This window comes from Malaclemys terrapin, chromosome 5 (genome assembly GCF_027887155.1).
Source record: "Malaclemys terrapin pileata isolate rMalTer1 chromosome 5, rMalTer1.hap1, whole genome shotgun sequence".
In the NCBI taxonomy this organism is placed as follows: domain Eukaryota; kingdom Metazoa; phylum Chordata; order Testudines; family Emydidae; genus Malaclemys; species Malaclemys terrapin.
In genome coordinates, this window is record NC_071509.1 from 3,425,301 (window position 1) to 4,002,016 (window position 576,716).

The following is a 576,716-nucleotide window of genomic DNA, read 5'->3' on the forward strand; positions in this document are numbered from 1 at the left end:
CCGCCTCCTCCCTGGGCACACCGCCCCCGCTCTAATTCTCCTTCCCTCCCAGGCTTGCGGCGCCAAACAGCTGATTGGCGCCACAAGCCTGGGAGGTGGGAGAAGTGGAGCAGCGACCGTGTGCTTGGGGAGGGGGCGTAGCAGAGGTGAGCTGGGGTGGGGAGCCCTGCGGCAGCTCCCCCCCTCCCTGAGGCACCCTCCCCGGCAGCTCCCCACGCCCCCGGCCCGGGGAGCCGTGCGGCAGCTCCCCACCCCAGCTCACCTCTGCTCAGCCCCCTCCCCGAGCACACCGTCCCCGCTCTAATTCTCCTCCCCTCCCAGGCTTGCAGCGCCAAACAGCTGATTGGCGCTGCAAGCCTGGGAGGCGGGAGAAGTGGAGCAGCGACGGCACACTCGGGGACGGGGCGTAGGAACGCTGTAAAAAAAAAAATTGGCACCGCTTTTTGGCACCCCCAAATCTTGGTGCCCTAGGCAACCGCCTAGTTTGCCTTAATGGTAGCACCAGCCCTGTTCATAGGTCACAGAGCCAGGGGGCCACCAGGCCATGGTCCAACCACTTTTAATGGGGGCCACTCACTCAGATTTGGCCCAATTGCCCCTTCCCGTCATGATGGAACGGCGGTTGGGCCAAACCTGAGCGGCCGCATGTGTCAGACCTGGGAGCGCGCTGCAGACAGTGCCTGGGTCCTGCTCTGTGAGCCACCTGCCACTCCTCTCAGTGCCAAGGACCAGCCAGGAAGTGGGACAGACCTGTCACTGGAGGGTGAGGGGCTCCCCAGCAGGGAGGGTGAAGTAAGGAGCAGAGTGAGGGCTCCTGGGAGGGGATGTGGGGGGCTCCCTCAAGGCCTGAGGCTCCAGGGACGGGGGGGTGTAGGGGCTCATGGGCCGGGGTGGTCATTCTCCTGGTGCGGGGAGCACTTGAGAGGGGACAAGGAGGGTCAGATGGGGGGTGGCAGCACTATGCCCTGGTTACACTGCTTCCCCAGTCTTGTTCTAACCTCTCTCTTCCAGGGCTCCCGTAGAAAACCAACGCCACGCGGAGGAGTCTAGGAACAGAAACCTCCAACAGGGGTCAGGACGTCCCATCTCCCTGCAGCTGTTGTCCCCTGGGGGAGGAAAGCTGCAGTGGCGTGTTAAGCAAAACTGGCTCCGAGGCGGCAATGCAGTGGAGGGGCAGTAATTTATGGGCATTCCTGCACTTTGCGTGGGAGTCTTTCCAGCAACATGCAGCCAAGGGATCTTTGAGGAGTTTGTCGTTCACCCAGCACCCTAACCAGAGCCACGGGCTGCATTGTGGGATGGCAGGGTTGTCACTATGCTGCAAACAGATGCTGTGAATTGCACGGGGGATCCATCCAGTGTATCCGTCATCTCTGTAACTGTTCATATTGCACCCATTGGGCGCTGGAACAAAGACCAAGCGGCAAAAAGCTCTCTTGCTCTAAAGGAGACTCCCCGTTACCTGTTTGCAGTACAGTACGTGGGCTCTGACGCTGAAGAAGGTCATGGACCAAGCAGGATGTAAACAGGCTGCACTGAGAGATTAGCTAGGGACAAGTGCAGGGACACTGGGGGTAGCCAGTGGGGGTAGCCAACGAGGAGAGGATCAGCTCCCTTGCTTCTCTGGGGAGGCCAAGTTCTTGGCTCAAGGCAGCTTAAAAAAATAAAACCTTATCTGAGCATGATCACCTGTCACACCCTGAATCAGCCTTTCCCAGGGAGCCCAGAGCCCCTCTCTGGGCAGCCAGCCTGACCGGATTGACAGGCAGCTGCTCCTGGGCGGGTTAAGAGGACCCTGAAGCAAGACTCTCGGAGAACAGAGAGCCCCTTGTCCGGAGGAGCTGCAGGGAAGGGCTGCCGAGCTGAAACGTCCCTTGCCTGCCAAGGCGGGGGACGAAAGGAAGGGTGCTCTACTGGGGAAGCAGCCTCGTGTTTCCAGCTTGTGGGATCCAGAGATTGAGACTGGGCACTGCCAAGGGCAGCCGGGCTGCTTGGACTCCAGGTGCTACAGCCCAGAGAGGGAGAGGAGCCACGTCTGTAAAGTCTCCTGGCCGGTCAGGGCTACAGGGATCCCTCCAGAGTGCTTCCCTTCGCCCGAGGCAGAGGACATTTCCGGAGGGGGGTCCCCATTGGACACGTCCGTCTCCAATCCCCCGAGGGAGCGAGCCAGTGGTGGCTTTCAGATTCTTTGCTGTCACTGATGGATTGATGTTTGGGGGCTGCCGGAGGGCAAAGGGGAATTAACGGGGGGGCTGTCCCCTCAGCTGATCGCCAGGGAGCACCCTGGGGATGCGCCGGGCGACCCGCTAGAGCCACCTCTCGGCTGGGAAAATGCAGCCCGGGGACAGAGCGGTGGCCAGCCAGGGAGTCGTCAGCAAAGACAAGAGGGCAAAGGGCGTGGAGCTCCCCACCCAGCTGCCCTTGGACCCTCTCAGACGGTAAGTGCTGCTCCCTCCTGCCCGGGAGAGGAGCTGATCCCCCCCCCGCAGGGAAAAGGGGCCCACTGAGAGCCCCAAAACCAGTAACGGGCGGGGACCCTGTCTCTGCGGCTACTCCTCTATTTCCTATAGCACCCACTGCTGCAGTATCTACCCACCTGAATCTGTTCCTCCCCAGGGCACCTTCTTCTCTGTGTGCTGGGGCAAAGGGCTGGTTACCTCTGGACATCAGCCCTCAGCCCAGCCCCATGGCCCCAAGCTCAGAGACCATCCTGGGGGACCCATCTCTGTCCCCCAAGGGCTGGGGCGGGGGTTACAGACTTTGAGCCAAACCATCCGCACTGGGGTTTGGTCAGGAAGTGCCAGTGGGTGCCACTCACAGGAGACTCCTCCGGTCGTGAGGGGCAGGAGCTCGGCAGCCAAGGGGACAGGCAGTGGCTTTTCCCGCCGAAGCTGCGCACGCCCCGAGATCAGCCCCACAGAGGGCAAGGGTGTTATGTAGAGGAGTGGTGGCTCCGCGCTGTTCCCGGCTCCCTTCCCACTCAGCTGTGATGCACTCCTAGGAAATCCCTGCTGCCAGCCGCTCAGCGATGGAGGATCAGCTCCTTGGGCACTCCCAGGGGCTTGGAGGAGGAGGATGCTGTGAAGAGCAGCCCACTGCCCACAGCTATACAGCTCCAGACACCTGGAAGTGGCTGCCCTGCAGGGAGCCCAGGTTCAACTCACCCCCCACACACACACACACACCGTGGCCAATTTCTGCAGAATCACTCCCCTTCCCCACCCTGGGCCAGTTTCCCCAAGCCTCTGCGTCACCCCCACCCCAGCCATGGGGGGGCACCAGCTGGGCAGTGCCCGCAGCGCCAGAGGGTTAGCAGGGGACACAAGCAGCCACTTAGTGCTCTTGTTTCTGGGTAGGTCACAGTCCCCTGCAATGCTGTCATGGGGCCGAGGGTCTTGGAAGCTAACTAGCTGCCATTCATTCCTCCTCCCACACCCGGGCACTCAGAAACACGCCAGCCTACTCTGGGGACAGAACTGGGGACCTGCCGCACCCCACTGCTGAACTGTACCCCTGAGCTAAAGGAGCACCTCAATTGGCTTCTCTCGAGGGCTGCATGAGAGCCCATGGCCACGCACATCAATCAAGCTGGGGAACCCCTGGCTGTTTGAACAGCTGGGACTTCCCTCCTGAGCCGGCTAGTGCTAGGGGGACCCACAGCCTCAGCTGTGCCAGGGGGCCCCCTAGGGGAAGACTGAGGTACAGAGGAGATGTTATATGTGGGGTAAATCGAGCTCTTCCCCTTGGGGAGAGTCACATGAACCCTTCCACCTCTTTGTGGGGCTCGTGGGACAAGATGAACAGCAGTGGAACCTCTTTACCAAACCCCACTTACCTCTGGGAGGGGTTATACCAAGGAAAGTGCTTTTGTCCTGGGGTCCCCTTGTCTGCCCAGTGGACTCAGGCTGGCTGGCACCCTAATCAGGGATAGCCACAGGTATCCAGGCCCCCGGTTGTATAAAGATTGGGGTCTTCCCATAATCCTCAGTCACACTGTGCACCCGTCCTAGGGGAAGCTGAGCGAAGGATTTTGAGGAGATTTTTTATGATGATTTAAGATGGCCCTTTTTACCCAAACTGACTCTTTTAACTGTGATTTTTATTTTCAACCCCCCCCCCCCAATTTTCTGTTCTTTTTTGACAAAACCCCACATGAAAAACTTTCAGGTTTTGGTTTTTCTTTTCTGATATTTTTTCCCTCCTTCTCTCTCTCTCTCTTTTTCATTGGCAAAATGGGAAAAGGGGAAGGGGGGCCAGAGGAATGGAGGGAAAAGGCAGGGGAGGGGAGGGAGAAAAACTGAACATTTTCAAAACCAGACATTTTCTATGACCGGCTTTTGGGACCGGCTCTGTTCAATATCTTCATCAACGACTTAGATATTGGCATAGAAAGTACGCTGATTAAGTTTGCAGATGATACCAAACTGGGAGGGATTGCAACTGCTTTGGAGGATAGAGTCAGAATTCAAAATGATCTGTACAAATTGGAGAAATGGTCTGAGGTAAACAGGATAAAGTTTAATAAGGACAAATGCAAAGTGCTCCCTTTAGGAAGGAACAATCAGTTTCACACATACAGAATGGGAAGAGACTGTCTAGGAAGGAGTACGGCAGAAAGGGATCTAGGGGTTATAGTGGACCACAAGCTAAATATGAGTCAACAGTGTGATGCTGTTGCAAAAAAAGCAAACATGATTCTGGGATGCATTAACGGGTGTGTTGTGAGCAAGACACGAGAAGTCATTCTTCTGCTCTACTCTGCGCTGGTTAGGCCTCAACTGGAGTATTGTGTCCAGTTCTGGGTGCCACATTTCAAGAAAGATGTGGAGAAATTGGAGAGGGTCCAGAGAAGAGCAACAAGAATGATTAAAGGTCTTGAGAACATGACCTATGAAGGAAGGCTGAAAGAATTGGGTTTGTTTAGTTTGGAAAAGAGAAGACTGAGAGGGGACATGATAGCAGTTTTCAGGTATCTAAAAGGGTGTCATAAGGAGGAGGGAGAAAACTTGTTCATCTTAGCCTCTAAAGATAGAACAAGAAGCAATGGGCTTAAACTGCAGCAAGGGAGGTCTAGGTTGGACATTAAGAAAAAGTTCCTAACTGTCAGGGTGGTTAAACACTGGAATAAACTGCCTAGGGAGGTTGTGGAATCTCCATCTCTGGAGATATTTAAGAGTAGGTTAGATAAATGTCATCAGGGATGGTCTAGACAGTATTTGGTCCGGCCATGAGTGCGGGGGACTGGACTCGATGACCTCTTGAGGTCCCTTCCAGTCTTAGAATCTATGAATCTATGAAAAGTTTAGAAAAAATGTTTCATAAACAAAACCTGCGGAATGCAAATTATTTCAATGTTTACAAATAGTCTGAGAACAATCATTGCTCTTTTTTTTTACCCACTCTGGTGTTTGGTGTGTGAAAAACAGCTCTGTTCCTTAGATTGTAAGGTCTGTGGGGCAGGGACTGTCTTTTTGTTCTGTGTCTGTACAGCGCCTCGCACAGTAGGGTCTTGGCCCCTGACCAGGGCTCCTAGACACAATAGGAATGCAAATTAATAATAATAATGAACAGTGCTCAGAATTGTGGCTGGAGAGTGTTCTCAGGTGCACATGCCGATGAGATAGCTCACCGGCTTACAGGGCTCCAGACCCAAACTGCATCCAATTGCTAACCTCTGATTCGCCTGTGCAAGTTTATGCCCATGCAACCCCACTGAACACACAACACTGGAGTAATACAGCAGCGAGTCAGATTTAACGCCATCATCAACGTGTGTAGCAGAGGGAGGTCAGCTCCGCTTAAGTGCAAATTATGGAGCCATTCCCCCAAACCTCCTTTCTGCGGCACTCACAACCCTGCCCATGCTGCGGAGGGAGGGAGCATTCCCACAGAGCTGAAGGAATGTTTTATGCCCTTCAGTGCTGCTGGGTAGTTCAGGGTGTTCTGACCTCCAGTCTCCTGGAATCCTGGCCAGCTGTTTCAGGCTTAAAGAGCCTCTATTTATGACCCTTCTTCCCCTGGGTGTTTTCCTTCTAGAGGGGAGGGGCTGATCTTGAGAATTCCCTTCAGTGGGGGGAGAGGCTCTTGGGCTGAGATGGTTCCGGGGGACCAATCCTGAATGCTGCTGCTCCCCTCGGACCTGCCTCCATTGTCATTTACGCTGGTTTTACACCTGGGCATCTCCAGTGATCTCAGTGCAGTTACTCCTGGAATCACACAATCGTAAGATCAGATTCTGGCCCGTTGACTACAGAAGTCGAAACAGGGAAGCAATGTGGTGTAGGGATTAGATCAAGGAGCTGGGAGCCAGGACTCCTGGGTTCTATAGCCAGCCATGCTGCTGACGCAGGGCCCAGCTGCTCCCCCCGCCTCCCTGAATCTGTTTTAAAGCTGTTCAGGTGTTCAGGGTCACACCATCTAAATGATGTGGGAGCCTAAATCTCATTTGCAAAAGGCATTTAGAAGTCTAAATTCCTGGAGTCTGGGCCAAGGTCTGCACCTGTTTTGGTCGTTAGTGATCCCATGACACTGTTCACAAGAGCAGGCTTGCTAACCCCAGAATCTTGATCAGTTCACAGTTAGAGAAACCAGGGCTGGGCGAGCGGGGCAGACTCTGTTTTGCTTCCTTAAAACGCCTTTGAAGTTTCAACCAGAAAGTGTTCGTCACTGCCTTTGCTAACCCACTGTGCTCTGTTAACAGCTGCTACCTTTTAACCCAGAGGTGACTGCATTTCAGTGATTCCAGGTTGTAAAGTTCTTTCAGCTATTTTGGGGATGAACAGCAAAATAAAAAGATGAGATTTCCTGTGTCATTTTCTCTCTCTATCTCAAGTACCTCTCTGGCCCCCCATCAATAGCATCTGAGCACCTCACACTCTTTAATGTATTTCTCCTCCCAGCCCCCTGTGAGGCAGAGACGTGCTATTATCACCATTGTACAGATGAGGAACTGAGGAACAGAGAGGCTAAGTGACTTGCCCAGGGTCACACAGAGTGTGTTGCAGAGCAGGGATTTGAACCCAGGTTCCAGGCTAGCACCCTAATCACTGGACCATCTATCTTCCCACCAGCAAATTATCTGTGATAGTTAATTACCCTTTTGCCTCCTGGTGCAAGGCTCTGCAGAGACTCAGTGTGAGAAGCTGACGGTATAAATACTAGAGAATCCCAGCTCCCTTGGGACAGGAGATGCTCTCCATATGGAGCTTGGCCTCATCCCTCTGCTCTCTTTGGAACAGGGCAGTAGTTGGCCAGGGGGAGCGAGGTGGAATGAGGAAGTGGGGGGCAGGGCAGAGAGGGAAAAACATCACAACATGTCCAGTCTCCTAACTGTGAGTCATGTACGCTGGCAAGGAGAGGAGACAGCACATTAGGAAGCCCAGAGCTGCCCGTGCCTGGGTTTGGGGCTGGAGGACTCCGTTAGGAAGAATCTGTAATAGGAGTGTGCTGCTCTGGGCAGGTGACAATCCCCAGCCGTGCCTCTCCCCGAGCCGTCTCTAACTGTCTGAAACTCTGCACCGCAGGGACAAATTAACTCGGAACCTACGAGCTGCCTGACTGCTCCATTTATGGCTGAGAATACCGCCCTGCAATACGCCAGCTAAAAATAGCCTCTGGCAAGGGGAGAAGCATACAGACCAGTTACATAGCTTAACTAACACACCACTGCCTACCCTCAACTCAAGATGGAGCATCATAGCCAGGGCTGACATGCCTGGTCTTCGGCCCGGCCCCCTATCGAAAATGCATTGGGAACCGTACTCATAATTCTCTTGTTCCTGTTATAGACCATGGATCTCTGCTGCCTGTGTCTCCAAAGGGTTAAATTAGAAACAGGGCCAATGAATGGGTCAAATGTGTGGGCTGGGTGGGAGATTCTTTCGGGAACGTAAACGGGGGAGGGCGGCCCAGTGAGGTTGGTAAAAGCCAGAGTGCCCTGAATTAGTCCAGACAATCACAGCAATTTCCTCCCTGCCACAGAATCCGCCCAAGTGGTAGACGGATGGAATTTTAAATATGGACTAAGTGTTTTCCTTGTCCCAGCCCCAGCCTGGCCTCTGTTTCTGGCCTCAGGCCCTAACGCCGCCAGTGGCTCTCTTTGTGTCACCCGAGCCTGGAGGCATTTTGCTTGGCTCTAGTAGAAGGAATGAGATGGGACTATCGGGTTCCCCCTGCACACCATCAGAGCGGCTTCATTATTTATTAAAACTCAAGGAGTTTTAGCTAGGGGCTTGTTTCTGTTGGGGTGAGGGTGGTTAAATTCCTGCTCGGAGCAGGGTTATTCTGGGAAGGGGGTGTGGCCTAGTGGATTGTGCATTGGCCTAGCCCTCAGGAGACCTGGGGTCTAGTCCCCTCTGCTGTGTGACTTAGGCAGGTTACGGCCCCTCTCTGTGGCTCTGCTTCCCCTTCTAACCTGTGTCTGTCTTCTCGCCTTTCATACGGGCACAGGGACTTGACTTTCCTTTGTGTGTCTATAGTACCACAGGGCCCCGATCTCAGCTGGAGCGTCTAGTAGTTACTGAAATCGAACTCATCTCATTCCCCTGGACATGACCTACTGTCTAGACAATCAGGGGTCCCCAGTGCGGTGCCTGCGGGCGTCATGGCACCCGCTGGGGCATCAATGTGCGCCTGCCTACTGGCCGCCGGACAAGCAGCCGCCGAAATGCCCCCGGGAAGCGGCAACGTCAAGAAGCGCTACCGGCGGCATTTCGGCGGCATTCCGGCGGCCACGGTCCTTGGCGGCTAGTCATCCGGCGCCCTCCCCACAGGAAAGGTTGGGGACCACTGGTCTATACTCTCCAGCAATGGCCCCAGACACGGCCATCTTGCTGTTGGCACCTGCGGTGGCTTTTGACCAACGGCTTTTTCATGATCTACCTTCTATTTATGATCTAACCTCAACAGAAGCACGGAAGCAGCAGCCTGCTACCATTCTGCTCCCCAAATGAGCAGGTACTGACGTAGCACCGGCCTCCGAGGTGGGGCAGCAGCAGGAGGGCCCCACCTCTGGAACCCCTGGGCCTTAAAGCAGGAGACTAAGCAATGCCACTAGCCAAGCCCGGAGCAGGCCCCTCAGCGAATGGCCCAGCTGCCACTAGAGGGGGACAACGCACCACGCGGACCGGGTGGGTGAGATGGAGGCAGCAGCACCTCCAAGCCGCTGGTCAGTATGCAGCTAAACTAGCTGCCGTCTGCTTCTGCGTGTGACAAACCAACGAGTGCAACACGATCTCTCCAGCACGGTCTAGTGGTCACCTCTCCACCAGCCTGTGGGACACAGCAGGGCCTGCTTGCCTGCCCACTCCCCCGCCCAGACCATGCCCTGGCATAGGCCTCGTCTATGCTACAAAGTGAGGTCGACGCAAGGCAGCTTACCTCAACCTCGCTGTGCGTTGTGTCCTCACTTCCATTTGGCTCCCGCCGACATAAGTGCCCTCTTCTGCCAACTTACCACCACCACCACCGCTCTGAGCGGCCTAGAGCCAAGGTCGATGCAGTGCAAGGGCTGACGCGGCGTTACTCATGGCGACTGTTACTGTCCTCCAGCAGCTGGCCCACAATGCCCCACATGGACTGCTCCGGTCACCCTTGTGAACGCCACTGCCCAGGGGTCATGGAGACTGGAAGCCCCCCCCCCCCCACATTAAAGCCCTGCAACATTTTGAAATTCCCTTTCCTGGTTGCCGAGCGCACCTAGCAGCTCTCCATTGTTCAGTGCAGCTGCCCGGGCTGACTACCTGCTCCAGACACGCTCCTGTCTGGAGTAGACAGGAGATATCGGCTCTCCTGGGCCTCTGAGGAGAAGAGGCTGTGCAGGCCCAGCTACGGACCAGCCGTAGAAGCGAGGACATCTACGAGCAGATTGCACAGGGGACGCAGGAGAAGGGCTATGACAGGGACCAGCAGCAGTGCCACGTGAAAGCCGAGCTGCGGCAGGCAGACCAGAAGGCCACAAATTGATCCGGTGCCGAGCCACAGACCGGCTGGTTTTACAAAAAGCTACATGCCATGATCAGAGGAGACCCCGACCCCACCCCCACCAGCATCATGGATACCTCCGAGGAGCCCGACTCACAGGCCGCTACCATGAATAGCGAGGAGGAGCAGGTGGACCATGAGGAAGAGGAGGAGTATGGGGGACAGGAGACCAAGGGATTCCAGCTGCTCAGCATACCAGGACCTGTTTTTAACTTCACTGCGGTCCCACCAGTCGAGCAGGGAGGACCCAGATTCAGGGGAAGGAACCTCAGGTAAGTGTGTAGTTTAATTTTAAACAGGAATGCTCCCCCTCCCCCAAAGTAGCAGGACACATCTTTTGCCTCATGAATTTACTCATGCTAGGAGAGGGAGAGGTACGACTGAGCGAGGTAAAGTTGCTAATTGCTTTTCATTCCCCTCTAGAGCTAGGTAGGGAGAGGCCAGGCAGAGCAGTTTGTTTATGTGCACGGGGAAGTCCCGTGCATCCTCTGGCGAGATCTCGATGAAACTGTCCTGGAGGTCCTCTGCAATCCTCTGCCGAAGGTTTCTGGGGAGGGCTGCCTTAGTCCTTCTGCCGCAGGAGGACACTTTCCTATGCCGCTCAGGGATAACTTCAGCGGGCACCATTGCAGCACACAGGCTAGCAGCGTACAGACTCAGGGGGCTTCGGGATGCCCGCAGCAGCTGTGCTCTCTGTGCCTTTGTCACCCTCAGGAGTGAGACATCAGCTAAAATCACCACCGGCTGTGGAAAATGGTGCCAGTATTCAGTGCCATTGTCCCGTACTACTAGAATCATGGAACCAAGCAATTCCCTTCTCATTCCAACTCCCCAGCCCCCCCAAGGGCCACGCTCACCATGGCTGGTGCAGTGACTGGTGCCATGCACAAGCAATCCCAAGCAGAACTGAGAAGGTCGTGCTTACAAGTTTCGGGGAGCGAGGGGAGTGAGTTGAGGCTAAGTGTCACTTTCCAGCGTGAGAACACTGGCAGTGGTACCTGCGTGTGTTGTATCTGCAGCGGCTGTCGTTGCAGCCTTCAAGGGCTCCCCCTCCAAACCCACCAAACGCTTGAGCCAGGTAAGGAGCTGAAAGAAGAGGACTTGGGGTGACATGTTCCAGGAAATCCTGCAAGCCAGTGCCGCCTCAGATGGTGAGCACAGAGCCTGGAGGATGAACAGTGCAGACAGCCTGGAGAAGGAAAGTGGAGAGGAGAAAGGCCCAGGCGTCCCAGCAGGAAAAGGAGAGGGAGAGGCACCAGGGTGTAACAGAGCTTCTCAGGCAGCAGACAGATGCTGCAGACTCTGGTGGACCTGCAGGTTCAACAATCCCAGGCTCACCTCCCTCTGCAGCCCACTGAGAACTGTATCTCCCAACATTCCACAACATTCCCTGTATCTCCCAACATTCCACATCACATCAGGGATGGCTGTACTGCCCCTACAACTCCACCTCGGGGGTCATTAAAGGCAACCAGAGCTTCCCATTCACAGGTCAGCATAAGCCACCTTTGGTATATGTGAAGCTGAAATGGACAAGTGTTCTTTCCCCTTCATTAGTTCTGTTCTCTTAATATATTACATTTTAAATGTAGTTTTCGAATTGCCTGGAAGGGGGGTTGCACAGATTGTTACAGAATAAAATTCTATTATTTGGAATACAATTCATCTTTTTGATTCACAACATATGCTGGTTACTGCTTAGCAGTTCTGAAGGTGACCAGTTACCTGTTACTGCAGAGTATCACTCAAAACTCGTAAGACCACCACAAACAAAATGAATAGGTGCATTAACAATGATATATTCCTGCATATACAGCAGTCACCACACGAGTGGTGCAAGAGAGCATGGCCAGGTAGAGCACACTACTACAACACACACTACTCCGGCTCACTATCCAAATGGTCTTTCAAAGTCTCCCTCAGCCATACAGCTTTCTGTTGAGCCGTAATAGCCCTTGTATCTGGCTGTTCAAATTCAGCAGATAGCCACTCCACCTCCGCCATCCGCCGTGGTGGAAACGTTCCCTCCTTTGCATCACAGATATTATGCAGGACACAGCAGACAGCTATAACCATTGGGATATGTTTCTCACTGAGGTCCAATCATGTGAGTAAACAACGCCAGCTTCCCTTCGATCAACCAAAGGCACATTCACCTGTCATTTTGCACCTGCTAAGCTGGTAGTTGAAGTGTTCCTTGGTGTTGTTGAGGTGGCCGGTGTACGGCCTCATGAGCCAGAGGGATAGGGTCCCCCAGGATCACTGCTGGCATTTCAACATTGCCAATGGTAACCTGCCAGTCAGGAAAGAAAGCTTTCTGAACAGGTCTGTGTTCTTCAAGATGCGAGCGTTGTGCACCTTCCCTGATCAGTCCACATGGATGTCAGTGAAGCATCCCCAGTGATCCACCAGCATTTGCATGCCCTTGGACAAGTAGCCCTTTCTGTTGATGTGCTCAACGGCAAAGTGGTCTCATGCCAAAATAAGGATATGCCTACTGTATTGCTCCACTGAAGTTTGGGAGCCCCAGAGCAGCAAAGCTATCCACTATGTTCTGCACATTGCGGAGTCACAGTCCTGCATAGCAGGAGGCGATTAATGGCCCTGCACACTTGCATGACGACGGCCCCTGTGGTGGATTTCCTGGCTCCGTATTGATTCCCAGCTGACTGGTAGCAATCTGGTGTTGCAAGTTTCCATAGTGCTATCGCCACTTGCTTCTCCACTGTCAATGCAGCTCTCATTTTGGTGTCCCTGCACCAGAGGGCTCAGGCGAGCTCTGCATACGGATCCAGGAATGTGCCTTGCGCATCTGAAAATTCTGCACCCACTGCTCATCATCCCAAACCTGCATGATGATGCGATCCCACCAGTCAGTGCTTGTTTCTCAGACCCAGAACTGGCATGCCATCAGCTGCAGTTGCTCTATGAATGCCAACAACCACCTTAAACTGGTTCTTACTGTATCCCACAGCCATCTGGGGGGGAGGGATAGCTCAGTGGTTTGAGCATTGGCCTGCTAAACCCAGGGTTGTGAGTTCAATCCTTGAGGGGGCCACTTAGGGATCTGGGGCAAAATCAGTACTTGGTCCTGCTAGTGAGGGCAGGGGGCTGGACTCAATGACCTTTCAAGGTCCCTTCCAGTTCTAGGAGATAGGATATCTCCATTAATTTATATTTATTTATCTGTCCTGCAAGGAATCATCATGTTCCCCACTTCTCTTCTTACAACTCTGCAAATACTGCAGGACCATGTATCCTGTGCTGCAGCGTTCATGACAATAGTGTAGAGCTGTGCTGGACCCATGTGTGATATTCTATACCTTGGGGGCGCACCTTATAACCCCCATATTCCTCATTTATATATGATTGTGATCTTGCATATGAAGCAGGCCATGTGAGGTATCAGGGAAAGGTGATGATCTGCTGAAAGTCATTTTTCTATCTATCTATCTATCTATCTGTCTATCTATCTATCTATCTATCTCAATTATTAATGCATATGAAGTTATGAGAATTGTGTTCTATGGTTGTCACTAAAACATGCTGTAAGTTGGGGAATCAGCCAGATATTAGCCCCCAAGAGACAACAGCAAGGAAAGTAACCAACGCCCAGGCAGGGTGTCAAACAACCATCAACCGCCATTGTCCAGCAAGAGGGCTACAATTCAGTGACTCACCTGCATGAGGCCTCACCAGGGGAATTGCTCAGTCTTGCCTGGGGACTCAGCAAGGCCCACCAGACCCGCCTGGACTTGTGTTCTCCAAGCACATGGGACTGGGGGTATTAAACAGAACACAGGGGGCCCATGCTTGGCCTTTTTCCTGCCTCCACCTATGCTGCAAACAACAAGGACACTGAAGACTTGAGACTCCAGAGGAGACTGGCCCAGATTTCAAGGGTGAAATCTGTGTACAATGAACTGCAATATCCAGTGGGGTGAGAAAAACTGCTTAATCTAGATGTTGCCCAGTCTAATAGGGTTGAGAGTTTAGATTGCGAGCTTATATTTAATTTTATTTTGGTAACGAAGTCTGACTTTTTGCCTATCACTTAAAATCTACCTTTTATAGTCAATAAATTTAACTGTTTATCTTTACCAGTGAGTTTGCCCGAAGTGTGTGGCAAATCTGCTCAGGTTTGCAAATGCTGGTGTATCATAGAATCATAGAACTGGAAGGGACCTCAAGAGGTCATCTAGTCCAGTCCCCCGCACTCATGGCAGGACTAATTATCTAGATCATTCCTGACAGGTGTTTGTCTAGCCTGCTCTTAAAAATCTCCAGTGATGGAGATTCCACAACCTCCCTAGGCAATTTATTCCAGTGCTTAACCACGCTGAGAGTTAGGAAGTTTTTCCTAATGTCCAACCTAAACCTCCCTTGCTGCAATTTAAACCCATTGCTTCTTGTCCTATCCTCAGAGGTTAAGAAAAACAATTTTTCTTCCTTCTCCTTGTAACTTGAAAACTGTTATCATGTCCCCTCTCAGTCTTCTCATTTCCAGACTAAACAAACCCAATTTTTTTCAATCTTCCCTCATAGGTCATGTTTTCTAGACCTTTAATCATTTTTATTGCTCTACTCTGGACTCTCTCCAGTTTGTCCACATCCTTCCTGAAATGTGGTGCCCAGAACTGGATACAATACTCCAGTTGAGGGCTAATCAGCACGGAGTAGAGCGGAAGAATTACTTCTCGTGTCTTGCTTACAACACTCCTGCTAATACATCCCAGAATGTTTTCTTTTTTTGCAACAGCGTTACACCTGACTCATATTTAGCTTGTGGTCCACTATGACCCCCAGATCCCTTTCCGCAGTACTTCTTCCTAGGCAGTCATTTCCCATTTTGTATGTGTGCAATTGATTGTTCCTTCCTAAGTGGAGTACTGTGCATTTGTCCTTATTGAATTTCATCCTATTTACTTCAGACCATTTCTCCAGTTTGCCCAGATCATTTTGAATTTTAATCCTATCCTCCAAAGCACTTGAAACCCCTCCCAGCTTGGTATCGTCCACTAACTTTATAAGTGTACTCTCTGTGCCATTATCTAAATCATTGATGAAGCTATGGAATGGAACCAGACCCAGAACTGATCCCTGCAGCACCCCACTCATTGTGTCCTTCCAGCATGACTGTGAACCACTGATAACTACTCTCTGAGAATGGTTTTCCAACCAGTTTTGCACTTATAGTAGCTCCATCTAGGTTGCATTTCTGTAGGTTATTTATGAGAAGGTCATGCGGGACAGTATCAAAAGCTTTACTAAAATGAAGATTACCACGTCTACCACTTCTCCCCTATCCACAAGGCTTGTTACCCTGTCAAAGAAAGCTATCAGGTTGGTTTGACACGATTTGTTTTTGACAAATCAATGCTGACGGTTACTTATCACCTTATTATCTTCTAGATGTTTGCAAACTGATTGTTTAATTATTTGCTCCATTATCTTTCCAGGTACAGAAGTTAAGCTGACTGGTCTGTAATTCCCTGGGTTGTCCTTATTTCCCTTTTTATAGATGGGCACTATATTTGCCCCTTTCCAGTCTTCTGGAATCTCTCCCGTCTTCCATGACTTCTGAAAGATAATCGCTAATGGCTCAGATATCTCCTCAGTCAGCTCCTTGAGTATGTCCACTTTCCACTGAGGAAGTGGTGAACCAATTAATAAATTTGCACTACTTGTCTTAAGCAGTCCAAGGTACAGTGCTGGGAGCTGGGGGGATTTGGCTGGTGCCTTTCCCTGTGTGATTCATGAGTGGCTACAGGAGCATTCATGCAATCTAGTTGGGTGTGGGGCTCCATATGCGGTTATGCTGAGTGATAACAGGGCCTGGAGGTATTTGCTGCTGGTCACTAGCGAGGCATTGTGAGAGACGGCCTAGGCTGGAGAGAGTTCAGGGTGGCACAGCATCCCACAGTCCCAGGCTGAACCCCAGGGATCCCGTCACACCATGCTTCTGTCAGTGATGGTGGACATCAGTTGGAAGTAATAGAGGAGGAGAAGGACCTCGGAGTATTGGTTGATCACAGGATGACTATGAGCCGCCAATGTGATATGGCCGTGAAAAAAGCTAATGTGGTCTTGGGATGCATCAGGCGAGGTATTTCCAGTAGAGACGGGAGGTGTTAGTACCATTATACAAGGCACTGGTGAGACCTCATCTGGAATACTGTGTGCAGTTTTGGTCCCCCATGTCTAAGAAGGATGAATTCAAACTGGAACAGGTACAGAGAAGGGCTACTAGGATGATCTGAGGAATGGAAAACCTGTCTTATGAAAGGAGACTCAAAGAGCTTGGCTTGTTTAGCCTAACCAAAAGAAGGCTGAGGGGAGATATGATTGCTCTCTATAAATATATCAGAGGAATGAATACCAGGGAGGGAGAGGAATTATTTAAGCTCAGTACCAATGTGGACACAAGAACAAATGGATATAAACTGGCCATCAGAAAGTTTAGACTTGAAATTAGACGAAGGTTTCTAACCATCAGAGGAGTGAAGTTCTGGGAACAGCCTTCCAAGGGGAGTAGTGGGCAAAAGACATATCTGGCTTCAAGACTAAGCTTGATAAGCTTATGGAGGGGATGGTATAATGAGATTGGTCTTTGACTATTAATGGTAAATATGCCCAATGACTTGTGATGGGAGGTAGATGTAGTGGGATCTGAGTTACTACAGAGAATTCTTTCCTGGGTGTCTGGCTGGTGAATCTTGCCCACATGCTCAGGGTTTAGGTGATCGCCATATTTGGAGTCGGGAAGGAATTTTCCTTCAGGGCAGATTGGCAGAGGCCTGTTTTTTTTTTACCTCCTCTGCAGTGTGGGGCACGGGTCACTTGCTGGAAGATTTTCTGTACCTTGAAGTCTTTAAACCATGATTTGAGGACTTCAGTGGCTCAGACACAGGTTTGATACAGGAGTGAGTGGGTGAGATTCTGTGGCCTGCATTGTGCAGGAGGTCAGACTAGATGATCATAATGGTTCCTTCTGACCTTAAAGTCTATGATTCTATGACAGCGAGGAGGACCACATGGGTTTGTGGGATTTTGGAAAGAAAAGGCATTAAAATTATGGCACACAGCTGACATTATGGGATGGGAACAGTTGCAAACTGGGAAGTTGATCCCATGCTCCCAGTCACCCTGCGTGACACGTTTCAGTCCCATCATGCATTGCCTACACTTCCCAAAAGACCCTGTGCTGGACAGTGGCAAGTGGCATAGTTGAATACCTATCCATAGCGCACTGCGCTCCCCATCAGTACAAGCGCTCCTGGGGAGTGTCGGTGGTGCGCGTACAAGGAGCGTGGTGTGCACACCCTCAAGTGATGTGCTGACTATGGCGGCTGTATGCCAACGTATCTTGAGTCGACATAAGTTTGTAGCGTAGATGTGGCCATAGTTCCTACACCTTTTTCCGTCTGTGCACTCACTCATTTGCCTGTCTTTTCTCTCCCTCCCCCGCCATTCCTTCTTGTCTTGTGTATTGGGTCTGGTTTTGCCTTCCCATCCTAGTATTAGTAGTAAGAAGCATTTATATTAGGATGGTGCCTGAAGGGTACAAGCAGAGATCAGAAACCGTCACAAATCAGGTGAAGGGTAGGAGATGGGGATATAACATATAAGCTGCTGTTCTTGTTTTCCGTCCCCATTCACCTGCACTCTGCCTGCTCTTCCATCAGCCCAGGTCGTTTCAAAACCCTTCAGGGCTAGGAACGGGGCTGTTATCCCATTAGGAAGGGGGGATTGCCAGCTTCCTGATGGGATGAGTGATCATTCCTAGCTCTGGGAGGGCCTGAGATACTCAGCCTGACATTCATGTGAATTTGAGATCATTTGAGGAGATCTGTATGGCTCAGTCTGAACCTGGACCAGTCAGACTAATTGTAACTCACACCCCTAGCTCTAGGAGCACAGAGATACAGTCAAAAGTCCTCACTATTGTTTTAAACCCATTAAAACAATTGTAAGTGACAGGCAGATTTTGTGATGGTTTCCAGTGGCATCAACATTTTATTTACATTTATTTGGGATGGGCTGCATGACTCACTCATTTGGGTAATCACACACACACACACACACACACACACACACACACACACACACACGTTGATAAGCAAGAGTATAAAAAAAAAGAAAGAGAAAAAGGCCTCTCCTGTTCCTGTCCAGCTGTGCCATCTCTAATTAGTCCTTGCTCCCTGGCTCCTCCTCCATGTGGTTAATTGGCCCAGCTGGCCCCCTTAGCCCCTTCTGGCCTTGTGTGGGGTGGACACCCCATCACGCTGCCCTTGTGGTGTAAGCAGCGCTTCATTGCTCCTGTGCTACCTCTGGGGACTGCCGGTTTTCGAAGGGCCCATCTGCAGCCCACGGAGACTGTGCCGGGGGTTGGATTATAATGCGATAGTGCCCTGGCCAGTTGATAGCACAGTTTGGTGTTGCTTGCGTGGATGGGCCCCAGTGGTGATAAAGCCCTATAAAGACCAGTGCTTTGGGGAGTGAGGGAGAGGTCCACACAGGTCATTGACTCTGGAATGGAGGCGTGCCGTGCTTGTGTGCAGGTGGGAGAGAACTGCACCCGAAACAACGCAGCTTGTGTGGGCTCCCTGCGCCACTGCTGCTTGCATTGGTACAATGTGTTCGGTTCTCTAGTGCAGACCAGACCAGACCAGTCCATTAGATCAAGGCTTCCCAACTGGCCTCAGGACCTATGTTCCCTCTAAGCTGCATGGCCACACAGCTGCCTATTAAGTCCCACGCAGGGGCTCAGGGGTGGAGAGATGCCTCTCCCCAATATGGACCTGCCCTGGACTTGTCACAGCTGGGGGAGAGGTGCCTCTCCTCTGGCCCCAACCCAGCTCTGCTGTGGCCCGGAGAGAGGCACCTTTCCGCCCCCCACCTCCAGTCCAGGTGCTGCTGCGGGGAGAGAGAGCTGCGGGGAGTCCTCTCTCCCCGCTGTAGCCCCCAGGCAGCCTGCACCCCAAGCTCCTCATTCCCAGCCCCACCGCAGAGCCTGCACCCCCAGCCAGACCCCTCACCCCCTGCACCCCAACCCTCTGCCCCAGCCCTGAGCCCCTCATCCCCAGCTCCACCCCGGAGCCCTCCTCCCCCTCCGCACTCCAATCCTGGTGTTGCAGAGGAAGGCATCATCCACCACTCCCCCAAGGTCTCTGCCAATCTGACCTGGGAGAAAATTCCTTCGCGTCCCCAAATCTGGCCATCAGTCAGACCCTGAGCATGTGAATGTGCCTCACCAACCAGGCAGCTAGGAAGAGGATTTTAGGCTTGGGCAGCTATTTGTTCAAGCAGAGAGAACACTGGTGGAGATGTAACACTGCTAATCTAGGGAACTAATATCAAGTCCCCCTGTAATGTAGCAAGTTGTGCACATGCTGTTCACAATGCCCTCTAGGGGAAGCCCTTTCAGATAATACCGTCCTTCGCACAAGAAATGCCTGCTGGACTACAGTATCCAGAGCCCTTGGCCGGGCTTTGGGCAGGTTTGTGTTTGGAGAGTAAACATCTAAAGCGTGGTGATGGGCAGTGTGGTCTGCAAAGCTCAATGTTTCTCGAGCAGTTCTTTGCTGAGCCTTTGGCAGGACTCTCAAATCCCAGTCTTGAACACGTGCCCTGTGGGTTCTTAGGAAACAGCCTGGGTCATTGCACCTCACCAACCCACCCAGTTACCGGGGAATTCACAGACTGGGGCAAGCCAGCTTCCAGGGTTCTGCAACCTGTAGCCCAGATGGCCACATGACCTTGACCAGCTGGTGTCCATATATAAACATTCTGCTTCTGTTAGGGTCTTGGCTGAACAACAAAATTGCCTGCTAATTACTACTTGGATCTGGCCCCTACTGGCTATGTGGCTGTATGTTTCCTTGGGATTGGATCTCCTGGCTATTGGACCGCTTGTGTGAACTCTGACCACTGATCTGTACTGCCCTTGACCTACCTGAGTCCTGGGCATTGCAGCCTTGCAGGAAGTGCAGTCTGGGTGGGCTCAGGAGGCCAGGGGAGCAATGCTTTACATTACCTTTGTAGCTCCCAACTAATGGGCTGCTCTGGGGTGTAAGTTAGAGCTACCCCAGGGGTACTCTAATATATGCTGCCCACAATGGCTCCCTATGGAGCTGTCCGCCAGCCCAGAAGAGCAGAGAGCTCTGGCCACACTTCCTCCTGCCCTGGGGTCTAGCATGCCCCTATGGCTGCAGGGAGTCAGGAGAGGGACGAGGAGGAGCTGCATAGGGCTATCTGGATCCCCTCTGAGAGACAGAATGGAGACAAGAGGGGCCTACCCTGTCAGAGGGCAAGGTACATCTGCCCTGCTCTTATGTCACAGTAACCATGCCAGAAAGGCTTTGCGGGGCCAGACACGACCGTTCTCTTGCGTTTCAGTTCATGTTGTTCGTAGCCCTTTAGAAGAGAAGGGGGAGAAATCCCAGTATTGTCTCTATGCATATAAATCCCACACTGGCAGCTGCTGCCCATGCTCCACAGAGGGAGCCTTCGAGCAAGGGATTCCTGGATTCTCTGCAATCTTGAGTTTGTCACTTTAACCAGCTTGTGCCTCAGTTTACCCCATCTAAAATGGCGATTAAACTACACTTGCCACAGGGTGGTTTTGAAACTTAATATGATAAAAATGTATGTAAGGCTCTTGGGCAATAGGTACTTAACAGCAGTGCAATGCCACAGCCAGCACAAGTGGCAATGCCAGAGAGGGATGGTCTGGGAATGTGTACAATCCTCGTCCCATAGCGCATCACACTCCGGGACAGAAATCAGGAGAAACAAATGATCTGGGATTGCTCCTCATTTAGTCATTGCTTAGAGATGCAAAGGCGACGGTTGTTACCACACAATCCTGGTGCAGGGTTAAATACGCCTGTTGCTTGTCTCTGCTGAGCTTCTCCAAGCTCATAGGCACCATCTGCTGGGAGAAAGCTCTCAGGCCCTGCTTGCAGAAGAAGGTTCCTTGGCACAGAGGCCTTCTGTACAAGCCCCTAAGGATACTTCCACACAGCAATTAAACAGCTGACTTCAACTCACAGGGGAGGGGAGCCTGGGGCTGCTGGGCTGTAAACTTGCTGTGTAGACATACGGGCTGGGACTGAAGCCTGAGCTCTAGGACCCCAGGGTGGAATGTCTACACAGCAAGTTTTAGTCCTGCATGCCAGAGTCAGCTGACCTGGCCCAGCCATGGTGGTGATATGGGTTTTTTATTCCAGGGTAGCTGTACCCTAGGATTGCTGCATTGGCAGGAGGCTTTCCCCCTCATTACTAAGTAGGGCTGCCAACACTATATTTAAAAAATAAGGAACTGTTTTCTTAGCATCCCCGCCCCGCCCCACCCTTCCTTCTGATATTCTTCTCATCATCATCATCATCATTATTACTATATATTATACTTAATACTAAGCAGGACTAGGGTGACCAGACAGCAAGTGTGAAAAATTGGGACAGGGGGTGGGGGGTAATAGGAGCCTATATAAGTAAAAGACCCCAAAATCAGGACATCTGGTCACCCTAAGCAGTACTCACCTACAAAGGTATTTCTTGCTGCTTTTTGCAGTACTCAGCAACTCCCGAGCATGTTGTACAGAGATGAAGAAATGAGAGATGTTCCTTGTAATAAATGACTCTTGGCAGCCCTATTATTAAGGTTTCAGAGTAGCAGCCGTGTTAGTCTATTATTAAGGTGACTCGGCCATTCAGGTCCTGCTGCTGTTCCTGAAATATCTGGCAATAAGCTGAAATGGGCCATGTTTTCACAGCCAAATGGAAAATGCTCCAAACTGGGGGGGGTGGGGGGTGATTTTTCTGGGTGCAAAAATCTTGCTGTGTTGTGTAGCTGCAGGGGCCCAGTTTGGTTATGCTGCATGGAGGGGGGTGGTCTGGGGACACGAGGAACTTGCGCGGGGCATTCTGTCCGCTGTGGAGATCAGTTCTGCAGAGGCCCCATATATGCCACCAAGCAACAAGGCCTGGGGAAGCATATTCTTTTCACGTATATTGGTTTTGATGCAGTTTTTAAAATTTCAATCAAAAACAGCAGAAAAAGATGACATTTTTTCAGTATTTGAAATTTTGGGTTTATGAATTTTTGTTTCAAAACTGTGGGGAAATGCCTGCCTTCTCTCAGATTCGCCCCCTTTTTCCTCTACAAAACTTTTTTTTGGGGGGGGGGGGGGAGTGGAGAGAAAAAGACTTTTAAAAGTGAAAGAAAATAACTCACTTTTTAGAAAGTAAGGTTTTCACTTAAACTTTTGCAGTTTAAGTGCGTGACAGTAACCCACTTCAACATTGTTTTCCCTGGGGATGGGAAAATTAGAGAGCATTTCCCCCCATTTTGTCATATTTCCCCACACACACACATAGTCATCTCTTTTCTAAGATGAAAAGTCCCAGTCTTTTTAATCTCCTAATATGGAAGCTGTTCCATATTCCTAATCACTTTTGTTGCCTTTCTCAGACTTTTTCTAATTTTAATATAGCTTTTTGAGATGGGGTGACCAGAACCTCAATCCTTATTGAGGTTGCAGGAACAAACCATCCCGATGTGTAGAAAGAATAGTAAATATGGCAGGCGACCAGCTTGGCTAAACAGTGTAATCCTTGCTGATCTTAAACGCAAAAAAGAGGCTTATAAGGAGTGGAAGATTGGACAAATGACCAGGGAAGAGTATAAAAATATTGCTCAGGCGTGCAGGAGTGAAATCAGGAAGGCCAAATCACACTTGGAGTTGCAGTTAGCAAGAGATGTTAAGAGTAACAAGAAGGGTTTCTTCAGGTATGTTAGCAACAAGAAGAAAATCAAGGAAAGTGTGTGCCCCTTACTGAATGAGGGAGGCAACCTAGTGACCGAGGATGTGGAAAAAGCTAATGTACTCAATGATTTTTTTGCCTCTGTCTTCACGCACAAGGTCAGCTCCCAGATTGCTGCACTGGGCAGTACAGCATGGGGAGAAGGTGGCCAACCCTCTGTGGAGAAAGAAGTGGTTCGGGACTATTTAGAAAAACTGGACGTGCACAAGTCCATGGGGCCGGATGCGCTGCATCCGAGGGTGCTAAAGGAGTTGGCGGGTGAGATTGCAGAGCCATTAGCCATTATTTTTGAAAACTCATGGCGATCGGGGGAGGTCCCAGATGACTGGAAAAAGGCTAATGTAGTGCCCATCTTTAAAAAAGGGAAGAAGGAGGATCCGGGGAACTACAGGCCAGTCAGCCTCACCTCAGTCCCTGGAAAAATCATGGAGCAGGTCCTCAAGGAATCAATTATGAAACATTTAGAGGAGAGGAAAGTGATCAGGAACAGTCAGCATGGATTCACGAAGGGGAAGTCGTGCCTGACTAACCTAATTGCCTTCTATGATGAGATAACTGGCTCTGTGGATGAGGGGAAAGCAGTGGATGTGTTATTTCTTGACTTTAGCAAAGCTTTTGATACTGTCTCCCACAGTATTCTTGCCACCAAGTTAAAGAAGTATGGGCTGGATGAATGGACTGTAAGGTGGATAGAAAGCTGGCTAGATCGTCGGGCTCAACGGGTAGTGATCAATGGCTCCATGTCTAGTTGGCAGCCGGTTTCAAGTGGAGTGCCCCAAGGGTCGGTCCTGGGGCCGGTTTTGTTTAATATCTTTATTAATGATCTGGAGGATGGTGTGGACTGCACTCTCAGCAAGTTTGCAGATGACACTAAACTAGGAGGCGTGGTAGATACACTAGAGGGTAGGGATCGGATACAGAGGGACCTAGACAAATTAGAGGATTGGGCAGAAAAAAACCTGATGAGGTTCAACAAGGACAAGTGCAGAGTCCTGCACTTAGGACGGAAGAATCCCATGCACTGCTACAGACTAGGGACCGAATGGCTAGGTAGCAGTTCTGCTGAAAAGGACCTAGGGGTCACAGTGGACGAGAAGCTGGATATGAGTCAACAGTGTGCTCTTGTTGCCAAGAAGGCTAACGGCATTTTGGGCTGTATAAGTAGGGGCATTGCCAGCAGATCGAGGAACGTGATCGTTCCCCTTTATTCGACATTGGTGAGGCCTCATCTGGAATACTGTGTCCAGTTTTGGTCCCCACACTACAAGAAGGATGTGGAAAAATTGGAAAGAGTCCAGCGGAGGGCAACAAAAATGATTAGGGGTCTGGAGCACATGACTTATGAGGAGAGGCTGAGAGAACTGGGATTGTTTAGTCTCCAGAAGAGAAGAATGAGGGGGGATTTGATAGCAGCCTTCAACTACCTGAAGGGGGGTTCCAAAGAGAATGGAGCTCGGCTGTTCTCAGTGGTGGCAGATGACAGAACAAGGAGCAATGGTCTCAAGCTGCAGTGGGGGAGGTCCAGGTTGGATATCAGGAAAAACTATTTCACTAGGAGGGTGGTGAAACACTGGAATGCGTTACCTAGGGAGGTGGTGGAGTCTCCTTCCTTGGAGGTTTTTAAGGCCCGGCTTGACAAAGCCCTGGCTGGGATGATTTAGCTGGGAATTGGTCCTGCTTTGAGCAGGGGGTTGGACTAGATGACCTCTTGAGGTCCCTTCCAACTCTGATATTCTATGATTCTATGAACGGCACACAGTATTCAAGGTGCAGGCGTGCCATGGATTTATATAGTGGCATTATGATACTTTCTGTCTTAATTATCTATCCCTTTCCTAAAGAAAGAGACAGTAGAATTTTTTCCCCACAAAAATGAAACAAACTTTCAAACTGAAATTTTGTCAAGATTTTTTTATACATTTTTCAATTTACAACAAAACCTTGTTTTCAAAAATACTAATGGGGTTGGGGAAAGACCAACTTCAGCCATCTCTAAGGGAAAACACTGTGTTGATCCCGATCACTTAGATGGGGGGGGAGGGGGTTGTTGTGTGATGGTGGGCAGGGAGGTGAAGTTACCTACGAGAAATTGCAAAAGATGAACAAATGTTGCACTTGGAGTAGGAAGATCTGAGTTTTTATCCTGCTGCAGTCAGGAAGTTCAGAGTGGCAATCAGGAAAGCTGAAGTGGCTATGAATTTGTTAGAGTATTATATAGAACATAGATACAAATAATTATCATACAAATGATCCTTTATGGACCATAGCATCCTCTCATACAAAGTAGAATATAACCTACAGTGAACCTGAATTGCAATGGGAAACAAGTGACATTCTCCCAAGCTCTACCTCCTTGAGAAACCAAAACCAAGATGCCTGTGCAGATTTTCATAATATGATCATCCCTCTCCTTTTTTGCGTGTTCTTCAAAATGTAACCAGTAGGTCTCCAAATTAACATGCAACTGAGATGAGTGGGGTTCACACCTTTCAGGCTGTCTGCAGACTCAGGATGACAGTACTGCACCAGTGATACAGTGCTGTTCATGTACTAGTCAAGTACAAGACAGCACTGCATTGGTGAAAGCAGAGGGAACCAACAGCAGAAGGCCCAGAGATGGACAATCTAAACAGCACTTTATATAATACATTTCTACTCCATCTAGCTGAAAGTAATTACACTGTAGTAAGTTCTCAATATTGGGGGCTTGTGACAATTACAGTGTAAGGGCTGTAGAAATTTGAGAAGTTGCTAGCCAGGTGATCTTACTGAGGCCAGGTCTGCGCTACAGAGTTTTGTCAGCACAGCTAAATTGGCCAGGGCTGTGAAAAAAACCACATCGCTCTGCAGCAAAACCCCGAGTGTAGCTGCAGTTGTGCGGCCAGAAGAGTGCTTCTGTCAGCTTAGCTAATTAAAGGGACAAGCTGGGTGAGGTAATCTCTCTTAATATTGGACCAGCTTCTGTTGATGAGAGAGACACGCTTTCATAAGCTTGAAAGCTTGTCCCTCTCACCAACAAAAGTTATTACCTCACCCACTTTGTCTCTCTAATATGCTGGGACCAACATGGCTACAGCATTGCGTACAGCTTAGCTAATGTCATGTGGGTAGGTGGTGTGTCACTCCACTGGCAGAAACACTCCTTTTATTGGCATATACTGTGTCTACACTAGGGGGCCTCAGGTGCTATACTATAGCACTGTAGCAGCAAAGCCTGTGTAGTGTAAACTAGCCAGAAATGAAAGGGTAGCCAGTGGAAAAACATTCCCTGGCATAAGGAAAAGTACACTCAGCCCCAGACTGTATTTCTTAGTTTGATTATATGAAACATACACAGAGTTCTGCATCGCAAGGGCTCTCTACAGTGCACTGGTTGCATGTTAGCTCAAGTGTTGGTGACAATCCATAAGGCCTTCAGTGGTCTAGGACTGGGTGATCTGAACAGTTGCCTCCTTTTCATTGTTTGTTATATTGCTCCAACAATATCCTGATGTCCAATTTGATTTGTTGTATTAATCCCAGAGGCCAACTGCTCTAGGATCAGTGGTAGGACATCTTCAGCTGAAATCCCCTGCCCTTGGAAATCAGCTGCTTTCTATCAGGGCCTGAGTTTGAGCCTGTCCAGACTACCCGTCGAATTGGCGGGTAGTAATCGATCTATCGGGGATTGATAGATTGCGTCTCGTCTAGACGCGATATATCGATCCCCAAACGTGCTCATCGTCGATTCCGGAACTCCACCACGGCGAGCGGCGGTAGCGGAGTCGACGGGCGAGCCCCGGCCATCGATCCTGTGCTGTGAGGACGGGAGGTAAGTCGAAATAAAATACTCAACTTCAGCTACGCTATTCCCGTAGCTGAAGTTGCATATCTTACATCGACCCCCCCCCCCAGCGTAGACCAGCCCTGAGAGAGCAGTATAGTATTTACCTGTCTGGTTACTCTTATTAACCCTCTGAGCTATTTTTGTAGCAAGCTCTGTATACAGCATTTTATTTTAAGACCCAATTTGGTATTTGTTTTGAAACACTGTAGTATGTTCAGGCGCCAAGGTGATAGGAACAGTTTGGAAACCCCTAAAAAAAGTATTGCATTAAAAAAGGATTAAGACACTCCATTAGAAGCACACATAAGGGGCTGGGATTCAGTGTCAGTGATAGTCATTTACTATCTAAACATACACTGTTACCGTAATTGACATTGGTATTTATTAAACTCGATACTATGTGTAGGTTAGTCACCACTTATAAATGTACAATATAAAAAGCTTTTTTAAAGCAGCATCCTTTTGTGTTTTTAAAGTATGATGTTGAAACCCTCTGTCTGTGCCTCCTAGCTCTTCCAACACACACTCCCTATACCCAGATATTTTCCTTTATCGGTGCTATTTCTTAGGTATGTATCACTATGCTCGGCATAGAGACACAGCCTAATCAGAATGTCTTCTTACCCTATGTCCCAGTACAAATGGGGCCAATCCTCCTTGTGTCTGTGAATATTTCCACTGACTTCAGTGGAAGTATTCATATTAATAAATGAAGCAGGATTTGGCCTTGAGATTGTAATTTTTTTGACCTAACCCTGCTCTCCTCTGAACTCTGTCCACCCCTCCTTCTCACTAAGGTGTTTTTATAATAGCTATCATTACAATATCAAGAACAGGAGTACTTGTGGCACCTTAGAGACTAACAAATTTATTAGAGCATAAGCTTTCGTGGACTACAGCCCACTTCTTCGGATGCATATAGAATGGAACATATAATGAGGAGATATATATACACACATACAGAGAGCATAAACAGGTGGGAGTTGTCTTACTAACTCTGAGAGGCCAATTAAGTAAGAGAAAAAAAACTTTTGAAGTGATAATCGAGATAGCCCAGTACAGACAGTGTGATAAGAAGTGTGAGAGTACTTACAAGGGGAGATAGTCAACGTTTGTAATGGCTCAGCCATTCCCAGTCCTTATTCAAACCGGAGTTGATTGTGTCTAGTTTGCATATCAATTCTAGCTCTGCAGTCTCTCTTTGGAGTCTGTTTTTGAAGTTTTTCTGTTGTAATATAGCCACCCGCAGGTCTGTCACTGAATGACCAGACAGGTTAAAGTGTTCTCCCACTGGTTTTTGAGTATTTTGATTCCTGATGTCAGATTTGTGTCCATTAATTCTTTTGCGTAGAGACTGTCCGGTTTGGCCAATGTACATGGCAGAGGGGCATTGCTGGCACATGATGGCATAGATCACATTGGTAGATGTGCAGGTGAACGAGCCCCTGATGGTATGGCTGATGTGATTAGGTCCTATGATGATGTCACTTGAATAGATATGTGGACAGAGTTGGCATCGGGGTTTGTTACAAGGATAGGTTCCTGGGTTAGTGGTTTTGTTCAGTGATGTGTGGTTGCTGGTGAGTATTTGCTTTAGGTTGGGGGGTTGTCTGTAAGCGAGGACAGGTCTGTCTCCCAAGATCTGTGAGAGTAAAGGATCATCTTTCAGGATAGGTTGTAGATCTCTGATGATGCGCTGGAGAGGTTTTAGTTGGGGGCTGAAGGTGACAGCTAGTGGTGTTCTGTTATTTTCTTTGTTGGGCCTGTCTTGTAGGAGGTGACTTCTGGGTACTCGTCTGGCTCTGTCAATCTGTTTTTTCACTTCAGCAGGTGGGTATTGTAGTTTTAAGAATGCTTGATAGAGATCTTGTAGGTGCTTGTCTCTATCCGAGGGATTGGAGCAAATGCGGTTATATCTTAGAGCTTGGCTGTAGACAATGGATCGTGTGGTGTGTCCTGGATGGAAGCTGGAGGCATGTAGGTAAGTGTAGCGGTCAGTAGGTTTCCGGTATAGGGTGGTATTGATCAAGTATCAGGGGGTAGCCGTGTTAGTCTGTATCTACAAAAACAACAAAGAGTCTGGTGGCACCTTAAAGACTAACAGATTTATTTGGGCATAAGCTTTCGTGAGTAAAAACCTCATCAAGCATTCGTAAAACTACAATACCCACCTGGGGAAGTGAGGAAACAGATTGACAGAGCAAGACGGGTACCCAGAAATCACCTACTACAGGACAGGCCCAACAAGGACAATAACAGAACACCACTGGCCATCACATACAGCCCCCAGCTAAAACCTCTCCAGCGCATTATCCACGACCTACAACCTATCCTGGAAAATGATCCCTCACTCTCACAGACCTTGGGAGGCAGGCCAGTCCTTGCTTACAGACAACCCCCCAACCTGAAGCAAATACTCACCAGCAACTACACACCACACCACAGAAACACCAACCCAGGAACCTATCCCTGTAGCAAACCTCGTTGCCTACTCTGTCCCCATATCTACTCTGGCAACAGCATCAGAGGACCCAACCACATCAGCCACACCATCAGGGGCTCATTCACCTGCACATCCACTAATGTCATATATGCCATCATGTGCCAGCAATGCCCCTCTGCCATGTACATTGGCCAAACCGGACAGTCCCTCCGCAAAAGAATAAATGGACACAAATCGGACATCAGGAATGGTAACATACACAAGCCAGTAAGTGAACACTTCAATCTCCCTGGTCATTCTATCACAGATTTAAAAGTCACTGTCATTGAACAAAAAAACTTCAGAAACAGACTTCAAAGAGAAACAGCAGAACTAAAATTCATTTGCAAATTCAACACCATTAATCTGGGCTTGAATAGGGATTGGGAGTGGCTGGCTCACTACAGAAGCAGCTTTTCCTCTCCTGGAATTGACACCTCCTCATCTATTATTGGGAGTGGACTACATCCACCCTGATTGAATTGGCCTTGTCAACACTGGTTCGCCACTTGTGAAGTAACTCCCTGCTCTCCATGTGTCTGTATATAATGCCTGCATCTGTAGCTTTCACTCTATGCATCCGAAGAAGTGAGGTTTTTACTCACGAAAGCTTATGCCCAAATAAATCTGTTAGTCTTTAAGGTGCCACCAGACTCTTTGGTGGTATTGATGTGACCATCGCTTATTAGCACAGTAGTGTCCAGGAAATGGACCGCTTGTGTGGATTGATCTAGGCTGAGGTTGATGGTGGGATGGAAATTATTGAAATCATGGTGAAATTCCTCAAGGGCTTCTTTTCCATGGGTCCAGATGATGAAGATGTCATCAATGTAGCGCAAGTAGAGTAGGGGCGTTAGGGGACGAGAGCTAAGGAAGCGTTGTTCTAAGTCAGCCATAAAAATGTTGGCATATTGTGGGGCCATGCGGGTACCCATAGCAGTGCCGCTGACTTGAAGGTATATATTGTCCCCAAATGTGAAATAGTTGTGGGTGAGGACAAAATCACAAAGTTCAGCCACCAGGTTAGCTGTGACATTATCAGGGATACTGTTCCTGATAGCTTGTAGTCCATCTTTGTGTGGAATATTGGTGTAGAGGGCTTCTACGTCCATAGTGGCCAGGATGGTGTTTTCTGGAAGATCACCGATGGATTGTAGTTTCCTCAGGAAGTCAGTGGTGTCTCGAAGATAGCTGGGAGTGCTGGTAGCGTAGGGTCTTAGGACAGAGTCTACATAACCAGACAAGCCTGATGTTAGGGTGCCAATGCCTGAGATGATGGGGCGTCCAGGATATCCAGGTTTATGGATCTTGGGTAGCAAATAGAATACCCCTGGTCGGGGTTCTAGGCATGTGTCTGTACGGATTTGTTCCTGTGCTTTGTCAGGGAGTTTTTTTAGCAGATGGTGTAGTTTCTTTAGGTAATCCTCAGTGGGATCAGAGGATAATGGCCTGTAGAATGTGGTGTTAGAGAGCTGTCTAGCAGCCTCCTGGTCATATTCCAATTTATTCATGATGACGACAGCACCTCCTTTGTCAGCCTTTTTGATTATGATGTCAGGGTTGTTTCTGAGGCTGTAGATGGCGTTGTGTTCAGCATGGCTGAGGTTATGTGGCAAGTGATGTTGCTTTTCCACAATTTCAGCCTTTGCACGTCGACGGAAGCAATCTATGTAGAAATCCAGTCTGTTGTTTCGACCGTCCGGAGGAGTCCATGCAGAATCCTTTTTTTTGTAGTGCTGGTAGGGAGGATTCTGTGGGTTAGTATGCTGTTCAGAGGTATGTTGGAAATATTCTTTGAGTCGGAGCATTGTCAAGGGGAGCCGGAAAACATTCCTAGGTGCAAGCCCCATGCAGGCAGGGCCCTTGTCTCCTCTTCCTTCTCAAAAACATTGAGTCCAAACTATACTACATAACATAACTCTCTCCCAAGACGTGTTAAATTTAAGCATCGAAAACCAGGACAGTCCAGAGTTAAGGTTAAATTAGCTCAGCCTCTTTGGGTACATAGATTAGGATACGGGTTTATATTCGCCCTGGTGGGCGTACTGTTTCCCTTTGCCAGTCATGCCAGCTGCTGTCTGGGGTGATGGTCTGCTACCACAGACCCCTGGCCCTGGGAACAGTTACACAGGGAGGAGGACAGCTTTCACTTATGGTTGAAACGCCGTAAGAGTGTCTGGCCGAGGTTGCTTGTGAGAGGCACTGGTACCACCTCTCCTTGTGGCTCATTATGAGATGGCACCCTAGATGCACTCTCAATTAAGACTTGCAGCTTAGAGCCAATTTTTTAAGTGCTCTAAATCAACATGCAATGTCAGACTGGCCTAGGAGGAGGCCCATGGCTAGTTTGTGGTGCAGATTTGGGGTAATTCAATCCAGGATTTGAGAGAGACAGCTCCATATTTAGGATGTTAACATTTTTACTTTTTTTTTTTTTTTAAATGGACATAGGGAAAAAATAGCCATGATCTAGACAAAACATATTACAGCCCTTCCCCTGCTCTCAACTAGTATCTGACACCAAGAACTAGTTTAGGAACCCAAAATTTCAAGCTTTATTGATGTAAATCTCTGGGTAGTAATACTCTGGGCGCTCGTTAGCAAGAAGCTATATGGGAGGATTGTACTATTGCACATCTCCTACACAGGGACTGAAAGCGGGATCTCTGGCAGGCTAAAGGACAGCAAGTGACTTCTGTGCCGGTCTAACTTGCCAGACAGCACTGTCCCAGCTGTGAGGCGGTTGATGCCAGATTAAAAAGCCAAGAGAGGGTCCCATGCCCAAGTGCTTTTAACAGAACTATACCGGGGTAGGGTAGCTGGAGTCTCTGCAGGCAGTACTGTCCTTGACAAAGCTGTTCTGGAACCAGTTTGCCAGCACAATGCTGACTGCTCCCAATGGGAAGCCTAGACCAACACAAAAGAGGTTCACTGGGAACAGTACTGCATGCCACAATGCCAGCAAGCCATAGTACTGTGATAGCACTGGGATGTGCTCCAGAGGGTGCTCTGGTTTTAGGAAGTCCTATTCTCTGCTGTCTCATGTATATTGTGCATGATTTGGGTACCGTGTTTAGCATAATGAGGGCGTAGGGTTAATAGCCTGGTGTACGGTTGGATGGTGGCAGACATTATGGTCTTTTTAAGGAGACGATGACTGTTCTTAAAAGAGCTTTTGTTTATGTCTCCACTGTACACAAAGGGATTTTGTGAAGTCACATTGTTATTGGGAATCAAGGAGAGAGTCTGGAGCACATAGGCATGCTCCATGTCAGGAACTTCCTAGCACTACCAGTGGTGAGTCACAGCTTTCTAGATCACACCTATCATCATTTTTATGAGAAAGAGTCAAGGAACAGGCTTCCGAGTCACCACCGCTGCTGAATACTGAGATCCAAATTGCCTAGGGAGGTTGTGGAATCTCCGTCTCTGGAGATATTTAAGAGTAGGTTGGATAAATGTCTATCAAGGATGGTCTAGACAGTATTTGGTCCTGCCATGCGGGCAGGGGACTGGACTCGATGACCTCTCGAGGTCCCTTCCAGTCCTATAATCTATGAATCCTGCAGCAACAGCAGTTGCCCTCTACACATGGGGCATTGTCACCTATTAGCATCCTCCTCTTGCCCTTCACCAGCATTGCCATCCATGCCTGGGGGGGGAAAGAAGAGAACACAATCTCACCTCTTGGTGTAAGAAAGGGGCCTCTAAAATCATCTCTGGCAGATGGGCACAAAGCAGCAGCGGGGAGCAGCTCCGGAATTCCAGGCCAGGAGGATTGCTAGGCTCCAGCATGACAAGGGGGCGTGAGGAAGGCACAAAAGAGGTGTGTGTGTGTGTGTGTGACAGAGCTGGGTTTGTGAGTACAGGGCAAGGAGCAGGCAGCAAGAGGAAAGGAGGGCCAGGGGCAGAGAGAGAACTATTCCCGACCGAAGGGAGATAGAAAGTGGGCAGCAAAGGCACCCCTACAGGGGATACATAAGGGAGCCCCTGGTTGGGACTGGAGAGCTAAGGCACAGGCAAGACAGAGGACATGTATTAACGGACTCCCCACCCAGGAGCCAACTCGAGGCGACGCCACAAACGCCTCTGCAACCAGAGACGCCCCCTGCCGTCCCCTTATATAGTGGGGAACCAGCGTTCCATCATGCCCTGCGGTGAGATGGGGCACGCCTGCGCAGTGAGCGCCACGGTTGCACTCGCTCGGGCTCTGCTGATGGCGCGCACGCGCGGGAAGAGGGAGGCGAGGAGGGTCGAGCGGGCGCGAGCGACTGTTGTGTAACGGGGGGGCACCTAGGAAGCTAGTGCGCCTGCGCTGGCAACCGCCCCTTACGAGCGCGAGGTCAGTCCCGTGCATGCGTGCGCGCGCGCCCAGGACTCGCCGCTGGCGACGGGCGCACCTGTCCGTGCCACTCGACGCAAGCGCATTGGGCAGCCCATGGCGCAGACGCTCGGCGGGGTCCGCTCTGCGGCTGCGTCGCGATCACCCCCTCGCGGGCCGCAGGGCAGTTACTCCTAGAGGCACGCGCGCGTCCCTCCCGTCGTTCAGTTGGGCGCATGCGCAGCGGTGTCCCGCCAGCCATTGCCCGACGGAGGGGCGCCGGAGCTGGGCGGCGCTGATCGGACCCAGCGGCCGAGTGCTAGGCCGCGGCGGAGCAGGGAGCGACCCGCCTCCGCCACTCCCCGGAGAGGTATGGGGCCGGCACGATGCGGCCGGGGGCGGGGGGGGGGTTCCACCGAGCGCCTGTGTGACGCAGAAGGCGCCGCGGCCGCTGAGGAGACGCTCAAAATGGCGGCCCGGGGGCGATGGGGAAGGGGCGGAGCGAGGAGCCGGGGGGGGAGGGGCGGAGCGAGGAGCCGGGGGGGGAGGGGGGAGTCTCGCGCCCACAATGCTGTGCGGCCGGGGGCAGGCGGCGGAGATCGCGGCCCTGGGTAAGGGTTAATGGGCGAGTCGGGCCTGGTGCCGGGGACTGAACCGCCCCCCCCCGCACATTTCGGGGGCCGGTCAGGCTGGGTATGGTACAGCGCCGAGCGCCCCGGCCGGCCAGGCGGGGTAAATAATGGCGTGTGTTGGTGTAGCGCAGCCAGTGCAGGGCGGGGGCTCGTTCCTGGCCCAAAGGGGTTAGTAGCTGTGCGGCGAACAGACTTAGCTCGGGTTTCTTGCCACGGGTGCTTTCAGCCTGGGGGTGCGTTGCTTTTTTGGCACTTACGTTCTGACTAGAGCTTCCAAATCTTGGGTCGTAAATTCGCTATGGGCAGAGTGAGGGGAAAAAAAACAGCGATTAAAAATGGATTTTAAAAATTAAGTTAAATATAGTTTTTTTTTAAATAAACCTTTAAAACTAATTTTGAAATAGATAAGCTATGTTAAGTCCTAAATATATTCAAACTTATCCAAAAAATTAAAATACAAGAAAATCATATTAAGCAGTATGTGTGGTTTGTTGAAGACCTAAATCACTTTTAGCAGCACCAACCTTTTCTGTAGATGCAGAGAGAATATTTTCTTCTGGTTAATTCACTCAGTTCAGTTCAATGACTAGGTCAGTCAAAATTAAGAAGCCAGTTGGGAGTTGAAAAAGGAGAAAAGCTTATTTTCCTCTTCTAATCTAAGAACAAAAGTTGAGAGGCACTAGTTCTAAAAATCTTGAAAGACATGGTGACCATAAGCAATCAGTTCAATACACTAATAATACTTAGTTTGTGTAATGAATCTGTTTTAAATGCAAAAATGTTTTGGTCATTTTTTGTATGTATCCAGCACATTTAAAGTAGTTTAATAAAATTTAATTTGAATTTTCATCCAATTATAGCTTGACACAATTTGTGAGTAAAATATTAATCTAGTAAAGTTAATCTATATAATTGCTAAATAAATATGTGTGGATACAGTGTATCCTGGATAGCAAAAGGAAGCACCAAATTTAGTGTAAAGGCTCTTTTAGTTGTCAATCAACATATTATAATCGTTACTACCTAATGAGAATCAACCTTTCGTTAGGAAAATAACTAAAATGTACAAATGCAAAACATGATTAAAATTGATTATTCAAATCAACCTACCCTGGCTGTGGGGTCTTAAAGGGACATACTTGTTTGGATTAGATTGTTTTTTCCTCTTGAAGAAAGCATTCCCCAAAATGCCCAATCTGTTTGTTCATATTTTCAAAAATGTGTCAGAAAGAGCTAACTAGGAACAATCCTGAATTGTTGGGAGGGGGGGGGGGGCAGATTTGATCTTATTAGCATTGGTCCTCAAACGGTGGGGGGTGCAGAGCAACATTTCGGGCGGGCAAGACTGGGCCCAGTCCAGCCCCCACAGGGGGCAGGGAGGGAGCACCACCCAGTCCCTGCTCTCTGAGGGGGCGTGGAGAGATTCCATAACTGATGGGAGCGGGGTGACAGAAAAAGTTTGGGGACCACTGCATTAGGGGGTTAGTGGATGGATACAACACTACTGGCTTCCTCTTCCCCTGTTCTTCATTTCTGAAGTATCTTGATGGGAGCCTACAGTCTGCTTGACTTATGGTTGTGTCTTTTTCAAAGAACTGTCATCTCTTGAAAGATTTTGTCAAGTTCAGAGCTCTTCTGCAAGTCAAGATCTCGGAGGTTTTTGTGGCCATCTCAAGTCTAAGGGGAACTGAAGTTTGATTAATACTGAATCTTTATCACTCTGTGCCAGCAAATTAAAACCTTCCTCTGCCAAATGCTGGAGTCTTGTTTTTTAAAATAATTAAAAGCATGAGATTTAAGATGGGAAGCATTAGTGTTGCTATTGCTTTTTCTCCAGCTCACTTAGGCCCTGATCCTGCATGTTGTTCCATGTGGGTAGACCTTTGCATGTATGCAGTGACCCATGGAATTCAGTGGGGTGCTGCAAACGTACAGAAGTCTGCCCACATGGAACAATTAGCAGGGTTGGGGCCTTTCTTAACATTAGCAAAGGGGAAACAAAGGATTTGAAAAGCGAATAGGTCTATATACTAGTAGTAAAAGTTGTTTTAAGGATACACTAAAGCTTTTTTCCCACTTTCAGTACTGTTTGCTAATTGATTTATGTTGATGTGCAGCTCTGTAACAACTAGCTGTGTTGAACTCAAATAGCAGTTGGGGCACACTTTTTCAAAAGCTTTCAAATGAGTAGCCTATTACTAATTACATATCAAGTTCTAGTCATATTTCAGAAATTTTAGTTGTGCTTTCTTAAAATGCGTTCTCATCTGGGGATGGATACGTTTTGTTAAATGTCACTTTCAGCATCTCATGTCTCATAAGTATCTAATGTTAACTTCACATCTGCTGGCAGTTGGTAGTTTGGAGTGCTGAGTTTATATATTCAGTTTAATAATCAGATATATTGCTTATGTCAATATTTGACTAGATTTAACTTTGAGCAATGTATATGCTACTTGGGTGCAATCACTGAATTCAAGCTTTCTGAAATACATGTCTTGTCATTGTGTTTTGTTTCCTTTCAAACTGGGAATGAATTAGGTTAATTTTGTCACTATTCCTTCCCTGGAATACAGGAAAAATGAGGGCCTCCTGTGATGTAATCACTAATAATTAGCAGGGTGGATTTGATTTAAATCAAATTGATTTAAATCACTAGTCAAAGGCATACACTATATCTGTTAAGGAAGTATTTTGCAATTTCAACAACATTAGCCTTTATTTCTGGAACCCTAAAGTCTTTGGCTAGGAGGTGCATCAGATGAGCACTGCAACCCTATGTTATTAGCTTGGGACTCTTCTAAATTTCTTCTCATCTTGGATACATTTGCAGCATTGCCTGTGACCAAGCTGCCTACTAGACATTTGAATTTTTTTTCAGAGTTTGTTGTAGCTTTTACTGCTACTTATAAGTATTCTGTGTGCGCATTTCCTGATGTATCAATTGTTTCTGTAAGGAAGACAGTACCTTCTTCTGTTGTGACCCAGGCACATACAACAGGGTCATTGTGGACGCTGCTCCACCCATCAAGACTCAGGTTAACAATTTCACCCTCTAAACCTTTTGCACACTGCTCAGTTCTCTTTCATAGACTTTATCCAGCAATTTGCCTGCGACATCTGCTCTGTTGGGTGGACTGTATCCTGGTCTTAATGACTGAACCATGTTAATGAAGTGTGTGTTCTCAATCAGATGGAAAGGAGAATTTGTTGCATAAACAAACAGGGCAATTACCTCTTTTTGTAATCTGCTGGATCTTATCACAAATGTATCTATGGTTATTTCTGGATGATGGAGGTTTTTTTTCCTTTTTGCTACAGGTGATATACTGTAGCTATGTGACATACATGATGTGACTGAAACACTATCATTGGCAGATGACTCTGAAATTATAGAAAATGATGGTGATCTTGAAGGTGGATAGTCTTCAGAATCCTGTATGTTGAGGATGGATTCTCCTAAAAAAAAATAAGTCAATGCAGTTATTTAATTATTATTACCATATTGCTCATTTAGTATTACTCATTGCATTCACTGACACTCAGTACTACTTAAAAGGTGAAATTGTAAAAGGAAGATCTGCCTATTTCAGCTATTTATTTTTTATCACAACTGCATATAAAATGATAGTACCATAGAGTAACAACTATAATTTTTGCTCAAACATGAGAACTCAAGAATAGTCAAGAAGGAAGACAAGCAGTCCTTAAGAAAGAAGTATGAAATAAAAAAGTTTACCAACCTGAAGTTCCTGCATGTTCAGACATGTTCCTTTCATCATCGTCAATGCAGCTTCCTCCTGAGAAGGAACACTCCTCATGATGTTGTTTCATTGAAGCAACCTGGCCTGGCTTTTCTTTGTTGCACTGTTTGCATTTTGCATGCATGCCTGTCTTATACACAGGTAGAGGAACTTAATTAAAATATTCCCAAGCAGAGTCTCTTTTATGGCCTGCTGCCATTATAGGTTTTCCATTCTAGTGAGAGAATGGTATGGTAGATCTCAAATCAATGAAGGCTACACTCGGAAAGAGCTCAAGACTTCTGGAATATGTTGCTCAAACAGTTTCCCTTTTGTTTCTACTGCCTGTCCCTCCCTTCTCACATTTATCTCCAGACTTCTTCTCCTTGTCCAGATGTATTCCGCCCCCAACAATCTTCTATTCATTGAACTTCTTAAAACTGCACTTTTAGAGAGAGATAAGGGATTGACTCTGTGTACACAAATTTGCAGAGGGACAATAGAGTTGAGGTCTGTTATTTCTCACCTCTCTATATTTATTTATTTAAAATATTTTTGCTGTTAACAAGTATGTTATTTCTGGAGAAACAAATCCACAGTTTGAGAACTATCAGGGGGTAGCCGTGTTAGTCTGTATCTACAAAAACAACAAAGAGTCTGGTGGCACCTTAAAGACTAACAGATTTATTTGGGCATAAGCTTTCGTGAGTAAAAACCTCACTTCTTCGGATGCATCCGAAGAAGTGAGGTTTTTACTCACGAAAGCTTATGCCCAAATAAATCTGTTAGTCTTTAAGGTGCCACCAGACTCTTTGTTGAGTTTGAGAACTGCAAAACTAAGCATCTCTGATAGTATCTTCTAGACCAGAGTGGGGCAAACTACGGCCTGCAGGCCCCTTCCCTCTGGCCCCCGAGTTCCTGCCAGGGAGCGGGGTCAGGAGAGGCTTGCAGAAGAGCCAGCCCAGGCAGTGCGATGAGCGGGGCGGAGGCTAGCCCCTGGCCCCCTGATCCCCTTGCAGTCACAGTTCCCCCAGCACCTGGGCAGCGTGGTTGCAGCTCTGGCTGGGCAGCGTGGCTATAGCACTGCCAGACCTGCTGCTCCATGGTGGTGTGGGCAGGGAGCAGGGGGAGTTTGGGGGTGAGGAGCATTGGGAGTTGCAGGGGGGGCAGTCAAGGGGCCTGGGCCCTGCTGCCAGAGACAGGGGCAGAGCAAGCCAGGGGCCCCCTCTACCTCCAGCATGCTTGGCCCCTGTCCCCAGTAGCCAAGCCGAGACAGGGACTGAGCCCTGGTTGACTGCTAGGGAGAGCAGCCAAACGAGCAGGGGAAACATACAGGGAAAGGACTGAGCCCCCCTCTTCCCCAACCCCACAGGTGACGTGGGGCAGGGAGATTGGATAGGGGATGGGCATCCTGCGGGGGGCAGTCGGGTGGAGAGCAGGGAGGGTTGGGTGGGGGTGGGAGTTCCAGGGGGTTGGATGGGAGTGGGGCCCAGGCCATGCCTTGCTGTTTGGGGAGGCATGGCCTCCCCCAGCCTTCCCTACCTGGCCCTCCATGCAATTTCTGTACTCGATGTGGCCCTAGGGCCAAAAAGTTTGCCCACCCCTGTTCTAGACTGAGCACTGAGTCCCACTGGGTAGATAGAAAGATTAACCTAAATAATCTGTACAGAAGCCCCTGAAACCCCATAAAATTGGGTCCCTAATCCATGAACTACTGGAACTCGTTTACAAAACTTTACTTAAACATTACATGAATATATTGTCTCATACTATAGAATTAGAATTTATAATCCCTATTCCATGATGAGATATCTTTGAGCTATAATGTATCTTAATTAAAACTATCTTTAGATAGGTTTTTTCCTCAAAAAAGTATTTTATCAAAAAAATCTTTTTTTTTTTTTTTTTTTTTTAAATCATTGATTTTTATCCACCCTGGTATACATTTAAGTTGAGCCTCTATTATGGTGTCTTTAAGAAGTTTCCATTCAGCTTACAGGGATTTCACTTTTGGCACTGTACCTTTTTAATTTCTGTTTCACTAACTTCCTCTTTTTCATATAGTCCCCCTTTCTGAAATTAAATGCTACAGTGTTGGGCTGCTGTAGTGTTTTCCCCGCCACAGGGATGTTAAATTTAATTATGGTCACTATTACCAAGCGATCCAGCTGTAATCACTTAGGACTAAATCAAGAATTGCCTCTCCTTTTGTGGATTCCAAGACTAGCTGCTCCAAGAAGCAATCATTTAAGGTGTCAAGAAACTTTATTTCTGCATCCCGTCCTAAGGTGACATGTACCCAGTTAGTTGAAATCCCCCATTATTATTATTATTATTTTTTTTTATTTGTATGGCCTCTCTAATCTCCCTGAGCATTTCACAGTCACTATCACCATCCTGGTTAGATGGTAGGTAATTAGAGCATGGAATTACTATCCATAGAGATTCTATGGTACAGTTGGTTCATTTAAGATTTTTTCTTCATTTGATTCTATGCTTTCTTTCACGTAAAGCGCCACTCCCACACTAGCATGACCTGTTCTGTCTTTGCGATATATTTTGTATCCTGGTATTACTGTGTGTCACTGATTATCCTCAGTCCACCAAGTTTCTGTGATGCCTATTATATCAATATTCTCATTTAATACGAGGCACTCTATTTCACCCATCTTATTTAGACTTCTAGCATTTGTATATAAGCACTTTAAAAACTTGTCACTTTTTAGCTGTCTCCCATTACATGATGTAATTAAATGGGCCTCTTTTTCATTTGACTGTTTCTCCTCAGATCCTACCCTTATTTTATCATCTTCCACCCTCTCCTCCTTACTAGGACATAGGGGAGGATCTATTAATGGAGATTCTCTAAGGGATGTCTCTGTCCAAACCACATGCTCCTCTGCATCTGTCGGCTTTCCCCCACCCTTAGTTTAAAAACTGCTCTACAGCCTTTTTGATTTTAAGTGCCAGCAATCTGGTTCCATTTTGGTTTAGGTGGAGCCCATCCTTCCTGTATAGGCTCCCTCTTTCCCAAAAGTTGCCCCAGTTCCTAATAAATCTAAACCCCTCCTCCCTACACCATCGTCTCACCCATGCATGAGACCCTGCAGTTCTGCCGGTCTAACTGACCCTGCTCGTGGAACTGGAAGCATTTCAGAGAATGCTACCATGGAGGTCCTGGACTTCAGTCTCTTACCTATCAGCCTGCATTTGGCCTCCAGGAACTCTCACCTATCCTTCCTTTTGTCACTGGTACCTACGTGTACCACGACCACTAGCTCCTCCCCAGCACTACACATAAGTCTATCTAGATATCTCACGAGATCTGCAATCTTTGTACCAGGCAGGCAAGTAACCATATGGTTCTCCTGGTTATCGCAAACCCGACTATCTATGTTTCTAATGATCGAATCCCCCATAACTATTACCTGTCTCTTCCCAATAATTGGAGTTCCTTCCCCCGGAGAGGTATCCTCAGCAAGAGAAACTGGAGCAATGGTCTGAAGTAAATAGGATGAAATTCAATAAGGACAAATGCAAAGTACTCCACTTAAGAAGGAACAATCAGTTGCATACATACAAAATGGGCAATGACTGCCTAGGAAGGAGTACTGCGAAAAGGGATCTGGGGGGTCATAGTGGATCACAAGCTAAAGATGAGTCCGCGGTGTAACACTGTTGCAAAAAAAGCAAACATCATTCTGGGATATATTAGCAGGAGTGTTGTAAGCAAGACACAAGAAGTAATTCTTCTGCTCTACTCCGCGCTGATTAGGCCTCACCTGGAGTATTGTATCCCATTCTGGGTGCCACATTTCAGGAAATGTGGAGAAATTGGAGAAAATCCAGAGAAGAGCAACAAAAATGATGAAAGGTCTAGAAAACATGACCTCTGAGGGAAGATTGAAAAAATTGGGTTTAGTCTGGAAAAGAGAATACTGAGAGGGGACATAACAGTTTTCGAGTACATAAAAGGTTGTTGCAAGGAGGAGGGAGAAAAGTTCTTAATTTCTGAGGATAGGACAAGAAGCAATGGGCTTAAATTGCAGCAAGGGAGGTTTAGGTTGGATGTTAGGAAAAACTTCCTAACTGTCAGGGTGGTTAAGCACTGGAATAAATTGCCCAGAGAGGTTGTGGAATCTCTCTCATTGAAGATGTTTAAGAGCAGGTTGGACAAACACCTGTCAGGGATGGTCTAGATAATACTTAGTCCTGCCCTGAGTGCAGGGGACTGGAGAAGATGACCTCTCAAGGTCCCTTCCAGTTCTGATTCTATACCACGACAACATCTGGAAGGAGGGTCCTAACTATGGGATTATTTCCCTTTGCTCCAGTTCAATGTTCTCCTTCCCTGAGACTTTCATCCCCCTCAACAGCACAGAGGGGCTGTCAGACTGGGGGTGGGACCGTTCTTCTGTGTCCCAGAAAGTCTCATCTATGTACCTCTCTATCTTGCATAGCTCCTCCAGTTCAGCCACTCTGGTCTCCAAAGCCTGTACACGGTCTCTGAGGACCAGGAGCTCCTTGCATCAAATGCACACATACACCTAATCAGACATGCTGCATTGGGTGCAATAAACTGGATAGCCCCCACTCTGTTGCTTGACTTCTGCCTACATTCTCTTTTTACTCCTGAAGCTGGTTCCTTTGTTGTTCTTTTGTTTTAATCTGGGGGTGTTTTTGGCTTTAAGTTTAAAGTTTAAGGAATGTTAAGTGTATCTAGCCCCCCTCACACTCCTTCTGGAGAACTCCCTCGCAAAATTACCCTATTAGCCGCTCCTGTTCCCTAGCTCCTCTGGCCCCTTAGGAGGTGGCTTTTTAAAGCCCTGGTCTTCCTGAGTAGCCCCGCTCCCTGGTTAAGGGTTGATGGGTGCTAAAAGGCTTAGAGATCAAAGCCTAGCCAAGAAGTTCTCAGCCTTGCCTAGCAGGTTGCTAGGCTCAGCACAAACACGGTCCCCCAAACAGACCACAGGGTATATTTCAGGCAGCATGTACACGACAAACACAAACACTACAGACAACAAACTTACCCCAAGGGTAACCTAATCCCTCCTCCTTCACCTGGAGAACTCCCTCACAAAACTGTCTTGTTAGCTGCTCGTGTTCGCTAGTTCATTCTTTTATATCCTAAAGATGAGCTCTGCGTTTCCTTTGCCTGGCTGACATCAAAACTACTGAAAGCACTTGGAAAAAAACCTGGAAAGCACCACTCTATTCTTTACGTCTCTGATATTTCCATTCATAGCTTTGTCAAACATTTGCATTTTGAGCTGAAATTTCCCAGGGAAGTAAATCAGCAGAGCCATTTTTAAATTGCAAGCATGAAGGAGAGGCACTTCCCTTTTAGAGAAATGTTTTTGTTTTGCTCAACTCAAATAGGATGCTTTTAAACTTCAAAACAGCTATGGATTTAGCTGTGGTGAGACAAGTACTTCAACTCTGTTAAAGAAGTTCGGTTTGGAAAGTTGAGAATGACTGGAAAGGAAGTTACAGGCTGTGTTTTAGATTGTCAATGAGATTTCGTCTATAAAACCTCATGCTGAAGCCCAAACTATTGTAGAAAAAATGAAACTAACAGAAAAACTAGTTTCAGGAAGTTGTAGTCTGATCTAGCTTCTTTACAATATAGTAGTTGATGTACTTGTAAGTACAGACAGAACTGTGCAATTCAGGCTCCAAGCTTCAAAAGACCTCCCAAATTTTGTAACTCCTTAGTCCCAAGAATGTGAGCCAAGTTGCAGTTGTTCATTTTGTGGTTAGTTTGGGCAACTTTTGACTGTACTCTATCCTTATTCGTAGGTGCCTCTGTCATCTTGAAAGAGTCACTTGTCTGTGCCTTCATCTGGAATTGAAAAAGCTTACTGTTCAGAAAGAAGAGTTCATTGTCGTGCTAATTTTTTGCTCTTGCCTTAAGTAGCTTCACCTTTGAGATGAGTGAGATGGTCTTTATTTGTACAGGTACACAATCAGTACAGCTTCTTACTTGTAATATGTGAAAAATTGAAATTTTCTGAACACAGAATACAAATATTCACTTGTCACATCCCTTAAATGGGGTTTTGGTATAGTACTTTAATCATGGGAATAGTTACACTGGTATTCACATTGAAAACCTGTGAAACTAGTCCCAGATAAGAGCATTATAACTTCATGGGTGAATTGATCACATTGTTTTTAAAAAAAATGTACCCTACATAAATAAGGTTCTCATTTACAATTATGTTTCTTTCCAATAGTTTTGTAATTATTTTCTTAACAGAATATATTTGGATGTAACATACATTTTCCGGTGTTTTGTAAAGGATTTTAAAATTTGCTCATACTATTTTGTGAAGTAATTTACAGTGGCTTTGAAGAGGTTTCTTTGAAGATCTAAAACTCATTGTTCAGAAGATGCTGCTGAGGAGAAGACAACAGCTGGATGTCTTTCTGTCTCATCTAAAACATAATAATCGTGGGTGTTTGGCAAAATACACTTAACTACAAATTGCCTGATGGAATAGATGAGAATTCTTACATCAAGAGATTTGACTTTGTTGTTCAGAAAACTCTACCTTCTACTGTGTGTGTGTGTGTGTGTGTGTGTGTGTATATATATATATATATTTTTTTTTTTTAAACTATGACATTAAAATACTGCTTCATGACTTTTAAAAAATGTTTTGCTTGCATTGTGGAATCCACTGCACAAAGTAGTTGAAAAGAAAATAATACAATATTTGTGTTTTAACTTTCAGCTTTGTGTTGTTCTTGGAAAGTTTCGCACCATTTGTGAATTCCCTGAACCTTGGCATTGTAAGTCCACTTCTGTTGGGCCCTCCTCCTTTACAGCTTGCTCAAATTAAGACGCAGTTGGCTCTTCAGCAGTTGATATCAGCTGCTTCAAACAATTCTACACCACCTTATACTTTGTTAAATCAGGCATTCCTGAAAATCGCCATGTTTAATCCCAGAGGAAACTTGCATCAGAGGCCAAGAGCACCTAACCCATCTGGCTCAAAACCTCCAGGAGCTTTTAGGGGAGGTGGCATACCAGGTCTTCAAAGAAAGCCTGCACCTGGAACACCTCAAGGAATTTCACAAAGATTTGGAGGACATGAAAATTTACAGCGGACAGGATCACGAAGAACTAATGTTCAGGTAACTCAACACAGAACCGATCCAAGGCAAGCAAAGGAGATGGCAAACTTACAGGAAGAGCAAAAGGAAAAGGTTCGTACTTCACGTTGGGATAACAATCCATGTCCAACTGGAAACACAAGCCGAAAGCACCCCGTGTCAACCCGGATCACAGAGCAGAATACAAATGTCCAGAGCCGTTATACAACAGAGAGTGCATCAAGTATTTTAGCAAGTTTTGGATTATCTAATGAAGATCTGGAGGAACTCAGTCGCTACCCAGATGATCAGTTAACGCCTGAAAACATGCCGCTAATTTTGAGGGATATACGAATGCGCAAAATGGGTCATCAGTTACCCAATTTACATTCTCAGAGCAGAGAAAAAGAAACAGTTGGTGGAACGGGTGGTTCAACTGTTAAGAGCAAAGTGATTGATTATGGGCACACAAGCAGGTATGGATACACTGAAGATCCTCTTGAGGTGCGTGTATACAATCCTGAAGAACCAGCTGAAGAGAACAGGAAAGAATTTCAACCGCAGCAAACTATTTCAGTTCCACCATCCAATGTAACATGTAACCCGATGTTTCGAGTTGAGGAATTAATGAAACAGATGGGTTTCCATAGTGATTCATCCAATACTCAGTCATTTTTTCCAGTTGATGCTGCAGGCAAGGTGCCAGGGCTATGTATGACACCTACAGGACTCCCAATGGTGAAACCTATGAGCCAGCCTGGGATGCCGCCTATGATGCCACCTATGAGCCAGCCTGGGATGCCGCCTATGATGCCACCTATGAGCCAGCCTGGGATGCCGCCTATGATGCCACCTGTTATGCCGCCTATGCCCCAATCTGTGATGACGCCTATTGTCCAGCAGTCTTTGACCCAGCCACCTATGGCCCAACCTGTGATGCCACCTATCAGCCATCCACCCTTTTCAGCTGAACTTCTTGCAGCTGTAAGACATCATGAAAGGATTCAGCATGAATCTGGGACTAATCAATCTAATGCACAGATTGGCTCAGGTCAGAAGAACTTCCAGACACAAGTTGAAGCTCCTATTAAGTCTCCTTTTGGAATTGTGAAAGCCTCTTGGCTTCCAGTGTTTTCACAGGCTGCTGCCCAGAAGGTAAAGAGACTTCCTACTCCATCTATGATGAATGACTACTATGCTACATCTCCAAGGATATTTCCACATATGTGTTCTCTGTGTAACATGGAATGCACTCATATGAAGGTGAGTGTTTTTCAAAGATTACTGTATAAACTTGTTGTATCCAACATATGGTTACATGTTATCTTATTCATTAGTTTTTACTATGCATTAGATAACTTGTGGAAGCTTGTGCATATTGTGCTCCAGTATGATTCCTGATCTGTGGGTTTTAAAAGATTAGAAATATTAATACTGGCAGACACCTCTATAACTTCACTGGCTAGCCTGTTGCTCTTACGACTGTATAGGCACACAAATGTTCTTTACATCTATATTAAGGCTCTTAGGTCTTTTTGCACTGGCTTTTTAAATATTATATTTGGCAGAGAAATAACCATTCTCTTCATTAACACCTCATAACTAGGCCACTAGAAAAACACACAGCAATTTCCATACAATAGCACAGTTTTAGGATAGATTTCCATGTTGTCTCTCCCCCCGCCCCCCAATCATTTAAAAAAAAAAAAAAAAAAAAGGCAGTCTGAGTGGTCGCAGAGATATCACTCTGAATGTGAATTGGTGCAAGATGGTCTTACCAGAGACTGAAGAGTAGCTCTGAGAGGTGTTAACTGCTTTCATTTATCTAACTGGGGTCTCAGTTCTGAAACCGAAAGACCATTTCAGTGTTTAAAATAACCTTCAAAGAGTTTGGGAGTATGGGGAAAGGAGAAGATCATTCTAGGAGGAGAAGACCTTGGGGAGTAAATGAAAGGATGTTGGAAATAATTTTTTTTTTAAAGGGTAATTTTTTTTATTTAAAACTATTTGCAAAAGAATTCAGCGTGGTTTTCATATATTTAAATATGCCTAAACTGTGTTATCAAAAGTTTGCAAAACTTGGGAAAAGCTTCCACAGAATTTCCTGGTGCACTACTGCTGCCTTGTTTTAAAGAGGACTAAATGTGGTTGAGGACAATCAAGAGAAGCTTCTGTACTTGTAGGAGTACAACTGTATTTTAAATACCCTTTTTTTAATGGGCTTCAGTGCTTCTAGTTTTAGTATGTATAGATTTTTATTCTGTTAAATTGTTACAACTTAAAAAAAAGAAATTGGGGTTCTGATTAAAATAGAATGTTACTTAATGTTGAATGTAGTAACAAATTTGGGTTCGTAATTAGTGATTTTCTCTTCTAAAGTAACTTATGTAGCTGATTCTCTTGGATGTGAACTACTCAGTACCTAGCTCACTTGTCCCTTTTAAATTCAAGTAAATATTTATACTGCAAGTATTGACTGGAGATGCAGTTCTTTTAACCTGAATATTCTGCAACCTTATTTAATGTACGTGTGTTGCTGCTGTGTGGACAGTTGAGAATTTTTCACAAGAATTCATTAATGTGGCTTAGAAGAAAATGTTGCAAAACAACCAGGATATTCTTGAATAGCCTTTTTTGGAAAAACAAAGGTACAAAGGGTGGGAAGGAATCAGATTTTAAAAGCAAAGAACGAAGATCTTTCTTTCAACAAAAGTTCGTTAACACTCTGTACATATGTATTCCAAAAAGTTCATGAATCCAAACATTACTTTTGGTTTCAGCTTTCTAGTTGGTTTTTTCAAGTAAAACATCTGTTTTTTTGTATTTCAGTTACAATTGAAAGATTTCAAGGTAAAGATTTCTATGCATCCATCTTATTGTCCTCTTTGAACTCATGATAAATGTTATGCTGAAAAGACAAGTATATGATTGAAAGTTTTTTTTGTACCTGAAGGTAGAACTGGATCTTCAGATGTTTTGCTTTTAGGGTAAATTTTTTTAATCTTTTTGTTAGCTTGGGTATGCTACAACTTTGCAGAGCAATTGATTCAGACTCTCCAAGGTGCAAACTGTGACTTTATAAAATGGCAAATAGGAAAAGCTTGAGACAGTCTAAAAGAAGAAAGGCAAGCAAGCAGTGATAACAAATAAAGATGAACTATGAACAGGATGAGAGAAATGGCAAAGTGGGGAAAACCCCCATCACCTCAGCTTCTTCTGAAGTTGGGAAATATATGTCAAAGAGGATGCAGACTAGTTTCATTTTGCTAGGAAGACAGCTGACTCTCAAGTTCAAATTATTAGTGGTGATTGTTTGCAAAGGATGCTACGTAAAGCAGCTGCCAGTATTATACAGAATTATAAACTTAAACATACATAGGAGTCTGTTTTTTCTCCCCACTGAAACTTAGTTACCTTTTGGAGTTTGGTGCAGCAATCACTATATCACCAGCAGTAGTAACCTTACGCATGATCTTGGACAGGAACTGAAGAATAACTTATGTAGCTGAGGTAACAGATTATGTTGAGGAAGCACAATTTGGCCAGGATCTAAGAATGTAGGAACGGCCATACTGGGTTAGACCAAAGGTCCATCTAGCCCAGTATCCTGTCTTCCAACAGTGGCCAATGCCAGGTGCCCCAGAGGGAATGAACAGAACAGGGAATCATCAAGTGATCCATCCCCCGTTGCCCATTCCCAGCTTCTGGCAAACAGAGGTTAGGGACACCATCCCTGCCCATCCTAGCTAATAGCCATTGATGGCCCTGTCCTCCATGAATTTATCTAGTTTTTTTGAACCCTGTTATAGTCTTGGCCTTCACAACATCCTCTGGCAAAGAGTTCCACAGGTTGACTGTGCATTGTGTGAAAAAAATACTTCCTTTTGTTTGTTTTAAACCTGCTGCCTATTAATTTCACTTGGTGACCCCTAGTTCTTGTGTTACGAGGAGGAGTAAATAACACTTCCTTATTTACTTTCTCCACACCAGTCATGATTTTATAAACTTCAGTCATATTCCCCTCTCCCTCCCCCCCCAGTCCTCTCTTTTCCAAGCTGAAAAGTCAGTCTTATTAATCTCTCCGCATATGGCAGCTGTTCCATACCCCAGTCATTTTTGTTTCCTTTTCTGAACCTTTCCCAATTCCAATATATTTTTTTTGAGTTGGGGTAACCACATCTGCACACAGTATTCAAGATGTGGGCGTACCATGGATTTTTATAGAGACAGTATGATATTTTCTGACTTATCTAGGATCCCTTTCTTGATGATGCCCAACATTCTGTTTGCTTTTTTGACTGCTTGCTGCACATTGAGTGTATGTTTTCAGAGAGCGATCCACAATGACTCCAAGATCTCTTTCTTGAGGGATAACAGCTAATTTAGATCCCATCATTTTAGATGTAGAGTTGGGATTATGTTTTCCAGTGTGCATTACTTTGCATTGATCAACATTGAATTTCATCTACCATTTTGTTGCCCAGTCACCCAGTTTTGTGAGATCTTTTTGTAGCTCTTTGCAGTCTGCTTGGGACTTAACTATCTTGAGTTGGTTTGTATCATCTGCAAATTTTGCCACCTCACTGTTTACCGCTTTTTCCAGATCATTTATGAATATGTTGAATAGGACCTGTCCCAGGACAGACCCCTGGGGGACACCACAATTTACCTCTCTCCATTCTGAAAACTGACCATTTATTCCTACCCTTTGTTTCCTATCTTTTAACCAGTTACCAATCCATGAGAGGACCTTCCCTCTTTTCCCATGACAGCTTACTTTGCTTAAGAGCCTTTGGTGAGGGACCTTGTCAAAGGCTTTCTGAAAATCTAAGTACACGATATCTACTGGATCCCCCTTGTTCACGTGCTTGTTGACCCCCTCAAAGAATTCTAGTAGATTGGTGAGGCATGATTTCCCTTTACAAAAACAATGTTGACTCTTCCCCAACAAATTATGTTCATCTAGGTGTCTGACAATTTTGGTCTTTACTATAGTTTCAACCAGTTTGCCTGGTACTGAAGTCAGGCTTACCGGCCTGTAATTGCCGGTGTAGTAAGATGAGGCCCTGAAACATAAACTCTTGTGTCAGAGACCCAGTCTGAGGCCTGAAGCCTGAACCAAAGTACTTCCAGGCATTGCTAAGCAAAAGCTGGGATGTGAGCCAGAGGCAGGCCCCACTCACAGAAGTTGGCGAGAAGAGGGTTGCTAGAAGCAGGTGCATCCACACATAAGTGCTAATAAGAGGAACTTGTGCCAAGATGGCATCAAAACACTCTACAGAGATAACAAGGAACAGGCAGGTGCATCTTAAAGACGGTCAAAAGGACAACATGATGGATAGATCTGTTTGAAACAACATGATCAAAGGAGGAGCCAGCACCCTAATGAGCCAAGGGTCAGTAGGGATGAGTAATCTGTCCTGTAACTCTATAAAAGTAGGCTTCGGAGTGCGTATCTTTGTCTGGCCTAGGGGGCAGTGGAAAGTCCCGCCACTGACTGAACTGTGTCCATTGCCAGGGGGCACAAATTCGTAGTATGTCTTGTAGAGTCTGTGGGAAACTATTCCTGTGCTTCATTGGACAATAAACCTGGCCGGGTTCCTTCGTACTTACTAGAGTCTGTGGGCTTTGGGGGTTCTCTCAGGGTTTGCTGTGTCACCTATCTGCGCAGAGCTGGGGCAGCACACAGAGGGAACACGCACGCAGCCGACTGTTATCATCGAACAAGAGCAGAGCACCACACCGGTAGCGACTGACAACAGCCGGGATAACCTCTGGAGCCCTTTTTAAAAATTGGCATCACATGAGCTATCTTCCAGTCATTTGGTACAGAAGCTGATTTAAATGATAGGTTACAAGCTACATTTAGTAGTTCTGCAATTTCACATTTGAGTTCCTTCAGAACTGTTGGGTGAATATCACCTGGTTACTTATTACTGTTTATCAGTTTGTTCCCAAACCACCTCTAATAACACCTCAATCTGGGACAGTTCCTCAGATTTGTCACCTAAAAAGAATGGCTCAGGTTTGGGAATCTCCCTCACATCCTGAGCCATGAAGACAGATGCAAAAAATGTTTGTTTCTCTGCAATGGCTTTAGGGTTAACTACTGCTATTGGGGAAAGTGCCATTGGATTTCCAAAGACCAACACCTTCTGTTTGTCTCATCTGAAAGAAGCCATCTCTCAGCCTGGCTCTTCCACCACTATGTGGAGCACTGGTTCAATTATGGTTGAGGGGAAAAGTGCTAATGCTATTACCTGAACCATCCTAGGCTTTTCCCTGTGGGTGTCCCTGCAGTTACATACCCCTGCTTAACTTGTGAGGTCTGATCACAGCTGAAGGTGGTCCTGATGTTCACAGTATTCTGAAGTTTAGCATTCTGTCTCTTTGATACAATACAACATTTTAATCTGAAATTAGTTTTTTAATGCTTCTCTATTGCAATAGCTTTACAAAACTGAAAGATTATAGTATTTTGCATCTGTATGGCACAGTTATTTAAGACCTCATAGCGTTTACCAACATTAAACCTCACAACTTCCTTGTAAGGGATATGTATTATCATTCCTGCCACCATTGAAATGCAGCCATTTCTGGAGTGGAATGCAGCAGTTTAATAGTGCATAACAACCTTACCATAGTTTAGAACAGAAAGTGAAGAATAGCATAGCCATTTCAAATTGTAGAAGGAATTTGAGGAATAATGTAATTACACATAGTGGAGTTTGGCAAGGACCACTGGGGTTAAAATTACTGTTGCTACAGAAACTGGCCATCGGTTCTCTAATAATTACAAGTGATCAATGCCTTGGTTCTATGAAGATGGCACCAGCAGCATCACAAAGTTACCATGCTGGGGTATTGGTTGTTTTCTGACAACAGAGAAGAGTGCCACCAGCACAACTTGAGGTGGTATCTTTCTGTCCATGTGTGGTCTAAGTATTGACTCAACCAAACCCTGCTTTATCTTATGGGATTGGTAAGTTTCACAGCACATGATGAACCTGATAGGCTCCTTGAGGTTAGAGAAGCAATAAAGATTTGAACTTCTGAGTGGCCCAAATAAGTTGATTGCATGCATATTGTTTTTCACCTCCAAGCCTTGGTTCCTTTTTGTGGTTCTGACCGGGGTTGCTGCGCTGAATGCTGTTTGGTGTAAAAGTCTTGCAGTCAAGCTGGAGTTCTGAATTATTTTTTTGCCAGCCGAAAATTAAAGCCAGAAAATTTGAGTTTCATCATCGATGACTTGTTTTATTGTGAATCCTGTCTGTCCACTCAATACTTCCATTTTTTTTTTTTTTTGTTTTGTTTTACAGCCTTTTGTTTCAGGTGGAAACTATTTTTCTGTTAGAGAAAAAAATGGAATGGCAATTCTTCTGATTATCTGTCAGTGGTTTTTTTTTTTTTTTTTGGGAGGGGGGGTATTTTTTTCCTTCAAAATAAGCAAGCTTTTTTAAGAAAGGGAAAAGCCTCCTCTTGTGCAACAAATAAAATAACCAGGATTATTCTAACTCATTTAGTGAATATATCCAGGAAATGTAACTTCCTTCATGACTTAACATCACAGTTCTAGGTAAATTGTACAGTAGAAATACATTATAGCTTTAAAAGTGTCCGTATCCTCACTATTTTTAGAATGAGATTGGTTTGTAATTTCAGTGTTGAATGAATTTGTTACGTGTTCATTGGATATTATAATTGGGCAACAATGTTCTAGTTATTTTATTTTAGGTGTTTTAACCTTTGTTTTAAATCTATTTGGGTTGAAACTTTTTGGATTTTAAATTCAATCTGAAACGTGAAAATAGAGAACTATGTGTATGCTTCTGCATACATTACTTAGTTCACAGGACAAAATATGATTCTATTCATCTTTATTCCTAGCTCTTCTACATAACATTCTGCAGCAGAACTGGCATGCACAAGAGCACAGGTGTGATGCTAATGTAGATGAGGCTTGACTGACTGAAAGAGGAACACTTACCATGCTATAGAGGGATCTTGGGCCATACGTTTTTCAGAAAGAAAATCCTTGTATAGCAGGGTGGGAGAGGGATAGTCTTTGGGATTAGGCAATCAGATTGGAAATTGGAAGGAATACACTGGAAATGATGATGATATGAAATACAAGAGGGAATTGGGGAAATTAAGATTCAGAGCAAATGATTAGCATATTTGTAAGGGAGGAGAATGTCTGGAATCACTTTGTCTGCCATTCTGGTTAATGCTAGGTGGATTGCTAGCTAAAAAGAGACTTGGAAACAAAATGGCCTCTTTACACCCCTCCCTAAAAATGAGTGGTGATTTTTTCTAATTTGGGGCCAGAAAGAAGATGGGTGGGTTAATTGTTTTCCCCTTTCTTTCCACAGATTAATCAATTTAATCTCCAGTTTTTTTAGCTACAAGTGTTAAGCCTAGGTACAGTTTATTCTAAGAATAGGAAAAATGGATGCTGATATTTGGGAGAAATAGTTTTTCTGAAAATTGATTTGTATTTTATTGCAAGTTGCAATCTTTAAGTGTTCTTTGCTATGCATACAGCTCTGCAGTCAGCTATGGCAGTGGTAGAGTCTCAGAGTCTGCAATATTTTTGTTCCTGAAGCAAAACAATCTCAAGAGGAGTCCTCTTTTAAAAGAATAAAAATAAAAGTTCTTAATATATTTTGTCAAAACAAGTGTTAATATTAATTAAGGACATTTTAATAGTAAAGTATTAGTAATACTGTGCACTTTGAGTCTTCAGAATGTTTTACAAACACTAGTAATGAATCCTCACAACCCCTCTGAGACTGGTTTTAAAAAAACCTATAGGAAGTTTTATTTGGTTAACTTTGTTTTACAGACTTAAATAAAAATAAACTTTCAACACCTGAATTTTCTGTTTTTTTTTTTAGTTTGTAACTCATGCTTTTGTTTTGGTATGTGGGTAGTGCCGAGCAGTGAGGTGCTGTTTTGTACCGAACTTGCTGTGGTACTTAAATGGAGAGATCTAGTTGAGGACAGGGTTAGTTGAATTTCCCTTTTTTGTGGCTTTAAAAGAAAAAAGCCATTACAAATGTTTCTCTGCACTATCATGATAACTTCTGCTGGTATGTGGCAGGAGACAGCAGGACAGTATTCTAAAATTTCACACGTGATTTTTTTTTTTAAATATACTGTATAAACTCTGAAATGTGTTTGGAAAAATAATATACTTTTACCAGTAACTGTGTTCTTGCAACAAGGAACACTTGTGGCTTTGGTAGCATGGGACTTCAATTTAATTTATTTTAAAACTGGTTTTCATCCTGTTGCAAAACTGGTTTTACGTTAGAATTTTGCTATTTTATAAAAGTTTACATATTTAGTTGCAATATATAATATCTGTTTTTAAACCATTATTAAAATGGAATGGAAATTGGCTTTAGGGAAACTTTCATTGGGATTTGAGAACACTCAGTACTTTACAAGTTTGGGCCCGTCTGTACTGGCAAACTGACCATTGGTACCAATAATTTTCAGCAAAAGATAGGTCAGTTTGCTAGTGTAGATTAGGCAATAATGTCTTTTGCCCCAGTCTTGCACATCTTAATTAGTCTCATTTGGTCTACTCATGTATGGTCTGAACTTTAAGCACATGCAGGTGTGAGGCCTTACATTGGTCCTTTAGGCTATAGTGTCACAGCTATTAATTTCCAGCCAAATGTTCCCAAATATAAATAAAAAATATTTCAGTGTTTATACGTGGTAAAAAATGCTTCATCTCCACCTGAATTAACTGACATAAAATAAAAGTTTAAAATAAACTTTTTGTTTACCATATATTTTAATGCATAAGTAAGGATAAACATTTTAAAATTCTGTTCTTGAGTTTGAGGCATTTATAATGGCATAAGTCTTAATGACTTAGCTTTTGATATCTAACATCTTAAAATTGCACATCTGTGTTTGCTGAAATTATACAGTTTCTTAGTTTGTCAGATTTTCTCAACGTAAGTAACACATTAAACTCTAAATTTTTTTAGATGATAGCTAATAGTCTTGTACATAAGTGGCCGTTAAAGGGTTTTTTGAGTTATCATAGAAGATTAGGGTTGGAAGAGACCTTAGGAGGTCATCTAGTCCAACCCCCTGCTCAAAGCAGGACCAACCCCAACTAAATCATCCCAGCCAGGGCTTTGTCAAGCTTGACCTTAAAAACCTCTAAGGATGGAGTTGAAGTAATGATGACTGAAACAACTCACTCTTTTGAAGCAAATAAATTGCTGATTCGTTTAATGTAATGAAGTCTTTAGCAGAAGTTACATAGAAACAATTCATTTGTACGTGTGTGCGTTAACAAATTTAATGTGATATTAGTGTTTTTTTATTTAGTATAAAATGTAGCCATTTTAAGATGAGAGAGTTGAACTAAACATCAGATTTTTTGATAACTAAAATTTTGCCAGTGATGGAAGACACAATAGAAAAATTTGCTTTATATTAATTTTGTACAAATTTTGGCATTTATACATTAATCAAACTTCTGTGAATATCTTTTTCTCCAACAGGATTGGATTCAGCATCAGAATAATCCTGCCCACATTGAGAGCTGCCGTCAGTTACGTCAACAGTAAGGGATTTCTGTTTGTGTGTACGTTTATACAGTAGTCAGATGTATCAGAGGGGTAGCCATGTTAGTCTGGATCTGTTGCTTTTTACAGTAGTCATATGGTATAGCATATCTGTCACATTTCTTTAACTAGCCTGGTATGTATCGCTCATCCTTATTTGTTTTGGGTAATTATGATAGAGTTTAAGTTAACAACTGTAAGTATATAATGTTGCTGCCCCAGGACTTGAGCTGCATAACCTATTGCAGTGTAAATAAGTTAGAAACGTAGTTGGAAATCTCATATTAGAGTAGCTCAGGTTGCAAGTTCAACTTGTTGCATTGACTGTTTTATTTTTAAAACAGGTACCCTGATTGGAATCCTGAGGTCCATTCTTCGAAGAGGTAACTGCCTTTGAGAAATAAGGCAATTTTCAATTACTCCAACAATAAGAAATTAATTCAATAATGATTTACTTTTCCTTTACCTAGTTTGCTGCTTGTAAGTAATAGCTATGGTGCCCTTATGTTTTTATTGTACAATTATATTAAATGAAGGTTTCCTATACTTGATCATAGGTTCTCTACAGAACAGCAGTACTAAACTGTTGGGGTTCCTCTTTCAGAGAAAAGTACAAGGCTGAGTGAACAGTCTCTGGAAAAGCATGGAGAGCAGTACTGTCTTGCTCAAGATTAGATGCCTTTCTGGCAGATATCCTTTAGTCAAGCACAAATTACTGGGCTCAGTAGATAGTATGTCACCATTACCTATGGCCTGTGTTATATGGAAAGTCAGACTAGATGATCTAATGGTCTCTTCTGACCTTTAAGATGTATGCATACGTGAATTTTGAAACAACTTTATTTGAAAACAGACTGCAGTCTCTACTTTTCTTGTTCGCTTAATTCTATTTATATTTCAGCACAATCAGAATATTCTGTTATTCAGAATTGTGTGTGTATTTTTAGCTTCTCTTGTGTATAAATCAGGAAAGAGATGGATAATTTTCTGTTTCCTGAAGTCAGCCTGATGCAATTTGCATGAAAGTGATCATGAAATCTTAGATATCTGTCTTTGACAGGGTTACTGGTCTAGGGGATAGGGAAGAAACAATAGATGTGATATGTTAATTTTAGTAAGGCTTTTGGCATAGTTCCACATGACATTCTTATAAGCAAATTAGGGAAATGTGGTCTAGATGAAATTACTATGTGACGGGTACCCATCTGGTTGGAAGACCATAATCAAAGAGTAATTATCAATAGTTCGCTGTCAAGCTAGGAGGATGTATCTAGTGGGGTACCACAGAGGTCAGTCCTGGGTCTGGTACTATTCAATATTTTCATTAATGACTTGGATAGTGGAATGGAGAGTATGCTTATAAAATTTGTGGATAACACCAAGCTGGAAAGGTTCCAAGCACTTTGGAGGACAGGATTAGAATTCAAAATGACTTTGACACTTGGGAGAATTTATCTGAATTCAGCAAGGTGAAACTCAAAGACAGGTGCAAAGTACTTGACTTAAGATGGAAAAATCAAATGCACAAATACAAAATAGAAATAAGGAGCTGGGGGTTATAGTTGATCACAAATTGAATATGAGGCAACAATGTGGTGCATTTGTGAAAAAGGTAAATATTGTTCTGGGATATATTAGCAGGAGTGTTTGTATGCAACACATGGGAGATAATTGTCCAGCTCTGCTTGGCACGGGTGAGGCCTCAGCTGGAGCACTGTATCCCGTTCTGGGGTAACACTTTAGGAAAGATGTGGATAAATTGCAGAGAGGTTAGAGGAGAGCAACAAATGATAAAAGGTCCTCACCTGTGAGGGAAGGTTAAAAAAATTGGGCATGTTTAGTCTTGAGAAAAGAAGGCTGAGGGGGAATCTGAAAACTGTCTTCAAATATGTTGAGCTGTTATAAAGAGGACTCTGATCATTTGCTCTCATGTCCACTGAAGGTAGGACAGTGGTAATAAGCTTAATCTGTGGCAAGTGAGATTTAGGTTAGATATTAGGAAAACCTTTCTAATGGTAAGAGTAGTTAAACTCTAGATTAGGCTTCCAAAGGAGGTTGTAGAATCCCTATGATTGGAGGTTTTTAAGAACAGATTGGATAAACCCCCTATCAGGGATGGTCTAGGTTTACTAGGTGCAGTATCAGCCCAGAGAGCTGGACTTGAGGACCTCTTGAAGTCCCTTCCAGCCCTATATTTCTATGATTCTATCTCTCTTGGGAAGCTCCTTGTTAAAAGGCTGAAAATATGAACACACACATTACTGGGAACAGATCTAGTGCACAGGCACCTTTTTAAATGTATTAATGATTTTGTCTGAGAATACATATGGCTGACTAAGTTTTGAAACATTGAATGAAGGGAGAATTTTATGTTAAAACTTCAAGTGCATGTTTTTGTTGTTGCTAATGATTGTTTTGGAGTGCTGACATGCTCAGTGCAGTACAGAACGAAGCGAAAGAAAACGTTCCTACCTCTAGGAACGTGTCAAACATTAGATAGCAATCTTTGGGGTGAGGGAGCTAATAGGCTTAAAAGTGTGCAAGGTTTTATTTTTGTTGAGAGGCGTCAGTCAGACCCAGAGCTGCTGGCTGTTTTCCAAGGGCCCTGATGTATTACTTGTGCATTGTTCCCAGTTCAGCAGTAGTTACTGGATCTTCCATCCACAGGGCGGTGTTATGATTCTACTTAACTACTGTGATTAGTCTATGTAATATAAAAACGTTTTTTAATGGAGATATGAGTAATAAGATTTTACAGGTTGCCTTTCTCTAATTTCAGATTCCACTAAGATGAAATTTAGTATACAGCCTCGTACTGCAGACAGCTCTTTTACCTTTCTCTCCCACTGCACTGTCTTCCAACTATTCCTGTCCTCACATTTTGCATTTGCTGCTTTCTCATCTGTTTCTGATAGGCTTGATATAGGAGTTACTGATAAAATTCTATTGCTTGTGTTATGCAGGAAGTCAGACTAGATTTTTATGGTCCCTTCTGGTCTTAGAACCTCTATGAATCTTCAGTCACCTTGCAGTTTTTAGTCACTCAGTCTCTCCTGGACATCCTGTTCTTCCTTGGCTTTTGTGGCCTGGCCTATCAAAGTTCTCCTACCTCTGACTGCTTTCATTGTCTCCTAAGGTGATCCCTCTTCTCCCCCTGGCCCTCAGGGCTCTGTTTTTCTGTAATGTCATCCCTATATACTTTGTACTTTGCCATCTGCATCAGTTCACCCAAATTTAGGTAACATCTATTTGCAGCTGTCTAATATTTACTTCAATCCTGGCATGTTGTCTTTGTTTATTCCCATGTATCTGACTGTTTTGCAGGGTTATTGTCCTATATTGCCCATCACGAAACTCAATTTCAACTTAGTCAAAACATAATTAATTCTTTTTTCTGATGAACCCTCTTCTCCTCCTATTTCTGTTGTTGACAGCACCACCATCCTCCCTGTCTCTTATGCTCAAAACCTTGGGGTTATCTTTTTAGTTTCCTCTCCTTCTCCCTTCAAATGTTGTCACCTCTATCCTAGTCACCTCTCTTCAACTCAATTCCCGGTACTTAAATTCCATTAAGGAACTTGTGTTACTGGAGTTTGAAGCACACTTACTTTTATCTCCAGTTTTAGTTTTATTTTCACAAGTTATTTCAACAGACTGTTTAAATTGAATTGATCCTTTTCAAATTAGATAAGGAACTACTTTGGGTAATCTGGTCATCTACCTTTGTTTCACAGAAATGAAGGCGAGAGAAAAGAAAATCAGACCCCAAAGAGACGTTCCAACTCTGCTAGTCCTGGTCCTAGGCATTCAAGAGGATCAGGCTCTGGCCACATTCTTCGCCGGTCCCGATCTCGATCCCGATCCAGGAGCCCTGGCCGTTTCAGGCTAGCAAGACCAAGAAGTCGAAGTCCACGGCAGATGCGTCGTCCTAGCCCTAGACACAGGTCTAGGTCACCACAACGATCTAGAAATCCTCTGAGGTGTAGTCCACGACCCCAAAGATCTGCTAGCAATGAATGGGCATCAAGGAGGACAACTAGATCTCCAGGTAAGGAGATGGATATTACAGAAATTAAAGGGCAAGCTATCAGACTGAAACTTTGGTAGTTTTCAGAAACTTTGGAGATAGGATAGGATATCTCCTAGAACTGGAAGGGACCTTGAAAGGTCATCGAGTCCAGCCCCCTGCCTTCACTAGCAGTACCAAGTACTGATTTTGCCCCAGATCCCTAAGTGGCCCCCTCAAGGATTGAGCTCACAACCCTGGATTTAGCAGGCCAATGCTCAAACCACTGAGCTATCCTCCCCACAACTTTACCTGTCCTCGAGCCCACCTGCCAATTTGATTATATAATGGAAATAGTGAAACTCACCATTCACTAACTGCTGTCAAGTGCCTGGAACAATGCTGGAGAAAGGTGTTTTTTTTCTTTCTTTCCCTTTTTCTTGATAGATGTTAATAATAGAAGTGGTAAATTTTCAGACAATTATGTTTTGTAAGCTGATGGTGTCTCCTGAGCCATGAGAACTGAACCATGTTTTAACAATTCCATACTTCAGCTTTCTTTTTCTCCTGCAAAAGTTTGTGGTGTGTGGGTTTTTTTTTTCCCCCCTCAAATCTCAGCAACACCTAAAACAGTGTGGAATGTCATCCCTGTATCATTGTAGCTTTTGATGACATTATCAACCATTGCAGATTCTATGAAGGGTATCAGGTTCCTCACTCCTCATTTCATCTGCAAGATCTGAGGCCTGCCTTCTAGCCGTGTCAGTAGTGGGGAGAAGGGATTACATTGCTTGCTGAGAGAATGTTAATTGTACCCCTGCTTAGCTCTTGGATCAATGAGGCGAGATTGGAGCAGAGAGCAGTTTAAGAACCCTCCCTCCCCCAGCGTAATAATTGCAAAGCTGCTCTGGCAACTGCAGTATAGAAGAGAGGAAAGAGGAACAGGAGGATGCATGGCAAGGGCAATAAATAGAGGAGAGGGCTGGAGGTAGTGTAGTGCAGGGGGAGGAGGAGCAGAGAAAGCTATATTAAAATCTCTACTAATTCTTTCACACTTGAAAGTGTCTCTTTAAAGGTGGCTTGAGGAATGATGAGCACGATGGGATTAAAAAAAAATTCTAGGATGCTAGCTGGGAAGATTTTAGAAATATAAAGTGGACACTTTTGATTCTCTTCCTCTTCTCTGCCCCTCACTCCGTTTCACCCAGTTTGAAAGTGTGTGCAGCTCTTAAAAGTTCATATTCTTTTGGGCAACTGTGCGTGTGACTTAGTTATGAAAATGGAGTTATGCTTGCCAAGGGGATATACTGTGTGGTTGGGGTGATTGAGGCCCAAAACTTCAGCCTTGTTTACACAAAAATGTTGTTGTTTTAATTTTTTTTAAGTTCCAATTAAAACAGTGTTTGGGTATTGAAAAATTCCTCTGCGGTGTTTGTAATCCAAACGTTGCAGCTTTGTACAACTGCACACATTTAGGAATGGAAACTGACTGTTCTGCTTCCTTTGTCCGGGCTATGAATGTATTGCTGAAAGAAAATAGGCAATGTTAATGGTAAAAAGTAAAGTTTTGTTTTTGCTACAGTTTTAATTATATACAATGATAAAAGGAAAACAAACTTGGTTAAAAATACTAGGTTCCTTTCTGTCTTTTCACCTTTTTTCATAATTTTCCTTTGCACTTTTGCAAATTATCAGATTTGTTTAGATAAATCTGCAGTTTCTTACAGCACCAATCCTGCTTGGGAAACTGATAAACAATGTATTATAGAAAAACTGTTTTTCTTTTCCTCAGACAAAAAGGCAGCCTTGGAGGCTGTAGTAAAAAGTTTGGGAGCCAGTTTCGTTGCAGAGTTCAATAAACAGAAATCACTTCAAGCAGCTGGACAAGGGTCCTCCGGGATAGGAAAAGCATCACCCGCACAAGGGATTTCAGGGGTAGGGAAGATGCATGGATCTATGAAAAAGCCACTAAGTGCTACAGGTCATCACAAGACTTTGAAGAAAGATTTATCATCTGTGCCTGGCTCGGCTGCTTCTAAAATGAAATCTGAAATTGCTGGTGTGCAAGAAAAGAAAGAGATGAATTTTGATGGGAAAGCTGCAAAGGAAACCAATGTTCCTCGGCCCGCTCCTTATAACAGAGTCAGTGTTTTTGTATTTTCCATTGTGGTTTTGAGAATTTGGTTAATACATCTCATCTTGAGGGAGATCATTTGGAAAAAGGTGTAACTATTCCCTTTAAACAGCTGGTTAGCTGGCTTTGTATAGTAGAAATTGTAGTCTGAATGTAGCAGTTTACTACTTGCTAGTAAGTCTGATAAGCAGTACTGCAACACGATATGTTCAAAGCTGAAAATTATTCAGGAGATGCGTATAGGTCATTCTGACCTCTGACTTTGACAGCATTCTAAGCATGAATTCACTTTTCTGGTCTTAGAAATAAGAGCAATGCAGTATTGACCAATTAATATGCATTTCTGTGGTACTTGTTTTAATATTGTCTATTCCGTAGTCCTTATTCATTTATGTATTTATTAACAATAATGTGTATTACATTAGTTTTTAGAGGCCCCAACTGAGGGACCCCATTGTGCTAAGCACTTGTATATACACATTCTAAGAGCGAGACCTTGTCCAGAGCAACTTACAACCTAAATAGACAAGACAGACAAAGTAGTACTATCTCAGTTTTACAGATAAGGAGCTGAGGCACTGAGAGATTAGTTTATTTGCCCTTACACATGGGAATCCTCTGGTAAAGTACTCCTGTTCTTCTTTTTGCGGATACAGACTAACACAGCTGCTACTCTGAAATCTGGTAAAGATAGGAATTGAGCCCAGATCTCCTGGGTCCCAGTTGAATAATTTAACGACGTGACCTCTGTTCTCGTAAATTTGTTGATAGGCACCTTAAACCATCCATAAACAAGTGGGTGGTGTCTGCAGAATATTTTTTTATTCTTCTTATTTACCACTGTTTAGTTTTGATGGATGCAACCAATCATGCTGCTAGAAGCAGGTAATTTTCCATCATCAAAGTGTACAGCAAAGAGAACATTATATCTTTCTAAATAGGATAAATGTAAATTAAATAGACGATATCCAAATGAAACTAAATGACATTGGTAATATTTGTGAACCTGTGAAGCACCTTATGCATCATAAGACTAAACAACTTAAAAGGATTTTAAAACTTTATAACACTTTTTAAAAACTAATAGCCCTAATATTCAAAGTAGATAATATTACAGTTACATTATACTGTGGTCCCACATCATGTTTTACAAATAAGTTAAAAACTTTTAGACATACTTATGAAATAAGGGAGGGCAGGTTTACAGTCTATCCTAGTATTAACTTTTGGCAGTTTTGTTTAACTTACCAGTCTGTTTTTAAACTTGCAATGATTTTCATTCAAAGCTTTTTTTCTTTTAATGTGTGTGGCTTAGAAAATTGTTGGTTGTTATTTACAGCTGTTGAGAGAGAAGCTTTTGAGTTGTGGCACAGTTCTCCATATATCGGATTTGCCGGATGATGGCTTTTCAGATCAAGATATTAAAAAAATTGTTCAGCCATTTGGTAAAGTTAGTGACCTCCTGGTGCTTCGCTCTAGAAATGAGGTAAGCTATATTCTAAGGTGCCCATTGATATGTGGCATCTATATGTCATACTTATAGTGTCTTAAATGCACATGGCTATGAACTTTGTGGGGAGGAAAGCCAAACAATTGAAACCTGTCAATTCTCAGTGCCAAAGTGCTTATAATCTAAGGCCACCTAGCTAGTTTCAGCCATTAAAGATGCCATAGGTCGTCTTGCAAGAACAGGCACCATTAGCTCTGTCAATTTCAAAATAAGCCTTAGTTGTTTTCTGAGCTGAGAATTGTTGAATCATCTAGATATTTGATATGTTTTAAAAGTTGCTTCCTGTAAAACTGTATTCCAGTTTTTTTTTTCAATAAATTTCCGACTTGTGTGTATATATTCCTTCACGGTCACATGGTGTGAACAGATCTCCTAAAACAAAATATAATTTGGTTTTAGTGTTCAACTGTATGGCATATAATTCAAAACAAACTTGCAATTTATTTTAGGCCTTCCTAGAAATGAACTACAAAGAGGCAGTGATAGCAGCTGTGAAGTATGGTGAGACAGTGCCAGTGCTGGTAAATGGGAAGCGTGTGAAAATAAGCGTAGCAGAAAAACCAAAAGCACCTCCTGGCCAGGTAAGCAGGATATTGGAGAATAGGGTAATGTTTTGTTGTTGGCTTCTTAAGTTAGCTTTAGAAAATGAATGATTAAAGCTACAGGTTTCTTTGGGGAATTAAGATTGGTATGGATCTCCACCTATGGAGGAACAGTAGTCTAAAACAAATATAAATGTATCTGATTCCAGCTCTTGCATTTCTTTGAATTTTTTTTTTTTTTTTTTTTTTTGCTTGCTTGCTTATGGACAGAAGATGGATATATTTGGATAAATCTAATAATTTTTTTGGGGAGCCATAGAAGATGTAGTCTATAGAAACAAGATGTAGAGAACACAGTAAAGTTTTACTTCATATTCTTTCTATAAATTACAGGTCAAAGTAAGTCTAAAGAAGGCTCCACCGAATGTAAAGAAAGCTGCATTGAGTACAAAGTAAGTGTTGACATGCATGCATGGTAAGTACCACCTTTGCTAGTAATTCTTGAAAATAGTAATGGGTGGAAATCCATTTTCTTTCTAATGTTTTCACATCTGTGAAATTGTTTTTTAAAAACTTATGAAATCCACCTGTCATCTCTGATCCTGTTTCTTTCGCATGTTAGAAAAGATGGAAACAGTACTACCACTAAGAAGACTAAATCTGTTACTACAGCAGCTTCTGCAGGTGAGTTCTAGTCACTCTTTCTCTGATAATATCTCCCTTTCCTCCTTGGCTAGTATGGGTTTACTTTTACTTACTCTGGTTGTGACTGAAAGCAGGCCCAGAAAGGGGGCTAGAAAACAATTGGTTTCTCCTTGAAATTTCCTCTCTTAATGCAACCAAACACTCCTTAAGAAAATAAATCCCTAACTCCTGTGCTCCAATAGGTTGATCACAAGTTGTATGCTTTTATCTGTAAAAGGTGAGTATGGTATTTATGGTCCTATAAAATCAATGGGTTTTTTTCTATTAACTTTAATAGGCTATGGATCAGCCCCATAAGCACAGCTGCCTCCAAGGTCCATACCAGTGCTGCTCAGTTATTCAGCTGTCAGGAGGCACTGCAGCAAGTGCCTTATGCTCCCTTCTAGATCCCAATGCAGGCTCCATTTGATCGATCAGTGGTCTAACACCCTACTGAAAGGTTGAAGACCATTGCTAAAATAGGGCTTTATAATTTTTTGCCACCAGGCTTTATGTTTTTAAAGCAAAACAGTCTTCTGATTTAGGATTTGTAATGACACATTTTTCTTGTTACTTCAGGAAAATTAACAAAAGCCGGACAAACCACAACAAAAGGAGTTAAACTTGCTGGTAGGTTTTAGATTTTTTTTTTTAATATACATTTGAAAGTAACTAAACAGCCATGCCGCCATGTACTGTTATTCCATTAGCTTTCACAAGCAACTGTAAACAGGATTAGGACAAGTCAGTATTTGGATGGGAAACCAGTCAGGTGTTTAAATATACATGTTGCTGTTGATTCAGGTGGTGGAACTCTCCTTGTGTCATTATTGAATCCAGTGCCTTAGTGGCTGTTTCTTCAGATAAGGTGTAAAATTGAGGTTCAGATTACTTGTGGTCATTAAAAAATACACTTTTTGTAAGAACAAAACCTCAATGTCCTAGCCTAATTTGTATTTTACTTGTCTAACTCCCTCTGTGGTTACTGTTGTTGTTCTTGCCCACTTCTTGTCTCTGTTGTTGTGCACTGTTAAATAGCTGCCTCTTTTTACTCCAGAGCTGGTTGCATTTCAGTCATGGATGAAGTGATTCCTATGAATTGTATACCATGTTGTAGTGTGTTTGGGATTCCTTTAGGATTGAAATTGCTGTAATAATATCCATTTATATTCCAGGGTGCTGGAACAGTTTTTATAGCGGTAGTGCTGAAAGCAGAAACTATGTATTTGGTGGTTGTTACTACTTCAAACCAGGCCCAGTTCCAGCACCCCTGCTTATATTGAGTTCTTAAGTTACAATTATTTTACTTAGGTAAACATGAAGTAACAAAGAAACCGGCGGTGCAAACAGATAGTAAAACGAAGAAAACTTCAGCCACTTCAGGTAAGGCAAATGAGAATTTTCACTCTTTCAGTGAAAACATGCAGAAATTGTTTTCCTTCTAAAACAGAAGTGCTGCAGGTTCGAAGGCAGAGTCCCAGCTTTTTTCGCCCTGGAGTCGCCATTGTAATAGATGTCAAGTATCAGGGGGGTAGCCGTGTTAGTCTGTATCCACAAAAACAAAGAGGAGTCGGGTGGCAACTTAAAGACGAACAGATTGATTTGGCCATAAGCTTTCGTGGTAAAAAAACACTTATTCAGCTGCAAGCTGAAACCACTTCAGATGCATCTGAAGAAGTGTTTTTTAACCCATGAAAGCTCATTGAGCGATTCCCAGAGCTCTTTTTGACCCTCATTTCCTCAGATTGGTCTAGGGCATTCTGCTGCCGCCCCGCCCCACCCCTCCCCCAGTTTGGGAAACACTGTTCTAAGGAGTCTCATCTTCTCATCACCAACTGTGCTTATTTGAGAAGAATAGACACCTAAAATTCTAGGTTCTGATACTGAACTGAGGCAAGAGTAGCATCCCTCACTGCCAGGAATTGGCATATTTCTGTATAAAGTGCCTATAATTAATGGAAGAGCATGCTTATCAAATTGCCTTTATAGAATCATAGAATATCAGGGTTGGAAGGGACCTCAAGAGGTCATCTAGTCCAACCCCCTGCTCAAAGCAGGACCAATTCCCAACTAAATCATCCCAGCCAGGGCTTTGTCAAGCCGGGCCTTAAAAACCTCCAAGGAAGGAGACTCCACCACCTCCCTAGGTAACGCATTCCAGTGCTTCACCACCCTCCTAGTGAAATAGTGTTTCCTAATATCCAACCTGGACCTCCCCCACTGCAACTTGAGACCATTGCTCCTTGTTCTGTCATCTGCCACCACTGAGAACAGCCGAGCTCCCTTCTCTTTGGAACCCCCCTTCAGGTAGTTGAAGGCTGCTATCAAATCCCCCCCCTCATTCTTCTCTTCTGGAGACTAAACAATCCCAGCTCCCTCAGCCTGTCCTCATAAGTCATGTGCTCCAGCCCCCTAATCATTTTTGTTGCCCTCCGCTGGACTCTTTCCAATTTTTCCACATCCTTCTTGTAGTGTGGGGCCCAAAACTGGACACAGTATTCCAGATGAGGCCTCACCAATGTCGAATAAAGGGGAACGATCACGTTCCTCGATCTGCTGGCAATGCCCCTACTTATACAGCCCAAAATGCAGTTAGCCTTCTTGGCAACAAGAGCACACGGTTGACTCATATCCAGCTTCTCGTCCACTGTGACCCCTAGGTCCTTTTCTGCAGAACTGCTACCTAGCCATTCGGTCTCTAGTCTGTAGCAGTGCATGGGATTCTTCCATCCTAAGTGCAGGACTCTGCACTTGTCCTTGTTGAACCTCATCAGGTTTTTTTTGGCCCAGTCCTCTAATTTGTGTAGGTCCCTCTGTATCCGATCCCTACCCTCTAGTGTATCTACCACGCCTCCTAGTTTAGTGTCATCTGCAAACTTGCTGAGAGTGCAGTCCACACCATCCTCCAGATCATTAATAAAGATATTAAACAAAACCGGCCCCAGGACCGACCCTTGGGGCACTCCGCTTGAAACCGGCTGCCAACTAGACATGGAGCCATTGATGACTACCTGTTGAGCCCGACGATATAGCCAGCTTTCTATCCACCTTACTGTCCATTCATCCAGCCCATACTTACTTAACTTGGCGGCAAGAATACTGTGGGAGACCATGTGAAAAGCTTTGCTAAAGTCAAGGAATAACACATCCACTGCTTTCCCCTCATCCACAGAGCCAGTTATCTCATCATAGAAGGCAATTAGGTTAGTCAGGCACGACTTCCCCTTGGTAAATCCATGCTGACTGTTCCTGATCACTTTCCTCTAAGTGTTTCATAATTGATTCCTTGAGGACCTGCTCCATGATTTTTCCAGGGACTGAGGTGAGGCTGACTGGCCTGTAGTTCCCCGGATCCTCCTCCTTCCCTTTTTTAAAGATGAGCACTACATTAGCCTTTTTCCAGTCATCTGGGACCTCCCCCGATCGCCATGAGTTTTCAAAAATAATGGCTAATAGCTCTGCAATCTCATCCGCCAACTCCTTTAGCACCCTCGGATGCAGCACATCCGGCCCCATGGACTTGTGCACGTCCAGTTTTTCTAAATAGTCCCGAAACATTTCTTTCTCCACAGAGGGCTGGTCACCTTCTCCCCATGCTGTACTGCCCAGTGCAGCAGTCTGGGAGCTGACTCTGTTCGTGAAGACAGAGGCAAAAAAATCATTGAGTACATTAGCTTTTTCCACATCCTCGGTCACTAGGTTGCCTCCCTTATTCAGTAAGGGGCCCACACTTTCCTTGACTTCCTTCTTGTTGCTAACATACCTGAAGAAACCCTTCTTGTTACTCTTAACATCTCTTGTTAGCTGCAACTCCAAGAGTGATTTGGCCTTCCTGATTTCACTCCTGCATGCCTGAGCAATATTTTTATACTCCTCCCTGGTCATTTGTCCAGTCTTCCACTTCTTGTAAGCTTCTTTTTTGCGTTTAAGATCAGCAAGGATTTCACTGTTTAGCCAAGCAGGTCGCCTGCCATATTTACTATTCTTTCTACACATTGGGATGGTTTGTTCCTGCAACCTCAATAAGGATTCTTTAAAATACAGCCAGCTCTCCTGGACCCCTTTGCCCTTCATGTTATTCTCCCAGGGGATTCTGCCCATCAGTTCCCTGAGAGAGTCAAAGTCTGCTTTTCTGAAGTCCAGGGTCCGTATTCTGCTGCTCTCCTTTCTTCCTTGTGTCAGGATCCTGAACTCGACCATCTCATGGTCACTGCCTCCCAGGTTCCCATCCACTTTTTCTTCCCCTACTAATTCTTCCCTGTTTGTGAGCAGCAGGTCAAGAAAAGCTCTGCCCCTAGTTGGTTCCTCCAGCACTTGCACCAGGAAATTGTCCCCTACACTTTCCAAAAACTTCCTGGATTGTCTGTGCACCGCTGTATTGCTCTACCAGCAGATATCAGGGTGATTAAAGTCTCCCATCATCAGAAAATAGTGGTTAGTAATTACTGAAAATCTTCTGTGTGCTTGGTATTGTAAAAACAGAGAGAGACCAATTCTTTGAGTGGTGTCCCTATGGCCATGCCAATTCAGGTATGCATACACTTCTCAAGACCTTGATCGGAGCTTTTTCCACTAGCAGAGCCTATCCGGCCCACACATGTGCCCTGTGCCTCCTCATGATGCACATCAAGGCTATATAGGGATGTGCAGATGAACTGCCCGCAGTTCCTTCCACATAGCCTTGGCCTGAGATCGAGTTCTAGTTTGTCCGCCTCGAGCATGCCTCGGCTATTTTGTATTCATTTATGGTTGCTGAAGATTAGTTATTGCAATTAGTTGTTAGTAGTGGTTCTAGTGAGCTAGTAAGAGGATAATTTTTTTTCCTCCTTGTGGAGCCTTGTCTTCCTGGTAGGGAATGCCTGGCTGTCCAGGCTTCAGATGCTGTCTCTCTTGCCCAGAGGCTATACCTGTGAGGGATGGCCACACTAAATGTGTCTGTTGCTTGGCGGAATCTCATGTCTCCCAGAAGTGCAATTTCTGCCTAGCTGCCAAGTCTAGGGCATGGAAGAACAGGGAAATTAAGCTCAGACTGTTAATGAAGGAGTGCTCACTTTGACCAGTGTCTGAGTCAGGTCAGGAGACCACCTCACCTCCCCACCCCCACCCCTCCCGGTACATCTGTGTTCTCTACATCTTACCTGTTACTTATAGACAACAGCTTTTAGGGATCAGAAAAAATCACCATATATACTCGATCATAAGCTGGTTCGTTTATAAGCCGACCCCCCCCAAGACGGATAAGTAAAAATGGAAATTTTTTATGACCCATTCATAAGCCGATCCTATAATTCAGGGGTTGGCGAACTTTGGCTCCCGGGCCATCAGGATAAGCCGCTGGTGGACCGAGACGGTTTGTTTACCTTAAGTGTCTGCAGGCATGGAGGTAAACCTAAGTAAACTAAGTGTCCCGCCCACCAGCAGCTTACCCTGACAGGACTGCAACTGGTGGGGAAATTTTTTTGAGGGGGAGGGGAAAGGGAAGCTAGGGGTTAGGGGATAACCCTGTGACCACCCCCCACATGACCCCACCCCTAGCATGGGACCCCCACATTCTCCCTATCCCATCCCTTCCTACCTTAGCTGGGGCAGGCCAGGAGAGGATGTCTCTGGCCTGGCCGCAGCCTGCTCCGGTGGGCTGGGCTGGCGGCGCGGCCGCAGCCTGCCAGCCCCAGAACTGCAGCTGCTTCGGAGGCTGGGGGGAGAGCAGTGTGGCCAGAAGCGGAGAGACTCTGGCCCCGCCTCTTCCCTTCTGGCTCTGCTTGCTGTGCTGCCTCTCCTTGCCCCCTCTGTTGGGGGGAGGGGCTGTGTCCCACCTCTTCCTCTCTATACCTGTTCATAAGCCAACCCCCTTCTCTGATGCTTCCCTTTTTTACTAAGAAAAATTCAGCTTATGAACGAGTATATACGGTACATCTGTCCTACAAATATCCATCTTGTGTCCATAAGTAAGCAAAAAGAAACCAACAAAAAAAGCAAGAGTTTAGTTAAATAGTTCTATGTCCTGTTCCAGAAACAATGAGAAAATAGTGTGGGTGGTTTTGTTTTGTTTTGTGGGAGGAGGGGTCAGATAATCACAAATACGTTTAAGTTGAGCTGGAGATGATCACTGAGGCCTAAGACATCCATTTAAGAGGAGTTGTATTATATATTTGTTTGCAAACTAGGTAATTTAAATATGCTGAAATAATGAATGCTTTGTTCTTCCTTTCCCATCACAGCAAAACCTAATGAAAAGAAGCGTATTGATCCTAAGAAGTCTGCAGAATCCAAAAAGAAGGATGCAAAACCTAAGAGAGTCACAGAACCGAAGCGGGCTGTAGAGACTAAGACGGCCACAGAATCTAAGAAGGCTGTAGAGGCTAGGAAGACCACAGAACCTAAGAAAGCTGGAGACGATGAGGCCAAAGAAATTAGTAAACCTGTAGCTGTGCAAGGTAAGTTTGTAATGATACACTATCTGAAACGTTGTATTAAGTTATGTGAAGCTACTATTGATCTGATGGCTCCTTTAAAATTGTTCTTGTAGAGAAAATTACACTGACTTCTGCTCTGGAGGTGGAATCAAATCAGTCTATGGAATCTATAGCCAACAAAGGTAAATTGCAGTCTAAACAGTTATTCACTTCTGTCATAAACCTGTCTGTATTTGCAAACTAAATGAGAATATTTTCGTATAGAAAATCTTGAGGCCAAGGACACTGTGGAAGTGAAGACAGCTGAAAGTACCAAGAAGGAAAATGCTTCAAGTAGGTTCATGGAGAAAAACATGCAAGCAAACTTATTTTGCAGCGGGGACTAAGGAAAGACTGTAATGAGAAAATATACATCTTCGGGGTGTATAATACTTACCTCTTGTATAGCACTTTTCATTTGTAGCATTCAATGGAGCATAAGTTATTTATTTACAAGTGGTTAGAGGAAAGGCATGAGCATTCCTATGTTTATTCCCAACTCTCCCACCAACTCATTTAATCTTGGTGCCTCAGTTTACCTATGTAAAATTAATTAAAATAGGCCCTGGTTACATTCTTATAACTGGGTTCTAACCAGTTACTGACGTTCTTGGTTCTAAATAGGGTTTATTCACACAAAACATGGTTAATACTCGGTTACTGTGTACCTCATAGTGTTCTGCCCTTGCCAGCTGCTGATGGTAGCTCATGGTTGCTGAAGTAGTTGCAGGGAGACAGGTATTTTTGCAATATAGATGAGCCCCTTTTTACTATGCCTGCATCGCAAATTTGGTTGGTCCCTCACAACTTTGTGGTCAGGGCCACTTCCCTGTATGTTAAGATACTGCTCTGTCTGCATTTTTTCTGGGCACTGTGTTGTCTTCTGAAACACCATGCGATAGCTGCACGTACTTTTCGCAGAATGCACGGATATAAACACAGTTAGGCAGCTTCGTAGGGGAGGATACAGAATCATGAGTGATTTCTTATGTGGGCACAACTCAGATGTGTTTGTAACCAGATCAGCTGATTGTCAACAACTTGGTTACAAAAATATGCTTGTTATATGGACAGGTCCATAGTGCCTACAACAGAGGTTCTCAAACTGGGGGTCACAACCCCTCAGGGGGTCATGAGGTTATTACTTGAGGGGTCGCGAGCTGTCAGCCTCCACCCCAAGCCCCGCTTTGCCTCCAGCATTTATAATGGTGTCAAGTATATTAAAAAGTGTTTTTAATTTATAAGGGGGGTTGCTGTCAGAGGCTTACTTTGTGAAAGGGGTCACCAGTACAAAAGTTTGAGAACCACTGGCCTACAACGTATTGTGAGCTCCTCAGATAATGGCATTTTTTCAAATGCAAATTCCTATTGCTATTAAAAACTATTTTCTGAATAAATTTGGCTTGTAATTCCAGTTGTTACATGTATGCACTACCAGTGTAATGTTCTCCATGTCCAGTAAATGAAGACATGTCCCAGTATTTTCTATCACTTTGAAAATTGCCTTCAGAAGGATTGAAACTATAAATCTTAAAATGGCACAGTTAAGCAAGTGATCATTTGCATGAGAATATTTTGACAGATTATATGGGCATTCCCTGAATATATAAATACTTGTATGATGTTTAAAGATATACTAACTTAAACATCCCTCCGCCTGCTCCCTTTTTCCCCCCAGAAGCTACTGCAGAGTCTACAAAGAGCGAAGAACCAAATGAGCCAGCTAGCAAGGTCAGGTTTCACATTCAAACCAAAATTATTTGAATCTTTAAATATTTTTCAAGTACTAATTCAATGTTGGTGAAAGATACCTGTGTAGACATTACCAGGATCTCAGGTCTTCCCGTTTATATTCATAATATATACAGGACAAGCAAAGAAACTTCTGCAGATTTCACATCTTCTTTTCCCGGAAGGGGATGGTCCCTGTGAGAGAGGCAGATGTGTAAATGAGAGTAATTTTTACAATCAGTGTTATGGTCTTGGTCCATCTCAATATGTATATAGGTTACAGAGCAATGAGTCTTCAACTCTTCATTCTGCAGTCCACTTTGAAAGAGAGAGACTTTCTTATGGGCCATTTTTCCTCCAACTCTTTCCCTGCTCCACCTTGGTTCTCAAAAGTTTAATTCTGTAGGCCAACAGGAAAGCTTCCATGTATCTGCTGGTGGTCTACAGACCAAAGCCTGCAAACTTTTATAGAGCATGTTCTCATTTTTGTGCCCTCTTTCATGCCCTTCTCCTTGCTAGGGACTCCCTCCCCACCCCCCATCCTTATTGCTCTAGGCAGCCACCCTCTTCAGTCCAATCCCCTCTCTAAAACTCACTGCTTACATGATGCCCACAAATGTTAACTCATGTCAGTAATATGATGCCGTCACCTCATTATAAAGACCCTCTGACTTACCATGTTCTTTGACTAAGGTTCATTGACCAGCCAGGCTAGAGCGTAAACTCCTTAGACTGGGTCAGTGCCCTTAGCATACACTGGCAGTCTTAACAAATGATGGCAGTGCCACTCACATATCCATAGTTAAGGCTGAGTTGAGTTTTACTCTTAAAGCAGGAATTTAACCACTTCGGTTTTTATGAAGAATAGAGTATATCCTCTTGAAAATTATAGTACTTGCTCTTTGAGTACAGAATGAATTTTCTGAGAAATTACAAGTAAATCAGTTAATTAGTTTCAGTTTAAATTCATTAAATGGGTCTTTTGAGAAATTCAGCATCCTGTGTCAGGCCATTTTTATGTAACAAATTATATTAATAGTGGAAGAATATAGAGCCTTCAAATTTCCCTATACTTAACCCCTCTCTTATAATCTTGTGCATTGGCTTATATCAAGATTTTGTTTTAGGATTAATGGTTCTTTTTTGCTCTTCATAATGGAGAGCCTCTCCTTCTGCAGGGGTTAAAGATGGTTTTATGCTACCCACCATCTTCCCTGAGGCAGCTTGGCTTCGGTCTCATTTGGAACTAGGAGGCAGTGGCCAATTTGAAGGTCATTCTGTTAATTATAATCCTGTAGCTCACATTAATTGAGAACTTTAGGAGTTGGCAGCCATTTTGAAAGAGGGTAGTTTGTGGAAATCTCTGTAGAAGAATATTATTCATTGACTCATTCTGAAGGAGAAGTTTTGTGAAGAATAATAGTAAAAAATGACTGACAATCCTAAATATTTTTTTTTTAAAAACTACCCATCTCTGCTCTATAAAAAAGAAAAGGAGAAAAAAAAAAGGAGGCTATTTGTGGATGGTGTGCAAGGACATTTATGGGAAGGGAGAGAAGAGAAAACTGGGATGTGTGTATGCATGTGTGGAGGTCAGGAGCTGGGGGGAACTGGCTAGTACACTGGCTGCTTTGTGCTCTTCCAGAGTGACATAAAGCAGCCAGTGTGTCCTTGTGCATCTGGCCCTAAAAGTTAAATAATAATAATAACAATAATAAAGGCTTGGGGTCAGTGCTACGTATCTTTTTAATAGTTAGAAGTATCATCTAGTAACATTAAGAAAAAACACAAAGATGAAGTTCATAAATCATTATGGGAATGCTGTAATGATTCCAGAAACAAGAATTACAAACCCAGGAAATTCAGGAAAAATCTAGTGTGTATTCAGAAATTGATTTAATCTAATCTGGGACTGCAGACTTTCCTATGCACTAATCATGGTTATTACATGGCATCAATACAGCGCAGAATAAAGGTGATTTGGGTGCTCTGTGTGTTTCCATACCCTAACATATTTGAAATTACTTAATCTTAATTCTGAATTTTCTGGGTTTGTAATGCTTGCTTTTGAGATAATTACAGCATCACCGTAATTTTATTCTTAAATATCTGCTATGTAGTCAGACTTAACTCCAGTTTAATGTTGTTTTTATCTGAGAATAATACATGCACTTTTAAGATAAACAATGAGAATTAAATTCAGAAAGGCTGACTGACAGTTGGTTTAGAGTAGAAGCAAGGATTAGTGAAAATTTGTACCTTCCTTTGTTTGCAGGAACTTGATGACATGTGTGTGGTTCTTATTTCAAACTTACCTGATAAAGGATATTCTGTTGAGGAAGTTTCCAACCTATCAAAGCCATTTGGAGGACTGAAAGATGTTTTAATTTTGTCTTCTCATAAAAAGGTATTGTAATTGGTAATTAGAAAAAAGTTATCTGGTATATTACCATCACCTAAAGAAGCTCTCAAAGAAATTTGTAACAAGTTCAGATGTTGAAATAACTTAAAGGGGACACAGTAGTTCTACCTTTTTATTGTGCTTTGTGAGGCCACTTAGACTTCTTTTTTGTTTAAAAGGCATATCTGGAAATAAATCAAAAATCTGCAGATTCCATGGTTAAATTTTATACCTGCTTCCCAATGTCAGTGGATGGAAATCAGCTTTGCATTAGTATGGCACCAGAATACAAGAACATAAAAGATGAGGTAAGCAAATGAAATATGAAGCAATTTTTTTTTCTATTTAGGATAACTGCAGTTACTCAACATTCATTTTTATAGTACCTCCCTGCCAGTCTAGACTATTTCTCTCTACTTAATATCCATTAGGTCCCTGCTGTTTGAAGTTATTGTTATGTTGATTGTATGCCCTGCCTCCTCTCTTTCCTGGGCACATAATATAGGTTCTCTATAACCCTTTGCGTATATCCTATTTTAAAACTCAACTGTACTACTTTCCTAGTGTTTCTATTTTCATTATGAAGTATTTTAGTGCATACGGTTGTAGACAGAATTTTTGTTTGGCAAAGAGAATGTGAAGATCATAATTAAAGTAATTTGAGAGAGAGGTTGGCAATACCAAACTCATGAATTTTGAATGGTTGCCCCAATCTTAACTTTTCAGGTTCTGTTTCGATATATTATTGGTAGGAATAGTGGGATGCTGTGCCTTCCAATTACATGCAGCCATATCAACCATCTTCTAAAGTTCAGAACCTACCTTAACGCACTGTCTCTTCTTTCTAGGAAGCTATATTTACTGCTATTATTAAAGATGCCAACTCGAAGGTAAGTTAGAGACTTTTTAAAAATTGGTCAGTAATTTAGCCATTTGCTAATTTTTACATTTTTATAATTTGGGAGTGTAGCTGCTACACTGAGTGATATCAAAATTAATAAAATGTTGTGTAAGTGTTGCATCCATTAAATAAAAATATTAAAAATTAACATTAGAAACAGAAGACACTTCTTTTTTTATTACTACACTTTTTATTGAATTAGAAGTCTGTAGTCAATAGGAGAGCTCATAGACCAGCAAGAAGTTAGCTGAGTAAGCATACACTTTATTTAGATACACACCTTGAATAAGTGCAGGTAATAAGCGTTTAGTAGGAGTCCTGGGAGAGCCTCCTATTCATTCTCTCTCTCTCTCCACACACTTGCCCTCCCTCAACTTTAATAAAACTATAACTGCCAGCCATTGTAGCTCAGTGAGTCCAACTGAGATGGACTCTTGATAGAGACTTGTACACTATTCAGGGATTAATGGACCTCACCAAGTATTTACAGTGACACTTGTACAGTGCTTTCAAAACAGTAGGGTTTATTAGTCAACTGAAAAGCAATATAGTATGTCCTTAGGTTAGCATAGAGAAATGAAGGTTAAAGCATAGTCCATTTTGGTCAGCCCAGAGCACCAGCCATTCTGTAGTGAACTCCATTTTCAGGCTCTGTCTCTCTGACTTCCTTCCTTAGTCAGTTCCTAGGTGAGAGAGAGCTCCAAGCTTCTTTCAGAAGCTGACTCTTAAGCCCCCACTTTGCAGCTTTCAGTCCTTGTTCTTGAATGATTCAAAGACAAAGAAATACCAGGAGACAAATAGGTTTATTTGCCCAAGAAATAAAATCCATTTCCAGCCAAGAGTTGAGGTGATAGGCTGTAAGTGGTTTTTTTTCTAAAGGAGTGAAAAGTTCTTACTGTTTTGGGATGTGGCCTTGTATACCAAAATTGAAATTCTGAAAATATGAGCAGTTAAAGGATGAAGGCAGAGTTCTTCTGGAGTACTCTTATAGAAGACATGTTGTGGTTCACTGAATATTCTAAATTGAAATTGAACTTTGAGTAAAAGGATATATATGAATATTTTTTCTCTTCAGATATGACAGGATTGTCACAGTAATTTTTCTGTATTTACCAGTTCAATACAATATTTCTGAAGTTCAGTCTTTGTGCTTTTCTTTTAGGTAAATACAGAAACTTTATATAATCAGTTTGTGCATCTTGGTAACTTACCAGATGATGGATACACAGAACTTGAAGTAGTTTGCGTGGGACTTCGATTTGGGAAAGTGGATCACTATGTTGTGTTGAAGAATAAAAAGAAGGTAAATATATATATATATATATATATATATATATTTTAATCTTGGTGTGTGAGGCCCTTCATTTTCTATTTTAAAAAAAGGTATATTAAGTGACCTGATAATCTCTCATTAGCAACATATGCTGCTATTCCAGAGATTGGAGATTAAAATTTGGGACCTTGATTTTGCCCATTGTTGTTATGAACCAGTGCTTTCTGCGTCATAGAGAAAAGGAGTGGTATATGTTATTACCTACTCTGGCTGGTTCAGGAATAGTTTCAGAAGGCTTGGAAGAAAAAGGTATTGAGTTATCAAGACAGACAGCCACCAAAATATGTGCCTTTGAAGATGGGAAATGAGAGGTAAAGCTGATAGAAACCCAAACTTCCCATTCCACAGGGAAATTCCAATATTTTGGAGAAACTTATCTTTTGTTCTGAAACAGAAGAAGGATTTTTTTAGAATTTCCCACAGAACTAAAATTTTGAGGAAATCATTTAGACAGCCAATCATTTTGGCTTTTTTAAACAAAATGTTTTGATTTTGACATTTTTAATTTTTTGTTTTACCTTTTTGTGTATTTTAAATTAAAATGTAAAATAATATATAAATATATTTTTTTAAATTACTAAAACAGCTGCTGCTCTAATCAGTAGCATGAAACATTTTATCTTGTTTTCTTAAGTCTCGTTTGATGTTTTAATTAGGGCTGTCAAGCGATTAATCGTGCAATTAAAAAAATTAACCACGATTAATTTCACGATTAATCGCACTGTTAAACAATAATAGAATACTAATTATTTAAATATTTGTGGATGTTTTCTGCATTTTCAAATATATTGATTTCAATTACAACACAGAATACAAAGTGTAGAGTGCTCACTTTATATTTATTTTTTATTACAAATATTTGCACTGGTAGAACTACGTCACTCAGGTGTGTGGATTTTTCACACCCTTGAGTGACGTAGTTATATCGAAGTAAGTGTGTAGCATAGACCTGGCCTGAGACCGTGATTTTTAATGTTTAGCAAAGTTATGAATTTAAGCTCCCAGGCTCATCTTTTGAAGGTGGTGTTCAGGTTTCCTTTTAGGACAAGGACTTAGAGGTCCAATATAGAGTTGATAATATGGTGAAAAGTGTTCACCCAAGGTTGATAGGGAGCTTTTGTCTTTATCATTTTTCTGTGCAAGTTCATTTGAAAGCATAGTAATTGTCTGGTTTCACCCACATAGTTGTTATTGGGGTACTTAGGGCACTGAATGAGATACGCCATATCTTGTGATAGGCAGTGCAGGAGACTGGACTAGATGACCTGTTGGTCCCTTCCAGTCCTACTTTTCTGTGATTCTATGTGTAGGACCCTGGATCTTGACAGTTGGTGGGGGAAGGGGGTTGATCATTGTAGAAGCGGAGATATGTCTGTAGGTTTTACATCGGTTGTTGCAGGGTCTGGTTTCGCTTTGATTTGGTGAGTCCTGGTCTATGGGAGCTTGTTTCTGATGATGAGCTTGGCAAGGTTGAGGGGTTGTTTCAAGTCCAAAAGAGGAAGTTTGGAAAAGATTTCTTTCAGGGTGTGGCTCTCCATCGAGTATGGGTTGTAATTGTTTAATGATGCCCTTTTTATGTTTCGGTGTGGGGTGGTAGGTAACAGCTAGGGATATGCTTACAGAGGGGTTTTTCCCCCATGTTGAAGCAGGTTCTCTGGGTATTTGAGTAGCCCATTCCATGATGTGACCTACTTCTCTGGTGCAGTGTCCTTAGGTGATTTTGAGTGTGTTAAGGTGTGTATTCTGGACTTTCTTCTTGGAACATATTCGGTGGTATCGGAGTACCTGGCTGTAGTTAACAGATTTCTCGGTGTGTTTGGAGTGGTTACTGAATCTGTGAAGGTAAGTGTGGTGATTCTTAGGTTTCTTGTATATAGTTGTCTGTAGGGTTCTGTTCTTGAAGCTGATTATGGTGTCTAGGAAGTTGATGCTAATTTGAGAGTGTTCTAGAGAGAGTTTGATGGATGAGTGGTGGTTGTTTAAGTTGTGGTTGAAATCTGTAGGGGAGTTTAGGTCGTTTATCCAGAGGATGAAACTATCGATGTTTCTGAGCTATATCTTTGGTGTTGTGGTTTGTTCAGAAATTCTTCCTCAAAGTGTCCTGTGGAGAGGGTAGAAAGACAAGGTGGGTGAAGTAATATCTTTTATTGAACCAACTTCCGCTGGTGAAAGAGACACGCTTTCAAGCTACACGGAGTTCTTCCTCCGGTCTGGGAAAGGTACTAAGTGTCATAGCTAAACACAGTTCTCTAAGTACCTTTCCCAGACCGGAGGAAGAACTCCGTGTAGCTTGAAAGCTTGTGTCTCTGATCAGCAGAAGTTGGTTCAATAAAAGGTATTACCTCAGCCACCATGTCTCTCTAATATCCTGGGCCTAACATGGCTACAATAACACTACATACATGAAGAGGTTGGTATGTTGGGGAGCCATCCTAGTACCTGTGGCTGTTCCCATGGTTTGGACAAAGCGTTTGTTGTTAAACGTAAAATAGTTACAGGTGAGAATTAAATGGATGAGTTTGGGGTGGCTATCTGAGGGGTGTCCATTGTCTTGTAAATATCTGAGGCAGGGAGCAATGCTGTCCTTTTACATAGAACATAAGAATGGCCATACTGGGTATCCTGTCTTCCGACAGTGGCCAACGCCAGGTGCCCCAGAGGGAATGAGATGGTATTAATCAAGGTCTTAATAAAAACACTGGATTCATGGCTTATTACAACAATCTGTAACCCACCAACCCCTCTTTTTTGTCTCATGATTGCAGAGGTGTTAATGGACCATTTCACCTTGAATGGTCTCTTAGAATATGTGGCGACTACTTGTTTTAAACAGTTTATTCCACCTTGTATTTAGTTGTGATATTCTGAGTAGCTTTCCCAGATCTAAAGAAGAGCTCTGTGCAGCTCAAAAGCTTCTCTTTCACTGACAGAAGTTGCTCCAGTGAATATTACCTCACCTACCTTGTCTTTTTTTTAAGGTAATTTAAAAAAAAAGTTGAAAAGGTCCTAGAAATATCAGTACAGCTGAGGAAATAAGCCAGATGCAATAGCAACGTCACTTTAGTAAACCTATGTTGGTGCGCTCAACTAAGGAAAGCAAACCTAACCAGTATTGTTACTTAGAAAAGTGTTGGCTTTATTTTTTAATTATGCGTTCAAAATAGAATAAATAAATACATGTGCTCATTTTTTACATTTTTTTTAAAGGCAATTCTTCAGCTAGATAGTCCTGACTCAGCTAAATCAATGTGCTGCTTCCTAAAACAGTACCCATATAACATGGGTGAAAATACACTGACTTGTATGCTATCACCAAGGATAGAACTTGCAGAGGTAAGACCATTGTCTTTTTGGTTAGCCCACAAAAGCAAAAAAAGTTGTCTATCTAGCCTTTTGCTAAACAAAAGTAAACACCAGTCTTGTTGGTGCACATTATCTTGGAGTCCTGAACCTCAGGTGCACTGAGAGTCAAAGCCAAAGTTTGAGTGCCTACGGCTACTAGAGAAATGTTCCAACAATCTACTAATGTGCACCCTAGACTAGCATATTGAGATTACAGTACTGCTGCTTAATTTGCTTTTATTTTCTTGGAATATCTTTTACAATCAACTTTGTGTTTTATGGAATCTCTTCCCCCTATTAAAAGTATCTTCTATCAAAGGGTTAAGAGGAAAATAATAGAAAAATGGTTAGAAGCACCTTTTCCCTATGGTTTTGAAAATACTTAGTTTTAAGGTTCGCTGATCTTTTTCAGCCTCCTCCTCCTCCCCTAAAAAATCCCCAACCAACTGTTGTTTGAGCATCAGTTTGTGGGCCAGCAGCCACTTAAGTTACTTTCTTTTATAAAAACTAACTTTGGAGCATTGAATAGCCCCCAAATTTATCTTTTACAAGAGAAATTACTGAATATGGCTGAAAGCACCGCAGATTACAGCTGATGTGAAAGCTTAGCAGTTTAGGAGAGAGAAGGATCAGTTTAGAAAACTTAATCTTCCCCCCACTCTCCTGCTGCACATTTCCCGCTGCCTCTGTCCACCGTGTCCCCATAAGATAATTTTATTTTGGTCTTCACATTAACCTCTCTCCATTTCTCCTACCCACCTGCATTTAACAGGGATGTAGGAATTTTTTGTTTAGTCATGCAGTCCCACTTGTTCACTGTTGGGAGTTCAGACACAACTGTGACATCATCATTGGCTAACTGGTCACTCAGAGTGAGGCTTTGAATAATCCATGTGAACAGCCAGATTCTAAGTATTTAAAAACAAAATTGAGCTTCTTGGTAGTCTTGGGGTAGATAAGGATTCTTTTTTGAGTTGTAATCTACTTGGATCCTACCGTTGGTGTGCATGCACCTCATGCACATACAATCCGATTCTTTTGGCTAGTAAGGTCTGTTGGGGCCATGCCTGTGCCCTAGATGTCCTTGCATCTCCTGCACCTGAGGGTATAAAAGGCAGAGCAGGCCCAGTTCCTCCTTGCTGCATCAGACAGCGAGACTGAACCTCTGCAGTGTCTGTCTGCTTCTCTGTGCACTGTGCTGCTATTAGTGTGTGTTACTTGTATTGCTAGTAAACTAATTAAATGGTAGTCGTCTTGCTTGTAGGCAAGAAACAAAACTTGTTCAATCAATTATTTAGTTCTTAGACTGGATCCTTCACCATTCCCTTATATGTGGGCTTGCACAATATGGCAGAAGCGAAATCCCTTGGATTCAAAACCTGCCCGTCGTGTGATGCTTGAGTGCTGCTTTGCGACAGACATTTCAATTGCCTCTTTTGTGTAGGAGAGGGATATATTCCTTAGCAATGTCCAATATGTCACTCCTCCTCTAATTGGACTCGGAAAGATAGAAAGGCATGCCTAAAATTGTTCCTCATGGAGCGCCCTATGCAAGCCTCTCGTACCCCAAAAGGAAGGACACGGCTAAACCTTGGTCCTCTGGTCAGTCCCTCCCAGTGAACAGCTTGGTGAGACAAGATTCCATCCAGAGCTCCTGTGCTACATCAACCAACAGGCCTTGGTCATCCACCTCCATTCTGGCATTGATGATCTTGAACCACAGGCAAGAGAGGTATCGGAAGTACTGACTCCATCTCCCTCTCAAGTAGAGTGGACATTAGAGCACGCTAGTATGCCTGAAAGAACAGCCCAACCTTTGGAGGAGGCCTACTCCTTTTCTTCCTCTCTTTTGGTGCACAGTAGGGACTGATCTCTCCCTCCCTTTCATGTAAATCACAAAACATGGTTCTTTCAAAAGTTTGCATCTGAACATTGACTTCAATACAGCTTTGAAACTTTACTATGCAGAAGAAAAATGCTGCTTTCCCTTTATTTTTTAGTACTTTACATTTAACACAGTACTGTACTGTATTTGCTTTTTTGGGGGGTCTCTGCTGCTGCCTGATTGCCTATTTCCAGTTCCAAAGGAGGTGTGCAGTTGACTGATCAGTACATAACTCTGGTGCTCATAACTCTGAGGTTCTACTTTCTAAAGAATGAGGGGCAGCAGCTAGCTGGTAGCCTGCACTTCCCTATAAGCAGCACTAGATGCATATGCAATGGCATGCTCCACGACTGTACCTGTGGTACAGAGACGATCACCTTGGCTCTAGGCATTGGGGATAACCAGGGAAGTTCAAATCCCAATCAAAGACCTTTCCTCAAAGGGCAGTGACCAATTCAGAGACCAGTGAGGCCCTCTGTTCATTGAAGGACTCCAGGCTGTCCTATTCCCTGGGTTCTGTATTTCCCAGCCCCAAGAATGAAGGAAGCAAGCAAGACCTAAGCTCCTTCAGTCAGTGTTCCTCTCCTTAGTACGACTACAACCTTGAGAGGACTTTAGAACCACCAAGGAAGGAGCAGAGGTTCCAGTGCAGACAATCCTTCACCCCTTCCATTGAGCATCTTCCTCCCAGCAGCAAATTTGATGCCACCACTGACCCTAGCAGAACCTTCTAGGATCTCTTTTTCTCCTCATTTTGACATCCAAGCCTATGGCCTTGTGCCTTTCAGGCATTAAGAACTCACTAATAGGTTACTTCAGCAGACAGCTCTCGAACAACTGAATGGTTGACCATGGATCCACTGTTTAGAGCATCTTTCGCAAATGAGGATACCCATCAATAGACCGGTTTGCCATAGACCTATACAAGGAAGGCCAAGTGTTCTGCTCCAGAAGGAGCTCTAGTCTGGGCTCCATGTCAGATGCCTTTCTTATCCCCTGGGCACTTGTGCCTGATCCCCATGATACCAAGGATGCTGAGGAAACTAAGATGACATGCTGGATTGATATGATGGTCCCAGCCATGGGTCGAGCAATTCAGATATTCAGGTCTGGTGAACCTCTCACTGCAGCCTCTGGTCACTTTGCCTGCTCTGCGTGACAGTCTTTCAGAACAATAGTCGGTTTCTACAACTGGATCCAGCATTGTTACATCAGACACCGGGGATGCTGGCTGGCTTGCATTCATTGAAAGAAGATTTTCAGCTGAAGTTCAGAAAAATCTGTCTAAAACTGGAAGTTTCAGCTAGACTGACATAAAACTAAGTGGAAGAAGTGATGGACTCAGGGAGAAGTCCATCTCCTTACCCCATCCTATATCTGTGGTTTCTCAACATTGGTACTGACAGCACTGCCAGTAGAACTGTACCCAACTTTCTCACCATTAGGTGAGTTAGATGTACCAGTGAAACAGTTGTCTTCACCACCAAGAGAGTTCAACCAGACAAAGAGGATCGAGAATCTCCTTGTACCAGTTTTGTCTGCCGAAGCGCACTCCTTGGAAATGATGGTACCCAGTGCCATCACAACCTACTTCCAACCTCTCATGATGATCTTACTGGGATGTGGGTGTATGGCTCCCAGAGTCTATGATATCAGTGATAGGGAATCTTACCACACTTCCTTTCAAGATGCTAATTGGAACCTCCTGAGCCTATGGAAGAAGAAGAGGAAAATGAGCCAAATCTGCTGGTGCCACCTGAACTGACAGGTGTATCATCTTGCCCAATGAGGCAGTTGCTCCAGCCTCTGTCTCCTCTGGACAACCACAAACAATTCAAAGAGCTGCTTCAGAGAGTGGGAGAACAGCTCCAGATTGCCTTATAGGAGGTCCAGGACCCACAACACTCGCTCTTGGTCGTCCTCTAGCCTATGGGATCCAGTCAAGTAGCAGTCCCATTGAATGAGGCCATACTGGAACCAGCAAGAACTGGTACAGCATACACCAGCTGCCCGTGTTCCTACCTCCAAGAGGGCAGATAAGCAGTGCTTTTTCATGGCTAAGGGAGCTAAGTTCTTATTTTCCCACCCTGTCCTGAACCCCCGCATCATCCAAGTAGCCACAGTAAAGTCCAGACAACAGCACCCAAGGGCCACTCCTTCAGATGCATTGTAAGATGCAAATGTGCTTTCTGTAACCATTGCCCATGTCTTGCTTAGCACCAGATAACGTGGCTTTGTTATAATACATGTTTAATGAAATTAGAGCTCAATGCAAACAAAGAGCAGCTTCCAGCACTCTGTGCTTTCAGAGCAGCATTTTTTTCCTCCTCTGTGCTTTGGAGGATACAAGGGAAAAACTAGTGTCCATGTAGCAGTCAGTCTCCAACAACATGGCAACATCTGCATACAAGCAGTAGGGGAGATAGGGCTCAGGCGTTTTTACCACTGTTATGAAAACCTGCAGGTGGTCTTGACACAGTGGTAAAAATGTCTTGAGCCTTGCCTATGTAAGAGGGTGATGCTGATGGTATTTCACCATTTGGTGGCTGTTGTGTGAATACTAACTTGTCTAATGTAAACACACCTATATGTGTACAGCCCATACATCTGAAGATGGCTTATAGGTGTGGACATAGAATAATACTGTTACTACACCTTCTAGCCTCATGAAAGCAGCGTATATCAACATTGTTACCAGCAACCATGCTTAAATGAACATTCATGTTAAAACCCATTTGATATAAAAAAAAATGTCCTTACCTATGATACTAGTAACACCTAAAGTTATTTTAAAACTGAAAGTCTTAACATTTTAACTTTTTACTCTTATTTACATCTTGTGTTTCATCTTAAAACTGAAAATCAGTTTACTTTCATGTTCTCGTGTACTAGCCCAATGCCACATTGCTTGCAATGCAGGGGAGCATCGTCTATTTCTATTACATTTCTATTGATATTTTTAAAACGTATGGAAATATTTCTATTAGGTGTTGTAAAAAAGATGCTTTTACAACACCTGCGTTGTTTGGTTCTAAATTAGAGCTGATATTGTCCTTTAAACATGCTTTTATCTAGCACTGTTCTAATCTATGTGAATAGGGCCTTACAATTTTCACACCACAATCCAAAATCTGTACTTTGTAGGTGTACTTTCCAGTGCTTCCGAGTTCGGTTATGCGTAGCTGGGTAGGAGAGGAAAGTGCCTGTAGTGGGTCACCTGAGTACGGAGAGGATGAGTCCTCCTTTGTTCCTTGCTGCTTCCAATCCCAGCAACCTCTCAGTGTGCATCACCCTTCTTTGAGTTTTACAGTGGTGAAACATCCTGTTATCCACATTCTGTAGAGCCCAAGAGTGCCAGCTCTATTTCCCCATATGCATTCTTTTCTCTAAAAAGCCTCCCATTACCTTTTAATTTATTCTGAAAAACCACCAAACAGTTAAGCTATATTTTTCTTATTTCCAAGCATGATCCAGTTACAAAGTGTACAAACTGACTTTCTTTACTCTATTACTAAAATCTGGTGTTGGATGGATGGGAGAGAAGTGATAGTACTGAAATCATATGATCTGAAAATGGGTTCCAGAACAGTTTTTGTCATTAGAGTATACCTGCAATTCTTTCTAAAGGTGATCTTCTTTAATTTAGTATGATATAGTTCTAAACACTATATTTCTACTTTGAACCAAAGCCTAGCACTGCCACTTTCAAAGTCCCTCTTATTGCTTAAAAGGTTGTTGGAACTTTACTCCCCATCATAGCAGCTGGAGAGCTTGGATTGTTAGTGGTTTGTTTTTCAGAGGACATAGTCCCTAAATTTTAAGAAGTGAGTTTAATTATTTTAAAAACAAAATGGATTGATTATCCTCTAAGAAACAGGTGTCACATCAGCACATTTTGGAGGGCGGAGTCAAACCTTTAGCTTAGTACAGCTGTGACATTTGCTGTATTTAGAACATACATTAGAATATCTTATTTATAGATAATTTATGTCCTCCTCATATCTGTTTGACAGACAAACCATGGTTGTATCAGAGCACTACATCTGTTACATTGGTGGGGATACTAAGGAGCAGAAAGAGGGTGCTGCTTAGAACAGGGGAAATATGTTTAACACGCTTTCTCCCCTCTTTTTCCCCCCCCGTCACGTAACAAAAACTAAATACTAAGTCATTTCAAAGTCATCACAGCTATAAAGAGCCACAAGACATCAGGCTAAAACACATCTTATGAAATGTGTTCTGAAATGAGAATACCTTTTAGAATGACTTGCATTATTCACTGTCATTTGATCTTTCAGGTGTAGTTATGAATGGGCTATGTGGTGCTTTTAATTGGATGTATTGGGCATATATACTTTTTTGTGCTGTTATTTCTGAATTGCATAGATGTTCAACACTCGGTGATTTTATGTTATAGGCTGAAGTTACAAAAAAAGAGCTGAAAAACCAAGAACCAAGTAAAGGAAGGTATGCTTTTCAAATATTTAAGTTAATTTCTGTATGCTCTGTTCAAAAAGTGGCCCTCCATGATTGATGAATTAAGTAGTCTACTACACATTTCTCTCAAAAGCAAGCTATGTATAAAGGGGAAAAAACTGCAATTGGATTGTTTAGAGATGTGCTAGCAGTTACCTACTGCCACTTCCTTTTTTTTAGTTCTCTCTCTGTCCTGTGTATCAAAGACAATTACTTTCTTAACTTGCATAGAGGTTTTTTTTTTAAATGTGTGTTTGCTTGAGAGTCTGGGGTCTGAATGAGCATGGAGAAATGGTGAAATCCTGGCCCTATTAAAGTCAATAGTTTTGTCATTAATTTCAACTGGTCCAGGATTTCACCCATGTGCTTAAGTTATGGTGGAAGACTCTATTGCTGAAAAAGTTCTCATTTTAGTTGGCCAGTAGATGATTTCTATATTTCATCTTTCAGTGCTGTCATTTATCAAGGCACAAGATCTATTGCTTCTGTTTCCAAATGCTAAAACAAATTAGAGGAGGTGGTTCCGTTTTCTAAATTTACTTAATACTTCTGTCTAATTGATATAGGCCACTAACTAGATAATGGAAAACTAGTTTAGATATTTAACTTTAACATCAGAATCCAGAAAAGGGAAATTATTATTTTGCAGTACCCCATGGAAATTTTTTTAAATGCACCTTGTATGCCTGAATGATTGTAAAATATCTAATTATGGAGTAACTATTCATTGGTTCTAGAATATAAAACATGTTTTGCAAATACTTTTTATCTCAAATGACAGTAGATCATACAAAGTACTTCCTGTAGGTGGGAAAAGGATAATTTTTGTCCTTAACAGGTTTTCTGTGACTCAAATCCACCTCTCTCTCTCTCTCTCTCTCTGTGTGTGTGTGTGTGTGTGTGTGTGTGTGTGTGTGTGTGTGTGTGTGTGAGAGAGATTTAATCTATAGTGCTCTTTAATAATAGTTGTAAACTTACCATTTAACGTAATGTTACTATAATGTTGTGCACTATTATTCTATAGTATAGTAACATTTTATAAGACTTTATATGTAATGTCACACAGCTGCTAATGGTGTAGTATTTTCAAAGCATGGTTTCTTCCTTCTCTGTGCTCCTGATGATTCTCTCATGGTCTACGTGCTGGTTTTGAAAATAATATCAAGCTGTGAATGTAAAACAAAAGTGTATTAAGACATTCCTAAACTTATGAGTGGTGTTCAGAGCACATTGGAAGTTGGAAGCATAGGGGAACTACTTTTGAACTAGTGGTTCTGAGTCACACCAATATACATGTTCAGGTAACCGTACTGATTCCAGATTGATGGATTCTAGGTAGCAGCTGACCTACCAATAAGGCACAATACAAATTAATCTTATCCTTATAAGTCCCAGATACTGCACAAAGTAGTACTGTGGCTGGTGAACAAATGGACAAAATAAAGTTTTTTTGCTTTCCAACTTCACCCTGTACAGCTTCCCTTTCAGCCTGTGAGGCAGTTGTCTCCATGTCGGAATGATCCTTACATTCAGCTTTGTAAGCTTCTCTCACCAGGCCTGTTATCCTTTTGAGAGATAATCACCATATAAGAAGCAAAAAAGTAAGTCCCATAATATGGGAAGAGTGCTATTTTATTGTCACGCTTCCCCTCCTCCCCCCTGGAATTTTTCTGAGGAGAGGAATGGGATAGGCTAACTTGGGGAGAGAAGGGGGATCAGTATTCCTGATTCCTATGGATGGTGGAGATAATCTTAAAGAAATCTTGGAATGTTTCTTGACCTTTGATCATTATCCAGCATGAAGAAATGGCCTAAAGCCATTCACCAGGCCTTCTGGCTTGGGTGGTAAACCACTGGCATGGATAGCCCGACTGTTTCTAATAATGAAGGTGGCGGTTTCTTTCAGCAAATGTAGTCAAGACTTTTCCTGTTCCAGATTAAGATTACAGAAGAATTGAAGACCAACCTGCAGTCTTTCTTAAGCTGAGTTTAAAATGGAGAATTAAGGATTTGCCTCTATTATCTTGCATCCTTTATGGCACATGCCTGCTCTCTTTTGGGTTGCTCTGGAGCTGACCCTTTATTTTACCTCCATTGTTAACTCTGATGGGTAGCTCTGAGTGAGGGTGGGTGTTTACACAAATGACTGAAGATGCAAGACTGGAGCATCAGATGTTTGTGGGTTTTACCCGTTTTATGCAAAGGGAAATATCCTTCTGGTAGTGCAATATGCCACTTCCTTCCCAAAGCGTAGCAGGGCTTTCAAGTCCTTGTACCCGTGATTTTCAAACATCTTGATATTTTTGCCTCACTCTCTCATCATTGAACTTGCATAGTTTTGCTTCCTTGCCCAGAATGTATCAGCCTGGACCGTGAAAGTCCAGTTTGAATCGATCAGATTAATGTTTTTTGGAGACCGCCAAGATACTTTTCTCTCCGAGAGAGACGTCACACAGTCCTGAAGATCCACAGACTGATCTCAGTTGATTTATGTAGGTGATGTGTGCGCGTGCACTCACAGCATTCGCTGTAAGCAGTTGAAGATGCAAGTAATGTATAGTTTTGCATTATTTGCTGGTATTTAATAAACTTGCTGTTTTTCCCATTCCTGGTAGAAGCTTATGGACAGATTCTCCCCCTTTGCAGATGCTGAGCTGTGTGCAGTTTGGCAGGGGAGATGGAGCTTATCTTTGATCAAAATCTCCATGTTTCTGAAATAGAGCTAGTCTTTCAGGAGTGTCTCTTTTGGCTATGCACTCCATCAAGTTCTCCAGATGAGTTTTTTACTACATACAAAACACTAGGCAAATGTCGCGGGGAGCTATTGTATGCCCAAATAGAAGGGAGATATATTTGAAATGGATCTCACTTTTGGAACATAAAGGAGTCTTTGGTATTCAGAGACCTGTCTTTCTAAGGTGGTTAAATACCAAAGTGTCTTTGTTGTCATGACTGATCAGTGTTTTAATATTTGTGCCACAAGAAACAGATTAGTTTTGTTTGGTCAAAAACTAATTGAAACACTTTCACCCCAACCACCAGTGTTTGGACATGACTGACTTGAAATGACTAAACTCCAAGCAAATTTTTGGAAGGAGAAAATTTTATTTGAGTGGGCAAGTGAGAAAATGTTTCTATCACTTTTATGAGATCTCCAATTACCATGAAGTAAACAATGAGGCACGGGAGGAAACTCCTAAAATTCCATGCAAGAGCTGATCAGAAACACACAGGATCCAGTACTCCAAGAGAGATTTTTTTTTTTTCTGCTGTACGTTGGAATGCTGTGAGCCTGCCACCTTTTAGGGGGAGGACTGCAGTAGATCCTCTGTCACAGATGGAAGCTGCTCGACTACATTTTCCTGCAAGTTTTCGTCTGATTCTCTGATGTATAATACAACTGTGTTTAATCTATAGTGATACTGGACCTTCTGAAATAGAACTAGCCCCACTCTTCCTATTTCTCTCCAATATATGTGGCAGACAAAGATGATGGTGTTAGGTGCGAAGTAAGCTTTCAAGGCACATTGAGGTGTGCATCTTGTTGTGCTTAGGTGATGGAGATTTATTCTTTATTGATTTTTGGCTGCTTTAATTGTTTTGACTTAATGTAGTCTTTTAACACATGTATATCTTACCACATCAAAGTTGGGCCTTCGGTGATTGATTCCGTTTGCGTCAGCTTTGAACTTTCTTGATGTCAGCATGCCAGAAGTATTAACAAAATGGCAGCCCTTCACGTACCCTTCATGAAGATTCATATAGTTGTGCATATATTTTTTTATATACTTTGGATCTGAGAGACCATAGTAAAGATCCACGTCTTGGTGCATATCCACTTATTAACCAGTTTTCTGTTTATCCCCTCTGGACTGATCATCTACATATGTTTTATCACCTAACTAGAACATCAGAACCGATTGATGTATTGGCATCTTTCTATCTAGTTTTATGTAATCTCAGGATGGCCACTTTCAGGAGTCACGAAGAAGGAGATTTAGACATCTCCAGCTTCAAAGTTTCCCAAGAATGTCTATAGGCAGTGCTTTCTTCAGAGAAAAATTAATGTACTTGCCTGTAACTGAAGTTCTCTGAAAAGTGCTATCCTGTACCTTTGTCATCCTGGGCTTTATTATCTTGGGAGCTGACAGTAAGCTTAAACAGCAAAGTATAGCATTGCAGAAAGGAGGCCCTGTCTGCGCGTGGCCTTTCCCACAATTATAATCGAGATCATTTCATTTGAAATGGAAACTGCTTATTAAACTCGTGACATTTATGAGGAGGTCAGTAGGGTAGTTACTGTAGAGGATATTATCTTCGAACATCGCTCTTGGAGAGCTGAGAAATTTACCATAGTTTTTAGACTATTTTTGTATAGAAAAACTGATAGTTACATTTTGTGTGTGTGTGTGTGTGTACACAGTCTGTCCCACATCAGGGAATCTAATTTTAAGCTTGCTTGTCAGCTCTGAGGTCACAGGACACATCTATAGTGTATAGTACCTTCAGAGAAATCTAACTACAAGTAAGTAATGTAATTTGAATTATAAGAGGTCTTCAGTACTGAAGTGGATTAGACAAAAATTGTAAACTAATCAGTTATTTGCCTCAATATTCTAACCATTTTAACGCTGATAGGCTAGATTTCCCAATGCTAAGCCACTAATGCATCAGGAAATCCCAACCATTGGCGTCAAGAGGTTACTGATAACTGTGGAATTCTCAACATAGTTTGATTTCTTTTGTTTTTTTTAAATACATTTAGCTCTGACTTGAAAAAAAAACCAGAGGGATCAGGAGTGGTGCAAACAGCAGCTGCTAATCCTCCAGTAGAGACTAGTGTGGCAAAGGAAGAAATCATTTCCAACTCTGTCAAAGCCAAGACTTCAACAGTGCAGATAGAAGCCTCTGAGTTGGAGCCTGAAAGAACGGTATGTGATTCTGCTACAAAATCATCGGAAGTTGAAATATCCAAGGGGGAATCTGAAGTTGCAGTTACTGGCTCAGAAACCAAACCAGCTGATGATGAATTATCCAAAGTTAAATCAGAAGAGATCCTGCTGCCTCCTTTCAACCTTCAGAAGGAAGAGGTAGTTAAAGATAACTCTGAAACAGAATTGTTGGAATCTGCTATCACAACTGTAACAGAAAAAGAAACTAAAGTGAAACCTGAAGAATTTCCTGTTCCTGCCAGTGGATCATCGGAAGAGTTATCCAGTGTGGTCAAGCTAGAAGATGTGCAGTCAGACTCTGCTGTGAAACCAGCAACAGTGGAAACAGCTGAGGCTGTTTCTGAAGCAGTGCCACCTGATTCTGCTGCAGTTTTGGTGGAAATGCTGTCAGCTGAAGACATACAACCAAGCAACAAATTGGATACTCCTGTAAAAAATGCTGTTACTGATACAGTGGAAACTAAACTTGAAATACCTGTGACCAGTGCTGTGGGGTCTATAGAGAAGAAACCAGAAAAGTCAGTGGCCAAAGTTGGAACAGCCTTGGAGAAGAAACTGGAAAAGTCAATGGCTAAGATTGGGACAGCCACGGAGAAGAAACTGGAAAAGCCTGTAGCCAGCATTGGAATGGGCATAGAGAAGAAACCCGAAAAGCCTGTGGACAACGTTGGGACAGATGTCGAGAAGAAACCTGAAAAGCCTGTGGACAACGTTGGGACAGATGTCGAGAAGAAACCCGAAAAGCCTGTGGACAGTGTTGGGACAGACATAGAGAACACTGAAAAAAATGTGCTGAATGAAAAGAATGAGCGAACTTTAATCAAGGCACATCAAAATAAAGGACCAGGACAAATTAAAATAGATGAAACCAGCAAAGCAAGTACGTCAGCTGCAGCATTTGTATCCATCAAGGAACCTACCTCTGTTGGTAAAACAATCTTAAAGGCTGTGGTGTCTATCCCTGATATATCAAAGTCAAGAGTTATGATGCGGAGAAATGAGACTTCTCTAACTAAAACAGAGGAGCAGAAAGCTTCCTCAAAACCTGAGACCAGAAGCAGATCTGCTACTGAGAAGAAACTTTCATCAAAAGAAGTGGGTCAACCAAGAGCTACTGGCAGCAGATCAAGTCTGCCAGATAGCATCACCAAATCTAAACTGGACATAAGTCCTGTTGTTGTAAAGGGAGGCAGTGGGAGGAGTTCATCTCAGCAAGACAAGGACTCAAGAGTGGAATCTAGGGGTAGTTCAAAGCAGTCTCAAGAGAGAGAGAGTAGATCATCCAGCATGAAGAAAGACGACAACAGCAATAAGGTGAGAAGGGCAGGAAGGCTGGTTCAATGTGACTGACCAGTAACTAACTCTGATGCTTCTCCCAGATGTTGAATATGAGACAGTAAGATTATGTTCCCCTTCCCCTTTCTATAAACTATTGAACTGATTTGGGCCAACAGACAAGTTGGAGTAGCAGGATGGCAAGCAACCAGTTGTGTACAACTCAAGTATGTAACTGGTTTGAAAATGTTACTTGGATAAAATTGCAGGAAGGTAACTTCTGTAAGCAGGTCTGTACTGAGTGTCATAACTTTATGTTCTTGGTATAGTTCTGAATGGGAAAGAAGTTTTCTCTCCTTTTGTGAGCTGATGCTTCCTTTGTCAAGTCCTAGATTATCCCGCACAGGCACTGGTTGCTGAAAGGTGAACAGATAACTAGACAAGACATTACCGGTGACTTGGTACTAGAGACTATAGGCCTGGACTTATAATTGGTGGTTGGCTTAGTTCTGTACATGCCAAGCATGCAATCAAATGCCTCTATCTGGACTATTTAAAAAGAACTTCATTAAGAGAAGAAGTTGTTTTTGACAAGATGGTTGATTGGCTAACTTGTTTCATTTTAATTTTTGTCTTAATTTTGCAGGTTCCTGCTGGTCGAATTAGTAAGAATTCTAAAACTGTCTCTAGTGGCAATGTAAAATCAAAAGAGGTAAGGAACCAAACATAGTTGAACTTACAGTAGCGATTTTCTTTAAGAGAACAAAATGAGTTTAGCGTTATCTCTTGAGAGCTCTTGCTTAGTGGATTTTTCAGAATACTGTTCGTTAGAACTTTTTATTAGTTGTCTGTAAAATATGTTCATTTTGGGGAAAAGAGAGCCTGAGTTTCCTGTTTCAGGAATATAAAAAGCTTAACTTTTTTTGAAGGGGTAATTTTTAGGTCCTAAATCTTGCCTGCTTCAAAAAGGAGCCTGTCTGACTATTAGATCTCAAATTTGCCTATCTTAGATCTCTTCCTTACAAGTGCAGTGATGAGGCATGGGATAAGAATGACAGAGACAATCTTCCCAGGTCCTCTCTCAAATAACTGGTGTAATGGAAGGGATTAAAACCAACCATAATAACAGTGCCTCTCCCATAAACAAATAATTTGTGTGCTTTATGCTAGAGAGAAACAATACTTACATTCCTGATATACTGTTGGTTGAAATAAGGGGTTGGTCGGGATTAGGTTTTTATAGTTTTTACATATAGCTGAGTTGAAGTCTAAATTTATGACTGTCCCTCTGTTTCATATTGTTTGGGCGGGTTTTGGCAGGAAGGGGGTAGGGGTGGGAGAGAAGTCAGTTTTTCAATATGTGCTTCCTTTGCTTACCGTAAAGCAGATGTTGACTGACACTATTTCCAGAGCGGTGCTAAAATCACTGAGATTGGTATAGATGCTGCAAATTGAAAAAGGCACAGTAAATATGGAAAGTCAGTTACTAATCAGGGATTGATGATGTGTAGCTTTATTTTTCACCATTCTGTAGCTACTTGGCACACAGTATTTCTCCACTAGCGGGGGAAAAAAAGAAGACAAAAACCTTGTTTTAGTTAGAGATGTGTAGCCAACCACTCTCTCCTTCCCCTCCAATCTTGGCTATATATTCCATCTGCCTTACATGATGATCTTCTTGTCCTCTTTTGCTTTCTGATCGGTAGAGAGACACTGTTTTTAGTGCTTATTGCCTGCAAAATTTGAGAAGATGACCTACAATAATTTCATTTTTGAGTTCCAAAGAAGTCATTTAAAAAAAACTTGACTGTATTCTCTTTCCTTTCTTAAAATGGCATGTGACATTGCAGGTCTATCGGTTCTTTGTACTGGCAATTTGATTTTTGCCAGGACTACCAAAAAATAAGGAATAAGGGTACAGTCACTTTTTATATAGCTATGATATTCGATAGGAAAGAGTCAAATTGCTTTGGGCCTAAACTGTTACAGGAACAAGTTTTTAACTCTCCATTACTTTTTTTCCCATGAGTTTCTTGTGCATATGTTCCTGTTGATATGTAGCCATTCACATAATTAATGTTTTGTGCTACATATACAAAATAAAATGTCTTCGATTTCAGTGGGATTTGTCCATTTTAGTGTATGATACATAGGTTAGCTATTGGACTTTAAAATTTCACTGTCAACTTCAAACTGCAGATACTTTCACAACCACTAAATTCACTTGAAACATTGCAGTTTCATGTTCTGTCTTAAAATGTGGATGGCAGACATTATAGTATTGGTGCACTTTGCCTACTAAATTTATAGTTTTACATTTCACAGGAAGAAGAGCTTTTCCCATTTAACTTGGATGAGTTTGTTACTGTGGATGAGGTTGTAGAAGAGACAGACTCTCCTCTTCAAACCAGACGAAATCCACCCCGGGGGAAAAGAAAAGACTCTGCTAAAAATAACGCTTCCTCTGAGCCTATTGCTAAGAGGAAGAAAGGTAAAAGCTCCATAGCACATGTTGCTGAGAGCGAATTATCCTTTGTCACTTTGGATGAGATTGGAGAAGAGGAGGAGATGACTGCACAACTGGTAGGAGACTCCAATTTAGAAGCAATAACAGACCCACAGGGTCTAGTTACAGTGGATGAAGTAAATGAAGAGGAGGAGCTGATTTCAGAAGCAGTAAAAGACCCACAATCACTTGTTACTTTAGATGAGATATCTGAACAGGAAGACTTTTCTTCACATGATGTACCTAAAGATGTCTCCAGTTCTGTTTATGAGGAGCAAGATCTTCTGAAAGCAGAACCCTTGGTAACTGTGGATGAAATAGGCGAAGTTGAAGAGCTCCCTCTAAATGAGCCTTCAGATTTGAATATTGAGGAGACCTTAAAACCTAAGGAAGAGGATGATAAAAGGGCTATTGAGGATCCTGGAGACTTTATCTCTTCTCAGCTGCCTGAAGATCCTAGTACTTTAGTGACAGTAGATGAAATACAGGAAGACAGTGATGATCAGCCTCTAGTAACTTTAGATGAAGTTACTGAAGATGACGAAGACTTTTTGGCAGATTTCAACCGTTTAAAAGAGGAACTAAACTTTGTTACTGTAGACGAAGTTGGGGAGGAGGATGAAGAGGAAGAAGAAAATACTTTTATAGGCACAAACCTGGAAGAGGAGGATATTGTTGCAATTGCAGGACCAGAGGAAATGGAAATTCTGGCAGATATAGGGCCAGAAGAGGAGGCTATTATTGCAAACTCAAAGTCAGAAGAAAAGGAGACTCTTGAAGCTGACACAAAGGAAATAGAAAAGGAGACCCTTGTAGCAGATACACAGGAGGCAGACAAGGAGACACTTTCAGCAAATACAGAGGAGACTGAAAAAGCTGAAATTCGGAACAAGACAAGTGAAAAAGAGATCAAAGGAGAAACTGAGAGTCAGCAGCAGTCTGCAGGTAGGAACTGATAGTTTTATAGATGCATTCTAAACGATAAGTTTAAACGATGTAATTAAACAATCAACATAAAGACATTTAAAACTACGCTAAGTAGCCAGTATCTGACAGGGCAGATAACTGGATATTGTATCAATGAAGAGAAGAAACAAACTACCTAAATAAAAGCGTAGACGTTAAATATTATCTTTAATTACAGAGCTAAGCCCGAGCAAAACGCATGAGTCAAATGAAATGGGGAGACAAACTAAGAACAAGCAGCAGCCTCCAGGTAGGAAGTAGAGCCAGAAATGGACAGAAGCATTTGTGATATACAGCTGCAGACAAATTAAGCTCAAATATCTTAGAATAAGTATAAAAGGGCGAGAGTTTAGCGGGAGAGCTTTATAACATTTGAATAAAGTTGCAAGGAAAATGAATGACTCTCTCCAATGCTAATGCCTAGTGTCGATCCGGTATTGCCGAGTTTTCCCTCACATCAGTGCTGATGCGTTTCAGTTCTGATATGCAGTATCTCCTGTTTTAGTTACTTTCCCCACTCCTGACCTGAAGTTAGGATATAAATATGGGTGTCCAGAAGTGAAGGATTTATGGATTAAACCGTTAACCTACTTAGTTCCTGTGCAATTGATTGTCCTCTGGACATATACGACTAATGGAGAAGAAGGAAAGATAAACAATGCAGATGGGGGGGGGGGGGGGGGAAATTGCAGAGGCCACAAATTTCATAATTACAACAGAGAACTTTTTAAACTTCAGCTTATTTTAATCAGTAGGCATCACTTTAGTGCCAGTTTGGTCAATCCAAAAGGAATAATTGTATTTTTTCACATTCTGTAGATAATTGTAATAGTCCCATAAGTCTGTACGTGTCACAGGTCTATTAGCATGTTTTCTAAACTGTTTTTTTAGACTCTGATTTCCATATGAATCTAAATTAAACTTATCTCAGACTTTCATTTGTATGAAAACATACTGTGTAATATCAGCAAAATGTGGTGAAAAATTATTTCCTTTCATCATTCTCTGGGAGAATCACATTTACAAAGTTACTTGCACATATAAAAGGCTTTTTTTAAAATTGCCAAATGCTTAAATTTTTCATTTGAAAGTTTAATGGTATTGATAAATCTGAAGAAATGCTTTTTGATACATGGTAAATAAGTTAATATAATTCTTTGTTCTGTATTTATGTAGTGAAAACCCCAGGCAAAAGAGGTAGACCTAGGAAAAGACCAGTTGTTCCACCACCTGAGACACCTGTTGAAACAGAGCAAGAAAAGTGTGACAAGAACACTGAGGAGGCAGCAGATAAAACAGAATTAGTGGAAGGCTCAACATCGGACTCCAAGAAGGAGAAAATAGGAAAGGGAAGCTTGACTACCCCAGAATCGCATGGTTTGAGTGAAGACAGTCAGACTGCAACTGTTAAAGCGCCAGATACAGAATCGGTATTACCTGATCTAAACGCAAGTCTGCTGCCTGATGCAGATATAAAGCAGGAAGGCTGCAGTGAGACACCTTCACAATCTTCTGAAAAAACTGTGAAAGGTAAGCGCTGATGTAGAGATTTGTCATCTTGTTTGTTCATAATTTTTCATTGGAGTCTCATCCATTTTCACCCTAAAGGGAAGTTGTAGCTGTTTTCGTAACAGAACATTTTGGAAACTGCCTTTTTAATTTTGCCCTTTCAGGTTTTTTGGCTTGGCTTAGGTGTAAACTACATTGCACAACATGCTAGAATTCCCATAGCTAGAATTCAGGAACACTGATGTGTACTGTTCTCAGCTTCTTCCCCTCTATAGGCCCCACACTCCCCCAGGATTCCAGGACAATTTGCCTCCTCCTAGTCTCTGGCCCAAAGGTCAAGTTGAACAGATTAACAGTAGAGACAGATTCTTAGGAGCACATGCTAGGACGGAAAGTTTCAAGCAATGAGGAGTTGGGGAAAGTCGGTACCTATTAGTGCTTCCTCTAGTCTACCCAGCCTTTAGAAAGTCCTTGATTCTGTTCTCATTCATGACGGTGCTTCTGCAGATTCACAGTATGAGAGAGTGTGCCATGCCACATTACCTATGGAACCCATTTTAAAATGGTTAACTGTTGGGGAAGTTTGAGTGGTAGCCGTGTTAGAAACAAGATTACAAAAGCCTCCAATTGTTACTCAAATTCAAGATGCAAAGTCCTGCAGCTTTATGTTGGGGTGCATTAATGTTTGGGGGCTCAGATACCCACAAATATTTTTTTCTGTTTTCTACACTAGTAAGCACAGTGATGCTTCAATTCTAACTGAGGCCTTTGGGCAAAATCATAATATAAATGTTTACTGCTAATAATGACAATGCAATCAACCATTTTCTAGGTCAGGGGAACCTATCAATCTGCATGTCTCCAGAAGCAAATGTTTTGGTATTACCTTAGACCAGTGGTTCCCAAACGGGTTCGTAAAATGTTACAGGGGGTTCTCAGAAAAAAATTCCCTAATGGCAGACAGAGCTGTCCCTAGGGACCCCGGGCAGCATGGGGCTGGCAGGCCGGAGCCCCTGGACTTCCAAGAGCTAAGCAGATCAAAGCAAGCCTATCTATCACACTGAGGAGATTTAAACTTCAAGACTCCTTATAAGAAATGGAAAGGGAGGTGGATATTTTTTGCTGTTTTTAAAATGAAATAGGCAGCTAGTCTTGTTTTTAAAATATTATGAAGAACAAGTTTAAGCTTTTGTTGTAACGTGTTGTTTGCTTGGACTGCTCAAGACCTGAATGCTTGTGTAGGAGGAACTCTTTGAATTGGCTTCTTAAGTACCTTCCTGCTGGTTCACAGTTGATACTCCTTGTTGAAACATAGGAGCCTTGTCTTCTAACAGGCTTATTCAAAGTGATACAAGCTACGAAAGTGAGATCTTGGAAGAGTGGTGCTGTTTTCATAATGTAATCAAAATACTGGAATGATAAATAATAAATAATAATAATTTGTTTTTATGACATGCTTATTACACACTATTTGTGTATTTCCAAGATGATTGCTTTTATAATTTATACCCAGGAAATATTCATTTTCAGGAGGGGGTTTGTGAGACTTGACATTTTAGTGAAAGGGATTCACAGGTTGTTAAAGTTTGGGAGCCACTGCCTTAGTCCAAGTTAACCAGGAAACTCTTTCCACAGACCCTTAATTTTTTTTAATGGAATCAGTGTTCTCCAGTCCAAACGAAACTAGTTGACATCTGTGCAGTATTTAAAATTCAGTATTGAGCAGCATATCAGTCAATTACACCTGTATAACGTAAGTTTGTGTTTCAGTAAACTGAAATGCACTGAGAATGTTACAACAATCTGCATGTCCTCCTAACATTTTAATTTCTATGTGGCTACAGAAGTCAGTCTTAAGTACCTACATCGGGAACTGAAATTTGGTAATAGAGTGCACTTCAGTCTAGCAGACAGAGGTATAATGGGATCCAGTGGCTGGAAATCAAGCTAGACAAATTCAGACTAGAAATAAAGTGCAAATTTTTAACAGAGTAATTAACCATTAGAGCAACTTATCCAGGTATCTCACTGGAGATTTTTAAATTGAGTCGTTTTTTCCCTAAATGATGCAATCTAGTTCAGTCACAGATAGATATTGGACTTAAAGCAGGAATTCATTCAGGGAAGTTCTATGGCATGTGTTATAAGGGAGGTCAGACTTGATCACAGTGGTCCCTTCTGGCCTTGGAATCTCTGAATTCTGAGCTGATGTCTCTACAAGGGAGAAACTGAGAGCAGTTGTAGTGCTTCTTTTGTCTGTAATGAGCTTCATGCTGGAAACAAGGCACTTGCAATGACATAGTAAATACAAATGTTGAATTTCAAGTTCATCTGGTGATACGATCCCTATGTCTGTTTTAAAAAAACCTCTAGCTTGGCAAGCCAAACCGTGTGAGAAGCAGTAACGGTCATAGACCTGGTGTTTGCTTCCCACACTAATGAAAAATAATTAAGCTATGTACCGAATACCTTTTAAATTAGTGTAAGTCCTTGCTACAAACTCTATTTTATGGCTTGAACAGATGAATTTGGATCAGGAGATACAGAACCAGAGTCTAAACGAAGAAAAGTGGATTCCTCAGCAGATAAATCCAAGACACCAAGCACTCCAAAAGGTAAAATCTAAAATCTTGGTTTAAAGTTCTAAATCCCAATTAAACTTGATTTTAGTAACTAATATCTTAATTATAGGAACTGTGAGCACTGTTTATGCATGTTTATAAATAAAATATATGCATACATACACTGAATAATCTGTATTTCTGATGGATGAAATACCTTTTTACACCTGTGAGAGAAAATTATTTCAGATTGTATAAGGTTTATTTCTAGTGCTGTGAATGATTTGCTAAGATGTTCTGTTCTGTAAGGGTATGTCTACACTGCAGTTAGACACCCATGGCTGACACGTGCCAGCTGACTTGGGCTAAGGGGCTGTTTAATTGTAGTGTAGACGTTTGGGCATGGGCCAGAGCCTGAGCTCGGGGACACTGGAGGGTTTACCCTGGAACTGAACAGCTGTGGGATTTTAATTGCAGTGTAGACATCTCCTAAGATTTAAGGCTTTTTGAGTGTTGGGAGTTGAGATGTCCATGTGAACTGATCTTTGTGGTGCCATCATTTTTAATTTTGTTTGCAGTGTTGTTGTAGCCATGTTGGATTACTGGATTTGGGAAGCATGTACATGCACAGGGCAAAGGAATTTATTAGGAAATTTGAATTCTGACATGATGCTTGTATAAAATTGTCCTTGATCTAGAGCATGCTTGCATAATTCACTTAATGAAATATATTATGTTTAGGGAGAACAGTACAAATAAAATGATGCAAAGACTAACAAGGCACTTAATAATTACAAATTATACCTTACATCTTATGTTCCTAAAGTTCATGCTTCAGGGGGTCAGGAAAGGTTATCCCCTCAAAACCACAATGTATTCTGGGTTTTCTTTGGTCTCTTTCCTCTGATTCATCAGACATGGGACACTGGATGGGTAGGACGGTGGTCTGAGGTGGCACCGAGCATTCTGTCTTCCACATGCTTAGCTGATTGAGTCATACTATATGTGCTCAAGGTCTACATATGTGGGGTCAGGAAGGAATTTTTCCCCTGGGTCAAGTTGGCAGTGACCATGCAGATTTTCACCTTCCTTTGCAGCATGGAGTGAAGGTCACTTGCTAGGACTATCTGGATATATCTCGCATAATGGCTCCCCATTTCAGGGGCCTTGGGAACTAGTGCACCTCGGTCCCTCCTATTCTGTTCCTGTGGCACATAATGGTTTAGTCTTCTGTGGGCTGTAATACCCAAATAACTAATTTTGGTTGTTGGGGTTAGTGTGCGGGTGAAGAGTTGGTGATCCCTTCTGGCCTTACCAAAAGACCACCCCACACACACACACGCGTGCGTATTTTGGCTACATTTACCTGGTAGATTTTAATTGAGAGTTGTAGATGAATTGTTAAACTTTTCTCTCTCTCTCCCCCCCCCCCCCCCTTTTTTTTTTTTTTTTTTAAGGTTTAGATTTTCTTGTTCCAAAGGCTGGCTACTTCTGTCAGATCTGCTCTCTCTTCTATGCAGGTGAAATGTCTATGAAAAATCATTGCAAGACACTGCGTCATCAGCAGAATATGGAGGTAACAATTTTTGCTTCTTTCCCTTTAAACCGAAGTAATAAAGTACCTGAGATTTTTTTTAAATCTATTTTGTTCTGTCGACAGCTAATTATCTCAGTAGTGGTTTTGCTGAACCGATAGGGTCTAGATGAAAAGAATGGTTTGTAAACCAATTGCAGATAGATGCAAATGATATTGTTTTTTCAATACCTCGTAGCTATGTTCTGTAGATCAAATAAAAATTATAACTTCAAGAGTGTACTACATTTTAAATTAAAGAAATGAAATTATTAACCCCTTAATGACCTTGATCATTGAGTTAAATGCTGGGTAATCCTATCTGTGATATCTTCCCTTTCCTAGCCTTGCCAAAAGTTAGTCATCAAGGCTCCAGACTGTGATTAAAATGGCTGCACATGTAACTTAAGATACTAATTTGACCATCAGAAAATTTAATTTAGGAGTCATTTACACCATCTCCCCAGTGATGCAGGTGTGTGCTTTGAGAGAGTAAGAGGAGCATTGATAAGTGCATTTGACCAGCAGACCTGAAGATAAGTCTCTCGGCAAAATTAACTGGCAAACTCTGGTGGAGATTGGGTCTAGTCAATATCAGGAGTTGGCCAGATTCTGGATGTTCAATACATGTAAATGTGCATTGTATTTAGAACATGATGCATATCCTGCCAGGGAGAATAAAGTGTTAACTGTGGTGTCTTGTCATTGGCTACAAAGTAAGACGTTTTAAAATCTTTTTCCCCACAGAAATTCATGGCCAAGCAAAAGGATGGGGAAGATGAGGAGGAAGATGAGGGGGAAGAACTTAGTTCCAGGTGATCTCAGGAGGAGAGAAGAATTCTTTAAAACAATTTAATTTAGGGTCCAGTAAATTTTGTGTCTTTTGTTATGATTTAATTTGTAATTTTGTTTCAGAAGCAAACTCTGATGTTGTATAAATTTGAGTTCAAGGTAGACAAAGACAGAGAAGAAAATGTATGGTGGTTTTGATTTCTATATCAAATCATCTGGCTTGGGAGAGAGCTCTTAAGTGTTGAAATAAATGTTCTTACTGTATAGTTAACACCATGTGATTGTGTTTGGTGTAATTTCATGTTTGGCAATTTTACTACATCACTGTAGAGGATTTATGGAACCTCTTCCAGAGATCCACATTTAGTGTTTCTTTGCAGATCTTAGCTATTGAAATTTCAATCTTCACATGTTTCATGTAGAGCTGGGTGAATTGTCTTCCGAGAACAGTAAATTGATTGAAAAATATATTATTCGAGGCATCAATTATTTACCAGTTCGGGTCAAACTTGAATAGTTTCAGTTGAAAAAACTGCAAACAGAAATTGTGGAAATGTCAAAATGGTTCATTTTGAGTTGACATTTCTGAAACAAAATGTCTGTTTCACCCAAACATTTTTTTCAGTGTTTTTGTTTAAGGAAGAAAAAACAGAGAAATTCAGTTTTGATTAGAAATTAACTGATTATTTTTTTCTTCAGATTTTTCAGTTTGGCCATGGAATGGAAAAATCTGTTTGCTAACTGTAGTTTCATGTGTTCTAAAGACCTGATCCCCCACCTTTTGAAATCAGTGCAGTTTTGTTCTTACGTCAGTGGGAGCAGGATCTGGGCCTAGATTTGCTCTGTATAATGTTTATCACTAAGCTTAATGCTGAGTTATTCTGAGCAAATAAGTGTTGCTGTCTTCTTCAGTGAGATAATGGAAGGCCTTTGGGTAAAGAAAGCAGAACGGTCAGCGATCTATCCGGAAGTGCTTGGCTTGGTTTTGGATGTCTTATACGTACCTCAGGCATTCTTGCTACCTTCCCCTCCTCCCCCTCCCATCCCTTTTCCACAACATATCTGAATCTAAGAGCAATCGACTCTGCTTTGAGTGTTTACCTTTCACCTAGACCGCTGTCTGAAATTTTCCTATCAGACCCACTTTAACAACCTTAAATGTTGGATGGATAGCGTTGTGCATAACCCTTGTCCTGCAGAGGTAATGAATGAGAGCTCCCACCAGTCAAAGCAAAGATTCGCCGGACGTTAAGTCGCATCATATCATCGGTACAGATATTTTTAGTGTAATTGAGTCTGCTCAAGAAAGATCCAAGGCTGGGTTGTTAACGTGATAGAACTCTCGTAGTAGCAAAGTCCAGTCCATCGGGCATTTGCAAGCGCATACTGCTTTGGGAAAGTGGGGGAGTAGTTCCATGCATTCCTGTGAAACTCAGGCCACATCTCCCTCAAAAGCATGGATCCAGGGAGACAACACATCTGATTTTTCACTCTGTAAATTACTGCATTCTACTGAAGGGTACGGGCTGTGTTAAAAGAGGGAGGGAGGGCCAAATTCTGTCCTAATTCTGTGTGATGAAATCAGTGGGTGGGGAGGGTCATGTGTGTAACAGAGGGCAGAATTTGGCCCAGGGTTTTAAAAAATGAAGAGCTTGTTTTCAAGAGTTCAGAAAAGTGATGTTAAAATGGATATGACAAATGGATTATTATAGAAGATTTGGGTGTTGGAAAACATTTATAAAACTTCTGAATGGCAAATGTTTTTCCAACAGAGTTAGATCCTGTTGTCAGTTACACAACATGCTCCAGGGTAAACCGTGACAAATTTTGAACCCAGTTTTCAAAAACTGTTTATTCCAGTTACAAGAATAAAGTATACCATACGGTTTTCAATTTAAAATTGTTCGTTATGCAGCTGTAACTTTTTAAGCAGGCGATTTAAAAAAAAAAAAAAAAAAAAAAAAAAAAGGTAGAGTCTTGTAGACTTCTGAAAAAGGACACACACTTCCGGCACCCATCACTCCTTAACTGCAGGAGCAGGGATCACTGTACAGGGAGCTGCTCCCCCATCCGCCCAGCCCCCGTGCATCCAGATCCCCTCGTACCCAGATTCTGCTGCCGTACCCATAACCCCCGCTGACGAGCCCCACTCCCCCAGCACTTGGACTACCCCAACGAGTCACCTGGATCCCGCCCTACCAAGCCCCAACCAACTGCACATGGATCCCCACGTCACTGAGCCCCCCACACCCAGATCTCCCTTCTGAGCCCTCCCCCCCCACACACACACATACTGACCTCCCCCCCTTCCCCCAGCCCCAGCCACCTTCACCTGGACCCCCCTGCAGAGTCCCATTACTATTGCACCCAGAACCCTCCAACAAGCCCCTGTGCATCCAGATCCTGCCACTGAGCTGCCCACTCCCAGATTGCCCCACCCAGAACCTCTCAACCCACACCTGGATCCCCCCACACTAAGCCCCTCCAAACTTGGATACTGCCTTGCTGAGCCTGCCTGCCCACACCTGGTGCACTGGCACAGAGGGGCAGGGCCCTGGGGTGTTTCTGGGACAGGCCCAGTCCTTGCACTGTGTTGGGGTTGGGTGCAGCTGAGTCCGTGCCCTGGCGGGGGAGCTGCACGGTGATTGCCCACATCTGTGCAGCCAGTGGTCTGTGCTCCCCAATGCCAGGCTGGAGCCTCACATTTATTTGACAAAATTTGCACAGTTTTAAATTGTGCGCAGGATTTTTAATTTTTTGGCGCAGAATGCCCTCAGGAGCAGTCCTGAGCAAGAGGAGGGTATTGGCTTATAAATTTGAGTGGAAAAGACATCCTGACACAATACACTAGATGCATCCAAAGGGATGATCCGCTTGTATAAATTCATCCATACCATTCAAGCCTCCAAGAGTTAAAAGATCTTTCATTTAAATCCTTCTGTATCGTCCCTATATGCAAGTGTAAAATAAAATACTCTTCTAAAATCACTTACTTACATGACCCCTTTACCAGAGTAGCCTGCACCTCACAATCTTTAACATATTCTCCTGCCACCACCTGAGGCAGTGGCATTACCCCCATATTTCAGAAGCTTAGAGAGACTGATTTGCCCAAGGTCACATGGGAAGGCTTTGGTGGATCAAGGAATTGAACCTGGATCTCCCAAGTTTTGAACCAGTGAGATATTCTTCCTCTCGTATATATGCTTAATCTCCATCACACTCATTGCTCAAACTGCATCACAACCTGGAATGAAATACAGTTCAGATGAGCTGATCGTTGATCGGTGTAATTTTAGAGCAAGATGACGGTAGGAGCTCTTTTTAAAAAAATAATCATTATAATTCTAGCCCTGAAATAGACTAGTAGTAGTAGTAGGCTGTTGGCTGGGCAGGGCATGCCGCTGGAGGGCATCAGCAGTTACCTCTTCCGCCACCGAACTCAGCCCCGGCTTTCTCTGCAGCCCTACTGGAGGTGGGGCATTGGCTGTCACCCACGTCTGTCACCTTTTTAGTCTGGGCTATTAGAGACCCTTGCGCCGTATAGTTACATGTCCCTTGTTTCCTAGGTTCATATGGGGCCTCTCATTGGACCCCTACACCAAATTCCTGTGAAGTTCCTCATCTTAATGTTGCTGTAATCTCAGCCCGGAGGATAAGAGAGCTAGTTTCTTAGGCTTGATGGACACTTAAATTTATGCCGGCATAATTATGTCAGTCGGGGTATGAAAAAACCACACACCCCTAGCAAAACAGCTGTGCCAACAAAACCACCAGCACCAATGTGGCTGTGCCAACAGGAGAGTGCTTCTATTGGCAGAGTTAATGTTATTCAGGGAGGTGGTGCTCCTGTACCAGCAGACAAACTTTATATTGGTGTACCCCATCTCTACACTAGTGGGCTGTGCCAACATCGGCTCTGTAGTGTAGACGTGGCCTTAGTGACTCCTCCTTACTTGCAGTTCTTCCCAGGCACGTTTGATTCGCATCTTCATTCTGAGTTTGTCCCTAAAATGAATGCTAAAATTAACGAGCCTGTTGTTTTTAGCAGAGTTTTCTTCTAATCCTGTCCCTCCTCAGGGCAAGATCTGAACTCCTCTCACATCGAAGGAATGCAAGAAACCTGTAGGAATCGTTAACACTTCTTCATTGTCCTGTTTGGAACATAACGGCACCATAAGCCGGGGTGGCCAACCTGAGCCTGAGAAGAAGCCAGAATTTACCAATGTACATTGCCAAAGAGCCACAGTAACACGTCAGCAACCCCTGTCAGCTCCCCACCTCCACTCCCAGCGCTTCCCACCCACCAGGAGCCCCACCGTCAGCACCTCCCCCTCCCTCCCTGCACCTCCCGATCAGCTGTTTTGTGGCATGCAGGAGGCTCTGGGGGGGAGGGGGAGGAGCAAGGGCATGGCGGCTCAGGGGAGGGGGCGGGAAGGGGTGGAGTGGGAGGCAGGGCCTGTGGCAGAGCCAGGGGTTGAGCAGTGAGCACCTCCCGGCACATTGGAAAGTTGGCGCCTGTAGCTCCAGTCCCGGAGTCGGTGCCTAGACAAGGAGCCGCATATTAATCTGTGAAGAGCTGCATGTGGCTCCGGAGCCACAGTTTGGGAGAGTGGAGTTGTGCCTTGGCTCACAGGGTTGCAGTGCCACTCACTCACTTTTGGCCTAGCTGGGCTTCCATTGTCATGACGGCTGGGCCAAACCTGAGTGGCGCAGGGACCCTAGAGGTTGCAGTGACCGGAGCAGGGGAGGCGAGCCCAGCCGTCCGAGCCCAGCCAGCCCTGTGGGACAGGAGCTGCCATGAGACCCTTTGAAACATTCTGGGGACCCAATTTATGGGTTGAGAAACCCTGATCTAAACCATCCTTGAGAAGTGTTTGTCTTACCTGTTCTTAAAAATCTCCAATGATGGAGATTCCACAACCTCCCTGGGCAATTTATTCCAGTGCTTAACTACCCTGGCAGTTAGGAAGTTTTTCCTAATGTCCAACCTAAACCTCCCTTGCTGCAATTTAAGCCCATTATTTCATGTCCTGTCCTCGGAGCTTACGGAGAACAATGTATCACCCTCCTCTTTATAACATCCTTTCATGTGCTTGAAGACTGTTGTCCTGATTAAACAAACCCAATTTTTTCGATCTTCCCTCATAGGTCATGTTTTCTAGACCTTTAATCATTTTTGTTGCTCTTCTCTGGACTTTCTCCAATTTGTCCACATCTTTCCCAAAGTGTGGTGCCCAGAATTGGACACAATACTTCAGTTGAGGCTGTATCAGTGCGGAGTAGAGCGGCAGAATTACTTCTCATGTCCTGCTTACAACATTCCTGCTAATACAGCCCAGAATTATATTTGCTTTTTATGCAACCATGTTAGCGTTGACTCATATTTAGTTTGTGAGCCACTCTGACCCCCAGATCCCTTTCCGCAGTACTCCTTCCTAGGCAGTCATTTCCCAGTTTGTATGTATGCAATTGATTCTTCCTTCCTAAGTGGAGTACTGTGCATTTGTCCTTATTGAATTTCATCCTATTTACTTCAGACCATTTCTCCACTTTGCTGAGATCATTTTGAATTATAATCCTGTTCTCCCAAGTGCTTGCAACCCTTCCTAGCTTCCACAGACTTCATAAGTGTACTTTCTGTGCCATTATCCAAATCGTTTGTGAAGATATTGAATAGAACCGGACCTAGAGGAGATCCCTGCAGGACAGCACTCGATATGCCCTGCCAGCTCAACTGGGAACCACTGATAACTACTCTGAGTACGGTTTTCCAGCCAATTGTGCTAGTTGTCACATGAGACAGTAAAAAGCCTTACTAAAGTCGAGCTATATGACATCATCATCTTCCCCTCTAACCGCAAGGCTTGTTACCCGGTCAAAGGGTTTGACATGCTTTGTTCCTGACAAATCCATGTTGATGGTTACTTATCACCTTATTTTTTTTTCTAGGCACTTGTTTATTTGCTCCACTATCTTTCCGGATACTGAAGTTAAGCTGGTTGGTCTATAATTCCCCGGTTGTCCTTATTCCCCTTTTTATAGACAGGTGCTATATTTGCCCTTTTCCAGTCCTTGGGCATCTCTCCTGTCCTCCAAGGTAATCGCTAATGGCTCAGAGATCTCTTCAGCCAGTTCCTTAAGTATTCTAGGATGTATTTCATCAGGCCCTGCCAACTTACTTATCTAAGTACACATCTACCCCAATATAACGCGGCCCGATATAACACGAATTCTGATATAACGCGGTAAAGCAGCACTCCGGGGGGGCTCCCAAGGACAGCGTTCTATCGAGGTAGAGGTGTATTTCTTAACTTGTTTTCGTATTTTAGCTTCAGTTTCTACCCCATTTATACTGATGTTCACTATGGGAGTCGTCCAATCACCGCAAACTTTTTTTCGTGAAAACAAATTTAAAAAGGCATGTAACGCTTTGGCTATTGCTGCATTTTCTGTTACTCCATGAGGAAGGAAAGACAGTAATAGGCTTACCCTGTTCTTGATCTTCCTGTTGTTTCTTGTGTGTTTGCAAAATGTTTTCTTGTTACCCTTTATGTCCCTAGCTAGTGTAATCTTGTTTTTTTGCCTTGGTCTTTTACCTGCTTGTGTGGTTTTTTTTAATATTCATCCTTCAGTAATTTGACCTAGTTTCCTCTTTTTTGAGTTTCAGGTCATTGAAGATCTCCTGGTTAGCCAGGGTGGTCTCTTGCCATACTCCTATCTTCCCTACACATAGGGATAGTTTGCCCTTGTGCCCTTAATGATTCTTTAAATAATTGCCCATTCTTCTGAACTCTTTTTTCCTTAAACTTGTTTCCCATGGGATCTTACCTACCAATTCTCTGAGTTTGCTGGTTTGCATTCTTGAAGGTCATTGTGTTTATTCTGCTCTCTTCCCTCCTACCATTCCGTAGAATCATGAACTCATATAATGTTATGATCACTTTCACCCAAGCTGCCTTCCACCTTCAAATTCTCAACAGTTCCTCCCTATTTGTCAGAATCAAATCTAGAATGCCTTTCCCCTAGTCACTTTCTCCATCGCCTGTAATAAACCATTGTCTCCAATTGATTCCCAGAACTTTCCCTGCTGTGTTGTTTTCCCAGCAGATGTCTGGGTAGTTGAAGTCCCCAATCACTACCCGTTCTCCCTTCAGCTCACACCCACCATGCCTCCATCCTCTCATCCAAACCTCCTTTAAAATATGTTTCTGACATGAGGTCTGTTCGTCAAAGAATGTCAAAACATCTCAACAACAACAAAAAGCATCCCTTTCCCCTCCCCCATCGGTGTTGTCAATTTAGATTGTAAACACTTCAGCACAAGGAGTGTTTGGACAGCCCCCAGCAGTCTTGATCCTCATTGGGCCCTATGGGTGGTATCATAATACAAATATTCAACAATAAGTGAGTTACGTGCTGGAGTGTGGTTCAGACCAGTGAGTCACCACGTGCCCTGCAACCCTGGGTGCCTTACAGTGGTTTTCTGCTGTAGCTCCCAGCCTGGGATGCTCCCCGCCAGCCTACAAAGCATGCAGGTCACACCCTGAAGTGTCTCTGTGCTAGCAGCTCTGAACTCAGCACTCCCCCACTGTCTACTGCCCCACTCTGGCTTTCACCAGCCTGGGTTACAACCAGCAAGGTGACGCCAACACACTCCCTGTCCCGATTTCCCCAGAACCATGTGCCCTACCATGTCCAACCCTCTCCTGGACAGGTCAGAGAACTACTAAGGTTCATTTGTTCCTCTAGAGCAGTGGTCCCCACGCTTTTTGTGGCCAGTAGCACATTCGTGTTTTCAGAAGAGTGTGGCGGGTGCCAACAATTTGTCAAGGCTTATTTTGTATTTGTACATTAAATTATATGAAAAACCTATTTAATATTACATAATATATGAATCCATAAGATGAAAAAGGTAATTTTACATGTAAAATGTATTAATTAAATTATTCGGCAATTACTCTTTCACCTTACCATGTGAATTTGCTCTTTTTTTTTATCGACCTGTAAGAAAAATTAAGGAGTTTTTACAAAATAAATATCAAACAGTTTTCATCTTATTTATTTAAAAAAAGTAAAAGATTGTTGAACTGCTGGTCCAAATATATTATTCTTACTTTAACATAGCCAGTTAGGGTTAATTAAAAATATTCTTTGTGTTGTTACTTGTATCTGTATTTCAATAAACAAACAAATATGAAAAAAAATTAAACACAAGTGCAGAGAGAGAAGCCGCGAGGACAGAGAACACCGGCACCTGCAGCCCCCGAGTACTCTGTCCCCAGCAGGCGCGGGGCCCTGGCTTCTCTCCCCTGCTGGGCACTAGACGGGCCCTGTGCCTGCTGGGGACAGAGTGCACCGGCGCCCGCAGCCCTGGAGTTCTCTGTTCCCGGCAGCCGCGGGGTCGTGGCTTTTCTCCCCTGCTGGGCACTAGACGGGCCCTGTTCCTGCTGGGGACAGAGTGCACCGGCGCCCGCAGCCCTGGAGTTCTCTGTTCCCGGCAGCCGCGGGGCCGTGGCTTTTCTCCCCTGCTGGGCACTAGGCGGGTGCACATAAATGCCCTGGCGGGCGCCATGGCACCCGCAGGCACCGCGTTGGGGGCCACTGCTCTAGAGACACAAAAGCACATCATAGTTTATTAACTGGGGTAAATACACCCTTCCATTTACACACAGCAGTGAGTTGGTTTATACAGGTAGGAAAAATAAAACAGTTATGAACAAAAGGACCGAGGTTAAGTGATGCCAAGTAAAAGGAGTAAAGATAGAAAGGGTTACAAGCAAATTAAAGTGAAAACATGCATCTACACGTCTAAAACAATCTATCAAGGTACAGGCTTTGGTTCAAGATGGTTTCTTTCACCAGTCATTCTTCCTAGCTCTCGCTGATTTTCTCTTAGGACCTTCCACAGAAGCACAAAGGTCTGGCTTCCCATGTCTTCCTCGATGAAGGATCTTTGTCTAAGCAGTTTTCTATATTCAATTCCCAGAGACTTCAAGCCCCTTGCTTGAAGAACCCGTCTTTCTCAGCTTGCAGGATCTCTGTTCCCTTGTGTCTGTCTGGTGCTGGAACAGTGGGGCCAAGGGGCCATGCCCCACCCTTTTAACTGACCATAAGGATGAACAGCGGGAAGAGGGGTCAGAGAGGAGTGAGCGGAGATTGGGATCTTGGGGGAATGGATGGTGCAGGGGTGTAGCCTCAGGAAGAAGGGTGTGTGTGTGAAGGTGGGGCCTCAGGGCAGTGTGGCATGTGTAGGGTGGGGCCATGGTTTGGGCACTTTTAGGGTGCTTCCACTGCTCCTGACCTCACAAGGATATTTTGTACCAAGATTATTACAAAAGTGTGTAGGGTGTGACCATGGGGATACTTAGGGTCACAGTTATCAGTATTGCCGACGATACAAAACCATTCAAGCTAGTTAAGTCCCAGGCAGACTGCGAAGAGCTACAAAAGGATCTCTGAAATCTGGGTGACTGGGCAACAAAATGTCAGATGAAATTCAATGTTGATAAATGCAAAGAAATGCACCTTGGAGAAAACAATCCTAGCTGTACCTATAAAATGATGGGGGTCTAAATTAGCGGTTACCACTCAAGAAAGATCTTGGAGTCGTGGATAGTTCTCTGAAAACATCAAGAGAGAGAGAGAGAATCTACCACTTCCCTGGGCAGTTTGTTCCAATGGTCACTCATTCGCAATGTTATAAACGAGTGCCTTATTTTTAATCTGAATAATAAAATGCAGTCTCTGCACCCAGCATCCTACCAATAGAGACAGAGGAGACTGGGAATCCCAGAGGTGGGGATAGCTGAGGACCTCACCCTGCAGTCTGATCTGAGTGGGCAAACCCCGTGCTGAGAGTCCCACTGCAGTCTGTGTGGACGTGCCTCCTCCAGGATCCATGCCTGAGGTATTACATTCTTTGCTGTGGGCCTCACAGAAGAAGAGGGCTCTTTAAAAGGGCTGGCGTCTTGGCTGTTCTCTCTTGCTCTTTATAGCAATACAAATTAAAGTAGCTTTACGGTGGCACTTACCAGCCACAATGTGCTAGGCGCTGTACAGACACCTAGAGACAGTCCCTTTCCCGGAGTCCCCAATCTAAACAGACAAAGGGTGGGAGGGGAAAGGATAGGGCCAGGGTCATATAGGTCAGTGGCAAAGCTGGGACTAGCTCCCGGGTGTCCGGGCTCACAGCCCAGTGCCCCAGCTCCAGCACAATGCTGCTTCCTGCAGAGCGGTGGTCTTAGTTCACTTGCACCTTAACGAAAGCTGCTGATCAGAGTGAGAACGTGGCTGGCTGGAGAGAAGTATTTCTTGTGCCGAAAAGGACTGCGGTGTGAAAACGTGGTTGCTAGGATGGTCCAACTTGGTTGGCTCAGCGAATGAATCTGGAGGTTGCGTGCCCAGACAGAAGCGAGCCGACTTTCCAAGGTGCTGCGCCGTCTGCAACGCCCGTGGATGTGAATACAAGCTGCGGAGCTCCGAGACTCAGGCCATTGTTCGTCAGGTGTCTAGCAGGGTTTGGTGCCTAATATCAGGCCACCAGATCTGGAAAGGTTGGCCTGTATTCCCAAGCTCTGGCCATCTGCTACCTTGACCGCTTAAACCTTCTGCCCCTTTCAACCTGTCCCGGTGCCTGTCTAGATAGGTAAATAGGGTGTGTTTGGAAGTGTGTTCTCTAGTGTAGACACAGTCTAACACAGCAGTCCCCAAACTTTTCATGGTCATGTCCATCCCTTTCCCCTGTCTGCTTCCCCCTCCCCACCAAGTAGTGGGACCACAACTTGGGGTTGGGGACACAGGGGGCTGAAGCTGGGGGGGGGGGGGGGCTGGGAATAGAGCTGTGGATGGGCCAAGGCTGGGGGCGGAACCAGGAACTGGGGTTAGGGGCGGGGTCGAAGTGGGGCTGGGTGGTGCTCCCTCCCCTCCCCACCCCACCCCAGCCCACCCCACATGGGGGCTGGCTGGCACCCCACTGCACCCCCCTCAATGTTCCTCTGTGCCCCCATAGGGAGGTGAGCCCCACAGTTTGGGGACCTCTGGCATGTTAGCTGCTTGTGCTTGACCCTAGCTTCCCACTTGGTGGGGACATTTTTAAGTGTGTGGTCTAGACATGCCCTTCCATTGCAAACTGGGGGGAGGGATGTGCCTCCTTTGATGTTTGGAAAGCACCTAGCGTATGGTGGGTTATGCTAGAAGCGGAGAGCTCAATAAACGTGCGCACAGATCTGCTTGGTGAGTTCCAGGGCCGCATGGTAAATGTCCAATGCTCTAAATTATTGCGAAAGTTCTGGAGCGGCCTGTTATCGTCTCAAGAGCGGAGGCTGTTTCTTTAATTCTGCCCTGGCTCGGAGACAGGTTGGACATTCGGGATCCCGTTTAAACACTAAAGAAGGGGCTCTCACTGCCAGCACTTGTGGAACATTATCTAAATCAGCCACTGGGTCGGCTGAAGTGTCAGCAAAGCCGGTGTCAGTGGTGTTGCACCCGGGAGCTGACTCTGGCCCTCGGCGCTTTACTGAATTCAGAAAGTGAAGAGAAGTTGATGGTTGACCCCAGATGAAATCTGCCCAGCAAGTAAAAATAATTCTCCCCTTAAATAGCACAAGAAACTCACCCACAGCACCACTTTGTGCCAGACGCTCCCACCTGCTGGGATTTTTCAGGGTGGATGTCCCCATGTGAAGGCAGGACTTGGGGAAGTTGATGCCCCTAAGGGGGCAGCCTGCCAGTTGTCACTAGGATGCTGGGGCAGCAGGCCGGGGGGAGAGAGAGAGGTGATCTGGGCACAGGAGCAGGAAACTCCTGGAAACTAATCCCGTTGCTTCAGCCGCTGCGGGGCAGGCAAATCACTTCTCATCTCTGTGCCTCGGTTTCCCTGTCTCTAGTGTGGCGGGGCTTGGGGGAGAGGGGAGGCGCAGGGGGCGGGACCTCGTGGCAAGGGGGTGCTAAGGCCAAATGCAGCCCCGCCCACCAGGAAGAGGCTGGCACCGCCCCTGAGCCTCAGGCAGTCCCAGAGCGGTGCCACAGGGAATCCAGGACCAATGGTGTCCTGGAGTCATTCAGCCCAGGACTGGGACTTGAAATGTGTATTTCAGGACAGGCGGTCACCCTAGACTGGCTGCCTTTCTGGAAGATCCCCGCTGACCAAACTCAAGTTACTGGGCTCAAGACAGGAGTACCAGGGGGAAATAAATTATAAATAAATTAATGGAGATATCCCATCTCCTAGAACTGGAAGGGACCTTGAAAGGTCATCGAGTCCAGCCCCCTGCCTTCACTAGCAGGACCAAGTACTGATTTTGCCCCAGATCCCCAAGTGGCCCCCTCAAGGATTGAACTCACAACCCTGGGTTTAGCGGGCCAATGCTCAAACCACTGAGCTATCCCTCCCCCCATGTAATGTCCTGGGCTATACCAGAGCTCAGTCTAGAAGATCTAATGGTCTTGGGCAACAAAAATGATCAGGGGTCTGGAGCACATGACTTACGAGGAGAGGCTGAGGGAACTGGGATTGTTTAGTCTGCAGAAGAGAAGAATGAGGGGGGATTTGATAGCTGCTTTCAACTACCTGAAGGGGGGTTCCAAAGAGGATGGATCTAGACTGTTCTCAGTGGTACCTGATGACAGAACAAGGAGTAATGGTCTCAAGTTGCAGTGGGGGAGGTTTAGGTTGGATATTAGGAAAAACTTTTTCACTAGGAGGATGGTGAAGCACTGGAATGAGTTACTTAGGGAGGTGGTGGAATCTCCTTCCTTAGAGGTTTTTTTAAGGCCCAGCTTGACAAAGCCCTGGCTGGGATGATTTAGTTGGGGATTGGTCCTGCTTTGAGCAGGGGGTTGGACTAGATGGTCTCCTGAGGTCCCTTCCAACCCTGATATTCTATGACTGCCTTTTGGCCTTAAAATCTATTCTCTCACTGACCCAGGAAGTGGAATGGAAAGGCAGAGAGAAGCCTTGCTTAGACTGACTGCTGGGTCGGGAACTGAGCGTCACTTTCCCCCCAGGCTGGGTGCTAGGGGACTGGTGCTGCCCTCAGGCTCCGGTTGTAGCTGTGTAGTTCAGGGCTTATGCATGTGCTGGGTATCAGGGGTATTTTGTTTTTATGCACCCATCACTCAGTGCCAAATGCTAAAGCACGTGCATGGGTGGTGGGTATCATAGGCCGGGGGAGGCTGTGCCTCCCCAAACAGCCTAGTGTGGCCTCACCCAGGCTCCGCCCCAGGCCCCCTCCTGCCCACTTCCAGTTCCCTTCCTGCTCTGCCGGGGCGGCGAGGCTGGGGCAGGCAAGCTGGAGCTGGGGGCGCTGGGGCTGAGGCATGTTGCACCACCCGCTCGGCACTGGGGGGCTGGAGTTGGGGGCACTGGGACCGTGCCGCCCAGGGCTGGGGTGAGGGACGCTCCGGCCACAACACCCACCTGGTGCACTGGGGTTGGGGCGCTGGGATCAAGCCCTTCGCCCGGCACTCCAGGGCAGGGGGTACGCGGCGGGGCTGGTGGCTGCGAGGGGATGTGTGCTGGGCTCTGTTTGGGGTGGATGGGGAGGGGCAAGGCCTCAGGCAGAAGGGGAGGGGCCAGGGGCTAGCCTCTCTCAATGGCTCATTCACCCGCTGCCCATGAGCAAGTGTCACATAGGGGTATGGTACCCAGGGGAGACAGTCCCAGGGAAGGGGAGGCAGGGCTAGCTAGCAGACAGAGCCCTGGCTTGGGACCCAGGGCTCTTGGGTTCAATCCTTGGCTTTGCCATTGAACTCCTGGACTAGTCATTTGGTCTCTCTGTGCCTCAGTTTCCCATCTGTACAGCGGCGATTATAGCCCAGCCCTACTGGCAGGAGTGTTGGGAGAATAAATCCATTCAAGACTGATGCAGTCAGATACTGTGGCATCAGAGGCCATACAGGTACCTAAGCTAGGGGAGAAACCTCTCCATCAGTAATGCATTGCCAAGGCTTGTCTAGAGGGGTCTGATCGGGATGGGCCCAGTCCTGCCAGGGACTGAGCATCCTCCGTTCTGAAGACAGGAGGGGGTGCAGGATCGGGCCCACTGGCAGAAAATTTGTGCTGTGGGGGAGCAGAGGAAAGAGTTTCCAGGCTAAGGAAGGTTTCTCCAAAAACACCCTGCTACTGTGCCGTTGAATGTGGAGACAGAGCCTCCCTGAACCAGCTGGGTGATCTTGTGGAGAAAGCAGACCGGTCGGAGGCAGGGGAGCTGGCTTCTGTTCCTGGCTCTGCTACCGTGGTCACCTTGGGCACATCCCTTCACTGCTCTGTGCCTCGGTTTCCCTAACTGCAAAGTGGAGTCCGTAGCAAGCACCTCGCTTGCCTCGTGTGCGGTGTCAGACTCTCCTGGACATTACAAAGCTTTGGGGGTCCTCATCCAGCCAGCGCCAGAGGAATTCAGAGGAATTCCTTAGGGAATTGCTGTGAGTCAGGGAGTGGGCTGGGACCGTGTGCCATCAGATCACCAGCAGATTGCACCGTTCAAAACACGTGTCCCCAAATGTCCGACAACGGGTTGTTGGGAATATTCCTATTAGTGATTAGCTGTATTGCAATAACTTCCAGAGGCCCCAGGCGCTAAATGCAGTATAAACACTAGGGCTGCAACCCTCCAGGATTGTCCTGAAGTCTCCAGGAATTAAAGATTAACCTTTAATTCAGTGGTTCTCAACCAGGGGTATCCGTACCCCTGGGGATATGCAGAGTTCTTTCAGGGGGCACATCAACTCATCTAGATAGTTGCCTAGTTTTACAACAGGCTACATGAAATGCACTAGCAAAGTCAGGACAAACTAAAATTTCATACAGACAAGGACTTGTTTATACAGCTCTATCTACGATACACTGACATGTGAGTACAAGATTTATATTCCAATTGGTTTATTTGATCATTTATGGTAAAAATGAGAAAGTCGGCAATTTTTCAGAACTCGTGTGGCTGGGACACTTGTATTTTGATGTCTGATTTTGTAAGCAAGTCGTTTTTAAATGAGGTGAAACTTGGGGGCACGCAAGACAAATCAGACTCCTGAAAGGGGTACAGTCGTCTGGAAAGGTTGAGACCCACTGCTTTAATTAAAGATTATACCATAGACTGAAACCTCCAGGAATGTGTCCAGCCAAAATTGGGAACCCCAATAAGCACCCCAAGGCAGACACAGTCCCTGCCCCAAAGAGTTTATTGAACTAACAACAGTTACTGATTAGCATCTCCTTTGTCCAAGAGGGTCCTTTTTTATACACTCTGAATTCAAATGGGTCTCTTCCCCTTTAAGAGCTGCTTCGCTGTCTGTCTGACAAGTATAACTGTGCCAGGCACTCAGATGGCTGAGGGAGCAGAAGGGAGACGGGGCTGGGCTGCAGGGACATAAAGCATCCCGGAGGGAAGCAGGCAAGCCCATCCCCGGCTGAAGGAATGCTCAGGGTTTTCATTCTCCATGCTGAAAATGTCCAGACGCCGGATACAGACATCAGCGACTCTTACTGCTCTGTGGTGTTTGAAGGTAAGAGCCCTGGGTTAGCAGGAGGGAGAAAGGCACCATGAAAGGGAGGAAGGGATTGAGTGGGCAAAGCAGGGGAGGACATTCTGCAGCTTGCAGCTGGCACTGCCAGTTGGGGAATAACACAGAACCTCTCCCCTCCCGCTTCCCTTGGGAGAAAAGCATTTCAAACCGAGGGGGAAAGTTTTATCGTTGGACAGAAGAATGTCGCCTCTTCTGTCTGGTCATTCTCTGTCCCTGCCCACCCATGGCTCCCCAGGCCCTCGGTAAGCACAGATGAATGAAGGCACCCGAACCCCTCTGGTGCCATTGTCCCCATTTTACAGACGGGGAAATCGAGGCACAGAAAAGCAGCCCGAATTGCCCCAGGAGGCTCATTCTGGGGCAGAGAGGGGAGCAGAACCGTGGGGCCAGGTCCTGCTGTTACACTGGAGTCAATCCATGGAGGTTAGCAGAGGCTTGGGTGTGTCTGAGAGCAGAGCCTGGAGGCAGGTTTCTGGACATGGAAGAATTAAGGTTGCATCCTGTGAAGGATACATATTGGAGTTGATTGACGGATGGAGGTTCTCCCCTGTGGCTTACATGGGGGTTCACGCTGTTCTCTAGCTGTAGAATATTGGGTCTCTAAGCTTCAAGGGCCCAATCCTGTGAGGTGCTGAGTGCTTCTGTTGGCTTCAGTGAGAACTGAGCACCTCTTGGGATCATGCCCTAACAGGGAGTGAAAATCCTGGGCTTTGAGCTAAGGGTCTATCCTGGGGATTTTTCCAGGCTGCAGAGACACACGCCTGTGGTTTCCAGATCAAGTTACTGCAGCTCTCTTTTTTTAACCCTTGAGTGCACTGAGGGGGCCTACATGTCTAAAATCATTCTGGGTCTTCCCACGGTGCGTTCAAACTGCCCTACGCCCCAGCCCACTTATGCCCCCTGTGTTTCTGATTCGTCTCGCCAGGCCTCTGAACCGAGGCTATGACGATGCAAGAAAACAGCGGCTGGTAAAGCCTCCAGATCATTTCACGCTATTTATAACCCCCTCTTTGCAGCTGCACTGCCCACCTCGGCCCAGTGAAAAGTCTCTGCTCTTGGGAATTGATCCACTTGATTCTGAGAGGGGGAAACTGACCTTGCACACCGATCCTGCAGCCAGATAGGGTCCACCAGGGTCTTAAGTGGGGTCAGGGCCCCAGCACGGGGGTGAATTTCACTCCTAGTGAGTTGGACGCACTACAGCAAAGCACACATGGGAGACTTCCTGGCAGGATTGCAGAGGGAGCGAGCAATTAGATAGAAGGCATAGCCGAGTGGTTAAAGCACGGGAGAGGGAGACCTGGGTTTTATCTTTCAGCTCTGCAAGTGACGCACTTTGTGACCACAGGCAGGTCATTCCACTGTCTCCGTGCCTTGGTTTCCCTTCTGTGACTTGGGAGAGATTCCCCCCACCCCACACGGGGTTGGGAGACCATGCTAACGTTTGCAAAGTGCATTGAGCCCCTTGGAGGGAGGGTGCTGTGGGTGTGGAGAGCTGGGCTCTGAAGGCAGCACCCCCAGAGTTTCTGACAGCTGCAGGAGGTTGCTGGAGGTGGCTATGGGTCTGATCTCCCCCACGCTGCTGGGGGGGGACAGGACTTGCTCTTCCCCTGCACTCGGGAAGCTCCGTCTGTTTTATTTGCCTGGCAGAGCCTGTGCCGGACTCCGTCTCGCTGAGCACTGAATGACACAGGCCTGTTGTGCAGCCCAGCCTTGAACCGCGGCCCAGCTGTGGCGTTTGGAGCGCTCTGCCTGCACAGAGAAATGTGCCTCGGTCAGGACATTTATTTCAGTTCTCCTGGGACAGGAGGGGCCCGGGTGGCTCACGGGTGTCGGGGACACACTTTCCCTGCTTTCCTGCTCGCCTCAGGACTCAGCAATGGTTAGTGGGGCTCCAGGGATGAGCTCCCAGCTTGCAAAACCCTCCAGAAGCCCTTTCTGTGTCCTGCAGCCACTCCAGCCTGGGAGGGGAGCCCCTGAGAGCCTACAGCTGAGCAGGGAAGGGACAGCCCAGGCCCGTGGTGGTTGGGAGCGCTTGAAGGTGCTGCAGGTGTCTCCGGCAGAGGCTGGTGTCCTGAACCGACGCCTGCTCCACCCTGCAGAGCTCTCTGGCTTTGCCAGAGGGGTGCAAAAGGGGCCTGGGTGTAGGATGTATGGCCGTGGAGAGCCCAGCGGGATTTGAGAGGCGGTGTCGTTCTACACTGGAGCAAACCCAAAAGCTTTTGAACGTTTTCGTGGCAACTGGACTGTGTCGAAACGGCCCCATTTCACAGAAAAGCGGGGGGGTTTGATTCAGGACGTGGTGGCTTAGTGGTTAGAGCACTGGTTGCACGTGGGGTGCACGTCTCTGCTTTGCGTGAGTCACGGCAGAGTTTTTCCTCGCCCATTCAGACACCCGCGCAATGTTCCGACCGGCTCTGTTTGCCTCCTGAACTCTGACATGAGAAACCGACTGCTGCAGGAAAATGGACTTTCATTCTTGTGATCTTGGTGGAAACCGCAGGGGATTTCCTGGCTATATGGCCCCCTGCACAGCTGACTTTTGGGTAGGGAATATCACTTGGCATTCAAGTACTACAAACGCTGATTTACCTTTTACCAAAGGATCTTGCAACACTAGTAATGAGGAGAATGAATAATTTTGCTTTTCTCGAGTATCTGATGCCTGGGGGGACCAAACCTGGGGCATTTAGGTGTAGATGTTACAAGCCGCTATAGTTTGAGCTGACGGACCAGATCTGTTAATTGCAGACACTGGAAACTCAGAACCGCTATATGTGGTGTATCCACTAGAGGGGGACAAGTATCAGAGGGGTAGCCGTGTTAGTCTGAATCGGTAAAAAGCAACAGAGGGTCCTGTGGCACCTTTAAGACTAACAGAAGTATTGGGAGCATAAGCTTTCGTGGGTCAGAACCGCATCTGAAGAAGTGAGGTTCTTACCCACGAAAGCTTATGCTCCCAATACTTCTGTTAGTCTTAAAGGTGCCACAGGACCCTCTGTTGCTTTTTTTAGAGGCGGACAGAGAACCACAATATGTTAGTGTGGGTTACATGGCTCTCGTGTAAATACTAATGATCAGGGCCCTACCAATTTCACTGCCCAGCCGTGAAAAACGTGTCATGGACCGTGAAATAAGCCCTTCCCCGGGAAATCTGATCTCCCGAGGCTGCTGGGAGCCAGTAGACAGCTGGCTGGGAGTCCCAGCTGGGCTGGCGAGGGACAGGACTTGTCCTCCCCCTACACAGCCGCTCTCGGAGGGGGGAGGAGCTGAGACCCACCTCTGGGTCCCTTTTGGATTGGGACCCCCACGGTTACAACGCTGTGAAATTTCAGATGTTTAAGCATTAATTGACCAATTAAAAAACCCTCCGGCTGTAAAATTAAACAAAATGGGCCGTGAATTTGGTAGGGCCCTACTAATGATTTAACCCTCACTAATAAAGCCTGTGGAGTGGATCGGTATGATCAGATGGGGAAACCGAGGCGCAGAGAGGGGAAACGATTTGCCCAACATCACACAGCCAGGGAATGGCAGTAGCCAAAATCCTGACTCCCATTCCCCTCCTGAGCCACTAGACAATGCTACCTGCCACACCCGGGGGTGTCCAGCCAGCCTGCAGCACATTCCGAATGGAAAATGTGCATGTCGTAGAAACAACGTTTCTCAGTTATCACCTGCTGGAAAATTACACAACACTGCAGTTCAAAGGGTTTCTCATCACCTTCCTCAGCTCTGGGTGACTAGAGGAGGATGAGCGGGGAAGGGAACTTGTGGGGGGAGGTGTAAGGAGCGGGGTCCACCAGGCTGGGTGAACTAGCTGCTGCTAGGAGGTAAAGAGGATCCGGTATCGCTAACAGCAGCTCTCTGAAAGCCGGGGCCTCCTTCGCCCAAGCGCCACAGGGAGATTTCAGCCCGGGCAAAAAACCAGCATGAGGTCCTGTGCCCTGCTTCAGTTCCGGGCTCATGTGGTAGACAGACATAGGCCGTTGATAAAAATATCCAATAGCATCGGACCAAGAACCAATTCCTGGGGACCAGGGCCGGCTCCAGGGTTTTGGCCGCTCCAAGCAGCCCAAAAAAAAAAAAAAAAAAAAGCCACGATCGCGATGGCGATGGCAATTCGGCGGGAGGGCCTTCGCTCCCAGCTGGAGTGAGGAACCGTCCGCCGAATTGCCGCCGAATAGCTGGACGTGCCGCCCCTCTCCGGAGTGGCCGCCCCAAGTACCTGCTTGACAAGCTGGTGCCTGGAGCCGGCCCTGCTGGGGCCCCGCTGGAAACAGCTGCCCTCTTTGATCTTTCCCCATTAACAGCTACAGTCTGCGATCCGTCAGCGAGCCGGTTGTTAATCCATCCAACGTGTTTCCTGTTAACTCCATATCATGCAAATATTTCAATCAGAGCGAGGGGGCTTGAAGTTGGAGCTAGACAAACCGAGACTGACAATAAGGGTGCACATCGTTAGCCATGCGGGTAATTAACCACTGGGACGACTTACCAAGAGCCACGGGGGATTCTCTGTCACGGGCCATATTTAAATCAAGACGGGATGTTTTGCTATAAGATCATCTCTAGCTCAAGCAGGAATTAATTCAGGGGAGTCCTGTGGCCTGTGCTGTGCAGGGGGGTCAGACTAGATGATCACAGTGTCCCCTTTTGGCCCTGGAATCAATGAATCTATGGTACTAAGTCAAATGTCTTGGAGAAACCCAAGTATACTTTATTGGCGCAGTTGCTATCATCCAGACCTGTAATGCTATAAAAAAACCTAACAGGTTTGTTCAGCAAGACCCACCTTCCTTGATACCGTACCATGCTGACTGGCATTAATTACATTTCTAGCCTCTAATTCTTTGTTGACAGAGTCCTGAATTAGCCATTCTATTATTTTACCTGGGATCAACGTCAGGCTAACCGGTCTATAGTTCCCTTTATTGGACCTACACTGACTGTCTTCCAATCCTTTGGAATTTCCCCAGTTTCCCAAGATTTGTTAAAAATGAACATTTGTGGCTCAGAGAGCTCCTTGCATGTAAATCATTGGGGCAGTATTAATAATCGCTCTTTCCAGAAAATCGTTGCTATTTCAGCACATGACAAAATGGATTTAAAAGGAGTTCGTTCCGGGCTCTGGGTGCCATTCTAAATCATGACAAAACTTCTGTCGTTCGTGTCCTGATCTGTTCAGCTTCACCCCTTTGCAAACAAGCAAAACCTAGAAAGAAAAAACTAACCCACAAACAGACTACGCAATCTTCAAATAATGGCCAGTGAATGAAGATTTCTGTACTACAGAAAAGCCAAAAAAAGTGTTGATGAGAAATCTACCCAGATCTACCCAGAAGATTATAAATAAATACCTTGCAATAGTTCAAACCCTCATGTTCCATGATAGCAAAAGCCTCGCAGGATCCCCTGAGGTATATAGCTTATTTGGAAAAATATTGCTCATTTTATGGTTATATTTAGTACTTACGTAGACTTCCTCTTGATCTAATTTGTCTGTGGTTAAGTGACAGGTGAGTAGATGGCATTCTCCAGGGCTGGGTTCAGTACCCCATTGTGTTCCATCAAAGCTGTGCTCTGTGTTGTGTGATAGAATTAAAAGGAAACCTTCAAGACACTTTTAATCAACTAAAGAATAATTTCATTACCTGCTGTTGTTTCCAATTTCTTTTGCTTTGCTTCTCTGTTTCTTTCCCTTATTAAAAGTGACTTGCAAAGAAAATGAAAATAGGTTTGTGCCTCCCAGCCCTTGTTCCTTTTCTCTCTGTTTTACTGATCTAGACGGAAGGAGATCTGGAAGGGTAGCGTTGCAGCTTGTTTTATTTTTTACCTTAGTAGTATTGGGAAACTCCCATCCGGTCTTCCTTGGTTTTGCTGGATGATCCTTGGGAGGTCTCGGCGATGTGAACTGTGAGCGCGCTCAGTGCGTGTGGGGAAAAGTGTTTGAATTTTAACAAAAACCTAATTTTTCACAAATGTTTACTGAGCATTTGAGTTTGTTAAATAAAAATCAAACAAACAAAACCCTAATTGTTTCCAACAGCTGAATTAAAAATCATTCCTTTTCTCAGGACTCTCTGGTCAAGAGAGGTAATGTGCTCCTGGGACATATAAACAGGGGAATCTTGAGTTGGAGCAGAGAGGTTATTTGACCTCTGTATTTGGCACTGGTGCAACCACTGCTGGAATCCTGTGTCCAGTTCTGGTTCCACAATTCAGGAAGGGTGTTGATGAATTGCAGAGGGTTCAGAGAAGAGCCACGAGAATGATTAAAGGATTAGAAAAGCTGCCTGATAGTGACAGACTCAAGGAGCTCCATCTATTTAGCTTAACAAAGAGAAGGTAAATGGGAGACTTGATCACAGGCTGTAAATATTAATATGGGGAACAAATATTTAATAATGGGCTTTCAATCTAGAAGACAAATGTATAACACAGTCCAATGGCTGGAAGTTTAAGGTAGACAAATTCCGGCTGGGGGGTGTACATTTTTAACAGTGACAGTAATTAATCATTGGAACTATTTCCCAAGGGTTGTGGTGGATTCTCCCTCACTAACAATTTTTAAACCAAGACGTGATGTTGTTCTAAAAACTCTGCTGTAGGAATGATTTGGGGGCAGGTCTCTGGCCTGGGCTATACAGGAGAGCAGTCTGGATGGTCACAGGGGTCCCTTCTGGCTTTGGAATCTATGAGGACTTGATCCAAGGGCCATTGAACTTAACATAGACTCCTACGGAGGGCGAACGGCTTCGGATGAGACCCTCATTGACCCCAGGGTGGAGAAACATCAAAACATTTTTAAAGTAAAAAAATCAGATTTTTTAAATTTAAATAGGATATTTTATTTAAATTAAATACAGGTTTCTTATTTTTTTTTAACTAAACCTATTTAAAATTAAATTCGAAACTGGCAACTTATGTTAAGCCTAAACTTATTGTATGCCATTAAAATCATGTAAATGAAATACAAAAATAATATTAAGTAGTACATATTTGCTGCCAAGTTCGAAAGAAAGTCATATTGCTGAACCGGGGGAATTCACTGGCTCAGGACCTGGAAGCAGAGGTGGTTGAAGGGGCTGTACTAGCTTTTGACAGCAGTAGCCTCTTCCGCAGGCAAAGAGAGACTCTTTTTTTTCATTTCAGTTTATTCACTCAGTTATGGCTCAGTTCAATGACTAGTTCGTTCACAGTTAAGAAACCAAGGGGGAGTTGAAAAAGCAGGAATCCACCCCCAATCCATGAATGCAAACTAGGTGTGAGAGGAGAGATCTACTAGTTCGAAAGCCTTGAAGGACATGTAGTGCTCAGCGTTGTGGTGCCTGAAAGAAAATCACTGCAACCCACAACGCCCGAGTTAGGAGCCCAGGCACCTTAGACAATCCACACAAGCCAGCCTGAGCTAGCCAATGGGAGAAGCAGACAGGAGGGGGGAGGGGTCTGTCCTAAGCCCCACCCTCTCTTGGAGCTAGGCACCTCCCGGTAGCCTGGACATAGATTCCCCACCTCTGCTTAGTGGGCTACCTGTGGCCTTTCTTGATGGGATGAGCTAGGCACCGGCCTCGCCCCACACAAAAGAGCCAGGGGAGGTGGTGCCCAGAGCCCTCCCCTGGGTTGGAGGAGACCTAGGTTTAATTGTCCCCTCAAGCAGGATTTGAACAGGGATCCCCCACCTCTTCGGAGCATGTTCTAACCACTGAGCTGTGGGATATTCTCACTTATGGGGCCCTGGTTTGTTCTACTGTGGAGAAATAGTCAGTGCCATGGGCGCCAACTCCGTGGGTGCTCCAAGCCTGGAGCACCAATGGGGAAAAATTGGTGGGTGCTTTGCACCCACTGGCAGCTCCCTGTCCCACCCCCCCGCCCCACCTCCCCCATCCCAGCTCGCCTCCGCCTCCTCCCCTAAGCGCGCTGTCGGAGAATAACAGAGTTCTCACTCTTTGTTTGGGTACAGCAAGTCAGATACTTTATTTTCTCTAACAATTGCGTAGAGGGAGAGAGCTAAACAGGTCTCTCCACAGGTAAACAATTACAGCAAACCTTTATACCTTTCATTACAGACAATAATAAGCAACAGCTGCATTTTGTTTATACATAGGCCATCTTGATATCTTATTTCTTTTACTTGTTTTGACTTTAGTTTACATACAATATTTTTTACACATTATTTACACAAGGTCGCAACAACTTCTCACACAGTTTTTTCCCACTTGCCTTACACAATCCTCGCTTCTACAAATCTCGCGTTATTAGGGTTACAGTTAGCCTGACTTTTGCTAACGAACTGTTAGGCATTGCATCCCCTTCCTGTTAGTTCTTTTTTTGCTTCCACAACCCCCCTTTTTGTATTACTAGTACAACAAACATTCTCAAATTTTTATTTGCATTAAGTTTTGGAATTTAGATTTTATATTAGATGCTTTAACCTTAGGGGTTTTGATTGGATGTAATGACAATGCATGATTAGCATGGACATGAAAGATATTACTATTATTACGTTTTTTACAACAACAATAACATACTTTTACACTAGCTAACAACAACACAAGCAATAACATTTTATAGCGATAATATGATGGGGTTGTTGTACAGTTTTAGTTATAAAATACAATACATTATACTTAGTACATAAGGTGGACACTTTATAAGCTGTATGAAAGGCATACTTTTTAACCTGATATATATTTTGAAGCATGTGAATTTGCCCTTATACTTTAGACATTTTTTTGAACCTCTGGTAACAGTGAAAGCAAATTTTGAAATTGATTTGGTACTAAACTAGTTTAATTAAAGAGTATTTGGAACCTAAGGGCTACTTGCAAAACTTTATTTGCAGGCCAGTAGATAATATGATTGCTGCAGTGGTAGTGAGATTAAAATGTATGTTGTGCAATGTGGTGACATTAATATACACACAGCTATTATTAGTTTGAAAAAGTAAGTGTTCTGTCAGGGTAGTTTTTTGTTTCCTACCCTTTCAGGAAACGTAGTTATGAACAGTGACAACTTTTTCTGGCTTCAGTTTACATCTACACTGAAGCTGTGGGGGTTTTAACGCCCAAAATGTTTATTGACTTTTTAACCCCATTTAAATGTCAGGTGTAATTTCAAGAGCACTGACTAAAAATTGATTGGGCATATTAGGTAGTTTAATTTTCCAGATGTTTTGGTGAATTACCCAATCCCACATGCATCCTCCCCATGGACCCGGCAGGATTCGGTATGTGGGAGCCCACACCCCCTAACCGGTCCATATGCTTGGAAGGAGCACTGAGAACGTTTGTACTTTCACCCAGAAAGTCTCCAACTATGTCTCCATGGCCACAGATCAGATGGTACTCCTGATGTGTCTGTAAGGGCAATGGGCCAAATCTGATGCTCTAGATCATTCCGAATGGCCATTAGCTGGTCATTCAGGAAATTCTGAATTTCTGAACACGCTAGATCCCACTGCAATGCCTTCCCAGCCTCAGTGATATTCAATACCATCTCTGTCAGCAACTTCTGGGTCATAGAACTAAGGGCGGAAATAACATGTAACTCACCAACTCCAGCCTGTACCTGGGTTAGTTGTGCCCCAGAAACAAGGCCAATGGCCTTCTCTAGTTGCCCCAATTTTGTATTATGTTTTTGGTTTTTAAAAAATATTTTAAACTGCTGCTGCACTACTGGTCCCATCCCACAGGGATCCGGTTAAGTTTTTCTTTTTTTTAGAAGAAATAACCCAAGCCCTTTGTTGTGCTAATTTAATGACAACCCCCCTTGAACAATTTGGGTATGGAGAGGTGATTTGGAAACTGGATAAGGGTAATGAAAATTTAACAGTTTCTAATGTAGTGTTAATTACAGTTTATTGATATTTTAATACATTTTTTTTGGTGTAGTACTATACCACGTTTGTTGGTTGAACATCTTCATGTACTTTCGGGAGGCATTGATATTAATGGTATAAGAGGGGATGTATTGCAATAAGGCACAAGTTACATTATTAGTCACTGGAATAATTTCTATGCAGGTAAAATTTCCAGTGGCAGAACGAACTCTTTGGGTATTTGTTTGATTATTTACTATTTGGGTGACCAAATAACAATCAGGGCCTTTTTAATTTAACACATTACAAATTTCAGGAACAGCCATTCTATTTACTTTACTATAGAACCCGTTAATTGCAATTATTAATTTTGGGGGTTTGCTGGTAGTGATATTATGTATTTTTATTTTTACTGATTTATTTGTTTTTTATTTAATTGTTTGCTTATATACATTATTCTGAACTTTAAAGAATAATTTTTCTGAACAAAATTTTAGTAAATTACTAAGATGTGAAGGCCTTGGCCAATGGGTTTCATTGGAATGTACAGTATTGTTTGTATCTGGGTAAGTTACAGTGGTGGTGGCAGGGGTTAAGGGACTAGAGGGTGTAGTTTTTGTGGTGGCAAGGCGTTTTTGATATTTATTATCTGAAAGCCAATTAGGGAGGGCAGTGCATCCTGAAGGTACCTGTTCATAAACACAAAGCCCTGCCCCTGGAAGAAATTTAAACCACCACTTGATCCCGCATTTTCAAGCACGATTTCCACAATTTCCTTTTTGCCAATTAACAATGCTTTGTCTTTTTTACCAGGGCCAGTTTTTAATGTTTTTTGTAGTTAGGAATTTTTGGACTTTGGTGGTTTTAGCAGAGCGAGTGGTTTTTTTTTTCTTTTTTCTAAAAGCAGTTGTGATTTAACATAGTACAGGGGAAAGGTTACTAGCACTTCACCCTGTACTTGTGTGATTTTTTTTTTAGAAAAATTCAAAGGCATTGTAGATGTCAGTGGACAAGGGAGAGGTTACTAGCACTTCACCTTGTCCTCCTTTCCTGCTGTCCAGAAGGCACAGTAGAGCTAGCAGGAGAAATAGGCTGATTATTAGCTGGAGAATTATCTCCAGGTGGAGGGTTTTTTTTGCAGTGAGAAGCATGGGTCCAGGAAGGTAGTTCTTGGCACTTTACCGCAGTGTTGGTGGTTAACAGGACTTGGAAAGAGCCCTTCCAGCGTGGAGCCAGGGCAGTTTTTTGCTGATGGACCTTTATGTAGACCCAGTGTTTTGGTTTCAGCGAGTGGCAGGGTTGCACAGGATTCTTGGGTAGTGCTTTTTTTACCTGTGTATAAACAGACTTAACACATTTTATTAGTGCCTGGCAATTCTTAAGCATTGTGTTATTTATGAAATGAATGTCCATCTGAGCTAGGGTCAGGGGGGGCGCAGATGGTAATTGCATCGGTTGGCGGCTATGGTCAGTGGGCTGGAGCACAAGAATGTCTCTAGCCCGGTGCTTAGGGCACCCACCTGATAGGTGGGCTGCTCCGGCACCAGTCCCTCTTTCACTATTTATCCCCACCGGAACAGCTTCAGCAGGAGAGACCGAAGGAGCCCACAGCAGAACAGCCCAGAGCTCAGAGAGAGGGAGTGGAACCCGGGGCTGAGTGCTGTAACCGCTGGCTAAAAGTGAGACAGTCGGGCTCTACCAACACCCCTTCCTCCTCCAGCAGCTGCAGCTTGGATGGGACCCAAGCTCGTAGCTGGCCTCTACCCTGCATGAGAGGCAGGCGTTCGCTTGCCCATCTCACCCCGGTTCATGAATCGCTCTGGGGCTTAGGCGAGAGATGGGAGTCCCGATGCCGAGAGGGAGCAGCAGTGCACGTGCCCAGAGGCAGAAACCTAGGTGCTGAGGGAAGTTTTATCTTGAAAACTTAGCTGCTGAGTGAGTTGAGGTGCCTACAGGGCTTGGCGGGAGCTTTGTGGATCACAGTGCAGCCTAAATCTGGGGGCTAGGTGCCTAAATCTGGGGGCTAGGTGCCTAAATACCCTAGTGAATCCCACCTGTAGTGATCAGAAATAATCAGTTCATTTTACTAACTACAGCTAATACGTCCTGGGTTTCATTAATCGGTTCGTTTTCCACAGGAGCAGCATTTTGACAAACCTTTTTGAAAACCAGCCTATTTAAGGTTATTTCATTTCATAAAACAAAATTCAAACGTTACTTTTGCGCATTTGGCTTTGACCTCGAGTTTTCAGCCCCAGAGAGACGGACGCGAATCACAAGTAAAATAATTCATCATCTAGTCAATAAGAAATGTATCAGTCTCCCTTTTCTAAAATAAAAAGCGCATGTAAAAATGAAGAATCTGAATCAATGTAAGTTAAGCTGTGTAACTGCTTAAATAAATGGGTATGGATGTAGCGTATCCTCCTGCTTAGCGAAAAGAAGCCGTGTATTTAGTATAAAGACTCTATTGAGTTGCCTTGTTTTAAGGGTTACTGTCACAGTTCAGGGCAACTGCACCTGTATTTCCCCTTCATGGTCCAGCCAGTACACCCACTCTAGGCTTCTGGTCTCCCAGCTGTTACCTCTCCTGGCCAGAGACCCACGTCTCTTTCCCTCCTGACTGGGGTTTTTCCAGGCTGCACAATTCCCTGCCTACGCTATGAATTCCCCAGCGACACAGACAGCCTCAGCAGGCCTGCTTTGCCTTGCTTCCTCCAAGGCTATAAACAGTGTAATTACCCACAGGTAAGTTACCACCCTGCTCTTCCTAAGCAAGCACATTGATTCTTAAGGGAAAAGCATTACAGACAAAACAATCAGAGAACCAACACTCATGCTAATAAGTGTGCCAGAGATCACCCCAAATCCCACAAGGCTTCTGGTAGGTGAACAAGCCTTCAGACCCCACACAGGGGTGTGTCTGTGGTCACAAGTTCATAACACAGCTGGGAGCTCAGAACAAACACACCCAGGAATAAGTCTGTCCTTCACTGGGACTTCGATCCTGGGAATAAGGAATTAGTGGACAGTGGGTTTCTCCTTAGGGTGCAGTTTCAAAAGTATGGGTCTGGAGGTGCGTATTTGCATTCCCCTTCTCCCAAGTGTTTCCTAGGAAACCCACTCGACTAAAAGTTCCTTCTTGTCTTGACTCTTGTTCAAAAGAGTCATTTCAGTCTCCCCACACTTCCCAGGGGTTACATGAGTCACGTCTTCCCCTCACAGATGTTACATACAATCCCCCAGTAATACGTAACCATTTGCATTTTTAATCCAATGAACTTCTAAGATACTTAAACTCAATTCAGTAGGGCTTTTCCAGGATATTGCAGGAAATTGCTGTATCTTGTCACTGTTATTAACCAATGAGAATCAACCTTTCTTGAGGAAAATAGCTAAAAAGTACAAATGCAAAACATAATTAAACCTGAAGATTTAAATGTAGCTTTCCTGCTTGGTTGAATCACAGAAGATTAGGGTTGGAAGAGACCTCAGGAGGCCATCTAGTCCAACCCCCTGCTCAAAGCAGGACCAATCTCCAACTAAATCATCCCAGCTGGGGCTTTGTCAAGCCTGACCTTACAAACCTCTAAGGAAGGAGATTTCACCACCGCCCTAGGGAACCCATTCCAGTGCTTCACCACCCTCCTAGTGAAATAAATCAAGGTTGAATCAAGTTTCACTTCTTTGCTATGTCCGACGACCGACACTGTTCATTCTCAAATTGTCCATGGCGTCTTCTGGGAAAAGCTGTGTAGATAAGTCCTGAATTTCTAATGTAAAAAGACAAAGAGAAATTGAAAAATTCAAAAGCCAATTTTAAAGCCTCCTTCATTCGTTATAAAGATGCCAAAAAATTCATAGATTCATAGATTCATAGATTATAGGACTGGAAGGGACTTCGAGAGGTCATCGAGTCCAGTCCCCTGCCCGCATGGCAGGACCAAATACTGCCTAGTATTGCTACAAAAATGCTACAAAACAGTCTATTTCCTTTTGCAGGTGGCTTTTGGGTTAGTCCAGGATCTTTCTATATAGTGTGCACTGCACTCCCAGTCCTAGCTAATATGATGTGACCAACAACTCTTAACATTTCTCCTCTGCACTTTTCCTTGCAAGGGCCTCCCAGACAGGGTCCTTTGCGGAGTGCCCCAAAAGCGTTGTTACTTTGGGCACAAACTACGCTAGGTCTTGTGCAGTCACGTATGGAGGGGCGGCCCCGCCCCCAGTTGGATCTGCAGGGTCAGACCTTTGCATTTGCCTCGATCTGACCATAGGATTCAGGCCAAGAGCTTTGCAGGGTTCAGTGATGCACAGAACTTATTACCAGGGAGTTACACATTGACCAGAGCTGCCGTTCCTGTCTAAGCAGTTCGTGGCTTCTAAGCAGGACATAGCCAGCTATACCATCCGCTCCCCAGGGGTCAGTGGCTCTGTGCAAAGCACCACCCACGGACGATTACTGGGAGTGCCCTAACTGGGACCCTGACAGCTACTTCCATTGGACTGATTGACTGTTCTGCTGCTGACTTCAGTGGGACCAAGATTTAGCCCTCTGGGCCAGGTTCTGCTTTCGTTTACACTGGCACACTGAAGTCAGTGGAGTGACTCCAGATTTACTGTGGTGTAAAGAGCAGAACTTCTCTCTCTGGCTGGTGCCGTACCATAGTTAGCTATAAAATGGGGCTGGCCACAGCTCTGGCTGCCAGCAGGTCACAGCCACGAGGCCGTGGTTCACAAGCCTGGCTGACGGCCCCTGGGTTACAGCTCTCGTTTGTGGCAAGTGACCCAGCCCCTGGTTTCTGGCTCTGCACAATGGCAGGGTCAGGCATCCATGAGCCTGACCTGGATTCTTGGTTACACCTGTCCCTGAAATGCTGTCCCGCATGAGGCGGCACCTGTGATGTCTCGCCCCCATGGTGCTCTAGAGTTAGCCAGGTGGGGTGCACGGAGCCAGTCCTGTTCCTGCTTCGTGCTGCCCAGCTGGGCCAAGGCTGGTCCAGGAAACAACAGCACAGTCTGTGCATTGGGCACAATGCCTGAAATTCACAGCAGTGCGGAGAGCACATCCGAGGCCCTGCACAGCCATGAGCCCCGGGCCGAGCCTGAGTCTGAGACTCTTACCCCCCTCGTACCGGGCTGAAACGCCGCTGACTTGGAGGGAGTGACCTGGTGCCGGTGAGATCACAATCAGGCCCTGGAGCCCAAACCCAGGACTGACGTGGGCCTTAAAGTCGGGTTCTCTCCTGAAACGTGACGATGTAAAATCGATCCCCTCCGCACGCAGGAAATAGCTCTGCTGTGCGTAGCAAAGTCACAGCGGCTGGTTTTAGCGGCTGCAGGAAATCACGGATGCTTTTGAGTCCTGTTTACCCTACACCGCCAGCACGAGGGAGGCTGTAGGGCTAACCCCAGGGATTGAAACAGGGACCTCCCCATGGAAAGCAGGAGTCTCTATACCAGTCGGAGCTAGGCAGCCGGGCTCTGCGGCAGGAACACATAACACGGGCGGGCAGCAAGCTCACACCAGCCAGCCCTGGGACAGAAAGCTGGGGCCAGCCCATCTCCAAGGGAGGGAGCCAGGGTCTGTCCCCATTAGCCTTGCCGGGCCAGCCCAGCTACTGGGGAAGGTCTAGTTCTTCTTGTGCACCAGCGACACAATTCTGTGCTACGTTCCAGTCAGTTCCAGCTGTGCCACCCCGCTGAAGGCAGGAGACACGGGCAAGTGTCACTGAGGACCTGCTTCACCTTTCATTCCTGGTGGGGGGGAACGGAAGGCTCCCCTCTTGGCTCTCAGATCCCCAGGGGACCTGGTGGGGCCGGCAGCCAGAAAAGCCTTCTTTTGACTTGTAAACTGAGCAAATTGGCTTGGCGTGTGCTGGAGAGGACAGTTGTGGCCCCAACCGGTGCCATTTTTAGAGAGTTAGAGCCATGTATTGTGGGCCCTTCCCTAGGCCCCTCTGCATTGGGGAGAATTTCACCCACCCCCTGTAAAATCCTCCCCTGATTGCTACATGCATCACTGGCCGGAGGGAGCCAGGCCTATTAGATTGTGATCTATGGGAGTTGAGCATTCAGAGTCGCACTACAGAGGAAGCATGGCCTTATGGCTAAGGCTTAGGACTCATGAGTTTAATTCCGAGTTTGTAGAGTCTCTGTAACATTGACCATGGTACGACATCGCTTCCTGCCTCAGTTTCCCCATATGCAAATGGAAGGTAATAATTATTTATTTGACCAGTGGTAGATCAGGGCTCCATTGCGCTAGGTGCTGTACAAACACAGAACAAAACGACCGCCCGTTTCCTGGAGGAGTTTACAATCCAAGTATTAATACATCCCTACCCCACAGGAGGGTAAAATAATTAACATTTGAGAGGTGTATCCAGGCAGCTTAGTCCATAGAGATCACTTGCACTGCATGACCTGAAGGGAATTTTGCTCCAGGTGTTTGGCTTATAAGAAGCACACGGGATCTTTTTTGGGGGAAAAGGCAATATGCCGCGTTTATTGACGATACAACAATTAGCATATGCATTCAATCACTCCACACACACACACACTGACCTGCCAGTCGATCTTATAATTACCAGTCCAGTGTCTGGATCAATCGAGTGGCCAGCTAGGTTGATCACGAGTAGGGAGGAGCTGGGTTCCGTTGGTCGCGACAAGATGCTCCGGGAAAGTCTTGGCAGGGCGAACCCAAAGTTTCATGGCAAGGCACCCTGTTTATATCGTGATTTTCCTTCGTTGGGACCAATGAATTTTGCACCGTGGTGCTGTAATCAATTGTTGTTTGACGAGTGCTTGTTTTCTTAAATTGTTCTTTGTATTCTTTACATTCCTTAGGGAGTTATTTCATGCTGGTTTTGATCACCGCTATTTTGTCCCCATCGATAGGTGCCTGTCTCATTTTTAGAGTCGTTAATCTGCCCTCCTCTGACATGTCAATAGGGGTGTGTTGCAGCCTCCTGGCACCCTTGCGTCTGTCTCCGGCTCCTCCCTAGACCATCTGGTTCAGCGATGGCCTCACCCTTCTCTTAACCCCCACATTCCTCATTCACACCAACACAGAATTGATTTACACCGAACATTTTAAACAGGCACATCACATTGCAATGCAGAAGCAAACAATCCTGGCATTCCTTTACTTCTTTTAAAATGCTAAACCTACAACAAATTGGTGACCCGTAGAGGATCTGTTCCTGCTTTGAAATGGGTCCAGGCACAGATTCCGGCGGACGGCCCATTAGGCCGTTCCTTTTTACTATTCAAAGAAAGCTGGCAGAATATAATCAAATCATACACCAATGCATTTAGTACGTACTATATTATTATTCTTTATTCTTCATTTTAAATGATATAAAATACAAACATAAAATCCAGCTACTCCACAGGAATAATTGTTTTATCCCGCCAGGAATACACACCCCTCGCTCGCCCAGCAGGGGGTGTCCTGGAGCTGTGTTTTAGCAGTTCAAGCCTGGCTCAGCCATAGGCTTTTCACTGTGCGCATGAATGTTCACCAGCCCTTGTTAGCAATAATGTAGGGAACTGTACGTCTGGCTAGTGCATTTCAACGTAGCTGCCTCCATGGCCGGCTTGGCAGCTGCTCCCAATTCCTCCCCCTTGCCCGCCTCTCTTCCAGGAGCTGAACACAACCCTTTAAAGAAGATCAAGAAACCAGTAGGTGGGAATGGGGGAGCCAGGTAGCCCTTAGAAACATTCTCCTCCCAAATACATGGCTAGTCGCTTAGCAGATTCTTCTGCGCTGCGTCCCATTAACTCCTCACGGCCACCCAGGGTGAGGCAAAGCACTCTACAGCCCTTGCTGGGTTAAGAGGCTCCCGTGGGAAATCAGGAGACATTTTATTTCCTAGCATCTCTCATTCATGTGCAAAGACTGCCTGGAGCCATGGAGCGAACCTCCGTGTGTATATGGAGGCTCTGGGGCCTGGTCTGTGTGACCTACATATCCCGCCTGACCCACCGCGGGGAGTATGGTACAGTCCCAGCAGCAGGTCTTCAGCACAGGCTGTAGCAGCCCGGGAGTTTAGCTCTGAAGATCTTCACTTCCATCCTTGACATTGGCACACCTGGCCCTGGCTACCTGAATGCTACGCTTCCTTCCTTCCATCAGATCAGTTCCACCAAGTGGCTGGCTCAGGGCCTGCCTCGCCTGGGGAAGACGGCCTGTGAGGTTTTATTGTTCGCAAAGGGCTCTTTGGTGCGGGGATGGAGGAGAGAAGGGCCGAGGATTATTACTTACTACTTACTGGGGCTTAGACATCAAAGTGATTGATGGGTGCCTTAAAAATACCGGCAGTAGACGACTTATATCAGCATTTGGCTTTCCACTGCCTCCTTAGACTCCACCTGCACCCCATTGTGCATCTTTTACTGTCCTTTAAAGCTCTGTGCTCTGTTGTCAAAAGGAAAATCAAACAAAGAGTAGTCTGGAGACCTGACCGGCTTGTCCACCTTGTTAGCTACAAAGCCTGAATCAGTGAGGCAATCTGCCTGTTGGATTGTGGCTAGCAAGGGGACAGATCCGGCAGGATTTCCATGCATAGAACCCCAGACTGGCTTCAGATGGAATAGCAGAATCAGGCTCACAGATTGCAATTATTGCTAGCCCCAGGCAGCTAAAGACCGTTGCACTGACTGAAGATAGTTGCTGGTTGGATGTAGCTAGACAGGGGTGCAATTAACTAGGCACTGGCCGGCTGGACCGGTCGCTAGCCAGGGTCACAGTTCAGTAGCTATGGGCCCTGGGAGCAGGGCTCAGCAACACCTGCTGCCCGCCACAGACCAGGCCGGAGGCTACTTCACCGTCACCCCGGCTAGCGACCGGTCTGGCCGGCCCGCGGCTACTTCACCACCACCCCAGCTAGCGACTGGTCCGGCCGGCCTGCGGCTACTTCACGGCCACCCTGGCTAGCGACCGGTCCGGCCACCCTGCGGCTACTTCACCACCACCCCGGCTAGCGACCGGTCCGGCCACCCTGCAGCTACTTCACGGCCACCCTGGCTAGCGACCGGTCCGGCCACCCTGCGGCTACATCACCGCCACCCCGGCTAGCGACTGGTCCGGCCACCCTGCGGCTACATCACCGCCACCCCGGCTAGCGACCGGTCCGGCCACCCTAAGGCTACATCACCGCCACTCCGGCTAGCGACCGGTCCGGCCACCCTGCAGCTACTTCACGGCCACCCTGGCTAGCGACCAGTCCGGCCACCCTGCGGCTACATCACCGCCACCCCGGCTAGCGACCGGTCCGGCCACCCTGCGGCTACTTCACGGCCACCCCGGCTAGCGACCGGTCCGGCCACCCTGCGGCTACATCACCGCCACCCTGGCTAGCGACCGGTCCGGCCACCCTACGGCTACTTCACCGCCACCCCGGCTAGCGACCGGTCCGGCCACCCTGCGGCTACATCACCGCCATCCCGGCTAGCGACCGGTCCGGCCACCCTGCGGCTACATCACCGCCACCCCGGCTAGCGACCGGTCCGGCCACCCTGCGGCTACATCACCGCCACCCTGGCTAGCGACCGGTCCGGCCACCCTGCGGCTACTTCACCGCCACCCCGGCTAGCGACCGGTCCGGCCACCCTGCGGCTACATCACCGCCACCCTGGCTAGCGACCGGTCCGGCCACCCTGCGGCTACATCACCGCCACCCCGGCTAGCGACCGGTCCGGCCACCCTGCGGCTACTTCACCGCCACCCCGGCTAGCGACCGGTCCGGTCACCCTGCGGCTACTTCACCGCCACCCCGGCTAGCGACCGGTCCGGCCACCCTGCGGCTACTTCACCGCCACCCCGGCTAGCGACCGGTCCGGCCACCCTGCGGCTACTTCACCGCCACCCCGGCTAGCGACCGGTCCGGCCACCCTGCGGCTACATCACCGCCACCCCGGCTAGCGACCGGTCCGGCCACCCTGCGGCTACATCACCGCCACCCCGGCTAGCGACCGGTCCGGCCACCCTGCGGCTACATCACCGCCACCCCGGCTAGCGACCGGTCCGGCCACCCTGCGGCTACATCACCGCCACCCCGGCTAGCGACCGGTCCGGCCACCCTGCGGCTACATCACCGCCACCCCGGCTAGCGACCGGTCCGGCCACCCTGCGGCTACATCACCGCCACCCCGGCTAGCGACCGGTCCGGCCACCCTGCGGCTACATCACCGCCACCCCGGCTAGCGACCGGTCCGGCCACCCTGCGGCTACATCACCGCCACCCCGGCTAGCGACCGGTCCGGCCACCCTGCGGTTACTTCACCGCCACCCCGGCTAGCGACCGGTCCGGCCACCCTGCGGCTACATCACCGCCACCCCGGCTAGCGACCGGTCCGGCCACCCTGCGGCTACATCACCGCCACTCCGGCTAGAGACCGGTCCGGCCACCCAGCGGCTACTTCACCGCCACCCCGGCTAGCGCCCGGTCCCCCGGCCCGGTCTGTGGCTACATCACCGCCACCCCGGCTAGCGACCGGTCCGGCCACCCTGCGGCTACATCACCGCCACCCTGGCTAGCGACCGGTCCGGCCACCCTGCGGCTACATCACCGCCACCCCGGCTAGCGACCGGTCCGGCCACCCTGCGGCTACTTCACCGCCACCCCGGCTAGCGACCGGTCCGGCCACCCTGCGGCTACTTCACCGCCACCCCGGCTAGCGACCGGTCCGGCCACCCTGCGGCTACTTCACCGCCACCCCGGCTAGCGACCGGTCCGGCCACCCTGCGGCTACTTCACCGCCACCCCGGCTAGCGACCGGTCCGGCCACCCTGCGGCTACATCACCGCCACCCCGGCTAGCGACCGGTCCGGCCACCCTGCGGCTACATCACCGCCACCCCGGCTAGCGACCGGTCCGGCCACCCTGCGGCTACATCACCGCCACCCCGGCTAGCGACCGGTCCGGCCACCCTGCGGCTACATCACCGCCACCCCGGCTAGCGACCGGTCCGGCCACCCTGCGGCTACATCACCGCCACCCCGGCTAGCGACCGGTCCGGCCACCCTGCGGCTACATCACCGCCACCCCGGCTAGCGACCGGTCCGGCCACCCTGCGGCTACATCACCGCCACCCCGGCTAGCGACCGGTCCGGCCACCCTGCGGCTACATCACCGCCACCCCGGCTAGCGACCGGTCCGGCCACCCTGCGGCTACATCACCGCCACTCCGGCTAGAGACCGGTCCGGCCACCCAGCGGCTACTTCACCGCCACCCCGGCTAGCGCCCGGTCCCCCGGCCCGGTCTGTGGCTACATCACCGCCACCCCGGCTAGCGACCGGTCCGGCCACCCTGCGGCTACATCACCGCCACCCCGGCTAGCGACCGGTCCCCCGGCCCGGTCTGTGGCGGGCAGCAGGTGTTGCCGAGCCCCGCTCCCAGGCCCGCTCACGGCTCTCAGCAGCGCCCCCTGCTGGCCCGAGCGGCCGTTGCGCGCCGCGGGGCTGGTGCGGACGGTGCCGGGACCGGCTGCCCGCAGCATCCCGGCCGGCCGCGCCGAGGCGCTCCAGGGGCCGGCGCCGCAGCTGCTGCTCCCGCCCCCACTCGCCGCCCGCCCGGCCGCGGCGCTCGGTCTCGCTGCCCTGCGCCCCCGGCCGGCCGGCGGAGCCATGCTGCGCTGCCTGCTGCTCGGAGCCTCCAGCCTCCCCAACCTGGAGAAGCGGGACAGGCAGAGCGACCCCGTGGCCAGCCTGACTTTCCGAGGTGAGGGGGCGCCGGGTCCCCCCGGCTACACGGGGCGCGGGGGGGGGCAGGAGGACCGGACCCCCATGGCCACTTACAGGGGAGAGGTTTTATTGGGGGGCAGCCAAGGAAAACTCTCCCCCCTCAGCGGTTGGTCTCCCTGGGTGCAGGTCCCATAACTTCCCAGCCGTGGGGTGGGTGCTGCTGCCCCTCTGTCTCTTGGGGGCAGAGATCCCCCCCGGGGCACTGGCAGGGAGACGGGGCTGGTCCCCGGGGACACTGGTGTGAATCCGGGGGCCCTGGCTGCAGATGACAGATGGTCTCTGGCTAGGGGATTGCTGGTCCCCCTCCCCGATGTAGATGCTCTGTCCCGGCATTGAATCCAGACGGAGAGATGCCGGATGGAGACACATGCCCTGGGGTTTCCTATCGTTCGTTGCCTTGGCACCTCGGCTCCCCTTTTTCTGTTTTGAAGTCGGTTTATCTTAAATTTGTCAGCCCGGCTGCTCCTGTCTTGTGTGTGTCTAGCCCCCGCTGTGCTCCAATACCAGGACAGTGAGCAGGGGACAAAACCCTGCATGATTAGTGGCCTGACCCCAGCCCCCGGGTGGGATCGGAGCGCCAGGGTGCAGGGCGCTGAATCAACAAGTAATAATAAGACCCAGCTCTTAGCATCAGGAGATCTCAATGTGCTTTACAAAGGAGGTCAGCATCCTGACCCCCATTTTACAGATGGGAAAACGGAGGCACAGGCAGGTAAAGTGACTTGCCCAAGGTCACCCAGCAGGCTGGTAGAAGAGCCAGGAATAGAACTCAGGTCTCCTCACCCCCTACATCTTCATCCACTTGGTCATGCTGCCAGAGTCTCATGGGGGACCCCTTGTGCCCACATGGAGCTCCATGGACTTCAGTTGTGGTCGGGCACAAGGGTTCATCTCCATGGATCTGGACCAAAGGGACAGAATCTGGAGGGCTTCCAGTCTAGGAGACACAATGGGCTGATGAACTAGCAGCATTTCACTAGTCGTGGGTTTCCTTGCATGCGAGCGGTGGCTTGTGGTTTTATTCTGGATGGGGGTTTACAATTCCTGAAGCCGATCTCCCCGAACTGTTGCTAGCAGGTGGGTGAGGGATGCTTTATAGAAAAGCCTTCTTCCTACATGAATCAAGGGTGTTACTAACTTGGGGCAGTTTTTGCTTGTCGGTGGGGTGTGGAGGGAAAGGTTTTCCCTGTATCGGTGGGGGAGGATGAACAGTTTCCCAGGTGACGTTGTTCAGTGGTCACGTTACTAAAAGCTCAGTGCACAGATTAGGTGATGCCATCTTCATCAACCCAGGTGAAGCGTTGCCACAAATACAGCCCCCCATAATAAACATCAAAGGGAAGGTAATGGGCCAGGGCCACAGGTGCTGTAGATCAGCCTAGATTCATTGAAATCAACAGAGCTCTGGTGACTTACACCAGTTGAGGATCTGGCCCAAGAACTTCCTAATTGGACACTTTCTAATTAGACACAGTGCGGCTGTGGCACTAATTGTGCTTGACAGGTTACTTTCTGTATTCTTGTACATGGTGCTCGGTACGACAGCTAAGGTCATGGTAGAAATGGAGAGACCGGGATAGGAACCCTGATTGGTAATAAAAAACACCAATGGATTTTTGCACGCCATCCAGTTAAATATTGCCTGGCTGCGTATATGTAGGTATGTCTTTGTTCCCATTGTTGTCCGTGGTCTCCAGTGCTCTAATATCTGAGTACCTCATTAAAGTGTAGATGCGTCTTATTTCTGAAATATATTTAAAGGGGCAACATTTAATTTTGTTTTCAAAGATCAAAAACCATTGGGTGTGGGGAGCTAACAAGTCCCCAGTGCTGTTACTGGATCCGCAGAGGCAGATCTCATTGCAGGATCGGGATTCAAATCTGGTTTAAAACAGGCAGAATTTTAGGAACCAACTTTCCATTATTTATCCTGTCTTACTTTTTCACCTGTCTCTGGACTTGGCAGTTGAAAGAATGTAGTCAGTTTCACATTTGTTTCTAGTCAGTTTCCCTTTGGGACTCTCATGCGCCTACCTCTAAAATATCTCTCCAATTAGTCCAAACTTACCTACCTTCTATGCAGATTTGGTGCCACTTTGCTTTTCATGGTGGCAATAACTTCCGTCAGCAATAAAGAAGCATGAAACTGAGACTCAGGCCGAGATTCTGATTCAGGAAAGCATGTAAGCAGTGAGCTTGAAGTCTATGAGGCTTAAGCACATGTATAAAGTTAAGCACCCGCTTAAATGCTCTGCTAAACAGGGAGGTTTTCCTGAATTGGGGCCAGTTATTTATGCTCAAGGAAAGATCCCACAACAATTTCGCTTTCCTGAATGAGTAACGTCTTTGTGTCTCTCCCTTTGGGGCTCAGGCAGGCCCTGGCAAGGCTGGGATGTCTGCTTGGGCATTGGCCCAAGGCGGCAATATGTTGGCCCCAATCCTGGGCTCACATATGCAGGCAGAGCAACTTCAGGTGTGAGGTCTTGGGCCCCGGGCTGGCAAGGGACTCACACATGTTGATCTTTATGCCTGGTGAGTAGTTCCACTGAAATCAGTGGGATGCCTTGAGGTGCATAAAAGTTAAGCATGTGGCTTGCAGGGCCAGGGTCTTGGTTTGTGCCCATATATAGTAATAGTGAACGCTGCGTGTGACGGCCAGAGGGGAAGAAAATCCATCAGGGAAACCTTTCGGGAGGCCTTTGGCGTTTGAGTCACTGCTATTGTTTTTGTGCCTCACGCTAACGGCTTTTCCTTTTCCTTTTCCCCTTTGCACAAACTGACTAGCACCCAGAAACGCCGTTACTAGGGCTAAAAGCTGCAGGCACCCGGGGGTTGATGGAGTCTCCGTGGTAATCATGCTTTTCAAATTCAAACTGGAAACAAGGCTGGGGGTAATCAACCACGGAACGTACCTAGCGCCGTGGTGGATTCTGCACGGGACTGGAAGGCCCTCCTGGGTCATAGCATCCAATCCCCTGCTCTCAGAGGCAGCCCCGTCATATCATCCCATTCATAAACTTCTCACGCCCCATTTCCAGACTAGTTCGGTGGTTTGCCCCCGTAGGAAGCTGTCCCGGAACCTGCCTCCTCTGAGGGTCAGAAACCTTCTAATTTCCAGCCGAAGTTTACTCCTGGCCACTTGTTCTTGTTCCCACATGGCCCTCTAGCTTCAGCAGCTCTTCTCCCTCCCTGAAGTATTTGCAGAGAGCAATCCGATTCCTTCTCAGCCTGCATTTTCAGGGGCGGCAGGCAGGGGCGGCTCTATGTTTTTTGCTGCCCCAAGCACGGCAGTCAGGCAGCCTTCGGTGGCATGCCTGCGGGCAGTCCACGGTCACGCGGATTTGGCGGCAGATCTGCGGGTGATCTGTCGGTCCCGTGGCTTCGCGTACCTACCCTGAATTGCCACCGAAGCCGCAGGACCGGCGACCTCCCGCAGGCATGCCGCCAAAGACCACCTGACTGCTGCCCTCACAGCGACCGGCAGGCCGCCCCCCACAGCTTGCCGCCCCAGGCACGCGCTTGCTGTGCTGGTGCCTGGAGCCGTCCCTTGGCGGCAGGTTTGTATAATTTTTGGTGGTGCCCAGAACAGGTCCAAATCCTGCCTCCCCCACCACACCTGCCTAAGGCTCTGCAGGAGGGGTGCGGGCTCTGGGCTGGGGCGGGGGATTGGGGTGAATGGGGTGAGGGGTTGGGCTCTAGGAGGGAGTTTGGGTGCAAGGTGCAGGCTCTGGGCTGGGGCAGGGGGTTGGGGTGCGGGAGGAGGTGCAGGGGTTGGGCTCTGGGAGGGAGTTTGGGTGCGGGCTCTGGGCTGGGGCAGGGGGTTGGGGTGCAGGAGGGGGTGAGGGGTCAGGCTCTGGGAGGCAGTTTGGGTCAGGGGCCGCAGGGACGTGCCAGCCGCTTCCGGGAGTGGTGCAGAGCGAGGCCGGGCAGGAAGCCTACCCCTGAATCTGTAGATCTCAAAGTACTTTACGAATGTGGGCAAACATTTTGCAGAAGGGGAAACGGAGGCACGGAGCAGTTAAATGACTTGCCCAAAGCAAAGCAGCACGTCAGTGGCAGGGGTAAGGATAGGACTCAGGAGTCCTGACTTACCAGCCCCAGGCTTGATCTGCTATGTCATAGCTGCCCCTTATGTCCTGCCCTGGGCTGAGTTATTCCTGATCCAGCAGTGTGGTGGGGGCTTGGCATTAACTAGCCACGTACCCCTCCAAGAAGATTGATTGGATGTTGGAGGTGTGAGTGAAGTAGCTGCATCTGCGCCGTCTCCGGGAAAGCAGCGTCTGTGCGGCAACCCAGTTGTTTTAAAGGAAAACGTGTTTGTGCTGCGGATTCAGGCTGAGGTCTCCCTGGGATCCTGACCGTCTGTGGTCATTGAAGAACCCTCATGGCAAGTTTTGCGAGTGTCCTGACCAGAAACGAACCGAAATTTGGTTTGTTCCATATTATTTTTACACACGTTCCTCCTCAGCAGAACAAAATACTCCTCTTCATTTCTTGTCCTAAACTGTTGCACAGTGTCCCTGTGTGCTGGTAAACAGCTGTGGTGTCCCACCCCAGAGGTGGCTGCATTTCAGTCCCTATGGCTGGGATCACTGAGCCTACTGTCAGCCTTTTACAAATAGTAAATAATACCGAAGAGCATGCTGTAATTGACAGTCACATTCAGATGTGCATGTGACGTCTGAATTGCTGCCTGGTTTGGTGTTGGGCATGATGACCCTCAACATCACTGATCTTCCGCAACCAGTTCCAGCTTCTTGTTCTTGTCAATAAAAGCCTGCGGAACTCCGCTGAGACCTATCCCTCTGCCTCCCCCGCGGTGTACAGAGCTTTTGGGCAGAGTGCTGGCCACAAGAGGTACGGACCTGTATCTTCAATCCCTAGGATGTTACTTTCAGATTAAATGAAACAACCATCGAGCCAATCTAAAAATCTCCAAGCCGGGGAGAGCACCTAGTGACTTGCTTTGGAATATGCTGAATCAGGAGAAAAGATGGTTCTGCAGATCACAGAAAAAGGCCTCTTCGTTCGGTTCTGTAGCTCCAGACCTCCCAGCTTGTCTCACTGAAATCAGGGGTGGGGGATACTGCAGACTTATGCCAGTGTGCTTGACATGAGACACTGGCTCAGTATAGAATCGTAGATTCTAGTATAGCTGCCTTTAGCAAGGTAATGCACCTTGGTGTGGAAGGATGGTGTTGAGGTTAAGGCATAGGACTGGGGGGCAGTGGGGATCTTTACTAGGTTCACCTATAGACTTACTCATTTTGGTTTGAGCAAGTCATGTCCTCTCACTGTGCCTCAGTTTCCCCATCTGTGAAATGGGGCAATAACTCTTCCTTTCCTCTCAGAGGTGCACTGAGGATAAACCAGTGAAGCGCTTTGAGATCCTCGAGTGATGGTGCCATTGGAGGAGGCAGGGCCGGTGCTACCATTAAGGCGAACTAGGCGGTTGCCTAGGGTGCCAAGATTTGGGGGCGCCAAAAAGCGGTGCCCCCAATTTCCCCCCCGCGGCAGCTCCCCACCCCCCCAGCCCGGGGAGCCGTGCAGCAGTTCCCCACCCCAGCTCACCTCTGCTACACCTGCTCCCCGAGCACGCCGCCCCCACTCTAATTCTCCTCCCCGCCCAAGCTTACGGCGCCAGGGCCAGCTCTAGGCACCAGCCCTCCAAGCATGTGCTTGGGGCAGCACTTTCCAAGGGGCGGCACTCTGCCCCCCCCGCCCTTTTTGTTTTGCTTGGAGCAAAAAGCCGGGATCCGGCCCTGAGTGGAGGTGAGCTGCGGCGGTGGGGGGCACGGGGAGAGCCGCAGGAAGTAATCTGGGGGCGGGGCAGAGGAACCGCTCCCCCCCCAGCTCACCTCTGCCTCCTCCCCCGAGTGCGCTGCCGCCACTCTGCTTCTCCCCCCTCCCTCCCAGGCTTGCCTGGGAGGGAGGGATAGGAGGGGAAATGCGGCGTGCCCAGGGGAGGAGGCAGGGCCAGGGATTTCATAGAATCATAGAATCATAGAATATCAGAGTTGGAAGGGACCTCAAGAGGTCATCTAGTCCAACCCCCTGCTCAAAGCAGGACCAATTCCCAGCTAAATCATCCCAGCCAGGGCTTTGTCAAGCCGGGCCTTAAAAACCTCCAAGGAAGGAGACTCCACCACCTCCCTAGGTAACGCATTCCAGTGTTTCACCACCCTCCTAGTGAAATAGTTTTTCCTGATATCCAACCTGGACCTCCCCCACTGCAGCTTGAGACCATTGCTCCTTGTTCTGTCATCTGCCACCACTGAGAACAGCCGAGCTCCATCCTCTTTGGAACCCCCCTTCAGGTAGTTGAAGGCTGCTATCAAATCCCCCCTCATTCTTCTCTTCTGGAGACTAAACAATCCCAGTTCTCTCAGCCTCTCCTCATAAGTCATGTGCTCCAGACCCCTAATCATTTTTGTTGCCCTCCGCTGGACTCTTTCCAATTTTTCCACATCCTTCTTGTAGTGTGGGGACCAAAACTGGACACAGTATTCCAGATGAGGCCTCACCAATGTCGAATAAAGGGGAACGATCACGTTCCTCGATCTGCTGGCAATGCCCCTACTTATACAGCCCAAAATGCCGTTAGCCTTCTTGGCAACAAGAGCACACTGTTGACTCATATCCAGCTTCTCGTCCACTGTGACCCCTAGGTCCTTTTCAGCAGAACTGCTACCTAGCCATTCGGTCCCTAGTCTGTAGCAGTGCATGGGATTCTTCCGTCCTAAGTGCAGGACTCTGCACTTGTCCTTGTTGAACCTCATCAGGTTTTTTTCTGCCCAATCCTCTTATTTGTCTAGGTCCCTCTGTATCCGATCCCTACCCTCTAGTGTATCTACCACGCCTCCTAGTTTAGTGTCATCTGCAAACTTGCTGAGAGTGCAGTCCACACCATCCTCCAGATCATTAATAAAGATATTAAACAAAACCGGCCCCAGGACCGACCCTTGGGGCACTCCACTTGAAACCGGCTGCCAACTAGACATGGAGCCATTGATCACTACCCGTTGAGCCCGACGATCTAGCCAGCTTTCTATCCACCTTACAGTCCATTCATCCAGCCCATACTTCTTTAACTTGGTGGCAAGAATACTGTGGGAGACAGTATCAAAAGCTTTGCTAAAGTCAAGAAATAACACATCCACTGCTTTCCCCTCATCCACAGAGCCAGTTATCTCATCATAGAAGGCAATTAGGTTAGTCAGGCACGACTTCCCCTTCGTGAATCCATGCTGACTGTTCCTGATCACTTTCCTCTCCTCTAAATGTTTCATAATTGATTCCTTGAGGACCTGCTCCATGATTTTTCCAGGGACTGAGGTGAGGCTGACTGGCCTGTAGTTCCCCGGATCCTCCTTCTTCCCTTTTTTAAAGATGGGCACTACATTAGCCTTTTTCCAGTCATCTGGGACCTCCCCCGATCGCCATGAGTTTTCAAAAATAATGGCTAATGGCTCTGCAATCTCACCCGCCAACTCCTTTAGCACCCTCGGATTTGGGGAAGGGGTTGGAATGGGGCGGGGAAGAGGCGGAGTTGGGGTGGGGCCAAGGGGGCGCAGGAACATTTTTTTGCTTGGGGCAGCAAAACACTTGGAGCCGGCCCTGTGCAGCGCCAAACAGCTAATTGGCGCTACAAGCCTGGGAGGCGGGAGAAGTGGAGCAGCGATGGCGCGCTCGGGGAGGGGTCGTAGCAGAGGTAAGCTGGGGTGGGGAGCTGCCGCATGGCTCCCCGGACGGGGCTGCAGGGGGAGGGGAGTTGCCGCGGTGGGGGGGGCTCAGGGCGAGGGGGGTGGGGAGCTGCCGCAGCGCTGGTGGGGGGGTGCAAGGTGGAAGTTTCACCTAGGGCGCGAAACTTCCTTGCACCGGCCCTGGGAGGAGGTGCAACACTGCTGATGACTTCGGGGCGTGTGTGGTTATGCTAGTGGGGAGAGGCTGGACAAAGCCGGAGTGAAGTTGGTGGGCCTTACTGCAACCCTTCATTCAGGATAAATGTAAGAACCAGTCAAGCTCCTTTAGGGAACCCCAGCTAGCTCAAACCATAGCAGCCTCCACCGCAAGTTTAGGCACATGGCAACGCTTGAGTAGAAGCAGAGACTGGAGACTGATTTAGCAAGTGCAGAGGCTGGGGCATTGACTGCTGGAGCTGTGTGTCTGTGTGTGAGAGAATCAGCAGAGAAACAGAAAGAAGGATGCGATAAACAACTCCCAGGGAAGCCATGGTAGCATGACAATGAGAAAAAAAGCTAAAAGAGAGAGCTTTTGGGCAAAGTGCTGGCTGGAAGAGGCGTGTAACTGTGAATCAAGAAACTGTCTCCACTTTTTAAGTTCCTTCTGTATTCAGAGAAACAGGGCTTTGTACATTCGTTTGCAAATAGACAGGATTGCACTAAAGAACAGACCTGATTCCATCATCAAACCTGATTCCATCATCAAATCTCCCAATGAAAGCCCCTAACACCCTGAAAATTGGATGGGCTCAGAAAGGGTTAACCGTAAATGCACTGCCTGTGGATTTGTAGCATGTGGGTGACTTCCGCGCGCCGTGTGCATGAGGGTGTGATGGGACACGCTCCCCCCACTGCCAGCCAGACTAACGAGCCTCCCTGCGCTCAGGCAGTGCCAATTCGGTGCTCCTGCAGCGTGTGCTGTGTCCGGGGAAGGGGAGCGTCGAAAGGTGAAGCTGGCCATGGAGCAGAGGGAAACGTGCCCAGGAGGAGAGGCCGACCAGCCTCAGGCAGTGACCACCCTTCCCTCCCAATTTAGGGCAGACAGACACTGCTCTGGGTGTCTGTTCCCCGTCAGAACCTTGCAGCTGGCTCTGGGCAGCAGCGCCAGGGACAGGAGGTAATTGGACCGAGAGAGGACCCAGGGAATAAGCCCAACTCCTGCGGGGAGCAGTGAACTTGCCCAGGTCTAGGGGTTCTGGTGGGACCCCAGAGGCAAGAGTGACGGCTGAGCCCAGCCGGAGAACCGGCTGGCTGCAGAGGGCAGAATCTGGCCCTCCGCTTTCCCTGGGAAGGTTGAAAAACCCAGGGCTTCTGAGCTGAGCCGTGGGTGGGCAAGAAGGGATTACTGAAGAAAATCTCCAGACTCTTAGGCACAAACCTATTTACCTTCCAAAGCTCTGGAGAGGGGAAGGGCTCACCGTCTTTCGACAGCGCCCTCCCCTGTCCGGACAGGGAGGCTCCAAAGGGCCCCCTTTTCTCCTCCCCCCACCCCGAGTCCTAAGGTGACAGGTGGGATGGTGAGTGCTGCTGGAGGGGGAATTGACGCAGAGAGGTAGCAGCTGGGTGTGCAAGGAGCGGGGCCTGATTGCGTAAATACCCCAGGGACTAGCTTTCCCCTGAACGTTCCTGGTCCAGTTACTTGATGCCAGGGATTGCTTAGCCATCAGTCTGCAGTCAGCACCCAGCCACATTACCCAGCGGCCCTTGTGTTTCTGTCCTGCCTGGCCGGGGAGGGTAACACATGTTTTTGAATGGAGCGTTGTTCAGTTGGCTTCCTGAGAGGAAGCCCTGGCCGTGGAGGTTGTGTGCCGGCGAGATGGAGGCTCTTGGCTTGGTGTTAGGGTGACCAGCTGTCCCGATTTTATAGGGACAGTCCCAATTTTTGGGTCTTTTTCTTATATAGACTCCTATTACCCCCCACCCCCGTCCCGATTTTTCACACTTGCTGTCTGGTCACCTTACTCGGTGTGTACGACGGCAGAAGCTCAGCGGCTGAGCTGGGTTCTCGGAAGAGGAGCGCGGTTTGCTCGGTAGCTGCAATGAACAGTTTTTTCCCGGGGGGGGGGGGGGGGGGCTGGATTCCCAGCTCTGCCGCGGACTCCTCGGGGGACCTTGGGCGGTCGCTCAAAGGGCAGCGCTTTGATTAGAAATCACGCTCCTGTTTCTAGGCTGCTCCTCTCCTGAGGCATGTCAGGACTGGAAAACAGCCAGCTCTTCCCCTGGGGGAAATCAAGTGATCCCTAACCTGCCCCCCCCCCCAGCCTTCCACATAGCAGTAACCCTAATCCTGCCCCTCGGCCTACCAAGAACCCTACCGCTGCCCCGGGGAAGGGGCTGTGTAGGGGTGTGCTCATCGCCTCTGCAGCAATCACAGGGTGTGCACGTAGCTTGAGCCAGTTGAAATTACTGTGATCGCAGTATAGATGGACCCTGAGTGGTGTAAGAGTATCTATGCTGCCTTAGGTGTGCAAGGGAGGGAAGAGCATGTCAGTACCTTAATTTCACTTTCTGGTTCTTATCCCAGGGCTTAGTGCTGCAATGTTTGTGTAACCTTTGGGTGGGCTAGAGTTCACTTCATTTCCTGTCTCCAGTGCCTTAAAGAAACCCCCAATTCCCTAGAAAGTAGCTGGAGACCCACAGTTCGGGCTGTTGGGGTTTTCAGCAAGGACTGCACAGGGTCAGGCTCCCCACATCCAAGTCCCCAAAGGAACGAAAGAAATGAATTTAATTTAATAACTTTATAAAATCTTATGATAAAGAAACAAATCATAATCTAATTTTTACAGCAGGACATGGCTATGTTATAATCCACAGACATTATCTCCACAGTTCTACAGAAACACAAATAAAGGGAACAAATGCAAATCTGAACAGTTCAGGCCCCACAGAAATACAGGGAGAAGAAACTGAAAGTTCCCAAAAGCTTCGGTTTCGTCTCAATTAGAGTCTCTGATCACCAAATCTGGACAATCCGCTGAGTCTAAAACGACCTCTTCCCTCCCCTGGCTTGTCGGGACCTTCAGCTGGATCCAGGCAGACTCTTCCGCTGCTGACATCCCTGCTAGCCAGCCAGCGAACTGATTAACCCACCACTCAGTTATGTGTCTAGAATTAAAGAAAACCCTGTGAGAAGAAAACACAAAACGGAGACTAGCAAAATAGAAATGACTCTTTCCCCATTACTGCATTTAAAGAAAACTGGTTTTATTGGGGTGACATTTTTCCAGGGGAGAAACGTCAATCTTGCTGAAATTTTTCAGTTTGCTGATCGGGAGAATTGAAACTACAATTTTTCATTTTGAGAGGTCAGTTGGAAATGACATCTTTTTGTTTTGAAATGGCGCATTGTTTGGGTTGGAAAACGTTGCCATTTTGGGGTTTGACGCTCTCAGTTTAACGCTTGTTGGGATTTTTGTGGGCCGCAAAAGGGTTATGTTTTGACTTTCTGTTCTAGCAGGCAACAGAACCGAATTTCCAACGGTCAAACGTGCTATTTCCCACCCATCTCTATACTAATTATTACTTACTCCAGTGACACTCTGACTGCAATTGGGTCTTTAATGTGTCACCTTCAGATCTTTGCAGCACGCGATATTAAAACATTGTGTGATTTAATTAGTAACCTATCAGGATGCTTTCATTGTGTTATTAACCAATGATAGTTGATAAATACTTGATTAGTGATTTCGCTGTGAAAATTATATATATAAAACACACACACACAAAATATTTCCTGGCACACTGTTTAAATATGAATCTATAGTACTATAGTAAATGAAACAGTGAATTCACGCTACTGTGGCTCGTTTGGGTAACGCTGATCGCTAATTTGGCTCCTGACCACTGAGGTCTGAATATCACTGATTTAATATAGTATTGATTACCGCTCATTATTTATTAATCATAATACTTGTATCTGCTGCTGTTCATCCATAGATCTCAAAGCACTTTACAAAGGAGGGCAGAATCATTATCCCCATTTTACAGCTGGGGAAACTGAGGCACTGAAAGGTGAAGTGACTTGCCTGAGGTCCCCAGCATAGCAGTGGCAGAGCCAGGAATTGAATCCAGGTCTCCTCAGTTCCAGTCCTTTGCCTGAATCACTAGGCCACACTGCCACTCCCTTGTAATTTTATACAGTGGATTCTGCTTATTGGCAACCTCTTGGTTCCCAGCAAGAAGTTTCCATGTTCCAGCAGTTGCTGTTATGCAGAAGGCAGGCTTGAGGGGCTGCAGTCAGGGCAGGAAGCACTGGGATGTGCCAAGCCTGGGCCCTGGTGCCAGGGCAGGATGCACCCTGGAGAGCTCAGGGAGAGGTGCCAGGCAGAACATGGGCTCCTAGTGTCTCTGTTCCTTGGGGAAAGCTCCAGCATCCGGAATGCAGCCCTCACCCTGCGTGCAGCCCCAGGGCTCTGGCAGGGGCTCCCTGGGAACCTTCAAGGGAGACAGCAGACTACCGCCTGCTTATAGTGCAAGGGACGCTTGTCTGTGCCCACTGGGGGAAACTCACAGCAAAGTACCAGCTGCTGGCAAGAAAAATGTCCTGGAGCTCTGCCAGCCCCGCTCTTCCCCGTACAGGCTGACGGTTTGCACCCCCTGTCTGTCGGCTCCTTAAGTGAGTACTTGGGCAGAGCAGAGATAGATAGCCCCCGGGTTCCTGTTTTAGCCCCAGGGCACAGATCCCACCAACCTGTCTGTACACCCCACTGCGTTACACTCGAGTGCCCAGTTCCTTGACCTCCGGACACCCGCAGCACGCCCAGATTTTCATCAGTTTCACCTAAGTTCAACACTCTTGAGCATGCGGGACTTAAACTTCCATTTGGTTTTACTATAGACACGACTGTTTGGCAGAGCGTAAGCTAAAGATTCAGACAGAAGCCGGTATAGGGACTGGAAGCAGGTGGTTACGGAGAAAAGAAAAACCTCCCCACGCAAGCTAGAGCCTCCGCGTACTAACTAGTTCCTTGCCTGTCTAATAAGGGATTTCTCACCCAACCATCATGCAGCGCTTGTCCAGTGGCGAGAGTGGGGCAGGCATGCTGGCCGAACGACTCCTCTGTAATGGAGGCCACCTCGAGCCCCCTTTTCTCCTTGTATGTAACGATGCTGCCTTTGGTAGGACACAACTGAGAGTATCAATTCAGGACGAATTGCTTAGAGCAGGGCAGTCACAGCCCAAGGCTGGGGGTCCTTTATTATCAAGGCACCAAACCAGCCAAACAGAGAGGACTTTGGTTTAGCCCACTGGCTAACCAGAAGTCACACAAGCAATTCCCTTAGACCAGAGGTGGGCAAACTATGGCCTGTGGGACCATCCTGCCTGGCCCTTGAGCTCCCGGCCGGGGAGGCTGGCCCCTGGACCCTCCCCTGCTGTCCCTCCTCCCCCAACTGCGCCGCCCGCGCTCTGGGCGCCACTCCTGCTGGGCAGCGCGGGGCTGCGAGCTCCTGCTGCTCTGAGCGGCATGTTAAAGGGGTGTGGAGCAGGGGGGTTGGATAGGTGTGGGAGTCCCAGGGGACTGGTCAGGGGGCTGGGGTGTAGATAGGGGTCAGAGCAGTCCAGGGACAGGGAGCAGGGAGAGTTGGATGGGAGTGGGGTCTCGGGGGGCAGTTAGGGGTGGAGGGTCCTGGGAGGGTGTGGTCAGGGGACAAGAAGCAGGGGGGGTTGGATGGGTCATGAGTTCTGGGAGGGGTGGTCAGGGGGCGGGGAGGAGGGGGGTTGGATAGGCGTGGGAGTCCCAGGGGGCCTGTCAGGGGGCTGGGGTGTGGATAGGGGTCGGGGCAGTCAGGGGGAGTTCGATAGGAAGTTGAGTCCCCGGGGGCAGTTAGGGGTGGGGGGTCCCAGGAGGGAGCAGTCAGGGGACAAGGAGCAGGGGGGGGTTGGATGGGTCAGGGGTTTTGAGGGGGGCAGTCAGGGGGAAGGAAGTGGGAGGGGAAGGATGGGGATGGGGGCCAGGCTGTTTGGGGAGGTACAGACTTCCCTACCTGGCCCTCCATACAGTTTCGCAACCCCGATGTAGTCCTCGGGCCAAAAAGTTTGCCCACCCCTGGCTTAGACATTCCAGTTTCCCAGTATCGCTGCCAGCACTGCTCCTTATGGGGATGAGTGGTTATGAAAACTGATACCCCAGTAAAAGAAAAAAAGTTCTTCTGATCCCAAAGGACCAAGTCCCTGGCCCAGGTCAAATGATAACTTAGATCTTACCCAAAATACTTGCTTATAGCCAATTCTTATCAACTAAACTAAAATTTATTAAAAAAGAAAAGAGAGAGAGAGAGTTGGTTGAAAGATCAATATACAGACAGACTTGAGTTCAATTTCTTGAGGTCAGATACATAGCAGAGATGGAGAGTTTGTAGTTGCCAAAAGTTTTTTTTAGAAATAGTCCATAGGTTATAGTCCAATGTCCGTATCCAGTCAGTGACTGGGGAGCTCAGTTCTTATGGCGTAGGGTTTCCCCTTCTTGAATCCCAAAGCAGATCTGAGATGAAGCAGGATCGTGTCCCAGGGTTTTTATACATTTCCAGCAGCTGTTTGGCCTGAGAAAACAATTGGCTTAACTCTCCTTCTCCCAAACATCCTGGCAATTAGCACAGGGTAATTTAGCCATTAAACAGTTCAGATACAGGTTACCATAACCTTCAAAGAGACAGTATCATAGCCAATGAGGTTAATCCGAGGCGTGATTATTGCTAATTGAAAACTTTTCCCTCAAGTATCTTCCTAATTGTTAATACACCGCTACCTTGATATAACGTGACCCGATATAACACGAATTCGGATATAACGCGGTAAAGCAGTGCTCGGGGGGGGGCGGGACTGTGCACTCCAGCAGATCAAAGCAAGTTAGATATAACGCGGTTTCACCTATAACGCAGTAAGATTTTTTGGCTCCCGAGGACAGCGTTATATCGAGGTAGAGGTGCACTCCTTTTTTGATCTTTGAATCAAAGCCATAGTCATAGACAAGACTTGTTTGCCTACATCACAAGACCTGAGCAAACAGTTCCCCTTTTATCTCTAACACTGCCGGCTGCATTTCAAAGCTCTGTTCATTTACTTAGCTTCCTAACCAGTCTTTAAAGTTCGGCCATGGGTCAGGTCAGTCTGTGAGATAATTGACTCTTTCTGGCCCTGTGTCACCTTTCAATGAAATATTATATTACACTGGAATAGGCAACCTATGGCACACGTGCCAAATGCGGCACGCGAGCGGATTTTCAGTGGCACTCACACTGCCCTGGTCCTGGCCACCGGTCCAGGGGGCTCTGCATTTTAATTTAATTTGAAATGAAGCTTCTTAAACATTTAAAAAACCTTGTTTACTTTACACACAACAATAGTTTAGTTCTATATTATAGACTTATAGAAAGAGCCCTTCTAAAAACATTAAAATGTATTACTGGCACGTGAAATTTTAAATTAGAGTGAATAAATGAAGACTCGGCACACCACTTCTGAAAGGTTGCCGACCTCTGTATTACACTCATAACGTCACACCCAGATCTTTTGTCTCTCTTCATCGCAAGGGTGTTTCGTTAACTTCAGATCACCCTGATGGTCCCCCTGGCTCAAGGTGTTTTTCTTTGGCTCTTTTATGCTTCGGAATGGCCCAAGCGCGCACCTTGTCTAGACGCTCTACTCTTGGCTGGGAGCTGGGAACCGTTCTCACATGTGATGGAGTTAGCGCTGAGAACCAGCCACTCCCTGGTGTCCTGTTTCATCTCCAGCAGCTTTGGTCACAATATTAGACATGTTATGTGACTTTTAAAATATTTCCCCACCAACGTCCTGCAACCAGTGAGTTTTTAGCTTTTGGCAGAGACCGCGCATGGCCCCTTCGGTGAAATAGGGTGAAGATGGTGATCACAAGAGAAACATGCCCACCAAGGGATGTCTAAGCAAGTCCCTGGGTGCAGACTGGTAATTGTCAACTCTCTGGGGCTGACAGCCAGAGGCCTTCCATGTGGGGCTGAAGCATGTGACATAGCTTCACGGGGCTCTCCTGATTATCCACATTTTTAATGATCCAATCTGGCCCCGGTCCCAATTAGATTGGATAAACGGGGTCCCAGTGTAGAAGTTTGACAAAGCATAAGATTCAAATACAAGGATTGGAAATGTATAGTTACAGATAAAAGAAAAACCCACAGTGCAATCTTCAGTTCACCCCAATGGTCCCCCTGTTCAGGGGCTTTTTCTTGAACTCTTTTATGCTTTGAAAAGGGTCAAGTGTGTAACCTTGTGTAGACTGTCAACCCTTGGCTGGGCTAGGTTGAAATTGTCAATTAGTCTCACTCTTGCTGGGGTTACCTCTGAGAACCAGCCACCCCTGGTGACCTGCTTCACTCCCAGCAGCTTTGGACACAATATTCGACATGTTACAGGGCTCTTACAAGATTCCGGTACATGCATCCTGCAATAACCATGACAACCAGCGAGTTCTTCGCTTTCGGCAGAGACCACGCAGGGCCCCTTTGGTGAAATATCATGCAGGTGGCCATCACGGGGGAAACATGCGTGCCTAGGGAAGTCCCTGGGTACAGACTCATAACTGTGCACCCCCCTTTGATATCAACGTGGTCCATTTGGGTCACACTCCGCCCAACTGTGTGAGCACGTGGGTGCTCCAGCCCATTATCTGTGTGGGGGCTGTGGCATTCCCCAGGGTACAATCTGGACTGCTGTGTTCCCTTAACTCTCCAACTTGGGGTGCTTTTGACACTGTTTTGCTGTGAGATCAACCACTCCTGGCCAGTTCACACACAGCCACGATCCTGCAAAATCACTCCCAGCTTGATTACATGAATACTCAGGCCAGATATTCATGAATTACACCCAGGGCGACACCAGCAAACTCCTAGTCCCGGGCTTGTCCTTGTCTTGTATTGCCCAGATCTCTTCTTCCGTGCAACTCCAAGCTCATAGAAAGTCTGTCATTTGTCAATGACACGCACAGACCTTGTTATGTCAAGTGGAGGTTCCCAAACACCCCAGTCCAAACACGCTGGTTTAGATAAAACAGTAGAACAAGTTTATTAACGACAGAAAAAAAGATTTTTAAGTGGCTACAAGTAATGAAGCATGAAAGTCAGAATTGGTTACCAAAAAATAAAATGTAACTAAATATCTAACTTTGCAATCTCAATGAATTCAAAGCAAAGGTTTGTCTCACCACCTGCTTTTCCAGTCTGACTGGCTGAAATCCTTTTCAATCAGGACCCTTCCCCCAGTCCAGGGTTCCTTCAGGCGTTGATGCTGCTGTGAACAGAGAGAAAGGGAAGAAGAGGCGATTTGGGGGCCATGGCTTCCTACCTTTATAGTCCACTCTCTTGCACAAGAGGCATCTCCTGCTATGGCCCACGTGCCATAAAGACTGTATCTCTTCTAAAATGTAAATTTTTGTTCACTCCCCTCTTCCTGCCAGTGAATAGCCACTCCACTATGTGATGGTCCTGATGATCTTGTTGATACCTGGCTGGGTCATTAATTGCTGAGAAACTGGTTTGTGCCTGCCTTCAACAATGTTATACAGTCGAATCTCATAACTTCACATTAGCAATGTTGCCATACATATTTTACTAGGATAATAATGATCAGCAAATTATGAGTTTTCAAATGATACTTCACAAGGGATATCTTGTACAAAACTTATCATAGTCTTGTAAAAAAGGTGAATGTAATAGTGCAGACCAGGGATCGGCAACCTTTCAGAAGCGGTGTGCCGAGTCTTCATTTATTTATTTATTCACTCTAATTTAAGGTTTTGCGTGCCAGTCATACATTTTAATGTTTTTAGAAGGTCTCTTTCTCTAAGTCTATAATATATAATATAATATATAACTAAACTATTGTATGTAAAGTAAATAAGGTTTTTAAAATGTTTAAGAAGCTTCATTTAAAATTAAATTAAAATGCAGAGCCCCCCGGACCGGTGGCCAGGACCTGGGCAGCGTGAGTGCCACTGAAAATCAGCTCGCTTGCCACCTTTGGCACATGTGCCGTAGGTTGCCTACCCCTGGTGCAGACTGTCAGAGTGGCTGGTCCCTGACCACATGCAAGTTTGCTGCAGCACTGGGACATACTGAGCCTGGGCCCCTGGTGCTAGGGCAGGACGCAGTCTGGAGAGCACAGGGAGAGGTATGGTGCAGCCCCAGCGTTTCCTTCCCCGGTTGCAGCCCTGCAAACCTGCCTGCAGCTGGGGTCTTTCTTCCCCAAAAGGTAGCTAGTAAGCAGCATGCCTGTTGCCAATATCCAAATCCCATGAACATTCACATCAGTGGGACGGGATCAGCTCCCGGCAAAATATCGTTATTCCGCCAAAGTTGTTAATCTCGGGATTGCTATTAAGTGGACTCTGCTGTACTCTGCTCTGTGGGACAGAGACTGTGTTCGTGACTGGAGCTCTAGCACTACTCACATACGAATCAGAACTAGTAATGGGCCCGATCTACCGTTTCCAATGCAGTTGGTGGGACAAAACCAGAGTGGGGTCGGTGCGGGGCCTGGGCTGATCACTCTGGCTCAGATACTCAGAAGTATTTACGCTCCTTAAATACCATTGAGGATCCGGGCCTTTCTGTCGCTGATCCTTTCTGTTCTGTGTTGCCATGTACTGTGCTAAACAGCTGCCATGTTCCTCCCCGGTCCCGGAGACGTCATCATTACATACTGGAGCCCTGGACTACCTCCCGGGGCTACGGTGTAGCTTTAGATCCCTTCTCCTCCCTGGGGTCACCTTCCTCCTCCCTCGGCTTCCCACCATCCTCCAGCTGAGCCCATTCTGGCCATCTCTCCAGGAATCCTCCTGGCTTTGCATTGCCCCCCTGCCCTGCGTCTTGCCTTAACCCAGGGCCCAACCCTGCAGCCCTCCTTGCGGGATCCGGGATGTTAGACGGGAAGCTCTCTGGGGCTGGGGATGCAGCTTCCTTTTCCTAAAGCTCTTCATGGGATAATCAAACTCGGAGCAATATGTTTTGTTGTTTTTTAAAGCAGCAGGAATTTTTGCTCAGGGGGAGATGGGGAGGGCGAGCGGCCGAGGACTTTTCTAACCCTCTTGCTTAACTCCCTTTTTAGGTGTGAAGAAGAGAACCAAAGTGATCAAGAACAACGTGAACCCTGTGTGGAATGAGGCAAGTGGCGCCCCCTTCTGGACCTGCTCCCCTTTCTTGCCAGGAGTACGGTGACCAGATGTTAAGGGGAAAATATTGGACCGCTGCAGGGGGGGCGTTTTTTTTTCTTTTACACTCACCCGTCTGGGAATTCGGCGGAGAGCCCTTCAGTCGCGGACAGTCTTCGGCGGTATTTCAGCGGCGGGTAATAAACCTTGCCGCCAAAGACAGAAGCACCCGCCGCCGAAATACCTCCGAAGAGCGTCCGCGACTGAAGGACTCTCCGCCGAATTGCCGCCGAAGACCAGGAAACAAAATATCGGGACAAATGGCGTCCCGACCATACTCTGGTCAGGACGCGGGACAAACTCCTCAAAATCGGGACGGTCCCGATTTTATCGGGGCGTCTGGTCACCCTAGCCAGGAGCCACGTTTGCGGGAACCAGAGTTCATTCCATTCCTTGAGTCACAGAGCTTGGTCCGAATTCTACCCCGTGAGAGCTCTGTATCTCTCTTTTCTAGCACCCAAGTTCATCCCTGGTGTAGCTACACTGCCGTGAGTGCAGTTACACTGGGGGCTAATTTAGCCCTTTGTTGTTCACTGCTGGGTCCAGCTCCCTGGGATCTTGGTGGGTGCAGGTTTCCCATCTTGATTCTGGCTTCACTAAAGCCCACTGGAAGCTTCATCTGCAGGCCCTCTGTGATCAGAGTCCTGGGGCGGAGACTGCAGGGGGTGAGGGTGGTCTAAACGCTGGTGCATGTATGTCCCTTGATCTGGTGTAATGCCTACACTGCATCAGCAGCGTCTGAACTCAGGGCCTCAAAGCACAGACCTCTACTACGAGAGCGAAAGGAGTAACTCTGTTAGCTGGCAGCAGTAGTAGTCTGTTCTCTAGTAACCAACCACCGCAAGGCAAGTGCACACCGGCTGTGCACAAATGATCCGTGCTCCTAGCAGGAATTGGCTTTAATTGAAAGCCGCGCTGCCGCAGGTCCTTTAAGGGCAATCTGGAGTGATCAAAGCGTGACGTATCAGCCACGTGTGGCCTTTGGAGACTTAAAGCACTGCCCTCCACCAACCTCTCCCTGTAGCTACCATTGTGAGGACAAAGCTGGTTGACCCTAGCACCTTTATTCCTGGTGGAACCAAGCAAATAGCCATTTCTGGTCATGCGCTGTATCGGGGAGATGTGTTGTATTCTGCGCATGGGCAGACATTATGGCTGGGCAGTTTTTCCCTAGATTAGTGACACGTACATGTAATAAAGGCACAATGCCAATGGCTATACATGGAGGGAGTGATGTCCAGGGGCTGGAGATCAGGACTCCTGGGTTTTGCCCTGCCTCTACGGCTAAGTAGCTGGGTACCCTTGGCCAAGTCCCCAGTCCTATGGGTCTCCCTCCCTTTTCAAAAACCCTGGTGCTGAAGGGGTTTGTGGGGCATGAGCTTTCCACCTGTGGGAATTGTATTTTGCCATGACCCTCAGCAGACAGCACACCAACCCATTGAGGTCAACAGGATGATACACAGCAAGGAGTCCGGTGGCATGAAGAAGTGAGTTTTTTTACCCACAAAAGCTTATGCCCAAATAAATCCGTTAGTTTTTAAGGTGCCACCGGACTCCTTGTTGTTTTTGTGGATACAGACTAACCCGGCTACCCCCGATAGGATGAGTCACGTGCTTCAAGTTAATCACGTGCATATGTGTTTACGGGCTCTGGAGAGAAGGGCAATGTTGGTACGTGTCTCTGAGAGATCATTACAAGCCATGGCAAAGTGGGTGTGCCTTGGGCCAGTGTGGTGCTGGAATGCATTCAGTGTTGCCCTGTTGAAAAATGAAACCCATCGGAATGCTACGCAGGATTTCATTTTATATGTCTCTAGATCTCTCTAGATATACATGTATGGCTGGAAAAGACCTTCAGGGTCAGCTAGTCCAGCCCCCTGTGCTGAGGCAGGACCATGTAAACCTAGATCAGGGTTTCTCAAACAGGGGTTGCCGCTTGTGTAGGGAAAGCCCCTGGCAGGCCGGGCCGGTTTGTTTACCTGCCCCGTCTGCAGGTCCGGCCGATCGCGGCTCCCACTGGCCATGGATCGCTGCTCCGAGCCAATGGGGGCTGCTGAAAGTGGCGGCCAGTAAGTCCCTCGGCCCATACCGCTTCCCCCAGCCCCCATTGGCTCGGAGCAGCGAACCGCGGCCAGTGGGAGCCATGATCGGCCGGACCTGCGGACGGGGCAGGTAAACAAACCGGCCCGGCCCTCCAGGGGCTTTCCCTACACAAGCAGTGGACCCTGTTTGAGAAACCCTGATCTAGGATTGTCCAACCTGTTCTTATAAACCTCCAATGCTGACGATTCCACAATCTGCCTAGGTATCTTAATTCCCCTTAGAGTTAGAAAGTTTTTTTTCTGAATATCTAACCTACATCTCCCTTTGCTGTAGATTAAGCCCACAACTTCTTGTCCTACCTTCAGTGGACATGGAGAACAATAGATCACTGTCATCTTGATAACAACCTTTGACATATTTGAAGACTGTTATCATGTCCCTCCTCATTCTTTTCTTGTTTAGACTAAACCTGAAATCCAGAACTCAGTTAACCAGGGGAATTTTCCCGAGATCTGCCGGGTCCAGACTTCCTGGCTTTTCCGTCAATTTCATGATGAACCAGCTATGAAGCTGTGACTTGCTGTGCGGAAGTGGTGGGCTCTCTTGGGATGTCCTGTGGAAATGAGTGCTTTTTAAAGTGCTATTTCATCACTGTATGTACTTTACCTGGTCCTCCTCACTGTAGTATCTGAGCACCTTCATTACATTCCCACACTCCTGCAAGATTTGCAGATGGGAAACTGAGGCACAGGGTAGCTCAAGTGACTTTCCCAAGGTCACATAGAAAGTCTGTGGCTGAGCCGAGAACTGAACCCAGGTGTCCTAAGTCACAATATAATGCCTCATCCACTGTCCTTCCTAACCAGTGCTTTTAAACAAATGTACCAGGACAGCATGAGCCCTGCCTAATCAGACTCCTGGGAGGGAAGGAAGAAATCTACAAAGCTTCTTTTAAAAAAAAAATTGGTTAGGATCTCATTAGTGTACATCTGAACTAAAAATTATGAAGAGGTCTTAGGCCATTCCAGTGATTTCCACCAGCCAAGATCAAGTCTGAATTCATGACTACCGTCAGTCAAAAGATTCTTGATAGAACCGTTTTCTATTGAAAAATGCATTTTTGTTGAAATTGAAACGTTTGATGGGAATGTGTTGATTCCTACACGATTTTTCAACAGGAAAAAGTCAAAATGTGATTTGACAATGTCGTTTTGATTTTGTTCAGACTTCTATATTATATGAAAATATTCATTTTAATATAATTCAGTATGTTATCTTTAAACTCATATATTAGATATAATATTTAATCTTTTAGTAGAATATAGAAGTCAAAATGAAATGGTTTGATACTATTGAAACGAAATGGTCCCAAATCAATTTTTTTATTAGATTTTTTCATTTTGTGGGAATTTTCAAAATTTCATCTTTTCTGGTTTGATTTTTGTTTTTAATTTATTTTGGAATTTCCCATGGAATGAAAATTTGGGTTCCTGACAAACTTTGTGTTGCAAGACTGATGATTAAAATCATGGCAAATGCGGTGATCTGAACACCCTTCATTTCTGCAGGAGGAATGTGGGAAGAATTGGCTGTGAATGTTTTTGAGGTAACAGTTTTCTGTGGAAATGCAGTCAAATCAAAATCAGCACATTTAGTGGGAATGTCTCAATTCTGATAAACTTTTTGACTGGAGACAGTGGAAGGTCAAAAAGTTTTGATACAGTAAAAACACTTCATTTTGACTTTCCCATTTTGTTTCACTTAGTTTAGTGTCTCTTATATTAAACTATTAATTTTAATAATAATTATATGGAGTGTGTTTAATATTACATTTTGTTTCAACATTATTGAAGCGAAACAATGTTTTTGAATAGAAACTTTTTAGAATTTTGATTTTTTTGTCCTGATTTGGAGTGAAAATAAATTTTGAAATGTCAGAATTTCCTGTGGGATGGAAATTCCATTTTTTGGCTGGCTCTAGCAGTGGGTCAGTAGCTGTCTCTGCTAATGCTATAACAAGGCAATGATCTTTTATTGTTTCTCTTCTCGCTCTAGGGGTTTGACTGGGATCTGAAAGGAATTCCCTTAGACCAGAATGCCGAGCTCACTGTTGTCGTCAAAGACCATGAGACTGTTGGAAGAAACAGGTAAGACGTGCTCCCAAATCTCCTCTGTTGTTTCTTGTCCATTTAAGCTACTGACTTGTTTATAAGGGAGGCTGTCAGGCAGCTCATAACCCAAAACACGGGGGTTTTATTTTGGGTGGAGGGTAAACCAAGTTTCCCAGTTCTCGTCTTCTGCCTCTGCCCTGCACCAGGAGTTGCTCTTTACTCCTGGGCTGCGGGTATAAAATCCCTGTCCCAGATCAGGAAGGCTGAGTTATACATCTCCATGGCGTAGCCATAAACGATGCGGGCAGGGGAGAATCACAACCATAGATTGACCTCCTGCTCCTCCAAGCCCCTGCTCTGTACTCAAAGCCCTTCTTAAGATTCTTCCATGAAGCCCATGGGTCGTGAGTGAATATTCACGAGGGTTCTTAGCCCAGTGGCTCTCAGCCAGGGGTACGTGTGTGCCCCTGGGGGCAGGCAGAGGTCTTCCAGGGGGTGCATCATCTCCTCTAGAGATTTGCCTAGTTTTACAACAGGCTACGTAAAAAGCACTAGCGAAGTCAGTACAAACGAAAATTTCAGACAGACACTGACTTGTTTATAGTGCTCTATGTACTACACATTGAAATGTAAGTGTAATATTGATATTCCAATTGATTTATTTTATAACTAGACGGTAACAATGAGAAAGTCAGCAATTGTTCAGTACTAGTGTGGCTGGGACACTGTGGTATTTTTAGGTCTGATTTGGTAAGCAACTAGTTTTTAAGTGAGCTGAAACTTGGGGTACGCACGACAAATCAGACTCCGGAAAGGGGTACAGTCATCTGGAAAGGTTGAGAGCCACAGTAGAGCCATTCTGGTTGTACAGTACTGCCAATTTCTTTCTCTCTGTAGTGGTCTGTACTTTTGCTGATGTAGCTAATAACTTTAGGTCAGCTTCTGCCTTCAGATGAATGTCTGTGTAATATGCTGCTTAAACATATGCTATGCCCCCCTCTGGTCGCTGGGCCATAGAGAAGATAACAGCCTACTACTGCTGCCAGCTAGTGAAGTCCCTCCTTTAGCTGAAACGGTAGAGGTCTGTGCTGCGGTGTTGAAGATCAGGGGTTTGACCCTGTGGTGGGGCAGTAGTGCATAGTGTGGCTAGTGGCTAGAGCACAAGACTGGAACTCAGGGGAGCAGAGTTCTGTTCTTGGCTCTACTCTCCTGGGACCTTGGGGAAGTCACTTCACCTCTCTGCTTCAGTTTCCTCATCTGTCAAATGGGAATAATGATAGTGATCTCTGCATAAAGTGTTTTGAGATCTGCTGATGAAAACGCTAGATAAGGTATGATTATTACAGACACACACGGAGCTCCTCTGACTTGAGTAGGGGCTGGGCACGTGTGACTAACTCCAAGGGCAAAATTTGGCTCTTTTGGTCATTTCTGCTTTAACTCCAAAAGCTGCGTTTGCTCCGGGAGCTGGGTGAGCAGTGCAGAGGGACCCTGGGGAAGGGGCGCTAGGGGAGCCGCATGCTGGGTTTTCTTCCTTTCCTGCTCTTAAAGCCAAGGACCTGGGAGGGGGTTGAGTTTCATCCTGTCTGTCTATAAGCAGGTAACAGGATTTCTAAGCAGAGGTCTCGCTGGAGCGACTGGGGGTTTGGTTTGCCTCCTAGTGCGAGCTGCTGGCCTGTCCTGGTTAATGTTAACAAATGGCGCGTGTGACTTATGCCACCTACACGCGGCGTGTGGGTGAACTTCAGCGGCGCTGCTGAGAGGAATGTGCTGCGTTTCTGATGCCATTGAGTCGAAAGCATGGGGGGAGATGGCGGGTTTTCTCGAGTACCGAGAATGTAAAGAACCCTTTGTGCCTCTACAGCACATTCCCTAGAAGTGCTGTGGGCTGGCTGGCTGTCAGTATGACTAATGCCTGGCCCAGGGAGAGGCTAAGGTATGTAATGCTCAGGTGCTCTCCTGTAGTTTAAGTGGCAGAGGATGAGGGTTCTAAGCCCACCTCCCTCTGTGGAACCTTTTATCCCCTGGGTGACCCTGTAAGTGTCGCGAGGTGTAAAGATTAAGTCCTCTTTAGTGACTTGGCTAGGCTGGGTTTGTTTCCCTTCCTGTGTCTGGCCAGGCTCACGCTGCGCTGGAGCTGGGAAGGGAGTTGGTTGTAATATAAACATTCCCGGAAGCTTCCTTCCCAAACAGCATTTGCACTGGGCGCCTGTGTGCGTCCGGGCTCTCGGGGGAACCTTTATTTATTTTTTAGTTTAATCACTTCTGAGACGGAACCGTCGCTCTCTCCCTCCTAGATCGGCGTGGGTGGAGGCTCCGCCTTGCGTTCGGCAAGCAGGGGGTTAACTCTACACCACTCCCCTGGCACAGATGGGGAAGCAGTGAGATGGGGCTAGAGGCTACAGGCTAATCAGCTTCCCAGCACGGCTTCACTGCTAGGGCCAGGGCCGGCTTGCCCTGGAGAGAATGCTCCATGGCCAGTCGTTACAGGACTGAAGCAGCAGCCCAGACTACAGTTTTCCTGTTGCTTGTAACGTCTGGCAATTAGGGTTATAGCACGCTTGCAGAGTGTGATGTGGCTTCCTCTGTTGGACTTATCCACATAGGCTGTTCTCTATGTGTTGCTAGAGGATGGCTTACACCGGAACAGCGATCGTCTGCGTCCGCACAGGCATAACCCCAGTAGAACTGTATGGGGAGAGGATGTATGTTGCTCAGGGAACTAGTAGAATTTTGAGGGTTTTGTCAGCAAGGCTCAAAACTGAGCATGGACGTACGTAAGGCTGTACCGCCCCACAGTGTAGATCAGCCCTGAGTCACTGATTCTAGCTTCGTGGCTGGGTGTGCACCTGTCTCTGAAAATACCATCCACTGTGCCCCGGAGATAAGAGCGGGCCCATCTGACTCACCTTCCCCCATCCATGCAATGATTTGAAAATATGCCCCTGAGTTTCTTTGGGGGTTTAAAAAAACCCCAGCCAGACACTGCTTCAGAATGCAGCCAGTGAGCAGATAGTCCTGCTTTCTCGGGGCTACGCTGTGCTCTGCACACATAATACACTGGCAAAGTAGGTTAATAACCTACTGCAGCTACCGGCTGATAATTACTTCATTAGCTCAAGTACTAAAGATCAGTGTGGTAGGGCTGCAGGGCCCGGTTCAAGCCCAGCAGATCATCCATGCAGAGATTGTTACCTGTGCCCTGGTCGAAGTTTTGCGGGCAGAGTGTAGCCATTCTCCAGGGTTGGTGAGCTTTAGGTTAACTCTTGTCTTATTTAGGACACAGCATCTAGCTGTCTGGAAAGCCCATTGTAATGGGATTAAGAGTAGTAGAGGGTTGTTTAAGAAAAAGCATGTCTACATTGCTCTCTTTATACTTACAGAGCTTGGAAGGGAGACGAAACCACCGATCTCTGACTATGAGAGGGCTAGGATGAGAACTAAAGGCAGATTGTTCAACGTCTGTCCTAGACAGCTGTCAGAGACAGGACGCTGGGCTAGTTGGACCTTGGGTCTGAGCCAGTCTGGCTGTTCTCATGTTCCTATAAATGGAATATCTAAGAATAGAAAAAATGATTAAACTAAAAAGAATCCCAAGCTCTTCAAACTGCTGGGCAAGCACAGAACAACGTCAAAGGAAAGAGTGGGCTTAAAATTCATACGCTGGGGTGAGTGGGGACACAGATTTCCTTGTTTGTGTTACAAGTAAACACCTTCTCTCCTAAAACCAAAGGTACCTTAACTGTCCTATTTTGTGTGTCATCATTTACGCTACACTGGCTTTTTGCGTTTTGCTCCGTTTGGAGACTAATAGACTGTTTCTCTACACTTCTGAATGTGTAAACAAAATAGAATCCATTCCAAACACTAGACGCCTCTGACAAACTGCTTATTTTATGGGATGTGTACTGGACAGACGCCAGCAATTTGCACGGTCCCCACAGCAATATCAACACAGAAACATTTAATAAACCACAGTAACAAAGACCTCGATTTAATAAAGCCACTTGAGCGTGTGTTTAAAGTTCAGCATATGAGAAGTCTCTGCAGGATTGTGGTCAAAATTTCCAGCAGAGTCCCCCTGCTCCCCAATCACTCGCTCTGCTCTCAACTTTGTAGGGGTCAAAGAGCAAAGAAGGGTCACACAATGTGATCTGAATGTTAGCAACTTCAGGATGGAATGGAGTGTGATCCAAGAGGCTGTAAAGGAAAACACCTTGCCAGAGCCCCCTCTCTCATACCAATACAGTTCAGGTGGGTTTACTGGCAGTATCTTATTGAGGCGAAAAGGCAGGTAGGTCCCTGATAATTTAAGGCTTTCTAGGTGAAAACTAACATCTATCTGGTCAATTTCACACTAGTGGGTATGTCAGTTTCACCTGGCGGTTCCCTCACTGTAGCAGGGATGCTGCAGTTTGGGTTGCAGAAGCTGCAGGGGAATGTTATTTTCTTTAGAAAAAATAAACTGTTTTCAGGAACACTTAGACGCGGGGGAGGGAGGAGAAATATTTCTGCTGAGGAGTGAAAGGCTGTTATTATAAAACTGACGCTGACCTGCCTCTGTGTTCCAGGTGGGAGAGGGCACAAATCTGGGGAAGGAAAGCAGGTCAGGCACACGACTCAGCTTTTCAGAGAAAACGTTGTCTACGATAGGCATTCAAACCTTTTGCTTTAAGAGTTTCTTGCAGACAGAGACCCCCCTCAGCACCCATCTATCAGCCAGCCCTCTCCTGAAACAGCAGCATACTCGCTGTAGGCTCCAGCCCCTGCAATAACTCTCTCACCCTGCCCGGACCTCTTCTTAAAGGGGCAGCTCCCACTTCTCTCATTATCTAGTTAGGCTTGGCAGAATTGCATTCTTATTTTTTTAAATAATTTGATGGATAATATCAATGTTTATTTTTAAGATTTTTTTTTCGTTTTTTATCTATTTAAATTTTCACAGGTGTGGGCATCGGACAATATTTAATGAGTGTAGATGCTGAGATTCAAAAAGTTGAAGCTTTGTCACTGTTAAAAACCAAATTGTCAACATCACATGTCAAAATATATAAAGTAAAGTTCCTTAAATCAAACTCTAAATTCTCAAGCAGCATTTTTCTTACTTCGCTGATCTGTGCACTTGGATTAGTATCGATGGGAATACTTTTTCATCCGTGTGTGTGTGTGTGTGTACGGTGAAATGGATGTTGACTGGCATTTACTGATATAGATTACATATAGCTTGAAAAGATTAATTTATCATTAAAAACATATATGCAATATGCATTCAAAATGATTAAATATAAATTATATGAATCAATTTCTAAAACATAGAATCATAGAATATCAGGGTTGGAAGGGACCTCAGGAGGTATCTAGTCCAACCCCCTGCTCAAAGCAGGACCAATCCCCCACTAAATCAACTTAAATCAAGCTATTCCAAGGACCTTGCAAATGCAAGAGGGTGTTGCGGGGTTTTTAGAGAGAGATGAGGGTATAATTGATTTCTGGTGATGATGTTCACATTATGAAGGACTCTGCTCCACTCACAGATCCCAGAGGATGCAGAGTTGATTGTAAACTCAGCCCCTTTGATCAGTGAATGACATAAACCTGCGTCCTGCAGGGCTCTCTTTGTTCCAACACCCCTGCTTGGCACCCCGGGGGGCAGAAGCTCTGAGCCCCCACCCAGAGCAGGAGACTGAGCAACTGAGCTGGGCCATGGAGTATTGGGGAGGGGGCTCAGAAAGACAGAGGTTGAGACCCCCTGGTCTAATGTACCTTCTGAAATCCTGGCGGGATACAACAAAGAGCATGTAGTGCCCGGAATAAAGGCAGCTTGGTTTAGCGGAGCGAGCACAGGACTGGGACCCAGGAATGCCTCGTTTCTACTCTCAGCTCTAACTCGACGATCTAGGCCAAGCCACTTAACTTAACCCATGCCTCAGCTTCCCCATCTGTTGTAACACTTGCCAACCTCAGGGTGGTTATTGTGAGGATTGCTGCATGCTTGTAAAGCTGCTAAATATTGTTAGCTTTAGGTTTTTCCAGAGACCCTTGGCCTGCAGGTCCGTGACTGAGATTGTCGGCTGCTTGGCAGGAGAACGATATAGCAAAGATCAGCAGACTGGGGGGGGAGTAAGACGAGGAAACATAGGACGGAGTTGCTGTGATATTCCGGGGCGGAATCCCGACCAGTGAGGGGCTGTATCAACCCGGGGTGCCTCACTAGGCTTTGCTGTTGTAGCTTTCAGTTTGGGTTGCTCAGAATCGGCCTGCCAGCATGCAGGTCACGCCACGGCCACCGTCCTGGTCCAGCAGCTTGTCAGCAGCACAGCAGGCACACTCACACTGCACAACCCCCGCCCGCTGCAGCGAGTCTCAGAGCCCCGGGCTACAGACTTGGGCTCGGGCTACGGCACTGAAAATAGCCCTGTAGACGTTCCCAGTTGGGCTGGAACTTCACCATCCTCGGCAGGTTTTAGAGCCCGAGCAGCGGCATGAGTGGGACCCGCTGGTGTTAGCCCCTTGCACAAGCCCCGTGAGCTCGGGTGCGTAGACCAGGGCTCTGAGACTTGTTGCTGTGGGTGGTTTTTTTTGCAGTGTAGACACACTCTCAGAGGTCCCAGTCAGGACAAAGGTCCTGTTGTATTGGGAGCTGGGCAGGTATCGCTGCCCCAAAGAGCTTGGGCCTAGATCCTCAAAGGTATTTGGGCTCCTAATTTCCATTGATTGAAAAACTACTTTTTGAGGATCTGGGCCTCACGTCCTCAATAGGGACAAGATGCAGCAGGAGGAGGAGGAGGTCATGTGACAGGGAGGGGATTGCAGTGGTGCGCACATAAATTCAGTGTATCCGATTCTCTCTTAAAGTGGCTGTTTCTCTGATGATTTGCCAAAAGCTGTGAGCGTGGACCTGGAAAACGCCAAGAAAACTCTCTGGCTTGGAGAGTACCATCTAAGCGATTTAGCTGGCCGCAGCAGAGAGATTTGATATTTTCAAAATGGGTCATTGGCCCTGGAACGTTTGCATTTGGAAAGCGAAATCTGCTCCATGCCCACTGTTAGGGATAAGTACTGTGTGCGTTAAGGGCAGCCTGGGCGCTCCTTTTTAATTTAATATTTGCCTGGGGTTGTGAAGGTGTAAAGTCCTGTGTGCGTGCTTCCTAGCAGGGTCTCCAGGGGGTTGGAACTGGTGCTCGCTGGGTGGTTTGTTTTCTTTTTACTTTGTCCTGCACCTAAAAATAAATGTTTATCTTTGTGGATTTTGTCCTCTGTTTGCCAAAGAAAGGGGGCCTGGGATCTGCTGCTTCTCATTCGCTTCTTACAACAGGAGCTGGATTCAGGGTAAATCTGAATTAACTCCATCCAGGGCGGTGGAGTTGCTCTGGATTTACAGTGCTGGAACCTCCATCAGAAGGTGACTGTGTCTTCTGTCCCTTAACGGTTGGTTTTATACATACCCCACTTTCCTTGTTTTCGACTGAACGGAGCCTGTGCTATTGCTTCAGCATGTTTACAGCTCAGGACGGCTGTTGGGAACTACCTGCTTCCGGGTCTGGAATGTGTATCTGTGAATCAGGTAGACAAAGCAGCTGGCTGTCTCAGAAGTGGGTAGGTCATGCAAATTCCTTCGCTGGGGTATTTGTTTTGACCAGACCCTCCTTTCCTCGGTGGACACACCACATGCTGAGACAAATATATTCCTGGCCATGAATGTAAGTGATCATTGGGAAAGTGAACAGTTCGAGCGTTCCAAGGTAATAAGGAATCCACGCATTCAGCTGCCTTTTACGATACCCTGAGAGTTGAATGACGACAGTGCCATAGATTGTCCTGTGAGATTGGGACGTAGGGTTGATTTTTGGCCTCTGGTTGATGGTGGGAGCATTGTGGTGGGGGCCTAGGACGGTGCACAAAGGCATGTTATTTACTGAAGTCTGACTTGGGCTGTCGCAGCCTGAATCTGCACTGCCCTGATGGCAGTATTTTAAATTCTCCCTGTTGCTGAGTAAATCCCTCCAAGAAACGTTTGAAATCAACTTCTCTTCGGAAAATAGCAGGGAGATAACACTGTCCAGGTCTACTAGCAGTTGTCCCGCCAAGAGTCTTATGGTGCTTTGCAAACATAATGAACAACCCTCCTGAATCATATTCCCCACTTCATCAATGGGGAAACTGAGGCCCAGAGAGACAGTGATTCCCCAGGTTGCCCAGGAAGTCAGAGCCAGGAATAGAACTTGGATTTCTTGATCTTCAGTATTGTACTTTAACTACTGCTCTGTTCTCCCTCCCTATTTTTACATATTCAAAGACTGACAGATTCCAAGCCCAGAAGGGACCATTGTGATCACCTAGTCTGACCTCCTGTGTAACACCGGCCAGAGACCTGCCCCACAATAATCCCTAGAGCCGAGCTTTTAGACAAACATCCCATCTTGATTTAAAAATGGTCATTGATGGAGAATCCACCACGCCCCTTGGTAAATTGTTCCAGTTGTCGATCACTTTCCTCGTTGAAAATGCACGCCTTATTTCCGGTCGGAATTTGTCTAGCTTCAACTTCCAGCCATTGGATCGTGTCAGACTTTTCTCTGCTAGACTGAAGAGCCCATTGTTAAATATCTGTTCCCCAGGGAGTTATTTATAGACCGTGATCAAATCACCCCTTCACCTTCTCTTTGTGAAGCTAAATAGATTGACTCAAGTAGTGCAGTCTCTATAAGGGATGTTTTCTAATCCTTTAATCATTCTCATGGCTCTTCTCTGAACCCTCTCCAATTTGTCAACATCCTTCTTGAATTGGGGGCACCAGAACTGGACCCCCAGTTGCAAACAGAAATTGTCAGCCTTGTGCTACATCTTGGGAAAAGGAGCGTACACAAACCAAACCAAAAGATGGCAAGAAACCCTCTCAGCTGACAGTAATTCAAGCTGATAATCAGACAGTGATGTCTGATGAGAGAATTGCATTTTGGGGTTGCCGTAGAAGCAACCCTCAAGTACTGCTCTTGTGGTTCATGAGGTCATCAGCAGAGCTAGGCAATTAGCTCATTTTTTTTGGGATCACTGGCAGTTCTGAAAAATTGAAAAAACATTTTGGTTCGACCTGAACTGAATCGGAAAAATTCCAGCAAATTGAAAAAGGCCGTGTTGGGTTGGTTAAAACACGTCATTCGACCCGTAACATTTTGTTTCCTGGCATTTTGAAGGGATTGAATTCACACAGCTGGAAGGGGAGAAGAAGCTATCCTCTTATAACTTCTAGCCCCGGGGTTCAGGTGCTCCCTCAAGATGTGGGAGATCTAAGTTTGAATCCCCCCCCGGAGGAGGGATTGAACCTACGTCTCCACACTTCTGGTGAGTGCCCAAACCACCAGGTGACGCAGGGGGGGCATTCTCAGTCTGTCCTATTGAAGCTGTTCTACTTTGTATAAATGAATATTCATTGGAACAGGGACTTGGACTTGGGGTTTCCTAGGCACCAGGCATCCTCTCACTCTCTGGCCCAATGACTATTCAAACATTTTATACAAAGTGGATTCGTTTTCTAAGGCAAATGAGCTAGACAGCTGCAGGGGGGCTTTCTTTCTGTCAGATCTAAGTGCTGTACCTGCAGGGGGTTCTGTTGAAGGCTCTCTGAGTGTCAAGGGAAAGCGTCACCACTAGTCTGTGACCATGAGAGGCAGGGGCTGAAATTTACCGAGAAGCATATATTAACAGCATATATTAGAGAAAAGCACAAATGACAGTGGACACATCATTACGCTAGTTTTTCCCCCAGTCGGTTCCTGTAGCCTGTCTGAGTCATCTTATAGCAGCAATGCAGGGAGCCGTGCTGGGGAAGAAAGTTGCTGGTGTTCGGAAATAGATCCCAGCTTGGAGCTTCCATCTGGCTGTTAAATGGCCAGGGGAAAATATTGCAAAGATTAATAAAAATAGATCTTGTTTAAGCTGAGAAGGCCATACCCAGTGAAAGGTGCGGGGGCAATGGAAGGAGGTTGAATGTAACTTACACACGTTGGAATTTGGCCATGATGCCAAGGTTAAAGTGCTATAGGATAGTTAGCAACTGCAAGGGGTCTGAATGTTTGTACACCTCTACCGATAGAACGCTGTCCTCGGGAGCCAAAAAATCTTACCACGTTATAGGTGAAACCGCGTTATATCGAACTTGTTTTGATCCGCCGGAGTGCGCAGCCCCGCCCCCCGAAGCGCTGCTTTACCGCGTTATATCCGAATTCGTGTTATATCGGGTCGCGTTATATAAGGGGTAAAGGTGTATTTACATCTTTTTGGAAAGACAGCACTCCCTGCAGCACAGCACCCCCTAGGGCCGACCTGACTCTCTGCAGTACAGCCACGGGGGTTGAGGTCAGTATTGATGCCCAGGGAAGAGCGCCCCCTGCTGAATCACTAACACCACTGCTTGCAGCCGCTGGGTTTTCCTTAGCAACATGCCATCTAGGTATCCGTGAAATGTTAGTTGCTTAGGCCTGGCATTTGTAACCAAGCAGCACCACCACGGTTGGTGCCAAGAGGAAGCTGCAGTCCCTGCTCCAGGGGCTTTCTGCCCTACGGTTCTTGTTTCCCTTAGTGGTGAGGAACCTGTGTCAAAGTGCAGAGTTTGTCATGTAACAGCGGGCGTATCGGGTGTGGGGGTCATCCCTTCCCACCCCTTAGAAATAAAGGGCCAGATCCCCAACGGGGGTGAATAAGCCATCGCTCCAGTGGAGTCAGTGGGCCAGATCTCCAGCTGGTGTGAAGAATTGTCATCCCTCTACTGCAGTCAATGGGACAGATTCCCAGTTGGTGTAAATCCACATTGCTCCATTGTGACCCAAGCCAAGGATCTGGCCCCAACTGTTTAAACACAGAGAGAGAAAACACGGTTCCCATCGTGTCCCTAGCGGCCGCCCTGCCTCCAGGGGGCAGCGGGATTTGTGCAGCAAATAGAGCTGTGGAAAAACAATGGCTCCGTGGTGGGATTTGGCAGGCTATTTGTGTTCAAGCAAACTTAAAAATAGGGGGAAATAATCAACTTCAGGCTGGCTGCTTGAGTGAGCTCCAGGCGCCTTCCCCCTCCCAGCCAGGATGCTAACCCCTTCGAAGAGCGGCTATGTTATAATTTATGTTACAGGCTTGTCTGGGCGCCTCCCTTCCCGGCTTCCCCTCATTGTCTCCCCACGGTGACTGATACCTTTTTTCCAGGAATTCTCATCTCGCTGCTTTAGTTTCGAGGGCAGCGTATTTCTTCCCACAGCACGAGTGTGAAGGGAAAGCGGAGAGCTCGGTTAGCCCATCTGGCAGGGCTTTGGGTCAGAGCAGCCGAAGGGGTTACCCAAAGAGAGAGGCGTAAGGGAGGATTTAAATCCAGGAGGGGAGCAAATTCAAGGGGATGCGGATAGATTAAAAACCGGGGGCCGGATTCCCAGCTGGTGTTGCAGGCTAGGTCCAGGTCTGGCTGTTTGTACCTACATAATATTTCTTAACTTCTCTCTGTCCACACTGCCTGGGCTCCAGTTTAGCCTTCATCATCTCCTGATCTTTGGCAACTGTAATCTGCTTCTCTCTGGCCTTGCCACCAGCCATGGTGCCCCCTCGAGCCCATTCAGAACCTTCCTGGCTCGTTCCTCCGACCCCATAAACCCTCGTCTTTGCGCCCCCGCCCCGGCTCCCTTGCCTCTGCCTCGAACCCAAGCCCCTTTCCTTTGCCTTCACTTAGCCCACCCTCTCTGTCTGCCCAATTAGCTTCTCGACCCATCGGCTCTGCCGTCTCGCCGCCAGCAATAGCGCCTCCATCGCTCCTTTGTCCACTTCTCCCTTGAGTACCCCTGGCTCTGTTACGCTGCCCCCCCGTGCATGGGGTAAACTCCCCCTTCAATATTCATGATGTCGCCACCTTGCCCTCGTCCAGATCTCTCCTGTGCTGTGATGCCCTCAGATCACTCACCCATCTGGCACAGGGTAGCCAGAGGGTGACCTGGGACTTCTGACCTTCTGCTCAATTCTGTTGCCTCATGTCCGCACTTCACCCCTGCTTTGGTCATCAGTCTGGTCCACTTGTTTCCTGCTGTCAGTTCTGTGGGTTGCTGCGGTCTGTCTGGGGGAGGGGCTATTGTTTTTGTGCCTGGTACGATATGGGACCCTGCTCCTTGACGGGGTTTCCGGACATAACCATGATATAAAGAAATACAGGTGTTAGCTTGCATGGCTCCATCAATAATGCCAATATACAAAAGTAAAAGTATTCCTAACCCCACGCCTTCAAAAAGCACAAATCAGACCCCAAAGAATCAAAAGCCTGAAAAATAAAAGTCAGGTTCTTTTTAGTTGCCTTTTCGTTTTTGAGCCGTTAGCAACCACCTGGGCTAGAAACTTGCATTTTTCCCTAATGGAAGCTGAGATCCTCGCATGATCCCATGACTCCAGGAGCTGGGATTTGAGAAAAACACCAATGACCGCGAGATTTGCAATCGGATCACAAGCAGCACCAGTCTAATACTAAGAATTAGTACAAGATTCACACACTCAATCATTTTCATGGAACTTAAGCCCCCAAGGAACCTGGAAGGGCTGAGTTCAGAGTGTCCAAGTGCAGTGAGGTGGATGTGCTATCAATACTTTGGGCCTGTCTCTATGGCGAGTTAGTACTGGGTGAATTGGGGTGGGAATCTACAGTGCACCAGCCCGCCGGGCTGTAATTTGCCGTACAGACCCGGTTACTGCATGTTAAAGCTCCACTGTGCTCTGTGACGAATTCCCGTTTGAAACAGACAGACCGATACCTGTGCTTTGACCCTAAGCACTAGGGAATCTAGATGTTTAAATCTAAAGCAGTGGTTCTCAACCTGTTTATCATTGCGGGCCACGTATGGGGCCCACAGTGTGTTACCTGGGCCGCAGGTTGAGAACCACAGCCTCCCCTCAAGCTCCCCCAGCGACCCCTATGCTCAGCGCCCCTAGGATTAGCGTCTCGGGTACAGAACAGACCCCACAGTGTTTTCTGTGGGCCGAGCAAACAGAAATGACGGTAGCACATCTTGTTCAACCTACCTGGTGTGTCAGCTAGGAGACGTCTTGGTGGGAGGCCCATCTCTGGTGTCCTCTTCGGCCCGCTGTGGTCTCTGAGGATGGCACCCACACCGTTCCTCTGGCGTATTCAGTGCAGCACCAAGACAGGAGCTCTGATAACTCTTTACGTTATTGAGGAAGCTGCTGGTCTTCCTCCACCCCCACTCTGGCAGCTCGGTCCATGCCGACTATCTAACCACAGGGATCCAACATCAGCCTGAGTCTAGCTCCCCTGAGCTGTTGAGGAAACAAGCCAAACCCTACAAGTCATGGTCTTTGCCTGTCCTCCCCCAGCGCATGTGGGTGAAATATACTGAGAGGGTTGTGTTGTTAGCATAGCGTTGAGAGACAGGTATCTAGTGGTCTGAATGCAGGGCTGGGAGCCTGGAGCAGGGAATAGCCATTCATGTTCCACATTCCCTCACTGTGCCTCAGTTTCCCCATCTATACAATGATCTATCTCACAGGGCTGTTGAGGGGATCTGTCTAGCTTAGGTGATGATACAGCCCCTATCACCAATGAACCTTGCAGTCATTAATGTATTTATCCTCACACACCCCTGTGAGGCAGAGCAGTGCTGTCATCCCTATTGACCAGATGGGGAAACTGAGGCACAGAGAGGCTAAATGAGTCCCCCAAGGTGACATAAGTCAGCTATAGGGGAGCAAGGAATTGAACCCAGGTTTTCTGAGCCCCAAACTAGCACCCTAACCATTGGGCCATCTGTCCAGGGGAGGGGAATGAGATAATGCCTCTGACTCTCTTTTGCCCAGAGGTGTTCTAGGCTTACACTGTACCGTACTTTGCACCTATAGACCGCTGCGCCTTTCTGCCCTGCAGAGCTCCTAGGCTTTGGAGGAGCAGCGGTGTTTAGGAGGACCACGAGGAGCTCAGCTTTCACCACGGAGAGCTCGTGGTTATCCGGAAGTTTGGGTGTCCCTGAGATCTCTGTATAATATAGATACTGGGCTCTGCTGTCTCAGGGGCCGGCCTCCCAGAAGCCGGTGAGAAAGAGGTGATCTTCAGGGCTGTGTCTACAAGGAGTTTCCAAACTGGTCAATCTGGGGTATTTCATGTGTATTTTATACCTAATCTTGTTGGCTTCCGTGGGGCGCTATCCAGTTCACTCCAAGCCTGGGACCCCCAGTCTTAACCCCATGCATTCAGTGTCTCTCTTCCTCACCCATTAACTTTTGTTCCTCTGATTCTTTCATAGGTTTTTGGGGGAAGCCCGAGTGCCCCTGCAGGACGTCCTGGGCTCTCCCACCCTGACTGCCAGCTTTAACGCCCCCCTGCTGGACACCAAGAGGCAGAGTACTGGGGTAAGTCCCTCTCCAAGTCTGGGGTCTTGGGGGCGGTGACATTTCCTTGTGGGAGCACAGTCGGGCGTGGCCGGAGGGAAGTGATACGATACACACGCTCTCCCCACCCATTGGCAGCTCCAGTGCCTTGGAAAGTCCGTGATGTTGTTGAGCAAGGGAGATCGTGGGGTCGGTCCCGGTGGGGATGGGAGTTCAGATCCCAATGAAGCGTGTGGGCAGCAGAACTGGTGGAGGAGGCAGCCCTTGGGACAAAATGCCTGTCTCAGTAAAACCGGACCAGAGGCTGGGACGGTTCCACCCGCTCCCCTGTTGCCCAGGCAGCCTGGAACGGAAGTCTGAACAGAATGAGGCTGCAAGCCTTGGGGTTATGTTAAAGTGGGGGGTTGGGACTCTGGGAGGTGCTGATGGGAGGCACAGGAGAAGCTGGAAAAAACCCTGGGCTAGATGAGGCCGCCTGGCTGTGCATGGACGCTCCCAGAACTCCACAGCCAAGGCAGAATTACGGGGCGCCTTCCCCTGACACTTTCAGTTCTTCTATGGGCAGAGCTATGGAGGGGGCATGCAAAACTCCCCCTGATTTCAGGCACTGGGCCCAAATGCCTAGCAGGACCCCATGGTCAGGATTCTGGGTTTCCTCCCTGACCTGTGATGTGATCCCTGAAGCCCCAGAGTGCAGGTGAACCGCAGACCCCGGATTAGCCAAACCTCCTTGTTCGCTGAACTCCAAAGGGGCGGCCTGGTAAATAGGAGGTTTGCAGAGGACTCTGGGGGACCTGGAACTGCAGAGAACCAGTCAAGCTGGCTTCAGTCCTGCCGGGTTTAGCAGCTGGGCAGGAATGGGAGGGTGGCTCTCCCAAGGTAAATCCAGAGGAGAGCCATTGGTGTCGGTGGATTGACACCGGTGTCGCTGAGATAACGATCTAGCTCCTGATTTACCAAACTCCTGACAAGCCAATCCCCTGCCACCTCGTGCCATCACTGATGCCCATGAGAAACGAATCATAGAAGATCAGGGTTGGAAGGGACCTCAGGTATCTAGTCCAACCCCCTGCTCATGAGTGTAAGACTCTTGTAACCCTTTTGCCAGGTGAACTCGGCAGCAACAAGAGCTGGGTTAGCTGTCCAGGCGTTCCTCTTGGCACAATAAAACAGGGCCAGCTCGAGCCCCCACCTGCTAATCTGGGAAAATGTAACATCACCCCCGGGCGCCTCTAAGAGGCAACACTTCCCCTCCTGCAAGCACCGAGTCTGTGTATAACAAAGGAAAACTTTTATTAAAAGGGAACCCAGCATTAGTCTGGGAAACACCATAACCACATTCAAAACCGTGCGATCGTAAGCAAAACACCCCTCCTGGAGCATGCTGGGCGGTGGCCTTCGCCTCAGTTCCTCACCTTACGGTGTGAAAGTCCCACAAAGAAATGTTCCTTTAACAAGCCACTCCCCTCCCTCCACTGCATCCTGCTCACAGTTGCAGCCGTTCACTCTGCATCGTTCATAAAATCATAGAATATCAGGGTTGGAAGGGACCTCAGGAGGTCATCTAGTCCGACCCCCTGCTCAAAGCAGGAACAATCCCAACTAAATCATCCCAGCCAGGGCTTTGCCAAGCCTGTCCTTCACTGTGCGGCTTGCCACTGCTTTCTTTGCTACCACTTGCCTCTCTACTGCAGCCTCTGCCACGTCACCTCTTGAGGTTTGCCACCGAACCCAGCTCTTAAAGCTTCCGCCATGGGGTTTAGGGCCGAAGAAGCGGGTTTTTTACCCATGAAAGCTTATGCCCAAATAAATTCGTTAGTCTTTAAGGTGCCACCGGAGTCCTCGTTGTTTTTGGAGTCTGATGTGTTCCTCTCCTTCTGCATGTCCCACGCATGTAATGAGAACACCTTGGATCTTTCGTAAAGTTTCTTCCTCAGGCGATCCTTCCACTCCTCGGACAATGGTGAATCTCCCAAGTCAAACGTTGCAGGGTCTATTGCTGGAACCTCAGCTTCACACTGGGGTCTCACGCTGGTGTCAGGTCTGCTATCTTCTGCCCTTGTTTCACAGCAACATCATGGCTTGTTTCATTAGCAATCACTATAACCACCTTTTCCTGGGTTTCAATGGGGAGGGTTATGACTCCACTGGGGACCTGCACTTCTTCAGCCGGCTGCTCTACCATGGCTAATGTCCTTTTTCTGCCTTTTAGGCAGGTACTCATAAGCACGTCTCTCTCCGGCCTGGTGTACACTACATTACGTCGACCTAACTCTGTAAGCGTCGACACTAAAATGTCGCTCCCACCGCTGCAACTCGCCCACTGCACCGAATGTATAACTCCACCTGCACGAGAGGCGTAGTGCTTAGGTTGATGGAGTTAGGCCGATGCGGTGTCTGTGTAGACACTGCGTTACTACCATCACCTGTTAGCTGTCAGCCCCACACGGGGCTCACCGCGGGACCCCCACTCCTAGGGGCTGACAGCTCCAGCTGAATACCTAGGCAGAGTTCATGAAAACGGGGTCTGGTCCTGAGAGTCTCTTCCGCACTAGATGTTAGGGGAGAGCTCATTCAGACCCCGCTTACGCACTGGTGTGAAACGACAAGGTGCAGGCTGGGACAAGCTGGGCTCAGGTCTGGCCCGAGCCAGTTCACTGGGACATTCCTGGGTCTGTTTTAAGCCTTTCCACGTGGTTCTGTTCCTGTTTAGATGAGCCCTTTTCTAAAAAAAGCGTTTCCGTTCCCCTCCCAGGGAAGCGTGTTCTGTACGTCGGGAAGGCTGGGCAGGACGAGACGGACTCTTTTTATAGACCTATCCCCAGTGCAGCTGCCAAGGGCTGTGACAGCGCTGGGACCCGGCCATGCAAGTGCCTTCCCATAAGCTAGACTCTCCCAGGAGGCCGTGCTGGCTCACCCACCCGACAACCGGCAAAGCTTCATCCTCTTTTGTCACGCCTTTCACCTCCTCTTCCTCACCTTTGGTCTAGCCACTGCCCAGCTAGTAAACCCTACTGCTGTTACCGACAGGGCTGGGAATGGAACTTGGATTCAGTTCCTGATGGGGTTGGGTCAGGTCGGACCCCACCATGTGGGTCGGATTCCAATCCCGTTTTCTGGTTTCAATACAGATTAGAACAGATGTCAGTGCAAGGCTGCGGGGTCCTTCCCTGGCGTGGGGGAACTCAGGACAATTTCTCTTAGGAGTCCCACATTGTTGATCCTGAGCCCTACCCCTGATCCAGCCAGGAACCCAAACTTGGGGGAGGGATAGCTCAGTGGTTTGAGCATTGGCCTGCTAAGCCCATGGTTGTGAGTTCACTCCTTAAGGGGGCCATTTGGGGATCTGGGGGGAAATTAATACTTGGTCCTGCTAGTGAAGGCAGGGGGCTGGACTCAATGACCTTTCAGGGTCCCCTCCTATGAGATTGGTATATTTCCATTTATTTAGGTCCAGTCCAGATCTGACCACCACCTCTACAGACTATTTTTACCAGGAACCTTGTAGCACAAGGCCAGAAGGTCACCTTGTTTTATTTCAGCTCTGTTAAGTGACAATCCCACTAGTTCTCCAGTCCTCCACTGAATCTCCAAGGGAAACAGGGACAGAGGAGGTGAATTTCAACCTAGGTTCCCTGGAAGCTGCGTGGCCGCGCAGCAGCCTATTTAGCGCCACGCAGGTGCTCTGGGAACCCACCCGGGGACCTGACACGGCCAGGGGAGGGGCGCCCCTCCCCTGGCCCGAACCTAGCCCAGCCCCCAACCTGCCACAGCCGAGGTGCCCCTCCCCCAGCCCCAACTCTGCTGCGGCTTAGACCTGCTGTGGCCGGGGCGCCCGGACCTGCTGTGGCGGCCTGTCCTGGATCCATGCATGGCCAGGGCGGCGTGGCCCAGCCTGGACCCAGGTACAGCCGAGGTGGCCCCACCCCAGCCCGGACCGAGCCCTGGACCGGACCTGCTGGGGCTGGGGGAGGGGTGCCTATCCTGCAGCCACGGAGCTGCTGCAAGGAGAGAGAGCTGGGGGGAGTCCTCTCTCCCCGCCGTAGCCCCGGAGCACCCTCCTGCACCCCAAACCCTTCATCCGCAGTCCCACCCCGTAGCCCGCACCCCCAGCCAGAGCCCTCACCCCCTGCACCCCAACCCTCGGCCCCAGCCCTGAGCCCCCCTCCCACACTCCGAACCCCTCATCCCCACCCCCACCACATGAATTTTGTTATATGCACCAATATGGAGGTGTTGTGCCACACACCACCTCCATGTTGTGCACATAACCAAATTCATTCCTCACATGGGTGGGAAAAATGCGAGGGAACACTGGTTTCAACCCTTCCTTAGCCATCGTAAGGAAGCCCATTTTCCTCCTCCCCTCCTAGTCATCCGTTCACACGGAAGCTATTGCATTAGCATCAAACAGAGAAGTACATCGTGCACCTCCCCCCCGGGATTTGTGAAAATCTCTCTCCTAGGGCACTTTGATGGCAAGAATTTAACTTCTTCTTACAGCAGTTCCCGCGCAGTCTGATTGTTCCTCTTTTGCTCGGCTACTGGCTTCCTTCCATTCCCAACCGGTGCTTGTCTCACCTCCTGTTTGGGGAACTCGGTTCACAGATGACCCGTAAATAGCGAAGTGTTCCTATAAACAGCAGTTCTCAGTCTAGAAGCGTTCGCCTCTCCCCTCTGGCAGCAGATACCCCAGGATGACAAATTGCACCTGGCCTCCCTAGTTTTGGAAGCATGTTGGTTTGGGTGCTCTAATTCTACCCCAGCTGGAGGAGAGTCCTGGCCGGGGGGACACTCGAGTCAGTCCATTTCTCTTCCTAAATGCATTGTGCATCGGCCAGACGATCAGCGAATGCTTTGAATGAGCTTGCTTCCTTCCTGCTAGCTGCTGCTCAGTTCTTCAGACATGGAGCCCAGCAGCACCGTTGCCTGTGGAGCTGCCAACGTGCCCAGTGGGAGACCTGCTAAAACAAGGCTGGCGAGTTCTGCAGTGCTTAGGCCACAATGGGAGTGGCCAGGGTAGAGGTAGAACAATAATGCCTATGTGTTCATCACTGGATCTCAAAGCGTTTCACAGTCTTTAACATATTGAGCCCCACAACATCCCTGCATTATTATCCCCATTTTACAGATGGAAAACTGAGGCTCAGGTCACACAGGAAGAGCAGGGGTCTTCCATGGGCTAAGCCCCACACTGCAAGAAGGATGTGGTCAAATTGGAGAGAGTCCAGCGGAGGGCAACAAAAATGATTGGGGGGCTGGAGCACATGACTTACGAGGAGAGGCTGAGGGAAATGGGATTGTTTAGTTTGCAGAAGAGAAGAGTGAGGGAGGATTTGATAGCTGCTTTCAACTACCTGAAGGGGGGTTCCAAAGAGGATGGAGCTCGGCTGTTCTCAGTGGTGGTGGATGACAGAACAAGGAGAAATGGTCTCAAGTTGCAGTGGGGGAGGTTTAGGTTGGATATTAGGAAAAACCTTTTCACAAGGAGGGTGGTGAAGCACTGGAATGGGTTACCTAGGGAGGTGGTGGAATCTCCTTCCTTAGAGGTTTTTAAGGCCTGGCTTGACAAAGCCCTGGCTGGGATGATTTAGTTGGGGTTTGTCCTGCTTTGAGCAGGGGGTTGGACTAGATGACCTCCTGAGGTCTCTTCCAACCCTGATCTTCTATGATTCTATGCCCTAATCACTGGACCATCCTTCCCCTGGACAGGGAGGTCTTTAATAAAAAGATCTGAGGGGAGAGAAGACAGGGCTCTTGCAGTGTGATTAGTTTTCGATTGTGTAGGGCTTTAAGTGGAGTCGGTGCCAATTAGCTAGCAGTCCTGTTTCCTGAAAGGCATGTCTTAGCCACAGTGCGTCATGGGCCCCGTGTCTTTAGGAAATGTAACATTTGCGGGCAAGGTTTGGAAGACCAGAAGGGGCCACTGTGACCATCTCATCTGACCTCCTGTGGGACACAGGTCAAAGAACCTCAGCCAGCCAATCCTGGATGAATTTGTGGTTGATCTAGAGCATGTGTTTGAGACAGAGACAGCGACAGCCAGTCTTGCTGTAAAGACCCCAGTGATGGAGAAGCTAGAGATACAGAAGCGCTAACAGGGCATTGAGAGGAAGGATGGTCTGGGGTTAAGCCATGGGTGGGGGACTCAGGAGATGTGGATTCAATGCCTGGCTCTGTCCCAAACTCCTTGTGACAGACAGTCACTTAATTTCTCTGTGGCTGAGTGTCCTATTTCCCACCCTCTGTCCGATCTATTCAGGTGGCAGGACTGTCACCCCTTCTGGCTTTGTGCAGTGGTCAGGCAGGAAGTATTCTGCTCTTTGTGGGATTGAGAGCAGGAAGCTGGATTGCAGTGGTGCTGGTTCTGTTTTCCTCTGTGGTAGTGTGTGACCTGAATGAGTCAGTGGGATGCTGAGCTGATGACGGTGGGCTGGGACTGAAGGAAGCCTTCATGGAAAGACACTGATGCTTAAAATAATTGTGGGGGGAGGGAGACTAGAAGCTAATGCTGGCTGCCTCTCTGATCCCGGTTTAGTTTTATGGCCGGTGGCATGAGCTTGCCAGCAGCAATACAATCACTCCCAATGTGGTGTATCTTTTCCAAATGGCTCCCAGGGCTCATTGCAACCAGCAACCCAGGTGACTCTTTTGTAGCACGTGGGTTATTGTGAATGTTTATGGGTTCCTCCTTACGGAATTTGTCTGTTAGTCTACTGGGGTCCATCTACACCTCTAACTTCTCAAAGGGGCAGCTGTGGGCTAGCAAGTTGAGGAGAGGAATTGTAGAAAATTGAAAAGGGAAGCCAAGGGACACAAGGAGACCTCCATGGGGCCAGCAGAGTTAAGGAGAATAAGAAGGTATTTAAAAAAATATTGGGAACAAAAAGAATCCTGACAATGGTATTGGTCCATTCCTGGTGGAAATGAGTTATCAATAATAATGCTGAGAAGGCAGAAGTATTCAATAAATATTTCTTTTCTGTGTTTGGGAAAAAAACAGATGATATAGTCTAATCCTGTGGGGATGATAACACTCCTTATATTCCACTGTATCTCTGGAGTATGTTAAATAGAAACTATTAAAGTTAGGCATCTTTAAATGAGCGGGTCCAGATAACTTGGATCCAAGAGTGTTAAAAGAGCTGGCTGAAGAGCTTGCTGGACCCAGGGCCGGCTCTAAATTTTTTGCTGCCCCAAGCAGCAAAAAAAAGCGCTGCCCCGCCAAGCCCCCCCCGCCGAGCGCCGCGCCGCCAGAACCCCCCCCGAGCGCCGCGCCCCCCGCCGCCCCCCTGCCGAGCGCCGCGCTGCTGGAGCCCCCCCCCCGCTGAGCGCCGTGCCGCCGGAACCCCCCCAAGCTCCGCCCCCCCTGCCGAGTGCTGCGCCGCTGGAACCCCCCCCCGAGCGCCGCGCCCCACGCCGCCCCCCCTCCGAGCGCTGCGCCCCGCGCTGCCCCCCTGCCACGCACTGCGCCGCCGGAGCGCCCCCTCACCCCCGCGGAATGCCGTGCCGCACTGCCCCCCGCCACCCCAAGATTGGCTGCCCCTTACCAGGTGCCGCCCCAAGCATGTGCTTGGTTGCCTGGTGCCCGGAGCCGGCCCTGGCTGGACTATTAATGTTGATTTTCAATAAATGTTGGAGCTCTGGTGAAATTCCAGTAGACTGGAGGAAAGCTAATTTTGTGCCAATTTTTTGAAAGGGTAAATGGGAGGACTGGGTAATTAGAGGCCTGTCAGCCTGACATCAATCCCGGACAAGATAATGGAGTGGCTGATGTTGGTCTCGATTAATAAAGAACTAAAGGAGGGTGATATAATTAATGCCAATCAACATGGGTTTATGGAAAATGGATCCTGTCAAACTCACTTGATACCCTTTTTGGATGAGATGACAAGTTTTGGTTGATAAAAGTAATAGTGTTAGACTTCGGTAAGGCATTTGACTTGGTACCACAGGATATTTCGATTAAAGTACTAGAATGAGATCAAATGAACATGGCACACATCAAATGGATTAAGAACTGGCTAATTGATAGGTCCAAAATGTAACGGCAAATGAGCGGGCGTGTTTCCAGTGAGGTCGTCATCGCGTGGTTCCGTTTCTACTGGGGGCGGTTGTTGGCCTTATGCTATAAGATGTTTACGTTAAATGGTTCTATGATTAAACGTTTATAATATTGTTATCAATGACCTGGAAGAAAACATAACGTCATCACTGATCAAGTATCAGAGGGGTAGCCGTGTTAGTCTGAATCTGTAAAAAGCAACAGAGGGTCCTGTGGCACCTTTAAGACTAACAGAAGTATTGGGAGCATAAGCTTTTGTGGGTAAGAACCTCACTTCTGCTCCCAATACTTCTGTTAGTCTTAAAGGTGCCACAGGACTCTCTGTTGCTTATCACTGATCAAGTTTGCAGATGACACAAAAAATGGGGGAGTGGTAAATAATGAAGAGGACCGGTCACTAGTTCATGGGATCTGGATCACTTGGTAAACTGGGCGCAAGCAAACAATATGGGTTTTAATGTAAATGTCTACATCTGGGAACAAAGGATGTAGGCCTCACTTATAGGATTGGGGGCTCTATCCTGGGAAGCAGGAACTCTGAAAAAGATTTGGGTTGTGGTGGATACTCAGCTGAACAAGAGTGCCCAGTGGGATGTCTTTTGTGCTTGTACAGCGCCTAGCACAAGGGGACAAATAATAAAAAATCATTAGAGCTGTGGCTGGACAACAGCCCTGAAAATCAGGCCTAAGTGTCTCAGGTTGGGCAACTAAAAACGAAGGCACCCAAAATGAGAGGCAACACTGCAAACCCAAGTAATCAAAAATCATGACATTATCTTAGATCTCATGAGATTTTTCAACACTGGGTTAGCTGCCGTTGTTCTCAAGCTATTCCACACCAGGGCCCCCTTTCACTTAGAAATTTTCCTCCCATCTAGCCTATACCCCCATCACTTACCCGGGGCAGAGGAGAGCGAGGAGAGCCAGCTGGTTAATGGATTTCCTGTCCCACGACATTTTTCGAGATACTGAAAACATTTCCCGCCTGAATTGGGATGAAAAGTTGAAATCCCGAAAACCTTGGCAAACTAAAAATAAAAAATGAAACGAGAATAACAATAATAAAAAAAATCAGTTTGAATCAATCAAAATGTTTTATTTCAATATTGGCCATTTACTTTTTTTTTTTTTTTTTGGCCATAACTAGCTTAAATTTCAAAGCAAAAAGACTTTTTAAACCAAAACCCGCCGTTTTTCATTTTCAAAATCTTGAAACATTTTGACACATTCCCAATATTTTCCACAATGTTTCTGAGTAGGAAGAAACTCATCGGAACGGCCCGTTCCCACAAGCCGTTTTGGATTTGCTGGAGCTGCGTCTTCTGCTGAAAAGAGCTTTTGTCACCGATTTCCTGAGCAGCTGTAGTTGTGAGTCCTGACAGCTCTTTGTGACCCCTAAGAGGGGCAAAGGTCCCGAATCCCAGCTTGAGAACCCTGGGGCTGCCACCCCTGGGGCTATAGAATAGGGTGTAGGAGACGCCCCAGCGGCTGACGCACAATCTGGCTCCAAGCGTTAGTTTTGGTGTCACTGGTTTTCAAGACTGGCAAAAGGGCACTGGTGGGGGGGCCCTCGGGAAGTTCTGCAATCAACCCGTCATTCACCTGAACTGATCTCAGTGGGAGATAAAATACTGCGCAGTGGGAGGAGGACAGCAGAAGCTGGATGGGCAGGGTTGGTGAACAATTCCAGGGCCGCCCAGAGGATTTAGGGGGCCTGGGGTCTTCAGCGGCGGGGGCCCCCCGCCGCTGAATTGCCGCCAAAGACCCAGCACTTCGGCAGCGGATCCCAGGATGGAAGGACCTCCCGCTGCGGGTCTTCAGGGCACTTCGGCGGCGGGTTCCGAAGCGGAAGGACCCCCCCGCTGCCGAATTGCCACCGAAGACCGGGAGCGGAAGAAGCTCCGGGGGCCCGGGCCCTGTGAGAGTTTTCTGGGATCCCCAGAGCCAGTGAAGGACCCCGCTCCACGGGCCCTGAAAAACTCTCATGGGGGCCCTTGCGGGGCCCAGGGCAAATTGCCCCACTTGTCCAGGGCCACCCAGAGGGGGGGATAATTCAGTAGACGGATTAAACATCCGGGCATGGAATGGGTGGGGTGTGCGTGCACCTGTTTGTGATTCCTGTCCCCTTTCCACATCGCCACTGTGTAATTGCTCTAGAAAAAATCATCACTGGATCTCTGATGTGGGCCCTTTTAGATGATGCCCTGAACCTGTTGACCTATGGCTAAGCCTTTGGGTGGGCAAGGTCAGCATTGCTTGGGCATGCAAAAGCGCTCACTCCTCCAATCTCTACCCACCTGCCAGGCAGGACCGGCTCCAGGCACCAGCGAAGGAAGCAGGTGCCTGTGGCAGCCAATAGAAAGGGGCGGCACTCGTCCAGTATCGGGGTGGCACGTCCGGGTCTCTGGCGGCGGGTCCTTCGCTCCCCTTCTGCCAGGCAATGCCTCTTTAACTGGAATTTCACTGAACCACGCTGCCTTGCGACGGGCCCCCTTGCACTTCATTCTTCTGTTAAACGAAAGCTTGGACTGCCAGGCTCTCAGCGGTAGAGACTCCATCTGTGTCTGAACTGCCCAGCGCCAGGCACATCTGTGGCACTGTCCCATTGATCAGTAACCGCTCATTTGAGCTTGTGCAAGCTTCCCCACAAGCGTGAGTTCACGTCATCCCTCGGTCCCTTTGGTTAGCCTGTTAGATCCTCTCCTCTGGAAGCAGCCTGCAATTAAAGTCGAAACAAACCGACATGGTCTTCGTGATTGAGGATCAAGTTCCAAACCGGGAGGTCAAATTCTGCAGTGGTGTGAAGTCGGTGTTGCCAACTCTCTGTGAATCTGTTGTGAGTCTCATGGTATCTGGTGCTTTCTTAGCGCTCCTGCTCCTAGGTCCTGTGATAAGGTGAAAATCTCCACTTTTATTCTTTTAAAAAGTAGTGAGTGGATACAGGGCCGGCTCCAGGCACCAGCTTCTCAAGCAGGTGCTTAGGGCGGCGGCTCCAGAGAGGGGCGGCATGTCCAGGTATTCGGCGGCAATTCAGCGGACGGTCCCTCACTCCGCCTGGGAGCGAAGGACCTCCCGCCGAATTGCCGCCGCAGATCGCGATCACGGCTTTTTTTTTTGTTTGTTTTGGCTGCTTGGGGCGGCCCAAACCCTGGAGCCGGCCCTGAGAGGATAGCTCTTGTGGTTGCAGAGAAAAGACTGAAAGCAGGCCCTGCTAAAGGTTCAAAGACCCACAGGCAAATACAAAGATGATTTTTTATGAAAATCTCATGGTTTTTAAACCAGTCTCATGCTTTTCGGGACCTGACCTGAACATTTCGGGTGGCACTTCTGAGTGGTGCTGTATAATAACTTTCACAGCCGGTGTAAGTGGGTGAAAAATGGGTAAAGGTGGTAAAGCAGGTCAGTTGTGCCAATTCGGCATGTTGTGGGTGGACAGAACAATTGTCACTTGCCTGCTGAGATGGCAGGAGGAGCAGCAGTGGGAAAACCAGCGTGGGGGAGAGAAGGTAGTTTGTAAATTCCTAGAGTTTAAGGCCAGAAGGGACCATTAGATCGTGTGCTTTGACGTCCTGTCTGGCACAGGCCAGAGAGTGTCACCCAGTGACCCCTGCATTGAGCCAAGTCACTTGTGTTGGGCTAAAGCATAAAATGAATCCCTTTCCTTACTTTGCACCATCCCGTTTTTCCGTCTACTCTTTCTCCCCAGCATGGCACTTCCAGCATCACTGCACTTTCCAGTCCTGGAGCTCGTTAAATGTTTTCAAATGTTAAAACTTCAACCACATTTCAAAAGTTGAAAACATTGAGGAAAAAACGGGTGGAATTTTTGGTGACATTTTCCCCCTATAGCCGGCCAACATTTTTCAAATTAAAATAAAAATCACATTTGTCTCTTCTTTTTGAGCAGCTCTGCCACGCTGGGCCATCGGCCCAGAATGAAGCAGAAAGACGAGTGCCATCTACTGAATGACGGATACCTTTGCCCTGGGGCTCCCTGTTCTTTTCCATGGAAGTCCCTAGCCTTGCTCACCTTGTTATATCTGATAAGATCCCAGTTGAAGAAAATGGGTCAACAGCTGAGGATTTACAGTAGAAAGTTCCGGTTTCCCAGGCGCAGTTTGTTAGTGCGTTTGCAGATGGACAGTAGAGAGGATGTGACTCTCTTTTTGGCTGTTAAGGTTTCATCTTGGGGACGAATTGTTACTGGCATAAAATCCTCCATCTAGCATACACCAGATTTTAGGGTGTTGCAATCTGCTGTTCGTACAGATGGGGCAACCACCTTCCCCCCTCCCCCCGATGGATTCCATTTCCAGGAGAAACAGGGATGCAGCTGTCTGGGTATCTATTTGATCTGCCTTGAAGGCACGGACAGTGCATTGCGATTTGCACGTAAAACAGGGATTCAGGCTTGTTTTAATTGTGAAAAACAGAACGACTCCTCCCCACACTTGCCCCACTGGCTCTGCAAGTACAGATTCAATGTTCTGTCAGGTTGCAAGTCAATCTGGGCATTGGTTTGAGTTGCTGAGGTATGTGCTTAGATTGTTAGCTCTTTGGGGCTTTTTGTTCTGTGTTTGTACAGCGCCTTGCATAGTGGGGTCCTGGGCCATGAATGGGGCTTCTAGGTGCTGTGGTAATAATACCTGTAGATTTCTGTAAAGGGATTCACTTGCTCCCGCATGACATTTTGATTAAAAAAAATAGAAGGATGTAAAGTTAAGTTGGCACACATTAAATGGATTAAAAGCTGGCCAGCTGTAAGCTGGGGATTTATGAGTTGGAAGCAACAGAGGAGAAGAAAGACATGGGTATACTGTCAAGTATCAGAGGGGGAGCCGTGTTAGTCTGGATCTGTAAAAAGCAACGGAGAGTCCTGTGGCACCTTTAAGACTAACAGATGTATTGGAACATAAGCTTTTGTGGGTGCGTCTGACGAAGTGGGTATTCACCCACGAAAGCTTATGCTCCAATACATCTGTTAGTCTTAAAGGTGCCAGAGGACTCTCTGTTGCTTTTTATGGGTATATTGGTTGACCACAGGATGACTATGAGCTGCCAATGTGATGCAGCTGTGAGAAAGACTAATGCCGTCCTAGGATGCATCAGGCGAGGTATTTCCAGTAGAGACAGGGAAGTGTTAGTACCATTATACACAGCACCGGTGAGACCTCATCTGGAATCCTATGTGCAGTTCTGGTCTCCCACATGTAAGAAAGATGAATTCAAACTAGAACAGGTGCAGAGAAGGGCTACTAGGATGATCTGAGGAATGAAAAACCTACCTTATAAGAGGAGACGCAGAGAGCTTGGCTTGTTTAGTCTAACCGAATGAAGGCTGAGGGGAGATATGATTTCTCTGTAGAAATACATCAGAGGGATAAATACCAGGGAGGGAGAGAGATTATTTAAGTTAAGGGCCAATGTGGACATAAGAACCAATGGCTATAAACTGGCCCTCAACAAGTGTAGGCTTGAAATTAGGTGAAAGTTTCCAACCATCGGAGGAGTGAAGTTCGGGAACAGCCTCCCAAGGGGAGCAGTGGGGGCAAAATACCTAACTGGCTTCAAGACCGAGCTAGATAAGCTGATGGAGGGGATGGTTGAGGAGTCTGACTACATGGGCATGAGGCTCATCTGTGACTGCAGATCTGCAAATATCCCCAGGGGCTGGTGATGGGACACTCGATGGGCAGGGCTCTGAGTTACTACAGAGGATTCTTTCCCAGGGGTCTGGCTGCTGGATCTCACCAAAATACTCAGGGTCCACCTGACTGCCATATTTCGGGTCGGGAAGGAATTTTCCCCCAGGTCAGATTGTCACAGACTTTTTGCCTCCCTCTGCAGCATGGGGCACGGGTCACTTGCAGGTTTAAACTTGTGTAAATGGTGGACTCTTAACCTGAAGTCTGTAAATCATGATCTGGGACTTCAGTAACTCAGCCCAGGGGCGGCGAGCTTTCCCAAAAGTGTGGGGGAGGGGGGCAGAGGCCCCACCCCTCCATGGCCCCGCCCCTCCATGGTCCCGCCCACCTCTCCTCATTCCCCTGGCCAGGCTGGCAGCTGGAGCCTGGCCGGGGAGCTGAGGCAGCTCTGGACAGCCACGGATCCTCTGCCTGCCTGGGGTGGGGGAGCCCGAGAGCAGCCCCCAGCCTGTGTCCCTGCCCCCCGGGGCCCCTGCCAAGGGCAGGTGAAGGATCCGTGGCTCCCCAGAGCTGCCGCCCCGGGCTCCAGCTGCCGGCCTGGCCAGGGGGTGGAGTCTTGGGGGAAAGAGGAGAGGCGGGGCCCGTGGCGAAAAGTGAGAGGGCCATGGCCCCCTGTTCCCCTCCCATTCCGGCGTCCCTGACTCAGCCGGAGGTCAGGGGCCTGTTACAGGAGTGGGTGGGTGAGGTTCTGTGGCCTGCCCTGTGCAGGAGGTCAGACTAGATGGTCATGATGGTCCCCTCTGGCCTTAAAGTCTGAGTCTAACTGATCGGTCTCAAAATGTAACTGTAAATGGGGAATACTCATGAAGCGGGTGCGTTTCCAGGGGGGTCCAGCAGGGATCAGTTCCTAGGCCTGTGTTATTTGACATTTTTACCAGTGACCTGGAAGAAAACATAGAATCATCCCGGGTAAGGTTTGCAGAGGACACAAAAATTGGGGGAGTGGGAAATAATGAAGAAGACAGGTCACCGATACAGCGTGATCTGGATTGCTTGATAAGCTGGGTACAAGCCAACAATACGTGTTTGAATATCGCGGAAGATAAATGTCTACATCTGGGAACAAAGGATGTAGGCCTCACTTAGAGGACGGGGGGACTCTATCCTGGGAAGCCATGACTCTGAAAAAGATTTGGGGTCCTGGTGGATAATCAGCTGAACGTGAGCTCCCAGTGTGACGCTGTGGCCAGAAGGGCGAATGAGATCTTTAGATGCATAAACAGGATTCTCCAGGAGGAGCAGAGAAGTTATTTTACCTCTGTATTTATCATTGGTGTGGCTGCTTCTGGAGCACCGTGTCCAGTTCTGGTGCCCACGGTTCAAGCAGGTTGTTGATAAATTGCAGAGGGTTCAGAGAAGAGCCACGAGAATGATTAAAGGATTAGAAAAGCTGCCTGATAGCGACAGACTCAAGGAGCTCCATCTATTTAGCTTAACAAAGAGAAGGTGAAGGGGTGACTTGATTACAGACTATAAGTATCTACCTGGGGAACAGATATTTAATCATGGGCTCTTCACTAAGGTATAAAATGATCCAACGGCTAGAAGTTGAAGCTAGACAAATTCAGACAGGAAACAAGGTGTAACTTTTTAACAGTGAGAGTAATTAACGAGTGGAACAGTTCCCCCAGGGTCATGGTGGGCTCTCCAGCGCAGACAATTTTGAACTCACGAGTGGGTGTGTTTCTGCGCGAGGAGTTATTTTGGGACAGTCATAGGGTCTATGTGATGCAGGAGGTCAGCCCAGATGATCACAGTGGTCCACTCTGGCCTTGGAATCTATGAAAAAAATCTGTGAATGAATAAATAACAGTGGCTCCTTTTTGACAGCTAACCTTGCCCATGACGTGTGTTCAGATCCAGGGATAGTGCCTTTGCCTTTCTCATCGAAGGAGGCCTGAGCACTTTAAGAAGCCTTCTCAAAAACTCTTGGAGGTTGGCAGCCGTATCCCCATTTTACAGATGAGGAGACTACAGTACAGAGACGCGGAGCTGCCCAATGTACCATAGCAGTCACTGGAAGCACTGGGAATAGAACCCATGTTTCTGGTCCCTCGACACTATGCACCACTGGCTCCCAGTCCTGCCCCTTGTCCACCTGTGTCCCTCCAGCCGTGCTTCCTTTTCCATTGTCGAGGAAGTTTCTCCAGTCTTTGGCTTTAGAGACACTAAACAGTCTAGAGCTGCCCTCTAGTGGCCGATTATTTAATCACAAGCCCATTTTCAAATTCTCTAAAAAGCAGCCGGCATTAGTGCTCTGTTATTGCTAGACGGGCTGGGGGAAGCGGGATGGGGTGGGGATGTACCATTTAGCGAGGACGGAACGGGGAATTTTCTGTGCAGTAAAAATGATCATTTTTCAGGAGAACAGAAGGCAGAAACCCTTTCAAGTACAGAGCTGTTGCTTTCACTCGCCGCACCATAATGAGTTCAGAAAAGAAGGCCAGTAGGAGCATTTTAAGCCTTTCACTTTTGAGTCCTCTCCTTGGCTAGTGTACTGGCTTGGGATGCCAGAGACGTGGCTTCGGTTCATGGCATAGTGGGTGAGGTTGAGCAAGTCACTTCCCCTCTTCAGCTTGGAAAAGAGGAGACTACGGGGGGATATGATAGAGGTCTATAAAATCATGAGTGGTGTGGAGAAAGTGAATAAGGAAAAGTATTTACTTGTTCCCATAATACAAGAACTAGGGGTCACCAAATGAAATTAATGGGCATCAGGTTTAAAACAAATAAAAGGAAGTTCTTCTTCACACAGCGCACAGTCAGCCTGTGGAACTCCTTGCCTGAGGAGGTTGTGAAGGCCAGGACTATAACAGGGTTTAAAAGAGAACTGGATAAATTCATGGTGGTTAAGTCCATTAATGGCTATTAGCCAGGATGGGTAAGGAATGGTGTCCCTAGCCTCTGTTTGTCAGAGGGTGGAGATGGATGGCAGGAGAGAGATCACTTGATCATTACCTGTTAGGTTCACTCCCTCTGGGGCACCTGGCATTGGCCACTGTCGGTAGACAGGACATTGGGCTCGATGGACCTTTGGTCTGACCCAGTACGGCCGTTCTTATGTTCTCTCTGTGCCTTGGTTTCCCCTCTGTGAAATGGGGATGATTAAACTGACCCCCTGTGTAACGTACTTCGAGAACGACTGATGACGAGTGCTAGATAAAGGTATTATTTGCAGGCTCAGCATCCTAGTACGTTAATTTGCACAGCAAGTGCATCCTATTGGGATGTACCTGGGCCACTGGACAGCCTAGCAGGTGTGCCCTTGAGATGATGGACAGCAGGGTAGGTGCGTTGCACGCGCAATACCTGGTAAGACAGTGATGTATTTAACTCTGCAATTTTTTTCAGGCTGGAATGATCCCTGGCGAACGTGAGGAGGGGACAATGCACTTCAGATCACTGACACTTGTTCTGTAATGACCTACTCAGTCCTGTTGGCATATGAGCCTTTTATAATGATCCTTCTCTGTTCTCCAGGCCTTCCTCAACCTGCAGGTTTCCTACATTCCTCCACCTGGGGCCGCTCCTCTGTTCCCGCCGCCTACCCCTCCGGAGCCAACACCGTCCACAGCTGAGCTCGACACCGTCACCGGTAAAGAGACACTGTTGCATGTGCATTTCTCGCATTTCTTGGCTGCATTCTGCTAAGTGTGTTGTTTGTGCTATGTGGCCTGCACAGTGAACCCATTATCCTGGACTTTAACGCTAGCATTACCCTGAGTTCTGCTGCAGGCATAAGAACGGCCAGACCAGGTCAGATCAAAGGTCCATCTAGCCCAGTATCCTGTCTTCTGACAGTGGCCAGTGCCAGGTGCCTCAAAGAGAATGAACAGAACAGGTAGTGATCCATCCCCTGTCACCCACTCCCAGCTTCTGGCAAACAGAGGGTAGGGACACCATCCCTGCCCATCCTAGCGAATAGTCAGTCATGGACCTATCCTCCATGAACTTATCTAGCTCTTTTTTGAACTCTGTTATAGTCTTGGCCTTCACAATATCCTCTGGCAAGAAGTTCCACAAGTTGACTGTGGTGTGTGAAAAAATACTTCCTTTTGTTTGCTTTAAACCTGCTGCCTATTAATTTCATTTGGTGGCCCCTCGTTCTTGTGTTATGACACTTCCTTATTTACTTTCTCCACACCAGTCATGATTTTATAGACCTCAGTCATATCCCCCCTTAGTTGTCTCTTTTCCAAGCTGAAAAGTCCCAGTCTTATTAATCTCTCCTCATACGGCAGCCGTTCCATACCCGTAATCATTTTTGTTGCCTTTTCCAATTCTAATATATCTTTTTTGATATGGGGCGACCACATCTGCACGCAGTATTCAAGAAGTGGGCGTACCAGGGATTTATATAGGGGCGATATGATATTTTCTGTCTTATCTATCCCTTGCCTAATGATTCCCAGCATTCTGTTCGCTTTTTTGACTGTCGCTGCACATTGAATGGATGTTTCCAGAGAACTCTCCACCATGACTCCAAGATCTCTCTCTTGAGTGGTAACAGCTAATTCAGACCCCATCATGTTATAGGTATAGTTGGGATGATGTTTCCCAATGCGCATTACTTTGCACAGTGCTAGGGAGCTGAGCCCCAGCGGTGAACACGATGTGATCAACCAACCTTTGAATTCCCAGAAGTTTTTAGTAGAGAGATGGGCCTGGATCTGAACCTCATTAGACTCTGCAAAAGTTGTATAGAATCATAGACAGGTTGGCCTAGAAGGGACCTGAAGAAGTCAGTAAACCCAGACTATCCCTGACAGGGGTTTGTCCAACCTGTTCTTCAAAACCTCCAGTGATGGGGATTCCACCGCCTTCCTTGGATGCCTGTTCCAGAGCTTTATCTACCCTTAGCGTTAGAAAGCTTTTCCTAATATCTAACCTAAATCCCGCTTGATGCAGATGAAGCCCATGACTTCTTGTCCTACCTTCAGTGCATGTGGAGAACAATTGATCACTGTCCTCTTTATACCAGCCTCTAACTAATATGAAAATGGTTTTCAGATCCTCCAGATCTTCTTTTCTCAAGACTGAGCATGGCCAGTTTTTTTTTTAACTTTTCATCGTCGGTCAGGTTTTTGAAACCTTTTCTCATTTTTGTTGCTCTCCTCTGGTCGCTCTCTAATTTATCCTCATCTTTCCTCAAGTGTGGCCCCCAGAACTGGACACAGGGCTCCAGCTGAGGCCTCACCAGTGTCAAGTAGAGCGGGACAGTGATCTCCTGTGTTTTACATAGGACACTCCTGTTAATACCCCCCTGGATATTAGCCCCAGGTGCACCAGCTGAAAGCGGCACCAGATCCTGCCAGAACAACCCTTGCGAAGCCTGCAGACATATCTCCACTGTTACACTGATCAACACCCCCCACAACACACCTTTCGAGATCCATGGGTCCTGCAGATGCCCATCACAACACGTGCTGTATGTCATCCAGTGCACTAAATGTCCAATAACCACTATGTGGCTGAAAGCAGACAATCACTGCGCTCTCGAATGAACTCACCCAGGGAAATGATCAAAGACAAAAACACCCCATCACCCGTGGGCAAACACTTTTCACCAAGCGATCACTCCGTATCTGACCTCTCAGTCCTCATCCGCAAAGGAAACCTGCCCGGAACTTTCCAAAGACGAGCCTGGGAGCTTAAATTCATTACTCTGTTAGACACTCAAAATCACGGCCTGACCAGAGACACTGGATTTATGGCTCATTACAACATCCTGTAACCCACTAACAACCCCTCCCGCCCCACTGCTGCCCCCCTCCTTTCCTCCCTATGACTGGAGGGGTGTTAAAAGGCCACTTCACCTCCAACGGTCCCTTGAAATGTGCTAACGACTTATGCCAAAGCGTCTGTTTCACCTTGCGTTTAGCTGTGACACTCTGAGGCTGGGCCTGCACTAGCCAGCTTCCAGCAGCACAAGTGTACCCATGCACCGATGCACTTCTGGGCCCCTGCGTTCTAAGGAATGACAACGAAGAGCCACATTGTACACTCACTGCAGCCGGGCTGGCCATGCTGGGACCAGCGTCTCATCCTGCAGCTCCTTGTGATGGAGAGGGGCCGGGCCAAACCTGAGTGGTGCTGTGACCCTGTGGGCCAGCGTGCAGCGCCACTCGCTGAAATGTGGGCCAGCTGCTTCTCCGTCAGGGCAGTGGGCTAGCTGGGCCGCCCCGAATGGGGCTACAACTCCATGCGCCAGGTCCCAACGCCACCAGCTCAAGCAAGCGAACTTCTTTCTGTTCGCATGCAAATCTGCATTGATCCGGCCCTGCCGGCACCCCCCTGGCCACTTCTTGTCGGTGTTTTCCCCAGGGCACTGGGTAATTGAGGGCCTTCTTGCCCCAGTCCTGCAAAATCAACAGAGAACATTCTCAGTCCAGGGACAGTGAGTTCCCCACCCTTCATCATGGTGGTGATGAACCGCCTATCCAGTATCATTCTCCCTCGCAGGCTGGCCGGGGAGTTGAATTTCGCATGGCAGCAGCTTCATCCAAAATGTGGCTTCTAGCCTCTGGGGCTTTGCCTGTTTCGTGTGTTTGTGCGTGTGTGTGTGTGGGGAGGTGACCCACAGCAGGGGTATGTGTGTTTCCGTCACTTTCAAGAGGTTGATGAGTGTGCCACTGCCCCCAGCTAATGGGACATAGCTGGTGCCACACAGGTGTGATGGAAGCGCCCTAAAAGTGCAGGGGGGCCACTGGCATCTCTTCTCCCCGAGGCCCCGCCCCTGCCCCACCTCTTCCCCTGAGGCCCCGCAACCCGCTTGCTCCTCTCTGCCCCCTCCCCCCGGTAAAAAGTGATGGGGCTCTAGCCCTCCCCGTTCCGGCACCCCTGCCGCCATGCTTACAACCAACCCTGCTTGTGCTGGGAGAGGGGGTTTGAACCTGGGACCGGCTGCGCTAAACGCGTCAGCCTCTAGCGTGGGACTTCCTCCATTAGCTTGAAGCAGCGGCCGACTAGAGCTGGGTGAATAAGAGATGTCTTAATTCGCTGGCCTTTAGGTTGGGACCAAAGCGGAAAACTGTTTACATTTTGAGCGAATCAAATGGTGGAAAAAATTTCATTTGGGGTCAAATGAACCATTTTGTGTTGACAAAATTGAACGGCTTTGTTTCGATTTTAACTATTTTAAAATGTTTTTGGGTTTGTTAAAAATCAAGGAAATGCTGACACCAAAAGTCGCTTCAAACCACCACCAAAAAAAAAATCAACTTTGTTTTTTTCCAGATTCCTCCCCATCCCCCACCCACACCGAACAATTCAGCAAAATTGGCGTGAATGGGCAAAATGTTTTGTCACCAAATCTGCATTTTTCCCCCCCAAAAAGCAGCTTTGGCTAAAAAGTTTCACCCATCTCTACAGCAGGTTGCCAAGCCCTTTAAGAAGGATGTGGAAAAATTGGAAAGAGTCCAGCGGAGGGCAACGAAAATCATTAGGGGGCTGGAGCACATGACTTATGAGGAGAGGCTGCGGGAACTGGGATTGTTTAGTCTCCAGAAGAGAAGAATGAGGGGGGATTTGATAGCTGCTTTCAACTACCTGAAGGGGGGTTCCAAAGAGGATGGAGCTCGGCTGTTCTCGGTGGCAGATGACAGAACAAGGAGCAATGGTCTCAAGTTGCAGTGGGGGAGGTCTAGGTTGGATATTAGGAAACACTATTTCACTAGGAGGGTGGTGAAGCACTGGAATGGGTTCCCTAGGGAGGTGGTGGAATCTCCATCCTTAGAGGTTTTTAAGGCCCGGCTTGACAAAGCCCTGGCTGGGATGATTTAGTTGGGGGTTGGTCCTGCTTTGAGCGGGGGGTTGGACTCGATGACCTCCTGAGGTCCCTTCCAACCCTGGTATTCTGTGATTCTACGATTCTAAGAGATTAGCCCCAAGTGGAGGACAGAAATCGGTGCACTTCTCTAGTGTGGGTCACGCGTATCATAACCAACAGATGATGCTGTGCTGGGTGTCAGCTCTTGCAGAGATCTGAGTGTGTGCTTTGTGCACCCTGAGCTTGGGAGCTAAAGCTGTAACTGCTCTGAGAAATTGGCTTTCCAGGCTCTCGTTTTAAGATGGATCCTAGGGAATGCTTCCCCCTCACCTCTCTCCCCCGGTCTAGTAAGTAAGAAAACATCCCTGCTAGCATAGGCGCCGACTCGGTGGGTGCTCCGGGACTGGAGAACCCACAGAAAAAAATAGTGGGTGCTCAGCACCCATCAGCCACTCACCGATCAGCTGTTCGGCAGCGGGTGGGAGGCGCTGGGGAAAGTGGGTGGAGTGGGGACAGGAAGAGGCGGAGCAAGAGCGGGACCTCGGGAGAGGGGGCAGGGGTGGGTGGGAAGAGGCGGAGCGAGGGTGAGGCCTTGGGGGAAGGGGTGAGTAGGGGCAGGACCTCAGGGCGGATGGGGGTGGAGCAAACACCCGGAAAAATGAAAGTCAGCGCCTGTGTCTGCTAGGGGTGCACGTGCTCCCAGATACCAGGCTTAGGGAAGAGTAGCAGAAGTTGTGGAGTATTTCCACCCTAGGCCCCTAGGACAGCATGCCTCGAATGGGGCTGCCAGCAGATGTTTTTGCGGCCCTGACATCCTCCAAAGCATGGGGGAAGCAGCAGCCCCTCCCTCCTGTTACTCCTGAATAGCTGTGCCCAAGGGCAGTGAGATGCGCACCACCTTGGTGTTTGCGCTGGTGTCGCCAGCAGGGGTCAGCACCCCGCACTGTGCAGCCTCCTTGGGGGCTCCGGGCAGCGCCTCTGGGGACATGTGGAGCCGGTGTGTGTGGTGCTGGAGGCGCTGAGGTGTTCGGTTCCCAAGGCGCTCCCCTGGGTAGCTCTACCGCCCGGCCAGGGGACGGGGAGCCTGGGACTCCACAGGCGGCCAGTGAATTCCCAGCCCACCTTTCCCGGGCCACGGGAGACAGGGACAGAGAGACGGGTTTGTCAGAGCGGCCACCAGCAAGAATTGGTGGCCACCAAAACGTGTTGTGACAACCCCTGCCGTAGGACGTGGTGATGGCTGCTTGGGGAGCTGTGTGCATCCTGTTGAGCTGGGACAGATTTCGGGGCCTAGCCCGGCACTGGGGGGTCATGTGGTGTGAACCCAACCTGAGGTCTGGATATTGGGGACAAATCTGGGCTGCTTGACCCTTGCTGCTTGGGCCCTTCTCCTGTGCAAAGCTAACGCTGACGAACTGCCCCGGCCTGTTTCTGTGGGTTCATCTCTGATCTCTTGGCTCAATTCCAATTCTCCATGTCCTCCCTGACCGAGCTGTACCCCCATGCCTTCCAGATACAGCCGGGGAGGAAGACACCGAAGACCAGATAGTGACAGGGGATGAGACGGAGCCTTCCACAGGGCCCTCTGGGTCGGAGCAGCCCACGCTCCCCCGGAAGCCTCCTTCACACCACGTCCATGGGATTAAGAGGAGGAAAAGCGCCCCGAAAAAGCTGCTGTCCAACAAACCGCAGGACTTCCAGGTGAGCAGCATCAATGGGTGTGTGACGTTCGCCTCTCCGAGCTGCTCCTCCTTTACCATCCCATTGACTGCAACATCTTAGGAGTGAAACCTCTGGTGCGGGACCAGACTGGGTTCTTCATTGCTCCGCAGTGCACCCGGGAATCCTGCGGGAGCTGGGAGCTGGAGCCAAGCACTGCAGCTCAGGGCCGCATCTTCTCCGTTAATGACTAGTTGTGACGGAGCGCTTGGAGATGTGTCCCAGGAGCTCCCGTCTGCCACTGTGGGTGCAACCCCAGTGCGCTGGGCTGGTGTAGCTGAAAGCTGAGCGTTCCCCAGCATCTGATGGGCCGTTGCCCTTTTCTCCTCCTCCACCTGCCTTTAGATCAGGGTGCGAGTCATAGAGGGCAGGCAGCTTCCCGGTGTCAACATCAAATCGGTGGTGAAAGTGACGGTTGCCGGACAGACGAAAAGAACTAGGATCCGCAAAGGGAATGGCCCGTTCTTCGACGAGGTGAGTCCGGCTGTTGTTCGGTCTAACCTCCTTCTAGGCTTCCTTGATCCTGTAGGGCCCCCGAAAGGGATCGTGTGATGGAGCAGCTGAGAACATTCTCCTAGCACGTTAGTCACTTGCCGTTTGCGTGGCAGACAGGGGCACAGAAACGCGCCCACACGCTCCTCCAGGGACGGCCAGTGCCCGGAGAGAGCCAGGAAATGATTCTCACCTTCTTATTACAGTAACATGTAGAGGCGCCAGCCGAGATCAGGGCCCCCCTGTGCTCGGCACTGGGCACCCACACAGTGTGATGGTCCCTGCCTGTGATCGCTCCGAGCTGAGCCTGGGTCAGCCTGAGGATCATCCCTGAGCCAGAGCGGGCTGAGTCATCAGAGGCCATTACCTGCAGGCCTTGGGCTTGGGCCCATGCCATTCAACCAGGGTTCAGCCAATCTACAGGCGAGAACCCACCCAGGGACGCAGTCTCTCACTATCTGGCCAGGGGGATTTTCATTGCCAGTAGTTTGAACAGACTGTCCCTGTCCCTGCTCCAGCCTGGGCCTGTTCCCACACTAGCCAGCCCCGGCTGCAGCTTGCATCGTCTCCTGCCTCAGCTGGCTGTGACCGCTGCTGCAAAGAGCTTAGGGTCTAAATATAAAAGAAAGACAAAGCCTAGGAGGGGAAAGAGGGGCTCGGAGAAGTGCACAGCAGGAGAATAGCAGAGCTGGGGGCAGCACCTAGGTCCCTCAGGTCCTGATCCAGTGCCCTACCCGCTAGGTCGCGCTGCCTCTCCCCCCCTGCCAAGAAGTCACGTTTAGGTCTGCACTTATGGCAGCCTGGAGAGTACAGGCAACGCCTGCCCGGCGAGCGCGGGTGTAAATAGCAGTGTGGGTGGTGAGGCACAGCTTAGACCAGTAGAGTACAGCGCCCTACACACCTGAGTGCCCGGGTATAGACACAGCTCACTACACCCCCAAGCGGTGCCGTTCTTGTTAGCAGTGCCACTGCCGGAGCCTTTCCCCGCTGCCTGTCTTACTGCCGGAGCTTTTCCCACTGCCTGTCTTACTGCCGGAGCCTTTCTCCGCTGCCTGTCCCACTGCCGGAGCCTTTCCCACTGACTGTCCCCCGCCAGAGCCTTTCCCCACTGCCTGTCCCACTGCCGGAGCCTTTTCCCACTGACTGTCCCCAGCCAGAGCCTTTTCCCCGCTGCCTGTCCCCTGCCTGAGCCTTTTCCCGCTGCCTGTCCCACTGCCGGAGCCTTTTCCCACTGACTGTCCCCAGCCAGAGCCTTTTCCCCGCTGCCTGTCCCCTGCCGGAGCCTTTCCCCGCTGCCTGTCCCCCACCCGAGCCTTTTCCCCGCTGCCTGTCCCCTGCCTGAGCCTTTTCCCGCTGCCTGTCTCCCGCCTGAGCCTTTTCCCGCTGCCTGTCTCCCACCCGAGCCTTTTCCCCGCTGCCTGTCCCCTGCCCGAGCCTTTCCCCGCTGCCTGTCCCCCGCCCGAGCCTTTTCCCGCTGCCTGTCCCCCGCCCGAGCCTTTTCCCGCTGCCTGTCTCCCGCCCGAGCCTTTCCCCGCTGCCTGTCCCATTGCCTGAGCCTTTCCCCGCTGCCTGTCTCCCGCCTGAGCCTTTTCCCGCTGCCTGTCCCATTGCCTGAGCCTTTCCCCGCTGCCTGTCTCCCGCCTGAGCCTTTCCCCGCTGCCTGTCTCCCGCCTGAGCCTTTTCCCGCTGCCTGTCCCACTGCCGGAGCCTTTCCCCGCTGCCTGTCCCACTGCCGGAGCCTTTCCCCGCTGCCTGTCCCACTGCCCGAGCCTTTCCCACTGACTGTCCCACTGCCGGAGCCTTCTCCCACTGCCTGTCCCCCGCCCGAGCCTTTCCCCGCTGCCTGTCTCCCGCCCGAGCCTTTCCCCGCTGTCTGTCTCCCGCCCGAGCCTTTCCCCGCTGTCTGTCCCCCGCCCGAGCCTTTCCCCGCTGCCTGTCCCCCGCCCGAGCCTTTCCCCGCTGCCTGTCTCCCGCCCGAGCCTTTCCCCGCTGCCTGTCCCACTGCCGGAGCCTTTCCCCGCTGCCTGTCCCCCGCCCGAGCCTTTTCCCGCTGCCTGTCTCCCGCCCGAGCCTTTTCCCGCTGCCTGTCTCCCGCCTGAGCCTTTTCCCGCTGCCTGTCTCCCGCCTGAGCCTTTTCCCGCTGCCTGTCCCCCGCCTGAGCCTTTCCCCGCTGCCTGTCTCCCGCCTGAGCCTTTTCCCGCTGCCTGTCCCATTGCCTGAGCCTTTTCCCGCTGCCTGTCCCCCGCCTGAGCCTTTCCCCGCTGCCTGTCTCCCGCCTGAGCCTTTCCCCGCTGCCTGTCTCCCGCCTGAGCCTTTCCCCGCTGCCTGTCTCCCGCCCGAGCCTTTCCCCGCTGTCTGTCCCCCGCCCGAGCCTTTCCCCGCTGCCTGTCTCCCGCCTGAGCCTTTTCCCCGCTGCCTGTCCCCGGCCCGAGCCTTTCCCGCTGCCTGTCTCCCGCCTGAGCCTTTTCCCCGCTGCCTGTCCCCGGCCCGAGCCTTTCCCGCTGCACGCGGTAGCGTGGACACAGCCTGCCTTTCACTGTGGTGTGTAGCTACAGGTACCCGCCGTAAGTGTGGACCTATCTTTAGTGCTCATCCCCATCTGCACGTGAGAACGCTGAGGCCCACTTTCACCCAGCTCCGCTGCCTCGTTTGCTTCATCGTTAGTTCTGTTAGTCTGAGTAACGGCAGCCTTTCCTGCTTGACGTGACAGCAGCATACATGGAAACCGGCTCAGCGGCCCGCTCTCGCTGCTGAGGGGGTGGGTCGAGAGGCTGGACCAAAGCCCTAAGAATCAGGCCGTCAGCATTTGCTTCCTGGCTCTGGAAGCTACAGACATCCTGGGGTGGATCCTCAGCCGGTGACAATGAGTCTAGACTCATTGACCTCTGCACTGCTGTGTGACCTTGGGCAAGTCATTGCCCCTCTTTGGGCCTCAGTTTACCTGCCTACACCAAAGATTGTTTACTGCTCTGCTTAATTAGTTGATGCTTGCAAAGTGCTCTGAGATCCTCGGATGAGAAGTGGAAAAATATTGAATTCCAGCAGCTAGTGTAAAGCATCTTTAAGGATTGCACTGCGATTGAATCAACTTACGTCAGGGCCAACCTTTGCCAGGCCACTGTTTTTTGCTGGCCCCTTGTGCGTATTTTGGACGCGTTTCAGATCTTTGTCTCATCTGTATTTTTTAACAGATCTTTTTCTTCAATGTCTTTGAATCTCCGGCTGAGCTGTTCGATGAGCCCATATTCATCACGGTAAGTTCTCGAGACAAAACTGCCAAACTCCTCTTCCATGCTCCATGGTAGCCCTATGGTTCCTTGGAATAATGCTGGGCTGGACCTCCAAACTTTGACCCAGGTAAGGACCATGTGCAGCCACTCGCTTGGGAGTCGTATCTAGCTGGTACAATGCTAAGCAATTTGCAGCCCCCCTTATCACTGGTATGATTGGAGAGGCTGCAGGGGCTGGCTGGCAGCTCTGATCTGAATGGAGCATTGCATGCTGGGATCTGTTGTCTTTCAGGGTGGCATCTCTGTACTGGAGATGAAGGCTCTGCTGGGATATGTTTAGCCTCACCCTGATGTGAGGGATGCAAAGCCACTAAAGCCAGAGTTGTCTCATAGGAAACAATCCACTCGTCCCAGCTCTGCACTCACTTGCTGGGGTGCCCATGTATATACAGACAGCACGGGCATGGGCAGGGATCAGACCTGGGGCCTTTGGCATCGAAAGTACCAGACCCTGCCATCAAGCTGCCTGGAGTTGCTCACGACTGTGAGTGCCAACCTCAGGGCGGACTGGCACAAACCAGGGCACGAATCCCGAACTGGATGTGTTTTCTGCAGTTAGATTTCACCAACCAAGTACCAAGCTCTCAAGCACCATAGCAGCCTAACCACGGAGTCACAGACAGTCCCTTTGGGCACCCCAGCCAGGCAAACCTGCTTTCATAGATTCATAGATTCATAGATTATAGGACTGGAAGGGACCTCGAGAGGTCATCGAGTCCAGTCCCCTGCCCGCATGGCAGGACCAAATACTGTCTAGACCATCCCTGATAGACATTTATCTAACCTACTCTTAAATATCTCCAGAGACGGAGATTCCACAACCTCCCTAGGCAATTTGTTCCAGTGTTTAACCACCCTGACAGTTAGGAATTTTTTCCTAATGTCCAACCTAGACCTCCCTTGCTGCAGTTTAAACCCATTGTTTCTGGTTCTATCCTTAGAGGCTAAGGTGAACAAGTTCTCTCCCTCCTCCTTATGACACCCTTTTAGATACCTGAAAACTGCTATCATGTCCCCTCTCAGTCTTCTCTTTTCCAAACTAAACAAACCCAATTCTTTCAGCCTTCCTTCATAGGTCATGTTCTCAAGACCTTTAATCATTCTTGTTGCTCTTCTTTGGACCCTTTCCAATTTCTCCACATCTTTTTTAAAATGCGGCGCCCAGAACTGGACACAATACTCCAGCTGAGGCCTAACCAGAGCAGAGTAGAGCGGAAGAATGACTTCTCGTGTCTTGCTCACAACACTCCTGTTAATGCATCCCAGAATCATGTTTGCTTTTTTTGCAACAGCATCACACTGTTGACTCATATTTAGCTTGTGGTCCACTATAACCCCTAGATCCCTTTCTGCCGTACTCCTTCCTAGACAGTCTTTTCCCATTCTGTATGTGTGAAATTGATTTTTCCTTCCTAAGTGGAGCACTTTGCATTTGTCTTTGTTAAACTTCATCCTGTTTAACACAGACCATTTCTCCAATTTGTCCAGATCATTTTGAATTATGACCCTGTCCTCCAAAGTAGTTGCAATCCCTCCCAGTTTGGTATCATCTGCAAACTTAATAAGCGTACTTTCTATGCCAATATCTAAGTCGTTGATGAAGATATTGAACAGAGCCGGTCCCAAAACAGACCCCTGCGGTACCCCACTTGTTATGCCTTTCCAGCAGGATTGGGAAGCATTAATAACAACTCTCTGAGTACGGTTATCCAGCCAGTTATGCACCCACCTTATAGTAGCCCCATCTAATTTGTATTTGCCTAGTTTATCGATAAGAATATCATGCGAGACCGTATCAAATGCCTTACTAAAGTCTAGGTATACCACATCCACCGCTTCACCCTTATCCACAAGGCTCGTTATCCTATCAAAGAAAGCTATCAGATTGGTTTGACATAATTTGTTCTTCACAAATCCATGCTGGCTGTTCCCTATCACCTTACCACCTTCCAAGTGTTTGCAGATGATTTCCTTAATTACTTGCTCCATTATCTTCCCTGGCACAGAAGTTAAACTAACTGGTCTGTAGTTACCTGGGTTGTTTTTATTTCCCTTTTTATAGATGGGCACTATATTTGCCCTTTTCCAGTCTTCTGGAATCTCTCCCGTCTCCCATGACTTTCCAAAGATAATAGCTAGAGGCTCAGATACCTCCTCTATTAGCTCCTTGAGTATTCTAGGAATACTTTTGTGGTCGATGGTTCCTTGCATCAAATACCCCAACACTATTCAGGTTACTCCCAGTCCCAAAGGGCCAGTTACTTACCTCAGGTCAATTGCACCTTCGAACCTACACCATAGACCAGGCTTGTAGCCAGTCCTATAATAAACTAACTAAAAGTTTTATTAACTAAGAAAAGAAATGAGAGTTATTTACAAGGTTAAAACAGGTGAACATACATACAAATGAGTTACAGTCTTAGCTTCTATTGCCTTTTAGAAGCTGTTATAATAAGCAAGTTCTGTATGTTCTTTAGGGCTAACCTGGGCTAACCAACTGGAGATCTCTTGCTTATGCTCAAAAGTCTTTTCCCCTCACAGGTCAGCAGCATAGTGATAAAGTTCCTTCTGGTCAGGTGTTTTTATTCCCTTCCCCCAGAGTTCAAACTGATGGGACGAGCATTTGTGCAGGTCTCCTCTTCATAGGTGTGTGGGGAGCAATCAGCAAAGTTGTTTGTCTCCTGATGTTCCACAATGGCTTGTCTGGTGTCCATGGGCCTTCTTTTGTTGGGCAGGAGATGACGCCTCTGGTGGTAAACCAGTATTTCACCCTTGGTAATGCCTCTCTACTGAGTAGGTTTTTCCCCAGTGTCATAACTAAGGCTATGATTCTGTGATGGAGGTCATGGATGACTTTCCAGGACCTTCGTGATTTCTTCTTGGCCAGGGCTGCCGGAAGCTCTGCGTGGCGGCCAGCCCTGGGGCCGCCCGAGCAGCAGTCCCTGGCCCACCGGAGCAGCAGCTGGGGTTGGGTCAGCCCCCCTGGGCTGGAGCAGCAGTAGTCAGCCCCTGCCGCAGAAGCAGCGGCAGGGCTGGAGCAGCTGCAAGCCCCGGCAGCGCTCTGTTTGTCCCCCCCTCCCTCCCCAGGGTATTTTTAGTAAAAGTCAGGGACAGGTCGCGGCTTCCGTGAATTTTTGTTTATTGCCCGCGACCTGTCCCTGCATTTTACTAAAAATAACCGTGACAAAATCTTAGCCTTAGTCATAGCAAATACTTTTATAGTTACAGAGCAAATACTTAAAAAGAAGAACAGGAGTACTTGTGGCACCTTAGAGACTAACAAATTTATTAGAGCATAAGCTTTCGTGGACTACAGCCCACTTCTTCGGATGCATAGAAGTGGGCTGTAGTCCACGAAAGCTTATGCTCTAATAAATTTGTTAGTCTCTAAGGTGCCACAAGTACTCCTGTTCTTCTTTTTGCGGATACAGACTAACACGGCTGCTACTCTGAAACAGAGCAAATACTTAAATATGACCTTATAAAACAGGATGCAGCTGTTAATAGGGAGATTAATGCAGGCAGCAATTTACAAGGCTTTCATAAAGTCCAAACACTAAACACATCTCTAGAAATCTAATACCTATTTAACAACCCTAACACACAGGTGAGTCAGACTGGTTCCCAGCCATGCACTGGTCAGTTTTCAGAGGCCTAGGGACCTTGGCATAAGCTGGTACTTGGCCTGCCAACATCACTCCTGACCCGAAACACACTGAACTCAATGGTACGCGCTCCTTCACTTCAAGGGGCTCCGTATCAGGCCCCGAGTGAGGTTAAACACAAACTGCTAGAGCGTGTCAAAGAAGGGGGTGGGAATGATCCTGATATTTTTGCAAAACGTATTTCCCTGATTTCTTGTTAAATTTGAAAGGAGAAAAGAATTGCGATGAAATGTGACAAGTTGTGGCCTGCTTTCCAAACCACTGAGCTGAGTGCGCTGAGAATGCTAATGATTTAGCATGGATGGTTGTGAGGTTTTTCTTAAATGCTGGATTTACATTTTCGCATCTTTCCTCTCCCCCCCCCCCCTCCTCCAGGTTGTTGATTCCCGGTCTCTCCGGACAGACTCTGTGATTGGGGAATTTCGGGTAACGATTTGTGATTTCATCTCTCTCTCTCTCTCTCTCTCTCTCTCTCTCTCTCGATATTTGTAATCATCGTGGCCTCTTCTCTGTGCAGCCTATGGCTAAGCATTTGATTTTGTTTTTCATTTTATTTTATAGCTGGATGTCGGGACAGTTTATGCAGAACCAAGTGAGTTAAACAGTTACGGGGATTTTTGGACCATTCGAGATTTGAAATTAAGAAATCAAATGTGGACAACATAGGGACATTTCTTTGCAACAACTTTCTATGGGCCAAATGCAGGGGTCTGCATGTGCGCACACATGTATATTTATATGTAAGCACACAAACACATACAGTTATATATACACGTCACAGGGTGACGCTGTCCCTTTAAGAGGGAAGAGACCCATGCACCTGTGACTTGTCCTCTGACCTCAGTTGGGTTTAAAAGAGGACACCTGGGCCCTAGATGTAGGAGACACTGTGAATCAGGGCTGCCTGACAGTCAGGAAAAGGGAGAGGTGAGAGATGCCAGAGACCAGGAGACTGTGGAAGGTCCCTGGAGGAAGTTGTAGGTGGTTCCTGGGGGAAGGCTGAAGGCAGGAGAGCAACAAGTCAAGTGGGGTTTGCTGGCTGACCTCCCTGAGCTGGAGAGGACAGAAGGCAGGAGGGTCAGCAGAGGGAGTTTCCTGCTGAAGCTGAGGGTCAGAGAGAGTCAGGGGAGCTGTGGGGTTTATCCCACTGATGTCTCCACACTGGAGAGCTGGACCCAGGGGAGCAGTGAGAGGGCCATGGAGAGTGAGGGATGCTCTGCTGGTGAGGATGGTCTAGCAGAGAGGCAGCGGCGGCGGGGGTTCCTGCTGGAAAGAGTGTGGCTGTATTACAGCTAGAAGGACTGGGGTGGCTGTCCCTGCAGAGAGAGAAAGAAGGACTGACAGAGTGCCTAGATATGGCGAAAGACATTAGAATGTCACATTGCAGCTTGCTTTATCTATGTAGCAAATGCAATGAGAAGCCAGCCTTTCTCACATCCATTTAATCCTTTCCATCCCTGTCCATTTGTAACCCGAAGGGGTGAGAAACAAACAAAACCTCCAACCCAACTTTTTCCAGATGCAAAAGTTCAGATGTGTTGGAGGAAGGTTCAAGTCTTGTTCTTAGTTTAGGTGAACTCAATGTCCTCAATTCCTGCAATTTTATCACATGTCTCATGCTGTTTGGTGGTTTTCTTAAGCTCCAGCTCCTGGAGTCATGTGATTACGTGAGCCTCTCAGCTTTCACTAGAAAAAGAAGTCAGTTTCTTGCCCTCACAGTTGCAAAGAAAAGCTTGATGACACACACCCTATGGGCTCAAAAACCAGCAGGCAAATAAAAAGAACTCAACATTTATTATTTTTAAAACTCTCATGACTTTAGAGCCAATTTCATGACATTTTTAGAACTGGCTTTTTAAACGCTTCAGGTTGACAATACCGTGAAATGCTTTCCCCCATCCCTTATTCTGATGCTACAAAATCTTTCCATCCTATGAGGCAGACAGGAATAAACCAGAAACCCGGTTTCTCTCTTTTAGAGCACGCCTTGTTCAGGAAGTGGCTGCTCCTTTCTGACTCCGAAGACTTTTCTGCTGGGGCCAAAGGTTACGTGAAAGTCAGCCTGTTTGTGCTGGGACCTGGCGACGAAGCTCCCGTAAGTACCATTTTGCTGCCACTGGAGGAGAGCTACTTGAGGGCCCCCTGTCTTGTCTTGCTGCCTGAAGAAGATATGAAGGGTTGGCTTGAATGAGATTGTGCTAGAATGATAACGGGAAGAAATCTGAGGAGATGTGTTGACAATGATTGTGTCATAAGAACTCCAACAGATCATTGGTCCATTTAAACCCATCACCTGCCTGTGGCAGTGACCTATACATGATGCTTCAGAGGAAGGAGAACCCTCTCCTGCATGGTGCCTATAAAGGAAAATGTTGGTTTGGGGCCTGTTCTTGCTTCTTTAGCATGTATAATACTCAAGGAGCTGACTGAGGACATATCTGAGCCATTAGCGACTATCTTTGAAAAGTCATGGAAGAGGGCAAGATGACTGGAAAAGGGCAAATATAGTGCCAGTCTATAAAAAAGGGAATAAGGACAACCTGGGGAATTATAGACCAGTCAGCTTAACTTCAGTACCCGGAAAGATAATGGAGCAAATAATGAAGCAATCAGTTTGCAAACCACTTAGAAGATAATAAGGTGATAAGTAACAGTCAGCATGGATTTGTCTAGAACAAATTGTGTCAGACCAAACTAAAAGCTTTCTTTGACAGGGTAACATTCCTTGTGGATGGGGGAAAGCGGTAGATGTGGTATATTTTGACTTTAGTACGACTTTTGATACTGTCCCACATGACCTTCTCATAAACAAACTAGGGAAATACAACCTAGATGGAGCTATTATAAGATGGGTGCATAACTGGTTGGAAAACAGTTCCCAGAGAGTAGTTATCAGTGGTTCACAATGAAGCTGGAAGGGCATATGGAGTGGGGTCCCGCAGGGATCAGTTCTGGGTCCAGTTCTGTTCAATATCTTCATCAATGATTTAGATAATGGCATAGAGAATACACTTACAAAGTTTGCAGACGATACCAAGGTGGGAAGGGTTACGAGTGCTTTGGAGGATAGGATTAAAATTCAAAATGATCTGGACAAACTGGAGAAATGGTCTGAAGTAAATAGGATGAAATTCAATAAGGACAATTGCAAAGTACTCCCCTTAGGAAGGAACAATCAGTTGTACACACACAAAATGAGAAATGACTGCCTAAGAAGGAAAGGAGTCTGGGGGATCACAAGCTAAATATGAGTCAACAGTGTAACACATCATTCTGGATGAAGGAATGTTGTAAGCAAGACATGAGAAGTAATTATTCCGCTTTACTCCACGCTGATTAGGTCTCAACTGGAGTATTGTGTCCAGTTCTGGGCGCCACACATCAGGGAAGATGTGGACAAATTGAAGAAAGTCCAGAGAAGAGCAACAAAAATGATTAAAGGTCTAGAAAACATGACCTATGAGGGAAGATTGAAAAAATTGGATTTGTTTAGTGTGGAGGAGAAGACTGAAGTAGGACATAATAGTTTTTAAGTACTTAAAAGGTTGTTACAAGGAGAAGGGAGAAAAATTGTTTTTTTTAACCTCTGAGGGTAGGACAAGAAGCAATGGGGTTAAATTGCAGCAAAGGTGGTTTAGGTTGGACATTAGGAAAAATTAGGAAAAACTTCCTAATGTCATGGTAGTTAAGCACTGGAATAAATTGCCTAGGGAGGTTGTGGAATCTTCATCATTGGAGATGTTTAAGAGCAGACAAACACCTGCCAGGGATGGTCTAGATAATACTCAGTCCTCCCTTGAGTGCAGAGGACTGGACTGGAAGACCTCTCGAGGTCCCTTCCAGTCCTACGATTTTATGATTCTATAAAGAGAGTCTGAAAATGTTTCTTTCTGCTTGTTTTGTACCTTAGATGTATTAGGAATTTCAAATTAAGACATTCCTGCTTTTTTGGGAAAACGTCTTGGCTGACTCAAATGTAGATTGGGAAATTTCTCAGTCCTTAATTGAAGATAGGGGCTGGGGTGGTGGTGGTGGTGGTAATACAGACAGAGAGCTTTTCTCCTTAGTGGCTGACCTAATAGGGGATTAACAAAGTGAACAATCAAAGCCCAAGAGTTATAAACAGTGTGAATGAAAATGCCACTCCCTCCCAATTAACAAAGATTCACTTCCTTGGCTTTTCTGATGCCATAAATTCATGAATTTAACAATGAGGGTAATGAACTATTGCAACAATTTACCAAGGGTCATGGTGGCTTTCCCATCACTTGCACTTTTTAAATCAAGATTGGATATTTCTCTGTAATTCAAGCAGAAATTATTTTGGGGGCAGTCCTATGGCTTATGTTGCACAGGATGTCAGACTAGATGATCACAGTGGTCCCTCCTGTCCTTGGAATCTACGTAGCTAGTTCTCCAGCTGTCCATAGAGTCTTCCAGGGTAGAGAGAACCTGAATCTCAAATCGGGGAAAAATATTCAGGTCACCTTTATATATTATGAAGGAACAAAATCCCATTTTACCCCTTGCAGGTCACCTATAATAGTCCTGTCCATTGCTGTTACATCTCGGCAAGGAAGAGTTCTCCTAAAACACTCAGAATTAGCCTGCTTCTACTTGTAGCAAATGGACCAAACTTCCCATTGTTCTTTGTATATACAACCCCATGATCCCTTGTGCATGAACCAAAGTGTTTTGTATCTACCATACTAATTTCTGTAGCTATGATTCTAGGGACTATATACTTCGGCTGAATTTAGTGTGTGACCAAATGGTGGAATGTGTGTAATATTTGTACCCGAAGCCTCTTGACCCACAGAGAATGTGTCCAGATGTCCAGGAAGGGACCATTTGTCATTGATGAGGGATATTTGTTATTGCAAATACCTTCGGTGATTGATGAGATAATTTGAGCCAGCGAGAGATGCTTTTAGCTTATTAGGAATTACTTATTGCTACAGGTGTTTTCTATAATAAGGACTTAATCACAGATTTCTCTGGCGTATTGATTAGATAAGCTGAGATACCATGAAAGGGATTCTACATGTAGATCAGTTAGGAATTGTCTTTGAGAAAGGAAGTGTCTTTGTCCCAAGCACAATATAAAAGGGGGACAGTTTCTGGGAGTGAATCAAGCTGCAGTCACTTTTCCATTCTTCAGATCGGTTTGGTCACATGACCTTCCTGTCTGTATTCCGTATTGCGCTGTATTAATCTTTGATTACAATCTATGATTAATAAGTACTGATTGAACCTGATTATTTGACCTCTCATTACCAGCAGAACCAAACTCAAAACCCAACACACGGAAGTCAGAGGTAAAACACTCAAGGACCTCATGAGAGTAGAGTTAGGCCAGTGCTGAACACTTTAAAGGTCCCACCCTCTAGGTCAGATCCTGCAGTCTCTGTGTGTCTGTGGCTTTACAGCAGAGATGGGCCTGATCCATGGAGTTTGGATCTGAATCCAAACTTTCAAGGCTGGTTTGGGTCTGAGGGTTCCAGGCGGGGCCCGTTGCTGGTTTATGGTAAAGGAGGTCTCACCTTGGGGGTAAGATGCATTAGTTTCTGCTTAGTGGACGCTGTTTCTCTGCTTTGCAGAAAGCTTCAGCCCCATTTCTCTCCTTTTGTAACAGTTTGTTTGTTTGTCTCACAGCTGGAGAAGAAAGAAGTGGCTGAAGAGAAGGAAGATATTGAGGGGAATCTTCTGCGCCCAACTGGGGTCACGCTGAGGGGGGCTCACTTCTGCCTGAAAATTTACAGAGCTGAAGACTTGCCCCAGAGTATGTATTTCTGCTGCGGCGTCTAATTGCAGCTGACCCATGCTTGTCGCCTTGGAAATGACCCAGCAGCAGTAACATGTTGCAGCCCAAGGGTGAAGGGATATAGTCCATCTGTGTTCTGGATTTCCGTTCCGTGCATCTCACTCTGACACTGGACTCTTTAACGCCTTAGACCAGCTCTCCCGTGCATGAGAATCAGCAGAGCGCCACGGGTAGACAACGGGCCAAACCCCCAGCTGGTGTAGATTGGTGCAGCACCACTAGAGTCAATGGAGTTATGCTGATTTACACCAGCTGAGGATCTGTCCTTTGACGTTCTACCCTGGTGTCACTCAGCGGTATTCGCCCTGCAGGGCAGATGGACTTTTACGGCTCCAGGGCTGTAAAAGTAATTAGTACAGGGACAGGATTGTTACTGGGACAAGGCTTGGGGGTTGGTTAAAGAGGCTGGTTAAAGAGGCTTCCACCTCTTGTTCCACCAGGGACTGGAACTCATTGCCTTTCAGTGGAAGTAAAATCCCATAGTGGTCTCAGCCCCACGGTGGTCACATCTGTCACTACCCCATAACTGGTACTCACTGGAGGGCTGATCAGTAAAGACTGGTCCACAGAGATGGAAAAGTTCAGACTCAGGTTCTAAGCAGAGAGTTCAGGCTCCTCCGTGTGCTCTGAAGCCGAGGGCCCGGCAGCCCGGGGCCATTCTGGGCTGGCCGCTTGCATCACAGTCAGCGGACTCCTTACGCGCTCCAGCCTCCCGAGCGCGGATTGTTGAGGGTTCTCTTCTGTTCCAGTGGACGATGCCATCATCGACAATGTCAAGCAGATCTTCGGCTTTGAGAGCAACAAGAAGAACCTGGTCGATCCATTTGTGGAAGTCAGCTTTGCCGGCAGGACGGTGAGGGGTGGAAACTGATGGGTCGTCCTCTGGCTGAGCAGGAAATCTGCCTCTGTCTCCTGGACTCCTGTTCCCTTAGCAACCCCCTCAATGGGCCGCCAGCCTCATTGCATGGGACAGTGTTTGGATGTGAGCCAGCTGTCACCGAGGGGTCAATTGGAGCATGGAAATGTGAGAGTCGGGTGGCCACGTTTGAAACAGGCGTTGTTTTCTCGAGGACGAAAGTGAAGGAGGTCAGGAGAGGGGGGATGGGTTGTCTAGGGCATCTCTGGTGCCTTTGTTTGTTGCTTGGGAGAAAAGCAAAGAGGAATGAGGCCTGGGCAGAGTTTAATTGCAGGGTGAGGCCTGCAGCAGTTTGACCTGTTGGACTGACACAGCCCTCCAGTGGGCATGCAGTGGCGTTGCTCACATCTGTATCTTACTCCCAAAAGCTAGAGATGGGGAAGATCTGTCGGTCTTACTCCCAAAAGCTAGAGATGGGGAAGATCTGTCGGTCTTACTCCCAAAAGCTAGAGATGGGGAAGATCTGTCGGTCTGATTGCTCGTACTCTGCTCATTTCCGTGGTGCCTGAACATCTACGGGGTTAGGTCAACTCCTCCATCCACCCTGCTGCCCTGACCCCTAGAACACCTTTCTCCAGTTGGGTTCCATGTTCTAACCATCCTCACTCTTAGAAAGTGGTTCCTGATGCCCAATCCAAGTTTCCCTTCTGGCAGTTTCATCTCATCAGCCCTAGTGATGCCCCCCTTTGATTGGTCTTTTCTGCCCTTGTGCTGAAATACCACGATGAAGGGTGCCCTAAGAATACCTAGAGAGATGGACAGATTTTCATACACATCTGTGCTTGGGCCTATGGCCACTACCCCTTTGTCAGTGTAACAAAATTACAATGGACATTTTTTTTTAATTAAAATCTCTGATCCCTCTCAATGCACAAATAAATAAAACCCCATAACTAAGGAGCCAATCCAGGCTGCCTTTGCTCACAGGACTATTTGCAGAGTAGGACACACACAGGATGGCAAAGCTAGGTTGTGAGTAGCAACAGATTAGCCATGGGACGCACCTCTCTGGAGAAAGCACAGATGGTGTCTTCTGTTCTTTGCTGCGTATGAGTAATTTCTGCTCTAGTCTCTTAGTGGTGCTGTTGTATTAAAAATGACAATGCAAGTATTTAGATCCTTGTGTGTTTGGGGGGAGGGGTGGGGAAATAACCGAGAAATAATTTCCTAGCTCAGGGCTTGGCTACAGTTTGGGAACCGGCTTAAATTGATGGATGATCATTATTTCTTAAATGTTCTCAGTTCCCAAGCTGTGATCCATGGACCATCGCTGGTTCACGAGGATCTCTCTGGTCCCATGGATCTGACACCTCCTCCCTTCATTTCCATCTGATAAATTTAGGGTGACCAGATGTCCCGATTTTATAGGGACAGTCCCGATTTTTGGGTCTTTTTCTTATATAGGCTCGTAGAGAAGGGTAAGCCAACCCTGCCCTGACGCTGCCTTTTATTGTTCCCTTCTCTCGCCAGATCAGCTCTAAGATCCTGGAGAAGAACGCCAACCCCCAGTGGAACCAGCGCATCACCTTGCCAGCCATGGTGAGCAACGGCAGGTCTCTGCCTTTTGGGTCGCTTTGCTCCGAGCATTGTCCTCTGAGCCGTTTGCACTGACCATTCCCCTTTTGTGCCTATTTCTCTAGTTTCCTTCCATGTGTGAGAAAATGAGGATCCGGGTCATGGATTGGTGAGTTTGAAGTTGGGATAGAAGGAGATGGGCTTATCTACCCAGTGGGGAACCTGTTCTAAGGACCGATTTAGGCAGCCCCGGTCTCAATTGTCCTGTGCTAGTGCAACCCAGATCCGAAATGCAGCGAGCATCCCAAGCCAGACGCATTCCCAGAAACAACGCGTCCATCATGCAAGGGCCAAGCCAGTTCTCCCAGGCCCGTGAAGGCTGGGGTGGGTCAGGTTATAACTGGCTGTAAGGAGCACTCCCCAGAGCTGTAACTTCCTTTACCTGCAACCAAATGGCTCTAAACATATAGGACATTATTTCTCACCTTACTCACCATCCAAGAAAATACGGTTTGGTAGTAGCAGACTAAGGGTATGTCTACACTGCAATTAAACACCCATAGCTGGCCCATGTCAGCTGATGTGGGCTTGTGAGGCCTGGGCTGCGGGACTACCAAATTGCACGGTGGATGTTCAGGCTCAGACCCTATGTGGCTAGAGCAGTGGACTGGGAGTCGGGATTTCTAGCTTCTATTATGCAGTCTGCCACTGTCTCCCTTTGTGATAGTGGGCAAGTCACTTCGCTTCGCTCCGTGCCTCAGTTTCCCATCTGTAACACCAAGTTAATGGGACAGATCTACAGCTGGTAAAAATCAGCACAGCTTCATTGACTTCTTCTGGCCAGCTGACTCCAATGGAGCAATGTGGATTCACACCAGATGGGGATCTGGGACTCCAATGGAGCACTGTGGATTTACACCAGAAGGGGATCTGGCCCTCTGACTCCAATGGAGCACTGTGGATTTACACCAGATGGGGATCTGGCCCTCTGACTCCAATGGAGCAATGTGGATTCACACCAGATGGGGATCTGGTCCAAGAATATTGACCTGTCTTAATAGGGGTGACTTGGAGAGTTAACGTTCGTAAAGAACGTGGCGCTCTCCCAAAGGAAAGCTCTTTATGGGCAAAGCATGATCAACCAAACACTTGCTAAAGTTAAACCAAACCCCTTATTTCAGGGACCGTGTCACTCACAACGATGTCATCGGCACAACTCACCTGCGCATGTCTCAAATCTCCGCCCCGGGAGGAGAGCTGGAAGGTAAGGAGAGGCCCGTGCCTGGAGTTTGCACTGGGCGCTATAGGGAATGCATGCTCGTGGCTCGGAGGCTGGTCTTGGCTTTGGTGAAGGAGAATTACTGGCCGGGATCCTCTCTATGAAACCCTGGGGACTGGTGGGGGCTGGTGCCTTCCCCTCCGACGGGCGAGCCTGGGGGAATCTCAAGTGATGCTGACTGAGGTTGGGTTGCGACAGAAGTGGGTGACTCTTTAAGGCATGTCGTGAATGTCGTCTGTGCTAAAGCTCTGGGTGGGTTTTGGCTGCAGCCCAGCTCCGCCCCAGCAAGGGCACTCGAAATCGGTGGGATGAGCGCCGGGCATGCAAGGGGACCCTGCCTGTGGACAGGAGGGGAGCGTATGCTCTCTTGTGCTGTCGGACGGCTCTGCCGGCTGCTGAAGAAACAGCCGGGGCTGAGGTGGGGCTGGCTCTTGCACAGTGTGGGGTACAAAAACAGGGAGGCATCTTGTGCCCTCCCTGTCCCATGGGCACCCATGGAAGGGGCAGTCATCACTTGGCACTAGGACATCCAGGGCTAAACCCTGCCTCTATTGATGCCAGTGGCAAAGCTCCGAATGGGGGGCACAATTTGACCCCAAATCCTCACTGCAGGCCCCCAGCATGTCTTCCAGTTATTGGCTATGGCCCGGTCCAGCAAAGCACTTAAACAGGCGTATAACTTGAAGAAGGTGGATTATCCCCCTGGCTTCACTGGGCCTGCTCCAGTCCAAGGGGTAAGCACTTGCTTACATGTTTTGCTGGATCGGGACCTATATCCACGGGGTATCTTTGGATTCACTTAGCCAAACTCTCCCCTTGCTTCTTCACTGGTGCAAGCCCCGCTAACCTCCCGCTGGGGCCTGGGTTGCTTGGGCATTGGGAATGTCCTTGTGAAGCGCCGGTGGTGGCCCGTTGGGCATTTGAACTTCTGCACGTGTGTCCCCTTTGAAGTACAAGCTCCGTGGGGCAGGGGTGCAGAATTGCTCTGTCTGCGCGTGCCCTGGCATCTCAGTAAAGAAGCATTAGGGAGGGTGGAGCTCATTTTGCCTTAGTTTGAACCCACCTTCACATTGTAATCTAGGAGCCGGGAAGATTCCCCCCCCTGCCTGTTCTCAGTGCACAGAGGGTGAGGAAAGACTGTGTGGTTTCAGGGATCTGGGACTCTGCTAAGTCCTGACTAAGTGTCTTCCCTCCAGGGTATGTCTACACTGCCCTGTAAACCCGGATCGGTTGGGCCCGGGCTTGTGGATTCTGTGTTTCCAGCCATGTGCTGGAGCATCCACACTGCATTGTAAACCGACATAAGAACATAAGAATGGCCACAGTGGGGTCCATCTAGCCCAGTATCCTGTCTTCCAACAGTGGCCAATGCCAGGTGCAAACCTGGGTTTACAGTTGCTGGTCCCAGGTCTCTCAGCCATGCTAAAGCATCCACACTGCACTACGCAGACCTTCTGACCCGGGTCTGTGGCTTGAGCAGTGTCCACACTGCAAAATGACAGGCTTAGATCCGAGTCGCAGTGGGATTTGGGTTCTGACACCCCCCGCCCCAGCAGAGTCCTAGGACCCAGGTCCAAAAGGGGGACTGGAGGTCAAACCGGAACCAGAGGCTGGACTTAGATGTACCCTCAGTGGCTGGCTCACATAAGAGGTTTATGAGCCTGTTATTTGCTGTAGCAGTGAGGCTTGGTCTTGCTAGCCCCAGTGGTAGCAGCTCGTGCTGAGGGTCTTGGGTTCAAGTCCTGAAGACCTCCCAAGTGGGGGCTGGGGGGGCGGGTCTAGCCATCAGCTATCAGCTGCCAGACCTCAATCACACCATCCGTGTCATGGTATTCGTGTCAGGCGGGAGGAAGTGCAGGGACTCACGGTTCACTTTGTCGTGTCGTGGTGGTTTCTGAATAACCCAGGTCTTTGCAACTGTGGTAGGGACTGTAGCCTGAACCTGCCCTAACCCCATCGGTTACTGAATGACTCCTGCTGCTAACTCCCTTTGCTGCTCTGTTCCGACTGTCCTCACCGCTATGCTCCAGTGGGTTTGTACCGGCTGCGCTCCAGACAGAACCCTTGTGAACGGGCGCCAGGTGCTGACACAATGCAGCTTGCATGGTTTGGCGTATCCACACTGTATCATTTCTCCTGGACCAATCACGTGTCAATGGTCTTGGCCTGCCCATACTTATTGCATAGCCCAGCCATGTTCCCACTGGTGCACTCTGGGAAATTTGGGGCAGCTGCACCCTCTTGTCTCCGCTGAGTGGCAGAGGATTGTGGGTATTTTCTCACATGGTGCAATGCATTTTGGGATCTTGCTCATAGACCAGGGAGATAGAGGCACCAGCTAACCATATTACTCGTGCACTGTTAAATGACCCCCCGCTCAAAAACATATACACAGCAGAACTTCCAGGTGAGATTCCAGCCGCAGCTCTGCTTACAAGCCGGGTTGAAACATGGTGCCCTCACCGTGCTTAGGAAAGGAATGCCTGGGCCTAAAACACATGGTGTCAACCTGGTGACAAACTCGGTCAAGGTCTGTAATGCAGTTGGGGCCTTAGGGCGCAGCTAACCTGTTCTTACAACACAAACTGCCCTGCCAACGCATGCAGAGTGTGGAGTTCAGACTGCAATGCCATGCGCCCACTGACACGGGCTTCGTCTATTCATCCTCCCTTTCCTGGGAGAGACCTAACGTATGGGCCAGCCTGGGCAGCTGCAGATCCCTAGAGGGAGAGCGAGGGAGCGGGCGACAGGGAAGAGGGGTCCGTTGGAGGTGTTTGGAAGCATTTCCCTTAGGCCAGACCCAGCCCTGTGCTCTTAGGGGCTGTTACACTGCAAAGCACATTGGGAGCCGAGACTGGCAGCCATGAAGGGTTTTAGTCCCAAGCAATGGCTCAGCGGGGCCATGTAGGTATGTGGATACAGAGGGACCCTCTTCCAGTTAACTTCTCTGCCGGCCACAGGAGCAGGTCACGTGGGTGTTGTGGGAGGCCACACAGGGACCTACACTCACACCTACCGGGTACCCAGGAGATCCCCACTCGACAGCCCATTGCAACCTCACTCTTCGAAGGACGAATCACTGGGATACACCCTTTCCTTCCCCTGCCCCATGCACCGACATGCCCCTTGTTCCCTATCTGTCCTGTCCCCCAGATACAAGATGTGCAGTGTCCATGTGGTAGAGAAATCCTGGGGCTTGGCTGTGATGCAATCAAAGGCGGCTGGACACAAACACACCTTGTGGGTCTCTCTGGCCTACAGACACCACACAGGGTCCCCTATGTCCTAGCCTGGATTCAGCAGCCATCAAGGGACTGATTCCCCTCTTCCACATGCCCCTAATGACCAACACTCCCAACCCAGCCAGTTTCCAAGCCCTCTGTCTGAGGCCCCATATGTCTCGCCTTGCGCAGGGCCCCACAGAACCAAAGGCCAGCTCTGGGGAGACAGTGTTTATAGAGGAGCAGAATGGAAGCCCCTAGTTGTTCCTTGGTGCTTTGGGATGCCCATTGCAGCCCCGGGGACCTTTGGGTGAAGGGGTTGGGTGTTGCCATTGTCAGAGACAGGCCTGAGCCACAGCTAGATTGGGTGCAATGCATTGTGGGACACAGAGCAGGGAGGTAGATTTGGACCTCCGCTGCGCTCCTGGGAGGCGGTTTGGCCGGCTGACTTGATTAAGGAGGCCAGGCCTGGGCTCTGTAGGAAAGGCTCCCAATCCACTCCCAGGGCCGCATGTGATATGGTGCAGCATGAGTAGCTTCCAGCCAGAGTGACCTCGGAGACTATAGCTGTTCAATTCCCCTCTTGGTCTCTCTCTAGAGTCTGGCACAAAAAGCCCCATTGCAGCAGCAGCTTGCATTTCCCATAATGCATTGGTCTCATGTCACGCTCCTTCCACCCCTTCTCTCTTGTTCCCACTCTAACCTTCTCTCCATTTCTTTGTGCCTCAGATGAGTTTCCTGTTCTCACGAAGCCCCTGAAAGCTACAGCCAGTACGTCCCTCTAGCCTGTTGGTTGCAATTATGGTTCGGTAATTTGGCCGTTTTAGCCGTGTTTAGACACACTGGGACCCTGGACAGAACCAGGATCAGCAAAAGCCTCCGTGTCTGAAACGTGGCTTGTCAAAGGGAGCGAGCCACCGAGATATGACCCCAGACCTCCTCCAGCCTCATATGTGCCCCCCTTGGATCATCTGTGGGGTGGGATGGGCCATGGTATGGAGTCTCCACTGTCCTTGAGCCTCTGGTGGGGTTGGTATGCCAAGCACGAGGCACTGCTCTCTGTTAGTGATGAGCTTTCTGTTGAACACCAACGGTATTTCGTGTGGTAAGCAGGACCGAGGATGTGTTGTGCTGCTCACTGGGCCAAGACCTGGTGCATTGGGCCTGTCTGGTTTCAAAGTACAAGATTTATTCCTGCTCTCCTCGTGCTGCTGATGCCACTCACTCAAGCAATGGACTGAGGGTCACCTGATGGATCATTAGGTGTCCGAAGGAAGAGGGCGCTGAACCAGATCCTCATCTGGTGTAAACCGGCACACGCTCCACGGCAGTGAGTGCGATAGATCCCCAGTTCACGGTGGGCAGTGGAGTGATGCTGATTGACACCTGCTGGGAATCCAGCCCACTCCTTTAGTACCCCAAATATGGGACTATAGGAAGAGGAGAGCCTTCCTCTTCCCAGGATAAATTCCCTTCTCTAAATTCCAAACACCCCGAAAGAGGGAATGGGGCTAAAATCTGGATCCTGATCTGAATTTTGTGGCTTGGGCCCCTCTCTGGTGTGGACATGGCCTAGCACGGCCATGGCTCCCCAGTGTATATCGGAAGTAGCTCCTGTGAATTCAGTGCGATTACTGCCGATTGGATGGACCGGAGTCCCTGAGATCAGGCTCTCACTGGCAGGGTCTCCCTCTGTTGAATTGTATAGTTGTGTCCACTGCTGTGTGTGGGATGGAGGAAGTGCTGGGTGGCCCATCCGCCGGCGCTTTGTGACTGGCTTTATTGGGAATGGGACTGGCCTTAGCGCCGCACGAAAAGGGCTCTCAGTTCTGCCAGTGTAACGCTGGAGTAGTTGTACAGAGTAAACAGATCTGTCATCTAACCAGGGCCTGATTCTGACCTCACTCATGCTGGTGTCACCCCATTGACGTCGATGGCCCCAATCCCAGACTATGTCTGTGCTTGGTGCAGCCAGGGAGGCTGGGGAATGCAAAGTTGGCTTTAAACCGCCAATCAGGAGCAATTAGATCCTTGGTGTAAGTTAGCCCCAGGGCTATCTTAAGGCCTGGCTGCCTCTGGCTGTGCTGTGACATTGACACCCCAGCCACGCCTCCTTTACCTCAGTGACAAGCCCTATAGTGGGTGGCAATGGAGAGGTTCTAGCCCCTCGCGGGATCCATGAGCCGGTTAAATTGCCAGTGTGTGTGTTGTGCGATGTGGGCGTGGCATAAAGCAGTCACATTTGGGGCGTGGCATGGTCTCATGGAGTTACCCTTGGGTGTGTGAGATTGGAACCAGACCTGCAGTGGGCCCATTTATAGAGCGTGCAGTGGAGGAGGGAACTGCTACCCAGCTGTTCCACTATAAGATAACACTGTTGTGAAAAAAGCAAACATCATTCTGGGATGTATTAGCAGGAGTGTTGTAAGCAAGACACGAGAATTAATTCTTTCGCTCTGCTCTGCTCTGATTAGGCCTCAACTGGAGTATTGTGTCCAGTTCTGGGCACCACATTTCAGGAAAGATGTGGAGAAAGTCTAGAGAAGAGCAATAAAAATGATTAGAGGTCTAGAAAACATGACCTATGAGGGAAGATTGAACAAATTGGGTTTGTTTAGTCCGGAGAAAAGAAGACTGAGAGGGGACATGATAATTTTCAAGTACATAAAAGGTTGTTAGGAGGAGGAGGGAGAAAAATTGTTCTTGTTAACCTCTGAGGATAGGACAAGAAGCAATGGGCTTAAATTGCAGCAAGGGAGGTTTAGGTTGGACATTAGGAAAAGCTTCCTAACTGTCAGAGTGGTTAAGCCCTGGAATAAATTGCCTAGGGAGGTTGTGGAATCTCCATCATTGGAGATGTTTAAGAGCAGGTTAGACAAACACCTGTCAGGGATGATCTAGATAATACTTAGCCCTGCTTTGAGGGCAGGAGACTGGACTAGATGACCTCTCGAGGTCCCTTCCAGTCCTATGATTCTATGATTCTAAGATAATAACAGAGTCTAGTCCAGAAGAGATCCGTGTTCCTGCCCTTAGCACCCATTGGACCCATAACCCTGTAGTTAGAGGGATATGCTATAGTTTGCTCAGTGCCCGTTCTCTTTTTATGCATTAATGAGAAGTGTTGTTGTAGTGGCTCAGTAACTGATTGCTCCCTGTGGTCTCCTAGTGGACGACGGGCTGGGATTCCTGCCAACGTTTGGGCCCTGTTATGTAAACCTTTACGGCAGCCCGAGGGAATTTACCGGGTTTCCAGATCCCTACGAGGAACTCAACATGGGAAAGGTGAAGTTGTGGTTGTTCAGTTTTCAAAAATTCTTCTTTGCAAAGTGAAACACTCTCATTATCCTGAACTTTCATTAATCGTTGTGACGGGTTGGATCAGAGAAACCCCCTTTGGGACTGCCTCCTGATGTGCCGAGACTACCTCTAAGCCTGTTTTCTCTGGCAGCTTGGGACTTCAGTGCCCTGCCTGGGTTTGAGCCAGACACGCTAGCCTGCTACAAACACAGACCCAGGTCTGAACGACGTCCCCCAAAAGCTGCAGGCTTAACTGAAAAGAGCTTAAGAAGTTCTCCGGTGTCCAGCATTCAGGCACCCAGCTCCCAATGGGGTCCAAACCCCAAATAATCCATTTTACCCCGTATAAGGATAAACTCATAAATTGTTCGCCACCTATAACGCTGATAGAGAGATATGCACAGCTATTTGCCCCCCTGCAGGTATTAAGACATACTCTGGGTTAATTAATAAGTAAAAAGTGATTTTATTAAATACAAAAAGTAGAATTTAAGTGGTTCCAAATAATAACAGACAGAACAAAGTGAATCACCAAGCAAAATAAAATAAAACACGCAAGTCTAAGCCTAGTACAGTAAGAAAACTGGATACAGATAAAATCTCGCCCTCAGACGTTTCAATAAGCTTCTATCACAGACTGGATGCCTTCCTACTCTGGGCCCAATCCTTTCCCCTGGTACAGTCCCTGTTCCAGCTCAGGTGGTAGCTAGGGGATTTCTCATGACAACAGCCCCTTTGTTCTGTTCCACCCACTTATATATCTTTGGCACAAGGCGGGAATCCTTTGTCCCTCTCTGGGTTCCCACCCCCTCCTTCTCAATGGAAAAGCACTAGCTTAAAGATGGATTCCAGTTCAGGTGACATGATTACATGGCACTGCAAGACTTCATTACGCACTTGCTAGCACACACGTATACAGGAAGACTCACAAGTAAACACAGCCATCTATAGTCAATTGTCCTGGTTGATGGGAGCCATCAAAATTCCAAACCACCATTAATGGCCCACACTTTGCATAATTACAATAGGGCCTCAGAGTTCTATTTCATATTTCTAGTTTCAGATACAAGAATGATACATTCATACAAATCGGATGATCACACTCAGTAGATTATAAGCTTTGTAATGATACAAGAGACCTTTCGCATGAAGCACATTCCAGTTACATTATAGTCACTCTCATTAGCATATTTTCATAACATCATATAGAGTGCAATGTCACAATCGGTACGAGGATTGGAGCCAGGTGCTATTTTTCAGAAGAATAGTTTGCCAAAAAACACAGCTTTGGTCGACATAAAACTATTCACAAACTGGATGCAAATTGGTTCAGCCAGTCACAAAGCAGGCGGCGGCAGCGGCGGAGGAGGTGGTGCTACCTCCTTGCCCTGTTTCCCCAAATAGCCTTTAACTGAGTGCTTAGGACACTTACCCCAGATGTGGGAAACCCACGTTCGATTCCCCACTCTAGAACAGACCCCCAGTGGATGTTTTTGTTTCACCAAAAATTCCCCAAATTTTCAGTCGGTTTGACCCAGGTGGAAACTCTCTTGATTTTTCACAACTGCCACTGAATCAAAAAAGCCGCTCTTCTCCCAGATCTCCCAGGATCCATTGCACCTACAGGAAATTATTACCCCTCTTGGCAAATACATCGTCAAAAAAATAACATCGTTTGCTTTACATCTATAAGGGGCTGCGTAAATACATTGCCCGACCTGCTCCTCTTGAACTGAACAAAATCAACGGCAGAGCTCCCATAGGACTGGTCTACACTGGGTGGGTGGGTGGGGGATCGATCTAAGATACGCAACTTCAGCTACAAGAATAACATAGCTCAAGTCGACGTATCTTAGATCGACTTAGAATCACTTACTTCGCGCCCTCGCGGCGCGGGATTGATGACCGTGGCTCCCCCGTCGACTCCACTTCTGCCTCTTGCTGTGGTGGAGTTCCGGAGTCGACGGGAGAGCGATCGGGGATCAATTTATCGCGTCTACACTAGACGCGATAAATCGATCCCTGATAGATCGATCACTACCCGCCAGATTGGCGGGTAGTGTAGACGTACCCATAGACTCCAGTGGGAGCATATCTGAGATGCAGCTGTCTTGGTAACAGCACTTTCTTCTTATCTAACTCTAAGGGAGAGGGAGTGGCCTTTCGGGGCAGGTTGCTGATGGAGCTGGAGACAAAACTGGTGGAACATATTGAGCAGAAGTTGGAGGACATCCCGCCTGACGATATTCTACGGCTAGAGGTATGTGGCATCCTTGCTGAATCACTACTGAGGACCCAGGCATCATGCTGGTAATAAATCACAGGGTTGGTAATTGGCGGAGCTGGGGACTGAATCTGCAACCTCCAGAACTAAAGCCCGTTGCTCCACAGTTGGAGCCAAAAGGCTCTCCCTATTAGCCAACGGCTGTCGCAGACTCATCTCCTCGCTGACTCGGGCGTTGAGGGTATACGGCGTGGTCGTCTACTGCCTCTGGACCATCCTTTCCTGGAGAGAGGTTGCCCTCTGGGGCCCTGTGCTGGGGCCGTCCAGTCTCTTCAGGGGCCCTTTGAGAACTCTCAGTTCAAACGGTCTCCAGAAGGGATCCCACTTAGTCCTCAGGTGCCTACCGGCTCTCTGGGCCCCAGCCCTAGGTCAGCGTCCCTCCCCTCAGTACAGCCACACCAGAGTGAAACGCAAACTGGTGCAGCTTGTAGCCTGGTCTCTGCCCAGCTCCTTGGGCAGGGTCTCTCCCAGGTCTCCCTGTCAGGAGAGCTTTCCACTGCTTGTGCTTTTCCCTTGCCAACTCAGCCCTGCAGAACCTTCTTGCTCCCTGCAATGTGTCTCTGGAGCTATCTGCCGCCTGTCTCCTCCTTCATGTGGGGAGAGAGGGGCAGCTCTCTTGCATGCTGGCCTTCAGCTGCTCCTCCCTGCCCCTTCCACGCCATCCTGGGAAGCGGCGCATGCGGGAGTGGGCGAGGGTTTGGCTGGGAGAGGCCCCAGGTCAGAAGCTGCGGCTCCTCCCACGGGGCCGGCTCTGTGTGTTGCAGAAGCACCTGCGGCGGCGCAAGTACTGCCTCTTCGCCGCCTTCTACTCGGCCAGCATGCTTCAGGACGTCGACGCCGCCATCCAGTTCGAAGTCAGCATCGGCAACTACGGCAACAAGTTTGATAACACGTGCCTGCCGCTGGCCTCCGCCACGCAGTACAGCGGGGCTGTGTTTGACGGTGAGGCGCGGGCGGGTGCGCGGGCACGGGGAAGGGGGTGCGGCGTGGCAAGGAGACCGCTCCTCAAACCAGGTCGAGCCCACGGGGCCCATATGACTACAGCCGCCCAGAGGCAATGCCCCTTGTACGATGGGCAGAGGAAACCACCTGCATCCTGGCAGGTTTCCTGGCCTTCCTGCTCCCTCAAGTCTCTGTCATTGCGCTGCTGTATCCTGGCAACCATGGTGCCCTGGCTCAGACGTAGGCCAGAGCCCTGACTCGTTACAGGCCCAGCTCACCCTCTGACACCCACCCACACACACACCCACACCCACACACACTCTCTCTCTCTCTCTCTTTGAGCCAGGATGCGAATGGAAGAGATAGAGTGTGTTCCACTATTTAGGGCTGTCAACTTTCTATTTGCACAAAACCTAACACCCTGACTACGCCCCCTGCCCCTCTCCAAGGCACCGCCCCTGCTCACTCCCGCACCCCCTTCCCCCCGTCGCTCGCTCGCCCCACTCTCACTCTCTCGCTCTTTTTGACCGGGTTGGCTCAGAGGGTTGGGGTGCAGGAGGGGGTGAGGGTTCCGGTTGCGGGTTCTGATGTGGGGCCAGGGATGAGGGATTTGGGGTGCAGGAGGGGGCTCCGGGCTGGGGCTGAGGAATTTGGAGTGTGGGAGGGGGCTTGGCTGGGGCAGGGGCTTGGGGTGGGGGTAGCGAGGGCTCTGGCTGGCGGTGCAGATTCTGGGGTGGGGCTGGGGATGAAGGGTTCGGAGTGCGGGAGGGGGCTCGGCTAGGGCAGGGGTGTGGGGGGTGAGGGCTGTGGCTGACAGTGCAGACTCTGGGATGGGGCTGGGGATGAGGGGTTCAGAGTCCAGGAGGTGGAGCAGGGCTGGGGCAGGGGGTTGGGGCACGGGGTGTGTGTGAGGGCGCCATCTGCGGATGCAGACTCTGGGGTGGGGCTGGGGATGAGGGTCTTGGGGTATAGGAGGGTGCTCCAGGCTGGGATCGAGGGGTTTGGAGGGTGGGAGGCAGATCAGGGCTGGGGCAGGGGGTTGGGGCACAGGAGGGGGTGCAGGCTCCAGGTGGCGCTTACCTCAAGCAGCTCCCAGAAGCAGCAACATGTCCCCTCTCTGGCTCCTACACGGAGGCATGGCCAGGTGGCTCTGCACGCTGCCCCGTCCGCAGGCGCCATCCCCGCAGCTCCTATTGGCCGAGGTTCCCGGTCAATGGCAGCTTCAGAGCTGGTGCTTGGGGTGGGCGCAGCGTGCGGAGCCTCCTGGTGCTTCTACGTATAGGAGCCAGAGAGAGGGGTGACATGCCGCTGTTTCCGGGAGCCTGCTTAGCTCCACTGTGGCAACCTTAGCTCCACTGTGCCACTGACCGGACTTTTAATGGTCCGATCTGCACCGCCGCCAGGGTCCCTTTTCGACTGGGATGAAAACCGGACATCTGGCCACCCTACCACTATTGGCTGTTCCTTTTTTGGTGGGATACCTTCAAGAGCCCGCACCCCTGAGTAAAATGTACCTCCCCCTTCCATCTCCTCGAGCGGAGCAGAACTCCTTGAGCGCTCAGGGCCATCCAAGATTCCATGGCCATTTTTGCAATGTTTAGGGTGGCTGGCCCGGCCACGTTCCATGTCGGGCAATTGCAATCTGCCTGCCTAAAATTTCCTCATGTTGTCGTTTTAGTTGGAGGTGGTATTCTTCTTCACTCCCCAGCTGAAACTGTTGAGTGGTGTTGCAGGGGACTCAGGGGCCCTCAGTTGCACCCCAGCAGTGGCTGCCCTGCTGTGGTGGGTGGAGTGATTTCAGTGCATGTAGGACAGGGGAAGGGTTCGGGTATCAATGGTGTGACAGATGTGGAAGCTAGTATTAAGATTGCAATGAACTGATAGTGTGTGTGTGTATTGCTGCCCTCCTCTGCAGGAAATCAGAACTGTTCAAGTATGAGTCATAGGCCCAATAACAACACATAACGGCGACTCCTCTTTAGCTCCAGGGGCCTGCGCTTTTGGAGCAGAACCTTTTTCTGTCCCCAGGCGGTCCCAGCTGGCCCCAGCATAGTGGCATCTACATAGCTGTGGGTTTGTTACAACAGTTTGAGTTGCACTAGACATCTCGTTTCATACCAAGGCTGACTGGATTATAATTAATCTCATTGCGTCACACACAGAGGGAACCAGGACTAAAACCTTTGCCCTTCGGGTCAAAGAGCACAATGCACCAGGCCCCTGCCCCTTTCTCGGTCTATGGGCCAGTCGGTCGCAGGTGACGTCCCCCACACAGAGCCAGATACGAGTGTGTTCTGTCCCATAGGTTGCCAGTATTACTACCTCCCCTGGGGCAATGTGAAGCCCGTGGTGGTGCTGTCGTCCTACTGGGAGGATATCAGCCACAGAACGGACATGCAGAACCTTCTCCAACGCACTGCAGACAGGCTGGTGAGTAAAGCGCTGCCTTTGCATCTCCATGGGAGAGCCCAGGGCTGTCCGGTCTGCTGGCGTTTGTGCTGAGCCTTATCAGTATGACCTCATGTACACCAAGGAGGAATCTGTATTGAGCTCATTAGTGACTCTGGGGGCATGATATTGCAAGGGGCGGCATCGTTCAGAGAGAGAAAACCAAACTCCTCAAGCTTGGGGTCACTAAAGCTGTTGGGAAATGAATAGGGGAGTTAATGCCAGTGTCTAGGAGGCCAAATAATTATCATCATTACATTCAGCCTCTCTATGTCCCCATTTAGACAATAGTATCCTTCACGTTCTGGCTTTAAACAGTTGTTAAAACAGCCTCAGTGTTCCTCCCCAGAGGAGGCTGCACTCAGACAGGTGGTAAGTGGTGATCTCCAGGAATACAGGGTGTGATGGTGGGTGTGGGGAACTAAGAATGGCAGAAGGCATAGGCGGATTGACATACCCAGAAAGTAGAAGAAAAGGCTTTTTTCTTTCCCCCTTAGTCCTGGGGACTCCTGATTTGCAATTTGAACCACACTGTTCTAGACAGACATTACTGTCCTCGTCACCTCGCTTAGTACAGGAGTGATAGTGCTTTCTGTGATTCATGGGGGGGAGTGGCTGCTATGGCCGGGGAGGCGTTGGGTGTCTCATGGGGAGGTCAGAGGTGCCTCAGAGGCAAAGATCTCGGATCTGGATTAGGTCCGGTTTGGGTTTGAGGCTTAGCTGCAGCTAGGTTTGGGATGGGACAGAAGGGAAACCGGCATGATTTTAGCCTTTGGGGGACATGTGAATCTATTCGGGGGAAAAGCCGTTCTGGTTCTGGATTCCTGACCAGAACCCAACTCTAGAGAATGGGGTTATGAATCCAAACCAGCTCCCTTCTCCTTCTGCTGTGGGAGAGACGTCTGAATCCAGCGCCATCGCTAGGAGGAACAGAGAGAAATGTGAACTCCTGATATTCGAATGCCCTCGCCCATAGGTGAGCATGTGAGCCATGTGCTAGCTGGAAAAACCCTTCAGTCTCCCCCACGCACTGCCTTTCACTTGCTGATCTCCACGTGCCTTCCCTGGACAGCCGTGGCTAAGTCTTATTCCCCTCACGGAGTCACTCCGAAGCTCAGGCTGGCATTGAATGCGTCCGGCCACTGATTGAGCAGTGGGTCACGCAGGCAGCAGATAACACTCCCCACCCCAGCCTCTGCAGTGGCTGTCCTTGGGCCAGACCACTGCTGCCGAGCTCAGTGCTGGCACCTGAGCAGGGAGACGAGACAGCTGCTGGCAGGATGTTCTCCCTGAGGCATCCTCCCTGGGGTCTGTGGAGGCTGGCGTGTTGCAAGGCCCACCTGTCCTGCTTGGTGTTTCGGGAGGTTGGGGGTTCTGAGGCCCAGGGGGTGGAAGCCTGAGTTACGTGAGCTGTCCTGAGGAGGTTAGGGAGGGCGGCTGCGGTTCTTATGGGAAAGTCTGCTAATTGGAATATTTGCCACTGGAAATAGAGCTGAACTAAAGCTGTAGCTTTCTCGTTCTGGGAGTGCCCTGAGCAGTGGAGAGGGGCCGGCGAAATTACAGCAGAGGAAACTGAGGCTCAGAGCAGGGAAGTGGTTTCCCCAAGGTCACAGAGTGAGCTGGTGACAGAGCTGGGCATAGAAGTCAAACCTCCTGACTCCAGTCCCCCCCCACCTTTAACCACTAGGCAATGCTCCGTCTTATTAACAAGTCCTTAGATTTTAACTATTTTAGAGCTTCCGACAGATGTAGATTTAATGTCACATCCAGGGGACTCTGCGCTGAGCAGGGAGAGAGTAACTCAGGGAGGGGCTCTCGCTTGCAAACATCTGGCTTCGATAAATGGCCACATACGATAGCAAACAGGAAAGACACACAGAGGAGACACAGGAGGGAACATGTCTAAAAATAAGTGAGGTGACTGTACATTCTGCAAAGGACTAAACGAAAAGGACTGTTTGGAACCACGGGAATCTGCTCGACTTGCTCCCAGGCTGGCGTGCTTCGCACTTCGTACTTTCCCGTAATTCGACCTCTCTTGGAAGGGAGCTGCGCTGCCAAAGCAGAAATGTTTGCGCTATTCAAAAATATGATGTTCCGTGCACCAGCTGCAGCCTGCGCACACGCTGCGCTCAGCAACCGCAAATACCGCACCGTAGCCACAGACTGCGCTCAGCAACTGCAAACATCACACCACACACACACGCTGCAACTCAGCACCTGCCGCACTGCACACGCTGCGCTCAGCAACTGCAAATACCACACCACACGCACACGCTGCAACTCAGCACCTGCTGCACTGCACGTGCACACGCTGTGCTCAGCAATTGCAAATATTGCACTGCACGTGCACACGCTGCGCTCAGCGACTGCAAATATTGCACTGCATGTGCACACGCTGCGCTCAGCGACTGCAAATATTGCACTGCACGTGCACACGCTGCGCTCAGCGACTGCAAATATTGCACTGCACGTGCACACGCTGCGCTCAGCAACTGCAAATATCACACGCACGCGCTGCAACTCAGCACCTGCCACACTGCACATGCTGCGCTCAGCAACTGCAAATACCGCACCATAGCCACAGACTGCGCTCAGCAACTGCAAACATCACACCACACGCACACGCTGCAACTCAGCACCTGCCACACTGCACACGCTGCGCTCAGCAACTGCAAATATCGCACCGCATCTGCTACTGCACTCAGCAACTGCAAACATCACATGCACGCGCTGCAACTCAGCACCTGCCGCACTGCACATGCACACGCTGCGCTCAGCGACTGCAAATACTGCACTGCACATGCACACGCTGCGCTCAGCAACTGCAAATATCACATGCACGCGCTGCAACTCAGCACCTGCCGCACTGCACATGCTGCGCTCAGCAACTGCAAATACCGCACCACATGCACATGCTGCAACTCAGCACCTGCTGCACTGCACGTGCACACGCTGCACTCAGCAACTGCAAATATTGCACTGCGTGTGCACACGCTGCGCTCAGCAACTGCAAATATCACACGCACGCGCTGCAACTCAGCACCTGCCACACTGCACATGCTGCGCTCAGCAATTGCAAATACCGCACCATAGCCACAGACTGCGCTCAGCAACTGCAAACATCACACCACACGCACACGCTGCAACTCAGCACCTGCCGCACTGCACACGCTGCGCTCAGCAACTGCAAATACCGCACCACACGCACACGCTGCAACTCGGCACCTGCCGCCCTGCACGCTTAGCAATAGCAACTGCTTCATCGCAGGCGCATATGCTGCGCTCAGCAGCTGCAAGTACTGCACCACACGCACATCCACTGCACTCAACAACTCACACTCAGTTGCACAAGCTACACACACACGTACACGCACACTGCACTCAGCAAGCTGTGCTGCTCTGGGCATACACAACACCCATGCACACGCTGTATCGCAGGGTCACAGCATGGTGCCCCGGTGCTCCACGAACTCGTTGCACAACCTGGGGCATGCAGCGCTATGTACAGGCTGCCCACGGGCTCCCGGTGTGACCTCGAGGAAGTCACATAGTCTCTCTGGGCCTGGGATCTCCCCCTCTGAAATGGCGCAATGAAACACTCAACTCTTTGGGATGGAGCCTCACTTTCAATATATACAGTGCTTAACACAACAGAGCCCTGATCTCAGTAGCGGCATCGAGGTGATCAATGGGCCAGCCCAATGGTCTCCTGTTTATCACATCCTGCCTATAACAACACGCTTTTACATAACATGTCCAACTGCTTCCTAGGTTGGCCACAACATGTAACATAGAGAGAGTGCTTTTACAGCATAGATTCCTATATTCGAAGGCCAGAAGGGACCATTGTGATCCTCTAGTCTGATCTCCTGCCTAGCCCATGCCAGAGAATGGCCCCGAAATAATTCCCAGGGCAGATCTTTTAGAACATCCAATCTTGATTTAAAAATTGTCAGTGATGGAGAATCCACCATAACCCCTGGTACATTGTTCCAATGGTTAATTACACTCCCCGTTAAAAACGGCAAAAAGTCCTGTGGCACCTTATAGACTAACAGACGTATTGGAGCATGAGCTTTCGTGGGTGAATACCCACTTCATCGGCTGCATGTAGTGGAAATTTCCAGAATAAATGGACACAAATCAGATATTAGGAATGGCAATATACAAAAACCTGTAGGAGAACACTTCAATCTCCCTGGCCACACAATAGCAGATTTAAAGGTAGCCATCTTACAGCAAAAAAACTTCAGGACCAAACTTCAAAGAGAAACTGTTGAGCTTCAGTTCATCTGCAAATTTGACACCATCAGCTCAGGATTAAACAAAGACTGTGAATGGCTAGCCAACTACAAAAGCAATTTCTCCTCCCTTGGTGTTCACACCTCAACTGCTAGAAGAGGGCCTCAGCCCCCCTGATTGAACTAACCTCGTTATATCTAGCCTGATTCTTGCTTGCATATTTATACCTGCCTCTGGAAATTTCCACTACATGCATCCGACGAAGTGGGTATTCACCCACGAAAGCTCATACTCCAATAAGTCTCTTAGTCTATAAGGTGTCACGTGACTCTTTGCCGCTTTTACAGACCCAGACTAACACGGGTGCACCTCTGATACTTGACCCATTAAACACGTATGCCTTATTTCCAGTCTGAAACCTTCCCTCCACCCCCATCTGGGTTGACAGCAGGGTTTGAACCCAGAACTTTCTTGTGCTAAAAGTTCTGTTTGTAGAGCATCCTTTCATGGTTGGAGTGGCATAATAAGAACCCTGTGTGTGTGAAATTTAAAATAACCAAGCCTGCCGCTCAGGAAATGCTCCATTAATGAAGTAGGATGAAAACTTGAGGGGCCTTCTTTAAAAATCTGTTTGTTTTTAGGGAGCCGTCCCCCAAATTGAAAAAAGACAAAGCCATTTGTAGGGCACCGATGTTTCTCTCTTGCTCTCTTCTCTCCCCCAGCTGGGGTCTCCAGCGGGAATGGAACCCTGGTGCTTCAACACTAAGAGCACAGGCTAAAAGAGTAGCTCCGTTAACTGGTAGTGGTAGTAGGCTCTAATCCTCTGTTTGGACCAGCAACTAGATGGGAAAGTGGCACACGGATTCACGAGCACATACAGGAGGCTGTGAAAATTGGGGCCTCCCATTGGCCGCAGGAGGGGAGGCCCTTGGGATATGTTGGGCCCTCAAATGCCATTGCACTTTTGCGCAGCGCTGGTCTGTAGGGTGCGGGTTAGGGGAAGGCTGGGAGGTACCATAATCAGTGCGTGAGTTCTCTGCTCTGTGTGTTGTGTAGGAAGCAGGCTTGGAGCTGGTCCACCTCGCGCTCAAGGCCAAGTGCTCATCAAATGACTTGGATTCATTGGTTTCCCAGTTGATTGATGACATCATCGCGGACTGCAGGTATTTCTGCCAAATTAAACTGTGAGCCTTTTCATGCGCTTATTACAAGAACATTTATTTATGTTGGAAGGGGCCTTGTGCTGAAAAATCCTGGTCATTTGCTAATGTTTACTTCAAAGGTTGTTGAGCCAAGGCACGGAGTTGAAAAGGTGACATTTAAAGCAGATCATAAATTTCCACTCTTTATGCAAGGGCTGCAGCCCGGCATACCTGAATAAGCCTCATTGTGTTGCAAATTGACCCATTGCAATAGATATGCTTCCAGCTGGAATCTAGGGCTAGAAAAGCGCCGCCTAGAATTTACATTCGCAGATACTGTTGTGGTAGGAATGAACTTTTATGAAGCAGTGACTTCTCCTCTGGACGTGTTGTGTATGTGAGAGAGATTCTTGACTCACAGGACCATGGGAATTGCCAGACTGCATCCGACAAGTGTCTCTCTAGCCCAGTATCCTTCCTTCGACAGGGGCCAACGCTAGGTGCTTCAGAGGAAGGTGTAAGGACCCTGTCACTAGGCAGATGTGGGAGAATCTGCCCCATGAAGGTCTTGTCTTGATCTCTAATAATAGGAGATGGGTTTAAGCCCTGAAAAAAGTTTATCTCCCTTTCAATACTCTTTTTTTTAAGCATTATGTATTATAATCTTGGATATTCTTATTATCCATATAAACATCCAATCCTTCTTTGACTCTTCCTAAATTCTCAAAAACATCCTGTAGCAAGGCGTTCCACAGGTTAATTTACAGCTGGAATGGAAAAATAATCTATATTTTCATAAAGTTCTGCCAGGGGAGGATACACTTGGTTTCCATCCCCTTAACTCTGCCCTGTTTCAGGTGACACCAAACCGAACACACTGCTATGCTATCAATACAGGTAGGGCAAGATTTTCACAACTAAGGGCCCAAAGTTTGGCTCCTTACTCTGTATTTAGGTGCCTAAATAAGTGCTAAGCACCCAACAGCCCCCATTGACTCTAGTGGGGGCTGCTGGTGCTTCATATATTTGAAAATGAGGCCACTTCATGTGGATTGAGGAGTCTCACTGTTGGTTCCTACTTTTGAAAATCTTGGTCTTTCTGTACTTTTTCAAGGACAAAGTCCAAATATTGCCAGAGGAAGTTCCGTTAATGGAATCACCTTGTCCCAGAGGTGCTGGCTCTTCCTTCACAAAAAAGAGGTTTTTGTTTGAGTAAAGGAAATGAATAGATTTCCCCAGTCTCTTGTTGCCCCTCTGCATAGCTCACACAGCCCGGGGAGAATATTAACAGCACATCACTGCTCGGTCAGTTTCTGGTTCTCTGGCACTTGCAGGCTGTTTCATTACTGACGTTCCAGCCAAGCAAAAAACTGGCGTTCTATCCCCAGATCTGCCACTGACTTGCTGTGGGACCTTGGGCAAGACACTCTGTGCATCTCTTTCACCCTTTCTCTGTCTTGTCTCTTCAGACCATAAGCTCTTCAGATCAGGAATTGTCTCTGTGTTTGTACAGCACCTAGCACAATGGGGCCGGGACCTCAGTCAGGCTTGGGGGTGCCACTGAAATACAAATAAGAATGGAAAGATCTCCATTCACATTCTGTTTTTAAAACAGAGCCTGAAACTGGGGCCTAACTGGCCCTTAATCTCCCCATCAAAGGGAGGGAATCCAACATTATGCGTGCATTTGAAAAACCCTAACCTTTCCCATTGAAGCATCTGATTAATATCATAATCAGGGAAGGCAAAGAGTCCATATGTTTTCCCCTAACAATGTGTCCTAGGTCCTGTGACCCGGACCTATTTTGCAGGTAGGCACCGGTAACAGAAAGGTCTGTTGGAAGAGCATTGTTGAAATATGAATGTCTGGCACAGACTTTTGTTGAATTTTATTTTCCAGTATGATTTGACTCTCTGTCTAAGTAGGTTTTTCCATGGCCCATGTCATCATGATATCTTGGGGCAGGGCTGCCCGGGGGGGGGGGGCAAATGGGGCAATTTGCCCCAGGCCCCACAAGGGCCCCCACGAGAATATAGTATTCTATAGTATTGCAACTTTTTTTTATGGAAGGGCCCCTGAAATTGCTTTGCCCCAGGCCCCCTGAATCCCCTGGGTGGCCCTGTCTTGGGGCTGTGGGGTCTGAAACTGGAGTTCCCAGGCTTTATCACCATATCTCAATTCCCCTCCCCTCCTGTCCCCAACTGCATATCGCCCCAACTCCAGCAATTGCTCACAGGGGGATCTCTAATATGTTTTTAGTTGTTGAGTAGGGTGCGATGATAAGCCTTTGCCAAAGGGAATTGTTAAAACCTTGTGGCCTTTTCTGAAGAAGGTGGCAGCTATTAGATAGCCATTGCTGCTTTTCATAAAGCTTTCCCGGTTCAAAATACCCAGGGGTACAGAAATAGTCAGGCTTCATCTTGAGAAGTGTTGGAGAAAGACGCCAATTGACAGCTCTGGAAAGTGATGCCTCCCAGTGACTGAACAGCTACAGCCCTGCCCCACTCACATATCTCAATCCTCAACTTGGAGGCACCATTTCTAGGGAGAAAAAGGGAGTTTGCCTCTGTGTGTATCCCCAGCCTTCGTTGAGACAAACGTGTTCAGTTGCAGATGCTGGTTCACTGGGAAATGGACCAAGACCCAGGAACTCATTCCACACAGGGCTCACCCTCATGATGATATTGACTCATTCTCCCAACCTATGTTGGATTTGAACCAGTAACCGAATGGCAAAAGACCCCATGGAGCCTATTGCCTGGCCTTTGAGCCACCTGGTCCTCGTTGCTGTTTGCTAAGACGCACGTAGGTCACTAGCAAAGGTGTTTGGAAGCCTACGGCGTTCACTCACATCCTGTGGGGTTTGTTTGAGGGCCAGTAGCTTGTTCTTTCAGGGGCAGGCGATGGAATGGAATAACACACCCCACGTGTGGCATGCAGATGAGCCAAGTCTACTGCTCGGGAAATGCTCCATAAACCAACGACGATGGCAGCCTTAAGGATGCTCTTTTAAAAACCTATTTATTTGATTTTAAGCCTCACCAGGGAGATGTTCACCCCTGCTCCCCCCCCAGCTCCTTGGAAAAGGTCAGAGCTATTGTAAGGGCTGTAAATATTCCATTGCTCCTGTGTGTGCCATACGTGACCTGAGGATAATCCCAGGATTTAGGTTTTCCAGAGATGCTGCTCCCTCCAAAACAAATTCAATTAAATGAGGAAAAAAATGTCACTGAGGGAGCCTGCCAAGCCAGTGGTTCGCTCTGGCTCTGTTTCCTCCTCTGGGCTAAGCTCCTGTGGTAAATTGCTTCTGCATAGCTGAGAGAAATTGGCCTAAAAAATCAGCAAGCAGCCCTAGCACATGTTCTGAAAAGAAAGCAGAATTTGCTAAACTAATTAGGATAATATCCAAACTGATGGGCTTGCCGATACCAACCACGTGTGCCTTCTGGGGAGTCTTGTGCATTGCAGCAGTGTCTGCCAGCAGGCCTAACCCAACAGGGACTGCTTGGGCTCTAAAATTGGACCACTGAAGTTGCTTGTTTCGTTAGAAATCTGACTGAGCCAGTCATTGGAGAGTGGAACACTCTTTGGGAGCCTTTTCAATGTAAGGCCAGAAAGACCCATTACGATCATCTAGTTTGACCTTCTGCGCAGCACAGGCTGGGGAATCTTGCCCAATAATTTTGGCTTCAAGCCCATAGCTTCTGTTTGAGCTAGAGCATATATTTTAAAGAGACATCTAGTTTTGACTTAAAGACTCCAAGCGGTAGAGAATCCATCACGTCCTGAGGTAAGTTGTGATGGTTAATTACCTTCACGGTTCACAATGAGCACCTTATTTCTAGTCCGAATGTGTCTAGCTTCACCTTCCAGCCATTGGATCTCGTTCTGCCTTTTGCAGCTAGACTATAGAGCCATCTGCTATCAGAAATCCTTCTACATGTAAGTACTTGGAGACTGTGATCAAGTCACCTGTTGACCTTCTCTGGGATAATAGTCTGTCACAGTGAGGCATGTTTTCAAGACTTCTGTAGCAGTGTTTTCCTTTCCCAGAGGGTTGGTATTGACTCCACCCATTCTTGGGGTAACAGGAAAGGTACCATTGTCTGGAATGGAGTGGTGTTCTTGCTACTTCATTTTAAACTCCTGGGGGTCCCTAAGTACACTGGAGGGAGACGCTTTAGACATGTAGATATTTATCCTTGTAAATACATGTTGTTATTTATATTGCGGTAGTGCCTACGAATCCCGATCATGGATCAGGCCCCTTGTTCTAGGTGCTGTACAAACACAGAACAAGAAGAGGTTTCTTGTCCCAAGAAACTTACAATCCCAGTATAAATACACTATAGATTCCAAGGCCAGAAGGAATTAATGTGATCATAGTGTCTGACATCCAGTAAAACAGAGTCTAGGACTTCCCTGAATTGGTAATAGAATCGCTGTATAATAAAAATTAAAGACCCGTATCTATGCCATGCTAAGAGACCTCGGCCATTCTGATAACAGAGGTATCTCAACCAACCACCACACGGACGTTACACCTAATCTGCATGCACCAGTTTCAGCGGTTGTAAGGAGTCAGTGCGAAGAAGGGGACTGCTCAGAGTGGGGATTACTTAGTCCAGCTGCCACAATTCTTCAAAGGTTGATTTGCCACCCATACAACCCAACACAAAGTTGCCAGCGCAACCCACCCATAACCCCCTATTCACAAATCAATACAACCAGCACACACAACAACAACACACACTCACGGCTCTTACTGCAATGCTCACGCCTCAATGGCTCTTCCAGAACCTTCCCCTGCCACCTCCCTAACTGCCAGCCTGTGCCCCCATACAGACAGTGCCCCGCTCCTCCAAAACCTTCCCCGGTACCGCCCTTACTGCCAGTCTGTGCCCCCATCCAGACAGTGCCCCGCTCCTCCAAAACCTTCCCTGGTACCCCCCTAACTGCCAGCCTGTGCCCCATCCAGACAGTGCCCCGCTCCTCCAAAACCTTCCCTGGTACCCCCCTAACTGCCAGCCTGTGCCCCCATACAGACAGTGCCCCGCTCCTCCAAAACCTTCCCTGGTACCCCCCTAACTGCCAGCCTCTGCCCCCATCCAGACAGTGCCCCGCTCCTCCAAAACCTTCCCCGGTACCCCCCTAACTGCCAGCCTGTGCCCCCATCCAGACAGTGCCCCGCTCCTCCAAAACCTTCCCCGGTACCCCCCTAACTGCCAGCCTGTGCCCCCATCCAGACAGTGCCCTGCTCCTCCAAAACCTTCCCCGGTACCCCCCTAACTGCCAGCCTGTGCCCCCCTACAGACAGTGCCCTGCTCCTCCAAAACCTTCCCCGGTACCCCCCTAACTGCCAGCCTGTGCCCCCCTACAGACAGTGCCCCGCTCCTCCAAAACCTTCCCTGGTACCCCCCTAACTGCCAGCCTGTGCCCCCATACAGACAGTGCCCCGCTCCTCCAAAACCTTCCCTGGTACCCCCCTAACTGCCAGCCTGTGCCCCCATCCAGACAGTGCCCCGCTCCTCCAAAACCTTCCCCGGTACCCCCTTAACTGCCAGTCTGTGCCCCCATCCAGACAGTGCCCTGCTCCTCCAAAACCTTCCCCGGTACCCCCCTAACTGCCAGCCTGTGCCCCCCTACAGACAGTGCCCCGCTCCTCCAAAACCTTCCCTGGTACCCCCCTAACTGCCAGCCTGTGCCCCCATCCAGACAGTGCCCCGCTCCTCCAAAACCTTCCCTGGTACCCCCCTAACTGCCAGCCTGTGCCCCCATCCAGACAGTGCCCCGCTCCTCCAAAACCTTCCCCGGTACCCCCTTAACTGCCAGTCTGTGCCCCCATCCAGACAGTGCCCTGCTCCTCCAAAACCTTCCCCGGTACCCCCCTAACTGCCAGCCTGTGCCCCCCTACAGACAGTGCCCTGTTCCTCCAAAACCTTCCCTGGTACCCCCTTAACTGCCAGCCTGTGCCCCCATCCAGACAGTGCCCCGCTCCTCCAAAACCTTCCCTGGTACCCCCCTAACTGCCAGCCTGTGCCCCCCTACAGACAGTGCCCTGCTCCTCCAAAACCTTCCCCGGTACCCCCCTAACTGCCAGCCTGTGCCCCCCTACAGACAGTGCCCTGCTCCTCCAAAACCTTCCCCGGTACCCCCCTAACTGCCAGCCTGTGCCCCCCTACAGACAGTGCCCCGCTCCTCCAAAACCTTCCCCGGTACCCCCCTAACTACCAGCCTGTGCCCCCCTACAGACAGTGCCCCGCTCCTCCAAAACCTTCCCTGATACCCCCCTAACTGCCAGCCTGTGCCCCCATACAGACAGTGCCCCGCTCCTCCAAACCTTCCCTCACAAACTTCTTGTCTCACTGCCACCCTGTGCCCCATACAGACAGCACGCCTGTCCTGAACCTTCCCCCTGTACCTCCCTCTCTAACTGCCTCCCTGTGCCCCATACAGACAGCACGCCTGTCCTGAACCTTCCCCCTGTACCTCCCTCTCTAACTGCCTCCCTGTGCCCCATACAGACAGCACGCCTGTCCTGAACCTTCCCCCTGTACCTCCCTCTCTAACTGCCTCCCTGTGCCCCATACAGACAGCACGCCTGTCCTGAACCTTCCCCCATACCTCCCTCTCTAACTGCCTCCCTGTGCCCCATACAGACAGCACGCCTGTCCTGAACCTTCCCCCTGTACCTTCCTCTCTAACTGCCTCCCTGTGCCCCATACAGACAGCACGCCTGTCCTGAACCTTCCCCCTGTACCTTCCTCTCTAACTGCCTCCCTGTGCCCCATACAGACAGCACGCCTGTCCTGAACCTTCCCCCGTACCTCCCTCTCTAACTGCCTCCCTGTGCCCCATACAGACAGCATGCCTGTCCTGAACTTTCCCCCTGTACCTTCCTCTCTAACTGCCTCCCTGTGCCCCATACAGACAGCACGCCTGTCCTGAACCTTCCCCCTGTACCTCCCTCTCTAACTGCCTCCCTGTGCCCCATACAGACAGCACGCCTGTCCTGAACCTTCCCCCGTACCTCCCTCTCTAACTGCCTCCCTGTGCCCCATACAGACAGCACGCCTGTCCTGAACCTTCCCCCTGTACCTTCCTCTCTAACTGCCTCCCTGTGCCCCATACAGACAGCACCCCACTGCTCCAGAATCTTCCCTCCTACTCCGTGGCTAACTGACAATTTGTGCCCCATTCGGACAGCACCCCACTCCTCCAGTACCTTCTCCCTCCTTCCTGACTGGTCGCCCCTTTGTTCCCCATACAGACAGCGTCCCACTGTTTCAGAAACTTCCCCAACCACCTCCCTGTCTAAATGCCAGCCTGTGCCCCATACAGACAGTGCCCCTCTCCTCCAAAACCTTCTCCCTTCCGCCCTGACTGACTGCCAGCCTGTGCCCATAAAGACAGTGCTCCGTTCCTCCGGTACCTTCCCCCACCAACTCCTTGTCTCGCTTCCTCCCTGCGCCCCATATAACCATCACCCCACTCGCTGCCCTCTCCCCCCACACATGTGTTTGAGTCAATTACTGTTACCAGCACTCCCAAATGTATTTAATAGGGTGTTTCTGGCCTCTGCTTGCAGGTGCTCTGTCCCCACACTGCCCATTCCCCTGCCCTCAATCTGCCCCCTGGCCTCCTGCAGCTCATAGTTCTTCATTGCCCTCTCCTAGATCTGGGGGGCTGCAGTGGGTCCCCTCCCTTTTCCAGGCCTGCAGGGGCAGGTCCCCTTCCCTCCCGCCCCCCAGGCCAGGTGCTGCAATGGGAGGAGGAGAAGCAAGGGGTATCCTATTGCTCACAGAGGGGAGGGGAAAGGAGGGTCTCTGAGCTGCTGGGGTCTCTGCTCCCCCCTCCTCTCCTGTGAGAGCAGTGTGGAGGATGGAGGGAGAGCTCTCCCCCCGAGAGGAGGGGGGAGAGCTCTGCCTACTTCCGCAGCAGTTCGGATTGGCTTCTCTTCCCTAGGAGGCAGGGCAATGGGAAAGGCAGCCAATCAGAGGGGGAGCTGGTGGGTAAGATTCCCTAATGAGTAGTAAGTCCAGGGGGAAAAAAAGTTCAGGCGTTTTGGTAGTTTTTTATAGAGACATTATTAAGGGCACAAGAGCAAACTATCCCATTGTGGTAGGGGAGATAGGAGTATGGTAAGAGACTACCCCGGTTAACCAGGAGATCTTCAATGACCTGAAACTCAAAAAAGAGTCCTGTGAAAATTGGAAACAAATAATGAAGGCTGAAGATATAAAAAACAGCAACAGAAGCATGTAGGGACAAAATTAGGAAGGCGAAAGCAAAACAAGTTTAAACTAGCTCGGGATATAAATGGTAAAAAGAAAACATTTTACAAATACATGAGAAGCAAGAGGAAGACTACGGACAGGGCAAGCCCATTATTCAATGAGGAGGGAAAGACAATGACAGAGAACACAGCCATGGCTGAAGAGTTAATGCCTTTTTTGCTTCAGGTTTCAGAGTGGTAGCCGTGTTAGTCTGTATCAGCAAAAACAACAAGGAGTCCCTGTGGCACCTTAGACTCTAACAGATTTATTTGGGCATAAGCTTTCTTGGGCTATAACCCACTTCATTAGATGCATGGAGTGGAAAATACAGTAGGCAGGTATAGATACACAGCACATAAAAAGATGGGCGTTGCCTTACCAAGTATGGGGGGTCAGTGCTAACCAGGCCAATTCAATTAGGGTGGATGTGGCCCATTCCCAACAGTTGAGAAGAAGGTGTGAGTATCAACAGAGGGAAAATTATTTTTTGTAGTGACCCAGCCACTCCCAGTCTTTTTCAGGCCTAATTTGATGGCGTCAAATGGGAGTGGCTGCACACTGTTACTGAAAAATTGGTGACTGTCTCAGTTTTACCATTTGATTATAAAATAAAATGATCGGAATATAAATCTTATACTTACATTTCAGCATATAGAGCAGTATAAAACAAGTCATTGTATGAAATTTTAGTGATTGCTAATGGTTCTACCATCAGCATCCACCATGGTTGGTAAGAGGTATGGAGCATTCCTGTGAGGAGCCCAGTGCCTCTGGATTAGCTGTATGTCTGTCCCTAGGGAGGTTACTTTACCTCTCTATTTGGCTCTACTGTGACCTCTGCTATTTTCCACAATTCGAGAAGGATGTTGATAAATTGGAGAGGGTTCAGAGAAGAGCCACGAAAATGATTAAAGGATTAGAAAACCTGCCTTCTAGCGACAGACGCAAGGAGTTATAGAGAAGTTTAAGGGGGGTGACTTGATCACAGCCTATAAGTATTTACATAGAGACCAGAAATTTGATAATAGGCTCTTCAGTTGGCAGAGAAAGGTGTAACATGATCCAATGGCTGGAAGTTGAAGGTAGACAAATTGAGATGGGAAAGAACATGTACATGTTTAACAGTGAGGGAAATTAGCCATTGGAACAATTTCTCAAGGGCAATTCATACAACGATCACTCAGGACTAGGTAGAGGGTGAAGGCTCTTAACAAAATATATGGCAGACTTCAACTGCTCACTCTCAAGTGGTTACTCCTGCCCCACTTGTTTATCTTGGGCAGATGATTGAATCCTATGCAGTTTGCGGTGCTGGAGTCTTTCAGATGAGATCTTAAACACCATGGCTGCAGAATCATGGAGTCCACACGGCCCCGGCTGAGATGACTGGGGCAGTTCACACCTCTTAGAGATTTTGTTTCAGACAGTGTGGACTCAGGCAGGAAGCCCTGCATTGTCTGACTCTTGGCTTACCTCTGTGAGGTTATCTCTGCAACCATCTGGGCAAGAACTGGAATTATATTTTACGATGAAAGCGGAAATTCTGGAGCAAGGGATGAATTCATTGGGGCCCAGACTTTAGATAGGGTTACAGTTCTGATGACCCTATTGTCACGGTTTCAGGCTTAACTATCCCTCTGCCATCTTTATGACCTCTTCCACGGCACACCCTTAGATTTCAAGCCTCGAGCTGTCATCTTTTTCGGGGTGGGAACTCGTTCCTTTCCCTCCAGACCAGGGATTTAGGCTCAATGTCTCCTTCCATTTGCTGTGATCACCTTAGTAAGTCTGAGCTTAGCTCAGCGATTGCCGTCCTGTGGTCTTCTAGCAGCGATGGCAGGATTGACCAGTGACCAGCCAGCCTTCATAAAGCAGAGTATTTATTCAGAACCAAAAGCATTACAGAGAAAGCAGATCTTGAAAACAGCAAACCGCTTATACGTATGCCTACCTCACCAGATGTCACCCATGGTGCACAAGGTGACCTGGTAGGTCTCAAAGCCCTTCAGACCCTTCTAGCAACTTTGTTACTGTTGGTTACCGTCTCGTGTAAGTTCTTAGACCCAGTGTGAGTGATACGTCCCCTATAGCTGTCTGCCCACTTTATGTATTTCTCTGTTCCTTGTCTGCTGGGCCTCTTGAATGTTGTCAAAACCAGTCTATGCCTTTCCGCCTCAGGGGGTGGTACTTCCACAAACCTGCTTATCTGTCTAGGGGGCAGTGATTTTCAATCTGTGGTCCGTGGACCCCTGAGTGTCTGCAGACTATGTCTAAAATTTCCAAAGAGGTCCACATCTCCATTCAAATTTTCTGGAAATTAAAAAATGTTGAAAACCACTGGACTAGGGATTTGCAGAAATTACCTTAGTGGTCCACATCTCCATTCAAATTACCAAAGAGGTCCACATCTCCATTCAAATTTTCTGGAAATTAAAAAATGTTGAAAACCACTGGACTAGGGATTTGCAGAAATTACCTTAGTGACAGTTAGTTTCTGATGGTTCATTCATGTTTAGTGACTTCCCCGCAGTCACTGCATTGCTTGTCATGTTTCAAGAAAGAAGGTAACCCCTTCACGCCCAGCAAGGTGAGAGGGGAAACTGAGTCACGCATAGCCTTCTGTAAAAATAAATCAGACATTTCCCCAGTCTTCATATCCAGCACAGTTTGTCCGTAGGAATAGAGCCCATGACTTTCAATGTCAGAATCATAGGCCTCTACCATTTGAGCTTGAAAAAACGAACTTGTAATTTGTACTGGTAGGAGGCATTTAGCCTATATGTGGCACAGCCACTAGAGGGAGACATTATCACCCCCTGCAAGTTGCACAAATTATTGGAATTATTTTAAACAACATTCTTGCTGCAAGATTTGCTAAACCTGAGAAGACTGTGAGAGAGGCAATAGACTATCAGTCAGTCTGTCTGTCTGCCTTCTCGTTTTATAGATGGGGAAGGAAAAGTACAGCGAGGTTCATAGAATCATACAATCATAGAATATCAGGGTTGGAAGGGACCTCAGGAGGTCATCTAGTCCAACCCCCTGCTCAAAGCAGGACCAATCCCCAACTAAATCATCCCAGCCCGGGCTTTGTCAAGCCTGACCTTAAAAACCTCTAAGGAAGGAGATTCCACCACCTCCCTAGATAACTCATTCCAGTGCTTCACCACCCTCCTAGTGGAAAAGTTTTTCCTAATATCCAACCTAAACCTCCCCAATTGCAACTTGAGACCATTACTCCTTGTTCTGCCATCTGGTACCACTGAGAACAGTCTAGATCCATCCTCTTTGGAACCCCCTTTCAGGTAGTTGAAAGCAGCTATCAAATCCCCCCTCATTCTTCTCTTCTGCAGACTAAACAATCCCAGTTCCCTCAGCCTCTCCTCCGAAGTCATGTGCTCCAGCCCCCTAATCATTTTTGTTGCTCTCCACTGGACTCTTTCCAATTTTTCCACATCCTTCTTGTAGCGTGGGGCCCAAAACTGGACACAGTACTCCAGATGAAGCCTCACCAATGTCGAATAGAGGGGAATGATCACGTCCCTCGATCTGCTGGCAATGCCCCTACTTATACAGCCCAAAATGCCGTTAGCCTTCTTGGCAACAAGGGCACACTGTCAACTCATATCCAGCTTGTTGTCCACTGTAACCCCTAGGTCCTTTTCTGCAGAACTGCTTACTAGCCATTCAGTCCCTAGTCTGTAGCAGTGCATGGGATTCTTCCGTCCTAAGTGCAGGACTCTGCACTTGTCCTTGTTGAACCTCATCAGATTTCTTTTGGCCCAATCCTCTAATTTGTCTAGGTCCCTCTGTATCCTATCCCTACCCTCCAGCGTATCTACCACTCCTCCCAGTTTAGTGTCATCTGCAAACTTGCTGAGAGTGCAGTCCACACCATCCTCCGGATCATTAATGAAGATATTGAACAAAACCGGCCCCAGAACCGACCCTTGGGGCACTCTGCTTGATACCGGCTGCCAACTAGACATGGAGCCATTGATCACTACCCGTTGAGCCTGACGATCTAGGCAGCTTTCTATCCACCGTACAGTCCATTCATCCAGCCCATACTTCTTTAACTTGCTGGCAAGAATACTATGGGAGACCGTATCAAAAGCTTTGCTAAAGTCAAGGAATAACACATCCACTGCTTTCCCCTCATCCACAGAGCCAGTTATCTCGTCATAGAAGGCAATTAGGTTAGTCAGGTTAAGAGACTTGCTCAGCGTCACTCTGGAAGGGCTGGGAATTGAACCTGGATCTCATTCTGTTTCAGTTGGACTTTTGTTTTTTATGTCTATAAGGGTAGTTCATAAATCATTGAATTTTAACATGAAAACTCTTAAACAACTCAGCACGATGAAGATGCTTTTGAGCTTCTGTAATATTTATCTTGCAGCTTGTGTGTGTGTTTGTGTGTAGTGATGCACAAAGCTCAGTTACAACACCTTTTTGGAACTCATTGCAATAGGGCCTCAGGGCTGTAAGTGTGGTTTGAACCTTCCTTGCTCCTGGCGCTTGTTCACTCACCAAATATCTCTTTGGTGGCTTGTTATTTTTGCATAAACTTGCTCGTAAAAAGAAAGTCCCCAGCAAAGCCATTGCTTCACAATGCACAGCTAACGTTGGCCTGTTTCTCTGTGCTCCTTTCTCCCACACCCCCATCTGCAGCCAGCCGCTAGTCGATGTCAGCGACAAGACAGCCAGCACCCATCTGGATCAGAACATGTACAAATTCCGCAGCACCAACCTGCACCAGATTGTCCAGGCAGCTCTGAACCTGAAGCACGAGGATTCTGACCTCCAGACAGTGCTGGACCAGGCTGAGGACTGGCTCTTGAGGCTAAAAGCCATGGCAGAGGAGGTAAAAGGGGGGGTGAATTGCTTTTGCCCTGATGGAGCTTTATCTTTCCCACCCAGCCCATCTTGGTGCTATTCCAGGCTCGTTTGAGGTAAGCCATCCTAGCTGGGAGCAACTCCTTAGGATTTGTCTACTTGGGAATGTTAGGGGGTGTCGACACTTAAAACACTCCACCCTTGCTGCTACACCAGGGCAGCGTTTCAGAATAGACACTGCCCACCTCCCCGAGAGACGGTAGCTAGGTTGATGGAAGAATTCTTCCATCCGCCTAGTGCCTACAAAGGGATTTAGGCAGCAATGAGCTGCCAAAATCTTAACAACCGGTTCCCTACCGGGTCTTTGGCGGCACTTTGGTGGCGGGTCCTTCAGTGCCGCCGAAGACCCGGAGCGAGTGAAGGACCCGCCGCCGAAGACTCGGAGTGCTGCCTGGTGAGTACAAGCCCCACGTGGTTTTTTACATGTTTTTTTTTCAGTCATCCCTGCCGGGACCCTGTCGAAACTGTTCGAATCGGGCCCCGCACTTCCTAAAGCTGGCACCGCACATCGGGGTTGCAAAATTGTATCGGGGGCCGGGTAGGGAAGGCTGTGCCTCCCAAAACAGCCTGTCCCTCCCCCCATCCGACCCCCACCCATGTCCTGCCCCTGACTGTCCCCCTCAGAACCCACAAGCAACCCATCAACCCCCCCCTGCTCCTTGTCCCCTGACCACCCCCTCCTGAGACCCCCCACCCTAACTGCCCCCAGGACCCCTCCCACCCCCTACCCAACTCACCCCGCTCCCTGTCCCTTGACTCCCCTGACCCCATCCACCACCACCCCAACAGACCCCTGGAACTCATGCCTACCCGAACCCCCCCATTCCCCATCCCCTGACCACCCCCCCAGAACCTCCGCCCCCTCCAACCACTCCCTGCCCAGCCCCTGCCTTATCCAACCCCTCCTCCCAGCCCTGGTCCAGCCCCTTACCATGCTGCTCAGGGCAGCGTGTAAGGATGCCGCGCAGCCCGCTGGAGCTCGCAGCCCCCCCCCCCTTACCTTGCCACTCAAAGCGGCAGGAGCTGCAGAGCTGGCCAGAGTGCTGGCCCTAGTGGCTCGGGCACGCTGCGGCTCTGCAAGGAGGGGGGGAAATGGGGGAGGGGCCGGGAGAGCCTCCCCAGCTGGGAGCTCAGGCGGGCCGGAGACAGGACGGCCCCATGGGCCGGATGTGGCCCACGGACCGGAGTTGTATGCCCACCCACCCGCCTAGGGTGACCAGACAGCAAGGGTGAAAAATCGGGACAGGGGTTGGGGGGTAATAGGCACCTATATAAGACAAAACACCAAATATCAGGACTGTCCCTATAAAATCGGGACATTTGGTCACCCTACACCCGCCCCTTTAACAGCCGGTTCTACACCGGCTTCTAAATTTAACAATCGGTTCTTGCGAACTGGTGGGAACCGGCTCCAGCTCACCACTGGACTTAGGTTTTTTTAACACCCCCGAGCAACTGTAGTTATGCCGACCTAATTTTCTAGCGTAGCTCAGGCCTTGATCTAAATGACCGGTTGAAGTGGATTAGTTAAAACCTTGTGTGGATGCTCTTGTTGAGAATTAACATGGCCTTAACTCGGTTTAGTTATATTCACTTTGGAAGCAAATTAAGTTAAATCGAATTAAGGTGAACAACCGCATAGGAGTTTAATGTGATTTAAGTAATCCACTTTACATTGACATCTTTAGTTAATTCGGATTAATTTTCCAGAGTGTCCCCATAGCAAATTTACCAGTAGAACTTTCCAAAACTGATGCATGCTAGGAATTGTGCTCTTTGAGACGCAGCCGATTACCGACCCACCAGGGGAACAGACGACAGTCTGGAAATTAATAATCCCCATCAAGCCTTCAGCTCTAGGCTGCCTGCTTCATTAGGAATGAGAAGGTTTAGGACTTCCTTGGGATCTGTGGCTACTCAACTCTTGCCAGGAGCTTCCAGGTACATTAAACTCTCCTCTAGTTGAAGCAAATGGTGATATTGGCACAGATTATCAAAGCCCGTTAGGTGCCTAGGGGAGTTAGGCACTTAAATTCCTTTGAGGATCTGGGCCAGTATTCTGTGCAGCAAAACCTGCCTAAGCGCTCATTCCGGACCAGTGAAAAGCAGTCACCTGTTAGCAGCTGGTCCTTAACTAAAAGCAGATCAAAACTGCATTGGGCACCTGTGCCCGTTCACGTGGTTGCTCCAGGACAGGGGTAACCCTTCACCCATCCATACAGACTCCCGCTAGGATCTGAGGGCCAAACCGGGTCCTTTCCATTCCACACCTCATCATCTCAAGTAGCAAGGGCGCTCCAGGTAACCCCTGTGCACTCCCACTTCCTTCAGAGGGTTTGCAGAGCTGTCACTACACTGTTTACCGGTATAACTGTGACAGTTAGGGGGGTGATTTTCACCTTGGTGGTTATGCCAGAAAAGCCTGCCTGGTGAGTAGATACAGTTATGCCAGTATGAGGTGCTTTAGGCCTGTATAACTTATTTCACTTCACTGAATTGGAATACGCTATACTGATGTAACTGCACGTCATGCTGGTATAACTGCATCCATGCTAGCCTTGCAGTTCTGCTTTAATCATGCCATTAAATAATTAAAGGGACAAACCTTTAAGTGCGGAGAAGGCCTGGGGGGAACCTAGTAAGTAATACTGTTGCTGATGCACAAGCCAGAGGAGATGTTTAGCGCACCCTCCCATAGCTGGGCTAGCTCTGGAGGGCTAAGGCCGTGTCTATACACGGAAGGTGTTCTGGAATAAGGTAGGGAGTGAATTTAAAGTGCGATAGCTATTCCAGAGTAAGGGCTGGTGTACACTGAAAACATACATCGGGAGAGCTATGCCGACCTCGCCCCTGACGTCAACAGCGCTAGGTTGATGGAAGATTTCCGCCTCTCAGGAATATAGTGCCCGGAGAACGCTGTAGTGCGCATCTACAGTGCAGCGCTACAGCAGCGCCGCTTAGCCTTCGAGTGTCCGCGTGGGGAGCTGTTCTGGTCAATTTCGCCATGTGGCTAAGCCCAAACACGAGTCAGAAGTGGTAAGAACTTGTCTGAGCCAGTCAAGTCAGCAGATCTGAGTCTGAGGCTCATGGCGGGGCAGGTCTGGTGAATAAGAAGATGCTAGTTGTACATGGGGCCTACACTTTACGCCACCACTCTCTGATCTCCAGAACAGTTTTGTTGGGAGTTTCATTAAAGGCAGTGGCTGGCTGGGCTTCTAACCTCAGAAGAAATACACAATACAGACAATGTCGCCCCGGTCAGGTTTGCTTTTAAGCCAGCTGGCTTTCCAGAGGGTGATGGTCCCCACTGTGCAGAACGCCAGTGCAAAGGCCTGTGCATCCCACCTAAGCTCTTGATATACGGAGTCCATAGACTGACCCTCTACACAGGGGTGAATTTTATCCATTAGCTTCGGTAGCAATCGGTTTGCCCCTCTTTGCCACACTCTGTTCTAGAGGGGGGTGCGGGTGAGTGAGGGGCATCCAGATCTTTATCCAAATGTCCCTAAAATTCAGGGGTGCTGGGGAATCTGGAGGTTCAGCCCATTATCCAAGGTAGGGCCCAGCCCCCCTGTTTGAATCCCGACTCCCTGAAATCTGGGCGGTGTTTGGATCTAGGCTGGTGATCGGTCTTAGCTTTATACCTTAAATGGCAGGATTGAGAACATCCAGAGTCTAGCCTGTTAATTTGGGGTGTAGCCTCTGGTTTCCAAGCCATCAAAGCTTTCTAAGGCCTGATTTTCAAACCCAGGGGAATTTGCCAGCCCAACTGCCAACTCTGACATCAAAGGCAGGAGTTTGGAAGCCTCCTTAAAACGCCCGTGTTTGAAAACTGGGCCTGGTGGTTCCTGCGGTGGTGTCCCGGGTTATGGGACGCCCCTTAAAACGAAGCCATGACATTTGGTAGCAAGGTGCCAGAGTTGGAGTTTTATTAATTCCCTCTACATTCAATCTATGCCGCACTTATCCCTATAGGGCGTGAGACCCCCCCACAGCCGTGGCCATGGCAGTTTTACCATTGATTTCAGTGGGAGAGTGATTTGGGTTTAAATGCCCCGGGCCAGAACCTCAGCTGCTGGAAATCGCCACTGACTTCAGCGGAGCTATGTTGATTTGTACCAGATGGGGTGCTGCTGGTCCCCAGAGTCCACACCTAGCCAGCAGCACGGTGTAAAACCTGGGCTGGATTCTCCGGAGGGGAGGGGGGGGATCCATCTCTTCTTTGGTTGTTCCAAGATCCTGGTCAGGCAGTTGTGTGTGTGGGGGGGTGATGTTGCAGCCCGGTGACTGTTTCTGTGATCCTTAAAGCCACCCGCAGCGAAAGCACAGCAGAGAAGGAGCTGGCCTCCCTGTCTGGGGATTGGAGCCACAGGAAGGGTTTTGTGGTGTTCCTCCTTTAATGGGGTCTAAAGTCCCTCGCTCCCCTTTGGGGACAGGCTATTTTCACCCCCCACCAGACCTTTAGCACTGGGGTCAGCGCAGGAGGTCCCGGGTGCCCTTGCCAGCCGCTGTGGTTGTGGAGAGAGAGACTCTCTCTCAGGGGAGAGGGAGGCACATTTCAGAGCGTGGGCCAGAGCCGCAGTGGTTTCTGGTTTGCGACTTTGCCAGCCCCAGCTTTGAAACAGAACATTTGGTCCTGAAGTCATAGGGCTGGCAGGGCAGGCCCAGTCTGCGTCCAGACTAGCGAAGGGAGTCGGCTGCCCTTGCTTGCCCGTCTCCGGCTGGGATGGGAGGGAGAAACAAGTCCTCACAGGTTTCCTTAGACATCAGTGGCCCGATCCTGTGCCCTGACACTGGGGGAGCGTTTGCTGAAGCAAATAGGACGCTCGGTGCTGAGGATAATAGTCTAGCCTGTTGTGCTGCTGTTTCCTTCACTGGATTTCTCTTTGCTTCCTGAGTCGCAGTCTCTGTCTCTCTGCATTCATCCTTCATCTCCACTCCATCCCCCCTCACGTCTCCTAAGGCGGAACCCGATAACTTCAGCGTCTGAGCTACAATTTCAAATGCACGGTGTTTGGGTGGGCTTGAAATTTCCCCCCCGAGCCTTGAGCTTTACCCTCTCTAGCATCGTCCTGCGGGCTGGGGCTCGCCGGGGAATGGGCAGGCAGCAGAAGGGGAATAGCGGGGTAACATGATTTCTGCGCTCCTGAGTTAGGACTGGCACGGGACAGGCGCTCTTTCTGTCTTGATTTGAATTGTCGAGCTGACGAAAGGTGCCAAAACGACAGCCCCGCGGCACGACCTCTAGTGATGCACAGAAACTACCCGGCTCTGACACCGTCGGTGCCAGTATAACTCCTCCCCCGTGGCATCAGCGGGGTTTGGGCCGGCAGCACCAAAGCACAGAGTGCTACCACCTGAGCTAAAGGAGTCAGTCCATTAGCGGGCGGCAGCAGTAGGCTCTTATCCTCTTTCTGGAGCAGCCACTAGAGAAGGATGTGACACACATCGCGCAGGCTTGCTACACAAACCCAGTTAGTGGGGGCGTTCAGTGATCATGTCCCAGTCAGTCCTTTCCTTCTCTGCTGTGTCTGACAGCAAGGGGGCCGGGCACAGTGGCGGTTCTTGGGAGAAGGCCACCAAATAATCACGAGAAACCAACAGCTTGTGATCAATTCTGATCTTGTGCTGGGCCCGCACCTTTGACTGACAGGCAGAAGGCTCCATAACTGAGATACCTAGTCCCTGCTTGGGAGCTACACTTAGCACACGTGCTGAATGTTTGCTGAGGCGCTGAATCCTAGTGTGATGACCCTTCCCACCATTTGTCTTCATCAGCGTGTGAATCCAGGACCTTCGCACTGAAAGCCCACAGCTCTCCCGCTTGAGCTGAAGGAGTGACACCCATAGATGCTGGGTTTTCATTTCCCCCAGGAGTGCTCCACCCCTGCTGTGCCCCCAAGCCCTTCCACTCTACCCCCCCTGGCCCCACCCACCTGCCGCTCCCTGCTCTCTGCCCTCCCCCAAGTGCCTCCCCCAGCTGCCAAACAGCTGATCGGTGGCAGCTACCCAAACAGCAGTGGGTATTTTTTTTTCTGTGGGTAGTGCGCAGGTGCCCACATCACTTGGCAGCAGACAGTGTCCTTGTTGGCGCCACCAGCAGAGACCAACTAAACCATGGAGACTAAACTGCTGAGATGAAGCCCACCACAGCATCCCCTTGCCTTGCCAGGCTGTCTTTGCTCTGTGCGCAGCCAGCGGCCTTCAGCCTCCAGGGATGTCCTCCTCGGCACTGGCCCCCAGGCCAGGAGGAGGAAGCTGCAAGGGGTATGGGTGGTGTCTCTGGGACTCTGGGGCAGAGTTTCTCTGGGTGGCATCCGCTGGCTCCTTGGACTCCTCCTCGGGGCAGTGGGCACTATCTGGGGTCCTCTGCTCGGTGTCCCCTTCTGGATCCCTTGTTTGGATCCTGGGACCTGCGCCCCCATCCCTGTGTTCAATTCTGGGGTCTGTGTCCTCCTTTTGTTGGTATTGTGAGCTCCACCTACTACCCCCACATTTAAACAGGCTGACACCACACCTGATGCTTTTGTGGGTGAGGGCTTTTGGAGACTAGGGGGCATCCTCCCTCCTTCCTGCTGAGGTCAAATAGCCTGACCCCTTTCATGGGCAGTGAAATTCACACACAGGAAAACACCCCCAAAAAACCAGCAGCTGATTCTGAGGATCTGCAACTACTGAAGGCAGGAGTGGGTCTAGCCGCCTAACAGTGGGGCAGGGTGGTCGAGTGGGTAGGGCCCTGGGTTCAGACTTGGGTTCGGTTCCTGACTCTGACCTGCTGTGTGATCTAGGACAAGTCCAATCCCTGTTTGGTGCCTCAGTTTCCCCTCCCACCCTTTTTCCATATGGTCTATTTTGACGGTAAGCTCTTTGGGGCAAGGATTGTCTTACTCTGTGTTTACGTAATGCCTAGCATAATGGGGCCCTGTTCTCCACTGGGGCACGTAAGCGTTACTGTAACCCATTAATAATGATGGGTCTTTCCCGTCTCTGCTTTCTGCGACCCTGCCAGCTGCCTGCTCTGTGGTGAGGCCTGCTGAGATTCCACCGCTCCCTCTCCGCGTCTCACTTTTCAGCCTGGATTTTTGTTGACTCATGGTATTGATTTGGGGAGGCTGGATAGATGCGATTTGTCTGCCACCGTGTTTTCCAGCCCCAGAACAGCCTGCCAGACATAGTGATCTGGATGCTTCGAGGAGACAAGCGTGTGGCTTACGCCCGGGTGCCAGCCCATGAAGTGCTTTTCTCCAGGACCGGCGCCAACTGCTGTGGCAAGAACTGTGGGAAACTTCAGACGATATTTTTGAAAGTAGGTTGGGTTCTTCTTTTTGAATGTATATTTGTTTTTCATAACATTTTTTCTCCTCTTAAAAAATAACCAACAAAACCCAGCAGGGAAATCTGTAAACAGGGAAAAAATAAACCCAGCAGTGCCTGTAAAAATAGCAGATGTTTAGGGTTTGGATTCCGCTTCTATTTGGGATTGCAAGGTGAGGGGGAGGGGAGAGTGCTCTGGTGTATGTCTTTGCTCCCCAACTGTGCAGAGGGAAGACTTTACCCACAGTGGGCGAAGTTTGCCACCCAGTAGTCACCTGGGAGTCAAGAGATCTGGGTCAAATCCTGGCTTGCTGGCTGTGCTTGGGTAAGTTGTGTCCCCACTCTGTGACTCAGTTTCCCCATCTGTAAACAGGGAGCATAGTACTTGGCCTCTGATGTCGGAACAAAATATACTAACAATTATTAGCTTTCTGGAGGAGGTGGATTCCACACCCCTCCCAAAGGCACCTAGAGGTGTTAGTGTCAACTGCAGCGCTACACCTGCTTCATGGGCATAAAATCATAGAATACCAGGGTTGGAAGGGACCTCAGGAGGTATCTAGTCCAACCCCCTGCTCAAAGCAGGACCAATCCCCAACTAAATCATCCCAGCCAGGGCTTTGTCAAGCCGGGCCTTAAAAACCTCTAAGGATGGAGATTCCACCACCTCCCTAGGGAACCCATTCCAGTGCTTCACCACCCTCCTAGTGAAATAGTGTTTCCTAATATCCAACCAAACCTCCCCCACTGCAACTTGAGACCATTGCTCCTTGTTCTGTCATCTGCCACCACTGAGAACAGTCTAGATCCATCCTCTTTGGAACCCCCCTTCAGGTAGTTGAAGGCTGCTATCAAACCCTCATTCTTCTCTTCTGCAGACTAAATAACCCCAGTTCCCCCAGTCTCTCCTCGTAAGTTATGTGCCCCAGCTCCCTAATAATTTTCGTTGCCCTCCGCTGGACTGTCTCCAATTTGTCCACACCCGTTCTGTAGTGGGGGCCCCCAAAACTGGATGCAATACTCCAGATGTGGCCTCACCAGTGCCAAATAGAGGGGAATAATCACTTCCCTCGAACCGCTGGCAATGCTCCTATTAATACAGCCCAATATGCCGTTAGCCTTCTTGGCAACAAGGGCACACTGCTGACTCGTATCCAGCTTCTCGTCCACTGTAATCCCCAGGTCCTTTTCTGCAGAGCTGCTGCTTAGCCAGTCGGTCCCTAGTCTGTAGCAGTGCCTGGGATTCTTCCGTCCTAAGTGCAGAACTCTGCACTTGTCCTTGTTGAACCTCATCAGATTTCTTTTGGCCCAATCCTCCAATTTGTCTAGATCCCTCTGTATCCGATCCCTACCCTCCAGCGTATCTACCGCTCCTCCCAGCTTAGTGTCATCTGCGAACTTGCTGAGGGTGCAATCCATCCCAGCATCCAGATCATTGATAAAGCTGTTGAACAAAACCGGCCCCATGACTGACTCCTGGGGCACTCTGCTTGATACCAGCTGCCAACTAGACATGGAGCCGTTGATCACCACCCGTTGAGCCCGACGATCTAGCCAGCTTTCTATCCACCTTCCAGTCCATTCATCCAGCCCATACTTCTCTAACTTGCTGGGAAGAATCCGCTGTTCACTGGGGAGCTCCTCCTGCTCACACTCGCAAGGGGAAAATGTCTCCTGGTGCAGTGCTCCTCCACCGCAGCCACAGGGCTAGCTGCCACAGCAACAGTGTAAGCATTCCCGGGCCTGGCCGTCCTTAGCAGCAGAACCTGCTTTCAACTCCCAGCAGGTACTGGGAGCTGTCGTGGAGAACCCACTCCAGAATGTCCGTTGGCACTAATCTGTGTGCCCAACAACAACGTTTTCACTGCCTCCCTCTTTCATAAGAACATAAGAACGGCCAGACTGGGTCAGACCAAAGGTCCATCGAGCCCAGTATCCACCGACAGTGGCCAATGCCAGGTGTCCCAGAGGGAGTGAACCTAACAGGCAATGATCAAGTGATCTCTCTCCTGCCATCCATCTCCATCCTCTGACAAACAGAGGCTAGGGACACCATTCCTTACCCATCCTGGCTAATAGCCATTAATGGACTTAACCTCCATGAATTTATCCCTTCAAAGGCTTTTCCCCGTGGGCAGAGTCAGCCATAGAACTTTGTGAGTGTGGTGTTACTTTGGGTGGGACTGCGACACGTACTGGACACGGTGAGCTGGAGCTGGTTTGATGTCACTCGCTGGTTTGAAGTAGAGTCAACAGTGGATTCTTTTAGATCCTGATTTGAGGATGTCAGTGACTCAGCCGAGAGGTTAGGGGTCTAGTACCGGAGTGGGCGGGCGGGATTTTGTGGCCTGTGACATGCAGGAGGTCAATCTAGATGATCCCCATGGTCCCTTCTGGCTTTGAAGTCTATGAGTAACACAGGAGGTGATCAAACAGCTAGTCCAAAGCATAGTCATTCTCCAGCTCGCCATCTGTCTTCCTCATCACCGTGGAGTCCCTCACTACTGCTGGGATACAGGGACATACAATTCTTCCCCTCTTACAGTCGAGCTGAGGCAGAGTGACATTAAGTAACTTTCCCTCGGCCTCAGCTAGTCTGTTTCCCGAGACTTGCAGCCACAGGTCTTTTATTGCAGTGTAGACGTACCCAGAGTCCCTTACTCACAATTTCTGTCCTCGATTACTTCTGTTCAAGGCTAACCCCCTCGTTCAGCATGGGTTAGGTTCCTCTGTAGCTGCTGGCTCACAAAGGGGATAAGAGCCTACTAGTGCTACCAGTTAGCCATTCTTGTAGCTCCCATGCTAGAAGCCTGTGCTTTTTAGCACAGAAGTGTCTGGGTCCGATCTCCACTAAGGGCCACCGTTTTGGGATTGTTTCACCACCCCCTTGCAGTCAGCGGGATTACCCAGCTGTAAACGAGGACAGAATTTGGCTGAGGGGGTTTCAAATTCCCAACCCGCAGCTACCCAAACGAACTGAAGTTATGATCCCCTTGCCAAAGAAAGCTTCTTGTGTCTCGAATGAAATGTCTTCTCTCCCGTCCTCCCCATTTGGGAGCTGCAGCTCTAAAAAACAGCTGGCAGGAAAGGAAGAAGCAAAATATTTTGTTTTTTTCTCAACTTCAGCTACGGATGGAAAACTAGCATCACTGAAAAAAAAAAAAAAAAGCAAGTGAGAGTGAAGAAACCAAACGAGACATTTCACTGTTTATTTTTTCTATTTTTGTTCCAATATGTTGGCCGCTTTCAGTGTCTTAGTCTTGAAGGTCGTCTCACCAGTAGATAAACAGCACCAACAGCTCTGCAGAGAGTCGTATCCTGTCCCCTGCTCTTTGCTGGGTGAAAATAGGTCAGCAGCCCACAAGACTGCTGTCTCATGGTTTAATTGCAAGCCAGGACACCTGGGTTCTATCCCTAGCTTGCTGCGGGACCTGGGGCAAGTCACTTAACTGTGCTCTGCCTCAGTTTCCCCTGCCTACCTCGCTCACAGGGGTGTTGTGAGGAATGGGATGGAACAGCTAGATCTGGTCTGGAGCTTTTCGGAATAGGTTTTTTGTTGGAAGTATCTCGATTCACCAAAACTTTTCACAGGAAAGGGTCAGTCAAAACGAGAAAGAGAGAAAGCTAGCAAGCCCTTTCCACTTCAGTGTAGCCAGTTGTCTAGTGGATAGGATGCTCACGTGGGAGACCCGGGTTCAAGTCCTTGCTTTGCCTGAGTCACAGTGGGGGCCTTACTATTGACTATTCTGTAGAGGGTTTGTCTCTCTGGCTTTTCACCAAATTATTCAAAAGCTCTTGGTTTCATCCCGATGCAAAACAGGCAAGATTTTGAAACCTTGACAATTTTCATGGGACAGGAAAACCCTTTCCCACCTGGCAATCGTAACAACTCCTCCCTCCCAAAGAACGAGTCTTCATCAGGGGTCGAGCCCTGGAGCACAGGTCTCCACCGCTTGTGCTGATGGAGTAACTCCACTACCTGGCTGCAGTAGTAGGCTGTTACCCTCTAGTGGCAGGGCACACACCATGGTTGGCAGTCGGGAAGCCGTTTGATGTTGTCAGATGCGATATAAGTGCTGAGCTTTATTGTACATCTCCCTGGCTACATAAAGAGCACCGAGCAGATCCATTTACCCCTGAGAGGTACCAGCCCATGCACTTAAGTACACAGTTTAGAAGCTTTTTAAAGAGAAGGGACCAGATTCTGCTCTCATTTACTCAGGGGTCACTCTGGAGGTGTCTGGCTCCCGTGGGGCCACTCTGGATTTACACCAGCATCACTGGACAGAATTTGGCCTCAGCACACGTCCACATGCTGTATCTTTAGCGAAGGCAGTGTTAGCTGATCCAGACTGCTGGGCACATGGCGGGAGCTTGCAATCTTTGATGCCAGCATCTGAGGCCTCCCAGCATGGCAATGTGCTTCTGGCCAACACCCCCTTGTGTCCGTCAGTCCGCTTTGCATGCTGGGGATGTGGCACAGGGGTTCCAGGCCCATGGGCAGTGGCTCAGGGCCTTCTCAGGCGGCTGTCCCCGTGTGTCAGACTCACGCTTTGGCTGTAGCAGCCTGTGTCTGCTGCTTCCCATTCCTGTGGGCTCGGAGCCGGTATGGAACCGGGGCTGCTCCACAGCCCTGTCTGCTGGTAGGCTGGCGTTTGGCACAGACCAGCTCCAGGGCACTGGTGGTGCTTTGGGACCCCTCACATGTGCTCACCATGGGACGGTGGGCACTGGTGGAAAATCATGGCCTTCCAGCTCACCTTACCCACCCCCCAATCCAACGTGACCCTCCACAGGGGAGCTGCAACCACAGAGAGTTCTTAGTGGGCAGACTCCCTAGACCCTCGGGGCTCCATCCCCAGAGCAACCAGCACTGGCTAGAGGGTGCAGCAGGAAAGTCAGGGCCTGCCAGAAAGGACTTCATGGCCTCTTGACATCATCCTGTCGCTCAGCATTTAGAATCATACAATCATAGAAGATCAGGGTTGGAAGGGTCCGCAGGAGGTCATCTAGTCCAACCCCCTGCTCAGAGCAGGACCAATCCCAACTAAATCATCCCAGCCAGGGCTTTGTCAAGGAAAACCTCTAAGGAAGGAGATTCCACCACCTCCCTAGATAACCCATTCCAGTGCTTCACCACCCTCCTAGTGAAAAAGCTTTTTCCTAATCTCCAACCTAAACCTCCCCCACTGCAACTTGAGACCTTTGCTCCTTATTCTGTCATCTGGTACCACTGAGAACAGTCTAGATCCATCCTCTTTGGAACCCCCTTTCAGGTAGTTGAAGGCTGCTATCAAATCCCCCCCTCATTCTTCTCTTCTGCAGACTAAACAATCCCAGTTCCCTCAGCCTCTCCTCTTAAGTCATATGCTCCAGACCTCTGATCATTTTTGCTGCATTGTCATTGGCTCTTGGACTCCCCCCTTCTTCCTGCCCCTTGCCTGCCGTGGTCACCCTTCAGCTGCCCAGCCTCACTTTCCCCCACCCTTTTCTCTGCCTCAGTTTCCCTTTACCTGCCCCCTTTACCTGTAGGCTGTAAGCTCTTTGGACCATGGGTAGGCAGTTCCCCTCCCCTCCGGGCATGCAGCCCCCTGCCCAGTGTGGGCACCACCCCAGCTAAAAGATGGAGGGAGCTAAGCATCCTAGGCACCAAAATCTGGAGCACCAGCACCAGCCTGTTTTTCAGTAGTAGGCTGCCACTGCTGTATGGAGAGTAGGGACCGGGCCTGGTAGAGACCGGGATGTGGGGCAGTCGTGCCCAATGGTTGGAGCAGGAGACAGGCCCAGTGGTAGGACCAGAAATAGGAGCCCAGGGTCAGAGCCGAAGTCAGGAATCAGAGCCAAAGGGCAGGACTGGGTTACCTGGAGTAACACAGGTGCAGCAGCGGGCAAGTACTTTGAGCACCCAGTGAACTGCTACTGGGCTTAAGACCTGGTCTGCTGACAGGTGGAGCCAATCAGGCAACTGACTATAAGCCAGCTGCTCTCATTAGGTTGCCCGGAGATTGGCTTTGCCACAAGCCCTGATCCCTAACAGGGCACAGCTGTCAGGGGCAGCGTGGGGTTCTGTTGTCCGAGAGCGGGTTCTAGGCAGTGCAGCCACTATAGATCACATCACACACTCCTTTCCATGCCTGCGTGGCCGTGTCATTGGCTGCCCAGGAGTGAGTAGGGCTCTGCTTCCACCTTCTCTCATCCTTACTGGACGGGCGTTAGCCCTTACCCTTAATGGGCAACCGCTGCCCTGCGGCTATTAATTGGGTTCCCTTTCTTTGGCAGTACCCACAGGAAGAGGCCATGGGCCCCAGGATCCCGGCCCAGGTGCGGGTTCAGCTCTGGTTTGGGCTGGCTGTAGACGAGAAGGAGTTTAACAAGTACGCGGAAGGGAAGCTCTCCGTCTTTGCAGAAACCGTGAGTGGACACCAGTGTTCATTTTCCCCACCCTGTGCGGAATGAATTTTGTCACGTGCACCAAGATGGAGGGGATGTGTCACACGTCCCCTCCATATTGGTGTACATAACAGAATTCATGTGGTGGGGTGGGGCTGAGGGGTTCGGCATGTGGGAGGGGGCAGAGGGTTGGGGTATGGGGGGATGTGGGCTCTGGGGTGGGGCTGGGGATGAGGGGTTTCGGGTACAGGCTGCCCCAGGGCTACAGCGGGGAGAGAGGACTCCATCTATCTCTCTCTCTCTGCAGCAGCACCTGGGCTGGGGGGTGGGGAGAGGCACCTCTCCCCGCTGTGGTGGGCCAGGGCACCTCTCCCCTGGCTAGGGCAGGTCCAGGCTGGGCCTGGTTTCAGGCTGGGGGAGGGGCGCCTGTCCACTGGCCACGGCAGGTCTGCCAGGGCTAGGTTCCCTGGGCGCCTGCCCGGCACTTAATAGGCTGCTGCGCTGTCGTGCGGCCGCGCAGTTTACAGGGAACTTAGGTTGACATGAGTTCTGGATCCTTGAGTCCTCCCCCTTCTTCCCTCTAGGGGCGCTAATGTGGCAGGTAAGCGTCCTGCCCCGGAAGGAAGTGACGTCAGGGCTCTGCGGCTAGTTGGTGCAGAGGAGGACAGCCACAGTTCAGCTGTAAACACAGTCATTCCAAGCAGACCCTGAGCCAGGGGACTGGAGAAGGGGGTTGGGTCCTTCACCTCTGGGTCACTCATTCAAATCTCGCTCATGCCAACAGCCACTGAAGATCATGGCCATGCTCTTTGGTGGCCTGCACGGAGTCGGCTTCTCAGGCCACTCCTTCGAGGATATCCCTCAAAGTGCCTGTGTGATGGAATGCTCTTCCCTGTGTAATGAATTTACTCCCAAGTAGCTGGTCTCTGGGGGTCTCTTTCCAACCAACCCAACTGTTATCCTGAAAGTCTCTCTCATTTTGATGTCTTAAGTATGAGAACCAGGTGAAGCTGGCGCTGGTTGGGAACTGGGGGACGACTGGCCTGACCTACCCCAAATACAGCGACGTGACCGGCAAAATCAAACTGCCTAAGGACAGTTTCCGTCCCTCCGTCGGCTGGACGTGGGCCGGGGACTGGTTCATCAGCCCGGAGAAGACGTGAGTAGATCGCTTGATGTTATCTTACTGTGTCCAGTTCTGGTGCCCACAACTCAAGAAGGATGTTGGTCAACTGATGAGGGTTCAGAGAAGAGGGTAATTAACCATTGGAACAGTTTCCCAATTTACCAGTTCTCCATCACTGACAATTTTTAAATCAAGATGGGATGTTTAGCTAAAAGCTGGACTCTGGGAATTATCATGGGGAAGTTCTCTGGCCTGTGATGCACAGAAGGTCAGACTAGACGATCACAGTGGACTCTTCTGGCCTTCGAATCTATGAATCTGTCCCTCAGCCAGGGGCACGGGAGCTCCCTGTTTAAATAGCATTTGTCAATTACAAGATATTTCATCCAACGGCCCATAAACACCTAAGGACATGTAGTGACCTGATAGCAAACCGTCCGGCAGCCTAGAGGGATGTGGGTCCGGGGCCCAGCTCTTCCCCTGACAGCTGTTAAGAATTCAGTGCACTTCCTAAAGTATTAAACTAAACTGATTTGTATTGCAGTAGCATCTATCAGCCCCCGGTGTGGACCAGGCCCCCTGTTGCGCTAGGTGCTGTACAAACACAGACAAAAAAGATGGTCCCTGCTGAAAAGACCTTCCAAGCTAACAAGCTGCTGGCCCCCAGTGCAGAGCCCAAGTAAAAGAACTTTGGGTGTGGGACCTACCTGGGGGATTGGAGGGGCTGGACCTGGAAGCAGGTTGCGGGGAATTTCTGCCGCCCAAGAGCGCAAGAGTGGCCCGTGCTGGCTTGGTGGCCAGTGGATCCACTCACTGCACGTACCCACAGGCCTGGGCCTGGTACCCACCGGTCTGTCCATTCCTCTGGTCTGCAGCTGGATAGGGCTCAAAGGGATAAGCCGTGGCCTTTGATCCTGACCTACCTCGCCCGTGTCTTGAGGTCAGACTGGATGATCACAGTGGTCCCTTCTGGCCTCGGAATCTGTGAATCTATGAACTCCACTTGTCCCACACTTCCATGGACAGCGGCATTAGAGAGCTCAGCTGTCTCCTGTACAGGGCTGGGAGATCCCTTTGCCCCACCTTCCCACTGCCTGGGGGCTCCAGGCAATGGGGCCACGATCCATGGTATTTCAGGCCTCCCATAGCTCTTGAACTGCCAGGAGACAGTGGCCCTGTATAAGCGGGTGTTACTTCACCCACCATGGAAATGCAGCCACCTCTGGGGTGGGACATGGCAGCTGTTGAATGGTGCACCGCAACACAGGTTCACCCAAGAAGCGAATCCAGCTGGAATAGTGTGTCCAGCTGAAACAGCAGTGGGGACCCTGCCGTTCAGGCTCATGTCTGCTTTGGAAGCACCTATAACTAGAGTAGTCAACAATCCAGCTGTATTTTCTAGGCATCTGCTCAGCGGCCTTGGTGAGCATTTTCCGTTCGGTGGGTAACGGGTTGGGATCTAGGAGGCAGCAGCTGGCTGAAAGGACGAGAGTTTGTGGCGGTGATGCGGGGGAGCTCTCAGTCACTTTTCTTTCCCTCTCATCCTCCCTGGATGCAGGTTACTTTACGACACGGACGCCGGTCACATGAGCTTTGTAGAGGAAGTGTTTGAGAATCAAGTCCGGCTTCCTGGAGGCCAGTGGATCCACATGGCTGACGCCTACACGGATGTGGTGAGAACTTCCCTCGCTGGAGACTGAGGGAACCCCCCTGATTGTCCTGGGATTCTGTTCCTGGCTCTGCCACTGGCCAGCTGGGTGACCTTGGGCAAGCCACTTCCCCCACTCTGTGCCTCAGTTTCCCCATCTGCCATATGGGGATAATGATACTGGCTTGCTTTGTAGAGTGTTTTGAGATCTATTGGTGAAAAGAGCTAGGTTATTTATTAATAGTGTCAGTCAAACCATGCCCACATTAACTGAGTGAAAATGTAGCCTCTGGCTTAGATTTTGGAATCACCTACAAATGAGTCAGTTTTCACATCTCAGGCTTCAGGAATGTATTTGCTCAGAGGGATCCGAAAAAAAAGTTGAGTCACTGAAACCATTTCACAGAGGGGTCGTCGGGAAATGACTGCAGCTCATCCACTGATCAGCAGATCCCCTTGTGCATTCTCAGGGAATCCATTCTGCACCGTCCAGCCAAGGGCTGTCCATTTGGGGAGGGCTCCCTGTCTCATTGGTCCATATCTAGCAGAGCAAGCGAGTCGCTGCTGGGAGTCTCCGCACAACCCAAACAATGGAGCTATTGCAGCATTTCCATGTATGGGTACTATTTACAAAGCATCAGGATGGAGCCTGGCGCTGGTGCTCTATGGTCCAGAGGGCTCACAGGCTAGAAGCAGAACTGATACGAGTCAGGCTTTGTCGCCAGCCATCTTGGAAGTCAGCGTGGGCTGTGGGCACGCTCATAGGCCGAGTATTGCTCAGTAAACGCTCCCCATGTCTTCCAGAATGGGGAGAAAGTGCTTCCTAAGGAGGAGATCGAGTGTCCCCCAGGATGGAAATGGGAAGATGTGGAATGGGACACGGATCTCAACCGAGCGGTTGATGAGAGAGGTATGCCAGAGCCTTATGTATATTTCAGCTTCCCCCCATCTCCCATCCCCCTTTACTCTGCCCACCGTGGCCACAGCCTCTCCAGGGAGGAGCCCTGCACCCAGCTTCCCCATCCCAGCCTACCTGTCCCCCTTTGTCCACGAGAGCGACAAAACCATTCTACGTGGGTCTAAAGACTTCCATTCACATCAGTGGGAGCTGATGGATCCCGGGATGCGTCTGCGCTGGGAGTTCTCTCCCCCATCAGTCTAGCACAAGGACTGTTCCGCTGATGGTAGCAGGGATGGAAGCGCTCGTGCCGGCAGGGCAAAGGCGTTTTTACCCCTCTGTTCGTGCTGGACCAGCGATGGGAAAGGGGCCAGCGTAGAAGAGGCCAGCAGATCCATGGCACAGCCATAGATGGGATTCCTCACCAGAAAGATACTGACAAGCGGGAGAGAGAGCAACAAAAGTCCCCTAAAGGGACTGCCACTGCTTTGACAGAGCCAAGCTAAAAGGGGACCTGCCCATGGCCGCTGAGTCTTGGAAGGGTGTGAATGCCAAGGAGGAAAGGAATGTGCAGGGACACAAGGGGTTACTAGGAGGAGGGTGAGATGCAACTGGCTGGATCTCCGCTTCCTGATAGTGCAAAGCAGTCAGCTGGGTAGTGTGCTCCCATCGGAAGGGGTAGGCACCCCATCACAGAATTACTGATTGAAGGGACCCTCAGATTGCTTAACCGGGCTGCTGTGAGTGGGTCTTGAGGCAGCACTGGGACACCCCACTGGAGTTCAAGGCCAGCACGTTAACCACTCAGCCCTCCCAGATGGACAAAGGGGGACTGCAAACCAGCCGGGACAAATGACTAGAAATGCTGGGAACCATCTGGACGCCCTAGAGGGATTTGTTCTAAGGTCACACCCTAGAGTTGAATGTCCTCAGAGCAGCCCCTGCATGCATCAGCAGTAGGCAGGGCCGCCGGGGGGGGGGGGGGGGGGGGGGAGTGTGGCAATTTGCCCTGGGCCCCACAGGGGCCCCGTGAGCCCTGGCCGAGAATCCCTTTCCTCACCCGGCGGCGGTCTGGGTCTTTGGCAGCTTTTCGGCAGTGGGGGGCCCTTCAGTCGCTCCGGGTCTTCGGCGGTATTTTGGCGGCGGGTCCTTCAGTGCTGCCGAAGACGCGGAGCGACTGAAGGGCCCCTCGCCACCGAAATGCCGCCGAAGACTTGGACCGCCGCCAGGTGAGTACAAGCGCCGCACCTCCCCCGCTTTGCTCCAGGCCTCCTGAATCCTCTGGGCGGCCTGGCAGTAGGGCATGCACAACCAGGGCCATCTGGTCCAAAGCACGGAGCCTCTAGCACTTGAGCTAAAGCAGGGCCGACTCCAGGCACCAGCTCGGCAAGCAGGTGCTTGGGGCGGCCAAGGGGAAGGGCGGCATGTCGGGCTCTTCGGTGGCAATTCGGCGGCGGGTCCCTCGGTCCCTCTCGGAGCGAAGGACCTGCCGCCGAAGAAGAAAGCAGCGCTGTGGAGCTGCCACCAATCGCGATCGCAGCTTTTTTTTTTTTTTTTCCCGCCGCCTGGGGCAGCAAAAGCCCTGGAGCCGGCCCTGAGCTAAAGGGGTAACTCTGGCATCCGGCAGCAGTAGTAGGCTGCTATTCTCTGTGTGGCCAGCCACTCGAGGGGGAAGCGACACACGCTTTAAAAGCATGTTGCAGGCAGGTTCTGGAAAGCGAGCTTTGTTATTTAGGAAAACCCCGCCTGAAATTGATTTTGAAAGTGTCTGAGATGACTTAGGGGTTAGATGCAAAGGCGTTCACCCGGGTATCTCCTTTACTCTGAGGCTGGGAGTACGGCATCGCTATCCCGCCAGACCGCAAGCCCAAGGCCTGGGTGCCGGCAGAGAAGATGTACCACACTAGCCGGCGCCGGCGGTGGGTGCGGCTCCGCAGGAGGGACCTTAAGCAGATGGAGGCTCTGAAAAAGGTATGGTGATCCCAGAGGAGAATAATACCTACGGCCAGATCCCCAAATGGGGTCCATTGGTGTTGCTCTGTTCCCAGCTCTGCCACTGGGTTGCTGGGTGACCCTGGTCAAGTCACTTTGCCTCCGGTTCACAGTCTGTAAAATGGGGGTGATGCTACTAACCTCCTTTCCAAAGCACTTTGAGATCTGATGGAAAGCCCTGTTTGAGAGCTACATAGTATGACTTCTGGGGTGGGGTATGACTCTACCTGTGTAGGGGGAGAGAATTTGGCCCTTGGATGGTATGCTTTTCTGGGCAGGGATCTTGGCTTTCCCCTCCGCCTCAGAAGCACCTGGGACACTGACACAACAGGAATAATTGTGAGGTTATTGCTGTTTTATTATTAAGTCAATGGGGCAGGTCCCCAGCTGGTGTCAGTCGGCCGTAGCTCCATTGGAGTCAATGGGGCAGGTCCCCAGCTGGTGTCAGTCGGCCGTAGCTCCATTGGAGTCAATGGGGCAGGTCCCCAGCTGGTGTCAGTCGGCCGTAGCTCCATTGGAGTCAATGGGGCAGGAACCCAGCTGGTGTCAGTCGGCCGTTGCTCCATTGGAGTCAATGGGGCAGGTCCCCAGCTGGTGTCAGTCGGCCGTAGCTCCATTGGAGTCAATGGAGCTCCTCCAATTCACTCCAGCTGAGGAGCCGGCCCATGTCTCCGAGCAGCTGACAAAGACCAGTTATTCCAGTCCCCGTTGAGGTGGGTCAGGGTCGTTGTCCCCCACTGCACAGATGGGGCAATTGCAGAAGAGAGGTCCAGTGTCAGATTTGCATGAATAGCTGCCATGTTGGCGTGCCTCTGTTTTCGGATGAGCAGCTTGAGACGCTCCGGCTGAGCGCCTGCTGCTCCCCGTGATGTCCGCTGGAATGGAATTGTGTTTTAAACAGAATTAAAAACCAGAACGCTCCTCAGCAAGGATTCCTGCAGGCGTTTCTGCTGCGAATGGCGCAGGGAGCCCGTAGCAGGCCAGGAGTGGCTGAGAGGCGTGGCTCAGGTCCCAGTGGGGAAGGGGAGAAGCCAAGGGTTGACTGGGGCATGGAAGGTGACCTTGTCTCTGACTCCCGAGCCCCATTGGGCGAGGGCGTGTCGGCAGGGCAGTGAGTGTAGTTGATGTGGAGAAGCAGAGGACCCTGTTTCCAGTGCTGGCTCTTTTCACCAGCACCCAATTCCTTCTCTCACCCAGTACCCCCACACCTCACATACATGCCCGCCCAAGCTTTCCTGGCTACGGTGAAATATGCGCAGCAGGCCGTTCGGCCAGGGTGAGATCCACCCCCGTGCAGAGAGGCTAGCACAAGGACTTAGATGCCACTGGAGCCCCGAGGGACGATAACCCATTTAGCCCGTACATTCACGGCTGGAGATCAGACCCTGTGGGCATGGGCGATCCAGGCTTTGTGCCGGCAGCTCTGTCCAGGGCTGGGTTTCCGCCTCCCTGCCTAATTTCTGAAATACTCCCGGCATCCCGCTGTCTCGCTGCTCCCCACTAGGTGTCGCCGTTGGCCCAGGAATGCAGTTGAAACGGCTGCAGCCTGGAGGCTTGTGACAGTCAAACTCCCCCAAGATTTTCTCTTTTCCTCTTTCACTAGAAAATGCAGGGAGACCTGACCGCCAAACCACTGCACAGCGGGTGATGGGGGCCCCCATGGCTTTCCAGAGGCTCCGATAGGATAGCGACATGGCACGGCAGCCTCTGAAATCATACCAGGGCACCTAAGCTCTGCCAGCCAGCCCCGCAGGGGAAGGGCCTGCCCCTTTAGTATTATTTGATGAAGAGAACTTGGTGCCGGTGAAAGGTCCCAGCTCTGTCACACGCCTCCTGGGGGACCTCGGGCAAGTCACTTAGGCTCTCTCCACCCCCCGTTCTCCCTCTAGCAGAGTGGGATAGGAATCCTGCCTTTGTCTGTTTAGATTGTAAACTCATTGGGGCAGGGACTGTCTATGACCATGTGTTTGTCCAGCTCCCAGCACAATGGGGCCTGATCTCAGCCGGCTCCTACCACCGTACAAATACATGAGTGATGATATTACAGCAGATGCTGATGTCTTCTCCTTATCCAGAGGACAGGCAGAAGCCAAGCAGAGCTTCCTTCCCCGTCCCAGGCCTTAGCTGTAATCCAAAGAGAAGGGGACTTGTCTCCAGGGTCCAGTCGATCCTCCAAGGATCTCAGATTCGCTGGGCAAGGGACTGAGTTGCCTGACTCATTTTACAGGCCTGTCACATGGGAAGGACTTTCTGATCCCCAGCCATATGTGAAACAGTGACCTAGAGCTGAGAACCTCCAGCTCCCATTACCAGTTCTGCCCCGCTTTCCATCTCAGTGTAAATCCAGTGCAGAGGGTCTAGGGAGAAAGTATCTCCCGTGTTTACCAGCGAGGAAACCCGTCAGGAGCCCCCTGCTCCCTGGTGAATAACCAAAGAGGGGCAGGGAAGGAAACATACTGTCAAGCTCTGAAGTATCACAGTCAGGCAGAGAAACATGGGGGATGCGGGCAGTGAGGAGAGAAACTGACCTGATGCTTTTTTCCTTCACAATGGGAAAGTCTGTAGACACAGTGCCTTGGCCTGCAGTTGCAGCAGCTCCCCCAGGCTCCCCAGCTTGGAGGGGAGACCCCCAAGGAAAACAGGGTGCTGCGGGGGACTCGGTAGGTGGTGCCCTTCCCCTCGAGTCGTAGCTGAGCTCGTGATCTGCGTCAGATGAGCTGTAAAGCGAAGCGCTTGGCCGGTCTGTGGTCAGAATCAGGGTGTTAGCTAACTTTGGCAGCCTGGCTACATTAGAATGGGGGTCAATTACTTTGTGCCCAGCTCAGTTCCCCTCAGTGTCAAGTGTAGATGATCTTCTTTATCTCTTCCCCACTGCTCCCAGGAGTGGTGTTAAACACTTACTGGTCATATTTATTATTTGTAGTGGGGCCAGGTCTAAAGACCCCAGTCCAGGGTCGAGGACCCATTGCGCTAGGCGCTGTACACACATACAATGAATAGATGGTCTTTGCCATCCAGAGCTTACAGGCTCAGACCCAGCTCCTCAGAGGTATTTAGGCACTTAATTGCCATTTAAATCAATGGGAGTTAGGCTCCTAAATACCTCTGAAGATCTGGGCCTAAGTAAACAGTGGCCTTGTTTCACCCCAGAGGTGGCTGCACATCAGTAGTGGGTAAATTATCCCTATTTGGGGTGCAAAGGAGATGGTTGTGAATGACAGGCTGTACTCTGGATGGCTCTGCAGTGCCGTCAGCTTAATTTGGGGGTCTCAGCACAGTCCCTGATCAATGCCAAAGAACCACCAGCAACTGGACCAAGGGGGCACCCGTTGGAACTACCAGTGATGAATGGGTCTGGGGGGATGGGGCAGCTCCGTGGCAGGATGGGGGAAGCTTGCCCTGTGGCTGCTTGCCCTGTGGCTGCTCTGTGGGTACTTGACACCACTCTCCAGAGGTCAGTCCAGCTCCTGGCATCAGCGTGAACCAGGAGGGGGCTGGGGAGCAGACCTGTCCCCCTGCAGGCAGCCCTTCCTTGCAGCGCCGTGATTCCCCTGCTCTCTGCCCCCACGCAGCACAAGCAGGAGGAGTTGGAAGGTGAGGGCTGGGAATATGCCTCTCTCTTTGGCTGGAAGTTCCACCTGAACTACCGCAAGACGGACACCTTCCGCCGCCGTCGCTGGAGGCGCCGCATGGAGCCGCTGGAGCGCACCGGAGCGGCCGCTGTCTTTGCCCTGGAGGGCGCTTTGGTAGGTACCCGGGCAGGCTTCATTGCCAAGTCCTGGGGTTTCGGAAGATTGTGGGTGGAAATGGGCTTGAGCCAGGAAATTCAGATCCAAATTATTTGATCGATTGTGAGGCCAGATAGGCCCGTTAGGGTCATCCAGTCTGACCTCCCGCAAACCACGGGCCAGAGAGTTTCACTCAGTGATTCCTACAGCAAGCCAACAACGCTTTCAGAAGAACATCCGCCTCCACGCGATGGAGAACCCTGGCCCTTGGCAGTGGTTCCAGTGGTTAATCACCTTTCCAGTAAGACTAGTTCCACTTCCCAGCCACTGGGTCTTGGTCTGCCTTTGGCTGCTCGATTAAAGGCAGCTGCAGGGTGTGGGGTTGGCTCTGTCTCTACCAACCCAACTCCAGTTGGCTCAACCAAGGTGCCACTCTCCTTTTGGTTCCTCGTAGTGTCGGGGGAACATGTGCTTCCCGGGTCAGGTCTGTGCTGCTGCAACATGCCCATTGAACACACAGGTGGGTCAGACTCACCCTTGTCTCTCCGTGGAGTTACACCAGGGCTGGGTTTAGCCCAGTGAGTCTGGCTTCCAGGCTCAGCAGACTAGCTCAGCACACCTGTACGGGATAGGGAGAAAGGGAGCGAACGGGGGCACTCCAGCTAGAACAAAGGCAGCACAGCGCTTATCACCATGGCTTGGGAGAGGCTGTCCCAGCAGAGCTGCTGCCTAAGGACTGTAAGGTCGCAGTTCAAGTCCCAGCTGCACGGGCAGTGAATCTGGCCAGCGGCCGGGGCACGGATCCCACTCAACTCGTTGTTGAATCTACAGTAGAATCTCGCCAGGGTCAACAAGGAAACCCAGACTCATAAACTGTGGCTCCAACCTGCCTTGGTACTTAGCTCTCAGGGTGCATCTCAGCCTTTTCTTATTGACACAGAGATCAGCCTGGATGCTTGGCTCCAAATCTGAACTTCCCCAGGGCTGGGCAGGGGTGGTGGTGTGGGCCCAGTCGCTAATGCAACACAGGCCCATACAGAAGGAGAAATTCAATAAACCGCTGAAATATTGGACCCCTCCCCCTAGACTCAGAGACACGTCCCCATCAAAGGAGCCGGCACAGTTTGCACAGTCCATTTCGAATGGCTGTGAGTCCCACCTCGGGGCTCAGGCTTGCAAACAGCCTTGTTATCTGCTCTCTGGGCCCTTCCATTGTTTGTTTAACTAATATGCTGGCTTGCTTCATACCTTGGATTTCATAATCGGTTGGCTTTTCCAATAGCTAAATGGGAAACAACCATTGCAGCACAAAGCCCCTATTATAGGGTTCCCCCCCCTCTTTGGATTTTTCTTCTTCATGCTACATTTTGTCCTTCCTTTTGTCTGATAGTTGAACTCGGTGGTAAGTTTTAAACAACTTACTACATGGAATTCAATCCTGTCAGGTTTTTTATATTCCCATCGACCCTGCGAGCTCTCGAGGTTTTCCAGAGAGTAATCTGAACTGTTGCATGCCCTGAAGAGCCGCACGCTCTGAACGCGGGCTCAGGGGCCAGGACTCCTGGGTTCTATTGCTAGTGTCGCTGCTCACTCTCTCTGACTTTGGGCCTCTCACTTAATTCCTCTGAGACTTGGTTTCTCCACTTATAGAATGGGATAATGATATTTCACCAGAGAGTTGGGAGGGTTAGTTAGTTATCGAATGTTGGAAAAGTGCTGTAAAGTGTTGCATTATTATTCCAGATGACAATAAAGGTGCAAAACATTCATGCTGGTGCACTAATTTCATGGCTTTTAGCCTGTAACTGACTGGGTCCACTAGGGGGCGCCATGATCGCTGGCACTTGAACAGGTCCAATTCCATCCCGTAGAGCAGTGGCTTTCAAACTTTTTACCTGGGGACCCAGTTGAAGAAAATTGTTGATGCCTGTGACCCAACGGAGCTGGGGCAGAGGGGTTTGGGGTCTGGGAGGGGCTCAGGGCTGGGGCAGAGGGTTGGGGTGCCGGGGTGAGGGGTTTGGGGTATGGGAGGGGCTCAGGGCTGGGGCAGAGGGTTGGGGTATGGGGGTGAGGGATTTGGGGTGTGGGAGGGGCTCAGGGCTGGGGCAGAGGGTTGGGGTGCGGGAGGGGGTCAGGGCTCTGGGCTGGGGGTGCAGGCTCTGGGGTGGGGCCAGGGATGAGGGGTTTGGGGTGGGCTCAGGGCTGGGTCAGGGGGTTGGGGTGTGGGAGGGGTCAGGGCTGGGGCTGGGGATGAGGGGTTTGGGGTGCAGGAAGGGGTTCCAAGTTTGGGGTGGCTCAGGGCTGGGGCAGGGGATTGGGGCGCGGACTTATCTCCACTGGCTACTGGTCAGCAGCACAGCCAGGGTGCACTGCGGACTGCGCTGTGCCCTGGAAGTGACCAGCAGCAGGTCTGGCTCCTAGGTGGAGGCGCACAAGCGGCTCCGCTCGACTCTTGCCTGCAGGCACCCCCCCCCAGTTCCCATTGGCCCAGTAGTGGGTCGTGACCCATGGTTTGAAAAACACTGCTGTAGAGGGCAGTTGTGTCACACAAGCACAGGGGCAGTAAAGCATGATGGTCTGCCATTAACTTGCTTTGTGACCTTGGCCAGGTCCTTTTCCCTCTCTGTGCCTCAGTGTCCCCTCCAGTGCAATGGGGATACCGATATGGACATTCCTTTGTTATTGTTTTCAGGAGGGTTTCCTTAGAGAATTGACCCAAGCTGCAGAATTTGGATCCAGTTTAAGTTTGGTGGGCAGCGGAAGAGTGCCACATTTTCGGGCTCACTTTGAAGACCGGAGTAGGGCTGGTTGGGAAACAGGTTCCCTGTCCGAGAGATTGTTTGTGATTTCCAAAGTTTTCCCATCCAGAACTGGGCGTCTAACATGGGGGGGGGAGGTTTGTCTCGATTTGTTAGCGCCCCCATGTGGCCTCACTAGTCTTGCTCTGTCCCCCACTATTCAGCCACACCCAACTCTGCATTTGTCAAGTCCTTGTCAAGAAGTGACCCCTCCTGGCCAGGTTCTTGGTAGTCTGTCCCCGTTAGGATAACAGGGAAGCCGTAGATCCGTGGTGTCAGGAGGGTATAGCCATTTTCCCTTTCTTGGTATTGACACCTCCTCATCAATTATTGGGAGTGGACTACATCCACCCTGACTGAATTGGCCCTGTCAACACTGGTTCTCCACTTGTGAGGTAACTCCCTTCTCTTCATGTGTTAGTATATTTATGCCTGCATCTGTTATTTTCACTCCATGCATCTGAAGAAGTGGGTTTTTTACCCACGAATGCTTTATGCCCAAATAAATCTGTTAGTCTTTAAGGTGCCAGCGAACTCCTCGTTGTTTTTGTGGATACAGAATAACATGGCTACCCCCTGATACTTTTCTCCTAAGTCACACACTGAGTTAATGGCAGATTGGGGGCTAGAATCCAGTTCTCCTGCCTCCCTAAGGGACCCTCCACATAGGGTCTACATGAGCTGGGAGCATCACCTTCTTGTAGACTGTACTCTCCGTGCCTTCACTATTGTGGATGTGTGCATCACAGCCCTTTTCTGGATAGAATCGGAGCTGCTCAACTTTGTGTCATAGGCTCTATACTGCTTGCAGTTTGATGGAGATTCTCCTTTAGCAGCATTGGCAGGATCCTGAACTTTTGAGGCAGGAGTTCTAGCCCCATTGTTGCAGTGAAAAATTTGGGGTACAACAAAGAGACAGCTATTTCCCTGGATAGCTGTGGATTAAAGTTAAAGCAAGAAAACAGAACAAGTTTCAGTGCATTTTATTATTGATGGATTTTACAGCCCAGTTTTTGATGTGCTGGGTGCTTGCTAAACATCTGGGCAGGGGCAGCCCTTGCCTTGTGTGTGTGTGTGTGTGTGCGCTCACTGCCATTGTAACTGTGCCTTGGAGTGTGTGTGTGTGTGTGTGTGTGTGTGTGTGCACTGCCATTGTAACAGTGAGTGAAGCCATTGTAATTGTGCGTTGGTGAGTGAGTGTGTATATGTGTGCACTGCCATTGTAACTGTGAGTGAAGCCATTGTAATTGTGCGTTGGGGGTGCATGCGGGTGCAGCTGTTGTAACTGCATTGGGGGGTGCGTGCCAATGTCAGTGTGCCGTTGGAGTGTGTGTATGCACACCATTGTAACTGAGTTTGGGGGCGGGGGGTTCACACGCCATTGTAACTACACCCTTCTGCTCCCCAATCAACCTTCTCCTGTTTCCCCTTTCCCCAGTGGGAGGCGGGGCTTAGACATCTAGCCCTGTTGCTTTCGGTCTCATTTGAACCCCCTGCAGTCCTCCCTGCCCGAGGTCTGAAGTTTTACAAGGGCTTTCCCAGCCACACTCAGATCCTGATTTCAGATCCATTAGCCAGTAAATAAAATGGGTTTGCCTAAATGCCGGCTACTGCGCTGTACTGTGTCGTAGACACAACCCCCATGCCACCGCTGCTCAGCTCGGGGCCAGCTGGAGGCATGTAAGGACTGAGTCTCAAAGCCGGTGAGCTCCCTCAGTTCCCCCTGACTGCAGCTGGAATGGTAGGTGATGGGAACATCTTCAAATCAGGCCTCAAAGTTGGGCTTCTGGAGACCAAGGCGCCCCAAGTTAGAACAGAGACCCACACCCCGTGATTCCTGCATCAAGCCCCTGCCTTCTGGCTGAGCGACAGCACATCTCTTAGAAAGACATCCAGTCTTGACTTGGACTCCAAGTGATGGACAACCATCACGTCTCTACGTAAGCCGTTCCAGGGTTGCCTCCTAGATTCCGTCATGATGTAGAGGCCACCCCATTCCTCCAGAGTTCCTGTTTGCAGTGAGGAAGACGACGCCTTCTCTTCGAGCACCAGCTCCTTGTGTGGCTGGGTTGTGTGTATTTGTGCTGGGACACCCCTGAGGGTGAGAAGAGTGGGCACGGTCCCGCTGTCGGATCTGAGCTATTCTGCGCATGCCGTGAAGAGCCCAGCAGGTGAATTACACCCCAGCTATGGGTCTGGCTCCGAGACAGGCCCATAGCTCAAAGCAAACTCTCAAAGTCCTTGGGCTCGGCTCTCTGAATTCCCATCCGCAGTAGGTCATTCCGGTTTGCCTTTATGCCCTCATAGTTTGGGGTTAGTGGTTACTTGGGTTTTTTTGCAGATTGCTTTATAAATGATCTTGCTATATTTTATGGTTTTGCAGATTCATGCCTTTTCCAGCACTCCTCACTAACTGGGTCTCATTCCTGCATGACTTATATGTTTTCCAGGATGCTCTGTGCCACAATAATACCGTATATTTATATAATGTCTTCCATCCAGAAAGCTCAGAGCCCCTGGGTGCTTTTGGGTTCATTCCCCTGTTACTCGAATGCAGCTATCTCTGGGGAGGAATGCGGATGATGTCATGCCAGGAGGAGGCAGTGTCATCACCATGAAGCAGGGTTGCGGTATTTGCCTCCTACAGCAAAAAGCCAAATGTAGGCAGCCCTACTCTAGGAGAATCAACTTTTGGACCAAAATCAACCAGACAGAATTCCTGCTGAAGCTTTTCTGTGCCAAACTGAGGAAACACGTCTGCACATGTTTGAAGGGGAAAGACCACAAGTAGAAAGAGGGATTTAGCGTGATACAGCAGAGAATAAATAAGAGTAATGGGGTAAAATGAAAGGAAGAAAAGGAAAGCGTAGGTGGAGTATTAGGAAGACTCTGAAGGCGGCGAGGAGATGGAGGCTGTGGAACACTCTCCCGAAGAGACATTTTGGAAGCTTCATTTCTTAAACCACCCTGGACAGAACATTAATAAATGCACCATGGAAACCATCCACCATGGGCCAGGCTAGATGACTTTGTAGATCTTTTCCAGCTCTGATTTCTGTGGTTTCTTCACCTGGTCAGAGGGGTCGCTGTTGTAAAACGAAAGGCAAAAATACAGTAGGAGGAGGAAGCCAGGACTGGGAACTGAACTTGGCTCCCCTACAGGGCACGGCAGAGCATTAGGAAGATCCAAAACCCATTGGAGCCAATAGGCTCGAGCTGCTGGGCCAGCAGTGGAGATGCATCTGCTACCTTCGGTTTTACCCTGGCTGCCTGCCAGCCATGGGACTGGGCAGGCACTTGACTATGGCGGCCTCCCGAAGCCCTTCTGCCTGTTCCATCAAATTCCCGCTCCCTGCTGCATCCTTTGTGCCGGGCTTCCGTGCCCTTCTGTGGTTGTGGTGTAGCTTCCCCGAGATGGTCAAATTACGGAGCGTCGTGTTGTTGAAGGGAAACCAAAGCCCAGTGAGCACTGAAGTGCAAAGGGGAACGAAACAAGCCAGCCCCCGGCACGGATTTACGGAACTATTTACAAGGGTTGTTTTCCAACAGGAAGATCATACCAAACATGACCAGAAGGAATTTGTCTTTGATACAAGAATGTGTGTATGATACTTTGGGGTTTCTGGGCCACAGTCTTCCCTGCTTTAGCTGATTTGCTTGCAGTGCAGTCTTGCTGTGCGTCACATTGGCCCGTTACCACCCTGTCTGCCGTGGTGAGCTGGATAATCATCTGCATCGTCATTGAAACCACATTAAACACCAGGGCTGGGACCTCAAAGGGGACTAAGGAAGTTTGGTTCCCAATTGGTGCTGGAATTCGACCGGAGCTGGCAGCTGTCTCCCTTAAACTCCTGTGGGAAATTCCAACCCAATGGTGGGTGCCGAATTCCTCAGCCTCATGGCATCACACTGGCCATACTCAGCATGTTGGATGATTGGGAGCAGCCCGGTCCTTGGTCCTGGAGATGTTCACCTCCAGGTCACTGGTTCTAATCCCTGCCCAATTTGTGGTGACCAAAAGCCACAAGTAGCTACTGGGTGACCTCACTCCATTTCCTAGCAGCCACTCTTCTGCCTCCAAAGCCCCTCTGCTGCAGCTGGTAATAACTGGCTGACTTAGCCGAAAGCACATGCTTTGAATTGGCCTCCGAGATGCATGAACTGCCTCCTCATGGCAGGGCATATGGTAGAGCCACACTGGCCGGGGGCAGTGAGGAAAACGCACCAGCGAGAGGTCTCCAGGGCTGGGAAGCCTGCTTTCAGAAAGGCCGTTCATTGTACTGTGTGCAAAAGAGCTCAAGGAACAACTGTACAAGCTGACTTCCCTACACGTTTGCCAGCCAACGCATGTTTCAAGGCTGCTTTGACAAACCAACCATGCCGTTTCCTGCAGTTCCATCTCTGGGAGAAAAGAAAAAACGAATTCCCCTTCGATCCAGACACTAATGGTGTGAACAGGCAATGGTGCTCTTAGTGGACCAGCTTCTTAGCACGGAGCCAGGCAGGATGTCTCAAGGGAAGAACCCCTGTGCGTGATGGCAGAGGGTCAGTCAGCCAGGCTGGTTAGCTCCTTTCTACTGCTCCAGTCTGCTTCTAGAGATCTGTGTCCATAGGTTATCCGGCCAACTAGAAATTATGCTGAGCTCTCAGTTCATATAGGGCCTGGGAGTTAATGGGACCTGTGCATTTGAGCTCACTGGGAATGGGACTGACCCTGTACATTGCTCTCAGCTGTGGGCAGTGATCTTCATCCTGCCATTCCGATCAGACAAGCGTGCCACTGAATCAGGGGACAGTGAGCAAAGGCAGGAAGGGGGACCCGGCTGGTTTCATCCTGGGGAGTTTCTAGCTTATTCTTTTGTTGGGTGGGGCAGGTTGTTTTTTTTTGGGGGGGAGAGGGGGTTGTCCCCATAGTCTGCCAATCCCATGAGTTCCAGGCAGATCTCAGGGTGGAAGAGGGGGCATTAGCAGGAGGAAAGTGGCATCTGCATAACAGAAATTGGCAGACTGACATAAACCAAAAGAGACCAGTCTCAGGATTTTAATCCTCCTAGGCTTCTCCCCACGCAGCCCCCTGGGTCTGCACCATCCACTTGTCTGGGGGGTGGCTCACTTACTGACGAAGCCACGTTAGTACACTAGACAGACGGATGATGGGCACGGTGTGCATGCGCAGTAAGACAGAGCCCACGCCGCTCTCCTCTCTCCAGGTCACTGTGCAGCTTGTGTTCTGCCTCCTGCTCCAGCCTTGGTGCCGGGTTAATTTACCCTGCAGAACGACCCCTTGGTGAAAGGCAAGAAGCTGCCACGCAGGGCACGGAATAGCGCCCGGGGTCTTTGCCCCAGATAGCCTAATCCAGACCCACACCGGGCGACGGCCTGCAGGAAGTGCCTCTGCTTGTAGATGGCAGCTGCTCCGTCTTTGGGATGGAAGCAGCTCCGTGGGCTACCAGGTAGCGGTGCCCTGGCCGCTGCTGGCCGATGGGCCACGGCTCGAAAGCCTGAGGCCTGTGAAAGGCCAAGCAGCCCTTGCTGAACCCAGGAGTAGCCACGGCAACTCCATCTCCCTCCGCCTCATGCTGAGGAGGGAAATATGCCTCATTACGCTAGAAGGCGGGGAGAGCCAGATTGTATCCTCACTAATGTGCTTTCCTTGGATCCTCTCTCTCTGTGTAACACACCCCCACCCCCACGCCCCCGTTTCTATGCACAGCCTCCTATTTCGCACCTACACACCCATCCAAACCCCTTCTGATGGCCGTTAAAGAGAGACACAGGCCGCTCCACCTCTGTGCCCCCTCAGACTAGTGCTCCGGCCATACACAGGGCGCTGTTGGCCAGAGCCGGGCCACGTGCTCCCGCTGTGGGGACTATTTCACCGCGGGGTGCTGGCTTCTGGCTGCCCTGGCACTCACCTGCTGGAAGTTAGGCTAACAGATGGAGGGATCCCGTTGGGCCTGTCACACAGCGAGGCTGCCTCCAACGCTGCCTCCCACTCACGCAAAGCACTGATCCATCTTCCCGCCGATGGACTCGCCCCTCTGCTTTCCACTCCACAAGGGGCTCTTTTCTGGGTGGCCTGGCCTGTTTTCCCAGAAGTTCTCAGGAGCTCTCCCTACGGCCACCCGTGTCTTGGGACGAGGTCCCCTCACTCACCTCAGGAACAGGACGTTCCGCCAAGGCCTTAGAAAAATACATTCGCACACCGCAGGCGGAGCCAGGAGAACACTTCCCCTGAGTGGCCGAGGCCCTCAACTGGCCATCTTGGCTGACTCACCAGTGCGTTATACGAGTAACGATACATGCCGTTGGCGTGGGCTTGTTGTTGTCTGCAGGGATGATGGACAGTCAGGGGGACGAGGGACCTGTTTGCCTCTTTACCCATTTTTCTAGGCATCCTCCACTCCTATCCCTTAAAGCAAATTCAGAGAGGATGACACACTTTACCGGGCAACTGATGGCTGCCGATACAGTATCATTTCCCACTAACCGCCTTGAACCTGCTCCCATTGCAAGCTCCAGCAAGGGTCTGAGAAGTCAGAGATGGAAAAGGCCAACTGGCTCATTCCAATCCTTCCCTCCCCAGCCAATGCAGGATTGTTCCCTACAGGGCATTCTCTGGAACCACTCTCCAATCGAGTTATACAGGTCTGAAGCAATGGGGCTTCAGGGTTGACAGGAGTGTGACCTGCAATAAGGCTGGAGGGTCAGGACCTTGAATTTAGTGATGGAAAAGGCCTGGTGGGTCCTACCCAATGCTTTCCCGCCCTGGGCCTGTATAGCATTGTTCCATACAGAACTACAGTATATATTCTCCAGTGCTTCTGTGATGATGATGTCATATCATATGATAACACTCTTTCCATTCCACTAGTATCTCTTGGAAGGTGTTAAACACCAGCTACTAATGTTAGAGATTTTAAAATCAGCAGATCTGGTTAATCTGCACCCAAGAGTTTTAAAAGATCTGGCTGTGGTGCTCACTGGACTGTTAATGCTGATTTTCAATAAGTCTTGGAGCACTAGGAAATTCCAGAAGACCGGAAGAAAGTTAATGTTGTGCCAATATTTGAAGAGAGTAAACAGAGTGACCCGGGTAATTATAGGCCTGTCAGTCTGACCTCAATCTCAGGCCAGATAATGGAGTGGCTGATACAGGACATGATTAATAATGAATGAAAGGAGGGTAATATAATTAATGGGTTTATGGAAAATAGATCCTGTCAGACGACCTTGAGATCTGTTTTTGATGAGATTACAAGTTTGGTTTGTCACGGTTCAGAGCAGTAGCACCTGTATTCCCCCCCTCTGTTGTCCATTTTCAGGCTTCTGGTTCCCCAGCCATCACCTTTCCTGGGTGGAGACATGTGTCTCTCTGCCTCCTAACTGGGGTTTTTCCAGGCTGCACAGTTCCCTGCCTACACTACGAATTCCCCAGCAACACAAACTGCCTCAGCTGCTCGGCTTTGCCTTCCTTCCTCAGAGGCTAATAATAGCCTAGTTACCCTCAGTTAAGTTACCGCTCTTTCTAAGCAAGCGCATTCATTCTTAAGGGTGTCTTTCCATTGGATCAGGCCCTGGGCCATGTCCCTCCTCTGACCCACACCAAGCCCTCCTCCCTGTGTTGGGGTACAGGGGACCTCTTTTGCCATTTGCACAGAGCTTGCCCTTCCTGCGTGGGCTCCCCGGCCCCCCCTGCCCTCGGCAGACCTTGCTTGGCTCAGTGCCTGCTACGTCCCTGGAACAGAGCAGGGCTGGGGGCAGATTCTGTTCCCCGCTGTGGCCGCGGAACAGCGCTGTGTGGATTGGGAACTTTTGCAGTGTAGCTTTCGAACGGCAGGACACGTGCCAGGCCGTCCTGCATGTTTGGTGAAAAGGTCATCAAAATAGTGGAACTATTCAGCTCCCGGCAAATTCTTTAGACACAGGCTGGGGCTCTGGGTTTTTCTCCACGCTAAGGAAACCTGGCTGGGGAGGGGAGTTGAGAGACATGGGGGTGGGGGGTAAAAGGGAAAGAAAAGGAGGTCAGCTTTTAAAAACTCGGCATGACCTAATTATTGTAAATACATTGCCCCGCAAACCGCAGCGCTTCCTCGGCAGACAATGCCCTGGTAATTACTATTCCTGTCCTGGGAAAGCAGAAAGGGCTCTGCAGACCACCTAAGTTCTTTGATGCATTTTTGGGCCCGGGCGGCCCATGGCTCTGGAAAATCCATCTCAGCCCTATTTTCAAATATCTCCCTCCCGTCTTTCCCAAACATTGGATAATTGGAAATATTTAAAGATCCCATTGACGCTAGCCAGGAAGTTATCTTTATGCACCTTTTCCTGCAACTAAATATTTCAAGTCACATATGGCAATTAGGAGGTGATAAAGGGCCGGTGCGCCCACGCAAAAACAAGAAGAGGAAAAAGCATTGGCCCAGGTTAGGCGAGGATCCTTTCAAGCGGCGAATGGAGTATTTCACTGCGTTTGACACCATCTGTATCACCATTAACAAAATTTATACTCCATTAATTTTACTCACAAGGGGACTTAGTGAAACAGTTTAAGTACCTGTGCTGTGAGATCTTTCAAATAGAACAATGCGACTGAAGGGCTGCTGACGCACATGGCTTTTTTTCTGGATTGTACAATAACATTGTGATGTACCGGGCTCTGGTGGATGGGGTCAGAGCTGCTTATCTGTGTGTCATAGGCCTTAAATGGCCATCTGCGATTTTCTGTTTGCTCAAGGGTTGGGGTTGGTGCACCAGAAGTAAGAGAAATTGGGTTCTACCCCTGCTTTAGCTGTCGAGTTCAAAGTGATTGTGGTGTGCAGGATAGTGACATGCAGGAAGTCAGAGAGGCAGCATTGTCCAGGGGCTAAGGTGTTGGATTGGATCTCAATAGACCTGGGATCTGTTCCTGGCTCTGACACTGACTTGGTCTGGGACCTTGAGCAAGTCATTTTTCCTTCCTACCTCTGGTCTATTTAGGTTGTAAGCTCTTGGGGCAATAAATAAATAAATTAATGGAGATATCCTATCTCCTAGAACTGGAAGGGACCTTGAAAGGTTATTGAGTCCAGCCCCCTGACTTCACTAGCAGGACCAAGTACTGATTTTGCCCCAGATCCCTAAGTGGCCCCTTCAAGGATTGGGTTTAGCAGGCCAATGCTCAAACCACTGAGCTATCCCTCCCCTCAATGAAGAAGCAGGGCAGGGGTGGGGCCTTGGGGGAAAGAGTGGAGTGGGAGTGGGGCCCGGCCAATTAGAAACTCGGTGCCTATGTCCTGGGCCCCGCACCTCTCTAGGGACGGCCCTGTGTCCAACAGAGGGTTATTCAAAAGCTGGGCTCTGCGGGACTCATGTTACGTCTATTTCTCCTTCAGGGAGGTGTGACAGACGACAAGAGCGACGATGGCAAATCGGTTTCGACCTTGAGCTTCGGGGTCAACAGACCCACCATCTCCTGCATATTTGATTGTAAGTCATCTAGGATGTATGGGTGACATTCACAAGGCCCAGGCACCACCTGAGATCCAGTGAAGCCCAGAGGGTGCCCGGGCTTTGTGCTTGTCTCTCTGCACAGGGGTAAATTTCACCCTAAATATCCCAGTTTACCTCACGTCCGTTCCCCAGTACCTGAAGTTTCAGCTCATTTCCATCCTGAGCAGAGCAACGTGGCAGTCTTGATTGGGCCTTGACGTAGGTGCGTCCAACATGCCGGTGTATCATATGTGTTCATCTAAACGAGATCCTCTTTCCATGATGTGCAATCTTGAGGCGCGGATGGGACTTTTGGTTTTTGTGGTGTTTTTTGCCACTGACGAAAGCCTTGTAATATCTGCTCCCTGGGGACTCACCTGCTGTCAGGATGAGGTGAGGCACCAGAGGAAGCAGACCAAAAAGAAGAGGTTGGGATTGAATGTAGATTTGTTTATATGAGGGTTAATAAGACCAGGATCCACATTTTTAAAAGGTGCCCAGGGCCAGGTCTACATTACAAAGTTATGTTGGCACAGCTACGTCAGTCAGGGGTGTTAAAAAAACCACTCACACTCTGGTGACAGAGATGCCAGGGAACCTCAACCCCCCCACTGTAGATGCAATTATGTCAACAGAAGAGTGTTTCTGTCAGCTCAGATTATGTCTTTCAGTGTAGTGGGAGTATTCTGCTGGCAGAAAAACTCCTTCTGTCAGCATACATTGCCACACAGGGGTCCTGTGCCTGGAAGGATGTTTTTGTTTGGTGAAAAAGCTGGGAACAGCAAAGGGAATGGGGATGGGGTTGAGACTTACGTCATTGCATCCATAGCTAGGTGGATGCACCGACTCGCAGGATGTGTGCGATGTGCAACCCGCTCTGGGGCCTTAGGGGAGAGGATTTCTCTATGGAACACCACTTTCTGCTCCCTGCAGGTACACAGCTCAGCTCCTAAGGCAGAGTATTGGAGACAAGACTTGCCCCAATGAGCGTCAGTGTGTGGTCCATCGGGACAGTGCAGGGACCTGGTGCATTTCCCATGCGATTGTAGTGGGACCAAAAATATGGTTTTCACAACTCAAAGGCTAGACTAGCCCATGCACCAGATAATATACAATAGGCAGGCCAGATTCTCCTCCGGTGTAAATCTGGAGTTACTCCATTGCTGTGAATGGCACTACTCTTGATTGGCTTCCTTAGGCCCGAGACCTGACACTCGGGGTCCAAGAAAACATTCAAGTCCCTTGTGTAATTATCATAGATTTTTCCAGCACTTCAGCAGTGCAGAACTGAATGCTTTTTTCTCCCCCTGTTTCTCAATAAAGATGGAAGCAGATACCACCTGCGTTGCTACATATACCAAGCTCGGGATCTGATCGCCATGGACAAGGACAGTTTTTCGGGTAAGCACAGATGCTTATATGGGCACACAATTTAATTCCAAGTTAGCATGGTAGCTTAGACCAGGGATCTATAAGGCAGACTTCAGTGCTCTGTGGATAATTGTTGGTACAGACTGAAATAAAAGGGGGTTTGTGCTGCTGTGCAACAGAAGACAGATGCAGGAGGTTTTCCCAAGGAAACAGGAGTGAGTAGCCTGATTCCCATCAGAGAAGGAGTCAGACTTTCAAGAACTCTTCTGTGAGAAAGCAGCCAGAAACCACAGTCGACCCGGGTCACTCCTGAGTCATGTGGCGTTTGCTTTGCTAATGGTCCCCGCTCACAGATGCAGGCTGATGTCGAAAGCCTGTGGCACAGCTGGAGAGCAGAGAGCTCGGTGGCTTTAAAAAGAAACGAAGACAGGGATGTTTAAAGCAGTGCGCTACCTTGATTCAGCCAGTCCCTGTGTGTATGCCTGCACCAGTGTGGATAGGAGTCTACATGTGAATGCAAATAAGACTGAGAGCTGGTGATAGCCCCCTCTGCACTGACCAGTAATAAGTGTCAGGCTCCCCTGATGTGCATGGAGGAAATGAAAGGATACAGGGCAGATAATGAGCATTTCTGCGCAGACATGGGTTTATGCTTGATCCTCCCCAGTCTAAATGAGGCTCTGATTTGGGTGCTCCTCTCTTAGGCGTCCTACATCCTGTGATCTAGTATGGTTCTGTAATGTGAGGACATAAACACAAAGAGCCATGGAAGCAGCAACACGAGAACTCCCTAATCAGGAAGTTCCTATGTTTAAGCTCCCCGCTGCAACACATCCTGATCCTCTCCGGTAACTGTACAAGACCAGGAACTCTGTAACCACTTCACACCTCCCGGGCTTTATAATAAACGATTGAAACTTAAATGATAAACCAAAGTATATGCACACAAGAGTCCAAAATAAACGTCAGATTCCTTAAAACTATTTACACTACCATATCCCCTTATCAATGGCATTTACATAGTCCAGAGCAGAATTCTAAAGATCAACTCTTTACAGGGGTCTGATCAGTCTTCCAGACCATTTACTCACTTGTATTAAGATTGTGCTTAGAGTTCCCTGTGGACGGGGCTCACTTCCTGACAGCGTAGGTCCCAGATCCTTTCTTTGTTGTGTTGGGCAATACTGAAGAGGAATCTGAAGTCCTTTTGGAGTCTCCACTAGGTAGGAACTGGGAGCATCTGCCAAGTTCTAAACAGCTCCAAATGTCTGAGAGCTTTTCAGCCAAACTTTGTGTCCTGCTCTCAGTTCAAGTAGCGCTTTTGTTCTGTGTGGAACACTGAAGTTTTAGAGTAACAGCCGTGTTAGTCTGTATCCGCAAAAAGAAGAACAGGAGTACTTGTGGCACCTTAGAGACTAACAAATTTATTAGAGCATAAGCTTTCGTGGACTACAGCCCACTTCTTCGGATGCATATAGAATGGAACATATAATGAGGAGATATATATACACACATACAGAGAGCATAAACAGGTGGGAGTTGTCTTACCAACTCTGAGAGGCCAATTAATTAAGAGAAAAAAAACTTTTGAAGTGATAATCAAGCTAGCCGAGTACAGACAGTGTGATAAGAAGTGTGAGAGTACTTACAAGGGGAGATAGAGTCAATGTTTGTAATGGCTCAGCCATTCCCAGTCCTTATTCAAACCGGAGTTGATTGTGTCTAGTTTGCATATCAATTCTAGCTCTGCAGTCTCTCTTTGGAGTCTGTTTTTGAAGTTTTTCTGTTGTAATATAGCCACCTATGGTGCCACAAGTACTCCTGTTCTTCTTTTTACTGAAGTTTTGTGAATGACACATTTTTATTTCCGCCCCCAGTTTTCAAAATTCCTTCAGATCAGGCCACTTAGGGCTAAGCTGTATTGGTGCCACAGGTGAAGACGCCCTTACTCATCTTCCCATTAGAAGTTCTGCTGGAGATAGTCCAGACGCAAGTGGTGTTGGCCGATATACCAGGAGTGCTTTATACAGGTTCACTGATTTTTGCAGACATCCTTTTAAAGTCTGCCCTGCTCTCTCCACCTCCCCATTGCTCTGGGGGTAATATGGGCTACTAGTGTGATGTTCAAAATCCAAGTTCTCTGCAAATGCTAGGAATGTTTCAGAGATAAACTGAAGCCCGTAATCAGATATAAGGACTTCAGAAACTCCATGTCTTGCAAACATTGACTTTAGTTTCTGGGTGACCTGTGCCAATGAGGTCTGTTTAAGTAAAGCCAAGTCAACATGTCTGGAGAAGTAATCAACTACAATAAAATAGGTGTGTCCTTTACAGAAAAACAACTCTCTGGCTAGTCGCTGCCAAGGTCTGTCAGTAGTTCTGTGGAGAGTATCAGCCCTGGTGATTGTTTCCCCGACTTGTTACCTATCTTGCCCTTGCAGCCCTCTACTAAGGTCTGAATTTGCCTACTCAGACTGGGCCACCACATAGATTCTTGGGCTCTTGCCCTGCACTTGTTTATACCTTGTTGTCCCTCATGGATTTGGAGAGCATCTCTTTCTGAAATACCGTGGGGATAAGAATGCACCATCCCCGCAGAAGCCGGCCATTGGTCATGTGATGGTAGCAGGTCTGTTCGCAGTTGACTTCTTCAACCCCACTCTCTTTGGCAGAAGGGAGTCAGTTTCTGGCAGATCTCGTCCTTTAGTTGTTCATCTCTGATTTGCTGAAGTCAGCTGGCAGATGCTGGAATTGCTGCCAGAAAAAGGTCAGTTTAGTCATCTTGCTTCAAAGCCTTTTCCTCTTCCATTGGTGGCTGCTCCTCTGGGGCTCTCGGTAGAATGTCTGCCTCCCTGAACGCTCTCCCTGATCTGTGTTCAGTGGTGAATGAAAATCGAATCGGCCATAGTCAAAATCTTTGAATCCTAGGTGGAAGGTCATCCAGTGATTTCGAATCCAATAATGCAACTAAACATTTGTGGTCTGTTTCTATATTAAAATTCAAGCCAAACAGACACGCACCGAGCCATTCACAGGCCCGAGTGACTCCTAGAGTTCCTTTTCCACCGCTGCTCGGTTTCTGTGACACTTCTTGGTATGAATGCAACCGGTCTCTGATCTCCTCCTGGCTGTGTGAGCACTGCTCCTAAACCATACGAAGATGCGCCCACCGCTACTGTTGTTGGATACTTGACCAAATATTGTGCCAAAACAGGTGGAGTTGTCAATAGTTCTTTTATTTTATGAAATGCATTTTGTTTTGTGCTCCCCCAGATCTACATATTGTGACCATTCAGGAGATCCCTTAAGGGTTTTGTTAAATGAGCTACGCTTGGTAAGAGGTTCCCATAATGATTTGTGATGCCTGGGAATCTCTTTACAGCAGAAACATCTTTGGGTTTGGGTTAGGTGAGTAACGCCTTCCCTGAATTTGACTGTAAGGGCGTTGTCAGTCCTTGTATTACATATATTATGTGTTGAAGAACTTTCCATCCTTTCTCCAGTTTCTCAAGAAATTGGCCTCAACCATCCAGTATAGTCTTCCTCGCCCCACGTAGAATCTTATTTGGTCTTTGCAGATCTTCTTCATCCCGGGATCAGTTCTAAACTTTTTTTGGAATTTCAGTGACTGCTGCCCAAGTATCAGTTTTGAATTTAAAGTTTCAACCATTTAGACTCATGCTTGTGCACCAAGGTGTTGCCTGTTCTATTGAGGATATAGTCTCAGCAGTAGGGAGTCATCATCTGATAATAGCAGTTCCCTCTTAAATTGTTCCCACTACTCTTGATAACCTGCATTTTGTCCCATTTTGTGGCCTCTCTCACATTCCATCTGTTTTGCTGGCCATTGTTGCCAGCTATGGCTTAGTGTCTTGCCACACTGTCCACAGCTTTTCCAAGCTTCCCCCCTACTAAGGCTCTTTGGTCTCCCACTCTCTACTTGTGCACTGTTCTTAGGGTATGTCTACACTACCCGCCGGATCGATCCAGTGGGGGTTGATTTATTGTGTCTAGTCTAGACACGATGTATCGACCTCCGAGCACTCTCCCATCGACTCCTGTACTCCAACGCCGTGAGAGGCGCAGGGGGAGTTGATGGGGGAGCGGCAGCAGTCGACTCACTGCGGTGAAGACACCACAGTAAGTCGATCTAAGTACGTCGACTTCAGCTACGTGAATAACTTGCGTAACTTAGATCGATTCCCCCCCCGCCCGCCCTCCCACCAGTGTAGACCAGGGCTTAGGTCGTAAATTTGATCTGACTGCACCTTTCACATTTGGGTCTTTTCTCTTTCCTGTGTCAATATCGTCTGATGCAATCCCTTCTCCCATGCCCCCCAGGCTGCTAGCTTGTGAGTCACACTGCTGTTCCTTATGGTTTCTTGCAGTCTCACTTTTGCTATAGTTTTTGTTACTGTGAGATCTGGGTCTAACTGAAACTGTGCAGATAAACTGGTGTCTCTTATACCAACAACTATCCTGTCTTTTAGTAGTTCTCCTTTTCACATTCCATATTTGCAATGTTCAGCAAGACTATGAACTGCAAGAATAAAAATCTCAGCTGTTTCCCCTTCCTCCTGGCACCTCCTATAAATTTGGCCCTTTCGGATGTAATATTCTCTCTGCCTAAGAAATAGGCATCAAAAGCCTTTCACTTTGGAGTATTCTTTCTTTTCTTCACCAGTGAGAAGTAAGACACATAGGACAGCAGCAGAAGCATCACCTGTGGCAAATTTGAGGGCATTTACCTGGTATCCTTGTGCTTTCTCTGTTAAACCAGAAGCCACCTGGAATTGCTCAGATCTACGGATCCAGCAAGGAACAAAACATCCAGCAAAATCAAACGTCTCTAGCGGCACCATTTGCGCTATAGGCTCCATTGCTGCGTTGAGACAGGGCTCTGCCTCCTTCCTGCTGCAGCTTTTGCAGGCCTCCTCCCTGGCTTTCCACTTTCTCTCTGGGATCGATTTATCGCGTCTCGTCGGGATGCAATAATCGATCCCCGAATCGATGCATGTACTCCACAAGCCCAGGTAGGAGTAAGCACCATCAACGGGGGAGCCGCAGCGGTCGATTTGTCGCCGTCCTCACAGGTGGGTAAGTCGGATCAGATACGTCAAATTCAGCTACGCTATTCCCGTAGCTGAATTTGCGTATCTGAAATCGACCCCCCCCCCCGTAGTGTAGACATAGCCTCACTCACCACTCTGGGGGCCTCTTTTCTTTCCTTTAGAATCATAGAATAGCAGGGTTGGAAGGGACCTCAGGAGGTCATCTAGTCCAACCCCCTGCTCAAAGCAGGACCAATCCCCAACTAAATCAATCCTGACCTTAAAAATCTCTAAGGAAGGAGATTCCACCACCTCCCTAGGTAACCCATTCCAGTGCTTCACCACCCTCCTAGTGAAAAAGTTTTCCTAATATCCAACCAAAACCTCCCCCACTGCAATTTGAGACCATTACTCCTTGTTCTGTCATCTGGTACCACTGAGAACAGTCTAGATCCATCCTCTTTGGAACCCCCTTTCAGGTAGTTGAAGGCTGCTATCAAATCCCCCCTCACTCTTCTCTTCTGAAGACTAAACAAGCCCAGTTCCCTCAGCCTCTCCTCGTAAGTCATGTGCTCCAGCCCCCTAATCATTTTTGTTGCCCTCCGCTGGACTCTTTCCAATTTTTCCACATCCTTCTTGTAGTGTGGGGCCCAAAACTGGACACAGGACTCCAGATGAGGCCTCACCAATGTCGAATAGAGGGGAATGATCACGTCCCTTAGTCTGCTGGCAATGCCCCTACTTATACAGCTCAAAATGCCGTTAGCCTTCTTGGCAACAAGGACACACTGTTGACTCATATCCAGCTTCTCATCCACTGTAACCCCTAGGTCCTTTTCTGCATAACTGCTACCTAGCCACTCGGTCCCTAGTCTGTAGCAGTGCATGGGAATCTTCCATCCTAAGTGCAGGACTCTGCACTTGTCCTTGTTGAACCTCATCAGATTTCTTTTGGCCCAATCCTCTAATTTGTCTAAGTCTGTCTGTATCCTATCCCTACCCTCCAGTGTATCTACCACTCCTCCCTCTGCAAACCTGCTGAGGGTGCAGTCCACACCATCCTCCAGATCATTAATGAAGATATTGAACAAAACCCAGGACCGACCCTTGGGGCACTCCGCTTGAAACCGGCTGCCAACTAGACATGGAGCCATTGATCACTACCCGTTGAGCCCGACGATCTAGCCCGCTTTCTATCCACCTTACAGTCCATTCATCCAGCCCATACTTCTTTAACTTGGTGGCAAGAATACTGTGGGAGACCGTATCAAAAGCTTTACTAAAGTCAAGGAATAACATGTCCACTGCTTTTCCCATATCCCCAGAGCCAGTTATCTCATCATAGAAGGCAATTAGATTAGTCAGGCATGACTTGCCCTTGGTGAATCCATGCTAACTGTTTCTGATCACTTTCCTCTCCTCTAAGTGCTTCAGAATTGATTCCTTGAGGGCCTGCTCCATGATTTTTCCAGGGACTGAGGTGAGGCTGACTGGCCTGTAGTTCCCCGGATCCTCCTTCTTCCCTTTTTTAAAGATGGGCACTACATTAGCCTTTTTCCAGTCATCCGGGACCTCTCCCGATCGCCATGAGTTTTCAAAGATAATGGCCAATGGCTCTGCAATCACATCCGCCAACTCCTTTAGCACCCTCGGATGCAGCGCATCCGGCCCCATGGACTTGTGCTCGTCCAGTTTTTCTAAATAGTCCTGAACCACTTCTTGCTCCACAGAGGGCTGGTCACCTCCTCCCCATACTGTGCTGCTCAGTGCAGCAGTCTGGGAGCTGACGTTGTTCGTTAAAACAGAGGCAAAAAAAGCATTGAGTACATTAGCTTTTTCCACATCCTCTGTCACTAGGTTGCCTCCCTCATTCAGTAAGGGACCCACACTTTCCTTGACTTTTTTCTTGTTGCCAACATACCTGAAGAAACCCTTCTTATTACGCTTAACATCTCTTTCTAGCTGCAACTCCAAGTGGGATTTGGCCTTTCTGATTTCACTCCTGCACGCCTGAGCAATATTTTTATACTCTTCCCTGGTCATTTGTCCAATCTTCCACTTCTTGTAAGCTTCTTTTTTGGGTTTAAGATCAGCAAGGATTTCACTGTTAAGCCAATCTGGTCACCTGCCATATTTACTATTCTTTCTACACATCGGGATGGTTTGTTCCTGCAACCGCAATAAGGATTCTTTAAAATACAGCCAGCTGTCCTGGACTCCTTTCCCCTTCATGTTATTCTTCCAGGGGATCCTGCCCATCAGTTCCCCGAGGGAGTCAAAGTCTGCTTTTCTGAAGTCCAGGGTCCGTATTCTGCTGCTCTCCTTTCTTCCTTGTGTCAGGATCCTGAACTCGACCATCTCATGGTCACTGCCTCCCAGGTTCCCATCCACTTTTGCTTCCCCTACTAATTCTTCCCTGTTTGTGAGCAGCAGGTCAAGAAGAGCTCTGCCCCTAGTTGGTTCCTCCAGCACTTGCACCAGGAAATTGTCCCCTACACTTTCCAAAAACTTCCTGGATTGTCTGTGCACCGCTGTATTGCTCTCCCAGCAGATATCAGGGTGATTAAAGTCTCCCATGAGAACCAGGGCCTGCGATCTAGCAACTTCTGTTAGTTGCCGAAAGAAAGCCTCGTCCACCTCATCCCCCTGGTCTGGTGGTCTATAGCAGACTCCAACCTGAACCCCTTTCACTAAAATGTCAAGTCTCGTGAACCCCCTCCTAAAAATGAATATTTCCAGGGATTTTCTCCTTTACTTGAGTATAAATTTATAAAAGCAGTGATCTTGGAAATATAAAATTTGTTTTTATGACATGCTTATTACACTCTATTATTTATTACTTATCATTCCAGTATTTTTATTACATTATGAAAACAGCAACACTTCCAAGATCTCACTTTCGTAGCTTGTATCACTTTGAATAAGCCTGTTAGAAGACAAGGCTCCTATGTTTCAACAAGGAGTATGAGATGTGAACCAGCAGGAAGGTACTTAAGAAGCCAATTCAAGAGTTCCTCCTACACAAGCATTCAGGTCTTGAGCAGTCTAGGCAAACAATGCACATTACAACAAAGCTTAAACTTGTTCTTCATAATAATTTTAAAAACAAGACTAGCTCCTATTTCATTTTAAAAACAGCAAAAAATATCCACCTCCCTTTCCATTTCTTATAAGGAGTCTTGAAGTTTAAATCTCCTCAGTGCGATAGATAAGCTTGCTTTGATCTGCTTAGCTCTTGGAAAGTCCAAGGGCTCCGGGCTGCCAGCCCCGTGCTGCCCAGGGTCCCTAGGAACAGCTCTATCCACCATTAGGGAATTTTTCTCCGAGAACCTCCTGTAACATTTCATGAACCCCCAGGGGTTCACGAACCCCAGTTTGGGAACCACTGATCTAGACTGTTCTCAGTGGTACTAGATGACAGAACAAGGAGTAATGGTCTCAAGTTGCAGTGGGGGAGATTTAGATTGGATATTATGAAAAACTTTTATTAGGAGGGTGGTGAAGCACTGGAATGGGTTACCTAGGGAGATGGTGGAATCTCCTTCCTTGGAGGTTTTTAAGGCCCGGCTTGACAAAGCCCTGGCTGGGATGATTTAGTTGGGGATTGGTCCTGCTTTGAGCAGGGAGTTGGACTAGATGACCTCCTGAGGTCCCTTCCAACCCTGATATTCTATGATTCTGTGAAGTAGGGACTGGAAGTCAGGATGCCTGGGTTCTCTCCCCAGATCTGCTATTTATCTGCTGTGTGACCTTGGGCAAGTCACTTCCCTCCTTTGTTATTTAGCTCACCCATCTGTAAAATGGGAATAATGATCCTGACCCACCCCTGGGGTCTGGTGAGGCACAATTAGATGGTGGAACTCACTGCTACTGGATGGCATTTAGCAAGACTCCACGAGAGACTGGACATTTATATGGATAACAAGACCATCCAGAGTATGCCAGTTGATGCCAGTTTTTTTTGAAATCCTGCTGCTTCAGGGTTTAAGCTGATCTCTGTCTATTAGGGATCAAGATGAGGCCTTCATGGGGGATGGATGATCTTACATCTGCTACAGTGAGTTTAATCACACCTTCCTCTGCAGCATCTGCTGCTGGCCTCTGTTACAGATGGGATACTGGAGCAGATGGACCTCAGGGCTGATCCAGTCTGGTGATTCCCATGTGATGCTTGCCACATATTTTGGGACTCTCAGCTGGGATGTCCTATATGCAGTAATAATCACATATTGAAGAAGAGCAGCACCTCAGCCTTTACAGGGGTGGAAAGTCAGACTGGGTGAGTTACAGGGGAAATCTTCAGGGTCCTTCTCTGTCTGAGCCCATGTGGCGGAGAGCCACAGCTGTGACAAAACAGCAGGACATTTGACTGAAGGAGCCCATTGCCTGCACCTTCCTTAAACTGATCGATAACGGTTAACACTGTGGGCAGTTAGGTGGCTGTCATTCAGCTTCAGAGTGAACACAGCACTGAGATTAATGGAGAGACTGTGCACGGATCCCTTCATTGTGCTGCCACGGGCATGCACCTTCTCCCGTTTTCAGTGTCTTTCTGCAGAGGACGGAGAGAACCTGGCATGTGCGGTGATGGCATGTGCATTCCTCCAGCTTGCTCAGGGCTTGGAGCTAGCTTCAGAAGCTGAATGTGGAATGCCCACTAGGGGCTTATTTGTCTGGGAGGGCCGGCAGGGATGCAGTGATATGGAGGTTGGAGCCTTTCGGTCTTTCATGTGGATCTGGCCAATGTCTGTGGCGAGCCCAAGTCTCTCCCACTGGATGGTCTGAGAGGAGTTTCATGGGTCTCGGAGCTCTTTTGAACAGACCACAAACTCCCATCTCAGATGATCCCGGCAGAAGCAGAGAACTTGGTTCTTTGGACTTTTCCCCAGAGGTCTGAGTCCAGTGGTGCCACTTGCTTACTGCGTAACCTCCGGTAAGTCACTTACCCTCTCTGTGGCTCAGCACACGCCGTCTGTAAGACAGGAGAAATGGTACTGACCTCTCACAGGGTATAATTAGACGGTGGAACTCACTGCCACAAGCTGTCACCGAGGCCAAGAACAGTGAGAGGGGAAGAGAGGTAAAGCCAGGCAGAGGAAGAGTTAGGAGAAAAGCTGAGCTGGACGCATGCAGCCCCTGGTTATCGCCACACCAAAAGCAACAGTGGAGTGGCACAGAGAGAGCAAGATTCCCATATGTAAGCATCTCTCGGCGTCATCCTGCCGAGGAGGCTGTCATGATGCCTGCAGCTGGAGTAGCTGCTGAGTGAACCAGCCAGCTGTCTGGCAGCAGGAACCTCTCCGGGGTGCCCCAGGGACCGGACGCTGTTCTCAGAGATGCTGGCCAGTGCAAATCCAGAGCAATTCAATTAGCGTCAGTGGAGTTACCACCAAGGTAACAGAGATCACAGCCGGCCCTTTGTATCAGCCTCTCAGCAGCGAGTCGCACTCAGCAATGTGCCAATTTCTCATTTTATTTACCCCGGTGGGACAGAGTGCTGAGAGCCAGTAGCTGACCCAGCACGCTGACCACTTCAGCAATAGTTCGGTCCACAAGGAAAGACTTCATTGCCTAAGCAGACTGGGGGTTGATGAGATAAGGAGCTGGGGAGGCTAGTTAAAAGCACAGGAAGGATGTGCAAGGAAGTGCTAGCAGAGGCGAAGAGCTCTCCTACTCCCCGGAGGGAGGGCTGAGGGTCGAAGGACACTGTAGTTAGACACGCTGCACAAGGATTGTGCTGAGGATTTGGTGGTGGTAATATCAATAAAACAAAACGCCCAGAGGTGTTGACAAGCAAGAAGCGCCCAAGACTCTAAGGGACCCCAGAGTGGGAGCGAGCCTGCCCTGTGACACCTGCATTAATTGGACTGGCTGGATTTACAGTGGTGGAAACAGGAGCAGAATTTTGACCTTGTGCCTAGAGCAGGGCTCTGATTCCCCTTGCCCACAACCCACCGTGGGTCGGAAATGACGCCGGCTCCATTCGGCGCAGGATGCTAACAGAGCACATCTAATCCTGTCAGAGACCCTAGAGCACATGCAGGCAGCCTGCCCCTCAGGGGGGGCGTTCGTTCAAAAGGGGTTTAACACAGCGTTCTCGGTGCAAACAAGAAGCTGCTGACACCAACCCGAGACCTGCCGATGATCTCTCCAGAGAGGTGCCATGCCCTTTCTGTTAATGTATCATGGGAGAGCTGTGCTAGGCCTAGGGTTGCCAGTTCTGGTTGGACATATTCCTGGAGATTTCATCACATGACACAATCTTGAATTAAAGATTAATCTTTGATTCCTGGAGACTCCAGGCCAATCTGGAGGGTTGGCAACCCACGCTAGGCCCCATCTTTCATAACAGGCAGGGATATTGGCACCTTGGCTTTCTCCTCCTCCGTCCATCTTCCTTTTTCTTTCTTTCTCTTTGTTTGTTTAATAGAGTTGAGGGAGATTTGAAAGGGAATTCCTTCTGGAAGTCTGGCCTGGTAACGTTAATGTTAACAAAACACCAGCGACTGTACAAAATAAGTTCAGATTGAAGTGGGATGAAGGAAGAACGTCACTTTTTCCATTCCCCGCTTAACCCCTGAATCCCTCCTCTGCTCCCTTCCCTCCAACCATCCTCTTCCTTCCCACAAAGAAACAGGGAGTTTAAGGTCCAGGGCTTGTGAACCAAGGAAACTTTCTGAAGGGGGAGCCCCGGCTCGTGTCGTGTTTATTGTGAATGAAAGAATTGAGTGAAAAGCCAGTTGGAAAAGAAAATACCTGACACTGGCACATCTATAAAATCTTTAGTGTTTATTTTCACTACCAAACACTAAATCAGAGCAGTCCGTCCACCCTGGAAACTTCGGCATGGGGTGTTTTTCTTAAAGGAGCTGGGACTCAAACCAGATTTTCATGGGATTAGGAGCACCTGTATCCTGTCTTTTTAATTGTATTAAAACGTGCCTACTGTGAAAGATTTCATCCCAACTAGAAGCCAGACGAGTGGTGGTTTATATCCCGAGAAATATGGAGCATTTTATGTGATAATAAACACTTGTCTGTATTCTCAGCGGAGCTGGTAGCACTGACTATCATTAAGGTTGCCCAACACTTCCCATTACAAGGCCCTTTTTTCAGTTGCTTATAAATTTGCCAAATCTTAACTGTTTTGGCTGAAATTTTCCATGCTGGACGTCCGCCTCAGGTTGATTTTTTTTTTTGGTAAGTTTCTGCAAAAAATGTTTTTTTCCCCCCAGAACAAGGTTAGGGAAAGAGAGGCGTGTTACAGTTTGTTTGTTTTTAATGACCATTTCATTGAGATGCTCCCATGTTTTGGGGCAAGGACTTGAGATTTGCCAGGGGGTCGTCATGGTGTCAGGGATGTGCCGTCAGCCATCTCTGTGATCATACACCCAAATATGGCTGAGTTATAAGTCTCCGTTTGCACATGCTCAGTAGAGACTTGTTAGAGTTTGGCAGCTGAATTCTCTGAAGATTTCATCTGACTGAGCATGCTCCAGCGCAGGGCTGCAGCATCGCTGTGATGTTGGGCATGGGAGCTCAGAGTAGAGAGACTGTCCTGTGTTCTCAATATCCTTCTCCCTCCCAGTGCACAGGCAGCTTTAATCGTGGCATGTCTTAACTTTTGCGTGCTTGACTTTGCAACTGCAGTGATCTAAGATTTTTTTGTAATGTAGTTTAGGGTGACAGCCTCCTCTGAGCTGTGCTTATCACTCAGAGATGTTACAGAGGCAAAGGCAGTTAGATTTGAGATACCACTGCTTACCCCTATATTGAGAGTAGGCAATAACTTGCAGTATTTCACAGACACTGTGCAGTAACCGATAGTAAATATTGACTTTTTAATGGTGACCACTGAATCACTGGCTTTGGACCCCATCAGCCTCATGGCAATTAGCAGCACCGAACTGGAGTCTGATGGTTTTGAGGTTAAGATACTGGGCTGGTATTCAGAAGATTTGTGCTCAATTTTTCTGATTTGCTGTTAATTTCTCTGTGATATATTAATTTCTCTGTGCTGCAGCTATCCTGTACAGTAGTGGTAAAAATCCTTTCTTTGTCTTGCCTATTTAGCTTGTAAGTTCTTCAGGGCAGGGACTGTCTCTTCCTACGTGTTTGTACAACAGTAGAGTTAGAAATAGAATCCAGGAGTCTTGACACCCAGTCCTCAGTGCTCATTATTAGACAAGAGACACTCACTGCCTTTGTATTAAGACACAAAATGGGGTTCTCTAGCAGCTTTAGAAGCCAGAAGGCTGCGGTCGTCCCCCACTGAGCCACCAACATATTCCTTCTATTCCTTTGGCAGCTTTCTGACTCATTGGACTCTGGTAGGGGGAAGGGTGGAGATCTTTGGTGTTATTTCACCCTTTATTTTGAAACAGGGGGGAGAGGTGGGAAAGAGTGAACAATCAAATAGTGTCTGAGTCCACCCAAATCCTTTCTCCTCTCTGCCTCCACAATGAGTTTGTTGTTTAAAATAAAACTCAGACCGGCTTTGAGAGGGGTGATTTCGTGTCTCCGGATTGGCTGGGGAGAGAGGGAGTCCCTTCCTTTGGAAAAACACAGCCAAAGACAACATGAGCAACAAAATGTTACAATGCGGACTTAAGATCTCGCTTGCTTTAACAAAGCATAGTTCATTAAGGGTGCTTTACACCGTTACAAAAATAAACCCTGCCGCACACACAAGGGTCCAAACAAAAGGGCTTTATAAAAACAATTCCCCCCTCTGTGTCCCTCCGCCCCCCCCCCCCCGGCTTTTTTAAACCCAGGCCCAAACACATGGTTTTTTGTTTATTGTAATGGATTCTGCTGCCTTCCTCGTCCTGGAAAAAAGTGCACAAGTGGAAGAGGTTCTGCCCATGCTGTAGTGTAGCCCGTGGCATCCCAAACAGCTCAGCTCATTAAACACAGCTGCATCAGTTGGGAATTCAACAAAGGGGGGGAAATACCCAAGGAGCACGTGGGAGAGAGTGCGGAACACACAGCGCTGCTTAATCCGCCCCCCGCTTTCTGGTGGGTGAGTGGGTGATGCCGTGGGCTTAAAAAGCTGTTGCTCTCTGGGTTGGATTCACTGGGGTGCTTACTCAGTCCTTTTGAGGTAGATACATTGATTTGCAAGCAAGTTAGGTCATTAGCTTTTTGGGGCGGGGGCTGTCTTCTTTGTTGTCTGCGTGGTCAAGCACAATAGGGCCCTGGCCCCTGGCTGGGATCTCTTGGTGCTACCAGATAATGAATAATAACGTTTGCTCAAAGTTCTTACAGGTGAGACCTTCAAAGGCACTCGTCCTGCTCTGCTTTCCATGGAGGTTGAGAATCCCTTGGGCAAAAGCCTCTTCCCTGTTGTATGCCCATGGCACTGTGGATGATTGGGAGGCGTTTCCCCAGAGCTGGCTGCATTTCGGGGGAAAGTTTGGAATATGGCCTTGGTGAAGCTGCTTGGGAGGGATGGTGCTATAGTGTGTCAAATAACATGTTTCAGGTTTTAATTGCCTTGCTTGCTGTCTGGCCCGCTAGGCACTTCTTACCTCCTTCTCCCAGTCCAGCAGGCTAAGGGTGCAGGTCACAGTGGGACTTGTCTTCACACCTGATCTCAACAATGCACTGCACTAGGCAAAGGGGTGAGGCCGTCTGTCGCCTGCATGCTCAGCCATGGTACCTTCTGTCCCTTTTTGGGGCCCTTTCCAAGAAGCAAGTCAGTCTAGACGCTTAGCCCGGGGTTCTCAAACGTTTTTTTGCTGGGCTTCCTTTTGAAAATATTTCAGGCTGTGACAACCCCCACACCACCATTCTTGGTACCAGACATAGCATTTGCGGCATCAGTGCAGACCCTTCCAGAGCTAAGTAACCAAGCCATGGTTACTTACTTCTTACTTACTTACTTACTTACTTCTGCGCTGCTGCTGGCGGTGGCGCTGCCTTCAGACGTGGGCAGCCAGAGAGTGGCTGCTGCTGGCCAGCCACCCAGCTCTGAGGCAGAACTGCCGCCCTCTTAGCCTATGCCAATTTACCCAATCTCAGTGGGACAGGGGTTCCCCTCCATACCCACGTGGGAGCTAGTCACTGTTCTGCTTCCCCATAGGGCTGCTGCAGTCTGACTCACCACTTTGTTAAAGGGTTATAAGCCTTGGTGTACTGGATGAGAAACGTAGACCTACCTCTATCTTCGTAGCCAGCATTAATGACTTGTCAATTTTAAGGCCAGAAGGGAGGGTCATCTGAGCTTCCACATAACACAGGCATCGTTTTTACTTCCGCCAACCCAGGGCCTCGGGCACAAACCGCACGTCTCTGCTGGCAGACCAGCTGCTAATAACCTTCTCACCCCTATGGGAGCTGAAGCTGCACTTCCTAGCATAGGCAGCCACTGTTAGAGCCTTTAAGCCGTTGGAGCTAGATAATAGCATCCCCTAGCACTTTTCGTCCATAGATCTCAAAACGCCTTACTAAAGAAGGTGACCATCATTACAGATGGGGAAACTGAGGCATGGACTTGCCCAGGTTCATGTGAGCAGCAGAGCTGGGTAGAGCCCAGGTCTCCTCATGCCCAGTCAGGTGCCCTACCTGCTGGGCTGTGGTGTGCTGCCTCAGGTTAGTTCTCAGTGCCTGTAAAGTACTTTCAGACCCTTGTATGAGAGGTGCTGATGCTACAATATATGCAATAGATCTTTGGCCAGCAGCATTTTGGACATTGTGGAGCCAGGAGAGATGGGAGCAGCTAGGGCTTTCTAGAAGACTGTAATACTCGGTGGCTCATCACTCATTTTGCTGCACCTTGAACCTCGTATTGTCCTTTCCTCCAGTTCCCGTTTCCAGTTTGGACAGACATAGCCCTGTCTCTACACTCCTGTGATTTCCCTAACTCCCCACCTCCTTTTGCTGCAGATCCGTACGCCATCGTCTCCTTCCTCCACCAAAGCCAGAAGACGGTGGTGGTGAAGAACACCTTGAATCCCCTCTGGGACCAGACTCTCATCTTCTACGAGATTGAGATCTTTGGGGATCCCCAGAATGTTGCTGACATCCCCCCCAACATCGTTGTGGAGATTTACGACCACGACACCTATGTAAGTGTTGTCATGCATCGTGCGCACCTATCCACAGGGCTGGATTAAGGCATAGGCAAACTAGATGTGTGCCTTGAGCCCAGATTTTGGGGGGGGGAGCCCTGATTTGGCCTGACCACCCCCGTCATAATGGAGGGGGGGCCGGGCCATGCCTGAGTGGTGCTGTGACCAGTATGCACTGGGTCACAACGCCACTCTCTCAAATTTGGCCTGGCTGTCCCTCCGTCATGATGGAGCCTGGGGCCATATGGGGAAGTAGGGCCCAGATGTGTGTATTTGACTAGGCCTGAGTGATGGGTTATTCTGTCCCTCTACAGCCACGTGTGTGTCAGCCAGAGAGACTCGCGCTCTCTGTAACGGTTCATTCAAAGCCTAAATGTCATGCACGTTCCCATGGTCATGGACTTTCTAGCTTGGGAGTCCCTGCAGACAGTTTAACAGTGTGGCCAACTCTTGTGATTTTATTGCACATTGCTGATAGTGGGTGATATTTTACTCCAAGTGCCAGCTCCTGGAGTCAGGTGCTTCTGGGTGAATTTCACCTTTGGTTTAAAAAATGTACATTTCTAGCCATGATGGTTACAGAGAGAAGCTTAAAAACATGCCCTCGAAAGGCTCCAAAGCCAGAAGGCATATTTAAAAGCCCCCAAATTTATGATTTTTAAAAATCTCATGATTGTTCCCCTCCCGACTCCTGATGTTGGAATGAAAGGGGCTAGCCGTAGAAAGTGAGACAGGTGGGGGGGTAGCCATCTAAGCCAAGAAGTTGGACTATGAGCGAGGCCTCTGCGACCGCCATGACAGCCAATGTGTTGCTTTCAGGGTGCGGACGAGTTCATGGGCCGCTGCATTTGCAAACCCAGCTTGGAGCGCTCCCCGAGACTGTCCTGGCACCCTGTCGCTAGGGGGAACAGAAAGGCAGGAGAGCTGCTCGCCGCTTTCGAACTGATTCAGAGAGAGAAGGTGAGGCATGGAAAGGACTGCCCCGGCTGGGTCTGAATTCCCCTGGAATTATGAGACCAGATCTCATTGGACTCTATGGGTGCTCAGCAGGGTCAAGCTTCTAGCGTGCAGGTGCTGGGAACCAATTTGGGCCAGTCTGCTGGCTAAAATAGCTCTCCAATTGCCTGCAACCAGCTTTAACAGATGCAGGATATTCCAAGGACGTGGGCCATCTCAGCGGTTCCTTTCCACAGTCTTGGCTGCCACGTTTAGGCGAGGCTGCTGCTGTCTAGCCCAGCAGCCACCTGAAGGGAGGCACTTCCTGCCGTTTGAGGCCAGCGGTTCCTTCATTCGGCGTTTGCGAAACCAGAGCATTGGCTGCCCCTACCTCAGTCTCTCAGACGCCTGAAGAACCCAGCTCTGCGTATGGAGGCGTTGCTCGCGGCTCTAGAGTTAGGGCTGAGCTGGGATTCGGCTCCGTTGTGCTGCGTGGAGAACGCGGTGGATCCTCCCCACAGTTGCGGGGCTTATCCTGGGAGCCCGGAATGAGCTTCCGGAGGTTTCTATGTCTAGATGGGAAGCGCGAGCAGGCTGAGCAGAAAGCGACCGAGTCGAGTGTCTGCCCTTTAACAAGCTGATGGGAAAGCGACCGGTCTTTGGCCCCAAACCAGTTGGGAGAGACTCTTCTTTGGCTCTGTACGTGCTTATCTTACCCCCCACCACGCACAGGCTGCCCCCTCACCGTCTTCACCTCCATGTGCTGTTCTACCCACCCAGGTTTGGCTGCGGCCCAGGATTGTCCCGGTGCCAGGGAGAGTGGGTGGGATGGAAGGCGAGGGAAGTGGCTGCTTCCCCAGGAAATGTTAAGGTCGCTCATTGAGTTCCCTCCTCCCTGCTGCTTCTCTCTCCCTCCCTGCTCCAGGATCTAAGTGGGGCATGCGGGAATCAGAACCGGGGTCTGCACTTGTGATGTCCTCATTACCAGCGGTGGGCTAAGGGACGTAGCTTGGGGCTGTGGGTGGGTACAGGGCATCCTCCGCATAGGGAAGGCTCATGCGTGGCAGACCGTGGAAGAAGCCAGGAGGAGCTGTGCGGTAGGGAAAAACACCTCGGGGAACGAGACAGGCTGCCCAGTGCGTGGGCACCCCGAGCCAGCTGGCCAGTGAGAGCTATTGACCTTGGCAAGCGCCAAGGTAACATTTCTGGCCGGAAAGAACAGCCTGGGTGAGTGGCTGCCAGGAGAGGAAGGGGGGGATGGTTGTGTGGGGCCGATGGCGGATACTGAATCTGACATTCTCATTGGCCTTGCCGCGTGTTAACGTCTCCAGAGATAGGGCAGGTATCTGTGACGGCGCAGCCCATGTTGACACAGTGGCCAGACCACATAGGTGCATATGAGCCTATAAAGGCTTCATCTTAACAGATCTTTTGTCGCTCAGCCAGTAGAGACTCGTGCACTCTGATCTAGCCGTCCCAGGTTCAGTCCCCACAGACAATGACCCGCCCAGGGACGTGGCCTTACCATAGATCCCCAGAGGCCTGGGAAGTCAGTTGGCTTTGCTGGGAGCCGGGCCTGGCTGTGAGGGTGTGAACGTTCTCGCAGATAACAGAGCAGGGGCTCTCTGGTGACTTGATGCAGGGATCATCCACTGACTGTTTGTGTTTTGCTCTCCACAGCCGGCTGTTCACCATCTCCCTGGCTTCGAGGTAACGCTCAAATCACAGTGACAACTCTGAGGGCCTGACACATCCCCTCAATGGGCCAGATCTCCAAGCCCCAGCTCCTGCAACCTCCCATTAACGTCTGGGAGCTTTGCCCGAGTCACTGATTTCACCAACATTTCACTGCTGATGTTCCCTCTACCATGGAGCTCAGCTCCCGGGGCTTGAAGCCCTGTGGCCCATCCCCAGAGCGGTAGTGTATGTCTCTGAGAGACTCAGAGAGAGGTCGCCGCTCTCTGTCTGCCGGCTGCCTGCCTCTGTAGCCCGGACCCCACAGGTTCTAGCAATGGCTGGGTTTAACCCTTTCATCTCAACACGCCATGTTAACGGCACCACGGCACTGCCCCCAGATCAAAGGGTTGTGGCGTCCCCATCAGCACAGCTGCCTTTCACTCCCTCCTTGGCCTGGCAGGCTCCATCTACCCTACCTACCACCCACTGCGCCTGCCCCCACTGGCATCTTCACCCACCCACCACCTTCTGTGCTCTTATACACTCCTGCTACACCTGCCCCTTCTCCCTCCATCCTCCTACCTGATCTCTTCCCCACTGCAGCCTCTCCTTTCTGCTCCACACACAGCCTTTCCTGACCTCCCCGCTCCCTTCCCACTCTCAGTGCCAGGGTACGCTTGACCTGGCTTCTCTCTTCCCCTCCATGGCAGCTGTGCTGGAGGGGAGGCCCCTGTGATGCTACCTGTGGGATGGAGAGGAAGGGGAAGCAAGTGGGGTCCCCCATCCCGGAGGGACAGTGCTGGCTGGGGTGTGGAAGCAGCTGGTTGGCAGGGAACAAGTTGGCAAGAGGGGGCTTGGGATCGAGGAGGCCTGGTGAAGCTACATACAATGTTTTCATAGTCTGAGCATGGACAGCCAGGTTGCACCCCAAAAACAGATGTAATGTGTCTCATGCCCCCGATGCTACACGGGAGAGCTGGCCAGAAAATGAAAAAATGCTTTTGGAAAAATTTGAAATTTCAAAGTTGGTTCCATTTCATGAGGTTCGAAAGAGAGCAATTTGTCATTTTTTTGACTTTCTTGGTAAATTTTCAAAATTTTAAATCTTCATTTATCTCCTTCCTATCCCTTTCCTTCTTGCCACTAAGTGCAATTAAATACACGATGTCCAGGATTTTATTTTCCCCCTAAACTGTTAGTTCCACCCCCCCAAACTTCTCATTTTGCTACTCTAAAATTGTTAAAAACTTTTCCACTTTTTGTAAAGTTACAGAGCAGCAAAAGGAAAAAATGAAACTAACGCTGCCACCTGTAAAGCTTCAAAACTTCTCCAACTTTGGAAAGGTGGAGGAGTAGCAGAATGACAGCATTTCCTTTTTCCTTTGGCTATTTTGTAACTTTTCTAAAGTTGAGGAAGTTTTGAAAAAGTTACAGAGTGGAAAAAGAAAAGAGAAACAAATAAATAAAAAAGCAAAAAATTAGGGCTGTCAGGTGATTAAAAAAACGAATTGCGATTAATTCCGTGATTAAAAAAATTAATCATGATTAATTGCATGATCATGCTGTAAAACAATAATAGAATACCATGTATTTAAATATGTTTGGATGTTTTCTACATTTTCAAATATACTGATTTCAATTTCAATTACAACACAGAATACAAAGTGTACAGTGCTCACTTTGTATTTATTTTTATTACTGTAAAAAAGAAACAGAAGAAATAGTATTTTTCAATTCACCTAATACAAGTGCTGTAGTGCAATCTCTTTATCATGAAAGTTGAACTTACAAATGTAGAATTATGTACAAAAAAATAACTGCACTCAAAAATAAAACAACATAAAACTTTAATCCACTCAGTCCTACTTCTTGTTCAGCAATCGCTCAGACAAACCAGTTTTTTCACATTTGCAGGAGATAATGCTGCCCACTTCCTGTTTACAATCTCACCTGAAAGTGAGAACAGGTGTTCTCATGGCACTCTTGTAGCCGGCGTCGCAAGATATTTCTGTGCCAGATGCGCTAAGGAGTCATATGTCCCTTCATGCTTCAACCACCATTCCAGGGGACATGCGTCCATGCTGATGATGGGTTCTGCTCAATAACAATCCAAAGCAGTGCGGACCGACACATGTTGGTTTTCATTATCTGAGTCAGATGCCACCAGCAGAAGGTTGATTTTCTTTTTTGATGGCTCGGGTTCTGTAGTTTCCGCATCAGAGTGTTGCTCTTTTAAGACTTCTGAAAGTATGCTCCACACCCCGTCCCTCTCAGATTTTGGAAGGCACTTCAGATTCTTAAACCTTGGGTCAAGTGCTGTAGCTATTTTTAGAAATCTCACATTAGTACCTTCTTTGCATTTTGTCAAATCTGCAGTGAAAGTGTTCTTAAAATGAACCACATGTGCTGGGTCATCATCTGAGTCTGCTATGACAGAGCAGGGGACATACAATTCTCCCCCAAGACATTCAGTCACAAATTTAAGTAAAACACGGTTTTTTAACGAACATTATCAACATGGAAGCATGTCCTCCGGACTGGTGGCTGAAGCATGAAGGGGCATACGAATGTTTAGCATATCTGGCATGTAAGTACCTTACAATGCCGGCTACAAAAGTGCCATGCGAACGCCTGTTCTCACTTTCAGGTGACATTGTAAATAAGAAGCGGGCAACATTATCTCCCGTAAATGTACGCAAACTTGCTTGTCTGAGCGATTGGCTGAACAAGAAGTAGGACTGAGTGGACTTCTAGGCTCTAAAGTTTTACAGTGTTTTGTTTTTGAGTGCAGTTATGTAACAAAAAAATTCTACATTTGTAAGTTACACTTTCACGATAGAGATTGCACTACAGTGCTTGTATGAGGTGAATTGAAAAATACTATTTCTTTTCTTTATCATTTTTACAGTGCAAATATTTGTAATAAAAATAATATAAAGTGAGCACTGCACACTTTGTATTCTGCGTTGTAAAAGAAATCAATATATTTGAAAATGTAGAAAACCATCCAAAAATATGAAATAAATCTCAATTGGTATTCTATTGTTTAACAGTGTGATTTATTGCGATTAATTTTTTTGAGTTAATTGTGTGAATTAAGTGTGATTGATAGCCCTACAGAAACCCCTCAAACTCTAGATATTCATTTTATAGCGCTCAAAGGTGAAAAGAAATAAGGGGAAAAGTGGGAGAAAGGGACAAATAGAAAAAAGTTACATTTTTGAAATGCGGAGATTTTCATTTTTGAGGAGAAAATGAACTAGTTCGGGGAAATGAAAACTTTTCACAAAAGTTTTGAGTTGTGAAAAAAGGCAAGTTTTCACTGGACAAAGATTCAAATGACATTGGTTTTGATCAGCTCTATTATGAGCAGATGAAATATCGGCGAATGATAGCAGTGCTCTACACGTATGGGGTCACCTCTCTCTTCAGCTCTGAGACCCGTCCATGGCCTCCTTCCCCCTCTAGGAATCCCACAGCTGCAGTGGCCCTGTGCAACAGGGCAGCTTGCCAAGTGCTGGGGCCTGGGGACTCCCTACCTAAAGGAAGAGAGGGACTGAGCTAGGGGCGAGAGAGCCACCCTGCCCCTGTTAGCCTCCCTTTGTGTACTTTATAGGAACTCCACAGTCTCTCTTCTGGCTCAGAGCACCCTCACCTCGGGCTGGTTTAATAACAGAAATGGCTCACGCAATCCTCAGCGTGCAAATCGAAGTCCCTAACCCTAACACGAAGGGTCACAGTCAATGCTGGTGCTTCTGCCACACACACAGCCCTAGCTCTGTCTGGATCCGCTCCACCCAAAGCAGCCAGTCCCAGCCTTTTCTGGCTGGAGCGCTACCCTTGACTTCCTCTCCCGGGCAGCCAGAGCCCGTGCTGTCCTGCTGCTCTTTATAAGGAAGCCCCGATCCGACCCAGGTGTGGCTCCTTTGTAATCAGGGTTGGCTGACCCAGGCCCTCCAGCCCTTAAAACCAAGCCACCCTGTTACACATGCATTACGCTAGGCAGCTTGCCGTATGAGCGACTGACTCTCAGATGCATCGTTGCCTGTATTGCCCTGAGCCATAGCATCAGCATTACTTTCATAAAGGGGCTTATTTCCAAACGACGGCAGGATGTTTCCTGCGGTGCAGAGCGTGCATAATGATATTTTAATGTCCTTTCTCTCTTCCTCCTCCAGAGCGAGCTGTCCGCCAGTCTGGATGAGGTGAGCTTACTGCGTCTGCAAAGCTGTTTGTCTCTTCCCCGTATATGTAGTTATGATTTTATAGCAATTCTGCCCAGCGTGGGCAAGTGATCGTTTTGATGGGTGAGCCCAATGGAGATATCCCATCTCCTAGAACTGGAAGGGACCTTGAAAGGTCATCAAGTCCAGCCCCCTGCCTTCACTAGCAGGACCAAGGACTGATTTTGCCCCAGATCCCCAAGTGGCCCCCTCAAGGATTGAACTCACAACGCTGGGTTTAGCAGGCCAATGCTCAAACCACTGAGCTATCCCTCCCCCCCCTAATGAATAGCATTAGCTTCTTACTTCTCTTAGGCACCAGAGGAAGGATAGGGACGTGGATTTCGTGCCTGATCTGGGAGTTTCTAACAGCAAGGCAAGGAGGGTGAAATTCACTCCGTTGCAGAGGACTGGCATGACGCCTCTGCACCCTTAAGGATTAAGTGGGTCCTAAGTGATGCCTGGGCTTTGTGCTGGGCACCTGCCCTGAGGTGAATTCGGTCCTTAGTGAGGTGCTGACGGATGTGAGGGGTTTGGGAAGTTGCAAGATGGTGGTAGCCGGAGAGCAGTTCAAGCTGTGACGTTTAGATCGACAATCCCCAAGATGTGGAGTGTTTGGGTCCGTTGGGCTGCCTTAGACTCGCTGCAGTGATCAAAGGCCAGACACATGGTTTGGTCCCAAATTGGAACTGTCCCAAAACGTGAGCGTCCCTGGGTCTGGTGATTTGGTTCTGGCCCGTTATAGAGCTAGGGAGCTAACTGCAGAGTTCAGGCCTGGGCCAGGACTTTCCCCAAAGTGTGGGTGATCTTTAGATCTGGTTTGGGCCCATCGCTAGTGGCAAGAGGAGTTAGAGTTAGATGTGCCTCAATTCACAGACCTGGTCCTGTCGCTTAGTCAATCAAGGTTCCTGCTCTTGGATCCCTAGGTCCTGGGTTCGCTTTCTGTAGCTGACCCTTCTGGTTACCCCACACTAGGGTGGGTTGCATTTTCATGCATAGTCAGTCGCAATGCAAGCATGTGCAATTCTGCTGGGCTGAACAGCTGCACCTGCTTGCACCAGGGATGAAACAGCACAGTCCACATCATTACTTTTGGTTCCCTTTTTCAACAGCCTCAGCTGACAGGCCAAAGAGCCGAGTGGGGCGTGGAGATTCCCTTTTCCCCCTTTCCTCCCGTCCCCCAAGGGTAGGTTGGGGCACTGTTTGGAAACAGAACTTCCATCTTGTGGAAAGTTTTAAGTTTTCATCCCAAATCCAGGACAAAACCCCCAAACAGCTGGAATAGAAATTCCACAAGGTTCTGTTTTGGAAGCACTGGTGGGCAGCTGGTCACCTGGGGAGCTGGCCACCGAGGGAGCCAGCCAACCAGGGAAACTGGTAGCCCAGGGAGCTGGAGACCTGGCTGCTCAGGGAGCCCAGGAACCAGGCAGCCTTCCCACTGGGCGGGTAGTCTGGGAGCTGGGAAGTTGGCCACCTTGGGAGCCTGGCAGCTGATCAGGAGGGCTGCAGGAGAAGTGAGAAGCCCAGGGAGCCGGGTGGCTGGCAGGCCAGGCTTCCATCGAAAGTTTCAACAGTCGACCCATTGTTGCAAAATGTTTCACTTCTGTCTAATCAGCATTTTCCAATGGAAGAGTTTTGACCAGCTTCATTTTCAATCCAGCTGTTTTTCCAAGCGCCAAATACCCCTGGGCTCGGTGCTTCCTCTCTGGAGGAGAGGGACTTACCCTCGTGCTTTGCAGGTGCTGAACTGAACTCTGCCAGGGAAATGTAACCATCTCTTTGCTTTTTCTCCCCCTTCCTCCCCCACGGCCATTTCTGGGATTGGCGCTCCACAGCTGGGCACACCTGCCTTCTTCTACGAAGGGCTCCTGCAATGGGTACCATTCAGTCTCCACCCCTTGACCCTCCCGTTCCTCTCTGCACGTGGCTGGGGACTAAGCAAAGTCCCAACAGAGCTTCCCAGTGTGGAAACCAGCTCCTTCCCCACTGGAGAGACTGTCTGGCCTGCCCAGACCAGCCAGCCGAGCCGCCGTGTGAAACCCCCAATGGCAGCACTCATGTCTGTGCTGAATTCTCCACGGCCCTTCCTCTGGGGAGTTTTCTCGCCCACGTGGCCGGTGTCAATGGCCACCTAGTGGCTACGGGAGAGCCAGGCCCATGGTGTTAATGATGGAGCTGAACCACAACGCTGGAGCCAGACGGGTGCAACCTGGCACTGTGCCATTGGAGTTGTGGGTCAGATCACCAGCAACGGCAAATCAGAGTTACTCCAGCAAAGTCAATGGGCCAGATCCCCACCGGGTGTAAATTGGTGTAGCTCCATCGGTGTCAATGGGCCAGACGCCCCGGCGGTGTAACTTGGTTATAGCCCCACTGGAGCTGGTGGGCCAGACGCCCTGGTGGTGTAACTTGGTTATAGCCCCACTGGAACTGGTGGGCCAGACGCCCTGGTGGTGTAACTTGGTTATAGCCCCACTGGAGCTGGTGGGCCAGACGCCCCGGCGGTGTAACTTGGTTACAGCTGCAGTGAAATAACCTGGGCCGATTGTGTGCCACGGGAGAGTTGACGGGAAGGAAGTAAATTGCCTTGTCTCTGTCGGGCCCGATCTGCATCTGCTTCCCAAGACGTCTCCTCCCGCATAGGGTTTTGCTGCATGTTCCAATGGAAACGTCAAGTCCCTGCAATCTCCTGCATTAAAACAGCGCCAGCCTGTCAGCAAACCCTGCCTCGATGCTTTTCACACCTGTTTCTTCCGATGGATGGAACAGAGGGGAAGCTCTGTTTGGTGACTGCTTGTGCCCTGCCCACGGCTCTGTAACCCCTTTCACCGCATCCCCACCCATGACCTGCTCACTCATCTTTTCTCTCCACCTGCTCCTGACAGAGGTTAAAGGTCAAAGGGCTTGTAGATTCAGTAGATGGAGCACCCCTGCAAACAGTGCTGGACGGGAAAACTGTTCTCACCAGATGGGATTGTTGGATTTTTAGGGATTTGGCTAGCACCAGTCACCTACTGACATTTCAGGCTCGGCTCTGCCACACTCCAGCGCTACCACTTTGCCAGTGGGCTTAGCCAGTTATTCTTTACTTCATGGTTTTGTTTCCTCTCCCCTCATTTTGCTGTCAGATTTTGAGTCCAAAATCTGAAAACTCAATAAACTCACCCAGTTTGCCTGGTTCCAGGTAACTGGCTTGCTTTCGGGCTCCTCAGCTCTACTTTCGGATAAGCAGGCAACACTTTCCTCTTAGTTTTACTCTTCTAGGGTCTTTCGATTATTTTTCCTTCTGTTATGAGGCTGGCCCTGGCACAATCTTCCACTTATGGCTTCTTCTCTCGTCTCAGGTTCAGGGCGGGAGAGTGCTGTATTGGATGCGAGGCATCCGGACTCCTGGGTTCCATTCCCAGCTCTGTCATTCAGCCTGGACAAGTCGCTAATGATCAGAATTTCAGAGGAGCTGTAGCCACTAACTATTCTGTTGCTCAGGTTTACCTGTACAACTGTCTCAAAGTGGGGGACGACTAATACATAATGGGGGAAGGGTCTGACTCAGCAGAGCATTTCTAGATATGCTTAGCTCCAAGCAGGTGCTTTAGGCCATCCCGGTTCAGCAAAGCATGCGAGTATATCTTTAAATCCAATTGAAATCGATGCAACTTAAGCACCTGCTTAAAATTAAGCATGTGCTTAGCTAAACAGGGATGGACTTAAGCACGTGCTTAACGTTAAGCATGTACTTAGGTGAATTGGGGTGCATGTTACCGTGCTGCCCCTTAGTGACTGTTCCAACGAGGATAAGAGCCCTACTACTAGTGACAGCTAACGAAGATTCTCTGGAAATGGTGGAGGCCAGAGTGCCAGGTACTGAAGTTCCTGGGTTCTATCCCCACTGATGACTATGGGTACATTACACCTTCTGCACTTGTAGATTGCTCATGGTGAAACCTTGGGACCCTAAAGTCAGGCACCTAAATAAGTGCCTTGATTTCTAGAGGAGCTGAGCACCCACCGGCTCCCATTCAAAAGTTGAGGGTGCTCCGTACTTCTCAGGACCAGACCTTGATCTTTGCCCGTGAAATGATTGCGTGTCTCCAGGTTTGTGTGTGTGCAGTGTGACTGGGCAAGCCCAAGACACTCAGGGACAGGGGTGGGTGGGGAGATATTTACTATCTGCCCTGTGTTGAAAGCCAGATGCTCCCACCATCCTGCCTGCCCCAGAACGGAATGAGCAAAGTCTTCCGCGAACCAGCTGCTTTGATTTGGCAGCCACCAGCAGTTGCGAATGAAAATCACAGCTCAGTGTACAATCTATCCAATATGCCAACAAGAAAAATGTCTATGTAGTGCTTTTAAATATATAAATATAAATCTGACCCAATCCTATACTTGAAATATATATATCCGCTTAATTTAATGCAATAACACTGAAGCCTGGAAAGAATGACGGCCTTCTAAATTAGTTCCAACTGCCCTCGGTTGAGGGGCGCGTTTTTAGAGATTTTGCTTTCATTCCCATTTTTGGTGACTCTGAACTCAGAGACCAAGGTCAGGAGGAACCAGAACTCCACCCATGAAGGTAAAGGTGGACAGCTGGTCCACAGAGAGCAGCCTTGAAACTACAGCTCTCCTCCCCGGATCTCTCTGCGAGAGGAACTTTAACCTCTCACCTGTCCCCTTGATATATTGTCATCATGAAGCAACATCTCTCTGTGTGTCTTTTACACTAACTGTTTTACCTGTGTATTGCCTTGTGGCCTTCAGCGTGTCAGCCACCAGGTGATACTGCCAATTGCTCTATTTGATATGGCTGCTCCGCCAATCCCCCTTCTGGATGAGAACCGTTGACCTATCTCAATCCACCACCCACTGCAGTTCCAGTGGATCCCTGAGTCTTCATTTCTTCTCCTAGACTATTGGGCAGCATAGAATAGCTTCCGTTGTCTCCTGCAGAAGTGACTGCATTTCAGTGGTGGGCAAACGATCCCTTTAAAGACCTAGGGAACAAAACCAACATGTAACAGTAGGTTATTGTTTGCTCCAGACGCTGGGGCAGGCGGAAAGAAGTGGTTTGCACGTGCCATTTCTCCCCATCAGCCCTTCTCTCTGACTAGGAGCTAGCGGACTCTGAAATCTGTGGTGGGCGCCGGGGGGAAGGGCAGCGATAGGAGGCGCGTGATCTGTGGCGGCTGTAACAACCTGAGCTGACGTTCTCCTTCAATATCCCCTTGCAGTCTGCAGACTCGGACCTGCCCTACCCTCCGCCCCAGCGGGAGCCCAACATTTACATGGTCCCGCAAGGGATCAAACCGGTGCTCCAGCGCACCGCCATCGAGGTGAGCGGTTCGTAGATCGAATCTGAATGGCACAACTGTGCATCACAGACCCTTACGATGGGGGGGCTGCTGCTGAAGAGTGGTTCTCCCTGGAGAGGGGGCCTAGTCTTAAAGCCTTCCTCCCCCTCTGAGCACGGCCTCAACTGACCCACGGGCTTCCCTTTGATCATGTAGTCCTGTCACATGACTACCACCTGACCCTATTTCCCAGCAGGACCTCCTGCTTCAGCTTAGCCAGGTGATCCTTTTGAGAGAACGAGGAGTCCCAGAATGCCTGGCCTCAAAAGAGGCTTAAACCCTTACAACAGGGCAAACTGGCCCTTGGCCACAGCTACCCTTAAAGGGGACCGTTCGCCATGTGGTCAGGGCAGCCTTTCAGAATTAGACTCTCCTCTCCCCAGCTGGAGAGAGAGGAGAATCAGATCCTTGGGGGTGGGGGGTTTCCTGGCGCATCTATATCAGTGCAAAAAATGCAGTGTAGACAAGGTTCTTATCTGTCATCTGCTGTCACCGCCTCCCCTCATCCCGGAGTCCTTCCTCATCTCCTCTCGTCTCTTCACCCTGCAGATCTTGGCCTGGGGGCTGAGGAACCTGAAGAGCTATCAGCTGGCCAGCATCACCTCCCCCAGCCTCCAGGTGGAGTGCGGAAGCCAGATGGTTCAGTCCTGCGTCATCAAGAACGTCAGGAAGAACCCCAACTTCGACATCTGCGTGCTCTTCATGGAAGTGGTGAGGGCTCCCCCCCCTGCACGCCGGCCACCCGGCTCGCAGAGCTGCAGCTGCCCCCGCTGCCCGGCAGCACTCTGCTGGGTTAACCAGGGTGTTGGCTTTCCAGGCGTCCCGCCTTTTAGCTCTGGACGTTGGAGCCATTCCCAGTGGGAATGAGGCCACCCTCTTCCCGGGGCAGACTGCAGCACGCTCAGCCAAGATGGGGGCGGATCTGTATTCCCGTCCTTGATTGCTTAGGCTCACGCTTGCTCCTAGAAGTGGGAGATTGGGGGTTTGCTGTCGTTTACCAACAAGAGGATCTAATGACCTACCACCCCAGTCTGTGATTCTGAATTGCAGCGCCGCAGTAAACTCATATTCCGCCCCAAAGTTACTCAGCCTGTAAGCAGCTGGAATAGCTTTGCTGAATGTCAGGCAAGGAACCGTGGATCCTAACCATGCTCCATGGGCCCTTTGCTCCAGGAAGTGCCCGTTGATTGCAGTGCACATGGGTTAAAGTGCAGTGACGTGAGGCTGTGGGTTCTGATAAGAATCAGACCTTCAGAGGTATTCCGGTCCCTCCTCCCAACTGAAATCCAGGGGAGTCTGGTGCCGGAATACCCCAAGCCCCTAGTGAGGAGCTCTGACATGACTCTCAGGGCCTGCTCTGTGGGGGTTTAGCCCATTGGGTTGAAAGGCAGCAGGACTAGGTCCCTACGTGGTGGGCTGAGGGCTCTCTGTGTCTTTCAGGAGGTGCTCAGACCCCTGCTGAATTGGGCTTTTTCTGGGAGACTGAGAGTCTTGCTAGCCTGTTTTCCCAGTGTAACCCGCCTGCCTCTGTCTGCCGAGAGAAACGATGGGTGACGCTTTGCCCTGACGTACACCCCCCTTTGGTAGTGTTGCACCGGGAATAATTAAAGGCAACATTTGTCCCAGCGGCTCAGAGGGCTGTGAACAGCCTCCGCCCAGCTCAAAACTGTTAACTCGGGTGTCTAACCAGGACAGCCTGAACCACCACATTGTTGGTTATCTGTGGGAGGAGCTTGAGGAGAGCATAAAGCCGCCCGGCTTTAGCTCCAGTCTGTCTGCCAGACGCAGGGAAGCTGCCCTTTGCCCCTCTCCCCGGCCACGCAGTGCTTAGTATGCTTCCCTCGCTGCAGCGCCTACCCAAGGAAGCTCTGTACTGCCCTCCTGTCATCATCAAAGTCATCGACAACAGGCAGTTTGGCCGAAAGCCCGTGGTGGGCCAGTGCACCATCCGGTCCCTTGAGGAGTTCTACTGCGACCCGTACAGAGAGGAAACCGACACCCCCGAGGAACAGCCAGGTATGGGAGGGGAGAGGCTCGCTCCCTTGTCCTTCTCCAGCCACTGAGGGAAGCGGGAGACACTGTGGTCAAGTGGACAGCGCACAGGAGGCTGAGCCTGGAACTCTGTGCCCCTGTTCTCCCGTGACAGCACGCCGGGCTTTGGACAGTGCAGGCCTGACTCACCTTGGTAGTCAGAGCAGGTGGGTCTCATCAGGAACAGCGCAGGAGGAGACTCAGTCTATCTGAGGCCAGATAGAGCCAGAGGGAAGGGCAGTGAGAAATCCTGATCAGTCCACTGAGGAGATGCCTCTCTGTGCCTCGGTTCCTCATCTGCAACAGCGGGATGATAGCACTTCCCTTCCTCGCAGGGCGTTGTGAGGATAAATACATTAAACACTGAGAGGCGCTCAGGTGACGGAGGCCAGATAAGTATCCTCGATAGATCCATTGTGCGTGGTTGGCAAGCCACAGATTTACATTTTCCATCAGTACGTTGGGAGCAATAATACTTAGGAACAGGGCAATGGCCAGATTGGATCAGACTCCAAGGTCCATCTGTTCCAGTATCCTGTCTACGACAGTGGCCAATCCCAGCTATTTCAGAGGAAGATGTGAGAAACCCCTTAGTGGACAGTTACAGAATAACCTGCCCCTAGGGGAAATTTATTCCTGACCCCTATTAGTTAGAGGTTGATTTATGCTCTGGAGCATCAGGGTTTATCTCTATTATTTGCACTAATGTAGCTGTGGATGCGCTCATTATCCCTGTAAAAATGCTGAATCCCGTTTTTGAATCCTGCTGAGCTCTTGGCCTCAGTGATACCTAGTGGCAATGAGTTCCACAGGTTCTCAAGTCTCACTGTTTGGTGAATCATTTTGGGATTGTCCTCAAAGGGAGCCAATTAGTGCCGTTTGGGCTGTTGGTTTTGTGAGATGCTTTTAGTGGTACTCCCATTGATGCTTGCACAGTAGCAAAGCACAGCATACTGTGGGTCCTACATAAACAGTGGCAATGTGTGTATAAATGTATATCAATATAACAGGACTATAACAGGGTTTAAAAGAGAACTAGGTAAATTCGTGGAGGTTAAGTTCATTAATGTCTCTTAGCTAGGATGGGTAAGGAATGGTGTCCCTAGCCTCTGTTTGCCAGAGGGTGGAGATGGATGGCAGGAGAGAGATCACTTGATCATTGCCTGTTAGGTTCACTCCCTCTGGGGCACCTGGCATTGGCCACTCACTGTCGGTAGAAGGGCTGGATGGACCTTTGGTCTGACCCAGTATGGCCATTCTAAAAAAATTCTGAAATTGCTCAGGGACAGGGTGGTAGATTAAAACATTAAAGAATCAGATGGACACAGTCTCAGTGGATAATAAAGTTAGAATGTCGGTTCTCAAGCTGCTGGGCTCTGTGTTCTGTGAAGCATCAATTTCTTAGTTAGTTCCACCCTTCTTCTCTTTGCAGATGAGGTGAGCCTCACCCCAAGAGACGACGTCCTCATTGATATTGACGACAAGGAGCCTCTGATTCCTGTCCAGGTAGGGAAGGAGTGATAATGGTAGAAAGAAAATAGGCTTCTCCATCTCTTTGGCAGCGGAATACAGCTGGGGTTGCTTGGGTTTGGGGCAGGGGGCAGGGCTTTGCGATGTATTGTGAACTGTCCCGACTCTGCAACAGGGCACATTGCACCTGATAAACGACCTTTCCTTTCACAGCTTCCAACATCTCTGAGTAGGGACTGGTGTTTGGTCCTCCACAGCAGGACAAAGGATCCCAGCCTCCTCCTCCTTCCCTCCATTTGAACACAAGACAGGGGTGGTGGGGTCGATCAGGCCTCCTCTGCTGGAGGCACCAGTGCCCTGGCACCTCGCTGCTTAAGGAAAACCCACTCAGGCTGGGCTACCAGTGAAACTTAGTCATTTGCAGGTCTACAGGGGCCAGGAGGAGACACTGACCAATAGGGAGCCAGCAGGCCAGTTAAGAAGGCTTCTAGCGTCTTCTGAGGGACAGTGCTGAGTGGAGCTAGGGCAGAAGCGGAGTTTCCTGACACTAGCCCAGAACGCCAGGGCCAGGTCAGGATCCAGGCTTAAACACTGCAGCTGAGCACTCACGTGTGTCTGTTCGCTTAAAGGGGCAGCCGATTCTTGAGCTTGGTTATCCTTCACTGATGGTCTGGGCCCTTCTGCTCCGGCCTGGCTGCCACTGTAGCAGGTGGCTTCCTTGCTGAGCCTGTCCCTATACTGAATTATCCCTTTGCCTCTCACACAGGTCCCCTTGCTTAGCAGTTGGTGGTTGCTCTAGAATAAAGATCTACAGCAGCCTATTATCATGTGTATACAATAGCCCCTAGAGGGTGGCTCCTAAGACCCCGGCTCCTAAGACCTGCGTGCTGTACATACACCTAGCAAGTGACACACCCTGCCCCGAAGAGTTTACATTCTGAAAAAAGAAGAACAGGAGTACTTGTGGCACCTTAGAGACTAACAAATTTATTAGAGCATAAGCTTTCGTGGACTACAGCCCACTTCTTCGGATGCATATAGAATGGAACATATAATGAGGAGATATATATACACACATACAGAGAGCATAAACAGGTGGGAGTTGTCTTACTAACTCTGAGAGGCCAATTAATTAAGAGAAAAAAAAAAAAAAAAAAAAAAAAAAACTTTTGAAGTGATAATCAAGCTAGCCGAGTACAGACAGTGTGATAAGAAGTGTGAGAGTACTTACTTGTGTATATATATCTCCTCATTATATGTTCCATTCTATATGCATCCGAAGAAGTGGGCTGTAGTCCACGAAAGCTTATGCTCTAATAAATTTGTTAGTCTCTAAGGTGCCACAAGTACTCCTGTTCTTCTTTTTGCGGATACAGACTAACACGGCTGTTACTCTGAAACTTTACATTCTGAGTAGATGAGACAGATGCTTGTCACTTTTACAGATGGGGGATCCGAGAAACGGAGTGGCCCAAGGTCACATAGGGAGGCCAGGGTAGAGCTGGGAGCTGGACCCAGGTCTCCTGAGTCCTATGCCAGTGCACAGAGCCTCTCTCTTTTCCTGGCTAGTCCGTCTGGGCGCCTTTAGGGCCCAGCCTAGAATTTTGTGGTGGTCCTTCGCTCAGACTCCTTCTTTCTGCTGTGCCTGCACCCACGCTCTGGCCCCCAGACTCTGACTGCTCCCGCCGGTGGGAAACAGCAGAGTGGTCATGGCACCTAAAAGAAACGGGTGGTGGATTTCCGTCCAGTGGGAACAAAGGACAACTCCAGCCTTTTTCAGTTTTTATTGGCTTTGCTCTATCAGTGGAGCTGGAAGCAGAGGTGCAGTGTTTATAGCAGCAGCGGCTGCTGATTGCCAGATCTGCGGGGACCAACCCTCTGTCTCTGGCTGTTATCTGAAAGGGCAGAGTTTTCAGAAAACCCAGTTCTGTGCGGGTAGTGACAGGCTGTGGCATTTTCTGGGATTACAGAGATCGGGGGATTTGACTCGCTCTAGTGGAGGTGCCGAAGGAAGAACATGTTGCTGTTTCCCCTTCCCGAGCTGCCAGTCTGGCGCTGCTCGCTGGCATTCCATCCATGCACATGCGGTCGAGAAGACTGTGGTCTCCAGAGGGCACCATTTATGAGCTCAGCTCCCGAACGTGAGGCTTCCCAGCTCCGTAACCATTTGGCCTTCTTAGCTGCTGTCGAACATGTGCAAATGGTTAAGCCTGTGTGTTTGAGGCACAGGGTTGCATGTGAACTCGATTGCTAAGAAACCCTAAGATGAGGGGTTCCAGGAAGGTCAGTGGAGCATTTTAATCGGCTCCTGCTTTCCCCCCTCTGGTGTGCTAAGCGCCCGCTTTGCCAATCCCGCAGATTCCTCACTGCCTACTTTAAAGAGCCCCTGATGCTGCACAGAATCCTGGGAATGGAAAGCCCTTGTTCCTTGGAAACAATACTGCTTTTTTACAGTATCTCTCTTCTGTTTCTCATCATCCCTTGTGTTCCGTTGCTGTGGAAAGCAGGGTCTCCCATTTCTTCTGTCTTGTTCCTCACCTCGGCTGGGTATCAGTCACCTCCTCCTGTAATGCCCCTGGGGACTCTGCAATCCAGTAGGTCTCCTCCCCCTAACTTATAGGATCCTCCCTGGAAATGGGTCCACATCGGCACCCCAGGATCAAACAGTCTCCTGGAACTTTGGGGAAGTTCTGATTCAGATCCTGGTTTGAAGATGAACTTAACGCTTCGGTTTCATCTCAATCCTACAAAAAGAAGAACAGGAGTACTTGTGGCACCTTAGAGACTAACAAATTTATTAGAGCATAAGCTTTCGTGGACTACAGCCCACTTCTTCGGATGCATATAGAATGGAACATATAATGAGGAGATATATATACACACATACAGAGAGCATAAACAGGTGGGAGTTGTCTTACCAACTCTGAGAGGCCAATTAATTAAAAAAAAAAAAAAACTTTTGAAGTGATAATCAAGCTAGCCGAGTACAGACAGTGTGATAAGAAGTGTGAGAGTACTTACAAGGGGAGATAGTCAACGTTTGTAATGGCTCAGCCATTCCCAGTCCTTATTCAAACCGGAGTTGATTAAACATCTCAATCCTAATTCACCACCCTATGTGTGCATTACGCTGCTTCCCCTGCCGCTAATGTGGCATCTTAGTGCAACCTACCCACCAGTGTGTGTCATGTGTGCTCAATCCACAGCATCTCTGCACACCAGGGCCTTTGACTAGGTGGCTTGAAAGTTTGGGTCAAAGTGCAGCAGTAAAAGTTGTCGGCATAAAACTAGACTCCTTGCCTACGGCTCATCCCTGCTAATCCACACCCCTGGCAAGGAAGCCCATTGCAAAGGGCTGAAATTTGCAAAGCTAGAGAATAAGGGTAACATTTTGAAATGCAGCTGCCCTAAGATTAGGCTTCTAAATCCACGGTTAGCGACCTAAATAAAAGTGGTTTGGCGTCTCAAAAGTACTGGGCACTCACAACCACTGAGTGTGGCAGGGGCTGAGAACCTGTGAAAATCAAGCTAAATATGGAGCTAGCAGATGAACTTGACACCCAGATTTGAAAACGTTTGGTCTAAGTGAACACTCATAATCAAAGGGGGCGGGGACGACCCAAAGGATCATGCGATAAAAATGTACTCGGTTCTCTGTTTGCCATTTGTGGATTCATTTGAATTATTTATGATAATGTTTCTCAATGTACCAGGAAAGGCACTGGAACATGTCTTGGAAAAGACTGAAAGTTTAGTAATAGGATACTGTGATGCTCTGCTGTTCAGGAAACCCAGAGCCGTAAGCCACTGTGTCAGCAGGGGTGAGGTTTGCTGGGGGCTAGACTGTGTGTCCGCTCCCTGCCATCCCAATCTGGGCTTCACCAGCAAACTCCTCGAGACTCTGCCCATCTTCACCTAGCCTGGCAAGTAACAGTCAGGGAGCCCCCGTTCCTGAGTTCCCCAGAGACGTGTCTCTATTGCGTCCAGTCCCTCTCACTGGACGCTCATGGAAATAATTCAGTTTTGCTGTCTCCAGAGAGCCAGTACCCACACCTGCCTGTTGGCTGAGCTGTGGACTCACTCTTTATGTCAATATAACAGTACGGCATGGGTTACAGTAAAACTAAGACAAACGCCGTATTAAAAAAGAACAGTGTTTTAAGTGACACTAGGCAAGAGAAAAAGAAATGGGTATGGTTACAAACAAACAAAACCAGCATGTTTTCTAGTGCCCAAAACTTGATCCTGGCTTGCTCACTCCCATCAAGCTAACCGCATCTCCAGCCTTTCTTGGTAAGAGATCCAACATTCCCAGAATCAGAGGGGGCTGTCCCCTAGGGTCTAGATAACTAGAATATCTTTTGGCTCCCCTGGTATTTCCCAGAGTCCATTGTCTTGGCCTCGAGAGCCAGGAAGAGGTCGTGGGGTGCAGACTCTGTCCCCCTGTATGCTCACTAAGCTGTTTTCGCTGCCTCCTGTTACCTCGATTGCTTTGTTTACCTTATATATAAATGTATCGCCATTGTTCATGGCTTGACCCAGACAGGTAAATACACATTCCTTTGTGTAAGGCAGGCTTCTTTATCAAGACTGCTCCCCAAACATATTGTAGGAACATATTTCCAGCACATAACATAACTCTTTACACACCATCCAGCCGTACATCACATACATATATTCATGACCAGCGTGCCACCAGTTTTTATATCAGAGGGGTTGCCGTGTTAGTCTGATCTGTAAAAAGCTACAAAGAGTCCTGTGGCACCTTATAGACTAACAGACGTATTGGAGCACAAACTTTCGATGGAACCGAAGCATGAAGTTCATCTTCAAACCAGGATCTGAATCAGAACTTCCCTAAGGGGCCAGGAGACTGTTTGATCCTGGGTAGGGTTACCATATTTAAGGTTTTAAAAGAGAGGACACTCCACGGGGCCCCGCCCCCGCCCCAACTCCGCCCCTTCCCCAAAGTCCCCGCCCCAACGCCACCCCCTCTCCTGAGCGCCCCACATTCCCCCTCCTCCCTCCCAGCCACGCGAAACAGCTGCCCGAGTGCTATCGCTTCACGGTTTGCTGGGCAGCCCCCAGACCTCCAGACCCGCTGCGCCACCGGCCTGGCGCTTCCCCAGCGCAGCCAGAGCCCGGGAGGGGAAGCGCCCAGCCGGGGGCGCAGAGTCTGGAGGTCTGGGGACTGCCCGGCAAACCGTGAAGCCGGTAGCGCTCGGGCAGCTTGGCTCTTCAGCTACACAGAGCTGAGGTGTCTGGGGGGAGCAGCAGAAGCCGCCGCCGCAGCGGGGAATCCGCCTGCAGCTCGCAGCCTGCTGGAGCCGCTCAGGTAACAGGGGACTGGGGCAGGGATGCCGGCATTTTCCCGGACATATTCAGCTTTTTGGCAATTCCCCCGGACGGGGATTTGAGGACCAAAAAGCTGGACATGTCCGGGAAAATCCGGACGTATGGTAACCCTAATCCTGCGGTGCAAGACTTGCATCTGAAGAAGTGAGGTTCTTACCCACGAAAGCTTATGCTCCCAATACTTCTGTTAGTCTCAAAGGTGCCACAGGACCCTCTGTTGCTTTTTACAGATTCAAACTAACACGGCTACCCCTCTGATACTATAAATTAGTTGATTCAACATTTATTCTTTGGGGTTCAGACCCCCTGCTCTCCCTCTGCGGAGTCCAGACCCTGATGGTCATGGAGATCTCGCTGAGCATCGGAACGATAAAACCACTCTCCTGCTGTAGAGTTCAAAGCGCTTTAGGCCAAAGGAGAGGCAGTGTGGGGTAGTGAATACGGGACAAGCGTGGTACTCAGGAGGTCTGGGTTCTGTTCCAGCTCTGCTAGTGACCCTGGGTAAGGCCTTTCTACACCTCATCTGTAAAATGCGGGATCTCCTCATGAAAAGTGCTATAGAAGAGCTTGGTGTTATTATTAGACATAGTCAAAAATGTTCATGAAACTGTCATCCTGTTTTTTGTCTAGCTCGAACAGATGCTATTCTCCCCACTTCACAGAGGGGGGAAACCGAGGTGGCTGGTTATGAGGTGTGTTACTGGTACTAAAGATGTTGTTGAGAAGAACCCCACAGAACATTTGTTGTTGTTGGCAGCGTGACACCTGGAGATTGGGCTGGGGTGTTTGAGCATTTTCTTTCAAGCATGTCCTTCAAAATTCAGGTCGAAGCCCGGTAAATAATCTGATTAGGGCGTGCCTGTTGTTTGCTTGACTAGCATTTCAGAAGGTCGTTTCCAGGATTTTGTGAGCACAGTATTTGCTCTGGGCGAGGGATGGGGGGGTCCAGTGTTGGTTGGCTTTGTAAGGGATGGCGGGGGGGAGGTGACGACCTTTGTTTAGGCATGAGATGGTGCCTGGAGGGACGGGGAATGTGGGGAGGGAGCCGATACTGGTGGAAACTCTGGCTTCAGTTCTGCAGCATTTCTGGCGGTCTCCTAGGCAACAGTGAGGCAAGCTCTGCTCTCAGTCCCATGGTTTAATTTTGGAGCACCTCCATCCGAGTCTCTCTGGATTTACCCCAGGATAGCTAAGAATTCAGCCCTGCTTCATCAGTCATGGGAGACATGAGGTGTCTCAGGCTCCTGCTCATGAGGAAGGTGCCGTTCACATGGGCACCTGGGGCCAGAGTCATTTTTGCTGTCACTCCAGTTACTTCACTGGACAGATTTAACCCCTGACTGTGTACTGCACCCAGCAAGGTTGGCTATCCCAGGATGGGACTTGGGCCAGCTGTGGGGTGATCTGGAGAAATTGTTCTCTGGGTGCTTCCAATGACCCGTGAGTTAAAGCAGATGAAGATCTTCACTAGAGCTGGCCAGAGAACTGGGAATTTTCCTGGACAAGTTCTCTTGGGTAAAATCCCCTTTTGCAATAGTCCCATTGGGACAGTCTGGTTTTCCTGCCGGGAAATTTGGAAATGGGGGAAATTAGGTTTTCCCATTATTGCTTCCCAACTGATAAATGTTGGGGAACAGTCAGAAAAGGGGGGATAACGGAGGGCAAACACTTTTACTTTTAATGTAACACAGTTAAATGGTGAAAATGTTGCTTTTAAAAGTGAAAGTGTTACTGGTTTTCAACTGGCCAAAATTGGAAAACGGACCGAAAGGAGGGAAGCCCACCATTTTGAAAGCAAAAAAATGTAAAAATTACCAAAAAAATAAAAAGAGAGAAAAGAATAAAAGAAAGTCCCCTCCCCCACCTCCCTCCCGGAAATTGTTTGCTTTGAAAAACTTCCAGGAAAATGAAAATTTTTGTCAAAAATGAATATTTTGTTTTCGATTAAATCCTCTTTTCCACGAACCTCCCCTCCCCCCATTTTCCTTGGAAAATTTGGGACCAGCTCTAGTCTGTGCTGCTGGCAGCGTGTTTGGATTTCGCGGGAGGCCAGCCCAAACTGAACAGCCGCCTAATGAGATGGATCACAGCTGGTGGGGTAGACATCCAAACACAGCAACGGCTAAACTGGCTGCACGTACGCTGCCCCGTGCACCAGGAAACAAGGTCCCCGATCCTCAGTGGGATTCTCTGTGTTGTACAGTAGTTGCCCTGAGGTTTCTCTTTACTGCCAGCGGTGGGGAAATAAACCCCTTCCCCAAACTGTGGGCAGCTTTGCTATCAGCCATGCAGATAGGAACTGCAGACCGCTGCCACTCTGGGTGCGAGGTGAGAGCCTGCAGTCCTGTGATTATTGCTGGTGGGAAGGGTTTGGAGTGGTGTCCAGGGGCCCGGGGGAGGTGGGGTCTGTGGCTGTGTTTGAAGCAATGGTCTCTTTTCAACTCTGGTAGCCCCTGCATCAGGGGCTGTGACACACAGTCCTTTGGCACATAGATCCCTTTGCATGGTTTCCCAGTTCATCCCATTTGTAATGGGCTTTGCTTGCAAGCCGCCAGAAATGAATGATGCCTCAAAGTGAGGAAAGGTCCCTGTAATAGGGTGGCTAGTCCCTTTAAGGGCCTGGGAGCAGCCAGGCAACCCTGCTCTTAGCAGCCTGGGACTCATCAGACCCAACGGGGCAGCGTCAGGTGACTGCGCCTGGTGATTACCAGCAGGGGGTTACAGATGAGGGACCCAGCCCCATTAGGGAGCCTGGGACCCAGAGAGGAATAGGAGAAGGGTCTCCTATAGCTACAGGCCAAGCTGCAGGCAGTGGGTGGATGGCTCTGTGGACCATCCGCAGGCTGAGGGGAGACGCCGACCACTAAACTGCCAGAGGCCCATAAGGCATACTGGGAGCAGGACAATTGCTTTCTGTTGTCAGTGCACATGGACAATAAACTGAGCCCTGAGGCAAGGACTGAGAGTGAGCTGATCGGGGGTGGCTGGTTATTGCCCCAGGCAGGTGAGTGAGCCCGCCAGCCCGCAATCCCCCAGAGGTAACAGGGCATCATTTACACAGCACCTAAAGACACCGAAGGTCCCAGCCCTGCAAGGTGCTGGGCGCCCATCGACTTCAGCAGGATCTGAGCTTCTCGGGCTGGGCCCAGATTTGGCAGCTGCAAAGCGGCAAGATTCCAGTAGTGATAGGTGACCATCCAAGATGCTGTGGTTCTGTTCAAGGAAGCATGCCCCCAAATTGGGATCATCACCGCCAGAGTTTGGGGGAACATGCCAGGCTGCAAAGGGGGGGAGGGTAGGTGGTGATGGGATTTTGCGAGATAGCTATCAAACATGATTGCTTCTAGGTCCTACCTAATGTGAGGGCCAACCCTTGTTAGCAAGACATATCTGGAAATGGAGAGGCGAGTAGCTGCATGGAGCGGTTGTTACTAATTACCATATAGAGCAGATCGGGCCAGAGAGCGTGCAAGAACAGGCCTCAGAGAGAGATGCCCAGTATTCCCTGAATCTGCCTCAGCAACATTGCTAGAGCCAGGGAAGCCCAGAAGTGAGAGAGAATGGCAGAGGGTGAGGAAGGAGTAAACAACACTCTTCCAAACCATAAGGCAGAGTGCCGAGTTCGAGCTTGGGGGAGAGGTTCAAATAGTTCCTTGCATTAGGAATATAGGAACTGCCAGACTGGATCAGTCACTGGTCTGTCTAGGTCAATATCCTGTCTCCAATAGTAGCTGGTAGGAACTGCTTCAGTGGAAGAGGCAAGAGACCCAACAATTAATGGACTAACCTGCCCACAGAAAAAGGTTTCTTCCTGACCACCCATTAATTAGAGGTTGGGCTATGCCCTGAAGCAGGAGGGTTTCTATCCCTTCCAAAGCACTTGTTAATTATTTTTTTTAACATCTGCTATTTTACCTGGATATTTCTGTTATCCGTACAAATGTCCAGTCCTGCTAATCTCTTGGCTTCAGTGGTACGTTGTGGCAGAGAGTTCCCCAGGCTCATTATGAGATAAAGCATTTCCTTTGATCCATTTTTAAAGTTGCTGCCTTTCATTTTCCCTGGCCATCCTCTCAGTCTGGTGTTCTGAGACTGGGCAAACAGACGTACCCGGGCGATCCAAGCCACTTCACTAATTGCCCTCTTTCTCTTGTTAATGGAAATTCCTAAACTTTATTTTGCCGGCGGTTTATTATTCCAATGGCTGCCTTTGTGTGGGGAAAAAAATATTTCCTCTTATAAATGCTCTTTATTAGAGCAGCACGCTGAGAATCTTGCGGGCACGGAGACAAGGCTGCAGCTGCACTGGGAGTTTCTGCCCGGCACGCTAAGCAAGGCCTCTGTGCCAGTTCCTGTTGGCCCAGTTGCTCAAGTGCGCTGTTCTGCAGACCTTCCATTGCGAGGCACAGAGCTACAGGCAAGCCTCTTTCAGATCTAGATGGGTCACAGACCCTGGCCTCGGGGTAGGAGTGGAAAGCGTTAAGGAGTTGTGGCCCGGGCAAGTTACTATTCTCATTGCTGCCTGCAAAATGCGCCTGTCTCTCAGGCTGGTTCTAGAGCTCTCCATGGGGGGCCGCCTTCTCAGACTAGTGACTAAATGCTGCCGTTCGGCCCTCGCTGCACCAGAAGGGAGCAGCTGTAATCCCAGCGGAGGTCAGGAAGCACGGCCGAGGGAGAGGAACTCTGCTCCCTTTCCCCACTGATGAAGGCCTCCTAGAGGAGGAATCTCGCCTCATGGTAATTCTTCCTGGAGTCTTTAGTGTGGCGGGGGCTGGGCTCTCATCCTGGCCACCAGCGTAAAGACCCCTGCCAACCCCCAGTGCCTCCAGCAGCATGGATAGAGGCAAGAGTATCGGCGCCGCCGTCACTCACAGGTTGCTGCCCCGATAGAAACGCTCTCAGGGCCTGGGCGTGGAATCAGTGTTGCAGCCTCCTGGGTCATTTTCCGGGGGCAGTCTCTGAAATGTCCGGGGGTATCGGCCATTTTTTCCCCTTCATTTGTCTTGGGTTGGTAAGAATCTCCCCATGAGGGCAGAATGTCCCTTGAGGCATGGGTGGCTGCTGTCCATAAAGCCTGATTCTCCTGTCTGACCACAGACAACACACCTGTTGCCCATGTTATTCATATTTAAAGGAGCCCCCACCAAATTCATGGCTCCATTGTGGCAGGCCCTGCAGAGACGCACTGCGAGAGTCATCCCCTGTGCGGAACAGCTGACAATATCAACAGGGGAGGCAGACAAATAGGAAGAGAGAGGATTACAGTCCCCATTTTACAGATGTGGAATTGAGGCACGGAGGGATAAAGGCCCAGATCCTCAAAGGTTTCAGGCACTGAACTCCCATTGAGTTCAATGGAGGAGCCTAAATACCTTTGAGGGTCTGGCCCTAAGGGTACGTCTACACTACCGGATCGGCGGGTAGCGATCGATCTATCGGGGATCGATTTATCGCGTGTAGTGTAGACGCAATAAATTGATCCCCGATCGCTCTCCTGTCGACTGCTGAATTCCAGCTCGGGGAGAGGCGGAAGCAAAGTCGATGGGGGAGTGATGGCTGTCGATCCCGCGCCGCGAGGACGCGAAGTAAGTGATTCTAAGTTGATCTAAGATACGTCGACTTCAGCTACGCTATTCTCGAGCTGAAGTTGTGTATCTTAGATCGATCCCCCCCCCCCAAACCCCCAGTGTAGACTAGGCCTGAGTGACTTGTTGCAGGTCACACAGGGAGTCTATGAAGAGTTGGATGTTGAATCCAGATCTCCTGAGTTCCTGTCCACAAGACCAGCCTCCTCTTATCGGAGTTGCTGTCCCTTATGCCGACAGTGAACTCTGGCCCCTTGATTTTACGCTCATTATATTCTAGGCTGTGCAGAGCTGGATGAAATTGTTCAGAATTAATTTTTTTTTTGGTCTGAAAAATGGCCTTTTTTTCAAAAATGTCAGGAAGATTTTCAAACCTCTGTAATTTCTTCTGATTTTTTTTTTCAATGGGAAAAACAAAAAACAGTGTTGATTGTTAATTTCTGCTTCCCCTTTCTCACGCTATCCCCTCCCCATTCTTCTTTTTTGCTTTCTCCACTCTTCCCCCCCCCCATGTTGCTACTGAAAAATGGAGGGGAAGGGGGAGAAAAAAAAGGAGCAAAGGGCACCCCTAAACACTCAGAATCTTTTTAGTTATTTTGTTTGGAAAACTGAAAAATGTCATGCTGGGGTTTTAATTTGAATTGAAAAATCTGCATTTTTTTTTAAATTGAAAAAATGATTTTGTTCCCTGAAGCATATTTGCTATTTGTTGTGCAGCTCTATATGCATGCTCACATGTCTGCAATACGCTGGAGAGAGACAGAAACTGCAGTTAGACGTGCATGCGTATATAAATAGACATATACTTGGGATGGACATAGACAATAGGGATTTGATAGCTGCTTTCAACTATCTGAAAGGGGGGTTCCAAAGAGGATGGATCTAGACTGTTCTCAGTGGTAGCAGATGACAGAACAAGGAGCAATGGTCTCAAGTTGCAGTGGGGGAGGTTTAGGTTGGATTTTAGGAAACACTATTTCACTAGGAGGGTGGTGAAGCACTGGAATGGGTTCCCTAGGGAGGTGGTGGAATCCCCTTCCTTAGAGGTTTTTAAGGCCCGGCTTGACAAAGCCCTGGCTGGGATGATTTAGCTGGGGATTGGTTCTGCTTTGAGCAGAGGGTTGGACTAGATGACCTCCTGAGGTCCCTTCCAACCCTGGTATTCTATGATACCTACGAGCCCTGGTTTATTTTTAAAAGGTCACCACCAGCGTTGGGGGTGCAGTTAATGACAACTACAAACCCACACAATGTTAGGCACCAATCAGCGATTCAGGTTTCTAAGGCTATCTCTACACTGCAGCCACTGGCTGTGTTTGCCGCTCGAGCTGACATGCCTGATCTAGCTTGAATCGACCTAGCTCGGGTACGGGAGTGATACAGCAGCAGTGTGAGCTAGCACTGCTGGTAATTACCCAGGGTTCTGGACAGGCGCATCCAACCCATGTGGCTGCAACATCACTGCTCTGGGAACCCCGCTGGCCCAGGTACGTCTGCTCGAGCTGCGTGTAGATATACCCTCAAAGGTCCCATTCTGCTCACTGACGTCAATGGGAGTTTTGCCGTTGACTTCAGCAGCATCAGGCTCCATACCCGAATGCTCCCATTTTCGCCTGCCACTGAGCCATAGAAGCGATAAATAGTAATAATTGCACCCTCTAAGCGGGGGTTGCATCAGAGGCCTCTTCAGAAGCGTGTTTGATTTCCCCATCGCCACATGCCTTGTGCAGCTGTTTCCGCCAGTGTCATAGAATCACAGAATATCAGGGTTGGAAGGGACCTCAGGAGGTATCTAGTCCAACCCCCTGAATGTCAAGTGAATGGAAAATGCTGCTGAAGATGTGAAGTAAATGACAGCTGGAGGTTTGGAGCAATGCAGAATCAGGCCCTTGGCACGCACCAAGAGTGTGTGTGTATCTATTTAATTTGAGTCTATGCAGCCACTATCTCTGCTGATCTGTCTGTCAGCGCGGGGCTGCGTTTATTTTTTCCAGCTGATCTCTACCAAATCTCCAGAGCGTTAGGGCTGAAACAGCTGCTGGGAGACGGACACGCCGCATCAGACTACAGACCGTTTCTTCTCTAAGCCGACCCTGAAGCCTGCTCCTAATTAGGCTAATTTGGAGTGGGGCTGGAAGGCTCCGCTATTGTGTATACAGAATGCCCTGGCATCGCGCAACTGTTTAAATGGCAAAAATTAATCCTGTTTAGATGTGGTGGATCGTCATGGGCAAATAATTATTCTGTTTGCCGCACCCTGTCACCACTGGCGCCACAAGATCCACCCCTCCTCATCCCCCTCACCCCCCAGCATGCTATTCCAGCCAGGAACAGAGAGAACAAACATTAATTTTATTTAGGGCCAGAGAGCAGCAGGGGGTTGGGGGAGAGAAAAGAGGGATCGATAGTTAACTGCTTCGAACCTCGGCATTCGTCCAGCATTGCGGGGGGCTGCTACCGCATATGCAAACATAGCAAGGGGTCCGAACCCCAGCTCTGAACCCCTACAATGTTGGAGGAGTTCGAGGTCCAGGTTTGAATGCAGCAGTTCACATGTGAATCCTGGATCAAAACCCAGAGAAAGTTTGGTTCTGAATCCGGCCTCTGTGCCTCACTTTCTCCATTGGCTCAAGAAGAATAATACTTAACCACTCCTGCAGAGGCCATGAGCTCTTCAGATACAAGGGGTTAAGGTTATTACTGCACTAATCATGGGAAGGGATCCCCCGCAAAATGTAGAAGGTGTCTCCTCCGGTATCATCAAATCCTAAAGCTTAGTTGAGATTTGCCTGGTTTCTGGCTTCGTTGCAGAAGCTTCCCGCAAGCTCTGAATACGACCTTCATCTCCATTGCCTTCCATGGGAAGTGAGGACTCTCACTGCAGCACCTTGCAGAACTGGGTGATTCCTTGCCAGGATTTGGCCAGGAAATGCTGAAACCACAAAGGAAAACAGTCATTTCCATCCCAGCTGAGACCAGGGGGTCTATTAGTACATTTCATACAGGAACTTGATCTAGCACGACTTCCAGAGCAGACAGGCTCTGAAAAGCTCCTGGGCTTTGAGCTGCTGGTCTGAACCTGTTGTCGTTCACCATTACATGCGCTAATCAGAGACAGCCTCAATCTCCCAGCCCTAAAACCCTCCAGACTTTGGAGTGTTCCTGATCTAGTATCTATGTGTCTTAGGGTATAATCCGGCCACACATTGCCACAGCATTCAAGCTGTTTCCGTGTAAAATCAATAGAAATAACCAAGTCCCCCTTCCTGGAGTCTCCAGCTCTTCTCCCTGAGTAGTTCTCCAGCCTTAACTCGTCTCTAGGTTCCATGGGCCAGATTTTCGTCATTGGATTCTAATTTTTCACGTGCAATTGATCGTATGTGCACTGCAAGGGCCGTGTCCAGCTTAGCATGTGCTTAACGTGACCAGTTTAGCAGCATTAAAGGGAATGTGCTTTGTTTACATTAGACTTTTAGAAGGAGGTAGTCAAATTGTGTTAACCTTTAAATCCTTCTCTAGACAACTGTGTGGCCGGGTTGCATCGCTGATGGCCTGGGCTATACAGGAGGTCAGATTAGATCTGATTATGGTCCTTTCTGGCCTTGAATCTATGAGAATTTGGCACAGAGTGTCCAAAACATACCAATCAAAAGTTGTTTTTCTTTCATCTTTTTTTTTTTAACCCGACAACTTCCCTGTCTATGAGGCTGTGGGAATGATGGACTGTACAGAGCACATACCCATATTCCATGGATACTGTCTGTATAGGCATTATAGTCTATATAGGGCTTTGGCCTGTCTGATGAGGGAGCTGGATTCTTGTCCTGGCTCTGCCAGTAACCATGGTCAGATCACTTCACCTTTCAATGCTATAGGTTTCTCCACTTGTAAAATAGCGGTGATGATATTTGCCATCCTCTGTAAAGCACTTTGACATCCACAGAGTTCGATATGAGCTCAATATCCACAGAGCACCAACACCTTTGCTTTGCTTTTGCTTTGGGAGTTGTAAAAGTAAATCTTTCGTGCTTTTCTAACATTTTCCATTCCTGTGTCTTTACCTCTTTGTTTATTGCTCCTGAATGTCTATTTTAATCAAGAGCAAAACAACTGGCAGGACAATTACTGTTATTATTTTAGTACTGACTGTTTGCGCAAGGTTCACAAATTAAGACGATTCTGGCCCCAAAGATCTGTCAGTCTCTCGAAGGCATACGTAGAGACTATGGTGCGCCTCAAAGAACCCTGAGCAGGGAGTAGCTTAAAGTTTAAATTTTTATGTATATGTAAAAAGAAATTAAACCATTTAGTTATTCATTTCAATTTTATACATCCAGCAAAGGAAAAAAGTACTTGCCAGTGCTCTAGGCATGTCTTACAAGAATCAAAAACATGCTCCGTTGAACTACACCTTGCAAAAGACATCAACATTCCAGCATATCAATATGGTTGAGACATTTTTCACCCCACCCCTACAAAAAGGCAAACCTAGGCTGAAAATTGATAGCATTTGAGAAACTACTCACTACATCCATGAAACTCAAAGGCTTATCTCCATGCCTAACAAAGTAGTCGCTGTTACCCAGAGGAAATAACTATGTTCATGAAAAGATGGAAAGTTGAGGTATGCATAGACACCAAAATTGAGGAATGGGAGAACATATGGAGCGATTGTCTGTTCACCTCAATAAACAGGTTAATAAAAGAAAATTACATTAAAATTCTTTATCAAAGGCACCCAACTCCCCTTAAAATTAAAGAAATGTATGGTACAGGGACGGGCAAAATGATGTGGTGAAATAGGAGCATATATGGTGGGCCTGCCCCCAAATTAAGACATTTCAGAGAGTTGTTGGAGACTCCAGACAGGAGAATAATGATGTCAGCTGTCAGATAACCCCTTAGTGTTTTTGTTAAATTGTCCTAAAAACTCTGCATCTTATAAAAGCCCTAAAGAACTGATCACTCATCTCCTGGTTGCTGCTAGAACTGCCATAACAAGATGGTAGAAGAGGAGTGACTCCCCTAAATTTATTGACTGGTATCAAAAAGTGTGGGAAATTCTGGCACTAGAAAGATTAACTCATCAAGTCAGAGTTTTACAAAGGAGAAAGAAAAAAGCTAACTCCTGTACTGAGAAATCTGGTGGAACTTTTTGGAGTTTGCTGGAGGAATCGCTGTCACCAAATCGGGTAGTTTGAGAACATTCTTTGAATACTATGGGAGAGAGAACCCCCTTCAACAATAGTGAAACTCAGAATTAAGATATTAAAACAACGAAAATAGGAGGAAAAAGGAGAAAAGTGTAATATTGTGTAGAGTTTTGATAGGACAACTCATGACCAGGTTACGCAGCTAAATGTAAGAAAAACAGAAAGTTGGACCTAAACGTGAGATAATGAAAGGTCTCATCAGTTCAGCTTTAGGGAGTCCCATAGGCCAATTTATCATTTGTATTTATGTATGTACTAGGTTCATTTCTATTTACGGTAAGTTATAAAACAAGGGTTTCTGTTGTAAAAGACTGGATCTGGTAATAAATCAAATCAAGTGAAAAAATACACTTCACTGAAATCGCCTCAAATCCAGGAGACCAGCCATACTCTCTGAAAATAATAACAACAATCTCCTGTCGGCCAACCAACCTTCCAATTGTCACCCCAAAAAGCCCATGAAAATTGACCCTGCTATGCAAAAGTCCTGTGGAATTTAATGTGTGTGAAACAAATAAAGGACTATGGAAGCAATTCTAGTCCTATAGAATTTAATAGAAAATGACAACCTCTCTGTAGTTGGTCCCAAACTGCTTTGGGCATTTTTCTGTCTTGTCTTTGGCAAATGGAATCTTTACCCGGCCATGTATGGACTCCCCGTCTGCCTCACGCTTGCACACACGTGTGGAGGGGAGTGGACGCCAGCATTGCTCTGTACTGATTGTCCGATTGTGTTTGAAGCGAGGGAAAGGGTTATTTTTCTCCTCGTCTTGAGTGCATTGTGTATTCCTCAGCATGTCTCTAAGCCGTTTGCTCCCCTTCTTGCCAAGTCTGGTTTTGGTTCCTTGCACATCAGATTAATGTCATTCGGGAACAGGATCGCATTGTTGTCTTTGTTTTAAAAAATGGCCTCTGATGCTGCCGAGCTGAGGTGCACCCTTCTCTCTAGCAGGGTTGGGACAATCAGTTTGTTTAAAAAAAACGTGTGCAGAATGTGCCCATTGTTACCATGTACATAATGCATTAGAAATGTCGTGGTTAATAACGTAGAGCAAGAAATGCACTGCCTGAGACCCACAAGAAGGGTACTCTACTCCACCCAGGCTCTTCTGTAGGGTTCCTGAAAGCCACCTTGGCACCCAGTTACACTAAACCCTTCTGTGGATGCCCGTGGGCCCGAACTTTGACGAGGACTCAACACCCATATTTGTCAGCCGGGTTTTCCAGAAGAGCCCAGCGCCCATTTAGACACCTGGTAGAGCAGCCAGATTTCCAGCCCCCCGGCAGCTCTCGTTCTCCGTGGGCTCTTTTAAAAGTCACCTAGGTCCCTCAATGGGAGCTGAAATCTGCCCCCCTGGTGTGGGCACCGAGCCCGTTTGGAAATCTGAGCCCCATGGCGCTTTTCAGCTGAGACGCGCTCTGACCACCAGCCCAGCCAGGTGGAAAGGAGAATCTTGGCTCTCCTGGTGGAGCTGATGGATAACAGATCACAAGGCTCTCAGTCTGAGTTTAATCTGCCATAAACCTTCAGGGTACTTGTGGGGGATGGGCTGAAGTCAAAGCCCAAATCTGAGTCCCTGCGCACAGCATCGGTGATTTTCCAGCCGAGAACGGGGGGATGGGCTCCCTCTTTGTGCCCGACCCCTGAACAGCTCCAGATGCTCTGGAAGCCTGGATTTGGATCCAAACTTTGTGGCTTGAGCCCAGATAGTGGGATTCCACTCTAGAGTCTGGCTCTAGAATCAGCCTCCCCCCATGTGTCACAATTATGACAATCTGCCCCCCCTTTATAGCACCCTGGATGCTTCACTCCAGGGACGGTGAGGGGCCATCGGCAACGATACATAACTGGGTTGAAATTTGTCAAGTTCAGCTTGATGTTCACGTCAATACATGGTCTCTCGATGAGCCTCTCCCATTGCTTGTCCCACCGTTTCTCACCCCCAAAAGAAATGTGCAGTTCAGACATTTCCTTCTTTTGAGATGTTGGTCCAGTTTCAGGCTGCTGCATTAGCTGTGGTGAAGAGACAATCTAAACAACCAGCCAGACAGCTGTTTGTTGGCCAAGGACAAACAGCTCCGTTCAGCGCTTGTTTAGAACAGATCTGGCTTGTGAGTTTCCTAACCGCCTGTGCAAAAACACATTGGGCCAGATTCATTCCTGCTGACACCATTGGCCTCAGCAGTGAATGTAGCTCATTGCATTTCAGGTTCTGTGCATACATCCTGGAACTAGGGGTGCTGGGGGGCTGCCGCACCTCCTGACTTGAAGTGGTTTCCATCATATACAGGATTTACAATTTGGTTCAATGGCTCTCAGCACCCCCACTGTAAAAATTGTTCCAGCCCCCCTGGTTCTGTATGTTGACAGGGTGAGCTGCCATCTTGCTTTATGTGTGAGAAAGTATTTATAACATTTTCCAGCCTCATTCATGGCCTCTACATAGAATGAGTCTCAGTGCAGTTTCCAATGGACAGTCACACAAAACCCCACTACCACTGGCTCCCAATCTCAGCAGAGAAGCCAAGGCTACTGGGCCATGGAGTCCAAACTCTCGTCCCTCACACTCAGGCCTCATCTGTGCTAGAAATTTAGGTGACGTTAGAACACAAGCTCAAGGGGTCGTGTTAACTAACATGATGTTAACCACGAGTCAGCTCTCACATAGACAGGAACTGAGCCCTGTGTCAGCTGGTCAGGAGAACATACCAGGCCTCTGGAATCCTGGTGGTGACCGGAGACCTGACCAGTCCCCCTCCAAGCTGACAGCAAAGTTGTGTTTGACATGGTGTTCATCACGCTCCTCTGGGCCATGCTCTGATTTTCTTAGTGAAGACAAGGTAGCACATTGGTAAGGCAACCCTGGGGACACTTGGCCTGCAATTGTCTATGCTGTCCCTGATCCATGGGCGGAAACTTTCAGTCTCCAGAGCTGTCAATCTGTCTCTTTTCCCCAACACTAAATTCACTGAACACTGCCCAACCTCAACCCCCACAAACCCTTCCGTTTTTCTCAGATTTGGATTTTCCTGAACGTCTTAGCTTATCCTAAAAAAAGCTATGGAAATGATTACAGATCATGGTCCATATCCTCCCCTCACGCTGGCAGAGTCCAGTCTTGGGAGAATGTGGCTCTGTTATTCTGAAGGCTTTTGCATTGTTTTGATTCCTTAATTTTGTTCTAAAATTTGCTTTTGTCATTGTACGTTGAACTGTGTTTCCCTAACCCCGTTGCTAACCAGTCATTTTAATTTGTAGCTTGCAGAGGGCATGACCAGCTCCGCTCTAATTAACATGCCAGCTTCTCGGGCCGATCTCCATGTATGTATTGCTTCATTTCTAACTTACTTAAGTGGGTTGCCTGGTTTTCATAAAGACTATCATTTTTTTTTAAATCTCCAAAAATTGGACCAGGGCTTTTGGTAAAAGGTTCCTCTGATCTGCTAGAAAAGTGACGGTTTGTTGGTATGTTTATCTTTGGTCAATCGTTTGCCTTAAAGTCAAAGAAAATGAGGTGGGGTTAGGGAGGAAGACCAGAAAGTATCCTCCCTCCTATTCCGATTGTAAGTGCCCAGCTTTGCATGTTTTGGAGGGTTAGCCTTGTGAAGAAGAAAGGATATGGGTTTGAGTCCAAGATGTAGGATTAGGTGACCATTATCCAGATCCTGCATGGCAGTTCGTGATGCTCTAGATCTTATTTACCCAGTTCATTTGTCAAAGTGGTATGTTTTCTCATCATCTGCGGGAAGAGCTTATAAACTTATTCAGGCTGAAACCCGTCCCTGTTCAGAGGATTAGCAGGAGACCTAGGCATCATTTAAGCCCTCAACATTGGTCTTAAGTGGGATATAAGCTGTGTAGAGACAAGTGGTGCTGTACCTCTGCACTGGAGTGATTTTCAGCCTAAGTACTTTGAAGGCAGCAGCCTGTAGATAGGTTTTCAGGGCAATCTTGGTCCTCCGAGTCTAGAGGAGTGCTCTGAAGGCTAGAGCTGTATGGAGGGAGGACCCATGGTTGGTGTAAAATCATTCCGCCTCTTGCCCATTTATAACAAAGTGGAGTATCTTGTTCCCACCTTGAGTTTTGTGCAAAATTAAAAGTTTGGGTAGTTTTTGTTGCCAGACAGGGTGATAAAATTGTGTCCCTTGCTCTGTGTCGATAGCCACAAGGTGTAGCTTTGTAGATCTGCAGTGGGTTCTATGTCAGGACAAAATTCCACCTGCTTAGACCATGGTTGAATTTGACCCATAAACTATAGGACAATTTCTGCTTCTATTGAAGTCAACAGGAGCTGCCCATGTACCCCTGAAGTCAGAATTTAGCTGCATTGCTTTCCATTTCCCTAATTGGAATAGATCCAATTAATTCCTCCCCACCAACACTGCCCTCACCTGATTCGATATTTGTTCACGTATACAACAAAGAAAGGCCAAACCCAATGCCTTTGAAGAACGTAAGAACATAAGAACGGCCGTACCGGGTTAGACCAAAGGTCCATCTAGCCCCGTATCCTGTCTACCAGCAGTGGCCAATGCCAGGTGCCCCAGAGGGAGTGGACCAACAGGCAATTGAGAGAAATCAAGTGATCTCTCTCCTGCCATCCATCTCCATCCTCTGCCAAACAGAGGCTAGGGACACCATTCCTTACCCATCCTGGCTAATAGCTATTAATGGACTTAACCACCATGAATTTATCCAGTTCTCTTTTAAACGCTGTTATAGTCCTAGCCTTCAAACCTCCTCAGGTAAGGAGTTCCACAAGTTGACAGTGCGCTGCGTGAAGAAGAACTTCCTTGTATTTGTTTTCAACCTGCTGCCTATTAATTTCATTTGGTGACCCCTAGTTCTTGTATTATGGGAATAAGTAAATAACTTTTCCTTATCCACTTTCTCCACATCACTCATGATTTTATATACCTCTGTCATATCCCCCCTTAGTCTCCTCTTTTCCAAGCTGAAGAGTCCTAGCCTTTTTAATCTCTCCTCATATGGGACTCGTTCCAAACCCCTAATCATTTTAGTTGCCCTTCTCTGAACCTTTTCTAGTGCCAGTATATCATTTTTTAGATGAGGAGACCACATCTGTATGCAGTATTTGAGATGTGGGCGTACCATCGATTTATATAAGGGCAATAATATATTCTCAGTCTTATTCTCTATCCCCTTTTTAATGATCCCTAACATCCTGTTTGCTTTTTTGACCACCTCTGCACACTGCGCGGACATCTTCAGAGAACTATCCACGATGACTCCAAGATCTTTTTCCTGACTTGTTGTAGCTAAATTAGCCCCCATCATATTGTATGTATAGTTGGGGTTATTTTTTCCAATGTGCATTACTTTACATTTATCCACATTAAATTTCATTTGCCATTTTTTGCCCAATCACTTAGTTTTGTGAGATCTTTTTGAAGTTCATCACAGTCTGCTTTGGTCTTAACTATCTTGAGCAGTTTAGTATCATCTGCAAACTTTGCCACCTCACTGTTTACCCCTTTCTCCAGATCATTTATAAATAAGTTGAATAGGATTGGTCTGAGGACTGACCCTTGGGGAACACCACTAGTTACCCCTCTCCATTCTGAGAATTTACCATTAATTCCTACCCTTTGTTCCCGGTCTTTTAACCAGTTCTCAATCCATGAAAGGACCTTCCCTTTTATCCCATGACAACTTACTTTACTTAAGAGCCTTTGGTGAGGGACCTTGTCAAAGGCTTTCTGGAAATCTAAGTATACTATGTCCACTGGATCCCCCTTGTCCACATGTTTGTTGACCCCTTCAAAGAACTCTAATAGAATCTGAGTCTGTATCTAAACTTCGTGTTTCTCTGGGATTAGGCACAATAAATCCCCTTGGATTTGATAAGGCTAGGTTGAAATTCTACTGCTAAAAGAGACCGAGATGGGCTTCCGCAGGCTGTACTGAACAGGTAGTTGATGGCGTATGTTACATTTGTTTCACTGTAGGTTCTTGTAGCTGCTGCGGCTTTTTGCAAGGAAAATCCCCGCAGTGGCATCTCTACAGATATGGTACAATGTGCCATGTACATTGTGTTCACAGCTCCTTTACATAGACCCATCTGTCCTGTTGAATGAACACAGTTACCTTTAAAACCCAAGATATTTTTTATGCCCAGAAAATGTGTCTTTCCCCCAAAGTGGTTTCCCTTCTCCATGCAGAAAGGAGAATGGGTGGCTTTGCTGGGATTTAGAATATGGAAACAAAGGTCCATAAATAGCCTTTCCCTCCCCCGTTAGTCAGCATCTTTAATTTAGGTGAATATGTTTTCGTTTTAGTTCAAGTAAAATTTTGAAAAGAAAAAAAAAAAGCTGCAAGTCGTTAATTTAAAATAAAAGCCACAGAATATTAGGCTGCAATAAACCGATTCCCGTGCCCTGTGCTGGAATCCTACAAGAATGTGATTAAATATAATAAACCTCACGATCTAAAGACCTGCTGACGCCTCTCGGGGAAACCCTTGGAACCCATTCTGTTTTCCAAGCCGCACCGCTGACACCCCATGCATTTGACCCTCCTTGTCTCCTTGTTCTTTATTGCGAAGGATCTTTGCATGAAAACAGGACCTTTTGTTGCTTAGGAATGGGGCGTAGAGGCTGCAGCTGCAAAAATTTAGGTTAAATATTTGGAAAAACTTTTATGGCCAAAAATTCCACATGTGCAATGCCTCTGAAGTCCACAGGCCCCCACCGGATCTCACTGGGATTGGATTTGGCCATGTGGCCCGGGAAGACAGTGAGACAAGATGAGACAGGAGGCTGTGGATATGCCACCAGTGGCAATCCAAGGTTTAAGACTAGTGTACCCACCTCTTAGGACATGTCCACATGGGGTTTTTACCACAGATTCATAGATCCCAAGTCCATTCTGATCATCTGGTTGGACCTCCTGTATAGCACAGGCCAGAGACCTGCCGCAAAATAATTCCTGCAGCAGAGCTTTTGGGAAGAAAAAATTGTCAATGATGGAGAATCCACCATGGTACCACCCTTGGTACATTGTTCTTCTGTTCTCCCTGCAGCGGCGCCTTTCCGATACGGATGCCCAAGCTAGCATGTGGCTATGGAACATTTAAAATGCAGTGATGGGGCTAGACCAAGTAATCTACCAATCAGAACACTTGACAGCTGTGTCCCTATCTCCTGCCTACCCCTAATATACTGCAGCCAATAGAACTGTTGCATGCAGATTAGTTGTAGAGGAAAAGTGATGTCTCAATGAGTCCATTTAAGAGTTCCACGAGCTGTGGACTTGGTCCTATCCATAGGCTGTATAAAGCATAACAGTTACGTACAACAATCAGTAGTAATTTAGCTTAATTACAATTTAATTTCTTCAAGTGTGTGCACACATAAGATTCCAGTGAATTTTAACTACATGGAAAGTTTGAAGAATCTGTGTTACTCAGTTATTAAGATAATTTGGGACAAAGGGGAGATGCAAAATGTGTTAAAGGACCCCTTTTAAAATTGTATTTGCTAAACTAGTTAACAGATTTATTTGTAATGTCTCAGAACATTAATTATGTTTTCAAAGATAAGTGCTGGATATTCTGTATTTGTCATACATAAAGCAGGGATTCAGCCTTCGGGTAGTGCACACCTCAATTCAACCTTCACTATGGAGTTGCAACTAGCACCTCCATAATGATAATCCCCATCCCTCAGGAAACTCCAATATTTCAACATTTGCCTGGTGAAATTCTCAGATTTATTTGTTGTTTGCAGCTATATGTAATTTTTACCATTGAATACTCTGACATCTGTAAGTGTTCATTGCAGATATTCACGTACTTATTATTATGTTCAATTATTATTAGTATTGCAACAGTGCCCAGAAACACCCCACCCTTGACTGAGACATTGTTGTCCAAGGGTCTGTACACACCTTGTTGGTAGACACAGTTTCTGCCCCAAAGATCTTAAACTCTTGCAACTTGTGCTGTTTGGCTAGTTATTGTGCTACTGCTTCTGTTCCCTGACTGGATCATTTATGCAACTAACTAGCAGAGAAAGTAGCAAATTTTACAACCCAGTAGCTTTTGACCACTGTTCATCTCAATGCTTGCTCTTTATGAGTTCTCACACCAGCTGTGCTGGGAGCCTGTGCCCCACTTAACCCCTCAGAAAAGGACTTGAGTGATAAGAGAGTCCGTGTGCTCATCTGTGCTGCACAGTGGTGAATTTCCCCCACGAAGGGAGATACAAACAGAAGTGATGGGCTGGGTGCAGGAATCACTGGGTGACCGTCTCTGGGCTGTGCTATGCAGGAGGTCAGACCAGATGATCATAGTGGTTCCTTTTGGCCATACAATCTATGAATTGTCATCTAGTGTAAAATATCAGGGGCTGCTAATCCCATTGGAAATGTCTGTTGGCTCTGAATTCACAGACGCACACTCCTAATACACTGTACAATACTTTCCTTTCAGTGCTGACAATCCTGAGCCCCGTTCCCTCTCGCTGATTTCAGTGGGGGTGCTGAGGGGAAGGATTTCAAAGGCACAAAAGATAGCTAGGTACCCGATTCTCACGGAAAGTCTCCAGTTTCCATTTGTGCCTTAAATTCTCCCCCATGCACCTTGCAGGATTGGACCCAGAGAGAAGAGCATTTGTTTGTTTTCTTGAATGGGCCTGGTTCTCCATTCTCCATTTTGGCACCGGTATAGCTCTATTGACGTCAGTGGAGTTATCCCAGTTTGCACTGGTGTAGGTGAGTTAAAAATGAGGCCCAATGGACCTTCAAGGAAACACATAGGAACATAAGAGCGGCTAGACTGGGTCAGACCAAAGGTCCATCTAGTCCAGTATCCTGTCTACCAACAGTGGCCAATGCCAGGTGCCCCAGAGGGAACGAACAGAACAGGGAATCATCAAGTGATCCATCCCCTTTCTCCCATTCCCAGCTTCTGGCAAACAGAGGCTAGGGACACCATCCCTGCCCAGCCTGGCTAATAGCCATTGACGGACCTATCCTCCATGAATTTATCTAGTTCTTTTTTTAACCCAGTTATAGTCTTGGCCACAACATCCTCTGGCAAAGAGTTCCACAGGTTGACTGTGTGCTGTGTGAAAAAAAAACTTCCTTTTGTTTGTTTTAAACCTGCTGCCTATTAATTTCATTGAGTGACCCCTAGTTCTTGTGTTACAAGAAGGAGTAAATAGCACTTCCTTATTTACTTTCTCCACACCAGACATGATTTTATAGATCTCAGTCATATCCCCCCTTAATGGTCTTTTTTCCAAGCTGAAAAGTCCCAGTCTTATTAATCTCTCCTCATATGGAAGCCGTTCCATACCCCTAATCATTTTTGTTGCCCTTCTATGAACGTTTTCCAATTCCAGTATATCTTTTTTGAGATGGAGCGACCAGATCTGCACGTAATATTCAAGATGTAGGCATAACATGGATTTATAGAGAGGTGAGCTGTAAAGAACATGTATCCAGAGCAGGTCAGATTGAGAGGAAGGGTAGTTTTGTGGATAAGGCACTGGATTGGGATTCAGGAGATCTGAGTTCGGATCCTGCCTCTTTCACACACTGCCTGTTTGATCTCAGGGAACATCTATACCACAGCTGTGCAGCGTGATTCCCATGAGATGTATATATGCTAGTGCCTAAAAATAGCAGTGTGACTGTAGTGGCTCAGGCTAGGCAACCAAATATGTGCCTAGAGTCTCCGATGGGCTCGTGCTGCTGTGTCCACCCTGCTAATTTCAGGCGCTATCGTGTGTACGTCTATGCGAACCGGGAGTCACACCCATAGTCTCTCTGTGCCTTGCGTCCCCCGCGTAGAATGTGCCTGACAGTGCTTCCTTTCTGCCCACCTTGGTCTGTTTAGATTATTAGGTGTTTGGGGCCCGATCTGTCTCTCACTGTGCGCTTACCGCAATGCGATGCTGAACTTGGTTGGGGCCTCTAAGCGCTACTGTAATGTAAAATAATCACGATAATTTGGAGCAGGAGGAGCGATCCCACGCTATTTCTCCAAATCGTTACAAGGCTTTTTATTTTGTTGGCTAGCTGTGTCCTTAGTTGTAACAAATACAAATAACTCATCCAATGACAAGCTAGCGAGGAGAACATGGGCCAAAAAAAAAGAAGAGTTGAAATCTGTAAACTATTTGGAATAATTGGTTATTTGCTGTGTTTGCTACTTCCAAATCAGAGCACATATTTTACGGCTTATCCTGTTACTATTAGCTGGACGAGCTGTCGGGATCAAATATCTGCAGCTGAAACTGATAGCTGATATCCCGCTCTGAAACAAAGGCCAGCCCTCCCTCTCAGCATTCCTGTGGTCGCTCCCTCGAGCATCGTGCACATCCCAGTCCATTGTGCCACTTTGGCAGAGGACGCGGAGCGGTGCTAGAGAATAATGGAATCTGGAGGGAAACGCGGTGGAGGCTCCAATGCTCTGGGTCGGTTTGTAGAGCAGGCGACTGCAGTCCAGTTCCTTAGGGGACGTATTATGACGTGTAAGCGGTCAGTGCTATGTGCGAGCCTGGGTGCTTTATGCTTCTGGGCAGGCTCACAAACTCCATCAAAGCTGTGTGGTCCAACGGAGCAGGCACAGCTCGGTTTCTGGCTCTATCACTTTCGTGGTGTGTCCTCAGAGAAGCCCCTTTCCCGCTCTCGCCTTCGGTTTCCCCTCCCACTTTTCTGGTTGTAAGCACACATGTGCAGCCCAAAGCAACCCTAATGTGGGGGGCAGAACAGGACAATATTGACCCCTGTGCACATTGTAAACACGGGGCCCCTGGCCTAGCTGACTTCTGGAGAGAAGCTGTTAAAACAAACAAAAGGAAGTTTAATAGGCAGCAGGTTGAAAATAAACAAAAGGAAGTATTTCTTCCACATAACACACGGTCAACCTGTGGAACTCTTTGCCAGAGGATGTTGTGAAGGCCAAAACTATAACAGCGTTCAAAAAAGGAACTAGGTACGTTCCTGGAAGATAGATCCATCAATGGATATTAGCCAGGATGGGCAGGGATGGTGTCCCTAGCCTCTGTTTGCCAGAAGCTGGGAATGGGTGACAGGGGCTGGATCACTTGATGATTTCCTGTTCTGTTCATTCCCTCTGGGGCACCTGGCACTGGCCACTGTTGGTAGACAGGACACTGGGCTAGATGGACCTTTGGTCTGACCCAGTCTAGCCCCTCTTATGGCTGTTCTTATGTTCTTTCCCTCATCTATTTCCAAATGTTTGCCTTATTTAGATCCGAACAAATATCCATTTTGTCCCAATTTGGGCAAGAAAGCAAAAAATTCAAGGTGGAGAACTAATGACACAGTGGGGAAGAAGAAATGCTGCCTGAAATTCCCGGAGATGATCATTTCACAGCTCTAGCCTTAAATAATTTGGGGGCTGGTCAAAGGAGACTCCTGTGACGGGTTGCACCCCTTCAAGATGCCACTTGGTGTGCTGAGATACCACTGAGCCTGCCTGTTCTGCCAGCCTAGGCCCCCTTTGCCCTGTCTTGCTGAGCCAGACTCTTAAGCCTCCTCTAGCACACATGCAGGCAGGGCCACGCCCCACTGCAGAATGACACAGACACTGAGATCAGCTCTGGGAAGTCTCAGCTTAAGGGACTTGCCCCAGCACTCAGGTGCCCACCTCCCTTGGGGTGCAGACCCAAAGGGATATTGTATTGTGCTGTATAGAAAAATCTGCACAGTGCAAACTCATAAATTCGCCCCCTCCCTCAATGTGGAGGAAGATATGCACAACTTCTTGCCCCACCCCCCCAGTTAGAAAGTACAGAAACTAGGCGTAATAATAAACTAAACAAATGTTATTAACTATAAAAGGCAGGTTTTAAGTGACTAAAGGGGTAGCAAACAGAACAAAGCAGATTGCTGAGCAAATAAAACAAAACACGCAAACTAAGCATGATTCACTAAAGAAACAGGTTACAAAAGGTAATTTCTCACCCTCAATGTTGAATTAGGCCGGATGCAGAGTTTCTGTAGCTCAGAGTTCCAGTTATTTCTTCTTATAGACTGAACCCCTGTCTCAGTTTGGACTCACCCCCGCCTTTCCCTTCAGGTTAGTCTCTTTTGTCCCTCCAGGTTCTTTCAGCAGTCCTTCTTCTTGGGTAGGCCATGGAGGAGAGTTTTGTACCAGGTGGCAGGACCACCTGACCTAGTAGTGTCACAGCTAGTCCCAGGAGGACTCTCAGGAAGGAGAGAGATGAGTATCTTCACAGTCGTGATGTTTCTTCCTAATGGGCCATCAGCCCTGTCTGGCGTTTTCATTGTTGTATCTGAAGGGCTAGTTGGGGGTGACACCCAAAGTAGCACATTTGAAATACAGATACATGGTCAATATTCCTAACTTCAGATACAGAAATGATTCAGGCATACAAATGGGATAATCACATTCGGTAAACCATAACCGTTCCAATGGTACCTTACATGAGCCATAGGGCATAAAGTACATTTCAGTAATGTCATATCCATATCACATCACAACTCCGACCCTCCCGCCACACTTTTTTCACTGCCTGAAGACGGATAAACAGGATTTTCCTCCTCGTTAATTCTGCACCCTCCCGTCCATGCTGCTGGTGTGTGCTGCTGTATGTACAGCACTCGCATTGCTTCATTTTCCTAAAGGATCCACCAAGGTGATATGAGAACGGGTGGAATGACCCTGTAACAGGGGGCTGGCCCTTTAAGGACAAGCACAGGTCCATCATAGGCCTATAATGACTGCAGCCTAGAATGGAGGTGGGGACAGCAAGGAATTCTGGGATAAGGGGGCAGGGCTATAAAAAGGAACACTTCCCTTCCATAGACACCTGGAGGGAGCAGATGCCAGCCACCCTGTTACAAGCCCCAATACACTTGTGTTGTGTGCGGTGCATGATCGGCCAGAAGGGAAACCGATGGGAACAGGTGACAGGCAGCTGCCCGTCTTCTGGCTGCCTCTTCGCTGCTCCGATGGGAACTGTGGGAATTGTCTGGGATCAGGGGTCTGGTCCATGGGCCAGATTCATCACTGGTGTAACTCTGTTGACATCATGCCCTGTCCCAGCAGTGGCTGTAACCTCCTGCCCTGACATTTTTCTCTGCACAGGGGTAACCTGCTGCGTGATGCTGCTTTTAACTGTGAATGGGAGCTTTTTGGGTGGGTGGGTGGGGATTTCACACAGAGCAGTTAAAGAATTGCCTGCGTGGATGATTCATTTAAAAGCAAGCCACAACTTCTCCTGGCCTGGCCCTACTGAGCCCTAACACAACTGATTTTTGTCTCTTTAACGACACTGTGTATTTATTAGCACCGTAATTAAGTGTACTCATACAGGGAGGAGTGGGGTCTAATGGTTAGAGCAGGGAACTGCATATCAAGGCTTCTGGGTTGTATTGCCAGCCCTGCTACTGACTCCCTGTATGGTCCTGGGCAAGTCCCTTAGCTTGTCTATCAAAAAGCCATCCAACCAGCTCTAATAATGATACTGATCTATCTCAGAGGAGGTTGTGAGGTCCAGCTCATTCACATCTGTAGAGTGAAACTCACCCCTATGTGAGGGCCTGCACAGAGACTATGTGCTCTTTTAAGTCCCTTTTAAGTCTTATTTTGAGGGCTTAAATAGGATTTAAGAGAACATATGCCTTGGGCTGGCCCTTTCCACAGGGCTGAATTTGAGCCCTGATCCAGGAAGGCATTTAATTATAGACTTAGATCCCATAGACTTCAATACTGTGATTAAAATTAAGCACATGCTTAAGCGCTTTGCTGAATCAAGGCCTTAGACTCAAAAAGGCGTAGAGATTCTCTGGTGCAAAGTGCCATGTGTTTGTAAAACACTGTTATTTATTAGACATTCTTAGAATGTGAATTAATTTCTCTTAAACATAACCCTTCATTTTGCCTTACCACAGTACTCCATTCTGATACGTCCCTTGGTAAAAGAAAAGGATTGTTAGATTGTAAAGTGAGAAGGGACTGCTGTGAAAATCGAATCTGACCTCCTGCATACCACAGGCCAGGGGATTTCCCAGTATTAATTCCTATTTGAACTAGAGCAGATCTTTTGATTTAAAAGTTGCCAGGGATGGAGAATCCACCACCACCTTCGGTAAATTGTTCCAGTGGTTAATTACACTCACTGTGAAAAATGTCCAGTCTGAATTTGTCCAGCTTCAACTTCCAGCCATCGAATCGTGTTAGACCTTTGCCCGCTAGATTGAAGAGCCCATTATTAAATATCTGTTCCCCAGGTAGGTATTTATGGACTGGGATCAAGTCACCCCATGACCTTCTCTTTGTTAAACTAAATAGATTGAGCTAACTAGATTAATGCGTTGCTCTTCTTTAGTGCCTCTTATGCAGGGATCTCAGCACTTTCTAAACATTAACCAATTTCCCCGAGCACCGCTGTGAGGTAGGTAAAGATTATCCCCATTTTACAGATCGGGGGGCCAAAATGGAGGCACAGAGTGGTGAATTCCCCCGACAGCCATGGGAGACGTGACTGCTCCGCATGTCTGAAAAATTAGGCCGCTTAGGGCTTGGTCTGATGCTTGCTGGTGTCAGTGGCGAAGCTCCCATCAGAATCAGGGCCTGACTGTGGTGTCTGTCTATGGATCACGGTGCCTGGCTTGAGGTACCCAGCTGTGAAAAGTCTCAGCCCAAGTGACTTGCCCATGGCCATGTACCCAAGGACAGAGGCCCAGCACAGGGTAAATGTCCCACTTATGTCTGTTGTCGGGTTGAGTGCGACTCCAGTGGCTCCTTGGCCCCGTGCTGGCTCTCTGCCCAGGATATGGATTCCACCCCCGCTGAATCAGTAGCCGAGCTGGAAATAGAAACCCAGACTCCCAGTTCTGCCCTCTGATCAGTACACAGCCCGGCTTCCCAGATAAGACACTTAAAGTGCTTTTGGCTGTTGCCTGATGATTAAATCAAATCCCCCTATCCAGTCACTTGCGTATTGGGTCCTTTGCTTTAACTGGCTTTTCCATTTGCAGGCAAAACGATTAATGTCCTTTGCTATTAACATTCCAGCTGCTTCCTCTGGGTTTTCTTCTTCTTCTTCTTTCTTTCTGTAACATCAGTAGAAATCAGCAAAAATATCTAACCCAATGCTTTGTCTTGGGGCTGCAGAAGATACCATGGGTAAGTCGTCAGATTAGTTTAAGTGCTTTCTTTGTAACTTGGTACCTGTGGAATGTCAGAATAAAGCCGTGGTGGTTAGGACGTAGATTTTTAAACAATAAAACAAAGGGCGTGATGAAAGGCAAGATTTGAAAAAACGAAGGCAGCCGAGGCCTCAGAGCTAATTTATGTAATATTGCTATTAAAAACAATGTCTATTCAAGACAGCAATTTCAAGCCTGCACTGTTGGCTTAAAATCGAAATCCAATAAACCTCTACTCTGATTCCTCCATTAGGTCAGTGTGATGGAATTTTGTGGACTTCTAAAATAAGACATCATTAGTTTTCAGGAATGTTTCATGAATCACAGTCAAAGCCCCTTCATCTTCGCTTGCATAAATTTCAAAATTGTGCACTTATAATAAAATAATATATATTTTCAGAACCCGACAGCCGGCTTTCTCCTTGGAATAATATCCGCAGTCCTGAAAGCCCATTATCTCTCCCAGTTTACATAACAGATGAGGTGAAATCTCCTTACCGGCCTTGAGTTTCCTGCCATTCACTTTTAAAAGTCTTAAGCTTATGAGATTGGTGATTTCTGTTTCTTGAATAGATCTGCATAGTTGTTACGTTCTTCTAGAGAGCGGTGGAATTTCTTGGGATCAGGGTTTGTTTTAAGGGATATAGTTAGTACTATGGTAATGTATAGGAGACCAAGGCATGGACCTTGGCCCCCTTGCATTATGCACTTTACAAACAGAACAAAAGGGCAATTCCGGCCCCAGAAAGTTTGCAACCTAAGCTTAGAGTTGGGGAGTAGGTTTTATTTATCAGATATCCCAGCACATATCCTCAGCATTCTGAGACACATGGCCCTGTTAGTCTGGGGGCTGTTATTATAACCCGTCCTTCCTTTCACATGGAGATCCCCAGCGGAGGGCCACCAAGGTCGGCAAAAAGCTGCCATCTGGAAACAAATTCTGATGGCTTCGTCTCCAGAACATCTTTGACCCACTCCTGGGGTGAGATTCACCTCTGTGCAGAGAGGTCTAGGCACCACTTCGAATCCTGAATGCTCAAGTGTTGTCTGACAACCTCTGTCTTGGCTACCACACCGGGGATTGTACCAGCAACCAGGGACCTTCAGAGCTACAAGAAAGACTCTATACAGCTTGGGCTAAAGAGACAGATCTTAATAGAATCTCGGGTTGGAAGGGACCTTAGGAGGCATCTAGTCCAACCCCCTGCTCAAAGCAGGACTAATCCCCAGATTTTTACCCCACTTCCCTAAATGGCCCCCTCAAGGATTGAACTCAGAATCCTGGGTTTAGCAGGCCAACGCTCAAACCACTGAGCTATCCCTGCTCCTGTAACAGTTTGTAACATGTCAAGTCCACACTACAGTTTTGCTGGTTGGGTCTGTGTAAAAACCACACCCTCTCACCAACATAACTACGGTGGCAAAGCGTAGACGGGCAGCGGTGCTGACAGAAGAGTTTTTTTGGAATAGCTAAAGTCATTTGGGGAGGTGGTGTTTCTATGCCGACAGGAAAACTCCCTCTGTTGGCGCACACTGTGTCCTCACTGGGGGCTCTGCTGGTGTAGCTATCCTGGTCGAGCTGCATCAGAAGAGCCTGTGTAGTGTAGACAAGGCCACAGGCTCGCTGTTCTGTGGCTCAGCCCACAGAGGGATGTGTAACACCCACTGGGTATATGAGCTTGGTGCTGGTTCTCTGCATGGGGTGAATATTAACCATAGCACTTACGTTAAATGGTGCGGTTTTCGCCGGGTGGTTTCCCAAGGGAGATACTTTATTTTTCCCCAACTCCTCCAGGAGGAAGAGTTCATCGACTGGTGGAGCAAGTTCTACGCTTCGACGGGGGAGAGAGAGAAATGCGGCGGCTACTTAGAGAAGGGCTTTGACACACTGAAGGTAACCTCATCTCCTTGTGGCTGAGGCCTTGTAGCAGCTGGCTGACACTGATTGTCTATGGAGTGAGATTTCTTTTAAAAGGGGAGCTCCAGTCGAGGGGTGTTTTTTCCAGATCTGATTCTGAAATCAGTGGGAGTTTTGCTGTTGATTTCAATGGGAGCTGGGTTGGGTCCTTGGGACATCAGTGGCATGACTCCCATGTGTAAAGTTAAGCACAGGAGTGGAGCTGGTTGTGGAGCCCTCCCCAAAAAAACCAAAACTTTTTTTGGACAAAATTAGAGTACTGAACATTTTGGCCGGGGTGCCTCATGGAAGCTGTAGTTTCAGTGTCTCATGCTCCCATTCACCTCTATAGACCCGGCTCCCTGGTCAGACTGCATCTCCCATAATACACAGTCTCCCCTCTTGGAGAAGGGTGGCAGTGCATCATGGGAGTCCTTGGTCATGGGAGATGTAGTCTGGCTGGGGAGCCCAGACCATAGAAGAGAAGGGGAACATGAGACAATTGAACTGCAAGTCTCATGAGGCACCGAGGCACCCTTCCTTAACTGAAGTATTTCTTTTTAGGGGCGTTCCCTTTTTTTTTGGTGAAAAATTCAGATTTCCTCCAGAAAACAAACATTGTTCAGAAAAATTTTGTTTGGTAGAAAACCCAATTTTCTGTTGAAAAACAGTTTCAACAGCTGGAAATTTTTTGACCGGCTGTCTGCACAAGTAACTGTTCACAGCATCGAGGCTTATGGGCTGGGTGTGGCGGGGAGCTACCAGTCTACAAGAGTGTGGGGTGGCCACTCATTCAGTCTCCAAATATTGGTCATTCTTGTACCACCGGGAATGGCATGGGCTTGCCCCTGCTGGCGTGATCTCACATGCCCGGCATCTACAAGGTCACACCAGTGGGGGTGCAGTGGCATGCTTTCAAACTAACATACCCCATCTGATACTGGACAAAACCATGTCTGGTTTTGTTTCAGCACTGGGCTGGGCACTAACCACCCAAAAAGAGGACTGTCTGGTTTATAACCGAACAAATGACCTGCCTAGGAGAGCGTGTACCTCAAGGAGAAGAATTGTTAAGGCTGGTACAAGAGGGATGAATTAAGTCCTCAATCCCACAGTGACGAGTGTAGCATAACAACCCCCGTTGAATGTAAAACAGGGAAATCATCGCCTGGCTGCCAGGAACGGTGCGATCCCTTGGGCCGTGGAAGACCCTCCATGGGGAAGCAGCGGGAGCCCTGTTGCTTGATAGGTCTACACTGGAATTCATAACCCACAGCTGGCCTGTGCCGGCTGACTTAAGCTCACGGGGCTCGGGCTAAGGGGCTGTTTCATTGTTGTGTAAACATTCCGGCTCAGGCTGGATCCCCGGCTCTAGGCCCAAGCTAGGGGGGAGGGTCCCAGAGCCCGGGCTGCAGCCCAAGTCCAAATGTCCTCACCTCAATTGGACAGCCCCACGAGCCTGAGTCAGTTGACCTGGGCCAGCCGCGGGTCTCTAATTGCAGTGAGGGCAAACCCTGAGTCATTTAAAACCTCAAAGTGCTTGGAGAGTGACAATCCCACGTTGGCCTCAAGGGACGGTCTAGGTTAGTGGTTTTCAACCTGTGGTCTGCGGACCCCTAGGGGTCAGCAGACAATGTCTAAGGGGTCTGTGAAAGGTTGTTGTTACCATAGTGATCTGAAAGGCCTTCTCCACCCCTGATCTCTAGGGCTCTGGGAGTAAGGAGATACAGAGGCATCCATGGTATTGTGCAGATGGTGTGCACCCTGTGCTTTATGGGTGAAATTCATTCTTTTACTCAGAGGGGTTTTCCTCCTTAGGTCTATGAGACGGAGCTGGAGAATATGGAGGAATTTGAGAGGCTCTCCGACTTCTGCCACACCTTCAAGCTCTACCGCGGCAGAACGCAGGACGCTAACGAAGATCCCTCGGTGGTGGGGGAATTCAAGGTCCGATGGACTCTCTTTATACCCAGAGTCACTTTACCTAGCAGTAGTCATTGGAAACTAGCAGCTAATCCTTCTAGCACCTGCCCATGAATATTTCTTTGTTATAAACCATGGAAGGATCTGTTGGAACCCAGGCCTGACAGAAGTTGGGAACGTTGCAGAGGGCAGAGCAGACAAGAGTTGGTGCTTAACACTGCAAACACAGGGTGTGATTTCAGCTCGTGTAGACCTACCCCAGGTAGCTCTAATTTAGCTAGTGTAGGTCGCAGAGCAGTGAGGCCGTGGCAGCTCGTTTAGCAAGGGCTAACCCCATGAATAATTACCCAGAGTTCCAGGGGGGGTTGTTCAGTGGCTTCCCTGCACATGTGTCTGAGCTCGCTAGCTGGGCTCTGATTGCTCAAGTTGCAATGACACCCTGCGATTACAATAGAGGGGCTCGGCAGAATTGGATTTGTATTTTCTTAAAATTTCGGCAGCTAATATCAATGCTTGTTTTGGGTTTTTTCCCCCTATTTTTATTTACTGACATGTTCACAGTGGCGTGAAATTATGGGCTGGAAGCATTTATTTTTATTTTCATCAATTTAAAGTTTCACAGTTGCAGGAAAGTATGGCGGGCCAGACGACGAGGGCGTCAGATAATTATTTAATGACAAGAGATGAAAAAACTTAAAGCTTTATAATTGTTAAAACACAATCTATCAACATTGTATGTCATAGACTTATAGGGCTAGACAGGACCGCAAGGGTCATCTAGTCAAACCCTCTGCCAAGATGCAGGATTTCTTGTGTCTAAACCGTCCAAGACAGATGGCACTGTTGTATGCAGTGTAGTTGTAGCTGTGTCGGTCCCAGCATATTAGAGAGACAAGGCAGGTGAGGTGTAATATCTTTTATTGGACCAACTTCTGGTGGTGAGAGACAAGCTTTGGAGCCACACAGAACTTTTCTTCAGGTCTGGGAAAAGTACTCCTAGCCTCACAGCTAAAGGCAAGGTGGAACAGGTTGTTTAGCATAAGTAGTGAGCACATATTGTAAGGGACAATTCAAAGTAGAATGGCCCATTAGCACCTCTGCAGTCATAGGACAAAAAGAGCGGGGTTAGTGGGTTACAGGTTGTTGTAATAAGCCAGAAATCCAGTGTTTCTGTTCAGTCCATGGGTTTTTGTGTCCAGCAAAGTAATGAATTGTTGGTGTTGATCACTGTAGCAGGGGAGATATGGTGGCAGGTTTTGTATCTTGTTCTATCCAGGTTTGGTGCTGCTTTGAGTTGGTCTGTGGGGAGTTTGCTTCTGCTGATGAGCTTGCAGAGGTTGGGGGGTTATTTGAAGGCCAGAAGAGGGGGTTCAGGAAAGATTTCTTTTAGGATGGGGTCCCCATCAAGTATGGGTTGTAGTTGTTTGATGATACCCTGTCTGGGTTCCAGTGTGGGGTGGTACCTGACAGCCAACTCAGTGTGGCACCAGACCCTGCTAGAACAACAGATGTAAAACCTGCAGACATATCTTCACTGCTACAATGATCAACACCCCCCACAACACACCTTTCAAGATCCCTGCATCCTACACATGCTGAACCTCATCCAGTGCATTAAATGCCCCAATAACCACCATATGGGTGAAACCAGACAATCACTGCGCTCTCGAATGAACTCACACAGAAAAATGATAAAAGACAAAAACAACCTATCGCCCGTGGGCGAACACGTTTCACCAAGCAATCACTCCGTATCTGACCTCTCAGTCCTCATCCTCAAAGGAAACCTGCACGGCACTTTCAAAAGATGGCTGCAAAACACTAAGCCTTGGTCTCCACTACAGAATTCCTTTGAGAGAGCTATGTTGCTCTGCTCAGGCGGGTGAATAATCCATACTCCTGAGCAACGTAGTAATACCGACCTAAGCGCTGGTGTAGACGTCTCCCACCGACATAGCTACCGCCTCTCGCGGAGGTGGAGTTATTAAGCTGATGGGAGAGCTCCCTCCTGTTGGCTTAAAGCGTCTTCACTAGAAGCACTACTGGTGCAGCGGCACATAATGCAAATTTCTGGCTTAGACCTGCCCTTAAAATCACAGACTGAACACAGACACTGGATTTCTGGTTTATTACAACAATCTGTAACCCACTAACCTCTTTGTGTCCTATGAGGGCAGAGGTGCTAATGGGCCACTCCACCTTGAATGATCCCTTACAATACATGCTAACTATTTATGCTAAACAATCCGTTCCACCTTGCATTTTGCTGTGACGCTGGATGTACCTTTCTGAGACCTGAAGAAGAGCTCCTTAGGTATGTCTACACAGCAAAGAAAAACCTGCGGCTGGCCCGTGCCAGCTGACTTGGGCTCATGGGGCTCGGGCTGTGGGGCTGTTTCACGGCTGTGTAGACTTGGGCTGGAGTCTGCGCTCTGGGACCCTCACACTTCGCAAGATCCTAGAGCCCAAGCTCCATCCCAAGCCCAGACACCTACACAGCAATGAAACAGTCCCACAGCCCGAGTCCCGTTAGCTCGAGTTGGCTTGCACGGGCCAGCCACGGGATGCTAGTTGTTGTGTAGACACACCCTGTGTGTCTCAAAAGCCTGTCTGTCTGTCTCACCAACAGAAGTTGGTTCAATAAAAACCACCTTGTCTCTCTGACATCGTATGTCAAAATTGTAGCCTTAGAATGTGAGGGTTGGAAGGGACCTCAGGAGGTCATCTAGTCCAACCCCCTACTCAAAGAAGGACTAATCCCCAGACAGATTTTTACCCCAGTTCCCTAAATGGCCCCCCTCAAGGATTGAACTCACAACCCTGGGTTTAGTAGACCACTGCTCAAACCACTGAGCTATCCCTCCTCCTGCTTAATTTAACTCTCATTAGTTCTCAAGGAGCATTTTTCTTACTTGGCCTGTCGGTAAATTTAGATTATTATCGATGGAAATATTTTTTTTGTTGGTTTCTGTGTGTACAGTGAAATCGATGTTCACCGGCATTTACTGATAAAAATCGAACCCTTCCACGTCTAAGTGTAGACAAATCCCAAGTCACCTCTAGAGCCCATGTAATGGATAAGATGTTAGTCCTGATGCAATGGCCTGTTATTATTTATTTGTATTGCAGTAGCACCTAGAAGCCCTGGTCTGCTCCACCCCATTGTGCTAGGAGCTGTACAAACATAGAACAAACAAACAATCCCTGCCCCGAAGTGCTTACAATCTAAGTAAGAAGTTGTTGCACTTAACACCATTGTAGTGTTTCTGGCAGAGTGCAACTGCTGTGTTTCACTCAGAGGGGGCAGCATTTCAGTGGTGGGCAAGCGATTCTCCACAGTGCATGTGGGAGAGAGAATGTGCATTGTATGCTGTCACCAGAGCACTTTGGGATCCTGCCGAATGAAAGGTTTTGTAGAAACAGAATGTATTGGTGCTTATTAGGATGAATTATTTCCTATTAGCACCCCCGTGGAGAACTGGCCATAAAAGTGTACTAACAAACGCAGTCAGAGCAACGTCTGACTGCCTTATCCCCTGGCGATGGCTACATTCTGCACTTCAGAACCGGTACAGGCTTAGACATAATCCATGTGGAAAATCACATCTGGAGTCAGCATTGCCTGGGGATGACTGGGTCAAAACAATGGAGTATCTTTCTTCCGTGGGGCGGGGAGAGCATGTGTGTGAGAGGACTGCCAGGCTGTCTACGCAAGTGCTCGGAGCCAGTCCCTTCAGGGCACTCGCTCCACCAGTCTCTCTTTGAATGGATCTGTAGCACATGATGCTTTGTGCGTGTAAAGCACCTTTTCATCTGAGGATCTCGGCTCCTTAAAAACATTAAGAGCTCAATTCTCATTTGCACGAATGGTCCTTTGCACCATTCTGGCAGCGTAAGGGGACAAATGATGGTAGTGTAAAAGAGAATCAAGGCCTAAGTAATTCTGCCCCAGGCGACCTTTGCATAGTAATTAACAGTATATAGGATATGTTTACACTGCAATTAAACACCTGCGACTGGCTCTGGGCTGAGGGGCTGTTTAATTGTGGTGTAGACGTTCAGGCCCGGGCTGGCATCTGGGCTCTAGGACCCTGCTAAGGGGGAGGACCCCCCTTGCGAGCCCGAGTCAGCTGGCACGGGCCAGGCGCGGGTGTCTAACTGCAGCGTAGACTTACCCATAGGCATCACTTTACCAATCTACTACTGACTCGCCGCCCCCTCTGGGTTGAAACACAGCGACTGTTTAACAGCTTTAGGACAGGAAGTGAAGGATTGCTCCTCTATTCCGTATGGCGCTCTGTCCCCCTCTGGTGGTGTGTGGGACACAGAGAGAGGTTACGCAGCAGAAGGATACGCTGAAAGATTCTGAGGTTCCATCCTTCCTGCTGATGACTTGCCTGGGGATGTGGTGTTACACAAGCAGCATTGCACTGATTTGCCCTGAGTTCAGTCACACAGTTGCCAGCTATTAGCATTTGTAGTGTAACACGCCCGCATGTGCACACGTGTGACTGCTCAATGTCTTTTCAGGGCTCGTTCAAAATGTACCCCCTCCCGGATGACCCAAGAGTGCCGGTCCCACCACGCCAGTTCCATCAGCTCCCAGCCAAAGGGCCCCAGGAGTGTCTCATCAGGATTTACATCATCCGTGCCTTCGACTTGCAACCCAAGGACTCCAACGGAAAGGTATCCTTCAGGGGAGCATCTGGGAGATGTGGCAATGGGGCTGAGGGCAGAAATGCTGGGGTGGAATTCCCTGGTCTGTGTCAGGAGCGGCAGAAGTGCCCTAAAAGTGTGTGTGGGGGGGCCACAGGTGCCCGAACTGTGGCCCCGCTCTTGCACCACCCCTTCTCTCCAAGGCCCTATCCTCGCACCACCCCTTCCCCCTGAGGCCCGGCCCTTGTTCCGCCCCTTGCCCCCGAGCCCCCGCCCTCACACTGCCCCTTCTCCCAAGACCCCACTCCCGTGCTGCCTCTTCCCCGCAAGACCCCGACCCGCTCGCTTCTCTCTGCCCCATCCCCTCATCGCTCACACTTCTGGCCTTGGCATCTAGGAAAAAACTAACACCAACTTGTTTCTTCAAAGTGTCATTTCCATGATTCTGAAGCCCCAGGGCCTAAGCTCTCCTATATTCTTGTTGGGCTTTTCAGTAGAGCAGGTGGCAATATCCAAATTCATTTCTGCCCAAAATTTCAAAGGAAGCAAAAATTTCCTTCAAAAAAAAAATTTTGGGGGGGAGAAATCTTCAGAAACAATTTTTTTGACCATTTAAAATGAAAAGAAATTTGTTTTTGGTTGAAATGAAAAATTTCCTTTTTGTTTTCATTTTTAAAAAACAACAAAAACCATTTTCTGAAACTCACTTTTCACCCTGGAAACGATTAAAAAATGGAGAGGAGGAGAGGGAGGAAAACCCAAAAATGAAAATCAATTTTTTTTTTCAGTTTTCAAAAACTGACACGAAATGAAAACTTTCCATATAGGAGCTTTCCTTCAAAGAATTTCAGTGAAATCAGAAGTGTCTTGGGTTGGAAAACCATTTTCTGTCAAAAAAAAAAATAAAAAAAATTTAAGGTTAAACCATCTCCCCTTCCCAGTATGCTTTGATTCTTCCTGCTTAATGCAGCCAGGAGAAAAGTGGCCGCTTCTTACTCAGTGCCTGTGGCTTTGAATTCATGCAGTAGTGGTTTATGCATTTAGCTCCAGAGGTCCCAGGTTCAATCCTACCCACCTGACCGAGGTCTGTTGGTATTACATAAGTACTGACTTTTATTTTTCCACAGGGGCGTTCCACCCCTGCTCTGCCTCGAGGCCCCACCTCACTCCACCCCCTTCCCAAAGGCCCCATCCTTGCTCCATCTCTTCCTGCCCCTGCTCCAACCCTCCCCTGAGGACCCCGCCTCTCATTGCTCTCCGCCCTACCCCAAGTGCCTCCCCCAGCCGCCAAACAGCTGATTGGCAGCCCTGCCGATCAGCTGTGGCTGGTGGGTGCTGATCACCCACTATTTTTTTTTCCATGGGTGCTTGAGCCCCAGAGCACCCCTGGAGTCGGTGCCTATGGGGTCATGAGATCTTCAAGGCAACTCTGTTAATCCCCTTCCATGCTGTGCCCTTGGTTGCTCATCCCCACTGCCTGTCCATGCGCATACAAGGCCTGGAACAGGAGTCGCAGCTGGGTCAGTCAGAACTAGCACCCAAGGGAATTTATTATGAATCTGTCCCCCTTGCTGACGTGGGGTGTTCCTCAAGGGCCTGTTCATGGAATAAGGGGTTGATCCACCTGACTAAGGGTGGCAGAATCTGGTCCTTATTATTATTGTTGTTGAAGATGAGTCTGTAGCAGTCCCACCTCCTGTGTTCTTTTTTTCCTCCTGTCTTTGTAGTGTGACCCCTACGTGAAGATTTCGGTGGGAAAGAAATCCATAAATGACCAGGACAATTACATCCCGTGCACGCTGGAGCCCGTCTTCGGAAAGTACGTTTCTCTTTCGCTTCAATTCCAGGTGGGGACGGTGGGACTTGCCTCCCAAGGCAGGATCACAAGCAAAGCGGAAAGAGCAGGAAAGGGAGAGGAAGACAAAGGCTGGTGTCAGAGAGCACGGATGGTCTTGTGGCTGAGGCAGTGCTTTGGGACTTGCAAGGTTTTAGTTCAGTTCCGGACTCTGTGTGATCCTGGGCGAATCATTTACTCTCTGTTCTTTATCTGTGAAATAGGGGTAATAGTACTGAGTCAGACCAGTGGTCCATCTAGCCCAGCATCCTGGCTTCCGACCATGGCTGGTGCCAGGTGCTTCCAAGGGAATGAACAGAACAGAGCAGTTATGGAGTGATCCATCCCCTGTCATCTAGTCCCAGCGTCTGGCAGTCAGAAGTTTAGGGAGCATAGTTCTGCATCCCTGACCATCTTGGCCAATAGCCATTGATAAACCCATCCTCCGTGAACTTATCTCATTCATTTTTTAACCCGGTTAGACGTTTGGCCTTTAAAACATCCCCTGGCAACCGGTTCCACAGGTTGGCTGTGCGCTGAGTGAAGAAGGACTGCCTTATGTTTGTTTTAAACCCGCTGCCTGTTAATTTCATCCAGTCACCCCTGGTTTGTGTGTTATGTGAAGGGGTAAATAGCACTTCCTTGTTCACTTTCTCCACATCAGTCACGATGTTATAGACCTCCGTCACTTCTCTGCATTGTCTTCTTAGGGCTATAAGGTCTTCAGCTCACGGGCCATCCCTTTACTATGTGTTTGTGTGGCCCATAACACAATGCTGATCTGCTCTCAGTGAGGGCACTAGATGTTACCATGATACATGTAATAATAATGAGCTTGGCTGTCCCGAGCAAGCCGAGGGTAGGGTCTCTTTTACCAGGCTTGGCTTCCAGCCAAAGACCAGTCTAGACAGAGTTCTGCACCTACCACCCCGTCGCTAAGACGAGACGGAAAACCCAGGTCCCGGCTGCTCATGGCTATTAAAGCTCCCATTTCACAAGAGTAACCCTGGGATCCTGGCTGTTTTCCAGCTAGGCCAATTACGATTTGCTGACCTGAATTCCTCCTGCCGCTTTAATTGGAGACACAATCACTCACTTCCCGTCCTCAAAGCTGCTGTACAGTGGTGGGGGTGCTGTTAAAAGGGCATCAGTTCCACCTTGGAGGCAGCCAAGTTTCAGCAGCAGGTGAAGTGACTCCCAGAATTAATGGGCCATTTCCTGGTCATCGGTGTAAACCAGGACTGACTCCACGTGGAAGTCAGTGAAGATCAGCGAGGTCAGGCCAGTGAGTGAGTGAGATGAGAACAAGGCCCACCGTAATGCGCGTGCATGTGTGTATATAATGTCAAGGGAGAGTGAGGACCATCTCCATTGACTTCAGCGCGCTCTACCAGTTTACATCAGCTGAGGATCTGGCCCCAGTGACTCCAGTGGAGCTACACCGATTTACACCAGCTGGGGATCTGAGCCAGAGAGTTTAGAAAATTCTTTGGGATGCTTCTGGAGGAAAGACCCTCCATTTCAAAGTAAGGTATTATAAGAACATAAGAAAGGCCAGACTGGGTCAAACCAAAGGTCTATCTAGCCCAGTCTTCTGTCTTCCAACAGTGGCCAATGCCAGGTGCCCCAGATGGAACGAACAGAACAGGGAATCATCAAGTGATCCAGCCCCTGTCGCTCATTCCCAGCTTCTGGCAAACAGAGGCTAGGGACACCATCCCTGCCCATCCTGGATAATAGCCATTGATGGACTTATCCTCCATGAATTTATCTAGTTCTTTTTTGAACCCTGTTATAGCCTTGGCCTTTACAACATCCTCTGGCAAGGAGTTCCAAGGGTTGACAGTGTGTTGTGTGCAGAAATACTTCCTTTTGTTTGTTTTAAACCTGCTGCCTATTAATTTCACTTGGTGACCCCTAGTTCTCATGTTATGAGAAGGAGTAAATAACACTTCCTTATTTACTTTCTCCACACCAGTCATGATTTTATAAACCTCTATCATATCCCCATCGTCTTTTTTCCAAGCTGAAAAGTCACAGTCTTATTAATCTCTCCTCATACGGAAGCTGTTCCATACCCCTAATCATTTTTGTTGCCCTTTTCTGAACCTTTTCCAATTCCAATATATCTTTTTTTGAGATGGGGCGACCACATCTGCATGCAGTGTTCACGATGTGGGCGTACCGTGGATTTATATAGAGGCAATATGATATTTTCTGTCCCTTTCTTAATGATGCCCAGCATTCTGTTCGCTTATTATTCTGAGGCCGCCATTCACTAGTGATCCCCAGCTCTCATCTAGTTGCTTTCCATCCATTGATTGCAAAGCGAGTCAGGACCATTCCCATTTTGTGGATTGGGAAAGTGAGGCACAGGCTTGCTCAAGATCACACAGAAAGCATCTGACCTGGGCACAGAACCTGGGTCTCCCATGGCCCAGTCCAGTAGCTCACAGCTCTGCGTCAATTGATCAGGCATGGCAGGACGCTGGAGAGACAGGCAGGCCGAAAAGCCCAACATCTGCGTTGTTCTGTTATGTGATGGAGGGTGGAAGACATGAGGTCTGTTTCCACGGGCTTGTCTGTCCTAAGAGGTGATCAGCAACAGACCCCGGGGAAAGCCAAGCACCCCCAGCTCTTCTCTCTGTCACGGGTGGTTGTGCCTCGTGGTTGGAGCAGGAGTCGCTAGTCAGGAATTGGAGCCCAGGGTCAGAGCCGGAGTCAGAGCCAGGGTCACAGGTGAGGAATCGGAGCTGAGGGTCAGGAACGGGTTACCGGTATTAAGGCTGGGAACAAGCAGACACAGGGTCTATCACAGCCTTGGGTGAATGCTTTGAGCAGCCACTGAACTGCTGCCGCTGGGCCTAAGAGCTGGTTTGCTGCCTCCTCCCACCAGTCAGGAGGTGGAGCCAACCAAGGAGCTGACTCCAGGCCAGGACCTGATCCCTGACACGCTCTTGTTCTTCCCCTTTCCACAGGATGTTTGAGCTGACCTGCACTCTGCCTTTGGAGAAGGACCTGAAGGTTACTCTCTATGACTACGACCTCTTGTCGAAGGATGAGAAGATTGGCGAGACCGTCATAGACCTGGAGAACCGGTTCCTGTCGAAATTCGGGGCCCGGTGCGGCCTGCCCCAGACCTACTGCATGTAGGTACTTCTGATAGCCCAGGTGGCACTGAGCTGCCCTGTCGGGGAGATGTGGCTGGGTCAAGGAGGGAACATACCCAGCACCATCCTGGGCACCTGCATCTGTTGTGGTATCAGCCCACTGACACGCCAGGGAGAGGCGTTGCCAAGGGAGCTCTAGGTGATGTGTCAGAATGTCACCGTCACGCCATGTGATACCTCCTGGGCCCTGCATGGCTGGTGCCAGAACCTCCAGGGCTTCCCACGAGCACGTGGGAGTCAGCCTGCCAAAACCAGAGTCGTCCTGCAGATATTGGGGTGGGGACAGGTTTTAGGGGAGGTTTCAGGGGAGGCTGGATAATGCGCTCAGGGGGTGGCAGCCACGGAGGGGAGGCAATATCCTAGTTACATGGGAGGGGGTCCTGGTATGGGAAAGGTGGAGACCCCCTGGGCGAGGTGGCCTAATAGGATAGGGAATAAAGGACTGGGCTGAATTTTGGCTGGACGCTCAAGCCAGACTGCCCCTGTCTGTGTAGCCGTGCTGCTGGAAGGGGGCATCAGGGGCCCGGTACAGTTCCCGGATTCTCTGCCCTGCCTCCCAGCAGTGGTACAGGGGACAGCAGCTGAGGGAGAGTCGGCCTCGGGAGAGAGGAGCCGGCTCCGTAGTTTCTCTCTGTGTAGCAGCTTGACCTGGGTGTCTCAAAGGGAGGGGCCCTCAGGCCAGGCCCGCGGCAGCTTTGCCCAGCTGCACCAATACGTGAACGAAGTCCCAGCCTCGTGTGGTAGGCGTGTGAGACGGGCAAGACTTTCAGGTCACTTCCTGCTAGCATGCAGTCGGTCCCTACAATTTGAAATGTCTCCGCTAAAGGGGCTCCCCTCATCTCCCCTGGGAGACGGCCACATTCAGCCTGAGGTTTCCTCTGCCTGTTCTGGGGGAGATTCATCCTCAGGGAGGGGGCCAGCTCAAGAAATGCGCCGCGTACCGCCATTACCTCACTGTGCCTCGGTCTGTCCCCTAGAACAGCTCCTCTCCCGCCATGGTGCTTCCACCCTCAGCTCCTTGCTGACCCTTAGAGCTCAGTTTGTGTTTCTTTAAAAAATATCCTGGCCTTATTCACCCCCGCTGTAGTTCTGCCCGTCAGTTGCCCCTGGAACAGTCGCGGCCTTTGGAGGCAGGGTGTATTTTACAACACTTTGTTTTTACTAATGTCTTGCTTCAGTTCTGGACCCAACCAGTGGCGAGACCAGCTCCGACCTTCCCAACTGCTCCATCTCTTCTCCCTGCAACGCAACTGCAAAGCTCCCATCTACAAGCCAGACCGGGTCATATTCAGGGAGCAGGAGTACGTCCTCTCTGAGTTCGGTAAAGGAGTCTCCTCACATCCATAAACCATTTCCCTGCCCCCCGCCCCATTATTGCACTGGAGACTGGCAGCTTGTGAAACAGGGTAGCAAAACTGATGGTGAAGATGAACAGTCGAGCTGATTTACAGTGAGAACTCAGATCATGTTGCTTTGAGCAGGGGGTTGGACTAGATACCTCCTGAGGTCCCTTCCAACCCTGATAGTCTATGATTTTGTGATTCTATGAAAACCCACATGGCCAGCCCAAAGGAGCTGCCAGCATTATAGAATCTGTATTGCTCCTAGAAGCTCCTAGAACTGCAGCCCAGATCGAGGCCCCGTTATGCTAGGCATTGTACATACACATAGGGCCAGTCCCTGCCCCAAAGAGCTCACAGGCTAAACAGATTAGACAGCCCAAGAGTGGGAGAAAGGAAGAATGGTCCTGTTCCTTTTATAGAGGTGGAACAGAGAGATGAAGTAAGTGACTTTCCCAAGGTGCTGTGGGGACTCTGTGATATACTCAAGGATTGAACCCAGAACTCCAGTTCAATGCCTTAACCACAAGGCCACTCTTCCATCAGCTCAATACCTTCTGGAACTGGAGCAAACCCTGGCCAAACCCATACGGACACCGCTCTCGTCAGGAGGAATTAGCGCCTGGGCCTTCAGCTGCACAAATGCAGGCTCTAGCACTGAGCAGAAGGAAATCTGCCGCAGCGTGCAGGTAGCAATCTGCTGGACTTGCTGGGTATGTCGCTAGAGGGCGACAAATATCGCATACACCGGGCCAGCGTAACACACCCTTACCTTTATCCTAATACAGCTTGAAAGGCGGTAGCATTATAGCTACAAACGTGTGTGAGCTAAAGCCAGGTGGAAATCTCTGATTTCGAGGACAATCTGCTGTGGTATACACATGAATGGTATTTCTGTGCACGGTTGAAATCTGCCAGGATTCAGCATTTTGCCAGGAGGGTGGAATTCCACCTCTTTGGACTCAAAACAATGTATTTCTGTCCAGCCAAAGAGGCGATAACACACCATGCAAATATGTAGGGGCGCCGAAAGGTGTCAGTTTCCTCATGAGCTCTGACAAGCACAGAGGGTTGTGTGATCACCCAGCTGCACTTTGCTTGCAGAGGGGCTGATATTTACAAGTGGCACAGCGACCTGGGGTACGTAGCAGAGATACAAACCACTCTCAAATGTTGTAGGGCTTTGCTGCACAGACCCCTCTTGGAAGGAGCCAAGAAGCAGCCACTTCTTCACAGCCTCCCGTTCTGTGTCAGGTTTTCACCGAGGGCTGGAGAGGTGTTAAGTTGAGTGGGGCTCGTCTCTCCCCCGCCCAGCCTGCCTTTCACCTTGCTTTCTTTTAATGGCAATCACTTCAAAACCAGAACAAAGCTTGGGGGTTTGACCTCAGCGAGATCTGGAAACCAGCTGTGTGTGCAGAACAGTGTCAGATGTGAACCTGGCGGGGCATAAAGTGAAGCCATTAAATACGAGAGCAGGGGTTTTACAAGCACTGTGCCCAGACCATTATTTCATAACCCCCACATTGTTGGTTTCAGAGAGAGGTTTTTATTTCTGAGCCTCACACACAGACACACCCAAGCCAGGTTTCCAGGGCTTGGGGAAAATCCCGTGTGTATGAAGTTTAACCCCTTCAAGGCACTGCCAAGAGAGAAGCTGGGATCTATCACCTGAAAGCAGGAGAGCTGTAATAATATTGATATAGCGCATTTCATTTCAAAGGCCCCCGGGGTGCTTTGAACTGACTCTCAGCTCTGCTGAAATGCAGCCACCTCTGGAGTGGAGGACTCCCAACAAATCAATGCATAGATCTGTGGAAAGAGCAAGTTTTGGCTCAGGACAATTGGAGATACACTCCCTCCTCTTCCATAAAACAGTGTGGGAACTTTCATGTCTGCGCAGAGCAGACTAGGACCTTAGTTGTTGTCTGATCTTGTCCAATAAGAGTAGACAATGCACCTTGTCCCAAAGTACGGAGAAGGGAGCTGTGACTGAAACGTGATTCGGAAGGTAGGACCCTTCTGGCATTCATTGAATGCGTGTCCGTGTGCGTGCACACGTGTGCGGATTGGCCAGATTGTCAGCAGAGGTCAGCACAATGGAGGAACGTTCTGTGCTGGCCTCTTGTGAAAATCTGATCAGAAATATCACAGGGGGAGCTGCGGCACTGAATACTGCTGAAAATCCAGCTGCGAATGGGTGTTTTTATGTAATCACTAAGGGCCCGATTCACCTCTCCAGTGGTTAGGATGTTAACCTGGGACTTGGGAGACCTGGGTTTGATTCCTTGATCTGCCACAGACTCCCTGTGTGACGTCGGGACAGTCACTTAGCCTCTCTGTGCCTCAGTTTCCCCATCTGTACAATGGGGACAGGAGCCCTGCCCTCCCTCATGGGTGTGTGGGAGGATAAATACAGTAAAGTGTGGGAAATGCCATGAGACCTACTGATGAAAAGCGCTATGGAAGAGCTGAGGTTAGTGGAGTTGCTCCTTATTCATAGCGATGCCAGGAGAGAAGACCCTGGCCTGGGTACAAGCTGTGATTTCATTGGTTTCAGGAGTGCCCCTCCGCGGCCCTAGGCACGTTAGAAAGATGGGTTAAACTGACCCGTTTTGAACAATGTCAATCAAACCTTAAGAAAAACATATCCAGACCTCTGAGCAAACTCCCCCAAATGGTCCCATTCCCCTTCCCATCTCCAGCCACTCTACCCGAAACCAGCACTGGCAATGCGGCTTTTTGTCAGACGCGGGCCTTGGTGGGACAAAGAGGGCTGTGGCTTTCAGAGCTGACCATCCCGCACCAAGCATGCCCCCATCTGTCCCCTTCTCCAGCCAGCTCCTTCCTGGTCCAAGCAGCAGGCTGCTAGCTCACGTGCCCCAGATTGTCACAGCACCCATGGGACGGGCTTCTGGACTCACACTGACCCAGGGTAGTCCGTGGAGTGACCCAGGGATAAGCCGCAGTGTGAGATCAGAATCGGGCCCCAGGTCGGTGATGGATCCATGGAGGGTGTTCGGTAACCTCGCTCGCTGTCTGATCTCTCTGTGGCAGAGGATGGCAAGCCCGTCAACCCACACCTGGGAGCGCCAGAGGAGCGGCTCGCCCTGTACGCACTGCGGAAGCAAGGCCTGGTGCCCGAGCACGTGGAGACAAGGCCTCTCTACAGCCCGCTGCAGCCTGAGATTGAGCAGGTAGGAACCACAGGGTATGTCAGTGACCAAGGCTGAAACAGAGCTTCTCTACAGGTCCCACGTCAGCCTGCTCAGAAGGGGCCCCTGGCAAAGGGTCTGCCATGCATCACTGGTTCATACTGGGCTGCCAAGGACCAGGCATCTGGTGATCCTGGCAGTGCCTTTCTGCACCATGAGCAGCTGCATCTTGTGCACGCATCCACCATGGGGTGCTAGGCTTCCCCTGCGTATCATACATAGACCAATCAGGGCCTGATCCCGCAAAGCCTCCCTCCTGTAGAGGAGTCCCATTGGAGGGGTGCCCTTGCTGTCAGTGAGGGATTGCAGGAGGTGGCCCTTGGTGTGAGCGGGTGATGCCCGAATAGATCCATCACACATATTTCGACCAAACTCTTCCGACCGGGGCTAGTTTATAACCCACTAAGTAACGATGGGCACGTCCATAGCCTTGAACAGCCAGTGATGCCTAGAACACCCTGGGAGCAGCATATTGGCTGTCCTTTGCAGATGGGAAAACAGAGGCGGGGATGGGTTTAAAGACTTTCTCATGGCCACAGAGGCACTGTCAGGTTTAGGACACAGCATTTCCTGGCCACGCTGTCTCTCCAGCCACTTTATTCCCTCTGGTGAAGCACGCTGACTACAATAGCACCTGAATCTTATTTACTGATGTGCCAATAGTGGGCTCTGCTGTGTTAGAGCAGCGTTTAGAGAGGCCAGCCGAGATCAGGGCCCTGTCCTGCTAAGTGTTGTACAAACACATACTGATAGACACTGTCTACCCCAACAAGCTCACAATCTAAATAGAGAAGGATTACAGGCCAAAGACAGGTGCAGAGACTTGACCGAGGTCATGCAGCAGGTTAGTAGATGAAGCAGGATTAGAACCCAGGGCTCAGTCCTCTAGGCTGCACGACATTGTTGTAGACACAGCAGCAGAAGACATGGTCCTTGGCCTGCGGAATTTATAATCAGACTAAACACTGTTCTGTTAACTCCTTTCTAAACATTGTATTGCCCGGGTGGGCGCTTCGTGCTTTGGCTAGAACAAGCAGAGTTGTTTTTTCTGGTCTCTCCTGGTGAGCAGAACCAGAAATCCTGGGAAGAAGCCTGAGCTAAGATGGTTGGATAAGTCTTGAAGGATCCTTGGGCAGTTTGCCCATTGCCTCATCCCCACAGAATTAATGTGGATCAAATACTGAGAAGCGCTGGCTCCATGGAAGTGAAGCAGGTTGCAAGTACTCAGCACCTCTCAGGATTTGTACTGAGGATCAATAGAAGGATTCACTCTGGCTCTTCTCATCAGTTGTGAAGAAAAAGGGTCCTGGGAGTCCACAGGGCAGCTCCACGGGAGTTCCCCAAAGGAAGGCCCTAACCCACTGTTTTAAAGCTAGGAGATAGAATGTGTGCACCTGTTTCCAGTAAGTTATACGCTGGGCTTTTAAAGGCCCAGTCTACACTAGAAGCGTCTCCTGCTGACATAGCACCGGGGTGGACAGCGCTTAGGTTGCTGTAACTTGCGTTGTTTAGGGGGTGTCTCTTTCACACCCCTGAGCAAGGCAAGTTAGATCTACTTAAGCGGTAGTGGAGGCCTGCCCAAAGTTTGCTATTGTTTCCTGTTGCGAGAAGAGTTTTCTTGCCAAAAAAAAAAAAAAAAAAGCCATTTGTGATGGGCTGATATTCAAAGTCAATAAGTTTTATGCCCTTGACACTGCACAGAAAGTATATCTTTATCACCACCCACTGGTATTTAACAGTTAAAGTGACAATCTTAAAAAAAGAAAAGAAAAACAAACCTCTCAGCAGATCTCAGTAGGATCTCTGCAGCACGGGAGTATAAAGCAACCAGAAAATGGAGTCAGATGTCCCTAGATTCTTCCTTGCACCCATTCCCAACAACATCAAAAAGTAACGGGCCAGATCCCCAGCCAGTGTCAATCAGTGTAGCACCATTGAGTCAATGAAGCTACTACACCCTTTGACACCAGCAGAGCATCTGGCCCCATGTAGGTAGATTCAGTCATAGAGTTTAAGGCCAGAACACACCATTAGATCAACTACTTTGACCTCCTCTGTATCCCAGGCTCATACATTTCACCCCGATACCCGTGTATTGAACGCAGTAACTTGTGTTTGGCTAACAAGTATCGTCCAGAAAGAGATCCAGTCTTGATTTGAAGACATCGAGAGATGGAGGGAGAATCCATCACTTCCCTTGGTAGTTTGTTCCAATGGTTAACCACCCTCACTTCAAAATGGGGGTCTTCTTTCTAATCAGAATTCAATGGCTGGAAGCTAAGCTAGACGGCTCTTGTTCGGCCTCTCTCCATTAAATTAAAGAGCCGTTTTGTACCCCATATGTGCTCCCCGGGAGGGTACTTTGCTTCAGCTCCCAGATCGGTTTGCTGAAATTTGTTGGCTCCTTGCCATTGTCAAAAATAAATCTCCTGCCTTTGAGCTCTGTCATTGTTTCAAGTCGCTATTTCCATGAACACATCGAAAAAGGAGAGTGATGTTAACCCAGTTCCTAGACCTCACAGCAGTTTGTTTCATTACAGGGAAAGCTTCAGATGTGGGTAGACTTGTTTCCGAAGTCTCTGGGTCTGCCTGGACCTCCATTCAATATCACGCCGCGCCGAGCAAAAAGGTGACTTGATTCTTGTTTCTTGCTGGTGCGTGAGCTCTCTGTCTGGGATGCTGATGGAACAGACCACGTGATCTGGTCACTTACACAAAGAAATAGTGGCTCCTTGCACCTTTTGCCTAGGGAATAGGCAACTTTTGTTGGCGCCGGTGGGTGCTCATGCTCCCCCGGCCCTGCCCTGACTCCGCCCCCTCCCTGCCCCATTGGATCCCTACCCAAATCCCCGCCCTGGCCCCGCCTCTTCCCCAAGCACGCCGCTTTCCTCCTCCTCCCCCCTCCCTCCCAGGCTTGCCATGCAAAACAGCTGTTTCGCGGCGCAAGCCCTGGGAGGGAAGGGGGAGAAGCAGGACTTGGCAGCGCGCTCAGGAGAGGAGGTGGAGGCGGAGGTGAGCTGAGGCAGAGGTGTGGGTCGGGGAGCTGCCGGTGGGTGCAGAGCACCCCCCAATTTTCCCCTGGAGCACCCATGGAGTCAGCGCCTATGGTTACGCACATTCAGAGGAGATATGAGTGCTTGGAGCATTCTCTGGCCCTAATTGCACACAGCCATATGCTTCTAAAACATCCTTTAGCCCAAACTCTCCTGGGTGACTTTACACCCATGGACATTTCACACATGAGTGAAAGTTACAGGATCAGACCTTTTGCACCTGAGCTGTTCTGCAAACAAGCTGCCTTTAAATACAGCCTTGGCTTCCTTCCATTTTAGACCATGGTTTTTATTCCATTCTGATGTCTCGGTGTGTGGGGGGGGATATTTCAGGTTCTTCTTGCGCTGCATTATCTGGAACACCAAAGACGTGATCCTAGATGACCTCAGCATCACTGGAGAGAAGATGAGCGACATCTACGTGAAAGGGTAGGCAATCCTGCTACCTCAGGCTATGTTAGTGATGTGTCAATGTGTTACAGATCAGCAAGGAAACAGTTAACTATTGCGACATTCATATCGTCTTCATTGGGCATCTGAGTTAACCCCTCACTGAGATGAATGGGGCAAGTTCACACCTCTGCGAGCTGTTGTTCCAAGCTCTTTGCAAACACCAGTGCATTAGCTACAGTCAGTTCACATGTTTGTGGTTTTCTTTGCAACCGTAACAGCTGAGATTCTGAAGGACAAGATAGCAACTTGAGAGAGGTGCTGGTATGTTGTATTGCTGGATACCAGCCCAACTGAAGCCTCATCCATGGCACGGATTATGCATGTATTGTATACAGAGTTAGTCTTGTTTACATAGCTGCCTTTTTGAAATTCCTTTTCCTGGACAAAAATGTGGCAGCCGGCAGTAACTCCTCTGGCACGTTTTCCCTTCTCTGTCTGACTCCATTTATGTTTTATCTTGTGTAAAATAGTGCGCTCGCAGCCAAGGGAGTTACTTATTTTCTACGTTCTTGGTTTTATGAACAGGAAGAGGGAGGATTTTGAAACAGACTGTAAATCCCTTTTTTACAATCCCAATTTTCCTCCTGTAAATCCAGAATGCACCCTGCTTACCTGGTATTCGCATCAAGTTCATTGTTGTCAATTCCAGCCAAGAGGTTCCATACGTAGCTCAGGATTAGCAGAGTGGGGCGGGGTGGCACTGGGGAAGTGGGAATATCTAATGTTTGATCAACCCCCCCCCCACGCACCTGTTTTTTTATCATTCCCAACAAACATACAGATCAGCCATTGCTGTAAATGAGCTAAACGCTTTGCCCAACCATCGTTTGCCGTGTCTTCCCAAGATGGGGTAATCAACATTCCTGCATGACACTGGTTCCTGTGAGGCCAATCACACATGAGACACAAGTGACTTGGCACTATGCCCTATTGTACAAAGGCACCTCTGTCACAAGCCGGACTAGTGACTATGTGTGGCTCCTAGTTGGCCTCCTAACTGGAGCTCAGAGGCTACTGTGATGGGCTGGGTCCTTATAAGTGGGCAGATGAGATAGATCACAATCAGGACCCTAATACCTCAAATAAATAACAGTGCCTTTTGTTTGCAAGAAGCTACGCTGCTATTTATTATCTGTATTAAAGAAGCACCTAGAACCCCAACCGAGACCAGGGCCCCATTGTGCCAGGCATGATGGTCCTGTGTTATCACTAGTATAGATATGTCTACAAATACATTAAGGGCTGTTACAAAGAGGACGGTGATCAATTGTTCTCCATGTCCACTGAAGGCAGGATAAGAAGTCATGGACTTAATCTGCAGCAAGGGAGATTTAGGTTGGATATTCGGAAAAAACGTTTTAATTCTAAAGTTAGTTCAGCTCTGGAACAGGCTTCCAAGGGAGGTTGTGGAATCCCCATCACTGGAGGTTCTGAAGAACAGATTAGACAAACAGCTGTCGGGGATGATCTAAGGCTAGGTCTACATTACGGAGGGGAGTCGACCTAAGATATGCAACTTCAGCTATGCGAATAGTGTAGCTGAAGTTGCGTATTTTAGGTTGACTTACCTGGCTGTGAGGACGACGGCGAGTCGACCGCTGCCGCTCCCCCGCCGACTCCGCTTCCGCCTCTCGCTGCGGTGGAGTTCCGGAGTCGACGGCAGAGCGATCAGGGATCGATTTTATCGTGTCTACACCAGACGCGATAAATCGATCCCCCAATAGATTGATCACTACCCGCTGATCCGGCAGGTAGTAAAGACGTGCCCTAAGCTTACTTGGTCCTGCCTCAGCTCAGGGGGCTGGATTTGACGACCTCCTGAGGTCCCTTCCAGCCCTACATGTCTATGATTCTATGACAAAGAGATTTTTTTTTACTTCTAATTTTGTATTAAATTTTGCACTAAATAAATGTATAATTTTGTATTCAAATTTCCTACAGAAAGTTCTTTCGAAATGACTGACCCAAACTGTCAAAGCTAAAGTTAGGCTTCCTTATGTAGGTAGGTCCCAGGTCATTTAGGACTTAGTAGGTAAAAAACAACATCTTAAAATCAGTTGGAAACCAATAGGCAACCAATGGGCAATATGCCAATCATGGTTCCTTCAGTCATCTTTATATTTGCACCCGTCAGTTTTGAGTGAGTTGCTCAAACATCCTGTTTTCATTTCATTAGTCAGTGCCTTTGTATTTTGCAGCTGGATGATTGGCCACGAGGAGAACAAACAGAAGACCGATGTGCATTACCGGTCTATGGGAGGCGAAGGGAATTTCAACTGGAGATTCGTCTTCCCCTTTGACTACCTTCCCGCTGAGCAAGTCTGTCACATTGCTAAAAAGGTGAGCCTCTTACATCCGCCTAGTTATAGTCCCTGGGGGACTGACTATACTTCTTGTTAGAGACAAGGTGGATGGACCAACTTTTGTTGCTGAAAGAGAAAAGCTCAAAAATGTGGTCCAGTAAAAGATATTACCTCACACACCTTGTCTCGCTCCTATCCTGGAACAAACACGGCTACAACAGTACCACAAACAACATGTGCTTGTTCTACCCAGCAAACAACACACTGAAGTTACACAATGATATGCCTGCCATCGATCTGTTTTTACATGGGAAAGATGGGGGTGAAGGGAGGATTTGGTAGGTTTTATACATCCAGGAAACATTCATCTTCCTGTGAAAATTACTTAAAGGCATTGTTAAGAGTGACTCTTCTTCCCATCACGATAGAGTCAAATAGGAGGGTACTCAGAGAAGAGCAACTGTGACGGCCGTTATCTTTGCCAACGCTGGGATTGAACAAGGGACCTCTAAGAGCAGGAGTCTCTGCAGTTTGAACTGAAGTGCAAGCTTCTCAAGCTGTGAGCTGTAACAGACTCTCAGCTTCTCTGGACCAGGCACACATTGACTGGGGTGACCAGGGTCCGGTTTTCGACTGGAGTACCCGGTTGAAAAGGGATCCTACCAGCTCCGGTCAGCACTGCTGACAGGGCCATTGACTGTCCGGTTGGCGGTGCCATGCAGCAGGGCTAAGGCAGGCTCCCTGCTAGCCTCCGCGCGGCTGCTGGGAAGCAGCCGGCATGTCCCGCCTCCGGCTCCTATGCGTAGGGGCAGCCAGGGGGCTTCGCATACTGCCCCAAGCGCCGCCCCCGCAGCTCCCATTGGCTGGAAACCTTTGGGGCAAGGCTGTTGGGTTTTGTGTGAGTAGAAAGTTGACCAGTAATTAGAGGGTAATTAACATGGAAAAATTACCAAGGGCCGTGGTGGAGTCTCCATGACTGGCATTTTTAAAATCAAGATGGGATGTTTTTCTAGGTGTCCTGCTCTGGTTCAAACAGTAACTAATTCAAGGAAGCCCTATGGCCTGTGCTGTGCAGGAGGCCAGGTGATCATAGTGGTCCCTGCTGGCCTTCGAATCGATGAATCAGTGGGTTACACAACAGCAGTGGTTAAGGGGTTAGAGCAGTGGTTCTCAAACTTCATTGTACCGTGACCCCCTTCTGACAACAAAAATGACTACATGACCCCAGGAGGGGGGACAGAAGCCTGAGCTTGCTCGAGCCCCACTGCCCTGGGTGGGGGGGCCAAAGCCTGACCCCACTGCTCCAGGCAGGGGGTCCAAAGCTGAAACCCAAGGGCTTCAGCCCCAGGCAGGGGGCCTGTAACCTGAGCCGGTTACACGGCTTGGGGTCACGACCCACAGTTTGAGAACCGTTGGGTTAGATGGACTGACTGGAGAAGGGGTTCTGGGCATAGGAGGCAGCAAATTGCTAGTAAAAGACAGCCACCAGGGGGATCTAACAGACCTTCAGAGGGCACTCGACTTACTTCATGTGTGTCCAGCTGTAGCAGTGAACCCAGACAGGAGGAAATTGTCATCACATATCCTGAATTGGGGCCAAATATACAATGACAGTCCTCAGCGCTGCGCTGCTGATCAAGCTACAAATAGTCAATTGTCTTCATAACGTGGCTAGGCAAAAACGAAGGGAGGGAAGAACCTACAGATATTGGAAGGGGATAGGTGTCAGGGAAGCCTAGGGGCAGTTGTGGGTGTGTGGATGGGTAGAGCTAGACAGGTTGGGATTAAATTAAGGAAAATGTAGGCAGAATATCCAGGAATACTTGGGGGGGCCAGGGTGAGATCTAGTCTACTTTGCCCCAAATCCTCTACCCCAGTTCTCCCCAGAAGGTTTTTTTTTAAAGTGGGTCCCACCTCTCTCTTCAGGATTTGGCTTGCTTTGGGGTATCATCATGTAACCCGCACACCTCCTGGGTGTGGTGTTCTGTCCCATGTAGTGGTGCCGAGACCACTTAGTGAGAGATTAATGAGTCTGCTACAGCCTTAGCTAAGGGCCATATGGCTTTTAGCTCATGTGGTGGAGGCTCATGCACTAAACTCCAGAGGTCCCAGGTTCGATCCCCCCTGCCGATGACAGGGATCTGTAGGCATTATAAGTGGGGGCTCATCTGGGATTTCCACTGGGAAGTCTCTGAAGCTCGGGACGTGTTTCCTCAGCTAGGGGAAGAAATGTAACCCCACACACCACCTGGTTGTGGTGTCTGTCCCATCTAGTGGTGCCGAGACCACTTAGAGAGAGATATTCATGAGTCTGTTCTACAGCCATATGGCTTTTAGCTCATGTGGTGGAGGCTCGTGCATTTAGCTCTTGAGGTCCCAGATTCGATCCCACCTGCCGACAACCGGGGTCTGTCGGTGTTACAGTTACAAACTCCAATACTGAATTAATCCCCCCACAGGAGTTCTTGTCTCCATCACGCTGCCCTGCCAATAAGAACCTGGTCTCCTTGTGCATTCAGCCATTGGTCTCTCTGCCTAAGAAAGCTTATTGGGGTGTGGTCATTTGCCTGGCTGTGAGCTAGATTAGGAGCCGCTCTCCCAATTTCTTTCACAGCAAGAGAACTTTCTGGAGTTAGATGGATTGGAGCCAGTGCTTTGGTGTGAAAGACTCCTTAGTTCCATTACCAATCCCCTGAGCTAGCCACCCGCTCCCTCCCCCCCGTGAAAGTGCCCAGTTTCAATGCGAATCGCTGATCGACAGAATCACAGCTCTACCCATTTCACGCTTCATGTTAAACAAATCAAAAGTACAGTGTGTAGCACATTCAATTATCCCCTTTGAAAAAGCAAAGCCCCCCCGCTAAACCCTTTAAGAAAATACATCCCACTGTGCTGATATTGATTCTCCTCCGGCCGCATGTCTGCCAACACTGTATCAGAAAATAAACAGCTTGTAAAATAGCTCTGTAAAGGCAAAAATAACGAATGAAAAGCCATGCTTTGTGTTTGCAGGACACATTCCACTCCTGCAATTTTTGATCTCGCCATGTGCTGTTTGAACTCCGGGTTCATTATGGCTGCTGTAAAAACCCATGCACTGATCTTTAAATACAGCCATGGAAAGCGGAATTTAAATCAAAACGGTCGGACAGCAAATTCTAAGCAGCTAAAAGCCACCTGCGCCCAGGCCTCCTGGAGGTGGTGTTTGAGCTGAGAGCACTGCAGAGAAGAATTGGCTTTTCGCTCCTTTGTTTGTCCCGGAGCTACACGCTCTGTTAGAACCCTGAGCTCCCCATTGAGAGATGGACCTCGGAATGCAAAATTCAGATCCGGATTGCAAATATTCACCTTAAAATTCAGGGAAAATCAAATGAAGAGGTTTGCTTAAGGCTGGTCTCTGCTTGTAATAGCGTAATGAATCATCAAAGGTAGAGATGCATAAAGCTCCATTGAATCATCTTCCTCCTTCCTCTGCCAATGCAAAATCGGTTCCTACAGACTTTCCTTCAGGGCTTGGGCTAGTTTTGTTTTAAACAATGAGCTTTCTGCTACTTCCCTTGGGAGATAACTCCGCAGACTAATGGATCTCACCCATAGAAAATGTCCTAATACTCACCCTGAGTGTTCTTCCTCGATTTCCCCTTCATATTGTGTGATTTTTCTATAGCAGTAGGTTCCGAAGAACTAGACGAGGGCTGGGTGCTATATAAACATGTAAGGAGACACCACCCCTACTTCAATCTTATTTAAGACAAGACACAGGAAGAGGGTATAACAAATGAGAGTGGGTAGTTGGGGTGGGAGCGGGTGGGTAACAGTGCTAAGAATCAGTGGTTACATAGGATAGCCGAGGGCATGCCTTGACGGTTCTGAGACATTTAAATGTAGGATGTGTGTAAATTAATACGCCCCCAGCTTATCAAAGTGCATCAGCACATGTTTAAGTCCCCGTTGAAGTCCTCTGCTTGAATGCTTTGCTGATTCAGGGCCCAGATATAGCAGCAAATTTGACCGGTATTCTACGTAGCCGTTATCAGTCACCAGTTTCCTGTAGGCATCATGGTAGCAGTGGGTCTTAAGATGGATCTGAAGTGAAGCGGGGAGCGGCGCTGTGGACTAGTGGAAGAAGTGGGCTTACATCCAAAGGCTTATTTTTCCCCATGACTCCTAGCTACACCCGTGTTCAGCTGAGAATGAATTCCTCTCCCTCCCCCGTGTGTAAACCCTCCCAGCCCTCACCCTACCTCCCTTCATTGGAAGTTGGTTCCGCCAAGCAATTCCTGTCGATTCACGGCAATTTGTTGATGCCTTCGAAGTAGTGACTGCCCAGGAGTGTTGTGGGCCAGAACCTTTTCTGGGGTAAGTTGGCCATTGCATTCCATGGAGCTAAGCAGATGTATGCCAGCCTGGGGTCAGGGGGACGAGCCAGAGACTCTGTGAAGTCCATTAGGGACTTTACTGTTGCTATTGATTTTATGTGGAAGGTGCTCTGCTATCAAATCCTAAGACAAATCAGTAGGCAGACAGATCTGGCTCAGTATGCTCATCACACATCCCCTGGAGTTTATCCCTTGGGTTATGCAGACAGTTACTTGTTTCTTTCCTCCTTACAAAAAATAACCAGAATTACAAGGACTGCAGCTACCACGCCAGAGCCTTCTCACGGTATATGGTATTTTTCTCCTTGAAAGATACCAAAGCTCCTTGAAGAACTTAGGTTCTGATCATACAAGGTGCCGAGCACCTTCTGGGGGATGCCGGGGAACCTCGGCTAACTCTGGATTCAGACCTGGAGGGCCTGCAGGGTCAGTGGCACATCTTTAAAGCCCTTTCTTTTGAAAATGTTTCCATAAGGTCGTGTAAATCATAGAATCACAGAAGATCAGGGTTGGAAGGGACCTCAGGAGGTCATCTAGTCCAAACCCCTGCTCAAAGCAGGACCAATCCCCAACTAAATCATCCCAGCCATGGCTTTGTCAAATCATCCCAGCCAGGGCCTTAAACACCTCTAAGGATGGAGGTTCCACCACCTCCCTAGGGAACCCATTCCAGTGCTTCACCACCCTCCTAGTGAAATAGTGTTTCCTAATATCCAACCTAGACCTTCCCCACTGCAACTTGAGACCATTACCCCTTGTTTGGTCATCTGCCACCACTGAGAACAGCTGAGGTCCATCCTCTTTGGAACCCCTCTTCAGATAGCTGAAGGCTGCTATCAAATCCCCCCTCATTCTTCTCTTCTGCAGACTAAACAAGCCCAGTTCCCTCAGCCTCTCCTCGAAAGTCATGTGCCCCAGCCAGGGCCGGCGCCAGCATTTCTGCCGCCCCAAGCAAAAAAAAAAGCCACGATCGTGATCGGTGGTGGCAGTTCAGCGGCAGGTCCTTCGCTCCTAGAGGGAGTGAGGGACCTGCCGCCACCGAATTGCCGCAGGTGCCGCCCCTCTCCCTTGGCCGCCCCAAGTACCTGCTTGTTAAGCTGGTGCCTGGAGCCGGCCCTGGCCCCAGCCCCCTGATCATTTTCGTTCCCCTCGCTGGACTCTCTCCAATTTGTCCACATCCTTTCTGTAGTGGGGCTCCCAAAACTGGTCACGGTAGTCCAGACGTGGCCTCACCAATGCCGAATAGAGGGGAATAATCACTTCCCTCGATCTGCTGGCAATGCCCTTACTAATGCAGCCCAATATGCCGTTAGCCTTCTTGGCAACAAGGCAACACTGCTGACTCATATCCAGCTTCTCGTCCACTGTAATCCCCAGGTCCTTTTCTGCAGAACTGCCGCTTAGCCAGTCAGTCCCCAGCCTGTAGCGGTGCATGGGATTCTTCTGTCCTAAGTGCAGGATTCTGCACTTGTCCTTGTTGAACCTCATCAGATTTCTTTTGGCCCAATCCTCTAATTTGTCTAGGTCACTCTAGATCCTAACACTACCCTCCAGTGTGTCTCCCTCTCCCCCGAGCTTAGTGTCATCTGCGAACTTGCTGAGGGTGCAATCCATCCCATCATCCAGATCATTAATAAAGATGTTGAACAAAACTGGCCCCAGGACTGACCCTTGGGGCATGCTGTTTGATACCAGCTGCCTACTAGACATTGAGCAGTTGATCACTACCCGTTGAGCCTGACCTTAGGCGGCTCTGGGGTGGCAGCGGTGCGCAGTGTGGCTAAGGCAGGCTCCCTGCCTGCCCTGGCCCCGCGCTGCTCACAGAAGTGGGGTGGGGTGGGGCAGGCAGTTCCGCCAGGCGCTGTCCTCGCCTGCGGGTACCATCCCCAAAGTTCCCTGTTTCTGGCCAATGGAGCCCTCTGCCTCCCCCCTTCCCCAGGAGCCGCAGGGATGTGGTGCCAGCTGCTTCTGGGAGTGCTGCGGGGCCAGGGCAGGGAAGGAGCCTGCCTTAGCCCACTGCGCCACAGGGCTGGCAATCCCACAGGCCGGATTGAAAGCCCTGACGGGCTGGATCCGGCCTGTGGGCCATAGTTTACCTGGTCTGGAGAATAAAAATCCCAAGTCTATTATTATTATTAATAATATATTTAACATTTAGAGAGTGATGACAACTACAGACTCCCATTAGCTCTTGGCTCCATTGTGCTAGGCACTGCACAATCATAGTAATAACAGTATATTACGTATAGGGTTAAGATGCCAGCCTCCTGATCATATTCTATGATTCTATGAAAGCACTTTGAGGGTAGAATTTTAATGGAGACTGTTACTACCAATCCCAAGAATTAAAAATTATGTCAGTTCCCCCCCAAAATCATGAGGTTGGCTTAAAAATCAAGATAATTTAAAAATAAGAAATGTTGGGTTCTTTTCATCTGCCTTCTAGTTTTTGAGCCTGAAGAGGTCACGTTTCCAAGCTTTTGTTTGTTCCCAGAAAGGCTAGAAACTGAATTTTTGTGAAAAGTGAAAACTGAGATTCTCTTGCAGTCACCTGACTCCAAGTGCTGGGGCTTGAAGAAAAACCCCAAGGATTGTGAAACGCTGGATAAAATTGTGAGAGTTGGCAAAAGTAGTCAGAGCTCAAAGAGGAAACATAGTCAAATGAAACAGTAATAATGGATGATTTCAGCTGCCTACTTATTATAAATCGATGAAATGTCCTAATGGGACAAGGTTCAGAGAAGCCGTTTCTTGACACCTTGAAGGATTGCTCCTTGGAACAGTTAGTTCTTGTTGTCACAAGAGGAGGGGCTCAGCTGCCACAAGAAAAAGCGGAAAGCCAACCACCAATGAGATGCTCCAGGCCTCTTGCCCAGCCACAGGGTCCCCCTCTGGAGCAGCCATGAGGAACAAATGCAGGCGGTGGGGCCAAAGAAGAAGCCCTTTCCTCCAGGCACAGGCTGAAACAAGCCAGACTTTCTTCAAAGCTACAGATTGGAAACCAGCAGTCCAGGGTCACATGGCCTCAGAGAAAATGCTCTTGACTTTGTATTTCATAGAACATAAACAGCCCAGAAGAACGGCAGCCCTGTCAACACTTTGCTAGCGAGAGGAACAATTTCTTATGCCTCCCTCCTGTATAAGTCACAATCATAAAACATTTACACACCGCCCCCACTCCAAACCATTGCAAAACAAAACCGACGGCAATTCAACCCCTTTTCCCTCCCGGGCTTGCAAAATGATTGCAAAGGGTAATTTTACAGTGCACCTTTGCAGCAAGGTTTAATCATCGAGGCAAATGTCTCGCTGCTTCGAAATAGCCCATAAACGTAGCTATGCATCGAATTCCTCCCCTTCCCCCTCCACCTGATCCTTTTTCACAGCCCAGTTTCCAGATTTGCTCCGCAGTGTCCCCTGGTTCACATGGCTCTTAGGAGGAGCGTTCTCCTGCTGGCCAAACCACACTGACGGGATTTTTCCACAAGAAAGGCCAAGCTGTACCGATTGTGCAAATGCTGTGTGCTGGATCTGAATCCGCCAAGCACCTCGTCCTGCGTGAGTCATCCTCAGTCAGGCAGAGAGCCTCACGGAAGGCAGGGTTGATCACGCGAGTAAAAGCTGCAGTGTTGGACGGTGAATGTGCTTATCGCCGACCAAAAGTTGAGGGCCAGATACCCTGACTGAGCAGTAACTGAGTACACGAGCAATCCCATTGGGCCAGATTCTGCTGCCCAGACTCCGTAGCACCACGTGTTGTTGTTGGCGTTAGTGTAGCAATGAGAGGCTGAGATCAGGGCCCCATTACAGTCCCTGCCCGGAGGAGCTACAGTCTGAATCGACAAAGGGTTTGGGGGGGAAACAGAGATAGAGAGGGGACCTTGCTAGGTCACACACAGCTCAGGAGGAGAGGCCAGGTCTACCAACACCCAAGTCAGCGCCCTGCCGCTTTCCATATGGTTGAATTCGATGGGTCTATGCGTGGAATAATGACCTGCTCAGGCCTGGTCTACACTGGCGAGCTTACAGCAGTACCAAAGATGGCTGTAAGATGGCTCCCGTAGCCGCTCTGTGCCGACGGGAGAGAGCTCTCCCGCCCCCGTAATAAAACCAGCTCAGCGAGCAGTGGCAGCTGGGTCAGCAGGAGACACTCTCCCAGCACCATAGCGCTGTCCACACCGGCGCTTCCGCCGGTGTCACTTATGTCGCTCAGGAATATGGTTTTTTTCACACCCCTGAGTGATGTAAGTTACACTGACAGAAGTGGGTAGTGTAGACAAGTCCTACGTATGAATTAGGCCATTTGAATCAGGCCCACTGAAATCAAAATGGGAGCATGAGCAAGCGTGGCGGGACATGGCTCAGAGAAGGGGCCCCAGCGTTCGGCTTGTTGTGAATTCTTCGTGTCACCCCATGAATAGCGAATAGGTTCTATATTTTGTCCCTGTTCCCAACCTCATTTTTTCAGTGGCAAGAAATATGGAATCTGCTGGTGAAAGTCAATTAAATGCCACTTGCTTTTCACTGTGCAGACACTGTGAAATTGAACATACAGCGATATCTTCGGCTTCTATGTTATGCTCACCCTTAGACCTGGGGACCAGTTATCCTCGTTGTCGGTCCCTCAGACTCTAAGTCTCTGCCCCTCTTGGCAGGAGCTCCGCCTCCTTCCTTCTCCTGAGCAAAAGGAGGCCACTCCCACCTCCAGCATTTAAAGGGGTAGGTCAGCATTTTGAAACTCAGGTCCCTTTAAGTTAGGCCCTTCCCGTAACTGGGAGTTGCAGGTGCTCAGATCTTCCCCAAATGAGGTTGCATAGTGTAGGTACCTAAAAAGGGATTTGGGTGCCTCACTTTAAGACCCCCACGTTTTAACCGTATCTCTTTTGTAAGTTGGCTCTCCATATTCATAACACTTCCCAGAGGACCCTCTTCTGTGGTTTCCCCTTTGGGTAGCTAACAGTCCCTCTGCAGGGTAGGACATAATCAAAACATAGGAAAGGGAAGACTCAGGCACCGGCCCTTTTTAGCAGTTTTAATTTAGAATAAGTTATTAGCTGGGAAAATGACTCCCCTCCCCCGCCCCGCTTGAAAAAACACACATTTAACCAGTTTCTCGGAGGAAGAGGTGAAAAAAATGGAAGTTTCCATTTATTATTTTATAATTTTTCTGGATTCTAAAATATTTAAGATGCATAAATAAAAACCCCCGTTTCAAACCCGTCCATGTGATTTTACAAAGTGAGCAGACGCTTGGAGATAAAATTGAAATACAACCTTCCAGGGGGATCTCTTAAAGGAAGCCAGTTTCAATGGGGTTTAAATACTCTCCTCCCCCCGCCATTGCCCCTGGTCAATTATTTATGTTTTTATGGAGTCTGACACATTCTTTTTCCTTATATTGCTTGATATAATGAATGCGAGGTTTGTAGCTCCAGTGATGAATTTATGGCGGGGCAAATGTGTCATGAATAATTCCCACGTTGCCTGGTTTTAATTAAATCAAGTTGAGACGGGATGGCGTGATGCCTTGCCAACGGGATGCACCCTGGCTCTTAATGAGAACATTCAACAGAGATAGTGGTCCTGACCCTGCGCCCCCTCTGTGAACAATACTCCATTGACTAGATCCAGGAATTATGAAGCTTTCACTGCGTCTCCATCTCGCTCTACCGATGCACCTCACTCCTAACCTGCAGGCACTTCCTAATAGCCTCGTACCAGGTCCTTTTTGAGAGGACACTGACCAATTGTACCAAATTAAGTGGCAGCTTTTTTTGACGTGGGCCAATATCCATGATACTAGGATGATGCCACCTCAAGCTCGGTCTCACTTGGAGCCTATACGGGGCGTGAACCCAAGTTTCCAGAGGGAAGATTTGCAAACAGCAAAGCTGGCTGATGGTGAATGGAGGGAGAGCACCATAGCTAACGGAAAGTGCAGGGAACAGTTAGATAGTCACAATGCAATTTCTTACATCAGCATATGGCCAGAGCACCAGGACTACATCCCAGCTCTTCAAAAAGTGCCATGGGATCTTTAATGACTAGGTGTTCAAGGCCTAAGACTCTTCCGGTGGGACCATTGCTGGAATATTAGCGCGACTGTCACGGGGTCACTCACCAAACTGGCGCCTCCTGCTGGGCGTTTTGGGAACTAGCTCAGTCCCAGTGGATGCATCCTCGGGTGGTGGTGGCTCTCCCATCCTCGCCTCCGCCTGCAGACCCCTTATGGCTCCTTCCTCTCCGCGTCTGCTTCGTGGCACAGCCCACTGGCCAAGACACCATCCAGTTTTTCCCCCTGCCGGAGGACTCCTCCAACATGAGTCCAGCCACTCCTTGCAGCAGCTTGGCAGTCCACAGCCGGGCTGCTCCTTCAGCGGCTGGGGGGAGGGAGACAGGCCCGCCCACTACTCCGGGCCCCGGGACCCTGCAACCAGAAGCTTCCTGCTGCCCCTTCCTTCCAGCTCACTGTCTCTATTCCCTGGGCCACTTCCCCTCAGCCTCAGTTCCTTCTGCTCCTGCCTCTGGCTCCGGCTCCTTTGCCCTCTTCCCAGGGCCTCCAGCCTGTAAGTCTTGGCAGCCCATCAGGAGCTCTCCCTAGCTTCCCCTGGTCCCTGCTAGCACCTCTAGCTTCACCCGGTCCCTGCTCGCACCTGCCCTTCCCCAGGTGCTGGTCTCTCTGTAGCCCCCTAGGAAGCCAGTCTTCTCCCTAGGGCTCCCTACAGCAGACTCCCTCGCTCTGGTCTGCAGCTTCCTTTTATATGGGCCGGCTGGACCCTGATTGGCTGTTTCCCCTGCAGCCACTCCTTTGACTGCCTGCCTCTCAGCCTTCATAGGCTGGTTTTAACCCTTTTAGGGCCAGTGCAGGGCAGGTGCCCTGTTACAGGGACCAAGACTCATCTGGTGGGACCATTACTGGAATACTGTGTCCAGTTCTCTGGTTCACACTTCAAAAGATGATGAAAAATTGGAAGGGTTCAGAAAAAACTCACAAGAATGATTTGAGATCTGAAAATCATGCTTTCCAGTGAGAGGCTGAAGAAACTTAATCTATTTAGTTTATGAAAGAGAAGGTTAAAAGGTAACTTGATCAAAGGCTGTACAGATGTGTATGTGGAAGAGATTTCTGACAGTAGGTGGCTCTTTAATCTAGCAGAATGAGATCCAATGGCTGGAAGTGGAAGGGAAACAAATTCAGACTAGAAATAAGGCATACATTTTAAACATGGATGGTCATTTGGAATTTGGGATATGGTGGGGTTCTTCATCACATGCAGCCATTCAGTCAAGACTCAGTATCTTTCAATAAGATCTCCCATAGCCCAAACAGAAATTGTGGTCTTGATGCAGGAATTGCAGGGTGAGGTTCTCTGGCCTCTGTTATGCAGGAGGTCCGACTGGATGATTATGATTGTTTCTTGTGGCCTTAAAATGTCTGAATCCAAAAGAGAGATCCTTCAGCAGCATGGTACCTGTTACCACCCTTCGGGGTCCTTGGCATTGGGTGGTCTAGGCAGCAGGAGACACCTACACCACCACTGAATGTCTCCCATCCAATTGACTAAGGCCAGTGCTTATAACACATGAGAACTAATGAGATTAGTCTGTGGTAGCATGGCTGCATGCTCTGAGGGAGCTAAGGACACACAATGTATGAAATGTCGATTGCCACTGTATTCCTCTTTCTGCTCAACATCTTTTCTGGTTTGTTTCCTTTCCCCTGTGACCGCAGGAGCACTTCTGGAGCTTGGACAAGACGGACAATAAGGTCCCACCCCAGCTTATCCTCCAGATCTGGGACAATGACAAATTCTCTTTTGATGACTACTTGGGTAAGTTGGGACATGTCTTTAGTTCAAAGAACTGATTTCTCGAGTTGCTGTCAATTCTGAAAAATATATAAAAAAAAATTCGAGTTGACCTGAAAAGTAATTTTTAGAACATTTTTGGCAAATAGAAAAGTAAAAAAAATCCTTTTGAGTAGAACAAAATGTTTTGTTTGACTCGACACTAAACATTCCGCGTCAATTTAGTATGTTTTTTTTAACTTTAAAAAAACCGAATGAAATTTCTGTACAAGTCATTTTGAAGTGAAAAATTGAAACATTTTTTTCAGAAGTTTTTTTGTTTTCAATATGAACCACTCTGTGAAGCCATCAGACATTTGAGAAATGTTTTGGTGTCTCAGAATCTGCGTTTTTCGTTGATAAAAAGTTTCAGGCAATGAATGTCACACCCCTCTAATGCCCAGTACTGAAACAGAGAGAGCAAGCAAGATGTGGACATAGAGATCAAATCACTATAGAATCCTCTGGATTACAGGAAAGTCTAGTGGGTCGGTGACAGTATAGTTCAGATCCCTGTATCACAGCAGGACTGATGCTAGACCGATGCTAGATCTTCGGTCTCTGCCTTCAGTGCACCAGGTCCTCCGCTGGTATAAATTATTGGTGGTTCCAATGATTTCTGTAGAGCTGCTGTGATTTACATGAGCTGCGTTTCTATCCCAGTGCCTCCATTAATGCCGATTTCACAAACCTTGGTACCTGCCCCATCATCTTCAATATCCTTCAGAGTTTAAACATTTTTTCCTAGGATTCCACCTTGATGCAGCTTTCTATAAGCCCAGAGCGTCTTGTTCTGTCTTCAATAATGAGTGGGAATTGGCTTCAAACCTCTTTCTAACACCCTTTTTTATATCCTCTATTTGTAGTCACTTTTCATGTTTCCTCTCCGCCTTTTCTCCTCCAGAACAAACATGGCCGGCTTTTCAGCCCATGCCAAGGTAGATAAACTGAATTCCAAGCAGTTTGCTACACATGGGTCTTTCAGACAAGACTTTAAAACACCAAGGTCCGGTCTGTTCTGCATGGACATTAAAGATCCTGGGGCATTTTGTGTAAGAATGCAGGAGCTTGGCTTCCTCAGACAAAATTCCCCCCTTTCTGTTTTGCGCAGTTTGCTGAGCGTTCTACCCCAGAGGTGGCTGCACTGGATGTAGATAGTTTGTGAAGTGCTTGAGGCTGTTTCAGGTGCCATAGAAATGTCAGGAGTTCCATCTTCTGATCTCTTCAGAGCATTTTAATTTCTAAACCTTTCTGAGCTCTCTTCTCCAAACTCTGTCTGATTTCACTGCTCTGCATTGAAATGTGCTGCCCCAAAACTAGCCTCATGCTTCAGCTCCGGCCTGCTTCGTGTTGCACTGAGTTTTCTGGCCATTCTTTTGATTTCTGAATACAACGTGTGCGGGTGACGATCAGTGTGGCCCGCTCTCCCGAATGTATGGAGTGAGGTGATTTTGGCCCCCTGCTGCAGAATCTCTGTCCCATCAGTTCTCCCACAACATCAGTTCACCCCCCCCCAGCTCCCACATCAGTTCTTCACATCACGATGCCTCCCCCATCACTTCTCCTTCCCCCCCCAGCAGTCCAGAACCCCCTTGCCCCCAGAGGGAGGCAGCCCATCTCAGAGGGGGTTTTCCTGCAGGCAGGTCTGAAATTCAGGAGAGGGTCTTGGTGTCCGTGTATTTATCAGTCTCGCTGGAGGTCCATGTTTCTGTCTCCCTGCGTGTGTGCCGGAGTGGGCAGGTGGGTTTATCTGCATGTCCACATGGCCCATTGTTGTCCAGGGTACAAACAGGTGGTTGCCTCTGCACCGCAGAATTGTTGAGTGGCTGTTTATTGGTGCCTGACTCAGGGTTGGAGGAGGGATGTTTTCTAGTTTGCCTAAAGTGGGGGGGACACACAATGCACCCTGTAGGTCTGATGCAGCCCCCAGCTTTCTGTGCTGAAGCCACTGTTGTTAACACAGAGGGGCAGCTGGGGGGACTCCGCATCTAACGTGCAGTGCTCCCCCTGGAACAAGGCAGTATCCAGGGTCTGTCTTCACTAACGAGTTAACGTGGGGTCTTGGGTGTTCCCCTCGCCCCTTCCCATCCACACCCCCAACCCTCTGACCCCGGTGAAGTGCTGCTTTTCACTCGGCCAGCTGGCCCAGCTGGGCACATGGGTCACAGCCTGTGTTTCACTTTGCAGTGTGTTCCCAGGCTACATCACGCCAGTGCTGATAGTCCTTCAGCGCCTTCCCACCATTCCCCCTGCGTGCCCACAAACACAGCCCAGGGTTCTCACAGTTCACTGGGAAAGACTTAGAGTGGTTGAGGTCACTGCAGCACAAAGCACTATGGGATACGCCTCTGAAGTCCTAGTGGACCCCATGAGGGAGCGCAGCACCAGTGAGGACATGGTCATTCGGGGAGGGCTTTGCAATGGGGCTGCACATGCAATCTACTCCACTGAATGCAAATTAGCGGTGGTCCCCATGCAAGCGGCCTGGTGCCAATGCGACCCTCTCTCTGGGCACCTGTCAAGGAAAGCACCGATAAGTCCCAGCTCCTACTCTGCCCTGCATTGTCTGCACAGGGTTAATGCAGGAGTGGCCGGAGGCGCTGCCTGGGGAATAAGCCATTCTCCTGCTAGGTTTTCTCCTCTGAGGGATCAGGCTCCCTCAATTTCTACTGATGAAATCCCCAGGTTCCTTCCTTCACAGGGAGCTCAGTGCTCAGCTGACCCAAGCCCTGGAGGTGGCGGGGGACGGATCCCGAGGGGGTGTCAATGGGGGAAGTGCCACTGACACCAGCTGAGCAGTGTCCATTTGCCCCTGCTCTGGACCGGGCCCCACACACCCATTTCTGTCCCCCAAAGGGAACTGCATGGCACCTCAGCACCAGCCCTTCCCATCCCTGACCTGCAGGGACCTCACGACGGTGACCAGGTGGCCGGTTTTCGACCGGAACGCCCAGTCAAAAAGGGACTCTGGAGGCTCCGATCAGCACCACCGACCGGGCCGTTAAAAGTCTGGTCGGCGGTGCTGCGGAGCTAAGGCAGGCTAGTCCCTACCTGTCCTGGCTACATGCTGTGCCCCGAAAGTGGGCAGCAGGTCCGGCTCTTATGCACGGGGGACGTGACGCCCCGCATGCTGTCCCCGCCCAGAGCACCGGCTCCACACTCCCATTGGCCAGGAATGGCGGCCCCCCCACGAGGAGCTGGACAGTCTGGCTGCTTCCAGGGCGCAGCGCAGAGTCAGGACAGGCAGGCAGCCTGCCTTAGCCCTGCTGCGCCTCTGACCGGGAGCCGTCTGAGGTAAGCCCATGTCCCAACCCCGTGCCCCAACCCCCTGTCCCAGCCCTGAGTCCCCCAAACCCAGAGCCCCCTCCTGCACCCCAAACCCCTCATCTCCAGCCCCACCCCCAGCCAGAGCCCTCACCCCCTCCCACATCCCAACCCCCTGCCCCAGCCCAGTGAAAGTGAGTGAGGGTGGGGGAGAGTGAGCCACCAAGGGAGGGGGAATGTAGTGAGCGGGGGGCAGGGCCTCAGGGAAGGGGCGGGGCAGGGGGCATGGCCTCGGGGAAGGGGCAGGGCTAGGGTGTTCGGTTTTGTGCGATTAGAAAGTTGGCAATCCTAGACCTCACCCTTACAGGGGAGAGGGGGAGTCCAGTGGGGCCAGGGCTGGAAGCCAGGTTGGCGAAGCCAGAACCTCCAATCCCCACATGCATTTCAGATCCCTCTCTGATTGGCTGCCTTTCCCATTGCCCCGCCTCCCAGGCAGAGCAGCCAATCAGAACTGCTGCTGGAAGCAGGCAGAGCTCTCTCCCCTGCTCGTAGGAGCCCACGCTGCTTTCACAGGAGGGGAGGGGAGCAGAGACCCCAGCAGCTCAGGGCGGCTCCGCCACTTGTCGCCCTGACCCCTGTGAGCAATGGGGACTGGATGGTACAACCCCTGACCCTCCCCCTCCCCCTGCAACACCTGGCCTGGGAGGGGGAGGGAAGGGGCTCCGTTGCAGCCCCCAGGGCTTGGAAGCGGGAGGGCGAAAAACTGGGAGCTGCAGGAGAAGCCGGGCTCCGGCTGGGGAGCAGAACTGGTTGCTGAGCTTGGGACGGGCAGTGTGGGGGTGAAAGCTCCTGCAAGTGGGGCCCAAAATCCCATGCTGGGGGTGGGGGCTGTTAAAAATCGTATTCTCGATGTGTTGTCGCTCTGAATACTGCAAGTGGCTGTTGAAGGGGGCATGCAGAGTTGCCTTGTGCTTGGGGGTTGGGGGTGAGGTAGGCTTGCCTGGCAGGGGAGGTGCGTGCTGGGTTTTTTGCATTTCAAAGGTGGTAACCCTCAGCCAGAGATGGGGATTGAGAGCAGTGAGGAGAGAGATTATATCTTTGAGGGCCATCAGTATGCACGACACCACCCCAGGGACATAGAGGATCTCAGGAACCTCTTGCTAGGGGCTTAATCTAACCCAGCCACGGTTCGGGGGACACATAGTACAGTGGCTTAAGGTCCAGCTTTGCACATCCCCCCGAGGTGAATGACCCACCCCTTCTGTGAGAGCCTCTCTGCAGACTGCAGCAGGCAACTCAGCAGTGGGTCACGGGGGAGAGTCACCAGTGACTGGTCAGAACGGCAGCCAAGGACATGCCAAGGGGCGACTGGAAATCTCATTTACTCTTCCTGTTTGCAGGGTAGTTGTAGCCGTTTCGGGGGCACAGGGTACTAGAGAGACAAGGTGAGTGTGTGATATCTTTTATTGGCCCCACTTTTAGTGAAAGGGAGAGAAGTGGGGCCAATAAAAGCTGTCACCTCCTCCACCTTGTCTCTAATTTACTCCGCCTGGGCATCTATGCTGCGTTCGTCACCATTGGCTCTGAGCACTCAGAAAGCGAGTGCCAAGTGACGCGGGGCCCCACTTTCAAACATGGCTACCTGAATCAAGCACCCGGATACCACTGGGTGTGTTGTGAGCGAGACACAAGAAGTCATTCTTCCGCTTTACTCTGCGCTGGTTAGGCCTCAACTGGAGTATTGTGTCCAGTTCTGGGCACCGCATTTCAAGAAAGATGTGGAGAAATTGGAGAGGGTCCAGAGAAGAGCAACAAGAATGATTAAAGGTCTTGAGAACATGATCTATGAAGGAAGGCTGAAAGAATTGGGTTTGTTTAGTTTGGAAAAGAGAAGATTGAGAGGGGACATGATAGCAGTTTTCAGGTATCTAAAAGGGTGTCATAAGGAGGAGGGAGAAAACTTGTTCACCTTAGCCTCTAAGGATAGAACAAGAAGCAATGGGCTTAAACTGCAGCAAGGGAGGTTTAGGTTGGACATTAGGAAAAAGTTCCTAACTGTCAGGGTGGTTAAACACTGGAATAAATTGCCTAGGGAGGTTGTGGAATCTCCATCTCTGGAGATATTTAAGAATAGGTTAGATAAATGTCTATCAGGGATGGTCTAGACAGTATTTGGTCCTGCCATGCGGGCAGGGGACTGGACTCGATGACCTCTCGAGGTCCCTTCCAGCCCTAGAGTCTATGAATAAATGCCGGCTGAGGCAAAGGAGGTGCCTGGATCAACATTTATCTGTCTAAATCCCTCTTTGAATCAGCATGTAGGTGTCTGAGACGCATTTTGCTGTCTAACTTTAGATGCCACACTTCTCTCCCAGGCTAGTACGGCGTTGGGCAGTCAGACCTAGGTGATGTTCCTCTTGCAGTTCTTAATGGTTGGGTCAGGGGACCTCTAGCCTGTCCCGGACCCCGATCTCCCCCCAGATCCTGTGAAATGTGATCTATGCCATGCCGCCCCTAAAAATGTGCCCCGGCCGCCCTAACTCACCTCCGCTGCTGCCGCTCGCGCGCCGCTGCTCGCCCTCCCTCCCAGGCTCTCAAACCCGGGAGGGAGGAGGAGATCCCGAGCGGCCGCGGCGCGCGAAACAGCTGATTCGCGCGCCGCTGCTCCCCCTCCCTCCCAAGTTTGAGAGCCTGGGAGGGAGGGGGAGACCCCGAGTGGCCGGTGCACGCGCTGCTTCTCCCTCTCCCTCCCTCCCTCCTAGGCTTGAGAGCCTGGGGGGAGGAGGCAGGGCTGGGGATTTGGGGAAGGGGCGGAGTTGAGGCGGGGCCGGGGGTGGGGTAAGAAAAAAATGAGGGTCCGGGGGGCAGCCAAAATTGTTTTTGCTTGGGGCGGCAAAAATCCTAGAGCCAGCCCTGCTCTCTCATACAAGCCAGATGCCCCCTGACTGCCACAGTGGCACTAGGGCACAGGGACAGACAAGGTCTTAAATAAGTTGGTCCTTAGTCACTCCGCACGCTGGGCGCTAAGTTATTTAGAAAAGCTGCCGGATGGTATCACAATGGGAGCTGAGCTCATTGGAAAATCCAGTCCTGATTTCGGTGCCCGTTATGCCACGTGTTAACGTTTATGGCTGGGGCCATGGGGTCAGGGAACCCCCAGCCTGTCCCGAACCCCAATCTCCCTCCAGATCCTGGGGAATGTGATTCATGCTCAACCTGTAAATGCTAGCGTTGCTCCTTGCAGGTTCTGTTCAGATGGACCTCAACCGGATGCCAGCACCCGCCAAGACGGCTGAGAAATGCTCCTTAAACCTCCTGGATGAGACCTTGTCCTCTGACCGATTTGTGTCGCTCTTTGAGCAGAAAGCTGTTAAGGGCTGGTGGCCCTGTGTTGTGGAGGCAGAAGAGAAGAAGACCATAGCAGTAAGTCCCTTTGGCTCACTTGGCATCATCTGTGCTTTTATCTCCATTGTACAGGTGGGGAACTGAGGCTCAGAGAGACTAAGTGACTTGCCCAAGGTCACAAAGGAAATCTGTGGCAGAGCAGGGAATTGACCTACAGTCTAGACTAGTGCCCTAAACCCTGGTCCATCCTTCCTCTCCTAAGGGTTTTCCAGCTTTTGTCACAGCACTGGACAAATCATTCAGAACAAATCATTTGTTGTCGTGAACGTTGCCCTGTTTTGTATTCTCCAATTTCTCATGATCATTCATCTGTGCACCCTAAGAGCCTCAGTCGTCGACCAGGGCCCCATTGTGCTAGGCACGGTAGAAACGGAGCAAAATGATGGTCCCTGAATGAGAGGTTGATAGTTGGAAAACTGAATTGTTCTGACTGGTCGTTGAGGTCACGTGGTCTGTTCCCGGCCTGGATGAGCACGTAGAACCCAGTGAACGCGCGTGATTACATATTGAAAAGTCACTTTTTGCAAATATTCTCCATTAGTGGCTCAATATTCGTTGTTTCCTCAGACACTGCAACCTGGCCACTCATTTGCTAGGGATATGTATGTTCTTGGCTTAAGAAAATATGGGTGAATCTAACTCAGCCTCCTCCCACAGAGTTCTAATTTGAAACAGAGGAACACAACAATTGCCAGACTGGATCAGACCCACGGTCCATTTAGTCCAGCGACCTGTGGCCAGGACCCGAATCCAGCAGTAGCAGATGTGCGATAATCACCCTGATCCCTAAGAGTTAGCCATTGGCTGAAGCCCTGAAGCAATTTTCCTTTCCCAAGTCAGTGTTTCGCTCCACAAAGCCAGTTACTCTATTTCCTGCCTCTTTTCCCATGCAGGGTAAGTTGGAAATGACCTTGGAGATTGTGACCGAGCAGGAGCAGGAAGAAAGGCCGGCAGGGACGGGCCGCGATGAGCCAAACATGAACCCGAAGCTGGAAGACCCCAAGTAAGAGCTGGTTGATTCTAAACCAACCATAGGGACCCGGGACACGTTAGAAGCAAGTTGAAAAGACAGGCCCTGTGGGCCAAGAGGTCACAATCTACAGAGGCCCAATCCAGCAAACACTTACAGTGGGGCATTAGAGCTCACTGCCATCAGTGTGTTGTGCACTCAGATGGCATGTACTGCCCGCCTGTACCCCGTGGTATCCAAGGTGGGCTCAGATGACATGTACTTCCTGCCTTTACCCCGTGGTATCCAAGGTGGGCTCAGATGGAACATATTGCCCAGATGTATTCATGGTATCCCAGGGGGCTCAGATGGGATGTAGTGCCAGGATGTACCCATAGTATCCAAGGGGGTTCAGATGGGATGTAGTGCCAGGATGTACCCCGTGGTATCTAAGGGGGCTTAGATGGCACGTATTGCCCAGATGTACTCATGGTATCCAAGAGGGTTCAGATGGTACCATGGGTACATCTGGTCAGTACATATCTAGTGGGAGCTCAGCTGGCATGTTCTGCCTGGACGCACCCAGGATGTTGGTGGGGGGGGGTTCAGCGGGCGTGTTCTGCGGGGCGTCTGGGGGTCCGACTGGGCGCAATCCCCCTTGGAGATGCCTGTCGCGCTCAGCAGTCGCTAAAGGCTGAGGGGACCATCCCGTGCAGCCATCTCAGAGCTAACCCTGACGGTCCTGGTTGCAGGCGCCCGGAAACCTCCTTCCTGTGGTTCACCTCCCCCTACAAAACCATGAAGTACATCCTGTGGCGGCGCTTCAAGTGGGTCTTTCTCATCGCCGTCGTGGTCTTCATCCTGCTGCTCTTCATCGGGATTTTCATCTACGCCTTCCCGGTACGATGTCGGCAGGGGCTGAAGAAACGCTGCCAGGCCCCCCAGACAGCTATTAGAACCAGCCCCCATGCCGTGGCTACGCTGGCATTTTACTTACCCATTTCCCACCACTGCCCTGCTGTCGGCACAACTCCCCCCATAGCCCTAGCGTGGGCATGCCCTTGTTATTTGAGCCACACCTCGTCATTTCAGAGCAGGGGTCCATGTCCTGGTAGCTATGCTGCGGGCACCTGGCCTGCTATACCCATATCTCCATTGCTAGCGCCAATGAGGCTGCCCCAGGGATAGGGATGGTGGGGGATTTCCAGGGTCTGTCTGTCTGGATTCTGCTGTGTGTCAAGTCAGATGCCTTTTTCTGTGCCTCAGTTTCCCCAATGTGTAGAATGGGGGTGGCGATTATACTAATCCCAGCCTCGTGGGGTAGGCGGTAAGGTTTCATTGATTTCCAACGTGCTTTGAGATCCTCACGTGGAAGGCCATCCAGGGATGGAAAGCGCTGCTGCTGCCTTGAAGAGAAAGGCAGCTCCCCCCCCCGCCCGCATTGAGCAGTAGTGAAAGTATGTTCAAATGTAATTGGTTAAAGATGCAGGGTAGTTTACAGGGATCCAAGCAGCCCAATCTCTCATTATCAGGGCTTGGAAGGAGTGTTCTGCTGACATAATGTATGGAACAGAGGGGAAAGGATCCCACCTCATTAATCAGCACAGTGGCTTTTTCTGCCTTGGGTTCAGTTCCATTTGCAAAACAAAATAAATAAATAACCAAACCTCCAGCCTTCCAGCTTGGCCTGGGGATGGGTTTCAAATCCTCCTGTTTTTAAAACACTGAAATAATTCATGCTGTGTTTTGGATCCCATTCCTCCCCTCCCCAGACTGATAGAAAAATGACCTACCTCTTTCTTTCCAGCACTTAACAAATTCTGTGCTGTGTACATCTATAAACCCCACCCCCCCACACACTCTTTTGAGGTAATTTATAACTTTATCCAAGAGAGAGGCTGCATTTGCAGATTGCTTCGTGTGCAGCCATAAAGCAAAGTGCTCAATATCTCCTAAGCACTGTAATCTCCTTCAAACCATTTGAGATCACGCACAATAGATTGTTCTGGAGGACAAAGATATGATGGGATTACAGCTCTGGAGTTCCTGGCTCTCAGCTCTAGACACGTCTCTTTACCTCCGGTTCCCCATCTTTACTAAAGGACAATAATACTTGCCTCGTCTGAGAAACGATCAGTTACTTGCTAAATATTATTTAAAAAGACATAATCATACAAGTGCGAAGCACCGTCTCCTGCTAGACAGAATCAGAAATAGTCGGTTGTGTTTCATATGCCCTATACTGCAAGCAATTAATGGAGATTTTCCTTAGCTCAAGTAGCAGGGCCTGTTCTTTCTGAGCAGGAAGATCTCCCTTCTAGCCCTACTGTCTCCTTTAAGTTTCCAGTGGTTTAGGATTCGTTATGATATTATGGTACTAAAACTAAGTGGAGAGAAACAAAAATCCTTTAGCTCTAAATATTGATTTACATTCATTATTGCTTGTGTTTTTCTCTGACTGTTCATAGCAAATTGTTGTTGTATTTCATTTCACTTTGGACAGGCTTAGTCATCTTTCTTGAAAGCTAGACTGTTTCATGGAATGTTTCTGTTTTCATTTGTTTGAAATGGCTTCCCCCAGATTTTTGGGTCACCGGGTTGTCTATCCCACTCAGAGATTTAGTTCCTTTCCTGCTCTCTTAAATATCAACCTTTGGCACTAAAGCTAGAACAGTGGGGATGGCTTGTGTATTGGGGCTACCCCTAGGGAGATCAGATAGCAAGTGTGAAAAATCGGGACACTTTCTTTCAGAGGCGGGACATAGTGGCATATATAAGACAAAGCCCCTAATGCTGGGAAGGTCCTGATAATGTTGGGCCGTCTGGTCACTCTAGATACAGATCTTTGCAAAGAGTCACTGGTACAACTCAGAGTGCGTACATTAAGGGACAATCCATTATATTATTATTTGGATTACAGTAGCCCATAGAGGCTGCAGCCAACAGCGGGGCCCAGTGTGCTCGGTGTGGCATATACAGACAGTAAGAGACACTCCCTGAATCATATGCTCTCAGGTTGGGAGTCATGAGCAGGTGTCCGTGGGTTATGACTGCCTTTCCTTCCTATATTGGTAACGGAAGGATGGGGGAGGGTGTTCCAGGGTAAATGGGAGGGGAAACTTGGGAAAGTCGCATTATGGAAAAGAGCCACTGATCTATACAGACAACGGGTGGGAGAAGAAGATACAAGCTGAAAACGGAGACAGGGAGAGCTAAAGGCCCCAGAGCAGCAGAGAGCGTAAGGATTTTCATAGAATCATAGAAATGTCGGACTGGAAGGGACCTTGTGAGATCATCTAGTCCAGTTCCCTGGCGATGAGGCAGGATCAAATAAACCTAGACCATCCCTGATAGCTGTTTGTCCAACCTGTTCTTAAAAATCTCCAATGATGGGAATTCCACAACCTCGCTTAGAGGTAGAAAGTTTCCCTAATATCTAATCTAAATCTCCCTTGTGGCAGATTAAGCCCATTACTTCTTGTCATGGACATGGAGAACAATTGATCACAGTTTTCTTTATAACTCCTTTGACATATTTGAAGACTATCAGGTCCCCCCTCAGTCTTCTTTTCTCAAGACTAAACTTGCCCATTTTTTTTAGCCTTTCCTCATAGATCAAGTTTTCTAAAACTTTAATCATTTCTGTTGCTCTTCTCTGGACTCTCTCCAGTTTGTCCACATCTTTCCTACACTGTGGCACTGTAAGGTAGTGTCCTCATAACCCCCAGTGCCCCCGTGTGTCAGGGGGTGATTCTGCAAGGGGCCCCTGTCTCTGGTGCCTCCTGCAGGCTGTCTGCCTCTCACCAGGTCTTCCATGGCTCAGCCGTCCAGCCAAGTCCCCAAAAGTTCAGTCCCCTTCCGGGTTAACAAAAAGGTCCAATTTGAATGTTCACTAAATATCCCTACACAAAAGAGCTTTTGACCTGCTTATGGGTTATCCTTGTCCCGTCCTTTGGGGTCAGTCTTCAGCCACACCCTAGGCTAAATATTCCTTCCGTTGGGCTCGTATGCCCCTTCCTCAGGGCTGTTAGGGGAACTCAGGCCTACCCTCTACTATGGGTTCCAACTCCAGTTAGGGCTGCTTCTTCTGGTATGCTGCTGTTTCCCTGGCCTGCTTCCTAACTCCAAGCCCCCTTGTGCAGCTTCCCCACAGCTTGGGTTTAACACAACCTCCCTTTGGTTCGCAGGCTTCTGGCTTCTCCCTAGAGGATCCTAGCTTCTCTTTCCTCTGCTGAACCAACCACCCCTCTTGGGCTGATCCTCTCCCTGTGGGTTTCTCTGCACAGGGAGGGACAATTGTGTAAGAGTCAGGAGGTGATGATATAGTCTTCTTCACTGATGCTGCAGTCTCACGGTCTAGGCTGGGAATCCCTGACAACTCCCTCTGGGAGTACTGGGATGCTGAAAAACTGATATCCCCATTCTGTGCAAGGAGTTTGTTGCTGTGGTGGAGCTGGGATTGTGGTCTATGTCGTCCACAGTAGTGAACAGACAACACAAATCTTTAGAAGACAGACCACATTTCTCATCCTCGTAGTGTTGGCATGCACTGTTTGCCATGCTGGGATAGATGGCCAACGCTCTGTCTTAGGCGATGGACAATCCACGTTTAAAGACGGTAGCCGCTAACTCATTTTTTCGTGCCTGTACGTGAAAAGTCAAACCAATGTCGATTGGTAAAGATCTTTCTCAAGCTGTGTCGTGGTACTTCACGGCGATGGATATTGCTGTTCTACAGCAACAGGTGTGCCAACATAAGTGTAGCTGGATGGATGGAAATTTGTTCTGAGTTTTAATGTTTGGACCATCCAATGTCATGGACATCAGTGCCAATAGTGACTCAGGTGCAGATCTTGTTTGGCATCATGGGTCAAACGATCCAGTAAACTGTGTTTCATTTGAAACATCTCCCTTCGAATAATTTTTGCTGTTGTCAGAGTCTTCCTCACATGCTTTTCAGAGGGTGTGTCCGATATCCTTGTTGAAGGCAAGGAGCACATCATGTCCTTTGTGTGCTTGGACACCTGGAATATGTGAGAGGAGACAGGATTTTAGGTCAGTGCTGTGAATGCTCCCTGCCAGCCACCCACAGCTGTTCTAGTCTAGCACTGTAGTGCCATGGGAGGTCTGCTAGTTTAAAGACTAGAGTCATAGCTTCATTCAGTCTTGTCTCTTCAGTGCATGCTGTCAGTTCAGCAAAGGCAATCCCGTGCAACATCTTCTCTGTGCTGCTTTGCTCACTTTTCTTCTCCCTGACTTTGTTGTAGAGACACACCCAAACATCTTGGTGGATACTTTGCCTCCTGGACCCCTAAGCCCCATGCACTTAGTTTTGCAAGCAAGCGGTGTTCTTGCAGCTGAGGTGCACACTTGTGGACTCGATTATCCATACTGAGGGTAGAAGTGTCTTCTGGGGGCATGTTCATTTCTCAAATAAAGCACGCTTCTTTTGCTGGAGGTCCTTTGTGCTGGTCACTGAAACGTGTGTATTTCCTCGGCAGTTCGTCAGGGTGATCCCCAGCTTTCTTGGTTCTTTTTTTCCCCCTCAGCCCTCTTACCGTGTGCTCATCACTAAACTTGCCCAGGTTATTTAGTGTCACAGGATGTTATCCAAGGAGGAATTGTCTTTCCATCGATGGGCCTATGAGTACAGAGCTATAGAGCCCTCCTTGCTTTGTACTATTCAGAACAGTGTTGTCAAAGGTCCCAGATCTTGAGGTGTGTGGAAACTGCTTTCATCTCCTTACCTGGGGTGCATCTCCACCAGAGACTCTGTGGGACTTGACAGTGCTGGAGCTAAGGCTTACTGTGAATAGAACATAAGAATATAAGAACATAAGAGTGGCCATACAGCGTCAGACCAAAGGTCCATCTAGCCCAGTATCCTGTCTTCCGACACTGGCCAATGCCAGGTGCCCCAGAGGGAATGAACAGAACAGGGAATCATCAAGTGATCCATCCCCTGTCGCTCATTCCCAGCTTCTGGCAAACAGAGGCTAGGGACACCGTCCCTGCCCACCCTGGATAATAGCTATTGATGGACCTATCCTCCATGAATTTATCTAGTTCTTTTTTGAACCCTGTTATAGTTTTGGCCTTCACAACATCCTTTGGCAAGGAGTTCCACAGACTGACTGCCCGTTGTATGAAAAAATACTTCCTTTTGTTTGTTTTAAACCTGCTACATATTTATTTCATTTGGTTATCCCTAGTTCTTGTGTTATGGGAAGGAATATTTACTTTCTCCACACCAGTCATGATTTTATAGACCACTATCATATCCCCCCTTAGTCACCTCTTTTCCAAGCTGAAAAGTCCCAGTCTTATTAATCTCTCCTCATAGGAAGCTGTTCCATACCCCTAATCATTTTTGTTGCCCTTTTCTGAATCTTTTCAAATTCCAATATATCTTTTTTGAGATGGGGCGACCACATCTGCATGCAGTATTCAAGATGTGGGCGTACCATGGATTTATATGGAGGCAACATAGTATTTTCTGTCTTATTATCCATCCCTCTCTTAATGATTTCCAACATTCTGTTAGCTTTTTTGACTGCCGCTGCACATTGAGTGAATGTTTTCAGAGAACTATCCACAATGACTCCAAGGTCTCTTTCTTGAGTGGTAACAGCTAATTTAGACCCCCATCATTTTATATGTATAGTTGGGGTTATGTTTTCCAGTGTGCATTACTTTGCATTTATCAACATTGAATTTCATCTGCCATTTTGTTGCCCAGTCACCCAGTTTTGTGAGATCCTTTTGTAGCTCTTTGCAGTCTGCCCAGGACTTAACTATCTTGAGTAGTTTTGTATCATCTGCAAATTTTGCCACCTCACTGTTTACCCCTTTTTCCAGATCATAGAATCATAGAAGATTAGGGTTGGAAGAGACCTCAGGAGGTCATCTAGTCCAACCCCCTGCTCAAAGCAGGACCAACACCAACGAAATCATCCCAGCCAGGGCTTTCTCAAATCATCCCAGCCAGGGCCTTAAAAACCTCTAAGGATGAAGATTCCACCACCTCCCTAGGTAACCCATTCCAGTGCTTCACCACCCGTCTAGTGAAATAGTGTTTCCTAATATCCAACCTAGACCTCCCCCACTGCAACTTGAAACCATTGCTTCTTGTTCTGTCGTCTGCCATCACTGAGAACAGCCAAGCTCCATCCTCTTTGGAACCCCCCTTCAGGAAGTTGAAGGCTGCTATCAGATTCCCTCTCACTCTTCTCTTCTTCAGACTAAACAAGCCCAGTTCCCGCAGCCTCTCCTCGTAAGTCATGTGCCCCAGCCCCCTGATCATTTTCGTTGCCCTCCGCTGGAGTCTCTCCAATTTGTTCACATCCCTTCTGTAGTGGGGGGCCAAAACTGGATGTAGTACTCCAGGGTGGCCTCACCAGTGTCGAATAGAGGGGAATAATCACTTCCCTCGATCTGCTGGCAGTGCTCCTACTAATACAGCCCAATATGCCTTTGGCCTTCTTGGCAACAAGGGCACACTACTGACTCATATCCAGCTTCTCGTCCACTGTAATCCCCAGGTCCTTTTCTGCAGCACTGCCGCTTAGCCAGTCAGTCCCCAGCCTGTAGCGGGGCATGGGATTCTTTGTTCTTAAGTGCAGGACTCTGCACAGATCATTTATGAATATGTTGAATGTCCCTCCAGATCCCTGGGGGACACCATTATTTACCTCTCTCCATTCTGAAAACTGACTATTTATTCCTAGCCTTTGTTTCCTATCTTTTAACCAGTTACCAATCCATGAGAGGACCTTCCCTCTTCTCCCATGACACCTTGAAGAGCCTTGAATTTCAGGCAGAAAGGAACCCATCAAGAAACAGAAACAAACCAGCTGACTCATGACTTGGCTCCCATGGCCAATGTAATAAAGCCAGCTTCTCGCAGCCATTGTCATCAGACATTCCAAGAGCAAATGGCCAATCCATAGGTCTAAGCCATGGGTTTTCTACAGTAGTAATTTGCCCTGGCATAGTTCCTGCCATCTGTGGCTCTCACAGTTTGATTCTGCACCCCCTTTAAGTCAAGGGGAGATTTACTGTTGATTTAATTGGGTGCATCCTCAGCTCATTGTAGAAATGTCAATGAATTTAGCTCCACAACTGAACTGTGAGCTTGGAGAGGTATTTTACCCATTGTACAGAGGAGAGAATTGAGAAGGCCCCAGATGAGCAGAGCACCTAAGGACTTAGGGGTGGATTTAAGCACATGTTTAGCCGATTCAGGGGCTAAGTGACTTTTCCAAAGTCACAAACCAAGTCTGTGATAGATCTGAGGATAGAACAAAGATCTCCTGAGGCCTAACCTCAAGACTTACTCACAAGAATGTCCTTCTTGCCACCGAGGCTTTCTGCAAACAGCAGAAACAATATTTTTTGGCAATATTTTAAAAAAGAAAACCCTATTTGCACTTCCATTCCATGCTGTTTTTTGACTCCATTGCTTTTTTTCATTATTTTTTTGCCATATATCACATTTTCCCACGGAAATGTACCAAAATCCCAGTTTTGTGGGCTTTGCTACAGAAACGTTGAACTTTAGCAGATGATTGGAAATTGACATTTTTCAATTGACGATGAAACCATTTCCACTCGAAAAACATCCTGGTTTTGAGCAGAAAACTGCAAGGTTTGGCGGGTTGTCTCTAAAATTTGTCAGGTTTTGCAAAATATTGAAAAGCTGATAGTCTGAGGTTCCTGAATATAGTGGAGTCTATTCCACATAGCCGCATTACTTGACATCCTGAACTAACTTTACTTATACAGTGGTTGCCACTTATAATCTTTACCATTACCTCTGCACGTAAGGACTCTGATGGTGATGTTCCCTGGAAATTTCCTGTCCTTCTATATACCCTCTACCTCATCTGCCATCGGGGGCAGCTTTAATCAGCAGGCAAAAGCATAATAAAGTCCAGTGGCTGGAAGCTGAAGTTAGAAAAATTCCAAAGGGATTTAAGACGCTATTTTTAACAGCAAGTGTAATTAACTACTGGAAAAACTTACCAAGAGCTGTGGTAAATTCATCATCTCTTGAACTCTCTAAATTGAGATTGGATGTCTTTCTAAAAGATATGCTCTGGTTCCAGCACCAGTTGTCAGGCTCAATACCACTCACTTGGGGCCTGATCCAGTGTGCAGTGAAGTCAATGGAAAGACCCCCTTTGACCTAAATGGGCTTTCCATTTGAGCTTGACTTAATAAGGAAGGATATTGCCTTCCACTATGCACGTCCCTGGATGAAATTCTCTAGCCTTTGTTAGGCAGAAGGTCAGACTAGAGGCTCATAACAGTCCCTTCTGGCCTTCTGAATCTATGAAATGTAGGGAATACCCCGGTAAAGTTATCTACCGGACAAAGTGCTTATTGTAAAGATTTTAGCGGCCACCAAAATACAAAAATGTAATGCTTCTTCCAACTGGATTCTGCTCTGTTTTTCACACAGCTGTTTACTCCTCTTTCAAGCTCCGTTTGTGTTACGCAAGCACAGCTTTGCTTCCATTGCCATTCATTCTAATTACAGCTTGCTTTCTGCGCTGATTGATAATCCTCATTGGCTTTCAGCACTTCGTTAATAGAAATTCATAGCTGGACAGGAAACCTGCTCCCCTCCAGAATGGAACCAGTCAAATCATAAAAATAATACTATTCTGGAGGGATAGACTCGGAAAGACAAATGGCGTGTAATTAATTAGAAAGTTCTATTCCACTGGAGGCTTTTCTAATGACTTTTGGTAAGCAGCCCCAGTTTTGCTCTCCTGATTTATGGCATTATTAGCGACGCTCAATCGGCAAACAGCCTCCTAATCCGCTATGCGTTGTAATTTATCATGATGCCTTTGGTCAAACTTTACTTGTGCTTTTCAAAAGAGCTTGGCGGTAACGTGCTTTTAGGTTTTGTTTTTTAAAAACAACAGAGTGACTTCTTGCAGAGCAGGAGTGTTAGAAGCAAGACACGAGAAGTAATTCTTCTGCTCTACACCATGCCAATAAGGCCTCACCTGGAGTATTGTGTCGAGTTCTGAGTGCCATATTTTAGGAAAGATGTGGACAATTCGGAGAAAGTCCACAGGAGAGCAAGAAAAACAATGAAAGGTCTAGAATACATGACCTATGAGGGAAGATGGAAAAAATTGGGTTTGTTTAGTCTGGAGAAGAGAAGACTGAGGTGGACATGATAACAGTTTTCAAGTACATTAAAGGTTGTTACAAGGAGGAGTGATTTAGTTGGTGTTGGTCCTGCTTTGAGTAGGGGATTGGACTACACTAGATGACCTCCTGCGATCTCTTCTAACCCTAATCTTCTATGCTTCTATGATTCTAGGAGGGAGAAAAATTGGTCTCCTTAACTTCTGAATGCAAGAACAAGAAGCAATGGGCTTAAATTGCAGCAAGGGAGGTTTAGGTTGGACATTAGAAAAAACATCCTAACTCAGGGTGGTTAAGCACTGGACAAAATTGCCTAGGGAGGTTGTGGAATCTCCATCACTGGAGATTTTTAAGAGCAGGTTAGACAAACACCTGTCAGGGATGGTCTAGATAGTACTTAGTCCTGCCTTGAGTGCAGGGGACTGGACTAGATGACCTCTCGAGGTCCCTTCCTGTCCTATGATTCTAAGATAGAACATCCTGTACTAATTACATTCAGTGTATTTGGAAGAAATTTCTAATTTGGCTGGGGGCATGTGTGTGTGTGAATCAAAGCTAGTTTAAATATAGCTCTTTCCAAATTATATAAACATGCCTATTAACATATTTCTATTAGGTCTTGATAATTTAACCGGCATGTTACTATCATCTCCTTTTTAAAGGGGGGCATTCTGCCTACGGTAGAGTGTGACAAGGCAAAACTGGGGCTGCTTACCAAAAGTCATTAGAAAAGCCTCCAGTGGAATAGACTTTATTTTGTATAGTGCCTTCTGTGCAATCTGTATCCCAAGACACTTTCCAGTATACAAAATTGCAAGGGTTCGCAGAAGGTGGTTGAAATCACAGTGATGGGACGATGTCGTATGGCGGTGTGCATTGCGAGGAATGCCACTTTGCACCACGAGGCCAAAAACAGAGGGGAAATGCACTAAGAGGAACACACAAGGAAGTGAGAGGGGGAAGCTTTCAGCGGAGGTCAGAGCAATACAGGGAGTCGGTTCTAGAGGGCAAGATCTGCAGAGAAGTAGGTTCTTGCATCCATTGCAATGAGACTGGACAAGAGCACAGAGAGGGAGCAGGTGCTAAGGGGCCAGTGGGAACAGGAAGAGAAAGAGTGATTGGAGCAAGTCAGTGGAGGGTTTAAAAACTCAGTTGCAGCAAGGAGGCTGGTGGTGGGGCAGTTTGAGGACGGGGCTGATGGGAGGAGACAGGCAGCAGCACCGAGCGCACACTTGCCTGGGAAGAGGTGCGACTTTGGATATCTTAAAAATAAGATAGAAGGAGAAAACAGAATTGGAGAGTTACTACGATGGTTTAGTGACTAATGAGTACGGACACCTCTGCTCTCTACTGGATGGAATCAGAACCACTTGTCTGTGTATCGTAGGCCCTGTACTGCTGCTAACCAGAGGCGAGTCCCTTTTAGCTCACATGTAATAGCCCTGTCTTTTAGCAGACTGAGGATGTGAGTTCTATACCGGTTTCTGCCATGAAGCCGGGACTGTGCAGCAATGTAAAGGAAGAACATTTTAACATATATGTGCCATTATATTGTATCTGCTTTATGTCCATTCTTTCCCCCCTGTCATTTCCTTCCCTTCCTTAGAACTACGCTGCTATGAAACTGGTCAAACCTTTCAGCTGAACCGGCACTGGCGAGTGCCAGAGAGTCTAGTACATCCTGGGATACTGCACGGCACCGTTTGACATCAGTGACCACTCCTCGTCGGCCTGCGTTGCAGTACAGAGAAGGAAAAGAAACACATGCTCTCGGATGCTAGACTGTTGCCAAAAAGCAGCTATACGTTTGCGACCCTGAAGTATGCACCATAACGTTTCAGAAGCAGCGTGTAACCGATACCAGTTTGGAATAGTTGTTATTTTACCTTTTTTTATATGCTGCATTCTGTAAAGCTTGAATATCAATGCACCACTGAGAAAGGGCCTTGTTTGGTAGGGCGTGGTTAGGCTGCGAGGCTTTGCGGAGACAGTGTGGGTGACTGATCATGCAGTCCTTAGCGAAGGAAATGTGGGCTAGTGGTCCGCATCATGGCCTACAAGCCAAGTGCTCTTGCGTTCCAGTCACACCTTTCTCGGGGGCCTTGCATACGTCTCTCTGCCTTAGTTTTGCCCTCTGTGCAATGTAGATGAGTTAGCTGGTCTATAAAGCATATCGAAGATGAAAAGCACTGTGTAGCCTGGGGCGAGTTACAATGCACCTATTGCTCCCGCTGAAGTCAGTGGGGGTGATCTTTGCCTACATAGGGACTGCAGGCGCAGACTGTGACGAGGAATAGAATTAGAATCTAGAGCAACCAAATGCAAGGCAGGATTTGATTGTAATTACTGGAGCAAATCTCCCTCGTCCTTCAGCGGGGGTTCTGCTTGCAGAAGGGCTACAAGGATTGCTTTCTATAGCGCTCTTCATTTTCATACGCGTCCCCTAAACAGATACCCTCCTCATCACGGTGTGCAGACACGTTAAAGAGAAACAGAGTGAATTCACACTGAAGCCAGACAGTGCAATGTTAGTTTCCCGTTCCCTCCCCTCCCCCGAAGAAACACGTCACTCCAAATGCAATGTTAAATTAAATGATGGCAACACTAATGAAATATACAACCTTACAATCAGTTTAATGCCCCTCAACTTCTAAATCAGGATTTGGGGATAAAAGGCAATAATTTAAAATGTACTTACTATTTAACCTGTGGAACTCACTGCCACATGATATTATTGAGGGAAATAGCCTAATGCGTTTTTTTCTTTTCTCTCTCTCTCTTTTTTAAAGGATTGGAAGCCAAATTCTATGGTTCCTAATCAGTCCAAATTGCCATTGAAATAAGTGGCCGTTGTGCCCAAGTAAGGATTGCAGTATTTGGACTTGCATATTTCTCTGTATGAGAGTAGCATTTGCATTTCCTTTTGTTGCCCATCCTCATACTTCAGGGCAAAATATGATCACTAGCTGGGATCAGGAACTAATTTCTCCCCTGGTATAGCTAGGTGGATTAAAAGGGTTTTATATCTTTTTCTAAAGCGTCTAGCCTTGGCCACTCTTGGAGGCAGTATCCTAGACTAGATGGACCTGGTCTATTTAGGTTGTTGTTCTGTGTCCATTACCCTGGTAAGTGAGCACTTTCCAAAATAAGGAGTGAAAGGCAAAGACCAATGTCTCTTTCTGATAGGGTGACCAGATGGCAAGTGTGAAAAATCGGGACGGGGGTGGGGGGTAATAGGAGCCTATATAAGAAAAAGTTCCCAAAATCAGGACTGTCCCTATAAAATCGGGACATCTGGTCACTCTACTTTCTGATAAGGTTATTCCACTATTCCTATTGTCTATGGGCTCAATCCTCACCCCACTGAAATAAATGGAAGCTTTCCCATTGACTCAACTGGGATGAGAGTTTGGTCCAGTCGGTCGGTTTCACTCAGTACCTGAACCCTCTATGTGTTATGCAAAGTGTGCAATGAAAGGTGACCCTGTGGTCCCCATCCAGCACGGTGCTTAAGCACGTGTTTAAATGGAAGCCCCTAAGAAGCAGATGATTAAGTGCTTTGCTGGATTGAGAGGAGAAGAAACAAGCCCTAAATCCCTGATCCATTGTCATTAATCATTGTGATAGCACCAGAGCATGCCAGTCCCTTTGCAATCACAAGGGACAGCAGCCCTGCCCTGAAGAACACACACAGCTCTGAAAAGAAATCACCAAGCTGGCTCAGATCAAGGATCCATCTATCCCAATATCGCGTCTCCAACAGTGGCCAGCCCCAACTGCTTAGAAAAAGGTGCAAGAAACTCTGTCAAAGTCAACAAGGAGTCCAGTGGCACCTTCAAGACGAACAGACCACTGGACTCCTTGTTGTTTTTGTGGATACAGACTAACACGGCTACCCCTGATACTTGACATCTGTCAAAGTCAGTGATGGAATAGCCTGCTGATGGGGGAGTTTCTTCCTAAACATAAGAACGGCCAGACTGAGTCAGACTAAAGGTCCATCTAGCCCAGAATCCCGTCTTCCAACAGTGGCCAATTTCAGGTGCAGTTATATGGTTGCCATTCCAGTCCCCAAACAGCCCCCAGCCCCACTGACAGGCCTTTCAGGTCAGAAACTGCATCCATGTTTGTTTGTAGTCATCAGACGGCTGCGTTTTAGTCAAAGTTGGGTTAAACTAGAGTCCAGCCTTTCCCCATTAAGAAGATTGGGCTAAGAAAGAGAAGTGTATTGACAAACCCCTGTGTTATTTGCACCAGTATTTCACGTCCTTTTCACATCTGTGTTGGCTCCATATGTTTTGCAAATGCACCTGTGCCTGTGTGGGCGTCTCATTTATTCCTTCCTCCATACCCAGCCCGTGTCAACGTATTATGTTCTGTACCTTCTGCTGGCTGCCGGGGCTTCCGACTCTGCCCTGATTGCAAAGAGGCACCATCAAAGCTGCAGTTGGGAATCAGGCAGAAAATCCCACCTCCCTTTTCTTCTTGCATCGGCTTGCAGAGTCCATGAAATTCCTTATCCCAGCACATTGCTATCTAACCTCCAACCCTCTCAGAAAGAAAACCTCAGTGCCAGCAACCCAGCAAGGATAAACCGCCCTGCCATAACAAACCAATGTGTGCAGCCAGATGCTTATTAGCAACCCTAAACCAACAACCACTCTGTGCACCCAGCGCTGACAAGCAAGCCTACCATAGCAAACCCACATTTACAGCTCAACTCTCACAAGCCGTCTTGCATTAAGAAACCACTGTGTTTTCCCCAGCACTTACGAGCAACCCTACCATAACAAACCAGGGTGGCTGTTCAGTGGCGGCGAAAGAACATTAATCAAGGGTACTGATTTCAGAGTCCCGGGCATCTAAATATACCATTACATGGAACAAAAACACTTGGATGGTATTGCTTTAATTTCATCCCCATATAATACTTGTGGCACCTTAGAGACTAACAAATTTATCCCCATATAATACTCTCCACTTTCCATAGTTCAAACCATAGGGCCAGATTTTTCTCTCAGAAGAGTTTGCTGCTCCCACAGACTTAACTGGGCAAAACGGGGCCCTAAATCATGAAAGAAGAAAGATCAAATGAACATTAATTTCATGTCGCAGCACAAGGAAGCACGTGCACCTGTCTGTCCGCCTATTGCACTTTGTATTTTTGCTGCATCCCGTCCCATCCCCAAAACAGATGAGACTTTAAGAGTCATGTGGAGCGTCTCCTGGGTCACGCTGCTGTTCAATGCGGGTCGAAAGGGAGGGAGCCGGAATGTGTATGTATCACCTGTTATGCCTTAGATGCGATATTGCAGATTTCACTGTGGTTACAAATGAAACGCTATGAAACCTTCTGGTTCCCGGTGTGTTTTATTGTCCGAAGTGCACAGCCTGAGTGGGGTTATTGGTCCTTCCCCCACCCTGCCCCTGACACGCACCCAAAATGCAGCTGATATTTGATGCCCCTTCCGTGCCCTCGTTGCTCACTTTGGGGAGGCTACGTGCAGGGCTGCTGACGCGTGTGAACTGCACAGAGACAGCGTGTGGAGGGGGAGAGGAGACCGAGACGGGGTTGGAGGCGGGAGTGGCGATTGTCTAGTACAACCCCTCTGAACGCACAGTTGCCAGCAGCGGCGGTGTGGCTGGGGAGGAGGCCGGGAGAGCAGATCTAGGACAACGTGACGTTGGAGAAGCTTAGCCTAGTCGATGCTCTGCAAAACCTGGCAGGCCCAGGCTGGGGAGAGGAGCCAGGAGCTTTGTCACCAGGGGTAGAAGCCATTCAGGGCGGCCCCCGGAAATGGTTCACGTGGTACACACAACTACCACTCACTCTCTATGGGGCCCGGCATCACTCGGGTTTGGCCCGGAAGCTCCGTGTCATGACAGAGGCCGCTGAGCCAAACTTCGGTGAGAAGCGACCGTTTGTTTGCGGGCCCAGGGCAAATGGCTCCTTTTGCCTCCATGGGCAGCCCGGCCCCTGCCAAAGGCGCGCCCCGTGCAGAACATGGGTACAGCTGCGGGCGCCAAGGGAGTGGGGACGCCTGTGCCCACGGATCTCCCACCATGCAAGGAGTGGGGGCTGCATGCCTTCTCGCTTCCTCCCCGTCAGCGGAGGCCCGGCCTTTGGGAGGGGCGGGGGAGCTGGAGGGACGCTTTGAATGAGCCCAGTCCTGTGAGGCACTGAATGGTGGGTCTGCCTCAGTTCCTCCTACCAGCGGTGTGTGCTAGATCTCACACACCTGCATGGGAACTTGGCCCTACTGACTTGCCTTACCGCTGAGTCTGATTTTTTCCCAGCATGCCTTCCTGGGGCCAGCCCTTTAAATGTGGCAGAGACAAGCAGCGGCAGCCCTAGTGTAGCTGTCCTGTGACGGCGGGGGGCTGCCTCTCTCATTCCCTTCCAGCGGGTGAGTAATCTCCGCTCTCTTTCCCAAGGCGATGACATATTCTGCCAGGAGGCTCAGAGAGCCAGCGCGAAACGTGTGTAGGGCCCAGCTCTGTAACACGCCGTCCACGTGTTCATGGATAGCGGCAGTGCGGGCTAATGGATAGACAGCCCCTGGGTTCAATTCCCAGCTCGGCGCTGAGTGGCTGCATGGCTGTGGGCGGGTCACGCCCCCTCTTGCCGTGCCTCGGTTTCCCCTCCCAAACCTGGTCCCTCTCATCTAGTTCCGTGGCAAGTTCTTTGGGGCAGGCGCTGTTGCTTGTGTCTGTACAGCGCCCGGCACAATGGGACCTGGCGCTCAGTTGGAGCCTCTAGCTGCGGCTGTGATACAGGTAAGAATAGTAACCCTTCATGGCACGAGCACAAAATCAAGGGGCTGCCATGGGGCTCCACTCCAGGGGCTGCTCTACGGATCCAGTCGCAGGATCAGGGCCTTCACACATGAAATTGCGTAACGGCTTGCCTGCCCTGGCCGGGGCGGGAGATGTTATCCCCGCCATGTAATCGATGGGGAAACTGAGGCACAGAGCGGGCAAAGGGATGGCCTGAGTCTCACATGCTGCCGTTTGGAGTTCCAGAGCTGTGTGTGTGTCTGTCAAAGTTAATTACCAAATGTTCCTCTGCTTAAACCCTTTTGTGATGCTTGTTTTTATATTATTTCCTTGGTCTTTCACTCTCTGTCGTGGCTAATTGAAGGCTGGAGTTATGAAGTGCCTGGGTTCCCCTTCGGGGACGCCCTAACAGCCTGCCTTTGTGTTTGACACCCGGGTCAGCGCAGCCCTGTGAGCCGGAGGGCCTGGGAGATTAGATGCTGGTAGGCTGCCAGACCGCAAACGGGCTGAACTTTGTTAACCTCCGGCAGGCTCCTCTGTCTCCAATCGGGAGTTAAAAATTAAATCCAAGCGGGGCTTTTGGGTGGGGCAGTATTCATTGCCGGCACTCAGGTGCTCAGGAGAGCGGGTTAACCCAGGCCGGTCATTGCAATAAGACGATTTCAGCAGGGTGGTGTGTTAGAGGAGGGGATCTGCGTGCTGCAATGGCTGTGCATAAAACGCAGCTGGGACCCTGCCCCACCGGGGCTGCGTTTGTTGGTTTAACTCCAGTTAATGGGCCCTGCAGTCAGCTCTACTCATTACCTGCTGACAGACCGGAAACACACTGTGTAAGCTCCTGGTAGGAGCCAGGCAAGGCGGGCCCTGCCGGCTGCATCGGGCCTAGCGCAGAACCCACTGCGTTCGGACCTGCTGCTGCGTCTCTGCCCTCAGCAGGATACCTCTTCTTTGTACTACCCGGATCGGGGTCTCCAGGACGGTAGTGAGAGAGAGAGTCCCTGCCCAATGAGGTTACACGACTAAGGGTAGCAAAGGCACAGAGGGGGAAGGCGACTGGCCCCACGTCACACAGCAGAACCAGGATTCGAACTCAGTACGTGTACCCTTCCAGTGGCATGTCGAGTGCAGGGACTGCACACCCAGCTAGCACGGGGATCACTAGCAGTGGAGACGCTGAGGCCCGGCTTAGGCTCGGAGGGTGCTGGGCCCCCCGCGCCTGACCCCTAAGATATATCCCCTGCGTATCTCTCTACACATCCTACCCATGTCCACGCTGGTATTTTTAGCAGCATAGTGTCCCGCTGCCTCCCCCCGCTGGAGCCTTTCACTGCCACACGTGGTTACACACCACAGGGACAAGCGTGGACACAGCCTGCTTTCACGGCCGTGCGCTGGGGCGGCTCCAGGCTCCAGCGCAGCAAGCGCGTGCCTGGGGCGGCAAGCTGCAGGGGACGGCCTGCCGGTTGCCACGAGGGCGGCAGTCAGGCTTCCTTCGGCGGCATGCCTGCGGGAGGTCTGCCGGTCCCACGGTTTCGGCAGCGGGTACGCCAAAGGCGCGGGACCGGCGGACCTCCCGCAGGCATGCCGCCAAATCCGCGTTACCAGCGGACCTCCCGCAGGCATGCCGCCGAATCCACGTTACCAGCGGACCTCCCGCAGGCATAGCCGCCGAATCCACGTTACCAGCGGACCTCCCGCAGGCATAGCCGCCGAATCCACGTTACCAGCGAACCTCCCGCAGGCATGCCGCCGAATCTGCGTTACCGGCGGACCTCCCGCAGGCATGCCGCCGAAAGCCGCCTGCCTGCCGTGCTTGGGGCGGCAAAATACATAGAGCCGTCCCTGGCCGTGCATCACTACCCAGGTAGCGCCTGGACTCTGCACGCTGCCTTTAGTGCAGCCATTGGAGTGGCCCACGTTAGCCGGGGGTTGGGTATGTAATGATAGGGCCAGACCAACCTCAGGCTTGGGGGAAAGTTTGATCCGGCTCCGAATGACGCAGTCAGCCCCGGTCTGTGTAAAAGGCCCCAGTCGAAACACTCCTCGACTGGGAAGGTTGGATCCGAGCCCTGTAATGTCCTGCATGGTAGAGCAAGAGCAGGATTGGCAGCGGATGAATCGAAAGGGGATTCTCTGTTAAGGCAGCTGGACACAGCCAGACCCTGGCTCTCTGGCTCCCAAGATGACTAACAGCCTGTGCTGGCTTGTGTCACCGTGGGGTCTCCCCAAATGCTGGCCAGACGACGTAGTCATGGCAGGGGGCTGCTGGGTAAACTCCAGATTCCAGCCTAGCAGCTCCTCTTATCTGTCTATCAGGCCAAACCAAAATTGCACCTGAGGTCTGGGGGAATTGAGCTTCTGCTTCAAGCATCATGTGTGATGGTCTTTGGGCTCTGATCTGCATCGAGCTCTGATGCAGACAGCCAAGCAATGGGGCGTGAAACCAGCATCTCGGTCTTTGCCATGAATCAGCTCCCAGTACAAACCCAAGCCATTTGTGCCGTCTGCTTTTCCCATTTACATCCTACAGCCTCCTCGAATAGCCAGGGCTTAAACCTTCAGAGGCCAGGCACCGGAAAACATGTTCTTACCATCAAGTGCAGGAAGTGTTTGCTTTGACTCCACTTTGGGGTCTGGAGGGAGAGTCCTGCATGGTGCTGTCCCCAGATGGGCCTGGAACCTGGCATTCTCACGCAAGCATAGAGGTGGGTCCTGCTGTCAGTTTGTAGGGAAACCGCCCAGTCAGTAGGAACTAGTCAATGTCTGAGCAGCACTTTGAAGAGGAAATGCGCTATGCAAGTGTCATTGTACTTTGCATGTACGGTGTGTATCACGTCGCCCTCTACTGGCTGGTCCCTATAGAGGATAACAGCCTCCTGTGGGTTGGAGCTGCTCTTTAAACTCGGTTGGCCAGATCTGTGTTTTGGTGCAAACCCTGCTGGTGCTCTGTGGTGTCTGCAGGCTACTTTCTGATTGCAGTGCAGCTTAGGGGATAGCGCACTGGACAAGGACTCAGGAGTGGGCAGATTCTCTTCTCAGGCATCATGTGACTCCAAACACCACTGGCACGGCCACTGGTGCGTTATTATTTATTCGTGTACCAGTGGCACCTAGAGGTCCCAGTCAGGGATTAGAGCTGCATTGTGCTTAGTTGCTGTACACGCCATATAACAAAAAGGAGGTTTCAATCCCCAGGAGGCTATAAATACCTACCTGGGGAACAAATATTTGCTGGTGGTCTCTTCAATCTACCAGAGAAAGGTCTAGCATGAGCCAATGGCTGGAAGTTGACACTAGACAAATTTTTAATAGAGTAAATGTTTTAACCATTGGAACAACCTACCAAGGGCTGTGGTGGAGTCTCTATCAGTGACAAGTTTTAAATCAAGATTGGATGTGTTTCTAAAAGATCTGCCCAAGGAATTATTGTAGGAAAAGTTCTCTGGGCTGTTATGCAGGAGGTCAGACTAGATGATCACAATGCTCCCATCTGGTCTTGGAATCTATGAACCTGTGTAGCTGTACCACGGCAAATCACGGCTTACCTTCTCTGTGCTAGGGTTTGCAATGGTGCAGCTACACTGGTGGCTGGAATCGGGGCCAGTCCCCAGTGTGGAGAAGGCCTCGTTGCACCCACGACAACCCCACTGCCATCAATGAGAAGAGAAGATAACTTGAGACTTTGAGCTCCTGATGATGCCTCCATAGGGCACCACCCTGCTTTGGATGCCTGGGGCAAGCTAGATGTCTGAGTAGCTCATCTCCACCTCTCATCTCTACTCTGGACCCTCTTCCCTGGTCACGTTAAGTCTCCACAGACGTTATGTCTTCACGGCCCCACTGGTTGTCCCTCTGTGGCCACGGGAGCATTTCTCTAGCCTGGGATGCTGTAAGTGGAATACTTTCTTTTTCCCCTCTCTCCTTAAGTCTCTTCCCCACTTATACTTTTTCGTTTGTGGCTTGACATCACTTTGGTTCCAGACCTCATAAAACGAATGCCATCCCAGGAGGAGTCATGAATTACAGGTTTACCAGTTAGGAAAGCCCCAGTGCTCGCAAGGCCTTCTCTCTTTCTCTCTTTTCAGTCTCCTTTTCAGAACATGTGTGAAATAAATTCATCCGCTTTGCTCACGACCAACAATCGGGCCTTATGGGGGTTTCCTCTGGAAATAGCATAACGCATGAAGACAAAGAGTGAAGCCGGGGCACTTAAACTGGAGAGAGCTCTCCAGTCCTGATTCAAAGCCTTCTGGAGTCAATGGGAACCTTTCCATCCAGTTCCTTGGCATTTGGATCCAGCATTCTGTTTTAAGGAAGGAGAGAGACTATGGAAACCCCCTGCTCAGATTTATGGATATTTTCACAGGGATCTTGGTTCTATTTAGCTGTGGTACCCCCGGTGCCCTCATTGCTGTAGTATCGCTGAAGTCACAGCACTCCTGTGAGGAAGGGCAATGCTATTACACCTAGTTATATTGGGGAAAGTCAGGGACAGAGGCTTGTTTAAAGTCATACATAGCGTCTGTGGTAGAGGAGGGAGTTGAACCTAGATCTCCCAAGCGTGCACTTTAATTGCCAAAAAGCAAATATGGACAAGACACAGAGATTGAATCTGTGGTTATAAGTAGTTGTCGTTACTTTCTGGTTTTCCCCGCCCTAGATTGCCCTTTAAATTGATTCGTGATATGCTCAATCTGCCCCTCCAGAGGCTGGCTAGTGCCTGTCAGATGCAATAAGACACTTGTACGTTCCTCTAGGTAATGCTTCTGCTTTGAGACAACTGCTTTTAACTTTGAGTGAAACCTACGTAGTTAGTTACAGGAAACAGATGCTCTTAACAAACTCTCCTAGCTCTATTTCATAGGCAGTACTTCATCACTCTCTCATTCTGACCATTAAGCCTGACCAAACACCTTCACGAGCAGCGCTGTTTGTTGGGATTGTCATTGCGGCTGTTTATTTGGTGGTGATAACGAATGCAGTCCTGGAAGTCCAAAGCAATGCTGTACTGTCACATCTATTGCACCAGAAATACAAGGACAGGAGCTGATTTCTCCTGGCCCTGATTTGTTGACACCAACTTCAATGCGTGCTGCGAATTCAACAACTTATAAGAAAGACACACCCATTTTTAAAATCGTTTCATTGAAATACTTCAAACACAATAAAAGGTTTCTGCAAAATCTTCAAGGTAATGAGATCCATATTACCGCGCAAATATTATCGGAAGCAACTGGTTTTTGTCTGGTGCTTCAAAGAACACGTTTTTTCTGTTAATACCACAATAGAGGGTGTGGCTGTGGTGCTAAATAGTAACACCTACAGGTCCCCACTGAGACTGTGATCCCATTGGTCTCGTCCCTAAGCGCTTGCATTCTAAATAGACGAGAGGGGATATATCTTCCTCTGTGAAACAAGACACGGCGTAAGTGACTTGCCCAAAGTCACACAGGAATCTGGGTCAGAGCCATGATTTGTACAGGCCATGCGTCTCAGTCCAATGAATTCACCAAACTTCCCGTGTTGGTCAGCGGCCCACTGTTCCAGAGCTGCCCATTGGGGAGTTTCTTGTTCATCTGGTGTTGGCCAATGTTGGAGAGAGGAGAATGGAGCCCTGGGCTGTGTGGTTTGGTAGTTCACGGATAAACTGTGCATTGAATTAGCTGTTTGGTCCCACGTTTTGGGGAAGATTGGGGCCCCTGGCCAGGGCTGCGCTGATGAGACTCTGGATTTGGTGTAGTGGTGGGGTCAGGGTCTGGGTTGGAAGTCAGCCCAGGGCCAGGGTTGAATATGTTGCTCTTAAGCTCTCCTTGTAGTGTTTTGACCCCAAACCAGCCAGTCCTGCTGGGGCTAGACCTGGAGAGCCGCCCCTTTCCCAGTTTGGATGCAGTCTGCTATTGAACCAGAACAAATAGGCGGGTTGGGATCAGGGGGGAAAACATCCGAACCCAATGAAAGGGATGGGCTGGGGACTCGATGTGAGTGGTAAATATGGGATCACATTTTTGAAAGCACTTAAGCCCCATTTTCAAAAGTGACTTGAGCAGTTAGAGTCCTAAGCCACGTAAGTGCTTTTGAAGATTTTAGCTGCGATCTGAAGTCCTTGCGCCAACATAACTGGTCAAGAGGGAAGGCATGTTCTTGTGGCTACAGCATCAGCCGGGGTGGCAGGTGGCAGGGTTCTGCCTTCAGCTCTGACACTGCTTCATTGTGACCTGGGGCAAATCACTTCACTTCTCTGTGCCTCAGTTTTCCTGTCTGTATAATGGGGTAACATTAGCAGCTCCACCGCGCCGCTTTCTTCTTCGGCAGCAATTCAGCGGCAGGTCCTTCCCTCGGAGAGGGACCGAGGGAGCCGCCGCCGAATTGGCGCCGAAGAGCCCGACGTGCCGCCCCCTTCCCCTTGGCCGCCCCAAGCACCCGCAGGGCCGGCTCCAGGCACCAGCCAAGCAAGCTGGTGCTTGGGGCGGCAGCTTGTAGGAAGCGGCATTCTGCCCAATCCTTGGGCGGCATGACCGCTTTTGTTGTTGTTGTTGTTGTTCCACTCCGGCCGCCCTGTAGGGGGCAGCGGCGTGGAGGACGGGAGCGCCCTGCAGCAAGCCCGGCAGGGCAGCCCGCGTCCTTCCCTCCCAGCCGACCGGAGTGGTGCGGAGCCCTCCCGGCAGGGGGCACGGCAGGAGGGGCAGGATGGCAGTGCCCCGCTGAAGCCCTTGCCGCCCCCCTTTTCTCTCTCTCCCCGCTCCCTCCCCCTGCCCCCGCTAGCCGGGGCACATCTGCAGGGCAGGGAGTCCCCCTGCACCCTGGCTCCGGCCGCGCCGCAGGTTTATTTGTTTTTTTTTTGCTTGGGGCGGCCAGAAAGCCAGAGCCGGCCCTGAGCACCTGCTTGCTGGGCTGGTGCCTGGAGCCGGCCCTGCTAGCAGATCCAAAGGAGAGTCGTTTTGCAAAACATGGACAGTTACATTTATTTCCAAGCCTGCAACAGCATTGGAAAAAAATAACCCCAAGTTTAACTATGTGCTATCTTCTTTTTGGCAAATCATTTCTTGGCCCACGAGACAAATCTTGAGTAGAAAAGGGGCAGGTTATCTGCTGGTTCATGTGGACAATGAACTGCACAAAGAGGGAGCGCACTTGCTGTGTATCATGAAGAAGCAGCGGGGCCTACTAGCTAGCATACGTGATTGAGACTCTGGAGACATGGGTTGTATTCCCACCTCTGCCACTGGCCTGCTGGGTGACCTGAGGCGAATCCTGTTTGTTCTTGTGCCTCAGTTTCCTCCATCTGAGAAATGCTAGTGGCCTCCTTTGAGGTTTACAGGTGTGAACTGCTATGTAAGAGCTTGGTGGTGGTATTAGAAGACGCTTGCTGTCGCTGAGGATTGTCTGACGCAGGGGAATTGTCCTCACTCACCGCAGCTTTATTCCAGCTCAGGTTGGCAGTGACTGAACGTTGTTACCATCTGATGACTCCCCGCCTGTATATGAACTGAGCCCATTGGCCCACCTTTTGATCCTGGTGGCAGTGGTGCAACTCCACTGGTGTAAGGGGGGTTTCTCCAGGCCAAGTGAGAAGTCTAAACAGGGGTCTGAGGCTGGTGTCTACTGGACAGGGGTCCATGTCGCAAAAAAATACCTGCTACCACCTGCCCCATTGTTGGCATGTCAGCAAATAAATGTGCCATGGAGAGTGAGCTCTCTATACACCTAACATGGCCTAGTGATAGAGCACTGGTCTAGGGTGCAGGAGACCTGGATTCTATTTCCAGCTCTGCCACTGGTCTGCTGAGTGACCTTGGGCAAGTCACTTCTGGCACCGTGCCTCAGTTTCCCCCATCTGAAAACTGGCCAGGATAATAGGGCCCTCATTTGTAAAGTGCTTTGAGTACTGGATAAGAGCTAGGTGTTCTTGTAAGTGACCACCCCAGGTCAGGTTTGGGGCACTGTGTGGGGGAAGCTTTCATTGCCATTGATGTGTGTCATGCGGCTTAATTTCTGGGAGTCGGACAATTCCAGTCTCCCAGGTGCCTTTCACAAGCAAGAAATTCAGTTCTCAGGATGCAGAGAGGTAAATAGTGGCATCCCCCAGGGGTCTGCATTGGGACTGGTGCTGTTCGACATATTCACAACTGATCTGGAAAAAGGGATCTCACAAAACTGGGTGACTGGGCAACAAAATGGCAGATGAAATTCAATGTTGATAAATGCAAAGTAATGCACATTGGAAAGCATAATCCCAACTATACATACAAAATGATGGGGTCTAAATTCGCTGTTACCACTCAAGAAAGAGATCTTGGAGTCATTGTGGATAGTTCTCCGAAATCATCCACTCAGTGTGCAGCGGCAGTCAAAAAAGCAAACAGAATGTTAGGAATCATTAGGAAAGGGACAGAAAATCAAACTGTAAATATCATAATGCCACTGTATAAATCCATGGTACGCCCACCCCTTGAATATTCTGTGCAGTTCTGATCAACCCATCTCAAAAAAAATTATTAGAAATGGAAAAGGTTCAGAGAAGGGCAACAAAATGATTAGGGGGATGGAACAGCTTCTACGTCAAGAGAGCTTAAATAGTCTGGGACTGTTCATCTTGGAAAAGAGACGACAAAGGGGGATATGATAGAGGTTTATAAAATCATGACTGGTGTGGAGAAAGTGAATAGGGAAGTGTTATTTACTCCTTCTCCTAACACAAGCACCAGGGATCAGCCAATGACATTAATAAGCAGCAGATTTCAAACAAACAAAAGGAAGTCCTTCTTCACCCAACACACAGTCAACCTGTGGAACTCATTGCCAGGGGATGTTGTGAAGGCCAAAAGTATAACTGGGTTCAAAAAAGGATTAGATCGTTCCTGGAGGACAGGTCCATCAATGGCTATTAGCCAAAATGGTCATGGATGCATCCCCATGCTCTGGGTGTCCTAAGCCTCTGACTGCCGGAAGCTGGGACTGGACGACATGGGATGGATCACTCAATAATTTCCCTGTTTTGTTCATTCCCTCTGAAGCACCTGGCACTGGCCACTGTCAGCAGACAGGATACTGGGCTAGATGGACCCTTGGTCTGACCCAGTGTGGCCATTCTTATGTTCTTATGAATTCATGATCTATAATAAGAAAATGCCCCAAAGGTCCTGATTCCTCTTTCACTTACACCTGGGAACGCCATTAACCTCAGCGGAGTTACTCCCCAATTCCCACCACCACGAATGAGATCAGAATCAGGCCCAAAGGTTATTGCTGGTGCTGGTTATGATGGGACCATACCTGCACATTTCTTGTGCATCCTGAACCCCCATTGCAAGCAGTGCAATGAAGCAATGGAAGATCCAGGCATTGCTTTTCACCTGTTATAAGTAGAGATGACCCCCTAGAGTAAACCGACAGCAAATGTGAAAAATCGGGACAGGGGGTGGGTTGTAATAGGAGCCTGTATAAGAAAAAGCCCCCAAAATCAGGACTGTCCCTCAAAAATCGCGACATCTGGTCATGCTATGACCCCCAGACCAAATCCTTGCATCTGAACACCTCACATTTCTAATTGAGGATCATTATTCATTTTTTCAATTGCCTTCCTCTAGGGATGGAAGTCGATATCACTGGGTGACATTTCACCCCTGTGCAAAGGGCCCACTCACCACTGAGTTCCTGTTTTGAGGACCCAAGCAGACCCCCATGCGAGGTCGAGCATGGGAAGGCCCATTGGGAGGAAATCCGGTTCTAATATGGCATTGTCCCAGTGGAAAACACAGGGCTGCTACATTCAGCAAGGTCTGTGTGCGATTAAAATGCAGGAGACCAGCTGAAGAACTGGAGACGATTGAATACTACTTTTTGGTAACAGGTTGTTAAAAGCCAACAGTTTATGTTATTTTTATATGCAGTTGGCTGTGCAATGAATGTTCCAAAAAAAATTATAATGGCCAAAGGGTCTCAGGATGGAAAAACATCAGATCGTCTATCAAATGAGCTTTCCTGTCTTACATCTCAGACGCAGAAAGTGCTAACCCAGGCTGCTTGTCACCTTGAGATGATGTAGAATCCAGAGGGCATAATTTAAATGTAAACTGTGTACCGTATGGAATGTGCTTTTTCACTTAGCGTTGTTTAGAATGCAGTAGCGAACCAGCATGGGAATCCTTAATACAGTCACGAGGGCTAATAAATAATATTAATTGGTAGAGCATCTTTCATCCAGGGATCACAAAGGGGGGTAATGATCATTGTTAGTGGACTAGCAGTCTCGATAAAGAGATCAAGCTATGCAACAAACTTCCAGAGGAGAGCAGGTGGATCTAGAGTGTGATTGTCTTTTTGAAAAGGCCTTTTCATCAGAGCAAGCATGACACTCATAGTATTGTGACTCCCATCTCCCCAAACAGCCCCCCCCGCCTGTTTTCCCCAAAGCCTCTAAATAAGTGATATCCCAGAACCTTTACCGCAGAAAGGGAGACATGCCAGAGAGTCCAGAAAGTCCCTTCTGTTGCTATTGATTAGATGTGGAAGGTGCTTGCCCAGACTGAGAGAGAGAAAGACGGATATTAAGGATGTTCAAAAGTAGAATTTGCCACGAACATTTGTGCAAGAAATGAAAATGTTCATTTCTTGCAAAATTTTGCACAGAATTTTTATTGGGGTTCAACTAAACGAAATTAAAAGAATTCCACTTTGTTTTGGTTTGAAATTGAACAAAAAAGGCGGGGGGTTCGGGTTTTGGATTTCTTCACCCTTTTCTCTCCCTTTTCTTTAGTTGTTGAAAACCCAACTCCGAACTTTTTTTTTTAAACTGAAACACGTCAGACAAAATGAAAAGTTTCCACAAAAGATTTTATTGTGATCAAAAAGCCTTTTTGGGAGGGGGTCAAAAATATGTTTCAATGGAAAATTTTAGCTCCTATGTGTGTCAGTTTCCCCAGTTATACAATGGGGATAATAGTAGTTCCCTACTTCACAGGGGAGTGTGAGGAGACATACATTGAAGATTGTGAGGCTCTCAGAAACTATGTTAACGGGGGCCATATAGGTACGTTAGATAGATGATATGCTTGTAAAGTGTGTTTTTTTGTCCATTACGGTGGCTAGTCCATACAGGATAACAGCCTACTGCTACTTCCAGCTAACAGAGCTGCTCCTTTAGCATTCGTGGCAGAGATCTATACTGCTGGCCCAAAGGTGCCAGGTTTAAGCCCTGTGACCCATGAGGATGGTTACATTTGTATCTAGTGTTGTGGTTCATTCCAGTCTCTCAGGGACCAGATTCTCTGCAGGGGGACTTCAAAGAGCTATTCTGATTTACCCTAGCTGAGGATCTGGCCCTGGGAGGGAGGTCTGGTGATATCGGACTGTCTTAGGAAATCTCTGGTATTGCCTGGGGCACATTCAGTGAGAACGGACTTTTCTGGGTTTGTTCTGATATGGCTGTGAACTGGGTGGTCCCTATTGGGTAATGAGGGGCCAGGGCCTTCCCACCGCACTCATAAATGGAGGTTATCCTCACAGCCCCCCTGGAGGTAGGGACCTGCTAGCTCCATTTCACACACAGGACAGACAAAGAGGTTTGCCTAGGATGACAGAGGCTGAGTTAGGAAGGGAACCCACATCTCCAAAGTCCTCAGCCTATGCCCACCCCCCTAGACCATGCTTCCTAAACCGGGGAAGGAGTCTAGTATTGTGATTCAATGGTCCCAGTGATTACCAGGGCTCCCAAACTTTTCCCCACTAAAAGCCACGGTGGCTACTTGACAGAACTTGGAGATGGCCATACCTGTGTCTGAATGGGACAATCTGTATGGTTCACAGGGTCTCGCCCATTGACTTCTGGCTGGGGTAGCTGGGATTGGGACAAGCCACATGGATAAAGCCAGTTCTGCATGCTGGGAGATGTAGCCTCCCTAGGCTGCATCTCCTCACTAAACAGGAGATAGGCTGTAGTTCTGGAGCCCCTGCTATCCCTCAACCTTTCCGTCCTGCGGCGAAGAAGCAAACTGGCCACTAAATGTCCTTGTTGCTTCCTGAGACGGGGTTGGGGAAACGCATTTGTGGTGGAACCTTTTAGCAGTTGAGCTTGTTGTCAGGGCAGGGGAGTCTTTGCACCCACTCACCTGGTTGCCAGCTGGCCCAGTCCTGATGCATCAGGCAAACGCCACCAAGGTTGGTGCTGGAACTTGATTTCAAAGGACGATCAGTTGGTATCAGCAGCAAGGGCCTTCTGCGAGCCGTGGAGAGAGGAGGTTTGTCGCTGAAGGAGTTAAACACTTTGCAGGAAAGGCCTTTTCCTACCCCCTCCGCCCCTTTACCAGATTATTCCAGTCCAGTAAATCATCCAGACCTTGACGGGAAGAAAGCTGCCAACTTGGACAAAAGACTAATTGCCACGAGAGAAGGTTAGCTGCTCCAGTTGGGGATTTGGGGTAATGGAAGTCAGGTCTGGGTTTCTATAAATGTTATGCCAAGTTAATGCATGAATGAGGATCAGGGCTGCCCGCCTTTATTAGCTCATTGATTCTGTTGATCCCGTGCCAACACCGCCTGCCGTTCGAGCCCTGACAGGAGAGGCTGGGGGGAAGGACCCTGGCGTATTTTACAGTAACAGTAAAACTCCCTAATGAAGAAAAGAAAATGTGTAATCATTACTTTCATCAACGTAAAAACCACACAGACCTCGGTATGATGACTCGTGCAGGAGAAGCCTGCTGCTCTGAGGGTCTTTTGTTCCTCGGTAGCAGCTGGCTACTGTGTTAAGAACAAAAAAATTGGCTGCAGCGCTGGAGGGAGATAAAAGACGCAAATGCCACCCAAGATAGAACTTTCTAACCGGGCTGCCACAGCTACAACATCAAGGCTTCACTGGTGTTTTCGTCAGGGTCAGGAGAAAGCAGGGATGGTGTCTCTCTTTCCTGTTGTTAAACAGTTTAAACTCTGCACTGGGGGACTCTCTTCAAGGAAATAATCCTCAGGGAATCTGAGAGCCAAAATTTAGAGCTTGGAACAACACGGAGAGAGCAAAGGGGTGTAAGGATAGAGGTGGAAAAGATCTGTTAGAACCTCCAGTCCTGCCCCACTCATCTGTTAAGTTCACAGCCTACACACAGAGAACTCGGATAAAAACAGAAAATACTCTGGTTGGAAGATTGTAATGGTAACATGACTTTATTTCTTAGAATTCAGAACATTACCACACTAGAACCCCAAAACAGAGAGAGATAAAGCAGGCTGCTCACCCCACCTTAATCTAGGCAGAACGATTCTCATCACGTGTCTCCTGACAGAGCCACCTGCATGCAAGTAGAACCAGGAAACACCCTACACTTAAAGCAATAGCTTGTAATTTTAACACAGTTTCAATACATCACATCACTCAAGGCAGGACTGATGCTTGCAGTATATTTTTTAGTGCTCCCTCCAACCTTGGTTTGAAATGGCCCAAGCAGTGTGTTTCCTGCTTCTCATCAGTTGCCTTGTAGTCTAATAAGAACTGATCCATTTTTGTGCATTACGTACAAAGAAATCAGATTTTTTTAAAGGAGCTAATTTGAATGATTCCCCTGCCGTGTTAGTAACCCAAACACCACAACATTGTGGTTGGCATGTGAGGAGCAGGAAATGTGACTGGCCACAAACAGAATGTACAAGTGAGCAGGCCACTCTCAGCTGATTAACCTCATGGTATTGTGTGGTGACATTCAAATCCCAGCTTCTGGAGTCAGGTGATCACACGAGACTCAAGGCTTTCATTTAAACTAAAAGAGGAGTACGTTTCTAGCCTTCATGGATGTGGAGAAGGGCTTCAAAGACTCCAAAACAGGACAGCAAATAGAAAAGGACCTAATGTTTGTTTGTTTTCAATCTCATGATTGTTGGGGCCCTGAATCATAATTTTTGAATGGCTGGGGCTGGGGTGGAAATATCGCAGTGAACTAAGCTGTATTAATGTTGAGAAATTCCTACACAGCAACAGATGCTTGGTCTGGTGAAGAGCTAGATATCTACAATACTTTGAAAGTCCTTGTGGCTATGGTGGAAAAACATTGTCAAGGAGGAAGGTTCTGCACCATTTTCTAGAGGTGACCAGACTCCAGATTCTCCTAGTCTTCCCTGTAGGTTTGTTGACTGCAGATGCTTTGTGCCCAGCTCTCATGCGTTTTATGATCTGATTTATTTGAGAGGAGAGCAGCTGTCTTGGAGGTTCATAGCTAGAGAAGTGGTAGCAGTCTCTGGGGATGCAGCTATTTCTGCAATACACATATGAAGTATGCATAATGTTCTCCTCTAGTGTCTGGTTTACACAGAAGATAACCTACGACTGCTGCCAGACAATGGAGTTACTCCTTTAGCTTTGTGCTTCAGTGCTGAAAGTCCCTGGCAGAGCTAGGTGGGAAATACATTTCCCATCCTGCAGGGCTGCCCAGAGGATTCAGGGGGCCTGGGGCAAAGCAATTTTGGGGGCCCCTTCCATAAAAAAAAGTTGCAATACTATAGTAACATGTATTTGGAAATGTAAAAAATAACCAGTGAAATATATTCAAAAAATATTGAAAATACACGCAATACATTATTTAAAAACATTAAATGCTTTAATGGTATGTATACATTTGCAATTACATAATGGGCTGTTGCTGGGTGATGGTGATGGTTGGTGCCAAGGGGCTGTCACTGCCTGTGGGTGGCGCTGCTGTTGCCCAGGGCTGGGTGGGGAGCTGAGCTCTGAGTCGGGGGGTGCCCGGCTCAGAGGGGATGGGCTCGGAGCTGGGGGTCAGGGCTGTGGGGGGGTGGGGTCGGGGGGGTGTCCGGCTCAGAGGGGATGGGCTCGGAGCTGGGGGTCAGGGCTGTGGGGAGATGGGGTCAGGGGATGCCCGACTCAGAGGGGCTAGGCTCGGAGCTGGGGGTCAGGGCTGTGGGGGGATGGGGTCAGGGGGGTGTCTGGCTCAGAGGGGCTGGGCTCGGAGCTGGGGGTCAGGGCTGTGGAGGGATGGGGTCAGGGGGGGTGTCTGGCTCAGAGGGGCTGGGCTCGGAGCTGGGGGTCAGGGCTGTGGGGGGGGTCAGGGGGGTGTCTGGCTCAGAGGGGCTGGGCTCGGAGCTGGGGGTCAGGGCTGTGGGGGGGGGTTCAGGGGGGGTGTCTGGCTCAGAGGGGCTGGGCTCGGCTCAGAGGGGCTGGGGGTCAGGGCTGTGGGGGGATGGGGTCGGGGGGTGCCCGGCTCAGAGGGGCTGGGCTCGGAGCTGGGGGTCAGGGCTGTGGGGGGGTGGGGTCGGGGGAGTGTCCGGCTCAGAGGGGCTGGGCTCGGAGCTGGGGGTCAGGGCTGTGGGGGGGGTGGGGGCAGGGGGTGTCCGGCTCAGAGGGGCAGGGCTCGGAGCTGGGGGTCAGGGCTGTGGGGGGGGTGGGGGCAGGGGGTGTCCGGCTCAGAGGGGTTTACCATGCTGCTTACCCCCGCCTCCCCCTCTCCCGCAGCCTCAGCGCGCCGCGTTCAGGAGCAGCCCTGGACAGCGCTGCAGCGGCCTGGCTCCACGGGACCTGAGCTCCTCCCGCTCAGAGCCGCATGGTAAGGGGGCGGGGCTGCGAGCTGTGAGTTAATTAACTTAGGTTTGAACAGAGACTGGGACTGGTTGGGTCATTACACTAATTGAATCTATTTCCCCATGTTAAGTATTCTCACACCTTCTATGGGCCATCTCGATTATCACTTCAAAAGTTTTTTTTTCTCCTGCTGATGATAGCTCATCTCAATTGATTGGCCTCTTACAGTTGGTCTGGCTACCCCCACCTTTTCATGTTCTCTGTATGTATAAATATCTTCTTGCTGTATGTTCCACTCTATGCATCCGAAGAAATGGGCTGTAGCCCACGAAAGCTTATGCTCTAATAAATGTGTTAGTCTCTAAGGTGCCACAAGTACTCCTGTTCTTTTTGCGCATACAGACTAACACGGCTGCTACTCTGAAACCTGCAAAATAGCTAGGGGGTCTGTGGCACAGTCAGGATTTAAACCCAGATTTTCAGAGTCCTAGTCCAGGCGGCTAAACATCAGCCCACACTGGCTGCCTGTCGTGTCATTCCTCAGCCTTCAAGTTTGAAAAACAGAGAGAGACACACACACATATACAGGGCATGTCTCCCTCTCTGTTCAGCTGAGCAAATGGCTCTGCCGAGGTCACCCTGTGTCACTGCAGATGTGGTGGCCTCGGGTTTTAGTTTTTCTCTGTCTCTTGTTATAGAGTAAAAAAAAACCAAAAAACCGACCCTGAGACTTTAGAAAACCCGTTCATGGTTTCCATCCAGCGCGCTAACTTAGAAGAAGAATAACAATCGGATCGATGGCCTGCGGCGTTTACTTTGGCCACGGGAATGACGGGGATGTTCCAAGCTTCAGCTGAACTGATTCTACATGTCAGGGAATGTTCCATTTCTCTGCTCCAGAGGCTTTGCTGGGAGCTCCTTAATGAACAGCGGATAGAGAGAGAGAGAGAGAGAACACCCCCCCTTCCACCTTCTCACAGTTCCCTTCCTTCCTCCCTCCCATTGCAAACCGAATGTGGGAACAGCGAGTCAGATTTTCCTTAAATAAACCAGCCTGGCCACATGTAACACTATGCTACAAGCTAATTACATGTTCAAGGCTACAAGGTCAATATTGCCTTGTTAACCTTGTCAGGCTGATGAGCGAAGGAAAGCTCCTGTTGGCCCCTGGGGCTGGAGGGGGAAGGGGCGGAGGGTTCATCCATGGAGTTAGAGGATCTAACATGACAGCAGGCGTTGGACTCTCACTTTGTGCTTTATCCCCAGGACCACCAGTGTTCGGATTGAAATTAATCTATTTCCACTCCTGGCTTCTCAGCCACCTGCCCAGACCTCGCCATTCTCTTCCGCAGGCCTCAGCTTGGAGCTGCCAGGCCTGAAGGGGTCTGTGATGTTTCTCCATCTCAGAGCTGGTATCATAGCCTATCCCCAGGTCATGGAACCTGGCCCAGGACTCACTGCATGAGGTTCTCTGTGTTCTGCAGGAGGTCAGACTGGATGATCATGACAGGCCTTTCTGGCCTTAGTATCTAGGATCTTGGTAACAGTGAGACGGAAGAAGCGGTGGAAAGAAGGACATGGGCTAGATGATTATCACACGCTACAGCACCAGGATTGCTCCAATTCATTTAGCTGAGGAAAAGGGCCCTTTTATGTGAGGAAACTTTATGCTTTCTCCGATTGTAACCGATCCTCCAATAAGCCACGATTCTGACCAATATGTTCATTCTTTGTAATAGTTCCAGGGACATTTTGTGCTCACCAGTGTTACCCGTCTAGGGCCTGTGACACACAGTTGAGCTGTTCTGATTCCAACCAGAAGAGGGCAGCAGTAACACACGTACAGGAGATACTTCATTGCAATCGAGGCCCCGTGTACTCCCTGGAAACTTGGACCTAAATTCTTCAAGAAGAGCGCAGGAGTCAATAATGCTCAGGTGGCCATTCAGTTCTGCAGCAGCTTCAGATAAATTCCCCCAAAGCTGGGTTTTATTCAGTATGACAATGGACAGTGCACTCAGCACAGCATCCCCACATTGTCAGTTTTTGTCTATGCTGTGTGCAACTGGGCTTCCTTGCGGGGCGCTCTATAATGGACGCTATACTCCATCTTTGCCTTTTATCTGAGATCCAGAGCAAATTCAATTGTCCTTTGGCAGCAGCACATGTAGACCTAAAGGCAGCCTTTGATTGTGTCAACAGAACTGCCCCATGGCAGGTCCTACAAGGCTTTGGTGTTCCCAACATCTTCCTGAGGTTGATTCAAGATTTATATAAAGGCTTAGAGGCATGGGTGTAATGGAGGAACTTGAGCTATTATACAAAAGTTGCGGTGAAGCAGGGCTGTGCCCTGACTCCCAGCCCTGTTTTGCCACGCAGTGGATTGGCTCCTGGAACACATCTCCACAAAGACCGGTATAATTGTTGCTTCAACCTCTTTTATCAACCTGGATGATGCGGATGACATTGACTTCTTTAGCCCGGACGCAAATGACCTTAACGATGCATGAGAGAGTGTCCAGCGTGTGGGAGTAGGCCTTAGGCTAAAGATTTCTTGGACAAAACAAAAATCCAGAGGGTCAGCCCCAAAGTCGGGATACAAGGGGTCTGTGCTGCTCGACAAACCATAGAAGTAGTGGATGATTTCATCTATCTAGGCAGTAAATTGTCATCACATGGGTGCAGCCAGTCAAACATCCTAGGGAGAATCGGTTTAGCGGCCTTAGCCACGAAGGACCTGCCCAGGGTCTGGAGCCAAAAGAAGGGGAAATTGTATACACAAACAGGGAGCTCTCAAACCTGTGTACTTCTGATCCTCTTGTAGGGATCTGAAACATGGATGCTACTTAAACAAGACATCAGGAGGCTGGAGGCATTTCACCTGTGTTGCTGGTGGCAACTACTGGGCGTAAGATGGTTTGATTTGATCAGTCATAGGGATATATTATTGAGAACTGGCCTCAAGAGGATTGAAGATATCATCAGTCACCACCGGCTGGCCCTTGTTGGTCAGATAGCCCGATTCGGAGATAAAGTCCCCACACATCGACCCCTGGAGATCGGACCTGAGGTCAGGAGAGGACACTGCACGACCACAGTCATCTGGGATTCAGCTGGCTGCACCAGGTCAATAAGGATCCCGTGGAGCTTTTAGACGCCGGGAATTAAGCCATGCGATGTGGCCGTGGCCATTTGGCACCGTGGACCCCTGCTACCTAAGTGTCTTGTTGTTGTAGAATATCGCTTTTAACTGAAGCGGTTCGACTGCCTTGTAAATGTTGTACTGGGAGAAGGGCTGGGGAGTGACGGATGTTTTGGGCTCTAGAATGGTATGGGAGACAGTTTGAGCTAGCCGGGGAGGCATAACCCGCTAAATCTATTACGGTGTTGATCTCTGAATAATCATCATCAGGGTTTTCTTTTGTGTTAATGCCCCGTTGAGATGAATGGGGCAGTTTGCAGCCCTCAGAGATTTTGTTCTAGGCTATTTGCAAACTCAGGCAGGCTTCACTGCATCTGCTTACAATTGGTTCACATTTTCAATGACACTTGCACAATCCTGAGGGCTAGCCACATTAGAAGACGGAGTCATTAACGTTTGTAAAGCGCTTGAAAGTCCTTGGGCGTGCATGTTATAAAGAGTCAAATATTACTCCAGTCACCAGGTGGGAACCAGGTGTTATATTTTTTAGAGTGACCGTAAACTCTAAGTCTGAATGACTTTTATTTTAACTTAAAGTGAACAGTGTGTGAGAACACAAGAGCACTGTGTGTATGTGTGCCTGTGTGTGTCTAACATAAAAATGACCATACTGGGTTAGACCAAGGTCCATCTAGCCCAGTATCCTGTCTTCTGACAGTGGCCAATGCCAGATGCTTCAGAGGGAATGAACAGAACAGGGAACTTATCGAGTGATCCAACCCGTCCATCAGTCCCAGCTTCTGACACTCAGCTAGGGACATCCAGAGCATGGCGTTGCATCCCTGATCATCTTGGCTTGATGTACCTATCCTCCATGAACTTATCTAAATCTTTTATGAACCCAGTTATACTTTTGGCCTTCACAGCATCCCCTGGCAAGGAGTTCCACAGGTTAAAGGTTTTCCGAAAGTCCAAGTACACTATATCCATTGGATCACCCTTGTCCACATGTTTGTTGACTCCTTCAAAGAATTCTAATAGATTGGTGAGACATGTTCCTTTTACAAAAGCTGTGTTGACTCTTCCCCAGCAAATCATGTTTATCAACGTATCTGATAATTCTGTTCTTTAATATAGTTTCAACCAATTTGCTTTGTACTGAAGTTAGGCTTACTGGCCTGTAATTGCCAGTATCACAACTAGAGACTTTCTTAAAAATTGGTGTCACATTAGGTACCCTCCAGTCATCTGGTACAGAAGCTTATTAAAGGATGAGTTACATATCACAGTTAGTAGTTTTCCAATTTCATATCTGAGTTCCTTCAGAACTCTCGGGTGAATACCATCTGGTTCTGGTGACTTATTACTGTTTAGTTTATCAATTTGTTCCAAAACTTCCTCTATTCACACCTTGGTTTTGGACATTTCCTCAGATTTGTCACCTAAAAAGAATGGCTCAGGTTTGGTAATCTCCCTCACATCCTCTGCAGTGAAGACCGATGTAAATATTTCATTTAGTTTCTCCACAATGGCCTTGTCTCCTTTAGCACCTTGATTGTCCACCGGCCCCACTGATAGTTCAACAGCCTTCCTGCTTCTAATGTACTTGATTTTTTTTTTTTTTTTTGCTGTTAGTTTTTGAGCCTTTTGCTAGTTGCTCTTCAAATTCTTTTTTGGCCTCCCTCATTATACTTTCACACTCGACTTGCCGGAGTTTATGCTCCTGTCTATTTTCTGCAGTAGGATCTGACTTCCAATTTGTAAAGGATGCCTTTTTGCCTCTCTCCACCTCTTCTAAACTTTGTGGTTTAGCCAGGGTGGCTCTTTTTCGGTCCTCTTACAATGCTGCAGCTGCAGCGACTCCAAGAACAAAATGCCCGATAGCTCTGCACAGAGAGCGGCATTGAAGTCACAGTACATGGGAAACAAAGACAACACAACTTCACGGCGATGTACGTAGCCTCACTTTCACGCACTGCGCCCTTCTTCCCAAGAGGCAAAAGTAGCTCATGCATCAATCCCTCTTATGCAACATCCCCTTGTATGTCTCAACATTCAGGGTACAGCTACAGAAGGGCCCTGAATCAAACATCTCAACACCTGATCCCAGTGCTATGTACTTCTGAGACAGCACAAGGTCCTAAACAAAACCATGCGCCACATACCGGCGGTGGGTTCTCAAATAATGATTTACAAGACATCCGTGGGTTACAATCAAATGTGATATTGTTGCCAGGCTCTGAGCCTTGGCTCGTAACCTTTTATTGGCTCGACCTTAAGCGTATTGTTCTCCCTTATTGCAGAGCCCTGTTTTCTAACAGCAAGCCATCAGGAATGAGTTAAGCCAGGGCCAGTCCCTCTGGGTCACCTCCCTCGCTTCCTTTCCTTTACCCGACAGCCCCAGTGCGGCAACGACCTTTAACTTCTCCCTGTCGGGACCTGGGGTACCTCTCGAAGGTAGCCTTGGGGAGCCTGAGGCAGTGACAATGGATGTTGCGGCTACTAGCTGTATGCTGACCCTCACCATCATCACGGTGCTCCTGGAACTGGCTGGATTGGCATCCCAGGAGAATGTGGAGCTTTGCTTTAGCCGTGGGAGAGACACCGGCAGGAATGAGGAGGCAGTGGGGTCCCTTGGGTAGAGCAGCGGCTGGAGATTCAGGCTGGAGAGAAAGGAACGTCCAGTGGGTAAGGCACTAGGCCTGTTGTGCTATAGACTTTCAGTGTGATCTTGGGCACGTTTCTCGGGGCCACTGGGAGTTCGGTGCCTCCGTAGCTTAAAAAAACCTGGACCCGAGCCTCTGTGTCTTAGTTTCCCATCCGTACAGTGGGGAAAATAGCAGGTCTGTAAGGGTCTGCAGATACGATGGTGAGGGTAGCAGATCAGTACTGTAGCTAGATGCACTCCTGGGGTTCTCTGCTCTACGACCCTGGGCAAGTCACTTCCCTTCTTTGGGTCTCTCTTTCCCTTCTCAGCCTTCTCTGTTACATTGGTAAGAGTACACGGGCGGGTCTGTTTCTTACTGGGTGTTTGTACAGCGCCTACTGCGGTGGCTAGGGCCTCGAGGTGTGATTGTGTTACAAACGACAGAGGCAGGGGGCAAGTTTTTCCCACAGGGCCCGGCCAGTGGATGGCAATCTGGACCTGCAAAAGGCCCCGTGTGGTTCCATGTCAGGTGCCCATTCAGTCTTCCGTCGCGGCTGAGAACACAAGCAGTGCTAGCCAGGTAGATTTTCGGATGCACAATCTGGGGAGCCTATTTCACACAGGCCAGCCGGTGGACGGCGATGGCTTTTGCTCAAGGCCTCGTAGCCTCTTGCCAGGCCCCAAGGCATCTGCTCTCCGAGTTTCGCTTGAATTGGCTCAAAGTGAAAAGAGAGAAATGCCCCATCCCGACCCCTTAAATAAAAAAGAGGTTGATGATGTGTTGGTGATGAGATGAGCGAGTATTCACAGATCCAGGGCTCCGGAAGAGCTTTGAGCGCGGCGAGCGACCCGGTTTGCACTTTGGCTGCACTCGGCCCAGCCACCAATCGCGCAAGAGTGAGAACAGTTACCGGACTAGTTCTCTGTAGTGTCTTCTGTCCGTTGACAAACCCAACAGCAGCTCTGCCTGTCTAAGGTACTTACCTGGCTCCTACTCGGCGCACCTCACAAGCTGTAATATATTTACCCTCCCAAGATTGCTGGGAGATGGGGAAATAGGGCGCACAGAGACTAATTAGTAGATTATTTTATAAAGCCAGAAGGGACCGCTATGATCATCTAACCTGACCTGCACAACAGAGGCCAGGGGACTTCCCTGAATTAATTCCTGTTTGAACGAGGACAGATCTTTTAGAAAATCACCAAGTCTTGATTTAAAAATTGCCCATGATGGAGAATCCACCACGACTCTTGGTAAGTTGTTCCAGTGGTTAATTACCCCAACTTGCCCAGTCTTCCTCTACCTTACTGGTTAGAAATTTACAGCCAGGCTTGCTCAATAGGGTGCCTTCAAGTTGTATGCTCAGTAACTCACCGTTTTTCTCTGGAACTGAGAGTCAGGGAGGAAGGGCCCCTGACTCTCTGTATGTCCTTTGGTGAGTCTCTTAGGGCAAAAGTTTCAAACCTGAGTGCCCACAGTTAGGTGCCCGCATCCATCCTCTGGCACCCAAATTGGTAGCCTGATGTAAAGCGGTGCTGACTTCCCCGCCATTGGCTAGTCAATGTTTGACACCTCTGAAAAAAACAGGCCACTTAATTAGATGCCTAATTTAGGCCTCTAAGTTTGAAAAAATATGGTCTTAGCCACCCTGCCTCAGTTTCCCCTGGTGTGAAATTGGAGTAATAAAACCTCCCTACCACCCAAGCATGGTGTTTGACTCAACATAGGCCTTGTCTACCCTGAGAGTTGCGCCCTCTTAACTAAAGGAGTGAACTGAAACCAGACGAGTTAAACCAGCGCAATGCCCTGGGTGGGGGCTCTGATTTCAGTTGAAAAGAGCAGCTTTGTCTCGCTGCGCCTCACTTCACCATCTGTAAAATGGGGATAACAGCACTGCCTTACTTCGCAGGAGGGGGTGTGCGAGGATAACGATGGTAAAAATTGTGAGGTGCTTGGATCCTATTGCAATGGGGACCACTAACCTTTGGTGAATCACTTACCTTGGCGGTGCCTCAGTTTCCCTGATCGGTGCAAAGAGCTAGCAATACTTCCCCATCTTTGGAAAGTGCTTTTCACTCTTTGCCTGAGCGGTGCAGCTTTCATTACAGTGGCACTAGCTGTGTCTATTTTTAAGCCTTCCGAAGACCTGTCTGCAAGCATTGGAGGCTGGGCTGGGCGGGGAAACCAGGAAGAGCGAGTTGCCAAGCAGATTTCAATTTTATATTTATATATAAAAATCTAACGACAATTGGTTCCAGAAAAGGGTGACCGGCCCCACTTGCCACCTGTACCTAAAACAGCCGGCCCTGCACCAGCTCAGAACACATCCAGATGCGCCAGATTACCCCACACTGAGGCTGGAGCTGTTCAACCTTCTCTATTTATTATGTTTCCCAGAAGGACCCTGGGATTCGACAGAACCAGGAAGGATCTGAGAAAAAACACCCTTCTTCTCCTGAGATTTCTAGCCCCCACATAGGCTAATCGGAGGCGGCCAGAGAAGCATCTGAACATTCGGGTGCTTCTTGGAAGGTGATCTCAGATCCTTTGAAGGTCCATCTGTCTCTAGGCTGAATCCCATCGCAGACAGGTTGTTTTAGAGAAGCCCTATAGCTTGTTACTCTTGTGGCCCCTTTTTGACCTGAGCGGCTAGGCAAAGTTTGGGGCCCTGCGGCCGTTCCAGTTGGGAGTAGAAATTGGTGGTAGTCTGGAATTCCTTTGATGCAGTTCTGTTTATTAACAAAGAATGCACCAAAGTCCCGTGTCTCTGAATGCAGAAGGAATCAAATCGCAGGGCACGGCTTCTTTTGCTCATAGCATCAACCGCACTCTTCAGCCTGCACCCCTCACTCAAAAACCTCTCCCCAGGGTCAGCCACATGCTTTTAGCTGCTGCTTTGGGCTGCCTCTCACTCCATCTGTTCTTGTTGGACGTCAGGCCTGGTCTACACTACATGGTTAGGTCAACATAGAATCATAGATTATCAGGGTTGGAAGGGACCTCAGGAGGTCCTCTAGTCCAACCCCCTGCTCAAAACAGGACCAATTCCCAACTAAATCATCCCAGCCAGGGCTTTGTCAAGCCAGGCCTTAAAAACCTCTAAGGAAGGAGATTCCACCACCTCTCTAGGTAACCCATTCCAGTGCTTCACCATTATCCTAGTAAAAAAGTTTTTCCTAAAATCCAACCTAAACCTCCCTCACTGCAACTTGAGACCATTGCTCCTTGTTCTGTCATCTGCCACCACTGAGAACAGTCTAGATCCATCCTCTTTGGAACCCCCTTTCAGGTAGTTGAAAGCAGCTATCAAATCCCCTCTCATTCTTCTCTTCTGCAGACTAAACAATCCCAGATCCCTCAGCCTCTCCTCATAAGTCATGTGCCCCAGCCCCCTAATCATCATGCCCTTCGCTGGACTTACATAAGGTGCCTTGAGTTGACCTAGCTTTGGAAGAGTCTTCACTTAAATTTGGCTCCTGCTGACGTAAGTGCCTCTCTACAACGACTTAATAACACCCCCTCCCCGAGTGGCCTAGAGTCATGGTCGCTGTACTTAGGTCGATGCAGTGTCAGTGTAGACACTATGTTGCTTACATTGACTGTTACTGGCTTTCAGGAGCCGTCCCACAATGCCCCACACTGACACTGCATTTGATACAAGCGCATATCCCGAGGACCTATCCCGCCGACATAAGGAGCCAAGTGTACCTATGTAATGTCAACAGACTCCGGTCATCGGTGCGAAGGATCGAACCTTGGACCTCTGAAGCTTAACGTGTGAGACTCTACTGCATGAGCTAAAAGCCACGTGGCTCTTAACCAATGCTGTAGCAGACTCATCAATTTCTAGGTGGTGTAGATGCCACTAGAGGGGGACAGAGCACCACACCAAACAGGCCTGGTTACACACACACACACAAGTGATTTAATAACTGCGGTGGCTGTATGCTGATGTTAGGTCAACATAATTTTGTAGTGTGGACATGGCCTCATTTTCTGTGAGCAATCTCTCCCTCCCCCATACCTAAACAACATTCAGCCAAAAGCTCCTGGAAGGTTTTCACACACACCCTTTGTGTTAAATGGGGTTTATGCTTACAGCTATGTTAATTGACAGGGGAGTTCACACCTTCCAATCTCAATGGGATTTTAACCCATAAAAAGCTTTTTGTCTACACTACCCACCGGATCGGCAGGCAGCGATCGAGCCAGCAGGGGTCAATTTATCGTGTCTAGTATAGACACGATAAATCGACCGCCGAGCGCTCTCCCGTCGACTCTGGTACTCCACCAGAATGAGAAGCACAAGCGGAGTCAACAGGAGAGCGTCAGCTGTTGACTTACCACTGTGAAGAAACCGTGGTAAGTAGATCTAAGTACGTCAACTTCAGCTACACTATTCACGTAGCTGAAGTTGTGTATCTTAGATCGACACCACGCGGTAGTGTAGACAAGCCCTAAGTGAGCAATTTGTACCAAGTAGTTTAGAAATTAATATCATTTCTTCTGTTTGCACATTGCATTTCCCCTGAATGATTCTCTGAATATCTGCACCTAATACTTGGTTACTTGGTTGATTGTCCATATAATTATCTGATGTTTGCTACTGGAGCTGCATTGGTTATTTATGACTGGATATATTTAACAGGTCCCATGCTATGTGATATTACTGGATTGGATGAGTGTGATTAGGTGTCAGGGGCATATTGTCATTCTGGGCTGTGGGTGTGGAAGGATGGTCTTGTAGTTAAGGCACTGAAGAGGGCCTCATTAGACATGATTTCTAGTCATAGGCCTCCCATAGGCCCTTGGGCAGATCATCCAGTCTCTATGTGCCTCAGTTCCTCATCTGTACAATGGAGGTCATGAGACCTCCCCTACCCCATAGTTGGGTATTGCGAGCTGTCCACATCCTACAGTGGCTGGTGCTGTGAGAGTAGCTAGACTAATGGATTACGAACTCAGACATTTGCTCTTGGACAATATTTTCTCTTATATGGTCCACAAACGGTCTTGCCGACATACTCACCCTTGGAAAGTGAACACAAAAGGGGCTCAAGCACACTTAAAATAAATTCATTTAAAATGCAAATTATGAGTTGCAGAAAAACACCCAACACCCTGGCGGTATTTTACCCCCAGCTCTGATAGCAACAAAGCTGTTGGAGCCAGTAATGTAGGCGAATCCCCTAACCAGCAGCATCCAAGACAGGCTATCATAGGTTCTTCTGTTCTCCTTCCAAATTTGTTGTCCCAGAAATGAGAATGACAGTCCAGCAGCCATTCAGATTCTGTGATTGTCTGAAAGCTGCCAGAGGCATGGGGAAAATGGCACAGAGCAGAACCCTCATCTGCTGAAAAAATCAAAGAGGCTTCCTCAGAATGGAATGGTCAGAGACATTGGGGCAGACCGTCTAATCAAGGCTTCTGAATGCACACGTAATGGTAATGGGATCTGTGAATGTGCACCTGGGACGCACTGCCCCCTGAATTACTGACCCAACCATGTAATGACAAGCAATAACTGTATCTGGAGTAATGGCAAGGGTCCTGAAGCCAGCTAGTAATACTGTGTGCCCATAGCTGAGTTGCAGCTAGAGAGTGCATCCACGGCACAGTCCAGGAAAAAGTCTTCTCAAAACTTCCAAAAACATGTCACTCCTACATGGACATCAACTGACAGTTCCCCCAGGGAGGATGAACCTCAAGGACTCCTCTAAAACTACTTTACGGATTCATAAAACTCATTCGAGGTCACCAACCGTTCCCTCCTGCTGCTAATTTAAATCATAGAACCCAGAGTTTGGTCAGTAGCTCATTGCATGACTTCTTCGTGTATGGCCAGGACTTAGGGAGATCCTGGGAAGGAAACACTAAGTAGCAGAGCTAGATAGAACCACAGGGTCTATCTGTGCCCAGCAGCCTTGTTAAAAATTACCTTTATATTCAGTACAAAGAGGGCCTGTCTCGTCTCTACTGTGAGCAGCCCTATCTATCCACTGAGGTCCTTATATGGCCTCCATCATCACAGTAATCTACCCTTTGGTATGGTTGGAAATGTACAGGGAATATACCCATTCTGAACCTCATTTATCCTGCTTTCAATGGGACTTAGGCAACTGTATAGGTTTGAGTGTCTGGGTAGGGCCACTGGTAGGGGAGGGGAGGGGAGCAGTTTGCCCCAGACCCCCTGTTTGAGAGGGACCCCAAACCTATGGAATTTGAGTAAGTAGCGTTGGGACTGGCACATGGAATTGCAGTGCCATTGGGGGGCTTGGCCCAGCTGCTCTTTTGTCCCCAGGGTAACTTTTTGGGAAGGGTGGTGGGCCTCCATTTGAGGTTTTGCCCCCAAAACCTCTGTGCAACCCTGGATCTGGGTCTAAGTGATGCACCCAAGGTCACAGACGGAGTCTGTGGAAGAGCTGGTAAGGGACCCCTGCTGTTCTGGCCCATGTTTACACACAAGCCCATTCTTTTTCACTCACTGCTGAAAAGTTGCAAGGGAGCCAATGAGAGGCGAGGCTGCCCAGCAGGAACTCCTGGTTTCAGAAGCCTGAAGGAATTAGCAACGTACAGGGCATAGAGAGGTTCTGGACTGGCTTGCAACAGAGTCCGCTCTAGAAAACACGGATTGGCTGTGTTAAATCTCGTAGTAAAGATGTGAGCCCAGCATAAGGACTGAGATGGAGGGGCAATTCCACCAGGGGTTAACAACAGCCACTCCAGGAGGAACTCAGGGATGGGTTAGTAGCTCACGCTCAAGGTTACTTAGCAGCAAGTCCCTGCGCTCCTTGAACAGAAGTGGGCTTCCTTCTGGGTTACAGTGCAGCGGGCCCCGTGACCAGCTCGTTAGGAGCTCTGTTCAGCACTTCCCATAGCTGTTATCTGGAAGACACCAGAATGATCGGCACTGACGGTAGGTTAGAAATGGTTAAACATTGACCGCTCCCTGCCGGGAGCTGACACTCTGTGAGCTCCCTCCCGGCACCCCCAACGTCTGCTGGCTTCCGACGCCATGGAGTGCAGCTCCTGCTGACTCCCAGTTTAGGGCAGTCCTGGCAATTTGCCCTGCTTCCTATTCTGAGCAGATTTCCCTGGGCTTGGTAATCGCGGGCCTCGCCTAGATACCGCTTTGTGCTGCCCAGTGGGTAGGGCACAGGCCTGGTACTCAGGAGGGCTGGGTTCTGGAGTCACTTAGGCTAACACGTTCATAAGTGTGGGGTTTTGGGAGGGGAGTGCAGAATCAGAGGCTAGTTTTGAAAAGTTGGCCCTAAACCAATTTGTGCCTCAGTTTCTCTATCTGTAAAATGGGGGGTGGTGATACCATTCAATGGAAAGTGCTTTGTCTCCATGCCATTGTAAACCCAGATCTGTGGGACCCAGCCTTGTGCATTTGGTGTTTCTAAATCTGTGCTTGAGCGTCCACCCTGCATTGTAAACGTGGGCTGACAGTTGCTGGAGGCGGGTCTCCCAGCCGTGCTAACACATCCACACTGCACTGTGCAGACCTTCTGACTTGGGTCTGTGGCTTGAGCTGCGTCTACACTGCAAAATGACAGGGCTTGGACCCAAGTCACAACAGGACCAAGGCTCTGATCCAGCCCGTGAACACGGTCCTGAGTGCTTTCTGACCTGAGCCAGACTGATTTGTATGTGGATGGAAAGGGGGCTTCAGATCAGACTTGAGTCAGATCATGGGCTTAGCGTGCCGTGTAGACATATCCTAGAAGTCCCAACCAAAAACAGGGCCCCACTGAGCTTGGCGCTGTACAAACATAGTAAGAGACAGTCCCTGCCTGGAACAGCTTGCAGTGTAAATAGACCAAGGGCAGCAGGAAAGGAACAAACATACAAGCAGAAGACGGAAACTGAGGCACAAGGAGATTCAGTGTATCGCCCAAGGCCCCACAGGGGACTTGTGACAGAGCAGGGAATTGAACCCAGATCTTCTGAGTACTCCAGTGGTTTTTCATCACAAGACCAGTACTAGTCAAATCAACAGCAACTGGGGCTAATCAGCACTTCACTGGATTGGGCCATTTAAACACTGGCCTCTTACCTTCTGGTTTCAGACGTCCAAGGAAATGAGCAGGAACAATAATCGTGTTCATATATATCGTTAACGGAGGGGGAGAGTCTGTCTCAGCCTGTGAGATGGTGCCCCTGCTCCAAGTCACCCCACCTCCTTCTCTGTTTGTTCCTTCCTGGTGCATGTTTATTAGCAACGTTATTTACAGTTGTTGGCAAAGAGCGCTGCTTGTCGATTTGCGGTGAGGACTTCAGCTGAAAACGAAAGGCAAAGCCTGGCTTTAATTTAAAGCCAGGCTAGGAGGCAGTTGTGTCTCTGGGTACAGTAGGCAGTCACTGGTGAGGCCTTGAGTTTCAAACCAACCCCAACCTTTGAGAGGTCTGCTTGCAATTTTCCTTCTTTCCAAAAGAATGCACTTTCAAGGTAATTGAGATTGCATATAAAAGGCCAGACCCAGCCCAGACAGGCTGCACCAGCCAGGAGAACTGGTATCCACCTTTCCCTTTAATTGCATATGGTAATATAGGGGTTGGAGGGGTATTTTTTCCTCTGAAGGGTCATAGCTTGTGAAAAAAAAATCACAGCTGGATACCCTGGGAATTTGGCCCATTTTCTGGCCTAGATGCCAGTCCCTGCTGCTCCATAAATACCTATTACAAGGTAAATTATTGGGTAAATTTGCTCACAAGGCAGCTTGAGATAATTCCCACCTTCGCTCTGTTTCCCATGCCCCGCGCCTGACCTTTGGGAAAGAAGGAGGGGGGAAAAAAGCCTGCCTCCCATCTAACAAAATGAGGAGAATGAAATATTAAATAATTATCCAGCCTTCGCCCTTCCCAGGTCATGATTTCCCCTCAGTTTTCAGGTTGGGATTTGAGCACCCACATGTGCAATTTAATAGGGCTTTGTATAAATTCAGATATGTTCTGAGTCTACTGTATTTCCAAATAGCAAATGGAAGGGAATGGCAAATTTGCTACTCTGCACGAGTCTCTCATACACACACGCACGCACACACGCACGCACCCCTCAGTTTCAGATTCCTTACACAGAAATAACTCCCATTTTAAGGTCAATAGGAGTTTTTCCTCCTGTGAGAAGACTCAGTCCTGGCTCTACTGATGTTACGAGTCCCGTGAGACTGATTCTGTAGCTGATCTTTATCTAAATACAAACTTCTGATGGCCCCAGTTGAGACTGCAGCCTCACTGTGCTAGACTTTACATGCAGGTGGGAAGACGTAGTCTCCGCCCTGATGATCTAAATAGATAAAAGGTGGGAGGGGAAACCGAGTCACAGAGCTGTGAAGTGACTTGCCTAGGGTCACGCAGCAGGAGAGTGGTAGAGTCTGGAATGGGACAGAGGTCTCCTGATTGACAGTTTAATGCGCTACTCTCTGTATCCTGCTGCTGCCCTTTAAAAGTGTTAGTTGTCCCTGAGAGTAAAAGATAAAAATCTGACGATTTTCCGTAACTTGGTTCCTGATGACAAAGGGACTAAGGCACTGAAAGTCCCATTTTCAGAGGTGACTTCAGCAGTTAAAAGCGTAAGTCCTGTTGACGCGCTATTCGCGTAGCTGAAGTCGAAGTATCGTAGTTCAACTTACCTGCCCGTCCTCACGGCGGCAAGTCGACCACCACGGCTCTCCCGTCGACTCCACTTACTCCTCCTGCCGAGGTGGAGTATGGGCATCGATTCGGGGATCAATTTATCACGTCTAGATGAGACGCGATAAATTGATCCCCGATAGATTGATTACTACCCGCCAATCTGGCGGGGAATGTAGACGTGGCCTTAGTCTCATAGCAGCTTTTGAAAACGTTACCTAAGCCCCTAGTATGCAGCGTTGTTGTGGCTGTGTTGATCCCAGGATTATAGAGAGACAAGGTGCATGCCGTTATATTGTCTATTGGGCCAACTTCTGGTGATGAGAGAGACAAGCTTTCGACCCACTCAGAGCTCTTGTTCAGCTCTGGGAAAGGTACTGCGAGTGTCACAGCTAAATACAACATGGAACAGATTGTTTAACAGCAGTAGTTAGCACATATTCTGAGACTATTCAAGGTGAAGTGGCCCGTTAACACCCCTGTAGTCATAGGACAAAAAAGGGGGTTAGTGGGTTACAGGTTGCTGTAATAAGCCATAAATCCAGTGTCTTTATTAAGACCATGATTTTGAGTGTCTAGCAAAGTTATGAATTTAAGCTCCCAGGCTCATCTTTTGAAAGTGTTGTGCAGGTTTCCTCTGAGGATGAGGAACTGACAGGTCAGATACAGAGTGATCGCTTGGTGAAAAGTGTCCAGGCACAGGTGATGGGGTGTTTTTGTCTCTGATTATTTTTCTGTGCAAGTTCATTCAAGAGCGCAGTGATAGTCTCATTTCACCCATGTAGTTGCTATTGGGGCATGTCGTGCACTGGACCAGGTACCCCACCTGTTATGATAGTCATGTGTAAGACAGTCCCATGATCTTGAAAGATGTGTTGTGGGAGGCGTTGATCACTGTAGCAGGGGAGATATGGCTGCAGGCTTTGCATCTCTTGTTCTAGGGTCTGGTACTGCTTTGAGTTGGTGGGTCTTGTTCTGTGGGGAGTTTGCTTCTGCTGATGAGACTTGGAGAGATTGGGGGGGGTTCTTTGAAGGCTAGAAGAGGGGGCTCAGGAAAGATTTTTTTTAGGGTGGGGTCCCCATCGAGTATGAGTTGTAGTTATTTGATGATACCCTGTGTGGGTTCCAGTGTGGGGTGGTAGGTGACAACTAGACTTGTGTGGTCAGAGTGGGGGGTTTAGTTCTGTATTGAAGCAGGTTCTCTCTTTGGACCATTCTGTGATGTGATCTACTTCTGTGGTGGAGCATCCATGTTTGGTGAAGGCAGTTTTGAGTATGTTAAGGTCTGTATCCCTAACTTTCTCCTCGGAGCATATTCAGTGATATCTGAGTGCCTGGCTGTAGAAAACAGGTTTCCTGGTGTGTTTGGGGTGGTTGCTGGATCTATGAAGGTAGCTGTGGTGAACCGTGTGTTTCTTGTATTTGGTTGTCTGTAGGGTTCCGTTGTTGAAGCTGATCGTTGTATCCAGGAAGTTGATGCTGGTGCGGAAGTGTTCTAACAAGGGTTTGAGGTGGGTGGTGGTGGTTGAAGTTGTAATGGAAATCTATGAGGGCGTTTAAGTCATCTGTTCAGAGAATGAAAATATCATTGCTCTATCTCAGGTATATCATTGATTTTGTGGTGCATTGGTCCAGAAATTCTGCTTCAAAGTGGCCCCTGAAGAAATTGGCATATTGGGGAGCCATCCTAATACCCGTGGTTGTTCCCATGGTTTGGACAAAATGTTTGTTGAATGTGAAATTATTATGGGTGAGGATGAAATGGATGAGTTTGGTGATGTGTATGGGGTTGATATCGGAGGGTTGTCCATTATCTTGTAAATATCTGAGGCAGGCAGCTATGCTGTCATTGTGAGGGATGTTGATGTATAATCTTTTTGTCCTTTGACTACAGGGGTGTTAACAGGCCACTTCACCTTGAACGGTCCCTTAGAATATGTGCTATCTACTTATGCTAAACTATCTTCTACCTTGTATTTAGCTGTGACACTTGGAGTACCTTTCCCAGACGTGAAGAAGAGCTCTGTGTAGCTCGAAAGCTTGTGTCTCACCAACGGAAGTTGGGTCAATATCTACCTAACCCACTTATATATTATCTATTTCAATTAATGTCTTTACAAATCTGTGATTCGAACCACTGTACAGCAGTTTCATATGTCACCAGATTGTGATATTGTTATAACCAAATTATTTTTTTGTACTGTATTAGACCTGCAATTACTTAGCTTCTCCCACTTGTGTGATATTTTGGCTTCAAAATACTCTCCATATCTATTCTGCAATGGATTTGGCCTAATGAGGCAGGTTTCTTGACAATATTGCAATGGTTATTTGACCAATATCCAAGTTCATTTTGTCTTGGCTTTCTCCAGTGAGGGTTTCCCCCACCCCACCCTCCTGCCCTATTGTATATTATTTCAATGCCCTTTCCTGACCCCCGTTAATTTAAGTGTAAAAAACATTTGTCTAAAGACAAGAGTTCCTCTGGCTTTTTTCACCGTTTTCTCCAAACCTCCATTCCTGGGCTAATAATTTTTTACGAGTTAAGTGATTTCTAGTGACTAATTTGCAAGCTCCAGTCATTATTTCCATGTTGGGGTTTTATTGGCAGGGAGGGTAAACAAATAACACTTGTTACCGTGTGTTCCATAGCCCCCATGAAGTGTATTTTACTCTTTACTTCTGAGCCTGGCTCCCATTTGTCTTATGTCCTGTGGCACAGTGGAAAGAGCACTTAGGCTGACCTGCTCTCAGGAATCATAGAATATCAGGGTTGGAAGAGACCTCAGGAGGTATCTAGTCCAACCCCCTGCTCAAAGCAGGACCAACCCCAACTAAATCATCCCAGCCAGGGCTTTGTCAAGCCAGGCCTTAAAAACCTCCAAGGATGGAGATTCCACCACCTCCCTAGGTAACCCATTCCAGTGCTTCACCACCCTCCTAGTGAAATAGTGTTTCCTAATATCCAACCTAGACCTCTCCCACTGCAACCTGAGACCATTGCTCCTTGTTCTGTCATCTGCCACCACTGAGAACAGCCGAGCTCCATCCTCTTTGGAACCCCCCTTCAGATAGTTGAAAGCAGCTATCAAATCCCCCTTCACTCTTCTCTTCTGTAAACTAAATAAGACCAGTTCCTTCAGCCTCTCCTTATAAGTCATGTGCCCCAGCCCCCTAATCATTTTCGTTGCCCTCCGCTGGACTCTCCAATTGTCCACATCCTTTCTGTAGTGGGGGGCCCAAAACTGGATGCAATACTCCGGGTGTGGCCTCCCCAGTGCTGAATAGAGGGGAATAATCACTTCCCTCGATCTGCTGGCAATGCTCCTACTAATGCAGCCCAATATGCCATTAGCCGTCTTGGCAACAAGGGCACACTGCTGACTCATATCCAGCTTCTCGGCCACTGTAATCCCCAGGTCCTTTTCTGCAAAACTGCCGCTTAGCCAGTCGGTCCCCAGCTTGTAGCGGTGCATGGGATTCTTCCGTCCTAAGTGCAGGACTCTGCACTTGTCCTAGCTGAATCTCCTCAGATTTCTTTTGGTCCAATCCTTCCATTTGTCTAGGTCACTCTGGACTAGGGTGACCAGACAGCAAGTGTGAAAAATCGGGATGGGGTTGGGGGTAATAGGAGCCTATATAAGTAAAAGACCCCAAAATTGGGACTGTCCCTATAAAATCGGGACATCTGGTCACCCTACTCTGGACCCTATCCCTACCCTCCAGTGTATCTACCTCTCCCCCCAGTTTAGTGTCGTGCGCGAACTTGCTGAGGGTGCAATCCATCCCCAAATCCAGATAATTAATGAAGATGTTGAACAAAACTGGCCCCAAGACTGACCCCTGGGGCACTCCGCTTGATACTGACTGCCAACTAGACATTGAGCCGTTGATCACTACCTGTTGAGCCCGACAATCTAGCCAGCTTTTTAATCCACTTTATAGTCCAGTCATCCAATCCATACTACTTTAACTTGCTGGCAAGAATACTATCGGAGACCATATCAAAAGCTTTGCTAAAGTCAAGGTATATCATGTCCACCTCTTTCCCCATATCCACAGAGCCAGTTATCTCATCATAGAAGGCAATCTGGTTGGTCAGGCATGACTTGCCCTAGGTGAATCCATGTTGACTGTTCCTGATCACCTTCCTCTCCTCCAAGTGCTTCAAAATGGATTCCTTAAGGACCTGCTCCATGATTTTTCCAAGGACTGAGGTGATGCTGACTGGTCTGTAGTTCCCCGGATTCTCCTTCTTCCCTTTTTAAAAGATGGGCACTACATTTGCCTTTTTCTAATCATCCAGGACCTCCTCTGATCGCCACGAGTTTTAAAAAATAATGGCCAATGGCTCTGCAATCACATTAGCCAACTCCCTCAGCACCCTCGGATGCAGCGCATCCAGCCCCATGGACTTGTGCATGGGAAGCTTTTCTAAATAGTCCTTAACCTGTTCTTTCACCGCTGAGGGCTGCTCACCTCCTCCCCATACTGTGCTGCCCAGTGCAGCAGTTTGGGAGCTGATCTTGTCTGTGAAGACCGAGACAAAAAAAAGCATTGAGTACTTCAGCTTTTTCCACATCATCTGTCACTAGGTTGCCTCCCTCATTCAGTAAGGGACCCACACTTTCCCTGACCTTCTTCTTGTTCTACATACCCGTAGAAACACTTCTTGTTACCCTTCACATCCCTTGCTAGCTTCAACTTCAATTGTGCTTTGGTCATCCTGATTACACCCCTGAACGCTCGAGCAATATTTTTATACTCCTCCCTAGTCATCTGTCCAAGTTTCCACTTCTTATAATCTTCCTTTTTGTGTTTAAGCTCACCGAAGATTTCTCTGTTAAGACAAGCTGGTCGCCTGCCATATTTGCTATTCTTTCTGCACATCGAGATAGTTTGTTCCTGTGCCCCCAATAAAATACAGCCAGCTTTCCTGGACTTCTTTCCCCCTCATATTAGCCTCCCAGGAGATCCTGCCCATCAGTTCCCTGAGGGAGTCAAAGTCTGCTTTTCTGAAGTCCAGGGTCCGTATTCGGCTGCTCTCCTTTCTTCCTTGTGTCAGGATCTCAACCATCTCATGGTCACTGCTGCCCAGGTTGCTACCCACTCCTACTTCCCTCCATGCATGTCTGTTTTTCAGTGTGGGCAGAGGTTACTTCACATGAAAACATTTTGGGTTTATTTCTAAATGATGTTGTTAGTTTGGAGCGGGGGTGAAAGTAAGTTAAAGGACTTACCGGTAAGCTGGAGTCCCGAGCAGGAGCGTGTCCTCAACCGGAAGAGCTCTGGGCCCTTTAAATCGGGCCGACGGAGCCCTGCTGCTGCTACTCTGAGGCTCCGGCAGCAGGGCTCGGGTGGCGCTTTAATGGGCCTGGGGCTCCCCGCAGCGGCTGGAGCCCCTGGACCTTTAAATCCCTACGGGAGCCCTGCCGCTGCTACCCCGGGGCTCCGGCAGCTGGGCTCCGGCAGCGATTTAAAGGCCGCTTCTGGGAGCCCCAGGCCCTTTAAATCGCCAGCCTGGGGAAGCCAGTCCAGTCCGGCACGGCGTACCAGCTCTTGCCGGTATGCTGTACCGTACCGGCTTACTTTCACCTCTGGTTTGGAGTGAAGAAACTAAGTTCCAGTGAAAGGTACCCACTCAACAGTCCGAGAGCCGGGGTTCTCAAACTTTTTTTGCTGGGCCCCCCTTTGAAAATATTTCAGGCTTTGACAACCCCCTGACCACCACTCTTGGTACCGGACATAGCGTTGGCGGCATCAGTGCAGATCTCTACAGAGCTAAGTAACCAAGCCATGCCACCCTTACCTCTGCACTGCTGCTGGTGGTGGTGCTGCCTTCAGAGCTGGGTGGCTGGCCAGCAGCTGCTGCTCTCCGGCCACCCAGGTCTGAAGGTAAGGAAAAAGAATGAGCAAGGATCAAAAAAGAGGTCATGTCTGGGAAAACCTGGACGTATTTAACCCTATTTTTTGTGATCTTGTGCCCCCTCCCCATGATAGCCTTTGAACCCCTTTTGAGTTGGGCCCCCAAGTTTGAGAAACTTAAAGTGTTATTTGTTGCATATCCACATGACAATATGGATACTGCTGCCCCTTCTTCTGATGCCAATGGCCTGTGCTGACCCCTCTGTCAGCCCTGGGCCGTGCAGTAGCAGATCAGGTGCCCTGGGCCTTGCCGGTTGCAGGAGAAATCAGTGCTGCAAAAGCTGGGTATATTCTAATTGTAACTTGTTTTATTTACACCTATAAAACCTGGAACAGAGGTGGGCAAACAGCATGCAAGACAATCCCTTCTTCCAGGAATCTCAGCCCAGCACTGAAGCCCAGTTCCCGTAAGCAACTCGGCCTCAGAATTGACTCTAATCAGAGCCCATGGCAGCGATCGAGTTCTCCTCCTGCTCCCACCGCTCTCTTGCCAAAAGCTGCCTCTACATAAAAACCTTCCATAACCCGCAACTAACAGCAATCCAGCATGTCTTCCCTAAAATCAAACCTTGCTCGCACACTAAGAAAAGCACTTGGAAGATTATGTGTAACACCACCACCTGCTGACCACTGCCAGAACAATACTGGAGTGTACGTCTACACTGCATTCTAATCCCAGGCTCTGATTCAGGCGGAGACTCCGGACCAAGCCCTCTCATTTTGCAGTGTGGCTGCAGGTCAAGCCGCAGAGCTGAGTCAGAAGTTCTGCATAGTGCAATATGGACGTGTTAGACCCACGACCAGCAACTACAAGCCCAAGTTTACAATGCAGTGTGGATGTGCCCTTGGAAGCTCCAGTGATGGGAAGTCTAGACAACCATTAGATAGAGCAGCTGTTGAAATGGCCACCGCATTACCATGCCTCTCTGGTGGGATGAGTGGGCAGTTCATTCTCCCGGCCCCTCCTCTGCTGAGCGTTCCAACAAGCAGACCAGTGGCGATGGGGATCTTTGTAATGTGGACACCCGTCTATGCAGAACTGGACAGAGCCCACCAGCTCCTGCAAACAGAGCAATACAGCCGTCGGGTTAGGATGCCGTCTACCTGATATGTGTTTGAACCCAGAAGTGGATTGCATTAATAGGCCTGTCCCACCCTGGAACCATTCTCTGTAACTATAACTGCCCTGTGCCCTGTTTCCAACCTGAGCAGGTGAACAGCTGAGCTCCCTGCTTGTGTGGGGAAAATACTGCGGGTGACATCGCCCCGGTTAGCTAGCATTGGCTTTCCAAGGGCAGGGAAGGAAGGATGGCCTACTGTAGTGGATAATGCACCAGACTGGGACTCAGGAGACCTGGGTTCAGTGTCTGGATTGACCGCAGACCTTCTGGTCCTAGACTAGCCCACGTCCCTGAGGTTATTCCGAAACAGCTGCTGCTCATAAAGGGTTCACATGCTTCAGTGTGAAGGCTTATGTGAGTGCAATGGGCAGGATCGAACCTGGGACCTCTGGAGCTAAATACACGAGCCTCCACTGCATGAGCTAAAAGCCACGTGGCTGCTAGCTAAGGCTGTAGCACACTCATCAGTCTCTAGCTGGGGTAGGTGTCATTAGAGGGGGGGCAGAGCGCCACACCGAGCAGGCATGGGTTACATGAGTGCCCTCCAGCCTCGACTACTCTGGCTAGCCCACCATGAGCAGGGCATACATGCCATCCCAGCACCATGGACAAAGCAAGCTCAATTTACCTCTTCTTGATGGAAGTTGAGAGAGTTGACTTCAGGGCTGCATTGTAGCCCAGTATTTGAGGACGCCTCCTCCAGGTTAGAGGCTGTCAAGGTGCCCAATGGCCCCTGAATGATATGGCTGAGGTTAGTGTGTCATTGGCCTTAGGGACCCACTAGACCAGCTGGATTTAGCAAGTATATTCCTTCTGTTTCACCCAGCCAGGCGAGGTGAAGCACAAGAACCTGTAGAGACTAGAATCAAGTCCTGCTGTTGCTTAACCTGTTTCCATATTGGATGCGGTCATTACTGTAATGCTAACACTTCGCTGCCATGTGGCTCACCTCCTCCGTGCCTTCCCTGTGTCAGAGTCTGCATGGCAGAGAGCTCCCCAACTCCGCTTTTTCAATGGCATCATCCTGGGTTTAAACAACGTAAACCTTGCCACTGTAATCCCTCCTGGAGTCACTTTTCCAGAGCGACTGACTGACGCATCCAAGAATCTCCCTTCTAACCGCAGTCCTTTTCAGATTTCAGCTGCAGATGATTGCTGTACTTTTTGGAGGGCTTGGGGTTTAGGGTATAAAACTGTATTTAGAATCTGGCAGGACTAAAGCAAACGTTCTTGAGCTGTTAAGTTAATAGTCCGTGCTCAATGCTGGATGCCTCGGCAGTGGCAGGCAGAGAGAAATGAAATGTATCATTGCTGAGACATATTCTCTCTCTCTCTCTCTCTCTCTCTCTCTCACACACACACACACACACACACACTCACACACACACTTGACTCTTCATAAAAAAAAACGAGGAGTCCTTGTGGCACCTTACAGACTAACACATTTATTTGGGCATAAGCTTTCGTGGGCTAGAACCCATTTCATCAGATGCAGAAGTAAAAAATACAGGAGCAGGTATAAATACATGAAAGGATGGGGGTTGCTTTACCAAGTGTGAGGTCAGTCTAACGAGATAAATCAATTAACAGCAGGATACCAAGGGAGGGAAAATAACTTGTGAAGTGGTAAGAGAGTGACTCTTCCTCTTCCTGAAAAGGTACTAACGCAGGGAGCTTGCAGAGATTCTCAGTCCCAGCTTCAGTTTCTTCACGCCAGGTGGGCTGAACAAAGCAGCTGGAAAACCGGCTTAACGTGGTGAATCCCCAGATGATGTAGGATGGGTGTAGTGGATCTAACCCCCTTCCCGCCTCCAGTTTGGCTGAGGAAAATTGAGGAGCGGTGGGGGAAGTCTAGCCAGATCTCCAGCTACAGGACTGGCTTTGGGAAATACCCAGCCAGCTCGAGTTAGAACAACCCGTGGCCGTTCTGAGTTGTGTCTCAAGACCGTCCTGGTGTCCAGCAGGCCCAGGATTGGGACATAAACTAGCTGTGAGCTTTAAGTACCCAAGCTTGACAATGTTGGCCTACATATGAGTCGCCTCGCAGGTAGACTATCCAGAAACATTGAACGCCACAAGGAAACAGAGGAATTCATAGATTCAGGGCTTCCCAAGTCAGAAGGAATCACTGTGATCATGTAGTCTGACCTTCTACATAACACAGGCCATAGAACTTCCCCGGAATAATCCCTAGAGCCGAGCTTTTAGAAAACACCCCGTCTTGACTTCAAAACGGTCCGTGCTGGGGAACCCGTTGTTGATACTGCTTCAAAGAACAAAGGTTAATGTGATGAAATTAAGCGAAAGGAGAGTTTGGCCTGAACAGCAGTAACAGAACAGGGAGGGAACTGAAATTGTATCTCCCACAGCACATTTTGCATGTCTGAATATTTTTCTTCATTCCAAATTGGAACAAAACGTCAGAAAAGGCAAAATTTCAGGAATTAAAAAAAAAATAATAATTTTTGGAAGAACCAAAATGGATTTTTTTTTAAAGTTTCTGGCTGGCTGCCTAGCTGGGGACCCATGTGCCCACCAGGCGGAGAGTGGCTGCCTGGAGAGCCAGCCAGCTAGTGAAATGGCCACCGAGCAGCCCTGCAAGCCTGCGATTTGCTAGGGAGCAGGAGATCTGGGGGCCAGGTGAGAGGGTAGGAAGCCAGGCCATCCCACCTGCCTGCCTGATTTCATCAAAAGTCTCAGCAAAATCAACATGTTCCCATGGAATGTTTGGAGCCCGTGGAAGGGCAACTAAAATGATTAGGGGTTTGGAACGGGTCTCATATGAGGAGAGATTAAAGAGGCTAGGACTCTTCAGCTTGGAAAAGAGGAGACTAAGGGGGGATGTGATAGAGGTCTATAAAATCATGAGTGATGTGGAGAAAGTGGATAAGGAAAAGTTATTTACTTATTCCCATAATACAAGAACTAGGGGTCATCAAATGAAATTAATAGGCAGCAGGTTTAAAACAAATAAAAGGAAGTTCTTCACACAATGCACAGTCAACTTGTGGAACTCCTTACCTGAGAAGGTTGTGAAGGCTAGGACTATAACAGAGTTTAAAAGAGAACTGGATAAATTCATGGTGGTGAAGTCCATTAATGGCTATTAGCCAGGATGGGTAAGGAATGGTGTCCCTAGCCTCTGTTTGTCAGAGGGTGGAGATGGACGGCAGGAGAGAGATCACTTGATCATTACCTGTTAGGTCCACTCCCTCTGGGGCACCTGGCATTGGCCACTGTCAGTAGACAGGATACTGGGCTAGATGGACCTTTGGTTTGACCCGGTACGGCCTTTCTTATGTTCTTATGTTAATCAGCATTTTCCAGTGGAAACACTGATCACTGGAAAAATGTTGGCCAGCTCTAATCAGCAATAAAATTCCAGTGGCGAGATCCATACCTTTTCCTGAGGCAATGGTGGAAACCCCGTCAGCTGAGTTATTTAAAACTGGACTGGACAAAGCCCTGGAGGATTATATAATAGGCTCTGATCTTGGATTGGCCAGGAAGGAGATGGAGGTATGGATGGGAAGATGTCTTTATTCTCTAATTTCTATAGGATGACTTCTGCTATCGCATACCCGTATGCATCCCCACTGGTCAGTGAGAGCAGGACCCCGTGTGGCAAGTTATCATTAGATGAGTCTATCATACCCACTCACATATGCTGAGCCTACACCTGCAGGAAAGTGTTGTTGGTAATGAGGTCAGAATAACTGAGGAGGGACAGGTTAGTGTAGCCTGGAATTCTTATTGGGCCTTTTGCCGTTCAGACCTGCTCTCTGTGTAATCTGTCTCCTGACTGAAATGCGTCCGATGATTGCTCTCCCATTTCATGCCATGGAATTGTCAGCTGGCAGGGCAGGGGGCAAGGCGGGGACAGCTGTATGGCTAAAGGACTGGCCTAAGCCTCAGCAGATCTGGGGTCAAGCCTTGACTCTGTCACACTCCCCATGTGTCCGTGGGCAAGTCGCTTCACCTCTTGGTGCCTTAGCTCCCCATCTGTAAAATGGGGGTCATATTCCTTCCTCCCTTCTGACGCCCTCCCCAGCGTCTGTCTGGTCTACTTAGACAGGGTGCAGAGAACTCTATGAGCGGGGAGGGCTGAATTGCAGTGGGAGTTTTGGAGACGCTCATTATATTTAGTTTTCCCAAGAAAAGGTCAAGAGGAGACTTGATCAGAGTCCATAAGTACCTGCATGGGGAGAAGATTCTGCCAGTAGAGCGCTCTTTAATCTTGCAAAAAGCGGCATTGCCTGGAAACTGAAGCGAGACCAATTCAGACTAGAGCTAAGTACGCTTACCAGTTGGCATAGCTCCATTGCGGTTGAGGCTCTACCCCCAGTCTCCTGAATCTTGTCTTCTGCTCTCTCCACAGGCTCATACTGGAACTATGCACAGAAATGGTCTCATTGATGCTGTACACAGTGGTAATACAAGCCCCCTACTTCTGCTTGATATTCCCCCGCTCAGACATCCACCTATCCTTAAACTGTTGCAACTTTGTGTGCAGCTCAAGGGGCAGAGGTAAGGTCATGCGGGCAACCTTGACATTCTGCGGAGGTTGTTTTGGTTGGAACACTAATAAAAATACTCTGCATTTACACGGCAAATAGCTTTATAAACCAGAGCTGGGCTGGAGAAGCAAAATTTGGATTCAGATTTCAAAAAACTCCAACAGGTTCCGAAGCCTGTCAAGATCTGTGGTTTTGATTTAGGTCCCGCTCCATTAAAAATATGAATCTAACTTCACAACATACTTGTGGGATAAGGAAGTATTATTACCGCACTTCTATCGATGGGGAAACCGAGGCACAGAAAGGGGGCCAGTTGCCAAATTCACAGAGTAAGTGATAGAGCTGAGACCAGAATACAAGAATCCAGTTTCCCATTTTTGTCCGCTAGCCACTGAACCCACACTTGCTGTTTCCTGTTCCTTCAGCAAATCGTTTGTGAAGGAGCTTGGACTCGTTCGGCATTCATGTCATATCCATAGAAGATGGTGATTATTATTCACAGCAAATAAATAAAATTGGCCTTCACTGAGCGGGGATGCGAACCCTCCAATCTCGTTATCAGTGGAACAGGCTTCCACAAAGTTTGACAAATGGTAATTGTAAGATGAGATCAGGTTCCAGTTTCAATTGGCCTTTTTATTATTATTATTTTTTTTTTTTGCCAAGGGTACATAATATTTATAGTAACTCTATCCTAGCGTCTTCTGCTGCTAACATGTGGAATTTTTGAGTGACACATTAAGCAAGCCCAAGAGTCTACACCAGTGCTTTAAATTGCTATGTTGGCCCGGTAAGCTAAAACGTATATCCATAGGCCATAGCAGTATCAACCTGTGACTCAGTCACCAATGGAAACCCACTCACCTCAAACGGCAGCCTGGAAACAGCCCCTCGGAGGCTGGTCATGATTTTAAATTTATCTTTAAATGTTCTTTAAAACCCCAGTAGCTTAGCTTGATTTTAATATATTTTTTAATGCCCCTGGCAAGTAGCCATGACTTAAATCAGTCTCGATTTTTAGTTAAATAAAACTACTGTGCATATACTGTGGGCTGCTGAGAAGCCATGTTAAGATTATACCTTTTCATTATTAAAAAATAAAAGCAAAGCCACAAAATTGCTCTTGTTAGGGCTTTATGGTTTATATAATATAAAAGTCTCCACTCATATTTGTCCGAGTGAGTGAAAGTAATAATGCTTCGCGGTTACGTAGCACTTCCCAGGGCTAGATATTGTCGGAGAAAAACTGAGTTCTCACTATTTTGTTTAGGTACAGCATGTGAGAGTTAATAAAGCTCTGACTTGCTGTACCTAAACAAAATAGTGAGAACTCAGTTTTTCTCCGACAATATTAACGCACCATAGAAGAAGCATTAGTCCCACGGTCCTTATTGTTTTCTCCCCCGTGGGGAAACTGAGGCGCAACAACTTGTCCCGGGCTGCACAAGTCCGCGGCAGAGCCAAAACTCTAATCCTAGGAGCACATCCTTAGCTGGCATCAGTTGGCATAGCTCCATTGCGGTTGAGGCTCTGCCCCCAGTCTCCTGAATCTGTCTTCTGCTCTCTCCACAGGCTCATACTGTCTCCGTTGAGTTAGTGGCTAGCTGAGTTAAACGACCCTTTCGCCCTGTCCTTGCTTTCTTAGTCCGAGATGCTGCAGCTTGTGGTGGTGTGATTTCAGGGTATTGGGCGCTAGCTGTGTTTTATTTTCATTGACGTTCCTGGGCTCAACAGACGGGCCCTTGACATTTCGCAGCGTGGTCTTTATTGTTAAGGCCATTTTCGACTGAACCCAGTTTATCCACAGGAGAGGTATAGGGCAAGCTTACCGAGCAGAGGGTACTCAGGGTACGTGCTGAGCAGACACGCTTACCAAAGCCAGAGGACTAGGCAGGCCACCAAAGGATATAGAGACGCTTCTCTTCCCTGTAGAGAATTCGGATTATCATGTGATGAGAAAGAGGCCCCTCACTGTTGGGAGAAGCTCCCCATAAAGCGACCTCATTGTCCTCCTTCAAACCTCTCCTTTGCCGTGATGCCTGCAAAAAACTTGACCAGGATGCGGCTGGCCACGTGCTGTGACCCCTGCCCATCATGCTGACCAGCACTGTCTCACTGCTTCCTTGTGCTCCCCTGTCTGTCTCTCTCCCTCCATCAGTCGTCTCCTGTCGGATACCTGGATTGCAAGTTCTTTGGGGCAGAAGCTGTCACTCAGCAAGCCCAAGACTTCAGTTACTGTAGTACAATGCAATAGAGTATGCCCACTTCTTAAGACAGCAACTGCCAGGACAATGACATGGGCCACAATTTGATACGGAATCATAGAATCATAGAATATCAGGGTTGGAAGAGACCTCAGGAGGTCATCTAGTCCAACCCCCTGCTCAAAGCAGGACCAATCCCAACTAAATCATCCCAGCCAGGGCTTTGTCAAGCCTGACCTTAAAAACCTCTAAGGATGGAGATTCCACCACCTCCTGAGGGAACCCATTCCAGTGCTTCACCACCCTCCTAGTGAAATAGTTTTTCCTGATATCCAACCTAGACCTCCCGCACTGCAACTTGAGACCATTACTCCTTGTTCTGTCATCTGCCACCACTGAAAACAGCCGAGCGCCATCCTCTTTGGAACCCCCTTTCAGGTAGTTGAAGGCTGCTATGAAATCCCTCCTTGCTCCTCTCTTCTGCAGACTAAATAACCCCAGTTCCCTCAGCCTCTCCTCATACATCATGTGTTCCAGCCCCCTGAACATTTTTGTTGCCCTCCGCTGGACTCTCTCCAGTTTTCCGCATCCTTTCTGTAGTGGGAGGACCAAAACTGGACACAATACTCCAGGTGTGGCCTCACCAGTGCCGAATAGACGGGAAAAATCACTTCCCTCGATCTGCTGGCAATGCTCCTACTAATACCGCCCAGTTTGCCATTGGCCTTCTTGGCAACAAGGGCACACTACTGACTCATATCCAGCTTCTCATCCACTGTAATCCCCAGGTTCTTTTCTGCAGAACTGTTGCTTAGCGAGTCAGTCCCCAGCCTGTAGCGGTGCATGGGATTCTTCTGTCCTAAGTGCAGGACTCTGCACTTGTCCTTGTTGAACCTCATCAGATTTCTTTTGGCCCAATCCTCCAATGTGTCTAGGTCACTCTGTACCCTATCCCTACCCTCCAGCATATCTACCTCTCCCCCCAGCTTAGTGTCATCCGCAAATTTGCTGAGGGTGCAATCCATCCCATCAGCCAGATCATTAATGAAGATGTTGAACAAAACCAGCCCCAGGACCGGCCCCGGGGGCACTCCACTTGATATCGGCTGCTAACTAGACATCGAACTATTGATCACTACCTTTTGAGCCCGACGATCTAGCCAGCTTTCTATCCACCTTTTATAGTCCATTCATCCAATCCACACATTTTTAACTTGCTGATATCATCAGTTTGAGACTGTTTTAGACCAAATGAGGTGCGAGGCAGAAGGAAAATGGCCCGATCACTCTTTCTTCTCCAGTTAACACAGAACTTTTATAGCAACCAGGACTCCCAACCCCAAATGTTTAAAATGCATATGAGTGGCTTAAAAATCATGAATAATAAATGCTGGGTTCTTTTCATTTATCTTGTGGGTTCTGAGCCTTTAGGGGCCACTCAGGTCACATTTTCAAGCTTTTCTCTGCAACTACAAGGCTAGATTTGTCTTATTTTTAAATGAATGCTGAGATTCTCACATAATCACATGAATCCCAGAGCTGGGGCTTTGAGAAAAACACCAAATATGGGGAAAGTTGCAATAAAAATTGCAAGAATTAGCAGCACTGAGAAATACAGAAGTTATATGGTGAAGCTCAACACATTCAGTGCAGGATTATTCCTTATGGTACCTTCTCCAGCACTCTGTCCTCTTTCAAGCAACCGGGTTTCCCTTACTTCCCTTGGGGGGGTATACTGCAAGGACCTCACTTGTGGGAGGTACCACAGAAAGTGGACAGCACAGAAATAAGATAGCTTTTGCATATCCTATCGTGTGTGTCCTTTGAGTGTAGGAATCAACCTTTCTAGCAGTGTCCTCCACCCATGTGTCAGTTACACACATAGAACCGAGGGCCTCATCCATCATCAGACCCTGAATAGTTGATGTTCTGTTACCCACCCACCTTATATTGAAGATCATTCAACACGTCTCTGTTCCGGGCTTCTCGTTCCCCAGACAAAGCTTAACTACAAGCATCTGCCACACAAACTGGTTTGAGTCTCCCACATAATGCCCAACCCACTTCTTCCAGGGCTGTCAAGGCTGCTTCCCCACTCTGAACTTTAGGGTACAGATGTGGGGGCCTGCATGAAAACTTCTAAGCTTAACTACCAGCTTGGATCTGGTCCGCTGCCACCACTCCCAAAGTGCTAATTCCCTTCCCTGGGTAGCCTTGAGAGACTCTTCACCAATTCCCTGGTGAGTACAGATCCAAACCCCTTGGATCTTAAAACAAGGAGAAATTAACCATCCCCCCTCCTTTCTCCCACCAACTTCTGGTGGATCAAGATCCAACCCCCTTGGATCTAAAAACAAGGAAAAATCAATCAGGTTCTTAAAAAGAAGGCTTTTAATTAAAGAAAAAGGTAAAAATCATCTCTGTAAAATCAGATTGGGAAATAACTTTACAGGGTAATCAAACTTAAAGAACCCAGAGGACCCCCCCCCCTCTAGCCTTAGGTTCAAAGTTACAGCAAATAGAGGTAAACACCCTAGTAAAAGGTACATTTACAAGTTGAGAAAACAAAGATAAAACTAACACGCCTTGCCTGGCTGTTTACTTACAAGTTGAAATATGAGAGACTTGTTCAGAAAGATTTGGAGAGCCTGGATTGATGTCTGGTCCCTCTTAGTCCCAAGAGCGAACAACCACCAAAACAAAGAGCACAAACAAAAGCCTCCCCCCCCCCCCAGATTTGAAAGTATCTTGTCCCCTTATTGGTCCTTTGGGTCAGGTGTCAGCCAGGTTACCTGAGCTTCTTAACCCTTTACAGGGAAAAGGATTTTGGAGTCTCTGGCCAGGGGGGATTTTATAGTATTGTACACAGGAGGGCTGTTACCCTTCCCTTTATAGTTATGACAAGGGCACACAGCGCTCCCCCTGCCTGTGGTACAAAAAGAAACCTTCCACAGTGAACTCAACTTTATCCCACTTGTCTGCAAGCCAGGATTTAGGCAACGGTATAAATTATGCTCCCAAGTCAGCTTGTGCCAGCCCTTAATTTGTGGTAACTATCCCATAAATGCCCTATTGTTCACTGACGTGACACTTTTGCTTTCATTTCTATATTTATAACTTTGTTCATATCCCCACTACATTTGTTCTTTGCATGAAGAACTCAGAGTTTTCTTTTTTCCCAACTGGGGAAGGAAAAAATCTGCTTGAAGACAAGAGCCGCTTCTGGCTTGATATCAAACAGGGCGCTCCCCATTGGGTGACATTTTAATTCCATTGCATGTAAACCTCAGATACAAGCTCCAGCCAATATGGCCCAATGGGACCTTCTAGCAGTCCTGCCTGGCTGTTGTCAACATACATGGGAGACTGTAGGCTCTAAGCATGGAAATGGACCCTTGGGGTCTCACCCCAGCTCCGTCACAGAGTCACCAGGTGGTCTTGGGTGAGCCCCACTTAGTCTCTGTGCCTTGTTTGCCCCATTTGTAAGATGGGTGTAATTATTACGTGCGCACAGGTGGCGTGGAGTGGTGGGCTCAGCAGGCCATCCATCAGCAAGTCCACTCCCCCACACAAACTTCTGGGTTTTTTTCTGGAGGTTTCAGAGTGTGCTGGTTACAAGAGAAACAAAGATGATCATACACAGGGCTAGGGGGACTCCTGTACACACACACAGCCCTGAGCTAGGGATGAGGTGTAGGCTGCACCATCCCAGGAGAGGCCCCAGGAGCTATTGTGACTCCACAATACAATTCCAGCCCGGTTCCCCACTCGCTCCGGGGTTGGCGGGGATAGTCATTTACAGCTGCTCTACAAGAAGGCCAGGGTGGAGTCAAGGCACAGCCTATACCCCACCCCATGTGCTCCTGGAGAGTTCTTACACCCCTGGGCAGCAGTGACATCCAACTCGCACTCCGGCCTGTCATCGAGAAGCTGCCAGCCTCCTTCCCCTACTTTGGCCGTTCTGTCTCCTTTAGTTTTGAGCGACTTGTGGCCCCTTTGCTGCTCCCCAGCCTCCTGTAGCGCATACAGGCCACAAGGTTGCACTGCAAGGCCCTGATGTTGCATTGCAACGTTCTCACCTGGCACCAAAGAGCCATCTAAGCAGAAGGCAAAAAGAGAAGCTATTGGGTCAGTTCGCTCCCAGGCTGTGCCAGCCCGAGCGGAGTCCATGGGCTTGCCCTGGTGGAAAGGAGGAGAATCTGGGCCGTCGTCTCCGATCAGCTCTGAGGTGCATTCGTCTGGTTTAAGTGAGGTCAGGCGCTGTAATCAGAATTCGTGGTGGCCTCACGTGGCTGGCTACGCCTCACGCTTTTGGCCTGAGATGTAAGGTTTCAGAGGGATGTTGCGTGTCATGGGACTATTTCCAGAATCGTAGGACTTTTGGATACCTAGCTGCCGTAGCTGCCTTCTAACATCAGTTCTTTCTCCAGTACCCCTGAGACACTCCAAAGGCCACGGCTGCTCCCAGCCTATGGGGACGGGGTCCATGAGTAACTGGGGAGAGAGGGGTGGGTGATCAGCTGAGAGGTGGAAAGGTGCCAGGCTTCAAAGTCCCACCCCCTTCTTCTCAGCATTTGTGGGCCTCCAATCTGAACAAACCTTGTTTGGGGGACATTTGAACTCCAAACCTAGCTTCAGGCCAGAATTTAGCAAATGGCCTCATTCCTTTGGGGGCCTGTGCTCAAGGCATTGGCTTAGCAGAATTGGCCAGGGTCTGTAAGGCGAGCTTGCTCATGGGGGCAAGGATGAGGGGTTTGGTACTAAAGGTCCCTGAGTCAATTCTGGCAGGGTGTCTATCTGTATGTGTGCAGCTGCTGCTCGTTATGGGCCAGACTGTGAATCTCTTCACAAGTCTGAGTTCAATTGGACAACTCATGCAAATAACGGCTCGCCAATGCGAGCAAAGGGTTTACAAGCTGGCTGCCCTGTGTTTGGTACATTTTTTATTTCTGGTCTCGGCAGCCGCTGGCGTCTTGCTGAGAATGAGGAATTAAGGACTTGATTTGCCTCTTGCTTTGCGTCGATGCAACGCCAGGGGTGGAGTGCAGATGCTGTTGCTGTGCATTGCGGTGAGAGGACAAGAGGGCCTACAGTACATGCACGTATACCCCCTCTCCCTGAGTGGCCACGGAGTTCAGATGCTATGCCCTGAGCGTTAGAGAGATTTACCGAAAAGGCAAGCCGTGGGAATTGAATGATTTCAGCCGCTTGCCCAGGTTTTAATCCAAGATTTTCCTTTCCACATAAACAGCTGCTCTAACCTTTCATTCTTCCAGAACAAAAAGAAAACCCGCCCAGAAGTTCTGCAGCCTGTGTGTGACAATATAAACCAGACGCCTTTGATTAAGCGAGTGCATGTCAAAGCCACGAAGGGATGAAAGCAGGGTTTTTAAACTGGTCCCGATGTGAGCTGGCCGGCTCTGCCTCTCCATGCGACCCTCACCTCGGATCTCACACTTGCCTGTGCTCACTGAACGATATAAAGGGGTAAGATGGCAGTGAGCAGCCGGCATGTTTAATATAAGACAGGACACCAGGCTTTGGTTGCAATTTGTGCTCACACCAGCAGAGGCAGACAAAGAATCTTAGAATCATAGGACTGGAAGGGACCTTGAGAAGTCATCTAGTCCAGTTCCCTGCACTCATGGCAGGACTAAGCATTATCTAGACCATCCCTGACAGGGGTTTGTCCAACCTGCTCTTAAAAATCTCCAATGGTGGAGATTCCACAACCTTCCTAGGCAATTTAGTCCAGTGCTTAACCACTCTTGACAGTTAGGAAGTATTTCCTAAAGTCCAACTTAAACTGCCCTTGCTTCTTGTCCTATCCTCAGAGGTTAAGAAGAACAATTTTTCATCTTTGTCCTTGTAACATTTATTTACTTGAAAACTGTTATCATATCCTCTCTCAGTCTTCTCTTCTCCAGACTAAACAAACCCAGTTTTTTCAATCTTCTCTCCTAGGTCATGTTTTCTAGACTTTTCATCATTTTTCTTGCTCTTCTCCGGACTTTCTCCAGTTTGTCCACATCTTTTCTGAAATGTGGTGCCCAGGACTGGACACAATACTCCAGTTGAGGCCTCATTAGCACAGAACAAAGCGGAAGAATTACTTCTCGTGTCTTGCTTACAACACTCCTGCTAATACATCCCAGAATGATGTTTGCTGTTTTTGCAACAGTTTTACACTGTTGACTCATATTTAGCTTGTGATCCACTATGACCCTCAGATCCCTTTCCGCAGTACTCCTTCCTAGGCAGGCATTTCCCATTTTGTATGTTTGCAACCGATTGTTCCTTCCTAAGTGGACTACTTCGCATTTGTCCTTATTAAATTTCATACTATTTATTTCAGACCATTTCTCCAGTTTGTCCAGATCATTTTGAATTTTAATCCTATCTTCCAAAGCATTTACAACCTCTTCCAGCTTGGTATCGTCCACTAACTTTATAAGTGTACTCTCTATGCCATTATCTAAATCCTTGATGAAGATATTGAACAGAACCTGACCCAGGACTGATACCTGTGGGACCCCACTCGATATGCCCTTCCAGCTTGACTGTGAACCACAGATAACTGCTCTATGGGAAAGCAGCAAAGAGTCCTGTGGCACCTTATAGACTAACAGATGTATTGGAACATGAGCTTTTGTGGGTGAATGCCCACGTCATCGGATGCTCTATGGGAATGGTTTTCCAACCAGCTGTGCACTCACCTTATAGTAGCGCCATCTAGGTTGTATTTGCTTATGAGAAGGTCACGCGAGACAGTAACAAAAGCCTTATTAAAGTCAAGATATACCACATTTATCGCTTCCCCCCGCCATCCACAAGGCTTGTTACCCTGTCAGAGAAAACTATTATGTTGGTTTGACATGATTTGTTCTTGACAAATCCATGCGGACTGTTACTTATCACTTTATTATCTTCTAGGTGTTTGCAAATTGATTGCTTAATTATTTGCTCCATTATCTTTCCGGGTACAGAAGTTAAGCTGACTGGTCTGTAATTCCCTGAGTTGCCCTTATTTCCCTTTTTATAGATTGGCCTTTTCCAGTCCTCTGGAATCTCTCCCATCTTCCATAACTTTTTGAAGATAGCAACAGAGAGTCCTGTGGCACCTTTAAGACTAACAGATGTATTGGGAGCATAAGCTTTCGTGGGTGAATACCCACTTCCAGAGGAATGCCTCTGGAAATTTCCATTACATGCGTCTGATGAAGTGGGTATTCACCCACGAAAGCTTATGCTTCAATACATCTGTTAGTCTTAAAGGTGCCACAGGACTCTCTGTTGCTTTTTACATATCCAGATTAACACGGCTACCGCTCTAATTTTTGAAGATAATCACTAATGGCTCAGATATCTCCCCAGTCAGCTCTCTGACTATTCTAGGAGGTATTTCTTCAGGCCCTGGTGACCTTGAAGACATCTAACTTGTCTAAGGAATTTTTAACATGTTCTATCCCTATTTTAGCCTCTGATCCTACCTCATTTTCACTGGCATTCACTATGTTAGACGTCCAATCGCTACGTACCCTTTTGGTCAAAACTGAACCAAAAAATCATTTAGCACTTCCTCCATTTCCACAGTTTCTGTTATTGTTGTTCCCCCCTCTTTGAGTAACGGGTCTACCCTGTCCTTGGTCTTCCTCTTGCTTTTAATGTATTTGTAGAATGTTTGCTTGTTACCCTTTACCTCTCTAGCTAGATAAGTCTTGTTTTGTGCCTTGGCCTTTCAAATTTTATCTCTACAAGTATCTTCTGCAGAGGCCGTCAGACGCTGATGATGTCATCAGTCTGCTTTTGCTTGGAATTGTCTTTCTCTTTTGTTGATTGGCTGCAGGCTCCAGCTCCCCCATGCTCCCTCCATGCACCTTTCCTTCCTTCCTTTCTTCCTTCCTTCCCGCATCTCTTCCTCCCCTCATCCACCCCGTCTTGCACTCCTGTGGTCTGTTTGTTGCATTCACCGCTCCTGTTATATTTAGATTGCAAGCTCTTTGGGGGAGGGACCAGTAGGAGCAGAGCTGAGGGCCTCAGTCCCATTGCTAGCGGAGAAACGTTCATCTCCTAAAGCTGCCGAGACGGCAGGTGGAAATGCCTGTGAATTTGCCATGAACGGTACAAGTTGCTGATTAGAGTTGTGGCTTGTTACTCCCTAGATCAGCCCTGCAAGGAGGAGCCCCCAGCTTATGCATAGTTATGAAGCAAGACGGTCGCCATGCAGGGTCCTCTGCCATCAGGCTCCCGTCTGTCTCAGAGTCTAAGGGGATGATGAGGATGCAGATTCCATCCCGGCGAGAACAGGTTCCTCTCCAGGGAATCTCACCACTGGTGATGGAGACTCCTCCTTTGCGGAGAGACCTGGAATCTGAGCGGCCACCTCTTCTCTAGAGGCGGTCCCTGCATGTCAAGGCTGTGGCTGACAAGTCTAGGCTGGCTTGGGGGAGAGCGGGCAGAAGAGGGCCTGGCTGTGGATGCCTGAGAGGACTTCAGCCTCCAGTACTATCAACTGACATGAGTGAGAAACTTCAGTTTAATTTCAGATGATTTCCCCGGGAAAGGACTGCTCATCCGTCAGCTGTATTTAAAATTAGTCTGGAGAAGGCCCTAGAAAATGTCTCTTTGGAAACAGCCCTGCACCAGTCAGGAGGGTAGACTAGCTGACCCAAAAGGCCCTTCCCTGTCTTTGTTTAAGCAAGGTGGGCCCTGTCGAGCGCAGCAAAACCCAGCAAGGATCAAAACTCCATCAGTGGCGGGGCTAATGCAGGGATCTGCCCTAGAAGTTTCACAGCCGATGGCGGAGGGCCAGCCCGCACTTTTCCCTCGCTCCCTTCAAACAAAGAGTGTGTGTGTGTGTGTGTGGGGGGGGTGTCTATCAGACTGGCAGGATTGCTTGGAGGTTAGTCAGAGTCCCTTGACGTCAGTCTGCAGAGGTGCTAATGCCCCCCCCCTGCAACCCTCACAACCGGGAGACTCTCATTACCAGACGCAGCGTGTGCAACATGCTTTTACAAGGCTGGGCGGCTGATTTATGGAGTGTGCCGGCCTATGACCTGGAGCACCACAGCGAGGGATTGCTGTTAACTCAGACCAGTGGAAAACACGGCGGTTCCCGGGAGTTGGAGCAACTGGAACTTTATCCCAATGGGCGGGGGTGGGGGAGTGTAAACCCTGGAGTCAAGGTCAAAAGGTCACATATTATTAGGGTGACCAGATGTCCCGATTTTATAGGGACAGTCCCACTAGTTGGGGCTTTTTCTTATATAGGTGCCCATTACCCCTCCACCCCCTGTCCTGATTTTTTCACACTTGCTGTCTGGTCACCCTACGTATTATATGTGTGTGTGTGTAGAACAATAGACAGCTGTGTGGGACCATACAGGGATGGACAGACGGACAGATGGATGAGATCCTGTGGGGATAAACAGATAGATGGGCAAACAGATGGATGGAAAAGTATGGGGCTAGCTAGACAGATGGCCCCTCCCGCCCTTCTCTTTTCATAGAGAGCTTCGAACAAATGTGAGACAATACTTTGCTCAACCTCTTGCAATCTGAGCTGGATTCTAGCCGGAAACCTAATGCTGAAATGAAAAACTCTGCAGCTCCGTCACCCCTCTAGCATGCCCTCCACACCATAGAACGAGCTGATTCAATCATAGAACCACAAAAAGAACCACAAGGTAGAAAAGGCTAATTAGCTGTCACCTAACGAGTACACTAGGTCAGATCACTTCAGATCCAGACCCAAATGGAGCCCTGCAGGCCCATTTCTAATTAAGCCCCATCCACCCATGTGTAGGGATTGTTCTCTGCAAGACATTGGCTCGTGTTTTGTTGATCTATATAGCCCCTTGATGTTGATGACACTGATCTGTAGAGGTCAGAGAGCCCATTGCCCTCCCAAGCCAAAGGCAATAGCTATGGAAAATAACGTACGGTCACATTGTCATCAGGACTTTGAACGTAAAAAAAGAGTCGGAAACTTTGTTGCCAAAAGATGAGCTTCTACTAACAGTACAAGCCCCGTTGCTTGACAACGTTGATCTTTTTACTGTAGTTAAGGAAAGGCACTGAAATCCTTCTGGGGGCGGTCTCGGGAGAGGATAAAATCTGCTAGCGATGAGATCAGGTGAAGAACACTTGGAGGCCATATGCTCAGCGGAGGATCTGCCTCTGTTCCCAATCCTGCATCTAGCTAATCGATATCTGTTTACTGTACTCGAGTTGTCACGTCCTTCCTTCTCTCTGAGCAGCCTGCATGCACCTCCTATCTCTTACCCCCGTAGAGTTTTCCCGGTCGCGCTACGGGCAGCCAGTCCTCATCTCTGCTCCACAGCCTCCAATATCAGCGACCCGAGGGGGTTCTTTTCCTGTTGCCATGATGACACAGCCCAAACGCGACACAAGCAGGGATGAGGTTACCGCGTCCCCACTGGAGGCAGCAACACGTGGAGAGCAAAGCAGGCGAGTGTTATTTTCACAGAGACCCTTAATTACGTGATGTGGCGAGTCTCTGAGGCAAAATCTAGTCTGTGGTGTGAAACGGAGCACCCGCAGGCTCCTACAGCTGATGTACTAACCACCCCCCCCCCCAAAAAATGTACATCTAAATACGCCGAGTAGCTGATGAAGTTCAGCAGAATCTTTTCGGGTAACAGCAAGGTTAATTGCTCCCGGAGGAAGACTGGTTTGCTTACTTACTATTAGTTTCATACTAGAAAAACATTTACTGGAATTTTTAGTGCCTCTGCTCAGATGTTCATGTGGTCAGTCCCCAGTCTTACCACGTCGGTGTTGCCACGGTAAAAAGGAAAATAAGGTTTCCAGGGCTTCCTTTGGTCAATAAAAAAAAGCCATAAATGAAATATATGAAGCAAAACTGATAAGTGGGGAGGAACGACTGCGCTGCTCAGTGACCTGGCTTTTTTTCTCTTGTTTCCTTTCCTTTACGGGCAAGAGAGTTTAACTCTCCTCTTCATGGCTGATAAAGTTTGTGGTGTGATATATAAGCTCTGAAGATTTAGACACAGTTGGGCCCTAATCGGATCTCCGGGCTGGTCTACACTGGGGGGGAATCGATCTAAGATACGCAACTTTAGCTGAAGTCGAAGTATCTTAGTTCGACTTACCTGGCCGTCCTCACGGCGGCAAGTCGACCGCCCCGGCTCCCCCATCAACTCCGCTTACTCCTCCTGCCGAGGTGGAGTACGGATGTCGATTCGGGGATTGATTTATCATGTCTAGACAAGACGCGATAAATCAGTTCTCGATAGATCGATTACTACCTGCCGATCCGACGGGTAGTGTAGACCTGGTCTCTGTATGCTGCTCTAAATCAGGAGTAACAGCTCTGAAGCCAATGGAATTTCATGTGTGAGAGATCAGGATGGCTGGTGGTTCGGGATTTCGAGTGATCTGTACCTTGCCGACCACAATGGGGCCTTGCCCTGCTGACACCGCTAGGTCCTGTTGTGATACAAATAAATAATAAAGGGAACCTGCAAAGCACCTTCAAAAGACGAGCCTGGGAGCTTAAATTCATCACTCTACTAGGTGCTAAAAATCGTGGATGCTGCCGGTTTATGTCTCATTACAACAATCTGTAACCCACCAACTCTCTTGTGTCCTATGACTGTAGAGGTGGTTACCACCCACTTCATTTTGAATCGTTCCTTGCAATATGTGTTAACTTCTTATGCTTAACCATCCTTTCCACCTTGTATTTAGCTGTGACACTCCGAGAACCCTCCCCAGACCGGAAGAAGAGCTCTGCGTAGTTTGAAAGCTTCTCTTTCACCACGAGAAGTTAGTCCAATAAAAGATATGCCCTCCCCCCCTTTGTCTCTCTCATATCCTAGGACTAGCAGGGCTATAACAACAGAGCAAACAAATAAATAACAATACATACAGTGATAGATCTAGTTGTTTTAGACTGGCATCCATCACTCAAATACCGGAAACGGATAGACTTTGTTAAAGCCAGATAAATCCAAATTAGAAATGAGGCACAGAATTTTTTACAGTGCGGTGATCAATGGTGATTAACCATTGGAACAAAACGCCAAGGGAAGTGGTGGCTTTTCTATCTCTCTGTGGCTTCAGATCCAGATAGGATGCCTCCCGGGAAGATGTGCTTTAGCCAAACGTAAGTTCTTGGGCCCAGTACAGGGGTAGCTGAGTGAGGTTCTGTGGTTTGTGTTGTACAAGCGGTCGGAAGGGATGATCCGCTAGTCCCGTCGGGCCTTAAATCTATGAGTCTATGAAGGGAGATGGGCCCAAACCACAGAACCAACTTCCTCAGATCCAAATGACTCCTAAGTTTGAATGAAGAACCAAACATTGTAGCATGGTATCACATGGGGGTGGTAAGCGGGTGTCTGCACTAGACTGTGATGGAGTTGTTATCGCCGTTAAAAAATGTTGCAGCATTACAGCAAATGAAAACCTGTTTGGCTGGTGACCTGTGTCCCTCACCAGATAGCAGACAATAGAGTTTGTATCTTGTGGGTAACGTGGGTGTATATGGAACCAGAGAGAGAACACAACTAAGGAAATTGGTTTGGCTTTGCTTCAGCCTATTGGTAAGATGGGGGGCCTGAATCCAGGTTTGGAGTCTAAACAGCTACTCAGTTTGGCTGCCTTGGGACCTGGAATTTTGGCGCAGGACTACCTTGCTAGTTGGCCATGCCATCCCCTTCTTTTCTTCCAGTACCAGAGTGTAGTATCAATGCCTACAAAGAGAGAGAAAGACAGAGAGGTTTCTATTGTTGCAGTTGTCTTACTGGAAAAATCAAAATTCCTTAGCTGCAAATGGAAATAGATGTGTCCTAATAGGGTTGGAAAAAAGGAGACCTCGACCTACTCTTTTCTTTGCCACCAACTTTCTCCGTGACCTTGGGCAAGTCACTTGACCTCCCTATGAAAAGAGGAATCACAACCGAGGGCGGGCAGCACCGAACTTAGGAGCTCAGCGTTTCATTTTAGCTTCTGCCACACACGTCCTGCCCAATCTTGTTGTTCCCTGTTTGTAGAAGGGGGGTAATAGCACTTCCCAGCTCGCAGAAAGGGCTGTTGAAGGTAAATTCGTTAAGTGTTAAGATAATCGGAGCCAGATAGGCTCAAAGCAGAAAGACACTCAGCCCGCCTGCCCCCCCTCCTTTGTAGGGTGCTATGCAATCTGTGCTTGGAAAGAGCTAGCTAAAGGCCTAGTATTCCTAAACTGAAACTTTATGACAGATCAGCCCCAACCTTCACTCCCCTGGAAACGCCTTGGTCCCCAGGCATTTCTACCTTGAACGAACCGTAGTCTCAGTGATCGTCTGCTCATTTCTAAGGACATAGACATTGCTGCCTGGGGGACTTTTAGAGCCATTCATGAACCATTTGATACAACGCTTTGCCCTGCGGACCAGAAGAGCCGTGGCAGTCCCTCTGCGTGTTTGCTTTTAATATCGCTACCACCACTGCAGGGTTTCTTGGAGCAAAGGCAGGGAAACGTATGGTCTGTTGCATCCCTCTGCCTGCTGTTGACTGATGAAGCTGTCAGGTTACATCGCAGAGCCCAACTCCTGCTCTTCTGCTTTGGCATGGAGGGCTGGCCTGGCGAAGAACGGCCTCTCAACTTCCATGGGGGAAAAAAATAAAGAATCCCATTATTTATTCAGGGACTAGCACTCCCATGGCCTTCTAATTATTAGCAGCTCGGTTTAGCCCTTGGGGTTTTAAACTCCCTCTTGATTCCACACAAGGTTCTTCGAGTATTTTTATTACCCCTGCACATTTAATTACATGTGCGATCCTTCCCTTTCCAAACCCACTCGTAAACTCATTACAGGACTTGCCCTCACAGAGCTGTTTCCAATTAAGAAGAGAGCGTTGGTTTTGGGTTGGGTTTTTTTTTTTTTTGCCACACATCCATGTCTGGTTCATTCCAGCCTTTATTCCATCCCCCCTGCACTCCCCGTCTCCTTCCATGCTAAATTTCAGCACATTTTATGGCATGCTCGGGGGTGGCCATCTTTTTTTTTTTCTTCTTTCTTTCCATAGTTAAAGGAAATCAAAGGAACATCAAAGCCTCGGCATGACACTTCACCAACATCCACAGAACATTTTTGTTTGCATTCCCTGCAGCAAATTGCGCTTTCCAGCAAAAAGAAAATGGAGACGTGGGGGCAAGGGGGGCAGGGAAGGAAAGGTAGAGGCGCAGCGGTGTCTGAAAAAATATTCCCTGTAAATGTGGAGCTGTGTGGCTGGAATGCAAGGCCCATTTCCCCAGGAAGTACGCTGAAATGGCTGGAGACTGGGGAGCAAGGAGCATCAGAAGCGGGCGTGAGATTTGGGTCTTGTATTCATTGCTGTTATTTTTTCACTGGATTTGGTGGTTGGATTGACAGCTCTAGAGAAAACAAAGTCCTCCGGGCAGCCACGGAACAGGTACCGTGCAGGAAGAGGAAGCGCAAACTTCTCTTCTGCGGCACCATCAGCGAACCTCAAACTTGACCTTGGCCAGAACACCCAAAAGTTCAGTCTCCATGACCCATTCAACTCTCCGCTGAGGCTCAAAGGGGTCCAATACGTTCCAGTTACAATGACATTTGTCCAGCTGGCGGGTAGCAGCTGGGCTACGAAAGTTTTCCGTTGTCTCTTTCAGGCAACGTAGAATCAGCCCAGGTTGGGAAGTCAGGAGAGCATGAGTTCAAATCCCCGCTCTGATACTAACTCAGTGTGTGAACCTTGGCCCAAGTCTACTTTCTCCTCTGTAAAATGGAGCCAGAGCATGAGGTTTAGCCTCTACCTTCTGGAGGAGTTGCAGAGCGTGGTTAGTTCATACGTGGCTGGTGCTATAAAAATACTGAGGATTATTATTCTGCCCATTTCGTTCTTGTTTGCTTTCTTTTGTCATTTTCAGTCCACTACTAGATAAAAGCCTTCCACATTAAGCACCACTTTCTTCAGTCTTGCTCCGTTCCCACCCAAGCACCTCCCACCACTTTTACCAGCTCCTCTCTCCTAGCTCGCAGCCACCCTCTCTTTCGTTGGCAACCCCTGAGGGGACATAATTCCCTAACCTTTCTGGACCCGCTTGTCGATGAACTTCCACATCCTTTTCTTGGCCAGCTGCCATCTTGGTTTGTTGCTGAATTTACATGTTGGTTCTGCCGTCCATTAGATTAACTATATTTCTTGGATTTAATGATGCATTTAAAAAAATCACATATGACTAGTAACCAGTAGTTGGTGGGATTCACTGCAGCCCCTTGGGAATGTCTTGCCTTCTTAGTACCCAGGAAGAGGACGGCTGGGCAAGCTGTTGACCCAGAAAGGGCAGACAGTCTCCCCAAACACCTTTGCTTCTAGTTCACCCTATGTCTGCCGTACTTAAGTTGGTGGATGGGGTACTGGAGAAAATTGTTCCTGAGTTTACAAGTCATTTATCAGCTGTTTCAGGACCGGATTAGGGTTTTTCCAGCCCGAGGCATGCTAGAGGCGATACCTAGGTGAGGCAGGCCCCAACAAAATTTTGCTGACTCAGCCAGAATTCTTCCTTGGGGCGCCAAAGACAAATGCACAGGAGAAGCATATGCTAGGTGAGCGGTTTGGCATGCCTCCCTTGGCACCAAGTCTCTGCCCTCTTTCAGATGTCTATGTCAGGGCACTAGCAGAGCCTGTGCCCCCAGGGAACTGTGCATGGGGTGCAGGTGCCAAGAAAGGCTCCTGCATCCTTTCCCTCCCTTCCAGATGGACGCGGGGCCAGCTTAGCCTTTAAGGCACATTTCTTTGGGGGCCATTACGAAGGCAGCTGCCGAGATGGGCCCACCTCTCACAACTGGAATGCAGATTTGCAGCAAGAATGTCGTTTTCTCACCACACAAAGAGAGAAAGAGAGACACGTCATCTCTGTGTGCAGAGTCCGCTCGGGAACTCGGTTCTCTGGGGCAGGGCCAGTCTTTTTGTTCTGTGTTTGTACAGCACCTAGCACAATGGGGTCCTGGTCCATGACTGGGGCTCTTAGGCACCTAGATAATAAATAATACTAACAACTCCTTTCCCACCCTTTGGGCATGTCTGGCTGGTTATAATAATGATCAATACTTAGCCCTGATGTTGCACTTTCTAGCAGCAGTTTTCAACAAGCGTTGTAAAGGAAAATTTGGTACCCCCCTTTTACAGCATGGGAAACTGAGGCACAGAGCCTCAGGGGCAGATTTTTAAAGGGATATAGGTGCCAAATTCTCCTTGATTTCAGTGGGAGCTAGGTGACTCAATACCTTTCATAAACTGGTCCTAAGTGAATTGTCCAAGTCCACGAAAGGAGTCTTTGGAAGAGCCGTGGCTAGAACCCAGTCACATGACTCCTAATCTGGGATCCTGCCCACAGGGGTTCTGATTTGGGAACATCCCTCTCTCTCTTCTCTCATCTTCTGTGTAACACGTGATGTGGTTTGCTTTGAGAATGATGGTTTCCCAGCCCTTCTTGGTCAGGGATAGCCGCTCCCATCATACTGTGTAATCTTAATGTTTATGTAGCACCATGAATGAATACAGCTGGCAGACTATGACACGAAGTCTCTCTATCTAGGTTCCTCCTCCGGTGCGTTGGTAGGTGTATTTCAGTGCTTTTACTATGTTATCTGCCCTTGCAGATGGATGTGGAGCCTGGCCTTGCCGGCTGATCCGTGGCCGACACTGATGCCCATGCCTGGCATCTTCCCAAGCAACGGGTCTGTGACGGAGGATCATGTTGAGGGCCCAGATGATATCTTCGCCCCAGACCTGCCCCCTGGCATGTGGTAGGAGACGTTCTCTGCAGAATGATGAATGACTTTGTCCAACTCCAGCAGGGAGCTAGTTCCGAATGGTACCGGAGCAGAAAGTAGATTCCTGGGGGAAATAGTTTGAATTGCATTTTCCCCAGCACACTGTGAACCTGCTGCTCTTTGCATTTGACTTCATTAAAACTAATAAGAACAATCAAAGCTAAAATTCTATAGAAAATGTCACAGTCCATCTCCCCAACAGTTTTGAGATTGCAAGGTAGCTCACCGCTGCACTGAGCAATGCTCCCTCCTCAGATCTAACACACATCAGAGAATAAAAATGCTAGCTTATAGCGCCTCTATGATCCAAACCACTTTGCAATTACATTTGCAGTTTATTTAGGTAGGGATCACCCAGCGCTGAAATGCAGCCACTTCTGGGGTGAGATGCAGAAGATGTTTAACAGCTCAGAGCAAATTAAAAGCGCAAGGGGATTTAGGCAGTAGAATGGAATGACTGAAGCCAACCTGTGCAATAGACAGAACCTATGTAATACATAGGGAAGGTTATAATATATTTACCCAGACAGACTATTTGGCTGTGAGGTGGGCTGCTATGTCATTGATTTTTGTCTCCCATTATTCATGGAGGAGAACTGTATGTATGTTGTTCTTGGCTCTGCCACTGAGCTGCTGTGTCACCCTGGGCAAGTCACTTCATCATTGGGCCACGCCTATACCCATGAGTATGAATGGCTGGTGCCACCATTCCGACTTGATCACGTTACACATAGATAAAGGCACGGTGCTGGGAAACAGCGAATCAGCCCCTCATCTCTTTAGACTGTAAACTCCTTGGGGTGGAGACTGTCTCTCACTGTGGGCCTGTACAGTGCCCAGCAAAACAGTTTGGTTGGGGCCCTAGGCGCTACCATATTACAAATACCTAATAATCCGGTTGGATAGACATGTAGGTACAGGGTCATTTTCATCTGAGTCTCAGGCTCTGGCTGGCGTGGCAGCTAATGGAAATGCCATGCTGCCCTACAGCACCTTCTATCAAGGATTTCAGACTGCTTTCCAAATACAGTGCCTGCCCACGGGTGGGACCCCACCCCCATGGCCACTCAGGGCCAGAGGCCAGCCCCCTGCAGGCACAGTGCTCTGGCCGGTCCGAAGCAGCTTTCCAATCTCCCAAGAATATTTGAAATTTCAGAACTGTTTCCCGTCCCCATTAGGGACAGAAAGTCAAACTGTTGAAAAATCCCCACCTGGCTCTAGGTTCAGCCCACAGCTCGCTCTCCCAGCACCTCTGCCTTTCCCGGGGGCAAGCACTGCCAGGCAGGGACTGCCTTGTGCCTAGCCCCGAGACAGCTTGACGCACGCCGCTATAACCCGTCAGTCTTGGACAACAGAACTGGAACTGTCACGAGAAAGCACGTTTGCAGTGCTGCTTGCTTCTGGCTGGGTGTGACTGGCCCATCCCAATCTCCAGCCCCTCAGAGATGCCGAGAGTGCCCCAAAGTGAACAGAGCTAAAGTGAACGAAACAGTTTCGAATCACTGACAGGAGCTTGTGGGGCAGGTTTGGGGGATTCTTATTTATCCAAACCAGGTGACACTCCCCACGTTCGGAAGCTGCCCTCCAAGTCCTGTCTAGCTTGGAGCTGTGGTGACACAATCCGTGTATTTTATTGTGTGTGTCTGTAGGGGGGGATGAATCAGGTTTTTCTTGACTCAGAAGACCAGGTAACACTGGGCCCTTTCACCTCCCCGGGAGAGGCAGAGAGGTGGCAGCAAAGACACCTCTTCTCGAACCAGCGGGAAAGCAACAGAGAAGACTCAGGACTGCAGCAGAGGGAGCCCTTCCATTGCAGATGAGAGGAAATCAGAGCCACGAGGTGATACAACTGTGTGCGCTCCTGCTGGTGCCTTCCCTCCCGACTGGGTTAACTAGGACACGTGGAGCTACGCCAATTTATACCCACTGAGAATCTGGCCTGTTATTGTTCACCCGTAGTATGAGAATGCCACGGGGAGGCAGGTTTAGCACAGAAGTATGAGGGAACGGGCACCAACCACTGACCGAGCCAGAACTATAATCCCGAGTGAGATTTAGTAAAATAACCCCCCGCCCCCTTATATTTCAGCGGCTGCTGCCAGTTTGCCCTTTCAGAGAGCTTCCAGGGGAACTGAAGGCCGCTTTGCTGGCTCCCAAGCTTGGAAAGGGGACTTAGCACATTCTGAAAGTCTCAGAGGTTGGGGGGGGGGGCGGAGACTCACCCCCCATTTCATCCCCAAAACAAAAACAAACGGAACCAAAATGAGTCGGTCCCAGATTTTACCAATAGTAGAATCATCTCGGGGATTTAAATGTGCGGCGTGTGGGTCTGAAACGCTACAAAAACCCACTTTTCACTCGTCACTGAAGCTATTACATATGTTGTTTTCTCCCTGATCAGTGGGTGGCCCCGTGGCTTAGTTTACTGCACGCCATTCAAACCTTGCTTCAAGGCAGGGGCGCCAGAACAGGGGAGGCCAGGGCCCTTGGCCCTTTTTACCAGCTGTAAGGGGGAACAACCTGGGGGAAGGAGGGGAGAGGAATGAGTGGGGGACAGGGTCTTGGGAGGGAAGAGGTGGTGCAGGAGAGGGGCCTCGGGGGACAGGGCAGTGTGAGTGGTGGGGTCTTGGGAGAAGGGGCAGTGTGGGGGCGGGGGCTCAGGTACAAGGGGCAATGTGAGGGCAAGGGGCTTGGAGAAGGGGTGATGTGAGGGGGTGGAGTCTCAGGGCACAGTATGGGGCGGGACCATGGTTTGGGCACCTGTGGGGCCCCCCCACACACTTTTAGGGCACTTCCGCTGCTCCTGCTTCGAAGGCAAAGTTATTAATTTCCTCCTGGCTTTCTCTGTGGCACTCATCAGTACAGTATTGGGGTGCTTTACACACCCTAAATAATGTATTGTCCCAACACCCCGAGGGGGGGAAAGGGTGCTATGATGCCCATTTTACAGACACATAACTGAGGCACAGAGCGATTAAGGTAAAAGAAGTTTATTAATTTTTGGTGCCCAATTTGAGATCCCTAGAAGCTAAGTTTCCCAGTACTTAGCATCGTAAAGCAATGTGTTCCAAGCACAGCCCCCTTTGACTTCAGCTGCTGCTGTGAGTGCTCAGCACGTCTGCGAATCAAACCCCAGGGTCTCGAGTTGGGTGCTCAAAAAATGAAGAACTCACAATTAGCAACCACCTGTGCAAAGTCTGGTGTAAGTAACATGCCCACTAACACACAGGAACTCAGTGGCAGGGGTAGACTCCAGGTCTCCAGAGCTGCATTTAACTGCCTTCCCCATGAGCTCATCCTCTCTCTCCCTGCAAGCTCCTGCCTTCTTCACTATCCAACTTCTGCAACAAATGAAGCAGGGGTCCTACAGAGTATGTCTGCACAGCAAAACAAAAAACGAGCCGTGGCAGAGACTCTCGGAGCCTGGGTCAACTGACTCGGGTTTGCAGGGCTCAAAATAGCTAGTGAGAGGGGAGGGTCTCAGAGCCCGGCTCCAGTCCAAGCCGGAATGTCTACACTGGTACTTTGAGCCCTGCAAACCCAAGTCTGTTGACCCAGGCTCTGAAACTCCCTTTTGCAGGGTTGTTGGTTTTTTTTGCTGTGACGCACACCCACACACAACAGCCTCCTTTACTGTGGTCATCCCAGGCACTGAATGAGGCAGGGGCGCCGTAGCAGACACCCTCTGTGATCATGTAGTTAAAGACAATATCCCAATGCGCACACGCAAGGAGGCTGAATTAAGGTTCGCAGGCCGTTAACTTGTGAGCGCTTGAGTTTACAACCCCAGTGTTCTTTTTAAGGTGGGATTTGTTGCCAATAATTTCTGAGGTTTTTAAAAAAGCAAACTGAAGAAATTCCATCATGCAGCATCAGTCACACCCCCTGGGCTCATCAGCAGGGGTGGAGTCTTTAAAGCCACCACAGACCCCTGCCAGTTAAGCTAACGGGCTAACCGGTAGCACTATAGGTGGTTATCCTCTGTATGGACCCTCCATGAGAGGAGGATGAAATGCACATTAGTCTGGGGGTTTTGTCCAGGCTCTGACAGCTCATGGACACAGACCCTTTTGCCAAATTAGCAGGGACCTTTGGAGTTTTTCACCCTCCCTTGCAGCCTGGGTTGTGGTTTTCCTGCTGGGACCATCTGGGCATGTCTCTCCTAATCAATTCCGTTGCAGATGTCTCTGGCACTGGTGGTACCTTGGTCTCTCCTGTTCTCTGCCTGTGGCATAATTTTATTTCCTAGGGACTAAAATGTCTTGGTCTTACTAAAGTATTTGGTCTTAATGCGGGGATATCTGGGTGCACGTTAGTGGCCTGTGCTCTACAGGAGGTCAGGCTAGATGATTTGACGATCCATTCCGGCCTTTTGTGAAACTACGAAACCAGCATCACCGCCAGACTGTGTCCAGTCTCACTCCTTTGAAGGTAAATTTCATTTGCCCTATTTCTATGCCCAGGAAACTAACACCTGTTAAAAAAGAGGGGCAGTAAAATAACAACCAAAAGAAGCAATCAATAAATGGGCAGTATCTAGGGGTGGAGAGTGACATGCCAGTGGACTGGAAGTCAGGACTCTTCTGTTGTGCTCTCAGCCCCTGATTTACTGTGTCATCTTGGAGCAAGACGCTTAGGCCAACATTGAGAAATTTGGATGCTTAAAGCGAGACATCTCAGGCTATATGTACTCACACAATAAAAACATAAGAACGGCCATACTGGGTCAGACCAATGGTCCAAACCAGCCCAGTATCCTGTCTTCCGACAGTGGCCAATGCCAGATGTTTCAGAGGGAATGAACAGAACAGGGCAGTTATTGAGTGATCCATCCCTGTCGTCCAGTCCCAGCATCTGGCACTCAGAGTCTTAGGGATACCAGGAGCATGGCGTTGTGTCCCTGACCATCGGGGCTGATAGCCAGGGATGGACTTGTCCTCCATGAATTTATCTAGTTCTTTTTTGAACCCGGTGATACTTTTGACCTTCACAACATCCCCTGGCAATGAGTTCCACACGTTGGCTGTGCGTTGCATAAAGACGTACTTCCTTATGTTTGTTTAAAACCTGCTGCCTATTAATTTAATTGGGTGACCCCTAGTTCTTGTGTTATGTGAAGGGCTAAATAACACTTGCTTATTCGCATTCTCCAAACCATCCATGAGTTTATAGACCTCTATCAGACCCCACCCCACATCCTTAGTCGTCACTTTTCCAAACTGAACAGTGCCAGTCTTTTTACTCACTCCTCATACGGAAGCTGTTCCATACCCCTAATCACTTTTGTTGCCCTTCTCTGAACCATTTCCATTTCTAATATATCTTTTTTGAGATGGGGCAACCAGAACTGCACCCAGTATTCAAAGGATGGGCGCACCCTGGATTCATATAGTGGCATTATGATATTTTCTGTCTCATCGTCTATCCTTTTCCTAGTGGTTCCTAACATTCTGTCAATAACCTGCCTTGGTATTTCAGAACTGTTGATCACCCACAACTCTCCTTCAAGAGCTACTCAAAGCCTCTGAAAATCAGGCCAAGTAATTTAGATACCTAACGTTGGGCTCTTACATTTCAAAATGTTGGCCTCAATCTCCCAGCGCCTGAGGTTTCTCATGGTGGTGGGATGACTTGCAAGGGAGCTCTAAGGCTTAAATATTATTTGTAAACTCCATTGAGGTCCCCACGTAAATGATGCTGGAAAAATACCAACCCTCTCCTCACATGAATATGGACCACAACCCTCGTCAGTAGAAACTCAGCAGCTCATGCCCAAGAGAAGCAGAGTCTAGCTGGCCAATATGCATCTGTCCTATTGCACAGAGAGCACTGAGTCTCACACAGATGGTTTAAATATTCGAATAGATGTGGTAATCCTTTTGGTTTCCAAATAATGTTCTGGTCAAGTCGATTTATGGTAACGCTATCTTAAGCAATGAAGGCAATAAAAGGAGTATGAAATGTGAAGAATTTTTTTCTTTTAACCCCACCCCCCAACCCCAATTTTTATAAAAGCCTTTTCTTTGTGCTGTGTTTGAAACCCTCAAGAACGCCAGCCTCACAAAGGCGGAGAGCAACTGTGCCATGCAGTTGTTACGCTATGGGCTTGTCTACACGGAGACACACAGGACAAGTAATCCTAATTCATTAGCGGTGTGAATTCAAAGTGAATTAGCTACATTACATTTAGCCCCCATGTGGACACTCTCATTCAGAATTAATGTGGCCTTTAATAAAATTAACAAAATTAAGTATCAGAGGGTAGCCGTGTTAGTCTGTATCCACAAAAACAACGAGGAGTCTGGTGGCACCTTAAAGACTAACAGATTTATTTGGGCATAAGCTTTTGTGGGTAAAAAATTCACTTGCATCTGAAGAACTCGTTGTTTTTAACTAAATTAAGACCACTTTAATTCTGGAATGCAAGCATCCACACAAGGGTTTAATGCACTATAACTAATCTACTTTAAAGGGTACGTCTTCACTACCCGCTGGATCGGATCGGCGGGTAGTAATCGATCTATCGGTGATCGATTTATCTCGTCTCTTCTAGATGTGATAAATCGATCCCTGAATGCTTTCCCTGTCGATTCCAGGACTCCACCAGAGCGAGAGGTGGAAATGGAGTCGACAGGGGAGCCACGGCCGTTGATCCCGTGCCGTGAGGACCCGAGGTAAATCGATCTAAGATACGTCGTCTTCAGCTACACTATTCTCATAGCTGAAGTTGCGTATCTTAGATCGATCCCCCCCCCAAGTATAGACCAGCCCTAAGTCACACCTTTAGTTAATTCAGATTAATTTTCCTGAGTGCCTCCCTGTAGACAAAGCCTATGATGCACTGCTACAATGTGATAAAGTCATCAATATGTCCTGCCCCCTCATTTAGGCCATGTTTACACTAGCACTTATGTCAGCAAAGCTTTTGTCGCTCCGGGGTGTGAAAAAAACAGCCCCCGAGCGATGTAAGTTTTGCTTGCACAAGTGCTCGTGTGCACAGCACTATGTCAGCTGTCCCGCCAACATTAGGGTTACCATACGTCCGGATTTTCCTGGACATGTCTGGCTTTTTGGTCCTCAAATCCCCGTCCGGGGGGGAATTGCCAAAAAGCCGAACATGTCCGGGAAAATACTAGTCCCCTGCTTACCTTAGAGCGGCTCCGGCAGGCTGCGAGCTGCAGGTGGATTCTCCGCCGCGGCGGCGGCTTCTGCTGCTCCCCCCAGACACCTCAGGTCTGTGTAGCTGAAGAGTCGAGCTGCCCGAGCACTACCGGCTTCACGGTTTGCCGGGCAGCCCCCAGACCTCCAGACCCTGCGCCCCCGGCCGGGCACTTCCCCTCCCGGGCTCTGGCTGTGCTGGGGAAGTGCCAGGCCAGGGGCGCAGGGTCTGGAGGGCTGGGGGCTGCCCCGCAAACCGTGAAGCGATAGCACTCGGGCAGCTGTTTCGCGTGGCTGGGAGGGAGGAGGGGGAATGTGGGGCGCTCATGGGAGGAGGCGGAGTTGGGGCGGGGACTTTGGGGAAGGGGCGGAGTTGGGGCGGGGCCAGGGCCCCGTGGAGTGTCCTCTTTTTTAAAACCTTAAATATGGTAACCCTAGCCAATACAGCTACCGCTGCTCGTTGAGATGGTTTAATGATGTCGACGGAAGAGCCCTCTCCCCTCGGCATAAAGCGGCTACATGAGCCATCTTACAGCGGCGCCGCTCGTATCAGTACAGCCCTGCCGCTGTCAGCTTGTAACTGTAGACATGGCCCTAGTGATACCCTCCGTGTCTAGGTGCTCTTGCCATCATGGTGGTATCTGGGCAGACCTGACTCTACTCACCACCAGGGGTCTGTGGCCCGGACAGTATGAGATCATGTATCAAAGACTATCATAACGCCTATATGCAAGGGATCTGAACTAAAGTTGACTGGACAGCTTTAATTCTAGCATTTCCTAGTGTTTGAATGTTTGATTTTACAACTAGAGGGGGGTCAAAATTTTCTGAATGAAAAGGTTTTGGGCTAAAAAAAAGGCCTTTTATTCTTTTAAATATGTGATATTCTGCAAAAAAAAAAATCAGTGTCATTATGCAAACCTTTTTGTGAAATTTCTTGTGACATTATTCATTGATTTTTTTTTAAAAATTGAAACTGCAGTTGAAAAATTCAATGTTTTCAATATGAAAAGTGGCTCATTTCATTTCCCTGCAAAATGAAAACAACGTAGAAATATTGGCAAAAAAATCAATCAACTCTATTGGCAATCGTAACGTGCTTGGACCGTGGGTTTTATCGGTAAGCACGCCATGTGGATGCACGAAGCTACGTCTGCTGCCTTTAGTGTTGCTTTCCAGGAGCAATAACAGTACCTCACTCCTAAGTAGCACTTTTCATCAGTTGCTCTCAAAGCAGTTTCCAAAGGAAGTTTGTATCATTATCCCCATTTTATGGGATGGGAAACTGAGGCACAGTGCAGGGAAATGACATGCAGGCAGTCACCCAGCCCATGAGGGGCGGCACTGGGGCTAGAACCCAACTCTACCACAGCTCAGTCCAATGCTCCATGCACTAGACCATCTTTTTGATACGTTTGACAAATAATGCCAATGTTTATTTTGAATTATTTTGTCAGTGTAAGTTTTCATAGTTGTGGGGAGTGACGGGGGAAGGTCAACCATCAGTAGCTGTTGAGAGGCCAAAAGTGGCCGCTGTGTAGCCGTTAAAACACAGTTGGGCGGCATCCCATGTCGAAATATAGCACCTACACAGCCTTCCCTCAGACTCTGAGCTCTGTCTGCCTCGCTGTGAATTTCAGTGCTCGTCGATGGAATTCTTTTCCGTGTCGGTTTGCGTGGGTCCGGTGAAATCGATGCTTACTGACTTTTGCCGATAAAAATCGAATCCTTCCAATCCTACAGATCGACCTGTGAAAGTCTGGGCTGGGGTAACCAAAATCTGCGGGGGAAGAACTGCCCCCCCACCCATGCCCATTAGGAAAAGCCACCCAATGCCCCACCCCCTCTGTCCCACAAGGAGCACCGGCTTCTGCTTTCAAAACCAAGGTGTCCCTGGGGTCAGATGTGGGTCCCTTCTGCCTCTGTCCTGCAGCCCATGTCTGGGAAGGCTTATGGGGTGACGGAGGAGCGAATCCCTCTCTGTTAATGGGGGCCTGGGGGAGCAGAGTCTAGCCCGAGCATGCTTTGTGCCAATCCTGCAGGGGGAAAGTCGTGCAGGCCAAGCAGCTGGTGCATGGGCTTGGCACAGGAGGGGTGGCTCAGCTCTCTGGTCTGCAGTTACCTCCGCACCGCGTCCCTGGCACAGTCCAACCAGGAAAGATTCATTACAGTGGGGAGAAGGAGATGACATGTCGCACCCCCCTCCCCTCCGACTCAAGCAAAGGATGCTAATGGCAGCACCGCCTTATGCTCCCCTCCCTCGGCACTAGCAGCTCCCTCTGTGGCCATTTCTGGCCAGCGGAGTCTGTCCTTTGCTGGGCTGGCAATGGGATCCCAGTGGGCGGAGGACCAGGCGCCAGGGACCACGTTGGCTTCTCTAATCCTGCCCCTGCGTAGCTGTAGACTCGTGTTGATTGTTCCAGGACCGTGTGAAACACAGAACACAGGGAGGTCCAGGGAGCTGGGTAAAACCTTTGGCTGAGCATTGTCAGCAAGTTGCTGACAGCCATGCGAACACATCCACACTGAAGTACACAGACCTTCTGACTCGGGTCTGCAGCTTGAGTTGCGTCCACACTGCAAAATGACAGGGGTTGGACCAGCGTCACAGCCGGATTCTGGGGCTGACTCACTCCGACTAGCAGGGTCCTAGGACCCGGGTCCTGATTGCTTGCTGGCCCGAGTCAGACTGATTTGTATGTGGATGGAAGGCGGTCTTGGGCTCACACCTGAGTCACAGCCTGGACTTAGTGTGTAGTGTAGACACACCCGAATAATGCACTTGACTTTACTGGTGGAAGGATACCAAAAATAGTCCCAGGACCCTTGTTTGATAAAACATTTTTAAAGATAGTTTTGCAGCAAAGCATGTGCTGTGTATAGACTACGAATACGTCGCTCCATCCCAAACTCACACTTGTACCTTTGGTCATGAGCCACCTTTAAATCTGGGCTCTGCCGCACCACAGCACTGAATGGTCTCACTTGAGCTAAAGCGGCAAGTCCATTAAAGAGTAGCAGTAGTAGGCTATCATTCTGTATCCGGCCCCTCCTCACATATCTACAAGCAACAGTAATGGATGTGGCCAGTGATTGTGAGAAAAAGGTGCTGAGAGAATCGGCATCACCTTGACGCGGTGTTTATTGGTAGCCATGGTGCTAAGCATCTTACAAGCCAATAGTCCGAGATGGTTCCTGACCCGAGGAACCGAAGCAGACAAAGGGATGGAGGGGAAGGTCCCACAGCAGGTCAGGAATAGAATGACCGACTCTTCAATGCAGGAGCCTGCCCACTACACCGCTCTGCCTTCATGGCAGTTGGATTGGAAAGCGGTGCAGCGCTTGGTGTGGGGTTTTCATTTCGTTGTTCCTCATGGACCTCTGACTGGCTCTCTAACAATACCTACCCGGAAACACTGGGCTTCTCCAACAGAGTGGATTTTTTTGCTCGGTTCCAGTCTATCATTTCAAGTGTCTGGAAGCTCAAGCAGCTGCTGAGAATGAAATAAAACAATCCCACAGTGCGAGGCTGGAATCAGGGGAACTGGCCAACACAGAGCCTGGAAAAACTGGCCTGCAGAAGCAGTAAAACAGCAGGCGTTCCAAAGGGCTGCTTCCAAGAGACAGGCTCTTAACTGGAGGGCCAGGTTACAATATCAGCTGGAGAGAGATTCAAGGCTGGATGCTGGACGATTGTGAGTTTGTAGGTGGGCCACAAGGCGCTCCTCCCTAGCTAAGCGGCTGGATTATCTCCCCGCACACACTCCTCCTCATCGCCATCTGTTTGGCTCGGAGTCCTTCAGTCCGAGATACCTGCTCTCGGAGTCGCAGGGGAGAGGAATGGTTTGCAGCTATGCATGTCTCCCGTGACTGGCCCTGCCTGGTGGGCTGTCAACCCTGACCTGGACGGTGAGAGGGGAAATCCGTCCCCAACTTCCATTTAATCCTCCGCAGAGACTGCCAGCTGGAGTCCGCCGCGACGTCCACTGTCCACGAAGAGCTGGGTTGAAGCTACCAGCTCAGGTTGTGCAGGTCATCGAAGAATCAGCACCAGGGAATTCTGTCTAGCATTGAACGATGCCAGGTGGGAATCAACTGCAAAGCAGCTAATGGCTTTGCATGATGAGCCCCCTCCATCTCCAGCCCCCAGGGTCCTTCCCCACATCCTCAAGGGGTTTCGATGACTTTCTGAAAGAGAGCGGGTGTCCCGCTGGGCTGGGGTCTAGACGGTGGAGCTGTAGCTTTTTCTGGCGACGGAACAGAAATTAGAAGCATCACACTGGAGTGGGCGAATCAGTTAAATAAAGGCTTTTCCATTTCCCTCCCTGAGCCCTGCTCCCCAGGTCAGCCCGGCAGCATCACCCATCTCTTGATCTCCCCTGTCTCCCTGCACCCCACTCCTCAGCTCAGACCCACTTGCTGTACAGGAGGTCCAATGCCAGTTCCCCCAGCGCACACGATCTGCTCTGTGGCTCAGCCTTGTTATTCAGCATGACGGGAATCCCCAACCTTTTTTCCTCCCCGCGGCTGGTAAACCAACAAGGCTAGAACATTTCACTTGGCTACAATTAAACAAGTGCTGGCGGCCCCGTGCGCCTCGATATAGAACTTAAAAAAAAAAAAAAGTTTAGCTTCAGCAGGAAATCTAATAACAAGCAGTAGCTGATATTTCAAGACCATCTTCATTGGATTTCATTCCCGTCTTGTCCCAGTGCCATATGTGGAGCGGCGCGAGCCATCGCTCATTCCTACGGAAGAAATTCATTTCGTTTGTGGATTGGGGATTCGGAGAAGAACCCAATCGTCCTGCTGCGGGGAATATATTGTATATACTTCTGAGCAGTGCCTGACCTCTGGCTTCCTCTCTTCACAGCGTGGAAAGGAAAAATGATTAAAAAGAAGCAGCAACTTTACTCTCTAACGGGGCAATGTTATTCCTTTTCTTTTGTTTTTACACGGCAGAACCGAAAACAGAGTTTTTCTCCATGCAAAACATTGACTGAAAGCTTAAGATTTCTCTCTCTACACATCCTTGCCTGACCTTGGCTCGGCGGAAGAAATCAGGGAGTTGGGTTTTTAAAATTATTTATGTCTACATCTGTCAGGGAAATGAGACAATTTGATAAAAAATATATTCCTGGTTTTACCTGCCTGCCAGAGGCATCCAGCTGGCCAAATAACAGGTTTCTTTTTTACCCCCCAGCATTTCAGCATTGTAGAGTAGCAGCTCATCTCTTCTCCCCTCCACAAGTAAAAAAAAATGGCCCAGATAGACATGGGAGTAAAAAACTGGGACCTTTGACCAAAGGCAGAGGGACTTGGACTGTCATGTGGAGGTCAGCAGGGTTATCTCATTACAGATGGCTGTGCAAGGAGTATTTCCTATGGCGGAGCTGTCAAGACGACACATTGTGGCTTCTGATTTATGCCTTTGGGGGGGGGGTAGCTTTCATAACACAGCCTTGCCGAAGAGAAGTTGAGTGAGAAAAGTTGCAGTGTGTGCACAATGAAAACCCTGGCTGGATTTCAAGTAATCCCCCTTCATGCGCTGTCCTCTTGGGTGCTTCTGTATTTTGTATGGGCCTCTTCAGGTCAGAGCTGCAGGGCACAGAATGTGGGGCATGAATGAATTCCAAGAAGGGGAACATTCTCGGCAAAGAAACATGTTCTTCTGGAGCTATCCCCTCTGGAATAGTCTCCCAGGAGAAATGTCTGGAAACCCAACCAGGGCCATCTTTCCATCGACCTTGTCTTCACTAAATATAATCACGCCTACACTGGGGTTGCCAGCTGTACAGACGCCCCCCAACTTACGCAATCGTTCCGTTCTGGAAAGCCTGGTGTAACTCAAATTTTTCATAAGTCGGAAACGTATACCCCTACGTTACATAAAATTTTCTGCAACTCGAAAATCCTATTTCTGGCTTATGGAACTTTTTCCGTAAGTGCGAATTTGCCTAAGTCGGGTCTTGCGTAACCCGGGGAGGATCTGTACTATGCTCTTAGCCCCTGGGAGGTGACAAAGAACATGATGTGCTAACGTGGGTCGTCTGTTTCCCTCGTCTAGGGCGGCTCAATCTGAGGCCTACCAAAGTTCAAGCCCCAGGCTGGCACCTTTCATATAACTAGCCCTTACCTGAGTTATCAGAAGGCTTGAATGGGAAACCTTCACAGCCAAAAACATGAGCCGCTCTTCCTCAGGCCAAAGGTGTAACTCCTCCAGCTGGTAGCATTAATAGACTCTTATCTTCTTAGGTGGACCAGCCACTAGAGGTGGACAGACACACACAGGGCCTGTTTTCCAGAGGGCTGAGCACATGATAAAGTCAGTGGGAGCTGGGTGTGCTCAGTACTTAAGAAAAACAGAGCCCGATGCTGTGACAACATGAACTACATACACTGCTCCTTCTCTGATCCCTCCATCACCGAGTTCTTTCCTCTCTGATTGCGACCACCTCTTCCACTTCAGCATCACCCACTTACCTGCCATTTCCTGCTGCTCCTTTCAGCCCAGCAATGTAAATGACCTCTCTGCCACTCTTAGCCCCCTTCTGCCTGCCCTCTCCTCAGCTGATTCAGTCACTGATCCCTGCCTGTCTCTCCAACAACAAAGTCCATCTCTCCAGCCTTGCTTCACCCCTGATTTCTCCACTCCTACCTCCACACTACTGAGCACCACTGGAGAAAGTCCTCTGACCACAGAGATTTCTTCCACTATCAGTTCACCCTCTGTGCTCCTTCACCTCTGCCATCTTCATGGCTGAACAACATGGATGCTCCGGTCTCATCAACTGTCTCCCAGTCCCAGCTGTCTATTCACCTCCTGGGTCTCACACCTAAAACCTTCCCTCCTCCTCCCCCTCCTCCAAGCTCTTCCCACCCAGCACAAGATATCGCCAACTTATTCCAAAGAGAAGTTTGCTCGGATCCCATCTGATCGCCTCTCCCACAGATTTCTCTTTGCTTTCTCCTACTCCACCCCATACATGTGGCACATCCCCCTTCCCCTCTAGGCCACCACCTTCTCCGCCTTCAGAGTCACACTCGGAACTTGCTTCTGAAACATTACATCAATCAGCCAACCAACTACGGCTCAGCGGCAGGGAAGCTGGGGATATTTTATATTTATTTTCAAATAAACACCCCAGAGCCCCATTGATTGTTTTAATCCCCTCTTTGGATTAAAGCTCTTTTTGGGTAGGATGGGGCTGGCTGAAAAATTGAGAACAAAACATTTTTCAGTCAGAAAAACGGGGTTTCATTGAAATTGACATTTTCTGTAGGGAAAGATCAATTTTGGCAAAATTTTCCATCGGGAAAATTGAAACAAAAATGCTTCGTTTCGGTTTCTGAAGCCTGAAACATAATGTTTTGTTTTCAGTTGACCCTGATTGCTGGGTTTGTCTGAATGGCTGCAGTACCTCATGGGACTTGCAGTTCTGGGTCCCACATGCCCTCAGTCTCCACTATGGGTGCAGATCCCCAGGTAGACTACATGTCCCATGATGCACCATGGTGGAACAGTTGTGCTATTTCAACTTTTTGTCTTGATTCGGATTGAAATAGTTGAATTTTCCATGGAACGGTAATTCCATGTTTCAATCAGCTCTAGGGCAGGGACTGTGCCAGGCTGTTTCTGGCCACAGCACCTTATGCATTGTGGGTATGATCACAAGTAAAGATACTTATAGTCTGCCTGGATTAATATACCATGTTCCCCCTCTAAAGTATCTGAGCACCAATGAGACATTTAAAGGGAGCACTGGAGAATCGACTGTTAAGAGCAGTCCTGCATTGGCCAAGCGGCTGGACTGGATTCCAGATGGGAATTTTAAACATCTCCATAATTCTGGGATCTTTGGATCCAGGATTTTGGTTTGGCCTGTGATCAAAATAGGGGCCGCATGTGAAATTCAGATGCCGATGCTGAACTTCACTGCACAGCCTGGGCTTCAGTACAATGTTATCTTTGTAAAAGGCCCCGATTGAGATCACGGCTCTGTTTCGCTGGGCACTGCCCAGCTACATAGTAAGCAGCAGCCTGTGCCCCAGACAGCTAACAGTCAAAATAGACAAGACAGAAACAAAGAGATAAGAGTTGGGTACAGTCACATAGTTGGTCAGGAATGAAACCGTGGTCACCACCATAGTGCCCTGGTCACCAGACACAGCACGTCCACTCTGTTACGACGCCCAGATGAGCGAGAGTATGGCCAGCAACAACTGAAACAGATTCTCATGGATGGTTCAAGCCCCGGTGTTAACTAGCAGAGCTTTTATCCAGTGTGTGACTTTCCCCCCCCCCCGACTAGCATGAGTGGCATTGAGCGCCTCTTTAATGGGAGTTTGCCGATGTCTCAAGGTGAGTAGATGTGCTCGCGAGAACTGAGAAGAGCCCAATGACTGTGCCTGTTTGGCTCATCCCATGCAGAGATTGGTTCTAGATGGTGCAGCCTCAGGCCTAAAATACACCCAGTGAGTGGCTGTTCTCTTGTGGCTTAACTACTTCTTTCTATCGACGTAGGGGAATCTGTTTTCAGGAAGCGATAATACCACTCTTCTGCGCTACAGATGCTTCAGCCCAGATTCTCAAAGGTATTTAGGCACCTAACCGCCATTGACATCAAGGGGAATTAGACATCTACATGCCTCTGAGGATCTGGACCTGAGTGCTGGCGGCAAGGGAATGACATCCTATATCAGATTGAAAAGGGCGTAATCAATGCATCAAACCATTGAAAGATGGATCATAGAATCATAGACTATTGGGGTTGGAAGGGACCTCAGGAAGTCATCTAGTCCAACCCCCTGCTCAAAGCAGGACTAATCCCCAGACAGATTTTTGCCCCAGATCCCTAAATGACCCCCTCAGGAATTGAACTCACAAGCCTGGGGTTAGCAGGCCAATGCTCAAACCACTGAGCTATCCCTCCCCCCATAGTCCATGGGCACCATGGGTGTTAAAGTCTATGAGGTACTCAGGAACGCGACTATAAGAAGGGACATATAAGTATCCTAGACAGTATGAAAACGGGATGGGGGGGGGGTGGTCGTTCCAACTCTAGTCATGATGAGGCAACTCCTGGAGTTCTTAATCAAGCAAATGTATCAATGAAGCCCTTACTGTTTATCCAGTCAAAATTCCAAGAGGCAGTTGTGAAATTCTTGCACGTGTCGCTGAGCGTCTCCAGTGACGTCAACTGGATGAGTTCCGAACATTCTCATCAGTGGGTGAAATTCACCCCAGAGTAAAGTCTGTGCACCTCTTAAAGGGGACATAAGCCCCCAGGCTTCGTGGTGGGGCCTCACATAGGCGTGTATTTCACTGCAGCATACCAGCATTGCACAATCAGGCTCCAAACGTGGGTTGTACGTAAGGACTTCAGGCGTGTGAGCCCACGGGAAGGTTTTGCCTGGACAAGGACTGATTGCGGCTGCTAGATTTGAGCCAGTGACAGTCGTGTGGGTTTGATTTGTTGGGTACTTGTTAAACCCTGCTAAAAGTGTTTTCAGTACTCATCAGTCAGTGATTTAATGATAAGCAGCGATCCCCAAATTGCGTCAAGCTCCGATTTATTAAGGAAATTTTCATGTTGAATGAATAGCATGTGAGTATTGGAAACATATTTTGTTGAGGTTTAACAGCTCTGCAATGGCTAGATTAGTTTGTAAACCTCAACCAATGTGTTTTTAATAACTGTCAGGGTATTAAAATACCAGAAACACTGACCTAACGAAGCTGAGATACGGTAGATAAGCCGTTGTGACCTTTCATGTCATGTCTGAGCAAGGGGAGTGTGCAGCTCAGGCATTGGTAATGGGTTGTAATGCCTTTTGCTCCGGGATCCATTGCAAGCGAGTGTAGCTCAGAAGGGGCTGAGTGGCGTTTCTATAGGGGTCTGATTATCTTTGTGCTGTACAGACATATAATGAAAATGTGGTCCCTGCCCCGGAATGCTCACCGTGGGGTTTTAAGGGCTGGACTACCTGCCAAGTTGCGCTAGTTTCTATTCTGTCTTGGTTCTTAAGCTGTGCTCGCCACCAGGGCTTCTGAGCACCTCCCAGTCGTGAGTAACGTCCGCCGTGTGTTGGTTCACTCAGCCGCTCCCCAGAGGGAGCAGTGTGCAGTGGAGTGTTTTGGTTTGGGATTTTTTAAAATCTCCCTCTCTTTCTCTACATTCACACACGTTACTAGGTGCTTACGTTAGAGAAGGCAAGGTCAAAGAAACGCCCCTTGCACTTAGAGTGGGATAGACTTAAATTGGCAGGGACCTTGGACATTTTTCGCTTTTCTCTGCAGCATGGGGTGTGGAGGGCCTGCTGGGATCATCTGGGCACGTCTCGTCGAATCAATTCGACACCATTGTAAGTGCCTTGGGCATCGGTGGCACCTCGGTCTCTCCTGTTCCCTGCTCGTGACACAGAATGGTTTACCCCAAGATACTGGGCTCAATAGAGGGGTCCTGGGTGAAATGTGAGTTGCTTGTGACGTACAGGAGGTCAGACGAGGGGGATGTCTACACAAATGGGAGTGTGTAGGGCATAGACACTCTGGTATAACTATCAGTGGAGATGGTGAGGCCTGGTCTAGGTGGGTGGAGTAGCGTAGAGTGTCCAACAGGGAATATACCCTACACGTCAAGGCATTGCGTCCCACATCTACACTGCTTGTTTTGGCAGTGTCGTGTCCCGCTGCCTCCCCGCTCCCAGAGCCTTTCCCTGCCCCAGTAAAAAGCTCTGCCACTGGTAGCCGCACACCACAGAGACAAGTGTGGACACAGCCTGCCTTTCTCTATGGCATGTAGCAATACGTGTAGTGCCTGTACTCTATATGCCACTGTCAGAGTAGACATAGATGGTCAAATGGTCCCGTCTGACCTTAAATTCTGTGCCATGACCTAGAGAGGTGTGAGTTTAAACCAGCTGTAGTTAAACTGGTGGACAGTGGTGTGTGGACACGCCTATTCTGGTTTAAACCAGGTTATTTCAGTTTAGTTGAAGCCAGTTAGGAACTGGTTTGAGCCAAACTACAATTAGCCACCCTGAAACTGAAAATAAGAGCATTCAGTCATGGCTTGCCCAATTTTAGCTAAATTGGTTCAAAAACAAAGGTAAGTTTTTCCGGTGTAAATGAAGCTGAAGTGAGTTTGGTGCCCCCGTTGTGAAATGAGTCACGGGTCTCAGTCCGGCTCTAGTGAGCAGGTATTCCCATCCCAAGCAGCCCCTTCTCTATCTGTCTCAGCAGAGAGACCAAGGCCTGAAAGGGCTTCTCATCTCTGGAAATGGTCCCTTTGGTTAATGGTTGAGATCAGTTGCTGAGGAAACTTTTCCTGCTGATACCCGGTGGTACCAGCTTGTTCCTGGAACAGAGGAATTCAGTCTGCAGGACTGTATTAAGCTGGCACCTTTCATCATGGCCCAATATTTAGTCACATGGCAAGCATTTCCTCCTCTGAAATGATAGCTATGTATGCTAGGCCTGCTCGGTATAGAACTCTGTCCCCCTCTAGTGGTGGCTGGGCCAGTTAGAGGTCGATGAGCCTGCTACAAACTTAGCTAACAGCAGCGAGCCTTTTAGTTTAGGCAATAGAAGCTCATGTATTAAGCTCCAGTGGTCCCAGATTTGATCTTTGCTGCAGACAACCCACCTAGGGGTGTCAGCGTTACGCCTACAAAAAACTTGATAATGGTTAGACAACTGGTGCACTGAGACCTTGCCTACAGTGCTGTCCAATATCATCTGTTTGGTCTTTTGTGCTCCCTGGTACGTCTATTATTGCCTCTGGTCTTCTGCTTTGATTGGAAGTTCTTTGAAGGAACCATCTTTCTCATGTTTTGTATAGGGCCTAGTGCAATGGGGCTGGTCCATGACTGGGGCTCGAAGGTGCCACAGCAACACAAACAATAAATAAAAATAACAGGAAGGATGCATTGCCAGCTCCTATCAGTTTTTCAGGACAGCTGAGGTCTGGTCTCTGGGAACTAAGAGCTGTATTTATGAAATGCATTGGTGAGTGCATGTAACATACAGGTCCCCCTCTCTGCCTGATATGAGCCTGTTACAGCCCTGGCTAGGAAGTTAGCAGCCATCACAGAAGTGGGAACTAGTCTAGGATTCAAACTGCTGTGGGGCTCGAGAGGAGTTTCCTTTGGCCAGAGGAAGCATGCAAACCATGGTCAGCGTGAGTCCTTTTCTCTGAGCTTTGCCTGTAGAGATGTCCCCTAGTGCTCCAGTGAGACCTCCTGTTCCATGAGGCACTCAGGTTATAATGGTCACTTGCTGCTCTGCAGTTGTCCATGCATCACTTGTGTACTGCTTCTGTCTGTGCCCTTTAAATTGTGGCTGACATTATCAGAAGTAGCTAGTGATTTCAGGTGCAACAATCTTGAAACACCTCGAAGAGGCCTGATGTTCAGACCGTATTGAATGCCCGTCCTCTGAAAATCCAGGGCCCTTTGGGAAATCACAACCACATGCCACTTCTGAGACCTTAGACCCAAGAGCTCAATTGTGACTGGTCTAATTTGCACAGTTATGGCACTTTTATTTATTGACCTAAGAGAGAAAAGCTACAGACTGGACAAATTCATCCCTGGTGTCGCTCCACTGAACTCCAGGGAGTGATGCTCGCAATGAATTGGGCTCCTTAAAACGTGGTTCTGTCCTGAAAAGAGACTGCAAAAACAGCATTACCGGGCTCCATGAATAAGAACATAAGAAAGGCCGTACCGGGTCAGACCAAAGGTCCATCTAGCCCAGTATCCTGTCTACTGACAGTGGCCAATGCCAGGTGCCCCAGAGGGAGTGAACCTAACAGGCAATGATCAAGTGATCTCTCTCCTGCCATCCATCTCCACCCTCTGACAGACAGAGGCTAGAGACACCATTCCTTACCCGTCCTGGCTAATAGCCATTAATGGACTTAACCTCCATGAATTTATCCAGTTCTCTTTTAAACTCTACCGGGTCTTGGTAGTTTCAATAGCGAGGGCCTGATTGTCCTTCCCATTGCATTACTTCCATGGAAATGAGAATCAGGCCACTAAATGTGCTCATTTTTACATTCATAAAAGTGGTTTCGGTACCTGGCAAAACTGCAAGCTCAGTTTGCTCTCCGAGAATTAAACTGGGTTCTTTCCTGCTTGCACATCGTCCCCAGGGCTAAAAGCTGTGCAGGATACCGTGTGCCTCAGGACATGTGCAGTCTCACCACCTCCAGTGGGCTTGCACAGGTGGACTGGATTGGAGCTTGGTAAAGAATTCTGCTGATGATGCACAAGATGGAGCAGACCCCGGCTCCCTTTCCTAGGGCTGTGTGGGCTCCTGCTGGATTAAGGAGGTGCAAAAACATATCATAGCTGCTCATATCAGCAGATCTGACTCTGAGGCACACACGAGGGAGGTATGATGAATAAGAAGTTAGACTTAAACGGTGCATAGACCTGGTGGCTGCCCTCGGCACAGGGGTGAATTCCACCCTGAGAGAACAGGGGTAAATAGTTGAGCTGGTAAAAAAAAAGTGCCTTTTTTCCCTATGGAAAAATTTCAGCAAAACTGAAATATTTCAATTTGGATAGCCTACCACAGTGCATCATGGGAGTTGTAATTTGGCAGTCTCATACTCTCCTTCTTCTTTATAGATCAGGCTCCCTAGCTGGACTACACCTTCCATGATGCACCATGGTGTCCGCTCATGGTGAGGGGAGGAGGTTGCACCATGGGAGTCCCTGGTCATGATTCCTCATGGGAAATGTAGTCTAGCTGGGGAGTGAGGCTCATAGAGGTGAATGGGGACACGAGGAAACTGAACTATGACCCCCATGAGGCACTATGGTGAGATAGCTGAATCAGAATATTTCAGGAGGTTGATTTTTGGATGAAAAAAAAATCAACTTTTTCCATGGAAAGCAGGCCCTTTTTGCAAAAACATTCATTTGACTGCAAACAGTTTGGATGGAACATTTTTGACCAGACTGCCCTAGTCCGTACCCTCAAGACAGAACATGAGCTACTGGAGAGCCAAGGAAAAATCCTTCCATGATGCATTAAACAGGCCAAGAGCGAGGTGCTCTGAATAATTGCCAACGTGCACATGCTTGCACTTTCTGTTTTATTGCTGAATAGTAGGCTGAGTGTTGGAAAGCATCAAAGGGAACGGAGCATGAGACCACCACCTCCTCCTCCTCCAGCGCAGGGTTCAGCAACACATGGCCATCTTTGATGTGCTGTGCGTGGCGTTCATTTCTGCAGCCGCCTGAGAGACAGAAAGCAGTTCACCTCCTTTGGATCCCACCAGTGAAAATTCTGAGGCTGGACCGATTCCTTCCCTTCATTTACACTTGGATCAGCACCTCCAGCAAAGCCAGAGGAGGGATTTCCTGACACCAGCTTAGCCCTCGGCCAATTCGCTACTGCGTTCCTTCCACTGTAATGCATTCATTCTCTTTCAGAAACTCAGGCCCTGAGAGCATCTCATCCTTTGTCACCATTTGAGGTAGGGGAGGAGAACTTTGGAAATGAACCTGTTCACTGGTTCTCCAGGGTAACACATCTTCACAGCCAGCTGCAGCCTGTAATCTTTCTGATGATTTCATGGGATGCAGATGTAGTTTCCTCCTTCATTACAGCCCGTTTTCCATTTCCAACCAGGCATCTAAGGACTGGCCCGTTGCCACAACATATGTACATACATCCTCCCACCACCCGCCACACACATTTAATTAAGGGTGTTGCAAAAGCTGCTAAAAGTCTGGAAATTCAAAGCTGAAGGCCAACGCTTCGTGTTCCTGCTGTTTTTAAAAACAAACAGTAGAATGAGAGTGGACTTTTTTGAAAGATTAATTTCCCTTTAAAAAAACAATGGAAGATATTCAATCGAAGGGGATAAAATCTGTATTTTACCAAGACTTAAATGTCTTGATTAAGTTCACATCTTTTCCAGTTTGATAACTGCTCGCAAGCAGCTTGTGAGTTTTCTCAGATTTGTTCGTGATACAAAATTGATTTACTGAATACATCAGGTGAAAAATTCTCAGCCTGTCTGTTGTAGTCAGCAAAGCCCAGAGCCGTAAAGGTATTTAGTTGCAATGATTTCAATGGGAGTTAGGTACCTGAATGCACTGTGGGTTTTCAATTATCAAAATTCCACATGTGAGTCAGGTTGGTTAACATGCTTAGGGTGAGATTTTCAGTTTACCAAGTACCAGGGGGTAGCTGTGTTAGTCTGTATCCACAAAAACAACAAGGATATTGGGAATGGGGCACATCCACCCGGATTGAATTGGCCTCGTTAGCACTGAACCCCTCACTTGGTAAAGCAACTCCCATCTTTTCATGTGCTGTATATTTATACCTGCCTACTGTATTTTTCACTCTGTGCATCTGATGAAGTGGGTTATAGCCCACAAAAGCTTATGCCCAAATAAATCTGTTAGTCTTTAAGTTTACCAAGCTCTCTCTCCCCTCCCCCGCTCCCACCTGTGTGTTTTCCCATCTCTAGAGATTGTGTCAAAGAACTGTGTTGAAAATTTGAGCCATAATATCAACCTATAAGGGGGTGTCAGTGCTATACTATAACGTCTTTTTCTAAGGGGATCTAAAATGATCAGGTTCTGGATTATTTTTAGTCTCCTCTGGAAATCCATGTCATAGCCGGACGCTTTGTTCCCACCTCTCGCGTGCTTCAGCCTGGGCCTGGAGATCTATACAGCTGTCACGATGATTCACAGAGTGAAATTTGTTCGTTAATGTATTAGATGGGACTCAAACGGTAGGATGAAAGTAGTCAGGAATTGCTCTGCAGTCTCCCGATCTCATGTAAGTTGCCCCTTTGATATCCTTCCCCAATTCCAGGCTGGATAATTACACTCTGCCTCCCTAAATTCCCTCTAAAGTGCAAAATACAGTATGCCGCTTCATAGAATATCAGGGTTGGAAGGGACCTCAGGAGGTATCTAGTCCAACCCTCTGCTCAAAGCAGGACCCATCCCCAGACAAATTTTTGGCCCAGATCCCTAAATGGCCCCCTCAAGGATTGAACTCACAACGCTGGGTTTAGCAGGCCAGTGCTCAAACCACTGAGCTATCCCTTCCTGTCCTAAACTGTTGATTCTCCACGGCCTTGCCTCCTGCATGATGATTTACACCCCTGCAAACGTGGTCAGTAAAATGCTCCCGGATCGTGGTTCACACCCATCTTACATTAGTTTCACACAGCTGTGACTGACATAACACATTCCACCTCAAGCATTCTCCACCTCATGTCACGTCTCAGCGGAAGACTCGTCTTTGCTCCAGAGGCAGTGACGACTCAGAAGGTGTTGCCAAGGCAGCAGAGATGACTGAACGTTGCCGTCTATTTACCATGCAATGTCTGTACAGCACAGCGTCGTGTCATTTCTCTAGCATGCACAGCTCGCCGTCCTGCATTTTGCAAAGTAGCTTGCAGGAGAGACCCTTCTCAAAGCAGTTAGCCTGCGTTGGGTCATCAGCACACGGCACCCCGTGGCTTCAACTTTAAGACGACGCTAGGACTGAAAGGGACTTCCAGTTTCTCCCCATCCAGCAGCTGTTTAGATTCACCCGGCTGTCTGTTCCGCACACCTGCATGGCCCAGCTGTGCACTCGGCTAAACACACTCCATCAACAGCCAAGTAGCCGGCACCTGGAAGACATAAAGTATTTACAATTCAGAACAAGAACAAAACTGCCTCAATAAAAATACTTGTAGGTGATCTGTAGTCTTTCAAGCGACTGATGTAGAAAACATTTTTCTTCTGCTCGCTGGGCTGGAGGGCGATGGAAAGCAAACCTCTTAGACAGCCTGCATGCATGCTCCTGAGGCTTCTCTCGTTACAAGAGGTGGGGTTAAGTGCCATCTGCTGTGCTGAACATCAGGGAGAGAGCAGAATAATCTTGACAGAGGAATTCCTTAGTGTGTCCGAGGGAGTAGAGAGATGCACTGGGTAAAGCGCAACAAAAGGGAACTAATGGTACCCGTCCTCCTCCTCAACTGCATGAGAGTCTTTCCAAGGAAGCTCTAGAAGCAGCTCCGTGGCTTGAGTTATTTGCATAAGGAGAGCACCCCAGCCCCACTATGCGAGGTGCTGTACAGACATGGCGTGGGAGACAGTCCCTGCCCTCATAGGGTTTGCTATCTGAAGGGGGGGGGGGACTTTCAGACGCACCCAAGTGCGGGAGGTGCCTTGCCTCCATTGACTGTCGACTGGCACTGAACCCTTCACTTGCGGGGAGGGGCTTTTGAAAATCCCATCTTACAAAGACAAGGTGATGAGCACAAACCACATTGTACCGAAGGGGAACTGAGCCCTAGGGAGACAAGGGGAGCTGCCACTTGTCACTCAGGGAGCCTGTAGCAGAGATGGGAATTGAACCAAGAACATGAGTGCCAGCTTTCCTCTCCGCTTGAAACTAAACTGGACAAAGCACGACAGCATATACCGTAGGGACAGGCCTGTACTGAGTAGAGGGAGGGACAAGGTGTGTCTTATCCCCTTCTAATTTCCATGGGCCAAATCCTGAACTCCTTACGTAATTTGTACTCAGTTTTTAATCCTTCCTTATTCTGGCAAACACCCATTAAAGCCAGTAGGAGCTTTGAAAGACGGGAGTAAATGGAATTGCACACGGACCCATGATTCTATAAAAAATGTGTCCCAGCAGGGCGACCGGCATATGCAGTTATAGCCATGACAGCCCAGGGCACAGCTATGGTCTTCCCGCACTTTAAGACAGAAATGCTACAAGTTACACAGGAGGGCAGACTGGATGATCCCAACGGTCAATCTGGCCTCGGAATCTATGAAAGTGACATCATTGTGGCGACGTACCTGCCACGGTTGATCAAGAAACAATATTCCCAACAAGAGAACAGAGCAAGTTCACGTGATCAGAAATTCAGTTGAGTTGGCTCAACGCTCTCCCAGTGCACCAGGCGCTGGAATGCAGTGCACAACTCTAGCCACCCCTGTTCAAGACAGATGAATTCAAACTGGAACAGGAGCAGAGAAGAGCCGCTAGGATGATCAGGGAATGGAAAACCTATCTTACGAGAAGAGACTCAGAGAGCTTTGGTTATTTAGCCTGGCAAAATGAAGGCTGAGAGCAGCTATGCTTGCTCACTATAAATACATCGGGGGGATAAACACCCAGGGGAGAGATGAACTATTGACGCCAAAGGACAATGTTGGCACAAGACCAAATAGAGATAAACTGGCCATGAGTAAATTGAGGCTGAAAATTAGAAGACAGTTTCTAACCATCAGAGGAGGGAGGGTCTGGAACAGCCTCCCAGTAGGAGGAGTGGGTGCAAACAGCTGAACTGATTTTAAGATCAAGTTTATGAATGGGATTGCTTGAGATAGCAGGGGACTGGACTCAATGACCTAGGAGGTCCCTTCCAGTCCTATGTTCTCAACTCAACTCCCCACCTCTGTCTCCCCAGCAGCCATTTTTATAGCCTTGAGCACCTCTGCAAGGGGAGGGGCGGGTGAGACGGAGTTAACTCCTTGTTCTCAAGTAGTTTCTCGGCACCCTGTCACAGGGGCTTATGGGGGACCCAGGGAGTAGCGGGAGCAGAGAAAACCCCAAACAAAATTCACACTGCTGGAGAAATGTGTAGTGCACCAGGACAACATTCCCCGGTTCCCATCAGCTTGGCTCATAATATTTTGATTTCTACAAAATGAAAGGCAGGGGAAGAAGAAAAGCATCCTTCCTACCATTGGAACTCACTGATGCAGGAGTTCAGAGCATGAAATGCGGTATGCTGGGTTCTAAACAGCGATGGATGACTTTAGGGAGGGTAACTAGACTTATGTAGGAGAAAGCGAGGTAACCAGATGTTATACATTGGAGCAAGGGTTCTCAAGCTGTGATCTGCTTGCTAGTTATCCATTCCATGTGCTGGCTGCTCCACCCAGTGTCCAGCTGGTAAAGGACCCATGGCTAATAACTGAACGCAACACTTCCCTAATGTTACTTTTTCACCTGAAGCAGCCACCATAATGGCTGTCAGGTTGTTGCACATTTGTGAATGAATGGGGAGGTATCGTGAGACAATCTCTGAATTAAAATGTGGCCTCCACTGTGAAAAAAGACCCCGATCTCTCTGCTCCCACTCCTGTATTTCTGTGGCAAGTTGTGTTTGTATTATTACAAAGTGGGAGCTGCGCAGAGGTTCAGAAGGGTAGCAGCGGTCCCTGCTCAGATGGACTAGAGGGAAAGGACATGCTTGGTGGCCAAAGATGTGAAATGAGCCCAATTTATCATATGGGTATCGTGAGCCCATTTTTTTGTACTCACAAATATACATCTCCACTGAATCCCTTTAGCTACTAAAATGGAGCCACCAAAGAGGTGGCATGGGGCCAGCCCACATTATGAAAAGTGACATGGGATGATCAGTGGTGAGGAGTAGCCAGGACCTCACTTCTGCATCTCATCTGAAAGACAGCCTCTTTAGCCCTCTGGTACTAAGCTCAGGCCCCGATTCAATACTGACTCTCAGGGAAAAATGCCACCTACTAACTAAGCCATATCACTTTCAGTAATATGTGGAATGGATTTGGAAGTCACCCATTCAACCAACACCCTAGCTCAGCTTGTGAGATCAGACTAGGTCACTGCTAACTAGGTGCAGTGGCATGAGATAATGCTGGTTCTGTCAGATGGCTCAGTGAAGAAAACACTTGAGACAATCCATGTTGCATCCTAGAATTTAAAAGCCTAATTTTTTTCCAGTCATAGATCATAGAATCATAGGAGTGGAAGGGACCTCAAGAGGTCGTGTAGTCCAGTCCCCTGCATTCAAGGCAGAACTAAGTATTATCTAGACCATCCCTCAAAGGTGTTTGTCTAATCTGCTCTTAAAAACATCCAGTGATGGAGATTCTACAACCTCCCTAGGCAATTTATTCTAGTGCAAAACCACCCTGACAGGAAGTTTTTCCTAATGTCCAACCTAAACTGCCCATGCTGCAATTTAAGCCCATTGCTTCTTGTCCTATCCTCAGAGGTTAATGAGAACAATTTTTCTCCTTCCTCCTGTAACAACCTTCTATGTCAGGGGTCGGCAACCTTTCAGAAGTGGTGTGCCGAGTCTTCATTTACCCACTCTAATTTAAGGTTTCGCGTGCCAGTAATACATTTTAACATTTTTTAGAAGGTCTCTTTCTATAAGTCTATAATATAACTAAACTATTGTTTATAATTATATTTAACTATAATATTAAATATTAAACTATTGTTTATAACTATATTTGTTTATAACTAAATTATTGTTGTATGTAAAGTAAATAAGGCTTTTAAAATGGTTAAGAAGCTTCGTTTAAAATTAAATTAAAATGCAGAGCCCCCCGGACCAGTGGCCAGGACCTGGGCAGTGTGAGTGCCACTGAAAATCAGCTGGTGTGCCACCTTTGGCACGCGTGCCATAAGTTGCCTACCCCTGTTCTATGTACTTGAAAACTGTTATGTCCCCCTTCAGTCTTCTCTTCTCCAGACTAAACAAACTCAGTTTTTTCAATCTTCCATCACACGTCATGTTTTCTAGACCTTTAATACTTTTTTCCCCTCTTTTCTGGACTTTCTCCAATTTGTCCACATCTTTCCTGAAATGTGGTGCCCAGAACTGGACACAATACTCCAGCTGAGGCCTAATCAGTGTGGAGTAGAACGGAAGAATTACTTCTCGTGTCTTGCTTGCAACACTCCTGCTAATGCATCCCAGAATGATGTTTGCTTATTTTTATTTTTGCAACCGCGTTACACTGTTGACTCATATTTAGCTTGTGATCCACTATAACCCCCAGATCCCTTTCCGCAGTACTCCTTCCTAGGCAGGCATTGCCCAGTTTGTATGTGTGCAACTCATTGTTCCTTCCTAAGTGGAGCACTTTGCATTTGTCCTTATTGAATTTCATCCTATTTACTTCAGACCATTTCTTTAGTTTGCCAAGATCATTTTGAATTTTAATTTTAAATCAGTATGTGGAAACAATTAGTTAAGCTACTCATGACTGCGAGATGGTCTAGATGTATTTCTCACTGCAGATATAGTACTTACGGATGTCTTAATTGGCAGCCACAAATGGCAAGGGTGGTCTTATAGTTAAGATACTGGCCTGAAACTCAGGAGGGGTAAATTTAATTTCTATCTCTACCTTAAACTTTGTCTGTGACCTTTGTGAAGTCACTTAATCTTTCTGGAAGGTAGAAACCCCATCTGCCCAATAAGGATCATAAACTTTTCTCTGTTTGGTCAGATTTGAAACAATTCAGGGCAGGACCTGTCTCTTGCGATGTGTATGTGCAGAACTTAGCAAAACTGGAAATTACTTTCTGGGCCAAAAGTTTGAGTGAAAAAAAAATTCACTAAAGTCAAATTTTTTCTTCAACATTTTTTGAGGTTTTGTCAAAAATCCCAAACCTGACAACAAAAAATGTTTTGACTTTCAGCTACCAAACCTTTTTCATTTAAATCCCAAAGCTTTTTGACAAAAATGGACCTTTTTCCACAAAAATGTTCATTTTGTCCAAAATGTCATTTTCTATTAAAAATATTTAATCAGAAAAATTCCTACTAGCTTCTCTATTCCTAATCCTGCATGGGCCCTCTGGGCTCTAATACAGAAATAATAATAATAATACCCTATCTAGATAGCGATCTAATCTATACAGGCTCTTTGTTAGTTTTAAACATCCCATTTCAAATGCTATCTTGCATCTCTAACATTTTTCAGTCTGTTAGATGGATAAGCTATTTCTGATTGTTCAGTGTAGTAAACCTGAGAACTTTCCACTACTTGATATAGTAAAAATATATGGAAGAGGGCAATGAGAACAGATTAAGCTTCATGCTTGTGGAAAATCATTTAGATAATTCTAGATCAGCTGGCACATGGAAAAGTCATTTAAGCAAAAGAGCCCCTAAAAATACAGATGATATTATATGGTAGGAACTAGGATGAGGAGTGACTTTTACAAAAACACCTTTCAATCCCAGAGCACTTAGCAACCTACATAGAGGCATTGCTGTGCCCTTCACAGAAGTGCTGCCAACTCTGGGGTGGTACATGACAGCTGTTTAACAATGCACAGCAACACTGTGCAACAGCTTAGGACAAGAAGTGAGGATGGATACCGTGTCGAGTTGGTTTATGTGACACTCAGGAAAATTGCTGACTGACTCTGGACATTTACTAGGTAACAATCCTTTCTCAAAATCCGCAATCAGCTGATAACATGTTGTTCTGATGAAGTAATCCTTCTGATTTGGAAGTTGTCCATTTAGCCCCAGAAGATGTACTGGATGACCTCTCGACTCCCCTGTCTTTCACAAAGGACCTAAACTCTGTGCCAGAGGGACCACCTGTTCTAATATTTGGGCCTATCAATGTCCCCTAATTGTGAGCTCAGTTACAAAAAGTGAGTCAAAGTTCATGACGTGTCACAATAACCTAGAGTAATAAATGTTGATGGGAATTTTCAAAAAGAAAAAAAACCCTGAATTAGTACAAACAAAAAGGCCAACTCACATAATTCAAGGACTGCATTAAAATTGTGCCTGGTAAACAAAACCAGCATAAGACCAAAATTAATAAACCAAAATTGGTGGGTCACAAAGTCACCCTATTGGTAAAATAATGAGGATGGGCTATCCTGTCCAGCATTCCCTTTTGGGGTTCTTAAAAAAAAAAGGGACTTGAGGTGGGGGAGGGATATGGACGAACAGATGAAGGGTACCGTGATGGTGGCTGACGACAAAAACAAAGGAGGGAAAGGAGCGAGCTTCACCATTCTGGCTGCCACCCCCACCATCTCCTAGGACCCTGAACCTTCTTCATCCTGATCCTGAAAGATGTCCTGACAAGGTTGGGCCAAAGAGAGGGAGGCAGGTAACATCACCTCCTCCACTACCTCTAGCTGGGCACTACCTGGGATGTGAGACTTTGCTCCCTCCCTCCCCAAATGGGAAATGTGCCCTTTTCTTCCCCTACTTTATTTCTTCTCTTTCCCATCTTTCTCCTTGAGTCTGGCTTAGCTGACCAGGACGGCATATTTTGCAACACTGCTGTGAACCTGTGGCCAAAAAGGCAGCCAGATGCAATGCCCTGAACACCCCAGTGCTGGTACAAGTTTGCCAGGTATCGGCGTGGCTGATCAAACCATGTGCCGGGCCGGTGTTTTCCCAGCAGGGAAAGTCAACACCAGAGACAGAAGCTGGATTTTCTATCTTTGCTGTTCTTTTCTCTCCCCTTTTACAAAATAAATAATAATACAAAAAAAAAAAAATATATGGAGATATACCTATCTCATAGAACTGGAAGGGACCCTGAAAGGTCATTGAGTCCAGCCTGCTGCCTTCACTAGCAGGACCAAGTACTGATTTTGCCCCAGATTCCTAAGTGCCTCCCTCAAGAACTGAACTCACAACTCCGGGTTTAGCAGGCCAATGCACAAACCACTGAGCTATCCCTCCCCCCTGTTTGTCTTGTTTTGTCTTCTTGGAAATGGGATCCGGTTTCAACAACAACAAACAACAACAACAATAGCTCCATCCCATCTCAACGAACTTCTCTTTTCTCCAACAAGAACACTTCCCACCATCTTTAATACCATACAAGAGACGGTCAAACAAGGGATTTTTCCTTCCAAAGAGTCTTCCCAGCGAAAGGGAAAGGGAACAAGGGATGGTGATAAAATGAAAGCCTCGTTTAATAGCTTACATTTCAAATGCTTTAACTGCTTTTCCTTCTCTTCCTGTATCTTTACTAAAAGGTTGAAAGTATTTTTATTGGAGTGTTGGCCATGGTACTAAGCAGGCTGAGGTCTCTGGCTACCAAACCCTGAACCTTGTTTAAAACTGTTTAATGTTGGACAGGAACTGAGTTATTTGGCCCATGTATTCCATCTAAATTAATACAACACACTTTTAGGGCTGAGGGTCCTGTGGCACCTTTGAGACTAACAGAAGTACTGGGGGCATAAGCTTTCGTGGGTAAGAACCTCACTTCTTCAGATGCAAGTAATGGAAATCTCCAGAGGCAGATATATATCAGTGTGGAGATAACGAGGTTAGTTCAATCAGGGAGGGTGAGGTGCTCTGCTAGCAGTTGAGGTGTGAACACCAAGGGAGGAGAAACTGCTTCTGTAGTTATATAGCCATTCACTGGCTCATTCACCTGCACGTCCACCAATGTTATATATGCCATCATATGCCAGCAATGCCCCTCTGCTATGTACATTGGCCAAACTGGACAGTCACTACGCAAGAGGATAAATGGACACAAGTCAGATATCAGGAATGGCAATATACAAAAACCTGTAGGAGAACACTTCAACCTCCCTGGCCACACAATAGCAGATGTAAAGGTTGCCATCTTACAGCAAAAAAACTTCAGGACCAGACTCCAAAGAGAAACTGCTGAGCTCCAGTTCATTTGCAAATTTGACACCATCAGATCAGGATTAAACAAAGACTGTGAATGGCTATCCAACTACAGAAACAGTTTCTCCTCCCTTGGTGTTCACACCTCAACTGCTAGCAGAGCACCTCACCCTCCCTGATTGAACTAACCTCGTTATCTCCACACTGATATATACCTGCCTCTGGAGATTTCCATTACTTGCATCTGAAGAAGTGAGCTTCTTACCCACGAAAGCTTATGCCCCCAGTACTTCTGTTAGTCTCAAAGGTGCCACAGGACCCTCTGTTGCTTTTTACAGATTCAGACTAACATGGCTACCCCTCTGATACTTTTAGGGCTGAGTTTGTTGCGCCAAGCTCATTCATAGAATCATAGAACTGTAGGACTAGAAGGGACCTCGAGAGCACTCAGGGCAGGACTAAGTATTATCTAGACCACCCCTGACATGTCTAACCTGCCTCATGTTGGATGTTCAGTCCCAAGGATGGGGGTACCTAGTCAACACAGGCCCAATCACTACCGGCCTGGTCCTACACTCAGATCCATGTAGGCAGATCCCAAACCTATTCCGGAGCCAATGGCAGGGTGAATGCCAAGCCCAAACGTCTGCAAATTCTGCAGCTGTGCAGGTCTGAAGTTCTGGTTCTGCAGAACTACTAACTGTGATATGTAGTGTACCATTTAAATCAGCCTCTGTATCAGAAGACTGGAGGATAGCTAATGTGATGGCAATTTTTTAAAAGGGCCCCAGAGGTGATCCCAGCAATTACAAGCTGGTAAACCTGACTTCAGTACAGGACAACCTGATTGAAACTATAGTAATGAACAAAATTGTCAGACATATAGATGAACATAATTTCTTGGGGAAAAATCAACATGGTTTTTGTAAAGGGAAATCACGCCTCACCAATCTACTGGAATTCCTTGAAGGGTCAACAAACATGTTGAGAAGGGTAATTCAGGGGATATAGTGTACTTGGACTTTCAGAAAGCCTTTGACAAGGTCCCTGACCAAAGGCTCTTAAGCAAAGGAAGCGGTCATGGGATAAGAGGGAAGGTTCTCTCATGGATCAGTAACTGGTTAAAAAGTAGGAAACAAAGGGTAGGAATAAATGGTCAGTTTTCAGAATGGAGAGAGTTAAATAGTGGTATCCCCCAGGGGTATGTACTGGGACCGGTCCCATTCAACATATTCATAAATGATCTGGAAAAAGGGATAAACAGTGAGGTAGCAAAATTTGCAGATGATACAAAATTACTCAAGATAGTTAAGACTAAATCAGACAGTGAGGAGTTACAAAAGGATCTCCCCAAACTGGGTGACTGGGCTACAAAATGGCAGATGAAATTCAGTGTTGATGAATGCAAAGTAAATCACACTGGAAAACATAATCCCAACGTGTAGTGGGGCGGCTGCCCCACTCTATGAGAAAAAGGGCTGGAACAGGCCAGAGAGGCTGCACAGACCAGCAGCCAATCAGCAAAGGCCTGTGGAGAGCCAATCAGGGCAAAGAGAGAGGCAGCCAGTCAGGGCTGGGCTGGGCCCTATATAAAGGCTGCCTAGCAAAGGAGTGGGGAGTCTCTCCCTGACTAGCAAGGGAGGAGTGGCTCCTGAGGTAAGGAGGTAGCACCTTGGACAGAGCAGTGCGGGGCAGGCTTCGGGGAGCAGAGGAGAGCTCTGGCCCAGTTACCTGCCAGGCTGTGGCCCCTGCTAAAAAGGGTCGAGAAGATGCACAGGGCCAAAGGGGAAGTGGCCCAGGGAAGATAGGCGGACAAGAGGGGAGAGAAGGAGGGCAGAGAGAGGCTGCCGCTAGAGGGTCCTTGGGTCGGGACCCAGAGTAGTGGGTGGGCCTGGGTCCCCTCCCTTGCACTGCACCTGGCCACAGAGGAGTGGGGTTGTGGTTGGCCACTGAGGTAAGTGCAAGCTGAAGGACTGTTACCCCCCCCCCCGGATGGGGGTGAGAATGGAGTAGTGGGCGCTGCCGGAGGGCAGTGTCCTGAAGCGGACACCGCTGAGTGGGGAGCAAGGCTGTTCACAAATCAGCAGAGCAGACAATGGGCGAGACACCATGCGCAGAGGGCGCTCCACAGCTGACAAGAGCTAATTCCTGGAGCAACCAGCAGGAGGCGCCAGCGGCGGTGAGTTTAGACCCCATTACACAACTATACATATAAAATGATGGGGTCTAAACTAGCTGTTACCACTCAAGAAAGAGATCTTGGAGTCGTGGATAGTTCTCTAAAAACATCCATTCAATGCAAATGCGCAGCGGCAGTGGGGAAAAAAAAAAGCTAATAGGATGTTAGGAACCATTAGGAAAGGGATAGATAACGTGACAGAAAATAACATATTGCCTTTATATAAATCCATGGTATCCCCACCTCTTGAATACTGTGTGCAGATGTGGTCACCCATCTCAGAAAAGATATATTGGAAAAGATACAGAGAAGGGCAACAGAAAAAGATTAGGGGTATGGGACAGCTTCCGTATGATCAGAGTTTAATAAGACTGGGACTTTTCAGTTTAGAAAAGAGATGACTAAGGGGAGATATGATTGAGGTCTATAAAATCATGACTGGTGTGGAGAAAGTGAATAAGGAAGTGTTATTTACTCCTGCTCAGAACACAAGAACTAGGAGTCACTCAATGAAATTAATAGGCAGCAGGTTTAAAACAAACAAAAGGAAGTATTTCTTCACACAACGCACAGTCAACCTGTGGAACTCTTTGCCAGAGGATGTTGTGACAACCAAAAGTAAAACAGGGTTCAAAAAAGAACTAGATAAGTTCATGGAGGATAGGTCCATCAATGGCTATTAGCCAGGATGGGCAGGGATGCAACACCATGCTCTGAGTGTCCCTCCTCTGTTTGCCAGAACCTGGGAATGGGCGACAGGGGATGGATCATTTGATGATGACCTGTTCTGCTCATTCCCTCTGAAGCACCTGGCGTTGGCCACTACTGAAAGACAGGATACTTGGCTAGATGGGCCATTGGTCTGACCCAGTCTGGCCGTTTTTATGTTCTCATGGTCCAGCCCTGTTTCTCCGAGAGACACATTCCAGCTCAGCTTTTCATAAGCAACAAGTGAGTGGGGGGGGGGGGACACACTCAGTTTTCGAGTGTCCAACTTGAGACACCTTGAAAGGGTCCAACTTTCAGAGGGTGGATGCTTAGCAATTTCTGAAAACCAGGCCCCTTTAATTTACTGTTATCATTAGTGATGTGTCTGTATTGCGATCATGCCTAGGGACCCTGTTATAGACGAGAACCACCCTGTGCGAGGTGCTGTTCGAACATATAACAAGAGAGAATCTCTGCCCCAAGGAGTTTACAGCTGGACTGAGAGACACCAGGCAGATGCAGAAGGAAGTAAGGAGACTGTACTGATCAGCTTAAGCAGCGTTGGCCACAGCTCACCAGCTGTTTATGTGTTGTCAAGGTGTTTGCAGGCCTCAAGGAGAGTTTTAAGGCGGAACGAGGAGGAGGACAATGAGTTGCAGAAGCCTCTTGGTTGACTCTTTCCCTTTATGCTGTTGGCAAAACCAAGCAGCTCTAATTCTGACCTGTTCCACCACTCTGATATTGGGCCTACTTCACCACGGCGCGACTCCAGGCTTACACCAGTGTAACATGATCAAAATCATCAGATTTATACCATCCGAAAACGGAGTAAGACGGAAGTAACTCAGACCCAATGCTGTGTTCATTTTAATGTCCCTTCCTTTATGTTGATGATTCAGAGAAAAAAAGAACGAAAGCGAAGGAAGTTTACTACATGGCTACCTAGCATAAGACCTGATAAATCTGCCAGACAATTTATTTGATCTTTGAACTCAGTGGGCCCTTGGAGACTGGCTCTGAGGCCTGCGAAAACAATCAGAGAGAATATAAAAACCTAATGAGGCCTGGATTTGATCCCCCTCTCCAGGTGAAATTTACAGCAGCTGGCAGAAAACCACAGAAGTTTCAAAGTGATTGTGCGCATGTGTGTGTGTGTGTGTGCGCGTGTACACATACAGATAGTGTGCAGGGGCACATAGAGTCACTCATTCTGTTCACTGAATGCGATTCTCTGTGGTCATAGTGTTTAATTCTAACATTAGCCCATATGTCTGTTTTTTCACAGTCCCCTGTTGCAGATGAGAACTGGTAAGAAAAATCGGGTGCTTATTAGATTTAGCGTCTTGCTCTTGGGTCCAATTCGTAGAGGAGACCTATTCAGTTTCTTCTGCAAACCTTCCAGACCCATTAACGGGACTTACGGTCCAAAGTTTCTTAGGTACTTTCAAAATATCTAACCCAGCATTCACTGTGCCAACATAGCAACACGACTTCAGGAAAACCAGGATTGCTGGCTGCCTGTTTAATGAAGCTGGGGGTCTAAATAGGCATATGGAAATTCAGAACCTGTCCTCAGCTGGGAGAAGTGGCTATGGATAGGCATGGGCCTAGGTCATGGCCATTTTCCCACAGTCCACCAGCTGTAGCAGAAGTCTGCCTGCTGGCGTTTGTGCATTGCTGTGAAGTTTGCTTGTTCAGGGTTTACTCTATTTATATTCAAATATCATCTCCTAGAGCCTGTGGCTGCATACGTTGCTTATCGCCTTAGCTTGTCCAGTTTTTGGGGCAGGAACTCTGTCTTTGTATGTGTTGGTACATCACCTAGCTCAGGGGGACCCCAATACTGATTGGGTCCTCTGGGCACTAAAACATCTGTAACTGGGGTGAAATGTTCTCTGGGCACTAAAACATCTGGGGTGAAATGGAGGCAGGGAGTGAATGTGATGTGCCAGGCCCCCACATTTCTCCCTATGGTCCTGAATTACTATAATATAAATACTAAGCCAGGATGCTGCACCAAGGCTATTACAATGCACTGCAAATACTACTACTAGTATGAGTAATAAGTAAGTATTTGTAGGCCTGGGGTCACAGTTAACCCAGGAGACCGGTTTGAACTACATTTCCAAAGCTGACCACCTCCAGACTTTGGATCCAGATTCAAATCTCACGCTTTCTCTGTCGTTCCTTTCTCTGCATTTGTGTATGAAATGAAACCAAATGGCACCTAACCACGTGTAACAGAACTCAGGGCCTGAGGCAACGAATACTGCAGTCAGCAAGAGTCATTCTGTTGATGTCTATGGGCTTTGGATTGTGCCCGGAGAAAGAAGCTGAAAACACAAGTTCTTTAGTAAGCTATTGGTCCCACGACTTGCAGAGGGGTCCAAGTCCCAATCCTTGACTCCAGAGCCAAATTTCTTTAGGGTTCGGGGGCATTCAGATCAGGGCATTTGTCTCAAGCGTGTCTCTTTAGTCTAATGGGTGGCACACACAGTAAGAAACCTGGGTTCTATTCCTGACTCTGACACTGACTCACTGGCTGACCCTGGGCGAGTCACTCAACCTGTCCGGGACTCGCTGTCGCCATCAGCAAGTTGGTGGTAATGACGCTTGCCCACCTTGGCAAAGTGCTTGAAGGGCTACAGAAAATCAGCATTATTCATGCTTTTCTCAACATCCATGGATCCTCCAGTTCTCACTGTCACGGCCTTCTAGCCTTTTCTGTGCCCCAGCAATTCCCTTTCACCTCCCCCCACCCTTTCACAGCTCCTCTGTGTAAATCTTCCCTTGGAGTCTCCAGTTAGGCAGGGGAGTTCAAACTCCTCCTAAGTTCCAGGATGATGTGCAATAAAAAGAAGAAAGGAATGAAGGAGGGGGTGGGGGTCTGAGCAGACACCAGGCTGGAAATCGGCTAAACCACCAGCCCTCAAAACCTGGATTTTCTCAGTACATTGTAAAAACTCAAAGTAGTTCCCCAAGCAATGATTACTCTGCTGCTGCATTTCAGAAACATGCACTGGGAAGGCTAACATCGCCTAACAGCTCGCTGGCGGCTAACCCTACATGGCTAATGTTTAGTCAGGGTGTGAGGGAGATGAAAGTGAGTAAAGTTTGTAGTTTCTGCTCCCATCTGGGTTTGTAACAAGTCCAGATTCAGACATAGGGAACTGCCGGGGGGGGGGGGGGGGGGCGGGGGGGACAGGAGAGAGGCTTGCAAGCCAGAAGGGCAGCAGAAACAGGCAGTATTTTGCGATCCGGTTACCATTTATTGATGTTCTCCAACACCTGTGTATCTCCCGTTGTGGTCCCCAGCACCGTGGTCTTTGGGCATCTCACAAACATCCTCAGGACTTCATTGCCATGACAACCCAGGGGCTAATCCCGGTGGTGCCAGCTTGACCCATCCTGCTGGCTACCTTCTTGCTCCACTGTTTGGGATGGCAGTGGGGGTGGAGAATTTGGCATTCAGCCCCATGTTGTGGACTGACTATTGCCTCCTTCAGTCTGAGGTCAAGGCCCATCTCTCCTGCCAGGACAGTGGGCCTGTTTAGATGGACCTCTCTTGGCAACAGATGGAGCCATGGACATTTCCAGAGGTCTCTGAGGGGGAATAATGTCCCTCCCACAAACCGCGCCAGGAATGGTTATTAATCATCCTTCCCTTTATGAAGTGTGGGCATTCAAACTGGACACGGGGATCTACGTGAATAATTATTGTGTGGCGAGCTGGGGTGTGAATTTACCCCATGCTAGACTGCTGGGGAGGAACCGTCCATGTGCACCTTGCTGGTGCGTAGTCCCGGTTTGTTCATGTGCTTTCATCTTTGAAATGGGGCTAGATCAACGTGCATTAACACGTGGCTAGTGTGCCTTAGCAGGATGCGCACGCGCAGTCCCTGACAGACTAGTAGATTCCTGCCCCCACTGGCTGCAAAGTAATTGTCTGTGTAGACAAGCCCACAGTATCCAGTAATGGTCTCATTCACACTGCTTGAAGTGGTAATACCACCTCCGTACTCCTGCTTGATATTCCCATGATTATACGTTCAAAGATGATTTGCCCTTTTCCCTACAGCATGGCCCTGGGAGCTCATGTTCAGCTGGGTATCGATCACAACCCCGCAGTACTTTTCAGAGTTACTGCGTTGCCAGGACACCGTTTCCCCATCTTGTACATTTAACCAATATTCTTTGTTTCTAGATGTATGAACTTGCATTTAGCTGCAGTAAAACACGCGTTGTTGAAAGGAGCCCACCTTACGAAGTGACCCAGATGGGTCAGTGTAACTGACCAGCCCCCATCATTATTTACCACTCCATCAATCTGGGTGTCCTCTCCAAACTTTGCCAGCTGTGATTTCATATTTTCTTCCAGATAATAGAAAAAGACGGTGAATAGCACTGGGCCGAGAACTGATCCCCAGTAGAACCACCCCCTTCGGAAGACGAGTCCCCATTTACGCTTACTTTTTCAGATCCAAAATGTCACTAGTTTGGCTACATTGATTTTGTACAGGTTTCTGAGTCGTAGCCGTGTTAGTCTGTATCAGCAAAAACAATGAGGAGTCCTTGTGGCACCTTAGAGACTAACACATTTATTTGGGCATAAGCTTTCGTGGGCTAGAACCCACTTCATCACATGCATGAAGTGAAAAATACAAGAGCAGTTATAAATACATGAAAGGATGGGGGTTGCTTTACCAAGTGTGAGGTCAGTCTAACGAGATAAAGCAATTAACTGCAGGATACCAAGGGAGGAAAAATAACTTTTGAAGTGGTAAGAGGGTGGCCCATTGCAGACAGTTGACAAGAAGGTGTGAGTAACAGTAGGGAGAAATTAGTATTGGGGAAATTAGGTTTAGGTTTTGTAATGACCCAACCACTCTCAGTCTTTATTCAGGCCTAATCTGATGGTACCCAGTTTGCAAATTAATTCCAGTTCTGCAGCTTCACGTTGGAGTCTGTTTTTGAAGTTTTGTTGTTGAAGAATTGCCACTTTTAGGTCTGTTACTGAGTGACCAGAGAGACTGAAGTGTTCTCCTCCTGGTTATTGAATGTGATGTTTGTATAGTTTCCCATCAGAATATTGTACAGAATTATTCAAATGCCTTACGGAAGTAAAAGTATATTATGCCAACACAGTTACCTTTCTCAACCAAACTTTGTAATCTCATCAAAAAACAGTATCAGGTTTGCGTGACAAGACCTATTTCCATAAAACCACATTGACTGGCATTAATCATGCTCCCTTTTATGCTCTTATCCCTGGTTTTTGGTGAGGGGGGAGCATTTCAGGGATGGTGCACAGTAGGAAGGTGATGGGAAATTGCTGCTGGGGAAGTTGTAAATTACAGTAATTGCACATTTAGATGTTGTCAAGGGTGCTTAGAGTCGTAGATAGCTGCCTACAGATGGGCTAGGTATATAGCCATGGGTAGGTGTTATTTTATCTGTGTAAATACACACTCTACACAATCTCGCCAAAAGACCCTGTTTCCTGAGCTCCCTATTTCCTCACTGTAAGGGTGTAGCGACTTTATTTGTCCCTGTAAGGAAGTTGAGAGCTGAGCAGTACAGACCTGGGAGCCCGGATGAGGCTCCTTCCTCATCCCAATCCTTACTGAGCAGCTCTGAGCACTGGCTTGCTGCGTGACCTCGGGGCACCTTGCTCACCTCCTGTTGCCACAGCCAAGCCAAGTTAGAGAACTAGGTGAAGGGAAACCAGATGTTGCGTCTGGGCCCTGGTTTCCTGGGGAAATAGAATGCAGCAAAGAATCTGTGTCGGTAGGGCACATGCCAAGTCCCTTATTGCAGAGTTTAAGCAATAAATCCTCTCTTCCTCCTGGTGGGGACCCAAACCACTGATAGTCACGGCAAAGCCACAAGGAGGGCAAACCAAACAGGCTCTGAGGTTCAGGAATTCTCACCGAAGCCTGTTCTCATTCCCAGGTTCTGGGTGCCATCAGAAGGAGCAGGGAGGAAAGGACGTTTTATACATGGTTCTGGTGGGATGATGCTTGTACGCCACAACCAGGCTTGGTGGACTCAGTTGAAATCAGTGGGCCAGATCCTCAGCTGGTGTAGATCAGCGTTGCTCCACCGACTTCAGCAGAGCTATGCCTGTTTTCACCAGCAGGGAGTATGGCTCACTGGAGCGTCACTGGCGGAAATCCGGAGTAACGCAATGGCAAATCAGTCAATTGTAGAGTCCCCATCCCAGAGCAACGCCTCATAGTGAGACCTGGCCTCTCAGTGACTCCGCCCCACCCTCTTCCTCTGGACTTCAGTGGTCTGCTGTCATGACAGCTTGGTGCTCCAGCCAGGTCATATGTTACTGCAGGGGTAGGCAACCTATGGCACGCGTGCCGAAGGCGGCATGCGAGCTGATTTTCAGTGGCACTCACACTGCCCAGGTCCTGGCCACCGGTCCGGGGGGCTCTGCATTTTAATTTAATTTTAAACGAAGCATCTTAACCATTTTAAAAACCTTATTTACTTTACATACAACAATAGTTGACTTATATATTATAGACTTATAGAAAGAGACCTTCTAAAAACATTAAAATGTATTCCACGAAACCTTAAATTAGAGTGAATAAATGAAGACTCGGCACACCACTTCTGAAAGGTTGCCGACCCCTGTGTTAGTGCCACCCCAACGGCCTGAATAAATAATCTCTAATGAAATAATGGTGATCCATACAATGTCTTCCACCTCTCCTGGGCTCCTCCTCGGTCTCACTCTTCTTCCGGAGTAGCAGCTCTCAGGGTTTCTCCCTGCAGTCCCTCAGCAAAACCCCCAAACCAGACCAAAAACAAGCTAAGGAACTTCCACTCACCTAAGGCCCGAGCCTTTAGCCCATCTTAACTTCTCCCCAGTTCTCTGCTCTTCTATAAGACAATGATCAACAGGGCTGCTTCCCTGAAGTCTCACGCCTTTTCCACAGTCCACCACAGGAGTTAACTCCTCTCTGGTAGCTTTCCCTCCCGTCTCCTGACTCCACAGAGCAGGAACTCCAGACTACCTCTCTCCTGAGTCACCCTCCCCCCAGCTGTGAACTCCTCCCTTTTAAACTCCTCTCTGAGCCTGACACAGCCTCCAGGTGTAACAAGGTGGGGCTAACCCAGCTCTGAGACACCTGTTAACCCCTTCCCGTCCAGGGTGGGGCTTATACATCCCATCGCAGAAGCCATTGTGCTTAATTCCGGGCACTGCATGAGCAGAAAGACATCGACCATGTGGAGGGAGTTGAGAGAAGAGCACCAGTAATTGATCAGGGAGCTGGATGTATTGGCTTACAAGGAAAGATGCAAATTAAACGGTGTGGACTAGATTCCCAGCTTGTGTAAATGGACATGGCTGGAGTGGGCATTAGGGTCTGAGGATCTGGTCCTGAATAACCAACAGTGGGACATGATAGTCTACCAATACTTGACATGTCAACACCAGGGAGGGAAAGGAGTTGTTTACGGTGGTCCGAAGGAGGTAACGGGATGAGTGTAAGATGGCAATTTAGGCTGAATGTCAGGAAAAATCACCCAGCCATTAAGTTCTATTTGGCTGTGGAACAGTCCACAAGGGGAAGAGGTAGAAACCACCAGCACTTGCTATTTTTAATACCAGCACGGACAATCAGCTGGAGGAGACAGTCCCACATTGGCTGGATGTCTTTTCATTCTCTAATGTCAATGATTTGATGAAGTGGTGAGAAACACCAGAGTTGCTGGAATCTGTGAGGACACTTATTCCATTAGACTTCCAATCTAGTTTCTCATATACAAGCGGTTGGGATAATTCCAGGATGCTTCAGATGAGCACCCAAACATCGGGTGCTGGGCCCAGCTGAACCCTGAACATAGGACTCAGCATCGTCCCTTCAAAAATCAACCGCGGTAATTTCAACTCCTCCCACGATCCAACCGAAAGGGTTTGTCTACACCCAGAGCTGGTGTGCAGCCAGCCAGGATGTAAATACGGGAGTACATCAAAGCGCTAGAGAACTTCTAGCACTCAGTGGAAGGGGGCCGCGCAGCCAGTTAGCGTGCAGCAAGCTAGTGCACTGTAGATTCACACCCTGGCTTGCTGCACACAAACTCTCGGTGTAGACAAGCCCAAATGATCTTGTTTCCCTTATGTCTGCTCCACCCACAAACAGAACTTCACCCTCATTCTTCATAGGCACCTCGGGAAAGGCTACAAAAACCAGGCTGAGGGGCAGGGTTTTCTTGGGCCTAAGCATTTGATCCAGTAAGTGGCTAAGCATCCCAACATTTCAAACCCTGTAATGATTTGTCCAGACAGACAGGTGCATCATGTTTTCAGCATATTTCCCCCATCATCTGCTGGGGTAGCTTCAACATATCATTGAGGTGCGTAGGCTTTAGCAAGGGAGTTTCTGGATGGAACGCATTAGCTGCAGACTGGGGTTAGTTCCAGAGGCCTCTCTGTGAACTCGTAATCCCGGCCTTTGAGTAACAACTGTGAAAAATCAAGGACAGTCATTTCCATTTGTCATGCCTCTGCTGCTGGATTGTAACCTCCTCCCCACTGTGTGGGTGGGTGGGGGGGTGGGTTTGGTTTGGTTTTCTCAGTGTCAAGGAAAACTGATGCTTAGGTAAATAACCTCTGACTGCCGGAAGCTGGGACAGGATGACAGCAGATGGATCACTCGATAAATTGCTCTGTTCTGTTCATTCCCTCTGAAGCATCTGGCACCAGCCAGTCAGAAGATAGGATTCTGGGCTAGACGGACCATTGGTCTGACCCAGTCTGGCCGTTCTGATGTTCTAGAATATCCTATAGCTCAGGGGTTAGCACACTCCCCTGAGAGGTGGGGGACTCCTTTTCAAATCCTGGCAGAGAAGGGGAAATTGAACCTGGGTCTCCCACTTCCCAGGCAAAGTGCTCTAATCACTGGGCACCATCACCACATTCTACTCCAGCTGGGGTCTCTCAGCACACCTGCTAGATCAGGCCCCAAATGCGACTTCGGCAGCAAGTGCCTGTCTTCCCCCAGTGTGTGAACTGCTTTGGGGCTTAAGTGGGAGATAAATGTCTGGACACATAGGATATGCCTACACTGCATACTAAGCCTGGGCAGTGACTCAGGTTTGAGCCCAAGCCCACTTCCGTCCACACACTAATCAGTCTGACTCAGGTCAGCAAGCACTCAGGACCGGGTCCTAGAACTCTGTTGCGGGGCGGGTTAGAGCCTGAGTCCCACTGAGATTCAGGTCCAAGCCCTGTCATTTTGCAGTGTGGACACAGCTCAAGCCGCAGAGCCGAGTCTGAAGGTTTACATAGTGCAATACGGACGCATTAGCACGGCGGTGAGACCCAGGTCCAGCCATTGTAAGCCCGGGTTTACAATACAGTGTGGTTACTCAAGCATGGGGTTGGCCCCAGTGAGTCCATGAGCTCAGGTCCCGCAGACCCAGATTTACAATGCTGTGTAGACATACCCCTAGTGGGAGGCAATAATGCACATGCCAGGATGCTGAAACATAGGTGCTGGGAGAACTTTCACTCTGAAAACTTAGGTCCAAGTGAGTTTAGGCACCAACAGGGTTCAGCAGGAATTTCTGTGCATTGCCATGGAGCCAAAATGGGTACATAGGTGTCTAACTCCTTTTGAGCATTCAAGCCTAAGTGCCTTGCCCAAGGTCACAGAGGAAATCTGGGGCAGAGCAGGAAATCCCAGGCTAGCGCTTTTCCCCTCTGAATCACATCCTTTTTAGTGCTTCACCAGTGATGTCAGGATGGCTTAGGGAGCTGGGTTTAATTCCTTTGGTACGGCCAGGAGAGAGGGCACAAGAGGAAACAAACATTGTTTATATGTAGGTCCTTCATAAACTGTGGCTTTTTGTTTGTGTACATTTTGGGGGAGGTGGAGAGGAGCATTTTTAAAGTAGAATCCATGGTTTTATAGTTGTTATGAGTTAGATCAAATGTGTGCTTTAGCTAATAGACACTTCCCCTTTAAATTCTCCATCAACATTAATTAGGAGTCCCTTACGTGACCTTTGGAGAGGATTTTTCCCCTCTCCTTCCAAACTGTATTTTGTGAAAAGTCCTTTGCCAGGGGTGACTTTTCCCAGGATCTCACAGCACTTGGATACACACTGATGAAACCCTCTTAAGCTGCAGGAGAATTTAGATCCAAGCAATTTTTTCCCCCTGTAGTTTCCCATGATTTTCCATTCCGAGAACTGTCCTGTGCAAAATATTTATTTCAGCTTGTGCAGCGGTAGGGCCCAGAATTTGACACAACCTCTTCTGCCTTCCAGATACTTGTCAAAAGGAGCTGTGATTCTGCTTCCAAAGCCCAGCGTTTCATGGCTCAGGCTCTGTCTCAATCAACGGAGATCAGTGCTCATGTTCGTTCTGAATGTACCAAGCGGGGAGTGCTGACTACCCCTTGCTTTTTGCTTTCTCCGAGGAGACATTTTCACAGGTTGCCATTACCTGAATTTCTAGTCTAGCTTCACATGGCACTCAGATTGGGGAAGCCAAAGGAAATGGAAGGATACATCGAGTCTCTGAAAAAGTTATCGTATGTCTGTGCCCTACCTAAGTGAACAGTCTCAAAGCAGAATTCCAAATCCGCTTTTTTCTTGCTTCTGCCACTCTCTTAGACGGCTTGGCTGGGAGACAAATTTCCCAACAGCCAGGAGAAGAAATCAGAAACAGAAGAACTTCTGAACCAAAGAACTTCTGTGCTGCAGGCAATTGGCGCCGTTACCATGTAAATGACACACACACCCAGCAGGACTCCGAGCCTTTCTCCTCTAGCTCCATAAAACATTGTCGTCTATGTCACAAGACAGTGAAGCACAGTCCTTAATCAGGAGAGGGCACGTCTTCAGCCGCTGTAAATCATTATAGCTCTACAAGGCAGCTGGGGTAATTTACCCTGCCCTGAAGTGTCTATTTAAGAAAACAGCTGCAATTTCAAAGGCAAGCCAACGAGCTCCCATATAGCTCGAGTGCCAACCTGGTTTCCTTTGTTGACCAGCAACCACACCTTGTTTGGAATGCTGTACGGCTCCCAGAGATATCCAGTGGCTAGGTGATGTGCTGCTGGTAAACATAGTATTGCACTCACTACCTGTGTCTACAAGAGACCTGCCTTTACTGAGGCTACGTCGACACTACAAGCTAAACTGTGACCCCCCTGTTTGCACACACATACTCGCACCAGCTCACATGGATATTAATGGATGAGATTTGCGAGAAAACCCAGGCGGGACATTTTTGAGCGAGAATTCCAGCAGCTCGAAGGATCGTTATGACTGGGGACTTCCTTAGTTGCAGTGCGTGACCAGGACAGCTTGCCATGCTCTTAGGGTGACCAGATGTCCTGATTTTATAGGGACAGTCACGATTTTTGGGTCTTTTTCTTATATAGGCTCCTATTATCCCCCACCCCCTATCCCGATTTTTCACACTGGCTGTCGGGTCACCCTACATGCTCTCCATGCCCCTCAACCTTCATGGCCGTTGAATCACAAATTGATTTCCTCCTTACAGTCCTCGCAGGCTAGAGCAAGGCAGTTTCCTTATCGCGCCGAGGGTAAAAGACCCGTCGGCTGTCCTCACCTGGTTTAGCCCGCTCATCAAAATGGTTTACCAGGGTGTGGCCACTGTCGCCTGCAAACACCTACTTGGAGCTACAGGTGAAAGCTGGGGTGTAGGTGGGGACCAAAGCAGGTGAACTTCTCCCTAAGGAGCATGACATGTTCCTCCAACAGAGGCACTATCCCTCCCTAATGTCCCCCATACACCCTTCTCATCCAGCTAGCCCGAGTATAAATAGCCGCGTAACCACGGTAGCATGCACGGGTAGCAGCAGCCGAGGCATGGCTGAGCAGAGCACCAACCTGCCTGAAATCACTAGAGGGCAACATCACTTGTTCTTTCCACACCCCCATGATAACCGTGGACAGCTGGATGGACACTTCCATTGCCAGCAGAGGGGTCACTTTTCTGTAACATCTCCGCGCCTAGACGGTAAAGAAGGTTGGCCCACTGCTCAGCTAGTGACGGGAGGTATGTATGGTTCAGATGCTTGATTCTGATGCCGACCTGGGTGAAATATTCCATGTCAATTTTTATTCTAGTTTCTAGATGAATTTACGTCACGTCCCGCTCTGGGAACATTCAAATAACTGACGCTTCTGGGCAGAAATATTCCAGGAAGTGAATTTCACCACTGAGGGCGTGAGAGCTTCTGCAGGAAGTAAATTTCAAATTTGCATATAAACCTATTTGGGGCTGGGAGTGCTCGGATGCTCGGCTAATTAGGAAGCAGCGATCGCACCATGTGGCTTATCTGGCCAATCACAACCAGGCAACGCAGCTTGAATTTCAAACACAGGACACGCCCGTGGATCTGAATGGACTGGGGGACATCTGGAACTTTTGTATCACTGGGTGTTTGGATAAACAGACAGACTGCTTCTTCCAACCCACCCTGTCCTTGTCTCGCATGGCCTGTACCCTCCCGGCTGGCTCGGTAGCTCCAGCGCCACCAGGCGGCAGCCCCCACCATCCCTGCCACTTGCCATGCGGCTGGACAGCCTGTGACCCAGGTGGTCAGAGGAGCCCAGGTGGTGATGGTGGCTGCAGGGTGCATGGACTGGCCATGTTGCTGCCCTCGCTGGTACTGCTGGGCCTAGAGCCCCCCACCACAGTTGACCTGGCGGGTCTGAAGGCTGATGTGGCCTTCCAGCGGGAATTGGCTGCTGCTTTGGTCAGAGCCAGCCATGCACGGCTACTGCAGGCACCAGCTTGGCCGCTTCACAGGCAGCTGGGTGACAGCACAGCCAGGTACCTGAGCAAGGTCCTGAACCCATGGGGTGAGAACTGGTACCCCACAGTACCCCTTCTCCCAGTAACCACCTGTGACAGGGTGGGGGGTCATGGGTTCTGTGGGTACTAGGGGGCAGGTAACCCACTGGCCAGAGTCATGGGAGGTGCATAGTATGCGGCTTTCTGCGAGGCCGCGTTTGCCCCTGTGCCTACAGCCTAGGGTAGGGGATAAGTCCTGCCAGCCTCGGGGGCAGGGGATCTCTGCATGGGATGCTGCAGGGCTACATGGGGGACACATGGAGGATTCAGACAACGAGGGTTTTCAGAGAAAGGGAATTCGGAGAACTGGGAGCGTACTGTACCCGTGATCAAGCCAGAGAGGGAAAAGAAATCAGACCGAAATTCTCAAATGGATTCAAATAAGGGAGAAAGGGGAGGCAAACATGATCTGTGGGAACTGATATGCCCCAAGCAGCACATGAGGGTGAATTTGAATAGAAGGTTCTGGGAGTGATTCATTCAGCACCGATCTGAAGGTGGCCTGAATTTATTTAGCTGAGAACCCGGATGGCATCTCCCATGACAGCAGGCTTTGGCATGAGACACCGGCTGCCTCTTGCTTTTGGTTGAGATGTCAGCATTTTTTCTTCTTCTGTCCAAAGCCAATAAGTGCAGAGGGGCACAAAGGTCTAAAAACATGTGCCAGATGGTTCCACTGAACTTTTATTCAATTGGCAAAACATTTCAGGTTGCCTGTTTCCTTTTGGGATTCAAAGTCATAGGTGAATGATTGGGATCACTTCTTGCTAACTGCTAGGCAGGTAGCGAGTTATGCTTGCTAAGCATGAGTTAATTGGCTAAGAGCTGGCGAATTAATTGGCTCAGAGCTGCCCACATCTTATCTTGTCTCTACCCTAACCCATCTAGTAGTCTCATCACCTGTTATGTCTTGTCTTTGAGATTGTAAGCTCTTTGGCCAGAGTCTATAATTTATTATTTATTTGTACAGCGCCTAGCACAATGGAGTGCTGAGGTGGTTGCGAAAAGGTCCAGCAGTTAGAACACTAACCTAGGACTTAGGAGACCCGGATTTAATGCTCCGATTTCTTGTGTGACGTAGGGCAAGTCACTTAGCCTGTCTGTGCCTCCACTGGGCATCTGTACAATGGGAATAAAAGCACTTCCCTACCTCACTGGGGGGTTGTGAGGATAAATACACTAAAGATTGTGAGGTGCTCAGATACTATGGTGATGGACTATGGTGATGGGATCTTTAATATATGACTAATAGTCTCTTATTTTAGAGCATGACCTAAACCAATATCTTGAATCCAAATACAGCCTCCATGCTCCTTACCCGGATTTGGGAATAACCAGAGAGACATCCCCTGAAGAATCCATCCCGGATTTGCTTAAGACCCTGTGCATCAAGGGACAGGGCAGTTTGAAAGTGTTACTGATAGTGAGTCAGTTGCATCTTCTCATTAAAGGTTCCACTTCTTTAATACTGAAAAGTCGAGTGTTGCTCACTGCCTCCTTGTAGCTTGGGACTCTGTACTGCCCCTGCAATGCCCAAGACCTGGTACTTCTGAATCAGAAGGTGCGTGGTGGTGGGAGGGGGATTCCATGGAAATTTTCGACGCTTTGGTAAAAAATTGAAAACTGAACATTTTGAATCAAAACTGAAATGCTTCAGTCGAAAACCAAAAACCTTTGGTTGGAAACTGAAAATTTCAATGCAGTTTGGATGCCATATGCCCTCATTCTCCAAGATGAGCCTGGCACCCTGATTGGCCTACACTTCGGCAGCTCAGCAAGACAGGAGATCATGGTGCATCATGGGAGTCCCATGGCCATGGTGCATCATGGGAGATGTAGTTTGGCTGGAGAGCCCATGCCTTAAAGGAAAATGTGGGATGAGGCATTTGAAGCACAATTCCCATAAGGCACTGGAGCAACATCTCCGAATCACAGTTTTCAGCTGAACGTTTTTTTGGTTTTCAGCTGAAAACTAAAAAGCTTTCAGGTTTGGGTGCTAAGTCAAAATCTTCTGCAGAAAGCGCGCACATGCCAAAAATTTCAATTAGTTGAAAAAACAATTTTCCACTGAAAAGTGATTTCAACAGTTTTCAAGCAGCAATTCTCAGAGATTATGCCGATTTAGCTTCTTCCTAAATCTGGCTATGAAGGGAATATTTGCCAGAACACTAGAAGTGAAAATCTTAGAAAATCAGCAATAAAATATGCTCCGCCTTTGCCATTGCATTTGTCAGCTGCCCTGTCAAGAGCCAGAGATGACACGGTCAATTCTGAATTCTGAGGTTGCTGGAACCATTGCAGACATTGACAGTGACTGATTTTTTTCTAATTAAAGGATTAGAAAACTTGTGATACTTATTGTGATAGACTCAAGGAGCTCAGTCTATTTAGCGTAACAAAGAGAAGGGCAAGGCATGACTTGATCACAGTTTGTGAGTACCTACATGGGGAACAAATATTTGACAAGAGACTCTTCAATCTAGCAGAGAAAGGCCTAATACGATCCAATGGCTGGAAGCTGAAGCTAGACGAATTCAGATTGGAAATAAGGTGTACATTTTTAACAGTGAGGGCAATTAACCATTGGAAAAACTTACCAAGAGTCGCGATAGATTCTCCATCACTGGGATGTTTTCAGTCACGGTGGGCTGGTTTTCTAAAAGTTTGGCTGTCGGGATTATTGTGGGGCAGGTCTCTGGCCTGGGCTATGCAGGAGGTCAGACTAGATCGTCACAATGGTCCCTTCTGGTCTTAGAATCTCTGAATCCATGATGCTTAATGGGACTGACTGCTGAAACTCTAAGAAACTGAGGGCCACGTACAAACTTGCTTGTAGCATTTGTGCGTGGCTGATATGTACAGTTACTGTGGGTGCATTCACAAACAGGGTATTGGTGCAAGTGAGGTTGATGAAGCTGCTATAAGAGCAGCCTGAGGGAATGAATTCCTTAGTCCCAGCAGTAAAGGCTCAATCTTTTAGTACTAGAGTCCCAAGGTTTTATTAAGGAGTGTAAGAGTGTAGGTTAGCAAGTGCAAAAAAACTCTATGCAATTGAAGCTCTCTGAAGAATTTAGGGAGAATGCAATTATGGCAGGAGGAAATTTGCCAGGCCATTGAGGTTAACACCGTTCCACTTGCAAAAAAGTACCACGGGCTCTTTAATGACCACACATAGTGGTTAGGACATTGGTCTTCTCTTGCCTCCGAAAGACAGCACCCCCAGCAGAATGTGCCGTCTCACACCAGCCGGGGGCATCAATTCTGTACCGATACAGGTGGAAGAATGCAACCTACTGAGTCACCGACCCCATATCCTGACGCCCGTTCCAGTGTGCCTGTCTCCGACATAGCCAATACATTCACAAGCAGTTTTCTGTCCTCTGAAGGCTGCTCCAGCAATATATAACTGGTAGAATTTCAAGGGGGCCTGTGCACGGGTAGGGCTTGCCAGCTTCTGTAACTCAGGGCAGTCAACAAGATGAAGCCAAAACCACAGTATGACTTTAGTGAAAAGAATATGCGCCGAGTATGAACAAATTGGTTTATTCCAATTTGAGGTGATTTTAACTGCTTTCTGCGCAGCAGCTTCTGGGGCTGAACGCTTCAGTGAGGGACAAGGGAGCTTTTTCATACACAAAGCACTGAAATCCATAGACCCATAAACTAGAGAATCCCGTGGCAACAGCCATATTATGTTGCATGTCACTGGTATAAGAGAAGGCCTGATTCTCCTCTCACTTACACTGACAAAACCAGTGTAACACCACTGATTTCTATGGAGTTACTACTGATTTACAGCTACGAGAGAGGAGAATAAGGGTCATAGTTGTTTTTAACTGATGGTTCTTGCAGACTAACTAAAGGACAAGACACTGCACCGCTCTAAGCACCTCATTTTCTTCAGTGGCCTTGTGTGGTGACTCTCGGTCAGGTTCCTAGTAGACAATGGTTCCTATCTCACACGAGTCCCTATGGATACCAATTGGCCAGGCTTCAGATGGCTTCAAGGAGACTGACCCACACTCTTCCCATACGCAGCTTAGGAACTCAGTTAGCACAGGAACACAGGACTGGACGGGACCTCCTGGGTTATGAAGTCCAGGCCCCTGCTAGCAAAGGCAATCCTGTCATCTAACAAATTTATTAGAGCATAAGCTTTCGTGGACTACAGCCCACTTCTTCGGATGCATCCGAAGAAGTGGGCTGTAGTCCACGAAAGCTTATGCTCTAATAAATTTGTTAGTCTCTAAGGTGCCACAAGTACTCCTGTTCTTCTTTTTGCGGATACAGACTAACACGGCTGTTACTCTGAAACCTGTCATCTAGTTTCCTTCATAAATCTATCCAGCTCCACCTTGACACTCATTAGGTTGGTGGTCCTCACTCCTCCTATTCGGAGGCTGTCCCAGAACCTCCCTCCTCTAATGGGTAGAAACCTTCTTCCAGCCTAAATTTATTCCTGGCCAGTTTATCACCATTTTTCTTGTGCCAACACTGTCCTTTACCATCACTAACTCTTCTCCCTCTCTGGCGTTTGCCCCCCTCCCAGGGCCTGCTCTAGGATTTTTGCCGCCCCAAGCAGAAACAATTTTGGCTGCCCCCCCCCCGTTTTTTTCTTACCCCACCCCCCGGCCCCGCCTCAACTCCGCCCCTTCCCCAAATCCCCAGCCCTGCCTCCTCCCCCCAGGCTCTCAAACCTAGGAGGAAGGGAGGGAGGGGGAGAAGCGGCGCGCGCGCCACGGCCACTCGGAGTCTCCCCCTCCCTCCCAGGCTCTCAAGCCTGGGAGGGAGGGGGAGTAGCGGCGCACGAATCAGCTGTTTCGCGCACCGCGGCCGCTCGGGATCTCCCCCTCCCTCCCGGGTTTGAGAGCCTGGGAGGGAGGGTGAGCAGCAGCGTGCGAATCAGCTGTTTTGTGCGCCGTGGCGCGTGAGCGGCAGCAGCGGCGATGAGTTAGGGCGGCCGGGCACATTTTTAGGGGCGGCATTCTGGCGCCGGCCATGCTGCCCCTAGAAATGTGCCGCCCCAAGCACCAGCTTGTTTTGCTGGTGCCTAGAGCCGGCCCTGCCCCCTCCCCCAGTGTATTTATGGAGAGCAATCACAGCCCCTCTCGGAATGCATTGGAATGGTACAGAGCAGAATAGGATTTTTGCCGCCCCAAGCAGAAACAATTTTGGCTGCCCCCCCTTTCACAGTCTGCTGTAGACTTCCTGTGAGCCCATGGGCCAGTCATTTCATCTGTCTGTGCTCACTTCTACATCTCCACAATGGGGATACTAGCACTTCTCTATTGCACAGGGGTACGGTGAGACAAATACATGAACTAGGCCCTGGGCAAGGCGCGCAGGTAGTTTGGTCATATTAGTACTGGGGACTCGATGGTGGAGAATAGTCAGGGTTCAGCTGGGCATTGGCGGGACATCTTACACTTATATTTCAACTTGTTCTGTGGTTAACACAAGAATGGGAGTCGGGCACTCTGGGTTCGCTTCCTGCTATGGTCAGTAACTCACCATGGGCTCTCGGATGAGTCCCGTCACCACTCTGTGCCTCAGTTTCCCCACCAGTATAGTGGGTATGATACTTCCCTCTCTCGCAGGGGCTGTGTCAGGCTGAAGGTGGGTAAAGTGCTGTGGCATTCTTGGGGACAGGGGAAAGATTCTGGAGAAATGCAAAGTATTAATGCTATAATTGGAGGGCAGCAGTCTCCAGTCTGTCAGCTTGATGGAGAAATAGAGTTATGTTGGGGGAGAAAGAACTACTTGGAAAAAGATTAGCTTTTAGCAAATGGCGCGGGGTCGCAGATTCCCCCAGAACCCATACAGACATTAAATGTTGGAGCCAGGGACAAAAATATTAGGCAAATAAGCCAGGCACCTTGATAGATGTGCTGATGCACAGAAGGTCTGGGCTATGGAACAACCCTGTCTCACCTCCCATTTGCTCAGTGATGGATAGGTATGTGGCAGACATAACCAGCTAGGGGTCATGGGTGATAAGGGGAGATGGCTGCATGTTTGTGAGTTAATTTCCTGAAGGCTAGTCCCTTGACCTGTGCTGGCCTTCCAAGTAGCAAGGTGGGAAGGTTCACGGGGCCTGTTGAGAATGAAGGAACCATAGACCTCAGGGATCCTGACTTGAGTTGGGCACAACAAGATGGAAACCATGGAAGCTCTCAAGCATGAGGTACTATGGTGATTAGACAGACAGACAGACGTGATGTGACGTGACAGACTCTGGGCATTGCCGAAATTTTAACCCAGATTTATTCCCTACATTTTTATTTGATTAAAAAGGACTTTGCAGCAGAACGTTTCTGTTTTTAAATTATTCCATCAGCAGGATGCACCATCGTGGGGCATGCTGACACGTCAAATTAGGCTGTGGTTTGGGTAGCAGAGGCAATGTCAATGTAATTGGGCCTGCTGATGTGTAGATCCTAGAGGAACATTAAATGGAGAAAAAAGAAAAGGCTCCCAATGGCTTAAACCTGCGGTTGGGAGTTGGCTCTCAGCAAAAACCACCTTCATAAAAGAAGAGAGTCGTATTCACTGTTCTGCGAGGCGCTGGTATTCTGCACTGTCTGCACGTCCCCACTTGGCGTCGACGTCGGATACAGACTGGCGGCGGGGATTGGAGACAGATCCGATCCGAGACTTTAGCCTAAACTGGATCCTGTTCTGAACCTCACTACTCTGGAGGTTCAAAGAAGTTCAGTTAACTTTCGCCTCTTCCCCCATTATTTTTCATATGTCTCTATGCTTCCCAGTTCTGGCAGGAGCACTGAAATATATGCCAGGAAAGGCTGTTCTCATGGCATCTAGAGACTGGCTGGCTTACCCCTGTGAATTTCCTAAGCCCATCCAGCAGATTGCCTTAGTTTCAGACAGGGTCATACCTTGAGCTCTTATGGGAGATGACTATATCTGAAGTCCCATTTGCAGGACCTTTTCCAACTCCCTCTCTATCTGACTGGGATCCCAACCCCTTTGGGAACCATGATGCCTACACCACTCCCCTGGCTGCCTCCTGCCTGCCTTTGAAGCGCCTCAGCTGGACTTGGATTCAGCCAAAAAATGATTTGCTGTGAATAGTTCGGCCAGCTGTGCGTGTGTGTGTGTGGGGGAAGAATGGGGGCCGGGTGTCAGAGCCTCCGGAAGAGCAGAATGTTGGGCAGCTGCCATTGCTAGTCTTGGATGGTTCAGATGGTCCAATCCAAACTTCAAAGCTTCTTGAGGTTCACCCCACTCTGGGTCTGACCTCCCCCAAAACGTCACCAAAATTCCAAGGTGGATCTAACTTCATAGCTGACCCTTGTCTCTGTCCTATGATGAACCCAACCCCAGGTCAATGTACCACTGAAATGTGCAGGCGGCCTTGAATTCTGCAGCTTAGGTCTCTCTGCAGTTTAAAATGCTGGGGCAACAGCCCTTACCATGGATCATCAGCAAGATTTGATGCTGGGCCCCTCAGGGCCCATGTACAAGCCTCACCTGGGGAGCTAAAAGAGCAACTCCATTGTTTGGCAGAATTGAGTAGGCTGTTAAACTACATGAACTAGCCACTAGAGGGAGACATGACTCACGCACAAACGTCCTCTGCAAGTGGAAACTTGTCCGAAGCAGCGGAGTTCAAAAATCTCTATTCAGGGAGTAATGTTCGTAACTGCCCTCACCACAGGTCATCAGGAAGATCTGAACCCTGGACCTTCTGTCACCAAAACACAAATTGCTTCTCCTTGAGGGAAAGGTGTAACTCCATTAGCTAGTAGCAGTAGTAGGGTGTTATCCTCTAGGAGGCCCAGCCACTAGCGCAGGAAGCAGCACACACTTTACTGGAACTAGGTGATGGTTTTATGCACAGGAAATGGAACAGTGTCCCTCCCCTGTGGGCCACGTCTCCTGTCCTTGTCAGAAGCATGCCCTGTTGCAAATGGATTGAGTCATAACTCACTGCGCCATGACCCCCATTGACACAGAACATGGTGCATTTGTTACTAGAAGAAGCCCACACAATTACAAAACACAAAGGAGCTATAGCTGATCTGTGAAACTCACTGCAGCAGGAGGGCATTGAGCGGAGTACAAGTGGTTGGGCTTTAAACAGGGCTGGATAACAACAAGAGCATTAATATTGACATTTGCAGCTCTGCATGGTAAGATGAGGCTAATAAAACCTCCTGGCTCAGGGCACATGTTGATTGCCCGTAGGAGTCACGAGACAATTCCTCCTAACTACTTCCCCGGCCCAAATAGCCTTATGCAATTGGCTGGATACAGTGGACCAATTCCTGGCACATGCTTAGGTTATATGGCTGGAGTGGGGCAAAGGGACTATAAACTTCCCTAAATGGGAAAAGGACGAATGGGGGAAACCTTGACTAATCTAAAGACAACATAGCCAGCTCTACACCACCTCCTAGTTCGCCAGTCACAGGGGACATGGAAAGGGCTAACAGCCATGGAGGTGGAGCATACTGTACTCCTGTGATCCTCACCAGCAAAAATGGCCAGTCGGGGCCATTAAAAGCCAGCATAAGTTAGATCAGCACTAAAAACTACTCTTATATGAGCCAGGGGCTGCTTCGTCACTCAGTCCTCCCCAGGACTGGGGGGAGAGGTGCAGGGAAGTGTCTTAAAGTCACGTTTGCTGCCCCTACCTTCAGCCGTGTTGAGGAGACTTTAGCCCAGTATGTTTTTTCTTGTTGTTTGAATCGGAAGTAGCAGGTATAGAATGGAGGCAGGTTCCTGGACTAAATGGACCTGGTATAGCAACTTCACCTCCCTATTCCTGGCACGGTGTGTGGACACTGCGTTGTCATCATGGACTCGCGTTGAAATTAAGGCTACGATTTAGCCACAGGTATGTTTAGTAAAAGTCATGGACAGGTCAAGGGCAATAAACAAAAAGTCACGGCTCGTGACCTGTCCGTGACTTGTACTATAAATACCCCTGACTACATGGTAGGTGCTGGGGGGAAGGGTGATGCTACTACTGCTCTCGGGGTGGGGCTCCGGCAAGCTGCCACTGCTCCGGCTATGGGGCGGCCCGGGGCCTTGGTGATGCTGCTCCCCAACTGCTGTTCCGGGGCAGCTCATGGGACCAATTGCCTGGGGTTGCTCGAGCAGTGGCCAGTGCAGCTGCTGGGGTGGCCCTGGGGTCCACCATATCTGCCACTGCAGAAGTCCCGGAATGTCATGGAATCCGTGACTTCCTTGACCTCTGTGAAAGATTCGCAGCCTTAGCTGAAATCAGCCCTACACAACGACAGTTGTACAAAGCATACACACAGCGGATCCCCTGTAACGGAAGAACAGCGTTGTTATATATTTACTATCGCCAATGACAGAATGCTTGCCCCCAGCTTCTCAGGGACAACGAAAGCCTACTTGAAAACACTGGCATTTCTGATTCGTTTGCTCAATGCTCTTCTTTGCAACTGAACTGTGATTCTTGGCTGATCCACATAAATCCATCAACATACACGGAGCAATTGCTTGGAAGTTTGCGGTTTTGACACAAGTCTGGTGGGCTGAATGTTGCAGATGTCTCCCCAGATCCTTAGAACATGCCTCATGTGCTAGAAGAATCGACACGTTTCCTCTAAAGATGCGACTGACACTGAGGGCTGGTCTACACTGGGGGGGGGATTGAGCTAAGATACGCAACTTCAGCTACGCAAATAGCGTAGCTGAAGTCGAAGTATCTTAGATCGAATTACCCGGGGTCCACACAGCGCGGGATCGACGGCCGCGGCTCCCCTGTCGACTGCGCTACCGCCGCTCGCTCTGGTGGAGTTCCGGAGTCGACGGTGAGCACGTTCGGGGATCGATATATCTCGTCTTAACGAGACGCGATATATCGATCCCGGATAAATCGATTGCTACCCGCCGATACGGCGGGTAGTGAAGACATACCCTGAGAAAGGACAACGTTGAGGAGGGAATGAAGAGAGCGCTCCTCATGCCAGGGGTGGAATGTAACACGGACTCTCCAAAGCAGAAAATGAAAACAAAATATTAAAGTAAGCGCTACATGAAATTGCAAACCCAATAGCAAGGATTTTAAATGAATCTGTAAACTTGGGGGTCCTACCCTATGACTACAAACTGGCCGGGGGGAAGTTTAGGCTTGAAATTAGACGAAGGTTTCTGACCATCAGAGGGGTGAAATATTGGAACGGCCTTCCGAGGGAAACGGTGGGGGCGACGGACCTGTCTGGTTTTAAGATTAAGTTGGATAAGTTTATGGAGGGAATGGTTTAATGATAAAACATAGTAGCCAAGGAAAACCAAGCAATGGTACATGAACAGCATAATGGCCAACAAGGGTCAGGCTAGAGACTCTTGCCTATATGCTCGGGGTATTACTGATCGCCATATTTGGGGTCGGGAAGGAATTTTCCTCCAGGGTAGATTGGCTGAGCCTCTGGAGGTTCTTCGCCTTCCTCCGCAGCATGGGGCAGGGATCACTAGCAGGAGGGTCTCAGCCGATTGAAGTCACTAAAACACAGGATTGGGGACTTCAACGGTAGAGTCCAGGGAAGGGTCTTGCGGCCTGCAGCATGCAGGGGGGTCAGACCAGATGATCATAATGGTCCCTTCTGACCTTAATGTCTATGAGTCTATGAGACTAGGGACCTACAAAATTCATGGTCCGTTTTTGGTCAATTTCACGGTCATAGGATTTTAAAAGTCATCAATTTCATGATTTCAGTTATTTAAATCTGAAATTTCACTGTGTTGTAATTGTAGGGGTCCTGACCCAAAAAGGAGCTGAGGGGTGGGGAGCAGGGGGGAATCGCAAGGTTATTGTAGTGGGGAGTAGTGGTACCGCTACTCTTACTTCTGCGCTGCTGCCGGCAGGGCGCTGCCTTCAGAGCTAGGCGCCCAGCCAACAGCTGCTGCTCTCTGGCCATCCAGCTCTGATGGCAGTGCAGAAGTAAGGGTGGCAATATTGCACCCCCCTAAAATAACCTTGCAACCTCCCCGCAACTCCCTTTTGGGTCAGGACTCCTAATTTGAGAAATGCTGGTCTCCCCTGTGAAATCTATATACACAGGGTAAAAGCACACAAAAGACCAGATTTCACGTGCGGAGACCAGATTTCACAGTCCATGATGCGTTTTTCATGGCTGTGAATTAGGTAGGGCCCTACCTATGACTGGAGAATTGCTAATATAGTACCTATTTTTAAGAAAGGGGAAAAGAAGTGATCCAGTAAACTACAGGACTCTTAGTTTGACCTCAATTGTATGCAAGGTCTTGGAACAAATTTGGAAAGAGAAAGTAGTTAAGGACATAGAGGTAAACAGTAATTGGGATAAAATCAGGGCCGTAGCAACAAAGAACGTGGCCCCCTCCAAACATATGTCCGGGCAGGGCCCCTTACATTTTTTTTTGCCACTTTTAGGGGCCCCCTTCCTTGCGGGGCCCCCTCCGGTCGGAGGAGACGGAGGGTGCTCGCTACGCCTCTGGATAAAATACATCATGGTTTTTACAAAAGGTAGATTGTGCCAGACCAATCTGACCTCTTTCTTTGAGAAGATTTTTTAAACAAAGGAAATGCAGTAGATCTAATCTACTGGATTTCATAAGGCATTTGTTACAGTTCCACATGGGAAATTATTAGTTAAATTGGAGAAGATGGGGATTAATATGAGAATTGAAAGGTGGATAAGGGACTAGTTAAAGGGGAGACTACAGCTGGGCATATTGAAAGGTGAACTGTCGGGCTGGAGGGAGGTTACTAGTGGAGTTCCTCAGGGATCGGTCTTGGGATCGATCTTATTTAAACATTTTTATTAATGACTTTGGCACAAAAAGTGGGAGTGCGCTAATAAAAATTGTGGATGACACAAAGTTGCGAGGTATTGCCAGCATGGAGGAGGACCAGAATATCATACAAGAAGATCGGATGACCTTGAAAACTGGAGTAATGGAAATGGGATGAAATTTAATAGTGCAAAGTGCAAGGTCCTGCACTTAGTGACTAACAACATCAATTTTTGCAATAAGCTGGGGACTTAAAAAAAAAAAATTAGTGGAGATATCCTATCTCCTAGAACTGGAAGGGACCTTGAAAGGTCATCGAGTCCAGCCCCCTGCCTTCACTAGCAGGACCAAGTACTGATTTTGCCCCAGATCCCTAAGTGGCCCCCTCAAGGATTAAACTCACAACCCTGGGTTTAGCACGCCAATGCTCAAACCACTGAGCTATCCCTCCCCCTTATCCATTGGAAGCGACAGAGGAGGAGAAAGACCCGGGTGATTGATCAGAGGATGACTGTGAGCTGTCGATGTGATGCGGCCGTGAAAAAGGCCAATGCAATCCAAGGATTCATCAGGCGAGGTATTTCCAGTAGAGACAGGGAAGTGTTAGTACCATTATACACAGCACCGGTGAGACCTCATCTGGAATCCTGTGTGCAGTTCTGGTCTCCCATGTTTAAGAAAGATAAACTCAAACTGGAGCAGGTGCAGAGAAGGGCTACTAGGAGATCAGAGGAATGGAAAACCTACCTTATTAGAGGAGGCTTAAGGAGCTTGGCTAGTTTAGCCTAACCAGACGAAGGCTGAGGGGAGATATGGCTGCTCTTATAAATACATCCGAGGGATAAATACCAGGGAGGGAGAGGAGCGTCAATGTGGACATAAGAACAAATGGCTATGAACTGGTCATCAACAAGTTTAGGCTTGAAATTAGACAAAGGTTTCTAACCATCAGAGGAGTGAAATTCTGGAACAGCCTCTCAAGGGGAGCAGAGGGGGCAAAAAACCTAAATGGTTTCAAGACGGAGCTAGACACGTTTATGGAGGGGATGGTAGGATGAGACTGCCTACTAGGGCCTGTAGCCCATCTGCGACTGCTAGCGGAAAATATGCCCAATAGCTGGTGATGGGACACTGGATGGGGAGGGCTCTGAGTTACTACAGAGGATTCCTTCCCAGGTGTCTGGCTGGTGGGTTTTGCCCATATGCTCTGGGTCTGATTGCAATATTTAGAGTTGGGAAGGAATTTCCCCCCGAGTCAGATTGGCAGTGACCCTGGAGTTTTTCACCGTCCTCTGCAGCGTGGGGCACGGGTCAATTGCAGGTTTACACTAGTCTAAATGGTGGATTCTCTGTAACTTGAAGTCTATAAATCATGATTCGAGGATGTCACGAACTCAGCCTGAGGTTAGGGGTCTGTGACAGGAGTGGGCGGGTGAGGTTCTGCAGCCTGCGTTGTGCAGGAGGTCAGAGTAGACGATCATGATGGTCCCTTCTGACCTTAAAGTCTATGAGTCACTAGGTGACTTAAAAACAAACTAATGATAAAGACGAAATGTGGTGTAATGCAAAACAGAAAACAAGCCGCCCCTGCGGGAAACTGAGATGCCTGGCTCCAGGGCCAAGCACAGCAGGACGCAGACAGACAGACATTATGATCCCAGGGAGGCTCCCATCCATAGGCGGAGCAAGATACTGTGGTTTCCTTGGTAGGTGGGAGGCAAAAGCACAGGCTCTCTCTCCATCAGTCTGAACCCTGAGCCCGGAGGGAGGGGAAGAAAAGACACAGCCAGATGCAACCGAGAGCCAGGCAGGCCAAAGACTGGCCAGGGCCCCCAGACTGGGTGATGAAAAGAAGAGTCCTCCCCTGCTGAAGTTAAGTACAGGCTTCCCCTCCCACAAAGGAAAGGCCTCAATGACAGGCTGCCTCCTCTGGAGTTGAAATCTGGCCCTGAGGATTTGTGGTGGCTCAGGGCAAAAGTCAAAGCAAACACAAACACATTCTCCAGCACCCACGTGAGCTACCGTTAGCAAGAGAGGCTCTCTGTGGTGGCAGCCTGGTTATTGGGGGGATGGGGGGGAGTATAGGATGGGTTGGGAGGTCTATGAAAGCAGGAGACGAACCATAGACAAGAAACACAAAGCCTGCTGTCCCGCGCTCCCTCCCCCACCCCCACCCCTGGGATAGGCTGACAAGGGAGCAGGTCAAACTATCGAGTTATTACTCAAGGCGCCGTGTAATTGGATTTCATCCTCATACCGTTTGGTGGTATTTTCTACAGGGTTACTTTTTTATTCGGTATGATTATGCTGGTGCAGTACAATAAAATCAAGTACAACACAAGGATTTACCAATAGGTGGCGCTGCTGGGACCACATTGGGAAGGAACCAATGTGCAAATCTGTACCCCAAAGCCGCCGTTGCGTGGGACAGTACACGTGGTGCACTGTCGCGATAAACAGGACAAGTCGGTGAGCGGTGTGTTGTATTCTGGGGACCAGGTCATTCTCTTATTTCCATAGCTCCACTTCTCCCTCTTTTCAGGCTCCCATAGGGGGACCAGATGTCCCGATTTTATAGGGACAGTCCCGATTTTGGGGTCTTTTTCTTATATAGGCTCCTATTACCCTCCACCCCCATCCCGATTTTTCACACTTGCCGTCTGGTCACTCTAGGCTCCCATTCTTCTCTCGGTCATCTTCCAGTCCCACCCGTTTCCCCACCTTTCTCTCCCTTCTTTTCTCAACCTAACCACTCGCAAAGCACCATCTGCTGCTTTCAGGGTGTCCAGATGTGTTCAGTCCACCCGTCTTCAACAAGAATGATTCTCACCCTCCCATCCCCATCTCTAAGGATGGCGTGGAACCTCACTGAGCGGGGATAGCTTTGGCTTTCGCCCTGCTACCGAGGAATTTTTCAAATCTAAAACGAGAAGGCAGAGTCGTTTCCCTCTGAGGGAGATGGTCTTGATTACGGCGCTAGAGTAGAACCGACGAGAGACGGGGTCCCTTCCTGGTTCTGCCAGTTCCTGTGTGATTTGGGGCTGGGCTTTCAAGTGTCCCAGTGTCTGCGATGGGGTTCAGAGTCTCCAAGAGCACAGGAGCTCTTATTACGACATTTAAATCAAGACTTTCACAGTGCAGAGTGCTTTTGAAAATCTGGCCTGGATTGTGGGTGCAGAGACCTTTTCCCAAAGTGGCCCCCACATCTCCCTGTGCCTCAGTTCCCCCTCTGTAAAAGGGAGATAGATCATTTTCCCTTTGTCTTGTCTAGTTCGATTGTAAATGCTTCAAGGCAGGGGATTTTCTCATACTAAGTGCACATAGAGGGTCTGGCACGACAGGCCCCTGATCTGCGTTAGGCCTTCTAGGTATTGCTAGAGGTTACCATAAATCAAACAATTAATAATAATAATCTCAAGCTTTGTATCAAAAAATAAAAGGTAAAAATATTTGCTTCCTTTAGCTCTGAAACTCTTTAGAGAAGGAAGGAGGTGGGGGGAAATCCCAACGGCTGAGATTTGCAAGAGTCTGTGTTAAATCACAGTCTGGAGGCAGGCAAGGGGCCTGTAATATTTTCATTATAATCAAATGATTAATCTGAACCATGTGGTCTAATGATCTGACATCTAAGATGTTACACTCTGCCACTTAAGACGCTGTGGTTTGAAAGAACACGAAGCACAGCTCAGTTTCCCCCCTTTGTTACATTTATAGCGTTTCGCTGGGTAATAAGTTTAAACGAGCTCATGTGGCGTTAACAATGATGGATGAGAAGCTACGAGATATTGAAATAACATGCAACGTGTGCAGGGCTCGGAGACATGGCCTACTCATGTGGGGGTTGCCTGACGAAGAGCAAATCTTCTTAATTCCAGCCCTTCATCGTCAGAAAGGCTTCTGTCCATCTGGCAGCTTATTAGTGTGTTATGAACACAAGGGCCTTTTAAAATCTCTCTCTCTCTGCTCTCACACGCCTCCCCCACCCCATAATACCTCAGCTCCTCATAGAGCTCTTAACGGATTTATCCTCACAAAACCTCCGGGAGGTGGTGAAGTATTGTCATGGATTGGGTTAAAACTAGTTGAGACAGATGGGCCCTTTATTTAAGATAGCTGTAAGAGAGAGTTAAGGAGACCCACCTAAAACAAGGGATAACGGAGTCTGCCCCGGACTGGCACAGCATGGGCAGAGAGTTCGACTGTGTGTCATCTGACCAGGCGCATGCGTGTGTGTGTGTGTGTGTGTGGCAGAGAGAGAGAAAGAGAAACTGAAACAAGACAGACTATGATAAGTAGACAGAGCACGGATGAGCACAAAGGATGACCCTCGAAGAGATGGCTTCTGGTGCTGGCTAAAGAGGTTTGAGGCTATGAGCAAAGAAACCATCTGCTTTTTGGTTTTGGTTCCTCCCATGTTTGCAGCAGCAGGTCTCTGTACATTTCTTGGATTTGCAAGTAAATAGGATCGCGTCCAAGAAAACACCCAACTCCATCCTCAATTCTACTCCCAACTGGAACGGCTGCAGATCCCCTAACTTTGACTAGCCACGCAGATCAAAAGGGGTAACAGTATTGTCACTGGAAGATATTGCATCTTCATGGATGGGGCACCAGGCTAAGTATCAGGAGACCTGCATTCTGCTGTGTGACATGGGGCAAATCACTTCCCCCGCTCTGTGCCTCAGTTACCCCTCCAGCCATTTGCTGATGTGTAGAGCAAATCCGTGGCTATCTGTGGACCATTTTTGCAGATCGGATGCGGATACAAATTTTGTATCCACGCAGGGCTCTACTGATGTGTTTGTACGGCGCCCAGACCAACGGGGCGCTGCTTGGAAAACAATGACACACTTTTGTGGGTGTTTTCTGAAAATGCGAGTTTTGAGCAGGAAGAATGGCTTTGCTCACATGTTTTGTGAACATTTTGATCAAGAATTTTTCAGCTTCCCAATTCTGCAGCAAAATGTGGACACGCTCGAGTTCTCAGAGACTTGAATATGTTCATGAGTATTCCACAAAGCTTGATTGATTAAACAGACAGCCGACTGATTGACAACATTTGCAGTTCAATGTTAAAAATGTTTGAGACCAGATAACCAAGTTTAGCCAATGTATTGCCTAAAGACAAAACAGTACAATACGAAAAGGAGCCATACATAACCTCCTTCCGGGACCAATTCTTATCTTGCGGCATGTTCACCTTAGACAGTAGTTGTGCTTCAAAGATACACCCTCAAAATTACCTCTATTTATAATAGTATTGCTTACAAGCTAAAAACACTTTATACATCACATAAGACCCAACCCCCCAGTTCGTACCAGTTCCTCACCTTGTTTTTCTGTATTTTCCCTTATCTCTTGTTTACCACTTTCCAGATACCAACAGAAGAAGTGAGGTTTTTACTCACGAAAGCTTATGCCCAAATAAATCTGTTAGTCTTTAAGGTGCCACCAGACTCCTTGTTGTTTTTGTAGATACAGACTAACACGGCAACCCCCTGATACTTAACAGTTTTGGAAAGCACCTCCAAAACTTGTACCAAGGCAAAACAATCATATATTCTGCCTTTGCCAGGTTTTATATTTGTTACTGCCAAAGCCTAGGTTTAACTTTGCAGCATATTCTGGGGTATATATCTCTAGACATAAGTGAACAGAGGTGTTAACAGAACTGCCCACATGCTGGATATAATAGAATATTAATGTGGGGTGTTGGCTAACACATATGGGTTGGCTCTCTTGAAGGGTAACAAGGACGGTCCTATGGTTACAATAGCAGACTGGGATTTAGGAGCGCTGAACCTATTCCTGGATCTGCCACAGACTCCCTGTGTGACCTTGGGCAGGTCATATTGCCGCTCTGTGCCTCAGTTTACCCCATCCGTACTATAGGGATAATGACACCTCTCCCCTCACACGGGTGTTGTGAGGAGGCATTCATGGACAGGTGGAAGGTGTTCGGGTACTGGCACAATGGGGACTGTACAGGATACAGTCTCCTAAGAGGTTCTGTTTTCTATGAGTGAAGGAACAGCTCCTTCGTTGGTTGGGGACAGTTGGGCCAACCAGCCTTCACAACAGCTGAGAAGGTCATTTTTAAAGGGGGAGTTGACTCCTAGTAATTTTTAAAATGGGTTTATAGCTCTTAATGGGAAGTCCGGGAGACTGAAATCCTCTATCTATTATTCATTATGATTGATCAGTGATATTACAGTGCTGTACAAACAGCATCTCAGGATGTTTACATATAAGGATAGTTAAGGTCTGGAATAGGAGCCTATAGGGGAATGGCTGTCGAGGTCACTGCAAATATGAACCCCCTAAGCCACACGTTTACCCATTTGCAGGGTCAGAATAGTGCTTTGTACTTTTATGGCAACTTTCATCCCAGGATCTCAGACTTTAACTAAGCCTAAGAATACCCACATGAGGCAGAGGCTTATTGCTAGCCCCTGTTTTCAGGGTAAGGGGAAACTGAGGCACAGAACGGTTAAATGGCTTTCCCATAGTCACAAAGCGAGTCAGTGGCAGAATCTTGTATGAAAGCCATGATTCCTGGTTCTAGTGCTGCAACCACCAGACCTCACCCTGGATTTTGCAGAGCTAATGACATAGTATGGGTGTGTGGACCAAATGCCTCCATTCCACAGGGAAGCACCGGTAAGGGCATTGCATTGAGGGTCATGAGAGCTGGATTCTAATCCAGACTCTGCCACTAGCTCACTGTGTGATTTTGGGTAAGTCACATCCCCTCCCACCCTTTATCAAGGGCAGGGATTGTCTCTCTCTATGTACAGTGCCTAGCACAATGGGGGCCCTGATCTCAACTGTTGCAGCTGAAATACACCTCTACCCCGATACAACGCTGTCCTCGGGAGCCAAAAAAAATCTTTCCGCGTTATAGGTGAAACCGCGTTATATCAAACTTGCTTTGATCCGCCAGAGTGCGCAGGCCTGCCCCCCTGGAGCGCTGCTTTACCATGTTATATCCGAATTCGTGTTCTATCGGGTCGCGTTATATCGGGGTAGAGGTGTATTAATAAATGGTTGCCGCTCCCATGGATGTGAATGTGAAGACATGTCTGTGTATGCCTAGGCTGAAACTGGCTCACTTGAGACTGTGGAACTCATTGCCACATGATGTCACTGAGGCCAAGAATTTAGCAAGCATTATAACAGCAAGTGCTAAAAAAAATAGAGCGAGTGTTGCGGAAAGGATATAAAGTTGCATGTTGCAGGTCTTAAACCAATCCCTGACTAGGAATTGGGATGGAGAGGTGGGTTTCTTAAATCTTTTTCTGAAGCAATTGGTGCTGGCAGCTGCCAGAGACAGGATACTGGGCTAGATGGACCTTGGGCCTGATCTGGTCTGCAATTCCTCTTTGCATTCCAGGCATGAAGGAAAGGTAGATTTCCTCTCTGCTCCCATGGGCAACTGTCTCTTGGTGATTTGGTCAAACAGAGGTCAAGCGGCTTCGGTATCTTTCACAGGCAGGGACCTGGGTTATCCTGCTTGAAGAGGGACACAGAAGATTCCACTCCACAAACCATCCAGCTTCTGTGTCCCTCAAAAACCCTCCTCTGTGCAACATTCCTGAACCAGATCCCTGCAACTTGATAGTCTTATATTTAGCCTAGATTATAGTTAAAACATCATATTTTATGCTGTGCTTTTCAATTGTCCTCCCCCTGCCACTTGTATCCATTCCCAGCAGCAGCAGTTGCCTGTTTGATGCAGGGCAGGTTGCCTAGCCGTAACTGTATAATTATGGTCAGAGCCACAGAGCTATTTTTATGTCCTGCCAGAGATTATTCACTTATCAGGAATGTGTATTTAAGTGGCAGTCTCTGAAACAGCCACTATAAATAGGAAAAACCCATTGCTCTCGGTGTTTTCTTTCAACTCTCTCATCCATCATGCCTTCAGCTTCAGTGACCACATCAATGTTACGCGAAAGGCGAGAGAAAGCTGCCTAGAAAGGGGAGGCTTGGGACCTCTTTTTAAAGAAATCTGGATAATGCGGCCTTAGCTCATGTGCGGTTATAGCCCCAAAAACCGACCGTGGAAAAGAAGGGTCTGGCCCCAAAGTGCTCCCAAGTCAGCCCTGCTCAGCTAAACGCACCAGGTACCCAGAATGCTTCTGCCGGCCCTCGATGTAGGGCTATTCTGGGTTCTGGGGAGAGAGCCGCGCTCTGTGGCAATGGTAGGTGACCCGAGAATTTGCATAGTTACTTGTATTGTAGCAGTGTCTGGAGGATGGGAGGCAGGATGGTCTAGTGGTTAGAGCACTAACCTGGGCTCTGAAAGACCCAGTTCCGAGTGCCTGCTCTGCCACAGACCTCCTGCAGCACCTTGGCGAAGTTACTTAGGGTCAGGGTTTTAAAGGTATTTAGGTGCTTTTAAAAATCTCACTAGGCATCTATACACCTAAACCGCATACCTTTAAAAATATGGCTCTGCGTCTCCCTGGTGCCTCAGGTCCCTATTTCACAGGGATGTTGTGCGGATAAACACATTAAAAGATTGTGAGGTGCTCAGATACTACCTTAATGGGGGCCATGTAAATATCTTCAAAGGCTCTGCTGTGCTCGGTACTGTAAATACAAGCGGTGAGAGACGGCCCCTGCCCCGAAGAGCTCACATTCCGTACAGACTGTGCTCGGTACTGTACATACACGCGGTGAGAGACGGCCCCTGCCCCGAAGAGCTCACATTCCGTACAGACTGTGCTCGGTACTGTACATACACGCGGTGAGAGGTGGCCCCTGCCCTGAAGAGCTCACATTCCATACAGACTTTGGACAGGAGGAGAAACAGAGCCTGGACAGGGAACGTGCCTAGCTCAGGATCAGTGGCAGAGCCAGGAACAGAACCTACGTCTTCTGATTCCAAGGCCAACGCATTAGCCGCTAGACCTGCCTGTCATTAAGCCATCTGAAAAAGTAGCTAACCTCCTTATGGCTGCTAAAATGGTAAGCGTGGCTTCTTGCAAAGCTTCCAGGGAGTCCTGCTTCTGGTTGGGCGGTCAGTTCTTCAGACACAGTGGTGAGCGCACATTGCAAACAGCTAGATTGCCATCTCTGTCTATGGACAGGTCTGCATTGCAACTAGGGAGTATGACTGCCGCTTTTAAATTAGCCAGTTCAAGCACGGGTAGCAGGGACACTGCAGCAGCAGGGACCAGACTGCAGCCTGCACAAGTCTGCCCAGAACCCTGAGTAATTACCTGGGTGGGGAGCACATGCTGTGGCCAGGACCCAAGCTAGGTAGATCAAAACTTGCATGTGTCTAGCCTATGCAGGGTGTAGCAAACCTATGCAGGTTTAAAACAAATAAAAGGAAGTATTTCTTCACACAATGCATAGTCAACCTGTGGAACTCCTTGCCAGAGGATGTTGTGAAGGCCAAGACCATAACAGGGTTCAAAAAAGAACTAGATAAATTCATGGAGGATAGGTCCATCAATGGCTATTAGCCAGGATGGGCAGGGATGGTGTCCCTAGCCTCTGTTTGTCAGAAGCTGGGAATGAACAACAGGGGATGAATCACTTGATGATTCCCTGTTCTGTTCATTCCCTCTGGGGCACCTGGCATTGGCCACTGTCAGAAGACAGGACACTGGGCTAGATGGACCTTTGGTCTAACCCTGTATGGCCGTTCTTATGTACACCAAGCAGCAGTCCCACTTTCTGATGACAATACAGACATATCCCAACTTAGGGTTGAGCACTGCCCGTCACCTGGGTGTCTGACCACCCGACTGATAACAGCAATATGCCGAATGCACTTCATCGATTCCCTGTCTCGTCTCCCTTTTCAGGGCGGAGAAAGCTATGCTAAGGGAAGGGTATTGTCTGAAAAGAGGGGCTGCTGTCCTGAATGGTGGGAAAGCTTTCTCAGAGGGGAAGGCTCTGCAGCATTTCCGAGAGGGGTTCTCATTCTGGATCCGCCTGATCATCTCCAGCATTGATTTCCACAGCTGGACTGACTAAGGTGGCCTTATTTCTGGTGCTCACTCACGTCCCCAGGGGTTCTGGGAGCTGCCCTGTCCCAGAGGAGAACAAAGGTCTTGGCAGGTTCCCAGAGACACAATCTCTAATGCAGCTGAGACCCGATCCATGGGGATTAGAATCAAGGCCTTCAGCTGGCACCAGCAATGGTCTGGGAGCCAGTGGAGGGACCTGAGCACGGTTCTCATGCGCTCACGGTAGCTTGACACACAGAGGAGGTGGGCAGGCAAGCGGGCGATCCATCGACAGACTCTTCAGGGCAAGGCCCATCTGTTCATTACATGAGTCTGTGGAGCCCTCAGTAGGTGATAAATAACGATAGGCAGAAATGGTTAAATAATGAACTTGGAGATTTGTAATCTGTTCATAAACTCATAGATTCCAAGGCCAGAAGGGACCATGGTGATCAACTAGTCTGACTTCCTGTATAACACAGGCTGTAAGAGAGAGAGCCTGACATGCTGGGCCTGGTATAGAATCCGAGGCCTGAACCAGAGGCTGTGAACCAAAGGTAGGCCATGCATTAAAGGAGCCGTTTACAAGTTCACTATATGATATTGGCAAAAGTATTGTTAGTGTTGCGAAAATACAGGCACCTCTAAGAAAGAACAAAAGTGACAGATACTGGGTATGTGTGAAAACACACTCCAGAGGATGAGCCCAAGGACATCCTGAGCTGACACCAGATAGGAGGAAGATGTTTTGCCCCAGATACCTGGAGCATAATACAAAGGGAGGTAACAAGCAGATGTCATGAAACACATAAGGTGGTGTGAAAGTTGTTTGTATCAGTCTATAAATATTGGGGTGCCTCAGTTTACCCTTTGTTTGGCCTTGGGGACAGCAGAAAGTCCCGCTACTGGCTGAGCCATTCCTTGCCACTGGACACACATGTATTCGTGTACCTGTAACCACAGAGCCAGGGCACTAGGACTGTGTCTTGAAGGCAATAAACCTGTCCGAGTGCCTTTGTCACTGAACTGTGCCGGTGGTCCTTCTTTCTGAATAGTATTATGGAGATCTGCTGAACCAACTATCTGCACAGGGCTGGGACAGCATACGGCGAGAGCATACACACAACACCTGACTGACAACGCAGGCCAGAGAACTTCCCCAAAATAATTCCGAGAGCAGATCTTTCAGGAAAACATCCAATCTTGATTTTAAAAATTGTCTATGATGGAGAATCCACCACAACTCTTGGCACATTGTTCCAATGGATAATTACTCTCATCATTAAAAATTTATGCCTTATTTCCGGTCTGAATATGTCTAGCTTCAACTTCCAGCCATTGGATCATGTTAGATCTTCATCTGCTAGATTGAAGAGCCTACTATTAAATATTTGTTCCCCATGTAGGTACTTATAGACTGTGATCATGTCACCTTTAACCTTCTCTTTGTTCCACTAAATAGACTGAGCTCCTTGAGTCTATCACTAGAAGGCAGGTTTTCTAACCCTTTCATCATTCTCGTGGTTCTTCTCTCCAATTTATCAACATCCCACCTGAATTGTGGGCACCAGAACCGGACTCAGGATTCCAGCAGCAGTCGCATCTGTGCCAAAAATAGAGGTAAAATAACCTCTTCACTCCTACTCAAGATCCCCCTTTTTATGCATCCCAGGATCACGTTAGCTCTTTTGGCCACAGCCTCGCACTGGGAGCTCGTGTTCAGTTGATTGTCCACCATAACCCCCAAATCTTTTTCAGAGTAAGTTCCAGTTGGTGAACTCCAAAGAGTTCAATAACTTGCATCCGTTCCTTTTCAAAAGTCTCTTTGCCTTGTGGAAACCTGCAATGTGAATGGTTCCAATGGCAGAGAATGTTACGTGTTACACAGAGATACTTAAAATAACATTTTTTTGGTCCAAACCCAACAAGAACAGGTCACCTTTCCAGACAGTTTCACTACCCCTCCTGTTCCTTTGTATCCCCAGGAGGCATGTCTTCAAATCAGATACCAACTGCTGGTTCTGACCTGTGCCCAGAAAAAACAATTCTTGGGAGTGTCCAACTTCGGTCACATGGCAGGTAGCATTCACGACGTGCATTATTGTTTCATACATATACTATGGCTGACAGGTTGAAATGTGCTAAAAAAACCCACCTGGCGATAACATGATGGCAAAGGACACAGATACACAACGGATCTCACTGTAACTCCCACAGATACATGTGCTTTGGGCTATTTTACACTCAGAGGAGGTGACTCCCTGCTTAGTTCGTGGTTGCCCAGAAGCCACTGCCTGTGCTGTCGTTGAGCCAGAGAGGGTATCTTAGGAAGGGCCCAAAGAGATCAGACACCACTGGTGAAATCCCCCCCCCCCACAGAAAGACAGCACAAGGCTTAGTGCGCCATTTAAGTCCCATATATTCCCTGTTTTGAGGTCTCCAATGGTTCTTACACCTTGTGCAGGTCTCTTGCATGTGGGCAAGTGTTAATCGAAAAGAGACAGGAACCCCAACGGGATGTATAAAGAGCCTCTCATTGCAAGCTAGGAAGAGGCAAATCTGACTGCGTGAATGCAGCCGACCATCTGGGGCTGAGCCCAGGGGCAGCTCCAGGCACCAGCGCACCAAGCGCGTGCCTAGGGTGGCAAGCTGCAGGGGGCGGCCTGCCGGTCGCCATGAGGGCAGCAGTCAGGCTGCCTTTGGCGGCATGCCTGTGGGAGGTCCACCGGTCCCGCGGTTTCGGCGGCAATTCGGCAAGTCCTACTCCAGTGCTCCATCTACTAGGCCACGTTGCCTGCCCTGTGTGACTAACAACAACTCGTGCAAGTCGAACCCCACTTATTTCCCCCCACAAAACAGCCACCGTGTCTGTGTGCGAAGGGTGATCAGGGATTTCCTTTTCTCAGGCCATTGGGAATCACATCTCAAATGACATCTCCAAGAGCCAAAACTGGGCCCAACCCTGGGCGAATGTCAGAGACCGCCCCTCACCACGCTGCAGCCTGCCCTCCCAGCTCAGAAACCATGATGGGACATCCGGGTTCCAAGTCCTCTCAGAGCGCGTGAGCACAGCCAAGGTAGGCCGTCCCTGCCTCCCTGTCCTTTGGCAACACTTGTTTAGCTTGTCCTGGGGACAAAGCCCCTCGCTGGCTTGTGTCTCTCCACTTCAGGGAAAGGGTGACGTTAAAATTAAATAAAACCTCGTTGCTGAAATTTTACACTGAACAATCCTGACATTTCTCATCCACGGCGACCAGTGTCGCTTTCTCCCCTTGTCATGGAAACCTGCCTTTTTTAGGAGACTGCACTGTGGCCGGCCATGAGCATTGCAGCCCGAGCACGCAGACTAACGCTAGCTGGGTTGGGGCCAGCGCACTCAGACTAGCAGCACGGGCCTCACAGCTTGGGAAGAGACTCACACTAGCCACCGAGGCTCAGACACAGGGCGGCGGGTGGCCTGGACAGCCTGAGCCATGACAGCCCGCTGCTGTTTGTAGTGTGTTTGCTCGAGCTGAATTAGTGTGCGTCTGTCTACACGGGCAGGGAAGCGTGGTGCCAGCTGCCACGTAGACATGGCCACAGAGGCCTGGACTGCTTGATCCTGTCCATCTAAGGGTAGGTCTGAACGGCAGTCACTAGCTCGGGTAGGAGAGCAGCTTCACAGTGGCTAGCTGCCCGGGTAATTACCCAGGGCTCTGAGAAGGGAGGTGGATTGTACAGCACGTGCTGCCCATGCGCCAATGGCTTCCCTGCTACCCGTACCCAAGCCTGAGGAGCCCTACCCCAACTCTACCTCGGGGAGCCCTGCCCTTCAGCACCCTCACCCTACCTTAAAAAGTCCTGCCCTTCAGCACCCTTGCCCTGCCCCTGGCTGCCCTACACTTTGGAGCCCTAATCCTAGACCTGGGAGCCCCACCCGTTCATAGAATCGTAGAAGATCAGGGTTGGAAGGGACCTCAGGAGGTCATCTAGTCCAACCCCCTGCTCAAAGCAGGACCAACCCCCAGCTAAATCATCCTAGCCAGGGCTTTGTCAAGCCAGGCCTTAAAAACCTCTAAGGAAGGAGATTCCACCACCTCCCTAGGTAACCCCTTCCAGTGCTTCACCACTCTCCTAGTGAAATAGTGTTTCCTAATATCCAACCTAGACCTCCCCCACTGCAACTTGAGATCATTGCTCCTTGTGCTGTCATCTGCCACCACTGAGAACAGCCAAGCTCCATCCTCTTTGGAACCCCCCTTCAGGTAGTTGAAGGCTGCTATCAAATCCCCCGTCATTCTTCTCTTCTGCAGACTAAATAACCCCAGTTCCCTCAACCTCTCCTCATAAATCATGTGCCCCAGCCCCCTAATCATTGTTGTTGTCCTCCACTGGACTCTCTCCAATTTGTCCACATCCCTTCTGTAGTGGGGGGACCAAAACTGGACACAATACTCCAGGTGTGGCCTCACCAGTGTTGAATAGAGGGGAATAGAGGGGATTACCATTTCCGAGGTAGAAACAAAACTCGAACGCCTTGATGGGGCTAAGTCAGGGGGATCGGACGATCTTCATCCGAGAATATTGAAGGAATTGGCACGGGAAATAGCAGGCCCATTAGCGATAATATTTAATGAATCTGTAAACTCGGGGGTGGTTCCGTTAGACTGGAGAATAGCTAATGTGGTTCCTATTTTCAAGAAAGGGAAAAGAAGTGATCCGGGTAACTACAGGCCTGTTAGTTTAACATCTGTAGTGTGCAAGGTGCTGGAGAAAATTCTGAAAGAGAAAGTAGTTGAGGACCTTGAGGTTAATGGCAAGTGCGATAAATTACAACATGGTTTTACGAAGGGCAGATCGTGCCAAACGAATCTGATCTCCTTCTTCGAGAAAGTAACGGACTTATTAGATAAGGGAAATGCGGTGGACCTAATATACCTGGATTTCAGTAAAGCGTTTGATACTGTACCTCATGAGGAATTATTGGTTAAACTGGAAAAGATGGGGATGCCTATGAAAATTCAGAGGTGGATAAGGAATTGGTTAATGGGGAGAATGCAGCGGGTCGTATTAAAGGGTGAACTGTCAGGTTGGAGGGAGGTTACTAGTGGAGTGCCTCAAGGTTCGGTTTTGGGACCCATTTTATTTAATCTATTTATAACTGACCTCGGGACCGATTGCAGGAGTGGACTGATAAAGTTTGCGGATGATACGAAGGTGAGAGGCGTTGCCAATTCGGAAGAGGATAGGGATATTCTGCAGGGAGACTTGAATGAGCTTGTGAATTGGAGTATCAGAAATAGGATGAAATTTAATAGTGAAAAGTGTAAGGTGATGCATTTGGGGATGACTAACAACAATTTTAGCTACAAGCTGGGGACGCATTGGTTAGAAGTAACGGAAGAGGAGAAGGACCTAGGGGTTCTTGTAGACCGCAGGATGACTATGAGTCGACAATGTGATGTGGCGGTGAAAAAAGCCAATGCGGTCTTGGGATGCATTAGGCGAAGTATATCTAGTAGGGATAAGGAGGTGCTGCTTCCATTGTATAAGGCGCTGGTGAGACCTCATTTGGAATACTGTGTGCAGTTCTGATCTCCCATGTTTAAAAAAGATGAACTTAAATTGGAACGGGTGCAGAGAAGGGCCACTAGGATGATCAGAGGAATGGAAAACCTGTCGTATGAAAGGAGACTGGAGGAGCTCGGGTTGTTTAGTCTGACAAAACGAAGGTTGAGGGGGGATATGATTGCTCTCTTTAAATATATCAGAGGGATAAATACAAGGGAGGGAGAGGAATTATTCCAGCTTAGTACTAATGTGGACACGAGAACGAATGGATATAAACTGGCCGTGGGGAAGTTTAGGCTTGAAATTAGACGAAGGTTTCTGACCGTCAGAGGGGTGAAATATTGGAATGGCCTTCCGAGGGAAACGGTGGGGGCGAAGGACCTGTCTAGTTTTAAGATTAAGTTAGATAAATTTATGGAGGGAATGGTTTAATGGTAAAACATTAGCTGAGGAGTACCTAGCAGTGGTTGGTAAACAGTATAATGGCTAACAAGGGTCAGGCTGGAGACTCTTGCCTACATGCTCGGGGTCTTACTGATCGCCATATTTGGGGTCAGGAAGGAATTTTCCTCCAGGGTAGATTGGCTGAGGCCCTGGAGGTTTTTCGCCTTCCTCCGCAGCATGGGGCAGGGATCTCTAGCAGGAGGGTTCTCTGCCAATTGAAGTCACTAAGACACAGGATTTGGGGACTTCATCAGCAGAGTCAAGGAAGGGTAGGGACGGTTTTGTGGCCTGCAGCATGCAGGGGGTCAGACCAGATGATCATAATGGTCCCTTCTGACCTTAAAGTCTATGAGTCTATGAGTAATCACTTCCCTCGATCTGCTGGCAATGCTCCTAATAATGCAGCCCAATATGCCATTAGCCTTCTTGGCAACAAGGGCACACTGCTGACTCATATCCAGCTTCTCATCCACTGTAATCCCCAGGTCCTTTTCTGCAGAACTGCCTCTTAGCTAGTTGGTACCTTAACCCTACCCCGGGGAGCCCTGACCCTAGCCGGGGCAGCCCTACCTTTTGGAACTTTGGCCTTAGCTCGGGGAGATTCAAGCTCGCTCAGGTATGTACATAAGCTACAATCCCCACTCCTGATCGCAGTGTAGAGATAGCCTGATCCTGCCAACACTGGCTGTTGGGTGTCGCTGCTTCCTCTCATGAGAAATCCTGAGAAGCGCTGGGCAAAAAAACAGATTGTGGATGTAACATGCTCCATTCGCTGTAGTCAATGTTTGCAGGGTCAACCACACTCAGTATTTTCTTTATGACCAACTCACTCACCCATATGGAGATCATCAGAACGGAGTCTGGTTCTGATTTTCTGACTCAGGCCAGGAAGCAATATATTGGGTTTGATTCCTACTGACCCCAGTCCAGCAGAAGTTTCTTCTTAGGGTGTTAACATTTAAGAATTCAAACTTGTCCGTTAGCCCAGTCCTAATAGTTTCCCATAGAGATTCCCAATGGTATACTCATTTTCACTTATAGCTAATAAATATCCACCCCCATTTTTATGGCAAACTCTGAGCAGTAGAGAAATGCCTGGGATATGTTAAAATAATTTAATCCAAGTTATGTTTCACGTTTCTCTTTCCTTTAGAATGTGTGGGACAAAACTGCCTGCAGAAAAAAAACCTTCATTACAACTTTTTCCTGCTTCAAACAAGTTTGAATAACTTTCCCTTCTTCCATTTATTTTTCATGCCCACATTACCTTTGTATGGTAACTCCCTCACTGGGATTTAAACCCACAACTTTCAGCACTGCATGAGCTCATGAAACAATTTATTTAGATAGCAGTAGTAGGTTATTATCCGCCAATGAACCAGTAACTAGAAGGGGTTGTGATAAGCACACTTTGCAAGTCTATTACATCTGTCTGTCCAGGTTCTGACCTGATCCAGAAACACACTCCCACCCCCATCCAACAAAACCTGTATTGGTATTCTGGGCTTGAATGGAAGCAGCAGGTTCCAGAACTCCTCACCCCCCCCCCCCCCCCAAAAACAACATAGTTGAAAGGGATTTACAGCCCAGTTCTGCAGAGCTGAGAAGTTGGGATATAATTGAACCCACAGACATTCTTCATTGGTTAAAATGTCCCTCAGTGGACTGCCTGAAGAAACAGCGTAACAGCCACATGTGCTGGTATAATACCGAATTTCTGCGTCAGCCAGGCAGAATAGGAGTTTTCTGGCATTAGTCGCTTTATTGCAAGATTATGGAGAGACAACCAACTTGAAAGGCATATTGAAAAAACCCACAGTTTTCAATCCATCTTCAAGTGGGCTCACAACCACATTTAAGAACTGTGTTTAAAAATGGTCCCCTCTAATCCGGTTTATAACATGCTTTGACCAGGCAGTGTGGATAGGGACAAAATTAGTTTTCAAAACCCTGGGGCCCAATTCTGATCTCAATTTTTTCGTCTGTCAGGAACCCACCTCAACCAATGAAGAGGCACAAAGAGCACAGTCACCTGTGGAACTCATTGCCAGGGGATGGTGTGAAGGCCAAAAGTATTACTGGGTTCAAAAAAGAATTAGATACGCTCATGGAGGACAGGTCCATCACTGGCTATTAGCCAGGATGGTCAGGGATGCAACCCCATGCTCTGAGTGTGCCTAAACCTCTAACTGCCAGAGGCTGGGACTGGACGACAGGTAATGGATCACTTGAAATCACCCTGTTTTGTTCATTCCCTCTGGAGCATCTGTCACTAGCCACTATCAGAGACAGGATACTGGGCTAGATGGACCACTGGTCTGACCCAGTGTGGCCGGTTTTATGTTATTATGACGCGAATCCAATGTAAGCGTGATCAGAATCAGGCCCACTGATATCACTAGAGTCACTCCTAACTTGTATCTGTTTGAGGCTACCAGAACCAGGCTCCATGTCCTAGGTTAAAGGCCAAACAAATCGTGACTTTACTGGAATTGCAACAGGGATCAGTTTGGCCCCAGGCTCCTGCTCAGTGTGGAACATGACTGTAAATGTAACCCTCCTGCCAGGTATTGTAGGCAGCAATAAGGGATGGGTTCAGAGACCCGTGGGTTCCTCTTAAAACTAACAAACACCAACACCAGCTCAAGCCCTCACTGAGTAACTGGGAAAAATAACTACTTTCCCTGGGTGCCTTTAACAGATGATATCTCCTCTCTCACAAAGAAAACGTCATTAAGGGAAAATGGAACACAACACTCGTTGGGGGAAAAGTAGCAATGCTAAATCAACAATGTATATGAATAATAACGAAAACACCCAGCCCTACAGTATCTTTGGCAGTAGTCCTTTGCCTCCATTTCCCCACCTGTTCCTGTGAATGCTGGATGAACCAATGTCTCATTTAACACATCACTTTCCCCCTTTCATAGATTCATAGATTCTAGGACAGGAAGGGACCTCGAGAGGTCATCGAGTCCAGTCCCCTGCCCGCATGGCAGGACCAAATACTGTCTAGACCATCCCTGATAGACATTTATCTAACCTACTCTTAAATATCTCCAGAGATGGAGATTCCACAACCTCCCTAGGCAATTTATTCCAGTGTTTAACCACCTTGACAGTTAGGAACTTTTTCCTAATGTCCAACCTAGACCTCCCTTGCTGCAGTTTAAGCCCATTGCTTCTTGTTCTATCCTTAGAGGCTAAGGTGAACAAGTTTTCTCCCTCCTCCTTATGACACCCTTTTAAATACCTGATTGGGGCAGGGGGAGTCCCCCTACTCTACTGTACCTCACTCACAGTTTGTTGTCAGCGGTTAGCAAAGTCCCAGAGTCCAGGAGCACGGTCAGACAAGTCCATCTTCAAGTCTCAGGGGAAATGCTGACAGGTCCAGAGCAAAGTTTGATCCCATAGGGTGAGCTCAGCATTGTTAATGCTGGATTGGAGAGCCCTCCCTGGAGTTCACTCTGCTCTACTGATGTCCTCCACCTCTTTGGTGAAAAACCACCTGGCCGCCACTTCCTCACAAAGCTCTCAATGAAGAAAAATTAACATTATATAGGACCCTCAAGCAATATCCTGACACCAGAAATACATTCACTACTTTAATAAAAAAAAAATAATAATAATAAAAAAATCCTCTCTCTGGCCTGTGGCCAAGCGCCACTACCCAGTAGTTAAAGGCTAAGATTTTAGTTATAGTGACTCCTCACTCAGGGCCTATTTGATGTAATTCCATTACCCTTTTGTCACACAATCAGGATAATAACATTTCATTACCCTGACCCCCAAAACGTAAATGAATTTTAACCAAAATGACCAATATGTTTACACGGGGATAGTGGGTAACACACATGCAAATGAGGCCTGGCTCATTTTGTCTCTTTCTCTGGTTCACCAGTAGATGGCAGTAGAGAGCTCCTTCCCTCTAGCGCATTGGTTCCCAAACGGGGGGGCGTGAAGAAATTCCAAGGGGTGCGAGGCTGCCTGGCCCTTGAGCTCCCGTCCGGGGAGGCTAGCCCCCGGCCCCTTCCCTCCTGTCACCCCCTCCCCCGTAGCCATGCTGCTGTGCGGGCAGCGCAGCTTGCGCCCGCCCACTTTCCAGTCTTTCCAATAAGCCAGTCCTGCCGCTCTGAGGGGCCTGGTAAAGGAGTGGGGGGAGGGGAGGACATTGGATAAGGGGCAGGAAGTCTCGGGGGGCAGTTAGGGGACAGGGAGCGGTTGGATGGGGTGGAGGGTCTGGGGAGGCGGTCAGGAGATAGGGAGCAAGGGGGGTTGGATAGGCATGGGAGTCCTGGTAGGCCTGTCAGGGGGTGGGGGTGTGGATAGGGGTCGGGACAGTCAGGAGACAGGGAGCAGGGGGGGTTCGATTGGGGTAGGGTCCCGGGAAGGGGCGGTCAGGGAACAAGGATCGGGGGGGGGTTGGATGAGGGTAAAGGAGTGGGGGGGGCATGAGGGTTTCTCGAAAATTAAAAAGAGGGCATGATGCCAAAAAGTTTGGGAACCACTGCTCTAGAGCGTCAGACCTCAGGGCTTCCATAAAGAATACGCAGCCTGGTGCTATCCAGGCGGGTCAGCCAAACTTCGTAGATCAGGTTAGCAGGGGCTGGGCTTAAGTGGGATTAAACCTGGAGCATCGTTGTGAGGCTACTGTAGGCCAGGAGGTAAATATTGCACTTGCTCACACTGCGTAAGACCGATATCAATGGGGGCCCCATCAGCACAGTCTGGGGCAGGTCTTTATACCTGAGTAAGAAAAGCAGTGCTGAGCTATGTTGGTTTAGGGTTTTGTTGGGTACCGTAGGGTCCAGTCTTGTGTGAGCTACATGACCTTGTCTTCCCACTGTTTTCAATGGGAGGTCAGAGTGCTCAGCGCCCGTCAGGGTCAGATTGGTAATGTTCAGCGTCCGGTTGCAGCTCACTGCTTCGGAGGTGTGAGCGAGCGCGAAAGAGTTCATCAGCCCAGAGCCAGGCGTACTCTTTGCTGCAAACCGCCAAACCACAGAAATTCACCTGCTCTGGTGTTCTGTTACCAGCTGGGGCGGTCTGCAAGCCGGGTCACTGAGGTTTGCAATGCCCTGGGGTGAACACGGGGAGCAAGCAGTTGCCTAGAGCCTTCCCCTCTTGCTCACTCGTGGAGGGGCCAGCTACAGGCTCGGGCTGGGGAGTTGAGACACTGCTCCCAGAAAGCGTGGCCCACGGTGCTAAACCCCAAGAAAGAGGCAGGGTGAAGATGGAGTCATGGCCCCGCCTCTCCAAGCACACCGGCCAATGGGCTGTCCTCAGCGCAGAGGAGAGAGCAGGCCACACGTTTTCAAAGGGCAGTAGAGCAGCCAGTCCAGAGAGGCCTCAGGAGTGATTTGACCCATGCCAGCCAGAACTCCTCCTGCTGCGGCCTGGCCTCCGTTCCCCTACAGATCGTGGTGCGAGGCTGAAAACCAGAGCCCAGTTCCGTGGGTTTGCATGGAGCTCTCGCACGCCAACACCAAGGAGCTTCTCGCAGCGCACTGTACATCCTCGTGAAACCACGTCACGGCCCGATTGGCCACACTCTGGCAGCTTGACCACGTGACCTGCCTCGTGAGCTGCAGCAGGGGGTATCCCGAGCCGTCCATGTGTCTCAGGACTGAGCCAGCCATTGTCCAAAGAGTACAACGGCAAGGGGAGGGGGCATGAAACTCTACAAACTCTGGAGCTGGACTCCAAAGAGCCCATGTTCTTGGCAGTTGCTGGGCCCACCAAAGTTTCTCCTCAACTGACTGCATTGCTCTCCAGAAGGTCAGGCTTCCAGCTCACATGGGAGCCTACCAAGGCCAGCACAGGACTGGATTTACGTTTCTTCAAGGGCCTAGTAAAGCCTTCCCTCCCTGGAGAGGTGGCCACTTGGATCGTTCCCGTCCTTAATTGTTGATGATATATGAGTGCACATTGCAAGCTTTTGTTATTCTTGGCCATGCCAAGAGGGAGACCTTTCCAGCAATGTGTCAGGCTCGCCTCACAGAGCTGCAAGGAGGTAAGGCTTGGGCCCTTGTCAAGAGGTAGAATGATATTTCAGGGCTGGAGGCCATGTCGGAATCAATAGTGCGTGACTCCTGTTGGCATTGGCGGGTGGCTGCTGACACCCCACATTTTGGAGTGGTTCCTCCTTTTGGTTCTAAAGTTACAAGGACAGATACAGGCCTCTGCTTTCCCCCCGTCCCCCAGGCACTCAGGGACTGGCTGTAAATGATGACATGTGCAGAACTGTAAACCCCTCCCCAGTTTTGAAACTACAAAGATGGAGGCTTCACAAAATGAAAACGTGGCCCCTATTCTGTTATGACATCCTTATCCCAGTCCACCAAGCCCCTACCCTCTCTTATCCAAATCCCTCTGGAAAACTGCTTTTCACAGTAATGACCATAGACTGGGATTTGATAACAACAGTATTAAAAACACAAACCAACAGACCGTACTCTGCCTTTCCCTATGTGTCCTGTATCATCAGTGTTTGTATCATGAGAATATAAGGAGTAGGGGATTTGAGGGCCTATCTTAGACTGGAAGAGCCTGGGTTTTTAGTCTAGCAAAAAGAAGACTGAGAGGGGACATGATAACTCTCTATAAATACATTGGGGGTTAAGCGCTATTTAAGCTAAAGGACAATGTTGGCACAAGAATAAATCAATATACACTGGCCATGAACAAATTCAGGCTGGAAATTAGAAGCTGCTCTGGGACAGCCTCCCAATAGGCATTGTGGGGGCAACCCACTTCATTACTTTTTAAAAAAAGCTGGACAAATTCTAATGTGATTTTGTGATGCAGGAGGGGGAAGGAGGGGAAGCGGGGGAGCAAGGCTCAGCAACCCGGGGGCTCACTTCTGGTTTAGGTCTTGTGTTCCTAAATGCTCATGCTTCAGGGTTACAGCCGCCACCTGCAGGGGTCAGGAAGGGATTTCCCTCCCTACCCCCAGGGGATGTTTTTTTTAAAAATCTTCTTCTTCTGAAGCATCCGAGATGGCCACAGCTGGAGATGGGACATTGCATAGGGTGAGCCGAGCTTCGAGATGGCACTGAGTATTCTTTGTCCCTCCCGGGTGTTTGGCTGGCTGGTTCTTGCTCACATGCTCAGGGTCTAATGGTCATCGTGCGTGGGGTCAGGAAGAGATTTCCCCCCAGGTCGGAATGGGAGGTATCTGGGGAGGGGGCTGCCTTCCCCTGCAGCGTGTGGGTGTGGATCACTTGCCAGGATCATCTGGGTATAGCTTAATCATTTCTCTGCCATTGCTGAGGTCTCGGGGCATCGGTCCTCCCTCGGTCCTCCCTGTGACACATCCCAGTCCAGTCTCCTGCAGGCTGTAATATTGTCGTCTAATTCCGGTTGTTGGGTTTAGTGTACAGGTGCTGGGTGGGCTTGTTTGCCTGTGCTATAGAGGAGGTCAGGCTGAATTGTCTGGTGGTCCTTCTGGCCTTAAACTCTATGAGCCTTTAGATACACCAATTAATTCTGCCTCTGGAAAGCATGAACACCGTGCCTTTCAGACCGATTATTTTAAACCAGCCGGGTGAAACATGTTGAAGTGACCACAGACGGACCAGAGACAGCATGGACAAGCACATTGTGTGTTTCCTCCACACCGTGACCTTCAACCAGTCCCTCAGTGGAGGTTGTTGTAGGCCGTGTATTGCCCTAGCATCTGAGCTGGCTCTCCTCGAGCTAGCCTGCTAAAAATAACCGCGGAGGCAGGTCAGACTAGTCACTCAAGTGCAATTGCACCTGAGATCCTAGATACACCCTCAGGCAGTTAGCCCCAGCCCCAGTCCGGGCCGCCACAGCCACGCTGCTCGTTTAGCAGGCTAGCTCGAGCAAAGCTAGCTCATGTACGTGTCTCCAAGCTGGGGATTACGCCTCTCAGCCACAGTAGCCTTAAGGGGAAAGCCTGGCCCATGGGGGTTTTGCCGTTGACTTAAACAGAGCCAGGATGTCACCCTCAGGGTATGTCTACACAGCACACTTAGGGTACGTCTATACTTACCTCTGGGTGAGCGGTAAGCAATCGATCTTCTGGGATCGATTTATCGCGTCTTGTCTAGACGCGATAAATCGATCCCGGAAGTGCTCGCCGTCGACTCCGGTAATCCTGCTCCGCGAGAGGAGTACGTGGAGTCGACGGGGGAGCCTGCCTGCCGCGTGTGGACCCGCGGTAAGTTCGAACTAAGGTACTTCAACATAGCTGAAGTTGCGTATCTTAGTTCGAAGTGGGGGGTTAGTGTGGACCAGGCCTAAGCCCAGGGTCTGACTCAGGTTTGAGCCCTAGCCATAGGCTCCGACTTCTGCTCCCGCCGGTGGGTGCTGACCTCCCTCTGCCCCCGGCCCTACCCCAACTCCACCCCTGCCCCGCCTCCATTCCAACCCCTTCCCCAGCTGTTTGGCAGGAAACGTTGGGAGGTATGCGGAGGAGCGGGACGTGGCACGCTCAGGGGAGGAAAAGGAGGAGAAGGTGGGGCGGGGGGAGCTTGGCTGCCGGTGGGTGCAGAGCACCCACTATTTTTTCCTTGTCGGTGCTCCAGCCCCGGAGCACCCACGGAGTCGGTGCCTATGGCCCAAGCCCCCCTTCTGTCCACACACGAATCAGGCTGACTCAGGTCAGCCCTCAGGACCCAGGTGCTTGGGTTGGAGCCGAAGTCCTGCTGTGACTCAGGTCCAAGGCCTATCATTTTGCAGTGTGGACACAGCTCATGCTGCAGACCCAAATCAGAAGGTCGGCGTACTGCGGTATAGACGCACTAGCCCAGCGGTAGACCACGGTCCAGCAATTGTAAACCCAGGTTTCCAATGCAGTGTGGATGCTCAAGCACGTGCTTGGAAATACCGAGTCTGCAAGCCCGGGTCCCACAGTCCCAGGCTTAGTGGGCAGGGTAGACACCCCTTCGGTCCCATGTGAAGGCTCCCACACAGCCAACTGCTTGCTGTACCTGCCCCACAGTCCATGTTCTAGTGCTGTGCGTATCTGCACAGGAGCGAAGGCATGAGACAGCTCGGTAAAGATTATTCCCAGGTTAGGTTTCTCCATGCACAGGGAGCTGCCGCATGCCCTTAGCCTGAATGACTTTGCTCTGCCAGTTGGGATGAAACTAGGAAGAACGAAATCAAAGTCTCCAGGCCTCATCCACAATGCAATAGTCATGTTAGCAGCTTGAGTGGTAGCAATGCTCGGAATGCAGCTAGGGTGACCAGATGTCCCGATTTTATAGGGACAGTCCCGATTTTTGGGTCTTTTTTGGATAGAGCCTCCTATTATCCCCCACCCTCTGTCCCGATTTTTCGCACTTGCTGGCTGGTCATCCTAAATGCAGCCTTCCTGACAGGCCAACTGATTCAGGTGTAAACCACCAGCACAGTCAAATGAGAGATTTTGGGTGTCTATGGGAGGGTGAATAGGGCAGCCATGCTCCTTAGAAATTAAAAGGGGCAGTACAGAAAAAACCCAATCATGCCACTTCTCTCTCTCTCCCCCTACAGCCCCTCTATCTGGTCACCCGTTGCCACTGTATCCGAGCTACAAATCCCACAAAGTACTGTCCAAGATTGACGATCAGCTCACTGAGTCCTGCCTCCCACCAGCAATAGCCATCGTACGAGCGCTACCAAATAATTGATTCCCACAAAACTCGAGAACCACGATGGGAAAGTTCACAAAGTGAGAGCTGAAGCACTCTCTAAACGATTCAGGCACTTGGTCTTTTCTGAAAAATACGCCTGCGAGAAAGAGCAAAGTTCCTCATTCTGCAGTATGGTTTGCAGTCACACTCCCAGCAGCAAGATCCAGGTATTACACATGAAAAAGACGGGGGGAGATGTCCTCCCAAGTCACGCTCTGCATCCCTGCCCCATCCAGGGAGTGAGTAAGCAGGCTCAAGCGCCGACGGAAATATTTCCTCCCGGAAAGGAAGAGCTTTTCAAAGCTGAATTTTGGAAGGTTGCAGAACGTTCAGTAATGGTCTTGAGAAAGTTAGCAAAGGTTATTGTTTATATATATATATTTTCGGCCCTGTTAAATGGGGTCTACCTTCTAGCATTTACAAGTTGCAGAGATATAATCGCAAAGTGAAACAAACAAGAAGCAGGGAGTAACCTGACTTTATACAAATGGCTCCTCAAGGGGCACTGATCTTGGTGAGTGCTCAGAGCTGTATTTCCAATGGGCTTTCCAAATGCTAGGTACAAGCATGACCCTGTACATTATGTAACCCTCCTTCATTGCCTGCTCCGGGGGGAATATGAGTCCGTTACAGCTGCTAGCTAGAAAATCTGGCTGTGGGCTGGCTCACTCTCCAATAATAGTTGTTATGAAAGTGGGAGCTTGCCTGGATTTAGAGTTGTGTTGGATGTTAGATGCTCACCATTAGAGCTGGGTGAATAATGTATTGTCATATCCCTGGCAATTCCGAAATAGAAAAGAAAAAAATGTTTCATGTCAAACCAAAAACAATGTTTGGCATTTTCAGTGACTCAAAACTTAAAAAAAAAAAAATCATTTCAGATCACACAAGACGTTTAGCTTCAACAAAATCAAGATATTTAATTTTGATTTTGGCCCTTTTAAAATGTGTTTGGTTTTTTTAAAAATAAAAATTAAAGGACAATTTTGAATGAAAAGTAGTTGGAAGCTGACAAATCAACACATTTCATTTTGAAATGGTCAAAACAAAACATTTGGATTTTTTAAAGGTTTTTTTCACAAACAATTAGGCAAAACTGACACAAATTTGCAAAACATTTCAGTGTTGCCAAATATGCATTTTTCACAGAAAAAAAGTGTAGTGCAAAAATTTTTGCCCAGCTCTGTTTCAGATAAACTTCCTCTGGCTAGGGCAAGTATATAATTCACTATTCAGTGTGTGGTACGTGTTCTTCTCTTACCTGCTCCAGTTGGGCTCCTTTCAGTCATGCTTTTAGCTCTGGAAGTTCAAAGTCCTTGGTGATTCCACATACACTGATAGCCACAGACACATGTACCCTTTTTCTACGTCACACGTGTGGAGGGTCTCATTCATCCCTGTTTTCATTCCATTGTTAGATGCGGCATGAAACTGACCTCATGCGTTCTAACTAGTAACAGGGGAAGTTCTGAAGGTTTGAAAAACTTTTGGTACTGGCATGGGTGGTGCACGTGAACCGCCGGCTGGGGGAGGCAAGCCCCAGCCCCACCCCTTCTTCCCGAGGCCCTGCCCCTTCTGCCTGAGGCCCCGCCCCTTTCATGCCCCCTCCCCGCTAGAGCCCAGAGCCTCCCCACTGTGGCCACCAGCTCCCACCCCAGGCTAGCGCCCCCAGCCCCAGAGCACCGGGAGGGGCACCACGGCCCTAGCCTTTCCCCCAGCCCCGGAGTGCTGGGAGGGCGGGAGGCGCGGCCCCAGCCCCCCCAGCCCTGGAGTGTTGGGAAGGTGGGAGCTGGGAGCAGGACTGCAGAGCGGAAGCAGAGGACCTGTGGGCGGAGCATGGGTGGGGTCACTCCTGGCTGTTTGGGGAGGCACAGCCTCCTCCAGCCTATGGCACCCACCGCCCATGGGTACAGGTAAGAACCCTGAAAAATTGGATGCTGCTTACCTAGTTGGGTCTGTACGATTATGTTCTCTCATGACATTCCCAGTACTTTCAGCATCCAGTCAGGCCAGGAACACCCAAGAGAAGAGATTTTTTTTGCAAAATTTTGGCACATTTGCTTACAATCCTGGCCTGAACTGGAAAGCATAGAGATACCATGAAAACAAAGAGAGGAAAAAGGTTATCCAAACTTTTTAAACCTCAACTAAGATTCAGTTTGGATTCACTTCAAGTTACATGCAAAGGTCTGGCAGAGGGATGATTCTTATTTTATTACAATAAAACTTGGCACTTTTATAGTAATTCTTGTCTGTAGGCATCCGACTGGTTCACAAAGTTGGACAGGAAACAGTATTGTTTTTCTCGATTTTGCAGATGGGTAACTGGAGGCATAAAGAGGGGAGGTGACCTTCCCAATGTGTCATACCTAGCTCTGGCACTACAGAAATGATAAATAGGAATGATTATTTCATGCAATGCATTATTAGCCGTGAAACTCACTGCCACAAGATATATGGAGGCCAAGAGCTTCGGAGGCTTCAAAAAGGGATTGAACATTTATATAGAGAACAAGGCTATCCAGACTTACATTGTAAATGCTGAAAGTAATTAACAAAAGTTTTAGAAATGATATAAATCATTATGCTTCAGGGCATAAGACAACATCTAGCTAATGGGAGTCAGGAAGAAACGTTCCCCATAGGCAGGTTATTCTATCACTGCCTACTACAGGGTTCTTACATGTTCCTCTGAAACATTTAGATTTGGCCACCGTCAGAGATGGAATACTGGACTAGATGGACCTCGTCTCTGATCCAGTCTGACTATTCCTATGTTCCTAATCAATAACTAAATACAAATTCTTGCTGTCATGAGAGCTGGTCAGACAATTATTTTTTCCTCATGAAAACTTTAGATAAAAATGGCATTTTTTCATTTTTGTCACAATTAAAAATATATATATATTTGGGGGGGGGGTTGTCAAAAAAACAAAATCTGGAATTTTTCTATTTGAATCCAAAATATTTGGGTTTTTCAATGAGCACTTTTGAGGAAACCTGATTTTTTGCACAAAAATTTCCATTTTGTTAAAAAAAAAGCCATTTTTTGGTCAAAAAATTATTTTGACGATAAATTTCTGACCTGCTCTGGTCCTTACTCTTGCATCCTGGACTGACTAGGTCTTGCTGAACCATTCCTTACAGGTGGCTGTTTGGTCTAAGCCTTGGCCATCTTCAGGGACAGCTTATTTTCTCAGTTTATCCCATTTTCTAATTGTCCTTAAACTGAAGTTATATTTTACTGATTTTTATCCTACGTTTTCCCTGCTGCATAAGCACATAAGAACGGCCACACTGGTTCAGACCAAAGATCAGTCTAGCCCAGTATCCTATATTATGACAGCATCCAATGACAGGTGCCCCAGAGGGAATGAACAAGCAATCATCAAGTGATCCATCCCCTGTCACCCATTCCCAGCTTCTGGCAAACAGAGGCTAGGGACACCATCCCTGCCCATCCTGGCTAATAGCCATTGCTGGACCTATCCTCCGTGAATTTATCTAGTTCTTTTTTTAACCCTGTTATAGTCTTGGCCTTCACAACATCCTCTGGCAAGGAGTTCCACAGGTTGAAGTCCTTTGCTTCTTGTTCTATCACCAATAATGGATGAGAGTGACACCTGTCTTATTATAACTTCCGTCCATGTACATGTCTTTAAACAGTTTCACATAGAGTTGGTCGAAAAATGTCAATTAATTCTGGTGAGAAATTTCAAACAAATGTTGTCAGTGGGGCTTTTAATTTATTTTTTTTTCAATGCAAGTCTCTTGTTCTTGCAATAAAAAGTTTCAGGGTTTTGGTTTGTTGGCGTCTCAATGACCATTTTTGATGAAAATAAAAATTTTAAATGAAAACTTTTTCATTGAGAAATATTGTGGATGACTTTTTGGACCAGCTCGAGTTGCATGTCTCTTGTTATGAACAATTGACTATTATGGTTTGTAATTACATATCGCAGTAGCAACTAGAGGCCTCAGTCATGGATCAGGGCCCCATTGTGCTAGACGGTGTACAAAAGAGTACTCATCTCATGCATTTTATTTCCATATTGAACGTGCCCATCTGTCTTGCAAGGTTTTCCAGCTCCCTTCTGAGACACAAGTTATATGGATAGTTTTTGCACTTGTGGATGCTTATCCAAATCCAAGCTTTTGAGGTTCACCGACACTACCACCAAATCATTTTAGAAAAGCCAGCAAAGAGCCTTCAGATAGGAACAACCTCCACAGCCCACCGAGGTGAAGATTGAATCAGAAAGTCCATCTGCAGAGAGATTAAGCATTGAGGTGAACATGACATTCAGTTCTGAAAGGAGAGAAACTGGTTTCTCCCTTAAGTTACCTGATGTCTGCCATTCCTGCGGGTGAATGCATTCACTAGAATACTCAGGCAAAGTGAAGGCAAACACGAAGTTAACTTTTCCCCCCATTCAAGTGAATAGTCACTGAAGAGCAAGTGGTGGGTTCTCCATCTCTTGTAGTCTTCAAATCAAGACTGGATGTCCTTCTGACAAATACACTTCAGCCAAACAGGAGTTATTTGGGCTCAATACAGGAGCAGCTGGATGAAATTCCATGGCCCGTATTAGGCAGGAGGTTAGATTACATGATCTAATGGTCTGTTCTGGCCTCAAAAAGATCCATGAATCTAAGTTTATCTCAACTTTTGGGAACTTCAGAATTGGACTGGAAATCGCATAAGTTCAGTATTTTCTGGGAGATTTTTCAATATTTCCTGTTTCTGCTTTCTTACCAGAAATCCCACAAAACCATGGTATTCTGCCACTTTTATTCTGGTCCCAGGCAAAACCAAGAAGTAGCAGGAAAAAAACACAAAAAAACATATCTCAACTTTTCAGAACTCCATCAAAAGTTCCAGGTTCACGATTTTGATGAAAATCCATGTCAGTTCTTATTTTGTCTAGAAATAAACCAAGCCCCCCTCCATCCAAACATTCTGGGAAAGTTTGGCTCTTGATTAGATTTTTAAATTCGTCCTGATTCTCCAATATGCAGCAAAATCCTGCATCTGGATGCTGGGGAGCTTGGCAAAGTTTGGATCCAGAACCAAATCTGAACTATGCAGCTGAAACCACGTGCTAATTTGGTCAGCCTAATTGACTGGGGGCCCTGCACCTCCCTTGAGATCTTTCAATAAGAAGAAAGAAACAGATCCCCAAAGTCACTCAGCCAGCCGAATAATGATTTCAGAATCAGAGGGATTAGTCAGTCGTTTATTTTTATTTTCACGCACACACCTTTGGAATTTTTAGAAATAAATCTACTGCTTGAATGATTCGTGTCCAGCCTTTTTCATCATGTCCTGCCATGCTCTGACCTTCTGATGCCCCTGCCAATGCAGTACCACCATCCTTTCTCCCATAAGCATAAGTGCATGGGTCTTTTCCATCTCTGATTTCTATGAAGTCTCTAGTTAGCCAGGATATGGAAGACAGGAAGGCTCCATTAGAAGGAAATATTTCATCCTATACAAAGGAGACGGTAAGGAAAACAAAACCCATTTACCTTATTAAATAAAAGCGTAATTAGCTGGAAGGAAACGTGAAAGGCGTTAAGAACACAAAAAGAAACCCTATTTCCTGAAGTTGGCAAGACCACCAATGGTCACCAAAGTGGAGCGAATTTATGGCAGAGTGGGAGAGAGCCTGCTTGGAGATACTTTAATGGTAATTTTTAGGAAGAATTTACAAGCATACTCTGCTACTGAGTGGAAAAATACATTGGCCACAAAGAAATTGCTGCTTGCCAAGTCTAATGATTCATTTCTGAGTCATAAATAATAGGTCCCTAATGACAAAGGGTATAAGAGAGGGTGTCTCTTGCCAAATATTTATTAGAAAATAGAGCTAAATCATTAGCTGGGAGCTCTTTTACCGGAAAGCTCAAAACCACATTGCTCTATGAAAGGTCATAAGCTATTTCCACAAGAATTTAGACAAAACATTATTGCATATTAAATCTTTCATCTTGAGTACAAAAAAAAAGGGTGGATTGGTTCACCAGAGAACTCCAATTTGTCACCAGGGGATCCCTTGGGATCCGAAAGGGTAAGTAAAGAACACAGGGAGTTACGAAACACCAGCAATAATCTCTTCTGATGGAAACTGAAATGAATGACCCTCAACCCCTTCACAGATCCTCTTCTTACTGCCCTTCATGATAACTTCACAGAGCAACATGAGTCTGTAGCTGTTGACACATTACAACCAGCTAGTCTATAATCTTGTGGCCAGTGTAGGTGGCTTATGGCATTACAGATGCCATCACGCCTGTAAAGTGCACTAAGACTAATGATGCTGGAGGCTTAGAGTGCAGCCTTCAGCCAAGGTTCTCAAAGCACTCTCAAGGCCGTCATTAATTAGGCCCTGAGTCAGCAGAGTGCCTTAATTCCAATCGCCTTCAATGAGACTTAAGCATGGGTTTAAAGTGAAGCACGTGCTTCAGTGTCTTGTGGAGTCAGGATCTTTGGTTTAATCATACCCCTTTGAGGAAAGAAAGATTTGCATTCCATGTAGGACCTTTTACAGATGGGGATATTAAGGCAATGAGAGAAGACAGCCAAAGCTTCCAAACTGGGCTGCCTAAAGTTAGTCACCTAAATCCTCGTTAGCATCTGTAGATGTTCAGCTGACTTGAAACTCAAACCACTAAATATAGATCTAGACGCTGATCTTTAAGCAACCAAGTTTTAAAATGACTTGCCCAAGAGACACAGTGAGACAGTGGCAGAGCTGGGAATAGGCCCCAGGAGTCCTGATTCTCAGTCACATGCTCATACCGTGGGGCATATTCCTGCCTGACCCCATGTTATGCCCTGAAGCATCTGGATGCCCTTTTAATATTAGGTTTCAGAGTAGCAGCCATCTTAGTCTGTATCCGCAAAAAGAACAGGAGTACTTGTGGCACCTTAGAGACTAACAGATTTATTAGAGCATAAGCTTTCGTGCATTCGATGAAGTGGGCTGTAGTCCACGAAAGCTTATGCTCTAATAAATTTGTTAGTCTCTAAGGTGCCACAAGTACTCCTGTTCCTTTTAATATTGTATCCTAGCAAATGCATCTGAAAACCATGTCACTTTTTTTGGCACTGTCTAGCAAGGCAACTGAGATGCTGGCCCTCTTCTCCTTATTTACATCAATCAATCCGATGGAGTAAATCCTGATTTACACCAGTGTAAAGGTGAAAACTTCATTTTTGACTCAATACTGCACTGACTGTTGGTGAATTTAACTTGAGTGTGAAACCCAAGTAGCAATCTACCCAAAGCCTTCACTGACAGTGAAAAAGCTGACGGGAATCACTGTAGGGTGGAGTTTCATATAGTCATGTAATATTTGATGTTTTTCATATAACGCCAGCTCCTGGAGTCATGTGACTATGTGAGAATCCCAACTTTCACTTTTTTTAAGAACGGTAAGTTTCTAGTTTTCATGGTAGTGGAGAAAAAGCTTGAAAAAAACAATCCCTAAAGGCTCAGAACCCAGAAGGCAACTAAAAAGGACACAGGAATCTATTAGTTTAAAAATCTCATGGCAAAACCAGATCCTTTGTTTAGGTTTGTACACGTCAGCAGACAGGACCCATGAGAGAAGAGAAGGGCAGAACTGGTGAAGAGTTTTCTGTGAACTTCTGCATCAGCTAGTTCTCTTTTGGTTTCAAGTCCTCAACATTTCGTTTGCGTAATTTTGTGGGGACATTTTTGCGGGGATGATCCTGTTTCCAGCTGCACATTTCAAGATTTCATCATCTCTCGTGTTCCAGAAGTCAAACCAAAATATCAGAGCAGCTGTCACTTTTAGGCTTATGTGGAGTAGACATGAAGGATAAGCTCCTTGGGCAGGGACCGACTTTTTGGTCTGTGTTTGTACAGCGCCTAACACAAGGGGCCCTGGCCCATGACTGGTGCTTGTAGGCACTACTGCATAATAATAATAAAATATGAAGATGCTCACATACATATTTAAAATGTAAAAGATAGTCATGCACATAGACAGACTAAAGCTGGGCAAACTAGTTTTTTTTTTTGAATTTTCGAAAATGTGCAAAACTTTCCAAGACGACTTTGTTCCACTGAGTTTCAGCTTCTCCAAACCCCCCACCCCCGAATTTTTTCTGCTTTGAAAAATCTTCCCCTTGTGACTAAGCTAATGAACCAAAATCAGCAATGGGAAGAGAAGGAAAGGGGTTGGGTGCGGGGGAATAGTTAATTTTAAAGGATGCCTCCAAACCTGGGAAATTCTGAGACCATTCAACAATTATATTTGTTTGGCAAAAGCTTCGGTTTTGGGTTTTTTTTTTTAAGGGGCTTCATTTCATCTGAAAGAAACTCCCTTTTAATGGAAAATGTTGAAGGTCATCAGACCACGTGGGCTTGGAAGCAGCCAAGAATGTAGGTGATCATGTTCTTCCTTCACTGGGGGAGAGGGGTACTTCCAGACCTCCTGCTGTGAAGGACCACGCTCAGCTGCTGATCCGTCAGCAGCAGACCCCGTGGGAGTAGGCGGTTGGCCAGGATACGAGAGATGTCCTATTTCTTTGGGACTGTGTGGCTGCCATTGTCTGGGGAGATGCCAGGGGAAACTGAGTACAAGTCCCAGGCCCTTCTCCACCCCCTTACATCTTGTCCTCTGGGGTCTCTTTTCACTGTGTCAGACCTTTTATCCTACCCACCCTCACTCCTGGGAGCAGCTTTTCCAGTGTGTGAGAGCAGGCAAGAGGCCTGGGTGAGAATGGACTCCCATCACTTTGGGGCCACATGGGAAGCTGCTGGGAGCCAGTTCTGGCTCTCCTGGCTTGGGCCCTCGATGATCTGGAACTCCATGCGCAGCGGGAGACATGAGCCCATCCTGTTGCTGTGCATTCAGAGGCCAGTGGGGGACAGATGGCAATGCTGCTGCCCAGGGTGCTCTCTGGGGCCCCGGTACTCCTCTCCTGAGGCAGGGGCAGGCTGGGCAGAAGGAGGAGAGGTGCTCCAGGGGCATGGTGGTGGTGGTAGTGGTGGTGCATTATCATAATGAAGTGCAGCATACTTCTGTGGTGCTTTGGAGCACAGCTTTGGCAATAAGACCTCAATCACAGATGTATCTCACCTCCCCACAAGCACTGCCCTCCTGCCGTCCACTCAGGGGCTGGAGCCATGGCCCTGAGCAGACACGCCATCTCTGGGGCTGCTTGCTTCTCTTAGCAGTAACCCCACTTTGAACCCACCAGGTGCCCGATTTTGACTGCTCCTCGTGTGAGTGCAGTGGGCTGGAAAGTTCTCCCTGAGCTCACCGCTCTCCAGTGCGCCTGTGCCCTATAGATTTGGACCTATATGTAGGGCTAAGTTCTCCCCTTGGATAGCATGCTGAAGCCAATGGGAGCGATGCACAAGAATTTGCAGGTGGGGAGTATTCCAGTTTCTAAACCAGTTTGGGTTGCACATAAGTGACAGACGCTATGCAAATAGTCATTGCTAGAGATGGGTCTGGGCCAGCAGCCTTATGAAGCAGTGTGGCCTAACGAGAAAGGCAATGAATTTGGAGCTTTGAGTTATCCCACTCTGCTACTAAATTGCCATGTGACCTTGGGTATGTTTTTGTTTCTCCTCCAACTCTTGTCTGTCCTATCTACTCGTGTTAGCACAAAAACAAGACGTTGAGAACAAAATTATTCAAGGAACCGAAGGACGTGGAGAGAAGAAATTCCTGAATTGCCTGTACACCAAAGCTAGGAGCCTGGGTAACACACACTTGCTCATTTATGAGTAGAAATTTGATCTAGTTGGCATCACTGAAACCTGGCGGGATGGCGCCCACAATTGGAATGTTAAAATCAATGGTTGCAATCGATTTAGGAAGGATTGAGTGGGCAAACGGGCAGGGGGAGTGGCACCTTATGTCAAAGGTGGCATTACCTCTTTCCGAGTCCTGATAACTTGGAAGAAGAATGCTTATGGACCAACGTTCTAACAGGAAAAGCACAAGATGGGGTATGAGGTGGTTTCCGCTACAGACACCCCATCACATTAGTGAACAGGATGACCGGCTCTTTACACACCTGTTTACAATGTGGAGGGAAAAAAGCCATGTGATCATTGGCGACTTTAGCTTGAGTGAAATATGCTGGTCGCCTCATACTGCCAAGACTAAAACATCCTTGGGATTTCTTAACATTATCGATGACAATTTCCTAACTCAGAAAAGTGTTGCATCCAACACAGGGGAATTGTACATTAGGCCTTGTCTTGACAGATAAAGAGGAACCGATCACAGAACTAAAAATGAAGGGCAATTTAGGTACAAGTGGTCATGACTTGATCACATTTATAATGAGAAAGCAGAATAAAGTCCAGACCAGTGATATACATATACTTGGTGCTTTAAAGGGGCTAATTTCACAAAGCTGAAAACAATTATGAGCCAGATCAGCTGGGAGGAAGGATTTAATCAGAAAAATGTGAATGATAATTGGGAATTGTTTAAGAACCCCTTCCTAGATGCCCCAAAAGCCACAATCCTACAATCGAGGAAGAAGGCCATATCAGTTTAAAAAACGACCTGGTTTAGGGGGAAGTGATGGCAGCTATAAAATAGTAATAATAAAATAATAATAATTTATAACAAATGAAAGAAAGGGGATGTTGGTAGTAATGAATATAAATCAGAAGCTAGGAATTGTAAAAAATTGATAAGGGAAGCCAAGGGACACAAGGTGAAATCTATGGTCAGCAGAGTGAAGGAGAATAAGAGGGAGTTTTTAAAGGATATTAGGAACAAAAAGAATCCTGATAATGGTATTAGTCCATTACTAGATGGAAATGGTAGAATTATTAATAATAATGCAGAAAAGGCAGAAGTGTTCAATAAATATTTCTGTTAGGTACTTGGGGAAAAAACAGATGATGTAGTCTCATCATATGGTGATGATAACATTCTTTCCATTCCACTGGTATCTCAGGAGGATGTTAACTAGCAGCTACTAAAGTTAGACATTTTGAAATCAGCAGGTCCAGATATCTTGCCTTCAAGAGCTTTAAAAGAGCTGGCTGAGAACCTCACTGGGCCCTTAATGCTGATCTTCAATAAGTCTTGAAACACTGGGAAAGTTCTAGAAGACTGGATGAAAGCTAATGTTGTGCTAATATTTAAAAAGGGTAAAGAGGATGACCTGGCTAATAATAGGCTTGTCAGCCTGACATCAATCCTGGGCAAGATAATGGAGCAGCTGATGTGGGACTGTAATTATATCACCCTCCTTTAATTCTTTATTAATAATGCCAATCAACATGGGTATATGGAAAATAGATCCTGTCAAACGAACTGGATATCTTCTTTATTGAGGTTACAAGTTTGGTTGATAAAGGTGATAGTGGCGATGTAATATACTTAGATGTCTGTAAGGCATTGACTTGGTATCACATGATATTTTGATTAAAAACTAGAAAGATATAAAATTAACATGGCCCACATTAAGTGGAGTAAAAGATGGATAACTGATAGGTCTCAAAATGTAATTATAAATGGGGAATCCTACTCAAGGAGTCAATCTATTTGGCTTAACAAAGAGAAGGTTGAGGGGTGACTTGATTACAATTTAGGAGTACCTACATGGGGAACAAATATGTAGTAAGGGCTCTTCAGCCTAGCAGGGAAAGGTCTAACATGCTCCAACAGTAGGAAGTCGAAGCTCGACAAATTCTGACAGGAAATAAGGGGTACATTTGTAACAGTGAGAATAATTAACCTAGGGTGGTGGTGGATTCTCCATCACTGACAAATGTTCAAATCAAGATTGGATGTTTTTCTAAAAACTCTGTTCCAGGAATTATTTCAGGGTTTCTCTGGCCTGTGTCATGCAGGAGGTCAGACTAGATGATCACAATGGTCCCTTCTGGCCTGGGGATCTAGGAATTTAGATTGTGAGCTCTTCGGGGCAGAGGCCGTCTCTTACTATGTGTGCGCGCCATACCTAGCAGAATGGGACCCAATCTCAGCTCTGACTTCTAGGCATTCCTGTAATACAAAGGACAATAATCTCCCAATAAGCTTCGGCCTTTGGGCCTATTTCTAGCTGCCATCCCAATCGTGAAGTGTATCAAGATGTGAAAATACAACCCACATGTCTAAAGAACTGGCTGTGTAATCCGCTGGCACCCTCTAGTGGCTCGTCTGTAAGAAGGTAACAGCTTACTGCTGCTGATAGTTAATGGAGTTCGTCCTGAAGGTCAGGGTGGGAGAGATCTGTGCTCAGAGTCCTAAGATCCAGCCCTGCTGCTGACCCAGGGTGGTTCCACCTCCATTAACCCACAAGCTTCCTCTTTGTCAGATTGACGCTTGGCTTTTGTAGGAGGGCAATGTGGTCCAGTGGAGAGGATATGAGTGAGGAGACCTGAGTTCTATCCCTGGCTGTGTTGCTGACCAGCTGGCTGATTTCATGCAAGTCACGGAGTCTCTTCCTACCGCCAGGTTAGAGAAACAGCAGCAGCAGGAGAAGACCCTGCCCACAGAGAAGGACTGTGGACTCCTAATCCTCCCGCATTCTGTGTTGTCTCTTTCCTCCAGGCGGAATGGGCAGGGTTGTTTGATGACTGACCAGACTGCACTTACATTTTATGAACTCCGTTTGTACGTGTAACCCACACGCCTCCTGGGTGTGGTGTCTGTCCCATCCAGTGGCACCGCGACCACTTCAAGAGAGAGATAAATGAGTCTGCTCTACAGCCTTAGCAAAGAGCCATTTGGCTTTTCACTCATGCACTAAACTCCAGAGGTCCCAGGTTCGATCCTGCCTGCCGACGACTGGGGTTTCTCGGCGTTACACACGCATGTGTGCAAACACACAACCTGTGGCTTTTCCACCTTGAGAGGGTACACACACGGGCACACCTTTTCCACCATGAGACCCAAGTGCAACCTGCATGGAATAAAACGTAGCCGCTGCATTTGGAACCTACGGGAAACCTTGTAAATCTTACAGGAGCCCTTCCCCATTTACCGAGCTGTTTTTCTCTGGTTAGCCCTGATCGCGCTGCATGGAGCTGGGGGATCTGCCAGAGGTTTATGAGCGCTCCAGAAGAACAGAATGCAGAGCAGAGCCCTGGCGATGGGTGTTGCTCGCCTTTCTTCTTTGCAAAAGAAAGCGCTTTTCGCCCGTCCTGACAAGCTAACCGTGGTTGGCTCAGCAGCGAGGCTGTTTCCTGTGATCAGCGCAGCTGGAGCCCAATGCATTTGCCATGGAGTTGCGCCGTATGGAGATGCTAAACTCCTTGTGAACCCTGAGGCTTCGGGCTTTACAGAGTAAAAACCAGAGAGGGCCATAACTCACTAAAAAGGTAAAAAGGGGAAGCTGGCTAGCATTACCGCAAGGGCTCTCCAGAACATCTGGGGTGTGCAGGATGGAAAAATGCTCTGAATGAAGCACATCCCCACCACCTGAGTTTCACCCAAATAATTAATACTCATATATCAGCCATCCATCCATCTAATCTATACAGAACCAGTTAGCTACCTAGCTTAATATTTGTCCAGCTAGTCTATACCAGCCCCTCTGTCTATCTATACGGTCCCTTTTATCTATCTGTCTGTCTGTCCACATATAAAGTAATGTCACTCACCACTGAAATTCAGCCTTCACCTGGATGAAAAACACAAATCACGGCAGAACATGGTAGGACAGAAGAATACCATATAGTTGTAACAGTAGGGGGAATTTAGGGAGACAGAACGTAACTATTTAACAAAGATGTTTTCATTTAAACCAGTCAATGTTGTGCACGCGCACAATAGATACTTAATTCCACTGTTGTGGGGAGCAAGTAGAGTTCTGGGGCTGGCCAGCCTGAACCCCCAAAGGGCCCTGTGTCTGGATACTCATCCCCAGGCCAGTGGCATATGGATCTGCACAGCGAATACACCTCAGTCCTGGTATTTCAGGCCTGATATTCTGAAAACAGAACACCAAGTACTGTCAAATGAGTGAGACGGGAGACCAGGACAAGGCAAACAGCAAACTTACTGTCGTATGTGGTCTTACGGCAAGATTTGAACCCAATTACCCAGAGCAGCAAAGCTAATTCACTAATGAACTGTTGTAACCTAGATTCCAATAGGGACATCCATCATGTACACACAGAAACACTGGGCCAAATATATCCTTAGTGTAACTTCAGCAGTTACACCAGAGAAGAGTGTGGGCCCACCTTTCACTTGTCTTCTGTGCAACTGAGATAGCAACGCACAGCATTTTTCCACACATGACAGTTTATAAGATCAATACACAATCTCCGTATATGGATCGCTTCACCCAGCACTGAAATGCAGACAGCTCTGGTGTGGGGCATAGCAACTTCATAACAGCACGCAGTAATGCTGTACTACACCACAGAGCAAGAGGACAAGAAGAACATAATGCCTAGCTGAAAGAGCAGAGGGACTCTACATTTGGAAGAATATGATTATACAAGTTGGACTTGGCCGAGTCAGTAGGGCTAACACTCTTGCAAAAAATGCCAGGGGATTGTAGAAGTGTAGGACTGGAAGAGACCTCGAGAGGTGATCTAGTTCAGTTCCCTGCACTCAAGGCAGGACTATGTAATAACTAGACCATTCCTGATGGGTGTTTAATCTTTAGGATCTTTAATTACAACAGGTGACCAGGCCCTCAGTTTTATCTGCCATCTAAAACATATTGGGTGAACTCTTGGCCCCACTGAAGTCAATGATAAAACTCCCAGTGACTTCAACAGAGCCAGAATTTCATCCATTGGCTCTAATAGCGCAATACTCTCTACCTCCTCAAAGAAGCGTTGACTTGATAATGGACGAAGGCCACCTACGAAGGCTAGTTTCAGAGTAACAGCCGTGTTAGTCTGTATCCGCAAAAAGAAGAACAGGAGTACTTGTTCGTACTACGAAGGCTAGAATTTTCCAACCCGGGAGCTCAAAGTGAGGCTCCTAAATTACCATAATTGGGCACCTAAAAGTTGTCTGATTTTCAGGGGTGCTCAGCACCCACAAACCCCACTAGAGTCAATGGGACCTGCAGGTGAGATATCCCATCTCCTAGAACTGGAAGGGACCTTGAAAGGTCATCGAGTCCAGCCCCCTGCCTTCACTAGCAGGACCAAGTACTGATTTTTGCCCCAGATCCCCAAGTGGCCCCCTCAAGGATTGAACTCTCAGCACCTTTAGACACGTCACCGTGTTCATTTAGGTGGATATATATGGTAATTTGGGACCCTCACTTTAGGCACCGAGGTTTGCAAATTCCTGCCCCAAATCACCGGTGCTACATCATATGGGCCCCAATTCCCTTCCAGTCCTACGATTCTATGACTAGGGATGGAGTTAGGTTCTTGTTTAAGTGCTTCCTGGATCAGGGCCATAGGTAGCTTTGGAGTCCTTCCCTGCAAAAAGCTATCCAGTCGGAGCCTACAATAGGTAACAACATTCTAAGGCATGGCTAGAACCCTGCATGAAAAAATAACCCATCCGTAATACGGTGCGTGGCTTAGAGAAAAAGAATCTTCCAGAATTGAGTTGTAGAAATGGATGCCTGTGGATAAACGTCAACAGCAAAACTAGTTGCTGATGTGAAAACGAACTGTCCTTTGCAGTGCTAAGATACACCCGGGTTTACTGTCCTTTGCAGTGCTAAGATACACCCGGGTTTACTGTCCTTTGCAGTGCTAAGATACACCCGGGTTTACTGTCCTTTGCAGTGCTAAGATACACCCGGGTTTACTGTCCTTTGCAGTGCTAAGATACACCCGGGTCTATTCAAGGCTCGGAATGACTTCATTCCAAACCTGAGCCATTTGGGATCTTGCCTCGGTGCAGAACATGGCGAAAAGCACAGCAGGATTCCTAGCAAAATGCTGAACTGAAGTCGGCGGGCTGAGCTCACAGAGTAATCTTTCAAAGCAAGTGGGGAATGCTCAGGTCTGGGGGCTGGAACGGTGCCAAAGAGAAGAGCCAGGCTATTGTACAGGCAGGGGGACGATCCTCCGATTGTAAACTAGGATACGGGTATTAGCTGACATGTGGGAAACACCAGACGCTCGGTTAGGTCGTTCGCCAGATTCACACTGATTAGGAGCAAGAAAACAGCTTCTTTGCTTTCAGGAACGATTGAGCCGGTTGTTAAGCCTTGTAAATGTTGGCTCTGCTGAAGGTCCTCTTATCTTTGAAGTGCGCTGGTGGGTCAGGCAAAAGAAATGAGAGCCAGATGTACAGAACCTTCAGATGTCCAGGGCAGGAGCAGGGGAGGGAGAAAGAAAGAAGCCTCCAAGCAAGGCGTCACCACAGGGATTTTTGTCTCTCTCGCTGGGCGCAGTAAGAAGGCGCCTTGACGCTGAAGTTCTTTTTTCCCCCTCAGAGGAAGAAGCAATGTGGGTTTCTCTCCCATCTCGCCCAACCAGCGTGCCTCATATCTCACCGCACAGGACACCTCTGGGCAACTTCTGGCCCGTGTTGAGGAGCCTAAATGGGAGTTGAACTTGTTTGAGAAATCCGGCCTGAGTTGTGAGTTCAGAGCACTTAGGAACGTGGCCCCCCACCTGCGTGATCTCTCTGCCTGAGACGAACCGCAATGGGGGGGTTTTGTGACAGTGAGATTTGTCCAGGCTTTGTCCAGACAAAGTAACTGCACTACGACCCACCAACCTCATTTCATGTCGGCTACCGGAAAGCCGGAGGGCTGAGTTGCTATTGGCCGAAAGGTGGGCTGCCTCAGCATTGCTGTGATTGCTGGCAAGGGATGCTGGAGACAGGGGGAGAGCTGGGAGCCAGTGACTTAACCACTAGGCTGCACCACCTAGGTGTAATACCAGTGAGCAGTTACGTGTTAGGAATCGAATACAAAGTTACAGAACTAAAGAATTCAAAAGGAGGGGGAAATGAATGCCTTGACAGACATGTTTGCTGCAGATGCCAAAAGTAGAGTGAATAATACAGACTAATATTAATTCAGATTTATAAGGTGTGGAGGGCTCTTGACTCGGAATACAATAATAATTAATAAAATATACCAATATTACAGATAAAGGCAAACATGGCAGTATTCCTGGAGGGCTAGATGGTTTGAGAAACAAAGCCGTTCTGTTCTAGGATGATCGTTCCAGCCCACGCCTGCTCTTAGGGAAAAGCGAGCTGCTCCAGAACTCTCCTCTCCCAGCGTGGGGTTTGTACCCCCCACCATGGCCCCACTGGAGATGAGGACTCCTTGGTGTTAGCTCCTGTACAAACACATGGCCACTGCCCTTGGAGAGCTTCCGGTCTAGCCAAACCAAGCATGGGAGGGGAAGCAGAGATAAGGTGACTTGCTCAAGGTCATGCGCCAAGAGGATCATGAGAACCAGGAATAGAACCCAGGTCTCCTAAGCACCAGGCTAATGTCCTGTCCACCAGAGGATGTTTCTGTACCTGCTCCTTTCTTTGGCCTCTTGGGCTGGCTCCGCCTTGGAATTTCTTTCTTCCCCAAGGTCACACGGCTGGGGGTGGGGGGAGCTGCCACATGGCTCTGCCCTGCACAGTGCTGGATCCAGGGGTTGCTAGGGAGGGGGGTGACCCTGGCTGGGCTGCATCCCCACAATGCTGCATTCCCTGTTTAAATGAGGATCTGGTCACATTGATCCCAGCATGCGTCACCTCCAATCTGGATTATGGTAACTCGGAGCGTCTGGGCCTAAAGAGGGCTGCAAGGCAGAAGCCCCAGCTCATGTGCAATGTGGCTGCCAGCCTCTTCAGGTCAGGATCTAGCTACATCAGCCACCGCGTCTCCGTCCATGACCCCTCAAGGCAGCTGTGCTCCTCTGGGCCGAGGCAGCTCATGAAGCAGGCAAGAGCTGGAAAAGAATTGTCCCGCTTGGGAGGGGTACAGCTGTGGAATGGGCTTCTAGATGTGCTGGGCCCAGTGTCTGGGCCCCTTTTGGGCATGCTGTAAAGACCCTTCTTTTTGACAGAGACATTTCCACTGGGATCAGAGTCTCTCTGTCACTGGACTGGCTGCTAGAGGAGGACACAGACCCATGCTATAGTAGAGTTCATGCTGTATGGGAGCTAGGGTTGCCAATATTCTAATGGCCAGTAACCGGAACCCGAGGCTCCGCCCCTGCTCCGCCTCTTCCCCCGAGGGCCCGCCTCTGCTCCGCCTCTTCCCACAAGGCCCCGCCCCTGCTCCGCCTCTTCCCCCGAGGGCCCGCCTCTGCTCCGCCTCTTCCCCCGAGGGCCCGCCTCTGCTCCGCCTCTTCCCACAAGGCCCCATCCTTGCTCCGCCTCTTCCTCCAAGGCCCCACCCTTGCTCCGCCTCTTCCTTCGAGGCCCCGCCCCTTCTCTGCCTCTTTCCTTCCCCCCCTCCGCCAGATTTAAGAAAAAAAAGGACATCAGGGCTTGTCAAATGGCACCCAGACACAAGCCGAAACCTGGACTGTCCCGGTGAAAACCAGACGGGTGGCAACCCTACTGGGAGCAGAGACCAGCAGAAGACACATCAAGCTCGCAAGGGATGAATGTGCCATCTGAACTAATTTACCTGTCAAGTGCTATAGTGCTTACGGTGGGGGGTGCTAGAGAAAATTCTAAGACGAACAAAGACGGAGAGAAGTATTCATGGCATTTTCCCGGCCAATAAAACAGCAGGTCCCTTCTTATAATCTAAAGGCCTGGTCTTCTTATGGAGCATAGCGCTTGCTACCACGAATGGCCCCATTTGCACCAAATTGCCCCTTACGTGGTGTGAAATGGGCTCAGTTCAGATTAATTTCTCACATTCCTTCCTGGCCTTCGTTACTGTCATGTGCTTTTGTGCTGTTTGGTTTAACGTTCAGAATCACTAAGACCTCGTCTAATAATATCTACCACTGGCTGAGGTTTCACGAAAGATAAACCTACACACACCACGCCTGTGGTGACTGTATTAGCCGCAAACAATAAAGGATTCCAAGGATCCGAAAGCCACAACTGTAGTCTCTGGCTCTTGGGTAGTGTTATAAAAATCATCCCCCCCAATGATTGTACATCCAGTACTAGGTCTTGCTTAACTGCACTGTTAATTGAAGCAATTCCAGGCAGGAATCCATGCAGAGAAAGGAATCTCCTTTGATTTAAGGGGCTAGCAGAGAGACACGCTGTGAGTCCTGTTGGCTCACAAGCTCGGCTGGGTCAGGACTTGGAAAGGCCTCTGGGCAGGGGGTGGAATGAAGCGGCCACTGGAAGTGGTGATGGTGACTCGGCAGGAGACACATCCCTTTTGGAGCATTGAACCAGTTCCCCAGGATGGTGCTGGGGGTGCTGTGAGACTCCAGGCACAGCACGGCATCAGCAGGACACGCTTCCCAGTCATTCTGGCTCAGCTGACCTCTGAACATAGCTCTCTACCAGGTGGGACCCGCTTCCAGGGTTAAACGTTGCTGGAACTTGCAGCCCTGGTGTTTCAAATACACTAACGGACACGGGGTACGCAGCGGCCGTACGAGGATGCCCCAATCTGGAGCTAGCAATCATGCTTCCGGAGCCGACGACATTAGGAATGAGATGTAAAACTGACCTGGGTTCTCTTCCCAGCCCTGTCGATGACTTTCTCCGGATCCTTGGACAAGGCACATCAGCAATCTCCATGCCTCGGTTTTCCCCCCGATAATGATACTTGCCCTCCTTTGCGAGGCACTTTGGGATCCACAGGTGAGAGCTAAGGGTCTTCATTGAAATTTAGTATCCAAGATTTCATGGGCCCTGGTGGACGCACAGGCAGAGCCAGACTGGACCTGGCCAGAGGTTAGGGTGACCAGACAGCAAGTGTGAAAAATTGGGACGGGGGTGGGGGGTAATAGGAACCCATATAAAAAAAAGCCCCAAATATCGGAAATCTCCCTATAAAATCGGGACATCTGGTCACCCTACCAGGGGTCTGTCTCGCCCACTAACTTTGGATTGCTTTGGATTTACGAGCTTCTGAACCCCCTGGACCAGTCCAAATTTCAACCTGAGTCTCCACACATGAATCTTGTGCCTACCGAACCCCCATGTCATTTAAACTGGATGCTGCTCACAGTCAAACAGCTGCTGTGGTCTTCTGACCCAGAAGTGGCAGCATTGCCACATTTAAGGTACATGCACCATATACTATATCGTCTGTGAAGTACTTTAGGATGAAAGGTGCTGTGAAGTAGAAACATCAGGTCACACGGCCGGTAAGATATATGGGGCAGCGGGGACGACATTGCATGACTGATATTAAGGCAAAGCTCCTTTTTAGAGAACTTAGACAGGTGTGGAGACTGCAGAACATGGCAGCACCAGACACGCTGGCTTCCCATTAATGGCCAGCCCCTATCCTAGCTGGCAGTCGAGAGGTGAAAGGGTCTGCAGCCCATAATTAGTTCCAGAATCTATCAGTTCCCCTGGGAATAGCTGTTTCTGATGGCAGCTGACCACCACCTGGCTCTTTGAACTGGCAGCACACTAAGGATTTTGTTAGACAAGGAGTTTGCAACAAAGATTCCGCGATGTCAAGAGAAAAGGCGTATAGCCAGTTCCTGTAAGCAAGTTTTGCCTGTCTATAGCTCTGTTCATCTGAGGATCACCAAGTGCCTTACAACCTATCCACAGCCCCCCTGAGATAGCGAGTATTCCCCCCACTTACAGCTGGGGAAACCAAGGCAGGGAGAGGGAGAAAGATTTGCCAAGTTGCACAGTGGGTCTGTGCGAGAGCTGAGAAGAAACAAGGGGCTGGATATCCTGGGTCCTGGTGCTGTAACCACAACACCAGCCCCTACTCACACCCTCACTCCATCTCTCAGTGCTGGAAATGGGGCTCCAGGCTGGTGGACGTCTCTGTGGTAGTGTTCTCCATGGTGCTGCTGAGGAGGACAGACAAGGTTGCTCTCCTCATCTTCTCCCAGCCTGTCTGACCCCCTGAAACATTGCATCTAGACTTGAGCTGAACTGTTTCCCTGCATACAAGGTATTCTCTCTCTCTCTCACGCCAGATGCCTCATCGCAAAAGGGTGGGCCGGTTAGAACGGAGACTCCTGCAGCTCCAAAACACCTTGACCTGCACAGGTTTGACTAGGAACCAAGCAGCTGGACTCTAGCACTTAATGACTAGCAAGGGAGGGGAAAGTTGTTCTTGTAGCTAAGGCACTGGGGTGGGCGTCATTTCCCAGCTCTGCTACAGACTTGGGTAAGTCACTTAGGCCCAGATTCTCATAGGTATTTAAGCTCCTCCACTGAAATCAATGGAGATTTAGGAGCATAAACACCTTTGAGGAGCTGGCCTTTAACCGCTCTGTGCCTCAGAGAAAATGGGGATACTAATGGGGGAGACAGCATTGTCTAATGGGTAGTGCACCAGACTGGGACTCAGGAGAGGTGGGTTCTAATCCTGGCTCTGCTGCTGGGGGGCCTTGGAAAGTCACTTCCCCACTCTGTTCCTCAGT

The 576,716-nt window shown here is 48.4% G+C and overlaps 2 protein-coding genes and 1 pseudogene across 14 annotated transcripts; all 3 read left to right on the forward strand.

The window, feature by feature from the left end:
* Positions 1-1,854: 1,854 nt before the first annotated feature.
* Positions 1,855-103,505, forward strand: ZNF638 (zinc finger protein 638). 6 transcript variants are annotated; one of them, XM_054030176.1, is made up of 31 exons: positions 1,855-2,438; positions 44,551-46,174; positions 47,741-47,761; positions 55,444-55,505; positions 55,851-55,889; positions 59,241-59,554; positions 61,305-61,654; positions 62,986-63,132; positions 63,606-63,737; positions 64,092-64,150; positions 64,321-64,382; positions 64,962-65,012; positions 65,694-65,765; positions 70,601-70,816; positions 70,909-70,977; positions 71,060-71,128; positions 72,513-72,565; positions 74,841-74,972; positions 75,146-75,274; positions 75,815-75,856; positions 77,030-77,170; positions 80,408-80,533; positions 86,845-86,894; positions 91,669-93,169; positions 93,777-93,842; positions 95,456-96,581; positions 96,781-96,852; positions 97,779-98,132; positions 100,634-100,726; positions 102,130-102,248; positions 102,993-103,505. In XM_054030176.1, the coding sequence occupies exons 1-31, from the start codon at positions 2,332-2,334 to the stop codon at positions 103,062-103,064; spliced, it is 7,470 nt and encodes a 2,489-aa protein (XP_053886151.1). In that variant the 5' UTR covers positions 1,855-2,331; the 3' UTR covers positions 103,065-103,505. The 6 variants fall into 6 exon arrangements, with proteins under 6 accessions (XP_053886151.1, XP_053886154.1, XP_053886153.1 ...); XM_054030180.1 differs by having other exon boundaries at positions 2,266-2,438; positions 91,669-91,834; XM_054030179.1 differs by lacking the exon at positions 96,781-96,852.
* Positions 103,506-118,271: 14,766 nt separating this feature from the next.
* Positions 118,272-407,636, forward strand: DYSF (dysferlin). 8 transcript variants are annotated; one of them, XM_054030057.1, is made up of 57 exons: positions 118,272-118,541; positions 158,952-159,007; positions 163,153-163,244; positions 177,482-177,587; positions 194,817-194,931; positions 200,618-200,805; positions 201,169-201,297; positions 204,507-204,569; positions 208,646-208,696; positions 208,832-208,862; positions 210,250-210,365; positions 213,926-214,052; positions 214,844-214,947; positions 216,481-216,549; positions 216,651-216,694; positions 217,707-217,789; positions 221,755-221,796; positions 224,195-224,310; positions 226,472-226,585; positions 227,374-227,551; positions 229,857-229,981; positions 235,301-235,407; positions 248,335-248,527; positions 255,710-255,865; positions 262,153-262,284; positions 263,256-263,422; positions 264,948-265,062; positions 265,842-265,947; positions 267,764-267,906; positions 271,500-271,673; positions 283,828-283,921; positions 285,248-285,325; positions 301,234-301,415; positions 302,238-302,378; positions 304,035-304,064; positions 308,210-308,236; positions 310,090-310,131; positions 313,486-313,587; positions 314,155-314,316; positions 315,456-315,621; positions 317,069-317,142; positions 336,519-336,581; positions 350,227-350,325; positions 352,147-352,275; positions 356,782-356,937; positions 358,635-358,726; positions 361,720-361,890; positions 363,090-363,232; positions 366,306-366,445; positions 369,004-369,092; positions 369,850-369,945; positions 372,168-372,309; positions 384,384-384,483; positions 391,007-391,185; positions 392,061-392,170; positions 392,869-393,016; positions 403,890-407,636. In XM_054030057.1, the coding sequence occupies exons 1-57, from the start codon at positions 118,454-118,456 to the stop codon at positions 403,926-403,928; spliced, it is 6,324 nt and encodes a 2,107-aa protein (XP_053886032.1). In that variant the 5' UTR covers positions 118,272-118,453; the 3' UTR covers positions 403,929-407,636. The 8 variants fall into 8 exon arrangements, with proteins under 8 accessions (XP_053886032.1, XP_053886035.1, XP_053886039.1 ...); XM_054030056.1 differs by lacking the exon at positions 118,272-118,541 and adding an exon at positions 139,977-140,109; XM_054030060.1 differs by lacking the exon at positions 221,755-221,796 and having other exon boundaries at positions 118,273-118,541.
* Positions 154,512-154,668, forward strand: LOC128838755 (U4 spliceosomal RNA; annotated as a pseudogene).
* Positions 407,637-576,716: the final 169,080 nt, after the last annotated feature.

What these genes read in the sequence shown, in the direction of transcription:
- ZNF638 (XM_054030176.1), top strand. Translation starts at nt 2,332, where the DNA reads ATGCAGCCCGGGGACAGAGCGGTGGCCAGCCAGGGAGTCGTCAGCAAA. An exon ending in TGGAATGCACTCATATGAAG is followed by an intron (nt 46,175 to 47,740) that starts GTGAGTGTTTTT and finishes TTTGTATTTCAG; the next exon opens with TTACAATTGAAAGATTTCAA. An exon ending in CAAATGAGCCAGCTAGCAAG is followed by an intron (nt 72,566 to 74,840) that starts GTCAGGTTTCAC and finishes CTTTGTTTGCAG; the next exon opens with GAACTTGATGACATGTGTGT.
- DYSF (XM_054030056.1), top strand. Translation starts at nt 140,016, where the DNA reads ATGCTGCGCTGCCTGCTGCTCGGAGCCTCCAGCCTCCCCAACCTGGAG. An exon ending in TTCAGACGATATTTTTGAAA is followed by an intron (nt 255,866 to 262,152) that starts GTAGGTTGGGTT and finishes TTTCTTTGGCAG; the next exon opens with TACCCACAGGAAGAGGCCAT. An exon ending in GGACAAGGACAGTTTTTCGG is followed by an intron (nt 285,326 to 301,233) that starts GTAAGCACAGAT and finishes CTTTTGCTGCAG; the next exon opens with ATCCGTACGCCATCGTCTCC.